At 39.8% G+C, this 576,716-nt stretch overlaps 14 protein-coding genes, 2 long non-coding RNA genes, 1 other non-coding gene and 3 pseudogenes across 46 annotated transcripts in view; 9 read left to right on the top strand and 11 right to left on the bottom strand.

Moving 5' to 3' along the window:
* Positions 1–930, top strand: part of PITX1 (paired like homeodomain 1) — a 12,107-nt gene extending 11,177 nt beyond the window's left edge. The window contains exon 4 of the mRNA XM_031449064.2: positions 1–930. This exon is cut by the window's left edge and continues 675 nt beyond it. The gene's annotated coding sequence lies outside the window, so the exon portion shown is untranslated.
* A 16,079-nt stretch (positions 931–17,009) lies between these two features.
* CATSPER3 (cation channel sperm associated 3) lies at positions 17,010–54,141 on the bottom strand. Its single transcript, XM_010981659.3, has 8 exons — positions 49,883–54,141; positions 48,212–48,365; positions 25,808–26,047; positions 20,358–20,540; positions 19,514–19,654; positions 19,016–19,135; positions 17,984–18,138; positions 17,010–17,115 (listed from the first exon to the last, which is right to left on the bottom strand). The coding sequence occupies exons 1-8, from the start codon at positions 49,981–49,983 to the stop codon at positions 17,010–17,012; spliced, it is 1,200 nt and encodes a 399-aa protein (XP_010979961.1). The 5' UTR covers positions 49,984–54,141.
* LOC116151457 (proteolipid protein 2-like) lies at positions 26,615–32,121 on the top strand (annotated as a pseudogene).
* Positions 35,051–35,125, bottom strand: TRNAA-CGC (transfer RNA alanine (anticodon CGC)). The gene has a single exon. It is a non-coding gene; the product is annotated as a tRNA-Ala (tRNA).
* Positions 54,142–55,408: 1,267 nt separating the features above from the next.
* PCBD2 (pterin-4 alpha-carbinolamine dehydratase 2) lies at positions 55,409–100,418 on the bottom strand. The gene is made up of 4 exons (XM_010981647.3): positions 100,283–100,418; positions 95,939–96,070; positions 56,839–56,919; positions 55,409–55,665 (listed from the first exon to the last, which is right to left on the bottom strand). Exons 1-4 carry the CDS (start codon positions 100,364–100,366, stop codon positions 55,570–55,572), a joined length of 393 nt encoding a protein of 130 aa, XP_010979949.3. The 5' UTR covers positions 100,367–100,418; the 3' UTR covers positions 55,409–55,569.
* On the top strand, positions 85,019–85,381 carry LOC135321004 (small ribosomal subunit protein uS8-like; annotated as a pseudogene).
* Positions 100,419–104,032: 3,614 nt separating the features above from the next.
* TXNDC15 (thioredoxin domain containing 15) lies at positions 104,033–116,260 on the bottom strand. Of its 4 annotated transcripts, XM_064484292.1 has the most exons (6): positions 116,098–116,223; positions 115,015–115,056; positions 110,294–110,769; positions 108,830–108,993; positions 106,751–106,881; positions 104,033–104,773 (listed from the first exon to the last, which is right to left on the bottom strand). In XM_064484292.1, the coding sequence occupies exons 3-6, from the start codon at positions 110,702–110,704 to the stop codon at positions 104,577–104,579; spliced, it is 903 nt and encodes a 300-aa protein (XP_064340362.1). In that variant the 5' UTR covers positions 110,705–110,769; positions 115,015–115,056; positions 116,098–116,223; the 3' UTR covers positions 104,033–104,576. The 4 variants fall into 4 exon arrangements, with proteins under 4 accessions (XP_064340362.1, XP_064340363.1, XP_010979930.1 ...); XM_064484293.1 differs by lacking the exon at positions 115,015–115,056 and having other exon boundaries at positions 116,141–116,258; XM_010981628.3 differs by lacking the exon at positions 115,015–115,056 and having other exon boundaries at positions 116,098–116,257.
* Positions 116,261–124,872: 8,612 nt separating this feature from the next.
* C3H5orf24 (chromosome 3 C5orf24 homolog) lies at positions 124,873–134,860 on the bottom strand. 5 transcript variants are annotated; one of them, XR_010380360.1, is made up of 5 exons: positions 134,560–134,849; positions 128,980–129,409; positions 127,198–127,271; positions 126,012–126,063; positions 124,873–125,083 (listed from the first exon to the last, which is right to left on the bottom strand). XR_010380360.1 is itself a non-coding variant. In XM_064484291.1 (4 exons), exons 2-3 carry the CDS (start codon positions 129,404–129,406, stop codon positions 127,231–127,233), a joined length of 468 nt encoding a protein of 155 aa, XP_064340361.1. In that variant the 5' UTR covers positions 129,407–129,409; positions 134,560–134,849; the 3' UTR covers positions 124,873–126,063; positions 127,198–127,230. The 5 variants fall into 5 exon arrangements, 3 of the variants coding, with proteins under 3 accessions (XP_064340361.1, XP_031304916.1, XP_010979902.1); XM_064484291.1 differs by having other exon boundaries at positions 124,873–126,063; XR_010380359.1 differs by having other exon boundaries at positions 126,012–129,409; positions 134,560–134,856.
* Positions 134,861–140,070: 5,210 nt separating this feature from the next.
* On the bottom strand, positions 140,071–190,576 carry DDX46 (DEAD-box helicase 46). 2 transcript variants are annotated; one of them, XM_031449054.2, is made up of 23 exons: positions 190,404–190,576; positions 187,126–187,314; positions 185,634–185,777; positions 182,189–182,285; positions 179,834–179,999; positions 177,734–177,885; positions 176,850–176,963; positions 175,738–175,903; positions 174,928–175,048; positions 174,186–174,361; positions 173,131–173,252; positions 171,701–171,779; positions 169,845–169,927; positions 164,740–164,904; positions 164,075–164,237; positions 154,927–155,120; positions 153,169–153,306; positions 152,728–152,877; positions 148,938–149,114; positions 147,389–147,607; positions 146,899–147,043; positions 143,009–143,082; positions 140,071–141,905 (listed from the first exon to the last, which is right to left on the bottom strand). In XM_031449054.2, exons 1-23 carry the CDS (start codon positions 190,418–190,420, stop codon positions 141,858–141,860), a joined length of 3,099 nt encoding a protein of 1,032 aa, XP_031304914.1. In that variant the 5' UTR covers positions 190,421–190,576; the 3' UTR covers positions 140,071–141,857. The 2 variants fall into 2 exon arrangements, with proteins under 2 accessions (XP_031304914.1, XP_031304915.1); XM_031449055.2 differs by having other exon boundaries at positions 148,941–149,114.
* Positions 190,577–194,326: 3,750 nt separating this feature from the next.
* On the bottom strand, positions 194,327–202,049 carry CAMLG (calcium modulating ligand). Its single transcript, XM_010981593.3, has 4 exons — positions 201,777–202,049; positions 199,653–200,113; positions 198,001–198,066; positions 194,327–194,944 (listed from the first exon to the last, which is right to left on the bottom strand). The coding sequence occupies exons 1-4, from the start codon at positions 201,946–201,948 to the stop codon at positions 194,753–194,755; spliced, it is 891 nt and encodes a 296-aa protein (XP_010979895.2). The 5' UTR covers positions 201,949–202,049; the 3' UTR covers positions 194,327–194,752.
* A 5,381-nt stretch (positions 202,050–207,430) lies between these two features.
* SEC24A (SEC24 homolog A, COPII coat complex component) lies at positions 207,431–269,034 on the bottom strand. Of its 3 annotated transcripts, XM_031449051.2 has the most exons (23): positions 268,539–269,014; positions 250,577–251,059; positions 246,609–246,779; positions 244,948–245,025; positions 244,235–244,395; positions 243,759–243,931; positions 242,830–242,932; positions 241,608–241,734; positions 239,839–239,948; positions 235,524–235,636; positions 234,031–234,149; positions 229,876–229,931; positions 228,583–228,789; positions 227,650–227,770; positions 227,158–227,316; positions 221,750–221,923; positions 219,002–219,112; positions 216,785–216,960; positions 214,590–214,727; positions 212,555–212,659; positions 212,152–212,244; positions 210,687–210,790; positions 207,431–210,401 (listed from the first exon to the last, which is right to left on the bottom strand). In XM_031449051.2, exons 1-23 carry the CDS (start codon positions 268,633–268,635, stop codon positions 210,287–210,289), a joined length of 3,294 nt encoding a protein of 1,097 aa, XP_031304911.2. In that variant the 5' UTR covers positions 268,636–269,014; the 3' UTR covers positions 207,431–210,286. The 3 variants fall into 3 exon arrangements, with proteins under 3 accessions (XP_031304911.2, XP_031304912.2, XP_031304913.2); XM_031449052.2 differs by lacking the exon at positions 246,609–246,779; XM_031449053.2 differs by lacking the exons at positions 207,431–210,401; positions 210,687–210,790; positions 212,152–212,244; ... (6 more) ...; positions 227,650–227,770; positions 228,583–228,789 and adding an exon at positions 228,802–229,499 and having other exon boundaries at positions 268,539–269,034.
* Positions 269,035–276,567: 7,533 nt separating this feature from the next.
* SAR1B (secretion associated Ras related GTPase 1B) lies at positions 276,568–304,608 on the top strand. 2 transcript variants are annotated; one of them, XM_010981568.3, is made up of 7 exons: positions 276,568–276,696; positions 286,962–287,037; positions 291,853–291,972; positions 295,662–295,727; positions 297,208–297,311; positions 298,374–298,505; positions 299,697–303,539. In XM_010981568.3, exons 2-7 carry the CDS (start codon positions 286,980–286,982, stop codon positions 299,811–299,813), a joined length of 597 nt encoding a protein of 198 aa, XP_010979870.1. In that variant the 5' UTR covers positions 276,568–276,696; positions 286,962–286,979; the 3' UTR covers positions 299,814–303,539. The 2 variants fall into 2 exon arrangements, with proteins under 2 accessions (XP_010979870.1, XP_064340360.1); XM_064484290.1 differs by lacking the exon at positions 299,697–303,539 and adding an exon at positions 304,103–304,608 and having other exon boundaries at positions 276,574–276,696.
* Positions 299,886–312,639, bottom strand: LOC105090332 (uncharacterized). The gene is made up of 3 exons (XR_837251.3): positions 312,500–312,639; positions 308,070–308,299; positions 299,886–300,868 (listed from the first exon to the last, which is right to left on the bottom strand). It is a non-coding gene; the product is annotated as an uncharacterized LOC105090332 (long non-coding RNA).
* A 1,679-nt stretch (positions 312,640–314,318) lies between these two features.
* JADE2 (jade family PHD finger 2) lies at positions 314,319–447,338 on the bottom strand. Of its 11 annotated transcripts, XM_031449018.2 has the most exons (14): positions 446,538–447,332; positions 427,640–427,912; positions 421,262–421,374; positions 354,794–354,851; positions 352,638–352,726; positions 342,165–342,322; positions 337,465–337,625; positions 336,625–336,836; positions 335,205–335,372; positions 333,632–333,748; positions 331,927–332,391; positions 323,129–323,246; positions 320,321–320,449; positions 314,319–319,025 (listed from the first exon to the last, which is right to left on the bottom strand). In XM_031449018.2, the coding sequence occupies exons 3-14, from the start codon at positions 421,349–421,351 to the stop codon at positions 318,217–318,219; spliced, it is 2,574 nt and encodes an 857-aa protein (XP_031304878.1). In that variant the 5' UTR covers positions 421,352–421,374; positions 427,640–427,912; positions 446,538–447,332; the 3' UTR covers positions 314,319–318,216. The 11 variants fall into 11 exon arrangements, with proteins under 11 accessions (XP_031304878.1, XP_064340358.1, XP_064340359.1 ...); XM_064484288.1 differs by lacking the exon at positions 333,632–333,748 and having other exon boundaries at positions 446,538–447,338; XM_064484289.1 differs by lacking the exon at positions 320,321–320,449 and having other exon boundaries at positions 446,538–447,334.
* LOC116152276 (uncharacterized) lies at positions 361,972–363,387 on the top strand. Its single transcript, XR_004135861.2, has 4 exons — positions 361,972–362,118; positions 362,290–362,439; positions 362,654–362,733; positions 362,971–363,387. It is a non-coding gene; the product is annotated as an uncharacterized LOC116152276 (long non-coding RNA).
* Positions 447,339–447,497: 159 nt separating the features above from the next.
* CDKN2AIPNL (CDKN2A interacting protein N-terminal like) lies at positions 447,498–453,699 on the top strand. The gene is made up of 3 exons (XM_031449049.2): positions 447,498–447,774; positions 449,085–449,184; positions 453,388–453,699. Exons 1-3 carry the CDS (start codon positions 447,536–447,538, stop codon positions 453,397–453,399), a joined length of 351 nt encoding a protein of 116 aa, XP_031304909.1. The 5' UTR covers positions 447,498–447,535; the 3' UTR covers positions 453,400–453,699.
* A 7,795-nt stretch (positions 453,700–461,494) lies between these two features.
* Positions 461,495–474,828, bottom strand: UBE2B (ubiquitin conjugating enzyme E2 B). 2 transcript variants are annotated; one of them, XM_010981544.2, is made up of 6 exons: positions 474,659–474,828; positions 472,430–472,510; positions 471,143–471,168; positions 467,200–467,289; positions 463,922–464,010; positions 461,495–462,818 (listed from the first exon to the last, which is right to left on the bottom strand). In XM_010981544.2, exons 1-6 carry the CDS (start codon positions 474,700–474,702, stop codon positions 462,690–462,692), a joined length of 459 nt encoding a protein of 152 aa, XP_010979846.1. In that variant the 5' UTR covers positions 474,703–474,828; the 3' UTR covers positions 461,495–462,689. The 2 variants fall into 2 exon arrangements, with proteins under 2 accessions (XP_010979846.1, XP_064340354.1); XM_064484284.1 differs by lacking the exon at positions 467,200–467,289 and having other exon boundaries at positions 474,659–474,821.
* Positions 474,829–477,919: 3,091 nt separating this feature from the next.
* CDKL3 (cyclin dependent kinase like 3) lies at positions 477,920–517,225 on the top strand. 8 transcript variants are annotated; one of them, XM_064484280.1, is made up of 14 exons: positions 477,920–478,275; positions 478,536–478,718; positions 481,941–482,135; positions 489,902–490,080; positions 498,922–499,034; positions 500,276–500,415; positions 504,458–504,546; positions 507,471–507,624; positions 507,731–508,044; positions 509,148–509,238; positions 510,271–510,433; positions 511,225–511,322; positions 513,947–514,002; positions 516,884–517,225. In XM_064484280.1, exons 2-14 carry the CDS (start codon positions 478,554–478,556, stop codon positions 516,897–516,899), a joined length of 1,773 nt encoding a protein of 590 aa, XP_064340350.1. In that variant the 5' UTR covers positions 477,920–478,275; positions 478,536–478,553; the 3' UTR covers positions 516,900–517,225. The 8 variants fall into 8 exon arrangements, 6 of the variants coding, with proteins under 6 accessions (XP_064340350.1, XP_064340348.1, XP_064340351.1 ...); XM_031449032.2 differs by having other exon boundaries at positions 477,923–477,999; positions 516,884–517,224; XM_064484278.1 differs by having other exon boundaries at positions 477,920–478,718.
* LOC116152275 (barrier-to-autointegration factor-like) lies at positions 505,461–507,309 on the top strand (annotated as a pseudogene).
* A 30,909-nt stretch (positions 517,226–548,134) lies between the features above and the next one.
* Positions 548,135–568,851, top strand: PPP2CA (protein phosphatase 2 catalytic subunit alpha). The gene is made up of 7 exons (XM_010981524.3): positions 548,135–548,462; positions 560,481–560,690; positions 563,376–563,549; positions 564,280–564,369; positions 564,920–565,081; positions 566,184–566,302; positions 567,031–568,851. The coding sequence occupies exons 1-7, from the start codon at positions 548,361–548,363 to the stop codon at positions 567,101–567,103; spliced, it is 930 nt and encodes a 309-aa protein (XP_010979826.3). The 5' UTR covers positions 548,135–548,360; the 3' UTR covers positions 567,104–568,851.
* The last annotated feature ends 7,865 nt before the right edge of the window (positions 568,852–576,716 follow it).

Raw genomic sequence — 576,716 nt, 5'->3', positions numbered from 1 at the left:
ACTCTGCCCTCTAAAACGAGACAAAACAAAGCAAAAAGACGTCGGAGAAAAGTGCCGCGAAAAAAACGGATGAGTTGCAATTTCCCCCGGGCTGGCGCGGGTGGTGTGTGTTCGCTCGCTCGGGGCCCAGCGGGCCACTCCGCGGAGGGGACGCGGTGCAGGAGGTGAGCGCCGAGGCCGGCGGCCCGGAGGGGACGCCCCTGTAGCCCGCGTTCTCCCCGCGCTGGACCCGGAATGAGCGGCCGCGCCTGAAAACTGGAGCTCGGGGCCCAGGCAAGCCTGGCCCCGGCCTGGTACAAACCAAGACGCCCCCTCCGAGCTGGGCCCGGCCGAGCGTACCTTAGCTCGATCCGGATCCAAGTTGGAGCGGGCGTTGGGCCGGGGATGACGGAGCCTAGCCCAGGGTCGGGACTGGCCGTGGAGCCGCGCTAAGGGCCCCGGCGTGCCTCGAAGAGCCCTCGCCAGCCCCGCGCCCCAGAGCCCTATTTTAAGGCCCCAGAGCCGCAGCAGGCAGTGCGGACGAGGCAGGAGGAAGCGGAGGGCTCGTCTCCGAGCATCTTAGCTCCCGAGCTTCGCCGCAGGCCCAGGCCCTCCGCTCGGCTCCCGGGCTAGGAGGTGGCCCCCCTATCCCGGCGGAGAGCCTCCTCCTCACCGCCCGCCGTGCAAGAGTCCAGCCGAGAGAGCTCTGGGCGCGGCCAGGGCCCCACGCCGCGCCCACTTTGCACACCCGCTCTCGGGCCCGCGCCCCTGTTTACAGCGTCCCTGTGTATGTCGGACTGACTGTATAGAATTATAAATCTGTCTATATCGACTTGTCCATGTACGTCTATTAAAACCATAGTACAAGCGTGCTAACCACTGCCGAGCCCTGACTGCTTCATTCAGCGGAGGAGGGAGGCGGGTAGAAAGGGAACTGAGCCACCATGGGCCCTGCGGTAGGAGGGAAGAGCTGAGGCAGACCCCGCTGGGGGGCCCCTAGCCCCACATCCCCACCTCCGTACCTGACTTGTTCTGCTTGGCTCCTTTGAGGGCGCCGCCGCCAGGCGCTCAGAGTACCCTCTCCCCGCGTGCCCAGTGCTCATCGACTGAGCCGCTCAACCTCTTGGCGCTGCGCGCTAGCCGTCAAAGTAGGGACCACCCGCCCTCCCTGGCCGCTGGATTCTGCTGGCTCTTCCCAGAGTGGGTCTGCAATGACCCTCCAGCTCGTAGGATGCTGCACGGCCTCTGTCCGCCGGGAGCGTTGGGGTGGGAGCGGATGAGTGCCTCGGTAGGCTTGGGGCTTCCTTCTCTGCTATAGGCCGAGTACCCCCACCTTGAGCCCTGCTCTGGCTATTCCAGGAGGACTGAGGGTGCTGTATATGTCAGAGCCCAGCCAGGGCCTCCTTCCGCCTTTCTGCACCAAAATCCCACCTAGGGGCATATGGCTGTAAGGGAAAAGAGTGTCCATCACACAGAACTGACTTCTCACTTCTCTTCCAACCCAACTTATCGTTGGCTCCCGCCGCTGCCACCACCCTCCCTCAACTTTTGGAAACTACTGAACAAGACCAGCCTGTAAACTGCCTGTAAAATTCTGCTTCCCTTAAGTAAGTCACTTCTAATGGCAAAACAAAATGTTTGCAGCTGTAGCGGGGGAGGAAGGAGGGGTTGGTATTCCGCTTCAGAATCACCTTGTGATTGGCACTGCCCTGGAGCTGGACCCAGGCAAGCCCTAGCTGGGAGTGGGGCACAGCCGTGGGTTTAGTCATGAGCTAATAGCTAGAGAGCCCTGTGCACACATTGCCAAACCAGGTCAACACTGCCTCTGAGGTCAGGAGTGTTGTCCCTGTTATACAGATGTTGGAACCAAGGCTCCACCACACTGTGCACTGGGCCAAGGTCACACAGAGTCAATAATAGTCTTTAGATCCCACAGCCAGGCATGTTTCCACTGGCCTTCTCACCTTCAGATGAGAAGTGAGGAGGGGTCCTTCCTGGAGGATGGCCCAGCCTGAAGCTGTAGGACTTAAGAGTGTTGGGTTCTGAGAGGGACAGGTCCAGATACACAGGCTGGAGGAGGGAGGTGGGGGGAGGGAAGGTTGGGGCAGGGGGCCACAGCCAGACCACCCCTCCCCCAACAGCTCCAGTCCAGAGCTCCGACCCCTCACTCTCTGGAAACATAAACACAATCACATCTGGACTCAGAGTGCCTCCCCCAGCCTCACACATCTGCCAAGGCCAGGGGGCCCTAGTCTCAACTGAGGGCAGGAGGCAGGGGAGACCTGGAAGGAGGTGGGACTGGAGGGAAGTGGGAGGCAGAGAGGCCTCTCTGAAAGTCAGGCCCAGCCTCAGGTGAGAGGAAAGCCGAAGAAGGGTTCTGGTGGAGACTTAATGTGGCCATGGAGCCACAGGCCAAACAGCTGCAGCTGGGCTGAAGGGCAGAAGCAGTCCCGTAATGACCCTACCATCCACCAAGGACCGTGGCCAGCAAGGTGAGTGTAAGACCCAGCCGTGCGCCCCACCCAGCTATTCTGACTAACTGCGGCTGCAGATAGTATCCAGCCCTTCCCAGCTGCACCAGCTGTAGGTCATCTCCGGAGGTGGGCTGAGGAGTATACGGGGCCCTGAAAGCCAAGTCCTCTGAGAAAAGGCAGAAAGTCCTAGTCCTGCTCTGCCTGAAGACTGGGGAGGGGGTGTCATTCATTCTCTCAGCATTTACTGTGCTCCTGCCCTTGCTGCAAGGGATGGAGAAGTGGAAAACAGACACAGTCCCTGCTCTCGTGGACAAGTAAACAAACACACATAATTACAAACTGAGCTGAGTGCTTTTGAAGAAAAAGAACAGGGTGCTGTGAGTAAGAAAAAATGAAAGTCCTGCTTCAAACAGGATGGTCAGGCAAGGCTTTTCTGGGGAGGTGGTGCCATCTCTGTCTTCAGCAACAAGCACCACCATTTATTGAGCCCTCCGGGGTCCAGTACCTTCTGCTAAGTATACGCTTCTCATAGGTGAGCCCTCTTACCTACACAACCGCCCTAGAGAAAGAGCCTCTTTATCCCTTCCCTGATGAAGCCCCTGAGACTTAAAGAAGTCACACAGCAGGAAGTGATGGAGTGGATTCAAACCCAGTCACTCCCCACTCTACTTTCTGCCCTGGGCTGCCCCATGCTAAGCACCAGCAGCCACATGGGAAGGAGAGTGTCTGATCTTGAAGAGATGGTAATTTCTGCTGGCAGCACTGGACTAGCTCCCAGGAAACAGAAGAGCAGATTGGTTCTTACCTGGTCCAGACAAAAGGAACCCCAGGGGGCTGCTGCAGGTTTAGAGAAGCCATGAATTAGGGATAGGAGGGCAAGAGGCTGGTGCTCAGCACTGGTTTGCAGGCACTGTGGGCACCAAAGGAGAGTGGGGTGAGTCACTGTGCACAGCCCCTGGAGTGCCTGGTCATTAGGGGAGAGGAACAGAGTCACCTCCCCTAGCTTTATGGCCCCGACCAGGCTGCAGGCTTCCCTCTGGGCCACCAGAGTCATCTGAGTTTGGGAAGGAGGGAGAGATCCTAACTGGAAGAGCTGCCTTGGAGGGGGCAATGCCCAGGGAGTCCAGGCCTGGAGGTAGCTCCATGTGAACCTTCAGTTCCCCAGTGAAATAGCAGTGGGGCCTCAGTCACCAAGACGGCCAGTATGGGAAAGTGGTTTTCTGCCCAGGGACCTCCCCATTTCCTGGGCCAGTTACTTGGTTCTAGCATCCACAGGAACCCTTGGGGTGGTCTCTGAGAGCAAGAATTCGAGTCCTGGCCCCACCTCTGAGTTGCCTTGGGCAAGAGACTTAATTAAGGTCTCTGAGCCTATTTCCTCTTCAGTAAAAGGGAGTAACAACAACCACTTCACACAGCTGTTAAAAGGATTAAATGAGATAATGCACACAAAGTATTAGTTGTGGTGCTGGTGTATAGTAAGTGCTCAATAAATGGTTATTATTCATGGTGGTGGTGGTATTACTACTGCTGCTGCTGCTGCTACTACTACTGTGAGATGTCCTGCCTCTCCGCCTGAGGACCCTGTTCCCCACTTTCCACATTAATTCATTTCCTCTAAGTTTCTCAACAGGTCATTTCTGAAAAGATCATTCGGGGCCCAACCTGGTTTTCCCTCCAGCTTTGCTGGGTGCCATGAATGTAAATCATGATTGACACTCCTACTGATTTCCCCACCTGCCCTACCTTCCCCACTCCATCCCACCCGGGGAACTATCCTAGACTTGGAACCTCATTAACCCAGCCTGTTGTCCTGTGGCTGGGTCTTCCCACCACACTCCATGGGCCAGACCCTGGGAGACCCAGAGGAACCAGGCCCAATTCCTGCTGTCCACGGCACCTGGGGAGAGGCAGATGGGAAGGTCCAGTTGATACTCAGAGAGATGAGCCTCGGGAGTGGAGGGGCACTCACTCAAGAATTCTCCTCTAAGGGCTGACTGCAACATGGGATGAAGATGCCTGAACACTTCTTTTTGTGTTATCTCATCAATAGCTATGTCAGACCCTTACTGAGCACCAGGCACCATGCAAGCACTTTATAAGAACTGCAGCATTTGCTCCTCCTGGCGGGGAGGGGCTTGTTATCCTTACACTGGAAGAAACCGGAGCTCAGAATCAATAGCTCACCAGAGAAGGCATAGCTACTGTGGAACAGAGTCAGGACTTGCACTCTGGCCCTCTGACCAGGGTCTGTGCTCCCACCACTCCTGATGTGAATCACATCTATACTGAACTGGAGAGTTGGGGGCAGGGAGCTAAAAAATTATAACTCATGTCCAGAGACTGAACTCAGCTGTGCTCTGGGAGAAAGTAAAAAGGTCCCAGGCCCCCACTTCTGTGAGCACAGCCTCCTGGAGGCAGAGCACTAGCAGTTGGGAAGGGCCACTGGAGCCCCTGAGAGCCAGGATGGAGAGACAGACAGGTGTGGATGGCAATATTTGGAAAAGTGTCTGCACACAGTCAGTGCTCAATAAAGATTTACTGAAAAGAAGAATTGAAGGGCTGTGTTCCCTTAGCCCTCACTCCACTAGACATATCCTGGCCCTTTCTCCTCTCCCCACTCTTTTCTCTCCTCTCCTGCTTCTTTCCTTCCTCCTCTCACCCCTTCACTCCTCCCTCTTAGCACAGGCAGCTCTCAGCACTGCTTTTAAAAGTGTATCTCAACAACAACAACAACAACAACAACAACAAAAACTCAATTAAGAAATGGACAAAGGACACCATGGAAAACAGTATGGAGATTCCTTAAAAAACTAAAAATAGTTAACCATGCTATCCAGCAATCCCATTCCTGGGCATGTATCCAGAGAAAGCTCTTTTGAAAAGATACATGCACCCCAATGTTCACAGCAGCACTATTTACAATAGTCATGACATGGAAGCAACCTAAATGTTCATCAATAGATGAACAGATAAAGAAGATACGGTATACACACACACACACACACACACACATACATACACACACACACACACACACACACACACACACACACACGCGATGGAATACTAGGCAGCCATAAAAAATGAAGTAAAGCCATTTTTAGCAACATGGATGGATCTAAAGGTTATCATACTGAGTGAAGTAAGTCAAAGATAAATATCATATGATATCATTTATATGTAGAATCTAAGAAGAAATGATACAAATTCTATTTACAAACCAGAAACAAACTTGCAGACATAGAAAACAGACTGGTTACAAAAGGGGAAAGGGTGGCAAGGGATAAACTAGGAGTTGAGGATTAACAGACACACACTACTATATATAAGTAGATAAACAAAAAAGACCTATTGTAGAGCACAGGAAGCTATATTCAATTTCTTATAACATATAATGGAAAAGAATCTGGAAAGAAAACATGCATGCATGTATAATTAAATCACTTTGCTGTACACCTGAAACTAACATTGTAAATCAACTACACTTCAATAAAAAAAAAATTTTTTAAGATTTTGACCATCCAAGTTTTAAGTTTCCATTTTAATACAAGAAATTTTTTTACTTTGTTTTGTTTGTTTGTTTGTTTTTGATATTTTACAGGTTGACTTTATTTTTTAAAATTTTTTTTATTGAAGTACAGTCAGTTATAATGTGTCAGTTTCTGGCATACAGCACAATGTCCCAGTCATGCATATACATACATACATTCGTTTTCATATTCTTTTCCATTAAAAGTTATTACAAGATATTGAATATAGTTCCCTGTGCTATACAGAAGTAACCTTTTTAAAATCTATTTTTATATATAGTGGCTAACATTTTGTTTTTTAATGGAAATACTGGGGATTGAACCCAGGACCTCATGCATGCTAAGTATGCACTACCCCACTGAGCTATTACCCTCCTCCAACCCTTTTTTGACATTTTGAAGCTTTTTCCAGTCTTTCAGTTTCTGGTTCTGGATTTTACCAGGATACTTTCTTCACATCACATTTGAATTTTTGAATGATGAAATGTTCTGAAAAGATATCCCAAGTTATTCTAAAAGTAATGCACTACAAATACTATTGAGATGCATTAAAAATTTTTCACTAAAAAAAAAAAAACATAGAAGCAAACTAAATGTCCATCAACAGATGAATGGATAAAAAAGATGTGGTATATAAGCACACAAAAAGATGCTCAACATCACTAGTTTTTAGGGAAATGCAAATCAAACCACAATGAGAACCACTACCCATCCATTAGATGGCTCTTACCCAAAACAAACAAACAAAATAACAAGTGTTGGTGAGGATGTGGAGAAATTAGAACCCTTGTGCATTGCTCGTAGGAATGTAAAATGATGCCGCTGCTGTGGAAAACAGTACAGTGATTCCTTAAAAAATTAAACAATTATTATATGATCCAAAAATTCCACTCCTGGATATATACCCAAAAGAAACAAAAACAGGGACTAGAACAGATATTTGTATACCCATGTTCATTGCAGCATTATTCACAAGAGCCTAAAAGTAGGAGCAACTCAAGTCCATCAATAGACGAATATACAAAATGTAGTATGTGCACACAATGGAATACTATTCAGCCTTGAAACAGAAGGAAATTCTGACACACGCTACAGCATGGATGAACCTTGAAGACATTGTACTAAGTGAAATAAGCCAGACACAAAAGGGAGGACAACTATTATGATTCCACTGATATGAGGTTCCTGGAATAGGCAAATTCATACAAACAGAAAATAGAATAGTGGTTGCCAGAGGCAGGGAGGGGAGGGGAGTGGGGAGTGTTTGATGGGTACAGAGCTTCATTCTGGGATATGAAAAAGTTCTGGAGATGGATAATGGTGATGATTGCCTAATAATATGAATATACTTAATATCACTGAACTCTGTACTTTTAAAAGGTTAAAATGGTAAATTTCAAGTCACGTATATTTTACAACTTTTCTTTAAAAATGTAATTGTGTTTATGCCTCTGCCTTATCCAGAGAGGCATTTGGAGACCAGTGCCTGGGGGCTAACGCACTACCAGAGCTGGTCTGCTGCTTGATAGAAACCTTTTCCCTACAGCCCTCTTTAGCTAGTACCCTTTGAGGCCCTAGTGACAGCCAAATCCCCACGTGGTCTTCATCCCATCCTCCACCCAACCATGCAGCCTAGCAGTGGGACCTCATCAAGGACACTTCTCCTACTGAGTGTCTACCATGTGGCCAAGAGAGAACCACTAAGGCGGATGGCGTTTCTCTGTAAGTTTAGCATAAAATTAAATAATTCTTTCACCATTGCCTTTTTCTTTTAAACTAAGCTTCTCTGTCAAAACACTAAACAAGGCAAGCTACAAACATTCTATAAGCATAGCACCATTTTTGTTTTTATATGTGCACAAAGAAACTTCTGAATGTGCACCAACTTTGGGTGGTGGGAAATGAGGGATTTTTTTTCACTTTTCCTTTCCAAGTTTTTTGCACTGAGCATGTATTACTTTTGTCATGATGAAATGAAACACTAAATATTATTTTAACAATACAAAAATCTGTGATCGGCACGACAGGGAGTGCCCTTCTGCCTGCAAGTCCCTGTCCTCACCCCAGAGGGGGCAGTCATCACCTCCCCAGGATGATGTGTGAACCCCCGGATTCAGCCTCATTTGGGAGCAGGCCAGCGTGACAGGTGTCAGGTGAACCTTTACAGATTTTTACAGAAGTGCAACTTCTGTTTTCAAATACATTCTTCTTTAGACAGATGTCAAATTAGGAGGTTTCAAGAGGAACATTCAGAGAGAAGAAGAATGTGTAATGACTTTTATTGCAAAGCAGAGAGAACTCAGTTTAAAAATGGCTCTCAGAAGCCAGGTGCCCAGCCCTCTCTGTTTTGTCCCCTTGCTGCCCCCGCCCCTCGCCCTCCCATTCCTCCAACTCAGCAGCCCATTTGCACTCTTACCTTGCTTTCACGCGCGCGCGCGCGCACACGTACTGTGTGTGCCTGCCAGCCAGCATGATCATGGAATCTTTATTAAAAAGGTCCAAATTACCCAGGTTTTACTACACTACTAAAAATAGTCATGCTTACTTAGCCTGTTTAATAAGTACACTATTTCTAATTTTTCTGCCTGAGTAAACTGAAACATCATTCCAGAAATACATTTTTACTGAAACAAAAGAAGGCTTGCTTTTTCCTTCTTCGTTCATACACTCTTCTCCCTTTTCCCCCTTCTTCCTCCGCTCTCCATTCCCTGTGTCCCCCTTGGCTCCCCACCCTTTCTCTTTTTGAAATTCAAAACATAAAGGGGAAAGTAACAGTAATTTGGACTTGGCTTTTACACAAAATGGACCAATTTTTTTTAAGTGTCGGTAATTTGTCCCGAAAATGGATATAGGGAGTTGGGCTGGAAAAGCTTTGAAGAATAGGGTTTTATGAGTGGAAAATGAGGCCTGAGTGTGCGGGAATGTGAGCGGCACCTCCCTCCGTGCCTGGGACAGTGCGGCACGTGTGATAATCACAGCTAAGAGCACCATTACCACCATTATCACATTATATCATTAGTATTTATCAGAATCAGACAACGTATATTAACCCATTTAATTGAACCAAGAGCTTAATCTCCCAGTGACTTCACGTAAAGTGCTTGGCAAACCCTCCAAGACATTGCAGCCACAAAGCAGCCAGCCACTTTGCCGCTTGCCAGGCTGTGGCGGGGCCGGTAAGGGTTTCCCCAAAATGTTCCCGCCTGTGGCCTCTCTGGGAACTTTCCAGGACATGCTGGGATGGATGCTGATCCCCACCCTTACTCCAGCCTTTTCATGCACACACCTCTCTTCCTTTGGGTAAACCTAGTCTAATAAAGGGTATATTTAAACAACACACACACATACACATACACCGGTGTGGCCAAGGACCCCTCCTTCCTCCCCCAAACTGCCACTCCTATTGAGTCACGGAGGATGGGACTGAATATAGACACACACAGTTCATGATGGACACCCAGTTTCTCCTGAGCTTGGTGCCCACGGCTCCAAAACTTCTCGCTTCTCCCACAGTCCCCACCGCGACCACTCCCGGGCAGCACCTCAGGCTCACAGAGACTGGCCAGCCCATCAAGGCAAGAACGCCCACTGAGCCTATGCTGAGCGAGGTGCCTGGGTGAGGCCAGAGCCCCTCTGGATTCTACCCCTGGGTGGGGCTCCTCCCTGGGGCCTGGCGTCACAGAGCCGGAGTTTCCTCTTCCGTTAGTGGGCACTGGACCCGCCTGCCTGCCTGTGTGCTGTCAGGGTTTGAAGAGACCATGGATGTGAACAGTATGTCAGGCTTTCAGATGGGCTGTTGCTTCAGAGGCACAACTGTCCTTTACCATCTCACTCACCTATCACTGGAGAATCTCTGAGTGGGAAAGCTCATTCTTGGTCAACATGCCCAGCCTCCTCCCCATCAGATACCCATCCAGTACCCCTGCCAGCTGGCCTCCCAGGGAAATCCCTTGCTTTATTTCACTGGGGATAATGGCACCCTCAAGGCCTCAGCAGAGATGCTGCACTGCCCCCAGATCCTCCAGTGCATCAGGACCTACTTGAGTGATATGGCATCACCTTCCCACCCTAAAGTCTGTTTCTACTGGGCCCAGGGCAACAAGGCACAGGAAGGCCCCATCTCAGGCCCAGCCCAGCCAGCCTCCCGGCGGGCAAGAGCCAGAGACCAGTAGATCAGAGTTAAGAGTCGGGGCTTTAGAGTTAGACAGAGCCTGGGTTCAACTCATAGTACTACCACTTACTGCCACATAACCTCTCTAAGCCTCAGTTCCCTCATCTGTACAATGGGGATAAATGTGAAAGCTACGTCATATAGCATTTGACATTGTGCTTGTAACTCAGAATAACTCTGCTGCCTATCCTCTTTCCCCCATCAGGACTCAAAAGCTGGCAGATGTCAGCCAGTCCATCACTGGCACCCAGGTGTTAGGGCAGGACCTCTTAGTCCACGGCCCTCCTCAACTGGTTCTGGAAGAATTAAGGTCTGATTTAAGGTCAGGTATGAAATTTCAAGGGTGAGAATATGAGAAAGGAAAAATCAAGGCTAATCAGAACAATCTGGGAAGGCTTCCTGTTAGAGGGGGCCTGGTGCTGAGTCTTGAAGGACAGGCAGATTGGAATGGGTATGCAGGAGTGGAGGTGAGACTGAGGCAGGGTAAGGGGAACCCTGGAGGATATGGGGAGAAGAAGGGGGAGACAGAATAGAGGAGCCTTAAATGCCAGGTGAGGGGTTTCAAGCCACTCTGAGAGAAGCAGCAGGAATCAAATCTGGCCAGGTCACTTCCCTGCTTCCAAATTGCCAAGCCAAGTACTCAAGGTCCTCAGAATCAGCTCCAATGTCCTTTCCCAACCCCGCCCGCTCCACCTCCCAAACTGCCAGCTTTGGCCACACCAACTTCTCAGAGCTCCCTTTTCAGCTCCCGCCCTCTTTCCTTTGTGTACGAGGTTCCTTCTGCTGGGACACCCTTCCGCCCACCATAGGTGTAGCTGTGCACGCACACGTGCTCACACACTGCTTAACATATTTTCCAAGATGAAAATTGTGTTGTTTTTCCTGATTATAAAATACATACTGATTGTCAAAATTCAGAAAGTTCAGAAGAGTGTAAGGACAAAGTCAAGACCGCCAAACTACTATTAGCACGATTATCTTTCCAGACATCCCTCAGCACATGCACATGTGTGCAGACACAAAACGTTCCATACACTCACTCACTGTTACATAAAGGATATCATATCACATGTATAAGATCAAGAACATCTATTCTTATAGCTCAGTGGTAGAGTACGTGCTTCGGTTGCACGAGGTCCCGGGTTCAATCCCCAGGGCCACCAGTCAGATAAATAAATAAAACTAATTACCACCCCCCCAAAAAAGAACATCTATTCTTATCAATAAATCACTACTTTTCATACTAATTCAACCAGTCTCCCCACCAATGGGCATTTAGATAATTCCTTGATTTCTTTTACTGTGTTTCTATCCCAACCAGCCTCAGTAAACATCCATATCCCTGCTTCTCTGTGCATTTGCCATCTGGCTCCTCAGGATGAGTTCACAAGCAGAACTGTTGGGCCACAGGAACACGGACATGAAAGCTAATCTGCGTTGCCTTCTGAGAAGGCCACGTGTGTGTTTGCACTGCCAAAAGCGGACAAGGGCGCCCATCTCCGTACCCTGGCCAGTGCTAGGTTTTACCTATCATATTTGCCACCTGAAAGAGAAAAATATCTCACTGCCACTTTGTGTGTGTGCTTTCTCTCTTTCTTTTTTTTTTTCTAAATACAAATGGTGTCACATATGTACTGTTTTGTGGCTGGCACTTTCCACTTGCTCATTCAAGGTTCAGGTAAAATGTTACCATCTCGGGCCAAGAACTTCCCAGAGTGTCCCATCTGAAAACCCACAGCTTCTGATGAGATATCATGGGGTGCAGGAGCAGGCAGAGGCCCAGAAAGGACGGACTACAATATCACCAGCTAGGAGGCCAGCCTCCTGGGCGTGGGGGCCGCTCTGCGCGGCACTGACAAGGCTGGCTCATCCTGCCTGCTGAGCTCACGCCCGCTCAATGTGTCCCATCCACCAGCCACGCCTCCCCGTGGGCCTGCTTTACTCAAACCCTGGGAAGGGTGACTTCGAGCCAAACCCCTCTTCTGCCCAGGCTATAATTTCCTGATTAGGCACCACAGTCACCACCCATCTGCACACACTGATTGCTTCCTGTTGCCCTCTCCCATCCCTGGAGGTCCCAGGGCTCCCAGGGCCAAGCCAGGAGCTGCTGGACCAGCAGACTTCAGAGCCTCCACCAAGCAGCAAGAAGGTTTCCACAAACTGGCTAAACGAGATCCATCTCAGGGGCTACCCTTCCTCCTCCCAGAGGCAGACCCTGCTCAGAAGGAAATCATGGCTTGATTTTTAAAGTTTAAAAAACAGCTTTGATAAGAAAGAACAAGTTTGCCGTGAGAAGTAGAGCAGAGGGGCACACATATGTGTGTGTGCATTCACATGTTGACTCTGCCCTCTAATGATGATCCTGGCCAAACAACAGTCTCTCTGAGTGCCGCTTGCCCACCTATAAGATGGGGATGGCAGTGCCTTAGAAGACAGCTGCACAGCGTAACAGCGGAGCAGTTAGTCAGATATGCTTGGTTGTGAATCCTGGTTCATCCCCCTGAGCTGGACAACCTTGGGTACGTTACATCACCTCTTTGGACCTCAGTTTTGCCATCTGTTTAATGGGAATAATAAAAGCACCTAAATGTTGTTATAATATTCAAATCATGTATGTGAAAGTATGAGAACTACTGACAAAATAGAAAGTGGTATTTCCACAGCCAACAAAGAGGAGAGGCCATACCCTTTAGAGCCTCAGCCTGACCTCTGCTTGGACTACTCCTTCTCTGGCCCAGTGGCACATTTTGAAGGGCGTTTTCATCTCAAGCCCCAATCCCAGGCATCAAGGCCCCCAGGGGAAGGAGGGTGTTGGGGCAGCTGTGATCTCAGGACGCTGAACTGTGGGGCAGCAAGGTGCCTGTGCTGTGAGATGTCACTGTCCCATCACCAGTTTAAAAAAGCTAGGATCAATCGCCAGTTTCCCAAGAGTTTAAGAACAGACTCTTCCTCCCCCTCTGGCCTCTTCCACACTTTCTTTTAAGACTTCAGTTTCATTTTGCAAAAAGCCGGTCACACTTAGTGCCAACCACCCTCAGGGGCACTTCACCTAGAGGCTTCAGATCACAGCTGGGGGCTCACTCAGTGGTTTGTAAAGCCCTCTAAACATTTCCCAATTCTAGCCTGAGAGATGCCTATTACACAGGGCCATCTTTAGGTCACCCAAATATAATCCAGACCCCAGGTGACTGAATCTATTCATGGCGCTCCATTTTTCAAAGGCACAGTTCAGCAACCAAAAATCATCTTAAATAATTCCCATCACTATTTGCCCCTCTCAAGGAATATCAGTGGGGTTCCAGTCATCACCCTATGAGGACACTTGCTGCACCCATTTGTCCCCTTTCCAGTCGCACCCTCCAGGTGGGTCAGAGCCTCTGTCCAATGTTTCTGACTCCCAGCCCTTGGCCTTTACTTTTCTTCCTCCCTGTCGGGCTCCTGTGGTGTAGTCCATCGAGACTTGCTGGTCTCTCAGTTTTCTCTGTCTTGCCCATTACCCTGCTTCTCTACCACGGAAGAGAAGCCAGGAACCAACCAAGAAAGCTCAATGCTCCCTTTCCTTCCAGCTCTGCAGCCCTGCCTCTCCCCCATCCTCCAAGGGCTGCATCACACCAAGCCTAAAGCAAAATCAGAGCTAGGGAAGGTGCGGCATGTGGCTGACCAAGTCCAGACAAAATTCTGGTACAGAGTGTGGGGAAGAGTAGGGCTCATGCGCTGATGAATCTCACTCCATCCCACTGAGCTCCTTTCTCCCTGCTTCCCAAACCCCGCAGCTAGAATCAGCAACAATCACCTCCTTCCTGAGTTGCCTGGTTGGGAATTCAGAGCCACCAACTCTCTCGAGAGCCTCTGGGGCAATGAAGCAGGACAGGCAACTGGAGGCCAGGGGCAGAGACCAAAACAGGAAGAGATAGAGCTGAGAGCAAAGCCTGACCTGGTAAGGGCAGTTCATCTTAGTAGGTGTCCTGTCTCACCACACTGGAAGAAAACATAAAGATGTGCAGTTTCCAGCATCTCAGTACTGGAGTTCTAGGGGCTGGCTGGAATAAAGAGGAGAGCTTATAGTCTCAGTCACTGACTGGATTTCCATTTTATAGGGACTGCTTCCTGCTGGTAGAATCAACAAGCAGTTAAAAAAAAAAAAAAAAATCCGGCCACCTTCCAAACACCTCTAGCCTTGGATTCCGTATCCTTCCTACAAGAGCTGGGGGCAGCCCTGGGCATGACCAGAAGACTCAGGGCCAGGTCTCCGGCATCCCATTGCAGCTTCAACCACCTGGCTGGCAGGATGGAGATGAGCAAGCCATTTGGGGGCAGTCTAATAGACCCCGGGGCGGGGGGTAGGGAGGAGGGTCCTGCTTTCCACAGCCAGGCCTGGGCAAGCAGAGCCACTTCTGCCCCAAGCAAATCAATTGAAAGCCTCGGCCAAGCCTGTTTGAGTTGGTGACAGCCCAAGTGGGAATTCCAATCTGCCAGTATTTGCTCTGCAGGCAAAGAGAGCCAAACAGAAATGCTGCTTTGGGACGTGGCGCCAAATATCCACTGGCTTGTTCTGACAGCAGCGCTGAGCCAGCCCTCTGCACATCACCCTCTTCCGGCTCTCAGTTCTGTGAAAGCCTTCTCTGCTCATGCCCTTAAAGGCAGCCTGCCCTCGGCCATGCCTGGGGCTTCCCTGCTGGGACCTCCTAGCTGCTCATCCGACGCTGCTCCATCTGGACACCCATTCACCCCTCCACCCCCGCAGCTTCCTGACCTCCACTTACTGCCTTCAGCTCCATAATTTCACCCCCACCACTTCACTGTTGGTCGGTCGAGTGTCTCTCAGCGCCTGACCAGCACAGCCCACCACCATAGCTGGTCACACAGCACAGGTCAAGTTGACAGCCAGGAAGCACGAACAATAGTTGACTATGTCTTCTTTTTTTTTTTTTTACACTCTCACATGTATTTCATTTGACTTTATAGCTGGACACTTTAATCAACCTATTTCTCAGAGGAAATAACTGAGGTTTCCAAAGACCAAACACTTTGCCCAAGGTCACCTGATTAAGGAATCCAGGTCTCTGGACTCTAAAACCATAGTACTTATTAACTTATCTCTCTGAGGAAATTTTTTAAACTTTTGTTCACTCCCAGAGGCCTAGGGCAACTCCCAGGATTCTGGGGTGAGAACAGGTAGAGGTGTTTTCAGATCCCCCAAGCAACACTGGCACATCCAGTGTGGGGCAGCTGGCAGTGTCTGCTGTGTCCCAGTCCTGAATCGGAGCCACTGCCTGAGGCCTGGGTGCCTGTGGACTGGGCTGCACCTGCCAGAGCATCCCTAGAAGCCCCCAGCCTGGAGTCAACCCTTCATAATTAGGCCTTGGATGCATACCCCACTTACTTCAGGCCTACCTCCCAGGGCACTGGCACAAAGTTCTCTCCACCCCAGGAAGCAGCAAGGCCACATGCGCTGCCCTCGGAAGCTCCCCCACAGCATGGTGATCGGTCTCACGCCCCAGAGCCATCCTTCTTGGCACCCTTGCACACAATTCTCAATTTGGTCCTGAGTGTGCACATTTGCAAATGGAAATAATTTGAGCATCTTAGAAGACATGTGCCCTCTGCATTCAAACAATTACTATCACGTCCTGAGGGAAATTTTCTCTCATCATATCTGGTTGGATGACTGTCTCCACCCTACACAACTGTGGGCACCAAGAGGGCCAGGATGAGACCATGGATTTCTCATCACAGAACCCGCAGCACCCAGCACAGCTCAGGAAATAGGAATCAGATGGATGGATGAAACAGCAAGTAAAGGTTTCCTCTGGCACTTGTCCCCTGGCCTCAGGGGTGCTGTCATCCAGGCCCGGAGACCATGGACCACCCCCAGGGGACTCTGGTCCAGTCATTCTCAATTCTACATGTTTTCTACTGACCTGACTCCCCAGAGTGGGTCTGCGCCTTTCTGCACACACCAGCTCTACCCAGAACTCATCTGTCCTCTGTCTAGGACAGCACTGCTAAGGTAACAGGCATCAGGAACACTTCCCAGCCATGGGAGCAAAGGGGGCACTGCTGGGACCCTGGCCAGTTGGGAGCAAGGGCCGCCATGCCCCACCTGGGCCTTCAGATGGCTCCATCATAGCTGGACCAGGGTGGTGCCAGGACCTTAGTGACTCTGGCAGTCATTTGGCCAGGAATGACACGAAAATGCCACCTTTTAAGTGAAGACTTCTAACTAAAGGGAGGGTGCGGACCAAAGTACCCGATGCTGCCACTCCCCTGGCCCCTGCATGAGGTACCCCCTGAGCTGCCTGCCCACACAACAGAATCCTGCCAGTCAAGGCGGCACCCCGTGGGCACCACCATCACTGTGAGTCTAGGAAAAAGCAGAGGAGAATTCCAAAGTGGGGGGGGGTGTCTCTACAGCAGCGAGTGCACAGAGAGAGAGGTGGCTCTGCTAGGTGTAGGGACACCCACACAGACATGCCCAGCAGAGCTTCCAGATCAGTAGGGCCACCCAAGTTCAAAGGAGCCATGTACTCTCATGGGACAGCTGGAGGTCCTTCTGGGTCTGGGGTCCTTAGGTGGCTACCCCAGAAGCCCAATGGGTCTTTGCTGCTGGGATCAAGGGAGGAGGGAGCCTGTATAGATTCTAGATGTGGCCTCTGGCCAGGGTGAGTCTCGAGCCCTCCTCTCCCCACTCCCAAAGTCTGGCTGACTCCAGGGGCACCTACCCACGCCTAACTCCCAAAGGTGGAAAAACACCATGATCATAGCAACTGTGGAGAGGCCAACTCAGAAAGCCTGTGTTTAATGGGTACCCGGCACAGCCTGTGAGACCGTTGGTGCCTAGGTGCCCACACCTAGCTACTTATCATCCACCTTCTCCGAGGACTGCGACTGCTCCTTCTGGGGCAAGTCTTCAAGCATCAGCCTCAGCACATGCACCATCTCATAGTACAGCTCCTGAAGCCTGGAGACAGAGGGAAGGGGGCCTGAGCCCACAGGTGGGCTGCACCCGGCCCTGCCCCGCCCCCTGCATGTTCGCCACATCTAGCAGGTGTGGAGTCAAAGAAGAGCAAGGACTTCAGGCTCAGATCAGGCTGGGTGGGAAACCTGGGTCTGCCACTTTACCTGTGACCCCAGGAGCAAATGACTTCACTACAGGGTCAAGCTGGAGACAACAGACTCCTGGGCTCTGAGTGAGGGGATCAGATGTGCCCAGACACTGCCTGGCCCACTCTTGATCCTAGGTCCCCTCCTTTCAGTTCCTCCAGTCCACGAAGCCCTCTGGAGGGCTTTTATTGAGAAACCAGGCTAATCATGTCCCTCCCCTTCCTGCAGTAACAGCCAGTTACGATCCCAGCTGACTCCCACTGAGCACTGGCCAGGGCCAGGCCAAGCTCGGAGCTTCATAAACACTGCTTTCCGAGAATCAGCCCCTCCTGTGACAGGTGGGAAAGAGACAAAGACCCGGCCAGAGTCACACAGGAAGCAGTGGCAGAACCAGGCCAGGAGCCTCAGCTTCTGTCTTGTCAAGACAGGGCTCTTTCCTCTGCCCTCTGAAAAGAGCTTAGTGGGGAGGGGCCTGAAGAGTCAAAGGAGCCAGTATTAAAATATGGGTCAGGGGTACTAGGCAGGGCCAGGGGAGTAGAGTCCCACCAGCCATGGGCCTGTCTACACAGCAGCCCAGTCCCATGCACCCCCAAGAAAGACCTCGTTCCACCCACCCTGCACATCGGCCACCGCCCCCCTTGCTCTCGCAGGGTACCCTCAAAGAAGCCTGGGGACCAGGAAAGGCCTGGCACCCGTGGGCCAGGGTCAGCGGGGCTGGGACTGACTTGCTGATGGTAGCATCCTGGTTGTCCAGAGTGGACAAGTAGACATCAATGAAGGGTAGGCTGGTGCCGAAATCGTCCAAGACCATGGGGTCAGTGTGCCGCAGGGTCTTCTTGAAGTTCTCCACCAGCTCAGCAAAACTATAGTCAACATTTTTCTACAGAGAGGAGCATAAATATGAGAATGAGAATGAGGAGGAGGTGATCAGGCTGCACAGAGACCTGGGGACCCTCCATGAGGCACCCAGGCAGAGGCCTGACCCTGGTCCCAGGATGAGCCTTGAGCCTAATCACAGGTTCACCCCAACCCCTTCTGGGCCTGGACCCCACTGACTGAGGTCACGTGGTGAGCCAGCATCACTGACATGAGGACAGGTGACTCAGGCAGAAATCGGTGAGAGCCTGAGCATGGCTTAGCCTTTCACCCTGCTCTGGACAAACCTTGGGCACATCGAGAGAGGCAGATGTCTCCATCTCAGAGAGCAGGCTGAAAAGGAGGCACTGGCCACATGGGGGGAAACGGGGTAGCGCCCAGGGCTCAACACAGGGGGCTCAGAGCACTCAGCTGAAAAGGGAAGGCTTCCGCCCCACTTCACAATTGTAGCTTGCAGAAAAGCCCCAGCCTGTTGTGCTCACTCTCCTTCTGGTTTAGAAAAACCAAAGTTAGTAACACCTGTCAGGGCTTCTATGGCCTCACCCACTCAGCAGACAGGTATCCAGCCTGCCTGGCACCCAGGGAACCCTCAGGAACAAGGGTGCTCCAGGCAAAGGGCCCAGCAGTGGAGTTCTTCCCATGAAGGAGAAAAAATATCAAAATCACAGCACTCGACACCAGAAGAGGCTCGGAGAAATACAAAAATGCCAAGAATAAAGTCTGATTCTGAAAAGCACAGGGGGTGAGTACCTGACTTAACAAATGCCACAGATGTCCAAGGCCACCTGCCTTCCACATGGGCCACAGGGCCCCTTTTTCTGACCAGTCCTTCAGCGCTGACTATCCTTCTGCTTGTCCGCCTGCCTGTGGAGGTCCCTTACCTGTGTCTGCATCAGCTGGCTGACCTCCTCCTGCTGCCGCTTCAGAATCGCCTGCTTCTCCTCCATCAGAATCGTGTGTCTCTCCAGCGTCAGCTCCCGCTCAAACTTTTTCATGGAATTCTGAGGGTGGGAGGATGGAGGGAAGGTGTGGGCCCTCACTGCGTACCCCACCCCCCATCTTCCTTCTCCTCCAGCCTTGCACTGCTGCTCAGGCCCCTCAGCAGGAGGACCTCCCCCCATTGGGGGCCAGCCCCCAATTCAAGCAGCCAGTTGCAGCTGCAGTGATTTCTCAAGCACCTGTCCTGCTGGCCACCATCATGAGGTGGGGAGAATGCACGGACTCATGGAAAGTTGGGCTGGGGTAGGGAGGGACCCACCTGGCCACCTCTCCTCCACTCTAGGAGGGAGACAGCTCAGGATCCTCCCTGGAGACTGGGCCCACAGCTCCACCTGCCATACCTTACCCCCACCTCCCCATCCTTACAAGTGCCACCTCACCTCAGTGTGAATGATCATCACTCCCACAAACATACTGAGGAAGACGAAGGAGGCGAGCAAGATGAAGATGATGGTGAACACCCGGCTCAGAAGAAAATTCCGGGCATCCAGCTGCTCCTGCAGGTCTGTCCAGCCATCAACCTGTTCAGGCAGAGCACAGTATGCTGGTGCCAAGACCCAGAGGGGCAGGCCTCATGCTCAGCTCCCCTAGGGGAGCCCCAGCCCCACTGAGGAGTAGCCTGGTTCTATTTGCATTTCAGCCCCTCAACACGTTCCTAATCCACTGACTCCAGTGCAACACGTGCTGGCCTGGTGATGCAGGGCCCCACAGGGTAGGGGCACTTCTGACCAAGGTGGCCTGAGGGCTCTTCTCCAAAAGGTCTCCCATCCTTCCCAAAAAGACACTGCCTCTCTTCCAGGTCCTCCTATGGAAAGACTCAAGTCTTGAGTCTTTCCACAGTCCAACAGAATCTAGACTTCCAGACTTGGGCTAATGCAGGCTTATTCTGGGTGGATTTGTGACAGCCTGTTCCCGAAAAGGCTATGTGACATGGGTTTCATGTCTAAATGAAACTTAATCCAAATGAATTATCTTTTGAGAACTTTTTGAAAGTTTTACAACCCTGTGAGACAAATAAGAATGCTCTAGGGAATCATAAGATTAGAGACAGAGATGGACTCCTGGCCAGGGCACTGGCCTGTGCTTAGCCCTGGGAGGCCAGCCCAGCTAAGTGCCTGAACATGGGGGAGGCCCCATGTGAGGCCCAGCATGTCCACACACTCACACCAGCAGGCAGTCACTTCTTGAGGCCCCTGCCCCCAACACCGTTCCCAAACACAGTACCGTGGCCAAGCTGAAGAGGGTAAAGAAGGCCAAAGCCAGGTTCCCCCAGTTATCCAGGTCAGCCCTCTCTGAAACTCCAAATAGGCAGAAGCCCAGGATAGCGAAGATGTACATCAGGACGAAGAACAGGATGAGCACGGAAGCCACGATACTGGCTATCTGCCCCACAGAGGTGATGAGGGTCTGCAAGGCAGAGGTGCTGGGTCTAAGCCAGGCTGCCAGGCCAGGCTGGGCTCAGAGGACAGAGGTCCAGTGTGCCCCAACGCCAGTTGTCCCCAGCATCCAGTGCCTGGCACATGGTAGATGCTCAATAAATGGTTGTATGATGAATGAACAAATGAATGAGTGAATGGGAACTGTGCCCAGATGAGGGCTTCCCCAATTTAACAGTGGTTTACCAATACCTGGCCTCCACACTCAGTCACCCATGAGCAGATCGCCTGTGCTGCCCCCAGGGCGGGGGTAGTCCCCCGTCAGCACCACTAACCACTCCACCTGAACCCCAGGCTGCGTCTGTGGTCATCCCAGGATGTCCTGCTCCTGCTTCTCAGCTGAGGGCCAGCCCTGAATGATCTTCCAGACCCAAGAAGAGTAGCAGAGCCACCCTAGGAGTGGGAATGAAGAGGGCTGAGGGACCTGGCTTCCCATCCTTCCTGGGCCCCATTTCACAGGAAGGTCTCCACCTTGTGACCTCAGGCTTCCCCTGTGAAATGGGTGTTTGCTTGTCTCATCTCCCACTCATCATTCATGCTTTATGCCCGTGTCCTGCCTATACACGGTCCCCTGCCTGGACACTGACACTGACACAGACATCATGTCAAGGCAGATAGATGTTATTCCTCTTCACATTTCGAGATGAGGGATCAGAGACTCAGAAAAGCAAAGTGCCTTGGCCAGGGTCACACTGCAATACAATGGCAGAGCTGGAACTGCCCTTTGCCTTGTGCCACCACCGCCAACCACAAAAGCATATTTTACTAAGCCAAGAAACTGTTTATTGACTTAACACTAGGGAAGGAGGTACTGATAGAGCTGGGACATGGGACAGTGAATTTTTGACAGTTTGAGAGTAATTTGGGAAGCACAGAGATAACCCAGAAGCACTAGGGCTGCCCTGCACATGAACTGGTTTGGCAGCCGCCTGCAGGGGCAACTGCACACACGACGCCTCCTTCCTCTCCTTGGGGGAAGAAAATAAGTGTTTGAGAATTAATTCCGAAAGAATTAAGAGGTAAAAAAATTGCCTCCAACCCTGCAAGAGAGATAGAACTTCTTTCCCAAGAACTGTTAAGACTGAAGAGGTAAGAACTCACGAGAAACGCAGCAATGGGACGCAGTTTACAGGCGAGGTCTGTGCGGGCAGGGAGGGGCAGCGCCTCGTGCAGGAACCCAAGGCACCACAGAAGGATGGGGGAGAGGACTGGCTGGGTCCCCTGCTTCCAGGCTAGTCTGCAGGCCCAGCGGTGCCTGAGGTCAAAGCCAAGCAACCTTGAGAACAGCCACGGAGAAGATGTCACACTCCCTGGAAGCCTATGTGGGACTGGCTCCTGCCAGCTGGCCTTGGCCTCGTTCTTCCAGCACCATCCAGTCAGGACCCACTGGTCTGCAGTCCAGGGTGTGCAGGAATCCAGTCCCAGAGACAGTTGCGCAGATCCCCATAGGCTGGTAGCTCCTAACCTGAGGAAGTCGGGAGCCTTCTAGGCCTACAGCCTGGCCCCAGGTAGGTACCTGATTCTGAATTTCCCAGTTCTTTGGGGAAGCAATTCCTAGTCCCCAGTTCAGCTCCCCTGGGCTGAGTCAAGCTGCAGCTGCCCTCTGGTTCCTGGGGCATTCCAGGTATGGAGAGGACTTCCAGGGAGGGTAGGTGCCCAGACCCCGTCCCTCTGACACGTGGCAGGTGATGGGCCCCAAGGAGGAGGAGGGAGGCGGGGGGGGGGGCCTGGGCTCCCACCACAGCCAGGTGTCTGAAGGTTGTTCTTCAGGCTGAAATGGAGATGAACAGGGACAGTGTGGCCATTGGCTGCCCAGCTAACAGAACCTCTCTGTGTATAAAACAACACAGAACAATTTCCTCACAGTGCAAGTTTATTGCCATGGGTCAGAAGGCAAAATGTCAATTTAATTAATCAGAAAAAAAGGAGCAAAAGTTTGCCAGAGGGCCCTCTCTGGGCACTGAGCTGAGGCTCCATGAGAGCCTCATTTAGACATCAATGAATATAAATTAACACATAGGTACAAGGTCCCACCTTTGGCACCTCCAGCTCCCCCTGGCCAGCTAGCCAGGCCAGGGTACAGAGGGCATCCCCAAAGCCACAGAAGAGCCACCACCAGGGGGTATGGTGGTCCCCAGGGAACAACTTTTGGATACAAGGCTCTGCTTAATGACAGAAAGACCCTGAGGTCAAATACGGACCATATGTCTATGCACATGCTGTGTCTGCGTGCCCATGGGTCACTGTGCATATCTTCGAGGACAAAAGGCTGAGCAGAGGCCTATGGACACCAAGCAAGCCAGGCGGAGCTGTGGGACAGGCCTTGGCCAGTGAGGAGGGCTGTGTGCCCTGCACTGCATCCCTGGGCTGTCCTTGCCAGGCCCCAAGACTCAGGCTTCCCCCCCTGACCAGGCTGCCATGACACGACACCACAATGCACCCAGCAGGTAGTCAGTGCCCTCAGCCTCACAAGGGGACACTCTGGGTCCCTGCCCTCCCCTCAAACCCCAAGACAGAAGCCCCTCCTGCCACTGGTATTTTCTGTGTCCTCCCTGAGCAGCCCTGGACTTCCAATCCCTCAGCCCATCACCATCACCTCCTTCCTCTCGTGACTCCTGCAGGTCTCTGGCACCCTCATTCTACGGTGATCTCTCTCCTGGCCTTCCCTGAAAATCTGCTCTTGCCTGAGGACGTCACTTCTTAGAAGCTCTCTTGAAGGAGGCTGCCTGTCCCCCAACTGACCTGATTCAGGAGGCCACCCTCTACCTCATCCTCGGAGCCCTGGCCTCCAAGGGCAAAGCCCCTGCCTCTGGGCAGGGCCAACCTTCCACCTTCCCACTCCTCTGCTTCAGGCTTCACCCCATCCTCCTGTCATCATCCTGGGGGCATTCAGCATCTCACTGGACACCCACCATCCCCCAGGCCTCTTGTTCCCTTGACTTCCTCATCTCCAGTGACCCTTGCCCCTGCTCCCTTGGTGCCCAACACCCAGAAATCCAGGCTATACTCCCCACTGTCTAATCACTCCCTCACTCTGAGGTGTCCATCTCCCAGCACTTACCCCTCAGGGAGCTCCTGTCTTTCCTGTCCACCTGCCTTACTCTCATCCCTCCCTGACACAGATTCTAATACCCAGCCCCCCAGACACTCCCCTTCCCACTAGGACACATTATCAGGTCTATCTCTAGCCCATGAACAAGGGGAGCCACTCTCAGGTGTGAAAGGAAGGATGCCATGATTTGAGGTACACTTCAGTGCTTCTCCCAGCTGCTAGGGCATTTCTGCTCCAGGGCTCTCCTTAGTGTGGGAAGCCACTGCAGGAACCCATGGAAAGGCAGATGGTGATGGAGAAAAGATGATGGCTGTCAGGGTGAAAAGACATGGGCAAGCCAATAACGATCTAGGAGGCCACACTACAGGACTACAGAGAGAGGAGTCAAAGCCGACACTCAAATTTATGACTTGGCAGTTGAATGGGGGTGGGAGACACCCATTACCAAAAGACAGAATATAGGAGGAGGAGTCAGGTTGGGGATTTGAGAGTGGAGGTGGGAGGAGAGTGATGACTTTCAGTTGAAATGTGTTGAGTCTAAGGAGCACGTGAAATATCCAGGAAGCAGTGAGGTCCAAAGTTCAAAGAGAGAGGTGTGGGTAGGTGAAGAGCCCTGAAAAGTGGAAAAGGTCACCCAGAGAGAACATAAGGAAGGAGAAGAGATGGGAACTGAGGACAGAGTCCTGAGAAAACCACCCTCATGGGCCAGGTAAAGACAACATACACCCGAGAAGTCACACCCAAGAGGCTGGAGGAAAACCAAGAGAAACTGGTAACGGGAGGTTGCTGGCAACCTCAGAGAGGCTAGTGACTGTGGAGCTGAGGGAGGAAGACTGGGCATAAATGACAGATAAGGAAGTGGGGCCTGGGAGCACAGACATGGTGCGTCGCCATGAAGAGAAGGAGCAGGAGGACGGGACTCTGCTGTTTGGGAGAAGACGCACACCAGGTGTATGACAACATGACAGCAAGACATGAATTAACGGGGTCTGTGGCTGGAGGCGCTCTTTACCACCCCCCTTTTCTTCTCTACCCAGGTCCCTGAGTGTCAGTCCTAGGCCCTAGATAGACAGACCCCCAGCTGTGCTAGGGGCAACCTCTTCAGCAGAACAGGCTGACACACCCTAACTGATCAAATAGGTCCAAACCAGCCCCTTCCTGGAGAAGCATGGATGCTGAGTGCAGAGCCAGGGCCAACACACTGTCGTCAGGATACAGGCCCAAGGGCAGGCTTGAGTCACCTCTGAGGTTTGTTCTGAAACCTGTGAGTCAAGTGAAGGCTGGTCACCCCCGGACTTCTCGGGAGGAGCAGCACTTCCAGGGCTGCCTGAACAATAATGAGACCGCTCCCATCAAGAGAAGCAGGAGACTCTTAGTTTTGGGGGAAAGCAGTGAGTAGCCAGGACCACCAAAGATTTGGAGACTCCTGGGCATGTAGTTCAAACCCTATAGTATGGGATAGAGGAAAAGACCAGATGGCCTCTGGAGTCAGACGCATCTTTGAAAGCTCAGCTCTGGCATCTGACTACTGAGTGACCATGTGCCTCAACTTCTTCATCTGTAAAATGGAGCTAATACCTTTCCTACCATTGTTTTAAGATTAAATGAGGTAATTAGAGATTATCATACTAAGTGAAGTAAGCCAGAAAAAGACAAATACCATATGCTATCACTTACATGTAGAATCTTAAAAAATGACATGAATGAATTTATTTGTGAAATCAAAACAGACTCACAGACGTAGAAAACAAACTTATAGTTACCAGTGGGGAAGGACGTAGGAAGAGATAAACTGGGAGCTTGAGATTTATAGATACTAATTACTATATATAAAACAGATAAACAACAAGTTTCTCCTGTATAGAACAGGGAACTATATTCAATATCTTATACTAACCTATAATGAAAAACAATATGAAAACAAATATATGTACATACATGTATGACTGAAACATTATGCTGTACACCAGAAATTGACACATTGTAAACTGACTATACTTCGATTAAAAATTTTTAATTTAATTTTTAAAAAAAGATTAAATGAGATATTATAGGTAAAAATCAATCTGCTACAAGGAGGATGCAATCGCTGGGTGAGAGTGGTGGCATTATTACATCATCGGGGCTGCTGAGCAGATCAGCCCTATGCCCTGCACTCCCAGAACACGGCATCCCCGGTTACTCACCCTCATGCCGCGGCTGTAGGTGATAATCTTAAGAATGCGCAGGGACTGAATGCCTTGAGCAATGTTTATGTAGGGGTAGTATATGCCCATGATCTTGGGGATAATGTGGGGGATGAAGACAATGAAGAAAATGACCACGTCCAGCAGGTTGTAGCCATCCTCCCAGAAGCCGATGGGGTCTGCGTAGAGCTTGATGATGAACTCGGAGATATATATCGCCAGAAAGAAGAACTCTGAGGCCTGTGGGGTGGCAAAGTTTGGAGAGTCAGACCAAGCTGCCTATCTTCTCCCTGCCTGGGTCCCCCAGTCAGGTATGTGTGTGTACCCCTAAGTCACCCACATAAGACAGAAACCAAGCAGAGTCCATGGACACAGACTGTGTCTGATTCCCTTCTACGTCTTCCCTACCCTGTGGCCCTAACACTAGGGTTTGAACCAGGGCGCTTGGGAACCACTGACAGACAGGATGACTACCTACGCATCTCAGGCAACCTGCATATGTTTCCCAAGAGAAGACCCCAAGAATCTAATATCCAGACTTTGGGGAATATACTTGAACTACTGAGATATCCACTTTACATACATCCACTTGTCTTTCTCTTTCTGGGTTACATCACTTAGTATGATAATCTCTAATTATCTCATTTAATCTTAAAACAATGGTGATGTGAACTGATTTACATTTTTAAGAGATCTTGGTGGAAAAGAGACTATGGGGGAGCTGGCAGGAATAGCATCTGGGAGGCAGGTTAGGGAGGAGGCCATAGATGGTAGAAGAATGATTTCTAGCAGTCATCCGTACAAGAGATGAGGCTGGAGTGCAATGGATCGGGTGAGAGTGCAGAGAGGAAAAGAAGAGGACAGATTCTGGATGGGCTGTGTAGGCAGCAATGAGAGGACTTGCTGATGGACTCGGGGACACACAGCAAAGAGAGAAGGCAAGGAAGACTCTGGTGTTTCAGACAGAGCAATTGGGTAAACGTGGATGCTTTTAAGTGAGATGAGTTTGGGGTGGGTTGAAGTGGGGCTAGAGAGAGTTTCTGCAGGGAAATAAAAATGCTTTTGAGATATACCACCTTTTAAATATACGTCAGATGCTGTCACTGGAAATTGTAGCTCCAGCCACAACTATCCATTTGGATAGCATGAGGGTAGTGTTACTTGTCCTATATACTTGTATTTGAGATCTCCACATGGCAACCATTTACATATACTTTTATGTTTGTTAACTACAATGTAACATTAAGATACACAAAAAGGTATAAAGAATAATATAATGAACAACCCTACACTACCACCCAGCTTAGGAAATAAAATGTTACTATTCTAGGCAGTGCCTCTCATTGATCAAATCCCCTTCCCTTCCCACAAAAATAATCCTGTTGTAAATCTGGAGCATGTCTTGCTCATGTATTTTATACTTTTACCACATACGTATCCCTAAAAGTACATTGTTTTGCATTTTTTATACACTACATAAATTGCACATATAATAAAGTATTCTTCAGGCAATTTTTTTCATTTAAAATTGTAAGATTCATCCATGTTGATATATGTAAACCTAGTTGAGTGTTTCACCACTTTTTTGCAATTCTGTTTGTGAAAATACTATAATTTATTTATCCAGTTACCTGCTGAGTGATAGAGTGATATCTAGCATGTTTATAATCTTCTTTTTTTTCTTTTCTTTTTTTTATAAAGGGCAGCTCTTTGGAAAGGGACAGATGCATCTTGGGTGGAGTTGGGCCTTTAGGTCCACATGGGTACATGTACATGTGAAGCCCCTAATGTTACAGAGCAGAGCCAGACATGCAGAGACTTCCACTGGTACTCTTATGACAGACTCCACAAGGTTAGACCCAAATATTGCCTTATTTTTTTATATGCCTGGCATAGTGTTGGTAGGTGACTCTTCAACTAATCTTAGAGATTCTTAAGGGCAAGAGCTTTAGCTTTTTTTTTTTTTTAACATTTTTATATTGAGTTATAGTGATTTTAAAATGTTGTGTCAAATTCCAGTTTAGAGCACAATTTTTCAGTTATACATGAGCATACATATATTCATTGTCACATTTTTTCTCGCTGTGAGCTACCACAAGATCTTGTATATAATTCCGTGTGCTCTACAGTATAATCTTGTTTATCTATTCTACATTTTGAAATCCCAGTCTGTCCCTTCCCAGCCCCCGCCTCCTTGGCAACCACAAGTTTGTATTCTATGTCTGTGAGTCTGTTTCTGTTTTGTATTTATGTTCCTTTTTTTTTTTTTCAATTCCACATATGAGAGATCTCATATGGTATTTTTCTTTCTCTTTCTGGCTTACTTAGAATGACATTCTCCAGGAACATTGTGTTGCTGCAAATGGCATTATGTTGTCGGTTTTTATGGCTGAATAGTATTCCATTGTATAAATATACCACTTCTTCTTTATCCAGTCATCTGTTGATGGACGTTTAGGCTGCTTCCATGTCTTGGCTATTGTAAATAGTGCTGCTATGAACATTGGGGTGCAGGTGTCATTTTGAAGTAGGGTTCCTTCTGGATATATGCCCAGGAGCGGGATTCCTGGGTCATATGGTAAGTCTGTTCCTAGTCTTTTGAGGAATCTCCATACTGTTTTCCACAGTGGCTGCACCAAACTGCATTCCCACCAGCAGTGTAGGAGGGTTCCCTTTTCTCCACAGCCTCTGCAGCATTTGTCATTTGTGGATTTTTGAATGACGGCCATTCTGACTGGTGTGAGGTGATACCTCATTGTAGTTTTGATTTGCATTTCTCTGATAATTAGTGATACTGAGCATTTTTTCATGTGCCTATTGATCATTTGTATTTCTTCCTTGGAGAATTGCTTGTTTAGGTCTTCTGCCCATTTCTGGATTGGGTTGTTTTGTTTTTTTCTTATTAAGTTGTATGAGCTGCTTATATATTCTGGAGATCAAGCCTTTGTCGGTTTCATTTGCCAAAATTTTCTTCCATTCCGTAGGTTGTCGTTTTGTTTTATTTATGGTTTCCTTTGCTGTGCAGAAGCTTGTAAATTTAATTAGGTCCCATTTGTTTATTCTTGCTTTTATTTCTATTGCTTGGGAGAGTATTTTTGAGATGTATGTCAGATAATGTTTTGCCTATATTTTCTTCTAGGAGGTTTATTGTATCTTGTCTTATGTTTAAGTCTTTGATCCATTTTGGGTTTATTTTTGTGTATGGTGTAAGGGAGTGTTCTAGGTTCATTGATTTACATGCTGCTGTCCAGTTTTCCCAACACCATTTGCTGAAGAGACTGTTTTTATTCCATTGTATATTGTTGCCTCCTTTGTCAAAGATCAGTTGACCAAAAGTTTGTGAGTTCATTTCTGAGCTCTCTATTCTGTTCCATTGGTCCATATGTCTGTTTTTGTACCAATAGCATGCTGTCTTGATTACTGTAGCTCTGTAGTATTGTCTGAAGTCTGGGAGAGTTATTCCTCCAGCCTCTTTTTCTTCAGTAATGCTTTGGCAATTCTAGGTCTTTTGTGGTTCCATATAAATTTTACTACGATTGTTCTAGTTCTGTGAAATATGTCCTGGGTAATTTGATAGGGATTGCATTAAATCTGTAGATTGCCTTGGGCAGTGTGACCATTTTAACAATATTGATTCTTCCAATCCAGGAGCATAGGATATCTTTCCATTTTTTAAGTCTTCTTTTATTTCTTCAATCAATGTTTTATAATTTTCCGTGTATAACTCTTTTACCTCCTTGGTTAGATTTATTCTTAGGTATTTGATTACTTTGGGTGCTATTGTAAAGGGGATTGTTTCTTTACTTTCTTTTTCTGTTGAGTCATCGTTAGTGTAAAGAAATGCAACTGATTTTTGAATGTTAATCTTGTAACCTGCTACCTTGCTGAATTCTTTAATTAGTTCTAGTAGTTTTTGTGTGGACCTTTTAGGGTTTTCTATATATAGTATCATGTCATCTGCATATAGTGACACTTTTACCTCTTCTTTTCCAATTTGGATCCTTTTTATTTCTCTCTCTTGTCTGATTGCTGTGGCTAGGACTTCCAAGACTATGCTGAATAGCAGTGGTGATAGTGGGCAGCCTTGTCTTGTCGCAGATTTTAGTGGGAAGCTTTTGAGTTTTTCACCGTTGAGTACTATGCTGGCTGTAGGCTTGTCATATATAGCTTTTATTATGTTGAGATATGTTCCCTCTATACCCACTTTGGTGAGAGTTTTTATCATAAATGGGTGCTGAATTTTATCAAAAGCTTTTCTGTATCTATTGAGATGATCATGTGGTTTTTGTCCTTTCTCTTGTTGATGTGATGTATTACATTGATTGATTAGCGTATGTTGAACCATCCTTGTGTCCCTGGGATGAACCCCACTTGATCATGATGTATAATCTTTTTTATGTGCTGTTGGATTCTATTTGCTAGTATTTTGGTAAGGATTTTTGCATTATGTCCATCAGTGATATTGGTCTGTAATTCTCTTTTTTGGTGGTGTCTTTGCCTGGTTTTGGTTTCAGGGTGATGGTGGCTTCATAGAATGAGTTTGGGAGTATTCCCTCTTTTTCAGTCTTCTGGAAGAGTTTGAGAAGGACTGGTAGGAGTTCTTCTTTGTATGTTTGGTAGAATTCCCCGGTGAAGCCGTCCAGTCCTGGACTTCTATTCATAGGGAGGTTTTTGTTATTGCTATTTCGATTTCATTTTTAGTGATCGGTTTGTTCAAGTGGTCAGTTTCTTCTTGATTCAGCCTTGGTGGACTGTATGTTTCCAGAAACTTGTCCATCTCCTCTAGGTTAGCCATTTTGGTTCCATATAGTTTTTCATTATATTCTCATATGATATTCTGTATTTCTATGTTATTTGTTGTAATTTCTCCATTTTCCTTTCTTATTTTGCTTATTTGTGCTCTTTTTTCTTCTTTGTGAGTTTAGCCAGAAGTTTGTCGATTTTATTTACTCTTTCGAAAAACCAGCTTTTGGTTTGATTGATTTTTTCTTTTTTTTTCAATCTCTATTTTATTTATTTCTTCCCTGATCTTTATTATTTCCTTCCTTCTGCTGACTTTTGGGTGTTTTTGCTCTTCTTTTTCTAATTCTTTTAGCTGGTGGATTTTATTGTTTATTTGAGATTGTTCTTCCTTTTTGAAGAAGGCCTGTATCACTATAAACTTCCCTCTTAGCACTGCCTTTGCTGTGTCCCATAAATTGTGTGGTTGTATTTTTATTTTCATTTGTCTCAAGGTATTTTTTCATTTCAACTTTGATTTCGTCATTGACCCACTGGTTTTTTTTTTTTTTTTAATAGTATGCTGTTTAATCTCCATGCTTTCCTTTTTTTTAATCCTTTGTTTCTCTGTAGTTGATTTCTAGTTTCACGGCATTGTGGTCAGTAAAGATGCTTGAGATAATTTCTATCTTCTTAAAATTGTTGAGGCTTCTTTTGTGCCCAAGTACATGATCAATCCTACAAAATGTTCCATGTGACCTTGAAAAGAATGTATATCCTATTTTTGGGGGGTGTAATGCTCTGAAAATATCCACCAAATCTAATTTTTCTATTGTATCATTTAGTTTCTCTGTTGCCTTATTTATTTTCTGTCTGGAAGATCTGTTTAGTGATGTTAATGCGGTGTTAAAATCTCTGACAATGATTGTATTCCCGTTTGTAATTTTCTACTACTGCTATGAAACTATAACACTATAGTTATAGTGCTATAACACTATGAAAGTACAAAAAGTTTGAGCCAGACTGCAGGGCCATTTAAAAGGCAAATTTGAGTCTTCTTCCCAGATTAGGAGAAAGACGGTGAGTGTGCAGTGTCCTCGAACCTGTTAGCCAGTGACAAGACCCTCCATGCCCCCTAAGGATTGCAGCCAACACCACAGGGGATCCTGACTGCTTTTCAGGTCCCCAGCTGCTGGGCCACCTGCACCAACATTTCAAGCACCCAAAAGGGAATTCTCCCATTTGCTAAGACTATATTGTGCCTGGTTATTTCAATCTGCCTGGTCATCAGGATACTCCTTCCTGTCAGTAACTGAGATGGTCTTTGCCACTATCTTCTTTATCATCTACGTGTGTTACCTGCACACCAACACACAGATTATCAACTGGCCTTGGAGTGATCTCTTCCAAACCCTCACAGCGGCCATCCTCTACCTGATCATCTCCTTGATGAGAGAGGAAACCACTCCAAAATCCTTGCAGAGGTCCTGGGCCTAATCACTGTGTGCCTCTTTGGCTATAATGGCTGCATTGCCTTTTCCATGTAGCAGCAAAGACACTGCAGCCCCACTGACCCTGCAGATGGCTGGGTGTAGTAAACTTCCTTCATTTCTCTCTGAAACCTGCAAATAACACCTCTGTGGAAATAACTCCTCCCTGCCCCTACCACACTGCCAGCCAACTCCCAAACCCACATTTTACTGTACACACGTGTACACTCTGTTCCATGCCTAGAAGCAGAATTACAGAACTGTAGAACATCAGCATCTTCAGCTTCACTGGATGTTGCCAAATTGTTTTATGAAGCTATTGTGCCAATTTACTTTGGTATATTAGTTATGTTCCTACTGGGTTTTTTTACATTCTCACAAACACTTCCTACTGTTGGACTTCTTAATTTTTGTCGGTCTGATGAATATGAAATGGTATCTTATTTTTCATTTTAATCGTTATTTTTCTAATTGTTAATGAAGTTGGGCATCTTTTTATATATTTAAAGTGTAAATTGCCTGTTTCTAATCTGTTGCCAAATTTCTGCTGGATTGTTTTGTCTTTTTCTTATTGATCTGGAAGACAGTATTTCACATACTTTGAATTCTAATCCTTTACCTGTTATATGTGTTTCAAATAGCTTCTCCTATACTGACTTATCTTTTCACCTTTTTAATGATCTTTTGATGAATAGAATTTTTAAGTTCTAATGGAATTAAATTAACCAAACTTTTTCTTCATGGCTTGTGTATTTCATATCTTATGAAAACTTTCCCTCCTGAGATCATATAAATCTTCTATATTTTCTTGTAAACATTTTAAAGTTTCACTTTTCAAGTTAGGTCTTTACTCTAGTTGTGTACACAAGAACGTAGAGGTCTAATCATGTTTTTATTCCATATGTACTGTTTATGAAGAATCTGTCCTTCCAGCACTCATCCTCAGTGCCACCTACAGGCACCAGGTTTCCGTACTAGCCGGGTCTGTTTCTGAGCGCTCTCTACTTTTCCACTGGTCTCTGTCTACCTATGCATTGTCACCCTGTCTTAATTATTAGAGCCTTATAGAATGTCTTTTTATCTGGTAAGCCAAGCCTTCTCTCCCTTTAACTTTCAAAACCACCTTAATTTTTCTTTGTCTTTCACTCCTTTATCTAAATTTTAACATCAGCTTTTGGCGACCCATAAAAAATCCTGCCAAACCCTCGTACACTGTTGGTGGGAATGTAATGTTACAGCTACTATGGAGGACAGTATGGAGGTTCCTTAAAAAACTATAAATAGAGTTACTATATGATCCAGCAATCCCACCCCTGGGCATATATCCAGAGAAAAATATAATTCAAAAAAACAACATGCACCTCAATGCTCACAGCAGCACTATTTACAATAGCCAAGACGTGGAAACAACCTAAATGTCCATCAACAGATGACTGCATAAAGAAGTTGTGGTATATATAAAAAATGGAATACTGCTCAGCCATAAAAAAAAATAAAATAAAATAATACCATTTGCAGCAACATGGATGGACCTGGAGATCGTCATTCTAAGTGAAGTAATCCACAAAGAGAAAGAAAAATGCCATATGATACCACTTAAATGTGGAATCTGAAAAAAAAGACACAAATAAACTTATTTACAAAACCAAAACACTCACAGACATAGAAAACAAACTTATGGTTATTGGGGTAAAGGGGATGGGAAGGGATAAATTGGGAGTTCAAAATTTGTACCTTTGGGGGAGTGATGGAAATGTTAGGTATCTTGACTAACATTTCATAGTTGTTTCATAGGTGTTTACATCTATCAAAATTCATCAAATTGTACACCTGAAATATGTGTAGTTTACTGTATAGACATTATATCACAATAAAGTTGTTTAAAAAAAATTTTTTAAACAAAAAAACAATTGTGATTATTATTCTTTCTCACTTACTCTCCCCCCGTTCTTTTTCCTTTTTTTGGAGTATATTAAGGCAAATCGTAGAAAATATAATTTCAGCCCAAAATACTTCAGTACAAATCCTTATTTTAAAAGCATCTCCATGATGCTGTTATAGCCGTTAATTAATTATTTAAAATAAAAAAAATCCTGCTAGACTTCTTATTGAAATTACATTGGTTCTTTTGTTGTTTTTTGCTGTTTTTTTTTAAAGAAGTACAGTCGATTACAATGTGTCAATTTCTTGTGTCCAGCACAATGTCCCAGCCATGCATGTACATACATATATTCATTTTCCTTAAAGGTTACTATAAGATATTGAATGTAGTTTCCTGTGTTATACAGCAGAAACTTTCTAAACCTATTTTTATATATAGTGGCTAACATTTGGAAATCTCAGACTCCCAAATTTATCCCTTCCCACCCCCTTTCCCCAGTAACCATAAGATTGTTTACTATGTCTGCAAGTCTGTTTCTATTTTGTAGATGAGTTGAGTTAGAGTTCCCTCCGGATATATACCCAGGAGTGGGACTCTTGGATCATATGGTAAATCTAATTTTAGTTTTTGAGGACTCTCCATAGTGTCTTCCATGATGGCTGCACCAAACTACATTCCCACCAACACTGTAGGAGGGTTCCCTTTTCTCGGCACACCCTCCAGTGTTTACCGTTCATGGACTTTTGAATTATGGCCATTCTGACTGGTGTGAGGTGATACCTCATTGTAGTTTTGATTTGCATTTCTCTGATAATTAGTGATATTGAGCATTTTTTCCTGTGCCTATTGGCCACTTGTAAGTCTTCATTGGAGAATTGCTTGTTTAGGTCCTCTGCCCATTTTTGGATTGGGTTGTTTTTTTTTGTTGTTGTTATTAAACTGTATGAGCTGTTTATATATTCTGGAAATTAAGCCTTTGTCTGTTGCATCATTTGCAAATATTTTCTCCCATTCTGTAGGTTGTCATTTTGTTTTGCTTATAGTTTCCTTGGCTGTGCAAAACCCTGTAAGTTTGCTTTTTTTTTTTTTTAATAAAAAGCTTATGTTTCTTTGGGGGAGGCAGCAATTGGGTTTATTTTTGTTTTTTTTAAATGGAGGTACTGGGAATTGAACCCAGAACCTCGTGAATGCGAAGCATGTGCTCTACCACTGAGCTACACCCACTCCCAGAATTGCATTGGTTTAATAAATTAATTGGGGGAAACTGTACCTTAAAGAACCTGAGCTTTTCTATCCATGATCGGATATATCATTCCATTTCTTTATGTCTTCTTTAATGACATTTACACATTGTTTTCTCCTTAAAGATCACACAAATCTTTTTTTAGATTTGTCTCTAAGTACTTTTTGTATTTTATTAGAAGTGCCACTTTTTTGTTGCTGACATATTAAATATATTTTAATTTATTAATCATATGTCCACCAAATTTGCTTGATTTTTATTAATTACTTGTTTACTAACTATATTAATTAGTAGTAACTTTTATTAATTATTTTTTTCAGATTCTTTTGGGATTTATATGCAGAAATCACATTCCTTGTAAATAAAATGACAGTGTTTTTAAACCTTCTAATACTTAATGCTTTTTATTTCTTTTTCTTCTGTTATACATTGGCTAAGACTCTAATACAAATCTTGTCAATAATAACAGTGAGGGTGGGGGCAGAGCCAAGATGGCAGAGTAAAGACTCACAGCTCACCCTCTCCCACAAATATACCAAGAACTGTATCTACAAACCCACTGAATCACACAGAACACCTACTGAACTCTGGCAGAGTGACTCTCATTTTGAAATACAGGAGGATTCTCACAAAATCCAATAAACAACAAGTTCATGCTGCATAGCACAGGGAACCATATTCAATATCTTGCAGTAACCTATGGTGAAGAAGAATATGAGAACGAATGTATGTATGTTCCTATGTGACTGAAGCACTGTGCTGTACACCAGAAATTGACACACTGTAAACTGACTATACTTCAATAAAAATATATTTAATGATTAATAATAATAATAATAATAATAATAATAACTAGACTACACTTCTAAAGGGAATACTGTTAAAGTTTCACTACTGTATGTGAATTCTGATACAGGTTTTTCATAAGGTATCCTTTATTGGTTAAAAAAAATTCTATTACTAGTTTGCTAAACTTTTATCATGAAAGATATTCATAAACTTTTTTTCTGTATCTCTTGAAATAATCTTATCAGGATTTTTTCTCCTTTAATATTTTAAGATGTTCAATATGTAGATTTTTCTAATACTTGCTTTCCTAGAAAAACCCAACTTGGCAATGCTAAATTATCTTTTTCATATATTTTTTTAAAAATTCAATTTCCTCATATTCTGTTTGTGATTTTTGTGTCCAAGTTCATGATTGTGTGTAATTTCCTTTTTCATACTGTCCTTGTCTAGTTTAGGCATAAAGGTTATACAGTTGTCCCTCAGTATCCCCAGGGAATTAGTTCTGGGACCCACAAAGGATACCAAAATCCAAGGATGCTCAAGTCCCTTATATAAAACAGCATAGTATTTGCATATAACCTATGCACAACCTTCTTGCAGACTTTAAATCATCTCTAGATTACTTATAGTAATCTAATACTAATATAATGTAAATGACATGTAAATAGTACAAAATACAATGTAAACCCTATGTAGACATTGCCAGGCAAGCAGCAAATTCAAATTCTGCTGTTTGAGACTTTCTGGATTTTCTTTTTCTTTAAATATTTTCAACCCCTGATTGGTTGAATTTGCAGATTTGGAACCATTGATCACAGAGGGGTCACAGTACTAGATTCACAAAGTGAACTGTCTGTGGGCAGGGCAGATATGCTCATTTATCTAATTGCTAGAAGTATTTATGTATTGGTATGATATATCTTCCATGAATTTAAAACCATCTAGTTCAGGTTAGTTTGTTTGCTTCGGGGGATGGAAAATTTTTACTACTAATTCAAAGCTTTATAGCCGTTAAAGGATATATAAGAAGACTTAAGTATTTTTCCAGGTTTTTGCTTTTTTATTGAGAGTCACTTTTGTCATTTTTTTCCTATAGAAATACCTTATTTCAGCCAAGTTTTCTAATTTATGAGCTAAAATAAAATTATTAGATTTCTGATATCTACTATTTATGAAATTTCCCATTTTAATTCCTGACATGAATCAGGGTTTCTATTTATCTTAATTATCTTATCAAGAAAGTTATTTTATAATTATTTTCTAAGATCTAATTTTTGGCTTTGTTGATCCTTTCTATTGAATCTTTGTTTTCTATTTCATTAATTTTTGCTCTTTACTATTTCTTTTTTTCTCCTTTCCTTCCTTTTTCCTTCCACTTTTCCTTCCTTTTTCCCCCTTTTTGATTTTATTCTGTTCCTCTTTTCCAACAGGTCAGCTCATTAATTTTTTAAACTGAGATATAATTCATGCACCATAAAATTCATCACTTTAAAGTGTAGAATTCAGTGGGGAGGGGGTTCATTTTGAGTATTTATTATCTTTGTTTTTTGATTGAGGTAAGATAGGCATACCATGAAACTGATCATTTTAACCATTTTTAGGTATACAATTAATTCAGCGACATTAAGTACATTCATATTATTATGTAATCATCACCATTCTCCACTTCAAGAACTATTTCACCATTCCAAACAGAAACTCTGTACCTAATCATAATTCCCATTCTTCTCTCTAGTCAGCTCTTAGTAACTCTGTTTTACTTTCTGCCTGTATGAATTTGCCTATTCTAGGTACTTCATATAAGTGCAACCACACAATATTTGCCTTTTCGTGTGTCTGGTTTATTTCACTTAGCACGATATTTTTAAGGTTCACCGACATTGTAGCATGTACCACAATTTCATTCCCTTATAGGGCTGAATAACATTCCATTTTAAGAATATACCACACCTTCTCCATCCATTCACTGGCTGATAAAGCCATGTGTTGCTTCCACCTCTGGCTACGGAGAATAATGCTGCTATGGACACTGGTGTACAAGTATCTGTTGGAGTCACTGTTTTCAGTTCTTTGGGGTACACACTTGGTATTGGAACTGCTGGATCATATAGTAATAACTATGCTTAACTTTTTGAGGAACTGCCAAACTATTTTCTATAGTGGCTGCATGATTTCATATTCCCACCAGGAACACACAAGGATTCTAATTTCTTCACATCCTCATCCACACCTGTTATTTTCCATTTTACAGGTTTAAAAAAAAAAAAAAACAACAGCTGTCCTAAGGGGTGTGAAGTTGTATCTCATTGTGGTTTTGATTTACATTTCCCATTGGAATGACTAGTGATATAGAACATCTTTTCATGTACTGTTCATTTGTATATCTGCTTTGAAGAAATGTTTATTCAATTCCTTTGCCTGTTTTTGATTTGGATTCTTTTTGTTGGTAGTGGTGGTAGTGTCATTGTTGTTGTCGTTGTTGAGTTGTGGGAGTTCTTTATATATTTTAGATATTAATCCCTTATCAGATATATGATTTGCAAATATTTTGTCTTATTCTGTGTGTTACCTTTTCACTATTGATAGTATCCTTAGATTCACAAATGTTTTTAATTGAAGTCCAACTTATCTATTTTTTCTCGTTTCCTGCACTTTTGATGTCATATCTAAGAATCAATTGCCAAATCCAAGGTCAAAAAGATATACCCACTGTGTCATCTTCTAAGAGTTTCTTCTAGCTCATATCTTGGATGTTGATTCATTTTGAGTTAATGTTTGTATATGGTGTGAGGCAGGGGTCCACCTTTACTATTTTGCATGTGGATATCAAGTTGTCCCAGCACTACTTGATGAAAAGACTATTTTTCTCCCACTGAAAGGTCTTAGAAGCCTTGTCAAAAATCAACTGACCACAGATATTTGGCTTTATTTCTAGAATCTTAATTCTATTCCATAGGTCTATGTTTGTCCTTAATGCCAGTACCACAGTTTTCATTACTTTATCTTTGTAGTAAGTTTTTTTAAACATTTTTTATTGAGTTATAGTCATTTTACAATGTGTCAAATTTCAGTGTAGAACACAATTTTTCAGTTATATATGAACATACATATATTGTCACCTTTTTTTCACTTGTAGTAAGTTTAGAAGTCAGAAAGTGCAAGTCCTCCAATTTTGTTCTTCATTTTCAACATTGTCTTGGTCATTCACATTAATATGAATTTGAAGATCTGCTCTTCAATTTCTTTTTTTTTTAAAAGGCTGTTGAAATATTGATAGGGACTGCATTGAATTTGTAGATCATTTTGGAAGATCCTCTTAACAAGCCTAAACAAGTTTTCTAACCTATGAGTATGTGATGTCTATCTATTTCAGTCTATATTTTTCTTTCAGCAACATTTTATAATTTTCAGTATATACATCTCTCATCTCCATGGCTACATTTATTCCTAGGTATTTTATTATTTTGGATGTTACTGTAAATTTTGTAAATTTCATTTTCAGATTGCTCATTGTTAGTGTATAGAAATACAATTTTTGTTGTTAATCATGTATCTTTCATCATTTAATAGTTCTAATAGTTGTGTTTGTGTATGTGTATTCTTTAGGATTATACATATATATACATGTATGTGTATATATATATATATATATGATTAAGTCATCTGCAAATAAAAATAATTTCAGTTCTACCTTTTTGATTTGGATACTTTCTAGCTCTTTTTTCTTGCCTAATTGCTCTGAGCAGAGCTTCTAGTACAATGTTGAATAATGAGGAAAGCAAGCATTTGTCTTGTTCTGATCTTAGGGGAAAGATTTTCAGTCTTTCACCACCAAGTATGACGTTAGCTGAAGATTTCTTCGTAATTATCTATCATCAAATTAAGACATCCCTTCCATTTCTAGTTTAGGTTTTTTTGTTTTTTAACCAGGAAAGGGTGTTGGATTTTGTCAAATGTTTCTTCAGCATCTACTGAGATAACCATGTCAATTGTTTCCTTCATTCTCTTGGTGTATTACATTGATTGATTTTCATATGTTGAACCACCTTGCATTCCTGGGATAAATCCCACTTGGTCATGGTGTACAGTTCTTTTAAGTGTGCTGCTGGATTCAGTTTGTTAGTATCGTGAGGATCACTGCATCTATATTCATAAGAGATGTTGGTCTGCAGTTTTCTTGTGATGTCTTTGTCTTGCTTTGGTGTCAGTGTAATGCCAGCCTCACAGAATGAATTCAGAGGTATTCCTCCTCTTTCATTTTTTGGAAGAGTTTGAGAAGGACTGATGTTCATCCTTTTTAAAATGCAAGGGTAAAATTAACTAATGAAGCCATCTGGTCCTGGGTATTTCTTTGTTGGTAGGTTTTTTATTAGCAATTCAATCTGTTTATTATAGGTCTGTTTTCAATATGTCTGTTTTCTATTTATTCTTGTGTCAGCTTGGTAGTTGGTATGTTTCTAGGAATTTGTCCATTTCTTCTAGGTTATCTAATTTGTTGGTGTACAATTGTTCATAGTATTCTCCTGTAACATTTTTTATTTCTATAAGGTCAATAGTAATGTCCCAGCTTTCATTTCTTATTAGCAATATGAGTCTTCTTTTTCTTGGTCTGTCTAGCTAAACGGCTTACCAATTTTGTTGCTCTTTTCAAAGAACTAAATTTTTATCTTATTGATTTTCCCCTATTATTTCTCCCTTCTCTATTTTGTTTCTCACTCTAATCTTTTTTATTTCCTTCCTTCTGTTAGTTTTGGGTTTAGTTTGCTCATCTATTTCCAGTTCCTTAAGATGTCAAGTTAGGTTATCAACTGAGAGCTTTCTTATTTCCTAATGCAGGCATTTACAGGTATAAATTTCCCTCTGAGCACTGCTTCTGCTGCAATTTGTAAGTTTTATTATATTGTGTTTTCATGTTCATTTGCTTCAAAGAATTTCTAATCTCCTTTGTGATTTCTTCTCTGACCTTTGGTTATTTAAGAATGTGTTGTTTAATTTCCATATATTTGAAAATTCTCCAGTTTTCCTCCTGTTACTGATGTTTAGTTTCATTCCACAGTTGTCAGTAAAGATATTTTGTATGACTTCAATTTTTTAAAATTTATTGAGAGTTCTTTTGTTGCCTGATATATTGTCTATGCTGGAGACAAATCAAAACAAACACAGTGCTTTAAGAATAAAGTCTGCTCTGCTGTTTCTGAACCCAGGGACCACAGTCCCACACTGGAAACACAGGCTGACGTCTTATTGGCCATCACCATGCTGAGAAGGAGTGTGGGCCAAAGGCGAGTAAAAATGCCACAAAGTTTTCCCACATTTTTTAAGTTGCCTCTTTCTTGATTCAGTGTTCACTCAGTTGCTGTAAACCTTTGGCTATTTTCTAGAGTTCTGACAGTTTCTGTCCCTTATTTAGGTGTTTTTGTGGACAAACAGACCCTTGGAGCTACTTACTCTGCCAATTTCACTCACATCACTCCTGTCCTTCATTTTTGGAGGACAGTTTTTTCTAGATGTAGACTTTTTTTTATTGCTAGTCTTTTTCTTTCAGCACTTTGAATATGACATCCGCCCCCTGCCTTCTGTTCACTGTGGTTTCTGATGAGAAATCAGCTTACTTTTTTTTAAATTTAATTTTTAATAGACTTTATTTATTTATTTATTTTACAGCAGTTTCAGGTTCACAGCAGAATTGAGCAGAAAATACAGAGAGTTCAGACATAGCCCTCCCCACCCACACATATATACCCCCTACCCTCAACATCCCTCATCAGTGTGGCATATTTGGTACAATCGATGAACCAACATGGACACATTATTATCAACCAAAGTCCATAGTTTACATTAGGATTCACTCTTGACATTGTACATTCTATGGATTTTGACAAATGCATAATGACATGTAGCCACCACTATAATATCATACAGAATTATTTCATTGCCGAGAAATCAGCTATTACTCTTGTTGAAGATCCTCGTATGTGATAAATCACTTCTTTACTGATGTTCTCAAACACTGCCTTTGTCTTTGTCTTTCAGCAATTCATTTATGATGTGTCTAGGTGGATCTCTGAGTTTATCCTACTAGGAGGTGATCTTGGAGATCTTGAATGTATAGATTAACGTTTTTCATCAAATTTAGGAGAGTTTTGGCCATTATTTCTTCACGTTCTTCCTAGCCTTTCTGTCCTGTCCTGTGACACCAATTACATGCATGTTTGTATGTTTGATGGTGTTCCATGGGTCTCTGCTCATTTTTATTCATTCATTTTATTTTCTGTTCCTCACAAAATTGACCTACCTTCCTGTTCTTTAATTCTTTCTTCCACTTCAAATCTGTTGCTGAATTTCTCTAGTGAACTTTTCTTTTCAATTATTGTACTTTTCAACTACAGAATTTCTATTTGGCTTTTTTTTTAACATTTTTTTCTTTATTCATATCCCCTATTTGGTGAGACACTGTTATATTTTCTTTTATATATGTTTTTATTATAGTTAATTTATAATGTGTCAATTTCTGATGTACAGCACAATGCTTCAGTCATATAAGAATATATATATATTCATTTTCATATTCTCTTTCACCATAAGTTACTACAAGATATTGAATATAGTTCCCTGTGCTATACAGTATAAACGTTTTGTTTATCTATTCTTTATATATTTGTTAGTATCTGCAAATCTCTAACTCCCAACTTATCCCTTCCCACTCCCATTCCCCCTAGTAAACCTAAGTTTGTTTTCTATGTCTGTGAGTCTGTTTCTGTTTTGTAAATAAGTTTGTCTTTTTTTTTTTTAGATTCCACATGAGTGATATCATATGGTATTCTTTCTCTTTCTGGCTTACTTCATTTAGAATGACCATCTCCAGGTTCATCCATGTTGCTGCAAATGGCATTATTTTATTATTTTTTATGGCTGAATAGTTTCTCATTGTATAAATATACCACAGCTTCTTTATCCAGTCATCTGTCGATGGACATTTCAGTTGTTTCCATGCATATTTTCTTTTAGTTCTTTAGATAAATGTTTTTCTTTAGTTCTTTGAACATATTAATAACATCTCATTGAAAGTCTTTACCTAGTAAGTCCAATAGATGGTCTTCCTTGGGGAAAGTTTCTATTGGTTGCTTTTGGGGGGGGAGGGGTAGAAAATTGGACATTTTAAGTCATATAATATTGGAAACTCTGGAATTCGGATACTTCCCTCTCCCTAGCATTGCCATTTTTTTTTCCTGAACTAATTCTGTAAAGCATGTATTCTTTGTCGGGTGTCAGACCAAAGTCTTTGCTCAGCTTAATAGCTGATGGTTTGACAGAGTATTCCTAATGCCTGGAAGCAGTAAGTCTCCCAGCCTCTGCCAAGGGGGTCTGTGTGTTGGGGCATGTATTTAATGCTCCAACAGTTTACAACTCTGCCTTAACCTTCTTTTACTGCTTGCACAGAGTCTCAAGATTAGCCAGAGGTGAGAGATCGGGACCCTTCAGGACTTTCCTGGTAACTTCACTGGGATTCCTCAAGAGTGTTACTAATTTTTCAATTTCATGGTTGGACTTTTCATACATGTTATTTTCAAAGACCTCATAGCCACCCTGTAAGGTGTGTATTAATGACATCATTTTACAAATGTTGTAGCTGAACCACATAGAGTTTAAATAACTTGCTCAAATTCTCACAGCGAGTAAGAATGTAGTCAAGTTAGGTCTTGAACACAAATCTGTGCAAGTCTGTATCCTTTCCACAGCACAGAACTTCCCAAGGCTTGCCAACCAGGATCCCTAAGGAAGGCATGTTTAGTGGCCCATATGGCCTCTGGAGGGCAATCAAAGGATTCAGATCTCTTAACTCATCTCTTCCCCTGACCCCTACCGTCCTATACATAACACGATATTCTACAGACCATGGCCAAGTTCTGCAGGATGGTGGCGTGGAAGGCACTGTCATACCAACACATTCACACAAGTTGTGCGAAGTGGACCCTGAATGTTTCAGGCACTAACTAGGGTATTCTACCACCTCCCCCACCTCTGACACCACACTATGTCAATGCGAAACCTTTTCACCACCAAAAAGGAAATTTATTATTTACCATAAATGAAGATAAAGTACATTTTAAACATGTTTATTGTACAATAAAACACATATAGAACCACCTTAATGGATTGTTCCAAGGCCAACTTCCCTGTAACTACCACCTAAGTCGAGACGTAGAACTTTACCAGTTAGCCCAGAAGCCCCTCCATGTCCCCATCCCAATCACAACTCCCCCCTTTCCCCCCAAATAACCACTATCCTGGTTTTATAGTAATCACTTCCTTGCGTTTCTCTGTAGATAGAAATCCATGTGTGCATTCCTAGAATGCTTTAGTTCTCTTATAAAAATTTTTAAAATTTGGTATGTCTTCAACTCTCCTATTCTTTTTTTTTTCTTTCCTTGTAATTTATTTGTTGAAGAACCCAGGCAGTTTGACTTGTAGAATTTTCCAGTCTGGATTTTGCTGACTGTACACTCATATTCCCCTGTCTTCTGTTTCCTAGAAATAGACAGCTAGATGAAAAGGCTTGATCAGATTCAGGTTTGATCTTTCTGGCAAGATTATAGGTTCTGTTCTTTCATAGGAGGCACATAGGATCTAGTTGTCCCTCTTTTTATGAGGATAGCAGCCACTGATGCTCAGAATGCCTAGATCTATTACTTCACGGGTGCTGAAATATTGTGATATCCTCGTTTCATTGTTTCCTTTTCATTTATTAACTGGGACACGTCTATAAAGAGAGTTTACCCTTACCAACTATGTGGTTACTCAGTAACACAGGGGATTTAAGAAAGATCAGTAATGCTTGATTCTCTCCCTTCATTTGACAGTGTTTGAGATAAAAGGATTAGTTCCTTAACACCCTCTAAAAGTGATCTCTTAGCTTTTTTTAGTATCACTATAAATGTATGGATTATATGATGAGTTTCAAAGCATTGTAATTATTAGCCTTATTGAAGCTCAAAGTGCCCATCTTTGGCCAGTAAGAGCCTCTTCAAGTTGTGTCCTGAGTCCTTTTGACACAATCCCAATAATCTTTGATAGCTTCCTTGCTATCTGTATGATGAGACAGTCCTGGCTCATCTGGTATATTTTCTATACTAGACTTATAATCAGCCATTCCTCTAAAACTTCCTAGTTATTTTAGTGAGAAACTGTAGTTCAACATCACATTATGGGCACTGAGGATGCATAATTATCAAGTTAATCAATGTTCTAGGTTTTTCAATGGATAAAGATAAATGTTAGTAGTTTATATAGTTAGTAGTTGATATTTCCATTTAAATGCAGAACTCCTGGGTTTTTACCTAACTTTGTATTACATCCATATCGCCTTTCTTCCCTGAGTATCCTAGTTCTCAAGAACATAGAGGAAAACAGCATTAAACTGTCCCATAATTTCCCATCTGCTTTATCCTGTATTGCACACACCACAGTCTCAGAATAATATTGCTAATAGTATCACCACTAAGTTGATTTCCAAAAAGTGGCTTAAAAATTTTTCGCACTCTCCCCATTCTTCCCCATTTTTTAGTTATACTGTATCTTCATTGTCCAAGGATATATTCATTAATGTGGTATAGTCTCTCCTTGTTGACCCATAATTGTCAGTTCAATAAATAATAATATTTTGTGTCCATTGTCAGTCCTAATGTTGATGCTTCTCTAGTCATTTTGGTTGGCTGAAACTTACTCTTTACTAGGTTCCTAAAGAGGGGCTCAGGGGAACAGTATTAGCCAAGTTTTTTAACACTGAATACAGTTTGTGCCCTTTAAACTTAAGTCATTTTTGCTAAATCTAGAACTCATGGTTCACATTTCATTTCCTGAAGTACCTTACACGTTACAAGTTACTCCATTTTCTTTAGCATAAAGCATTACCATAGCAAAGTCTGATAATAATTAATTTTCTTTTCCTTATAAGCTTCTGCCTAGATGCTTACAATTTCCTCCACTCTTTCTTCCTTTAAAGTCTAATAATTTTGCTAGAATATATTTTGGTGTTTGTTCTTGTAAGCCCATATTCTCAGTATGCAATGTGTGCTCTTTCAGTGTAGTTTCAGTTCTTTTATTTCAGGTAACTGTTCTTAGAGTATAGATTTTATTGTTTATTCTGTTCCTTTACTTTGTTTCTGTTTGTTTCAAATTCAGACTCCTAATATCCTTACATGGGATCAATTTTCCTTCATCTCCAATGTTCATCATTTTCTCTTAAATCCTTTTTATCTCTTCATTTCTTATTGATTTTTAAGAATTTCTCCCATTTTAATCCTGTATTTCTCTTACGCTATTATCTGTTGCATTTAATTGCTCCTAGTCTAGTTTAGTCTTCATTTTTCAACAGTTTTATTTCTAATTCTTTCCTGAGTTTTGTCACCTCACTTCTGTTCTTTCCTATATCATTTTCTTAAACATTCACCTTGCTCTGCAATAATACAGTACCGTTTTTTATCTGTTTTTGTGCACATATCTTTGTGGTGGGCTTTCATTATCTACAGGGATATTATTTTCCACTTCACTCTTTTTTCTTTTTTTATTAAGTGTAGTCTATTTACAATGTCGTATTAGTTTCTGGTGTACAGCAAAGTGATTCCATTATATACATATATACGTGTGTGTGTGTGTGTGTATAGTCTTCTTCATATTCTTTTTCATTATAGGCCACTACAAGGTATTGAACTTAGTTTCCTATGCTATATAGTAAGACCTTGTTGTTTGTCTATTTTACATATAGTAGTTAGTATCTGAAAATTTCGTACTCCCAATTTATCCCTTCCCACCCCCTTTCTTCCCTGGTAACCAAAAGTTTGTTTTCTACGTCTGTGAGTCTGTTTCGGTTTCATAAATAAATTCGTATTTTTGTAGATTCCACATATAATTGATAACATATGGTATTTGTCTTTCTGTTTCTGGCTTACTTCACTTAGTATGATAATCTCTAGGTACATCCATCTGGCTGCAAATGGCATTACCTCATTTTTTTAATGGCTGAGTAGTATTCCATTGTATATATACACAACTTCTTTATCCAGTCATCTGTTGATGGACATTTAGGTTGCTTCCATGTCTTGCCTATTGTAAATAATGCTGCTATGAACACCGGGTTTTCAAATTGGAGTTTTCTCTGGATATCTGCCAAGTAGTGGGATTGCTAGATCATATGGTGAATCTATTTTTAATGTTTTAAGGAATCTCCATACTGTTTTCCATAGTGGCTGCACCAATTTACATTCCCACTAACAGTGTAGGAGGGTTCCCTTTTCTCCACACCCTCTCTGGCGTTTATCATTTGTGGACTTTTGAATGATGGCCATTGTGACTGGTGTGAGATGATACCTCATTGTAGTTTTGACTTGCATTTTGCTGATAATTAGTGATCCTGAGCATCTTTTCATGTGTTTATCGACCAGTTGTTTGTCTTCCCTGGAGAAATGTCTGGGTCTTTTGCCTTTTTTGATTGGGTACTCTCTTTATTCTGATAATAATGTTGTATGGGATTTTACCTCAATCTTTTTCTATTGCATTTTTTAATATGAATTTAGTTTTCTCGAACTTTTACGAGAAAGTGTGAGTCTAACTTTTTCAAATATTCCCTCTTGATTTAAAATGCTGCAGCTTGATTTCTGAGGTTTCCTGGTTCTAGTCCCCTCCTCCAGTTTTATCTGAACTTCTCTGGGTTCCTAATCTGCTCAATTTTCATTCCACTCCCAATATTTCTCCTAAGTGTGGAGTGCCGTCCTTGAAAGAAGCCCTAGATTGTTAGTTTTGAAAGTTCACAGGGTCTGTACTGTTCGAGCCCCTACAGAAATCTCCAGCAACCTCTTGCCCTACCACACTACTGGATTAGGCAGCACGCTTCCTGATCTCAACTGCTGTTCTCCCATCAGCCCACCATTATTTCCGGTGAATCCTTACTCCCCTGCTTCATCTCCCACAGATGCTAATATTATGCAGTGAGGCTCTTGGTAAGGGTAACTTGTTAACTAGTCTCAATGTACATGCTGAGCATGGGTTTTTGGTTTTGCTGTCTAGTTGCTCTGTCTTTTCCTAAGAGGGAATCCAAGGATATCAAAAAAACCAAGTCACTGTTGCTACTGCTGCTGCTGTCTTCCCAGATTTTTGAGTACTTTTTAAAGTCCTTAGAATTTTCCTACAGAAAAATTTTTTAACAAAATGTTTTAAAAATCTTTTAACATTCTCAAAAATAAAACAGGTGAAATAGAAGAAATGGACCCAGTTTATATGCTTACCTCAAAAAATCTGAACAAGGGGAGTCTTGACTTTGGATAAGTCCACAAGATCATAACTATGGCATTACTTATGATGGTGCTAATCATAATTATCATAAAGACACGACTCGCTAAGAACTTCTTCACAAATGCCTGAAATTGAGACTCCTTTCTCCTGTCAAAAAGATGAATAAGAGTTATGATTATCATACTACAGGGACAGATCCCCAAACAATGCATATTTTTTGTAGGGACTAGGGTTTGCTTCCCCCCTTCTATGGATGTAAACTTATATATACTTTAAAATTGCAGTGAAATACTAACTGAATGAAATATGAATGATGATTACACAGTGTGTCTGTCCCCACTCGGTTACTCAGTTCCTTCTCTCTAGACCTTCGAAAAAGAATGGTTACTTCTTCTCAAGTGAAACAAAACATTACCTGTATTCACTCATTCAACAAGTTTACACTGAGTGACTACTACCTGACAGGCAACATAGTGGGCACTGGGTATATAATGTCAATCGAGTAGGGAAAACTGCTAACCAATCACCTGTACAAGCGCTTATAAATCAATGATAAAAAACTGACCACCCTAAGAAAAAATGGGCAGTCAACTCATGAAAGAGTTGCAAATTAGAGTAAAACTATTAATTGTGCTTATAAAATTAGTAGAGACTTAAATATGATCATATTTCATGCCGGCAAGAGTGTGAGGGAGTAGTCCCATAAACTGCAGGGGAGATGCAAACTGACCAGCTTTTCTGAAAAGCCTTAGTTCTGTTCGTTACCCTCTGACCCAAGGAATCTATTCCAAGAGAATACAACATGAAATGCAAACAGTGACTTTAGCCAAACATGTTTATCCCAGCATTATTTACAGCAAAGAGAACTTGGAAACAATTTAAAAGACAAAAGAACATAAAAAAGTTAAGTAAATTATGGCATATCCATCTCATGTAATATTATACAGACACTACAACATGTCTATGCATTTTTCATGATTTAGAAAAATGTTTATGACCCCTGGAAAGCAGAACACAGAAACAAAGCAAGATAAAATTTCTCCATTCGAAATTATCTCAACTGTGCAAAACAGAAACAAAAAAATTTGGCATGAAAGATGCCAAATTGTTGATAATGTCTGCCTACAAATGGTGAGGTTATAGGTGATTCTTGTTCCTATTTTTTACATTCATCCGTGCTTTCCAAATTTTCTCAGAGTATGTACTACTTTTTTCCAATATATATAGCAAATGAATAGTTTCACTCAGTAAAAAAAAATAGAGAGAGAGAATGTATATACTTTTATGATGTATAAAAACAAGATATGCAGTTTTCATTATATGATTTGAGATCAGGTCTGTTAGTAAAACAAAAACAAACCTTCAAATTATCTAACACAGTAGCAAGTAAAAAAGGACAAAAAGGAGTCAAATTAGTCCTTCCGCCTACAGGTCAAATGAGAGTGTGACTTTAGTTTGATTAACCAGCCAAATGTAATATTAAAGCCCAGGAAGCAAACTGTTTGGCTGAGCCATCACCAGCCTCACCAGTCAGAGCAATCAGATCATCAAGGACGAGTGCCTCAGTCTGGGAGGTGGATGAGTGCCTGTGAGAAGGGGCCAAGAGGCCCCAGCATTGCCACCTGCACACTTCTTCACAAGCAATAGACATAGAGAATACTTACTGAAATTTCCAGAATCTCCCACAGAACAGCAGTGACACATTATCTAACAGTGAGCTAGAAATAACTTTTGTGTCATTCTGGTGATGAAACTGTTGTGACATTTTCCAAATTTTCAATTTCTATTCCTTGCTTTTACCATCCAACAGAAAACCCTTGCTTAGGAGTTTCCTTGGCATCTAGATTCCAAGAGGCAGCAGAGCAGGGTCCACTTTGAGGTCACTCTTTGTGAGGTCACTCTTGGGCGTTCCAATAGTTACTAGGCTGCAGGCCCCTGGAGGGGAGAGTCCCCGGCTGATCTGCCCACGGATCCTCTCTTCCCAAGGAGCCCAAGCACCTCAGTTCAGCAAAAGGCTTACAAGCACTCCATAACTGTGCATCTCTAGGCCAGACCCTCCTTCAGGAAGCACCCATATCCGACAGACAAAACCCCTTAATAATGTGTTAGAATAGGTTAAGGGTCACAGAAGAGGGGAAAGCCAAGTTCCCTGGAGTTTAAGAACAAGAATGCACATCCCGGGCATGGCACTGGAGACCCCTGGAAGGACACAAAGATTTTGATGGATTTGGGGCTAGAACACAAGAAACAGGAGGTGCAGAGATATTCATGCCCAGCACTGGCTAACCGGGGGCATGGAATGTGCATGTATGAACCACACCAACAGAGTATAAGGGATTAGCCATGGGTAGAGATGTCTCAGGTACAAGAGCAATAGGGTCTTCTGCTCTGTTCCATTCTTGGAACTAATATATTCCCCTCATTCCGCTTCTCCAAGCCACTTTGGCTTCCAAGGCAAATCCAAACAGACTTCTCGGTAGTCCTGGGTTGAATTAAATGTTTAGTGGCTAAGTCATTCAAATTCCTCAAAACTTAATTTCTTAGGCCATAATAAAAGGTGATGACCACCTCACCACCTCCACTGTGCCCAGAATTCTAAAATAAGCCTATGCGACCATTTCGGGTAAGGAAATACTCTCGTGGGTAAGCAGTATGCTAACCTGGGAAATTACATCTTATATACTCAATTTCTCCACTTAAATTCATCAACAGCAAAGCTTTAAAAAACTTTTTGATGAACATCTCCTAGATTCAAACTTTGGCCTCATCTTCTCATTCTACATTCTCTCCCTCTGGGATCAAGCTCCTCCTATGACTCCCACTGCCTCCCTTGGGGCTATATGCCCCCTAACGCTTTCTGGGCTCCTGCCCAATACGCCCACAGTGGCCTCCTGGAACAGCTGCTCGGGACAGCCTGAATCAGTTCTCCATCTCTGTTTCCACCTGCCCCAATACATCAATGTGCCTAATCCCGCTGGGGCAGACAAGGATCTCAGTGAATGTGTGCTAGGTGAATATACAAATGAATGGCTCAAGGGTCCTTACACTCACTCAAGTAGCTGAGCCTAGCAGGATTCGATTTCCAGGAACCCCAACGGTACACATCTGTCCTTCCCCTCTTTAAGCACCAAAGCATGCCTTTGGGGAGAAATGAAGAAGAGATCAAGGATGTAAAAAACTCCTTCTTGGTGGCTTGGACAGGTGAGGAAAGATGGCCAGGTGGAAGCAGTTGAGAAGAGCCCAGTTGTTCTTGGTGGACTACACCAGCACAGCCAACCACAGCTGAACACGGTTTCTGAAGTCACTGATGAAAACATCTAGTGTGGGACCAGGACTCCAGCGGGTGGGTGGCATCAGAGGTGACGCACTTATTCAGCCCTACTGAAGTCATCCCTATCTCCTTAAGGATAGGTGGGCAGGGCGGGCATCCTGAGATGAGAAGCTAAAGGGCCACCTCTTCTGTCCTTCCAGCAGCAGCTCACACTCGGCCCGACATGGGCAGCGCCAACTCAGCAGCACATAGCTGGGGACAGTCAGCAGTCAGCAGGCACGGCACCTTGGTGATTCAAGTCTCCCGGCCAAGAGTCATTCCCAGTTCCCTGTGTAACTAGAATTGAAAGACAAAGTTGACATATCATAGCTAAACCCATTCCATTTCTGGCTGTTTTGCAGGAAACTTTATAAAACTAGAAGTTACCGAGTTCAACTAGGATATTTTTGAATGCTGGATTAGAAAGTACAGACTACTCCACACTAACACTAGTAGTCCAATACTTCAACACTAACGGAGGTCAGCTCTGTGTCCTCATGCATTATACATGTCAGAAAGTACACAGTATTTTCAGAACTTTCATTAACTTAACTTTAGAAAACAACACTGTCAAACGTGCTAGCCTTGAATTATTATCTACAGAGGTCACGCAAAGCGTCAAAGGTCATGCCTACTTAACTCCCCTCTACTCCAGCGGTCATTTAGAAAGAAAAAGGAGGGAAACCAAAGGTTACCACATCAGAGAAACCACTGTCATCACACAAAGCCATGGAACAGAAGAAAACTTGGGAGTCTCCAATTTTGACAATGTCTCTTTTAAGCTGAAATGAGTTACTTAAAGCAAGTCTGGGGGTTCATTTTGTTGGAATTTACCACAGGGAGTATTTCCACAGACTTCTGATATGGGATCTTTGATTCTCTACAGTAAAGTTCATGAGTTCCAGCAGATGTGATGCCCCTTAATGTTGCCCATTAGTCACACCTTCACTGAGATGTTAATTAACAGCTGTGTTCTCAGGTCTTCACTGTCTCAACTATAAACCGTATCCACTCTCTCCACTGTGCTCTCCGTGGTGTAGGTTAATAGTTTAGCCTCTCAGATTTACATTCAAAATAGGGGGAAAGGTGTCCAGGGTACAGTGAAACAAGCTAAATAACACCACATGGAAGCAAACAAATGAATTCAGAATATTCAACATGACCCAGTTTTTACAATAAATCAAAGACATGGAGAGAAAGGGGAAGTTGGCGCAGACAGGGTAAGGGGGTGGGGCACTTGCTTGTGCCAAACTGAAAGATTAAAGAGAGACAACAAGCAGATGTGATGAGTGAACTTCATGTGGATCCTGATTAGAACAAAATTACGTCCAAAGACATTCTTGGGTGGGAGGGGGTAGCTCAGCAGCAGAGTGCATGCTTAGCATGCACGAGGTCCTGGGTTCAATACCTAGAACTTCTGTTAAAATCAATCAATCTAATTACCTCTCCCCCCAAAAAATTTAAAAAAAAAAAAAAGACATTCTTGACATTCAGAGCAATTTGATTTTGCCCAGGTATTAGGTGATACTAAGAAATCATGTTTTATTTTGTTAGGTGTGATGATAGCATTCTGGATTACCCCAAAAAATGACCTTACTTTCTAGAGATGTTTACTGAAGGATGCAGGGGTAAAATGACATGCTATCTGGGATTTGCTTTTAAATACTTCAGCAAAGAAAAAGGAAATGGGGGATTATATGAAGTAACTGGGGCAAAATCTTGGTAATTATTAAATCCCACCATCCAGGTAAGGTGAGGGTTAGGGTTAGTACACAGGGGTTGAATGTACTATTCACTCTATTTTTAAATATGTTTAAATTTTTTCATTTTTAAAAGTTCATGTAAAAAGTTTGAAGTACTGAACTAAAAATCTTTGGGAACACCAGTCAGAATGGCCATCATTCAAAAGTCCACAAATGATAAATGCTGGAGAGGGTGTGGAGAAAAGGGAACCCTCCATCACTGCTGGTGGGAATGTAGTTTGGTGCAGCCATTATGGAAAACAATATGGAGATTCCTCAAAAAACTAAAAACAGACCTACCATGTGATCCAGTAATCTCATTCCTGGGTATATATCAGGAGGGAACTCTAATTTGAAAAAATACATGCCCCCCCCCCAATGCTTATAGCAACACTATACACAACAGCCAAGACATGGAAGCAACCCAAATGTCTTATCAACAGATGACTGAATAAAGAAGTTGCGGTATATTTATACAATGAAATATTACTCAGCCATAAAAAAGAATAAAATAATGCCATTTGCAGCAACACAGATGGACCTAGAAATCATCATTCTAAGTGAAGTCAGAAAGAAAAATACCATATGATATCACTCATATGTGGAATCTGAAAAAAAAGAAAAAAGACATTATGAACTCAACTACAAAACAAACAGACTCGCAGACATAGTAAACAATCTTATGGTAACCAGGGAAAGGGGTGGAAAGGGATAAACTTGGGAGTTTGAGATTTCAGAATGTTAGCCACTATATATAAAAATAGATTTTAAAAAAGTTTCTGCTGTATAGCACAGGGAACTATGTTCAATATCTTGTAATAACCTTAAATGAAAAAAAATGAAAACAAATATATGTATATATATGCATGATTGGGACATTGTGCTGTATACCAGAAATTTACACATTATAACTGACAGTACTTAAATAAAATTTTAAAAAAATATTTGGTAATAAAATGTGTAAAAGTTACCAAATCTGTAATATAGGAAACAGTTTCTAAAAACACATAGCTTTGACTTTTCCTCTGAAAAATTTCAAAGAAGTACAAGTTCCAATGTCCAGGCTCTGGACCCCCAGCAGTCACAGAGCCTGGGTGGCTCTTCTCTCCGTTCGCCCCCTGCCCACTCCACACACAGGGCAAACTGACCATACCGGCCTCTCCAAGGCCAAGAGAACCAGACAAAAACCGGCTTCAGAGAGCTCAGCTTCCTTGTCACATTCCCACATGGTTTCTTAGACTTGGGGCTGGGACTGGGGCTGGGTGGGGAGGGGAAGCTTTGCTTCTCGTGATGCAGAGTGATTTTTCTGGCCTCTGAAGTGAAGTGGGGTATAAAGATGATCCCTGTTAAATCCTACTACCATAACACATGTTCCTTGGATGGATATATATACATTCTTTTAATCTACATTCTAATCTCATTAATAACTTCATTCCAGAGTTACCTCAAAGAACAGTTACTGCATTTTTTAAATAATAGATTACTTTATATTCCATTTTACTCCCGTCAGTGACACACGGAGTAAATAGAGCTCAGTACTGGCTAACACCCAGAGCTTCTAGCTCAGTGGCTACAGACTCTCAGTTCAGGGGTCACAATATGCAAATGAAAAAAGATGACCCTTGGTTCCTCCAGAATTCAGAATGTCAAATCAGGACCTGGCAGGTTCGTCACCATGAGAGTGAATTCTTATATTGCCCCACTTGCTGGAAGCCACGGACAAGACACTTGTCCTCTCCTTTCACTCACTGTCTGAAATGTAAGGATAAAACACAAGACAGCTCACCCAATTTTTGTGACATCTGTAATTTAATTCACTACTTAAGGAGTAACAGCAGCTGAGATCCAAATCAACTTTAGCATCATAAGAATCGTTACATACAGTTAAAGTCATCACATTTCAGTTTACCTACAGAGTTCATCGTTCTTTTTCTACCTTACAGCTGTTCCGCAACACAATGCATTTCTAAAGTCATCATAATTCATTCAATTTCTGGATTATAAAATGTGTGAATGCTCCCCCATGCCAATTTCTGGTCTTTCAGAATGCTATTTCTCTTTTTGAATATTATTAATAGAATTACTTGGGTTGATTTACCTTATGTACATGATTAGATACAATGAAAAATACCTCAGGCTTAAGTTTAAGTCATCTTTATTTTTTAAGCACTGATTTTTACAAAATGCAATACTTCAAAAGGTGAGCTAAATTTACAACTTAATTTTTTCATTTAAATTGCCTTCAAAATACATTGGCGCTTAAGACGCATATAAGATTTTACATGCGTTTTAGATGAAATCACACAGAAGCAGCTGCTTTTTCAATAAACTTGGCCAGTTTCACATCTCTTTTGGTCAGTCCACCACAGTCATGCGATGTGAGAGTTATCTGGACCTAAGAAAGAGAGAGGCAGTTTTTAAAACCCTGAGCTACAATTCCGGAAAGTCTCCCTTGGTGGTTCAGAAATCAATCTACTACTCAATATTTATCTTTGAGAATTGAGGAGATTAAATGATTTAGAAAATACTGCATTATGAATAAGCAATGCATTTCTAAAACCCAGCAAACTCCAGGGGCATAGTTGGCTTCAGGCTGGGCCCAGCAGCCACCCAGGGATAAAAAGTTCTCTCATGTGAAGAGCAAATGAGCTGCCAGAATCTCAAATCTTGTCTCTTGAGAAAAAAAAAGAGAGAGACTGAGGTTCCATTTTAGCTCCCATTACTTTAATTACACCAACTATTTTCAGGCCACTGAGAAAAACCAAGCTATCAAATGTAGTATCTTAGCAAACATGTTAAAAAAGCCCATTTCCAAATTAGAGAAGTGGGGTGAGGGTGGGGTGGGTGGGGTGGAGGAATACAATGCTGCCTCTTGACAAATCAATTAGAAAGCAAAAGAAAAATCATGGGCAAAAAAAGGCAATTAGGAAAGAAAAGTTCCTGCAAGCTTGGAATTATTCCAATAAATCACAAGAATACTCTGAAATTTTCTTTTTTCAAAGAGACACAGAACCACACAGGAATCTAGATGGTAACACATTGTATATGTCATAATCATTAAGGCAAAGACACTCTTTGAGAGAGCCTGATTCTTCTCACTGGGCCCCCTTAAAACTACTTGATTAGGTCTTTCCAGTCTGCTCTTTCTCTTAAGGTCAGTTCCCAGTGAGGAAACAGAATTTAATAAATAGTTATTATTTAAATACAATTCTTGAGCAAATTTATTTCAATGAGATAATTAAGGCTATATCTTATTTGCTATCCTGAGGGTTTAAAAATTTATCTACATGACTGATATTCAAGTTTAATTCCAGAGCCTAATTCAGCCCAAGTTTTTCCTACTAGTTTCAGTAGAAGACAAGCATGAAAATAAAGAACTTAGTCAATGTTCTCTTGAGCAGATCTGAAAATCTGTTAGCAATCTGTAGGGATTCTGAGAGAAAGAATAACTGAATATTTACCTAAGCACAAGGACACTTACCTGCACAGGATGACAACAAACAAATGAAGAAAGAAGTTTCTTAAACTCTATAATGAGGGTGATCCCAAAATAAGGCAATTTATTTACCTTGTTGTATACATTGAACCACTCCGGGTGATGATTCATCTTCTCTGCTTGTAGGGCAACTCGGGACATAAAGCCAAATGCCTGCATAAGATGCGGGACATTAAAGCCAAAAGCCTGCATAAGATGAAGTCCAAAGTGATGACCAAGAGTCTTCTGCCCCAGACCAGAGAGAAAACATGAGAGCAATCCAACCAGATAAAGATATGGCTACAACCCTTAGGGAAGCCTGGAAAGTCGAATATGGAAGGGAATCCTCTCCACAGAGCTGGGGGAGCGGTGTAGCTGGACTGTGACCAGCTGCTCAATGGTAAAAAACAATCAGGCTCAAATAAACAAAGCAGGAAATTGGTCTCACCCAGTGACCTGTCTGGACTGTTTAATTGTCCTCAGGACGAGACTCTCCAAAATAGCACAGGAATAATTTCCCTTCAACCCATTATCCTGGATCTCACTACCTGGCCCCAAATCTTAGGAGTCACTTCTGCAGCACTGCTCCTTTTGTTTGTAGGGACTGGATTGCTAACTAGGGCATCAACCACAAAGACTATGGAAAAAGGTCTTGCGAGTGTGTCTTAAGCAAAAACTCTCACAGAAATGAACCACCAGCCCATCACCCAGGCAGGACAGGAGGGGATGAAAGATTATTTTCACTGACATCCAGAGTGGGACAGAAGGACGGGCTCAGGGTCTTCTTGGTACTGCCCAGCACTGCTATTTCAAAGAGAAAGCACCCTGCCGCAGGGCAGAGGGCTGCAGACCCAGTCACACGCCTAAGTGGAGACCTGTCTTCACACCACAAGGAAAGTGCAAACCTAAATTTTGTTAAGCAGAAGGCAAACTTATCCTGAAAGGGGGAAAAAAAACTTCTTTTTTTTGCTTGCTTTCAAATTTTTATGAGGGTAATTGCAAACAATAGGAGAGTTTGTCTTTTTCGTGTCCAGAAGGCAGAAATACTTGGTAAGACTCTAAGGTAATGGTACATTAATTACAAAGTTACAGTGGAATTCACAGGGCAGTACCCATTACAGCCACATAAATAAATATTTAACTTTGTTACCCTTATCCAGAAAAATCAATCTGATGTTAGTTAGGTTATGTTCTTTGGATCACCAAATGACATAAGAGTGCATTTCCAAGTTAACAGTGAGAAATATGGAAGATACCATTTTCAAACAGTTCTGTCATTCATGATTCCTATCTCAGAATTGGTTTTATTCACGACAGAGTTCCATTTTGACATTTAATGCCTAATGGTTTTCTCTATTAAGAAAAGGAAGGAAGTTCAAGAAAAATCCATTTAACCACATATGGAATTATAAATGGGAAAACAATATTCACTCTCCCACTCCTTCTCATTTCATAATCTGATTCTCTAGATTGTGAGAGGAAGGGATAAGTTGAATGAGAGAGTTTGTTTTAATTATTCAGACAGAGTTAAGCTGTTTTAAATGATATACTATGAAAAATTTGACCCTGTTTGCCTGTAAGGCCTTATTTTCACTTAGCTTTAGAAAATTTACAATCTCATCACCACCCCTGAGAGACAGTAATAAAGACACTAGGGACATGGGCTTTTGAATGAGAGAGTCCTGGATTCAAATCCCAATTCTACTACTCAACTGTCATGTGATTTAACTCCGAGCCTCAATTTTCTTTCAGTAAATTGGGTATAATAATTAAAAGCTCACGTAATTACTTTAACTAAAAACGAGGTACGGGATATAAAAGCACTTAGCACAGCACCTGGCACAGAGTAAGAGAGCACAAAAGGCACATACTGCTACCACAACTGCTTCTGGCCAAACTGCATACCATAAACCTTATAAAACTTAATAGGAGGTGAGCCCTCCCACAGCCATGAGAATCTAAGACTCCAGTTGCTGTCCACCAGAAGAATGGCCCTCTCCTTTCCCATGTGCCATGAGTAGAGACTGACACACATATACCAGATAAATAGATAATACACTGTGGCATAACACCCTGATACACTTCATACCAAGAAATGAGGTGGGCACAGCCAGTCACCGTCCAAGTCCTTAAGCGCTGTGGCCACAATTACTCTGAATCATGCTATCCTCAAATGTCCAAAGTGATGCTTAGAATCCTTTACCATTGCCCAAGAGCCAAATGGACAAGTGGATGATGTGAACATGATCAGAAGTGCTCCTCAAATCTTTGACCACCAGCATGCTATCAGCATAGTCACAAAATCTATTCCATCACAAATGACTTAAAGGAGAACACTCACATCCTAAGAGGTACATTGATCAATGAAAAAGCATTTACCCTATCTACATACAATGTTAAAAAACAAAAAGAGCACATTTAAAGGACCTCCAAATTTGTATTTTTCTCAGCTTTACATATTTCCCTTCAACTGTCATCTAATACTTGCATTTAATAAAATATCACAAAGCCTGATAAACTATTTATGCATGACTTAATCCTAATTCTTCCTTGGGGAAAGAAAACTCAATCTGCTCTGGGAGCAAAGAGACAACTCCATAATCCTTCTTCCACATAATGTAACCAAATAATCTTTCAAATATTTATTTTTAAATTCACAAATTAAAAACATCCATAACAATATAAATTCAAATTAAAGTAAAAAAATTCCTGCAAGGAAGTGAGATGAGTAGGCAGGAGAGGGAAAAAGCAAAACCTCAAAGGGGAATTTTGATTATTTGGAATATAATAAGGAATAAATATGACTAAACAGCAGACTTGGCAGATAGTGAAAAGCATCTGTCTCTTCTTTCAAAGATTTATTTTTACAGCCCTACCTACTTGTTACCAAGAGGGCAGTTGGAATCTAAAGATCTTGAGCTAGCTAAAAGCACAGGCTTTCTAAAACCATTCCACCAAAGAAAGCTGCCAACAGCCCAAGGTAGAATAGATACCATCAACTCCATAAAAAGCTTTGAGGACAGAACTGAGAAAATGGGCAAATGAAGTAGAAATTAAGAGTTTATAAGAATTAGAAAATAATACAGAAGACAAAGTAGATCTACCACATAGATAACTGTCAATCAGAGAACAATCAAAAAAAAAAAAAAACCCAGAAAAAAACTAGAGATGTAATTCAAGAAAAATTTTCAGGAAGAAACAATTTAAATTATATCTATACATTGTAAGAACTCAGTCATGTCTACAAATCCTAGTAAAGTTAGTAAATTTCAAGATAAAAAAAAAATCCCTTTGGCATCTAGTCAAAAAGATCAATTCACCAATAACAATGCAAAGAATCTGACTGACTTCAAACTTCCACACATCAACATTCAACACAGAAGTCAGAGTAGCAATGCCCATAAATACTTTAGGAAATGAATGTGCAAAGAATTTTATACCCAGCTAAACTGTTGTTCAAAATTAATGCAGGAGACATACATTGTTTTGAATGCAGTAACTCAGGGAATAATTCCCATTCACCCTTCCTAAGGAAACTTATTAAAGGATGAACTATAAGTAACCAAAAGATGAACGGAGAAACTATACCAAAGGTATTGGCAGTTAGTAATAAATTCACTCAGCTCTAGGAATACATTAAAACACTTGTGGGGATTACAATCATGGAACAAAATGTAAATGTTATAAGCTACTAAAAGGGTGGAAGGAAACAGAAATAGGGAAGGTAGATGAAAGTAAAAAAAAAATCTTTGAAGTTGCAAAGAAATATTTAAACTTCAAAAAAAAAAAACTCTGAAAGCTAAAAGATCAAATGTTAGATATAAGTATAGTTAAAGGTATAAAACATAAGCACTAGAACTAAAAAATAATATGAACTAAAACTGTATGGTGAAGAGAAAACAGGAGTGTAATTTTGACACTGCTTAATGGGAAGACCACTACCTAAAGAAATGCTTTCTAAAGAAATGGAGGACTATATTAGCTATGTAAAATTATAGGTGTAATAGTATCCACAAGAAGAACAAAAATAAAAATAGAAATATTCATAATTAAATAAAGAAAAACATGATTAAAATGAAACATACAAAAAAAACCCAAGATCTATATAATGATTTAAATTAAGTAAGAAAAAAGTATATTGGTTCTGTCATGTTTTTAAGACCAAACATTTTTCCAATCAATAAACATAGAGCCTAAATCCAAATAATTGAAAGAAAACTTTACAATGGATCACAAAGCAAAACTTGGTCACTAGAAATTAAAGGGCAAAGGCAAATGTAAAAAATTTTTAAGAAATCATAAGGGTTTTTTTTTCATAGAACTAGAATAATCCTAAAATTCATATGGAATCACAAAAGACCCAGAATTGTCAAAGCAACACTGAAGAAAAAGAATGAAACTGGATGCATAACTCCTCCTCCAGGCTTCAGACAATACTACAAAGCTACAGTAATTAAAACAACATGGTACTGTCACTAAAATAGACATACATATCAATGGAGCAGAATACAGAGTCTGGAAATAAACTCACATACCTACAGTCAATTAATCTTTGACAAAGGAGGCAAGAATATACAATGGGGAAAAGACAGTCTCTTCAGCAAGTGGTGTTGGGAAGCTGGACAGCCACATGTAAATCAGTGAAGTTACAGTACTCCCTCACACCACACACAAAAATAAACTCAAAATGGCTTGAAGACTTAAACATAAGACAGGACACTAGTAATCTTGAAGAGAACATAGGCAAAATATTCTCTGACATAAACTGTAGCAATGTTTTCCTAGGTCAGTCTTCCAAGGCAATAGAAATAAAAACAAAAATAAACAAATAGGACTAACTAAACTTACAAGCTTTTGCACAGCAAAGGAAACCATAAACAAAATGAAAAGGCAACCTACAGAATAGGTGAAAATATTTGCAAATGATGCAACAGACTAGGGCTTAACTTCTAGAATATACAAACAGCTCATACTACTCAATAACAAAAAAACAAACAATCTAATCAAAAAATGGGCAGAAGACCTAAACAGACTTTTCTCCAATGAAGACATACAGATGGCCAATAGGCACATGAAAAGATGCTCAATATCACTAATTACCAGAAAAATGCAAATCGAAATGATACCTACAATGAGGTATCACCTCACACCAATCAGAATGGCCATCATTAAACAGTCCAAAAATGATAAATGCTGGAGAGGGTGTGGAGAAATCGGAACCCTCTTACCCTGTCAGTGGGAATGTAAATTGGTGCAGCCACTATGGAAAACAGTATGGAGATCCCTTAAAAAACTAAAAACAGACTTATCATATGATCCAGCAATCCCATTCCTGGGCAGATATCAGGAGAAAACTCTAATTTGAAGAGATACATGCACCCAATGCTCATAGTAGCACTCTTTACAATAGCCAACACACAGAAGCAACCTAAATATCCATTGACAGATGATTGGATAAAGAAGACGTGGTATATATATACAAAGGAATACTACTCAGCCATAAAAAGAATGAAATAATGCCATTTGCAGCAACATGGATGGACCTAGAGATTATCATACTAAGTGAAGTAAGCCAGACAAAGACAAATATCATATGATATCACTTATATGTGGAATCTAAAAAATGATACAAATGAACTTATTTACAGAACAGAGACAGACTCACAGATATAGAAAACAAACTTATGGTTACCAAAGGGCAAAAGCAGCAGGCAGCGGGGAGGGATAAATTAGGAGATTGCAATTAGCAGATACAAACTACTATATACGGAAGAGATGAACAACAAGGTCCTACTATATAGCACAGGGAACTATATTCAGTATTTTGTAATAACCTATAATAAAAAACAATATGAAAAAGAATATATATGTATAGTTATAAACACTATGCTGTACACCAAAAACTAAAACATTGTAAATTAACTATACTTCAATTTAAAAAAATTAATTTTAAACAAATACAAAATGTACACAAATAAATTATAAAACATAGGTAAAATAGTTCTCTGACCCTAGAAGCTAAAAAAAATCTAAATAATTAAATATCTATAAAAGAGAAACATGTCTAAGAGTAACACCAAAAAATAACAGTTCCAAATCATTTCACAGAGGAATTATACCAAAGCTATAAGGAACAGTTCACTCTAATACAAATTAAACTGTTCCAGAGTATAGAAAAAGGATATTTCTAAATTATTTTTATAAACTATCATAACATTGTCTCCAAACTCCCACAGAGATAGCATATAATAATGAAACTATAGACCGATCTCATATGGAAATCTTAATAAACAAAACTCTGCAATGCATTGACAGAACAAAGCACCATGAGCAAATAGGATTTATTCTAAGAATGCAAGGATGGTTCAGTATTAGGGAATCAGTAATATAATTTACCATATTAATGAACCAAAAAAGAAAAATCATATAAGACTTCCATAAATACTGAAAAGATATTTGATAAATTCAATATTTACTATGTATTAAATAAGAATATACACGCCCCTCCTTAAATGATAAAATACATTCTCAGTTCAAAAGGCAACATTTTTCTTAACAGGGAAACACTAGAAGAATTCCCATTAAAGTCAAGAATAAAACAAGTCCAAAAAAATCAAGTCTTTTTATAAAAACAATGAATTATAAAATATATTGGAAGAAAAGTTCCCATCTAAAATGGCACTCAAAATTATCTAGAAGCAAACCTAGCAAGAAATGTATAAATTCTATATGTAAAGAAAACTTTAAACCACTACTAAAAATAAACAAATCTTACTAAATTCAATTTTTTTTCTGTAAGGCAATACAAATCAACAAACAAAATTAAAAGACAGACAACAAACTGTATTTGCAGTACATATTTACTAAGCATATAAAGAGCTCTGACAGATTAATAAGAAAAAGACCAAACACTCAATTTTTTTAAATGGGCACAAGTAAATAGAAAAAGTAGATAACAGAAAAGAAAACAAATGGTTCTTAAACATAAATACTGCTCAACCTCATACCTGATAGGGGAAGTACAGGTTAAAACTAAGTTATACGTCAATTTTATTTCAATAAATTGGGGTGGGGGTAACTAACTTAAACCTATCAGTTGGCAAAGTTCAAAAAGTTTGATAATATTCTGTTAATGAAGATATAGGAGAAAAGGAACTCATATTGTTGGTGAAAATAAATTGATATAATAATCACTATGGAAGAAAATTCAACAATATCTATCAAAATAAAAAATGCCTATGCCCTTGGGAAAAAGTATAACTATGTCTTTCAGCCAAGCAATTCCACTTCTGGGAATATGTCTTGTAGACCTACTCATACATAAATTACAAGAATGGTCACTGCAGCACAACCTATAATGGCGACAGACTTGAAAGAACCAATGACCATCAACAGGAAACTAATTAAAATATATTACAGTACAATTATTTCTGGAATACTACATAGCCATTAAGAAGAATAAGAAAACTACTTATCATGTGACATGGAAATACCTTCAAGATACATTACTAAATGGAAAAAATGCATAACAATCATCTAAGAATTGTATAAAAAGGGAAGAAAAGAAACTATATGCATTAGTATCTCTGGAATGATACATAATATCTGGTAATAGTGAATGATGGGGGGAGGTGAGGGAGAGCTGGGTGGTTGAGAATGAGGAACAGGAAGAGGCTTACTATACTCCTTGGTACCTTTGGACTTTTGTACCAGTATATACATAATCTATTATTAAAGTTAGTTAGCTTGGGGAAAAATGAAGAAGCCATGCAAATGAAGGTCTCACTCTAAAGGAAGCTGGGATCCTGCAATGTATGTAACCTGGTTCATATTAAAATATTTTGGCTCACGTTAACTTCTTAACATATGCCTACCTGTTTAGGTGGGTTTTTAGTGCCAATTTACAGCATAGTTTGTCTATGAGCCATGTTCTGTTGAGCCACAGCCATTTCAAACAAACATATGTCCAACAAATAGCATATAATGGCTGATAATGGTTTCAGTCTTTCCCCTATTGCAAATTACAAACATTTTATGAACAAGTCCATGAATGCATGATGAAGTATGACTTTTTAAGTCACTCTGCCATTTTAAGGAATGTAAGCATTACAATCACAGTAAATTGGGCCAATGAAGTTTGTCATTTGGAAATCTTCAAACCATCAGCAATTAAAAGATTTTTCCATGAACCCCAAAATCAAGTATTCTTTGGAAACTTTAATTTTTCTTAAAGTTTCTTTTGTTTCAGTTTATTCCATGAAAATATGAAAGACTATCAGATGCACAAAACCAAAACAAAAATCCTGTATCGATCTGTGAAATGTTTAACAGCATCCTGAATTTAAAACAGTTTCAGTCCAAATAACATGTATGATTTATTAAAGTTCTAAGACTTAACTTTTAGCACATATTTACAGTACCTATCTGTCATTACTCAGAGCAATTCTCTTTGATATACATTCTTTAAATCAGCTGCCTTTTATATTCTGATTATAGACTATTTTAATTATGCACTAAAAAAGAACATATCTCCCACTAAGAAAATGAGCACCAGCAACTCCAAAGTAATTTCCCCAGTACAACCTCCATTAAGCCTCTAAATACTTCCTTTACTAGTTCAATGAATTAGAACTCTATTGTTTATGAATCACCTTTATGTTTGTAGGCCTATAACCCTTCTTTCATAAAATACAATTGCTATGGAAGGAAATGATATTTATGTCTGATTAGAAATGAAAACACTATTACAGAGATCAGTTTGGGCATTTCTTCACGTCTTGAAACATGATCGGCAATTTAGTCTAATTGGTGATCAAGGAAACTATCTTGTGATCAATTAAAGTAATTACCAGATTCCGGCAACACAACCTACCTTAATTTCAGCTAGAGCCTGCACTTCTTCAACTTTAATTAAAAATAATGAAAATTATTAAGCAAAATGCACAGCAAGATCATTGCCAAGCACGCACATGTCACAGGACGGGACCTTCCCTTGGTGTTGGTGACTGATCAATCACACAAACATTGCTTGGTGCACCAAGGAAAAGCGTACTTTGCCCCAGAATATGATTACATGTGTCACAATTACTTTCTCATGGAAAACACTGTTAACTGTTCTAACCATTGCAAAGGGAACATCAGATGTTAATTTTCAGGCAACAGAAAAATATTCTCGACTAGCAACATGAGAAGTGTAAGGAACAGATCTAACCAAAGATGTATTTGATCATGTTTCTTTTCTCCAAATTATCACTGGTATTTTGACACAGTGGTCAACTGCAAAGACTTTAGGGTCAGAGACCTAGGTTGAAGTCCTAGCTCTGATATTCACTAGCTATGTGACCTCAGAGAAATTACTTAACATTTAAAATGAGCCTCAGTTTCCTCATATGTAAAAAGGGGATAATTCATGTAACAGACTTTACAGTATGACAGGCATTCTATTAGGCACTCAGTTAATGTTAGTGTTTATTATCATCAACAAGACTTTAACATTTTAGTGTATATGGCCTGGAAAAAAAAGAATTCCTTTCCAAACCTACTACAAGAACAATAAGGCCAAAGAAATTTACCTTGGTGAGGCTGAGAAAACTAGAAACATATTTAAAACTGTTTCTCTATGTGGGTATCCTCAAAGGAAGATTTCCAGTGGAACTGGTAATCTGTTGGTGAGCATCTTAGCGAAGCAGGTGACTCATGTCTCCCTGAGAAGCCAGTCTTACCTGATGACCCTTCCTTAGTCAGTTCAGGATTTGTGTGCCTGGGGCAGACAGTCCCCATCAATCCAGGGCCACTAGTCTACCTGCCTTCTACTCGATTCACTACAGAGCCCAATGTTTCAAATAAATCAAACCGAGAATATCCAACTCTGAAATTAAAACTGGCTTCCCCAGGCACTTGAAACAATGCCCTCAAGCTACTGAAAAAGCCACCCACTCTGCTGTGCCCAAGGCTGAATTTGTGCCCTTTCAGCTAGTGGTAGTAAGGACACCATCTGTGTGTGAGACAGCACACTCACTTCTAACAGAACCTTCAAAAGTTGTACTCAAAAAAAAACCCAAAAAAACAGAAACAACCAAACAAACAACAAAACTGTACTCACAGAACCATAACATTGTAGATCCTTTAAAATAAGTTCTTAAGTCACCATTTTTTGCAATAACCATAATTCCTAAACAGCCATTTGGAAAAATAAGGCAGCTATTTTAGCTAATGAGAATGGCACCACCTTCAATATACACTGTTAAATGAAAAGACGAAGTGCAAAACAGTTTTCTTTGCACAATTAGGATTTATAATTACATTAGTAAATTCCTCCTGAACTCCCAGGCAAGGGAGACTCCTGATGGAGGTCTGCTGGTATGAATCCACTATTCTCCAGGCAGCAGACTTAAACCCACACAAACACCTCGACACAATTTTACCTAAAACCCGTTCCTTTCTGTTCCATTTTCAGTGAAAGTTCTCTCACTGGATAGATTTCATACAGCTGGTGTGTACCAGAAAGGCATTCTGGCCAAGATGATCGCAAACTGAGAATACCTTTCCCCCAAAAGACAGCACTCATTTCTGAATTGTGCACGTAAATTTAAATTACATTTCCCCATATCATCATCAGCTACTATTGGGCAGACCAACAGTTCAGCCTGATTAGCTCCTTCTGGAATTTCTCACAATCCTTCAGTTTTGCTCTCTTGGAATCAGCACCTTTCACCAGTTTTCTATCCATCCTTTCCCTCTAAAGCAGACTGAAACAGTGGTTTCAAAATCACCCCAAGAGGAGTCTGGTCACCAGAGAACCCACTTCTACCCAGTTCCCTCATGTCAAAATAAGTGCTGATGCCTTACTGTTCATTGCTGCTGTTCATTATTGCCAATTAGTTGCCTTAGAAAAGTCCCATTGGAGATTTTCCTTCCTAATCTGCTGATAACCCATATTTGTTAGCTTTGAGGAGGCTTACGAGGGGAGAGGTACTACAAGGACTATCAAAGGTTTTTGTCTGTTTTGTTTTAGCAAAAACCCTTTAAGAGTTACGATTTATACTCCTTCATACAGACATCATTATAAAATTTACAAAAATCAAATTTATACCCAAAAAACCCCCTAGGTTTCAACTTCATGCATCCAAACCACTACGATATATGGAGGATCTGACCAAATGCATTTTTTAAAATTGAGTAATATGCAAAATGGTAGTCTACTCCCTACCTTTTCTTCTTTATAATCAACTGGTTCCTTTTAAGAGATACAATTACTACTTACACTATGTAATTCCAGTTTATATCTGAAACTGTCTTGCCCTATTATATGTGTATGTACCTATTTTTAAAAAGAGAAAGAAAGGGCAGAAAAGACAAAAAGATTTCTTTCTGCTCAAACTGGGACATTAAACTAAAAGTCAAGATCCTATAACAATAACCAAAAAAGTGGAAGAAGAAAATGGGGTTCAGGGGAGTAAGAATACCCACTCGCCCACCATCTGGAGGCAGGGGCATTCAAAATATATTTTAAAGAAACAAAGCAATATCTAATTTGGCTTAATGTCACAGTAAATACATTTTCTACATGCAGTACACATTTTGTAAAACAGTCTCATTCCACTTCACATCACAAAATACCTGATGGTATAAAAAGGTCTGTACAACATCAATGAACTCATACTTACCCTTTCTTTTATTTATTTATAAAGAGAATCAATTCTCCTTTTAAGAGTTTTTAAGTACAGTTTCAGAAACATTTGCAATATTTTCCAAAGGAAAAATATACCCAAATATTCAAGCCCCATCAGACCTCCTGATAATCCCACAGAGGACGTCTAGTGATAGACAGCTGCAACGCATCACAGGAAGAAAACAGCCTGCCAGACCCACTTCTCAGAAAACGGTACCAATCCAGAAGAAGCCCGATGCGGGAAGAGACCATCTCGTAAGTCATCTGTATTTATTTGTTTCAGACTGCTCACACAGGTTGTGAACTTGGAAAGGTCCTTGAACCTGTCAAGAGTCTTCAAACACTGAGCTGAAGCAAACCACAAATATATTCAGAATTTATCCTCAACTTGTTATGTTGAGGCTTAAGGAGAGCTCTATTCCTACCCTTATAGATTGAAATTAGGGACTTTTTTGGTTTTGTGTCACTAAACAGTATCACTAAAGAATGAAAAGAGAAAAATCAGGGTTTGAGGCACGTAGAGAGTAAAAATAAGTTCAGCACTTGCCCTATTTTTGGTAGCAAAAGATCACAAGTCTAGTGGGGGGTGTCATCACATCCTAAAAAGTTCTAATCCCAATTCTGTCTCATTCCACAGCCTTAAGCAAATTCTAAACCTCTCCAACCTCTCCCAGTCTCCGTCATTCAGAAGCTCTACTACCTCTTAACTTCACTGTGAGTATAAGGAGGTGTCATAAGAACATGGAGGGCGCTTTGCACAGAAAATGTGCTACCGTGAAACACTGAAAAGGTTCCAATTTGCTTGAATCCTACACAAAGTAATTTTACACCATTTTTTTTTAATTTAGAAAATTTGGTCTGTATAGCCAAAAAAATTTAATTACATCCTGAGTACAAATGAAAAATTGTGTGTGTGTGTAAAATTCACAAATAAGGTTAATAACTCAGAAAACAGCAATGAATAGAGGAAACATTTAAAAGAATAAATGCTTACTTGAGTCAATTCTTATTGTAATATTCCTAAATAAATTACTTTAACTTCGGCTATTGATCAAGTAGGGTTTTGGGTAGTTTCAGTGTTTTTTTTTAATAATTCACAAAATCCTGAAAGAAAAAAGAATGGTTTGTTTTCCCAGACGTATATTAATGGGAAAGTCTTTCCCCTCCTTAGAGCAGGCTCCCACTGAGCTGCACTGCAGAGCAGTCACTGTCTCTGTGCAGGTGAGGACTGACAGGCAGGCAGCACACAGTACAGCTCCAGCTCTGCAGCAAGACCTGCACGGCTCGGTGACAATCCCATCAGAGCAAAAGAATGCAATTGGTTCTAAAGCACTGGAACAAAGAGAGCATATAGATCCCGATGGAGTCGGAGTGCTCTGACATTTGATGCAACTGCTAAAGAGAAAGTCTTCCCTTTGGTTTTCAAAAGTTTATTATTTCATACCCTATGCAAATCATACTTTATATATTAGGCAATAATATTTGAGAAATACTCCAGTCAAATTAAAGGCTTCAATAGCCTTGCCAAAAGCACTGTGATTTTCCTATAAAAAAATTATTCCAATTTGTTGATCTTACATAGGATGAAACATACTGTAACAATCTTCATAATTTATGTCCTGTTGGGACACAATGATTTAAAGTAACATAATACAGAGCCGCATCATGGCTAATCTAAACCACCTGACCAGATAAACACCAGCTTCCCTTCTCTCTTCAGCAAGGGCATTTCTGTTTATTGTCATATCATTTCCTCATTCTAGGAACATGCAGAATAAACGCAGCCAACCTGCATTTCAGGGGGAGGCTGGCTTGGCCTTTCCCATGTCAGGAGGTTTGTGCGCACACAGGTACCAGTACAATGTCATATGGGCTTGCAAGACAGAAAACAATCCAAGAATTCCACCCTCAACATCATTTACAGTGAAGCAAATATGGATTCATCCAGGACAATCTGGACCAGGTGTGGTGTTATAAACCACAATCTTTCAGGGGTTTTTAAAAATGTCACTGAAGAGGTAATTCTTTAAAACAAATTATGGGGCTTACTATGAGCCAAATTTTTGTAAGTGCTTCAAATCACGCCTCTTGCCATGCTCAGAGGCAGTCATGATCTGATTAACCAAACTGAAATGCTCAAAATAACCAAAGTCTTTTGGGGGTGAGGAATCTTGAGAGAAGAGGAAAACAAAGAGCCCATATGGCACTAACCATGGCCATTTCTGGTATCCAACTGCATAGGCAGATTTCAAATTGTGAGGTTTCTCCAGGGTCCAAATCCCTTCACCCTCCTCCCATATGCAAACCTCACTGGGCAGAGGGAGATTTTCAGGGGGACTTAAGGGAAGGGTTTAAAGTTTCAATCGTGAAAGAAAAAGTGCAGGGAACACATGTGCATTCGGCAGATAACAATTCACTGAAAATATTTTAAATCAAAACAAAACGCCTGTCCGACCAAATTTTTATAAACTTGGTTGGGGAAGAGGAAAACAAACAATTGTATAAGGGTGGTTTCAAATACTGCTTTCTACTATTACTGAGAATTTTCAAAGCTTTTCATGCTCCATTGGAAACAGCTCTGCTTCACAAGCTGTTCTGGTTGGTGCTGCCAAAGAAATGGTCTGATACACTTTATTACAAGTTTATCAATTTGCTTACCCATGCAAATATATATAATTATCCTTACCCAAAAGACCAGTGTAAAATAGGATTCCTCCACTGAAAGCAATGAGATCACTAAAACACAACTGGACAAGACAGGACCTGTAGATACTAAGGCATTTGCAGCCGAACACCATCTCCACTACAGCATCTTAAGTCTACCAATCCTCAAATGCGCAGAAGCTAAGTCAACTTGACTAGCGCCATTTTTCAGACTCACAGCAAAGGAGACAGCAAGTAGTTACATTTCCATCACAATCTGGAGCCTTTTGATTTGGGAACTTAAAGAGAAAATATCATTTTGGAATACCCTTTTTTAGGTAAGAGACATTTAATAATTCAGGCTTGAACTTAACACTATGCACATTTGTAAAAATTTACGGTAATAAATGATAAATCTGCAGAATTATGGGTAACATTCTGATTTAGTGCTAGCGACAGTGAATTTTGGTAAAAAGTGAGTCTTTTTTGCCCGAAAGTACTCACTACCTGGACTGAGGCCCCACTTGTACTTGATCTTTCCATCTTATGTACACCTTCCCAGACTTCCAGAACCACTCTGGAATCTGCTCATGCTGCTCTGAAGACATGAGTGCTTAGGTTACCATGCTTAGGTTATTCTGGCCTCATACATGGATAGTGGTTCTCTAATGACAAAGAGCCTTGTCACTGGGCTACTATGTGACTGTCCCCAAGCCCTGACTTATGCACAATCCTGAACCTTCATTTTTTATTAATCTGTACACCAGAGAGTTACCCCAGCAATTCCATTTTTAGATCTATATATAAAGGACACTTTCACATTCGTCCACGAGGAAATACAAGGACAAATGTTACAAAACTGACAGTAATAAAGAATAACAGAAAGAATAAATGTCCATGTCCATCAGTAGGGAAACTGATAAACTATGGTTCATTTATCTAATTTTTAAATTGATTTGCAGAGGAACAGAATATTTTAAAAACACATCTACTGTATCAGAAGCAGTACAATGAGATGGAAAGAGTATCAGCCTTGGAATCCAAAACCTGGGTTCTAGACCCAGACCTTGAGCAAGCTACATGTGTTGGCTGGGTTAAGCTTCCTATCTGGATACACGGAGATGATGTGCACCAATCGCGTGGCACAGTGCCCTCATACACACAGAGAAATTCAGTAAGAAAGAAAATAAATTAATAATAATAGCAGCAGCATCTAATAGGCACAAAGAACAGTTTATCTCTAATTACTTTCCGTTTATCAGCATTAACCATAAATTGTTTTATCACTTACTTGGATACACCTGAGTATACTCTTTTCTAACTAAGTAGCACCCTCTGAACGTAATTAATTCTTGCTGACTATGGACCTCAATGTATCTTAGGGCCTGAGACAGTTCCAGGCAGAGAAGGAAAGAGGGAAACACAAAGGGCATTGAAAAAACAGCCACTCCAGGCCAGGCATTCACAGAACCCTATGAACAGGTTCATCCTTCCCGTCTTACAGAGGAGAGAACTGAGGCTCCAAGAGTGTAAGTCATGTGCCCACAGTCACATATGTCATAAAAAGTGAGGCTGGTATTCCAATCCAAGTCTGTCCCACTCCAGGGCTTCCATGTGTGTGTTTAGGACAAATCTCTGATGTCAGATTATACTCTTTTCATTTCTTTCTTTTACCTAAAAGCTAATTATAGCAAAACCAGCCTTCCTATAATTTTTATTTCAAAAATTTAACTACAAGAGAAAAATAAAGCATTAGAGAAGGTTTAGAAAAAGTAAGAAAAACTTACATATTTTGTTTTTATTTGTTTCCCTGTGCCCTTTTTCCCACAACTGTCATGGTAATATTCCTTTACTGTGTACACTGAACTGTCTTATAACAGTAAAACATCCTACCATTTTCCATGCGGCTCCCTGGTCTTCTTTACTTATTTTTGTAAGCAGCATTATTTCGCATGGAATAGGGAATTTTCTATTTTAGAAACAATTTCATTTAAATGGTTCAATCATGTAGAAGGGAGACATGTATACAAACATACCTTCTTAAGCCAAGCCTTCTGAACATACACTGTGGAGTTTCAGAGGCAAAACTGAAGAACTGAATAATTGGGGGTTTATGTAATAAATTAGGAAGTCTTTTTTTATCCTCTTTTTCAATGCCCAGTGAAAACATTAGAGAGCATGATAAAGTCTTCTTCAGCTGAGCACCTATTAGAGCAACCAGTTAGTTCAGGTATTAACCAACCATCTGCTGTGCCAAAACTATGACAACTGACGCTATTAGAACAAATACTCCACCCACCAAACTTGAAACAGCAAGGACAGTGTCATTAAATCCTCCAATGTGCAGGCAGCGTGCCTGGTGGAACAGTCCCCATAGTAGACTTCTATAGGACATGAGTTGTTTTTTTTTTTCTAACTTTTCTCCAATTTTTATTATAAAATACACAGAACAAAATTTACTATCTTAGCTATTTTTAAATGTGCATTTCAGTGGTGCTAAGTACATTATTAATGTTGCAAAACCATCACCACCATCCATCTCTATATCTCTTCATCTTGCAAAACTGAAACTCTGTACCCATTCAACAGTTACTCCTCATTCTCCTTTCCCATGGCAACTACCACTCTATGTCCCTATGATTTTGACTACTCTAAGAATCTTATATAAGTGGAATCATAAAGTATATGCCTTTTTCTGCATGGCTTATGGTACCTGAGTTCTTACCCTCCAGTATTTCTCCCAGCCACACATGTGACTGTGAGCACACGACCCAATGTTCACACTGAGCTCCCAAATTTGTCCAGAAGAGGACTATTTAGAGGGGCTGTAAGAACTCCAAGCAGTCAGGATGCAAAAGAGCTCCATGTTTTTCTGTCTTTAGTGCTTGGAGAACAGAATTCTGCTCTGAAATGACCTGCAAGTTAAGTTTTCAAAATTATGATATTGGTAGAGTTTCAGAATGAGGTCAAAGTCTCCATTACCCTCAAGCACTCAGTGCAAACAAACTTGGGGCTATGCCTACCCTGGTGTTCTGAGATCTATTCTTCATGGAAACTTGGAGGATTATGACCAGTTGAGAATCCAGGGTTATAATAAAACAAAAAATATGCTGAGCTGTGAATATGGAGCAGAGTGGGCATGAGGTCAGAAATAAACTGGGGGTGGTTCTGAAAGAAATGCACAATCTGGAGAGCTGTGCTTCATGAGACCAACAGGGTTAGAACTGGCAGGGACTGCAGCCCAAATCCTCAAGGCTCAGAAAAGCATGCCTTATAATTTTCAGTTTGAATTCATTTTCTTTACAAAAGAGGTGTTCTGCTCTAACTTTAAATCTCTCTCGGCCCATGCAGAACGTTATGGAAAAGTGCCTGAAATAGTGCCTGTGATACAGAAGACCAAGAAGGCAAAGAGGGCGCTCCCACCTTGGGAGAGTTGCTCCTCCCCCTCAGCCTTGGCTTCCTCATGTGGGAGGAACGGGTGGACCAATGATGGCAGGGTTCCTCCCACTGGAACATGACCAGCATAAGGAGGTAAGCACTGTGTTCCCTGCTGATTCAAAAAGAAAAAAACCAAAAAAGATTCTTCTCATAGCACAAACTGGGGTCTCCCTAAGCCAGAACCACATTGTTTAGGAAGTGAGGTTTTGTTTTTTCATGATAGTTTTAGAAAGAATCTAGATTCTCTGCATAAATGACCTATTTGGGACCTCAGAAGTATTTTTACCAGCTCCAGTAAAACTTTAAGGTAGTTAAGCGTCCAATTTATCTTTCAGTTTCATATATTGTGAGAGCACAGCCCCCAAGTCACAAATGTCCGTCTCAGCCTTTCACAGTGAATGCTTTTGAAACTTCTTATGTGTTTCATCTATTGCCTTCCTTAGATGCACTGAAGGTTTTAGGCCTGGAGATTGTGTCCACACATGGTAGACGCTGTGCAGGATTTAAGCGGTCTCTGGGTTCTGGCCTTGCCTGGGGCACTCTGCATCACTCTTTCCCCTGACTGCCTCAGATTTCAGTAAAACCCTCTTCAAAGATGATGAAGGTTCCTAGGACCCAGCAGATGCCCCACACATATTACATGGGCATTAACAAGTTACAGATACAAAGTTCTAAAAATTTCAGACTCTCAAATAAACAAAAAAAAAAGTATAAAAACCAAAATCTGAATATGGGAAAATCAGTGACTACATTAACATAAGCGTGTAATAAGTTAGAAATTCTGTCTGTCCACCTTCTGTTTGTGTACCACTTTCCAAGAAGGCAGGGCCATACTGAATAATGACAGCTAAAAGACATGCACAAATGCCTTCTTTAGAAGGTTCCAGGTTGGTGTTTTCTCTTAAAATGTAATACTATTCAGTATTTTCTTCCTTTAAACAGCAAATAAGGTCAGGTATATTCCAAATACGATTTTTTTTTAATTGACGTGTAATTTGCTTACAATGTTGTGTTAATTTCCAGTGTACAGCATAATGACTCAGTAATATATATATATATATAAAAGGAATATATTTCATATTCTTTTCATATTCTTTTTCATTATAAGCTATTACAAGGTATTAGATATAGTTCCCTGTACTATACAGTAGGACCTTGCTATTTATTTATTTTATATATACTAGTTAGTACTTGCAAATCCCAAACTCCCAATTTATCCCTTCACCACCTCCTTTTCCCCCCTGGTAACCACAACTTTGTCTTCTGGAGGAAACTCCAAAGACGATATTTTAAAAAGACTAAAAACACACTTACAATAATGGATTTAAGAAAAATCTGCTCACAAATCTGACAATAGAGAAAGTGAAGGTTATATTATAGCCAGTATTTTATGATTCCATTTAAGTAAAGGCTTTTGATTTTAGAAGTATAAGTAGGCTCTGCTTTATTTTAAAAACTTTAAAAATTAAAGGTAAATAGAGAGAGTTTGGTTTTTTTTTGGTGCAACACCTTTCTTTTGTCACTTGTAATTTTATGAGTTTGTAATAAATGACTCTGATTACATCAAAACAAATGGGAAAACAATTTGTGTTTTAATGCAGTTTTCTAAAATCTGATAAGTCCCTGTAATAGCACTCTAAATATATACATTTTTTAAAGTAATTAAAATTTCTAAACTTTCCTAGCTTCACAGCCTCCTAACTCTATTCCTTTTCCCCCACAATGCTAGCTCACCTCAGCACCACTTCCCGGCCTCTACTCTCACACCGCAGTAAGTCAAAGGTTAATTTCCATTCTAAGTCAAACTCTAATCCAAACTCTAATCCTGTGCTCCCACAGTACCCCAACCCACACACAAAACTACCATGCAAATAGTCTCTTCTCCAATGTGGGAGGTTCACAAAAGGGTGAGGTCACTTGACAAATAGTGAAAATCAGCTATAAAAGCCAGGAGTTCCACTGATACCCATACCATATTGTAGACATAAAATGGTGAGTCAGTGAAAGAGCTACTTCAGTATATCTCTGCTGGCATTTCTTAGTGAGAAAATGACTTTTAAAAGCTAGTCGAAGAACTAGCGAGACAAGGCCAGCACAGCCACTGCCAGTTTCACTCTGGAACCCAGAGTCCATGGCAATACTCATGGAGCCTGAGATACGCATTATGACCAACGCCAAAAGGCAGCAACGTCGTGGGCCTAGACCACAGGAACTGCAGACCAGAAAAAACTCGAACCCCACACTCACAAAGCTAAAACGTTTCCTCATGTGAAAAAGAGTTCCACCACTAACAATTTTTGAAAACAATATTTGAGTCTTGGCTCAACTGGATAATTCTGTTCTGCACCAAAAACAATTCCATTCAAATTCCCAAAGTCGACGAGCAGATTCATACTAATTTCAAGACACAGTTTCCTTCCAAACCCAATGAAATGAAAGGCAGAAACCAGCAAACGACAAAAAATAACATACACAAGATGGTTGGCCGTTTTATGAAAAACAAATGAAGAATTACACCCACATCACACTGATAAACTGAGAGGCTGCCAGTGGTTTTCAGGGCAGATGTAACATTTTAACAAATGTGATTGTTTGTGAACGAAATAATTCTGATCAAAAACTTAATTGCAGCCAAAGTGAGCCCTGGGCTGTGTCACTATAATCCATTCTGACAGGAAGCAGCGAGTGGAGATTCCTACTGTGAACGGAGCACATGTGAAAGGTCAGCTTTGGCCAGGAACTTCAAAACCGTTAACGTGTAAAACAGTGTGCATTAGAGCCCGGAATGGCTAACCACTGGATTAGCGGATGTCCGCTGTGCGGGTCTGATGTGCTTTTGGCAGGTAATGGTTAATTTGTAAATAGGCAATGTATTGTAACTTTCTTCTTTGCCTCTTTCCAACATTTACCAGCAGAACCCATTCTTAATTATAGTCCCAGAATATTGTAATATTAGATTTATAACACAGTCTCATTATAATCAAGTTCCTTATGTTTAAAATAAAACTTACTTTTAATAATTTAGTGAAGAAAAAGTTACATGTATTTTTAAATGTTTGTTGATATAATAAATTAAAATTTTTTCATGTAAAATGAATATATTTGTTTATCCAACAGCAACTGTATTATAAAAACCAAAATTTGCCAAGTGAAGATTTCATTAGAAGAAATGTATACTTTACTCATATGCTATAATCTGAAAAACCTATTACACAATACTATTTTGCATGGCTTAAAACAAAATTCTAAATAAAAACACAGTTAATACTAATGTTCATTTTTCAACATGAGCTGTTATTTATGAAAGAACCAAGCTAAATATTGCCTTATAAGCAAATGCACGCAAAAGCACTTTATACACATTTAGTGCTATAAAACTTGTTCATTTGGCTTTTAAGTTAACCATTTCTCCCATATCTAAACTACTTAAAGTAATGTGGCATTAATGAGTGACAAAAGCTGGCATGTGCACCTCAATGATTATTTTAGGATTTAACTCATTTTTGAGTTGAGGTGAAATAATACGTCTCTCTGAAAATAGGCAGGTCTTCTAAAATAAGTTTTACTTCTATTCTCAAAATCAGCCTCCTAAGTTTCTATCTGTGGCCACTGGACAGATGCAGTTCTTGGGCCCTTTGCAGACTAAATACAGAAATCTTGAAGGTGGCTACATGGCCAGGGCAGCCCCACTGCCAGTAATCTCACGACTGCTACCCCCTTCAGGATGTTCACTGACACCTTTAGAAACAAAATCACACTTGTGCTACTAACTGTAATGGGAGACTAAGGAGAAAAAAGAATCATGGTGAGCAGAACAAGTTATCAATTTCTTATGGTTCTGCTTTCCATATAAGATCTGAAACCTTCAACATGTTTGGAAGATTCGGAACCTTCCTATCAGTCTGCTCCTGAAAGTACAAAATGTACACATTTAACCAACCCGCTGCTCTGCACTAAGCACCTTCCTGGTCTCCACGCCCTGGGACCAGTCCCTGCCCCTCAAGGAGCTTACAGTGTGGGAGGAGGGGGCAGAAAGGTCAACCATGAAGACCTGGGAAGAGGTAAAGAAGACAGAGGAGGAAGCAATCACAAAAGGCTGTACGAGTGAGTGGTGTTGGGCATATCCATATTGTATTTTTACCCCTCCTCTCCACAGATGCAACAGCAATCCAGATTCGTAAGTAGGAGCTCAATTCATCCTACGCACACAAGAGATGTATAATTCATCAAAAAAATATTTTAGAAGGTTCCAAGTTGGTCATTAAGTTACTTTCTTGCACTATTAAGTGACTGATTACACCTGGTAACGACACTAAATGTATATGTGTATATTTTATATATATATATATATATATATATATATATATATATAAAAAATTATATATATATATATATAATTTTACCTCCACTCCTAATCGTTTTTTCTATCACTACAACCTTTTCAGCATAATCATTCTTGGCCACCATTCCACTTCCTTGGTGAGGCTCAGGCTCAAAGAAGCATACGAACTTCCCTCCAGAAAGATTATCAACTGCCCAGAAAGTGCCCCCAAACTGAGTTCCAACTTAAAATAGGCACTATTTATCTGCTCAGGGTTAGCAACCCTGTGCTGGGGCCCTGTAAGTGCCCTACCCCCAGTGCCAACACTTAGGATTCTCTCCCTTAGGAGAAAGATTATTGCTAAGGCAATTACAACCACTGATTACAGAAGAGACATCACTTACTTCCTAATTGGCTTGTATTTGTTTACATGCCTTAAAAACAAATGTCCAGAAGGCTGAACTTCTACTTTAATTCAGTTCTGGACTGCGAGTTTAGTTTTCACAAATACAAAGAAATACGTTGTTATTGGCTTCTTTTTAAGGACTCATGTTCAAATGGGAGGACACCAGAGAAATTCATCTTTCAATTCTTATTTGTAGGAGCAGATTCTCTGTAACTTGTAAATTATTTTGATTTATGGTGAATCATTATTGTATTCATAAATGCTGGAAAGTTGGTGAACAACATGATATAATGACACCCCAAAATAATTTTATAACTGCAGGTGTGCAAATCATAACATGTGGGAGATGACTCAAAGGATAATGGGGAATAAAACAGTTTAGGAAGGGTCACAAAAAGAAGGGAAAGGAGCAAGGGCATGTACCCCAATTTTCCAAGATGTCTTTAAAACCAAACTATTCATTTACAGGCAGATGCGGTGGAACAGGCAGGCATGGGCAGCAGAGTCAACAGTTACATTTAAACAAGCAAAGGCAAAATGCTCCATAATTTACAACAACCCAATCACAGTCCTCATTCTTTTGAGGTTAAATGCTACTGACATAAGCTACACCTGAATCCAATCAGTGCAGAGACGTTGAGAAGATTCACACGAAAGGACTAAATTTGTCACAAATGGGTTGGTTTCCGATCTTAATGTAGCCAAGTTGCTTTACTCTGACCTCCATTGAACAAATCAACTTAATGGGCACTAGGAGTGCTATAAAACTTAACAATGGAGTGATTTTTAACTTTTAAAATATAGTTATGAAGCAAAATGTTGGATAGCTTCTACAATACTGGAAATCAAATTAAATCTAGATGTTTTTTAACAGTCTTGACAGATATAATCCTAGTTACCATGTAAATTTATGGTAAGCTGCTGTGATATTAGCCACAGGTGCTACTTTTAATATATGAGCCGCATCTGGCTGGGAATAGAATTTCTCAGAGGACTGAAAATGACCTCACTATCAGACAATGGAAGGGGAAAAAAACAAGACCACTGTGGCATATAAAAAGCTGAAGATGTGGTCCACAACTAAATAATTCACATAAAATTCATTTTAACTCTGCAGTTGTAGGTTAAAGGATATTATGCTTTCAATATTTAAGAGGCGTAGATATATTTCAACCAAATAGCCAGAAGATTAAGAATGTAAGACAGTTATGAATACCCTGGCTATGTATATAATACTAGTTTTCCAGCCTTTGATCAATGTTGGGAAAAATGATGCACTGAGACGTGAAAAGAAAATTCTTTCATGGTTCCCAAGCACACGACATGATTAGACACCACCAAGCATACCAATCCAAGATGTAACAATTACTGATCTCTAAGCAGCAGCAAGTCTCCAGCGCCTGGCCAACATCACTGTGTGTGTTTTTAAAGTTCTGTGGAGCCATTCATCATGCCCAAGAAAACATTCTCATCGGGTGAAAGTTTTTAAAAATCACCAAAGTAATGAACACTCCGAGTCTGAGAACCAGCAATATCACCCACAGACAAATGCAAAGAGAAAACACAAGTTTCCCCTACCTATACATTTCAAAAATAAGAAGATGAATACATATAAAATATAGAATTGTTTCCTTTTAAGAAATCCTTCCTGAACCATTCAGAAGTCATCATTTGCCAGAGAACTGGCAAGTGTGGAAATGTGATAGAGGATTTACAAAGATTTAATTTCCTATGAAATAACTCTTCCCGAATTAAACAAGCCTTCTTTATCAGGAAAAAACCTCTGAAAGAGAAATATTTCTATGAAAATATTCCCTACACCATTGCCCTAACCTGTCAGAGTGGTGGCTATAAAGCCCTATAAACATAACATTTGCTTCCGACCTTCTCAAGTAACTTAAAGGGCTAGATTTTTTAGCTTCAACAGATCAATTCAATCTAGGCGACGATTTCTGTTTACTTTAACAAGTAACTGGACCTATGCCTGATCTCCATGGGCATCAAGATCCTGAGAATCTTTAGCAGGAAGAACCTGGTATGACTCCCTGATACTTCTGTGATGAACCAACAGCATTTATGTGGAGCATTTAGAAAAGGGAGGCTCACAAAGCCTCTTCGGTGAAGATGGTTAGTTACTGCAGAAAGGCACTGGTTAAATTAAGTATGGCCTTTCTGTTCATTGGAATACTACCATTAAATACCACAAAATAAAATGTTTTACTGACAGGGGAAAGTATTCACCATATATGAAATGGGAAAAAAAAGCAACTGAGAAAAAAAAAGTCTACAATATGACCCCAACCATATATACATACGTATATAGGTACATATCACAAATTACAAATGCACATGTATTGTTTTTTTAAATAGGCAGAAGGATTACAGGTATATTTTTCTCCTTTGTACTTTGGTGTTTTCCAAATTATAAAACGTACTATGCAATCAGAAAAAAAAAAGTTTTATTTATTAGCAAGCTAAACACACCACACAAATGGAACAGGGTGCTGTCATTCCCATAAGAGAAAGAGGCCTGGCTGATCTCTGTGGGGGTATGAGTAATCCATAAACGTTAAACCTTTCTATTTAAAGCTTGCAGTTTTAAACAAATAGGAAGATGGAAGAGACTAATTCTCAAGCTTATATAACAGAATCATTCTTTAAGACGTTCAGAATTACAATGGCCCTCTCTTCCCCGCATCTGTATCCACAGCTATATGGTCAGTGGTTCAGAAAGCTGGGGTCTCTCAATGCAGAGCAAGTTTATCTTCTCTACACAGAGTTCTAACTTGCCAAGTAAACTTTTTAGCTGCTCTCTGCAGACCTTCTATCTGGAAGTCACTTCCACATCCAGGTAGAAGTTGACCTCCAATCTATAACTGACTTACAACAAATAACTGATCAATCAAGTATTATAAACTAATGTTGAGGTAGGCCATGGAGAACCATGTAACAATTTACAGGTCAGCTTCCTATCAGTAGCTTGCTACCCTGTTCTTCAAAATATGCAAAGAGCACATTGCCTCTTTTTAGCCCCCCAAAATAATTTCCTAAATAGAACAAAGAAACAATTTTGAATAGCAGCATTGTTCATTCAAAGGTCTAGGACATTCCTAAATAGAACTGCAATCCACATCCTCAATTGTTGCACAACTCTTCAAAATATAGGCTTGGGTTAGAGAAGAGCTGTGGCCTTAGGGTAGGAAGCCTGGCCTTGGAAGGATGGCCCATCGCCTCTTCATCTATAAGTTTGAGCAGGATCCTTCACTTCCTTGTTTCCACCATTAAGAAACTGGGCTTCCTAACACCTAGCCTTGCAAGGCTGCTGGGAAGCCCCAAAGAAACCACCTATGTTAGTGCCCGGGTCACCCAACAATGAGCTACCAACGCCTGCTAAACACTCATTACTTCATTAAACACTTTGTGACTCTCCAAACTGTCAGAAAGGAAACCGATTTGGCTGCATTTCAGGTAAATAATGCAACACTAAGAGCCACCTGCATTACAAAATGACCTTAAAGCAAACTTTCTACATCAAAGTTTCTAAAAATCATTCCCCAGAAATTCCAATAAATTTTTTAACTTTCGTATCTGAAAAGACATCAGTTACAATTTTTTAAAAATTCAGCCAAGAGTGCTAGACAAGTAGTTACAGAAAAGGAAAGGGATCTGAGATTAAAGGAATTGTCTTAAAACAGAAACGAATGCCTAACTGATAACAGGGAGAAGGCCTGTGGGACTGTGTTACTCTGTGGGGTCTTGGAAGAATCTGCCATGGGCCCTAAGGAAATCCAAGCTTCACAAAAGAATGTGGAGCCAAAATACTGAGTAAGTGCCAACCTCAGTCTCTCCTTATTGGAGGTGATTTACTGGAGATGCTACCAGTGTCTCATTTCTTTCGCTGACATCTCAAAGCTGCCTTCAGAACAAAGGCACAATCAATGCTCCTCTCCAGGGAAGGACACCATGATGCTCAAGACTGTCCCACCTACCAGCAGTTTAGCAGCCAAGTAAGGTGGTCACCGTTTGGAGCCATCTGTGTCTAGGAGGAAGGAAACGAGGGAGAGAAGTCCCTGGTGAGAAAGGGTTTTAGGTAATAACATGTAGGAGATATAAAGATGAAAAATACTATGTTCCCCTGGGGCTGAGGGCACTGACTAGGATCACCTGTGGCAAGCCCAATCGAGGGCCTGTATGTGTTCAGCACTCCTGGGCAGCACTGGGAAGGTGCCGTGCAAGACGGACAGAAGCACAACCCAAGTCTCGGCCCTCAAAGTACTTACACAGACTGAGTTTTGAGCCCTCCTCTCTTCTCACACTACAGTTTCTGCCTGGGTGATCTCATCTATTACACTTGCTTTGTTCCAGTCCCACCTATGACTCCCCAATTATCTATAAGCCAGACCTCTACTCTGAGCTCCTAACTCAGACATAAAACTTCCTTCCTGAGGTTGACATCAGGGGTCTCATAGCAACTCACACTTAACAATATCCAAACCATCATTCAAAAGTCCACAAACAATAAATACTGGAGAGGGTGTCAAGAAAAGGGAGCCTTCCTACACTGCTGGTGGGAATGCAGTTTGGTGCAGCCATTATGGAGGACAGTATGGAAATTCCTCAAAAAACTAAAAACAGACTTACCATATGATCCAGCAATCCTACTCCTGGGCTTATATCCAGAGGGAACCTTAATTCAAAAAGACACCTGCACCCCAATGTTCACAGCAGCACTATATACAATAGTCAAGACATGGAAGACCCTAAATGTCCATCAACAGATGACTGGATGAAGAAGTTGTGGTATATTTATACAATGGGATACTACTCAGCCATAAAAAAGAATAAAATAATGCCATTTGCAGCAACATGGATGGACCTGGAGAATGTCATTCCAAGTGAAGTAAGCCAGAAACAGAAAGAAAAATACCATATGATATCACTCATATGTGGAATCTGGAAAAAAAAAAAAAAGGAAAAAAGGACACTATGAACAGACTTGAGACATGGTAAACAACCTTATGGTTACCGGGGGAAAGGGGGTGGGAAGGCATAAATTTGGGACTTTGAGATTTGCAAATGTTAGCCGCTATATATAAAAATAGATTTAAAAACAAGTTTCTTCTGTATAGCACAGGGAACTATATTCAATATCTTGTAATAACCTTTAATGAAAAAGAATATGAAAATGAATATATGTATGTATATGCATGGCTGGGACATGGTGCTGTACACCAGAAATTGATACATTGTAACTGACTGTACTTCAATAAAAAAAATTATCAAAAAAATCAATATCCAAACCAGGCATCTTATTCTCTGCACCCCAATCCTATTCCTTTCCCACATCTCCCCAGCTCAGAAAATGTCCCTACTGACCACCCAGTTCCTTGGGTCCTAAACCTGAAAGTCATTCTTAACACCTCCTGCTCTTCTTCCTCACCACCCGTCACCACTCCTCCCTAGTTAGAGAAACTTGGATTTTCTCTTTACATTTGTATTTCCTATAAGTTATGCGTCGCACCACTGGTTCCTGCCCACGTAAACTTCTAAAAACAGCTCTAACGTCTACACCCCTCTGCTTCCCCTCTGTCACTACCGAGTCCACAATCTCCTGCTGATGTCTCACCTGGATGAATGCAACAGCCTTCTTACTATTCTCTTCATGTGACTTTTGCCCCCTCCCACCTCCACTTCATCCTCTAAGTCTCCCAGCAGCCAGCTCATTTCCCTTAACACCATGCTCACCCCCCTGACACCCCTCGTCCTATTCCAGTCATCTTTCTGTGCCACCATAATGGTACACATGAAAGTCCTGTCTGATGCTCTCAAAAACATCAACAATGCCAAAAAGAGATATAAATGCCAGGTTCTTATTAGACTGTGCTCCAGAGTTATCAACCAATTTCTAACTGTGATAAGGAAACATAGTCCCATTGGCAAATTTGAAATCACTGATGATCAGAGTTGGAGAAAACTGTTGTGAACCTCAACGGGCAAGTGTAACATGTGTGTGATGATCAGCCCCAGATTTGATACGCAACTCGAAGATCTACAAAAATGGCAGCCCGCCCATTTGGTTTCACTGCACTGACAACCTCAGCTGGCACCATGGACCAAAAGGAAGCGAAATAAAAAATGTAAGAGGGAAAACCCTGGGATTCTCTTCCTAGGGATATAATACATACATGCAAAAAAAGGGTGGGGGAAAAAAGCCTCAATGGACAAAGGACAAAAAAGAAAGAAAATGCATCAGTTTATTAGTTCCTTAGAGGGGGCCTTCCCTGACGGCTCTCCTCCAGCTGCATTCGGTCTCCCCATTACTCTCCCTCACGACACTCACCTGTGCTAGAGAAGGAGCATCCACGCTGGCAAATGGTAGGGATTGCCCGGGGTCAAATCCCAATTCCACCACTTAGTAGCTTTGGGACCTTTGGCAAGTCACTTAATCTAAACTTTGTATCCTTATGTACAAAATGAGGTAAATATTCTCTGTGAAGACTGGGGGTCGGGAGGACTAAATGAATCAATACATGTAAAGTCCTTAGAAGACAGTGCCTGGCCCCACGTTTGAATGTACATTAAGTATTAGCTATTAGGGTTTTTCTTCATGGCACTCACCATAAGTGGCAATTACGTATTTATTATTTTCTTTGTTTATGCTCTCCCTTCCCAGCTCTACTGTAAGCACCATGAAAATGGGGACAATATCTGCTTTGCTTACCTCTTCACCCTCCATGTCTAGCACAGTGTCTTGCCTGCAGGAAGTGTACGCTAATTGTTTATTACCAAGAAATGGGTTTATTACCCATTAATTATTTATTACCAAGCAATCAAGTACACAAGAGTCCAAAAACACTTTTAGAAGTGGGTGGCATGTGGACAGATGGGGTGGAATAGGTGTAGGTGGGGTGGAGCATGGCAGTAGGGCGGGTAGAGCAGCTTTAATAAAGGTAAGGAAAGAACTGAACAGAAATACTGAGGGTGTTGGCTCCAGTTCCAGCATGCCACTAATGTTTTTGCTCCCCTGTACTTGGTTTCCCTGCCTCTCCAGGGAAAGGGAAGATGAGGTGACCTCTCGGGTGTCTTACAGTTCTAATCTCTAACAGAGTAAAGAGGCCTCTAGCAGAGTAGTAATGAGAGTAGGGTTAGAGACTGGGTGGCTTTGAAAACCTCAGGAGATGATGTCTTACAAGGCGTAACATGAAGGAACTGCGAGTTTCTGAGCAAAGACCAACTTGGTGACAACAAAGCGGCACACAAGCCAGTGAAGACAGAGGAGCTAGAGGTAAACAGCTGTCAGGAAGCACCTACAGGAAGGCAAGGGGAGCGGAGGTGCACCAGACCAGAAGCACAGTCTTGGTGAAAGGCACTAAAGGAAGACGCACCAGTTCCTGGTGACTGATCATCAGGGTAACTCTTCAGTTTCAGGTCTGGGTACTTGAGAGGATGGTGGTGCTACTGAGACAAACAAGCAAGTTTCCGGGAGAAACTTACAAGTTTCTTTCAGGAAATTTTCTTGTAGGAAAGATAGAAACACAAGAGTTTGCCTTCAGATACTCTAAACCTGAGGCATGCTAAACCCTGGGAGCGAGCACAAAAGGACCCACCCTGCCCAGCTCAGTGAACCAGTCTCAGGGCCCTCATATCCCCAACACGTTACAAATAAGATGTGCCCTCTTTCTCCCTCTCCCTGACCTATGCCACCTGCTCACCCCTCCCCCTGAGCTCCTTCCCTCAGAAAAAACCTATCAGACCTTTGAGGATCAACTGAAAACTCCCTCTCCCTCTCCAGGCAGCCATCCTAACGTGCACCTCCTTCGGCTTATTAGCACTTCATATTTTAGTGCTTGATTAGCGTGGCAACATAAAAAATAATCTTGTACAATTCAGATGTGCCACCACCTCCCCGGTAAGACTGGGAACTCCTCTGGCAGAGATGGAATCAGGCACTTTGCAGCCTCATCCCTCCATGCCTTGGGCCCAGAGCGAGGCTAGCCTCTCAGTGGCTACAGCTCAAGGATCTCACTACACTCACTGGTCCTGACTGAGCCGGACTCTCCGGCTGTCAGTGGGGAGACCACGTGGCTCCCAGCCCAGCCCCACCTGGATCTGCTCCAGGCACCTGGTGCACGTCCACCACCAGGCTTACGATGGTGAGGACAGGGCGTTTGAAGCCGGTGTGCTGAATGATATGGTAGAAGGCCACAAGCCTGCCTTGCTGGCTGAGGGCACAGAAGCAAACTGATTCATTAACAGTGTCTGCTGTTCTGATAGGACTGATTTCAATGATACAATCAAACGACCTCTGCTTGCTCAACAGTGATACCAGGGCTGTTCCTACACCAGGACAGATTTGTCTGTTTTAGGTGACAAACCGTTCCTTTCTCAGGGAGGTACTGTCAAATCCATTTAAGGCAGAAAAGTAATCCAACAAGCAGTTGGGAAACAACATATCTCTTGGGGAAAAAAGTTTAAAAATAAAAATGAAAACATCTTTCTGTATCACAGTAGGATCTAAAAACGGTGCCATGGGAACAAGAGATAAGACTGGCATCTCGTATCTGTGACATGACCCCATGGGACCACCAGCAATCCGATGATCTCAGCCTGGTTCCACATCCATCTGCAAAATTCAGTGAACTAATTTTAGTGAATTAATTAGGATGGCTCATTCCAGCCTGGATCAGAAGAGCAATATGATGGCAAATTATCTGCCAAACAAGGGAGAGGATGTACTGCTTTGATTTGTTTAAAAGAATGTAGAGAAAAGAGCAGAACACAGAGAGCTCGGAGCCAGGGAAGAAGACCCCCACCCACGTGTCCAGACTGGTGAGGCCGAATCCTTCCTGAGGTCAGAGAGATACTGGTCACCATCCGGCCACAGAACAAAAGTGCAGCATTGAATTTGCTGCTCGGAAGAGCTGACTAGCTGATAAAGCCTCTCCATCAGGCACCCAAGGTCGTATTTTGGAACAGCCGAATTCAAGTTTCTATGTCATGGCCCTAATGCACCAAAACTCTATTTACAAAACTCTTGCTGTGCAAACCTGAACACTACTGATAATGGCTGTACTGAAGCAATGGACTGGCATACCAAAGAAAAACAGAAACAGAAAAGAGCAAGACCAAAATACTTTTAAGTTATTATTTAATGTCTCCTTTAAATTATTTTTTGTAATTATCGAGCCAGCAATCCATTGTTACTCATTCGTATTCAACCTACTTAAGCGGTACCAGCAATGCAGGCTGAAACAAATGCCTCAGTAATTTCCTAACTTTTGAGTGTTATTTTCTTGTCAGTTAAATTTAAAGCAACCCATTTGTGACCACATTATACCAAGCTAATCTCATCTAAAATGCTTCCCAAACCATAACAGCTACACTAAGGTTTTATACTAATGAAAGCAATTTACATAAATGAAATTTATGTCAATGCATTTCATGACAAATTTTTTATTTTATAATAATTATAGTACTTATATGATAACATCTGTTGATATTCACAGTCTAAACCTGGCAAAGATTTAAACCCACAACATTTTCCATGCATCATGTACATTATCTGTGAAAAGCAATAAAAAAAAGCAATGAATGCATTAATCATACCAATATCATCTGCAAAGCATAAATCTGAAATACCTTTCACGTCAGCTCAAACTGCTTTTTATTTTTTACACACCTGATTTTACGCCATCTGTAAAAGGGCAAGACAAAGACTTTTGAGGAAATTATATTTCTTGGCTGTTTGACTTTTACAAAATACTCAGGCTAAGTTGTGTAAACAGAAGATTTACTATACGACTAAGAAAAAACGATGCAGTTAAAAGTCCATTTTTATTAAAGGGCGGTGTAATGACCACAGCATTTCCACACTGCAATGTGGTGTCACATTTGCATTTTTTACACCTGTTTTACATTTCCCCTCGTCTATCTCTCGCATGTGTTTTCACGAATACACACCAGGTTTAAACCTATTCTATGACATAAACAGCAGAAGACTCTGAATGACAGCATTTTAGGCTCTAATTTCCCTACCCTGGTGGACACCAACACCAGTGTCCCAGCCTGGTGGGACCTGATCACAGCACATCCTACCCAGGGCTTCCTGGGACCCCAAGAATAATTTCAAAGGGAACGCCAGCATAATATCCTTATTAGTGTCTCATTTTTTACGGGAACTTTAGTAAAGTGTGCGCGTCTCTACTCTCCAAGGCAATGACAACCATGGACGCTCTCTCAGGTTTCTATCTGGCTAACGAAGCTCATGAGCAGACACATGTTAAAAGCAAGCTACCGGTATGCTAACTAGACAAGTTTTCACTTCACCTGGCTCCCAGACACACAGACATCAGCCTAAATTTTAAAAGCAAAATGACACTTTCTAACCTGCATGATCTGAAGTCTTAGGAACATCCTCACTGAGCGTGTTTCCCCACCCTCAACAGGCAGTGAACAGCCACTTTCAAGAGTGCTCAGATGCGGCCTTTAAATTTTGCATGACTGACTCATAACTTTAACGTGCACCAAGACTTGGTGCACAATGAACAATCAAACCCAAACGGACAAATTCGTTCACAAATGAGAGCTGCTGAGACCCCCTCCTCACCCATGTCCTGTGAAGACAGCTGTTTTTCTTAACAGTGGTTTGTCTTCTGGTATCATCAAGCTTTTGACTTCAGTTAAGTGTTTCAAAATGTGAACCATAAGCCTATTATCAAATTCCTCAATAAAACATCTTTATAAAGTAAGTCAGCGACAGTAACTTTCAACTGCTCTACAGCAGGAACTCCAGGCACAGGAACAGAAACATTTTATAAACCCCAAAGTCACATATGGTGCTGCTGCTGCTGGAGGCACAGAAGCCCACTCCAACCACCACCGCCGCAGCCTGCACCATTCAGAAGTTCCTTTCCAGGCCAGCTCCAGAAATCTTTCAATGGCAGTAGTTACAATAAGCAAAATGTGATGAGCAAGATACAAAACAGAGCTTGGACCTTGCCCTGCAAGAGGTAGTACACTTGGACAAGCTAGTAGATTGAACCATGCAAAAGTGTCATTTTTGTAGGTCAAATCTGGCTGAGTATCAGCCAGTTCGTAAGATTTCATCTAACAAAATCGAATGCCCCACGGGCAGACCTACCTAAGGAAGGACAGATGAAGTACCCCTCCAGGAATGCAGAGAATGACAGTTCTTTCTCACCAAGCCCAATCCCCTTCTTGGGAATCAAAAGGTGTTCTCTATTACCAAGTGGAAATTCCTTAATTCCTCCACTCAGAATTCTTTATTCACCCAAAAGGTACCACACCAGGTCAGGTGCCCCGCTTCCGCTCTTACTTATTCTTGATATTCAGTTTGTTTCCATGCTGAACAACAGTGGTCCAGTATCCAGCAGTGACAGAATAGAGACAGCCTTCCCAGGAGGTTGTGATGCCACCTAGCCCACCTGGGTGGCTGCCCTGGAGGGCTCTAACTGCTGGCATCTGGAGTAGCTGTTTCCTACTTCCAAAGCCTCACCTTCTATACCTGCTTCCAAAGCATAAAATTTCCTCTAATTTTGTAAGCTTCCCACTTGTCCCCACATGACAATACCTAACAAAATGTATCTTTATGGAAAGCTCACACCCACATTTCTAACCGACATTTTGTTCTTTCAATGCAGTCACCCTGCAGTTGCCAAACACCTAAGAATACGTTTATGTGTCACTTAGAAACCTCTCCCTCCTTATGTCTACATGAACAGAAAAAAAGCAAAACGCCTTTCAGAGGCCAACCCCACCCTATCTGATCCAAGTGCTCCAAGTGTCGAAACTTCCTGCCTCAGTCCTGGCACCGCCATACTCTGAATGCTCACTGAGTCTTACCACTGCCTTCGCCCTGCCACCAAGGACAAGCAATGGGATGACAGCAACCAAAACCCATGGCCACTTCATCTACCTTAGAATCCCTTGGGAATTTTCACATTCATAATCTCCAAGAATGTGCACCAATCTGAGCTATCAAATGCACGTGGACTATTTGGAAGTAACTGTATCTTGGAATAAAACCTCCAAGAGGAAAAAAGTTCAAACATATTTTACTAGCTACTTCGGATAGTAAAACCCAGAATAACCCAAGGCTTTGAGAAATGGGTTTTTTATCCAGAGTCAAATGAAAACGTTTCTAAAGTGTATGGTTCAATTTCTAAAGTAATGAAAGAAATTAATTCTAAAGCAAACTTACGATACCATTTTACACAACTGTATAAGCAAACCACTTAAAAACTGTAACACCCAGCAAGTATAATCTTACTCCTGAAGATTTATTGTAAGTAAAATGACAAGACTATGTAAAGAATTGAAAAATGTTCATATACTACTTAACGAAGAAAATGGAACATATTACCTATGCGTTCAGCAAAGACTAGGGAAAAAAAACCTGTTAACACCCAGTATGGGTTGTACTCTCTCAAGGGAGGGGGCATCAGTTCAGACCACGGCTCCCTCCGGTGTACAGAGCTGAGGCCAGGAGGGCTGCTGCTGCTGCCCAGAGCACGTGGAGCACAGCGGGCCTCCCCTAACTCCTGCTGAGGGCAGGGCTGCAGCCAGGGAGACATGGTCTTAGCGAGGTGCACACGTGCACATGGAAATGCCCGCTCACAATAAAAAATGATAGGCCCACAGGGCTACACCGGACGCCATCACATATCCATTCTGAGTAGATGGGGGACTACACATAAAAGATAAATTCCTAGATTAGGAAAACAGGTTTGTGTATTTTAAAAGTTGACAGACATTGCTCAAGTGCCCTCCAAAAAGACTATATTAACTGACACTCCTACCTCACAGCCACACTTCCCTCCTCACCAGCTGAGACTCAAGGTCCAATGTTTTGATTCCCTCCTTGCACACACCCCTAGCTCCCTTTCCCCCATTCCTCCGTTGCACTCATCTGGCAAAAGCTCAGCCCTTGTTAAGCGCAGCCCTGCACCTACTCCAAGCTTGTGTCCAAGCAGCGGAACGTGGTTAGACAAAACACACAAAATCTTCACTTTAAATATCTGACCATAAATCTCCAGTGACACTGAGAACTGTCCAGCAATCGACCACATTTCACCAGTTCCTTCACTGTCTCAGTCTCTAAGAGGACTATTTCACCCCTTATCCTATCTTTCCACATCTCCAATGCTCTTCCCTCCCACCCAACTCATTCCCAATTGATGACCTCACTGAAAAAAAAAAGGAAGCAAGTAGAAGAGAACCACCTCTTCCTCTCTGGACAAACACAGCACCCGACCTGCATCTGGACACATACACCCAGCCTTCTTTCCTGTCACAACAGGCATCTGACGCCTGTGCCTCCACCTGCCATTCCCTCCTGTCCTCTCTTGCTGATCTGGGTCTGTGCGCTCACCACTATCCCCTCTGACAGCTCTCAAACTGTTACCTCCAGCCTGAACTCTGACCTCATGTGCCCAACTGCTGATCTGTTATCACTACACAGATGACTAATCAGTACCTGAAACTGACATGTCCAAAACAGGAGTCTGAAGTCCCCACCCTGCCCTCCACCCCACTCCCCAGCTAAGGAAATAATACCAACAGCACCACCCTTTACCCTACAGCTTGAACCAATCCTTAGGATCATCCTTGACCCTCCCCTTGCCCTCTATCCAATGTAACAGCAAATCTTGACAGCTCTATCTTCAAAATAAATGAGGAACCCCATATTTCTCTCCATCCCACTGCTACCTCAGTCTCCCGCCATCTCTTGCCAAGTCTCCCATGACGGCAACCCACGCCATCTGCCCACTTCCACTCTCGCCCTCCCACCATCAGTACACAGCAGACAGCAGGGTGATCTTTCTAGAACATAAACCAAATCACAACACTTCTCTACTTGAAATCCTCCACGAGCTTTCCTTCACACGATAAAACCCAGACTCCTGGCCCCAGCGACAAGACTGCATTGCTCCGGGCCCTCCCTCTCCTCAGCCTCTTCTCTCTTCCCAACCCAAGCAATGGCCTCCTGGCGCTCCCTCAGTTGCTGAGATCACTCCTGCTCCAGGAACCCTGTACTCACTGCTTTCTGCACCTGCAACGCTCTTCCTTCAGGCCTTAACATGTGAGCTCCAGCCTCAGATGTCCCCTCCCCAAAGAGGCCTTTCCAGCCTCAGATGTCCCCTCCCCAAAGAGGCCTTTCCAGCCTCAGATGTCCCCTCCCCAAAGAGGCCTTTCCAGCTCAGTCTGTCTTAAAAAGTGTGCTCCACCCCCATCATTCTCCATTCAATGTCCTACTTTATTCTTCCTCATGACTTATCACTACCTGTGAAGTTAAATTATTTCCATGTACATATGAAGAAAGACTAGAAAAGAAAAAAAAGATGAAAGCAGTTGCAATGGGAAAATCTTTTATTTGAGCCATCCTATTTTAACATTTTCTATCATTGCTTTGTAATAAAAAACAATACCTTTTCAGTCCTAAATCAAAGATAAGTGAGGCTCTATCAGTGTCAGAGCGTCAGAAGTCTACACACTGGTTGTGAAAAAGAGAAAAGCAGCCCCTGCCACCTGGGAGCCACCTGGCCTGGCCTATCACCTGGGCCTCGGGGTTGCTAGGGCCTGGCTCTCACACCTAGGCTTTGCTGTTGAACATAAACATCAACTTCAGACAAGGCCACTCTGTGACCATGAAGAATTAAGACAAAAACAAGACCACTCCTGTCACAATTACTGTAACCATTACAACAATGTAGTGTAATACAGAGTATTACAGATACATTCCGCAACGATATCTCAACACAGACAAAATATGAACACCCTGCTCTCTCGGTTAATCAGTGACTGTTGCTTCTTTACCGATTTCAGCTTTGTCCCCACTTTAGTCCGTTCTCCCTGTAGGTAAGGTTTATTAAAATAGTGAATCATAGAAAAACCCTTTTTCTGACAGCATCCAATCCAGAGCCAAGCCCTGATGCCTTAAAAACTCCCAAATCACTACCACAAGCCCAAATCCTGTAGTCAGTCTTTGCAACATCGTCTTTCTGAGACACCTCACAGTTCCCTACAGTGTGCCTTCTCCCTCACTGCAACAAGCCATCAGCCCAACCTGCTCCACTACTGGTGTGTTCCTGGTGGTCTCTGGCTGGTGGACACTGAGAGTTGTCACGACATCAGCTGCCATTAGAGGCCACCGTCCATGCAGAAGTCTTGGGAGCCTGGCTGGAAAACTGACCCCAGGATATAATCTCAGTGCTGGTTCTCTGAATACATTCCCTGACATGGGTTGATTTTCTTGTCATCTGCCTCTTTCTTCTAAAAGCTGAGTGAAAGGGGGGATGAAAAAAGTCAAGTTAACTAAATGTCCTAGAGAAGAACGTCACAAGTAATCAAGGATGCCCTGCACAGCTTCCCTTCCCTCCCATTTCTGAAAGTACCCTAAGCACCAGGTTAGAGTGGGGCTGGACGACTGACTCACAGGCAGAGCCTGAGGCAACGCTGCGCAAGTACTTTAAGCCACATGTTCAAGCCCAATAAATTAGCCCAGGCTTAAAGAAGTCAGGCTGTACACATGTAAGAATTTTAATAAGCTTGGAAAATGCTACCTAGAGCTTATACACAAGCTTACTGTACCAATGGGATTCCCTGCCACCAGCCACAGAGTGCTAAGCCCCTGACAAGAGCCGTCGAGCACGTGGGGCAGCAGGGACAAGGAGTCAGCTTGGTCCAGGTTCCCTCAGGAGTTGGAGACACAGCAGAAGGCTGGCAGCCAGATGGATGGAGAGCAGAGTAGGGCATGCAGCTCAGTGGAGCCAACGGCATTTACTAGAAAAACATGTCGAAGGTTTCTTTGGTGAAAATCTGGTCCTCACACACCCTTCCAGAAACTAGCAAACACTGTAATCAATGTCTGCATTTATCAAATGCTTGTGTGTACCCAGAACTGTGTTAGGTACAATAGAGAGTTATTTAAGCAAACATGGTCTCTGCCTTCTAGATGCTGACACCTAATATAAATAAAAACAATAAATCTGTCCAGAGGATTACCAAACTAACTGAACAAACATGAAATAGTCTAAAGCACTGACCTTATATAAATGCAATGGAGTCGGAACTGAAGGGTAAGTCATGGGAGATGACTCTCTAAACAGGGTGGGGCCCTAAAGGAACAGTTACCCTGTGAGGGCTGAGTCTCCAAAGCGAGGCCACCTTTTAAAAGCTTCCAAGGCTGGCTATTGGGCTTGGAGAAAATGAGCCAAACAGAGAAGAGGGTGCAGCCTGGGAGATGATTTAGAGACAGAAATACAAGCACAGGGAGAACGAAAACTTGACAACCATCCAAGAAAAGTAGGGGAAATCAGTCAAGCAGGTGTATGTTTCTCAACTGCTTTTACTCATGCTTCCTTCTGATAAATATAAAAAGCTCACACTCTCTTTTAATGTTATTTACAATCTGAAAGAAAATTAATCTCATAACCGACACCAAATCAAAGGAATACTGGTTTCACAATGTGACATCCCAAATAACCAACCACCTCCTTTCCCGAGAGCTGAGAAATGCCCAGCTGGGTGGTAGTAACAGTCAACAAGAATGGAGTAAGTATCATCGGATTCTTAAGGAAGGGAGGACTTGGATCCTGGATCTACATGGGACCAGACAACCAATAGTATGAGAAAGAATTACAGCCTAAGGTGATAAAAATAGACCACGGCACTAGCAAGCATGTGTAATAATTACCTGATTAAAATTTTTGAAAGAGAACTCTTTGTAGATTGCATCTCTCTCACTTAATTCTGACCATCCTGCTGCTTTAAGGTCAAGTATAACTTGGTTCCTCTCTTCTGCTGTCAACCAGTGAGCATCTGTTGACTGAAAAGAACACACTTAATGTAAATGTAGAGGCTTAATTAAATTCAAATAAACTTACAGCTCTTTACCTTACGTAGAAATGTAGGAAAAAAAAGTCTTAAGGGCAACAATTTCTCACCATTTTTGGTTCCTCTGTTCTCAAAATACAAAATTCTTAAAAACCAGACAAAAACAAGGCTAGCTCTGTACTGCCTCCATGGTACCTGGGCTCATCATCCCTTACAGCTGCTTCAAACTTTACAATTCAGGGACTGGTTTATTAGACACAGCTGAGATTGTCCATTTGGTCATCTCACCAAAGAACATCACCAGCGGCCGGCATTCCAGGACTTGGCAAACTGAGGAAACACACCCACCCAAGGAAACCCTCCAAGCCCATTGGCAAAACCACAATTAGAACTCAGGGCTCTCAATGCTGGTCTACTGCTCTTTGGATGGTCCCACACCACCTTAGCACCTTCAGTCCTTATCACGTGGGTCTCAACTATCTGGGTTCACCATTGCTTTTCTTTTTTTTTTTTTTTTTTTTTGACATATTTTGATAGACTCTATTTTTTTAGAGCAGTTTCAGGTTTGCAACAGAATTGAGCAGAAAATACAAAGAGTTCACACATAGCCCTCCCCACCCACACATATATACTCCCCTATACTCAACATCACTCATCAGTGTGGCATATTTGGTACAATCGATGAACCAACATGGGAACATTATTATCAACCAAAATTTAGAGTTTACATTAGGGTTCACTCTTGATGTTGTATATTCTATGGATTTTGACAAATGCATAATGACATGTAGCCACCACTATAGTAGCCTACAGAATAAGTTCATTGCCTTAAAAATCCCTTGTGCTCCATCTATTCATTCCTCCCTCCCTCCCTCTTCCCAAACCCCTGGAAACCACGATCTTTCTATTGTTTCTGTAGCTGTGCCATTTCTAGAATGTCATTTGGTTGGAATTGTACAGTTTGTAGCCTATTCAGACTGGCTTGTTTCATTTAGTAATGTCTTTTAAGTTTCTTCTATGTCTTTCAAGGCTTCACATATCTTTTTTTTTTTTTACTGCACATATATTTTTTAATTTACATATATGTACTGTCCGTTGTTTCTAAGAACGTTTAGAGCTTTAGCTTTTTAAACTTATATAGTTATCAAAGAAATAAAGCCAACCACAAAATAAGAATCAATTCAAAAAATACATACACCCTGCTATTAGCAGCAATATTATTTATAATTGCCAAGATATGGAAGCATCCTAAGTGCACATCAATAGTTGAATAGATAGATAACGGAGATGCAGCATATATACATATATATATATATACACACACACATATACATATATATAATGGAATACAACTCACCCATAAAAAGGATATTTTTGCCACTTGTGGCCCTTCATTCACTTTTTTTTTTCCACTTCAAAAACCAGAATTTTATAACTGGCAGAGACATTTCCATTACATCAAAAACAACAAAATACCTAGAAATAAACTTAACCAAGGAGGTTACCTATACTCTGAAAGCCAAAATGATGCAAAGAAATGGAAAGATTTCTTGTGCTCTTGAATTGGAAGAATCAACACTATCAAAATGGCCACACTACCCAAAGCAACCCACAGATCCAACGCAACCGCCATCAAACTACTCGTGACATTCCTCACAGAACTAGAACAATTCCAAAATTTATAAGGAACCACAAAAGACCCCGAACAGCCAAAGCAATCTTTTGTAGGTCTCTTCTTTTTTTCCCTCTTTCTTCTTTTTGTTCTCTTTTCTTATGGTTTGATGACTAGACTATCGCTTTTCAATTTTAACAAAAACCAATCCCGAGAGAGGAAAAAACAAATGCCCATTTACAGGGAATTCTGTCTAATAACTTCTGGGTGTCCACAGACCCTTTGAACTATAGGTAAAAAGCCACGAGGCCTTGCCTTGGTGGAGAGAGTTTTCTCAGAACACCAGTAAGACAAACTCCCTCCACAGTCTGGCCAGAGCACAGCCCAGTCCGGAGCACACCCTGATGTACCCAAACCCAGAGTTCTGCTGGTTATCAGGCCCACTCTTCCCATGCTATTTGTTAACTGGAAGCACTCTAAACGGCATGTCAGAGAGAAGAAAAGGACACTCCAGGAAAAGTCAGAAGAGCTCTGTTCTCATTCTGGCCTATGTGCCAACGAACACCTCCTGCCTTACCCACTGGCAGCGCTACCGGGGGTCAGGGGAGGGATGGACCGGCACCCAGAAAGACTGAACCAATGTGAGGGCTCCTTATCAAAGGGGCAACCGAGGGCTGAGCTGACTCCACCATGCAACTGCAACTCATTCCCACGTCAGAAATCCAAAAACCCTTTATCATTGACATCAATGTAAGTAATAAGGTAAAGTAAGCTCATTTGAAGACAATTTATTCTATGAAGAGGGGGAAAGGATGCTAATGAGTCAATTTTCTAGGTCCTCTTCCTCATGAGGTCAGCTACCTTTCCCCACAACTAACAAAAGAGAAAATGACAACACCTCTTAAATAACAACTTTAAAGGCTTCTTATCAAACCCATTTATTATTAAAAACTAAAGTACCTATCCATTAGTTTTACAATGACAGTTCTGAAAATTGTCACACAAAGACCCACTATAGGAAATAATCTAAAATTGCTACTAAACACTTAAATATTTTAAGTCAACTTAGAGCATTTTGGAAAAGAAATAGAACTATCATTGAGTAGCTGCAAAGAAAACTAGTAACCATGCTTTGGGTAATGCAGCAGTCACCAGGAGTCCACAAGGAGCACACTCTGAGCTGTTTTCTTCTGCTCTCCACCATCCACATTCCTAGTGAGGTCAATGATACGTACTCTGTGCTCATCACACGTCTGCCCAGGAACAGGGATCATGTACTGTGAAATGGAGTCACTTCACCTACACAACACAGAAGGCCCCCTTGGCGAAATACCCTCTGCAGAACACTTTGTGACAGACTTAATTTTTTTTCTGCAGGAGTTGTGGGGAACGACAGGGAAACGCACAGGATTTGGAGAGTAATCTGGATTCAAGACCTAGCTTTGTAACTTTCAGCTGTGGATGCTGAATAAATCACTTAAACCTCCCTGAAAAGCAGTGTTCTCATGTCTGTGTAGGACTATCACAATATCCACCTGCCAAGGTTTTTAAAAGGCTAAAAGATATCTTGAGTGTAAAGGCTGCCAGCATAGAGCCTGGCACGTGGCAGCCACTCCATCACATCTGTTTATTCATTTCTCCCCAAATCCCGCACTTTTACTTGAGCACCAGCACCCTAGAGTGGTAGAAGTATGACTTGGGACACACCTAGGTGACAGTAAGCACTCAACTTGTGTTCTCACCTTAATGCCCACGAAGAAGAGTGCTTATCCTCTCCATCACCGATTTATTTTAGATTTCTTCTATTAAGGAATTTTAGTGGGCGAGGGTATAGCTCAGTGGTAGAGTGCATGCTTAGCATGCACAAGGTCGTAGGTTCAATCCTCAGTGCCTCTATTTAAATAAATAAATAGACCAAATAAAATTACCCCCGCAACCCCCCCCCCAAAAAAGAATTTCAAATAGCCAAATGGGCTCATAACGAGCAATTTAAGAAAATGAAATGGTGAGTTTAATGCAACGTTTTCCCACTAGATGGTGCTATATGCTAAAACTTTCCGTCACGTTAACTTACCCCCAAAATGCTAATTTCTAAAGCAAGGGAAAGGACGGGACGCCCCTCGAAAGAGGAAAGAAGTGTCACCAAAAAGATAATTTATTAGTAATTCCTCCAAAAGATTAACACTCAGACATATGAGTTAATTCGAGATTCAGTCTCCCCCGTTTACAGCGAGCGCGCTGAGAGGGAGACGGTGCCTGCTCTCAGAGGACCGATGAGCACCTTAAGTTACCTCAAGTGAAATATTTTCACAACCACTTTAAAAAACAAAACAAAAACAAAAGTCGTGCTCGCTTGTTTTCCAGCTGGCAATTTCGTAAACTGGGATTTTAAGCCAAAGGGAAACTAAAAGACGCTGCGGCCACTTTTATCTGCGACCAGCGCGTCGGACAGGTGCGGGTGCCCGAAGGTGGCTACTCAAAGTGGGCGCCCGAAGACCCGGCCCACTTCGGGGCCTGCCTGGGCCCCTCCGCCCCTCGGCCGGCACGGCGAGGCCTTGCACTCCTCCCGCACCGCAGACCCTCGGCACTCACCATGGCTGCGACTCTCTGGCTCCAGCCCCGCAGCGCCACAAACCAGCACCGCGTCGCCCCCCGCACCCCCAGCGCCGCCGCCATAGCCGCCGGCCGAGGGCTGTCCGGCGCGCTGCCTGCCCGCCGCCCGCGGCCCCGGCCCCCTCTCTGCGGGCCGGCCCTGAGCCAGGGGCCGTGCGGGCAGCTCCCAACCACTACCCAGGCGGTCCCGCATAGCCCGGCCCCCCTGCGCAGGCCCAGGAGAGGTCCGGCCCCGGAAGGCCCCGCAGAAGCTTCAATGGCCGGAAATTCTCCTGGCAGCCGGGCAGGCCCCCGCAGGCCCCCCGAGGCCCCCGCAGGCCCCTGCGCTGTCAGACCCCGCTCTGCGCGCCTTCCGCGTCAGCCGCGCCCAGGTGTGGCGTTTCCCGCCTGTGCGGGGTAGATAGGCGGCCTGGCGCCGCGCGGAGGCTGCACCTCGAGTTCGCTCTTCGATGTCCGTGCCTCGGTTGTCGCAGCTTCGCCGACGGTCTGACTACGCTGGGCTCCCTCCTGGGCAGTGGAGCAGAAGGACTTCGCGGGCAGGGGCATCATCTCTTCCTAGAGATGAACCGCGCGCATGAAGAGGGGTGCTTGGGGACCACTCCCCTCTGCCCGCGTTTGAGGGGCAGTGAATCATAGTGAGCCATAGTGATTACAAGTCAGGGGGCCGTGGGTTCGTATGTAAGCTCTGCTTAGCTGCCAAGGCCCTGGGCAAACGGACTCATCTGTCTTTGCCTAGATAAAATAATTTGGAAAACCTACCTCAAAATGCTCCCCAAAAACTAGCACACGCATAGAACACAGTAGACAACCCGGAGATACATATTGGCAGATTTAGGTAAATTCTTTTTTTTTTTTTTTTTTTTTTTTTGACAAAAGGGATATTCTTTCTTGTATATATGTAAATTAACACCTTATTCTCTTACCATCTTTTTTCCCTGAGATGTAATTCACATACCATAGAATTCACCCTTTAAAGTGTACAGTTCAGTGGTTTCCAGTATATTCACTTGTATTTTTTTTACTAGTCTAAGCATAACAAGAAGCAGTTTTGCAGAGGACAGCAATACACTCAAGAATTTTTTAAAGAATGAGTCCGTTGAAGTTTAACTTAGCAGTTGCTAGCATTTGGTTTTATTTCCCATGTGGACTTGGAAAACATAAAGCCTTTTTACCTAAAATAGCCTAAAATTCATATTTATGGTCCAACTCATCTTCCTGACTTTTGCCCACTTAATGAAAACTCAGCAGAGGAATCTTGCTATAGACCTTGATCAAATGTCACTGGTCTCAAGGCATTTACCTGAGACATTCTGGTTTCCTTTGCCTGATGGGTTAGGTTGACAGAGACTAGGGATGGAATTGGAGGTTATATTTCCAATATTTACACTGGGTGTTTAGGCTCATGAAAAATCCTCTACATACTTGCTCATTAAAGTGAGAACTGAAAAATGAACTGGTGGTTGCGAGGTAACAAGTCAGAGATTCCACATCATTTTCCTTCCCTGATGCCACTGTAGGAGACTGGCATCTCAGTTCATCATGATAGCAGCAGCAGCAGGATGCTAGTTAGGGCCCAGGGGAACTGATGTCCCAACAATAGGGGCTGTGAATGCTCTGCCCTCACATGTAGTTCTCTTAATAGGATTTAAGTCCCTTAGCAAAGATTTACTGGGCACGGCCTCTGTAGTGGACACTGTTGGGCAAGGCAGTCTCCTTCTCAGTCTTTCATGTCCTGCTTGACCACAGAATAGGCCTTGGGCCTGGAACACTTCCTTATCCAAAGAGCCCTCACAGCCTGTGCCAGGCTTATCAGCTTGTGTGGGAATATCCTTCCCTGTTTCACACTGAATGTGTGCTCCTTTGTTCTGCTTAAGCATGTGTATCAGTGGCCTTGGCACCCCCACTTCCCATTTTCAGTACTTCAGACTCTGTCGGGGAGGGGGAGGGAGTCTTCTGCTCTGGCACTAAAGGGTGCTCTTTGGCTGTAGGCTGGAGGTGGGAGGCACCCATGGGCCATGAAGGACCTATGCACACTACTGGAGCTGATCTTGCTGCCTCTTCTCTGTGTGAGTTCCATCCGGTGCTTGACCATGTTGTTTTCCTTGGCAACTCTGATACCAAAAAGTCACGGACAGAAGTGTCTGGACTTGTCTCTGGTGGCTGGCACTGTGATGATCTTTGCAATCCTCCGTGTAGTTGCAGTCCCCTTTTGGCATTGGTTCCTGGTGCACGGTGTTCTTCTCAACAGACATCATGTTTGGCTTGGGATGGCTTAGCTAGTCTTGGACCACTTCCACTTCCTTCACCCTTCCCTCAACACCAGTGCTTCCTGCTGTCCCCTTGTACTTGAACCTCCCTTCCAGGGAACAGCCCTGCCTACATTTCCCTCCAGGGGAACCCCATGTACCTTGTCTCAGCTAAATGTCAGCAGCAAAGACATGGACCTGTTGGTCATCCTGGGAGATTTTGCTCACCCTCTAGACTAGAATAGGGCCCCATGACATATCAGACAATATGAAAATTCCTGTATCTTTGATAGGGTAACTCCCACTCTGCGAACCTGCCCCCAAGGAAATGAGACTATATGTACAACCATAAATCTAGCCAAAGAGGACGGGTTAGGTAAGTAATGCTGAACTACTCAGGCCTATTATGTAGCCATGATTAAAAACTATTACCAACAGTGAAACAGTTATCATTTGTTAAGCAAAAGGGGGAGAAAAAGAGCTATATCACGACTACAAGTATGGGAAACACACATAAGAGAAAGACTAGAGTGGCATCTGGTGGTCACCTGGGCCATGGCATACAGGCAGGACAGGGTTCCAACCCACATAGAGGCTCTGGGGTCAGAATGCTTAGGTTTGAAGATAGGTTCCACCACTGGAAGTTGTAGGACCAAGAGCAAGTTATTTAGGGCCTCATTTACTCTTTTATAAACAGGACATATAATAGTAGTGTCAGTCTGAGGGCTGTAGTACAGATAAATGAAATAGTAGATGTCAAGCGCTTAAAAGAGTACCTGGCACACAGATAGTAATACTCAAATGTTAGTTATGGTAAGAGATGGAATTACTAGAGTTTTTTCCCTTGTATTTGTCACTACAGATAAACACACATGTAGTTTCAAATTCCAGCTCATCAACATACTATGTGTGTAACCTGGGTAAGTTATCTAACCTCTATATGCCTTAGTTTGCCCACTATTAAACTGGAATGGTAATATTCAGAGCCATGGTCCCCTCCTGCCAGTGACCACCCCAGCCAAAGCTGCTGTCCACAGCATGACACATCAAGTTGTAAACTCCCATCCAGTGTTACCCTCTGAGGAGATGCACGCATCCAAGGTTCTATTTTCATAGCACTCTGGATGCCTTAGGAAATGAACTGTTTTGTCTAAAGCTCTGGAAATGATCAGTATAAAAGCAGTTTATCATGATGTAGCCAGCTGTCATATTGGATCTTAAGGGATTTTTAGAAACAGCTTTTCAAAAAGTTTATGTAAACTACATGCTGTCTCTCTTCTCCATGTGTTCTAGACGAGACTAGAAGCAACTTGTGGGCAAGAACAGTATTTTTAATTTCTTTTGGCTCTCACTAAACCTCGCAGAGTGCTAAGAACATTTTAAGATTCAGTTAATGCATGCTGATTAACATCTGCCTTACCCAGAAACAACTTCTTAAACCACTTTGAATCCTTTTAGTGAAATCAGAGATCACATACACCAAGGTATTTGACTCCTTTATTTTCCCATCAGTTGCTACCTATAAGGTCACACTTAAGGATTGTAATTGTTCTTCCCATAACAGAATGCTTTCCTGCTTACTGGCTCTGGGAGAGAAATGGCAAATGGACAGAAAACCAACCTCCGTAGACGTGTATAAGAAATCAAGAGTTTTCTAAGACTATAACCTGAAAGTCCTATGTCTGCCTTCTATAGGGTAAGCATATTGTCATTCTAGCCGCTATTCCACCAGAATACACCTTCACAGGTCAAACTGGATTACTCCCTTAAAATACTGGGTTATGTTCAAGTAGTAAAAACAAAAATGGTGGATTCTATTAAATATTTTTGCATTTGCTTATTGCAATACTAGTTAAAACATCAGTTTATAACTTTTTGACACATTCAGCAGTTCAACAAATGCATGACTCTTTTAACCTGACCGAAGTTGTAAGTCAACACTTCACTGGAGAAAAGGTATGAAGTTGCAGCATTAATTTCCGAAATGAAGGACTGAAATTCTTTCCAACTCCCCTTTCAGTCCATCACTATTCCACATGTTCCTGCTCTTGTCCTGGAATTAGCCACCGAATACTCTCAGTTCGAATGGTGGCATACATAATAAAACTGATTAAAAAGAATAAGGAAAACACAAGCAACCAGTCCACACTTTTTATCAAAGTGCTAGGAAGAGGGCCTATTTGGTCTGCTTGAGTTACCACCACGTTTTTCTTGGCTTCTATACCTGAAAGAGAAATCAGGTGTTTCAAATCAGATACAAAATATACCTGCTACAGATATTCCTGAAGCACTCTGCATGGTATGCAAAATGATATGCAGTCTTAAACAAACACCACAGCTAGTATATCTGGGGTGGGCTTCACTTGCCTGTCGGTGTGATTTCTAATTTGCCTTTCTTCCCACCACATCAAAGGAGCAGGAATCCATTCAGCTATTCAAAGCTAAAACACTAGAATTTTAGTGAACTCACCAGAAGGGTCTTAGTGCGATGTATGAGTTGTCTTTTGTTCTTCTGCGAGACCAAAGTTCAGCAACTAGTAAAGCTATTCTCAGGAGTCTACAGAATGTTTGCACAGGTTAAGTAATGCTAAATTCAAAACGCTTTTAAGTAATTTACTGAAAGAATTGTTCAAACAACTAACCACCACCGGGATCAGTGATTACCAACGATGCTGTGACTCCTGGACTTCACTGAGCAAAATGGTTCCCTCTCTCCATGTCAGTCCAAATGACAATCAGGGTCTGCTATAAGACTTGCAATAACTAATCACCTGGTAACAAGCCTTTTGCTCCTATGAGGTAACTCAGCTCTCTGTTCTTCTGTGTTAGGGGTAAATAATTACATGCATGTAGCTAAGTATATATTGAAGGTGTGTTATAATTTTTATTTACTTCCAGTAACTTTATTACAGAAAGAAGAAGGGTGCTCTTGGTTGAGGCATTAAAGTTTTTGAGTGAACATTTTCAACGAAGGAAATTTCATTCAGTATCTTTTAATAACCTATAATGGAAAAGAATCTTTTGAAAAAGAACATATATATATATTTACACACACACACACAAACTGAATCACTTTGCTGTACACCTGAAACCAAACAGTGTAAATAAACTATACTTTAATAAAAATAAATAAAAATATACAGTGCTCAAACTTTTACAGAATAAAAATCAGGCCATATGTTTTGGTAAATATAAGGAATTAAAATAGCATGTACAAATGGATTAATAAACAGAACATCATACAGCAACCAAAATGAACAAAGCACAAGCATACACAACAATGCAGATGAATCCCACAAGCGTAATGGTGAGTGAAATCAGTCAGACATGAAAGAATCCATACTGTACGTCTCCACTAATATAAAGTTCAAAAACAGGTAAGACTAATCTGTGATGTTAGGAGTGAAGATGGTGGTTATCCTCGGGGAGGGCAGAAGTGACAGTGCTCACAGGGGTCTAATAATATTCTCTTTCTGGATCTGAGTACTGGTTACCCAAGGTGTTCACTTTGTGAAAATTCATCACTATGTACACTAGTGATTGATGCATTACTTCTGTGTAAATATTATAGTTAAATGAATTATGTAGGTAAAAAAGGTATCTACAGGTGTATAGTATGTGAATTTTATCTCAATAAAGCTGTGACTTTTTCAAAGTATCTATAATCATATTAAAATTACCTGTTCATGTTCAGCCTGCCACTGGATGGGCATTATTTAACAGGATCATAACATTTCACTAGAAAAGAAGTTTTACATACCAAAGACAATCGTTTTTTTTTTTAAATTGAAGTACAGTTGATTCACAATGTTGTGTTAGTTTCTGTGTATAGCAAAGTGATTCAGTTATACATATACCTTTATATACACTTTTTCATTATAGGTTATTACAATACATTGAATATAGGTCCCTGTGCTACACAGTAGGACCTTGTTATGGACCAAAAGATTATCATACTATGTGAAGTAATTCAGACAGAGAAAAACATATCATATGATATCACTTGTATGCGAAATCTTAAAAAATGGCACAAATGAACTTACTAACAAAACATAAACAGACTCACAATGAAACCAAACTTACGGTTACCAAAGCCAATCTTGAATCCTTCACTTAAGGACAGGAGCAGATCAGAACCCACAGAAGGCATATTCCCCCAGCAATAAAATGTCTTCTTCTACAGGGTATTATGTCTACATACCTGTCTGGTTAAAAATGAAGATTTTCAGTGTTTCCAGTGTTCGGTCTGTATGATTAAATCTAGCCATTGGTTTAGCTCCTTGAAATAACAAGATGTTAGGAACAGCTACGGTGCCAAACCTGGTAGAAAGGCTACAAGAGAAAGAAGTCAGTCAGGAAACCTGAATTAACCGTGGGCTTCCTCACACAATTACCGTTATCAGAATGAATGGCAATAAATGAGAAAGGATTAGTTTCCTGTGACCTATGAGGCTTCGGACATTCAAACAATAGGCTTGTAGTTGCTTCTGACTCCCCTCCTCATGGGTTGTGGTTGGAGGAATTCCTGCTCTGCTCTATGAGTTGCTTTCTATTACAATATGGAACTACCCATGACAATCATTCCACTATTTCAGTTCCTCACCGACAGAACAGATCAAACCGGAAAATTCTAATTCAGGGACAAAGCACACTGTGTCCATTTACTTGACAGAAGAAATTTCAAACTCTCCAGAATGCCAATCTCCATCCCTCATGAAAGATTCAACTGATAGTAAGCAGTTAACTTGGTGAGTTGGTGAATAGGAATCTACAATCTAACAAACATACCAGCAAGTTCTCAATTAGGGCAGGACAATTCGGAAGTAACACAACCTGAGGGGTACTGTTTCGCTTTTACAGAATACAAAGCAGTGGTATAAGCTCTGGAGTCAAAACACTCTGAGCTCAAGCCTCAGTTCTGCCACCGAACCAGGTGTGTGACTTAATGGGTGGATAATTTAGCCTTTTTAGGTCTCAGTTTCCTCCATTAGTAAAATGGTAACATTGGATAATCAGAATTTTTTTTAATAAACATGCTGTAACATAAATATTAACACATGAAGCAAACACGTCCTTGCAAGCCATATGATAAGAACAAGTATCCTCTATTCTCCATAATCAGGGCACCATACCAGGCACTGAGAAGGATGCATGGACATGAAGGGGAAACAAAGCAGATGATAAAAGCCTGCAGGGGATGGGGGGCAAGATGGGGGTTAGTATCAAACCCAAAACTGAAGAGTGCTGAGCATAGGCTGGGAGCCAGCCCTGCTGGCCTGGGGGCAGTGCAGCACCCAAAGCTGGACATTGACCCGACTGGATGTCCTTCTAATCAGTCTGTAACCTTGGGCCTGGCTACTCGGATACCTCCCTGAAGCCTTTGTGAGAACTACTAATTTGTTGGGCAATTTCTTTCTTCATAAACAATTTCAGGTAAACATTGGCAGGTGCATTACCCACACTGAAAACCAGTGCCTCATTTTTATCACCAACTTGACCATCTTTCACACTTTCCAATTCATTCACACACAACCTCCTTGTGACCTGCTAAGTAAGGTTTAGAGGAAGAGGGAAGCACATAGTTGATAACCTCTGGGCACAGTCATAGGGCTTAGGGGAAATATGTAACATCTGCACAAACTTCTCTGTAATCTGTCTTACTGTACATTTAGAAAAGGCAAAACCCCACTGAACTATATGAAAGAGTATAAAACAAGGGTAAATGTATTTCAAAGGGATAATTAATTCATTAAATTTATTCAATGTCTTAAGAACATGCATGCAAGAATAAATGTACGCACGAAGAAAGAAGGAAGGCGGGAAAGGAAGGAAAGAAAAAATAAAAAGGAAAGGAAGAAATCCTTAGTAGACATACAACGGGGGTGCTGAGAATTAGGCTGCTCGGGGTGGGGCCCTAAACTGCAGGTGAAAGTCACAAAGGAAGAACCTACCGATGATGCTAATTTTGCTAATTCAGCTTGACCAGGACCCTAAACAGTCCTCTGCCCCGTCCCGGGCCATCTGGCAGTGTCAACTTTAAATTCTAGCACACAGAGAATAGTCTTTCTTCTTAAAGGGTCTCCAGAAAGTGATACCCTCAGTTCCCTCAGGAATGTGACAATCCTCACTACTCACACTTGCCTCTTCCTCCCTTCAATTCTATTTCAAAGCTCCAGCTCATGCCTACCTCCTCTGCTCCTAACTCAACTAATTACAACCTCCAAGTAACTGCAACCGTCACCTAACAGGATGAGATGGAAACCCCACTCAGGGAAGATACCTGCTGTGCTGAGATGCATCCAGTGCCAAAAAATGAAGAGCTGGAAACGCCCGGGGCAGAGAATTAAAATGAGGGGCCAAACTGGCAGAAAATCGGCACCAAGGGGTGTAAAACAGGACTAGTGTGCAGTCACTACCGTTTGGGTTGAGGAAATCCATGAGGTCCTGTGACAAAAAGAAACTAGTGTTAAAGTCAGCAGTGAAGGATGTGTACATTTTTCTGGAAGGATACCCAAGAAACAGGGACCACGACCACCTCCCTGGAAAGGAGGCAGGGACAGGAGGGAGACTAGTGCAGCTCCTTAAGAACCTTTCAGGTTTGGAACCACATGGATCCATGAACCAACAGAAAAGTATCATCAAATGAAACATTACAAACTTCTCTAAGCTTTCTTCTTATTATAAAGCAACTTTAATATTTTTTCATAATTCATCAATTCATATTCTAGGTACTCACAGGGTACAGGCCACTGTCCCAGCCCTGGAACAATCTGACAGCATTATTAAAGCACTGTGACCTCAGGCCCAAACCATCATCTCAGTAGAGCCAAGTCTGTACTAAGCAGCCAGATCCATGTATTTGGCCAAAGGTTAGTTCAGTTCGAGGTTGCACCACTCCTGCCATCCCCGAACTCAGACTGCTCAAACTGCTCTCTCCTGGTCACGTGTGTGACCCCCGTGCAAGAGTCCGCAGAGCTGAGGCACAGTGACAACCAGGCACTGAGGGGAGGGTATGAGGCAGGGCTGGCCCCTGCACTGGAGGGGCCACGTGCACTCAAGGAACCACATGCACCCGCGGTTACAGTAAGCAGTCACAGCTTTCAGAGCTAGGATTCCTCTTTTACAGAAGCAGTCTGCATTCACTCTGTTCTCTGGCTTTAACAGTCCTACAGAAAATGTCAGTCAGCATCCCGATATTCTCTTGAGAATCACCATTTATCCAACCTGCTGGAAAAGCCTGGCTGGACTGGACAACCGTGTCAGCTCTCAGTCCAGAGGAAACACTGGATTCACATTCTTGGGAGGAAAGAAACTTTTTATCAATATAATGTACTTCTCAGGGGCATGACTAGTCTAAACAATGCTAAATCACAACTTAGTAGTTCAGATATTTTATTTTTATGCCTCCATAATAAATGCCTCCTTTGGAAGAAGAAAAAATGTTATGATTCTGATACCAAGCACCTATCTGTCCACTGGGGTTTTTACCATGAGGCTTGGTGGCAAGATTACCCCAAGGATGACCAGATTTAAGCTGCCTAAACAGCATAACTGACACTAGTTTTATCTTCCCTCCCTACAAACATCACAGAAAGCCAACTCAGTTTTCACTGATGCAGCCATCAAATGCTATGCCACTCACAGCACGATAAAGATTATGAGTCTCCATAGGAAAGGTGATAGAGTATTAAATCGTAAAATCAATGCTGAAAAGGAGAAAACTGCTAAATAATTTTTTTTTTACCTGTGACATATTTAAAATTTTCAGAGTGAAATTTTCTAAGCCTGTCACATTTCTCTCCTCGCAGTTCACCTTTGGGGATTTCAGACTTTCGGTGCTGTTGGAGTCCTCCGCCGGAGTTGGGTCGGATTCCACCGCTTCGGGCTCCGTGTAATACTCCTCTTCTCTATCTGGGAAGCTTGCTCCAGCGCTGTCCAGAGAGAAGAGGCTCTCCCGGAGATTGCACCTGGAGTCCTCCTCCCCTCCAGCCCCGCAGGTGCCAGCGCCACTGGGCTCTGAGCTCAGTCTGTCCTCTGCTTCCCCAGGGATCACAGACAACATCACCATGTGGTCGCCATCTGCGTCCAGCCCCAGCACTGCATTGGCCTCTTCCCTGGGCGTGTCCTGGCCCACTGGAGGCTCCTCCTCACTCATGTACACAGCCCCCACCTGGAAAGGGTGTGCAGGCTGCTCCTCTGCCCATAAGTGACCTCTTTTCTCTGCAACCAAAGCACACGAGCATGTTCACAGTCGTATATGACTTCAAAATAAATGAGTCCAAAAGAATTACAGTTTTCAAGTATGAAATTTCTCCTACGGAGAAAAAAGTTACCTTCCCATTAAACTATCAGAGAGCCACCCAGCATTCTCCAAGTCTTGAAGAAAATCACAAGGAGGTACTAGATTAATGAATGCCAATAAGTGGAAAAATACATAACTTCATGTAAAACCCACTGCTTGCCATGTGGATTATAAGCAAAAACATTCCAGTGCAGACATCCAATTAGGAAAATATAATACAAACACCTTAACAGTTTCACTTGTTTGATGTCAATATCCAAGAAAATAAATGATGGCTTTATGGAAAATTCTATGGCAAAGCATCATTTTGCACCTATTGTAACAGTTCTGTGAGATGGGCGGGACAAGGGTTATCATCTCCACTTAACAGATGACCAGGCTGAGGCAAAGAAAGGTTCAGCATAATGCCCAATGGCACACAGCTAGTAGGCAGCAGGGCCAGGTCTAAGAGTGAAGCCTTCTGACTGCTACTCCAGAACAAGCCTTACTCTCCCGCCATGATACCTTGGGGATTGCTGGTACCACACTGCCTGAGGAACCTTGCAAGTGCCAGCAGCACCTCCTTCCTGAGGTGGTCTGTACAGCTGGCCTCTGCTCTCCTGCCTGCTGCCCTTGGACTACTGCCGTCAGGAGTGCTAAAGGTGCACCCAGCAGTGCAGGGGCAGCAGCAGGGTGACGAGGAGGAGGACTTCCCTTTCACTTTGGAGTCACTAGATAGGGCTTGAGCCAAATGGTCGGGGAAGGGAAGAGTCCTGGCAGTCTGATATGTCCATTCAGCAACTTCTGTTCACCTCTGTATTGGTGACTCCAGCCCCCCACCTCTCATTACCTCAACAACAGCTGCCAGAAACTGGGCCGAGCACTCACTAGGGGAAACAAACGAGCCCAGCTGCACTTAGACAAGCTCATCATGTGGCTGGGGAGCCTTCAGCTGTGTGATGAGCTCTGCAAAGCTGGGGAGGGATCTGAGGGATCTGAGGTATGCACATTTTTGTTTCCATAGATGTTTGCAGATTCATTCAGGAATTCAAAAACATTCTCTGTGAATATACTTCTGGCTAAGTAGAGTAACAGGGACCAGTAACAGGGACCTTCTGGAATAACCCAAAAAATAGCCAAATATGCAAAACAACACTTTCAAGAGACAAGCAATCAGACAAGGAAGGACAATGAAGACAGCAAGAAACAGGAAGCGAATGAGTAGAGTCCTACAATTGCTAACTGCCTGAGGGAGTTCCCACCATGTTTCAGGGAGGGCCCAGCAGATTCTTCCAGTTGGGGAGATGGAGCTGAGGGTCTAGAAAGACCAAGAAAGCTAGAGTTTGCAGGACAGCATACCGGGGATGGGAGGACTGCAGAGAGAGGATGCTGGAAATCTGCGGAGGGGCCCCCACCTTGAGTAAATATGTCAGCATATGCATGGAAGCAAAGTACCCAAAGCCAGGGAAAGACTCACTCAAAAGGATTACAGGCAACAGTACACACCACTCACAAAGAGCTGGGAACAATACCTGTTCCCACCAGCTAGACTGGAAAACCTCATAATTCACAGGGCACTGTGGGGAGAACACAAAAGGGACTTGCCTCAGTAGTGGGGCCCAATTAACCCTAAAGTAAATGTAGCTCTGCTTCTATCCAGCAAACCTTAAAGGTGAGGATCAAACTGTGTTGAAGTAACTTAGCTGTATCCCAGAGCAGAGCCCACAAGAATACTTATATGAATACTAAAATATCTAGCATTCAACAAGGTAAAATTTACATCTGGCATCCAATCAAAGATTGCCAGGCATGCAAAGAATCAGGGAAATGCTCCTCATCATCCATAATGAGGAGAATAATCAACCAAACTGACTCAGAACTTGCATGGATGTCAGAATTATTACTTGAGGCTACTAAAACAGTAATTACTGTATTACATATGTTTAAAAAGTTAAGTAGATATAGAGAACATAAGATATTAAAAAAGACCCAAATTGAAATGCAAATGAAAACCACAGTAAGATATCTCCTCCCAAATATCACAATAGCTATTATCAAAAAACAAGAAATAACAAATGTTGGCATGAATGTGGAGAAAAGGGAAACTTGTGCACTGTCAGTGGAAATGTAAATTTGTGCAGTCACTATAGAAAACAGTATGGACAGTCCTCAAAAAATAAAGAATAGAACTACCATGTGATCTAGCAATTCCACTTCTGGGTATTTATCCAAAGTAATTGAAAACACTAACTCAAAAAGATACATGCACCTCATGTTCACTGCAGCATTATTTACAAAAGCAAAGACATGGAAGCAATCGATGGATGAATGGATAAGAAAATGAGAAATATATATATACATATATATATATATACATATATATATATATATATATATATATACACACTATTCAGCCACTAAAAAAAAAAAAGGGGGAATCTTGCCATTGGCGACAACATAGATGGACCTTGAGGGCAATATGTTAACTGAAATAAGTCAGAGAGAGAAATACAAATACTGTATAATCTCATCTATATGTGGAATAAACAAACAAAAACAAGAGTTCATACAGAAAACAGATTGGTGGTTGACAGGTGGTAGGCAGGCAGTGGGCAAAATGGGTGAAGATAGTCAAAAAGTACAAACTTCGAGTTATAAAATAAGTCATGGGGATATAATGTACAGAATGATGACTACAGTTAATTATACTATATTGTATATTTGAAAGTTGCTAAGAGAGTAAACCTTAAAAGTTCTCATCACAAGAAAAAAATTTGTATAACTATGTGTGATGGTAGATGTTAACTAGACTTACTGTGGTGATCTTTTCACAATATATAGAAATACTGAATCATTATACTGTACAACTGAAACTACTATAATGCTATATGTCAATTATATCCCAACATATAATTTTTAAAAAGACCCAAACCATACTTCTAGCAATGAAAACTACAAGGTCTGAAATGCTTTGCCATAGCAGAATTTTCCATAAAGCCATCATTTATTTTCTTGGATATTCTCATACCCATACCTCTCAACTGCACTGGAGGGGATTAATGGCAGATTAGACACTGCAGAAGAGGGTGGTGAACCTAAGGCATAGCAGTAGAATTCATACAAAATGAAACACACAATAAAAAAAAAAGAATCCTCCCCAATTAAGAGCGTCATTGAGCTGTGAGACAATTTTCAAGTGGCCTCGTATACAGATGATTGGAGTACTCAAAAGAGGGAAGAGAGGGATATAGAAGAAATAACAACCAAAAATGTTACAAACTTGATGAAAACTACAAATCCATAGATCCAAGAGGTTCAACAAACCCCAAGCTCAATAAACTATATCAAGACACATCATAATCAAAAAAATCTTATAAGCAGTCAGAGAAAAAAGGCATGCGATATACAGGGGAACAAAGATATGGATGAAAGCAGATTTCTCATTGGAAACAATGCAAACAAGAGAAGCATCTTTAAAACACTGAAAGGAAAAAACTATAAACCTAGAATTCTGTACCCAACAAAAATATCTTTCAAAAACAAAGGCAAAATAAACAGTTTTTCAGACATACAAAAGCTGAAAGAATTCATCACCATCAGATCCACATAACAAGAATCTAAAAGGAACTCCTTCAGGCAATAGAAAAATGACACCAGATGGAAATCCACATAAGAGAATGAAAAGCACTAGAAATGATAACTACATAAATACATATCACAATTCTTTCTGAAAGTCTAGCTCTGAAGGGGGCAAGAATAACTGGGTAGTTGTTACTGGCAGGCAGGAGGCTAAGGTGGGGTTTTGCTTCGGTTTTTAGGGCATAGGAGAAATTTAAGGATATATAAAGCTGATGGGAAAGCAGGTTAGTAGGAAAAGATGACAGTATAGGTTAGATGGAACAGAACACAGGGCTTCAGAAGCAAGGTAGGTCTTTCACACAAGAGGGTCAAGCACCTCTTTGGCTGTGACCTAGAGAAGGGGCTGAGTATCTGGGCAGGGAACTCTGCCAAGCTGGTGGAGGTGGCAGTCTTTCTGAGAGGCAAAGAGAAGATATCCAGCACACGCTATCCCCTCTCTGAGGCTGGTGGTTAAGTGTGCAACAGAGATGTGTAGTACAGAGGTTTGACTGTGAGGACAGGCAGACATGGGCATGAATTGTGACTTCTCAACTTCTGCTGCTTACCTTGGTAAAAGACTTAGGGACGCTGAGTCTCAGTTTACTCATCTATAAAACAGGGACAATAACATCTACTTTATAAGCATTTAAAGATTAAATAAAAATGATGCTCAAAAAGCACTAAGCACACTGCTTGGCACATAGTGAATGCTTTCATTACTGGTCATTGTGTTACTATTCCTCACCATTCTTCCTGCTTACCAAGCTGGCCGCCATGCCTCCTTCAAGGGAAAGGAAAGACCTGCCTATTCTTGGTAAATTCTGAATGACAAGCAACGCCAAAGGGTCTGGACTTCAATAAGACTGTGGGGAATGGGGTGAAGGAGCAATGGAGTAAAGCCCCCACTCCTGGGCCCGGTCATGGCTCCAGGTGGCTGCCTTCCCCAGGGAGCTTGCCCTGGCAAACAGCAGGTTTCCCTGGGAGTCTACTGTGTTTTTCTCTTCTGTCCTTCACGCAGGGACCTCAGCAAGAATGACCTTCTTATGAAAGTGGTCCGGCAGGGTGCAAAGTAAAGCATGCGGGCATTGCAGTCAGAGAGACAGGCTCTGCCAATTACCAGAACCGCAAACTTAGGCATGATTACTTAGCCTCTCTGAGCTCAGCATCTTCATCTGTAAAACGGAGATACTCACAGAACCTACTCACAGAACCTATCTGAGAGAGTGGGTGGGAGGACTAAATGAGATAATGATAGAAAGCAGAATGCACAGTTCCTGGCTCCTAATAAGGGGCCATAAATATCGGCTATTCGTATGCTGATTATCATTAGTAATAAAGTGCTGAGCACACGGTGGGTAAGCCTCAGTAAGCGCTAATACACGGTCGCTCCTAACTGACAGCCACCTGCTGAGGGGCCTGAACGCGGCCTGGGCTTCCCGCCCGCTGCCCCACACCCCAGACCGCGAGCAGGGACCACCAGCGGAAAGACGTCAGGACAATGCGGGGAGAGGGGCTCCGGAGGGCGCCCGTAAGAGGGAACGAGCGCAGCTGCGGCCTTCGCGCAGGTCACGCTGGTAGCCCGCCACCCCGCCCGGCATCTCCCGCATGGCCGCCTGCGCCCCCGCCCACAGCCCACCACCCGCACTCACCCTCCTGGCCGCGGGCGGGAGGCCCGAGCACCCACAGCAGTACCTGCCACCAGCCAAGAAGCCGCATGGTGAGAGGCGAGCCGCAGCCGCGACCACACCCAGGTCAAAGAGCAACTGGCGCACAGCGACGTGAGTCCAGATCCCGGCCGGAGGAAGGCTGGGGGAGGAGAGCCTGGGAGCGCGGGCGCGGCCCCGCGCCGCCATCTTGGCAGCTGGCAGCCGCCGCAGGCGCCATCTTGGAGTCGGGCGGCCGCGTCTGGCTTCAGGCCTGTGCTGTTGGGGTCCGGGCAATTTAGGAGCCAGGCGCCAGCCGTCTCGGGACTTTTCGAAGTTCGCTGACTGCCAAGTCCTGCGCGGGGTTGTAGTAGAGGCCCGCGGCTCTCTATCTTCACGCGCGAGTCGGGGCCTGCTGGCCGGCAGCACACTGCGTCGGCCCGATGCTTCGTTCTCAGGCCAGCAAAGCCCAGAAGCCTCCTCCTGAAGTGCCCATTGAGCTGCAGATCTTCGAATCTCCTGCCTTACCCGTGCTAGCCTTCACAGGTTGACAGATAAAGCACAGGATGCCCAGTTAAATTTGAATTTCACATAAGGAGTAATTTTTTACTGTAAGAGGTAGATGGAAATTCAAATTTGACTGAGTGTTATGTAATTTTATTTACTATATCTGGCAACCCATATCCTGCCTATCTACTCAGGGCAGGAGTTTTTTTTTGTTGGTTTTAACTCATTCACCTGCAGGCCAGTATCTCCTTCCCTAAACCACCCCTAAGGCCATCTCCAGAATTAAAAGCTAGGAAGGGGCCTAGAATAGAGAAGACATGGGGATGGGACGGTGTACAACTGAGGAGCGGGGCTCTGCTTTCCCAAGCAGAAGCACAGAAGGGGAGTCTAGGAGAAAATTCTTGGAGGAAATAAAAAGGATGACTTTAGTCAGCAAGTAGGGTATTTTAAGGAAGATGGCCTCCTAAAATCGAACAAATCAAGTTTTGAGCAGCCACCAGGGCTAAATCAGAGAGTGCAGCTTTCAGGGTTATTTTAAGAGGCTGAAAAAACAGAAATAGATTTCAAACATCTTTACAACGAATCATTGGTAAGTATAGCAATGTTAAGAGGAACCTGGGCTTTTTGGCCATGAGGTGAAATCCTGGCTCTGCGATTTTTAATAGTATACGGTTGACAGCAGGTTATCTAACTTTTCTTAAAGTTCAGTTTATTTATCTCTAAAATCAGGGTGAAATTATATATGGATAAAATGATATGTAAAGTGATGAATACAATGCCTGGTGCACATTAAGCACTTCAGAGTAGTAGCCATTATTATCTGGATCATACAATTTCAGTGGAGTAACCATAGTTCCCTTGTGACCATCAAAGAGAGATTGTTAGATCGAAAAGATGCATCATCAATCTACCCCTATGGATAATTTGTATAATCTAAATAGGCTGCCATTGTTTTGCTATAGTAAATTCTCTAGTGGGTGGAGGATCTGAGGCAATGGACAACGTGGCTGAATGAGTCCACAGTTCTAGAGTTGATCACTACAGTCATCATTTGGCTAACAACCTCCCTCATCTATAACAGTGTAATAGCAAACCTTTACTTTTTCACATAACCTTCATACTGTATTTGAAGGTACATGAAAAGCCAATGGGACAGAGGATTACGGGAATTTAGGATTGATGAAAAGGAGGCTGATTCGACTCCTGTGGACACTCCAATGTGGATCCCCCGTGGTTACTTACTCTTTCCTTTTTATCATGTCCTTTTCCTCCCTGTGTTTGTGTTTTGACTGTTTTGTTTCGACAGATGCATTACAGATGGTAGAACTGTTATCTTCTGATAAATACTATATATACACTCTCTAATGACAACTCAATAAATCCAGCCACAAGATAGAAAGCACATTTGACTGCCTTGCCAGTATGGGGCACCTGCACTTATTTTCAGTGAGAAAATTGCTTTCAGATGTAAAACCTTGATTTTATTTTCATTTCTAGGAGGGGAAAAAGTTGACATCCTCTTCCTTTGGCTGTAATGAACTCTATGCACCAACACTACACAGCTTGGGGATTGTTCATACAAGAATCTGATAATAATTGGAGTTGTGTATTCTGGGTGTTGTTTGCCCCTTTGACAGGTTTGCCTAGATTTTTTTTTAATCTGATGCATGATGAGGGCCTCTTTCTCTCCCTCCCTCCCTCTCATCAACAAACAAGTATTTTTCATTTAGATCACTGCGGCAAAGTGTATTTTCCAAAGATTGCCACACTAACATTCCCCATCCTACATGCTGTTGTGCAAAGTAATTTTGCCATTGCAACATCAGTACATAGAATCTAATTCCCCTCCCTTTAAATCTGGATGGGCCTGTGTTTCACATATAATCAACAGAATGTAGCAGTATATGAAACAATCCTGTATGACTTCTGAGGCTACACAGATTTATCCTTTTTTGCTGGAAGGTTTGCACAGGCGTTCTGAGCCATGAAGTATGTAGATGGACTGTCCTGAGGCTACTACGCTCTGAGGAAGTTCAAACTAGCTTGCATAGAGAACCCCTGACACTACATGAAGATGCCCACCACCAGGAGCTGATCTTAATCCCACTCTGTTCCAACTTTGGCCATCATTGAACTACTTCTGCCTGGGGCCGTAACTAGAAATGTCCAATCTGAGCTCTTTCCAAATTCCTAACCCACAAAAACAGATTTAAAAATTGTTATTTTAATGGAGAAAAAGTCTTTTCAGCAAGTGGTGTTGGGAAAGCTGGACAGCCGCATGCAAATCAATGGAAGTTAGGACACTCCCTCACACCACGCACAAAAATAAACTCAAAATGGCTTAAAGACTTAAACATAAGACAAGATACTATATATTTGTGAAGTATAATGTTTTTACTTAAATGCCTTTTTTCCTCCTAATTCTCCCTGACTCCCCCCACCATCACCCCATGTTATCTACTATTAATAGAGTTTTGCGCATATCCTTTTGGGTATATTGGTAAACAAATTAATATGCAAGTGGTTTTTTGGGGTCCTTACACTAGCTACAAATTTTCTATGCAGTAAACATGGTTTATATATAAATTGTTGAAACAATTCCAGTGAATTGGAACTGCCAGGACTAAGGGTATCCAAAATTTATATTTTGAGTCCAATCTATAGATTTCCCCCTAATTATATAGATGAGTCCTCATCAATCTTTTACAAACATGTGCACGCGCACACACACACACACGTGTGCACACACACATACACGCACACACACACACACAGAGTGGAATACTACTCAACCATAAAAAAGAATGAAATAATGCCATTTGCAATAACATGGATGGATGTGGAGGGTATTATGCTAAGTAAAATAAGTCACACAGAGAAAGACAAATATTGTATAAAATCACTTATATGTGGAATCTGAAAAATACACTAGTGAACATAAATAAAAGGGAACAGACTCAGACATAGAAAACAAACTAGCGGTTATCAGTGGGAAGAGGGAAGGAGGGAGGGGTCAGACAGGGGTAGGGGATTGAAAGGTATAAACTATTATGTATAAAATAAGCTACAGAATATATTGTATAACACAGGGAATAAATCCAGTAACTATAAATGGAGTATATCTTTTAAAAACTGTGAATCACTATGCTGTACACCTGTAACATATAATATTGTACATCAACTATATCACAAATTTTTAAAAAAGTAAAAACACCAAAACAGCACATGCAATTCTTAAGAAGGAAGTTAAAATCATTCAGGTGATGGAAGTACTTACAGCCAAGCCTTCCAAGAATAACTGTGCATCAACTGATGTTCCTCTTCTTTCTTTGGTCCATCCACTCCAGATAACCTTCAGAAAATTTGAAGGTTAAAGGAATATCTTGTGATATTGCTTGGTGTTCTGCTGATACAGATACCCAAATCAATGGGCAAGTTTTACAAAATAAAAAATTCAGCATCTGTTTCCATTTTATTAAAATACTTTCATGTTAAAAGGCCTTTTTTAATATAAAACAAAAATTAAAATTATCATACTAAAACATGCCAAGTGATGGATTAAGTATTCTAGTTTGGTTATATATTTTATATAGTTCTTGGGATACTCCTGGCATAGGCATTACACACATTTTTAAAATGAAGAAAATAAAAAGGTAATTTGCCTAAGGTCTCCCATTAAATGGCAGAGCTTGAATTTGAACCCAAAGCTAAACTCTGTCAGTATGCCAAATTGTGCAAATGCATTACTCTCATTTAATTTTCACTACAAACCTATTTCTGACGCTTGGAAAGATTAAGCAACAACTAGAGAAAGATCATAAATTAGTGAATGACTGTGCAGGGACTCAAATCTAGGTCCATTGCTAAATTCAGTGTGTTCTGCTACACACATAGAAATAAAAAGAAAAGTAACATGTATTATAAATATAAAATTAGGAATATGAAGCACATAGATTACTGAATTAGGCAATGAGTGTCCTGTAACAGCCACTGTAGTCAATATGTCTATTCAAAATCAGGGTTCAAACATTTATCAGTAGTCACTGTCTATTTGAAATCTGGGTTCAAACATTTCACAAAGGCTAGATCAACAAAATCTCTAGCTTCATATAAGCAAATTGCAACAAAAATGCTACTTTGGCAAATGCCATAAAAAGAACAAATATTTATCCACATGCTTCTGATCTCATTGGGAAGCTACTGTAGGGGTGCTGTGTCTGGGGTAGAGGGGAGAGAAAAGCTTACAGGATGCATTAGCAGAGCAGGAAACAGGCTACAGGTGAGACATCAGTGTGCAGAGAAGGACTAAATTCTGAAAATAAAAGGAGTATGCTTAGCTATATCTCACGCTTCTATACTCTGCTCAAAGGGATACCCTAGAATCTGAAGTTTACCTGGAACAGAACTCAGACCAGATGATGTCCTTCAAACTAGTGTCTTTTTGTTTCCTTTGTTTTCCTTCCTTATCTCACCCATCTTTCTTCAAATATTCTTTGTTTATAAAAATTTTTTAAAAGATAATACTGTCATTCTAAGGATTCTTTCAAACCATTTAAATATTTTGTAAAATGTCAATTGTATAAAATGAAGGCAGTTCTAAAACTCATACACCCTAAAATTCAAGACAGAGCATACTGCTTCCCTAAAGTACCTTACTAAGTCAAAAGACCTTTTTTTGAGTCTGGAACATCTTGTTACACCAAAATACAAGGAAACTGACAAAGAATACTTGGGTTATGCCAAAATGATTGAGGAGCCAAATTAGCTCCTACTAGCCAAAGATGGAACAATTTGAGCATACAAAATAAATAATTTTAATAGAGACACATCATGTATGTTACAATCCATGAGTTCCTATTGATACAAAAAAACTTTTTAACTTAATGGACCAAAATTATTGTCAATGATTCTCAGTTTCTGTTTGAAAGTACAGAAATCCTGACCATCATGAAAATAATGTAGAATAAACCAATAGATGCAGAAAAAGCATTTTATAAAGTCCCACACCCATTCATCATTAAAAAAACTCTCAAAACACTAGGAACAAAGGGAACTTCCTCAATCTGTTAAAGGGCATTTACCATAAACATACAGCTAACATTATACTTAATGATGAAAGACTTCCCCTTAATATCAGGAAGAAGGCAATGATATCTATTCTATTTCTATTTAACATTGTATTGAAGGGTCTAACCAGTACAATAAATAATAAAAAGAAATTAAAGGTCTATATTTTGGAAAGAAAGAACAACTGTCTGTATTCTCCAATGACATGATCTTGTATGTAGAAAATCCTATGGAAATAATCCAAAAAACTACCTGAACTAATGTGAGTTTTAGCAAGGATGTCAGATACAAGATCTATAGACAAAAATGGACTGTATTTCTATATAGTATCAACAAAGTGAAATAAAGAAAGCAATTCCATTTACATTATTGTCAAAAATAATAATACACTTAGGAATAAATTTAACAAAAAAAGTGCAAGTTTCATACACTGAAAACTATAAAACATCACTAAGGAAAATCAAGGAACACCTAGGCAGATGAGAGATGTACCAAGTTCTTGGATTTGGAATACTGTTATGATAGCACATTTTCCCAAATTAATCTATAGATACTATATAATCCCTAACAAAATCATAGAGATCTGTAGAAACCGACAAACTTATCCTAAAATCTATACGGACCAAACCTATACAAAGACCAAAATAGCCAAAACAATTTTAAGGAAGAAAAATAAAGTAAGAAGACTTATACTACCCAACTTCAAAACTTATAAAACTATAGAAATCAAGACAGTGTAGTATTGGCATAAGTACTAACATATAGATCAATGGGATACACAAGAAAACCCAGAAAAAAGCCTATACAATTATGGTCAATTGGTTTTCAATAAACATGCCAAAATAATTCAATGGAGGGAAGGATAGCCTTTTAAACAAACAATGCTGGGATAATTGGACAGTCATACAAAATACAATAAACTGTATACTTACAATGGGTAAAATTTTTTGATATGTAAGTTACACTTCAATATAGAGACTTAGCAATTAAAGAAAATTTTTATAATTAAGGGACAATTAGTTCGATTTTATGTTTGGATACTTGGTGATATATAATAATTATTTTTATGAATAATAATAATATCATGCTTATATGTTTAGAAAGTCATTAGTTATAGATACCTATTGAAATATTTTAGGATGACATGATTGGAGAATTTGTTTCAAAATAATTGAGGGGGGCAGAGAGTAGGTGGGATGTACATGAAAAAAGACAGGCCTTGAATTTTTAATTACTGAAGCATGGTGATGGTCACATGGAAGGTCATTGACTCTATTTTGACTAAATTTTGTATAAATTTTGTTATTTCTAAAATAAAAAAAATTTAAACAGAATTTTTACAAACACTTTTTGTATGTGTGCTCTTTTACAGTCCTACAGTTACTCCAAAAAAATCAGTTTCAGTCATCAGCCATTCTGCACCTGGCATACTGAGGATGCGTAACATTTTGTAGTTATTATTTGTCTCTTTCATGTGACTGAGGGAGCACAATAGCCATATAAGTAGCTCCCATCACGATTTATGAATGATCTCTTACCTGATAAAAAAGAAAAAGCACAATAACCAGTTTTTCTGTTGAAATTCATCTGAAAACAAGCCTAAAGTTTAGGACTAAGCAGGTGGCCTGGAGTTTCCACAGCTCTATGCTAAAATTAATTAGCTAATTTGAGAGATAAAACATGTTAAAATTTTTATTCAGAACAAATAAAAATTGGCATTACATAGCTTAATTTCTACATACTAAGGCATTTGTCTTCCACTGTGAGTTCCTTGAGGGTACGGACTTGAGTCTTATTCAGTATGTGAGCTGCTACACTGTAGAGATGTTCAATAGTTATTAAGATTATTGAATTTATTAGGCCAGTTGAAAACTTGGGGAAATTACTAACTTAAATGTATTTTTTACTTAAAATGTAACAAATTCTTTATGTTCAAGAGTGGTTTCCACGCCTGTTAGAATGCCTATTATCAAAAAAACAAGAAATAACAAGCATTGATGAGGATGTGAAGAAAAGCAAACACTTGTGCACTACCAGTGGGAATGTAAATTGGTGCAGCCACTATGGAAAACAGTATAGAGGTTCCTCAAAAAATTAAAAATAAAATGACTATGTGATCCCACAATTCCACTCTGGGTATTTATTTGAAGAAAACGAAAACATTAACACAAAAAGATATAAGCACTCCCATGTTCATGGCAGCATTATTTACAATAGCCAAGATATGGAAACAACTTGTGTCCATCAACAAAATAGGTAAGAAAATGTGATATATAGACACAGAAATCTTTATCTATATAACACATTTATCTATATATAGAAACATGATTCAGCCATAAAAAAAAATGAAATCTTGCCGTTTCCAACAACATAGATGAATCCTAAGGGTATTATGCTAAGTGAAATAAGTCAAAGAAAAATACTGTAATGATCTCACGTGTGTAATCTAAAAAACAAAAACAAAAACCAAGCTTACAAATACAGAGAACTGATTGGTGGTTCCAACAGATGGGTGGCAGTGATGGGCACTAAATGGATGAACGGAGTTAAAAGGTACAAACTTCTAGTTACCCTTCTAGGTGAGGGGGGTCAGCAAACTTTTCTGTAAAAGAAAGGAATAATCAGTAAATATTTTAGGTTTTGCAGGCCTTATGTCATAACTACTAATTGTCATTGTAGTGCAAAAGCAGCCAGAGACAATATGTAAACAAATGGGAATGGCTATTCCAATAAAACTTTATTTACAAAAACAGGCACTGGGTCTGTTCTAGGTGATCTGCAGGATTCGGAGAAAATGGAAAAGGTTCAAATAATTAGGGGGAAGTGTTTTTCTTTTTACATCATCAATATTTGAGTTACAAAAAATGCACATGCTGTTCTCCCTAAGGTTAAAAAAATTAGCCATATTTAATGTCTAAATTTTTTAGAGTAAAAGGATCAATCACATTTAAATTTAAGCCTTTAGAACTATTAGCCTGAAGTATCTTAATGTTGGGAAGAAAATGAGATCCATTTATAAGTTAGAAGTTTAAATTATAAATATATAAATAATTACTATTTTGAGAAAAACAAAAAAGTATAGAGAGGCAGATTTCAGAAAGCACAACCCAAGAAAAATACAAGACCCATAAACATGAAAGAGGGTTACCATTCTTAATTACCCTGCTTGGAAAATACTCCGCTAAGAAATAAAGTAGTAAACATAACTGGTTTTAAAGTAATGACTTTATTAATAAATATACATCCATATGATGATATAGATACAAATCATGAACACTACTCCATTCCCATACACATAATTGCACACGAGTAGCTCAAGTTCATGGACATAAAAACATACACAGTATCTATTCAGACTTTTTACAGCAGAGGATAGCGTGCTTGAATCAGTTAATTGGTAATTATTCTCCATAATTATCTGTGGAAAAAGGAAACTGTGAAACTTAAAGAATCAAAGTGATCTGATTACTATAAATCACACATTTGATTTACCATCGGAGTAAATTTTCCAAAAATTAAACACATTTTATGTGAGAACACAGATTTACCTACTTGGGTGGAGGGAAGGGGAAAAAGCAAAGGAAAGATTTAGATACATCCTAGAGTTTAATAGCATATAGTTAAACTATAATAAAAACAAAAACATAACAGCATCAAAATATTTTATGTCCAAAGAAAAAGAAATGTTTTGAACAACTGTTGTGAATTCTTGTAATTTTACTATAAAAGGATCATAAAATTTTACTGCATATATGGACAATGACTGACAGGGTAGCAGTTATTGTCAACATCCCCTGAATTTTTCTTTTAAAGCTTCTTAGAATATAAAAGAAAAGTTGTTTTTTTTTTCTTGAGCTCATACACTGGGTTTTCTTACAATGGATGGATCACTTTTGAACTAATAAACAGATCCAGATAATTATTTTCCCTCCTTAATTCAAAGAAACTCTATTCTTATTTAATGAAAATACACATGTAAATTCACACAAACATGAGTTTGGAATAAATATTACTTGTACTACTTTAACAGATGTTTCTTTTAAAAAGTAAATAAAAAATATAAAGAATCTTTTAGTCTAATTGAAACACTGATTTTTAAAACATCCCCAAATATTAAAAATCGGATACTTATTTTTTCCAATACACTGTGCTAGTATTTTAATATCCAGTGCAAAACTCCAAAGATAGTATCAAAATCATCCCACATTAAAGATTAGTTATGCAAGGATATATCTGCCCAAAAAAAAGAAAAATTCATCTGTATTAGCTCCTAATTTGTTAATAAAAGAAAAATAAATAAGGCATGTTAAAATATTTTTTAAAGAAAAAAAGTAAAGCAAACTTACTTGAATAGCAGATCAATTTCTGACCAACAGTTTTAATACAGAATAGTGAAACCTATTTTGTGAAGAACAGAATGACACAATATAAAATTAGCAATTTACCTTTCAAGGAATAATCATTCAGTGGGAGGAAAAGGCCAGTTTTCCCCTACTGATTATATTAAAGTATAGGCAATTGTTTAACATGCTATTTCAGTGTTTATCATGACAAGAGACAGTGTTACAAAAGATGCACAATGTAGTCTTTAGAGATAAGTAAAAATATTTTATATTTTAAGACTTCATTCATGTTATCACTTAGATATCTGTCTTTCTGTTCAACATGGCACCAATAAACTGTTCACAAGGAGAAAAGGAAGTAGAATCAGGAGATGCTCATCAGCATACAGATGTAATATTCCAGGTAACTACTCACATGAACAGGAAATTCACCTTTCTAAATGATGTTATCCATTCACAAAAGTAGTAGCCATTTGCCCCCCTTTTTTCCTGGGACATAGCTCCTGATGTTAATAAACACTGCCATGAACATACTTCCTTTAGCTGATTTCATCATTCTATTAACATGTGCACAAAATTCATTATACAATAATACACCTGCTCTATCTTCTGACACACAGCACAGCACCACTGAGTAGATGTGCTGGAGGAAGTAGAAAGAAAAAAGGGAACGAATGTAGGAAAGGGTAGGGAGAAAGGGCAGAGTATGTGTAAGAAAATCAGGACGAAAATAAACTGACAGGGAAATGTCAAATAGGCATACTATAAAACACAACATGCAACCAATCCTTGACAATGACATACATAATTCTGTGGTAGAACATTTAATTAACCAACTGTTTTCAGCAACTCAAAAGAGGATTTCTAAGCAGCCAACTGCTGAAAATCATCTTGAGAAACAGCTAAATGACAGATACATAATAAAAGTGGATAGATGAACATATGAATAAAGATGTAAGCATTTGTGTCAGAAGTTATACTGTTTTGAGTAAATTATTTAAACTTTTATATTTTAAGTTTCTGCAAGAAGAAACTCCTATAGCAATTTAGCTGCCAGCACGTTACAACTGATTACATGTAAGTCATCCAACATTGTTCTCTCTGGTTTGTGCAAAACTAAAATTGTTGAGGTCACTGTCTTAGATGCCAGTGCACACACAGTCCCCACATACAATGCAACACCTCTTACTGTAAAGAGCAGCATAAAGTCCAGCTCATTGTGTCAGGCATCACTGGAACACCTGAAGGCTTGCTGCTTTTTTCCTGATAAAAAAGGTATGAAACATGACATCCATTTGCAATCAGAGTTTGCATTAATTGAGAGCAAGCCCAAATAACACAATATGCGCCCTTAAAAAAATCTAATTATTTTTAAAGTTTTGGGGTCCTTCAAATCTACATTATAATCTCAAAGGCATTTAAGCTTGCAAATACATTGTAACTTTAAAGTTGAGTGGAATTTTTTTCCAAATCCAAGTTTATAATAGTTTATTTTATTTAGAACAAATTCAGAATAAATAAAATGTATATTAACAAAGAATATTACTTTCGGAAAGGAAGAAAAGAGATTTCCCTCTGTCCCTACTATATATACCTACCCAATACGTTTTTTTCCTTGCTATCTACCTTGCTTCTAAAGCAAACACTGTTGGAAAAAAAATTTTATTTTGGATGAAGTGGTCTCACTAGAGCCACAATGAGATTTTTAATTAAACTAACCAACATTTTTTTTATATGTTTCATGCATAGATGGATTCCTATATATTTCTTAATATTTGGGTTCTTACAGTCAGAAAATTACATTTTGTTTATACCAGTTTTACAGTCTACCATTCAATTTGTGCCCTTTGGTAGGTATAAACCTGAAACCACAGTAAGTGCTAATGCAATGGCACAACTCAGAAAAAACTAAAACAGTTCTTAATAAACGAACAACATTAGTGTTTTAAGTATAATGCTTTAAAACTAAGTATATGACAGGCAAAACATAATAACTATAGCTACATGCAGACCTTAAGAATGTTTCTTTTTCTATTATATTAAATATGCTATTCTCAGAATGCATTGTATTTCACCAAAAATGTAATGTGCAGTTTTTATTAAAAAGTTTAATTTTTTTCGTAAATACGAATTGTTTGTAGTGTTTGGTATATGCTCTCAGGCAAGTAAAAAATACACAACCTATCATGGATGAAAGGCAAACACTAAAGAATTCTTAAAGAATAATGGTTAAATCAACTAATGCCATGTAGATCAATAAATAAGAAGCTGCTTTAACCTAGAACATTAAGAATAAGATTTTTAACTTATGAAGTCCATATAAATGCCAAAGTATACAAATATCTGTGTCTTGTCTCATGAACACATAAATGTCATAAAAACTCACAGCCATTACCTCAAGTAATCCTGAATCATTACGTTGCTTTGTTTCGTCAGTTAAAAATATCTTAGATATTTTTATCATAATGTATGCTTACTTCACAAACTAACAGGTATAATGGTTTCAGTTGTTTAGCACATAAAGCATCCATTTAGAATGACCCAAAAGTAGTAGTGAAATATGAGATACAACCATAACTCTAAAGGAAAAGCAAAAATGATTTAAACAGGTGTTACATTTGAACCTATGTATAAATACAATGCCACTGCTTATGCCCTGAGTGCATCTGTCAGCATATGGCAGTTTCCGAGCAGAAGCAGGAAAAAAAACAAAAGGGAAAACAAATTTGGAAAGCCCAGGCTGCAAAATCATGTATGTCAAAATAAAACCAAGAAGCTTTGGGATTATTCAAAATCTTCTTTCTAAACCTGGCCCTCTTTTCCTGCCTCGTTCACTCATTGGGTGGCTTGATCTCGCTGCTGGTTTCCTCTACCCCATGAACTGCTCTACCATGCATCATAGGGTAAGGAAAAGCAGCGGTGCCACAGCCATAACCAAGATCGGCAAGACGGGATAGAGCTTTAATGCTACCTGGAGGTCTCCCTGGGCTGACTTTGTATCCCGCGGCTTTAGTTGTACCCAAAGGTCTGCCTGGACTTGTCTTAAATCCAGCTGCTTTGGTGGTTCCCAGGGGTCTGCCTGTGCTGGTCCGGTAGCCCGCTGATTTGGTGGTTCCAGAAGGTCGGCCACGCTTACCGGATCGGTTGAGATTTTTCTTTTTCTTTAGTTCATCTTTTATCTCTATGCTTCTGCCACTGGTAGTCTGCAAGTGTGTTTCATTTAATGGGTCTTGCCTCTGACAAGCCATTGGTTTGTGGCTGACTGTGTGGCTATATTTGTTTTGCTGAGAGGAATATATGTCAAACTGATCAGCGGCTCTCATGGCATCTTCATTGAGGCAGGAAGGCTTACCAGGCCCACAGAAAGCTGGATTACTGCTGGCAACAGGATGCATCATCTTCTACCAAAAATGAAAGACAAATATGCATAAATACACATATACAAATATATATCTGTATGACAGCATTTAATGGGAAAATAGTCTGTCTTCCAACAACTATGCCGGCTATCTAAAATTAGCTGGCAGGCAGGACTCCAGACCACTTATAAACAAACACACATCAGCAGATTGAAAGATACTTGTTTTTCTCAATTTAATCACTGGGAGGCACAAACGCCATACAAGATAACTCAACTATAGTATGAATTTACTAATATGTTCTTTGCTTAGGAACTGGAAAGTGTATAAGTAGAAAATAAATCTGTCATACTTTGTAGGCTCTTTTCTTCTAAATTACTAAATCTTAAAAAGATAGTAACAAAGATAACTCTTATTAACATGATTTTTTTTTTCAGTTGCCTAACATTCTTAGAATGTCTCCTTTTGGCTTTTTATTATATTTCCCACATGTATACTTTTGATCTGGCCAGTTTCCACAAGGTGGACACTTCCTCATAATTATCATAATTGTGTTATTCATACAGAATCTTGAGTGTATGTTTCACTTAAAAGATGGAATGTGCCAAGCAAAGAACATGATCTCTTGGCCAAAGGTACTGACTCCCTTCAAACTAATATATCCAAACAGAAGGCAGTACCAATATACAGGATAAACAGAGGTTTCCATTAGCTAATGTGAGTGAACATTTATAGAAACAACTGAGACTTATACAACAAAATATAATAATAAAATAAAATTTATATTTTGCAAGTATAGTTATCAAAGACAAAAAGTTGAACGTACAACACTGCTTTTCCCCTTAATCATAAATATGGTGTGGATCTTTTTCCCTGAAAAGAGCCCAGTGACTTACTAACACTCCAAAGTCTGTTTTGTCTGTGAAGAATCCCTGTGAATTCTCTATTACATAAAGGATGTATTATAACCACCACCATAACAAGCCAACTCTAAATAGCCATATCGTTTAGACACACAGAAAATGAGTTTATACAGACTACAGTATTATATTTCAATGAGGTTAAAAAAAAAACAAAAAACAAAGATACGGGTTTCAATTCAGATTCAGAAAGAGTCACAAATGTATATTTAGGTCTAGCCCCAAGTTGTTAGATGTTTGCCTGCACCTTTCATAAATGTAAAATTGCACCAAAACCTCGGTTATGAAAATAGTTACAGAAGCTAAGAATAGATAATTAATGTGAGCCAAAACCACTGTAAATTTATTTCAGTTTATAAAGGCAAAAGGAAATGGGAATCAAGTCAAAGAACTGAATTCAGTTAAATTACTAAATATTTGCTGAGAATCAACAGAGATAGAGTAGGGCCATTAGCCAGCTAGCTTATTTTTTTGTTTTTCTTTTTTTCATTTTTAAAATTTTCTTTTTAAATTTTATCTATGTATGGATGTGTGTATATTTTATTCTTTTTGGCATGTTTTATTCTTTTTGGTCATCTAGCTTAAAATCTTAACTGTGAAGAAAAAACATTTACAATGAGAAGCTACTTGTTTTTTTGTTGGGGAGGGAGGTAATTAGGTTAAGTTATTTATTTATTTTAGAGGAGGTACTGGGGATTGAACACTAGTGTACACTAAGCACGTACTCCAGCACTTGAGCCCTCCCCTGGAGAAGTTACTTGTTTATGGCAGAAGCCCTATAGACTTGAAAACATAAAACAAGACTGAACTAAACACAAATATTAAAAGGAGTAAATTCTTCACTCATTCCCCAAGGATATAATGAGAACTAGATTATTAATTATCACTTCATTTACTCAAAGTCTAATTTCAGATGAAAAATAGGAAGAGATCATCAAGATGTGTTCCAAATGAAGTAGTATTAAGCAGAAAGTTACCAGCTTTTCAGTATTTTTTACATGCCAGGTAATAATTAGCTTGGCACTTTGCACACCATCTGATTTAATCATCACTATAACCCAACTCTATAAGGAACATACTATTAGCTTTTTCATAGAAACTGAGGCAGGAACTTTAAGCAACTTGCCAGGTTCACACATTAGGAAATTGTAAAGTCAAATACAAACACAGATAATCTGAATTCAGAACCAACAATTTCAGTATAATGTAAAACTATACAGTTTCTCAATAGTAGCACTATCATTTGGGTCAGACTCTTTGTTGGCGGGGGTGGTGGGGGAGTTTGACTTGTGCATTTCAAGATGCTTAGGAGCAATCCCTGTCCTCTACCCACTCCACCCTCCAGATGTCAGTAGCCATACCCTGCTCTTTCCCCTTCCAAATTGTGACAACCAAAATATTTTCCAGATATTGCTAAATATTCCCTGGTGGGCAAAATCTACCACTTATCATGAGTACTAAAATAAAAACACAAGACCCAATTTAAAACATTCCCATTAAAGTTTTTATTTACCTCTTTAGCTCCAAACTCTCCAAATACTCAGAATATATACTCTCAGCTTACATTATGTCAGGCTTTCCATAAAGTAGATAACTTCTTGAAATATCCACAAAACCTTTCTGTTGATAAAATCGACAACATTGAAGGCAAATGGATTTGTTTTCCAAACTGAAAGAAAGCCAACATTGGGATTTGTGAAGGGACCAATCACATTCCTCTCCTCTTCAAGTTATAAACTGACTGAGAAGTACAGTAAGAATTAAGTAGGAATCAGAATACTAGTTTATTGCCAATGAAGTTGGACCACAAGCAAATACGAAGACTCAGACCTTTAAGCAGATTTTAAGAGAAAAAAAGACCCCCTTTTCAGTTTTATTATTCAGAAATCACCCTGCTGGAAAGCTCTAGTAAAAAGAAGTACAAAGATACAAGCTCTCTTCCACAGGTAGCAAGCACTACCAGTAAAGGGGGAAAATGTTTCTTCCTATAATCTGCTTCACTGCCTTATAGTTCATGCCTTTTAAGTTCCTATCACTAACTTACCAAAACCTTCACTCCGTACACCTTACTTCCTTTAAATTCATTTTCTCTTAATATATCAGAATATTCACCACCTATTAGCACTCAGGATATATACTCTCAGCTTAACATTATGTCAGGCTTTCAGAAGCAACATTCTGCCATATATTCTTTATTCAGATACCAACAACACTGAAGAAAAACAGACCATTTAAAAAGTAGACCTTCAATTAAAAAGAAAATTCACCCATCTTCAATTCCTTTCATCTTCTCCAGGTATTTATGCATTTGGTTCATATTATGTTAATTCATTTCTGACATAGCTCACATTTATTGAGGGCCAACTCCATGCAAAACATTATTCTAAGCACCAGGACACAAAACAGGAGTAAAGCTGTATATCTCAGGGAAGAGAAGATGTTGACTTAAAGAACGTTTTTAAAGGGCAAGTCTTCTATATGTTCTGTATTTTCCTTCCCTGCTACTGCCAAGAAATCAGTACAGTATTCTGCTTACTCAGTAACCGACAAATAAGTAGACAAGAAATTTACTATTACTGTTACCCATGTAAATAGTTAACTTAAAGAAGAAACAGCTAAAACCAATGCTTTTTTACTTTCAGATTTCAACTTTTTAACATGGGAGTCAGCACCCATGTTAGATCCTTATGAGCACAACCATTATACTTATACACACGTGTACGTGTGCAGAATTTATATGTCTGCATGCACATTGTGCATATACAAGCATTAATCCTACACTTAATAATGCCTCCCTACTCCCACCGCAGGGCTGGCCAGCTAACTGTTCTTTCTTGAAAGACTCTTCCCATTCTATAATACCGAGTTCACTGAAAGCATGCAGGTCACGTATCTTAACAGTATCAGAATGAATATTACATTTCTAGGAAGTTTGGACTGAATGAAATCCCATCTAGAAAGTTTGGACTGAATGAAATCCCAGAGTACAGAACAGACTGTGTAGACTAGCAAAAGTTAGTTACTTTTTATTTTTATGGGGGTTTTTTTGGGGGGGGATATTTATTTATTTTGATGGAGGTACTGGGGATTGAGCCCAGGACCTCATGCATGCTAAGCATGCACTCTACCACTGAGCTATAGCCTCCCCCACCTAATTACCTTTTAAACTATTTCACTGAACGTAAGGGAGTCAACTAGGGGTTTCCATATATTTTAACTATGACTAAATTAGAATTCTTAAAGCATATGCTAAAATTTGCCATACCTGAAGCTGTTTTACTGGGTGTTTAAACCGTTCTTTACGTAATAATTCCTTTCCCTTCTCTTGAATGTGGCAGTCATTATTGCCAACATAAAGAACTATAACGATTTCTAGTAAATTCACAAAGCATTCATGAAGCTTTTTAAACATGGAGAAAACCTTCCTTTAAAAAAATTCAAGTTTCGTACTCTTCCAAAGAACAAGTAACACATAATTTTCAGAGATTTATTTCAGGTCATTTGGCTTGTAACGATTATAGAGAATCATATACGATTTTATAATTCTGAATGAAAGTCCATTTGTGATCCATCTCAATCACTCAGCCTATTCAGCAAAAGCGAAAACAAATGCCAGTAGCCTTGCATCCGGCCCCACCACGGAAAGTTTTGATACTAGGAAAGAACATAAATAACGGCCTTCTTTGTCTTCTTTCTACTCCTTAATTGTGCCCATGGCACAGTTTCCCGGTGCCAAAATCCTTTCTTAACATGAGGCATTTAGAAATGTATTACCTGTTGGCCCGAAAGCGATTATTAACATACTAGTAATAACAACTTTGTGGAAGATACACACCCACACTAGAGAAAGGGTTGTGTACCCCCGATAACCGAAACTGATAGCCCGCTGTCCGTGCACTACGAGTCCTGCAGGCTGCAGAAGTCCACAGGCCACTCCATGTAGACGTCCATCTCGAAGGCGGCAGGCTTTTATTTACAGTGGTGAGGGGAGGACTGCGGATTATGACCTCTCGAAGAGAAGAAAGGGTGATCCCCTCCCCCGCCGCAGGAGGAATTTCCCCCCAGTAACAGCTCCAAACCTGGGGAAGAGCAGGCTACGTCCGAGGCCTCGCTCCGGGCTAGGCCAGAGCCCCTCCCCAGGCACGGGTCGGAGACCTCTCCTCACCGGCGGGCTAGGCCCCCGTTCTCGCCCACTCCTTGCCTACTCCACAAGCGCCCGCCCCCCGGACTCTGCTCCCGGCCAGTCTGACAAACCCCCGCGCGCCCACCTACCTCAGCCGCTAGTAGCCCGGCCCCTCAGCGCGCCCAAGGGTTGCCCATCGGCTGGGAACCTCACGCTAGTGCCTCTCCCTTCCCAGCCCGGCGCCTCTGCACCGCGCGGAGAGCCCAAGACGGAGGGGCAGGAAGCGAGGGTGGCGGCGGCTAGGCGGACACTGGCTCCTAGCTCCAACAGCGGCCACCGCGCAGGGTCCTGCCCCGGACGCAGAAGCAAGAGGCCACCACAGCCCCGTACTGCGAGGAGCGGCGTGCGCGAGCTCGCGAGGACCGCGCACGCAGACGCAGACGCAGACGCACATCGCGAGAACCAATCTCCCGCCGCCGACCAGCTCGCAAGCTTAGGGAGAGGAGCCCAAGGAGCCTGGCTGCGCTTGAGCGACGTGAGGACGGGCAGGAGGCGGGGCTTAAGACAGAGTTATTTAGGCTCCGGTGCAGCTCTAGAGTGAAGGGAGTTCCTACCGTGCTGTTGGAACTTCTGCTGACTCCGTTCCTCAGATTACAGGACTAATAATAAATGGTGGTCAGGAGTTGAAGCCAGCAATGTTGTTCCCAGAAACTGTGCTTTTAACCACTGTTGGCAACAAGATTTATTAATGCCTCATTGTCCTTGGTGCTGCCCAAAGTATATCCAAAGGCCTGTCTCTGCCCTTTAGTTACTTATGGATGGGGGAGGTGAGACCTCCACCTGCAAATTAAGTGGGGAGTATTCAAATAATATGTATGGGGTGTTTGGACCATGTGATAATGAAAAGCCTCATTTTGTGAGGCTAATTAGAAGTTTAGTAAGTCTTCCTATCTATGACCTCCTCTGAATTACCATATTCTTCATTCCACCGTCACAGGAAAGGATGGGACAAGAAGTAGTATGCTTACAAAATCCCTCCTTTTATGTAGCTATTGAGATTTCCAGCATACCCATCACCCCACACAAGCCACATAACAGAAAGGATTAGTTTCTCCAGTTCTTCCTTCGGTTAATTTGAAGATGTCGGAAAGGAGAAGATCCAGAATTGGAAGGCTGCTGAGAGGAAGACACTTCATTAGACAGTGTGAAGAGGCAAGACGCAGGTGCTTGTCCCTTTTGCTCACACAATGAAGACTATTTGAAAAGAGAATTCTTATCACTGAATTCTACCGTGAGCACAGCACTTGACCCAGTGCTGCTGCTGGTAGGAAACAGAGGAGGAGCAACTTTTCTGGGTGAATAAACAAGCCAGGAGGGAAACAAATATAGCACACAGAACATGCAAGCTCAATCATTTTCTGGCAGGCAGGGTTTCATAACATGATTCTAAATGCCATTCTAACCAATTACTCCTATAAAATACTAGAAAACAGGACTGATCATATTAGTATTGTTCATATAAAAAAGGAAAGAGCAATATGGAAAACTGCTAAAATATGTACACGAAGACATATTAAGTAGCCTTACAAAAAACTTTTTAAAAATAAGTTTTCTCTAAGATTTTTTTTATTCAAGTAAAATGTGAGAATGCATTGTAGTGCTCCCATACCGTATCATGACTGTTCCAGATCCATAACTCTGAACTTTCATGTGAAGTGGCATTTGTACATAAAGCCAGTTAAGAAGAAAATGTTAATACTAATATGGTCAAATGATTTGCAGGCCCAGTGGAGAAGTAGCCAAAGGAAAAGAGGAAGTCAGACATTCCTGGATCTGAATGCCTTTTTGCCATTCACCTTCTATGGTACCTTGGACAAGTCACTGCTCTTTCCAAGAGTTTCCCTATGTATGAAATGAAAATAATATCCTACTTGTAGGGCTGTGAAATTAAATGAGATAATAGGTGAGGATGTGGATTTAAATCCTCAGTCTACCTACCACTTACTGTGTGACTATGGACAAGGAACTAGTCAACACAATTCAGCATATATTTATTAAATTGAGAGTACTAGGAATGCAGGACAGACATGGTTCCCAACCTCAGGAAGTTTACATTCTGGTAAGGTAGACAAAAACTCGAATAATCAGACAGTGTTAAATGCAGTGATCTGGTGTTTTCTGATAATTATGTCAGGTTGGTCTTACTGTATACTATATAGTACACACAATAAGGGTAGAATGTACAACTAGTGCTGAATGTAAAGGCTTTTTTAACAGCATATCCATTTAGCATATCCATTTATCATCACTTCATTTGCAGCAAGAGTACACTTTTAAATGTCACACTTTTTGACTTATCTCCCAATATTTCTTCTTCAAAAGTGTACACCTTTGAAATACAACTGGACTCAAATCCAACATTTTTCATTCATTCTCCAGCAGCCTCAGTCTGACCCAGGATAGACCAGATCATATAGCTAAACCACAAGTTAATAAGATTACGCTTGATAAATGGTGATTGTATAAATGCAAAAGGCCATAAAAGGAATATCTGACTTAGAGTGGGAAATGGCTGCCTCTAAGACCTTTCAACTGAGGCAACGTGTTCTTAAACTCTATACAGCTGAACTGAAAGACATCCATAGGAAAAATGAACCTAACTTCTCTAGATTTTAGTTTATCAGTAGCCACTGACTATCCTTGCTAGGCACACAACATATAGCAATTTTGAAAAGTATAGCTATACTGAAAGATAGCATAAAAAAATGCACCCCCATTCACCTATTGTAATGATAAGAATATTTATTGAATACTTACCATATGCCAGGCACTGTTTTTATATGCTTTAATGTTTTCTTTTTTGGGGGGAGGTAATTAGGTTTCATTTATTTACTTATTTTTAATGGAGGTGGGGATTGAACCCAGGACCTCATCATGCTAAGCGTGCACTCTACCAACGAGCTATACCCTCCTCCCACTTTAATGTTTTATATATATTATTTCATCCCATCCTCACAATAACCCTGAGGTAGGTATTATCATATCTCTATTTTATATATGAAACTGAGACATTTTAAAGCATTTAAGCAAATGCTCAAGGTTGTCCAAGTATCCCTCAATATGTGAATTTATTCATAACTCTATATATGGACTATTATACAAATCTGTAACAGTATTATACATACAATATCATGTAACAACATACTATAAAACCTACTCATAAATCTAAAGGATGAGATTTAAAAAGAAATACAAATAAAGGCTCTACTATTTTCTTCCTGCTTTCCAATGGCTTACTGTACATGTGCTCCACTTTGGAGACCACTGCTTTAGATCATAGGCAGTCAAAATCCAAGAGCAAAACAAAATGAAGATTATCAGTGGTTTTCAAACTTTAATGTGTATCACAGAATTGTTATCCTCCCAGACACACTTATAATAGCAACACTAGATTGGTAAAAACTTCTGCTCTATTTAAAGCTCCCCTGCCCTTTCCACAGAGCTTTCCAAATCTAAGACGTGGGCTCTGGGCTGGCTTGAAAGGCAAGGACTCCTCTTCAAAAGTCTACAATATAGTTCTGAGAGTCTCAGCTTCCAGAAGACTTCCTCAGGCAAAGGCATGGAGACAATATATTACCTTCAAGGATCCTTGCACTGGCCAGACCCAGGTACATGAGAGCCTTGTAGGAAATCAGGAATAAAGGCCAAGGACACTTAACATCCAAAGCTGCTGAAATGCCTGGAGTTGATAAGCTGCAAAAAAAAATCCATCTACTACCAAGTGCCAAGTTCAAGTGATATGCTTTTTCTGCGGACAAAGAGCACATTTTTTATACTGAGTCCTCACAATTTTTATTCTATAGTAGGCAAAATTGTGGGAGAGGACTAATATTCAAAACATAGACTACCACCTATTTCCATGTATTAAAAATAATTAGGATTTTTAAACAAAATTCTGAAACTCTAGCTTTTACAGTAATCCTAATAATATCTGAGAGAGTAGCTCTGAGTTTCAGTTCTCCAAAGGGGTTAAAACTTGCTTTTTTAGTTTCACACCTCTCCCCCCTATCCCCAGCAAAAGAACAAGTTAATGCAAATTTAGGGTATCTTTTAACAGCTTGAGCTTCAAAATCATCAACTTCTATAAGCTGATACCACATTGGAAGAGAACAGGTCAAGAAAAATAGTCAAAAGAAAATTCCTCACCAGTGATGAGATCTGTGATTTGACAGTATGTACTTACAAATATATACATACCAGTTAAGCATAAGGCCCTGTAAAGGTGAAACCATTGATACTGTGGTATATTGCAAAGAATACACTTGTTTACAGTTTTTCTTCACATTTCTACTTGGACTCCTGCTTGAGGAAAATTATAAGTTGATAACAGAAAAAAAAAAAAAAAAGGATCTTCAAGTATCTGCAATTCGTAGTACATCAAGGAATCTTCACCTAGTGAGGGAAATGTAGCCACTTTTAGCCCCACAGAGCTGGCCTAAGAACAGAGCACATGTTTCATTAAGCAGTGTATAAGATGTTGTTATAGTCCAAATCTCCAATGAGATTTTAGTAAGGTTTTCTGATAGTTAAAACATGTAAACTGAATAAAATGTTAAGACCTCCCCTCCACTTCTCTACACGTATTCATTTGTTCTCTCTCTTTATATTTACACACATCTTTCTTAAAGATTAACTTCAGTTTTCCATGCCAGAAGAAGAAGGCATAAGAAAATGTCAACAGATTGTAATTCTTACATAAAACCATATACCAAAATATAAACAACTGGTAGCTCCAGACAATTCTACAAAGAGTACTCTCATGGACTCTTGGTAATAGCCACTAGTAACTCATGCCTGCCATATGAACTTAGCATCCATCATCTATAAAGCACCAAAATGGGGCATTTTACTAAACGGAATGTAGTTTTTTTACCCTAGACTTCATTTGAACTATTTCCCCCCTGCTTCTATCTTAAACAAATGCTATGTTATCTACCATTAAAGGACCATAGCTGATGGTTTTTATAAACCAAAGCAAGGCATCATAGGGAAAACGGCCTACACAAAGCCAAGTTACAGCTATGGAGGATTTGCTCTTTAGTGTATGATTCTTAAGGTACTGATGTGTTAATTAGAAGCAGACTCTACAGCAGGCTTCATGGAATTTATAAATTCCAGGTATTTAAGAGCTGCTTCTGCTGAAACAAAAACTTCTTTGCATGTAGGGGCTGCTTTCCTCAAAGGCAGGACTGGCAGTCACAAGTGCACTGCGACTGTCAGCTGAACACCATTTGCACACCCACAAGGCTGGTGAGACACGAAATATATCAGATAATAAAGTATGTAAAAGGACTGAAGAGAACTTAGCCATTATAATTTCATTCTATATTTTCATTCTGTAAGAATGAGTAGTCACTGTGATAAAACACCAAGTGGCACATGAACCTATTATTTCACCTATAGCCTGTCTATCTCATGAAAATACAAACACCATCAAAGACAAAGACACTTCTTCAGGAAGATATTTTTGGATAGAACTATATGTACTGGGTAGTAAGTTAGTAGAATTTTTTAATAAAGATATAGTGTATAATAGTTCCTTCACATGCCAAGCACTGTAAACAAAATTAGGTAAGCAGCAGAAAACATTACAGCAAACATAATTTTAGGAAAAATGCACACTAAATTAACTTTATTTTATAAGGAATTTAGAAAACATGAGCAAATATTGATATTGCATTAAAAACAAATGAATCTGTACATCATTCAAATTTTAAAAATCAAAATTTTAGTGTGACACTAAAAAACATAATAGCAGAAATGTTTCATTGTAGAACAAAATACTATCAGTGGCTTATTATAACTAGATATACAAACATAAAGGTAGTAATGCTAAAATGATGTAACACTCTGAATCTCCAAGTGATCCAGCATGCTGAAGGGAGCACCAACTGTAACCAATGAGAGACTGCCACATATTCTATCAAAGAAAACAAACTATCACTAGGTAATAAAAATCAACAAATAAATAAACTGGAGGGAAAAAAGGAGCCCAAGATGCCTGAACTTTCAGAGTAAATGGTTTATTTGGTTCTGTTGTTACATGTGTTCTGTTTTCTTCCTCTAAGAAATAAAGTGGGTATGAGAGGAATCCAAAACTATTTCCCAGTTACACCTCAGTTTTTTATTAAGGATAACTTTATACTGAAGAAATAGCGATTAATAACTCCTTGTCATTCTAACTACCTAATGTACTATTAAAATGATTTAACAGCTATAGTATGCTTTGGTTCTTTTTCTTTTTTAAAAACTCTAAGAATATTTAAAGAAATATGTGTGTCTTTTAATTTAAGAAATACATCTATTTAACTCATGAAACTTTCATTTTTTTCAAGAAGTGACAACAATATGAAGTTCTACCACACCAGGAGTCCTGGAAAGAACATTAGGTGATCCAATTATAATAATTTAAATTAGACTATTCAGGAAATATATCTGAGGGCTCAAAAATATAATTTATGATTCTTTGTGAACTAAATTTCACTGAGGGATGCTTAAAATCTAAAATGTGGTTACCATTATGATTGAGAATTCTTAAGAAAGAAAATTCACAACCTACTTAATAATCCTAAAGAAAAATCAGATTAAAAATCAGATTAGTAGGGTGTTTATATGTACAGATGTATAAACAAACACTTTAAAGGAAGAGAACCAATGATATTAATATTTACAAGCTACAAATCCTTTGTTTTAAGAAAGATCAGAAAAGAGTTAGTAGCGAGGCATAGAGCCAGAGGTTGTAAGGGGAGCCTAAAAGCAGTAAATACCAAAACTCTTCACAGTGTAAAGAAATGCAAAAAATTCTTATACTACAAATCTTTTAATTTTACAAAACCAAAAAGCAGTCCAACTATTGCCCATATGTGATGATAAAAATTGAAACAAAAACTCTGAACCCATTTTGTAAAAATTCTATTGTAGCATTCTTAAATCCAGTTCATACTGTTTCACTTTGTTAAGATTTAAGCTCAAGATGGGGATACAAAATTAGAGAATTTTATCTTTTCTGAAGAGATAATTACAATTTCATTGCAAGATAAGGTGACTAGCCCCTTAGCGACTTGTATACTTTATTACCTTCAATGAAAAGTCCAAATATTTCAATTTTCTTAAACTTCTGGAATATTATCCAGATATTTAAAATAATGATAATTAAGTTTCACATTAAATAATACTGTACTCTGAAAAGAGGCCTGCTTTAAATATAGTTTGATAATTCTGGGGGTACTTACTGAATGAAGATTTCTTTAGTAAATACTGGTTTCTTGTATTTAAAAAATCAGCAAGACAGAATTTTAAAAATCTTAATTTAAAATACAATGTAAACTGCAGACAACTGCCACCTATATCACAGACCAGCACAGGTAAAAAGTTTTTTCCAGATGTTTTATAAAACTTTGTATCTTCCTTTATTTGTTGGTTGGTATGAATTTTGCTGTATTACAAAAGAAAAAGAAAAGAAAAAAGAAACATATGTTAATTTCCCTTACAAACAGAAATTACCAGATATTTAAAATTTTTTAATTAATACTATTATATTGAGAAGAAAGAACTCTTCAGCTGTCATTTCTCTGTGCTCACTTGACTACTCTTTGACAATCATTTTGAACCAACTTAATAGTGGCGGCATTCTTTTTCTATCACTCCTTGATGAAAATCTTAAAGCACTTGATTTAAAGGTTGTTTTTATTCTTGTTTTATGAAGCTTCTATTCTTTAAAGTTCTTATTTATCCCCAAAAAACGTTCTGTAAGGGAAATTTTAGAAAAGCCATCAAAAATAGATCCTTAAAGAAAGAAAAAAATTTCCTTTTAAAGGATCCTCATCCCAGTGTGCACACTGTAGGGAGTTTACAAGCTCCAACGGGCACTGAAGACATAGGGAAATGTCTGCCTCCTTCAGAAAGGTGGTCTATAATAGAGACTGCTTTTTCCAAAATCAAATTGAGTCTTTACTTAAGTTTAAAAATACTTAAAGCTAACCTACACATACCCAATAACTAGCAATTCTACTCTAAGATAAAAAAACAACAACAAAAAAAAAAAAAAACAAGAGTAAATCATACTAATGTATAACAAAGAGACATGGAAGAATGTTCACAGAATTGTTATTCATAAAAACCAAAAACTAAAATGACCTCAAAGTCTAAAACTTAAATTAACTGTGGTATATTCACACACTTTTTAAATACTATAGAGCCATTAAAAGAATTAATTACTGCCACATGGAACAACATAGACTGATTTCCTCAAAGTAATGTTGAGTGAAAGAAATTAGATACAAAACAGTACACAGCTTTTGATTTCCATTTATATGGAGTTCAAAAATAGGTGAAACTAATCTGTTATGTTTTCTAAAAGTCAGAATAATGTTACATTTGGAGACAATGAAGGAGGGGCATATAAGCAGGGCTTCTGGGATGTTCTATAGTTCTTTATCTGGGTAGTGATCACATCAGTGTGCTTACTTTGTGAAAATTCATCAAGTTATACATTTATCATTTGTATTTATCATATATATTCCTTGAGGGTTCACTCACCAGCCGGATCAGTTCTTCTTTTATGAGCCTGGTGATTTCTGCCTTTGCTTTCTGCACAGCCAGTTCATTGGCACCTGGTGAGTGAGTGGAGAACATTATTCATGTTACTAGAATTACACTGGATGTTTATCCATGACATTGAGATCCAGTAGAAATACTGCAGGTGACTTTCAAGAACACTGTACTACCTGCCAAGTCAGTCTTTCAATACCTGGTGGAACATCACCTACATTATATCAGGGCTGCTTATTATTCTGATTACCTTAAGAGTTTCAAATTGTAACACTCAGGTCACATTTCATGTAGTGTTAAGAGTTCCTGGTATGTTGGTATGCAAAGAAAAGATGATTGGCAATTTGTCCAAAAGAGAGTAAGAAAAAGTTAAAGGAAAATATAACTTCTTTGGTTCATTTATTTAACAAATATTTATTGGAATTTAATATGTCCTTTAAAGTCAGGCCAATGGAAACAAGAATCAGAAGTACAGGAGGTGGGGAGGGTATAGTTCAGTGATACAGCATGTGCTTGGCATGCACGAGGTCCTGGGTTCAATACCCAGTACCTCCATTAAATACAATAAATAAATCAATAAGAAAAAGTAGAGGAGAGATGGAGATTAGAGAGTCACCAAGGGTAGATGTGGAGGGATTTGAAGCCTGGGATAATGCAAGAAAGTAGCAGTCGAGAGAGGTCGCACAGTGCACACTGACAAAAGGAAAAGAGGTGGACCAAGGTAGACTAGAGATTAAGAACTGGAATGACATGCCAAAGAATAAGAAAAGAACTGGAGCTGCAATGTAGAGAAATATTTTTTAAATCATTCTATATAAGAAAATCAAATAAGGAAGACAACTTATAAGAAATGGGAAAATTTCCCCCTTTATTGGATATGAATAACTTTTTCAACCCCATAGAGAAGAGATGAAAGGAGGAAGGGAAAGGGGAGGAGGAGAAAGAGAAAAGGGATGAGGATGGGGAGGAAGGGGAAGAGAAAGAGACAAGGAGAGGGAAGAAGAAGAAACAGGAAGGAAAGGGCCATGAGTATGGCTGTGAAGTCACAGCAACATATCTAAGTCCTACACCTCCACCGTCACGGGCCATACATTTTAAAGCTGTAGGTGCTGGAAGAGAAGAGAGGTGGATGAATGTGAAGGCCAGAGTATAATCAAGAGCCAAGCCAGAATGAAAATGACAAAAAAAAAATTAAAATGCAGGAGGAAAATAGGCTACTTAGCATGAGCTGGTGTGAAGATTGCCGATACTTTGAGCTACTTAAAAAGAAGGAAAATGATACTTTCAGCTAGATCCAAGTAGAAGAGCAATTTTCATGCTTTAGCTAGGACCATTTGCACCAGTTTAAATTTTTGACTTATATAGCTTCTCTAGGTAATAGGTTGCATATGTTTATAAGCTGTCATGAAAAAGAGGCATTTCCTTTCATTGGTCCTAAAACAACTCTGGCTGCTTTTAAGGGATTCTCCACTAGTAAAAAGAGAGGGTCACAAAACAGGCTATAAATTATACAGGCTGGCTAGGCACGTACGTCCTTCCTGTTCTCCGTCCTGCTGCCTGGTGGGAGGCCTGGAGCTGCTGAGCCACACAGAGCCTCCAAGGAGCCAGGCAGTAAGGTCCCTCCAATTACAGAACTAAAAACAGATGACACTAGGCTCCTTCTAACACCTGTTTTCATCCTATTAGTGTTCAGTTGATTTGGTTGGAGTTTCAAAAACTAAAACATCCTTTAAAATCTAATCATCTATGAAAATTCTCAAAGCTTTAGGTTATTTTAATTACCAATCTCCAGCTCTTATTTAGTATTTTTATCTCTAGAATTACAAGGTCATCTTTCTTACCAGGGGAAAAAAACGCTTGCTTAGATTATAAAAACTAGATCTTATTTCCTAAGTACAAGTTGACAGTAGAGAGAAGTGACCAGAATCTTTCCAGGTGGATAGCAAAGTCAGCAGAAGCTGTGGGCTCTTCATTTCACTTCACTTGGTAGTATAGGAGATGTGTTCCAGTAAAGTTATATGTAAATAAAACCTGGATATATTAATCATACTATACTAAACAAACATAATTATCTTTAATAAATTACAAAGAGGATCCTTTCTCAAAGCAAAAAATCATCTCTTTGATTTACCTTCTTTAAAAGGTAGGTATTTAAAATACTGGCTTTGCTTAAATGATATTCAAGCTGAGAACAGAAGGATGATTCTCCATGTTTATCAAAGGTTTTTATCATCAGGTTCCAATGAATAACATCCTGTATGGCCTAATGTACACAGTAGTAAGAGAGACTTGTCCAGTTCCAAGTGTAGAAAGATGTCAGTTAATTTTCTCTCCTTGAACATCTATATACCAGCAACCCACCATTTTACTATGCAAGAAGGAACACTGTCAAATAATTTAGAAATATACTGAATCACTGGCAGACTAAAAATCTTTAAGATACATAAAAGGGTGCCATTTAGAAACCTGATTAGAAATAGATATGCATCAGTTTCTCAAAAGTCACAATCACAAAGAAAAAAAATGCAATTTGCCTAGTTCTGGACCTACATTTTTTTGTACCCCATTTAAAATACTGTATGAATCTTACTGTACAGTAATAGTAGAATGTTAATAACATGCAAAATATAAAGGCTGCATGTGAGTTTTACCTTTGCCACTATTCATCATTATTAATTATAAAAAGTCCAATATTAAGAGTGCCATCAGTGAAAATGGCACAGGAGGGAACTCCAAAAGCCTGTCCCTCCACAAAAGGTGTGAATACACTTGCAAAAACTGCTAAAATCAACTTTTATCATAACTCTGGAAACTAATCTAAAGTTTACAGCAACCAGGCAAACAATTATTGAAGAAAAAAAATGAAAACAAAACAAAACAGCCCAGCTCAATATTCGTAACAAAACTTCTCTGTGTTTTAATTTATTCTGATCTCATCAAGCACTTTTGTTCAAGAAACAATTTTTACTTAGGGATAGACAGGGTACATACTGCACATGCTTTCTCTTCTTGTAGTCTTTATGCTTAGAAGCCACACAAAAACAATCTGAGGTCACCAAATACAAGGAAAGTAACTACACAGGCACAGTACTGACTTTCACATCTCTGAAATCCTCTTTGTTTTGGCCAGCAAAGAATCAAACCCTAAAAATAAGTCCTCATATATATTTAAATGATTTTTAGTTTATGTTTATTTCAGTAAGGAATTTACCTAAAACTACAGTCTTCACAAAAATCAAAGGAATGTCAAAATATAACAAGAAAAAATTAACTAGCAACAAACCTTATTTACAGTATACGTTCAATTTACAATATGCTTCCATGCATCTTTCTAACAACAAACTTTATAGCTGTGCTATCCAATACAATAGCCATCAGCCATGTGGCTATTTAAATTTAAATAAATAAAAATTAAATTAATTTACAAATTCTTGGTCACACTGGCCATAATTTCAAGTGCTCACAGCCATCAGAGTTCTTATTGGACAGCACAGCTTTAGACAGATCACATGGATACGTCTGCCAAAAACGTGTGTGCTGAAGACAAGTGGCTGTTGGGCTGCATCAGATGCATTATTCAGAAAATTCTTCAAGTGTCTATCAGGCATTGGGAATACAGCAGGTGACAAAGTCTCTGCAGAGTGACTTTCAAACGTGACTGAACTGTCAAAACTGAGAGACTCCCCAACACAAATCTTCACCTCTGTATGTATTAAACTTCTAAATAAAAACTACAAATGATACTGAAACTATTTTTTTCTTACAGGTGTTCCTATTTTCAGTCCTCTCTAGGACTGACCTCACATTCTCTCTGTGTCTCTTATACCTGTATCAACTTTGATCTAACCCAAGACTGAAACACAACCAACAGTGCATACTTTCAATTGCCAGGTAAATTTTCCGCTCTCCTTCTTTGGGTTCTTTGCCAGGTGGGAAATATGTTCCTCTGATTGTAATTGCAGCTTCAGAATATTCACTGATTCTCTGCAGAGCTTCCTTAGAAGTAACCTTCCACCTAGCAGTCTATGAAAGAAAAAGTGGGGGGAAAAAAATCACTTCACAACAGGATAAAAAACAAAACAAAACAAAACAAAACAAAAAACTAGTGTACTGAATGACAAAGAATAGGTTAGCTAAATTATACTATGGTCAATGTTAAGATTATAAAATATTTTCATCATAATTCATTTAGACTCTAATGTACCTAGAACATATTAATAAAAATGGAATTTCTAGTGTTGTATCACCATCTAGATAAAAAGTAAAGTAGCTACTAAAATGTTCGTAGGTTTTAAATAAGTTATTTTCACTCCTAAAAAGCAGGAGCTTCTCCTCCACAATAAAAAAAAGTTTAAATCTGTTACTTGCCTGTGGGAAGTCATTGATCTCTAATTCTTCCTCATATCTCTTAAAAGATTCATTCTGTCCACCATCCTGTCTCTCTTCTTCTTGTTTCTCCAAAGGCACATAATTGAGCTTAGCATTGATCTTTTCAGCAAGTTGCTCTGCAATGGTTTTTGCAGATACAGTGGGAGCCAGGATGGTGCCACCTCTGAGAATTGCATTGGTGGCCTGTTGCATCACATCCTGCAGTTAAAGAAGACCCACAGTCAAATCTCAAATAAGGGCAGAGACAAGACCAGGGACCCCACCACAAATTATCTTCTGGAAAGCCACTATCTAAAAGCATTTTTCTATGCAGAGTCCTACCCATATGTGCAATTTATATATTTATAACTGACAGTTTAATATATCTCCCTTACTTTGATGAGAAAACTAAAGAACATTCAACTCTATATTAAAAATTCTACTAAATCATAATTAGATAACTTTTGATATCAAATATAATACAATATTTCTAAAATCATTTACACACATTGTGGCTCCTAGGAGTTTCCTCTGAATTAGAATCTTTGTCCACTAAGTTCCTCCCCTCACCATGGAGCAATCTAACATGCAATAAATCATAGTAAATGACTTACTCAAAACTTTTTTTTTTGAACTTCATTTTACTGTGTATCTAACATGGAAATAATTCCTCTAGGGGTAATACATGACTCACACCTCAAGCTTTTCCAGCAACAGTGAAAGTTACAGCCATTTGATTTCACCAACAATGAGTTATTACCAGTAATAATCCCAGAGAATATTAGGTTAGGTGCTGCATCCCTGTATTCAAAGATGCACAGGCTTGAGTACAGTAAATACTTCATAGTAACTAACCAGAACAGACACAGAGACCGGAGGCTCAGATCCTTGAGTGTGGCTGCCTCACTGAGTCAGTCCACTAGCCTCTAGCTTGGTCATCCCACTTGGGTGCTACACATCTCAATCTATACAGACCACTGGACACAGGGCCGTGCAGGTCCCTAAACTCTCAAAATCTTCAAAATACTGTCAAAATTAACAAACTTTTCTTAGGGAATGCTATGAAATTTATCCTTAGGTAAAAATTGTTAACCAAAAAGCTCCCAAGAGAAAGATGGCATGTGAAATATTTAACACATTTTTCCACTGTCTAAACCCATGTTAGTTTGAGTCACGTAACTGGGTGCTTGTCTGTCCAAGCAACTGTTTGTGTGCCCAATAGCCGACTCAATAAAAAAGAACAAGAAAGAAAAAGTTATTTCTTTCAGATTTTGGTAAAGTCAATCAGAATGCTACTTTACAAAATTATACATGGCTAACATGCTTAACAGTTTATGCCTTCTAGAAAAGGCATTAAGACCTGTGTTAACCAAACTACAGAAATTATCCAAATACAATGATAAAGAATTCTGTATTCAGAGTAATGTTAAAACCCTACTAACTCAATGTTTAAAAAAACTTCTTGTTCACTTCTGCTGACATAATTTTTGAAAACCATTTAAATCAAAGAACTTACAAAAAGTACTAAGACTCGGAACAAATTACTTAATACCTGAGATTCAATGCCCAAATTCTTCTGAGCATTGATTCTAAGAGCCAATCTCTTTGCAATTTCTAACTTCTCAGCATTTCCTGCAGTTGGAGCAGGAACACTAGATGTTCCAGGAGCAGCCATATCCTTCACTCTCTTCTTTGAATTAAACATGCTTTCAATTTGCTCATCAATCTAAAGAAGAAAAACGGTTAGTAAAAATTGAATTAAAAATACCAAATTAGGTATATCTACAGAAACTAATAAAAAGTATCTCTACCAAAAGACTAAAATCAGACAATTATCTTTATGTTAATTCAACTATACAGTTCAACAGGAAAATATATCAGCCATTTATTAAGGGTGACACATTTCATTTTTAAAAATCAGTTGCCTACAGCAAAAGAAAAGAAAGGAAAAGAAGGGAAGGGAAGGGAAAAGAAAATAAGCCGAGATATAATGCTGCAAGAACCACTACAGCAGACTCCTGAGTGGTACAGAAAATACATTCCAACTCAGTAAATTAAGAACATGTGCTGTCAAGAAAGAACAGCCAACATGATGCAGGTGAGTCACTCCAGGGCCCAGGCCTCAAGGCCAAATTACATACACTGCAATGAAAGAAGCTGGAGTAAGGGCAATAACTCAATACCAGTGGACAACTAAACATACACTCATTGGTTCTCAGGGGGGAGGGTACAAAATGTTCCTAAGGCAGAACTCCTAAAATTCTTCCTAACTCCAAAAATCTAACTGAGTTTACCTAAAAAACTAGGTAACAGGATCAGAACAAAATGGCTTTACTGTTTTATTCCTTTGAACAAAGGAAGGAAAGAAATGAAGGTTGGTTTCCCTATCATAGCAAGAGCAATGCTGAAAATCTCAGCTCTCCAGGAGTCGCATGAGTCCCACTGCCACTCTGTAATCCTCAGGTTAGCCACATCTATCTCATAAGCTATTTGCATTTCCTTTCAAAGATGCCTTTTGCCCAAAATGACTACTACCAACTAAAGAGATGCAAACCCCTTCATCTACTGAGATGAGGCTAATCTTTCAAATTTCAGATGCAGAGAAAAGTCTGTTTGGGTTTAAAATTATTTAGAGTAATTCAGAAAGACCTTTGATGGAAATGGAAACAGACAACTTAGGTTCTTTTTAAATTATTTATTGTCTAATAAGGAGTTTGAGTTATCAATACTTTTAAACTAACATTTAACTGAGTAACACTCTTTTACATTAAATAGCATACATGGCATTAAAATCCAAAACAAAAGCATAAATTCAGGAATGGGGAATGTATATGATGTAGCTGACAGGAGTAATTTTACTTTTGACTTTATTCACTTTAGTATTGCTCTAACATTTTTAATAAAAATTATATAGTATATAGTAACAACCAGAGTAGGGGGGGGAATCAGCATATTTCATTATGAGATTTTAAAAAAATGTTCAAAGTAACATAAAAAACTGAGGTGGTTTTAAAAACAAGGTGGGGAGGGTACAGCTCAAATGGTAGAGTGCATGCTTTCTGCATGCATGAAGTCCTGGGTTCAATCCACATTACCTCCAATAAAAAAATAAATAAACCTAATCACCCACCTACCCCCAAAAAACAAAAGAAAAGAAAAACACAAACAAATGGAGTCAGAGTTTAACTGTGATGTCAACAGAAAACCAGGGCCCCACAAAAAAAAAAAAAAAAAAAAAAATTTTCATTTTTAATAAAAAAGTGAAATAAAAGCATAGCCACAAATTCTTTAATTCTCTTCCCTTCAAGAGGTGGAACCTCTCCTTGAGTGTCAGCTGGACTTAGTGACTTGCTTCTAACAGATAAAATCAAATGGAAATGCCAGTGTGTGACTGCAGAGACAACTCATAAAAGGCACTAACGCTTCCTCTAGGTTTCTCTTTGCTCTCTCTTGGATCACTCACTCTAGGGGAGCCAGCTGCCATGTAGTACAAGGGCAGAGTAAAGAACAGAGACATCCTGCCAACTTCAAAGTGAGCGAGCCATCTTGGAAGAAGATGGTCCTGTATCAGTGAAGCCTTCAGGCTTCAGCATGTAACAGCTTGACTGCAACTTCATGAGACCCTAAGTAAGAACTAACTGGCTAAAGTGCTCCTGATTTCTTAACCCTCAGGAAACATGAGATAATGTTTGTTTTAGATTAATTTGTTGCACCATAACAATTTAACTAAAACATTGACTTAATTAAATTTTAAGGCAGTATGTTACACTAGAAAGAAATGGCCTAGAGTTAACAGGCAACCCAGGTTCTGGTCCTGACCAGACAGTGCGGTCATTTCCTCAAACGAGAAGATCATATTGAATTCCTAATTTCCAAAATTGTGGCCTGAACTAAGGTTTAATAGAGGGTATGTAAAAAAAAAAAAAAAAAAAAAAAGTTCTATGATCAAATACCACATATGCTGGAGGATTACTGGGTTAAAAAAGTTAAATAAGCTTCTCTTATTAATGACTTTTCATATCCTTTGATAGGGCTAATACTGCAAGTGGTAGTATACACTAGGCAGATTTTCCCAAATTATTTTATAATGAAAACATCCTTTCCAAAAGCTCAAGCTCCTGGGTTAGGGTTCCAAATGATACTCTGTGAAACTCTTAACTTGCTGAGTCTTCAGGGTCCCTTTTAACTGGGTCACAAATAATGCCATAAGTTAAGAACATGGGCTTTCAAGTAAGAGCAGAATGGGTAATGACCCAGTTCTTTCCTACAAAAGTTATGTAAATCTGCAAAGATTATTTTATCTTTCTAAGCCTCAGTCTTCTCAATTATAAAATGAAAATATTTTGTGTATCCACTGGTCTGGCTATTGTGAGGAATAAATAAATAATCCCTGCAGAGTACCTGGCACAGGGCACAGCACTTTGTAGCACTCAATAAATGCTATTATTATTAATAAGGGTGTTCTATAATAATTAAGTTTAAAAGACTTAAAAACAGTATTAGTACCAACAATGTTAAAGATACAGGGAGCCAGGCACTCTTATACACCATTATGCTGAGCACAACTTGGTATTCACCTTACAGGAAAACAATTTGACAATGTTTAAGATAAAACTAGATATACCCTAGGGGAGGGTATAGCTCAAGAGGTAGAGCACATGCTTAGTATACACAAGGTCCTGGGTTCAATCCTCAGTACCTCCTCTAAAAATAAATAAATAAGTAAACCCTACCCCCTAAAAAACAACAACAACAAAAAAAAAACTAGATATACCCTTCCACCTAGCAATTCCATTTATTTATACACTCAACCTCAAGACTTAATCTGATGAATGTGCAAGGTTAAATGTTCAAGGATGAGCAATGAAGTAAACTATATTCCAAACAATGAATATATAGAAAACAAATATTTCTGATTTGTTTTAAAGGGATTTGAGTCATTAAACTGTGGAACATCCATGTAATATTATGTAGTCATCAAGAATAGGGTAAGAGTGAATTTATTAAAATGGGAAAATTTCAACATAGAAACACTGTCGTAAAGGTTACAGCTGTACCCCAGAAATTAACACAACATTGTAAGCCGACTATAATAAAGATAAACATTTAAAAATAATTTTAAAAAGGTTATAAAGCAGTATAATCTCATTTTTATGAAAATACAGAAATACAAGCATATGTGAATATGTTCATATCATATACATAGAAAAAAGCTGGGAAGGGTACACACCAAAAAGGTTTCCAGTAATCTGTTAACTCAACAAGCCTACAGCAAGACCTCTAGTACAAAAGGAACAACTGCTTCGATTGGTAAGAATAAGGCTTAGAATAACACTTACATCAACTGCAGCATCCTCATCATCTGAATCTTGCAGACCAAGAGCAGCTTTTTGTAACTTCTTTCTTTCATTAGCCAAAGCTTGTTCTGTTTCATCAAATTTGAATCCCTTACCAGAGAAACCACTACTCTTTTTAATTATTTTCCCTTCCTTTCAAGGAAAAACAAAAAAGTTAACTTCATAGTAAAAACCTTTAAATGTTCAGGAATTTATGGCAATTAAATATTTTTCAAAGTGGTGTATGACAATGTAACAAATTACTTCATCTAGCATGAGAGAAAAAATAAGAACTCTTACATAGACTACACAAAATACTAAGTTGAAGCAAAAGAATTTTATTTCATCTCTAAAGAGATAAATGAAAATAATTCTATCAAGATTTACAAGTACTAAATATGCAATAATGATTTGCATAAAAATAAGGGGAGTTAAAAGACTCACAGCTTTCTGTTGATCTTTGAAATCACTCCAAAGTTTCTCTAGATCAGGAGGCACTGTAGTCCCTGACAATTCAAGGGCTTTAATTATGTCACCAGCATACCGAGCTTGATCTTCTGTGATAAAAGTATATGCGTAACCCTAGTGAATGATGAAAAGTGGAACTATTAAACACCAATAAAATGAATCCTTAGATCACAAATAAGATAAAAATCTGAGTCACCTAACATACCCTCTTAAGACATCTCTATTACTAACGAATTTTAAAGATCATAAAAGAGTCCTACTAAATTCTTCAAAGGTTCAAGGTGAAATATCTAAGTTTAATGTTTAAAAACAAGCAAAACCAAAAAATGTCTTATGTCTTTATGCATAAAGAGAAATTTATGTGTTTTACATAAATGCATAGTTGCACTGTCATGTATATTAATTTTAAGATAGTATTTTATTTTCCCCTTTTTCCTTGTATTCCCTTCCCCCACTACCTACTGCACCTCTCCACCCCAGCTAACCTGTATTAACTTCCTAGGATATAGCTTCCCATATTTTTTGAAGATCAATAAAAGAAAAAGAATACGTGTATGTATGTATGATGTGTTTTTATATGTACAAAAATGAGGTCAAATACATCACATCCCTGGGATTCTCTAAAGCCTAAGGAGTCACATGTCCCTAGCAGTTCTTTGGTTCAGGCGAGGCAAAGACTGGAGTTGTAAGTAGAGGAACAGCAAATTACAATCAGATTGCCATCTTCACAAAATACTCTGCTCCTACCAGTGAACTGCTAAAATTTTAAAACACGGTTTAATATTTTATTTTAGAAGTATGTAGTTACCAGATTGGAACTATGGCCTGCTTTTGTATGACCCATGAGCTAAAACTGGTATTACATTTTTTAGGCACACACACAGAGTATAACAGAGACTGTGTGTGACCCAAAAATGCTACAGTTTTTACCACCTGGCCCTTTACACAAAAAGTTTCCCAAATCCACAGAGTAACTCAGGTTAAAAGAACAAATGCCATCACTACTTATTAGCTATGTAAATCTGCCAAGTAACAATGTCTACATGCCTCAACTTTTCTTGTCTGTTAAAAGGGGTAATATTGTCCACCTTAAAGAGGAAGTTATGAGAATATAATGAGATGATATATGTAAAGCACTTAGAACAGTGGCTGACACTTAATAAATACTCCATAAATATAACCTATTACTATTACTACTGCTTCAATATGCAGAAATGTCCATGGTTGGAATATTAAATATAACACCACCAATGTTTCCAACAAAAGGACACTTCTGCTGCCATCAAAAAGAATGAGTTAGAACTATATACTTAACAGAATACAGGTGAGTTAGAAGGGCAAATAATACACATGTATGTGGAGAGGGAGAACAGTGGTGATAGGTGTGGACATGAGTGTACTTCATGGTCCCCACATTTTTTTTAAAAAGTAATGAAAGATCCCAAACTATATACATATATGTACATGTTTACATGGAAATTCTTAGTGAGGGGGAAAAACCTTTTGGGGAGACAAATGATTAACACTACCTGCCTACCTGTCTAAAAGCTAGGTATCCAATAATTTTTGTAACACTTAGGTAAGTATTATGTATATAAATAATTAACATCAATTATTTCCCATACTCTAATGATTTTCAAAATATCCCTATTACTCCTATTATCCTTTAAAATCCTGAAGAAACATCTATATTTTAATATAAAAGAAATCAGCTTTAAAAATAATTCTTTTTACTTTGTTGCCCGCTCTTCCAGTCCGTCCTGCTCTGTGCACATAATCCTCATAATGGTTGGGGCAGCTGTAATTTACTACAAGAATAAGATGTTTCACATCTAGACCTCGGGCAGCAACAGACGTAGCCACAAGAAGTTTGCAGGTCCCATTCTTAAAGTCATTTATGATGCTATCTCTGTCATATTGATCAATACCTGCAAGTAAATTAAAGAGTTATAAAACCACAGGTTCAAATTAAATTTTCCATTTCCTCTGACACTTAGAGAAATAAGTTAAACACAGGTAAAAAAACAAATCCAACTTATGCTGACCACATGTCCAACAACTACAATATATAAAATATACGACTAAGGAAATTTACTGGCAAGATGCAAAGTTACTACTATTTAGGATTCCAAATCTGCCCTTGTTTTGCCCCCTTTCCTGTATATAAGGCTTGTAACTGCAGAAGCCCCATCTCAGAATCACTAACCTACATCCATTGTAGGGGCAAAGGTAGAAAAGATAGGTACATTCAGCCTATATTGACAGGATTCAGATCTTTTTCCTTCTACAGGTTATGTAGAGCCTTGCTACTCAGTTTTGTTCAAGGACTAGGAATAGCTTCACATGAGAGCTTGTTAGAAATGCAGAATCACAGATCCTATTCCAAACTACTGAATCACATTCTACACTGTAACAAGAGTCTTAGGTGATTACATATGCACATTAAAGTTTGTAGTACATTGGACTGTAAAAAGTATCCAACTGGACCACTCTTAAATATGTTATCCAAAGAGCCTCAGAATCAGTAACAAAGTAGAGCATAAAATACCAAAATGTTCTATTACAAAATGCCCAGGCCACAAATACATTTTCTGATGGGGTATCCAGGAATCTCTAGTAATTACAGAAGGGGATGAGATAAATTCTCAAACCCTGAAATTCATTTTTGCAGCAAGTGATAGTCTAACACTTCATATAAAATCTGAATTTAACATATACAGAATATCAGCATCTAAATATCAATATCAATTCATATTATTACCTAAAATTTTAAATAAACTCTTCAAACATTGACTTAAAAAAGTATTTGGATCTTACATCAAAGAAACTAGGATCCAAAACTCTACACAAAAATCTCTTTAGAAAAATTAATGAAAACAATAATTTACAATAAGTATATAATTTTAAAACACCAAAACTTTTACTTTAGACTGAGGTATCCTGACTACCAACTCAACTACACATATTGCATTCCTCAGAACTGTATACAATAAGCTAACTGAAGTACACAGGATGCCTGCCAAGCAACCATTAATCCTCTTCCTTCTCAACATATAACACCAATTTTGTTACCCACCCAACACCTCAAACCAGAGATGAGCCTAATTCTCAGTCTCAGGAGGTGAATCATGATTAGTGTAAACCAGCCCTTGTCAAACTTTGTTATTTTGCACTCTTAAAATTAGTAAGGACCCGACCCAGAGGCCTTTAGTTTATACAGGTCATCTCTATCAGTATTTAATGTATTAGAAACTAGAACTTAGGAAAAATTAAAATACTAACTAACTCAGAAACACAACAATAAAGCAATTACATGCTCAAATAAAAAACATATTTTTGTGAAAAGTAACTTTTCCAAAACAATAAAAATAATTAAGATGCTTTATGTTTTTATAAATCTCTTACATGGCTTAATAGAAGATAGGTGGTCTCATACTTTCTGCATTCAATCTGCTGCAATATAACACAACGTGCAGGCTCTAGAAAACTACACTACCTATACACTAATAAGAGAATGAAAGTGAAAAAGGAGAAAAACTGGGTGGGGTTACTGGAAATACTTTTGACCTCATGAACACTCTGAATCACCTCAGAGACCTCAGGTATCCCAGGACAATACTTTAAGAACCATTATTCATTCCCCTTGACTATGAATGATTTAGGCATAAGCATGTGAAGCAATTCTGATCAAAGAGATTGAAAAAAAGTACAGATAGGGGATTATAGGAAAATTTTTCCTTACTTACACAAAAACCACATGTTTTGATCAATGTAGGAGAAACATCTTACTGGAACAACCCTCCTGCAGATAACAACTATGAATTCTGGACAAAATATAAAGAACAACTACCTGAAGGCACCAGAGAATAACTAAAAGCAAACAGAAACTGGAAGGGTATTGACACCTGGAAGAATGCAATGGCACTGGTTCAGTTTAATAGGATTTTATTTATTTATTTTAAACTTTCTATTTGGGGGCAGGCCCTAAGCAGTCCAGGTAGGGGAGTCAAGTACATAAATAGAAACAGTCTTCGAGACAAGAAGAAACAGAAGAAAGAGTTCAGGATAAATTTGGGACCAGAAAAGAAGATACAAATTTCAAAAAGAACAACAGAGCAGGCATGCTCAATTGTATATAAAAACACTGTCCAAATACCTGATCCCAAAACTATATATGCATGGGGCAGAATCCAAAAGCCCAGCTCTGGCTAGAAGAAATTAATAGAGGTTTCAGATGTTGCCCATTGCAGCCAAGTTAATGCCTTATTAGGGGAAAAAAAACAAAAAAACAAAAAACCTCTCAAGAAAAACATAAGAGAATTTAGACTCCACAAGATGTCATTCACAAGGGCCAGTATACAAACCAATGTTACTAGACATACAAAGAAACAAAAAATGTAAAACAAAGCAAAAGAAAACATAATCAATAGAAACTGACTTGAGTTGAGCAAGCTGTTATAATCAATAGCCAAAAATTTTAAAGCAACTATAGTAACTGTGATCAAGGAAAAAAAAATTTAACTGCATGTCTAGGAAATACAATTAAGAGAATCAAGAAAATATAAAAGAAAGTTAATTGGAAATTCCAGAACTAAAAAAGTATAATAACCAAGTTAAAAAATTCACTGAATGGGCTTATTAACAGCAGGTAAGAGATGCTCAAAAGCCAGAGTCAACTTGAAGACAGAGTCAAAGAAATTAGCCAATCTTAATTACAGAGAGAAAAAAGACTAAAAACAAAGACTGAACAAAGCATCAGTAATATGTGGGACAGTATCAAAAGGTTGAACAAATACATAATCAGAGTTCCCAAAAAAGACGAGAAAACAGGGCAGGGGGGAAAAAAAACACAAGAAATAATAGTCAAGAATTTCCCCAATTAGATGCATGACATAAATTTACAGATTCTAGAAGCACAGTGAACCCAAGTAGAATGAATAAAAAGAAAATCATGCCTAGATACACTTAACATATGACCTAGCAACCTTGTTTCTGGTTACCTACCTGAGAGAAATTAGATGTTCACACAAAAGTGTGTACTTGTGTATTTAATAGCAGCTCTATTCATAATTGTCTAAATTGGAAACAAGTCAAATGTCCTTCAACAGATGAAGAGATACACAATGGTACAGCCATACAAAAACTACTACTAGACTATCGAAACAAATGAATAATGCAACAACCTGAAAGGATCTCAAAGCCATCATGCTGAATTGAAAACAAAACAAAACAAAACAACTGCAAAAAGTTGCATAATGTACAGAGTACATCAGTGGCTGCAAGAAGGGTTATGGACAGAGGAGAGATTTACAATTACTTTGTATAAGGACAGGAAAAGGTCTTTTGAGTGGTAAGGAAACTATTCTGTAACTTGATTATGGTTTATCTTGTGGGATGGTTAAAGCAGCCAAAAACCTGGAAACAGCCCGTGTCCAACAGAAATGACTAAACAAAGAATAGTATATTTATACAATGGAATATTACTCAGCAATAAAAGGGAAGAACTGATACATGCAACAATATGGACGAATCTCAAAAATACATGCTAAGTGAAAGATACCTGACACAAAACAGTTCATAATGTAAGATGCCATTTATTTGAAATTTTAAAACAGGTAAAATTAACATACGTTGGGGGAAAAACGTAAAAATCAGTTGTCTCTGGGACAGGGAATAACTGAGGGAATTTTCTGAGGTTATATCATAACAGAGGTTTGGGTTCCACAGCTTAAAGGCATTTGTCAAAACTCATCAAATGGTACTTAAAATCTGTACATTTCATTTTTTATTTAAAAACTTTTAAAAATAACATGCATATTGAAGTGAAACGCACTGATGCTGCAACTTTGAAACATCAAAAAACGAAAAAAGATTGATGAGTAGATAAAACAAGCAGATAACTAAAGATGTGATAGATAAATACAACAAAATGTTAACTGTAGAATCTAGTATTAGATATTCAAGGGTGTTCACTACACAATTTGTCAAATTTTCTGTTTGAAAATTTTGGTAATAAAAATAAGGGGAAAAAAGACACAAAGACATGGAAAACAGTCTGCTTCCTCTGGAAGTTGTCAGATCTGGAAGTAAAGATTGAAACTACAGAAGCCTTTTTGCTGTTGGAACGAAAGCTAGCTTAGTAACAAAGTATGTTCAGGACAGCAGCATACAAACTACAATAGGTGACAATGAGCCACTGAATGCAGCAATCCTGGAATCATTTCGCCATAGGAGTTCATGTTTTGTTAAATAGTAAATATTTCTTATGATTTAAGGCATCTGAGTTGGTATTTTGTGTTACTTGCAGAAAAAAAAAAGAAAAAAGTAACTGATGTCATGTTAAAGGCCTCGACGAAGCATTTTGCCATATTAAAAAAAGTCTGTTTTCATATTTCCTGATTACCTGGAAGTAGAAACCATTATGATGCCTTCCTAATTTCAGCAATAATTACCATATTAAAAGCAAGGGAGTCTTTAAGAAATTTTAAAATTATGTTATTAGCACAAAACTGAAGAAATGGATGACTGTCAAAATAGAAATTGTAGCCATGTTTTAATGATAGTACTTTCAGATTTCTCCTTTCATTTTTTAACCTACTTTAAAGGAATAGAAGTATGTGATAAGTCAAAAATAGAGTATTAAGAACAACAGGTGCTCCATGTATTTTGTTCATAAACCACAATTACCTGGCCTTTGTGCTCTAACAAAAAGTCAAGCAACCGTGAACTGCTCTGATTGCTGAACTAAGAAAATTGTCTCAGGCTAAGACCAGGAGTAGGCAGAACACATCATCCCCTCCTTCAACCTCTTGCCTCCCCTTCTCCCCTAACTAAAGCTGAAGACCTGAGGAACTACAGGTGGCTCTGAAGAAGTGGCAGCACTCAGAATGTCTCAGAGCTTCCTTCTCACTATTCAGAACAGTAAACAGGAATAAATAGATATCAACCCATTAAGTGATAGGTTCTGCAAATTAGCCTGACTGCCCCTTTATGGAGATCAATCTTAGAAGAGCAGAAATACTATAATCTCCATTTTACAAATGAACAGATCAGTACTTTTTGTCATTTGGTCACAGTACAGATTCAGTAGCATGTTGCAGTTGCAGTAACTCTGGAAAGGAAGAATGAGCTAAATGTTTTGCAATTTGTATTGTTTTTTCTTCCAAAGGGGCAAAAAATTGTATGCATTTCATTCATACTAACATCCACACTTCTCACTACTAATGCCATCACACTATGTGTTAGGCATAAAACGCACATGAATGACATGTGCATATTAGGAATTTCATGGTAATACCTTTAAAAAAATTCTTTAAAAGTCCTAAATAATTCCTTGGTTTATATACATATATAGCAAATAGGCCTTTACTTACTCAAACATTAAGAAAACTTAATGACAAGATGCAAAAAAAAATCTCTCTGGTTTTCCTTCAGAAATTCAGAACATTCTGTTCTATTACAAAGTGACCTGATAAAAATGTTTAAGCTAATGAATGTATTTTTACACGTGCAATGAATGAAGCATTTACTTTGAGACTCAAGATCTACAGAGACAGATCTGGTTTTAATTTTTTAAATTTTAGTTTAAAAAACATAGAAAAACAAATATAGGGCAGAGAAAAATCATAAAAAGGGAGTGCTAAACCCCATGTTTCAAATGTGGAGAATAAGAATGGCATTCAAAACATTTTCAGGATGACACTAATATGGCATAAATAAAACATCTACAAAAGTCAGCATAGACTATTTACCCTAGTGATTAAAAGTAAATGTGAACCTTTGATGAAAAAGAATATGAAAACAAATATATGTATATATATGCATGACTGGGACATTGTGCTATACACCAGAAATTGACACATTATAATTTACTGTACTTCAATTAAAAAAAAAAAGTAAATGTGGACATTTTGGAAAAGGCAAAAATATGAAGAAAATAAAAAGTCAGTGATTAAGTGGCAGAGGAAAGGAGGTGGGAATAGGCAAAGCCCAGGTGATTCTTAGCATGCTGAAGATACTCTGATACTATACTGATGAAGACATGTCATTATATATTTGTCCAAACCCACAAAATTCATAACAGCAAAAGTAAACCCTACTGTAAACTATGAACTATGGATGACAATGATGTGTCCTGATAAAAATGTCTAAGCTAATGAATGTAGGTTCACGAATGTAACACTGCAGTGTGGGATGCTGATGGTGGGGGAGGCCGTGCATGTGTAGAAAAAAGAAGTACATGGAACTCTAACTTCTGCTCAATTTTGCTATGAACCTAAAACTGCTCTAAAATACAAAGTTTATTTTTAAAGAAAAGTAAATGCAAACAGATCAAAATTAAAAATGAAATGACTCAGGCATGCTTAGCAGTACGAGGTCTTGGGTCCAATCCCTAGTATCTTCATTAAAAAATAAATAAATACTTATTAACAAATAAAATGACTCTCGCATAAGACAGTCATATAGACCAATGGAATCGAACAGAAAGTCTGGAAATAAACCCTCACGTAAATGGTCATTTGATTCTGAGAAGGGTTCCAAGACAATTCAACAAGGAAAGATAGTCCTTTCAATAAATGGTGCTGGGAAACCAAACCTCCACATTCAAAAGAATGAAGATGGACCAGTATCTTACACCATATACAAAAATTAACTCAAAATGAATCAAAGACCTAAACTTAAGAGCTAAAACTTTAAAACTCTTAGAAGAAAGCACAGGGGAAACTTTTTATAACTTTGGATTTGGCAATGATTTCTTCAATATGACACCAAAAGAACAGGCAACAAACAAAAGAAAAAAATAAATACATTGGACTTCAAAATTAAAACATCAAAGGGCACTATCCAAAGAGTGAAAAGACATCCCACAGAGTGGGGGAAATACGCAAATCACATATCTCATAAAGGATTGCTATTCAGAATACATAAAGAAATCCTACAGTTTAGCAAGAAAAAAACAAAACCAGCCAATAAAAAAATTGGCAAAGGCCTTGAATAGACATTTCTCCAAAGAAGATATACAAATGCCTAAGCAACACATAAAAAGATGCTCTACCTCATTAATCATTAGGGAAATGCAAATCAAAACCACACTAACATACCACTTCACATCTACCAGCATGGCTACTATTAAAAAAAAAAACTGTAAACAACAAATGCAAGTCAGGCTGTGGATAAACTGGAACCCTAATGCAGTGTTGGTGAGAATGCAAAATGGTGCAGCTGCTGTAAAAAAGTCTGGTGGTTCCTCAAAAAGTTAAACAACACTTACCATGTGACATAGCAGTTCCACACCCAGGTATATACTCAAGAGAAATGAAAGGAGGAACTCAAGTAGATACTTGTACATCAATGTTCAAAGCAGCATTATTCACAAAACCCAAAAAGTAAAAACAACTGTAGTGTTCATCAATACTTAGGTGAATGACTAAAGGAAATATGGTACATATATACAATGGAATATTACTTAGCCCTAAAAAAGAAGAAAATTCTAATACATGTTACAACAAGTATAAACCTTAAAGACGTTAAGAGAAATAAGTTAGGCACAAAAAGACAAATACTGTTTAAGTCTACTTATGTGAAATACCTAGAAAAGGCAAACTCATAGATACAAAAAGTAGAATACAGGTTACCATGGGCTGGGGCAAAGGAGGGTGTGAGAGGAAACTGAGTATTGCTTAACAGGTACTGAGTTTCTATTTGTGATGATTATCTGGAAAAAGATAATGGTGATGGTTACACAACATGGTGAGTGTACTTAATGCCACTGAATTATACATTTTAAAATGGTTAAAATGGAAAAATGTGCATTTTATTCATTAAAAAAAAGGAAAACATAATGAATCATATTAAAAGTTAACCAAAGACATATCCTCAAAGCCCTTTTAACTGCATCCCACATGAAGCCTGGTGTGGTAGATTGTATTTTCCAAAGACGGCAAAAGTATGTTCTATCCCACACGTCCTTTTGTATGTGGAATCACACTTTCCCATCAAGAGTTGGAGTCTATGCCTCCTTCCCCTTGAATCTGGGCCAGATCAGTGACTATTTTGACCTATAGAATATGGTGGAAATAAAAGTTCTTCTGCTTCCCAGTATTGTCCTTAAATGGCCTGGCAGCTTTTGGTTCTTGCCTTCTGTGCCAAGCAGCCTCAGAGAGAGGCTAACAAGGGGAACAGCCAGGATTCCCCGGCAACAGCCTGACTGAGCTCTTAGTCAAGAGCCAGTACCAACTTGCCAGCTGCATAAGTAAGGCAAATTGGAAATATATCCCTAGCCGCAACTGAGTCACTCCAGCAGACAGAGCATAAGAGACAGACTAAATCTGTGCTAATCTCTACAGAAACTGCAGATTCGTAAACAGAATAAATGACGGACGCCATTAAATTGGGGGGTAATTCGTCACAAAGCCATAATGTCAGAACACTTGGTTAATGAGTGTAATGTGAACTGTCTCTGTTTCACACATTTATTATTCTAGGTGCCACATATACACAACAGTGGTGATGTTACACAGGAATTAAAATGTTACTTTAAATTTTCAATTAAAGCTCTAATGTGAATCATAAAAACCTCTAGGTAGCAAGGTATAATGGAAAGAATGCAACATGAGTCAGAAAATTTTAAGTTCAGTTCCTCCTTAGCTAATTAATGGCTATGAATCTGGTCAAACCAACATTCTATTGTCTTATTTTCTTTATTGCTAAGATGGAATAATAATAATGCTTTCTCCTACACAACTGTTGTGAATGAAAAACTGTGAGAAAGGATATAAAATTTAGCACTAACTTAGAGTACAAAGTAAATACACTATCATTCTGAACACAGCGCAGTGCTTGGCCAAGGTAAGTACTTAACAGATACTTCATTAAACATTACCTCCGTGAAGAGACATGCAAGGATAAGAAGCTCTCATCAAATCTTTCAGAAGACCATCAGCATGTTCCTGCTTATCCACAAATATAATGACAGATCCTGATTCTTGATAATGGCCGAGAAGCTCAAGAAGCTTCAAGAATTTCTTTTCTTCTTCAATCACAATCTGGAAACACCAAATTGTACAAAATTAATGGAATAAAAATCTGAATACATTTCCTTAACAAAAATTCATTTCATTTGTGGCAAATAAATAAATGACAACATCTTGCTATATCTTTAGAAGGGGGTAGGAAATTGTTGATTATAACTGGTAAACCATTAAGACCAAAAAAATTTGTAACTTTCAGAGAGTAAGAGGCTTGCAGATGTGGACAAATGATTATCTGTTCTCTCTGCCTTTAACCTCACATTCTATTAACCAAATAATATAGGTATGCGACATTTCTATCTACCAGCCCATCACTTCTGGTGAAAGAAACCAGAAGAGCATGTAAACAGTTCCATGGAATAGCATATTCAAATATCTGGTAAAAATGCTAAAAGCTGCAGCTGATGTATACTATTTAATTTTAGAAATTATCGACCTACATCACAATGATCCCAAAAGGATGACACACTGCCTAAACATCCAGAGAACTGGCGATTTTCTAAGGATTTGTACCCACCACTTGTTGCTCCACATCCGAGCAAACCACACTTCTCCCTCCAACCTGCACTTCAATGGGTTTACTCAAGATTCTGCGAGCCAAGGCCTCCATAGCTCTGGGAAAAGTTGCTGAAAACATAACTGTCTGTCGATCAGGACGAACATTATCAACAATGCGCATAACCTGAGAAAATAGTACAATAAATATGGTAAGTGTAGTCTCCAGAAATCATAGGATGGTAAAACCAAGTAGAAGGAACTTTACAGAGATCACCTACTCTGCGACTTTTACACTTGTTAGCTCAGAATATTACGACTGACTTTACATCATCATTTGCTCATCTCATAGGTTCCCCCTCTCAAGAAATGGCAACTCTAGCCATCCACAGGTTTATACCAAAAATCTAGGCGCCATCCACAGCTACTCTCTCTCACTCATCTGACACCCAATCCATCAACAAATTATGCAGTCTTGATTTTCACATGATACCTACGGTGCAACTGTTCTTCATCAGAATTACTGTTTTCCTTCACTAATTTAACACACTTTTATTGAGCAACCATATGTGCCAGGCATTGTTCTAAGTGTTTGGAATATGCAATAAATATAGACAAAAACTTGTTTCATACAGTTTATATTCTGAGGAGGGTGGACAGATAAACAATCTGTGACAAATGGTGATAAGAACTACAGAAAAAAACAGAACAATGAAGGTGGACATATTGCTGAGGGGATGGAATACAGGCAGCAATTAACTGACTCAGTGTCTACAGAGCCCTGGAGCAATCAGAGAGTTCTAGGATCCTTGTGGTGACTGGTATAAGCAAGAAAAAAAGAGATATAATAAATAAAATTATTGATGATGGCATCAAGATAGACAGTGGTGAGTGGCTGGAAATTGGGAGCGTTGAAGGTCTTGCCAGGAATATACAGAATTCTATGACCACATTTTCACTCCAGTCAAGGAGGACGTGATACTGTGAAAAGGGTCATCCTACCCAAGGCATGTGGAAATCCTGGGCTCCTGGTCCAAACCTCAGCCATCTCTTACCTGGATTATTTCAGCTATGTTCTAACAGGTCTCCCTGCCTTTACTCCTGCCCAATATGAGATCTGTTCTGCACCCAGCATTCAAAACGATGGGTTTAAAACATATGCCGGTACTTTCAGTTAAAGACTGTTAGTTGACCACATATATTTACTTCTCTTCCCTTGAAAAACCCTTTATAAAATGTAACAACACAGGGATTGTTTTAAAAAACTGCACAAACCAACAAAGACAAAGAAAATAAGACGAGATGACAGCAGCAACGTTTTGATTAAGTACTACCTGACTTAGCAGAGCCAAGAAAGCTAAATCCTAAAATGGGAACAAACTAGACCTTCAAGAAGTAGCTTCTCTCACATCTATCCTGCCCCTGTTCTTCGGGAGAGTTACCTCTTTGCCACCTGATCTTCACATAAATTTCAGTCTTCTCTGTTTTCCAGTAAAGTTTCATAATTTTTTCCAGATATATCTCACAGATCTTTGTCAAGCTTATTGTTTCATGCTTTTATAATTTATATGATTTTTAAAGTACATTTTTTAACTTACAAGGAAAAGAAACGTAAATGATTTCTGTTTACTTCTTTTGTATCCAGAAAGTTTACTATTTTCTCATTAACTCTAATCATTTATTGCATATTATTTTGAGTCTTCTACAAAAATAGTCATATCACTTGCAGATAACACTTGTTTCTTCCTTTCTAAACATTATACCCTTTTCTTGCTTACTGTGCTAGGACCTCCAGTAAAACGCTGAATGAGTGTTAACTATTTTGTTTCTTATGTTAATAGCTTCAAAGCTTCACCAGTGAGTATAAGGTCTGCTGTAGGATTATTTTGGTAGTATCCATTATTAAAGAGGTTCCCAACTAGTCTTAATGTGCTAAAATTGTAAACCACTAGTGAAATTCTCTCAAATGCCTTTTCTACATTATTTGAGATAATGGTAATAGGATGGATTATATAACTTGATTTTTCTAATGTTAAACCAGCTTTGCATCCAAAGGATACTAACTTCAATATGATTATCTTTTTTAAGCATTGCTATAACTGGTTCATATATATACACACACACACACATACACACATATATTTAGAGTTTCTGCATCATTATACATAAAATTGTAATACAACTTGTTTGATTTTGATATCAATATTATATTGGCCTATAAAATGGAACAGCCACTATGAAAAAGTTTGACAGTTTCTAAGGAAGTGAAATATAAACTACCATACAATGAGCAATTCAACTCCTAGGTAATCTACCCAAGAGAAATGAAGACATACATCCATACAAAGACCTGTATGCAAATGTTCACATTAGCATTATTCCTAACAGCCCAAAAGTGGAAATAATCCAAATGTTCATCAGCTGGTTAATGGGGAAACAAAATACGACATATATTTATATGATGGAATACTAATTACTCGGCAATAAAAAGAATGAAGTAATGACAAATGGTCAAACATATGTCCTAAGTGAAATCAGTATAAGCTAGATGTATATTCCATTTACACATTGTATTATTCCATTATATAAAACATCAAGAAAAGGCAAATTTTTTTAGGGCAGAAAACAGATTAGTGGCTACCTCAGGCTGAGGTGAAAATAGGAAATGAATGCAAACAGGCACAAGACATTTTTCTGGTGAAAGACGTGATCTAAAATTGAATTGCAGTGATGACTGCACAAATCTGTATGTGTACTAAAAACCATTTTATTACACACTTAAACAAGGTGAATTTTATGGTATATAATTATACCTTAACAGCTATTTTAAAAGTTAAATATAAATTATATAAATTGATGAGTATTCCTTCTTTTTTATACTTTGAAATAAAGTATGGCTAGAAACATAATTATTAATTCCTTGAATAGTTCTACTAGTGGTAGAACTCACTAGTTAAAAATAGTCAGAAATTGGTGCTTTCCTTGTGGGAAAATTAAAAGGTGACTTATTTAATAAATGTAAGACTATTTCAGTGTTCTTGAGTCTGTTTAACCAAAAGCTTTCAAATGTACTGGCACACACAGAAAGAAAAAAGCAAGGAGGGAGGAGGAGACTATGCAAGGAGATGAAAGTTTCAAAAAACTATCAGCAATACCCAGAGAAAATTGAGAAATTTCTGTACCTATGAAACAAAGACAGGATGCTATTTAAAATTAAAATTCAGAGAAAAGAAAAGAGCTTTTAGAAATTAAAACTTTAAGCTTTTAGAAAAGAAAACAGAATTCAAAAATTAAATAGGCTGAAAGCTTAGAGTTTAGGAAATCTCTAGTAAGGTAAAATGACAAAGAGGTGGAAAATACTTAGGAAAAATTAGGAAAAGTAAGGGAAGAAAAATTAGGAAAAGTAAGGGATGAGTCCAAGAGGTCCAATACCCAAATAAGAGTTCCAGAAAACAAGAAGGAAATCATCAAAAATTCAAGAAAATTTCTCAGAAGTGAAGGATTTGAGTTTCTAGACTGAAAGAACCAACCAAGTAGTCAGGACATTTGTTGGAAAAAACAAACCTAAATGACAGGACACCACTGAAATTACAGAACATTAAGGATAAAGATTCAACAAGTTTCAAGACAAAAAAAAAACAAATTAAAGACAAAAGGTTAATAACTGAATAACTATTGGATTTCTCAAGAAAACCAATGGAAACTAAAAGAAATTCTGAAGGAAAATTATTCTCACCTCAAGTCTAGCTAAATGTCAAATAAATATGAGGACAGACTAAGGATTTTCATACATGCAAAGATTCAAAAAATGTACTTCTGAGTTCTTTCTACTGAAAAAGCGGTCCCAAACAAAAGAATACATCAAGAAAAAGTCATGAAATCAATTTCCAGGGAAAGATGGAAGATTGAACACATGTGTCTATTTTTACACTTTCCAAAAAAGACAAAATATAATAGAAAGGAGATTTTTTTTTTTAATTCACAGGATAGGATTTAAAACAAAAGCAACTAATTGGGATAGGGTTTTATTTGGGGGAGTGCAATGAAAATGTTCTGGTATTGAATAGTGGTGACAGTTGTAAAGTCCCATGAATATGATAAAAATCGATGAACTGATTGGGAAAGACATTAAAGGGCACCTAGATCCATCTTCCACTTATTTCTTCAATTCCCTCTGATCTCCGCAAATGGACACTGCCTCTACTCAAGCACATGGATGAAAAGCATATTTAATATCTCTCTCCTACCAAGTAACCTGTTTAATCTCCTAATAATGCTTATCCAGTCTTTCTCACATTATGCTCGTATCAAGCTCGCTACAGCATCCCCACTGGGTGCCAGTTCTACTCCTTGGGACCCAAAGGATAAATTCAATGGTTCTTTTATGTGACAGCCTTTGTTCAAAGAGTTAAAGGATGATATCAAACCCCCTACTTCAAACTAAATACCCCTCATTCCTTTAACTGTTTCTCACTTGGTTCAAGGGTTACCACAGTCCTGTTGATTCTGTTTTATGCTCCTCTATATCTCATTTAGAATTCTGTCCCTAAATCTACACACAATATATACACTATTATTTTTTGGAGAACACATGAATGGATTGAAAACACTGAACACGACTTTCACCTTATCCCTTTCCAATACCCCATTTCTAATACTGCAGTCTGTGATCAAAAAAAAAGTTTCTTTGGCCTCCATAGCACACTGACAACTCACACTGCTATTGCTAAGAAAAACTACTACCTTTTAACATGTGCTTCTAACTTTAAGTTTGTACTGTTGAAACTTTGTATTTGAGTAAATAGCGTATATGAAGAATATAAAAATTTAAAGCTAGACAAATGCTTTGAGCTTTAGTTTTTACATGGGGAGAATGTAAACAAGCTGTGCTATCTAGATGGTGAGGTAGTTAAAACCACGCATTAAAGCAATTTATTTAGAAGTACAGTGAAAACTATAAAAAAAAATGAAAGCTTAAATTTCTATAGCACTCCACTTCTAATTTTCCACTGTACTACCATACAACAAAGATGTGTGTGAATTTGAGAAACCATGCAAACATTTCATTCTTATGGCAGTTACAAGGTTTATTTTATAGTTCAAAACACTAAGAAATTTAATGAGTACCTGTGGTTCAAAACCCATGTCAAACATTCTGTCTGCTTCATCTAAAACAACATACGTCACTCTTCGAAGATTTGTAACCCGACCTAACATGAAGAAAAAAAATAAAGACAAAAAGAAAACTAAAAATCAGTCACAACTCATTTTATGACTACCAAAAACTTTAAAAAACTGTAAAGGGAACTAAAATGCCTGACTTAACCAGAGGGGTAAGTTAGGTATCTTTAAACAGTGAAAAGAAATTTTGATTTATAATATCTTAATCTAATGGCAAATACTTTCTGACAATGGGTACATGAGGCCCTTTATTTTGTCAAACTCGTCTCTTGCATACCATCGTAGGGCCTGAAGAACCTGTAAAATTCAGAAAACAGCCCTCTCCAAAACACATCATAAAACTAAGACTGAGATGGAGCATCGAGCCACATCAGCCATTATCTGACAGCATCACCTAGGAAAAAACATATTAGAGATTACAGCGTATGTGTGGAAAGCAAGTTCCAGTGCTAACTATTTCAGATGCAGAAAACCTTTCTTTACATTATTTTATGTAGTACATACCTACTTATATATAGTTAGAAGCTTCTAATGGGCATGTCAAAACAGTAAAAACAGAAGCTACTCAGTATCATTAGGTAACTAACATATTACACAAAAATTTTAAATACCAAAGGTATTACATATATACATTTTTCTATACAAAGGTACAAATCCAATTTTACTAAGTGTTCCCACTGGTTTAAATAAATGCAACTGGCTTCTTAGCCAAGAAAAACTAAATACATACACAGGAAACCTTTTCTAAAGGATTAATATAAGCGTTTCTATCAATTGTTGATTCAATCACCTGGCAAAAACATGTATGAAATAGTTATTAAATATAAACCAAAAGGATAAGTAAGGGAAAAAGGTAAAATTAATCAAGATGAATATCAGGAAGAGACTTAATGGAGCATTGAGAAAAAACAAGGGATTATTTTATCAGCATTCAACCCAAAACTTTTCATATGCTGTACAAGCACAATGATTTATCAATTTCAATGTCACTTTACCAACTTCATGTAGAATTAGAATTAAATGTACACAGAAATCCAAGCAGAATGCTATTAGAAACATGCATTACTCATAGTTTTTAATATTCTATTATATATATAAAATGAATACTGCAATGGAAACCTTTGAAAGCATTTTCTTCAAGAAACTGAAATGAGCCAAAATAAATGCTTCCCAATGTTTAAGTATTTCACATTAACATTTGCAGCCCCAATTAGTTTTGCAAGATTGGGAACAGCATTAAATTACCTACCTTTGATGGTTTAAGTCTCGGAAGCCCAGTTCTATAAATCTTGAAGGGACTTTCTCCACAGAAGTTAAACAATGTCAACAGTTTAGTAACAGTTTTGATAGGGAATAATTTAACAAAGCACAGTATCTGAGCTAAAAACATGCAATATTTACAAAAGATAAAATTTCTTAAAGCTGCAATATCTTAATTTATTCAGTACTGCAAGAAAATACTAGTTCCTGTGGAGAAGCCTAAATTGTACAACTGAAAAAAAAAAAAAAAAAAGATAGCCCCCACCCTTTCAAAAGCAAAGCTAGGCCAAAATTGGATGCAGACTTCACTTCAAGGGCTAAAAGAATCAAATGAAGTACTGAGAAGAAATTTTAAATTAAATTGCAAAAATATTATGAACTCTTGCAACAATAAGCTTATTACAACACAAATTTTAAGATATTACAGCTTTAAGAAGAAATGTAGAAACCCTTTGGTGGTTTCTTGTATCTGCTTTGATTTAACAAAAATGTATAGAATTCAAAAAGGAGAAAAGAGAACTAAAAAAACATCCCTGACTTACCACTGTTAGCTGCTAACATGTCAATCATTCGACCAGGTGTGCAAACAATAATTTCAGCACCTCTTTTCAGCTCAGCAATCTAATAAAAAAAGATGAAATTTTATAGCTCATTTATCACTAATGCTTAAGCACAGATTATTGAAAACACTGTACAAGGTCCTGTACAGCTCCATAAGGTAGGACAGCAAGGTCTGATTAGAAGACATCAAAGTTCCCTGCCTAATTCTTCAAAAGACTGGAGCACTAATAAAGAAACAGTTAGTAGCAAATGACCACATGGTGCTGTAACTTTGAAACAAATGAAAACCAGAGATTTTTATCAATTTTAATGTGACAAGATCCCTTAAAACCAAGAAAGGAACATGAAAAAGCAGTAAATAAACCAATTATATACATCAGTGTTTTTCAAATTGAAAGTTGTTTCCATTGGTGAATCATGAAATCAGTTAAGTCAAAACCTGCATTTTTAAAATGAAATAGACTGGAAAATACCAGGCTATGTTAGACATCATAAAACTTTGCTTGACTTCTATAGAAATAGAATGTGCATACGTGTATTAGCTTATATTTTAAATGTATTTCTTACTATAGGCTGTGGCCAAAAAAGTTGACAAAGGTAAACTTAGAAAACCAAGTTCAAATGCTTAAAATACCACTGGGATAACAACAGCAAATATTCCCAAAATGTGTCTAGAATCTGACAAGACAACTCCTCAGAAAGGATTTTGTGGTTAAATAAGTTCAGAAAATGTCACTTAATTTATGCCACTTTTCTAGCATCACAATAAACATTAGGCTCATTAAAGACTAAAAAGTTCAGCAGGAAAGAAATCTATTTTAACTTTATATAATCCAACATTTCAAACACTTTTTTGACCATAGAACTCAGTTTTTTTTCCCTTTTTCTAGTTCGAGAAAATATCTGATAACTATCACTCTTTAAAAGACACTTGGAGAAATGCCTTAGGAGAGTAAATGAACGTATGCTTAAATAATTCTTGCCAAAATCATTTACGAATGCAGATGAAACTTTGATATTAATGTATTCATTCATCAACACATTTTAAAGATGTCACTTAGAGAAAATAAATGCTGATCTAGGAATCAGAAACCTAGGTTCTAGGACAAACAAAGTCCTACTAAGCCAAAGACTTTGGTCAACTTAACCTTTCTGAACATCTGTAAAATGGAAAAAATATATGCATCCTTGAGCAGGGAAAGAATAACAGGAAGGCTAAGATATGAAAATGACTCAAAAATTCTAAAATAAAATGTTAATACAACTCATTCTTACTACTATTTTCACACTTCATTTTTGAAGATTTTAGAAGCAATTACTATAAAAAAAAACCTCAAAACAAAAATCATTTTTACATTATTAAATCACTCAAGAAAAAGACTGGAAAAACTGCATGTTCCTTTATAACTACCTGTTCACTGATTCCTGTTCCTCCATAAACACAGACCACTCTAAGTCCCAAGGTCTTTGAAAACTTCTTACATTCTTTCGTAATCTGTAAAGCCAGTTCTCGAGTTGGAGTCATGATGACAGCTGAAAAGATAAATATGTCAAAAGCCTAACTATCAAAATTCTTAAGACTATGCTTTAAAGTGTTAAATTTAAACTCTGCAGTCAAGTTCAGATCTCTTAGTCTAATTTTTGTTTTAATTCATTTTACGCACCTCTGAAAACTCTATTTCAAAAGTTTTATAACAGCGGAGATTGTGGTGAAGGATAATTTTAAACAGACTTAAAGAACAAGTTATATAGGAATATAACTGAGAGTTAAATGCCTTACTTAACCATCAGGAAAATACCTGGTTGAAAAGAATGCAAACCATTCTCAATTGCAAATCACAGAGCAAAGATAATCAGGTGACTCACTGTGCTGCAGAGCCATGCCGTGGCTTCCGGAAACAACCTTGGTCTGAAGGGTACAGACAAAGGAGAAATATACTGTGCCCTCTGTTGCCAAGAGAGGAGCTGAACAACTTTCCAAAACCCTACTCAAGCTTGGAGAAGAGATCTCTGCCAAATGAATCAAGAAAACTGAATCTGAAGACCTAATCCTGAATGAAATGCTGGCATCATAGCCTTTTAAGGCCAAAAAAAAGAAAAAGGAAAAATACATTTCCCTACAATCTTCTATGTTGAGTTTATAGATCCACCGATACGGGCTAAGAACAAACCTCAACATAAATAAACATATGCACGAGGAGTCTACCTGCTGAGTCAGAGTTTAAAAACTGAGCTGTGCCAGGAGAGGCTGTTTTTGTACTTCTGAGATGTCACTCCAGAGCTCTGAAGATTCTCACTCCACCTGCTGGTAAGGGGAAATCAGCCCCAAAGTGCCAAATTTATAAAGGAACTGCACATCATGACATCTTTATTGTTCTAATTAACATTATAAAGCATCAGGTCTTTCTGACTAACTGACAACAAAGCTGTTATCTGAAAAAAAAAGCATAAAGAAGGGAATTATACCTATTGGCCCCTCTCCTTCTTCTAATGATCTCTGATCCATGATGTGTCTAAACATGGGCAACAGAAAGGCAATGGTCTTTCCACTTCCTGTCTTGGCAATACCGATCAAATCTCGTCCAGACATGATAGCAGGAATCGCCTGCGTTTGGATTGGCGTGGGCTTTTCATAACCATGCCTTAAAAAGCAAACCAAAAGAAAGTAAGACTTGTTATCTCTGGGACTCTCAAAGTGTTTAACTTTTCCAAAATGTATATCCATACACTGAAATATTATTTGGCAAAAAGGAATGAAGTACTAAGACACTCTACATCACGGATGATGTAGAAATATTTGAAAATATTTTGTTAAGTGAAAGAAGCCAGTCACAAGACTATGTTAGTATGATCTCATTTATATGAAATGTCCAGAACAGACAAATCTATAAATACAGTAGATTACTGGTTGCCTAGTGTGAAGAAGGGAGAAGAATGACTACTAATGGATAGAGGTCTCTTTATGGGATGATGAAAATGTTCTAAAATTTGATTACAGTGATGATGGCATAACCCCATAAAATATACTAAAAATCATCAAATTGTAAACTTTAAAGGGTAAACTTTATGGTATGTAAATTGTATCTCAGTAAAGCTGTTAAAGTAAAAATAATTTTTTCCATTAGAGTAAAAATAAAAGCAAAGGAAGTATTTATGTAAAAGGGCTATTTTGAGTGGAAGACATTCAGAAATGTGGACAACCACTTACTTTTTGAGAGAATTTAAGATTTTCATGGAAATCCCACACTGGACCCAAGATTTAATTGGTTTGGGACAACCTTTTCCCTTGACAGTAATGCCTTCCATTTCCAACCGAAATACATTCACCTCTACAAAACAAAATTCAGATTAAAAACTCTTTAATATTATTCTACTAGTGCCTCTTAATTTCAGTTAAGCATAGGAAAATTAAGAATCTTCAATTCTTTTTTAGTGCTCCCAAAGATAATTCCATAAAAAATCTACATGACAGAGCTCAGAGATACAGTTAAAGGGATTACTGTTGTAACCAACTAGGGACAAAAGATAGTACCCTGATTTCTACAATTTGGCTTTTATTTTGACTTCAACTGCAGCAGCAATAAAAGAACAATAATTGGGAAGTAACATAACCACTTGCTCTTCAAGCCAGAGTAGTCAAGATTATCCTTATTCTATTAATGTCACACAGATTCACATTAGTTCCTAACTCTCAAATCTCAGAAAAGGCTAACAATATTTTGCTAGCTTCAGTGAAAAGTTATAAATCTCAATAACGTGAGCCAAACAAATTTCTGCTCATTTTTTTAATGTTTCCAAAAGCAGACTAACTCCTCACTGCTCCAAATCCTTGCAGATGTCGTCTCACTCTCTAGAATGACTTCTCGCCCTCCAGTTCCTGCTCTCACTTCCCTGGGTAAACCAGGCAAATTCCTCCTATTTACGCACCAACTCAGACCTATGGACATTCCTCCCAGGCAACGTAAATGTATTCTCCTCTGTTCCTACAATAACCAATAAATACATTTAAAAATTTTACCCTCTTGAGACATTTTTGCTAGTTCTGGAACTTCAACATAAAAGTTTTTCCTAAATGGCTCATATTCAATTTTTCCATGATCTACTGGTTCCAGAAGCTTTCTCTGCTTTGTCTGATAGCCTGTAAGGGCTGTCTGAAGATCGACTTCTTCCTCCTCTGAAGAATACTATAAAAGTAAAAAAAAATTAAAAGTTAATTTCATTACTATTTTCTCCTTATGGGAAAAAAACAGTCCTGGCTTTTAAAATCCTCCCATCCTAAAACATATTCTGTGGCTTTGACTTTATTTTCTGAATTTTCCAAGTTAGTTTATTTTTTCTTTGCCTTTATAGAAAGTTACAATAACAATATGAAGCTAAAATTTAGAAAATAATTGTAACAAGGCTTTAATGAAGTTCTGCTATCATTCTCTCTATATAAAGTCTTTACAATGCATATTAAGGGGGAAAAAATTTAATTCATGCCGTTACTTCGTTTCTTCTTTCCTTATTGCATGTCTGGGATGAGCTCATGAGGGACAAGAGGGAATCAAAAAGTGGACACATTTGCAACGAGATAGACCTAAAGAATATCACACCAAGTGAACTAAGTCAGACAGAGAAAGACAAATATTATGATTATCACTTATATGTGGAATCTAAAAAATAATACAAATGAATTTATTTACAAAATGGAAAGAGACTTACAGGCATTGAAAACAAACTTATGGTTACCAAAGCAGAAGGGGGTAGAGAGGGATACGTAAGGAGTTTAGAATTAATAGATACCCACTACTATACATAAAACAAGGATCTACTGTATAGCACAGGGAACTATATTCAGTATCTTATAACCTATAATGGAAAAGAATCTGAAAAAAATATATATATATCACTGAATCATTTTGCTGTATACCTGAAATTAACACAATATTACAAATCAGAGCAAGTATACAGCAAGACGTCAAAGATGTTGGAATGTTCTACCAATTGGATAATTGACTATAATACTGTTCAGAATAGTGAGAATTCCTCCTAACAGTAAACTGTATACCTGTAAAGCACATCTCCATCAATGCTTTCTAATAAATACTTCTAGGATGGGTGAACAAAGTCAAAATCATGAAGAATTACCTCCATGGCATCCTGGTCATTCTCCATGAGCTCACCTTTCTTCTTATCTGAATCTACAACTGCCTTTTTAGTTGTCACAACAGTGACAACTTTTGTGACTGTTGGCCCAGACTTCTAAAATAAAAAAAGAATATAAAATATTTTGCAAAGTTGAAACACAAAATATATGCCAAATGAAATAAATTAACTGTCACAATTTATAATTCAAATTAATTTAATTATTAGTGACAACTTTATAAAAATACAATAAGCAGTTTGCTTTCTCTTACTAACTTGTTTAAATTTTAAAATGTAATAAATCACATTATATTTTGTAACACAATAATACATAGGTAATTTATTATATAGTATATAATTTTATATAATATTATACAACACAATTTATTTTAAAAATACTACTAAACAGTACTTTTTACTCATTCGACAAGTCAAATACTATTCTGGGAGCATAGGGTGAATCAATAAACAAAACAGTTTTTAGAAGAAAGAAGGAACAAACAAACATGACTTAAAAATTAAATTATATAATTTGTTAAAAGGTAGTAAATGCTATTAAGAAAAAGAAAAATAAACTAGGGTAAAAAGGATCAGGAGTATAAAAGATAGGAGTGCTGGAGAAGTCTGGAGAGGACCTAATGAGAAGGCAACAAGGAAGGAAAGATATTGAACAAAGATGATGGTAATGAGAGTGACTTCCAAAAGAACACCTTAGTAGTATCTCTGCTACTTAGAAAAAGTAGTGACACTGCTGAGATGGGGAAGGAAACGAAAACACTAACTTTATAAACTCATGCAAGTCAGTAGTAGGTCAATACAATAACGAATTCAAGTTATCCAATTAGGAATATAACTCTTTAAAAATAAAATAGGAGAAAATTCCATACCTTTTCATTTCCCCCACCACCTTTCACACTTCTCATATTAAACTTTTTTACTTCCTCTTTCACTTCTTCCATGTAAGCATCTAATGGATCTAACTCCTCACCCTCCATTTCATTTCCTTCCTTTTCAGCTTCTGCAGGATCATCTTCATCATCTAAAATATCAGGATACACTTCCTTTGAACACGTGTTTCAAGAGGAAATACTTCATAATCAGACCACACATCACCATTAAAACCTTTACTCTTACTACACAAACATCCATCTTTCCAATTAACCCAAGAACATTGCAGTTCAAATACTCACACTTGCAAGGATTTGAATCAAGCATGTATTAGTTCTGAATACTACTACTAATAAAAGAAATATATTATAAATCATTAAATTGAAAACAGGCAGAAAGATTAATTATGCCTAAGAAATGGGTCTCTGATATTAAATTTTACAACTACACTGAGCAGTAGTAGAAGGAGAACTAAAAACTTTGTGGAAAAGACATGTTCAATAAAGGATATGTTTAATTTCTTTTCTTTCAGTCATCTTTCTTTAAATCACAGAAACAAAAAATCATAGTACATTCTTAATTCAAGACAATCTAATGTTTTTAATATAACTAAAACATCACTACCACTTAGATTTAAAACAAAACACCCTGGGGGGTGGGAAGGGATAAACTGGGAATTTGAGATTTGCAGATACTGACTGGTATATATAAAATAGATAAACAAATTTATACTGTATAGCACAAGGAAACATATTTAATATCTTGTAGTAGCTCACAGTGAAAAAGAATATGAAAATGAATATATTTATATTTATGTATGGCTGAAGAATTGTGCTGTACACCAGAAATTGACACAACATTGTAAACTGACTATATGGCAATTTAAAAAATAATATAATAAATAAGTAAATAAATAAATAAATAAAACAAAACACCGTGTAGAACTTTCACAGAAAATGAAAAATTCACAGGAATTTTCACAGCAAATGTAGCAAAATTCCCTTTTCCTATAAAATCTTACTCTTCCACTTACAAGTCAAAATCTTACAAGTCAAAAATCAGATATGGAGGGGAAATGTTTTTCTTCTAAGTTATAAAAAATCAGTGGGACGTGAAAACATGCCCTTAATTTACCCTCATTACTAACATTCAGAATAAAGAATTTAAAGAGCTATAGAAAAGAGTCCATAAGATCCCAACTCCCCACTCTAAAGCAAAAACAGTGACCCTTACTGAACTCTACAATATAAATTTTAATACCAACATTGAAAGGGGCATTTAAAAATCTCAGTATGAATCTAGCAATTCCACTTCTAGGTATTATATCCAAAAGAACTGAAAACTGGGACTCAAACCAATACTTGCACACTGATACTCACAGCAGCATTACTCACAATAGCCAAAAGATGGAAACAAATTATATATGAAACAACAGATGAATAGGTAAACAAAAAGCAGTCTACACATACGATGTAATATTTTTCAGCCTTAAAAATGGAGGCAATTCTGATACATGCTACAACATGGATGAACCTTGAAGACACTGTGCTAAGTGAAATAAGCCAGACACAAAAGGACAAACATTGTACGATTCCACTTAAATGAGGTAATCAAAATAGGTAAATCCAAAGAATCAGAAAGTAGGCTGGGGGTTAGTGGTATAGCTCAGTGGTAGACTGTATGCTTATCAAGTGTGCAGTCCTGGGTTCAATCCCCAGTACCTACATTAAAAAACAAACAAACAAACTAAGCATAAAAAAAAAAGAAAGAAAGTAGATTAGCACTTACCATAGATGGAAGTAGGGAGTAGGGGGGTGGGGAGAACAGGATGGAGAATTACTGGTTAATGGGTACAGAGTTTTTGTTTGGAATGATGAAAAAGCTCTGGAAATCAGTGGTGATGACTGCACAACACTGTGAATGTACTTAATGCCACTGAATTGTACACTTAAAAATGGTTAAAATAGTAAACATTATATTATGCATCTTTTTCTACAATAAAAAATGGCCTAAAAATTCCAATATAAAATATTACTTATAATTCTAGAGTATTCTACATGAATTGTTATATAGGCTATTAGTCTAACAAATGAATATACCATCATCATCTTCTAAACTCCATTTTTTCCCTTGTTTCATCTCTTCAATTTCCTTTTTCAGTTCCCCTATGTTTTCCATGGCCTTTTTACGTTGCTCTTCTCGCCATTTTTCTACTCTTTCTTTCCGCTTTCTCATTTCTTCTTCCAGTTTATTTTGGTCAAAGTTCTTGGGGTGGGGGAGAGAGAAATAAGAGAGAGGGAAATAAGGATTAACAATTTTACTGGAAGTGACATTCCAAATAACTTCTACAAAGTATAAAAAAAAAAGGAAAAATGGATGTATATGCAAAAGTCCTAAATTTAGACGAGATTTAGATCACACATTTTTTAAATATATCCATGAATATACTAGCAAAATGAAATCACAATAAAAAGCACCTTCAACTAAGAAAGACTTCAAACACTATAAATTAAGCTTATTCTAGTTACAAACAATATGCACACATGAATTCAATTTCTCTTTCAAACTAGAAACTAAATGAATTAGTAAGCCAAGTTCCCTACTTATTCTCAACTTTAAATCCTCTGAACTCCTCCAAGACTGCCTACATGAAAAGCAATTTTCTAGTACAAATTAGTGACTAAATAAAAACTATTTATCAATATGATTAAGAAGTTCTGGTCTTTTAGTTTTTAGGTCTAAATTTCCTAGGAACAGCCATTCTAAAGCCTTTATCAAGATTATTAATAATACTCCCAAGAGGAGAGAGGCAGTCATTTTCACAGCCATAATCTTAAAGGGACTTAAAGATTAAGCATTATAGAAATAAAAATTTTATACATGTTACCATTATAGACAAGTATGGAAATACAAATGTAAAAATCAGCCAAATATTAATAAATTATAATGATGATGGCATTTTGGGAACCTGGGATTACAGAGAATTATTTCTGACTTGGCTAATATTTTATTATGTTTGTATTTTTAAAGTAAGTTTATTTCTTAAATAAACAAAAAGTTTTGCTCCTGAATTTATATCCTTTATAATAATTCCATCCTCTCCAAAGATGAACACCAGAAAGCTTAGGTATTTTTCTCAAAGTCACCCCAGTCATTCCATAGTAGAAACTTTAACAGAAACCAGACCCCCAGACCTCCTGTGTTACATCTTTTCTTAGATACCCTATTCAGTAAGCAGGTTCCTTGAAAAAAAAAAATACCCACTAAAAAAATAGAACTGAAATAAAAAAAATGTGGAGCTATAAATGGGCAAAAGATACAAATAGGCAATTCAAAATACAAATAGTATATAAATTAAAATACCTTATTTACTAGTTTATATTATGTTCATAACATTTAAAAATATTTACTCATATTTAAAGACATGCAACTCAAAATAAGAAACTTCTTCCTGTTATACTGGTGAAAATTAAAATTTGAAATACCCATGTTGGCAAGAATGTGAGGTAACAGACATTTTCATATGTCTAAAATCTAAAGTGAAAATTCATACAACTTTTTTGGAAGGCAAGTTGATACTACTTATCAAAATGTTAAATGTATACAGACAGCCCTCTGTGTCGGTGAGTCCACAACCTCAGAACTCAACAAACTCAAATTTTTTTCAGAAAAAAAAATTCCAGAGTTCCAAAAATCAAAACTTGAATTTGCCCCATGCCAGCAACTGCTCAAATAGCATTTACATTGTATTTACAACTATTTACATAGTGCTTATATCATAGTAGAGATCATAAGTAATCTAGAGATGACAAAGTATACCGGGAGGATGTGCCTAAATTATATGCAAATACTACGCCATTTTAAATGAGACTTGAAGATTCTGGTATCTGTGGGGGTCCAATAACCAGTCACCCTCAGGTACTGAAGGAAGGCTGTATACCCTTTGACAAAGCCATTTATTTTCCTGATACCAATTTACCCTAACCTATATTCACCAAAACACATGCACCACTGTTTATAACTGCAGACCAGGAATAACCTAAATATGTATCTACCATTTTTCAACGAAACACTACGCAGGCATTCAAAACAATGAGCTCTACCTATTTATGCAGCTAAAGAATGAAAGTAGAAAGGTATTCTATTCCTAAAGTTGGATGGTTGGTATACTGCTGTTTATTATTCTTAAGACCTTATACATTCATAAAATACTTCATAACAAAAATGGCAAAAAGGTACAGAATAGTGCATATTTTGTACATAAAAAACATAAAGTGTATAAATATGCAATTTTTTTCAGAAAAATTTTCTCAGGGGGATAAATATTATCTTATCTATTTATTTTACATATTTGTTATTTCCTTAAAAATAAGACATACAGCATTAAAAAAATTAGTAAGAATTTGTCACTTAAACAAATTTGACATTATATGATTATTTGTTAGTAAACATACACCAGCATCCTTTTCTTTTTCATCCTCCTTGTCATCTTTGTCTTTTTTCTTCTCTTTAGAACTCTCCCCACTCTCTGTTTTCTCTTTAGACCTAGACCTAGCAAAAAAGAGAAAGAGAGAAATATCATCTACTTGTTTCTGGGAACATTAATTTTAAAATACTTTTATACACTTGTATTTTACTTTTTAGGTAAGAAAAAAACTTCCAAGAGTCAAGTGAATTCTTACATTCCATTAATAAAAACCTTGGAAATTCAATGGAGAATTAATCCCACAACACTAACTGCACATATTATTAAACATCCGGAATTTAACCAAAGGAAAGCTGGACATATTATATAAAAATAATGACAAAATTTAAGTTAGAAAGGTAAAATTTAACAAATGGAGACAAGATATCAATAGTCTACAAGATAATTTATATATACAGCAATATATAAAATTCCAAGAGGCTAGCATTTTGACCATATTAACGGCATAAATGAGTAAAATTCCTTAGTTTTAATGTAATCTAATTAATTGATCTTTTTGTTCCCTTTATGATTGGTGCTTTTTAAAGCATCTTAGAAATCCTTTCAGATCTGATGAAGTGACTCAAAGGTAAAGAAGATATTCTCAGGGAGGGAGGTGGGTGTAGCTCAAGTGATAGAGCACATGCATAGCATGCACAAGGTCCTGGGTTCAATCCCCAGTACTGCCTCTAAAAAATTAATAAACCTAATTACCTCCTCCCCACCCCCACAAAAAAATAAAATAAAAAAGATACTCTCTAGTAAAAACTTCTGAAAAACTTATAGCTTTGCTATCGAATTTGGTCTTTAATCTGTTTGGAAATGCTTTTTATGCACAGAACAACATAGATCACCCTATTTCATTATAGGATAGCAAGTAACTCTACCACCGTTTATTGAAAAAAACTTTTCCCCACTGATTACAATGTCATCACTGTCACTTAACAAATGATCTGTTTGTGAGGTCTTTATATGGTTCTCCTGACCTATTTGTCTGTCTGTATAAAAAAAAAGGAAAAAACCCCCACACTATCTTAATTTCTATAACTTTATGATCATTCTTGATACCTGACAAAGCAAGCCCTCATACCTTGTTCCTCAAAAGTGCTTATGCCCTTTTCATTTGTATTTTTATAATCAGTTTGTCAAATACTTTTCTCATGTTTGCTAAGAACTTTCAACATGAATGTACATTGAAGATAAAATGCTTTCCTTTTTAGAATTTTTTTTGTCTTTTTGGGCTGGAGGTAATTAGGTTTATTTATTTATTTATAATGGGGTTACTGAGGATTGATCCTAGGACCTTGTGCATGCTAAGCACATACTCTACCACCGAACTATACCCTCCCCTCAAAATGCTTTTCTTCAATCTGCTTAGATAACTATGACTTTTTGAATCTTATTAATATAGAGTATTACACTGATTGATATTCTAGTGTTAAACCAATCTTCATTCCTGGAATAAATCCAACTAGTTTATCACTGTATTTTTTTAATATACTGTTAAAAGCAATACACTAATCTTTTATATTTAGACTGCATATAGCCCATAATTTTTTTTCTCACATTGCCCTTGTCAAGTTTCAATGTTTTCCTCAATTCACTTTATTTTCTTCACTTTATGAATGTTTCTTCTTTCCTAAGTCTTTGTTCATCAAAAGTATCATTACAGAGTAAAATGACAGGCTACAGAGTAATATATTTGCCACTCATATAACTGACAAAAAACAACTCAGAATATTTAAAAACAAAAACTGGGGGATAATATAGCTCAAGTGGTAAAGCACATGCTTAGCATGCACAAGGTCCTGGGTTCAATCCCCAGTACCTCCTCAGAAAATAAATAAATAAATCTAATCATTTCCCCCACCACAAAAAATCAATAAATAAAAACAAAAACCTCCTATAAATCAATTTTTAAAGAGAGAAACAACCCAAGGGAAGAATGAGCAAAAAAAAATGTACTTCAGAAAAGAGGAAATCCAAATGACCAATAAACATATGAAAAGGTATTCAACTTCATTAGTAATTAGGGAAATGCAAATTACAACCACAATGATATTGACATTACATGTCTACCAAAAAGATAAAAATTAAAAGAACGGACAATACCAAATATTGGCAAGGGTATGGAGCAAGACAATTTTCATATACTCCTGGTGGAAGGGTAATTAGTACATACTCCTCGGAAAGCATTTGGGATTACCTAGTAAAAATGAAGCTCTGTTTACTTTATGACCAGGTAACTTCACTCCTAGATAAACACCCAAGGGAAACTCATACACATGCATGGTAAGGTATATATACAAAAATATCCATAATATCCCATAGTTAAAACAACCCAAACATCTATCTCAGTAGAATGGATAAATAAACAGCAATAGTATTCAGCAATGAAAATGAACTACTGCTGTAAGCAATACAGATTAGTCTTAATGTTGAGCAAACAGACAAAATACATGACTCATTCATGTAAAGTTTAACAACATATAAATCTAAACTTCTTTTTTCAGATATAAATGAAGGTGGTAAAACTATAAAGAAATAAAAAGAAATCACTAGCACAGAAGTCAGGAGCGGTTTTACATATGGAAGTAGAGAGCTGGGTTGGAGAAGGGACATGGAGGGCTTCCCATAGTACAATGTTTTATTTCTTGACCCTGCTGTGGTTACATGGCTCTTACTTTATAATTATTTACACAAACTGCATGTTTATATTTCACTCATTTTCTGAATTTATATTTTATTTTTAATTTAAAATAATCCAAATGGATATTATTACACTGACTGTGGTAAAATTTATAAAGTAAAATGACATTGGAAAAATATTTATAATTAATATGAACAAAACATAGAAAACAGATACAAGTCCATGTATCAACTTTCCCAAGACACCACTTTAGAAACAATAATAAGCAAAGAACATACCATTTCAAGAAAAATATAAAGAATACACATATTATGTCTAGTAGACAAAACTAAAATCTCAAAATGGAATGGTATTCCCTAAGACTGGTGTCTTAGGGAAACATGTACATTTAACTTACACAAGCAGAAAGTCCACCCATCATGAATAGCAATTCAACAATGCATACCATGAACTAAAAAGTTATTTGTCAATCAACATCAGAAATAAGAGGAAAATAATTTTAAAGGAAAAAACATAGCTCCTCAAAGATGTTTATAAAATGTATGTCTGACCATTAACAGCAAGTATTAAGTAAAAGAACAATGCATTATACATATTAAAACTAACAGAATCTAATATTTTCCAAATGCATTATAAGCTTTATAATCTACTAAAATAAAATTCATCCAACAAATGTGCCTCATGGTAGGAGCCAAATTCAGTAATTATTTATAAAAAAAAGGCAGCATAGGGAAGAGACTCTGTTCCCAACCTGCATAACAGACACAGCTAATGAAAACATTACCTATTCTCAGCTTTCTTGCTTTTATTGCCAGGACTGGAGGATCGGGATCTCCGGCCCCGGCTTCTACTCCTGGAACGTCTCCTGTCTCGACTTCGAGATCTTCTTCGCTCTCGACTTCGGTCTCTCTCTCTACTTCTGGAACGCCTGAAAGGGGGACACTTTTCATTTACAAAAAGGTCTATTTCAGATCATGGTTCTGCCTCCTGATGAAAGAATATTCTGAATTATCATCATTATTAAAGCCAATTACAATTAACTACCAAATCAAGTAAATGAGGAACAAGTAAAGCCAATTCTTACAAGTGGTCAGTGGAAAACATAAGGATACTAATTTCAAAATATTTTTTGAAAAAAAAAAACCCAGGAAATACGTAATAGTAGCTATTTGAAATCTATGACATAGAGAAGGAAACCTAAATTTCAACGATAGCCTAAACCTAAGTATAAGGATGGGCAGAATGGAGTTGTGGAAAGATCCCAGATGTGAAAATTAGGAGACAAGAATTTCTACCCTAGTGCTGCTACTAACTAGTGACATACACAGAGCAGAATAACTCTCTGGGTCTCAGTTTCCTCATCTATAAAATATAGAGACTTGACTATATAATCTCAAAATCCTTCTTGCTCTAAAACCTTGTGATTCTACTTTCACACCAAAAAGTCAAAGACCAAATCTTAAATGACCAATTTCACTTAACAAGTACTTGACTGAACTGTATGAAATTGTTCCTGGGACTAAATAACATGAAATTGAGTAGGTCAGCACTATTCACACTGTCTTGGAGGGAATATTTTCTTCGAGTACCAGGTTAACACTTCTGCAACCTCTCCTTCCAATGCTTGAAAAAGATAAAGTCAAAGTTCCTTTTGTATCAGTTCATAGCACCTCTACAACCTTCTTTCCTATTTTAATGAGAAACTGTACTGGAAAAGAATTTCTTTTTGGTATGGGGGAGATGATTTTCATTTAGACTGTTTTTGACCTCCAGAAAGGTCATGGCTGCTTGAGCGGTGCCAAGAAATATTTAATCACGTAAAAGTAAAATAAAAATTAAGGAGTTCTTTGGTTTACTAAAACAGTTCTTTAAAACAGTTTTAAGCAGCAAGCAGGGTCTGGAGATGGCTCTACGGCATTTCCTTTTGTCAGCTTTAGTGGTTCTTTAAACAGAGTGGTCAGCTCTCTTGGGACAAGATTAGACTAGAACACCCCTGATGGCATATAACCTTAGCTTTTACTTCTTTTTTTAACCTCTCTCGGGGGCTTTAAGAGTTCTCTTTGAATTACAGGAAATACCACCTAAAGTTTCTAAACTTAAAATAGTGTTTGAGAGTCTGTGCTAGGGAAATCACTTCTGTACCTAATCAAACAAGCTGGAGTTTAAGTACAGGGCCTGCAAAGGGGCCACTAAATTCTAATCCAAAATTTTTGAAGAAGACAGATGTAGCTGAAAAGGCCCAATTTATCATGCGTCTTTCAAAAGTAATGTCTTACCTCAGACGCTTCCTGTCTCTTGATCGAGATCTTCTTTTATCCCTGCTACGAGACCTCTCTCTCCTTCTATCTCTATCTCTGCTTCTAGATCGTCTGTCATCTCCACGTTTACTTCTTTTGTCTGAGGGTGAGCGACTTCTAGATCGACTTCCAGAGCGTCCCCGTGATGCTGATCGCTTCCGATAGTGGCTAGAATATTACCAAATTTAAGATTTAGCTTAGCAAACACAGTTAGCCTCCATTACATTTTTATTTATTTTATCACATTTCTCCCCCAAATCTCAGCAAATTAAACACTAAAAGAACTTCTTATACATAAACTTTTCTAAAATTGGGGGGAAAAATAAGCCCCTCTGCTATAGCACATGTAAACAGGAAAAACTGTTTTAAAAGAGAAGGAATAAAAATAAACAAAACAAACCAAGCTCCTGCTTTTGGGCCCCAAGCAGCTTCCAATCTGGTAAAGGAACAGACAACAGACAAGTAAAGAAATAAGTATGCAACATGGCATTTGGTGCTATGGAGAAAAACAGATGAGAGTAAAGGAAAGAGAATGGGAAGTGGGAGGTTTGTTCTTTTATATCAGGTGATTAAGGAAGGTCTCATTAATAAAGTGACATTTCAGAGGCTGGAAGGAAGTAAAGGAAGGAACCATGCAGATATACCAGGGAGAAACTTTCCAGGCATAGCAAGTGCAAAGACCCTGAAGAGGAACCTTGAATGGTGTGTTCAAGGAACAGCAAAAAAACAGATGTGGCTAGCACTGAATGAGAGAAAGTGCCAAGAGACGAGGTCAGAGATATAGCATGGTAGCCAAACGTGGAGAGCCTTACAGTCCATTAAAAGGACTTTCTCTTGTACGCTGAGTAAGATGAGAAGCTATTGGAAGATTTTAAGAAGAGGAGTAAGATAACATCACTAATGTTTTTAATGTATTACCCTAGTCGCTGAGGGGAGAGCAAACCAAAGAAAGGCAAGGACAGAAGCAGGGAAAACAGATTAGAATGCTAAAGCAATCATCCAAGTAAGTGGTGTGACTTGGATCAGAATGTCGTAGAGTTGTTGAGAAGGGTCAAAATTTGGATATTTTGAAGCTAGCAATGATTGGTTTTAATGACGTTAAAAATCACGTGTGACAAGGGAAAAGTCATTGGTGCCTTCAAGATTCGTGATAGGACTGAATAGAAAGATGAAGCTGCCATTTACTAAGATAGGAAGACTGAGGCAGATTTGAGAGGAAGGTGGAAATCAGGATATTGGTATCCAAGTAGAGATGTAGAGTAGGCAGTTGAAATATGACTCTGAGTTCATGAAGAAATATAAATGGGATTATCAGTGTACGTAAGCTGGTTAATATCAGATCAATAGGTAATGAGTGCACCTGATTATACCCCAAACATCTGAAGTTCAGTAAGTAGAAACCCAAATTGTTATCTTTCCATCCCCAAATCATTCATCCCAACTTCCACTTAGTAGGCTCAAACCATCAGTGGTCTTCAATATTTTTTTGTTTCTCATTCTACACAACCAATAAAACATCAACTATCACCAATTTTACCTCTGTAATTCCTTTCACATTTTATCACCTCCTCAAGAATTTCCACTGTCACTATCCAGTATCAGACACACCTTCTTAGGCCATCTTAGAAGATCCCTGGTTTTCCTACTTGTATCCCTTTTTCCCTTAAATCTGTTTTACACACTGCTGCTAGGGTAGCCTTAATAAAGCAGTATTCTGTTCCTACTATATACATACATACATACACACACACACACACACATACGCGCACACACACACACACACACACACACTCCTTACTCAAAATGTTCAAAAGCTCCCAAATAAATTCTTATCTTCTAAACTAAATCTACAGTCCAGCCACATTCTGGGCCTAAGTCCCTTTCAGAACCTACCTCCTACTACTTCTCTTCAGCCCTTCATGAAATCGACATACAGAGGCAAACTAGGCTCTTTACTTATTTCTCTAAGACCCTGCTCCTTCCTATCTCTGAGCTTCTCACTAGCCCCTAAACAAACTTAGTGCACAGGCCATGCAAGGCAGAGAGGTGGGGGAGAAGGCTGAAGGGATGGAAGCAACTTATTTGAGAAGGGCCTTGAAGGCTGTGCTAGTTTCACTTTGTCTTGGATCAGTAAGAACCAGTAGACATGAAAGCAAGGGAGTGAGATAATCTTATGTTTATTTCAGAAGGGCACTCTGAAGGCACTGTGAAATCAACTGGGAGACAAGATCAGTGGAAGATAATCACTTTGAGGCATGTATAGCAGTCTGAGCAATAAATGATTATGGCCTGAATTAAGTCAGGGAAAGCAGAATTGGCAACAGGGCAGAGAATCAAACTGGATGCAGGCAAAGAGAAAGGAAAAAGTCAAATAAACATCACATTCAGGTTTCTGGTCTGGGTGGCCAGATGAACAGCAAGGACTTCACAGAGATTTAAAAGATCTTCACAGGAATTTTCTGTCGTTATGGAAACAGTCTTTATGTATTTGCTAAATTCCAACAAGCTCTACCCTTAAGCTTTGTCCATTTCCTTGAAAGTTAATTATACCTCCATAAATTACTATTACTTTATTAATTATTTATATCCTAGATATAAATGATCTTTCAGTCACTGCTAAATATTAAGCAAATACTCACCTTTCAGATAAAAATCTCAAGATCCCAAACCAGGCAACAATCTAAAGTTCTGAAGAGAGATCATTGTGCTAATAAGATTCTTAGAGTCAACAGTTTAAAAAGGATAAAAAACACACAATAAAGAAACCCGAGATCTATTTGCGAAATAAATATCCATGTAACAAGTATTTATTGTGCCTCAGTAAAAGCCTAGTCATGAAGAGTGTTGTAGGTGATGCAAAAATGTCTACACCCTTTCAGTGACTTAAGAAAATAACACACAAGGACAAAAGTAGCCAAAGAAATGCTGCAAATGTGAAGAGGTTAGAAATTCAACTGGTATCACTACCGGCTGAGACGATCATGGTAAGCTCCGTGGAAATGGAGGGATATGGTTGACGTCTCGGAGGACGTCCTGGGCTCAAAACAGGCCGATACCAGTGCAGGGGAACCCTGTGCCCGCCGCCGACCCAAGAACAGCCACTCACTCAGCGGAGGTCCCCCATCCCCTCCAGCGGCCGCAGGCAGCGCTGGCCGCACGTGGGGCCGCGCCGGGCCCCACAGCCACCTCAACTCCCGCCTCTTCCCCCACTCCAAGAAAGCCGCTCGCCCGCTCGCCCGCCCGGCGCGCCTCCTCACCGTGACTCCCGGCCCATGCCGCCGGCCGCGGGAAAGCTGTGCCCTTCGGCACTACGCGCAGGAGAACCTGAGAAAGTTATGAGACAACGCTGCTCTCGGATCTCCGGGCGAGTAGCAGCACTAAGAAGCGGCAGCCACAGTGGCAGCGGCCATCAGAGCGCGACCAACGAAAACAGGACGTGCTGGCGCCAGCGACAAGAGGAAGGAAAAAGCGGGCCGGAAGCTGCTGTCGATCCACAGCGCCTTCTATCGACTGGAGGCCGCACAACGCCGGCCGCGCCGAAAGATGCGGCATCGGCCGGGTTTTCCCTGCACAGCCGCGGAAGCGCCAGCTCGTTCTTCCGGTAGAGGGCGGTGCTTCTGCCTTGCTGGCCCTGAGAGGGTCTTTCCTGCAGGGCCAGAGAAGCGCCAAGTGCCTCATCAAGCTGTCCGAGGACGTGTGCTGACGTCTGCCTTAACGTGCCCTAAGTGATGCTACAAACATCTCCATTCATTCTTATTCATTTATACATTCATTCATTTATATATATTATTACGTGTCAGGCATGTGCTAGATCCCGGGGACCTTACAATCTAATGATGGATATAGGCATTAACAAAAACACGGGTAAATGTAATAAAACAGGAAGGAGATTCCACGATAGGAGAGGAGTTCAGAAAGAGTTCCCTGAGGAAGTGACCTTTTAGGTGAGATTTGAAGACTGGGTAAGTGTTCACCTGGTGAAGAGGATGAAGAGCTCAAATTACATTCACAAAATTACAATGGTTCTCAACATTGCCTGCGCTTGGGAGCTTAAAAAATGTATACGGATGCGTGTTTCATTCTGATATTTTGATTTGATAGGTGTGAAGTGTTTCCTGTGCATTGGGAATTTTCAAGCTTCCTTGGTTATTCTGCAGTCCAGTCCAGTCAAAACTGAGAAAAACTTGCCTAGTGGAACATGGGCCAAAAATGTTCAGTTGTTATAGCAGAAAACTGTGAAGGGAGAGAGGCTCTCATTTACTTTACAAGCCTCTTACACCTAAGGATAATAGAGTTCTAAACCTTAATTGTGGCGGCCTTTGCATGGATGTATAATCATTTGTCAAAATTCACTTAACCGTACACTCTCAACTGGTGTGTCATATTGTATGTAAATCTTACTTACCTCAATAAATTTGAATAAAAAAATACAGAAAGAAAAGAAAAAGTAAAACCAACAAGTGAAGACTCCAAGACGGGCTTCTGCTCTTCCTCTGTGATTTACTGCCCACCTGTGCAGTTCATACCAGGGGTAAGGAAGACCTGGGCCGATGTAACAATGCACATCAAGGAGGGTCGGGTATCAGAGCCACTGTAACAGCTTGTATGTGGACTGAAGGGAAGGAGCGTGGGTTTCATTTTAAAGGAAATAGGAAACCCCTAGTGATTTAAACAGTGGAAACAGTACTGATCAGAATCTAGGTATATTCCACAGGCTGCTCTCCAAACACTGATTGACAAAGTGGATGTGAACTGCAAGAGTAAGAAAGGAATAAAGATGACTCTCAGGTTTTGAACAGAGCTACTGCAGACTGCGGTGAATTTGTGGAGATGAAGAAGGCATGTGCGCAGCAATTTGCTTGGGGAAGGAGATAAGATAAGTGTTTCCGCACGTGAGGTATCCAGGAGATTATGGCTGTGTGAGAGAACATTAAGAGTCTGGAGTTCAAGGGAGAAATAGAAGTTGGAGAGACAAGGGTCATCAGCATTTTACAGAATGTGTAATAATACAGATCTTCCTCGACTTAATGAGGTTACACCCTGATAAACCCATTGTAAGTTTAAAATACCCTAAGTGGAAAATGTATTTAATATACCTAACCTACCAAACACCATAGCCTAGCCAAGCCTACCTTAAAAGCATTCAATACTCAAACATTAGCCCACAGTTGGGCAAAATCACCTAACATAAAGCCTATTTTATAATAAAGTGTTGAATATCTCATGTAATTTATTGACTACTGTACTGAAAGTGAAAAACAGACTGGTTGCAGAGGAGGGTATAGCTCAGTGGGGGAGTGCTTGCTTAGCATGCATGAGGTCCTGGGTTCAACCCCCAGTACCTCCATTAAATAAACAAACCTAATTACCTTCCCCCCCTTAAAAAAAAAACAAAACAGAATGGTTGATAGGTACAGAACGGTTATAAATTTATCATCTGGAGTGGCTGACCAGGAGCTGCAGCTCTCTGCTACTGCCCAGCGTCACCAGAGAGTATCATAATGCAGATCATTAGGCCAGGAAAAGATAAAAATCCAAAATTTGAAGTAGTTTCTAATGAATGTGTATCACTTTTGCACCATCATAATGTTGAAAAATTGTAAGTCAAACTATCCTACGTCAGGAGCTGTCTGTACATGGTATCTGAAATTAAGGAATCGGATGAGGCCATACAGAAATTGTTATAGGTAGAATTTGAATACTCAAATTTCTTGAGTTTAAGTGGGAACACAGAGACTTGGAAAACAAGTTTAATTGCAAATCATTAATTTTTTCGGAATCTAAGCTGGAACCAGAACTCAATCATGTGATACCCAGGTCAGAGCTCTTTTCAAGACACTTCATTTCTAACTCCCATTTAAGAGAACATATTCACCTGACAATCCTGATTGGTTTTTTATGTCCACAGTATATTTATGGTAAATTCACAGCATTTCTATGTCCTAGAAAAAGCTACTTTTATCTGTTAGCAGAGGTTTAAGAAGTAATTATAGTCCGCCATGTCTCCAATACATCACTTACTTAGCAAACTGTCCTGCCTTCCAAAGCAGATTTTGATTCCAACAATTAACCCAGTTCTGGTACGTCATAACTCTCCTGCTGTTTTTAGTACCAACTGTGATTCACACATGGCCATTTATACAACTAATCAGATTAAAAAGCTACGGGAGAAGATTTCACCTCTCAGCAATCATCCTCGTCAATCCAGTTTTAACTCATAAACATCCCTGAAATTCCTAAGTAAAATATCCTTTTAAATTATTCCAAACACTAAGAAATTTTCATTTCCATTTGATATTATTCAGCAGACTTAAACAAATACTCAGGGAAATGCCAATCAGCTGAAGAGAAAAAGTGGCACCTATAGACAGATGTCTTATATCTTCTTTTTGAAATAGATTTGATGATGATCTACACTTACTATAACGTTGCATGTGCCAACTGACAAAATGGGACTTTTTTTTTTAAGAAACAAAAGAAGTAAATGTGCAATTGAAAACCCCTGGTATCTCCCCAGGGACTGGGGAAGAGAGTGACAAATTCAGGATGCTTCCCAATCCTCTATTAGATTCCCATGAAATCAGGAAAAATGTGTGCTTGTAATTTACCCTAGGTCAGAGGAATAGACTTAAATTGTACATATTCTCCATTATCATGGTTTAAAATAAAAAGACTTTGTGAGTAATAAAAAAAAAAGTGTGTTTTTAATATCACAAGGATTAATCAGACTATACAAAAAACTGTCAAGAAATGTAATATCAAGTAATATAACACTTATAACTCTTGTAAGAAGAAAAACCTTTCAAATATTACAGTGTTACCAAGTTAGTTAAAAGCATATATATGCTATTAGGTTGCATATTGCAGTCAATTCTTCAAATCCCATTTTTATATCTAATCATTCTATTGTAGTTTCCTTAAAAAACATACTTCTGAAAACTAAAAACTCAAAAGCAAAAATTGCCAATTCTGAGTTTGGTAATAAAAATTTTGATAAATTAAAATTAAATAAAGATTTCAAAAATAACTTTTAATTTCATATGTACGAATCTTAACCATTTCTTCCATTAAATATTTGTGCTGGAGTGAAAATTAAGACACTGGCTCAACAAGAAATTATAAAATTGTCTACCTTATTCAGCCCTTGTAAGTTAAAATGTGCAGACTTAACATTAGACAATTCAGTTTCTTTCATTTTATTTTTGAGATGGCTCCACTTCTCAGGACAAAACAATACAAATACAAGTGCAGTCCTTGGGACTGGCTGAGACCATGTTCACCTGTTCTCCCAAAAGCACTAGGTTAGCTCCCCAAAGAAGAATTACAAATGTGAGAAGTTAGGGAAAGGTGCAGACTAGGAACTCTAATTAAACAAGAAAAATCAATTACTGACATTGGGACTCTATTCTTCACATCAGTATTAATACAAACTCAACCCTTTTAAATCAGGGAACCTGCCATTCCATTCTTAATCAAGTGCTTTTACAACCCCCAAAAGTAAAAGAATTACATGAAGGTGTAAACCAATATGCCTCCTTTAGAGACACTGCAATATAGAAGAGAAATTATTTTTTTTGTAAGTTTCTCCTTGTGAGTTCTGCAGGCTTCATGGTACTTCAGAGCCCCAATAATCAAGCAGTTCATGACAAAAGATAAAAGTGAAAAAGTAGACACAGAGATCTGTGAAAACTTCGCCCATTTTGCTATATGTATCCATTGACCGATTTATCACTTCAGCAGGAATTCCAGATAACAGAAGTGCAGCTGTTAGTACTGTTGTCTTTATCTTCTTTTCACCCTGTACAGAGAAAGACTTAAATAAATCTTGCAGCTTTCGGAAGACTACTTAAATGCTATAAAAATATCGCTGCCACTATTTTTGCCTAACTGATTTCAAAACTGTTAATGAAGTTTTAAAATATCAATCAATAATATATTAACAAACACTGAGCATGTAATATGTAAAGCAGAAAACTGGTAGGCAATGGAAAAGACACAATTCTTGCTATCAAAAGTTTTTTTAAAAGATCTTATCTTAGAGGGAAGACATAAATAATTATTTAAGATATATACACAGCACCAGACAAAAACAGGAGAAGCAATACTCAACAGGACATAAATAACCGCTAAATAAATGACATGGATAATAGGTGCCACAGTGGTTCAAAGGAAATGGAAATTACTTCAGGATTTTGTAAATAAATAAAGCACAGGGAAGGATTTCAGGAGGAAATGGAATTAAAAACAGGCTTTCAACAGTAAGCAAGATTTAGATGGGCAGAAGGGAGAGGAGAAATCTATTCAAAGGTTAAGTCTGATGACAACGAAAGTCAGGAGAGTGATAGGTGTACTGGAGGACAGTGAGTCATTTGTAACAGAATCAAAGGAACATTCTGTAGAGCCCTAATTGCCATCCAAAGGAATTCACACTTGATTACAAATGCAACAGGATACCACTAAACATTTCCTAATATAATTTTGGGCTGCATTTCTTAAGAGATTCAAGGCTAAATTTTCATTTATTAATTTGGTATCACCAAATCCAATCAAATGGGCCAAAAAAATTTCTAACAGAAAAAGCTATAGTTAGCTGAAAGAAATAAAAGCCTACGTCCACAAAAAAACTCATACAAGAAAGTTTTTATCTGCTTTAGTCATGTTAGCCAAAAATTGGAAACAACCCAGGTGTCCATCAATAGATTAGATAAATAAATGGATATATTCACCCAGTGGAATATTACTCAGCAAAACAAGAGAGAGAGAGACAGAAAGAGACAGAATAAACTACTGACACATTCAACAATATGGGTGAATCTCAAAAATACTATGCAGAATGAAAGAAGCCTTGTACAAAGAAGTCAGTACAGGAACAATTTCATTTATAATATGTACTAAAACAACCAAAACCAATCTATGCTGGGGAAAAGAAAATCAAAATCCTTCAGGGTGTAGGGGCTGGTGCTGCCTGGAAAAGGGCATGATGGAACTTCCTGGCAGTTAATGTTCTAAACCTTGAAAGGATCTGGTTTTCACAGGTTGTCTAAACTCATTAAATGGTATACTGAAGACTTAAGCATTTCACTGTATGAAAATTTTATCTCAAAAAATGAAGTAGAATCATAAACATTGAATTGTAGTTGATAATGCAAGCTGAAATGTGGAGAGGTAAAATAAACTGGTATCTTCATCTACAACATACTTTGAAATGCGTGAAGAAAAAAGATGCATTGAAAATGGACAGAAAATTGGGCATATACATGATAAATATAATAAAATGTTAATTACAGAATCTAGGTGGTAAGTACTAGGGTGTTCACTGCACAATGCTTTCAGCTTTTCTGTGTTTTAAACTTGCTAAAACAAAATGTTTTGTAAAAGGAAAATTATACACAAATCTCCCTTACTTTTCTCTCCCCCATTTACCTAGTAACCCATACACACTCTGTCACAAATAACCACTGCTAATAATTTCATGTAATATTCTTCCAGAGCTTTATACATATGTAAGCAAAATCAAATACATATTATTTTCCTCCTTTTTACAAAAAAGGAGTATACTATATATCCTATTCTGTATTTTGATTTTTATCTTAGTATTTCTTGGTGAGCTTACCAGTATCATTTCATGGAGAGCTTCATCATTCTGACTAGACATGCTGTAATTTTTTTTACTAGACACTTACTAGTAGACATTTAGGTTGTTTCCAAACTTTTCCTATTGCAAAACTAAAATCAATGTTTCAACTGTAAATTTCTAAACAAATGCTTTAATTAATATTACATTTTTGGGAGGGATCAATAAATATACATCTATATCATAAAAAATGTTTTAATTAAAAATTGAAATTACATTTCTTTCTTCACTCCTTTACTTTGTGTACTGGACTTATCTGACCTCTCAAAAATGTTTCAAATCCATTAAACACACAGGTAAGGTCTATCAGTGCATTACAAACAACTAAGCAAACAGCCAAGTAGCCATTTTTTGGCAACAATCTCACACAAAACTCAACTAAGTAATGTTACACAAGTAAGGTATCTTGTATACCAGCCAAGCCAAGACCCATAAAATTGTACAATACAACTGTAGTCAAGCAGACCAAGAAAACACTAATGCTCCCCAGGATTCTGTTTTGTAAGTATGGCCATATATTTCTTGGAAACATCAGGCCCTTGGCATTAAAGATAAAGTACACTATCATTAAGTATCTAGTAAGGAGCACAGTAAGATGACTAAACACATTTTTAAATTAACTTCCCTCATTATAAACAAAATCTTTTACTAAATTTACTAAATAATTAAATTTAACACTTTCTTACACAAGTACCATTCAAATTCTTTCACAAAGCTTCCCCCCAATTCACAGTGGACCAACATTCTTTTAAAATAAAGAGTGGAGGGTATAACTCAGTGGTGAAGAGTATGCTTAGCATGCATGAGGGCCTGGGTTCAATCCTCAGTATCTCCATTAAAAAAATATATATACACACACACACACACACATATATAAATGAACTTAATTATCTCCCCCAAAAACAAACAAAAAAAGACTAAATAAAGTTAGACGCAAGTCAAAAAAAAAAACCATGATATTAAAATATATACATATGTATAAAAAATATTCAAATGTTATGGCAATGTCAAATTGCTATAAAAGTCTCTAATTACTTTCTGAACTTAACTCATTACATACAGAAACAAACAGTATGAAGACTGGCACTGGTGAGCCAATCACACTTTAACTAGCACTGATTCAGACCACAAATATAAATAATTTTTTTTAAGTTCTTAAAATCATCTAGTCATTAATCAATTAAATATATCACCATAATTTAGAAAAAAGTTTTATTTACCTTGGGGAAATATTTGTATAGTCCCATGTATGCAAGTTGTAAAGTAAGAAATGGAGCAAATATGGACTGTGAAGACAGAAGATAAAGTTACACATTTCCAGCATAATCATTCAAATAACAATAAATCAAACTAACAGCAGCTATAAAATTCCAAGCAAAAAAATTGTAATAAAATATTCAATTTTAGTGGCTTAAAGCAGTTTTGTTTCAGCAAAAGGTGAAGAAAATAAAAGGATTTGATCTGACCATAAAATGTTTCTCAAGTCACATTCTTCTAACGTCCCCAAAAATGTCTTCTTTCTTAAAAACTTATCTTTTAAATAACCTAAAGTGCCCTAGGTGACTAATGTATGATACATCATGCAGTAACACCTCCCTCATTTAGAGGTAATTACCTGACAATTTGAAAGCACACCTAAAAGGCTCAGTACTCATAACAGACGCTATATACTCCTCACACTTTAGGGCAAGAAATTAACTCATCTCTGGCCCTCAAATGACGAGCTATTCTTATTATAAATAAAATGGCTTGGTTATTTCACTTCCCACACAATAAAACAGAAAAAAGGATCAAAATAATACTTAATTTATTTCTAAACTTAAAATATTACAAAGGGAGTGAAGGAGCAAACATTACTAGACGGAAGAATAGTGAGAGCAGTGAGAAATAGTTGAAAAATCTGACAGTAAAAAAAAAACTAACCCAAAAGACAAAAAACTTCACACAAAACAAGGCACAAAAACAGGACGTAACTTTAAAAGCATGAAAGTACAAAGCCTTTTAGATAAAAGTAGCAGCTATACATCTCACTAAATGCTAAAAGCTATGATGACAATGTACCATCAGGGGAAAAAAAATCAAATCTGTTAAACAGATTCTCTTTAAGGAAAAATTGGCATAAAAATAGATTTTTTTAAACTTTTTTGCTTGATAACATAAACCTTAATTATCTGGAAAATTTACTTATGTACCTAGGACTCGGTTCATATTCTTAAAATGTCTACTGAATGGAAATACCTCAAAGAACAAGACACTGAACTATGAGTTATGCTTTTCTTCTTTCCTCCACATACTAAAACAAAAGGACCAGTAAATCCTAATGTTCTTTGAACAGCCATTGGCTATTATGACAGTATTAACAACATTGTAAAAAGTTGAATGCCTTCTGAACCACAGAAAAATTACATCATGTTCATAGGAACTGCATTTTAATGTTTCAAATTATTTGAAAAATAGTAATTAATATATGGTATCTGCAGGTACTTTACCGTTTGGTTTTGGAAAGAAACTGCTTGGGTTTAATCTCAGCTGTCACTTAGCTGTGTGACTCTGGACAAATGATTTAACCTGAGTCATTCCCTCATCTAAAAAACACAAATTCAAATGATACCTGGTTCATAAGGATGAGGTTAAATTAATATAGGTAAAGTACTTAAAACTGAACTTAGTATGTAAAAAGATTTTAGCAATTATCAGGCTCTGTGTTTAACCAGAACACCTCATTCTATACCCAAGGTGAAGAGCAGTTTATAACACATCTTCAAACAGCCATGTGAATACGGTAAGTATTACGTTAATATTGGCAATGAATCCTATGGATTGAAAGTACTCATTACTACAACCAGTGTGTACTTTCCACTACGTCTCTTACCAAGTATTTGCAAACAAAAGCTCTGACTCCAAAGGCAAGAAGAGCACATCCCACCAATCTAAAGATTCGAAAAGAGTCAAATTCTTCTGTTGTATTTCCATCCTCTTGATTGGGTTTCTCACTAATCAGCTGTTTCCTTAGCTTCATTGCTTCTTCAAATCTGGAGAGGTACTGTTCTAGGCCATGGCGAGAACCCCTCTGGGCAGTATCTGCTGTCAGGTCCCCTCTGTTCCGCTGCCGGAGCTCAAGGCTTATATCATTACTGCACTCAGAAGGTTTAATGAAAGAGTCCAATTTGTCTCCCAGCTGAGTCCCCTTTACCTCTGGCACACCACTCTGCTGGTCAGTTGCTCCTGCACTGATCGAATCACCCAGCACTACTCGCTTAGAAACCGAAGGAATGGTGAGGGAGTTCAGTTTATCACTGTCCTGCTGCTTTGATTTTGTTTGGCTTTCTTCTTCTGAGAAAAGAAATTCAGAAACCTTATGTATTACATACTGGCAAACACCTTTCTAATTATTATTTTAAAATATGCCGGTACAGCTAGAACTCGGCAACCTTTGAATCTAAATTAATACTGATTCTTCATAAAACAAAGTAGTTCCTTTCTCTACGCATTCAAACATCAAAGAGAGTATTCCTTCAGAGGATATAATCCAAACTTTGAGGGTAAAAGATAAGGCTATTGGACAAATTGGGAAAGAGAGTGAGTGATGGAGCCAAGCTATAAAGACCAAGTTTTCTTGGATAATATATCTCAGAAGTATGACTGCATTGCCTGCTCTAGCTTATTTGGTTAAAAATATAAAATTATTAAAGCTTTAAAAAAAATCTGTATTTTAATATCACACGTCTAAATCCAGAGTCCTGTAAGCATAGGGTGTGGCATATCTTACAGCTACTGTTTATGTAATCCTTCTACAGTAGTCAAGGAGCCATCAATAGACGGGCACTTGAGTAGTTTTAGATGCTGTTAGGTTTAAAACAAAGAAAAAAATTTTAATGCCAAATAAAATTAAAATTTCAAAGCAGAAGAAAAAATATACAATGTTCTTCGAGAAAGAAAATAAATGTTTTAGGAACGAAAAAATATCCTGCTATTAATCCTCAAAGGGGAAAATAGGTCGACTGTTCTACAATTTGAAACCGTGCTCTTACCTCTCTTGATATTTTTCAGTCACAAACCTGTGAAATGTCTGAAAGTTCAGAGCTATATATCTTAAGTCCCACAGACAGAAATCACAAAGATCCATGGAACTTGCAACCAGTGACTTAAAGCCATCATTACTAAAGGCAATGCTCAAAAAGAAACTTGGCACATACTTAACACATACTAAGTGTTCGATAATACTGACATGAAAAAGTTTTAAGAAATTCATTGTACATGTTATTGGGGGAGAAATGAGGAACTCTCTTCAGGGTTAGACGCAGTTGCTGACATCACGCACATCAATCTCAGCACACTAACGGAGAAGACCTCAGATGCGTATGTCCCACTTGTTGGGTCTATAAAGAATGGGCGCTGCAATTTTTTCCACCAGTTTTAGAAGGCCTGTAGATGAGAGAGTGTTGAGGGTACCAAACACAGACACTAGGATACGACCAGAAGAGTCCCTGATTCACGTGGGAAGGACTAGGGAGGCAGTTCGGACAAGCTCATGTGGGCCGAGTTATAGCAAAGGCAAAAGAAGATAGACGATAGGGAAGGCAATGGAAGGAAAAGCATTTGGAACATAAAGAAAAGAAGGCAATCTTCCTGAGGTACACAATAGACAGCAGTCTACGGATACAATGTGCGTTCTTAAAGAGAGGCCGGGGAGGGGCCATCTCACGCTAACTTGGCAGAAGGCACCACGGCAGACGGTCTCAGGAGAAAAGGCTTCGCAGCACGTGGCGCAGATGGGGGAAACTTCAGGGCGAACCCCTTAGGAAACTAAGAGAGACTAGATATGTCCTGGGGTTTAGAAATGAGAGCTTGAGGCCTCACCAAAGGGGCGGGGCCGGACGGGAGGTCAGAGAGTAGGACTTGGTCGAAAAAGGTCAGCGGGGTGGAGGAGAGAAACAAGAATAATCTCGAACATTCAAAGGGATGGGCAGAAGACTGGGGAAACGGAGGTTCTCACCCGCGCTGGTCCCGGGCCTGTGAAAGCCCATGATCCGGTTGATGCGCTGTTCAGAATTCATGAGCAGCTTTCTCCGCCGCAGCTCGGCCCGACGCTGCGAAGCCGACAGGCCTGAAACCGCCGGGGCCCCCGGCCGGTCCCCGCTGTCGGTAGCGACGGCGACCGGCTCCATCTTCCTCTCCACAATCAAGGAATGGTGACCGTGGCGGCGGCGGCGGCGGCGGAGGCTGCGCGGAGGCCTTCAGGCCCAGCCGCAGAGCGCGCGTCCCCCGCCTCTGTAGACCCGCCTCCCGAGCGCGCGTCCGGAGATGCGGGCTAAGCACGCGCGCCGCCTGACGCGACCATGTGCGAGTCTTGCGCCGCCATATTGAATGAGGGCATCAGTGGGCGCCCCAGTTCCTCCCACCTGGGCTAGCTCTAGTTCTTCCTCTTCCCTGCCACCGAGCTCACCTGCTGTTCACTCAGAGGTGAAGAAAATCGCCACCTAGACTGATGCTTGGGAAAGGAATGGGAGCGGGGCATAGACACTTTCAAGCTGGTGCCAGGAAGCAAAATGGAGGTTGCAGCGACAGGCTCTAGTTTCCAATAACCCTCTGCAGCCTTGCTTGTAAGTCTTCGGAATACGTAACTTAGAGAGCGACGCTTTTTAGGGGTTGTTGAGTTTTTTTTTCTTGGCTCTGATTTCTGGTCTTCAGTCGCGCTTCTGGTTTGTTCCAGGCAGTCCTCAGGTCTTTGTTTAATATTTTCCTAGGGAAGCCTTCCTTGTCCATTCTACTTGCTACCCCCTCCCCGCCAGATTCCCTATTCTTACATGCCTTTTCTCCTTAATGCTTATAACTGACTCGCAAGCTGAATGTACTTCTTTTATTGTCTGCTTCTCACTAAATAAAACGTAATCTTCATGAAGACAAGCACTGTGTTTTGTTCACGGCTGCAACTCCTCGATTAGTGTGGGCGCTCAGCAGGGCCGTCTTATCCATTAGGCCATGTTGAGGGCCCACGATTGGAAACCAAGAAAATGTTTTAATATGAATTTTATTTAAAATGAGAAGAAAAATGTACTAATAATTTTATATAATGATGAACCCAATCTGGATTGTAGTCGTCCTTATAACAACACAGTCATAAAAAATACAATTTTAAGTATGCTTTTATGGAGAAAGGAGCCCACGAAAGCAAAGCACCTAGGCCCCATAAAAGTCATAGTGCAGCCCTGGCGCTCAGTAATGACTAAGTGAATGAGTAAAAGAAAGACAGAATTGGAACACCCGTCAACCCTTGCTGGCAGGACGCCTGGTAAGTTCACACTTAAGGCTGCAGGGGGGTGAAGCAGCCTAGTTATGTCTCCTGCAAGGAAGCCTGCTCTGCAAGCCTGCTCAAAATCAGGAAATGTATGAAACCCTACTTGGGCAGAAGGCAATAAATACTATTTTCATGGTAATAAATACTATTTTCACCTGTTAGTCACCTGACCCCATCCCAGACAGAAAAAGATTTTGAAAAAAACTGTGAAAACAAACAACTTATCTTTCGGATTCAACACCATAAGGAGCTCAAGTGTGAGCACTGAACATTCCCCCTTGATTGGATGAAAGCTAAATCCCAGGGACATGACCTAGTTAATAATTTTAAAGCGTTAGAAAAGGTTCCCCTCCATATCTGTACAGACCTACATCTAGGGCCCAGACTGTAGCTTAAAACAATTCTCCAATTGAAATAATTAAATACTAGTAATAAATGTGAAGAACTTGATGAGGTAAAGTCCTGATGAGTCAAGACTAAATACAATTCCAGGGTAAACAAGATTTTTTTCTCATTCGAGGTAGCACGTAGAAGCCAAATGAATATTCTGACTCTTGGTGGCTGATGTAGCCAGGTAAGAATTTAAAGTGTCAAGATATCATATTACATGCTTACTTATTTCTGGGGAACCATTTTCCCGTGGGGTTTCCATAATTATTAAACTTCCTAGTGCATCTCAGTGATATATGTGATTCTTTGATAAATAATGTGCATACTTAATGATTCTTGTATTAAATTCTGTCCACCTCACTATAGGCTTCACAAGGGCAAGCCCACCTCTATTTTTTTTTTTTTAATTTACCACTTTGCCCCAAGCCTAGCACTGAGACCACTAGATTACATTTACCTGAATAGAATTTTTTTTAGAGTGTCAAAACTTGGCATTTTCAGTGAGTTTTATGTATAATTTTTATTTGATCCTAGCATTGTGCAGGTAGACTATTATTAATACTTTATTGATAAACTAGCTACAAAGATGAACAGATTGAATTATAAGTAATAAAACTAGAATTCAGTTTTTGGGGTTAAATTTAGGTAGTAAGTTCATGCTTACTCCTCTCTACTACACATAGCAATAACAATAACAGTTAAAATATAAAGGGAGGAAAAGAAACAGCTGGTCTCAAAAACAAGAGAAACATTTCAGCAGATACATGGAGCTAGTCAGGTACCTGTTGTGCTGCAGATCCAGAAGCAGGCAATGGTAGCACATTGTGTGTGTAAGAGGAACTGAAAGTGCTCCTCATGAGACAAAGGGATGAACAGGACAAACTCACTGCTTGAGGTCTGCCATCCCTCCAGAAATATTCAAAAATATCATTTGTTGTTGATACACACAGCCTTGGACTTTTTTAGCTTAATAAATAGAGAGGCAGAAGAGAGGACAAGACTTCCCACTGTTGGTGACTAGAATGGTGATATCCCCAAATTATTGCAGGACAAGAGCCCTAAAACACCACCATGAGTCCTAGTTTGAGGCAGATGCAACTAAAACACCCATAGACAGGGAGGGGGAAAGCTCGGACAGAGAGAGATGAGCTAAAATGAAAATAACAAACCTCTCAATCAGATGAGACTAGAAACCCAAATTCTAACAAACATGAAGAAATACAACATTTAAATTCTACCAGATGAATAAAAAATTGGAATTGGAATTCACTCCAGAATTTTATAGGACAGTATTAATAAATTATTGACCAAAATAGGCAGAAATTAAAAAGAATTAGTAATGCAAATATAAAATTCAATAAATGAGATTAACTCAAATATGGACATAGTTACAAGAGTAATTAGTGAAAACATACATCTAAAAGGAAATCTGAGGGTAAAAAACAATAGAGGGGTGGTGTTGGGAAACCTGGACAGCTGCGTGTAAATCAATGTAGAACACTCCTTCACACCATATACAAAAATAAACTCAAAATGGCTTAAAGACTTAAACATAAGACAGGTCACCATAAATCTAGAAGAGAACATAAATCTCCTAGAAGAGAACATAAGCAAAACATTCTGACTTAAATTGTAGCAATGTTTTCCTTGGGCAGTCTACCCAGGCATTAGACATAAAAGCAAAAATAAACAAATGAGGCCTAATTAAACTTGTAAGTTTTTGCAGAGCAAAGGAAACCATAAATGAAATGAAAAGACAACCTATGGATTGGGAAAAAATATTTGCAAACAGTGCGACTGACAAGGGCTTAACTTCCAGAATATACAAACAGTTCATACAAATCAATAACAAAAAAATAAACAATCCAATCAAAACATGGGCAGAAGACTTAGACATGTCTCCAATGAAGACATACAAATGGCCAGTAGACACATAAAAAGATGCTCAATACCGTTAATTATCAGAAAAATGTGAATCAAAACTGCAATAAGGTATCACCTCACACCAGTCAGAATGGCCATCGTCAAAAAGTCCACAAACGGTAAATGCTGGAGGGTGTGGAGAAAAGGTAACCCTGTTACACTGTTGGTGGGAATGTAGTTTGGTGAGCCATTACAGAAAACAGTATGAGATTCCTTAAAAAACTAAAAATAGTTACTATATGATCCAGGGATCCCGCTCCTATGCATTTATCTGGCAGAAACTCTAATTCAGAAAGATACATGCACCCCAATGTTCATAGCAGCACTTGTAGTCCTCCGCCTAAAGGCTCTAGAGAATAAGCCATGGGCTGAACTGATAAACAAGCCATGAGAAATGTCACGTAGCTGGCTGGAAAAGAGATGGCCTATTTAATGTATCCAGTATGGACCGCTGGATAGCCAATGATGGGTAAGATCCTCAGAGGAGGACAACCTAAGACAGGCACAGCCGGCTGGATAAGAGATGGCCTACTTAATGAAGTTTTGTGACAAACTTTAAAACAATCTGTCCTTGATCATGTAACATCCTGTGCTTACTGCAGGAGCCTGGGAACCTAAATAGATTGAGATTATTAACATTGTTATAACTTAGATGGTATGTGAGGCATCATGCATGTCCTATATAAACCCTTTTACAAGAATCAATAAACAGAGAACTGCTTCGCTTCTCTCCGCATGGTGTTCCTGTGTACATGATATTGCGCCACCCACAGCACTCTTTGCAATAGCCAAGACACGGAAGCAACCTAAGTGTCCACTGACAGATGATTGGATAAAGAAGACATGGTGTGTGTATATATGTGTGTGTGTGTGTGTATGTGTATGTTTTATATATACACATATGAATTCATATATATATATATATATATATATATATATGAATACTACCTAGCCGTAAAAAGAATGAAGTAATGCCATTTGCAGCAACACGGATGGACCTACAGATTAGCATTCCAAGTAAGTCGGACAAAGAAAGACAAATATCATATGATATCACTTATATGTGGAGTCTAAAAAAATGAAACAAATAAACTTACTTACAAAACAAAAAAAGACTCACAGACATAGAAAACAAACTTATGGTTACCAAAGGGGAAATGTGGGGAGAGGGCTAAATTAGGAGTTTGGGACTAGAAGATACAAACTATTATATATAAAATAGATAAACAAGGACCTACTGTATAGCACAGGGAATTACACTCAATATCTTATAATAACCTATCATGAAAAAGAATATATATATGTATATGTATATGTGTGTGTGTGTATATATATATATGTATGGAATCTCTATGCTGTACACCAGAAACTAACACATTGTAAATCAACTATACTTCGATAAAAATACATATATAAAGAATAGAGGGAATGACAGAGAAGCAAATATTTTTAAAGAAAATTGCTTTATATGTCAATTATACCTACATTTTAAAAATAAATAAAAATTTAAAAAGTAACAATTTTCCAGAATTGAAGATAGACAAGGATCTTTGGATTAAAGCGCACTCTGAAAAACAAGCAGGATAAACAATAGACTCAGAGTAGTAAGGCTATTAAAATTATAGACTGTAAAGGATAAAAGAAAAATCTTAAAAGCTAATAGATCAGCTTCAAATGAACAATTAGACTGACGGTAGATACAAAAGGGTCCAGAAGACAATGCTGTAGTATCTTAAACACACTTAAACAAGAATAAAAAAATAAAGATGTAAAAACCCATTTGATCTAGAATTTTAAACTTAGCTATTCTTAAAGAGTGAACATCAAGAATTCAGATTATTGACACAACATTGTAAACTGGGGCTACACTTCAATAAAAAAGAGAAAAAAAGTATTAGGGTTATGATCTCCCAGATACCAACTTAGATTTAATGCACCTTCATCGATAGTTTTCCATTGACTTAATAGGTTGCACAACATAGCAGTACTCACTGACCACCTAGTTATTCATATCAATTTAAATAATCACAACACGTAAGCTCTTTCAATTAACTTTATTGAATAGCCAAAGTGATAAGTTAGCACAATTCAAATGATTATTTGCATGGGTTACAAATGACTTTTTTTTTTTTACAGGAATAAAACACTGAAAATTACAAACTGTAAAAAGGAAGACAAATCTTGTCTCTAATGTTTCAGAGAGGCAAGATTTCACACAGCACATTGAAGATCAATACATACTTGAATCTGAAAACAACTTAATGTTACAATATTATACACTACTTTACAAAATTAAAATTTCTATATAAGGATTATATTTGTAATAGTTAACAAAATCTTGAAATCACATTTGGTGGTCCCCTAGATAATAGCTGTTATGCATCTTTGATTAGAAGAAATAAATCTTTTATTCTAATTATTGTAAAACAGTCTATTAGACTCAATACATTACATTAAATTAAAACAATGAGATATATGCAAACTAAAATAAATGGTACAGCTTGAGTGAATATTAATGTGTCAGACTTACAGAAATGTTATTTTAAAAATCCTAGAAATTAGAAAAATAGAGTACTTTTAATGATAGAACTGCCATGCTCAGATTTAAATATCAAGATTGCCCTTGTCAGTTACTTTAGAAGTTGTAGATCTGTATAAAATTCAAGGATCTTTCATAATTTACAACTACAATAAAAAAAAATGGCATAGTGTAAATATTAGTTGCTTTACATTAAAAAGTAATACAAGATGAGATAGCAGGTAGTGCCCTACTGAAAAAAAAAAACAGAACAAGAAAGAAAAAAAACCTAAACTAAAAAACACATTCCATATTGCAAAAAATAATTGCTTAATATCAGTATCGCCAAAAGGTTCATTCATTCCCTCACTACTGGGAGAACAAATATTGTAAATTGTTACTAAAGTTATTTTTTTTATGACCTGGCTATTATAAAATTATTCTGGATTGCACATGTTATGTAATATCTAAAATAATTTTTTAAAGTAAATTTGTGAAACAGACTAACAAAGCATGTTGTAATAACAAGAGTCATACCCACTTAGGGATGAAGTGAGGCACGAGGAAGATTATTGTCCCTAAAAATCACAAACTTTTCCATCTGGAAGATTCTTTACTACTATTAAAAAAGGACCTACAATATCAATATTTAAAATTCACATTATGAACAGAATTTTAATTACTTTAAGAAACATCAGTGCATAATAATGACTCTCAGTTCTTTAGAAGAGGGGAAAATATAAATGTACTCTGATTAGCTACAATTTGAAAATTGCTTCCTAATAAATGAAGCAGCTTTCAAGAAAATTTCCAGTTCAATATACCACTTGCATACTGCAAATAAACCTTAACACAGCTTAAGGGACATAATATTTTTGTAGAACACAATTATTCTGATCTGGCTGGCAAGCAGTAGTGTATACTCTGGAAGGACCTGTTTTTTCCCTATCCCAAAACAATTCAGTTAAAGTCAGCTCATATTGATGTAAACCTGAAAGTTACTATTTCATTGGTGATCATATGAGATCAAGATTGTAAACACATTTTTCTAACCCATTAAAACAAAGAAAAAAAGTCTTTTCATCAAGTATTAATCATGAACAACTTTTAAGAAGTTCATACAAGACAAGATGAATCTGTGGAAACTGGGCCAAACTCTTTTAAAGGTATTCTATCACAGCACTTCATATTTATACAGATGTATAATTTACCTATTTGTAAACAAAATTCACTTAACAGTTCTGACTATAATGTTTTTCTGGCTGAATCAAAAAAGCAGTCTCTTGAGCATGTTCAGAAATCAAGTTTCTTTCATAACTTCCATATACTGGATTTGTGTAATCTTAATAATCACTACACCAAACAGCAGCATTCATGCTTTAATAAGTTTTAATATCCAAGAATAAATATCTTATGACCAGCTTCTAATTAAACTCCTTAGAAAAATGTTATTAATGCATTTGAGACAGCACTTAAGAAACCTTTAATTTCTTTCATTCATCTTCATTTCACCAATATAATGCTTTTATTATACATCACAGAGCAGAAACATACCAAATAAAACCCACTTAAAGGATCCAGATAATTAAAGTTTCTCTTTTCCCTATTATTGTTGCCAGTTCCACCATATTTATGAAGACAGCTCAGATTCTTTTCACTACTGAATAAGATAGTGTCCAACCAAGTCTTCTGCAGTCAAATCAGAAAACCACTTATAGTTTTCACTTCAAATCAGTGACTTTGTTCTTCAAGTATAGAAAATACTGATTTTAAAGCTTGACTGTATTACTTCATATTCTTCTCAAGTGAGACTAGAGTTAGTTTACTCTAGCTTTAGTTAACATGATGATCCTTTTTCTTCCTTAAAAAACAGCTGTGGGGAATGGATTCTAGTTTTTCTACATACTATTTACTTCTGAATTTTATTTATTTTAAAAAGATCATTATCAATGGATTTGTAACTTCCCTGGAACACTCAGTCTTGTGAGGTTTTAAATGTAGCAGCCAAAAATTCAGAAAAAAATGAGAAATATACATTTGGAACACAGAAGTCTTTATTTTACAAAATGTACTTTGCCTCTGCAGTATTGTCTTATTTCACTCCGTAACAACTGAAACATAATTGGCAGCAAAGGAAAAAAGTATCCAATCATTTACAGATATATTTTGATTTGAAAAATACAGTATTTCAGACTTGCATGTTTGATTCTCTGCTATGGTCCTTTATTTGCTATAGTTTGTTGAAATCACAGTGAGAACATATAATCATCACATTAGTCCACAAACTTAATAGAAAAGGAAAGTATTACATATTCTCAGGTGTTCTGCATTATCATGACTTTCCTTAGAAATAATTAAGCCAAATATCTTCATTTGTTCATTTATTCACTTGCTGTTGTATATGCAAGAGGAATTCATAATATGATAATGCAGATTCAGTTCTGTCTTCTACCATATATTGAAGGAAATTTGCTTTCATTGGACTCTCATCCCTTATGAATAAAAAACAAAAATATTTATATACATTAGATAAAATGTAATAGTAAAATAAACAGTGGATTTGTCACAAGGCTTTTGACATACATTTTACTAACACTGGAAATAAAGCATAATTTGGTACTATTTATTAGTACTATTTATTGGGAATTTTTTTTTTCTTCAGTATTCTTCTAAAAGGTTTACTTAAGTAATAGATCACACATATCTGTGACTCAAAACAGGTCCTTGCAAGGCCAAATAAATTGTTTCACTATGAGCAAATGAAAATGTCAACTTACCTTATTACATAAAGCACTGGGTAAAATGGTCTCTGTTCTCTAAGCCAAGAGATGAAAGCTATTGTTCTGGCAGATTCTGGTGTATCAAGTTCTGGAAGGTCTGTCTATTAAACAAAAACCAGCAATATCCAACTTACTTTAACAATATAGCTAATGTCTCACCTACAGTGTTTTCAAACTTCACCATGTATATCAAACACTGAACTGCAAATATTGACTTAGGAGATCTGGAGAGGAGCCTGAGATTCTGCATACCACAATTTTCTAGTAAGGGGTAGGGAAACTTCTTAAACAGATAGACTGTAAATACTTTAGGCTTGCAGATCATTTGTTCTCTGTTGCAACTTCTCAGCTCCGCCAGTGTTCCCCAAAAGTAGCCATAGACTATATATATATATAAGTAAATGGGCTTTGTTCCAATAAAACTTTATTTACAAAAACACGTAGCAGGCCCCCTTGGGCATAGTTTGCCAAGCCCTAATCTAGAAGAACTTCCTACCTGTCACCTTCATTTTATTATGACATCTAGAATTAACTGATCCATTCAGGTAGTTGTACAAATATAACAATTTCTTATCTCATTACTTAAAATGCTTAATCATCCAGACCAGCCATTTCACTCAAAGACTGAAAGCTAGTGCTTATTCTAGATATAATCCTGACATATATGTCTTTTAAATATATAAATCCCCTAATGACTTCTAAAATGGAATTAAACCCATAAGTATGAAAAGGCACTGACATAAAACATATTCCAAAGTTGGTAAAAAACTGATAGTTGAAACTGAAAAACATGACACTGAATAAGACCACGTTGTACTTAATTCTAACTTTAAAATTCACAACCAGCCAAATGCTATACAGTTTACTACATACTTTCTCATGTGTTGTTTCAAATACTCCTCCATAAGCAATAACAGTCTTATTTTGCAAATGAGGTTGTTAGTGACTTGTCCAAGGTCACAGAGCTAATGACAGAGAATCCATTACTACATTTCCAATAATCAACATAAATCCAAATGACACTGGTCACAAGTCATTTATCTGTGTGGCAGTTAGTTAGTTCTTACTCCAAAACAGCAGTTAAAAGAACCGTGCCAAAGAACAATGAAATTATTTGCCAACAACACAAAACGCAAAAACAAAAGAGTTCTAATGCTAATGCCAATAGCAGCGAACTATTTTTTTTGGCCATTAACTAAATTCATTACTTTTTCCCTAAAATAGTATATTGTCATAGGCACATAAGAACAATAAAGTCAAAGATGCAAAATAATCTAAAGAATGCCTTTAAAATATAAAACAAATATTTTCAATAGGAAGAGAAACATAATTTGTGGGAACATTTTCTTTTTTGGGAAAACTTTTAATATTACGCTATGATTTCAAAATAGGATGTTCATGTTTTGCCACATTTGAAATACCTTTTAAGTCTATTACAATCACTATAATAACATAGTCTTACCATAGTCTGTGGAATTAATGCATAGTTTTGAACTCCTAGAACTTGGCTGAGAAAATTCTGTCCACAATTTTTTCCAACCCAAAGCATTAGTACCTGGGGACAGGAAGAAAATTATTTTGAGATGTAGCTGAACAGTGAGCTGTTGACTCACCTTTAACCACTATGTTTTAAAAGATCAAAATAATGAGTAAGTTTAGTGAGACTGTACAGCCTTCAACTGAACTAATGATAACTACTATTTATCACGAGACATTTTATGTATGGCATGAAAGGAGACTATGGAGGGAGAAGGTGGCCAATACAAAAGTATATAGATTAAATACATTAAGGAAGAGAGAAAGTAAGAGGAATGGAGGTACAGTAGTATGCAGATAGAAGAATCCAGCTCAGTCAGACTACTCACAGAGCCTGCATCCATGAGGAAAGCTCCATCCCTGCTCAGCTTCTCCACTGAAAGCTGAAGAATAGGCGGCTGAGGTATAGTGCGATCATTGATGTTGATTGCTCCCTAAAGAATTAAACAAAAGATTAAAGTTTTAGATACAGGGAGCCACAATTAAACAAACAAACAAATTTTTATGAGTGTTATGTCTGAGACTTTAGAAGTTATTTAGGTAAATCAGAGTTACTCATATTGAAATATAAAGAATAGGAAGAATTATTTATCACTTATCTAAACAAAACCACTATGATTCCCAATAAAGCCAAATTAACTTCTGATCTTAACTATTATTTTAAAAACTAATACAATAAATGCAATCAATATCCATGTTTCCTGAACAAATGACATTAGTGAGATCCAAATAAAGTATGGAATTTAGTCAGTAAGAATAGATGACTACGTGGCTCAGATCATGTACACATCCTGAGGGAAGAATAAAAGCCTAATGCAAATGAGTTTTTAATAGTTCTCTCCAATTTAACATTTATTTATTAAGGTCAGAAATAGAAGTTCTCATTTATAATTGACTATTATACTGCTATCTTTTTTTTTATACTGCTATGTTAAAACACAGACACAAACACATACCTTTAAATATTCATAACCAGTTTTAACCAAAAATTTATTAAAGTACTTAAACTAGGTACTTAATTAAACCTTATCTAAGGGAGAAAGTAAATAAAATACTGACCTACCAAAGGGTATTCCCTTGTGATGAGGCTTTAGCTCCACCAGGGACTATTAATCACAATACTTTAAATCTTCTGACCTTAGGGTATGTAGGGAGCAAGAGAGACCATAACCTAATTATAGCCAATCAGAAATTAATGTGAACTAAGAAAAGAGATCCTTGTCTCTCTCTGCTGGTAAAGACAGGACGTTATCAGTGGCTGTGTTTCCTAGTCTTGTAGAAAAGGCTGATCTGAAACAATGAGGCAATGCAAAGACAGTCTTTGAATCTGAGCTAGACCTGAATTTAGTTCTACCCTAAACTTTTCCTCTGCTTTGTTTTGGAGTATCATATCAGTCCCCTTCCTTTCCTAAGCTTATCTGCTAACAAGAGAGTCCTGATAAATACACGACTGATAATCATAATAGTGCTTATCTTTGGAAGTATATATTATAAGTGAATTGAATGTATATATTATATATTATTTTCTTCTTCTTTCTGGTGGTTTCCATATAATAGACATACAATATATTGCATTTTTATTTTTATGTTAATTTGCCATTTTTTAATGTGAGAAAAAGGTAGGCCCAGTTAGCTGAACCTGTCAAACACAGTATTAATCTTGTGTTATTATTTTTATAATACAAACTAATAATTCCATCAACAGTTTTCACTTGCTAAAAAGTTACCTCAAATTTCATAGGTAACTTCTAATTTATACACGCAAGATAAATATTTATCTTATTTAAGATATCTTAAAATCTTTTAACTTTGAAAGGTTTTCAACCAAAATATTGTTAAAATAAATTTTAATGTAATATTTATATATCCTATTTTGGTAATACCTTGATCACCATGTTAGAAAGAAAGATTATGATTTAACATTTTCATGCTTGTGACTTTAACTCAGGTAAGTTTCCAATCAAGGGAAAATAATGTTACAACTTAAATATTTTTTCTTTAACTCAAGAACACCATTACACTAAACATTGACTGGGGTTGTTTAGGTTTAACTTCACTCTGGGATACTCCTTTCAGATCAATTTGTTTAAATAAATCATAGGTTTGGCCAATTTGACAATCTCTTCATTTACTTAGATCTGCTCTAAAGATTTGTCTGAAATAAACTTAATAAAAGTTTATTACTTTAATAATTTAAATAAAGGCACTACTTTCAGGAGCTCCCCAAAACCAAAATGTCTTTACACAGACTTAGCAAAGGAATAAAATAAAAAGCTTCCCCACATCTTTCTTCATTTCTGCAATGGAGTCAATATAATTAGGATTATAGACCTTCAAGGCCACAAAAAAATGAATCAATCTTACCTCATCTGAGAGACTGTCAACTCTATACAAACTGGGATGAGTTGTGAGCATAAGGTAAACCAAGGGCTGATTTTTCACTTGACACATAGCAAAAATGCGTTCATCTAGACGTGCATTTGTCCCAGTCTGAAATGATTTCTGTAACAAAAACAAAACAAAACAAAAAAACCAGCAAAAAATGAATTTATCAAATACATATAAAACTCTGCAAATAACAGTTGTTAAAAGAATATCTTCAGACGAATTAACAAACTTACTATTAAGTATTATTTCAAAAATATATTTTAGTAAGTCACACAACAACTATTAAATTGTGGCTATATCCCCATGTAAAAGTCTTGGCAAATTAATTACCTGGCAAAGTCATTTAATCTCTGGTATCTGTTTCCTAATCGGTGAAATACACCTAACACTCTATCAACCATACAGCAATAGTGACATAAAAATCTAACTAAATAACATCATGTGAAGGAAAAAGTTATACCGCAGATAGCAAAATAAAGACACATTTGAAGGATCAAAAATCTAAGTGTTCTATAAAGACTGGGTGATGATTAATGGTGGTTAACTACTCTTGTGTCTCCCACAGTTACAGAAATTAATGTAATAAAGCTTATAAATCAACCAAGAAAATTAATGATTTGAGGACAGTTATTTAGCAGAATAGAGTTAATAATTAGTGAGTTTCAACTGGTATATTAGCTCCATGAAGAATAATGAAGTTTTGAGGTAAGATTTCAAGCATTCCTACTGATGGAAAGTAATAAAAAGACAAGAGAGGTAACAGCAATAAAACTTGCCTTAATTTAAACAAGTGCACTGACTGTAAGTAAAGAAGATCAGAAAAGGCTCTTAAAGAGTACTATGGAAGGTGACAGAAGTCCCATTTATTTATTCAACCAAAAAATATTTACTGAGTGCCTACTATGTACTAAGAACTGTTCTAGATGCTGGGACAAAGTGGTACAAGAGCAAGATAAAAATCCTTGTCCCCATGGACAAAATTCCTAGTAAGGGAGAAGTAAATAATAAATAAGCAAAATATGTGATATGTCAGTGCTAAATGCTATAGAGAGAAATAATGGAAAGAAGAGAGATAAAGAATGTCAGAGTGAGATAGGATGACACTGTCGTATATTAAATGGAGAAATGAGGGAAGGCAAGCCTCAATGAAAAACAGCACTGAAGGAAAGACGTGAAGAGGGAAGAGCTCAGACTTCTAAATGTTAAAATTTAAGTTTTTATGTAATCTCTATGCATTTACATTATATTCAAAAGTGGAAATACATAATTTGAGTTTAAGAAACTAGAAGCAGATTCAAAAGCCACCCCTATCAAGGTACAGCAGGCTGCCCTTCTCACCTGAAAGACACAACATATACCTGACAGGTCAGTGCTAGCGTTCAGAGAGCATACAAATTGAAAAGAGCAGTCCTAAATTAATTCCAAAATCTAGGATGCTTCCCCAGGTAATTTAACATGAGCTTTTTAATAAAATTTGACAAGGGAAGGTTATCCTAAATCTGTAAGTTTGAACATTATATTTTGAACACTGGAAAAATAAGCCTCCTCTACCAGGCCAGAGTTTCCTTTTTTTCTTTTTTTCAGGAGGCAGGGTTATGGGCAAAGGGCAAGCAGGGGAGACAAATATCAAAATAAAGACTGTATAAATAAATACATGCATGAAGAGCTACTGGGCTAGAGAAGGAAAGACATCTGCCAGAGAGAGAACATTTGAGCTCAAAGACAAGGATAGGAAAATGTAATGCAGATGGTGGAAAGAGGTACACATGTGTGAGAAGGCATTTCTAAGATTAAGAAGTGAAATGTGGCTGAAATACTGTAGGGAGTAGGAAAGAGTCATAAGAAGAGTCTCATATGTGATGGTCAAGCAACAAAATAAAAATTCTTGTTTTGAAAAACTAGAAAACTGATCATCATTTGCATCTTTGATAATGTCAGTGAACACTTAGTGAGCATCTCTTACAAACAAGGTACATATTTAAATTAGTATTTTGTAACTTTTGGGGGGAGGGTTACAAATCCTTTAAGGTAAAATAAGAGTTAAGGTTCCTGTCCTCAGGAAACTTAACTAGCATAAAGTTATATATACAATGTTTAGTGGTTCAAAAGATAAAAATTTTGGCCATTGACATTTTTATTGTGTTAGTTTCTGGCTTTGATTTTTTTTTTACCTGTTTAAGGAGAGCCAACACAAACAGTGGAAAAAGCCGTAGAGAAAAAGGAACCATGAGTCCAGGCTGCTGGTTACTTAGGACTGAAGAACGATAAGCTGAAAGAGAGTCTATGACGGCATTCACCAGGGCGTCCCGAGCATCACTCAGACTGGCAGTCACAGATCGGTCAACAGCTAACAGAGGTTGAGGTAGGGACAAAAGAGAAATAAGACAGAAGTTTAGCTACCCCACTGTTAAGGATAGAAGAGATAGGTTTTCTTTTTTTTAATTATACAAATTCTTTCTCCAAGTTATTACATATACAAGGAACAAAACATAGCAGTTAAATGCACACACTTTTTCCATTACAGATACAAGAAAAGTCTCCTCACGCTTTCTGTCTGACTGTGGTAGCCCAGATTGAACGGGGGAATACAGGGAAAAAATTTTTTGCAACTCAGATGTAATTTTGTCAACAGTAAAAGCCTGCTTTACTCCAAAAAATAAAAAATAAAAACAAAAATAAAGGAAAGCAAATACTTTGAAGAATCAAACCAACCTGTGTTGAAATATTACTCTGCTAATTCCTAGCAGTATGAAAATTTGGCAAGTAATTTAAACTTCTTAATCCTCAGTTTCCTTATCTATAAAATGGGAAAACTATACTCCATCAAATCTGAGATGTTATTAATTATAAGCCACCATTTTATTTTATAGATCATTGAAAGAAAAAAACTCTGCTAAAAATACACATGCTTTCTTAACACAGAGAATTTTTATTTTATATTTATTGAAAGAGCTCTTAGAGAGCTATTTCGATGATTTTTATCATGTCATGCCACTCTTTATATGCTTTTCTTCATACTCAAAATTCTTTTTCAATACTAAAAATTGAATGGTTATATAATATATAATGATTTAAATATAATTGTTTTGAAGACTTCTCAAACTATAACTAAATTCACAGTACCAAAAATACACTCAGTGCAGTGATGTTATTAACTGCTGTGACCAAATTTGTACATAGGCAAGAAAGTATGAAGACTATTGTTACCTGATCAGTAGTAACTCTAAGACTTCATCAGTTGACGATATCATGATTTTAAAGATTTTGATAAAATGTGAAAAAAAGTGCATACTGGGATTAACCAAATTTAGTAACAGAGCAATCCTTTGTTGTCAAGCAAGTTATGAAGATTTTTTTAAAAAAATCCATGATATGTAGTTGTTTTTTATAATAGCAATGAAGATAATAATAATCATACTGTTACAAAAAAGTGTTAGTTCAACAAAATATAAAGGCAATGACCCTCAAATTTCTTAGGTCAAGATTTTTAACTTTTAACAACATATGAGACTAAAGTGAGGTTGAAAAAAAAAAGTGATGTTGGATTCTTTCTTTTTTTTTGTCTTTTTTTTTTTTTTTTTTTGGTGGAGGAGGTAATTAGGTTTATTTATTTTTCAGTGGAAGTACTGGGGGTTGAACCCAGGACCTTGTGCATGCTAGGCATGCACTCTACTTCTGAGCTATGCCCTCCCCCCAAGGTTGGATTCTTTACTATGCTCCATTAAAAATTTTCCCAAAAGGGAATTCAAGAAAATAGGTAATTACTCCTATTACAGGCAGATTTGTGTTTGAAGCAAATGGACCCACTGGCAATCATCCCTAAAGGAGAAAGGAGGCAAGGACCAAAATGATGTTAAGCTCTATGTATTTGAAAAAAGGGCTTAAAAAAAATTTCAAGAAGGCAACTTTATATGAGATGGGAGACATTAAGTAAAACATGGTTATTTAAGTCCACAGCAGGCAGATTATGAGGCAGAAAGCAGTTTAGTGGTTGCCTAAGGCCAGTGAGGGAAGAAGGAGTGAGCAGTAACTGTCAATGGGCATGAGGTTCTTTTGGTGGTGACAGACATGTTCAAAAATTAGATTGAAGTGATGGCCACACAAATCTGTAAATATACTCAAAACGATGGAATTGTTTACTTAGATGGGTTAGATTACTATACCACTTATATCTCAATAAAGTGAAATTATCTCAATAAGGCTGTTTAAATTAAAAAAAAAAAGATGAGGTTATCTGAAACAGATTGTTTTATTCAAATAGTTACTTAGCAGATATACACCTGATCTAAAATGTTGAACTCTTAAAGCTAATTATTTAAAGGAAAACAAAACTATTTTACAAATATTATTACTTGCAATACATTTAAATAGGTGATAACAATTCTTACCCATATTGGCCAACAATCCTGAAATTGCTTGGACATCGGCTCCAAGAAAAACTTCATTCAGAGTTGAAACAACTGGCAAACACAAAGTATGAACACGAATTCTTCTTTCACCTTTGGAGAAAACACACAAATGATAGCAAGGGACAACTGTACAAAAAAAAAAGTTTGTATTAAAGTTACTAGGAAAAATCACTTCTTTTCAATTTAGAACCAAACAGGGTTACAAACAGTAAGCAGAGATAGTAGGAAAACTTCAGTGAATAAAGTTTTATTTCTTTTATTTTTTCACTACAAAATTATTTTTCTTCAAGTTATTACTGAAAAGACAATAGAGATCATATTCAAATGATGGTAACATGCTAGCTTTTTAAAAATCTCTTTAGTGAATTTTTGATTACTTTATCTTTTTATAATAAAAAATTTAGGTAAATATATATATACTGTAAGACAACACCACTCCAAGATGTGTTCTACAGTCTGTTTTGATACTTTAAGTCCAAAGAAATTTTATACTTTTCTTTTAAATCACAGAAAAAAAATTTAAAATAAATCAACAAATGGTCATAGTACTTTCTCTTTGGTAATAACCCACAACAACAAAAAACAATACATACAAGAAACAAAAATGAAAACCTTTTGAGAACCATCAAATATCAAATATCATGTAAACCTTTTAAAAATTTCTAATCAGCAAGACCTTGAACATCACAGGAAAAAGTAAAAAAAACTAGAGAGGATATCCACATTACAACCTGCACTGACACATGAAGACTAATGAACACGTATCTATGAGGAGCTCATACAAATTATTTGCCGAAGTAGTATCTGCAAAATAGGGTAACATTATTTAGAGCTTCTATTCTAGATCAAAACTAATATAAAAACATAGACATACACATACACACACACACAAAATCAGAGGCTGAAATAAAAAGGCACAAACTGGTAAAATCTTTCTAAAAAGCAATCTGGCGTTACTTTGTTGTACATCTGAAATTAACACTGTAAATCGACTAAACCAATAAAAAACAAGAATTCTTTTTTAAAAAAAGCAAATCTGGCAATACCAAGATTTTTCTAAAGAGTTGATCTCTACACTCTTTATTTCCAATTCTAGAAATCCATCTTGGGCAAATTTTCAGAATGACAAAGATTTATTTCCATGGATAGAAATTATAATCAAACAAACAAAAAAACCCAAAAACAAGAAACAAAAACTAAACACTGACAACAGCAGATTCTGGTGAGGATGAGGAGCAGCTGGAACTCTCATATACTGCTGATGGGAATGCAAAATGTTACAGCCACTTAGGAAACAGTTTGGCAAGTTCTTAAAAAGTTAAACATGTGCTCACTATGCAACCCAGCCATCACTGAATACACTGAAAAGTATTTACCCGAATGAAATGACAACTTATGCTCACGCAAAAATCCATATGCAAGTATTTACAGGGCCTATATTTGAAACTGCCAATAACTGGAAACAACCCAAATGTACCTCAGCTGGGAAGTGAAAAAACAAACTGGGTACAGCGGAATACTACTTAGGAATAAGAAGTAAGAAACTACTTGTAGATGCAACAACATGGATGAATCTCAAGTGCACTAAATGAAAGAGCCAGATTTTCTAAACAGCTATCTACTGTATGATTCCATTCATAAGACATTCTTGCAAAGGCAAAACTATAGCATCAGTAAACAGATCAATAATTGCCAGGGGCTGGGGACAGGAAAGAGGCCGACTATAAAAACACAAGGAGATTTTTGGGGTTAAGAAAAATCAATGAGCAGAAAAAAAGAATGGGATGTTCTTTTGTTAAAAAATGTTATCTAGAGACAGAAATACATTTTACATTTATGGTATTCAGTCTCCTTATAATCATAATACAAAAACTGAACTCTGTAAAGGTTTTATTAAAATATCTGTTATTATACACTTTTTATAGATTTTGGTGGTGCTGTAAAGGTGAGTAGACAGAGTGCGAAACACTTCCAAAACTTTTTTAAGGGGACAAAACAAAATAGAGGGTGAGAGCTGTAAATTTTTGAAATAATAAAATTAAATTTAACCAGCCTTCATATCATCTTTAGAACAAAACATATTATAAATTAATTAGTACTAAATAAATGATACCCTTAAAAAGTGTTTATTTTCCATTTGAGCTTCTTCAAAACTTAACTCAAATGTCACCCTCTGTGAGACCTTTCCTGGCTACCCTATCTTAAAATACCAGGCCCCCAGCACTTCTTAAACCCTTCAGCTGTTTTCTGTTTCTCCTTAACTAACATCACTACATAACACAGTTATTTTACTTATTTATCCTCTTTATTTTCTGTCTCCCCTACTAGAATAAGCAATATGAAAAAAAACAGTTTTTAATTCAATTTTATTGACTGTTGTGTTATTGGAACATATTTCAGTGCTTGACACTAAATAGACCCTCAATAAATATGTGTTAAATAAAATGCTTCAAATAGTAAATACCAAACATCTTGGCTTTACCAGGATAAGCAACAAACCTCTTTAGGTTAAGAATACTCTTTTGGCTTAACAGAAATGAATCATTAATTCCAAAGAAAAAGAGTTTATCACAAGCCATAAAATACATGGCCAAATCAAAAAACTTACCTCTGCTACATCATTGTGCTTATAGTTAACAATGTATGTTAGACTTAAAATTTTGTTAAGAGGATAGATTTCATGTTTTGTGTTTTTTGCTACAATAAAACAAACAAACGAAAACTTACCTTTGCTGGATGTATACAAAAGTGCTGACTGAAAGGAAACCAACTGAGTGTCAGTAAGACTCTCTTCCACTGACATCTGTACTGCATACCCAGCATCTGGGTTTACATTTGGCAAAGACAGTAAGTCTGTTGACCGAACAAAGAAGTTCCCATGGAAAGTATGAATGGAAAGACCTAGAAGAGAAAAATTCATCAAAATGATTTATATACACCCACATATAAATATTTACATTTTATCCTTTTCACTTATCTGAATGGCAGAGAGCAAATTTAAAAGTTTAGATGTGATATTGTGGTTTATAAGAAATATATACCCAGTCTTTGCCTGTTTCTGGCACAGAGCTCCTGTAACCCTCAGAATCCCCTAAAAGTCATAAAGGCGTCTTTTGCTATGTTAATGAGGTGACTTTTGGAAAGCAACTAGGTAACCTAAGGATGGGGGATGGTTGCCAGAGGATCCAACCACAGGATTAAAGGTTCTGAAAGTGTAGTGCAATCCCTAACCACTGCCTCCAGGGAGGGGAGAGACAAAGGTGGGACCAATCACCAGTTGTCAATAACTTAATCAACCATGACTATGTAATGAAGCCTCCATAAAAACCCAAAAAAGATGAGGTCTTTCAGAGAACTTTGGGATTGGTGAATACGTGGAAATTTGGGGAGAGTGAAGCTCTCAGAAAGAGCAAGAACGCTACAGAAGCTCCACGTCCTTTCCCTTCCCCACACTTTGCTCTATGCACCTTTCCATCTTGCTGTTCTTGGGTTAAATTCTTTTATAATAAACCAGTAATATAGTAAGTAAAATGTTTCTCTGAATTACTAGCCAGTAATTCCAAACAACAGAGGGTTTCGTTGGAACCTCCAATCTAAAGCCAGTTGGTCAGAAGCACAGGTAACAAACTGGACTTGTGACTGGCTTCTGAAATGTGGGTGGTGGGAGGGTGGGGATTTGGGGAGCAATTGTGTGACACTGAATCCTTAACCTGTGGGGTGTGACACTATCTCGAGGTAGACAATGTCAGTATTGAGTTAACTGCTTGGTAGTATGGGGAAAAACAACCCTCACATTGTAAATGGGAGCAGAATCATTAGATGATACACAGTAATTAGTGAGAGTGGAGGAGGGATAAAAGATACCTTCTTAAATGAATTCAAAATTTCAAACAACTTTTTGGATGACAATTTGGCAATATCTACCAAAATTCTAAATGAATACTTACTTTGACATTAGTAATTCCATATCTAAGAATTTATCCTACAGATACAATCATTCAAGTGATAAATTTATATGGGCAACAAAAAATAAGCATTACTGTTACTGTCACAACAAAAAAAAAATCAGAAATATCTCCACTGCCAATCAGTAGGAAAATAACTAAACTGTAGTGTGTATATTCTACTGAAGGTAGGCAGAAGTTAAAAAACATGAGACAGATCTACATATACTAAAATTAGATCTTCAAGACTTGCTAAAAACATGTACAATGTTATTTATGCTACTGTACTGTTCTATATATTTTCCATGGAGACGTATGTAAGTATGTAAATGTATAGAAAAACTTGGTATCACAGCAATGTGCTTGCAGTAACTTACATAAAAGGACAGAGTGAAAGTGCAATAACACACACATACAAGCTGACAGAAGAGAACTTTAGTTTATCAATAATGTTTCCTTTTTATTTTTACAGTAACAGGTATATATTTTGCTTGTGAAATAAAAACCAACTTTATAACAGTAATCAAGAAAAAAAGGATGCAGGCCTGCATGTACAAAAATAGATGTGGTTAAAAAGAAGCCAGATGTGGGGGTGGGTATAGCTCAAGTGGTAGAATGCATGCTTAGCATGCATGAGGTCCTGGGTTCAATCCCCAGTACCTACTCTAAAAATAAATAATAAAATGAACCTAACTACTTCCCCCAACAAAAAAAAAAAAAAAAGAAGGAGGAGGAGAAGGAGGAGAAAAAGGAGAAGGAGGAGAAGGAGACATCTTTTTGTACTGTACCTTTTCCCCCCTAGCTTTACCAAGAGCATATTATTTCATGTGTAATGAAATTTATCATTTAAAAAAGAGAGAAACCTAAGCAAATTTACCACAAAGATTTATTAAATTAAGTACTCTAGAAGGAGGGCATAGGTTGGTTTGTACGTCCAAACTCCTTTCACAAAGTTAGGTACATATAAAACAGCTTCTGTCCTGCCAAAGAGAAAAATCTTAAAAGCACTTTTAGGATGTACACTTCCCCTAATTTAGAGGCAATATCTGCAGAAATAATCATTTTTGAGGTCTATCAATCTTGAATTAATAGGATACAATAAATGTGCCCTTTAAGACATAAATACTAAAAAACTATTAGAATTAATAAACAAGTTCAACAAGGGTGCAGGATACAAGATCAATATACAAAGGATTAATTATATTTATAGGAGAGAAAATTTCAAAATAATTCTGTTTATAATATCAAAAAACCATTTAGGAATAAATTTAACAAAAAATGCAAAACTTACACTCTGAAAACTAAAATATTGTTGAAAAATTATTAAGAAGATCTAAATAAATGGAAAGACATATCACGTTTTTGGATGACAAAACTTAATAATGTTAAGATGGCAATATGCCCCAAATTTATCTACCAATTAAGTGAGGTCCTTATCAAATACCAGCCGGTTTCTTTGCAAAAACTGACAAGAGAAACCTAAAATTCATATCGAAATGCAAGGGACCCAGAATATCACAAAACAATCTTGGTAAAAAAGAAAAAAGTAGAGGATTCATACTTCCTAATTTCAAAGTTACTATAAAGTCACAACAGTCAAGAAAGTTTGGTACTGGCATAAGGATAGACATATAGATTAAAAGAATAAAATTCAGAATCCAGAATTCAAACCCTCACATTTACGATCAACTAATTTTCAACAGGGGAACATGGATGCCAAGACAATGCAATAGGGAGAGAACAGTCTTTTTTTTAACAAATGGTCCTGGGACAATTGTATATCCACGTGCAAAAGAATGAAGTAAAAAACCTACCTCACCAAATACAAAAGTTAACTAAAAATAAATAAAAGAATTGTAAATATAAAACACTTAGAAGACAATGTAACTATAAATGTTTGTGATCTTGGATTACACAATGGTTTTATACTATGATATGATGCCAAAGCACAAACAGAAAAAGAAAAAAGTTGATAAATGAGACACCACCAAAATTAAAAACAAATGTACTTCAATGGGTACCATTAAGAAGTGAAAAAGGCAACCCACGAAATGCAAAAAATTTGCAAATCATATATCTGATAGAAGCTCTATATCTAAAAATACAAAAAGAATTCTTAACATCTCAATAAAAAAGACAAACCAAGTTTTAAAATGGAAAAAGGATCTAAATAGACATTTCTCCAAAGAAGATAAATAGCCAATAAGCACAAGAAAAGATGTTCAGTATCATTAATGAATAGGGAAATACAAATCAAAACCTCAGAAAGATAACACATCACACCCACTAAAATGGCTAAAATAAAAGAAAGGACAATAATAAGTATTGACAAGGATGTGAAGAAATCAATACTTTCATTCATTGCTAGCAGGAATGAAAAATGGTGTAATTGCTGGAAAATACTGTGGCCATTCCTCAAAAAGCTAAATATAGTTACCTTATAACCCAAGTATATCCTAGGTATAGACCTGAGAGTAATGAAAACAGGTCCAAAAACCTCTACTCAAATGTTCGTAGCAATATTATTTATAATATCTAAAAAGTAGAATAAAGCCAAATATTCATCAACTGATGAAAGGATAAACAAAATGGAGTATATCTATACAATGGAGAACTACTGAGAAATAAAAAGGAATATTTTTGCGAAAGTTGGGGGGCTGATGAAATACTGATACATACTACAACATGGATGAACCTTGACAACATTATGTTAAGTGTAAGGCGCCAGTACAAAGGGCCTCATACTGTATGGCTCCATTAATATGAAATATCCAGAACAGGCAAGTCTATAGAAACAGAAAGTAGACCAGCAGTTGCCTAGGTAGGGGAATGAAAAGTGACAACTAATCAGCACAGGGTTTTCTTGTGGGAATGATGAAAGTGTTGTAAAATTGACTATGGTAATATCATGGTGACTATATTTAAAACCACTGAATTGTATATTTCAAATGAGTGAACTATATGATATGTAAATTTTATCTCAATAAAGTTATTAGAAAAAAAAGGAAACAGAAATAGAAGGCTATTGTGGTAACTCATTGGTTATGGATGATGCCAATAGCTGTGAGCTGTTTGGAGATGTGGCAACCTCAAGTGTTTACCTGATACCTTATATAAGAGATTATGTAAGTTTCCTTTTTGGTTGTTTCAATCAATCTTTTTTTTCTTTTTATTACAGTGATGGATAATAGAGAACTTCATCTGGCACATCCTTCGACCAACAGACTTCAGTATCTATCTAGTGGACAGGTTTGTGGATCCCTAGCTTTTGATATCTATTTTTCTGCCACATATTTCACATACTTGTTCCATTCTAAACAATGATTGCTTCAACCCTCTTACAGAGCAATAATATTTTTAAATCTGAATAAAAGATTAGAACCAGGCTGATAATGTAGAGAAATGAAATATTAAGAATTATAATTTCCCACTCTCATAAGAAAATAGTTATCACATTTAACAGCCACAAAACATTTATCCTGAAAAACAAACTCGATACAAGCATTCAGAAACTGTGAAAAATTGTGCTCTACTCTGGAATTTGACACAACATTGTAAAATGACTGTAACTCAATAAAAAATGTTCATATAGAAAAAAAAAAAAAAAGAAAGAAAGAAAGAAACTGTGAGACTATTTCCAAAGCAACATGTGGCAAGGTGTCAATGGCAGGTGAACGGTGAGAAGAATACAAACTAAAAGATACTCTACTTTTGGAGATGGGTGGTGGTCATGGTTACACAAATGAGAATGTAATTAATACCACTCAACTGTATCCTTAAAAATTGTAAAAAGGTAAATTTTGTTATGTATATTTTACCATAATTTTTTAAAATAGTTTTTAAAAATATCTTCCACTACTAGTATTCAGTCAAGTGGAATGAAAACCCATCAGTAATATGCTTTTTTTTTCTTTGGGGATATGATTTTTTTTCCACTGAGATATAATTCACATACCATAAAAATCACACTTTTCACGTATACAATTCAGTGGTTTTTAGTATATTCAAAATAGTCCCTATTGAATAGTTTTTCAACAATGTATCTTCTCTATTCTTAATTGCACAGTCCATCAAAGTAAATACAAAATATCAGAAGAACAAATTTTATAAGACTAGGTGAAAACATGCATATTTATTCATATCAAAAGCAACAATTACACCTTTGTTAATGTAAAAAAAAAAGACCCCCACCTTTGGTGCACCGAATCCTCATGACTGCCTCAAAGCCAATCTTTCGAGTGAGGTATCTCTGTAGTTCCTTGTGTAATTTCTGTACTTGGACTGGGTTGTGCTGATGGTGGTAAGAGGGATAGTAATAGACACTACCTGCTGAATACCGAGAAATACAACCTGAAAAAGAACACATACTCCTTTTAAATTCTGCCACTACTATTACTATGAATACATTCTATTACTACACCAGTAACCATAGGCATTTGGATCAATCTTTCTTTAACTTCTTAAAATACTGTCAAAAAATAATTATTTCATCCCTTTAAATAGTAATATAAAAATTTCTCTATTATAAATGTTTAGAATACAAGACTATAAGGTTTACAATAGACTAAACTAATTCTCCCAAGGGAATAAGAATTCATTCACTTTGTCCTCCATTTAGAAAACTATCATATAAATACCATTTTGATATTCACATGAGAAAAATAATCATCAAAAAGAACTTACCCAGAGAAGCCAAATCAGAATACTGTCCACTGAGAAGGAATAAGTCAACGGCTACCTGCTGACCAGAACAGTCCAAGGCTAATTTCTTATAGAAGTCAGTTGATGGTGTCAAATGAATGTCCTATTAATCATTAAAAAGAGAAAAAAAATTTAAATGATTAAATTGTCATAAAATTTAAATACCTATCTATATATATCAACGGTTGACAATTATTCTTGGGCATTCTACAAAATCCTTTTGTTTTGTAATATTTTCTCTCTTTTCAGTAAGAAACATGTACTGCTTAAGAATTTTCTATTTTGTTTTACCTTAAAAAAGAAATACACCTATTATACTAATTGTGCTAATCTATTGAATGCTTAGTATGCTGGAAACTTCTAAATTCACATGTAATATTTTTCAACTATCATAAGAGATGGGTACTATCAATATTTTTACATTATAAATATAAGGAAACAGGGAGGCAAAGCTTGCACATCTAAAAACCAGTGGAACTTAGGCAGACTTACTCCAAAGTTGACACCTTAATCATTATAGTATATGGTCACACTTGCATAATCTTTTGAGATATATACACACAAGGTGCTCAAAAGCAATCCATGGCAGTCAACATATAAAATTATGACTACTTTTTACTGGTCATCCAGGTTCTAATTTGTCCCTAGCAAGCTTCTTCTCTTGGTCTGCCCAATTTTCTTGTCAAAGGCAGACAGCATTGTTAGTGGCCTGCTAAATATCTAAACACAAGGTAAGGGTGAATCAGGCAGAAAATAGTGTAATAAAATAGAAATATCTACATAAAAGAGAAATGCTTTATCTATTTCCTTATATTCTCTCCTCTCTACAACTGAAAAATAAATTTTAAATAAGCTCTGTAGTCAAAGGGACAAAGCACCAGCATAAATCTTGTACATTTGATAAGATTTTCTAACCTTAGCAGATGACCTTTGGTTGGGCTCCTCTCTTGGTTTCAAGGCTCCCACTCCAAGAGTTGGGAGCTGTGTTTGAAAGACAGACATTCGACCACCAGTTGGGGACATCAGCTTAAAGGCAGCCTGAAGTGCTGGACCCAAGGCACTCTGGGTCTCTAGGGTCTTGGTGAACATTTGTGGCAAACTTTTCAGTAAATCTTGGACAAGCTTGTGAAATAAAGCAAGAAAACTCAAGAGTGTTACAATTAATTTTTTTCACAGTAAGTCGGTAACTAATACAACAGACAAGACACTGAGTCATGATGATGGTCAGAGAATCTACAGACAGTACAGTAAACAATGAAGTTGGTCAAATGACAAGAAAGCCATTTTAAGTCAACATTATAAATTGGCAAGCAAGACAAATCAAAATTGGGGCCTTACAGTTCTTGCACATGCAGTAGTCCAGCAAGACTATAAGTCCAAAGTGTATCCAAAAGAACCATCAGTTTAGAGATTTGATTTATTTAAATGCCATGAAATATGGCCTTCTCAATCACCTCTACACACTTTATTCTTTTCAGTTCCAAAGTGAGTTTAACTCTTCCCCATTGCAAAATCTAAGATAGCCAGTAAATTTGCCAACTAGTAATATCACTGCAAAAGAAAAACAAAAACAGCTACCTATTCAGGTTAGGTTGTACAAATAAAAAGAGTTAATGGGAAAAAAAATACTTCGCAGTATGGCGAAGTCACCGTTGCCAACAGCTGAGACCATAGACTTGCTAGTTAAAATGTTACCCCTACGGCATATATGCATGTACAGGGTAGACAACATCCCCCCTTCAGACACATTCTGTTCACCTCTCACTGTATTATGTCATGGCAATTTCCAGGCAGGTAATAAGAGTTTCTTCTGAACTGACCCCAATGACACTCTGTGAATCAGAAAAGCAAAGGGCACTGAAAGCAGCCTAGCTAAAGTGCTTCTATGTAGTGACCAGAAGCTTATCTCAGCAACCCTCCCAATTTCCCAAATGGCTGGCAAGGCAGGTTTCCTTCAGGTTTTCCTCCTTTATGGAATAGGCTTATCTTCTACCCTACTACAAATTGATATATTAAACTTAAAAACAATCAGTTCAAGGGCAAACTTAAAAGCTGTTTATCTGATGAATTTTAACTAACAGCAAATATAAAATGCTACACATCTTAGAAATGTCACAGAAAGAAGAAAAAGTCTACTTAAAGTTAATTTCAAAAATATAATCCTTCAACATTTCAATTAAACATGTCAGATAGGAAAGTGTCCCTTACCTCTTTACTTTCATTTAAATTTACTAGTAAGTTCTCAGGCATAGGTATAAAAACATCTGAAAGAATAAAGAAATATTTCTTTTAAACAAAACTTGATTGTTAAAGGTGTTCCAAATACGTAACACTGATATAGTTAACCACCCCCATACTTACAGAAAAGCCACCTCCACCACTTTTACAGCAATGTCTACATATGTTCAAAGAGTCAACAAAAGAGCAATGATTTAGGTTTTTATTACAACTTATTTGTTACCATATAAAAAGTAAACAGCCTCTCAAATAGAAAATACTGATGCATAAGCACTCAGTAAGGGTTTGGACAATTGCTCTGCTTCTTAAATTAAAGACAACAATTTAGAATCCTGCTTTAGAATTGCTTAGCCCCAGAAGCCAGCCAAAGAAACACTCTTGGCATTAAAAAAAAAAAATGTTGACTAAGATGACACACAAGAATTCTATGTCTTGACACAGAATACAGCCCACCAACAGCTCTGTCATTCAAAAAGCAGATACTTTGTCATAAATAAGGCCCCCATTCTACTTATGGAACTATAAAACAAGTGAATCAGAAGGTATATCAACTGGCCACATCAGATGAGCATCTCAGGATTCAAATTTACTCTTAGGAATTAAATGCCCTTCCTCTGAAGAAAGTAAACTGAGAAGGAAATGTAGGTGATGGTGGAGCACTATAAGGAGTCTCACTTCCTCAAAAAATGTTTCACACTTTTGTACTATTTATTTTTTATTACAAAAATTAAAGCTCATCATAATGTTTATAAAACACCAACAAATAATTTGAAACGTTAAATATTTACTTTCGTTGTCATGTAAAAAAATCTACTGTCCACTGTTTGGATTTCTTCTTTTTCTTTAAAAAGATTTAAAAGTTTTATTGAGATATAATTCACATACTACAAAATTTATCCTTGTAGAATACACAATTCAGTGATTTTTTTTAACACATACAGAGTTGCACAACCATCACCACTATCTAATTCTACATCCTTTTCATCATCCCAGAAGGAACTCCATACCGATTAGCAGTCACTCCTCATTTTCCCACCAACTCCCACAGCTCTAGGCAGCTGTTAGTCTTCCCGTCTCTGGATTTGCCCTTCCTGGACATTTCAGATTAATGGAGTCACAGTATGAGGTCCTTTGTGACTGGCTTCTTACATTTAGTATAATGTTTTCGAGGTTCATCCATGTTGTAGCATCTATCAGTACTTTATTCAGTTTTATTGCTGCATAACAAAACATTTCATTGTATGGATATATTTCATTTATCCACTCATCAAATGAGGGGCATTTGGGTTGTTTCCACTTTTTGGCCGTGCTGTTACAAACATTCATGCACCCATTTTTGTGTGGACATGTTCTGTTTTCTTTTGTTTTTTAATAACTCATATTTAAGAATTTTTTAAAAATTGAATTACAGTTGACTTACAGTGTGGGAAAGTTTTTAATTTTCTTGAGCATTGTATTGAGTGAAATTGCTGGGTTATATGATGACTCTACGTTTAACTTCTAAAGGAACTGATAGACTGTTTTCCCTAATGGCTGTACCATTTTCCATTCCTACTAGTAGTCAATGAAGGCTCCAATTTCTCCACATCTTTGCAAATACTTGTTATTGTCCTTTTTAAAAATGTTTGCTATGTGACATCCAGTAAGGGATATTCCATTTATCAGCTTATGTATAAAATTGAAAGGCTGGACAACATCATAAATTCACAACTTGGCTCATCATCAGAATCACCTGCTCAGTGATTTTATTTTATGCCAAGTAAGTAGACAGATTAGGGAATGAATGAATGAATGAATGAATTGGCTGATCTGTTGTGAGACTTAGAACAACCATGACAGAAGGGGGCTCTTTAACTACTGCATTTTAAAGGTGTACAGTTAATCCTCATTATTTGTAGATTATGTATTTGTGAAATTTCCTACTCATTAAAATTTATTTGTAACCCCAAAACCAATACTCATGGAACTTTCATGGTCATTCACAGACAAGCCCAGAGCAACAAAAAATTTTCGATTTGTGTTTGAGAATTTTTTAACTAGTGTGATGTGGCATTTCATTGTGGTTTTCACTTGCATTTCCCAGATAACTCATGTTATGGAACATCTTTTCAAGTGTTTACCAGCCAACTGAATATACATTATACTGAATATGGTGTACTGAATAGAGATATGTCTATTCAAATTCTTTGGCTATTTTTTTAATTAGGCTGTGCTTTTATTGTTAAATTGTAGGAGTTCTTTACATAATCTAGATACGTACTTTGATCAGATATATTGCAAATATTTTCTCTCATTCTGTGGGTGTCTTTTTACTTTCTTGATGGTATCCTTTGAAACATGAAAGTTTTTAATTTTTAAGAAGCCCAGTTTATCTATTTTTTTTTTCTTTTCTTATTTGTGCTTTTGGTGTTATATCTAAGAAATCACTGCCTAATTCAAGGTCACAAAGACTTAATCCAATGTTTTCTTCTAATAGTTTTAGTCTCACATGCAGGTCTATGATCTATTGTGAGTTAATTTTTTAAACTACAGTAAAGTATACACAATATGCAAAATCGATCACCTTAACCATTTTTAAGTGTACAATTCAGTGGTATTAAGTACATTCATAATGTTGTGTAATTATTATATATTTTCAGAACATTTTCATCATCCTAAACAGAAACTCCGTACCCATTAAATAATTTTCCCCTTCTCCTAAACCCCTGGTAACTCATAATCTACTTTCTGTCTCTAAGAATTCATCCACTCATACAAGCAGAATCATACAACTTTTGTCCTTTTGCATTTGGCTTATTTCACTGAGCATAATGTTTTCAAGGTTCATGAAGGTTGTAGAATTCATCAGAATTTCATTCTTGGACATGAATAATATTACATTTTATGTAAATACCACATTATTTATCCATTCATCTGTTGATGGATACTTAGGCTGTTTCCAATGTTTGGTTATTGTGAATGTTACTATGAACGTTGGTATACAAGTATTTCTTTGAGTGCCTGCTTTCAGTTCTCTTAGGTATATGATGGGAAGCAGAATTGGTAGATCACAATGGTAATTCTGTTTTAAGTTTTTGAGGTACTGCCAAATTGTTTTCCATAGCACTGCACCATTATATATTCCTACCAGCAACATACATCAGTTCCAATGTTTCCACAATTTTGCCAGCCCTTGTTATTTTCCATTTTTTTGCTAATAACCATTCTAATGGATATGAAGCGGTATCTCATTGTGGTTTTGATTTGCATTTCCCTAATGACTAAACATGTTGAGCATTTTTTAACATGCTTATTGGCCATTTGTGTATCTTCTTTGGAGACTTGTGTATTCAAGTTCTTTGTCCGTTTTTGAATTGTGTTATTCTTTTGTTGCTGAGCTGAAGAGATCTTTACATTACTCCTTCATCATATATATGACTTTCATATGTATATATTTTCTCCCATTCTCTGACTTGTCTTTCACTCACTTGATAGTGTTCTTTCACGTACAAGTTTTTAACATTGATGAAGTCCAATTTATTTATTTCCTTTTGTTGTGTCAGCTTTTACTGTCATGTCTAGGAAATCGCCACCAAACCCAGGTCATGAATATTTCCCCTATGTTTTCTTCTAAGAGTTTTATAGTTTTAGTTCTTAAGTTTAGGTCTTTGATCCACTGAGTTGTTTCCTATATAGTTTAAGGTAAAGGTCTAACTTCATTCTTTTGTATGTTCACTTTTCCCAGAACCATTCGTTGAAAAGACTGTTTTTTCCTCATTTAATGGTCTTGGTATCCTTGTCAAAAAATCAACCATATATGTGAGGGCTTATTTCTGGGCTCTCTATTCTGTTCCACAGTCTATGTCTATCCTCAAATACTTCTTGAATGAGCTTTAACATTAACTTGCTTTTGTTGCCTTGCTCAGAACTCACTTTACCTCCATAGTTCTGTTTCCTCTTTTGTAAAATAAGAGATTTGACTGAAGGAATCTTACACTTCCAACAATTTTATGATTTTATACTCAAGGTTTTCCTCAATACCATAGAATCATACCACACATTCCTAATTCGTCAAACAGTCATAAAATATTTCTAAAACTAAAAATTCTTAAGGCAGTTAAATAATTTTACGTATACAATATATACCTTCAATATCTGAAACTATTAGCATCTGAGGTTGAGAGAGACCTTCTTGAAGACTGTAGAAGTGGATTGTACTATCAAATGTTATGAAGCCAATTTTTGTCCGAGTGTTGCCAGGAAGCCTAAAAGCAAATTCAGAAGAGTATTTTATCAAGTATTCCCATATACATATATATACCTAAAATATCTGCAAAGACTTACGTACAAATATCTACTTTTGTGAGATGGAAACTGTCCCAACATAAATATTTTAACCCATGCACTGATTAGTCACCATGAAAACATACCCTACTCAAAGTGAAAACATTACATATAAGCCAAACGATCAAACCCAGCAATAATACAGCAACCCAAAACTCACTATACCCATATAAAGTTATATTAATCACTGAGGAAATGACACATTAAAAAATACTGTAAAGTATATACAAAAGTTTGTAGATGATTTTAATTTACAAAAAATACTTCAAAAAAATACCATATACCAACTCCAAAATGCAATATAGGGATTTAGGTAGTACATATCTTAAAAAAAAAAAATGTTTGCCCAAACCTCTTCTTATATTGTTTAATGCATTCATTTAAGAAGATCAGTAAAAGAATCTGTTTCAAAGAACTTATATATATAGACCTTAGTTTCATAGGAGAAAAGATAAACTAGTTTTCATTCTTGTTGTTCATGCTTGGGTGAGTCAATGAACTCTCTCATCAACAGATAATCCCTATATACAACCTACAACATTAAAAATACAAATGCTGGTAAGAACAAGAAAGCCTTTCACCAGTGTGAGGGAGTTAGTCCATTTCTGAAGAGATTTAGTCCTGCACATTCTTCCTTACCACACAAGAGCACAGTAGTACTTCATTACACTGAAAGCTAGCTTTTACGGGTTACAGTAAGTATCTAAGAACCACTTAAAGTAAGGTTATTTTAAGGAACTTAAGACATATGACAAGCAAATGCAATGTGTAGACACTGTTTTAGATTCTTATTCCAACAAACCTATAGTAAAAAGACATTTTTGAGACAACCAGGAACAAAAATTGAACTGGGTATTAGATCATATGATGGAATTACTGCTAATTTTGTTTGGTGTGATACTCATATTTTAGTTAGGGTTAAAAATAATTCCAAGTATCTTTTAGGTAAAATGATATGCTTACAGAGATTTGCATTAAAATACTCTAGTGGGGGTGGAAACTGTGTGCTGGGCTGGGAGGAGCAGGATTACATGAAGGAAGAACAGATAAAAGGTTAAAATACTGAAGTTGAGGAACAGTACCTGGAAGTTCATCAAATTCTTTCTATTTACTACATGTTTGAAATTTTCCCATAATAAAAAGTTAAATTAATGTTTCTCAGAGAAAGTGAGGCCTAAAGCTAACAACTGATTTAAGTGGACCTTTAGAACATAATTATATCACTTTTATAAAAATATTTTAAAATTACTTATTCCTTTTATAAACCCTGTTAGTTTCTAATTTAAGATACTTACAAATCCAGATTGTCTAACAGACTCTGGCAAACTGAATTCAAGTACCCCGTTTCAACTGCATTGTGAGAGACATCAAATACAAAGAGGTACACTGGAGGTTGAGGTGGTCGTAACTGAAGGGAAAAAAGGATCTCATTAAACACATTTAACAGGATTATATGTAAGCTATCATTTGTCATGCCTACATACAGCAAAACAATAAAACAAGCATTATTTACAGAGTGAGTGAAGACTATAATAAATAGTAACAGATTAAGAAAAACAATATAGAAAGAAAAGAAGTTTAAAAAACAGGTAAAACTATATTATACTATCTTTAGATACATACTCAGAAAAAGAAGAATGAGGATGTGATTGTCTTAAGTCAGAAGAGTGCTTTTTGTAGGACAGGAAGGGGAAGAAATGTGATCAGAAAGGCGTTGGGGAGTATCGGCAATATTCAGTTTCTTGACCTGGGTGGTGCTAACACAGGTGTTATTATTATTGAGTAACCTATATATTCTTGTTTTATAGACTTTTCCTTAAGTACATTATATTTCACAATTTAGGGAAATTACAGTTCTGAAAATGACAAATCAAGTTAGCCAGAGCTGATTATTTAACCAAGATATTTCAGCCAAGTTCCATAAAAATGTACAAGAATATTTTAAATTTCCAAATTCAAAGATTTGTTTTCAATTCAATAAAAAGCATCAAATAACCACAATCAAAACTCAGCATATATTACACTAATTCTTATATTTTTTTGCACATACCACTTGTCAAATTCATAGGTTGCCCAAGAGGTGACTCACAAGAGCATAACTTCCAAATTTAAGACAAGCTTCCAAATTTAAAAAAAGCCATTTTTTTTTTTTACAAAACCTGGAAAATAAACCCAGGAAGGCCAATTCAAAAGAACAAATGCTTCCAATTTTTTGGCTTTAATTCAACAAAGGGACATTTACACTGCAGAAAGTATTACCAACCAGTTAAGTGTTACAAAAATGTTTTCTACACTGAAATTTCTATGTGGTGAAAAGAGACTGAATTCTCAAAATTTCTATACTAAAATGGCCCCAGTTAACCAGATAGAGATTACCACAAAAATATACTAAAATAAAATATTAAAAATTGGTATTAAGTCTTATCTTCATATTCTTTTTCCTTATATTATGACATGGAGAAAGAGTAGCCATATGAAAAGTCCCGGATTTTTATGCAAGCTCTACCACTTACTAAAAGATATGTGGAGATAAACAACAAGGACCTACTGTATACCACAGGGAACTATATTCAATTTCTTGAAGAACTGGAAAAGAATCTGGATATATCTATCTATCTGTAGAGTATATATCTATAGTTATATATATATATATGAATCGCTTTGCTGTACACCTGAAACTAACATTGTAAATCAACTACACTTCAATAAAAAATAAGAATTAAAAAAAAGGTATTTGGCAATTCATTTAACTAAATCTGCTTTCACAGCTGTATCCCTAGCTTAATTAAGGGAGCTGTTTGTGATGATCAAAAGTACTTGTGCTAGAAAACAGATTAGAGGAAATTACCACTGCAGAATCAAAAAAAGAAAAAGAATGAAAAGAAATGAGGATAGTTTAAGAGAACTCTGGGACAACATGAAAAGCACTAATATTCACATTATAGGGATCCCAGAAGAAGAGAGAAAAAACCTGAGAAAATTTTTGAAGAGATAATAACCCAAAACTTCCCCAACTTGGGAAAGGAAACAGTCACCCAAGTCCAGGAAGCACAGACAGTTCCACAAAGTATCAACCCACAGAGGAGCACACCAAGGCACAGAGTAATCAAATAGACAAAAATTAAAAGATAAGGAGAAAATACTAAAATTAGCAAGAGAAAAGCAACAGATAACATACAAGGGAACTCCCACAAGGGAATCAGCTGATTTTTCAGCAGAAACTCTACAGGCCAGAAGGGAATGCCACAATAAATTCAATGTGATGAAAGGGAAAAACTTACAACCAAGAATACTCTATCCAGCAAGGCTCTCATTTAGATTTGATGAAGAAATCAAAAGCTTCACAGATAAACAAAAGCTAAAAGAATTCAACACCATCAAACCAGCTTTACAACAAATGTTAAAGGAACTTCTCTAGTCATCAAACCATAAGAAAAGAGAACAAAAAGAAGAAAGAGGAAAAAAAGACCTACAAAAGATTGCTTTGACAATTTGGGGTCTTTATTGGTTCCATATAAATTTTGGAACTGTTTGTTCTACTTCTGTGAAAAATGTCATGAGTATTTTGACAGGGGTTGCACTGGATCTGTAGATTGCTTTGGGTAGTACGGCCATTTTGATAATAATGATCCTTCCAATCCAAGAGCACAAGATACCTTTCCATTTCTCTGTACCATCTTCAACTTCCTTCATCAATGTTTTACAGTTTTCAGAGTATAGGTAACTTCCTTCATTAAGTTTATTTGTAGGCATTTTGTTGTTTTGGATACAATGGAAATGTTTATGCCAGTTCTAAAATTCTGGTTTTTGAAGTGGGAAAAAAAAAAAAAGTGAACGAAGGGCCACAAATGGCAAAATATCCTTCTTTGTTACAGGTGAGTTGTATTCCATTACTTACATATGCTACATCGTCTTTATCCATTCATCTATTGATGTGCACTTGGGATGCTTCCATATCCTGGCAATTATAATGTTGCTATTAATTGCAAGGTATATGTATCTTTTTGAATTATGATTTTTGTTTTTCTTGGATATATCCCCAGGAGTGGAACTGCTGGGCCATATGGTGGTTCTATTTTTAGGTTTTTGAGAAATCTCCATATTATTTTCCATAGTGGGTGCACCAATTTATATTACCACCAACAGTGTACCAGGGTTCTTTTTTCCTCCAAATGTTTGCCAACATTTGTTATTTGTGTTCTTTTTGATGATCGTCATTCTGACAGGTATGAGGTGATGTCTCACTGTGCTTCTGATTTACATTTCCCTGATATTAATGATGTTGAGCAACTTTTCATGTTCCTGTTGGCCATCTACATTTCCTATATGGAAAAATGCCTGAAGTTCTTCTGCCCATATTTTAAGTGGGTTGGTTGGTTGTTTGCTTTTTAATTGAAGTACAGTTGATTTAAAATGTTGTATTAGTTTCTGGTGTACAGCATGGATGGACTTGGAGGGCATTATGCTAAGTGAAGTAAGTTAGACAGAGAAAGACAAGTACTGTAAGATACCACTTACATATGGAATCTAAAAAAAATACAACAAACTAGTAAATATAACAGAAAAGAAACAGACTGACAGATGTAGAGAAGGAACCAGTGGTTATCAGGGGTAAGAGGGAAGGGGAAGGGGGAGGTGGAGAATTAAGAGGTACAAACTATCAGGTATAAAATAAGATACAAGGATGTACTGTACAATATGGGTACTATAGCTAGTATTTTATAATAACCATAAATGGAGTATAACCTTTAAAAATGTGTGAATCACCATACTGTATACCTGTAACATATAATGTATATCAACTATAGTTCAATTACAAAAATATGATATTGTAAAATAGATACATAAATTTTAAATGGTAAAAATAAATAAATAAATAAGATACAAGTACTCTGTAAAATGTAAAATGCTAAACATTAGGCATAATTATTATCATTTTAAATGCAAGACCTCAGATACACAAATATGTAAAAGTAATTGCAAGAGGATGTGCATCATACCATTATTTGCAACAGAAAAAAACTGGAATGACCTAAAAGTAAATATCATCTCAATATTATACTGCAAAATTCTCAGTGGATACACAAGAAACGTAAGTGGAAACTTATATACACTACTTTAAACTTTTTTGTTGCTGTTGTTTTGTTTTGGGGAGGGTAATTAGGTTTATTTATTTATTATTACTTTATTTATTATTATTTTATTTAATAGAGGTACTGGAGATTGAATCCAGGACCTCATGCATGCTAAGCACACACTCTACCACTGTGCTATACCCTCCCCCCTACACTATTACTTTTCAAACTTACCCTTACATACTAATTAATTACTTTTATTATAAACAAAGATAATATTTACCAATTTAAAAATCTATAATTTTCCTAAAGAATTCTGTATTTGTTTGTTTGTTTGTTTGTTTGGTGGGAGAGATGTAATTAGGTATCCTTATTTATTTTCAGAAGAGGTACTGGGGATTGAACCCAGGACCTTGTGATGCTAAGCATGCACTCTACCACTTGAGCTATATCCTTCCCCCACAAGTTCTATACTGTTTTACTTAAAACCAAGTATAGTGAAATATTTATGCTATGTAAAAAAGTGAAAGTTTACCATGTATTCTGAAGGAGCCATAAACTCAATAGTAGCATTTTGAACTTCAGGTCTTCTGTGAGGTTCTCCATAGACTCTGGTCAAAGGGTTGTACATGAATTCTTCAGGAACTATGTAAGTTAACAACATATAATGATAAAACTGAAAGGATTAAGTTTAATACACTTATTAAAGTATATTTAATATACGTGCATTTGGCTGTTTTCTTAATGTACGAATTTATAAATAATTCAATATAGACTAAATATACTTTGATTCTGAGTTCCATTCAGTTTCCCTCCATAATGGCACTCAGTATTTTTTACTTTTACAACTACAATCATTGTGATTTTTCTTTTCCTATCTTCTAATATCCTCTTTGTCTTAATTCTTGGGAAGTTGTTCTAAAATTGTTTGAAAGGAGGATAAAAACTCATTAAATGCCAATTATTTTCTTAAATGCAAGACTAAACTTTGTCTTAAATTTCACAATGGTACAAGGATAGTAACATTTGACATATGAAATGTACAGACTGACTGCCTCTAGAAGGCTCTGGTAAAAATACTTCAAAGGTTAAAGCCTAAAGGTTTGGTGAGTTTCAATAATTAATAAGACCTCTTGGGAACATCAATTGCCTACTGCTTATAATACACTAGTGCTTGAAGACCATTTTCTAAATTATCATTGCATCTGTCTTCCCAGTAACTGTTTAAAAATTCAAATTCTGATATATGCTAAAGGGTCACCACAGCTTATGAAATGGTATGGGCTGCATATGAAAGTGACTTCAACCTTTACAATTTAATTTCATATATTGAAGCACATATTTATAAGATTTTAAAGGTATACTAAACACTATACATACACACATTTTCTGAATTATTTTGGAGTAAAAAGAATGTTTCTTTCCTACCCTCACTTTACTCTACACCTAAAAAAAACACATATAAACAATAAAAATGATTTTTAAAAATATCTCAAGTTCCTCCATTCCCCAATGTTTAATGAAATTTCCTTCTAAACAGAGACCTAATTTTCAATGTGGATATTGGCATACCCTTTTTTCCTCTCTAATCCTAATATAATGTTATTAGTTAGGTAATATTCCTCAAATATAAACTATGAAAGAGTTACTAAGAGAGATTTCCTCCTCCTCAATTACTGAGAAAACTACATTCAACTAACCTTCTAGCACTGCCCACCTCCCTTCATATAGCAGTGAATGAAGCTAATGGCAGCTACTCTGTAGGCTTATTTTCTTTCACCCTAGAGAAAAGGCATGGGAAAATTTCTAAATAAAAAAATTTCTTAAATTATAGGCTTAAATAATACCATGAAATATTATGCCAGTTATTATACATTTAATATAATAAATGTAACCAAGTGGTACAAAATAATATCATCACTTTTTTTGCTTAAGAAGTATATAATTATTTATATGTAAGTATAAATGCCCAGAAAAAAGCTAATAGACGTTTATCTCTGCGTGAAAAGATTACAAGTAAATAAGACATGGTTTGTTTGTTTGTTTTTAATTTTTTTGTATGTTTTGGGGCGAGGTAATTAGGTCTATCTATCTATCTACCTATCTAATGGAGGTACTGGGGATAAACCCAGGATCTTGTCCATACTAAGCATGCGTTTTACCACTGAGCTATATATACCCTTCCCCCATGACTGTTAATTCTTAAAGGACAAGGTTTTTTTTTTAAACTTCACATTTGTGTTGTCTGATTTCCCTACAATGCATGTAGAAATGTTTAAATGTTTAAAACAAAACAAAACATACCATCATTGACTCGGTAACATAAGTTACATTTCCATCTTCTTTGATCAAGAAAGCTGACAAAAGGGTTGATGTATGTCCTGCAGGAACGGCATCTCACAATTGTACTGGAGGTAACCACAGGCAATTGCTGAAAAAAACAGAACTAATTTATTAAAGGCAGTGATCATCATGCCTAAAGTTCAAGTAATTAATCCATAACGTCCAAATAATTGTTGGGATATTGTAACACTGGAGGAAAGAAACCAAGGTAGAAAATGTGTCTCCCCCTCAAAAAAAAAGAAAAAGAAAAGAAAAAGAAAAGAAAAAAAAGTAAAAAGGAAAAAGAAACAAACAAAATGTGTCCATATCACCCCACAAAAAATTAAGCAAAATTTGTTGATTTTTAAACCCCAGTGATTTTCCTTAGGACCATTCTCATTAAATTTTGCCTTTTAGAAAGTACTTATCTTCTTATTAAAAATTAAAATTGCAAAAACAACATAGTAAATTTACATGTATCTTTGAGATGAATGGCAAAGGAAGGATCAATCTAAAAAAAATGACCAATTAATTAGGAAGTTTCTTCATGCTACATTAACAGGTCACTAAGTTCTCATAAAAGAACTGTCACAAAGTAAAATATGGTTAAATTATATTTAAATATTCAATATGCTCCTATTTATAGCTTATCCTATATAATAAAAGATCTACAGTATTAAAATTTTTAAAAAGGCAATACAATCCTATCACCAAAAGGAGGTTTGTTATGGGTAAGTCACTTAGGTACTGATCTTCTCAGAAGTACATGGTCACATGTCAAGGACCCAGAGTCTTAGGACAATAGTAGAGGGGCTTCTTCTTCTTTTTCCCTTCTTCTTTTTGTTTTTTCTTTCTGAAACAGCTTCTTAAAGCAACAGATTTTACTCCAAGAATTGCAGAACTGGGAAATTGGGTAAAGTCGTTTAATGAGTAAACAATTTACAACTTTTTAAAATAGTATGGTTCATTTATTTTTTTTCAGTACCTCTATTCTGTTCAGTACCTCTTAAATTTTTCAATAATATGTTTATTTTATCTCATTGTGAAAGTGTTTAGTAATCAAATTTCTGGTTGAAATACAAATAAAGGAATCTGTTAATGGTCAAATTCTGAAAGATAGCTCAAATTATTGCACTCATGTAGAAAATTCCTCATCACCAAGATAATTTCCCACAAGACATTTACTTTCACTATTAAAACATACCACTAGGTCTTTAAAAGGATGAAGCAGTAGTCCCAAAGGAAGTTTGGCTTTATTCAGTAAGGCCTGAGTCTGAGGGATGCTAGTCAGCGTGCATCGAAATAACCTATACCAAAGTAAAAATCGTGTCAGTTGTTACTATGATTTCTTTTGGACCAAAAAAGAAAAAGACTTAACAGGTATACATTTTAACATTGGATCAGATTACTAATGAAATAGTTCAATAGGTCCTCACAAATTTTATCCTTTTTAAATATTTAAATCCTTTTTGGAAAGAAAGGGTGCATGGTAATAGCCCTGTTTTATATAATTAAAAGTCTCTTCTAAGCTTGTGTATAAGATAGTCCAGACTATCAAACAACTTATTTTTCTTTCAGTAAATCTAGATTGCACTGGAATTACAAGGTGATGGCCCAAATTTGTAAGTGCAAAGTTAAGTTTATTACTGAAAAGCTCGGTTTTGCTGAAGGTTCTAAAAAGACTATTTAAAAATAAAATTCAATTTATCAGAAAGTCTTCATACACACTTAAACTCACAATCAATTTTAGGAGAGAAAAGAATATTAAAATTATGTTTGGTATGAGAAACAATTTAAAATGAAAGCAGATAAAGAATTATAAGATTCAAATCCCTATACTTTGGACTTTGAAGATATAATGTAGCCACTATAATGATAATGAATATCATAGTCCCATTAGAGCAGATATGAGCAGCTATTAGCTCAGGGGTTACAACCCTATTTCTTGACTTAGAACACTTCAAACATCAAGCAAGCAACTAACTAAGCACTGTTTCCTGCAGGCAGAACTACTTTCATAACTTAATATATTTGTACAACTTGTCCTAACACATGAAGCTCCAAAAAAACGTGGAAAACTTTTACAACAAGTAGAATGTCATATTTGATAAGAAGCACTGTGTGAAGCCTTACTCTGGGTTACAGTTGAGTTTCTGGATGTCCTCATGCAAATTTGGAACTGGAGGCTTCAAAGGTGTTGATGGAAGCATGTTTCTTTCTTGAAGGAGATTGATAACTCTTAGCCCCTCTGGATGTAGACTTAATCCACTCATGCTTGCAGTTAAATGATTAGCACCTAAGGGAGTCTGAAGACATTTAATTTTAAAGTAAGTAGCCTTCAGTTGAAAAGAGAAGAGTATAAGGACTTGGTTACTTAATTTCTCTCTCAATAACAAAACTGTAATCTACTTTCTCTGGTCAATTTTTTGGTGTTAGAGCACGTAACAGAACAAAAGCCTTATGAAATATTCCTTATCATTCTAGTTGGTTAAAAATGTTCATTTTTACCTTCCTAAAACTTTTTCATGGGAATACAGTTTAAACTAAAAGGTAGAACATAGGTTAAAAAAAAAAAAGGAAGAAAGAAAGAAAGAAAATAAAAAGTTTACCTGAGTAAAAGCCTGTGGCCCACTTGGGTAATTCAAGGAAGAGAGTGGCATTCCCGTTGTACTAGGTGGTGGTGTGTTCTGATAACCAGGTGGCAAGGAGGGATATGAATATCCAACACTTCTGCTCATTGTGGGATTCTTATTAGTAAGCTGTGGTGTTGCTAGAAACAAGGTAACTTTTAAGTTCTATTTTATACTCCAGAGTACTTTAAATCAACACATAGATCCATTACATTATAGAAATTTTAACTCCACAATCCTTTGAGTAATTTAATACTTTCACTTATCACTTTGGTAAAATAAGACAAACACGAATAACAAAGTAATAGCAATGATTAAAATCTAGCTAATGTGGACTTACAGCTGGAAACACACAAAAATAAATTTAGTATAGTTGATTTCCTTTCATAGCATGTACTAAAGTTTGTACTTAGACTAAAATACTAATTCAAAACAACTTAAAATATACTAACTGTTCAACTGATTAAATAAATTTAAAGAGATCTAATTGATCAAAATACTCTACAGTCATAACACAATAATAATGAAGCCAATAATTCCAATTCTGAATGTAAAAAAGCTAACAAAAGATCTAAAAGCATAGAGATAAAAAATGCTAACAGATATCACTGCATGACATAATTATGAAGTTTTCTTCTTTGTTTTCTACAAGGAACACATAAAAAAATCAAAAAACTTTCATAGCATCTCACCCAAGAAGCCACCGCCTTCAATTTCATCATAACTATTGTGAACCACCATAGATCCATTATTAGTATTTGATGGAACACCTAAGAAGGAAGTTTATTGACAATATTTAAATTAGAACAATTATTACAATTTCTGCAAGATTTGATCTAATGTCTAAAATTTAAAGTAACTTTTGAAATGACAAATAGTATAAACCACAGCCCAGGAAAAATATATAATGTGAAAATAAAATTCTTAAACAATGCAAGTTTTTAAATATATAAAATAAAGAATGGTACTTTGTGGAGTTTATAAAGTTATATACTATCTGAAAAATTTTAGCAGTCGTGAGAGCAGCATTAAAAAAACCTCTAAGGAGCAGTACACACTAAAAAAAAGAATCACCAAAATACATGCTCTTTAAAGACAAAATTATCAGGATAAAAATCTTTTTTTCAAAATATGGAAAAACAGAGTAGAATCTAGAATTAATTTGAAGGTGATACATATTCATTAGAACAACTGCGCTTAAGTCTAGAGAACAACCACTAAAATGAATAATAAAAATTTATCTCTAGGTACCTCTACTATTTATTAGCTCTAATTTAGGTACAGAAGAAACTAAAATTAATGAACAGCATCAACCTCTAGCACATAAGAAAGGTGCTAATTTTAACAGTCATTTTAACACCAAATAGATAAGTTTAATAGCTTCAATAAAGTTAGTAACTTCTTTCAAATTCTCAAGACCATCATGACTTTAGCCATGAGTTGATACAGGGGTAAACATTAGTCAAAACTATTTACAGAAACAAACAAACAAAAAGGGCATATTTTTAGTTGGTTAAAAGTTAAAATATTTATTGTAGTTTGATTTTCAAAAATATAATGTGGCAACCAGTGGGACATTGCTTTATCATTTTGTTAGTCATTTTTAACACCATTCTTTTCGAATTATTCACAGGTCAGTTTTTTCCCTACTTGCAATACTAAAAAAAGGAAATGCTAAAAGAAAAAACAAAAACAGTAATATTGATTGTATTGAGTAGTGGGATATGGGCAGTGGTTTTTATCCCTCCTCTTCTGTTTTCCTATTTCAACATCTTGTTGCAATGATTATATTTCTGCTAAAATCAAATTTCTAATTTTACAAAATATTTTGTTTAAATTAATAAACATATTTTAAAGTTATATCTAAAGACAATGCTTTTAAACATTTTATTATTTATATAAAACATCAAAATGATTGTATATTTGACTTTTTACTTAAGGTCATAAATATTTGTTAATATTTACAATGACAGTGGCAATCAAAATACTGCTTCCATGGAAAAGAGCCTATATATTAAAAGGATAGCTGTAACACCATGTCCATGTTCCCCTCTCGCCTCCATCTCCCAAAAGGCATCTAACTTTATAGCCATGATTTTTAAATCTGCACAGCAACAACAAAAAAAAGTTAACAGCAGTGATCCCAAAAGCTAGTCTACATTCTAGCATAGGGCAGGGAATTCTGAGGAACTTTTTTAAACTCTAATTTCCTAAGGGAATTTAGAATTTCCCTAACCCAAACAACTAGTTTTTCTGAAAAAAATATGATTTGAATGCACAGAATTCAGATGATATTGATCCTTCCATCCTCAGTTAAAACTTTAGGACTAGACTTGGTTTTTGCCATGCTTACCTTCTTGGTTGCTAGCTGAATTAAACGAAGGAGGGGGCACAACTTTATGTGATGATTTCTGAGGAGTAAGGGCCCTCACTGGAGGTGGTGCTCCAGTTGGAGGGGACCCAAGTGGAGCTCCTGGTTGAAAAGTGGTAGGCAGAGGTGGATTCACTAAGGGGGGTGCAGATCCTATGGAAACATTGGTTTTTCACAGGTCACTTAAGAACTTAAGGAAAAAGGCCAAAACAGCCTTTTTCCATATCTAAGTAACTTCCAAATTTATATTTTAATTATAAACTGACAAATTACCAGAAATAAGTTAACGTTCCAGATTAATAGCTTTTTAATTCATATGCATACTTTATACATTTCCAAGTCTCTCCTACCATAATTCTTACCTGTCAATTAAAGAAGTATAAATATAAAATCAGCTTCAAATCACTTACAGAATAGATACAATGCCCTGTTTATTAATTTTTCATTAACTGATCACAGAGTTTCAACAGGCCACATCAAATATTCCAGTAGAAATTAACATGAATAAAATTTTATGAATGCCTATCAATAAGGTCCATTCAATTATCATCAATTAGGTTTAGAGTTAGCTTTCAAAGCATTGTGGGTATTCTAAATCCTCCAAGTTTTATTTCATTTTGCTTCACTTTTATTGGGGATATAACCTGTTAAAACTAGATTATAAATTTGTACTCTTTTCAGTGTTTACCTAATAATAATTAAAACTAGTTTATTTTCAATATTCACTTAAATACTATGTTAAGAACATTCCCTAGGCTTAAAAATCAGGAAACAATCCAAAGTTTGTGTATAAATCTTATGAAACACTGCTAACCAAGAGGTTTAAAACTACCCATCAAACTAAACTAAGGATGACATGATATCTTTTCTTGTATCTACCAGTATCTCACTGACTCAGTTTCACCAATTTTCTATTAGGACAGTAAGTTCTGACTTGTATAAAAACATTGTCAGTTACTCCTGGGGAAATTCTTCTATGTGACATGGAAAACTCTGAAACCCATAACCACCCGCTCATTCAAATCAATAATATTGCTTCTACCGTCTCATTTGCCAAAAAGGAGGAACAAAGCAGATAAAATACTGATAAAATTCACGTCATTAAATTTTTCATTCCAAGGTTTTTTTATCCTCTGAATTTGTTAGTGAAATAGGTAACTAATTTTACTTATAATATGCTCTACCTGGGGGGAATATATTATACTCAGTGGTAGAGTGCATGCCTACCATGCACAAGGTTCTGGGCTCAATCCCCAGTACCTCCGTTAAAAAATAAATAAATAAATAAACCTAATTACCTTATTCCCACCCTACCCCCAATTTTTAAAAATATATTCTACCTGTATTTTGTAAACTAAAGGAATAAAGATACCTAAACATGAAATTTTTCAATACATTTCCTCAATACTGTTCAATTCTCCAGGGCCAAATTGAAAAACGATCTCCAACAAGACTGATCAGTGCCCTGTTGTCAAAAGTGAAGACAAAGATTACTGCCATGTAACTCTCTTATCAAACAAGCACATATACATTCTATGGCAATATGGACAAGTTAAAGGAACAAAAGGGCAAGGTACATTAACAACTCAGCAAGAACAAGAATGCATGATACATCTGGCCACAGAGATGTAACAACCTAATGTTTAACAGAATACAAGTGAGCTTATAGAGATTTTTTCACAGCTTTAAGAGGAATATTCTTGAATCCAAAACATGCTACATTTCATAAAACAGACATTATTTTTTCAACCTGAATGAGTCTTATTTAGAACACTAATAGCTAGAGTTTCAGAATCTGCCTTCTGAGATCCCTAAAGTTAATGTAAGGATGCTAAAAGGTGGCCTCTTGGGGAAAAAGTCAGAGAATTTTAATCTGTGAACTAGAAACTTAGAATAAATTGGTTTTGAGATCAATCAGACACCTACTATAAATGATGGGTTAAAAAAACAGAGGTAAAAAAAATTGGGAATTTTTTAAGAGATCTCATTAAGAAAAAAGAAGAGTAGTCATACATAAGCTAATAAATGAACCTAAAAGAAATGTATCTTTTATACGTAAACCTTGTAAGGTTTTAGCACCTGGTTGGTTATGTCTCTTTCACCACATCTGTGCTGCAATCAAGGCTCTCTAGCTGAAGGCCTGTTATAGCCAAAAAAATATTTCAGATAATTGATCATGTGCATTTTAATAAGAGGCTACACCTACTCTTAAATAGTTTTTAAATAGTACCTTTTCCCAAACTGTTTTCTTGTGGCTTTGGGCAAATTATTCAAATCTCACACTTCTTATCTGTAAAACATACTGCTGTAAAAATTGAGTCAGGTTAACATGCATAAAAGTTTGGTAAAGTGCTGGAAAATAACAATAGTCAATAAATGTACCTATAATTCTTAATAATGAAGTGAATATTCATTAATTTAAAGTGATTAATGCTCACTCAGTGTCAAATGAATAAGAATAAAAGTAACAGAAGGGTTTTGGTTCTAACAATTTTGGGTCAGAAGATAACTCCAAAGAAACTAAGTTTCTAGAAGCAGCCTTAGTCTAATTTACAAGGTCAAAATACATTCACCAGGGCCAATGGCTAGTCAAGAAGCTAAGAAACACAGTTTCAGCAGTTAACGAACCACAAAACTAAGTGTATGTAGTATATAGATGCAGAAATACACATGAATATATAAAAAGGTAACTACTGATATTACTATTTCACCTGGAAGCTTTTACTAGCTCATTTCCTTGAGGATGTCTGCTGAGCTGAATCAACCTGCAGATCCCAATACAGAATTTGAAATGCTTTTCAAAGAAACACTATTAATGTTAATAAGCATATATGACACAAATTTTAATAGCAAAAAAGGAACAGTGAAATAGTTAAATGAAGCTACTTTTGAAATAGATATGACCAAATACTGACGTTAAAAAATAAAATGATCTTGGACGTCAGTCCAAGAATACATAGCTTTCTTCCCAAACGCATGTACAAATTCAGCACAATTCCTATCAAAATCACAGCTGTCTTTTTTTTTTTTTTTTTTGCAAAAATCTACAAGCTGATTCAAAAATTTTTATGGAAATATAAGGGACCCAGAACAGCCAAAACAATCTTGAAAAAGAAAAAACAGTTCCCAAATTCAAAGCTTACTATGAAGTTACAGTAATCAAGATGTTTGGTACTGGTATAAAAAGAGACATATAGATCAATGGAATAGAATTCAGAGTCCAGAAATAAACCCTACATTTATGATCAAGTGATTTTCAACAGGGTGCCAAGATCATTCAGCGGGAGGAAGAACAGTCCTTCCATCAAATAGTCCTGGGACAACTATATATTCACATGCACAGAACATCTACCTACCTAACATCATAAACAAAATTGACCAGACCCCTAAACGGAGGAACTAAAATTATCAAACTGTTGAAAGAAAACATAGAGATAAATATCCATGTGCTGCTTTCTGACCAAAGATGTGCTCAAAAACACTCCTTACTCCAAAAGTATTGTCTGTTTTCACCTGTCCCTCCAGGATCTGATGGTTTCTGGAGTGAAAAATTGTCTAAGCCATAATAAAAAGATAAGCCAAGCCTCAGATCAAGTCCAAAGAGAGACCACAGGGACTGAGCTTCCCTAGAATACAAGATGGAACCCCATTAATAAAAGTAATGGACAGTCCTTAAGGAAGTGTTCTGCATGCACACCTGAAACTCTGAAATACTATGGGTGACTCAAACAAACTCAGAGGATACCTTCAAAGGAAAGAAGCAAAGCAGGAACAATCCATGGTTTTAAGTTAACTCAAAGGTTAAAGAAGTAATCTATTTAAAGATTAACAATGATTTTAAAAAATTAATGGCCTTCCATACAATTTTAAGGTTGAAATGTTAATTCAAACATTTAAACAAGCAAAATTTTCCCATTTCTACATTTTAAGCACTCCTATAAGAACTCTACCTGATTTCATGAAGTTGTTTTGAAGTGAAGTATCTCCAGAAGAAACATACTGATGACCTGTCAAATTTGTATTCCCAGACATGGTTGGTTGGGATGATGCACGAGGACAATGGTTTGTCTGTGACGGGTAGTTATATTGCCAATTCAAAGGTGGTGGTAAGTTGGTTCCAGGAAGAAAGCTACCAGAAGGCATTGGTGTAGCAGCTGGGTTCTGAGAAGTAGGTAGTGGCATTTGGGGAACAGGACCACTACGGATTGAAGATGTCATTGGATTAGAAGCCACAGGTGGTCTATAAAGAGTCTGTCCAGGTCCCTGATAATTACTTAATGGAGAAACACTCTGGGAACCACCATAGTTAGATTGTTCAGAGACTGGATTCAAAGTCTTTGCTGGTATTAGGTGAGGGTAGGATCCAGGAAGCTGAGAATTATATCCTTGGCTCACTGAGACTTGTGAAGACATCAGTGCATTTTGGACAGGACCTTCCAATGAGAGGAGGAAAAATCAGTCTTAAAAACAAAGCAACACTTAAAAAAAATACAGTAAAACATGGTGCTTTTACAATGCAATAATAAAAAGAAAAATAATCTAATTAAAAATGAGCAAAGGATTTAAACAGACATTTAAATATACTTCCCAAGAGGTAAACAAATGGCCAGTAAGCACACGTTAAAATGTTCAACACTGTAAGCCAGTAGAGAACTGCAAATCAAAACCACAATGAGATACCACTTATACCAACTAGGTTGGCTAAAATGAAAAAGATGGAAAATAACAAATGTTGACAAGGATGTGGAGAAATTGCACCCTCATACATTGCTAGTGGAAATGTAAAAATGGTGCAACTACACTGGGAAATAATTTGGCAGTCCCTCAAAATGTTAACATAGTTATCATATAATCTAGCAATTCCACTCCTAGTCTGCATAAGAAACTTGTATGCAAACATTCATAACATCATTATTTGTAACACCCAAAAAGTAGAAACCACCCAAATGTCCATCAGCTGATAAATATTTGATAACAAAAGGGGTATATCCATACAATCGAATATTATTTGGTTATAAAAAGGAATGACGTACTGATGACATGGTACAACACAGACGAATCTTGAAAATTTTATGCTAAGTGAAAAGCGTTAGTCACAAAAGACCATACATTACATAAATTATTTGTATAAAACGTCCAGAATAAGAAAATCCACAGACACAGAGGTAGATTTGTAGTTACAACAGCTGGGAGAAGGAGGTAATGGGTAACTGCAAATGGGTATGGAGTTTCTTTTTTCGGGTGATAAAAATATTTTAAAACTGATTATAGCAATGGTTGCAAAATTCTGTGAATACACTAAAAATCATAGAATTGTACATTTTAAAGCTATTATTTTAAAAAATCTCTAGAATTACCACTTCTCTACTCAGGAATATGCTATCATTTCTGTCCATAAAACCAGACTATAAAAATAAATAAGATGAATATTTTTAAAAAGATGTCACTCACACAAACTTAATTTCTTTGGACTTTTTACATTAAAAGATATAAAAAGAAAATATTTACCTTCTAAGTATACCCCCTCATTCCATACAACCAGTGTACAGTATCATCAGCCTAATCTGAACCCTTTTATAAACTATACTGTTTATACAAACATGCATATGCATACACACAGAGAGGTAGGACTGGGTGGCCTACAAAAGCATATACACATAAATAGTTTGTAGCTGGGAGGAGGGAGTTAGTCTAGGCATTGCTCTGTGAAACAAAAAATACAGGTATCCTTTCAGGACAAAAGAAATAGATCCAAATGTGTTAGCTGCAGCACTGTCTATAATAGTGAAAATCTCGAAACGAATATCAATCAACAGGAAACCGAATAAATAAACTGTAATTAGCCACACAAGGGACTAATTATCAATAAAATGAGTAAACCAGATGTACATCTATCAACTGGGATAAACTACAAAGAGAATATTAAAAGAAAAAAGGGAAATTATAGAGAGAAGGTTTCTTATAAACCTTTCTATTATGAAAAATTTCAGACATACACAAAATTTAAGACCACTTTATGCAGTCTCCACACACAAAAAAGTGAAATGTTAGATTTTGGATTGACATTTTTATGATAGAAAGTTTTTCCACTTAGAAACATGATATATCTCTCCATTTATTCAAAACTTATTTTATATCTTCCAATTATATTTCATTTTTTAAATAAAGATGTCTTATACCTTATTTAAATTAACTTGTTGCTAGTCTGTAAATTTTGTAGTCTGTAAATACTATGAATAGAACATTTACTTTCATTTCTAACTAGTTAAAAGGCTATTATTCAGAGTACCATAAATGCCCAATTATAACATAAGATATTCCTCAAAAAATATTTCTCAAAAAAGAAGTCACCTTACATGAGTCTCTACAAAGGTTCTCAATGCACAAGAATGCTTTATCATAGTGGATTAATACTTCTTCAAACAGTGGGTACAATCATTAATGATTTATGAAATCACTGAGTTACAAACTATATTTTTGTAATGAAATAGAAGTAGTTAAGAATGGAAAATATCACAAGACATTACATGTAATAAGGGCAAGTACTGTGTGGTTTCATTATAAATATATAAATATATGAATATATGTACTAGATCACTACTTAAAACGTATTTCTTATTGTACATTATAGTGAAAGTCTGAAAGCCACCTGACCAACTGATAACTTTGCATCGTCCCTTATCCCTCTATGATTTATTCCCTACACATCCTACTATCTTTTAAAACATGGATCATATCAACTCCCTACTCAAAACTTCCAAAGTTCTTATCTTAGCTTATACATGATCCTCTTCATCCCTGGCTTCCTTTCTGGTCTCATTTCCTACTTTCTTTTTTTTTTAATACTGAATATTCATTTTATTATGAATGCCAGGATAATACATATGTTCTTTCTGATCTGGCAGTTAGTATCCTGCAGTCTTCTGATTCTATTTGTTTCTTACTTGTTCTCTAAGCAAATGTTGGTATAAAGTCAAATTTTTCTTTAAGATTAGCTTTAACATAGGTTATGTCAACTCAGAAAAGTGGCTAATGTCTTGAACCATAGATTCATTAGATTTATCTTTGTCATATTAATTAAGTATGACTCTTTTCTCGTTAGGCTGTTCCTGTCCTAATTTGATTTTACTATTAGTTAATAATTTCTTCATCTGTATAGGCCAAGGAGTCTTTTTATCTGATATCTCTAACTCTGGAAAGATGTCTATGCAGGCTGTGCTTAGGCCAATTTGGAGCAGTGTGCAATTCCAAACACATACACGCCTTTACAAATCTACCTTATAACAATTTACTACACAATATAAAACTGCTTAATGAATAATTTCCAATAAAGGCTGAAAACCCCTTTTAAATATGTATTTATAATGGAACCCCTCTTCATTGAGTGTGGTAAGGTCACTATGTAAACTGACACTAATTACCCTATTTAATGGCCAAAGGCCTTTACTAGCAAGCTATTCAAAGAATTTCCTACTACTCTTCCTCTCTACTCAGCTCCAGTCAAGCCCAAGAACACTCTTCCCCCAGACAATCTCACTCCATCTCTTCATTCAAGCTTCTCTCAGATACAGTCTCCTCAAAAAGGCATTGCCTGAACACCATATCTAAAATAACTCCTCCTTCATTTTCTCCCTCTCTGCCTTATTTTTCTTTCTAGTGTTACCTGACACTACGTTATTTATTTATAGTCTAATTCACTGTAATGTAAGCTCCATGGATGTCGGAACTTTCTTTGTTGATTCTTTGTTGATTACTGTATTCTCAGCAACTAAAATGTACCTATCATATAGCTGGTACTCGGTAAGTATCTGTTGAATGCCTCAAAGAATAAATATTATAGCACAGAGACTCTCTTACTTTGAACAATAAGGTACTATTTGGGGAAAAGTGAGAATCGACTTTAATAAAGGCCAGTTTCAATTTCTATAACTGATCACTTGATGAAATCCCTTAAAATAAAGGTAAAGAAATTATTGCACGGTACAGCATCATAATGCTGGATATTCTTGTAAGCAAGACTTTTAGATAAGCTAAAAGACAAAACAGTCTCTCTCCTGGAAAATTCAGTCCTAAAGACATTAGGTGAGGTAAGCATTCGCACTTAAGGAAACTGAAATTGAGTAAGGGGGCAGCCCCAGAAATGGAAGAATGGTTACATACAGGGGAATTGTCAAATAAATATGTATGAGATAATGGAAGAAGTCTCTCATTTCTCAGAGAAGGAACTCACAAATAAGGAAAGAGGAAAAGAGAATGAACCTAGTGGTGGTAGGCCTGCATCAGAGGTTACAATTGAAACTCATGGATTTCAGTGTATATATAGTTAGATTCCCTAGCTCTGCCTGCTAAGACTGAGAGCAGAGACATTCTAATAGCACTAATCTCATCTAGTACTGCGATCCTGGTTTTTAAACACCATTCTCCACCAAAAGGAATCATGGCTGATTCCTGAGCTTGCAAAGTACAAGGTAAGCCTTCAATATCTCACTGTGCCAGAAAGCAAGGAAGTACCCAAGAATGATGAGATATGACAAGAGGACACTGAAGACAGCTTGAAGGGGCACCCACAGGCCAAATGTGACGTTACATAAGCATCAAAATAAACAATGATAATAATGGATTATCACCCACTGAATAAACAGTCCATACCAATAAAATAAATGAAAAAATTAAAAGTCTAGAAAGGAATGAGTTATGTACATAGTCTCAAAGTATATCTCCACAAACAATTGCAAAGGGAAAAGGAGTAACTTTATCATGGAGAAGCTTGGCAGACACCACCTCAAGTGACCCAAGTGAACGTCATTAATAATGGAAAAAAATGAAATCATGTGCCACCTGATGAGATGCAATGAGAAGTATCTCTTCTGTAACAGTCCTGCCATAGTGCCTAATCTGAATCTAATCATGATGAAATATCAGACAAGTCTAAAATGAGAGATATTCTACAAAATAATTGGCTTGTAATTTTCAAAAGCATCTAGGTCATGAAAGTCAAAGAAAGACTGAGAAACTGTTTCAGACTGAAGAACAATCCAGAGGCACAATTAAATGCTAAATGTGATCTGGACTGGATTCTTTTGCTATGAAGCGTTTTACTGAGACAACTGGTGACATGTGAATGGGGTCTGAGAATTAGATGATAGTAACGTATTAATGTCAATTTCCTAATTTTGATAGTTGTATTGTGGTTATTTAGGAAAACTTTCTTATGTGTAGGAAATAAAAACAAAGTGTTTGAGAGTGATGGAACACCATGTCAGCAACTTACTCTCAAAAGGTTCAGGAAAAAAAAAAGTTCTCTGCAACAGACTTGCACCTTTTCCATAAAGCTGATATGATAAAACTTTTACATAAATTAAATGTAAATTAGATAAGAGTTTTTAGGTGAACTATTTAGGAATAAATTCTGTTTTATTACTGTTCACTTAAAAGTAGTTTCTCTAAATCTTTCTGGGAACTTGAAACTTAGGTTTTGCTAAACGAAGTTAAACAATGGAAATATCTATGTCATTCCCAAATAAAATAAGATACTGTAACTTTAACTACTGAACATAGGCTTCCTTTTACAGAGAAACTAAAGATATTTAGTACTATTAATAAATATGTTTGGACTGTAAATCGACTAAATTTCAATAAAAAATAATTATAAATAAATAAATAAATATGTTTGGTGTCACACTGAAAAAAAAATTTATGTTGTATAAGACAGCATGTGTTCTTTAGAAATCATAAATACCCTAAGTTGACCAATCTACAGAACACTAATGTAAAAGACAGCTCTTAATTGTTTACTTCTTGGTCTTCACTAGAAACTAAGGTTTTTAAAGGTTAAGAATTCTAATTAAAATATGTAATTAAAACTATTTTAAAAACTAATAAGGAAAACATCTTTGTAAGCAAAGAAAATTAAGGTATAAGGATAGTAATGCAGTTTGTTAAGGGAAGAGAAAGTAATTTTGTTCTAAAGCTGTTTAATTCTAAATGGGAAAGAAAATATGGGACAAAATATAGATATGGAAAGTTGTACAGGTTTGTGAGGAAAAAAAGTCTTTAGAAAGAAATTCCACGTATGGTCAGGACTAAGATTAGAATAAATTTAACTGAGTAGATAAATTTTAATAATAAAGGTAAAAGGGTGCAAAATCTGAATTTTATTTTTTTCTTTGTTAAGAGGACAAAAGTTTCTTAGAATACTGATCTGCTTTTAATAACAGATTGTAGGGTGTAGCTCAGTGGTAGAGTGCATGCCTAGCATGCACAAGGTCCCAGGTTCAATCCCCAGGACCTCCATTAAAAATAAACAAACAAACCTAATTATCACCCCCCAAAACAAACAAATATATTTAAAAAAAATTTTTTTTAAGTAACAGATTGTAAAGTTTCTTTACCTTTCAAGTAATCTGTTATAATTTTCTATATCTGCCTTGAAAATTTTTATTGTCACTTGGTTAAGTGAATATTATTTCACAGTGACCTGTGATGCAATCCGACTGCTTTTAAAATCCTTTTGAAATTTTGACAGTTTCCAAAGATCAAATTCTTTTTTTTAGGGTGTGTTAGTTTTAGTTTGTTCATAAAAGGAAAGTGAAATATTATATACTCTCAACAATTATGCACTCCAGAAAAGAACACACACTCAATTACATGCCAAAAGGGAATTTGATTAAGGAAGTAAAATAATGAACATTTATTGCTTTATAATAATAAATGTTTTTTTCCTTTTTCAAAGAAAAAGAAGAAAGTCTTGTCCAGTATCTGCTACTAACTAGCTATGTAAGGTGAATGTTTAACATTCATAAGTGTTACTTTTCTCTGTTAAGTAAATCAGATATGCTTAATCAGATGGGCTTCTACAGACCTCTTACGGTTCAAATTCCACCATGTCAACATTTTCTTAATTTTAATTCTCTTTTGTCCAAACACTATTTAATTGTTCTTTATCCAAATGTGTTTGTTTATTTCTATCTTAAAGTTCTACTTCTAATACAAAGATCAAATTCTAACTGAAGTTTCTTTGTCCTCTAGCTAACTTTGAGGTTTTCCAAAGGGCCCCCAGAACACTGCAAGAAAACTATTTTCTCCCACTATCAAAGAAAGATATTAAACTAATTAGGCTTATTTGGTATGTTAAATTACACAAGAAGCATTGTCAAATGAGTTAAACCTTCTTAGGTTATACTGCATGGATAAATTCAATTAATATCGATATTCTAGAAATTATATGGAATTCCTAAAAGTTTGGTATGGCCCTGTAAAACATTATCAGCCATAATTCTAGTTATTATCTTAAAATTTTGTATGCCACAGCAATAACCAAGATTATTTGTCAAGTACATTGTAATCAGATCTTTAATCATGACTTTTTTGGGGGGTAGGGTGGAGGGAGGTAATTAGGTTTATTTATTTTTAGAAGAGGTACTGGGGATTGAACCCAGTACTTTGTGCATGCTAAGCATGCACTCTACCACTTAAGCTATACCCTCCCCCAGCCATGATTTTTAAAGTCTTTTGTCATTCATACAGCTTTACTCTGATATCATTGTGGGAAAAAAAAAAGCTTCATCTTCAAGAAGATTCATATGCAGGACTTTTTGACAAGTAAAGGTTTTTGATAACTTTCAGATCATACTACTGAACTGGGTAAGAAATTGGAGAATTCTAATGTAAAACCTGATGGCTTCATAAAACTGTTCATAGAAGATTTAAATCAAGGATTAGTCACACATCAAAAAAAAAAGGATTAGTCACAAAGGACTAAGCAAACAGATGAATATGGTTATAATTTGGTGGGAGGAGGGGTTTGTCTGAAATATTACTGGTTTTTAATCTCCGTGCAAACAAAAGTCCAGGACCAGATGGCTTCACTGGGGAATTCTTCCAAACATACAAAGAAGAACTCATACTGGTCCTCCTCAAACTCTTCCAGAAGATTGAAAAGGAGTACTCCCAAAATCAGTCTATGAAGCCCCCATCACCCTGATACCAAAACCAAAGACACTACCGAAAAATGAAATATTACTGTTTTTTAAATCTTGTGTTTTCCAAATATAAGGAAACCCTTCCCCTCAAGCTATTGAGTAAATTATACCTTTGTAAGCAGAAGTGAAACATTCATCTTTTCTCTCTACCTGATTCCTCCAGAAATTGGAAACTCTTAGGTTCCCAGTAGTTTTACCAGGTGAATAATGAAGGCTACTCATGGCAGGTGCAGGAATATCTAGATATTCTGGAGACCCTGAGAAGAGAGAAACCCATCAAAATCTATAGATATCAGAATCCGCCAGCAAGCCCTTGGCATGGCTTTCCTGGTCTTGGGAGGCCTTTAAAAGTTCAATTTCAGATTCATTATGGGAATTCCAGCTCAGCCAACTTATAAAAGCCTACAAGATCAATTATATTTATGTAAATAATTAGGCCAAGTTTATTGAAACCAGACTCATTTTGCAAACAAATTAATCTTAACTTGGCTATATTTGGTAGAAATTAGGGTAATTTTAAAGAGAAAAACTGTTTTAGTGGATATTAAGTTCTAGTGTTGTCTTTGAGGGTTTTTTTGTATTTACTACCTACGACTCACTTCTCAGGTGGCTCCTTGTTATCATATTATTGTATAGTTTAATTACAACTCACTTAATTGAATTATTAAGAGGACATTGTAAGTTTGTTTCCGAAGCTTATCACAGCAATCTAATTTTGGATGAAGATCAGATGCCCTATGACCTGCAACCAGGAATTATGCGTACTGGAAAAGACATCAGATAAAGGACTCTGCAGCCACATTGGAAGGGGCCATTATCAGGCCTCCTCTCCTGAACAGATTGCAACTCCTGTTTCTGATGCCTGGTTTCAGCTAATTGAGACCAGCACTACCAGACCAGGATGAGAAGAAAATGACATCTGAAGTAGACAGCTGACCCAAGATGCTGGACCAGGCCCAAATCCTAATGACTTTGATAATTGCACACACTTTTGCTTATGAGCCAAATGCAATTCTTTCCTGGGCTCAATCATATGCCAAGTTTCAAAAATCAATGATTGCTGGATTTGGGCCAATTACCTATGTCTAGTACTCCTGGGTTACCTTGGTAGATCTCTCCTCTCCCAGGTTCTAAATGCATGGCCCTTAGACATTTTATTTTAGAAGAAAGAAACTCTAGTACCATGCAAGCTAATACCAATATCACTGAGTGGGACTCTCTTACCTGGCCAGTTAATGACATCTGTTCTGAACCTGGCCATAAATACTCCTTTCCACTGGATGTTAAATACTGGGTAGCTCCTAAAAGGACCCAATGGACTTATGGAACAAGTTAATGGCCTTGGCTCTCTCCAGGTTGGCTAGGAAGATGCACAACTGGTTTCCTTTGGGCTTAAAGTCACCTACAGGTGGCCTCGGAAACAGGCCCTGCCAATTTGCCTTTAATTCCAGCACACTGGGTTCAATCAGTTTTCCTATGATATGACCATTTAGCCACAACATTCGCTATTTCACTTGGAAAAGAAGATATTCTTACTTATATAGAGGCTTTAACAAAATTTACTCAGCAAGCTTTGAATGACAGTCATCAAGCCATCAGCTTGCTCAATTCGGAAGTCTCCATGATGAGAAAAAGAATGGTGTGGCCCTCAAGATTCTAACTGCTTCCCAAGGGGGAACTTGTGCTATAATATATACTGAATGTTGTGTTTTATACCCAATGAGTCTCCTGATATAACTCATCTTATGACTCACGAAGAATCAGATTTCCACTCTGAATGATCCTCTTACCAGTTCAGGAGAAATACGAGGAAAATGGTTTGGTTTTGGAGAATCTCGGCTTAAATTTCTTAACTATTGATCACATCTATAGTTCTCTATAAATTAATGAACCTGCACAATGAACATGAAAAGTAAAATTGACATAAGTCCTACTGGACAACTCGGAATTGACCCTTAGTCCTTGCCAGACATCTTACTAGTACAAATGCCTAAAAGGAAAGAAAGAACTGGGCTATTAAGACCCAAGACCCAACACTGAGAGACATGACAGACCCACGGCAGGTAAGCCATCACCCTGGGATTGAGAGACCAAACATTTGATCACCTAATGCTTTCTATCAAAAGATTGATGATCAAAGGGGGAAAATTAATGAAATAAATTTCTTACTTTATCGCAAGACAAGAAAAATTTAAACAAAAATTTTCTCTGCCTGTTTGGGCCTCCTCCCTTTAGCATGTATTGTGCATCTATATTAGCCAGACCTACTTAGGAGATAACCTTATTAATCTTGTAAAGGATCATGAAGACCCACTACTAGTTTTGTACATTCAGATCTGGGTTGTGTAAACTGTCAATACATTATCTGATGTATAACCCTTTATTTTAAAAAGGTACATAACTGTGCTTTGACCTCTAACTGGTAGAATATTCCTCAGAGCTTTCTGAAAGACTATTTCTCAATCTGTAATCCTCAAGTTGGTTGGAATAAAATTTTCCATTTCTTTCTTAGACCTTAAGACTATTGACTGATTTTACTGTCAACACTATATTTAGGCTAATCATTCACTTTATTCCAAATAGTTAGGAACATTCTATTCATTTCCTGGTTGAAAAGACAAATTTTACTGATATCTTCTGAGGACACAAGGTGAATAAGGTCTTCTCCATCTCTGCTCTCGAGTAACTTGCAGTTCAAATGGGAAGACAAACAACCAGGCAAGGACAACAGAGAGTGAAATCTTAAGAAATAATAGGAGTTAGTCCCAGGAAAAGGGCTGTCAAGAGTGTTCTCAGAAAAAAGAACAACATGTGCAATAGCCTTTGTTCATGAAAGGGCATTCTGAAGAATCAGTATGGCAGAGCAAAGTCAAGTGACTGAGTCAAGTGCCTGAAGTGAGGCAGGAGGTTAGGACATAAAAGAACCTCTTTGGAATTGAAGGAGAGATTAGAGACTAGAAGAAGTCTATGGCAGTAATTCAGGCAAGAAATGATTGACTAAATAGCAGCAGTGGGTATACAGGTGTGTCAATCAATAAAAACACTTGTAAAAAGTTAATTTATAATCATATTTTAGGTCATCTGGATAAAAAAACAACATCTCACAGCCTAGTGTTGCCACAAGATTTCATGGTTCACTTTTGTATTTTTATTTACTGTTTTATCACAGGCTAATAATATGCTAGAGTCCTTCAAGTCAAGTGCAGCCAAGTGAAAGCCAAAAATCATCAAAATACACAAAATAAGCAGAAGTCTTACAGTACATCGATAAAAAAATGAAAAGAATATGCAGTCACAAGACCACATGGTATAAAGACAAATAGAAAAGAACCTGCTTTGTAGTAGTCACTATCATAGATCCATTTTGAGTGACTATAACAAGAAAATTTTATTTTTATATGTACCAACTTGCAATAGGTTATTAGAAGTCTAGTAGTAAATATGTAATCAAGTTTTCATTAAATGAATTTGAATTACTTTATTTTGACATCATTAATAAATTAAGTAGTCCATCAAAATAATGGATCAGAGATTTTAAAGGGGGCCAGAATATACCACAATGGCATAAAAATTATTTTGAGCAGAGGGCATGAGTTCCTGATCACTTATTGGCCTAAAAGAAGAGCCTCCCAAAAGAAAAAATAATTAAGTTGTCATAAATCTCCTCCCCAGGAGCAACCACAGAAGACTGACTCATTACCTGAGATGAGAAGTCTCCACACTACACCTAAACATACACTGTCACAAAATGATGAGGTCTCCCATCTATTCCAGGGGCCCATTGATCTTTCCTAAAACTAATTTATTTTCCCATAAGTGCCTTCTTTCTCTCTCTCTCCCTGCTTTCCTTATTAAGATGGTATATGATGGTATACAAGTCCCAAATTCTGTCTGTCTCACTGAGTCACATTTTTATGAACCCTCACATTACATAAGTAATTTTGTCTTTTTTCTTGCTAATCTGTCTTTTGCCAGTTTAATTCACAGGCTCCCAAACACTAAAACTAAGAGGGCAGAGGAAGTTTTCTTCTTCCAACAACTGAAAACAAGTTTCATCTTTAAAAAGGAAAACTGGTGATCATGATAATCATCCAAATGATACTGCAACATGTTCAAAATCAAAAAACTAATCAATTTTGGCTTGAGCCAAATATAACCCATCACATTATTTAATGTTTTAAAGTTTGAATTCTGTGGCTTTTGTAGACTTTTCACTTTAATTTGTTTTGGTTTACAATGGTATGACAGCCATAAACATATGGAGTTTATACATAGTTTTGTGTTTGTATATACATTTTATAAAAATTAATTTAACACGGGTTGCAAAGAAATATTTAGCACCTATACATTACTTATATTTTAAAAAATGATTGAGGAAATAGAACTGATGAGACTTGATATGGAATTGAATATGTGAATTGATGTAGAACTGAAGAGAGGGAAGAATCAAGGATTATTCACAGGATTCCAAAGTGAGCAACTCAGTAGACGGCAATGCCATTTACCAGGATAGAGGAGGAGAAAAGAATGGGGGAAGGCAGGGAATAGCAAAGGGAAGAGGGGCTGAAGAATCACTTTAAACATAATTTTAGGAGCCACCAAAAAATTCAAGTGGAGATGTCCAACAGAAAGACATCTATCTGCAGCCAAAGAGATGGGTTTTTAGCCTATGATACAACTTTGGGATTCACTGGCATATGTACAATATTTTGATACCATGAGAATTAATGATATCATGCAAGGAGTATGTAAAGAGTATAAAGAGAACCAATCACAGCAATTATGTGAAATAGTAAGTGTTTTTTTTTTAAAAGAAAAGAGAAACAGGTCAAAACACTGCAAGGAACACCAACATTTTAGGGAAAAGAGGGAGCAACTGAAAGATAGAACTGAAAAATATTTTTTGTACTTAATAACCAAGAAGTCATTTGTGGCCTTACTAAGCACAGTTTTGGTGGATGTGTGGAAGTAGAAGCCAAATTAGAAAGGGTAAAAAATAAACAAATGAGAGATTAAATTAAATGATAGCTTCCCAATCACCCAACCAGCAGCTCCAGAAACAAAGACATGTTAAGTTCCACCTTTCTAAATTTCTATTCTATAGGACTCTATGGACTCTTAGAATCTGCATTAGTAAAAATTTCACGTACTGGTATTTCTCATGTACTCCAGGATGAACATCATGAACTTTGGAAATCAATGATGTATAAAAATGATTGAGACATTATTATTTATGAAATCTAGAACATAAAAATTAAAAGATATTTCTGATATATTATCCTAATGAATACAAAATGTAAGTTATTAATTTTATAAGTTTCTTCAAGAAAGCCTACTCAAGAGTCACAAGAACACACTCAATAAACTATTCCTTTTAAATAAATTTAACCTTAAGGGGGAAAGATGCTTCCCAGAATGGTTTCCCCTAATATTCCAAGTAAAACAAAAACTTAAGATCTTGTATTCTTCAGCAACTGATTCACTAATCCATTCAGTTAACATACACTGAGCTACTATTTGCCAGGGACAGTTTACACTTTCCACCTATCATTCATGAATCCAACTGAATAACCAATTTAAATTAATTCAAGGCTCCTCTGAATATGATTCTATTAATTATAGTGTCCTACATGAAAGTACAAAAAAAAGTCACAGTAAAGTAGCCAAATATTCAAAAACATTGTGCTTTAGATAGCAATGTGTTACATAATCCTCAAAAAGTTCCTTCTGTGTATGTGCTTTTAAATACAACAGGTTTGAAAGACAAGTATTGGGGGGGAAAACTGAGCACCTCAGTCCGCACATCAAAATACAGTCTGATCACTTAAAGAGTTGACTACTTGAAACTGTAAGTGTAACAAAGGGATGCTACTGCTTGAGTACAAATTGTGGGTCAATCAATAAACATAAGTAAGGGCTTTAATAAAGCAACTGAGGGGCAAGAGCAAATACTAAGAATCAAAGTAGGGGTACAGGCAACTTCAGGATCTACAAAACATTTATGAAATGTGATGTTGAAACAACAAAGAAATGGACTAAATACGAACAAAAGTGAGAGACAGACTATGTATTAATTATAATACAAAGGAAAATAAACGAGGTGGCAGTTTCGAAAAATATCAGCAAATATTTACTATAATTATATGTATACACCCACATAAAGAAACCAAAGAGAAGGTTCTGATCTTTGATAATAGTGGTTAAGTAAGACTGCCTAATTTAAATCTAGGTTCCACAACTTATTAGCTGTGTGACCTTGATCGAGTTGCTTGACTACTCAGTTTCCTTGTTAGTAAATCTAACAGTTCTTATCTCATAGGGCTGTTGTGAGGATTAAATGAGATGATGCATATAATGCAATCTAGCACAGTGACTGGGCATAGAGTAAGTAAACAATAAATGTTAGTTCTTATTATTACTATTGTATATATTTCAGGAGCTCCCAGTCTATCAGCAGAGACTAAAAAGAAGCTCAACACAATAAGATCTATTAGAGGCATGCAAGGAGTCCAAAGTTACTGCCCTGACTGAAAACATTAGCCCCAACAATCAGCATCCTAGACCATATGCCAATTTTATTCTCAGCATGCTTTGATCACTACTAAGGACTTCCTGTACTAAAAATACACAATCATAAATATGGTTTACCTCATAGTGAAACTAAAAGATTTACACTTCTGTCAGCCTAGAGATATGAACACAAGTCTAGCATTTAAACTGAAGACCAATCTGCACCCATATTCTATTGTTTTAGCTGATGATATTGTACAAAAATCCACAGAAAAATTTACCAGAAAAAAAATAAGTCAATACATGTTTAATGAACTAAATTGCAAAATATCCAATCCTAAGACTTTCATTCAATAAAACTGGTAACTCCTTAAATGTGCTAGATAGCATGTGGGTCTGATGGAGAGAGGATGATGTGAAAAAAAAAGATATTCTTGTCGTCATAGCATTTACAGTCTAGAAGGGAAACTGGTATTATTTTATAAAATTACAATACAACAGGAGGATCCAGGGGAGGGAGGATGTAAAATATCCCTCTAATTCAATCTAATATGGGGATAAGTTGAATACTGCATAAATACAAAAAATAAAATTAATAAAACTACAGTTTTTAACTGCCTTGGCAAATTAACTCAAATAGTCAACAAAGAAGCTAATTAAAAGTAGGAGTCACAAAATAACAACAAAAAAAGTGAGAGTCATGATTGGTCTTTAGCCTTATTATATGGTAATCAGATGAAGATCTGCCAGCTTAAGTAGTCTTGCAGTTCCACTATCAATTTTTGCAAAGGAAATATGTGTACACAAATCTACATGGAAACTTAGAAAAACCTGTCTAGACAACCTTTGGATTGTAGTGCAAGGTAACAATCTACCACAGAAATAGATGTCTAGGTATGTGAAGGATTCTGTAATATAAAGACACTATACAATACGAAAGCAAGTAATAGAAAAATGAAAAAGGTGACTACTCGATCTTTCAATTATAATCTAAAAAAAATGTGAAAATCTAATTAAACTGCAATATGTAATTTAAGCAAGCTACATTAAACCTAAAGTTTACGAGTTGTCAATAAAATATTTAAGCAGCAGTAAGTGCCTACAAAGAGTTAACCAAAAAAATTAGATTCCAGCACTTAACTTTGTTTTCACCTTCTAGAGAAATACCCTCCCCTCCAATTCTCCACCATAACCCTACTCTATTAGTCATGGGATGAACAATAAAGGAAACCAAAACAGACATTAGCCATTTTACTGAGAATATTAAAAAAAAATCTTTAGAAATAAGGCTTATAAAAAGACTTAAGAAATTGTATCTTAACAAGGGTATATACCATAAGACTCAGTTATTCTACTTCTGGGAATTAACTGAAGAACACTAACTTGGAAAGATATATGTACCCCTCTCTGTTCAATGCATTATTTACTACAGCCAAGATATGGAAACAAACTAACAGTACATCAATGTTTGAATGGATAAAGATGTGGTATATATACACAATGGAATATTTCTCAGCCCTAAAAAGAATGAAACTCTGACATTTGCAAGAACATGGATGGAAGTTGGTAGTATTATGTTAAGTGAAATAAGCTAGGAAAGACAAATATCATATAATTTAACTCATATTTGGAACCTAAAACAAACAAATGAACAGACAAAACAAAACAAAAACTCACAGATACTGAGATCAAATTAGTGGTTACCAATGGGGAAGGGATTGGTGGAGCAGGTGAAATGGGTGAAGGAGGTCAACTGTATGGTGTTAGATGGTTAACTAAACTTGTGACGGTGATCACTTTTTAGTGTAGATGTCATATTATAATGCTGTACACCGTAAACTTATTTTTAAAAGGGAGAAGGAGTACATTTGCAGTCCTATGATTGCCTTCCCTATCTGACTCCTGAATTGGCTCTGAGCGACCTCTGTACAGGGACTGTTACTCGCTTTTATATTGTTAAGGACAGAACTTAGGTATGCAACAAATATCTGTTGGACTGGGTCAAATCAACATAGTGACATCTCCAGTACAGTATATACAGTGCCTAAACTGCTTGAACATTTCAAAATTATCAAAACTATACTTACATGTAAGTTTACAAGCATATTTGCAAGATTTACCATTTAAAGCTCATGTAAAATTACAATTTATAGATTGTAAGAAGCCATAGCCATATAACATATTGCTTAAGTTTTTTTTACCTTAAAGTAAATGTCTCAAAAGCATTTCACCCTCAGTGAAATTGTAACTAAATAGCCTAGAATAAAATGTAGTTTACACAATCTGTTACCATAAATTTAATAAAGAACAACTGGTTCAATTTAACACCATTCCAGTGTTCACTCCCACTTATTCTTGCTTCTGCCTACCTATCTGCCTACTCACATTTTTAAAAGTCTTTTAGAGCTTTCTTCGTAAAGAAAACAGCAGTCTCTAAAAACAATGTAAATTAATTATTTTATTCATTGGTTATTTTCTAGAATTTCACAGCAATATTAGATTCCAATGGGCGATTTAAGCATTTTAGTATTATTCTACCAGTTTTGTTTCCAAGAGTCAAAGATTTACAAGCAAACTGGTAACTTGGCAAACTGTTGGCAGAAAACCTGTCTTTATTATACCAATTATGATTAACTTAGCAAATCACAATATAGGACAATGAAAAGAATTCTAGAAGGAATATAAAATTGTAAGACATCATCATACCAAATGACAAACAGTGCCACATGTACACGCTCCTTAGAGGTTCAGAACCTGTGTCCAACCTCTTTCAAAGTGACGTAAAGACTTCTTAAATCAAACGAGATCCTCTCCTGTATTTGGTTGTTTCGAAGCTGAAAAACTGAACAGGTGGCCTAACTACAATTCGGGGAAGATTCTGGGAGACATGAGCAGGCCCTAAAGAAGTCTTCGTAAAGCACAATCATTCATTCATCTCCGCAAATTCACACTAAATACGACCCCCATCCTACTGCGGGACCGAAATGGATCAGATCCCAAACTATGCTCTCCAGAAGACAGGGATGAGGTGGCGCGAAGGAGGAAGACACGTAAACAGACACCAGGAGCTTTGTATGAGAGTTCTGAGGTATGGACTGAATCTGTGTTTTTCACCCATGTATACCCAGGACGTTACATACAGCAAGTGCTCACCAACTATTTGTTGAAGGAATAAATAAATACATAAAAACATAAATAAATAAATAGGAAACACTAAAACGAGCCCAGGATTGCGGCTGCATATTCGCCGTGGTCTCCGTGGCCCAGCCCGCCACCTCCATCTGCTCCTAACCCCGACAGGGAGGTCACCCTTCTCTCCTGTGTCGCCTCAGACGGCGGCAGAAACCAAAGGTCAGGTCGAGTCGGGGACCAAACTTCGCCGTCCCCGGTCCCCCACCCCCCGCCCCCAGGAGGCACTTACCGTTGGTGTAGGGAGACCCCGAGGCCGAGGCGGCCCCGTTCTGGGCCTGGAGACCCGTAGGGGCACCGCTGGAGGCCGGTATCCCGGGCTGGGACATGACGACGATGTTTATCAAGGTTGGAAGGGGCTGGTCTGGGTCTGCGACAGCGCCAAGCCGAGAGCTGAAAAGACGGCCGCTGGAAGCGGAGGGAGGGGGCTAACGACTTAAGACTGAAGGCGGGATAGAAAGAAGGCGGCGCATAAAGCTCTAGGCATGGCGCCGCATTTTCCCCAGCCCGCCGGCGGCCGCCGCCTGGCCTGGGTGCTCAGGCTCGGGAGTCGGGCCGGTGGGCCCGGGAACGCCGGGTTGGGAGGCAGCAGCCAAACGCAGAGACACCCAGCGAGGCCCCGGCCGGAACTGCCTGTCAGCCGGAGCCCGCGCAGGCGCAGTTGGGACACGTGGCACTTCCGGCTCCGGCTCCGGCCTCGCAGCGGCTTCGGCGGTAGGTGATCTCTTCTCTCCCGGCGGGGCTGCCCAGAAGCCACCTGACAGCTCGGGGTGTCCCGGCCCGAAGGACCATGCTCGGTCTCGCCTGCCACGTCACTGACTCTTACCGTCGGCCGGAAGTGGCGTGTGTCACAGCCACGGAAACCCCATCCGTCGTGAACGTCATCTCTCCCGCACGGTCGGGATCTGAGGGCAATCAGGGCTTGTGGCAGCTTTCGTGGAGTGGGACTGACAGTTCCTCTCCTCCAGTTTTTGTGACGATTACCTGAGACATCAAACGTCTTCGTCCTCTGTTGAGGCTATACCTCGGGTAGCTGAACCGATTAATAATCATCGCAGTATTTCATTTCACATTTTGTCATTATATTCCAGGTGTAAATTGTGAGGGCATTTTTTAAAGGGATGGTTAATTATGTACGTGTGTTGAAAAAAATCAAGCCGAAGAGGAGGTCTATGCTTTCGAGGGGTGGGGGTGGGGGGTCTTTGCTTTTGACCGGGGATTTGAGAAGTAATTTTAATTTGGAAACTTGCTGATTCATAGCATGGTCATGCCAAAGTTCATTAACAACATATTTAAATGGCAGTTTTATTTCCTCTCCCAAGAGTTTACAGTAAGGTAGAACATTCAAACTTCCTTTCTAGGCAAGATATTTTTTTTACTTTTGAGGTCAAAGGGAGGTAGAAATTGGAGTGATTAGACAACACTGTTAATTAATGAACTAAGTAATCATCTTAGCCACTTTAATTGTACTTACATTTTTCCTGTTCTGACCTGATGATCAAGCCCTTTAAACTACAGATTTGTACTGTTGATTAAAATGTCAAGTCAAGAGTTTAAAAACCCGAGTGTGAAATACATCTTTACTTAATTCATTTAATGTCAGATACCTGCTATGAAATGCTATATTACATACAAAGAGATGTAAACTGCTGTGTAAGGCCCGAAAAACAAACAGTAAGAATTGAAATAAGTTAAGTGTTAACTTTTATCCTGTTTTTATCATTTGCCTTAGAACCTAACTAAAAATGTGTTTGCTATGTGTGGAATTGAAAAATTGAACTCCTTTGTGCAAGGTGCAAGTACAAAGTCTTACTGAGGATGAAGATGATACTTCTGGACAAACTATTTTCAGCTTAGAGCCCCTGTAACAAAATGCCAAATCATATATACCAAGAACACAAGACTTTTAGTGTTTTAAAGAGAAAATGGACCTACCTGAGGTCAGACAGAAACTCAGGGTCACTCTACAAAAGGGGAGGTGCTTAGCCTTGGTCTCAAGCTTGCATTAAATTCTTTCTTTTTAAATTTTTTTGGGGGGAGGTAATTAGGTTTATTTATTTGTTTATTTTTAATGGAGGTACTGGGGATTGAATCCAGGGCCTCATGCAGGCTAAGCATGCACTGTACCACTTGAGCTATGCCGTCCCCCATAATCCTTTTATTTTTTTTTTAATGCAACTCCTTAATGATCTTGGTTGGTTGACCTTGACACAGGAGTTTGATCTGGTTAAATCAAGTTTTCTTTAGACTTTGTTCTGTTTAAGCAATGTCTCTGTTCAGAAAAAAACTGATGGAGAAGGATGAGCCATTTTAGAAAGTAATCTCTGGCTAAATCAGGTTAAATAAACAAATAATTTGCTAATAAGTAAACAATGCTTTTTCTAAAGTTTGTTCCATCACTAAGTATCCTGTTGCTATTATCAAGTGCCCCTCAAAAACAAACAAACTGTGGTTAAGTCTTCCAAATGTTTTTTACATTTTCAGTGTAATCAGCTTTAAAATACTGAGCGAAAAAGCAGCATTTATCATTTTCACACCCTCAGGAAAATAGTAGGAAAATAAGTTTAAGTAATTTAGGTGAGATAACATATTTTAAAAGTTGAGTAATTTTCATTTTATATATTATCTACACATTGTCAATTCCTTCTCTTGCTTTTTAGTGTGTGGCCACATGAATATTAAGGAAAAATTATTAGTGCTATTACCAGTTGTTAAGGGTATTGATATGTCTTTGGTCAGTTATCTATTTCTACCCTACACTACCATACACTTTTCTAAACTAATGTAATAAATTCTACTTTGTTATTCTTGTTTTCCAGAACAAGACCCTCCTACCACATATGTCCCTTCATGTATCTATGTATCAGGTTTTCTGCACATTATTTTCAGAGCCTTCAACCTTATTTAAGAAAATTATAAACAACAAAACAAATGACACAAAAGTGTTTCAGTAATGAGACAGCACTATACAAAGACTATTTAATTAAATTTGATTACTTATTTAGACCCCAAAGAGGGAGATAAACCTTCCTAATAAAATTTGTTGATATGCAGAAGTGGACTTGGGCTCACACCAGTCTAAGTCCACTTTGCCTTCCTGCTCATGACTGTTGAATTGTCAGCTGATAAGCAGGACCAATTCTGTTTACTTTTCAGGATGGGGGATATTATTTTAGCTCTTTTAATTATTTTTTTAATTATTCTATTTCTATTTCAAACAAAAGTTTCAATTACAAACAACAGGTTTGTTCTGAAACTATCCTGTGCCTCCATTTTAGGAACAGTTCTTTTAGCCTCATTTGCCTCTGACAGAACATCTGTTTGTATCTAAAATCAGCAGCTCTGAAGCTACAAGTACACTCATCCCACACCAAGCCAGTAAATCCCACTGCTTTCTTGGAAAACTTTTCACCTTTATGTAGGTATTGCCATTCTCATTGCCCACTCTGGTTAGTTTTCATCATCTTGCACTTGAACTATTGGGGGGTAGTCTTTCTGGTTTCAATCTCTCCCATCCATCCTACTTGTTGAATTAAGCTCCTAAATACTGATTCCATTTTTATTTTCCTGTACCCCAAAATCTGTAATGCTCCCTGTGCCTGCCCCATCAAGTTAAAATTTCTTTGCACGGCTTTTCTCATCTAGTGCTGACTAAAATCCAAAGTCCTACTCATAGCCTTCGAGGCTTCACATGACCTGGCCTTGCTACCTCTCCCTCCTCATCTTCCCCACTCCCTCTTATTCACTCCACTCCAGAAACACTAGCTGTTTCCCTAGCTACCCAAGCACAAGCCTACCGTAACCCCTATTTCCATTACCTGGGACGCTCTTCCCCAAGACACCCGTGTAGCTCAATCTCTCAATCTTTGAGCGTTTATTCAAATGAGACCTTTTGATGAGGCCTTCTCTGAACACCCTATACAACAGCATACCCTCCCTGCTCACTTTCTATCCCTCTCACCCTGCTTTTTTTTCTTCAAAACACTTCTCATCATTGTCATACATTTGTGTTTATGTTTCTCTTTCTTCGTTGGGATAAGATTCTATATGCATCCTGACAATTTTAAGGTAATCATTTTTTAAATTTTTTATTGAAGTGTAGTTGATTTACAATGTTAGTTTCAGGTGTACAGCAAAGTGATTCAGTTATACACACATACATATTTTCTTTTCAGATTCTTTTCCATTATATTATTACAAGAAATTGAATATAGTTCCTTGTGCTATACAGTAGGTCCTTGTTGTTTATCTGTTTTTTATATAATAGTGTGTGTCTGTTAATCCCCAACCCCTAATTTAGCCCTCCCTGCCCTTTCGCCTTTCATAACCATAGTTTGTTCTCTGTGGAAGGTAATCACTTTTCATTTCATATCTATCTCCTTGTTTAGACTGTAAGAGAGTAGAGACCAGGGACTGTGCCCTGTTTTTTGTTTGTTTGTTTGTTTTGACTGTGCCCTGTTTACCTCTGTATTCTCAGCACTTGGCTTGAGGCCTTGCACTTAACAGGTGTTCAATAAACATTTTTGAATGAATATATTTAAAGTGTCATCCCTTCCAATCTTCTATTCTGAATACTTTGACCCTCATTAATTCACTACTATGAATTCATATGCATTTGTAGCCTAAACTCCATCACTAGCGCTTGTTTCTAAACTGTGTTGTTCTCTAATTCTTTTACATTCTTAATACAATGCTGTGTTGTGTCCCATCTGATACAGACCTAATAGTATAGCCAAAATAGTGTCAGCCTCTGGTCAGGCCCTATCTTCCCTGGGTAGCACTGGAGGTGCATTGTTAAATGCCAACTCTTTACTTTTTTAACTCTAAATATATCACTCCATCCCTACCCCCTGTACACACACCCTGGCACCATAGTATCAGAGATCTGAGATACAAATTTCCCTTTAAATCTATCTTTTTATCATACTTTCTACTGAATGACCTCACCAGCTCCTTCATTCATTGATTCATTCATTCATTCAACAAATATTGATTAAATGCCTTCTAGATGTCAGGCACTATGCTAGGCACCAAGCAAAAACAGAAGAGGACAGACAGGGTCTCTTCTTTTTGTGGAGTTTACAGTGGAAGAAACAAAAATGTGAACAAGTATATATTTTTTAATTTCAAATTTGGTAAGTGCTGTTGAGCAATTGGTAGTGAGAAGAAAAGGAAGCAGGGACCTGATTTGGATAGGATGATTAGGAACGGGGGTGACATTTAGGCTCTGATCTAAAGGATGAAAAAGCTAGCTATACAAAGAGAGAAGATGGGGTGAAGAACTCTGGGCAAAGGGAACAACACCTACAAAAGCCTAGAGACAGGAATGAGCTTGCTTTAGTAAGCAAGGCAAAATGGCACAAGATGAGATTGGAGAAATAGAGGTGGCCAAAACAGACAAACAGACAAACAAAAAATAGAGGGGGCCAGAGTAACAAGAGCCTTATAAAGCACTGTAAAGGGTTTATAGACTTTGGGAAACAATTGAAGAATTGTAACCAGGAATGTAATTGGATCCAATTCGTGCTTTAAGATGAATCCATTAAAAAAAAAAAGTCATTCCAACAGCTGTGAGGATGATAATTGATTGGTGGGAAATAAAGAATTGTTGCAGTAACCTAGGCAAGAGATGATGGTGGCCTGCAGTAAGGTGGCTGTAGTGGAGATAGAAGTAGACTCACTAATCCAAGTTAAAGCTTTGGGCTCTCATATTTCCTTGCTTTTGCTACCAACATGCAATCAATCATGAAATCACATAGGTTCCAACCTTTACATTTTCTTATTATTTCTCTGTTCCCGCTGACCTGTCCCAGTCCCATGTTACATCTCCCCTGCATGATTGCAGCTGCCTCATTACTGATTTCAGCTTTCAGTCCTGACCTGAAACCCACACACTGCTGCCAGGGCAAACTTTGAGAAACACGGCTCTGACTGTGTTCCTGCTTGGCTCGGAACCTCCAAAAGGCTTTACAGTTTGGGAGTCAAGGTCCCCGCTAGTCCAATCCAAATCTATTCAGTCAAGCCATAATACTTGCCTAGTACTTTTCCCATCTCTGTTCCTTTCTGAATGTTAGTCTCTCCTTATTACATATTATCTCTTCTGGGCATTAGTCCCCATTTTACATAAGCAGGAACTGAAACTTTGAGTGGCCAATAATGTTAGAACCATAGCCTGTAGCTAGAGGTGGTAGTCTTAACTATTAATACTCTATTAAAAATGCAGCCATTTAAAATTCACGATTTAGAAGAATACTTAATTACATGGGAAAGTGCCCATAATAAATAAATTTTAAATGTTTTATGGAACTGTTTATAGTATGATTATCATCTTATAAAACTGGTTATATCCTTGAGATGTGACTGAGGGTGATTTTTTTTTTGTTCCCATTATATTTTTCTGGATTTTCCAAACTTTCTATCATTACTATGTATTACATTTATAACAACAACAATCATCAAAAAGATTGGGGGTAAATATCCTATATAGCCTTTAAGGCTCTCCTCAAACACTGATGTCTGAGGCCCTGACCACTCCCTCACCCCTACTACAAGTTTGTACTTTGTTATCATTTTTCTACTCCTACCTTCTTTTATAGTTAGTTGTGACCTAACACACCTCCCTGCCAATCTGAAAGGTCCTGGAGGAAAGAGACTATGTCTTGCTTATTGTCATTTCCCCACTCCTAGTCATTTTACAATCTGTTGCTGAAGCCAGCAGGAATCATAATTTAGTGTTTTTTTAAAGGGTGACTTAAATGCCAGGGATATCAGGAAAGAAAGGCAATCCAAGAGAAGATTTGTGGAGTAATCTTGAGGAGCCTACTGAAGTGCCTCAGGCCACTTAAAAGTATTTATTAAACCAAACTGAATTCAAGATTAGGTGAATGGAAAGGAGAATAGAGGGGAACCCAGACTGGAACAGCAGGTTCATCCAACTCAGACCAATGGACTCTAGGGAAATTCTTTAACTCCTTGAGGACAAAAGTGTAGCTAGGAGTCCATATTATGAATGAATCACTTGCTTATATGTATTAAGTGCATGTTATATGCCAGGCACTGAAAATGGGTTCTAGAGGGGAAAAGGCAAATATAGTCCTTGCCTTTAAGAAAGCTGAAAGAATGTCAGTTGGGGGAGGCTATAAATAAATAATCATATATATTTAATTGAACAATTATAAGCAAGATATCTTCAATGATAAGGTAAATTGTAGTTTCTGGAGAAACCTGTAATAGAGAGCTTAACCAAGTCTGAGAGAGAGGCTTTGACAAGAAAGGGCTATTGGTGCTGAGACCTGAAGAGTATGGAGGAGTTAGCTGGTAGGAGAGGAGAGATCTAGGGAAGCAGTTCTGGCTCTGGCAGAAGGAATGACAGGTGCGAAAGGAGGACCCATGGAGTAAGGCATTTCCTGAGGCTGGAATCAAACAGGAGGATATCCAGCAGAGCTGGTTATAGGCTTTGTTGGGAATCTACTGAATAACGTCTGCTTCTTTCCCCAAACACCTCCTTGTTCTGTCCCCATCACCTAGAATCCTAGGCTTGAGAGCAATCTTGGAAGCACTGTCACATACTTTTCATTCAAGGCATCCAAGTATTCCCATTTGAATACATTTAAGAAAGGTAACATCCAGTTCCCGGGTTTCAGCACCAAAAAGAGAGAGAGACAGAGACAGAGACAGAGAGACAGACAGACAGAAAGAAAGAAAACATCCATTAGCAAAGAGCGGCGGTGGAGTCAAGACAGCCTTGTTTAAGGCTCAGTACCGAGTATCCAATATATTATCTGGCACATAGTTCACATTTTGTAAATTACTTGTTGAACTCAAGAAACAGGTGTAGTTTGTTTTCTTCCAATTCTTATTTTTTATTTAAGTGTAGTCGATTTACAGTGTTAGTTTCAGGTGCACAACAAAGCGATATATATATATATATATATGTATTTCTTTTTTTCCTTCAGATTCTTTTCCATGAAAGCTCATGACAAAAAACTGAATATAGTTCCCTGTGCTATACAGTAGGTCCTTGTAAGAAACAGGTGTACTTTAAAAATGTATTTTTTTTAAAAAAGATGTCACGTATAATTTCTCCAAACTAGTAACTGGTGTTCCTTTCTCTGCCTAGGAGGCCCCCGAAACCCCTTTAAGCATGTGTGGAGAGCCAGCCGGCTTCAACTCGGGTTGCACTCAGCCGCAGGACTGGCGGCGGAACCGCCAGGAGGCGGAACTGCAAGCGCGCGGCGCTGCAGTCCTGCGAACCTTCGGCAGTGAAGCACCCGCCGGTCCGGAAGGAGCTGACGATAATTAGGGCCGCGGCAGCCATCGCGCTTTGCAGTTTGGTGTCCGAGGGAGTAAGGCCAACGCTAAGAAAGGAATTGCGTTCTCTCCAATCGCAGGTGAGTGGCGGCATCTCCTCCGGGGAAAACCGGCAGGCGGCAGCTGTTGACCCCAGGGAAGGAGCACTTTTCTGGCTTCGGCCCGCCCGCCCCTGCCTGCAACCGGGCGAGGAAGGGACGCTTGTTTTCCGCCCTGGAATCTGGCGGCTGGAGGGAGGACGGGTTCCTTTCTTGCTCCGTGGGGCCGGCCGTTTTGTACGTCATCCTGGGACGACACTGCTGGTGTCAGACGGTGGGTTAATTCAAGGAAGAACAAGATGACTCTGAACTGCAGGCAAGTCCTTCCTCTCTGCTTCAGTTTCCTCACCCGGTCAAGTGAAGGAGGCCGGGATCACTGACAGCTCAAGAGGTTGTAACGCGGCGTGCTGTTTTCAGTTCTCCCAGTTAGTGTGCGGACAGATCGAATAGTAGTTAACGTATTGAGCTAGCCCAAGTCCCAGTTGAGTAAGGAAAAGATACACTTTTGGGGGGAAAACAGTAATGGCTTATAAATTCTTCCAAGAGTTTTCCAACAAGGTAGAAATTGATTTTGACAACAGTTAAAACTTTGATACCGTTGACCAAAAGAATCAAACTTGTCAAGAAATTTAAGGTATTAGCGTCTTCGGGCAAAATAAGGTGAAATTTTTTAATCTGAAAAATTAAACCTAATGTTAATTGCACGTTTTCATATCAAGATCTGTGCTATCACTGTGTCTCTGAAGAATGTCCGGTGTTCAGTGTTAAAGTACCATTTACAGTAAATCACAATGAAGCAAATGAAAGAAAAAAAAGAAAGGAACATTTATTGTCTACTATGTGTAAAGCGCCAGCTATGCACACAACAATCCATTAAAGAAGCAGTAGTATCACCTCTACTTTACATATGAGGGATAAAGGATGATTTACATTTTGTCAATAACTGTTGATGCTGATATTTTAAGGCAATATGTGTATCTAACACTGTTCTAGAGGACTTGCATTCCTCATCAAAATATTTTGAACTTTAAACACTTAATAGTTCATTGGCATTTTCTGAGTTTGCAGAAGAGGAAGGTGATGCCCTCATTTTAGAAGTATTAGAGAAGCATTATCAGAAATTATGAAGATTAGCAGTTTCAATAAGCTAAACAATTTTAACGTTCCTTTGCCTTGCACTTCAAGCAAGAATTGAGACAAAAGATTAGGCTATCAGAAATGAATGTCACTGCCACATCATTTGAAGCTTATAAATCAGAATTCTGCAGAAATGATTCATTATTTCTTCACCTTCTTCTTTAAGTACACTTGGCTGAAATTCATTTAAATTATTTTTCTGCAAAACATTATCAAGCAAATAATTTTAAGATCACGGTATTGAAAAGTTTCTCTTCTTTGTGTATAGAACAATTTGAATTAAAATTATTTTAGTGATTGAATTTGTTATTGCTTATGTCAGTTTTTATTTTCTTAGTTCATTATAGGCAAGTTCAGTACTCAGGGTCTCAAACAACTTTTTAAAAATTAACTTATTTTTATTGAGGTATAGTTGATTTACAATGCTGTGTTAGTTTCAGGTGTACAGCAAAAAATGGTTGTACATATACATACATATATATTCTTTTTCAGATCCTTTTCCATTATAGGTTATTACAAGACACTGAATACAGTTCCCGGTGCTATATGTAGGTCCTTGTTTATCCATTTTATGTATAGTAGTGTGTATATGTTAATCCCAAACTTCTACTTTATCCCTCCCTCCACCCTTTTCCCCTTTGGTAACCATAGTTTGTTTTCTGTGTCTGTGAGTCTATTTCTGGCTTGTAAATAAGTTAATTTGTATCTTTTTTTTTAAGATTCCACATAAAAGTGGTATCATATGATATTTGTCTTTCTTTGTCTGACTTCACTTAGTATGATAATCTCTAGATCCATCTGTGTTGCTGCAAATAGCATTATTTCATTCTTTTTTATGGCTGAGTAGTATTCCATTGTGTATATACTCCACATCTTCTCTATCCATTCATCCGTTGATGGACATTGAGGTTGCTTCCATGTCTTGGCTATTGTAAATAGTGCTGCCATGAACACTGGGGTGCATGTATCTTTTAGAGTTAGACTTTTCTCCAGACACATGCCCAGAAGTGAGACAGCTAGATCATATGATAAGTCTATTTAGTTTTTTAAGGAATCTCCGTACTATTTTCCACAGTGGCTGCACCAAATTATATTCTCACCAACAGTGTAGGAGGGTTCCTTTTTCTCCACATCCTCTCCAGCATTTATTATTTGTGGACTTTTTAATATATAGTTTTTCCCCCCTTTTCTCTTAAAAAAAAATCCTGTTTGTATTTGTCATAGATTTAACCTTATGTATATCAAGTGTCACTTTTCTTTAAAGAAATACTGAGTATGTACTTTTTGTTCATTACACAAACCAAAAGGTTTAGTTCCATTATTATAATTGGAGCTCATTCAATCCTAAAGTGTTTTCTTGAATTTTTTATTTGCAACAGTTTTAATACTATAAAGGTTGTAAAAAGAAAATTAACAATTTTAGGGAAAAGTATTTATAAAGCAGCATTGTCTTAAAACATTCAACATTGTCATTGTCCATTTTTTTTAGGTTTGTTTGTTTGTTTGTTTATTTATTTATTTATATTTGGAGGAGGTACTGGGGATTGAACCCAGGACCTTGTGTATGCTAAGCATATGCTGTACCTCTTGAGCTATACCCTCCCTCTGTCACTGTCCATTATTTTAGTACAGTTGGCCCTCCATTATGAGGATTCAACCACAGATGGAAAATATTTGGGGAAAAAAATTCCAGAAAGTTCCAAAAAGCAAAACTTGAATTTGCCCTATACTGGGACCTATTTACATGGAATTTACATTATTTACAACTATTGGCTTATGATTTACATTGTATTAGGTATTATAAGTAATTGAGAGATCACTTAAAATATACTGGAGAATGTGTGTAGGTTACGTGTAAATACTATACGAATACTATGACATTTTATATAAGGGACTTGAGGATGGGGCAAAGGGGCCTGGAACCAATCCTCTAGGACACCAACGGACGACTGTAATGCACTGGGGCTTGCCAAAATTCTACAAAACATGATCAAGCAGAGTTTGGCCTTTATATTTCTAGTATTGTTTAATTTTGAGAGAGAAGTGTGTATAGTTTACAGATAGTATACTGATCTTGTGGAATTTGTACATATTTTAATCATAAGCCTGACAAAATTGTGTAGAAAATTATGATTAATTTCTTCTAGTGGAATTTCTTTACCTGGATTTGAAAGAAACTATTCTAGTGCCTTTTCTACTGACAGTGATGATGTTAATATTTAAATAAAATCAGAACATCATTAAAAACTTTTTCATATTAGAAGTTGTTAATATATGTGGAATCTAAAAAAAAAAATTACACAAATGTACTTATTTATAAAACAGAAAGAGACTCACAGACATTGAAAACAAACTTAAGGTTACCGGGGTACACAGCGGGCAGAGAGATAAAGTGGGAGTTTGGGATTTGCAGATACCAACTACTGTACATAAAATAGATAAACAATCCTACTATATAGCACAAGGAACTATATTCAATACCTCACAAAAGACTATAATGAAAAAGAATATGAAAAAGAATATATTATATAACGTAGTCACTATGCTGTACACCAGAAATTAACACATTGTAAACTGACTACAATTTTTTTAAAAGTTGTTAAAACTGAAGTTAATTTGAAAACTGGCATTTAAAGTTTTATGCTTTGAATTTCAATTAATTTAGTCCGAACTGTGTAGTATTCAAAGTGCTTTCATATACATTATCCTATTTAATCATTTGCATCATTCTGTGAGGCAGGTGGTATTTCCCCTTTATGTAGGATCACACTTGGGCTCAGGAAGATTGGCATTCCCAGAATGAAATAATAGTATTTCAAAAGATGCATATTAACTTTAGATTTTTAAAATTCTAGGATAGGTACTCCATCCATTTTACCACAGTTCTACCATGCATTGCTTCCTGAAGTTACTAATGTATTGATTCTAGAATCCTGTTCTGATAATTGTATTTGCCTCCTTAGAATATTATAGCTTTTATTTTCTCCCAGCACTACTTTCTGGAATATTTGTATCTTGTCATCTTATGTGTATTTTTTCCTCAGGTGTATTTTTTTTTAAGTTCATACCTAAATGACTTTGCTAAATTACTTATATTAACTACCTGTAAATATTAAAAGTCCATGTGAATTTTTAACAGTTAATTTTCTTTAATTTTTTAATAATAGCTTTTTTGAGAGAGAGTACATACCATAAAATTTACCCTTGTAAGTGTACAATTTAGTGTCTTTAGTATATTCATAACATTGTGCAACCAGCATCACTAACTTCAGAACATTTTCATCACCCCAAAAGAAACCCATTAGTAGCCAGTCCCCATTTCCTTTTCCCCCTAATCTGACAACCACTAATCTGCTTACTGTAAAGATTTGCCTATTCTGGACATTCCATATAAATGCAATCATCCACATAAGTTTAATGGGACAAGACTTTAAGAAGTTTTTGTAATCTGAGAATTTCTGTTCCATTACACCCTTTGGACTGATTTTCATGTTACTTGAGTAGATCACTTCTAATCTGCATAGCGACTTTTCTTGTTTGGTGCTCATGCAATAAATAAATCTGCTGACGTGTATATGTTTCCTTGTTCATGACCTTTGCTTTTCACATGTCTTAATAGCGTGTTCATGGTGTTGTGTAACCTGTTCTCAGGGCTCAGGTATCTGTGGCTAAGTAACTTTTATTCTTAGTCGGGCATTTTTACTTCTACTTTAAAGTGGCTAATGACTCCTAGCTTGTTTTAAGGATCTTAGAAACCATAACTTTTTAGAAAATATAAATATCTCGTTATCCTTTTTGTTAATATAAATTTAAAAAATTTACCCATTATATTTATGTATTTATGTATTTATTTAGTGGAGGTGCTGAACCCAGGACCTCATGCATGCTAAGCACACAGTCTACCACTGAGCTGTACCCTCCCCCTTTATTATCTTCTAAAGAAGAGTTTCCTTATGTATATTACTAGATTATTTATGTTGGGACAAATTTTACAACAGCAAATTGGTACCATCCTTATGCTGAAAATCCTTTAACCTTCATGTCTTACCCACTCCACCCTCCATCAGTCCTCATGGCTCTCACCTACCAACAGTCATCCTCAGTGAGGACTTTGCCACTTGATTCACAGTCTTGCTTTCTATAGCACTGCCCTCCAATCTTCTAGATGATGCAACTGCCTGTCAGTGTGGACAATGTGCCCTGTAGCACAGCCTCCCATATCTTTCATCCACAGTTCTCTTCAGCTGTCCATGCTGGAGCCAGGTCTTGGAACTTGCCACCACCCAGACGTGATCCTTCCTTGAACTCTGAACCCCACGTTTTCCTCCTCTTTGCTGGCACAATTCTGACCCACCTTTCACTTCTCGCACCCTTTTACTATATCTACACCTGCTTTTCGACTAAAGGCTTTTCCCGTGTTCTCCCAGTTCTATTCTCTGAGGAGCCTGCCTTTGATCCCTACCCCATTCCCATATACTGTCTGCCTTTACACCTCTATCCACTCAGCCTGAACTTCTGATCAGATCACTTCAGAGGATCCTGTGTCACTAGTACTCTCAAGGTGCTGTTCCCCTGTCTTTTCTCAGTTGCTGTTCTGAAAGTCCCTAAATCCCCATTCACTCAATGTTTCTCTCTCATTCACTCATGTTCTCTAAAGCTGAGCATTGCTGAGAGGGTTGGGTGGGGGAGGGATAGAAATCAGTGCAGATTGGCACTGCTGTGAGTGTTTTTCAATCCTAGCAATTGGCTCCTTTTAGCAATCTTTAAACTTGATCTTTTCCCCACAGTTAATTAATAAATTTATTTGTTTTGGGGGGGAGGTAATTAGAGGTACTGGGGATTGAATTTAGGACCTTGTGTATGCTAAGCATGCAGTCTACCACTTGAGCTAGACCCTCACTCTGCTCCCCAGAATTTCTCCACACCCCCTTTGTCTTTGGATTTGGATTCTTGCCACCTCCACTAGACATTTCCTGGCCTGCCTTCTTATCTTAGAGGATGAGTGTGCTCTCAGCACAGGCTCCTCTTGAGACTTTGCTCCTATTGGTTAATTTTTTCTCTCTCTCATCTCTAACCTCTCCCTTGCCACTAGCTTCTTCCTTTCAGTTTATCAACATTCTCAAACCTCACCCTTCCCTAAGAAGAAAATCTCCTTTCCCTCATCCCATTTCAAACTTTTTGAAAGAGGAATTTCCTCACTGCCTCCACCTATTAACCTCCTATCCCATTCTCTTTTCAGTAATAGCAGCAACCAGGTGTTAAATACTTATTTTGTGTGTTTTATCTCATTTGATGTTTAAAACACACTTAAGAGATTTTTAACTTGTCCAAGGTGACACAGCTCTGCTGTGCTTTAAGTACTGGCCATAGGCTCTCCTGTACTACCACTCCACTACAGGCTACTCATGCTCTCAACAGTTGTCTTCTTGTCACCAAAGCTAGCTGTGACCTCTCTGCACTTAATGTGGCTAACTTCTTTCCTTGCCTCTCTCTTCTAGTTCTTTTACCCTTCTTGGGTTCTGCTGGTGCTCCCACGTGTATCGTAAAGACCATCTCAAGTGAGAGTCGATTTCTTCCTAGCATTCGGATGGTGCTTGAGGCAGGAGGACTTCAGGCAGAGATGGTGGGAGAACATTCTGATGTTGGGAAGGATAATGGGCAGAGGTTTTAAGGTAGTAAAGTACAGGCCACTAGCAGTGAATGGCAAGCAATTTACTTTGGCCCAGGGAAGGCTACAAGTAGGGAAATAATATGTATTAAGCTTGGAGAGGTGGCTAAGAGATACCCAGTGGAATCTGGAATAGTGGACTAGGAGTTTGATTGTATCATTTCTTAGCTCACAAACCTCTGATGGCCCTCCATCCACAAGCATAGAGTGGCCATAAATTTTAACACCTAAATCAGCATCCTTTTGAACGTTAAAGGAAGCACTGTTAATAATTACACTGAGATAACTTTGCTGAGACTGTCCCCAGCAAACTGGGAGTTATAGTCACCCTGACTATACAACAGATTCAAGATGACATTTTGGTGAAGCTACTTTGGAGGGTATGTAGAGATGGGGAGAAACACATTTGGATATTAAGTTGGTAGTTTAGGAAAGTGATGTAAAGTTCTTCATCAGGTAGCTCCTGTGGGAATCAACGCTTGAGACTTCACCACAGAAACTGATAGAATTGAGGAATAACTAGATGTGGGATGTGAGGGAGAGGAAGGAATTACATGTCAGAGTCAAGAGCTGGAGTAATTAAAAAATGGTACATAATCATTTAAACAACTTTAAAACTATTGTTAAAAAGCTTTAGAGAGTCAGTGCAGTGTAAGGAAAGGGAGATGGACATGGAAGTCAGAAAGACTCAGGTTTGAAATTTAAATGTGCCAATCACTAACAGTTGAGTTTTATTTACTGTAACTTCAGCTTCTGCAGTAAAATGGGAACGTGATATATTCATTTTGAAAGGTTGTTGGGGTGTTTAGCGGTATAACTATAAAGTGCCTAGGACTGTGGGCCGTATAGGAGAAGAAATAATAACAGCTAAAATTGATACCTCCTCGGTGCCAGATACTCAATGCTTTGTGCGTAGTAATTAATCTTCAACACAACCATCTCGGGTAGGTACTATAATCCCCATTTTACAGATGAGGAAAGTGAAGTAGCTTACCTAAGGTGAATGGCAAATGGTAAAGCCCTAGCTCCAGAGCTCCTGCTCTTAAGCTCTAGGCCATAATGCCATAGGGGTTCAGTAAATGGTAACTGATTTTTTTTTGTTTATTTTGCTTTGTTTTATTAAATTGAAAGACTGATTTTGTATTGTTTCTTATTAAAAGTAGCAGGCATGAAGAACACATGTCTAAATTTAGTCTCAGATTTGTTTATTAATCTGGCTCCTGCCTCACTAATTAGCACCTATTGATTTTTACTCTCAGTTTGTGGTCCCTAACCCCAATCATATCATTTAACAGTTCCTGTGGGGAGGGTATAATGCAAGTGGTAGAGCATATGCTTAGCATGTACGAGGTCTTGGGTTCAATCCCCAGTACCTCCTCTAAAAAGATAAATAAACCTAGAAAAACAAAACAGACAGTTCCTGACTTTTTGCTGTACCCATTCAGTTTCAAGATTCAGGCTAAACATCATCCAAGAAACCTGTCCTTAGCTGTACCTTGATGCTGCCATAGAGGACTTTGGATGTAGAAACAAGCAGGACTGGTTTTCTTTTTTTATACTTAATATGTAAAGAGCACTTGTGAGCATACCATACCTCTTTGGTTGCTATGCTCACAAATACCTCATATCTCTTCTATTATTTATTTTTATTATTTTGTTTTTATGCTCTTATGATCATTAATCCTTTAGTAGTTTAGGATTTAAAATATGGGCGGGTTTTTCCTTTTATCTGTGTAAGTCTTGAAACTCTATAAGGTAAGTTGTTACCATTTTAGATAATATCCTATTCAGTTTTAAAATTTTTCAGTTTAATTGCCTATGTGTAGCTAACTTATCAGTCTATAACCTTTTTGAGAGAAAGAGCCATGTTTGTCATCAGTATTTGTACTCCTCATGATGTCCAGCTCAGGACCTTGGATGTAATGTGAGCATGGTAAATATGTACTGAATTTAATATATCAACACACTTCCCCTTTATTTGAGTCTCTACAGTGAAAATTATGATGATACCCTAAAAATCTTTGGATAAGATGAGCCACTTGTATATATATCTGACTACAAGTTTCAATTTATACATGACCTAAAATGATAATAGTAGAAGGAGGTGTAATTTTGAACTTGAGTAAAATAAGAACTTCTGAGACAGTAGATTCTTGTGTATTTATGCTGCTGTTGTAGTTCTCATTCTTGTGATACTGGCACGTGAAACTATTCATAATTTGCCAATCACTCTATCTTAAACAGGATTTGGCTAGTTGCGAAAACAAAATTCTTCATATACTAGTTCAACTAAGAAGGGGATGATAGAAGAGGGAGAGACTGTTGTCAGGATCCTGGGACTCTCCTAGTAAATACTGCTAGGTCTTGTACAAGCTGGAGGTAGGCTGTCTCTTTCCTCTGTGTTTCATTCTCAAGGTGATATGGTCTCTTAACATCTTATCCTCCAGGAATTCTAAGTTTGGTGGGCCCATCTGTGTCCAGCTTGGCAGCTCACCAGAGGGAGAGGTGTTAAAGAAAGCAGTGTTGTGTGTCATACTTTGTCTAAAGAATATCAAAGATAGCACAATCCTACAAACTTTCTGGACTTGGCCCTTGGGCCTGGGTTCTTTTGTTCAGCTCTAGAAAATGAACTTTGTTGATCTAAAAGTGTATTTTTATATAAGTGATCTTTCTTTTCTCAAGAGGCTTTTTTCTCTTATTTTCCATATTAGCTATATTAGTTTATCAAGCACATGTGAAGTAAATGCTGAATTGAACTATCCTGTGCATTTCTACTGCGATTTCATAAATTTTTTTACATTTAGTAACATGATTAAAATTTGAAATATGCAGGAAGAAGATAACAACCCCCCAAATTTACTGTCTGGTACCAACTGCTACAAAAGACCAAAAGAAATAGAAAAAGGATTTTTACACCACATAGGTATAATTAGACTTAGGAATTTCATGATCATGAATTTCCTTTCTTCTTCTCTTTTCTCCCTTCTTTCCCTTCCCCCACTCCAAGGTTTTGGTAAACATTTCATAGGCCATATATAGTGTATTTGATTTACTACTGAACATAGATTATCTCCAAAATTTTTCCTGTGTAACACTTTGATGCACATCTTTATACATAAAGTCTTTCCATATTTAGGACAATTTCTAAAAGTAGAATTCTTGGGTCAAATGGTATCAGCAGATACAGTATTGCCAAATTGGTTTTGAAAAAGATTTGTACCATTTTATACTGCCACTAAGAATGTTTCTTTTACCACATATTTTCTAGTCCTGATTGTTATAATTCTTTTTCACGTTTGCTACTTTGATGGGCAAAGAATGGTCTCTACATGGTATTTTAATTGGATTTTGTTTTTTATGCATCAATATAGATGAAGTTAGACCAATATAGATATGGTTAGATAAGAATAACTTTGGATAAGAGTAAGGTTGTTGCAGGATTATTTACTCAAAGTTAATGTTTAATGTTGGCTACTAAATTCAAAACACTTTTTTTCCCCAGATCCTATAAGATTTGGATATGTCCTTCATATTTGACTGGATTTACAGTGGTTTCAGCAGTGTGCTACAGTTTTTAGGTAACGTTGGCCCTTTGTTCTCTTCTGTTATCCCACTTAATCCTACTTATATAAAAATGTCTTTTATTTGTCTAGAGCCTCTGTGTTATATAACCTAGTAGTTATAAATGTGGGCTCTAAAGTCATACATTTTAAGTTACTCATTATACCTGTTATAATGTGTGTAATCTTTGACAAATTACTTTCTCCACTTTAGCCTTAATTTTCTTATCTGTTAAAATAGTAGTAATTGCTACCTCTTAAGGTTGTTGATAGAATATTATTAACAGGAATAGCTACCATTTATTAGCCAGTTTATCAAAGAGCTTTAATCTCATTTAATCCTCACAAGAATCCAATGCATTATTTTTTAATTATAAACATGCATGATCCATGAATGCCTTGTATATCATAAATGACAGTTTATAACCTGCTAAATGAGATTTGTTTACCCAACAGTTCTGACTAGTGATTTTCCTCTCTTTATACATTTTAAAGATAGGAAAAATATTAGCTTCTCTCTTTTTTTTTACTGACATCCTTGACTTACCACATTTTTCAGTGAAACAGGCTTTTGATTAACTTTTATGTTGGGATATACACAACATTATTATTGTAGTAACTAATGAAAATATTTCTCATCTCTCTTTTCAAATTTTGCCCTAAGTTTAGTCTCTCTGTAATCATCTTGTGAACTGGCAGAAAGAGAAGCATTTCATGTAATTACAAAGTGGTCACCATAGTTTCAAACTGACCACTATTGTACTTATGGAATGGTGTCTCCTATGCAAATATTCTTTCTCCACAAACATAATCTTAACCTGGAAAATAAATTGTGTTTGGGAAATATAAATTTTTTTGACTACTGTATATTAAAAGGATAAAAATGTAAGCTCAAATTTTGTCACTGTATTTTTATTTCTTAGTTGAACTTTAACATTTGCAAATTTTAAAAACCCAGGATGTTTTCTTTTTCTTTTTAAAAATGAAATTCTTCGCACTAGTTTATACTATTGCTCTACTACAGATCAAATGTCAGATCTCTCTATACTACCAAGAGAATTCTTAAATCTTTCTATCAGACTGAAATATTTTGTCACATATTTGTAACAACTGGGTCAGAAATAGGGCTTTTTAAACTATATTATACTGGGATTTGGGGTTATAACAGGTTGGAATCTCTATCTCAGTTTACAGAACAATGAATCTATGTGAATTATGTTGAAAAGGCAAAACAGATTGCATCATAATCAGGAACAAGAAAGTTAATAGTGCTAACATTAGGAAGCAGTGTAGAGAAATGGAAATGAACCAAAGCCATGGGATTAGACTTGGGTTCAAATCTCAGATCTGACTCTAGCATTTAAACAAGTTAACTCTGAGTCTTCATTTCCCCTCTGTGAAAAAGAGGATAATGCTACTTCAACAAGATCGACCCAAAGAGGAACACAACAAGGCACATAATATTCAAATTGACAAAAATTAAGGATAAGGGGAAAATATTAACATCAATAAGAGAAAAGCAACAAATAACATACAAAGGAACCTCCTGTAAGGTTATCAGCTGATTTTTCAGCAGACTCTACAGGCCAGAAGGGAATGCCACAATATATTTAAAGTGATGAAAGGGAAAAACTTACAACCAAGAATACTCTATCCAGCAAGGCTCTCATTTAGATTTGATGAAGAAATCAGTAGCTTCACAGATAGACAAAAGCTAAAGTAATTCAGCACCACCAAACCAGCTTTACAACAAATGTTAAAGGAACTCCCCTAGTCATCAAACTACAAGAAAAGAGAACAAAAAGAAGAAAGAGGAAAAAAAAGACCTACAAAAGATTGTTTTGGCAATTCAAGATCTTTTTTGATTCCATATAAATTTTGGAATTGTTTGTTCTAGTTCTGTGAAAAATGTTATGAGTATTTGGACAAAGGTTGCATTGGATCCGTAGATTGCTTTGGGTAGTATGGCCATTTTGATAATGTTGATTCTTCCAATCCAAGAGCACAAGATAGCTTTCCATTTCTTTGTATCATCTTCAACTTCCTTCATCAGTGTTTTACAGTTTTCAGAGTACAGGTAACCTCCTTGGTTAGGTTTATTTCTAGGTATTTTGTTTTTGATGCAGTGGAAATGTTTATGCCAGTTCTAAAATTCTGGTTTTTGAAGTGCAAAAAAAGAAAAAGAAAAAAGTGAATTAAGGGCCGCATATGGCAAAATATCCTTCTTTTTTGTGGGTGAGTTGTGTTCCACTGCATATAAATGTTGTATCTTCTTTATCCATTCACCTACTGATGTGCACTTAGGACGCTTCCATGTCTTGCCAATTGTAAATACTGCTTCTATTAATAGCAGGATGTTATGTATCTTTTTGAATTAATGTTTTTGTTTTTCTTGGGTATAGCCCCAGGAGTGGAATTTCTGGGCCATATGCTGGTTCTGTTTTTGGGTTTTTGAGAAAACTCCATATTATTTTCCATGGTGGCTGCACCAATTTACATTACCACTAATAGTGTACAGGGGTTCCTTTTTCTCCACATCCTCGCCAACATTTGTTATTTGTGTTCTTTTTGATGATCGCTATTCTGACAGATGTGAGATGGTGTCTCATTGTAGTTTTGATTTGCATTTCCCTGATATTGGTGATATTGAGCAGCTTTTCTTGTTCCTGTTGGCCATCTGCATTTCCTCTTTTGGAAAAATATCTGTTCAGTTCTTCTGCCCATAATTTTAAAAAAAAAAGGCACTTCAAAGAGTTACTTTGAGGATTAAATGAAATAATGTATGCAGGTGCTTAATAGTGCCTACCACAAAATAAGAATTTAGTCCAACTGAGTTTAACAATTAAAGATTAAATGTTCTAGTTGTTGCCTTTTGGAATCTTATCCAGCACACTTTTACTACTTAAAAGCTAGAATGGTAAGACTGATTGCATCAGTTAGAAATAATCTATGTAGACATCACTTAAGAACTAGAAATATTTAAAGAAATTATTAGTCAGTATTCATAATTAAAGGAGAGATGTAGTACCCCAGCTCAAGTAAATATGGAAGGCAGTCTTCTCCTTAAGATCAGAATTGTTGGTCAACAGGTGATCAAAAGTTAGAACTTTAAATAATTTACTTCTTAAACTTGAATGTGGGTAAAGAACTAGATGTTATTTTGGCAGGAACTTACTAGAAAATGGATGGCCTGAATCTTTAATTGCCTACTGTCTTAACATTTTCAGTTATTGGTTGTGTAAATATATTTTTGAGCTGCTACAGTGTTCCTCATGTAATTCCGTGAGTGTTAGACAATTAAACACATGAAAAATTAAGTTCAGTACCACTGCATACTTGTTAAAATGCCCAAAGTCCAGACACTGACAACACTAAATGCTGGTGAGGATGTGAAACAACAGGAACACTCATTCATTGCTAGTGGGAATGCAAAATGGTACAGCCACTTTGGAAGACAGTTTGTTGATTTCTTATAAAAATTAAACATACTCTTACAGTTCAATCCAGCAATCATGCTCCTTGGTATTTACCCAAAGGAGCTGAAAACTTAAGTCTACCCAAAAATCTGCACACAGATGTTTATAGCAGCTTTATTCATAATTGCCAAAATTTGGAAGCAGCCAAGATGTCTTTTGGTGGGTGAATGGATAAATAAACAATGGTATATCCAGACAATGGAGTATTATTCAGCACTAAAAAGAAATGAAAAGACATGGAGAAACCTTAAATGCATATTACTGAATGAAAGAAACCAATCTGAAAAAGATACATACTGTGTGATTCCAGCTGCATGACATTCTCAAAAAGGCAAAAATACGGAGACAATAAAAATAAGGTCAGTGGTTGCTGGGGAGTGGGTGGCGTGAGATATATTGGCAGAGTAGAGAGGGCTTTTTAACTTTTAGGGCAGTGAAAATACTCTGTATAATGAATATATATCATTAAACTTTTGTTGCCTTTTGGGGGTGGGGGTACATATGTGTGGGCATAGAGGTATATGGGAATCTCTGTACCTTTGTTTCAATTTTGTTGTAAACCTAAAACTGCTCTTTAAAAAGTCTTTAAAATATATGTATATCGCTCAATGTGGAATTTTGCATTAAATACCAATCTACTATAAATTGGCCAGTACTGTCTTTATCTAATTATCACTTTATCTGTCAGTGCTTGGTTGATACATCCAAAATTATGTACTTGGATTTTTTTGTTGTTGCTTAGTTTTATGCAAGCCTGTGAATAGTTTAACCTTATTCTTAGGGAAATTTGACAGTGAACTAAACTTTTTTACTGAAAAAAACTCACTGTAATTTTTATTGTCAAAAATAATTAATTTTCATCTATGAAAAATGCCTTTAATTTTTCTTTTGGTCTAGCTCCATAAATACATGATGTCAAGTATTTTATGAGTGTTTCTCTAGCAGAGGACACAGATATTTGTCAAAGAAGGAATAAATTAAAATAGAATTAAAGAGGACTCAAGATAAATTGTCACGGGAATCGGCATTTTGGCATTGCAGATAACTTTAGGTAACACACATTTATTGATTGGGGCAAAGTTTAGTTTTATAGAGATTTGATTTCCCAAATCATAACAGATTTAAAGTAGCTCTTCAAAACTAAAAATAGGTTAGAAATCCAAGAATTTTCAGGCCAATTTATAAAATCTTAAAAATTCAAAAGGTTAATAAGTGTTTCTTTATCAAAAATCTGGTAATTAGGAAAGGTATCTAAATAATTAATTGTGAATATCATATTATACTTTTATTTAAAGTCATTTTTTCATATAATCTGTGTCAGATGTCACTTTGACTAACCATAGCTCTTACTCTGTAGGATTATATAAGAAAACTGGTAAACTGGTATTTCTTGGATTGGATAATGCAGGAAAAACAACATTACTACACATGTTAAAAGATGACAGACTTGGACAACATGTCCCGACGCTACATCCCAGTAAGTCTGTTCTCCCATGCAATGTATTACTTGATCAGGTGATACCAATTCATAGGCTCTAACCAAAAGGTTTTGTTTGTTTGTTTTTTTGGTGGATAAATTATGGTTAGGTCATTTGACCTCTTCTCAAAATACTATAGTAAATAATAGGTGACCCAACTCCCAGGGAGTATATTTAGATCTTGATATAATACTCATATTTTCTTATCAGTTAATAAACCCTTGTCCAGTTAGAGGAATTAAAAAATTATTATCTCAGGAATTATGATATGATTGGGGTCTATTCAACCACATAATGCTTGGGTTATAAATAGTCTATTACCATTACCTTGTTACATAATTTAAATGTCTTTCACATTTTAGACCTGTACTATTTTAATCACTATTCAGTGACAGACCATAGTCTTACACTTTGCTGGTAGCTCTCAACTTATTAACTAGTTATTTTTCTAGTCCTTACATCCTCAACTGTATCTAATATAAAGGCCGTAGAATTATCCCCGCAAAACACGGCATGTATTGATACACTAATAGAAAATTTTAAAACAATTTAAAACATTTACTCTGCTTTCTTTTAAAAAGACTACCTGAAAGACATTAATAATGACTCTCTAAATCACTTAGTATGTATCCTCCTGTATATAAGATGATGTAATAGGTACTGTTTGAGAAAGTAAAGTGACAAAATTATTAGAAACAGAGGCCTAACTTTAAAATACCTGCGACCTTAACTTTTACTGTTGAAAAGACGATGAATCAGTTAGACACAGAGTTTAAAGACAAGTTAATCCACAGATTAATTATGAAATAATGAGTATTTGCCTTAATATTTTAAATGAGTATAAAATTGAGAACTGGACTAAAAAGTGGATAATATGATATTTAGCTCAGTAAGTATACAAAGAACAAGGCAGGAGAACTGAACAATACAGATTACCACTTGATTTATAAAACAGTGAGTGAAGTTGGCAAAGGAAGATTTCAAAAATTTGATAGAATTTTTTTTATATTAGGAGAAGAAAGTGGGGCTTGACAAGTAAGATTCTGATATAAGAACAATACTGTTACAGAAAAAAAGTGATCATGGTGAAATTGAGTATGTAAAATTGTCTACAAAAACAGCAGAATTGGAAGAGACTACACAGTGGTCTTATATTAGGTGTAAGTCATTTAAGAATGTTTTTGATGTTGCCCTTATTTATTTATTCAACAAATATTTATTGAGCATCTGCTTTATGTCAGACATTGTTCTAAGTACGAGGCACTAGGAGTAAAAGCAGTGGCATAAAACATGCTGTTTTATGCTGTTCACGTTCACTTCAGCTTATACTTTTCAACTAATTAAAAGCATATGTGAGGAAGGTAACACATATCTACCCTATGATCTGTCAATTCCACTACCAGGCATTTCTCTAGGATAAATGCAGACATATGTTCACCAAAATCCTTGTAGAAGAATGTTTGTATCAGCTTTATTTGTAATAGCCCCAAACTGGAAACAGCTCAGATGTCCATCAAAAAAAGAATGGATAAACAATGAAATTCTGCTCAACCAGAAAGAGGAATAAACTATTGATACATACAATGCCTATTATATGGAAGAGGCTGGTCACAAAAAATTACATATTGTATGAAACCATTTATATGAAATTCTAAAGCAGGCAAGACAAACCTGTGATGATAAAACTCAGATCTGTGCTTGCTTCTGGGAGTGGAGGTGTGGACTGACTGGGAAGGGCAAGAGGGAACTTGCTGGGATGTTAACAGTGTTTTGTATGTTAGTGTATCTTAATCAATCAAGTTGGGACTTCTTTTATAAAGCAGAGAGTGTACTGGGGATTATAATCATAGGGATAGTTTACCAACCACATCCAAGCATTATCCTTATGGAAAGGATAATGCTTTGAACACAAATTGTACTAATTATTCATCAGTTGGCAGTCTACATGCAGAATTTTTTAACAGGATAAACTACTCTGAGGCCTCAGCAGTTATACAAAATAGTTAACAGGTACACTGAACCTTTCATTGTAATTGTAGGGGGCTTCTGCCTTTAGCCATTGGGAAGTAACAGAGTCTGAAATTACCCTCTCCCTGTAAGTGACTAGAAAACTGGACAAAAATATATACTAAAACTGTTTTCAGATATTTGGCAATAGCTAGCACAGGGCTCTGATTCCTAAGAGAAGAAAGACAAACTCTTCAATTTTTATCACAAGACAATTTTCAGACCGTGATGTAGGGAGAGGAAACCCAAACATAACCCAGTAGTTTTCCTGAGTTGAGGAAATAGAGACCAGAATTTGCGGAGGCTGAGGTGACTGGAATTCTCTGGGCAGATTACCACAGGGGAAGGAGCTCTGCAGGGACAGAACTCCAGAAATTTTCATGACTGAATACCAATCTGCATATGTAGGGTAAAACTACACATGGCCAGTCAAAGAACAATTTCTGGAGAAAGATAAGTTACAGCGGAGCTGTTACTCAGATAGTTCCCAGGGCTCACATGGGGCCGAGAGTTCCTGTTCCGATCAGCCAGAAAGGACAGATCAAGCTGAATACACAGGGCATTCAATAGAGACTCCAAAAGGATTGTATCTTAGTTATGGGGCTAACATGGCTCCGAAGTAAAGACTACTTTACATCTACCCTAACAAAACTTAAAAACTGATCCGCAAGCAATTTAATTGCCTGCCAGAACAAAGTCCAACTTTCTTCAAAAGGATACAGTGAAATCCAGCATCCAATTGAAAATTACCACACACGAAAAGCAGCAGCAAAGTGTGAGAACGCCATAACCAGGAGAAAAATCAATTAGTAGAAACAGATTGTAACAAAGATGATGGCAGAAGTCACAAAGATGATGGAATTATGGAATTAGCAGATAAGGACACTGAAACAGCTGTTATGAATATGCTCAAGGTTTTAAGGGAAACATGAACATAATGAGGAGAGAAATGGAAGGGGTAAGACAGAACCAAACGGAACTTACAGAAATGAAAAATAAAACATCTGCAATAAAATTTCCCTGGATAGCATTAACAGCAAGTTAGACAGTGCCAGTACTGCAGAAGGAAAGATCAGTGAACTTACATCAACTCAACAGAAACTAAAAGAAGCACAGAGAGAAAAATGAACAAAAAAAGAAAAAATGAACAGAGCCTGAGTAACTTGTGGGACAATAGTAAGCAGTCTAGCAAATCTATCATTGAAGTCCCAGAAGGGGAAGGAAGGGAGCAGAAAAAAAATACTTGAAGAAATAATGGCCAAAATTGGTATTACACTTGTTTTTGTCATTGAAGACTGTCACCTGAGAAATATGACAGCCATGAGAGAAAATTGTTATTTCATCTTTATCATTTAAGATGAATTGTAGGAAAAATTACTAGGTTTGGCCAGTCACTTGAATTCACAGCAGATGACTGTCAATTTCAGCAGGATTACTAGAGAGGGAAAGATAAGTGTGGGATTTGTGGTGGGTAGTGAATATAAGAATTGAGTATTACCATTTACTTATATTATATTTTCAATATGAAATGGGATATAGTAGTTAGAACAAAGAATTCTTTTTTTATTTGAATTGTTTGACCTTATTTACAATTAAAGTAAATCAAATATTAAGTGGCAGTATATACCAGAAAAGGATTTCTGATTCTCGTGTTGTTAAAATATTTTGTATCATTATTTAGCTTCAGAAGAACTAACCATTGCTGGCATGACGTTTACAACTTTTGATCTGGGTGGGCATGTTCAAGGTAAGATTCTATTACTCTTATAGAGTTGCTTTGTTTTATATTACTTAATAAAAATGTGACCATTATTTTCCAGTACATGAAATCTCATTCTTTTCAAGGAAAGCCAGGGTATTCTTAAAATTTAGGAATTTATTACCCACAGATAAATGCTTTAAATGCAAAGAATGATTTTCATGATACTCCAGTTTGTCTGAAGTGCTTTTGGTGGTAAAGCATATGAGTAAAATTTAGCCTCCATTCCTTCTCTCCAGTTCGCGTCTCGCTTGCTATCATAATCATGTTATGAATATGTTATTGCTCCATATGAAAAATTGCAGTGGTGAACTCATACGTACAAAATAAAAACCAAATTTACTGACCAGGCATTCATGATCTCTATGCTCTGATCCCAGTTTGTTTTTCTAGCTTTTATTTCCCACTATTCCTTTTCGCATTCTCTTTATTCCAACCAAACCAAACCTCTTGGTGTTCTTCTACCTCTGTGCTCATGCCATCCCCATCTGCACTTAAGTAACCCACCTTCAGGGCCCAGTGTAAGAGGGGCTGCCTCCCCTGAGAAGCCACTCCCAGGTTGGGAGTGCTCTCAGCTATACTAACATAGCACTTAGTGCATTTGTATACATGTCTATAGGTTTGGAAAGATTGTCTTCTTTCCTCTAGCAAACTTCTGGGACTGAAATCCTAGCCATATTTTTAATATCCCCAAAAGGTCTTGGCAATACCCAGCACATAGCAATTCATAAGTAATGAATATTACAAAGCTTGCTGTGGCTAGTGAAAGCACATTTGAGATATACATCAATTGTTTGAAATATACATAAAGTACTTTCTAGAATATAATGATTAGAATTAGAACCTAATGGAGTTTGTTAGAGACTTCATTTCTATTATTGTTATTTTAAGATATATTATAAAATTGAAGTCAGAGAAAAAAGTTACTTTCCCCTAGGGTGCCCCTGAAATTATTTTCTTTTCTTAGAATGTCATGGAAAAACTTACTCTAATGGTTTCATAAACTTTAATTTCTGTTATGAGTGGAACAATTTGCTTTATTATTTTAACTTAATAATTCTGTACCTGATACTAATTTCCTTCTGTCACTGACTCCAAATTTATCACTGGCAAAAAACTGACAAACTAGGAATGTCAAAAACTGAATACTGCATATAAAAAATAGTAGCAGTTCTCCAGTGAACTTAATGTGCATCCTTGTCCATTGGTAGCAAATGTTAATTCTAACATGAGTAAACTGGGCAGAGTAAAGTATTTGACTTGCCTGTAATCGAGGGAAACTTGAACTTTCTTCTTTGGTCATCTGGAAAGATTTTTGGCAATACTGGGTAAAAAATTAACTTGAATACATAGCAAAATAGTAGCAGCTAAGGGATAATTACACTTGATATCTTGTTGGACTCTTCCATCAAATCATCTCGTAGGTTTGACAAGCAAATAAAATCTAACTCCTGATTGTTTTTGTTAGCTCGAAGAGTGTGGAAAAACTACCTTCCTGCTATCAATGGCATTGTATTTCTGGTGGATTGTGCAGACCATGAAAGGCTGTTAGAATCAAAAGAAGAACTTGATGTAAGTTAAATAATTAAAACTAAACATAGTGGAATCACTCTGGTAAGCCTGAGGAAATAGGTTGGAGATGTAAGTATCAGAGTGTGGCTCTTCTGCAGCTCTGATGTAACTCCCAACAGTTTGTAGAGCTCAGTGATTACCCTGCTTAGAATGCAGGAGTAACTTGGAGTAATTGTAGCTGTTGAGGAAGTACTAACACAGACTTCCTTCCTGAAGGCTTGAGCTCACTCTGTGCAGAGTGTGCCTTTATAGTGTATTTCACGTGTCCCACATTCCTACAGTGGCTTGATCTTAAGCCCCTGGTCATCCTGGGATGCTGGTTTCTTCAGGAGTTGGCCAGAACCTGGAAATGGTATAACATGCTATCTTTGTCACCACTCTCAGGAGTGACCAGGGCCACATGCTGCCACGTCCTCTCCCCTCTCTCAGTTCAGATGCTTCAAAAAGGGGCTTGGGAACAGCAGGCAAGGCCGGTGTTAGATCTGGCACAGAGAAAGCAGGTCTGTGACTTGACTGAAGGTTGACCTGACCATTACCTCTGCCCAGTGCAGGCAAACAAATACTTGTTCATGTGGAAAAGTCCAGGTAGGTTCTGTGGTCGTGGAACAGAGTCAGGGAATTCCTGAGTTCCTACTTTGTGCAAGGTACTGTGCATATTACCTCCTTTAATTCTCAAATCAACTCCATAAGGTAGGTGCTACTAATGCAGATTCTCTTTGAACTTCAGTAAGGATTATTGGTCTAACATCTCACCACTTGGAGGCAATAGAATTAGAAATGAAGCCAGGTGTGCATGCCTTCAGAGTGTTGGGTCCAGTCACTGTACCTCACTGATCACAGAGTGAGTAGAGTGAGCATTTATGGAAGGAGACTTAGGGCGGCAGAAGAATTGAGCTACAGGTTCATTGAGCTCACTTTCAAATGTTGGGACAGTCTGCCAAAGAAAATTGGCCAAACAGACATGAGATGATAGAGAGAGAGTCCTTGATACCCATTTGGTATCTTGTCAAAATGAGCCCTTTAGATGGTTTCAGTATCTTGTCTTTTTTTTTTTTTTTTCAGTCCCTAATGACAGATGAAACTATTGCTAATGTGCCTATACTGATTCTTGGGAATAAAATCGACAGACCTGAAGCCATCAGTGAAGAGAGATTAAGAGAGATGTTTGGTTTATATGGTCAGACAACAGGAAAGGTAAAAAAATATACATATATATATATTTTTTTGACAGGTGTGAGTATTTCATTCAGTACTACAAATGTCTTTTTATTTTCGTTATTTATTTCTAATTTTCTGAAATAGTTTGCTCTAGCACTACCCCTAACAGCATTCATGCTTATCAGTTCAGTTGGTATAGTCTGGCTTCATTTTAACTTTTTTCTTAAAAACTGTCATTTATACATTTGGGTTGTTTTTTTAATGTCCTCATTTATTTTCTTTCTACCACTGAATGAAATCTTTATCTTGGTGTTATCAAAAATGTCAGATCTCATGATTACAGGAAACTAAATGAAAGCTTTCAGGTTTTATTTATCATAATTTTTCAGAACTACCACCAAATAGTATACTTGAATGTTTAAGCACACCAATAGTGTATTTAGGCCCCCAGTTCAGTGTTTAGGCTCTCAGTTCACCAGAGATAAATATAAATTGTAAACTTGGCCATAGAAGTGTTCTGGGGTTTTCTGAACATATACTTTATAATAAGCTTAAATAAATTATTTTTGCATTCATTTTCATTGGAATTTGTTTGGGGGAAGGACCTTAGTATTGAAAAATCCCAGAGTTTACTCTTTCAGAGTAGAAAAATATTGCAGCCTATGGAAGAAGGCTCATGTGTTAGATAAAGTAGACTTTGGTCTATTCTCTTTTTCTTTTTTAATTTTTATCTATCTATCTATTTGTTTATTTATTTAGATGGGGGAGATAATTAGGTTCACTTATTTATTTTTAGAGGAGGTACTGGGGATTGAACAAAGGACCTTATGTATGCTAAACATGCACTCTACCACATGAGCTACACCCTCCCCTCCTCTTTCTCTTCTTTTTAATAAGTCGACTCTACATTAATTTTAAGGAATGCCTTGTTTAGTCATAAACCTACTCAGAGAATGTTTGTCTTTAATATTGGTGAAGCCAGTTGGGTAACTTGAATTTTTTCTAAGTCACAGATTATTTTCATTCTTGTGTGCCTCACAAGCTCACCCCTGTCCCACCGAGGGGACATCCTGTCCTACAGTAGAGAGGAGGAAGCTTCCTGCATGTTTAGGGGACGTGGATGTCCAACAGCCCAGCCACGGCTTTATCACAGTCACCCTTTGTTATAAGGTGTACGAGCTGCAGTTCTACTGGGTCATCCAGCATCACATGCATCTTCTCTTCCAGGGCAGTGTCTCTCTGAAAGAACTGAATGCCCGGCCCTTAGAAGTTTTCATGTGCAGTGTGCTCAAAAGACAAGGCTACGGAGAAGGCTTCCGCTGGATGGCACAGTACATTGATTAACAGCAGTCGGCATCAGTTCCAGGTCTCACTATTCAGGCCTACTCAGAGATTTGATCACTCAACATGCATAACTTGAATTCAATAGACTTTTGTTGGTTAGAAAACAGATGTTTTTTAGATTATTAATATTCTATCAACTTAATTTGAGTGAGAATTGAAAACTGATACAAGTAAGTTTGAATATCACAATGTTAGCTTTCTAATTCCATAAAAATAGTTTTTACAGTTTATAATCTGACATTACCCTCAGCACCATTTATAAAGAGCAACTTTCCAGAGTACATTTGAAGCACTTTTTAACATGAAACTACAAATATAAACCATATTTAAAAGCTCATGATGTTAAATTTTTTATGTACTTTTTTGGAACTAGTTTTTAAATTTTAGATTATATGTCCACCTATCTTAAGTGAACAGTTAACAATTAGCTTACTGATTGCATGATGCCTTAAAATTTTCAGTATTTTTTCTTATGCAAACGTCATGCAATAAAACAAACTCTAATGTTTGGCATTCTTGTTGGGCAAATGTTTCATTGTAATGTGTCTTATCTAGTTAGTATGCTCTGAAATTTGGCCTGTTTCATATTATACATATGAGGGGGTTGCTGGGAAAGGAGATTGCTTCAGAATATTAGAATAATGTTTAAGTCCCAAGAGGCTTTGCATTTACCAGGAGACAGTTGTTTGATTATACCTTATACCACATTAATCTCTGAATCGTACGTATTTTCATCAGTAACACTACCATTACCAGTGCTGATGGGGTCTGTGTCCTGGTCCCTGTCAGATCGGCCTTCTGAGGAAAACCACGCCTTCTGGTACAACACAAGGTTCATTTTTGGTTTGATAGGCCCATTCCAGTTGTCTGGTTCTGAAGTGCTCCAGTCTTATTGGCGCGTAGTTTGGTAATCTGTGCCTCTTCCCCACGAGTAGTGACAGGCACCAGTCCCCCACAGATAGAGGTACTCCCCAGTCTCTTCATACTTAATGGTACTCAACCAGGGCAAGTGACAGGTGGGATCTTGTGCGCAGTTTCATCACAGAGGCCTGCATCTGAGGAAAAAGAAAGGCTGTTCTGCTTCAGTTGTCACTGAGATATGTGGGGATTTTGCTCCTATCCCATGGCTCTTTTGCATTCTTTACCATATTTGATTTCTTGGTGGGAAGAAAATGAATTCATGTATTTTTCTTTTTTTCTCAGTTACTCTCAACTAGCTCTTACTTTATAGCACAGACGCTTTTGTTTTTGGATATAATGCTTACCATGTGATAGTGTCTACAAGCCTCACTGACAGACTTTCTAATAAGATTTTAGTTAGCTTTTTAAAGCATTTTAATTTCCTAAGAAAATTGGGTTCTTTTTTTCCCTGAGATTTCCATAATTAGATGAAAAACAAGTGCCAAATATTTATTTTTAAAGACTCTCAAGTTTAAGATTCCTCCCTTGGTTATAAACCAAGGTTTTATAGTATTTAACTAATTCCATTGAGAATAAATTGCTCTAATTCCATCAAAAATAATTTTAATATCAAAATTAGTGTTTTCTCTAGCGGTTGCCCAAATCAGTCCTTTCTGTCATCAGTAATATAACATGAGGCAAATAAGGATTGAGGGATGTACCTGGAAGGAATTACTAGTTAGCTAAATCAACAAGGTTTTTTCACCGTAACATTTGGTTTTAGGAATGTAGCTATTCTGTTCCACTTTCAGCTTCCTTCTACATGAAAATAAAGAAGCCCCCTCCCTGCCTAGAACATCAGTAGCACTATGGGTAAAGTAGGAAATGACATTTCAGCCTCTTGTTCTATTCTGCCAGGTATGTTTAAAGTACTCACTTTAATGTCCTGACTGAACAGAATGAAGCCTTATTAAAAGTAACTGCCTCTCGCTGATGGTATCTGTTCTCAGTATTTACAGGGACATGCCTTTCTTCAAGTATTTCCTAGTATCTATTGTGATACTTGAGAAGTTAATTGTTTGTGTTATAAATTGGTGTACAGGAAAAAGCTTTCTGGTTTCTCTAGAGGGGATTTGCTTCCTGGTACGAAATGTCTTGCTCCAGAACGCTCACTCTAGGTCTGTCACTGGGATCAAAGAAACAGAGTCACTTTCTGGACCACAGTTAAACTGTGGATATTTTCCCAGTCATGTGAGAGTCTTAGGGCCTGAACCTCTGGAAATAAAGCTGCACGTAGCAGCAGCGAGCTTTCCGCCAGCTCCCGGGAAGTGGGACTGACAGTCCCCCATCCAGCTCTGAGAGCGCCTCAAGCACACACCAGGATCCCTGGTTCTTTCAGGAAAGTAAGTTAAGAGAAGGGCAAGAAGCAGTAGAAGCATATATTCTCTCTACGTGCCTGTGCAGGTGTGTGCATTTGTGGAGTATTTTTCAGGTAAATGCTAGTCTGGGGGACATGGGTTAATTTTGTACCTCCCACTGCAAATGGTGAACATGTAATTAACACTATTGTATTACAAGACTGGAGTTCATATAAAGCAGGAAGTGTTCAAAATATATTTTAGAATCTTAAGTCCAAAACTCTAAAAATATTAGACCTCAGCTGGCTTTTCTATTTTTAAAGAGACTCTTAACCCCACACCTGTTTCAGTGACTGCTGGTATACTTTTGAGTAACTGGTTACATGGATGGATTCCAGTTTATCTCGGTGAATTTTTAGAATTGGGATTACAGCATTTTAAAATTGTGGCACAGACATTTCCTAAAGCAGAGGGAAAAAATATTCTGCACCATTGGCTTAGTTGACCCAGCATCTCTGAGTGCCAAAGAAGTATGAATTTAGATGTTGCCTGCATAGATCTAAATTTTAGTTTTGTGTGCCTGTGTATGCATACCAATATACTGTGGTTTACAACTGATACACAGAACATTGTTTCTTTTCCTTCATTTTCAGCTGGCTCACACTTCTCTACAGTGCTCATAAACTACTTGTAAATCATTAAAATAGGGTAATAGCTGTGATAATAGTGTTTCTTGCCTTCTGCAAAATGATTTGATTAACCACATTCAATTCCAGCATTTTGGAAAGTTCCGTCATTAAAAACAGTATACTTCTACTTGACATGATTTAAGAGTTTCAGGAGATAGGTGTACATTTTCTGAAACTGTATATTATATGTGACTCAATGTGGAATTTCAGTCTTGTTAGTTAACATGACTGAAGTTTGCAAGGACTTATTGCCAAATAAATTTTGACCAGAATATAATGAAAGTAGCTAACATAAAGGGAAGTCATTCAGATTAGCTCATGTTGATTTTATTTAGAATATATTGTTTGGATCATTTTAAACATGTAAAACATTCAAAAAATCTCCAAGAAAGCATTAAAAAATAGAGATTAGCAAATATAAACTTATTGATGAAAAATTAATAGGGAATTAAAGGTTTTTTCTATAAACCTTTAATTTTTTATTTAATTTTTTTTTTTTTTTTTGCTATAAATTGAAGAGTGCAGAAAACTGTATCTTCAATTAACTAAATTCTCAAAGCTACATATTGATGCTTCTGGTCACTTTAGTCACTGTGCTTCTTTTGAAATGCAAATTAGTGCTTTATAACCAAAAAAAGAAAGAAAGAGAAAAAGAAAGAGAGAAAGAAAGAAAAAGAAAGAGAGAAAGAAAGAGAGAAAGAAAGAGAGAAAGAAAGAAAGAAAGAGAAAGAAAGAAAGAAAGAAAGAAAGAAAGAAAGAAAGAAAGAAAGAAAGAAAGAGGAACAAACTCTCGAAATACGGAACTGTGCTGCTGTATAAAGTGGGATTTTGTTAAAAAAAACTTGTTTCCACTCCTGAACCCTGCAGCTGTCCCCATCACAAAGCCCCAGCCTGCTCCTGGATAAAAAGATCCTGATTTAAAGGGAACCTGAGTCTACTGAAGATGCAGTTCTGAATCAACTAATTTTTGTCCTCATAATTTAGAACATAAGTAGCTAATATATTTAATGCCACTGACTGATTGTTCTAGGCTTTGACCACACTTTTAAACAGAATCCAAAGTAATCACAGTAAAGGAAGCAAATTTATCGAAGGAAAACTTTGTTTCAGGAGTGCCCTGTCCCAACTAGATTTGGGGGCAGAAATGAGAAAGGCTTTTGAGTGATTTCACACAGAATTATTATCTTAGGAAAAGCTGCACTGGAGTGGATAAATTCTTCTCAGTGTGCATTTTAAATGAGGAGGAGATTAGATTTAATTTTAGTTTTAAATATTTGGAGGTAAAGGAAGGTGATAATTCTACAGGTTTTGACATACAAATTGTCCTTGAAATTGTTTTCAGTGTCAAGTGTGAAGATTCACATCAGAATGGCCATGTGGGTTTCTGGATTCCCTGGTGCTGCTCCTCACCTGAACTCATGATCAGTTTCCATACTGAGGCAGGAGCACGCAGGGTGCATGTAGTCAAGTTAATTTAAAAGTGATCAAAGTGTTTTCTGTGGCGAGGCCTTCCTTCAGTATTTGGCTGAATGCAGAGTATGTTGAAATGGTAAGTTGGTGATAAGTTTTTCATCACTAACCTTGTTTGCACTTTTGTACACCACTGCTTGCACTAGCATCTTAGTGTGAATTTTAACAGTTGTTTTACAGTGTATACAGATGGTTAAGCATTAATTTATATGAAGATATTTCTGTTTACCTTTATGTATTTTACAGCTACAATAGATGGTTAAATGTTCTTGAATTGTGTTTGTATGTTATTTTGATTATGTTATATTATCTTTTCATCCCCTATGAATTTGAGTGTCAGGAATAGAAAAATAAAATGCTTACTTGGTCTTTGAAACACTCTGGTGTCAAGTTCCATTCTTATCATCCAATTGTAATTTTCATTGTGCTTATCAGAAATTTCTTGGACTTTGAAATTACTAAGATAATCAACTTGCCCTTTGTGCAAGGATTCCAAGGAAACTTTGCGTAGGTACCGAGGTCTAATTTGCCTCCTAAGACTGAAAACAACTTATGGGCAAACTGCAGTAGGACTGACTTACACAATGCCAACTCAGTGGGAATGTGAAGCAAGTCAGCTGGTTGCTTTTGTCTACGTGAAGGGTCTCTAGCTTTAGTGTGCGTCAGAAGCTCTGAGGTGGGGTGAGGGTGGGTGGGGTGGAGGGGCTTTTAAAAAAAACACGGCAGAAAGTAAAATCTCAACAAAGATTGTGATTCGGTAAATCTGGGGTGGCGGGAATCCAAATCTTCAACAAGCTTCTCAGGTGTTTCTGATGCCAGAGTGTGTAGATTTTCATTTAGGAGAAACAGTAATATAACAAAACTGGTAACACTAAATGATCATTGGCCAATCAGTGAAGAAAAAAATTAGTCATTTTGATAAGGATTATCAAGCCCCTTTTGAAACATAAATCCAAATATAAAACCCGTTTAAAGCCATCCCTTTAACCTTCCCACTATAACCAGATGCAGGATGACAACAAGCTTTGTGCTGGCTCTTTTAACACAACCAGTCACGATTTGATTACAATTGGGTCCATCAAGTAGAGATTTAGTACTGGCTGAAGTTATTTGTTGAAGCTAACAAGTAGATAGAAATAGTAAATGCACTGAAGGGACGAATGCTAAGAAAATAAAGTCCAGTTCATTTAACTCATCTTCTTGAATTGAGCTACATAGTCTTCCACTAAACTCTGATATTTGCACTAAAGGTACAAGTAATACAATGTCACAACCCCAGCAGAGTGTGAAAGGCCCCTTGTTGGGAACAGAGAAGCTAGGAAACTGTAAATAAAGTCCTTTGGGTGGTGGCCACCATCCTCCTAACCTGATGTTTAAAAACAAAAGTCCTGAAACAAAACAAAGGTCCTAAAACAGGCCCAGTTTCTGCTGCATCCCTTTTACAGGGTTCAGCTGGGGATTCAGTTAATTGACCAAGGCCTATATGTTACAAAACCTCAACTCGGTTTATTTAAAATCAGTCACCAAGGCTCAATAATTTTCTGGCTATTATTTAGTGAGCAAAGGAAGCCTTGCGCCTTGCTTTGGAATGTGGATTTTAAGATTTGGTGTATTATGGTGAAAAATTTAACATGTTTATCAAAGTCACTGACTTCAGTGATGGCATTGTGCTACTACAAACTAGCTGATAGTGTTGCAAAAAGAAACTGAAGTGCTTTCTTACTTGATCCTGTTGAAAGGGCGTGGGTTAATGGGTAACATTCCACAGTCAAAATCTTCACGGAGGGGTGGGAAGGGACAGACTGGGAGTTCAAAATGTAGAATAGATAAACAAGATTGTAGTGTGTAGCACAGGGAAATATATACAGGATCTTGTGGTGCCTCACAGCGAAAGAAAATGTGACAATGAATGTATGTATGTTCATGTATAACTGAAAAATCGTGCTCTACACTGGAATTTGACACAACACTGTAAAATGACTGTAACTCAATAAAAAAATGTTTTAAAAAAAATCTTCATGGGTGCCGTGTTTCGTGGCTGTTAAAAGTACAGAAGGGGAAGAAATCATTGGTGGTGAGGTACAGGTGACCAGAGAGAAACTGGATGTCAAAATAGAGGTTTTTGTTCACTGCTTTCTTGAGCTAAAAAGAACTGACTGTGAAAAGCAACAGTGGGATTGTAGTCCCATTTCATCCAGGATTAGCAGAATCTCAGAAACTAGAGAGATTGCAAACAGTGCCAAGTTACAGCAACATTTTTAGTATTCACTCCTGGCCCTTTGGGTTTGGGTTGGCATCTCTAGACCCACGTCTTGGTTGAGAAGCCACTTGGATTAACTGCAGTCTGGAGAAAAGCAAGTTGACTTTCCTCCATTCTAGGAACTTCACTTTTGACACCTGAATGGCGAAGAACCCCTATTTGGGGGGAAAGGACAGAACATGACAGTTCCAGCCCCGTTCTAGGCCCCAAAGAGGAAAAACAGTGGGAGCTTGTTTGCATTGAGGGACCCCACTGCACGGGGACACAGCTCTGACAGCTCTTGAAGGAAACCATAAAGGTTTCCTCCCTTTCTTCCCTGTCTGGCAGCAGATGGCAGGGGCACAAAGCTATTTAGAGAACAGTCAGCTTTTTTCCACCTCAGCATCTATTTGGGGCTGGGCTCAGAGTCATCAGTCCTCCAGGAGTCAGGTGGCAGGAGGACCCCTCTTGGATTCTCTGGGGCCTCAATCTGCCATCCTGGAAAATCAATGCCTGGCCCTTCTGATGACAAGATGAGTGGGCGGCCTTTGCCCACCACTCTATGTGCCAGTGCTGGGCTGGGCGAATAGGGGGCAGGGTCCCTACTCACCAGGTTCTCTCTTTTTTTCTCTCTCACACACAAAGCCTTACGAGTGAAAAGCTACTAGGCATCACCAGGCATTTTCCAAGTATTGTGCTGGTGCTGGATTCAGGTTCAGGCACTTGGCCTTCCTTTCTATCTACCTTTCCTCCCATCAGTCAGCAGGCATTTCCTCAACACCTGCCTGCTGAGGGCTGACATCAGATGACAAAAAATGGGCAGAGGTCTGCCCAAGGCATCATGGAATGCAAAAGGGAAGGGCCCTCAAACACTGTCTTGGTTTATAGAAAGGGGACACTGGAGCTGAATCTTGAAGGAGTTCAAACTGGCTAGAGGAGAAGGGGTAAGAGAGATGAGAGGACAGTCCAGGCAGGCAGAAGAGCAAGGGCGAAGGCAGGGCAGAAAAGGGCGCACTGTGACTGGGGGCTGGTGGAGCTCAGTGTCTGAAGAGGTACTGTTGGGGGAGTATCAGCAGGAGGCCGGGATGGAAGGGAAGATGAGAGGATGAGGCCTGACCTGAGGAGTAGGCGGGAGAGCAGGGCCACTCCTTCCCATCTTTCAACCTGTTCCTCACCTGTCATGAAAAGTAGGCTATTTCTAACACCAATACCATTTTATGACATTTTATGACACATGACCATGTTTTCCAGCCCAAGGTAGGAGCCAGTGACCTGCCAGGAGAGCCTGCTCGTGGGGCCAGCAGCTCAGAATCAGGACATGCTATTTGAAGTTGGGACCACCTGGATAGAGATGTGTCCTTCTCAAAATGCCACACTGACCATAGAGCTGTGCACCAGAACGTGTGGCACTGACCACGGGGAAGACGCTGGTTTGAGGTCAAACTAAAACACAAGCTGAAGCTGTTGACACAACAGCTATCGCCAACCTCAAAACATCAGCTGAGGGGGTGGAAGGTGGGGCTCACTGAGGGTACCACTGGGAGAGAGGAGCAGAGACCGCATCTGTCCCCTCTCTGACCCCCCTCCACAAACCTCTTACCTGGGACTGGCTTCTCCTGCACAGTATGTGGATGTGGTGGTTCCATCCATCAAGCAGTCAGACGTGTGATGGAAGCAGAGGAGGGGGTACCTTGCCTTCTGGTCCCCTAGGAAAGCCCTGAACTTGAAAAGGCAGGTGGGCAGGGTATCCTAACTCATCAAATCACCCAAGGGCTGCCCAGTGAGCACTAGATTGGTCCTCATCTCTGTGGCTCCAGGGCTCAGGACAACCTGTGAATAGAAAGATAGTTTCAAGGCAACAATTACAGCTAAATTTAAGGAAGATGATTTTAATTTAACACAGATGGCTTAGCAGTGGGTTGCTTGTAAACTGACAGACTCTCTGTCACTAGAATTCAGAAGCTGTCCTAGAGAAGGTGGGAGGCAAGATGAGCTTTCATGCCCTCTCCCCAGTCCCCAGACCCTGAGGTCCTTATCACCTCGGAAGAGGGCTGAGCAGGAACCAGGATTGATGGAGCAGGTTGGTGCTGGTCCCACACCACTTCTTGACCAGAAAAAGTGCTCCTGGACAGTAGAGGGGTCCCTAAGATTTGAGAATACCGTCTGGTTCCTGATGTCCCTAAGCGCACACTGCTCCCTATGACATGAGCCCACTTGGGAGTCTTAACACTGGACGAGGCAGTTATCAGGCCCACCCACCACACCTCTTTCCCAAGCCTCCTAGGCTTCCTTCCTGAAGCTGGTGAGCATGAACATTATGGCTGGCATGTGAGAAACAAGGCTTTGTATACCAAACACCTGTCAACAGAACCAGGCAGTCATCCAGAGTCCCAGAATAGCAGTTCAGAATATTCACAGGTTAAGATTTATTTTGCTGAGTCACTTCTCTCCCTCCATTTCTCCTCCAAGCCCTGGTGCCCTTCTGAGCTTCGTGGTGATCACAACATTCGGTCCCTAACAATGGAACTCGCCTTCTTTGCAAAAGGGGTGGGGGTTGGGGAGAGAAGGAATTCAGCTCCCTTTGGGGTCCTAGTTGACAAGATTTCAGGTGTGCAGGATGGCCACCAAGGAGCACAGAATGCTGGGAAGGTGGGTGTTTCTCCGGCCCAGGCATCGCATGAGCTGCTTCCATGATGACCACTGGGTGCTTACTACCAGCTCCTATGCACCCCTACCCAGGGAGCTGCACACAGCCAGTCCCTGCCCTGACCCCAGACCACAGTTGTCCTGGTTGGGCCCGGGGAAGTCCTTGACAGCTTGTAAACAGTGGGGCTCAGATTCCAGGAAGAGGGAGCTAGTAAACAAATCCCTCGGCCTTGTGGCCCCTGGTCAGTGTGCCAGAGTCAGAGCGCCCTATGCCTAAACCTACGTCCTCCCTCTGACCCCTTCAGTGTTTCCTCATTCTGCTCACCTCATATCCCTGCCCATTTTGTGACTTGTAGCCGCCCTATATAAGAACTCTCATCCACATGTAACAAATGAGGAAACTGAGGCCCAGAAAGGGCAAAAATACAGGTCTCTGATTCTCCCCCTTATCTACCACCCTAAGGCCCAGAAGACTCCATTTCTAGTCGCTTTCTGCTTTGCAGTGTGGTCATGCACGAATTCTCTGGACCTGAACCGTCACATGAAACCAGTGTTCACTGAGGATGGAGGGAGAATAAGGAGCATCACCAACTGAACCCCTAGATCTGGGCAAGCCCACCCTAGAATTGCTATCACCCAAACCGCAGAGTCCCCAACCCTGCCCGCAAGGCCTCTGCCCCCTTCCAACCCTGGAGGACGGATGCCTCATTTTCCTTCCAGTACTTCACCCTGTCACCATCCCAGCCAGACCTTGTGTCCCACCAGGTGATCACCCGCGGCCTATGCTGTGCTCCTACAGACCCCTCACCTGGTGACAGATGAGGCAGCGGCCACAAAGGCTTTCTGATTGTGTAAAGGCCCCAAGCTTCTTCCAGCTCTTGCTCTGCCCGAGTCCAGTCTGGAGGCTCACCTAGTGCCCTGTGTCAGCCAGCCCCACCCCACCCAGCAGGTCCTAAGGTAAAATAAAGGGCCCCAGCAGGCTCTTACTTGACCCTCACTGACCACTTCCCCTGACCATGGACATCTCCCCCAGAACCTAGAGATCTCAGTATTCCCATCCTCTTCTCCCATCCCACAGATGGGAAAACTGTACATTAAGTCAATGGCAGAGAGAAGACTAGCACCCTGGTCTCCTCATCCTGGGTCAGCCATATTTCCTACAGCACTGTGCAAAAACCTTGGGGGTGGGGTGGGGTTAACAATCATAAAAAGATGCCTTGAGTTTGAGTTTGATTGGGGGGGGGGAACCCAGGGGCATCATGGGTAGCCCAGGAAGGGCAGAGAGGCCCAATATGAACTTTTTACTTTTCAATGTTTCAGAATGACTTATTTTTCCTTATCATCACATTTTTTTGTTGCAACAAAGCAGTTGTGCATTAATAAATGTAGCAGGATTTTTTCTCTGTATTCTTTTTTTAACTGTGGCAAAAATTACACATAAAATAAAATTTACCTGTCCAACAATTTCCAAGTGTGCAGTATGATACTGTCAACTGTATGCAGACTGCTGTGCACCTGAACCCCCATCTTGTCTCTGCACCCCCTGAACAACTCCCACCACCTTCTCTGCCCTAGCCCCTGGCAACCACCACTCCACTTCCTGTTTGTGCGTTTGCCTAATTTAATACCTCATATCAGTGGAATCATTCAGTATGTGTTTCTCTGTGACTGGTTTATTTCACTTAGTATAATGTGTTCAAGGTTCATCCATGTTGTAGCCTGTATCAGAGTTTCCTTCCTTTTCAAGAATGAGTAATATTCCATTGCAGGTTCTACAACATTTTCTTTATCCATTAATCCATTGATGGACATTTGGGTTGTTTCCACCTCTTGGCTGTAGTGAATAGTGCTGCAACCAATGTGAACTCTTTACATGCTGCCCTGTGTCAGATAATAAATGGGTCATGGGCCTCAACAAGCTCTAGGGAGCAGGGTCCCTTCTAGGACACCTCGGAGTTCTATTCATCCTTGGGCTGGGATGCAAGCAACAGGGGCTGTAGCTTGATAAGAAAGGCACAGGTTGGGTTCTGTATGTCCTGGCCAATGGCTGCAGCCCCTTTCCCTTGCTTGCACACTGCAGGGGTTAACATGTTGGGGCTGTCAGGACAGTGCTGGATCTGCTCGTTTATACACAATGGTAAACTGCTCACTAGCACCAGCTCTTTGCCTGGTACACAGTGTGGTGGGGGACACCAGGCCTCCTGCTAGGACTGCCAGGTAACATACAAGATGCAATATTTTGAACATACTTGTACTAAGGAAGCACTCATTGTCTGAAATTCTAATTTTACTTTGTGTCCTGTATTTCTATTTGCTCAATCTGGAAACCGTTCCTGCTACCCACTGTAGCTATTACCCACTGCTACCCTCACCAGCCAGCACCAGGGCCTCTGTGTCCCTACCCAGGTCCCCACAACAGGCTGGTGTGGATGCTTCTGAACTCCAGGCTTGGCATGGAGCCCTGGGTGTAGAGCACCAGCCGGATGCAACAAGCTTGCCACTTTAGTCACCTGCTTGACTAAGCCCCATCCTTTCCTCCCTCCCTTTGACTCTTGGCAGCAAGCCTGCATGAACCCCAGAAGACTGCCCTAAAATCTATATTTGATGATCTCCTCTTATCAGGCGACCCCCAGATGGTGTGTCTCTCACCAGGGGAATGAAGACTGGGGGGCTGGGGCAGGCAGACACACACAGGGGCACCTAGAGGCCCAGCACTCCCAGCGGGAAGGCACTGGCCCTTGCGGATGCCCCCAAAAGCCTGGCGAGGTGAGGCTGAAATGTGGGGGTCTCCTGTGAAGAGGAGGGCAGCTGTGAGACCACTCTGAGCAACTTGTATTTCCTGGCGCTTCTGTGAGTCCTGAACCTTCATCTCCACGAAAAGGGGCCTTTGCTGCCTCCTCTGGCAGCTCTGCGCACGGACCGGGGAGCCGGACGAGGGGCGGAGGCCGGCTCAGGGAGCGTGCGGTGCTCCCCCTGCAACCCGCTGTCGACTTCGTCCCTTTCTTCCACAGTTACAGAAAGGCAGGGCCTGGGTCCCCTGGGCCCCAGCAGGCCTCAAACAATGCCTTATCCTCCCGGGAGTCTCTTGTCCCTTAACTGCCTCCCTGTTCCTGAAGGCTGACTAGAGAAGAGCCTTCTCCGAGCTGGCCGGCAAAGGGCTATGGAGAGGGCGGCGGGGTGTGTAGGGGAGGAGAGGGCCGGGGTCCTGAGACTGGGAGTGCAAGGGTGGCCCTGGCCCCCTGCCCCGTGGGCCTCGGGACCCGGAGCTGGAGGCATCCGGGCTGGGCAGCAGATGGCGCCACAGACCCTACCTAGCAGGAGCTTGGCCAGAACAAGGGAAGTTCAGGGTGGGCAGAGAACTCCCTCCCCGCAGCCTTCACTCACCTGCCACGCAGTCTGTGTGCCCCTGTACATTGCTTTGGGACTATCGGATTAAAGTCTGTCTCCCACACTGGCCTGGTCTCTGCAGACGGGAAGGCGGTCATCCCAGGGTCCTCAGGGCCCGGTGGGCGGTGCTGGGAGCGCTGACTCGTGCGCAGGAAGGAAGCGCGGTGAGTGGGCCCGCCCCTCGCGGGAAGCGCCCACACCTGCCTTCCCCTCTGACTCCTCTGTCTTGGCCCGTTAGTAATTATTTTATATTGATTACATGTTCAAGTGATCATATTTTGGATATAATAGACTAAATAAAATGTTATTAAAACTCATTTTACCTGTTTCTTTGTACTTTTTAAAAATGTGGCTGCTAGAATTACACAGACGGCTCACACTTAATTTCTTTCAGAACACTGCTGCCTCGGGGCCCCCAGGTGCCTTGACTTCTGCCCCACAGTCATCAGCTGGATCAGCTGTGCAGCTGCAGGCCTTGCAGCGGGGCCTCACATCTTCTGGAGCACTGAGGCCAAGTGGGCCTGGCTTTGGGTGGGCACCAGGAGGAGAGAGAGGCTAGGGTGCTGAGCCCAAGGCAGCCGGCCTAGAGAGCTGACAACCCCAAACCACAGCTGGGGGGCTGGCCACCCAGGAGCCCCCTCAGCCCTGCCTCATGCTGACTCTGCCATTACGGATCTCACTCTCAGTCGAGAACCTTGAGCGAACACCCGTGTCTGTCAGACAGGGTTCCCTGGTCCCTATGGCAGGGATGTGGCCTGTCAGTGAGGAAACTCTCCCTCCGTAGGTGTTCAAAGCACAAACACCCTCCACCTCAGGCTTATTCCCAACACCTTCTGCACCGTGGAATCACAGAACTTTGTATCTGGAGGTGCCCTCGGGGACCTCCCTTCTACAGCTCCAGGGAGGATGTAGGGCAACAAAGACGTCAACAACTAAGTCAGCAGCCCCAGAAGCTTGATTCCTTGAGTCAATTCAAGCCCCTTTTCACAGCCTCCCCTCAGGCTCTCAGAGGAGGTCCAAGACTCCTGCACAAATAGCTTGATCCATCTTTGCATGTGCCAAGTCTTCTCCCTGGAGTGCGTATTGTCCCTTCCTCCTATCCAGCTCTCCTTGGGCAAGCAACTGTTCTCCAGGCCTGTGGTGCCTGGAAGCTCTAGGAGGGCAGGGTCCTGGTGAACCCACAGTATCCGACCCAGCACACTGGCAGAATGAGACACATGGTCAGGAGACCACCTGTCGAATGAATGAATGAATGCATGAACAAATGATGCTACTTCCTTAGAGTAACCCTTCCTGAATGTCCACCCTCCCAGATCAACCCAGACCTTCATAGTACCTGCCAGTGCCCTCACTGTCTGTGTCCCTGCTGGACCATGAGCTCCCCCAGGGCAGAGATGGTGGCTGCATTCCCCGTACATTACAGAGCCCGGCCCAGAGTAAGTACTCAGGACATAATCAGTGAAAAACAAATCTGGGCAAAAATCTTTCCTGATCTAGGAATAGATGCCTAAGTTTCCTCCCAAACCTTCCCACTGCCCCAGGTAGGTGGCTCAAGAGGTAGTGACTTTGACACTTACCAGAGGTATGGCTTTGGGTAGCTCTGTCATCCACTTTGAACTCCAGGGGATGAAAGCAAGGAGGAACAAACGAAATAGCGCCCAGCCCCAGTGTGTACTGAGCACTCACTATGCCCATCACTTTACGACTCCTTAGGAGGCAGCAGCAGGTCCCTTGGGACACCCAGGGAACACTCGCTGTTTCACTGAGCACCCCCTACCCCACCCCACTCAATGCAACGGAGCCTCACGCCAGCCAGCACAGAAAACATTGCTTTATTAATTGCGTTTGCCAACACACGAGGAGTGCAAAGGGCTCCTGAAGACACAGGCCCTGGTAGGGGCTGGGCTCTGGAAACCCCCATGAGTGAGCAGGACAGGATGGGACTGGGAGCTACGCAGCAGCGGCAACACAGAGTCATGCAGGGCACACGGGCATCGGCCACCCCAGGCGGCCATACATTCTATTGCTCGTTGAGGGTAGCGAACATGGACAATGTACAAAAAGGAGAAATAGGTCTTTGCATTAATGAAAAATACATTTTTTCTCTACAAAGGAATCTTTTCTAATACAAGAAAATAAATATTGCAACATAAGCCAAAAATAATTTAAAATTGCTCTTTTCAATATATTTTCAATATTTCTCTTGTATATTAACAAATGGCACATCACTTTCTTTGAAACAAAGACAGAAGGTGTCTCCTCCTGCGACATTCATATCTTCCCCCCAACCCCGAGCTGATGTGGAGCACAGAGTGTTTGTGGATCTGAGGGACATGGTGGCAGGAAATGCCTTAAAGAACAACCAAAGGTCCCAGACTCCAGCCCTGGCTCTTTGACCAATGTGGCCAGCTGGGCAGGGGCATAAGGAGTGGCCTCCCCAAGGGCCTTGCTACAGGCATCCAGACCATCCTGCAGAGTTTCAGACATCGGCAGAGGTTGGCCACATCTGGTGGGGAGCAAGGAAATGTCAGGTCCAGCTGTTGCCCATATCTGTTAGAATTGGACAGTTGACTCCCTAGGAATTGCCCCTGCAAGTTCCACAGTGTGCCATACACGACCCACACACATGCACACAGACACACGAGACGTGCCCTGGCACACACACACACACACCCACAGTCCAACACCCATGTTTGGAAACCTGGGTGGCTTCTCCAAGGAACCTGGAACCTTATACTGTAAATGTTCACTGTCACCAAGTCAGAGCTCATTTAATAAAATAGACCCTTCTAACTTTCTTCTTCTTGTTTATCCTAAAATACATTTATGATGCATAAAAATACTTTCCTTGCACATTATCTTCTCTCACGGTGATGAGGGGGAGGAGGTGGTGGGCTGTGGGGATTGGGAGGATGGGGATGACAGCCAGAATGAGTTCCGGAGCAGCTTCTCCCTCCTTGGGGAGGGCCAGGGAGTGTGGGCAGATGTGGTCAAGCCAAAGATCAGCCTCAGCCTTCTGCCTTTCCTGCTTCCCACCGTGACCTCAGAGGCAGCAGAGCCATCTATACTGCGGACAGTAGGATGGAAAAAGTGAAGGGGCTGTGTCTAATGGCAGAAAGGCCAGCAGAGAGAAGTGGCTTCCTTATCCTCCATGTAGCCTTGTGGACATCCTAAAGGTGGAGAGAGGCCTGCAAGGACAGCTCTAGGGCCTGGCCTGGGAGATCTGCCAGCCAGCCTTACAGCACCTGGGCTCCACGCAGGACATGGGCCCCAGGGACAGTTCAGTCCAAAACAAGAGCCAGTAGAGAAGAGGGTCTGAATCCAGAGGCCAACTTGAGCAGAGGCCCCCTCAAGAGTGCTGGCTGCCCAGCCTGGCTCACCCAGTCCAGACCTCAGCCAGACCCACTACCCTCCCATCCTGGTTCTCTCTCCGCCCTCACCCTCAGGGAGCCCATTCTGCCTCAGGATGGCTGAAGGGTCAGAGGGCAAGTCTACTGGACCTGAGCCATTCCTGGGCATGCACCCCCGACCCCACCATGGCACAGTTTGGTTGTTCTTTAAAGCTCGTCCCTTTGCTTCCTGTGAAGTCAGACCCGGCAACCCAGCACAGACAAGGCTGTGACCCAAGGTGACCCGAGGTGACCCGAAGCACGGGGAAGGAAGAAGGTCTGTTCAAAGGCAGTAAACAGGAATGGTGTTGGGATGCTGACGCTGACACTGCACACTGGCCACCACTACCAAGGTGGCAGGCAGGCTAAACTCTACAGGGTAGCTCATGCCATCCCAACGCCAAGTCCTTGAAGCCCACTCCCAGTCTGCTCCAACTGGACAAATCTGTCCGACCCTTTAAACTTAGTCATTATCTTTGTTTCCTGTTTTGATAAAATTCACATGAAACTGAGTGTCGATGACCATGCCACTGTCGTACCTTTACAGTTTGGAGTTGGGGATGGGTGATCTGGCTGCTCCCTATCCTGCTGATTTGCGCTTTGTGTGTTGTTTGCAGGGAACCCCAGGGTAAGACTCTTGCCACGCTGGTTTCACCATCAGTATCCTCCCCGCTGTGAGCCTCGGAGTCTACGAGAGCTCACAGCGGGCCCAGCCTAGGATCTGAAATGCAACACCAGGGTCCCAGTTCCAACAGTTCAGCAGCAGAACAACATCCTCATCCAAGAGCTTGGGCTCACCTTCTTGGGTGTGTGCAATGAACATGTTTCTAGACTTGGTTGCTAAAGAACTCCATTAAAAAAAAAAAAGTCCAAGTGACAAGTTGTCAGGTCCAGGCTGTGCTGTGTTATGGTCAAAATATTCTTTGGCATCCACAGAATGATTCGACTGATTCACTGGACTTTTGCAAGGTTCTTGTTGGAGAAGTTCTGGCTTTACCAGTGGCAGAAGTGACCCAGGAGTAATTCATAAAAGAAAAAAAACATGTTTTCACTGAATTCCTTTTTTTTGTTTGTTCCCTGAGCTATCACCCTGGGGCCACTCCACTGAAACTTTTCAGAGCTACTACCTGGGACCTAGAGGGAGGGTGGGGCAGGGAAGGCAGGAGGGTGATGGTGGGGAGAGGAGGGCACGGCTGGGAAAGGGGGTTAAGGCTCGGAGGGACAGAGGAACCAGGAAGATCCAGCAAGAATTAAAACAGCCCCAGTAGGCCATCACTGACCCGCCCTGGGCCCCGGGATCCCACTGCTTGTTGGAAGGAGGAGTTTCCAAAAAGAAACTAAGGAAGAAGCTCATCTCTTAGCAGGACTGGGAAACTTGAAAAGGCAAACGGTCTGGTCTGGTCAGCTGTCTGGGACTGACCAGACCTCGGCCGAGACTGGCCCCGAAGGAAGGAAGGAAGGAAGTTGCAGCTCCAGAGTGATTCTCTGCAGTGAGCAAGCCTGAGCCCCACGCCCCCGTCTGGGCACTGGCCCTCCCTCACAGCCCTCCGCCGGCACTGGCGGCTGGCTGTTTGGGAGTCCCCTGAGAAAATGGCACAGCTCAGGAAGGATTCTGGGAAGCCCTTCCCAGAGCCGCTGGGCTGGGCACTAGCAGGGGCAGAGCAGCAAGGGAGTGGAGGGTCGCGGGGTGGGCGGGCAGGCCTCAGATGATGTGGGTTGATCAGGAACAGCTGTGGTTCCCTTGGAACCAGCGGGCCCTCAACGCCCCCTCAGTGCTTTCTCATATAAGCTCGTTGTGCTTGTGACAGTGAGTAGACTCTGGCTGGGTTATCACTTATTATACTTCCTAGGGGATCAGTGGAGTGCAGCAGGACCCCCCCAAATGGACCCCAGTGGGATTTGAGGGCAAGGTGGGGCAGGCCCTGGGCTGGCCCATCTGCCATGAAATAATGCCCAAACAAGTCTGTGTCACCCGGTGGCAGCGGCCTGGAGTCCTGAGCTCTCCTTCACCTTGCCTACATCTAGCCAGGAGCCCAGCAATGCCGCATGGGCCGGGTGGGGATGCTGCCGCGGCAGGGATGGTGCACAGGACCTGGTGTGGTCCTTGTGGCCGGAGCCGTGGAAGGAATCCTAATGTCCTAGGCCAGCACAGAGGAAAGACAACAGTGTGGAATTTGAAACTCTTTCTATATTAAAAATAAAACCACAACAGAGTGGCAACCTCAAGGGTCTGAGACACTCAGCAGAGATTGGAAATGGCAGTTGTGACTGGGCTGAGGCCTCATGGGGGAACAGGGTAGGGCCCAGGACAGGGGTAAGGGTGACTTAGGAAGCCAGTACCCCCATACGGACCACCTCCTCAGTCCCTGCTTCCCGGGGACCCCGCTGCACCCCGCTGTCCTCAGCCTCCACATCTGAGTCGCTCATCTCCCCATCAGAGAAGTAGCCATCAGTCTCAGTGTCAAAGTGTAGGCTGACCTTTGGCCTCTCGGCCACAGCAGAAGGTGGTCCTGTCCCCGCATCAGGCCTGGCACCTGGAGACCTCCGGGTTCCCTTGCTCTCTCGGGGCGGCCGGAGCCGGCCCGAGGGCTTGGGGCTGGCCGGAGGGCCAGGCACTTGGACATTCGAGTCGGCAGCCACTGGGGCTGCCTCGTCCGGGGTCTCAGGGGCCAGTGGTGGCGGGCTCTCGGGAGCTGCTGGGATGGGACAGTCCCCAGCCGTAGGACTGGACGGCAGGTGAGAAGGCGTTCGCCGTGGTGGCTTCCTCGCAGGTGGTCCCTGACCCCCCTTGCCACTGCCAGCATCCTGGCCCCAGGGCTTCTTGGAGGGTTTGTCTGGAGTCGTCCGTGAACCAGGCCCATCCTGTGGTGGTTTCTTCTTAGCAGGTAGGCGGGTGCGGCCACGGGCCTTCCTGGCAGGGTCACCAGGTCGCAGGGAGGGGTCCCGCATGAAGCTCAGCAGAGTCTCCTCGTCCTGCAGCAGCTCCTCCGACAGCAGCCCCGGAGCAGGGTCCTCGCGGTGCCCATTGTTTAGTGACCACTCGCTCATGGCCATGTTCTCCGCTGTGATCTGCACCGACTGTGCCAGCCAGCTGTTGAAGAAGGTGCCATCGATGGGGAACGAGGTGGACAGGCCTGGCCGAGGGGAGAAAGGAGGCAGGTAAGATAAGAGCAGGTGTGTGTCCCACCTCTTTCAGGACGTCTTCTCTGACCCTCCCAGCACACCACTGAGCACCTTCCTCCCTCTTTCCCTCTGTGCTAGACCCAGCTGAGTTATCTTGTTTTGTCCATCCCTCTTGCCAACACCACCAAAAAGTAGGGTTCATAGCAAATACCCCTCTCCCCAGAAGGACATCCTGCTCCTGGGACTGGCTTCATAATTTGAGGAGCAGAGTACAAAGTGAAAATGTGGCCTCCCCGTTTAAAACTTACGAATTTCAAACTGGCAACAGCAGAGCAGTGAACCAAGCTGCATAGGTGCACACCATGAAGATGGCCTTGCCTACCACTTGGCATTCTGGGGCATAAGGGACGGAGAAATGGAGGAAAACACACTCAGGCCACCAGGGGGCGCTGGATTTTTTAAATGGGTGTTGCTTCCCAGAGCTTCCAAAGCAGGAAACTTGGAAAAGGGTGGCAGACATGAATAGGACAGTAAGACATAACTGGGTAGAAGGTCTCTATTGGATGTAGGGCCAGCTCTAGCTGTGGGCCCTCTCTCCTTAACAGAGGTCTTGGGAGAGGGCAGCTGGTGAGACTGGGCTTCCCATCAGATACCAAGCTGTCCTCCTCTGGAGACTGAGGAAAATAAAAGATGACATGGGGCTTCTGTGCTAGAGGTGAGGTGGGGAAGGGGATTCCACCTCATCCTTGAGAAGTGTTCTAGAGGAAGCATGTGACATCCTAGAAGACAAAGCCCAAGGCTGGGGGTCCCTCCAGGGCTGCTGTGCTTAACTTTAACAGGTCAGGAGTAAAGAGGTCTGTCTGTGACAGTGAGATGGGCTGGGCCAGGGCCACTCCTTTGGGTCTCTCTGGGTGGCTCTCAGAAGGTTTGCTGGTGCTGAAGGGAGGGCCCATTTGAGGACATTCCAGCAGAGAGGGACAGGGACAGAAAATTATGGCAGGGCCTCACCTCCCAGTGTGATGCTGGGTTCCTGGAAGGGCCTTGCAGTCCCTGAGCATCTGGGTCCAGCCTCCAGGTCTACAAAAGGGGAATTCTTGGGATGCCAGAAGGGTCTCAGAGACCCTTGTCTCCTTACGGCTGGAAGGTGAGAGTGCCTGAACAATGAAGGGCCTAGCTACTGTTCTTGGACCTCCCACTCTGCAGCAAGGATGCTGGTGGTTCCCACTGGCCTTTTATGGGGAGCCGCAAGTGGAGTGACAGTATGGGCCTGGCCATGTGCACCAGGCTAGCGTGGCCACTCACTCACCAAGCTGCCCCAGGACTGAGTCGGGCCCTGCCTTCACTTTCTCTTTCTTCTCGGGGCTGCCCTTCGGGCCCTCGCGGCCTTTCCTTTTCGAGTCGCTCTTCTTGCCCTTTGCTCTCCTCCCAGACCGCTCTGCGTCAGGGAAACAGAGAGCAGGAGGGAGACAGTTACCGCAAACAGCCCAGCCAGAACCATGATCACTGCATGGCATCCCAGGAGTCCTCCATCACCTCATGCCTCACCTTCTAGGTCACCTCCCCCTGCCTTGGTAGCCCAGGCTCAGAGCCATGCGAGACCTGGGATAACTGGGGCTCTAGTCAGTCAGGAACAGCTGGTATGGGAGAGAGGGGAATTGTCCTCGAGGGGCTTGGCGGGGAACACAGGGCCAATGAGGAGGGTGGAAGACCACCCTGTACGAACAACCTGGACTACAGTGTGATCTATGTGGCCTACAGATCTCAGGACTACAGAGACAGTAGGTGGGAAGGCTGGCTGGAGCTAAGTGGACAGGGCAGGGCCTTGAATTCCAGGCTGAGGAGCTGGACATGAATGTGGACAGGACACTGTCTGTGGAGTCAAGAGGCCTGGGTTCCAGTCCTGACACAGCGGTCAGCCCCCTTGAACAAGTCCCCTGCCTTGGTCTCCCGGTCTGCTTTAGAGATCAGACAGTAGACGGGAGATTCAGGGTGCACCCTGGCCCTCACAGTCTTTTAGACCATGATCCCACATAGTTTTAGGGAGCCACAGAACACAGCAGATCAGGGGAGGGACGTGTGGAGGGGGCGGCCCAGCTGCCGGGAATCTTCTCCCAGCTTTTCAGACAGCGGCTGGAGGGCTGACTGAGTTTAAGACAAGGCTGAGGAGTATGGCCCCAGCTCTGGGGATCTTCCCAGTTCTGCTGTTAATTCCCTGTGCAACCTCAGGCCAGACCTCCGTCTCCTCACCTACCACATGGGACCAGTGTCTAGGTACCTCAGAGGGAGGCTTCTCAAGATTTCCACTGCCCTCGCCATGGTCTGAGCTCCTGTCAAGGGCCACAAGACCTCTGACCCTGGCAGCCTCTCAGCCTCACTTCAGACATTTTTCTTCTGCCTTGTTGCAGCTAGCTATGCCAGCTTCCTTCCAGTTTCTTTAACAAGACAAGCTCTGGCCTCCAGGTCTCCAAATATGCAGTCTCCTTGTCCTGTCCTTCACCTGGTTCAGCTCACAGCCAGCATCACTGCCACTGGGAAGCCTTCTGCAGCCCTCAGGCCAGGCAAGCCTTGGCAAGATGCCTGTAGCCCATGTTCCATCCCAGGGGTCAAGCGTCACAACACTGAGGGCATCACTTCGGGGAGAGGCAAGCCAGTCTTCTCTCCAAATGCCCTTCTCTGACCCAAAGGCTGCCTATTACTGCCACCTAGGTCTAGGAACTACAAATATCTCCAGACTCAATGTGGGGATGTGGATCCTCCAGGCTCCTGACCGTGTTTCTGGAATCCTGTACCTGAAGGCACTGCATGCCTTTGCCACTCTCTGCTGCCTTCCTGCCGTTGGAAGTGTGGCCACAGTGAGTACTAGAGTTTCTGAGACATTGTTTCAGCATCAGCACCACCGGGAAGCCATCCCTGATATCTCTCTCCCTGAACTGGCACCAACTGTAGTTGGACACCGCTTTCCTTTGTCCTTCCAGATGGTGAGCTCCATGAGGACAGGAACCCTGTCCATTCAGTCCACAGCAGGATGCCCAGTGCAGAGCCTGGAATCCTGTCTAACCCAATTAGTGCTGGTCAAATGAACCAACAGATGAGGGAGCCTGGTGTAAGGTCCAGCAGCCAGGAAGCTTCCAGTCTTTGGGTTGCACAGTGAGCTCTGACGACTACATGGCTGTGACTCACCCTGACTCAGCACCTGTACTCAGCAGTGCTGGTTTCTTGGGACAGAGTGGATGGTGATCCCAAAGTACAGCTGAGGCAGCTCAGCTCTGGGGCAGGGGTGAGACAGTACCAGGTCCTCAGTCATCGCTCCAGTGGAGGCCCAGCAGCTCTCTTCCCTCTACTCCAAGCCCAGCCTGACCCAGAGGCAGCCCCTGGCTTAAAACCTCTCTCCATCCACCTTTTTCTGCTGCATGCAATTCAACATTAGAGCAGCGCTGTGCCATTTTTCTTGGCTAAGCACTGCTCTCCTTAACATGTGAGCACTCTGGGAAGGGCCCTGTTGTCTAGCAGATTCACAACTAGAAAGTAAGACCACTGTCAGAGCCTCTTTGACCTTTGATTTCCATATGAGATGGTAAGAGTATAAGAATGAGACAGAGGGAAAAACTGTTGGCGCAAAGCCTGAGTCCTGTCAGACAGGGTCAGATAGAACGTACACACAGGTCCTCTTCCATCTCTGAGACAGCTGCCTTCTTCAGAATCAACATGCAGGCACACAGGGGTTCAGGGAAGCTTGCCAACTTGGGCCCTTCCTGCCCCGGCTCCAGCACAGAGCCACTGGGACTTCTGTACCTGTTAATGTGCGATTTACTCCTGAGCTGCTAGGGCCCCAGCACCACCTGAGAGTCCCAGTGAACCAGAAAGCTCCCCGAATGCAGGCCTGATGCCCGCATTCCAACCTCTGGCTCTCTGCCTGCCAACACACACCTAGGACCCTGGGAAGCCCCGACTTGGGCCTATTAACTGGATATGGAGGGTAGGGGTGGGGGCCAGTGGCCCCTGGCTCAACGTTCAGGCCCCACCAGGCCCTGAAGATACACATCTTCCCTGGGACGCAGCCCTTCAAGGGTGTGCACACAAGAGGCGGCTGGCAGCGGGCAGGGAAGGCGCCTACCTCGACACAGATCCTGTTCAATAAGCTTCATCTGCAGGTGGAATATCTGCTCCTGGAGTTTGCAGATGGCGTGTTTCGTTCTCTCGCGCCTTGTCACCATGTAGCACAGATTTCTAACCTGAGGAAACATAAGAGAGATTTTTTTCCACCTTACTCACAGGCAACCACCCCTGATCTCCCAGCTCTGGGAGGGAGGCCACCACTGTCTAGCCTGCTCAGGACATCTGGGGGTCAATTCCCAGACCCTGAATGCATCTTTAGGCCTGAGCTGCAATTCTCTGATCCAAAACATGGGGCCAAGCACAACCCTGGCCCTGTGGCCCCGAGCTGAGCCAGAGTGGGTGGAGAGGGCATCTGCTGAGCTCAGGCTGGTGATGCCACCTTCCTCCTCTCAGTGTAACCTGGCTGAGTCATGCTATCGCCCCAGGCCCTTCCAACGTGGCTGCTCTCCCCTATGTGTACAGTGCCCCAAGGCTCGTCAGGGCCTTGTCAAGTCACCAAGTCCATCCCTCAGCCTCCTGTTCAAGGCTTCCTTCCAACAAAGAAACTTTTCAGCCACAAGCACCTGGGCAAAAAACACCTCCTATCTTGAGACACAAATGACCATTCCTCGAGTAGAGAGAGTTCCAGAAGATTAGCTCTGAGTGGACAGGTAGTCCCTGATGCAGGGCAGTCCAGCCTGCAGCTGACCCTTGTCCACTTGCTGCATTGGCCCTAATCCAGGCTCACAGCTGCTCTGGTCAAGGCCCCACATGCACTTTGCCAAGCTCGCTCAGAGATAGAACTTATCAGGAGAAAGGGCAGGGCCTCTGATTACATTTGGCCAGCTAGGAAGAGCATCGTGGGGCCTGGGAGACCAGCTTGCTTGGTCCATGGGACAGAACCCACCCTGCAGCCAGTCGGGAAGCACTTAAAGGATAGGCCGTGTTGCTCCCAGTCCACCCAGGCCCTCTCCCCAGTGTGCTATCCCTCACTGGCTGTTCCCAGGGTACATCATTCTTCTGGGGCCAAGACCAGGTCTCCCCCTCATCAGGACAGTGTCTTGTTCTGACAATGTCTTCAGCTCAGGTCACAGTGTCCAGCAGCAAGGACAGATGGCCAGAAGCTGCTGAACTGGAATCCTGGGTCTCACCAGGGTCTTTCTACCTGAGGCTAGCCTGTCTCCAACTAGGTTCTGTCTTTAAGGCTGAGTTCTGCCTTCATATCAAGCTGCCTGGGCATGACATGTGGTTCTAGAGCCCCTGCCTATCGTTGGAACTGCCCCTTCTTTTGGCCTGGGGGTAGCTGTGATCAGACCTCTCTGCTGGCCTGGAGCTCCTCCTCTCCTCCTCTCCTTCCTGAGCCTGGTTGTGAAGGAGACCCCGGAAAGCCTGCACCAGTCTAGGTCTGTGCGTGGACTCTCAGCAGCACTCTGCACCCCAGCCTAGACCGTGAATGCCATGGTCAGCACGTCCCCAAGGGGCCTAGCCTGAGAGCCTTTGCTCTGGTACACTGGCCATGTCTGACCTCCTTGCAAATCCTGGCCCCACCCCAGACCTCCCTCCAACCAACCGCCTCCCACATGGCCCTAAGCTCAGGCTGTGGCTCTGTGAACTCGTGTTGGGCCCTAGGCAGCTGCAATGCCATCAGGGTCCCTTTCTTCTGAGGATTTGCTGCCCAGCAGGGCAGAGAGATGCTGACCAAGTACTGACAGGACAGGCAGCCCTGACCCTGACTTGGGGGTGGTGAGAAGGCTCCCTGGAGAAAGGGGCAGATAGGCCAGATGGGAGTTGATCACACAGAGGGACACAGGCTGAGAAGAGGGATCCAGAGTAAGGCCAGGCAGGGGAGAGGCAGAGTGCGGTTAGTGTCAGGCTCCGAGCCTGACTGAGCCAGGCCAGCAGTAGCTTTCGGGGGATAGTGGTGGTGGGGAGACCAGGGGGTGTGTGTACTGAGACCAAGGAGTCACCCTGAAGGACCCAGCCCCTCCTCATCTGCCCCCACAGCTGTCCCATCAGTCCTTCCTGGTGAATGTGACTCCCTCCCATCAGCTCCCTTCACCTCCTGAACACCCCACCATCTTCACCCAGACAACGAGCAACTCTGACCCTCTGCGACCCTAGAGCAATCTTCTTGAAATAGAAATGTAAGTCTTCTTAAAATGTAAATCCTTCTCCTCCTAAAACCTCCAGTGGATTCTGTGCTGGGCTGAATAGTGCCCTTTCCCAAAATTTATGTCCACCTGGAACTTCAGATGTAATCAGTTATGATGAGGTCATACTGGAGATGAGTGAGCCCTAAGTCCAGTGACTAGTGTCCTTACAAAAGGCCCCGCGAACACATACTGGGAGAACACCATGTGACGACAGACACAGGAGTCTTAGGTCTACAAGTCACAGAACGCCAAGGGTTGCCAGCCACCACCAGAAGCCAGGAGAGCGGTGAGGACCAAGTTCTCCCTCAGAGCCTCTAGAAGGACCTCAGAACTGCCAACACCTTGTTCTCAGAACTGTGAGAAAACACCTTTATGTTGTTTAAAGCTGCTGAGTGTGCAGTGCTTTGCTGCAGGAGCCCTAGGAAACATAGCTTTCTTCCTGCCACACTTAAAAACCAGAGCCGCAGCCCAAAGCTGTGCCCGATCTGACCTCCCACTGTCACCTTATGGCCTATATCCTACAGTCTTCCAGGCTCAAGTTACACGGCTCTCCAGTACCCTTCTTTCTGGGCCCAGCCCACTTCTAACTTGAGGCCTTGATTAAAGCCTTGGCCCCAAATGCTCTTTACCCATATCTTCCCAAGACTGGACCTTATCCTTCAGGTCACGGCTCAAATGTCACCTCCAGAAGGCTTCTCTGCCCACCACGTCTAAGCAGCCCATCATTCTTCTCCTCACACCTGGGTCTCTTTCGTTCCTAGAGTCACGTGGCCTAGCGTGCATGAGGATAGTGGGGATGAAGAGAGGTGGATGGATTCATGGCTACTCTGCAGGCCTAAAAACAAACCGGTCAATACATCCAACCTAGAAACAGATCAGTCAAGGTTTAGCTTTTTAAAAATTTCCCAAACATGCCTTCCTGGAGGTTATTCTACCCTTAAACCTAACCTCTGAAGATGAGGTAGGGCTCAGAGTCATAGAGTTTTTTCCCCTAAAAGACCAAGAGTCAGACAATTACTTCCTATTAAAATACAGATGTAATTTCTTTCTTTTTTCCTCTTTTTTTTCTTTGATCAGAAACACTAAAGCAAGGTTTCTCAAGGCTTGCCCAAATGAATTACTGGCCAAGATTACCCCCAAGATCCCTGGGGTGGTTGATGGAAAATAGATTCCCAGATTTGGGGGAATATCAAACTTTCTGGGGTGGGGCCCTCAAATATACATCTTGGAATACACCATGGAATCTGAGAACTACTGCCCTAGGCCAGAGGCCTGCAAAGTGAGCTGCATTGGCTACTGAGATCGATAGGTCATCACAGTATAGAAAGAACATATTAGAATGTCTAGGGTTTTTTTGGGGGGGTGGTGGATCCAATTAGAAATTCTGATTACATTTGTTTTTATAATATACCATGGTAGATATGAATGAGATATTAAAAACACAATATACTGGAGATAAACGTTCAATTTTTTTCCCTAATAAGGGTACATACACTACATAATCAGTAATATCTGGAGATTCCTGCTATAGAAGATTCTGTGAGAATCCTAACAATGCCAACATTCTTTGGTTGATAGTTTGGCCACAGTGTGACCCCTTATTCCCACTTCACCCTGGAATCATCAACTACTTCTCTAATTTCTCCCGAAACTCTTGTTAACATAGCTACATATTATTGAGTGTTATAAAATTCCTCTTCCATGGTTTTCGGTGAAAAGTATTGACACCACCTTAGAAGCTTACCAGGCTATCACACTCCATACAGTGTTTTTTCTGATTATAAAGATAAAATGTTCTCTTTAAAAAAAAATCAGACTACAAAAATGAATCAAGTGGAAAAGTCCCCCAAATCTAGGGCAAGGATCAGTAATAAAAGCAGGTTTTACATTTTGATGTAGTTGTTTTGATATTAGCAAGTTTTGTAGAGAGAACCTGGATGTGGGCTGAGGAGGGGAGAGAGGCAGTTACCCCAGCCAGTTATCTTGAGCTAGAATGGACCAGTGTAGGGGGCATTCACGGAGACTGGGGAGGATGTGGGAGGAGCACCTGTGGGCATGCTGGGCAGAGATGCTGGACTCAGGAGGGAGCTGTGGGCTGGAGCCAGCCTCCTGATGGGGAGCAAAGCTGTGGAGCAGACGCACAATGACAGGTCAGGCCTAGTGTGCTGAACGATCACTGGGACCGAGGAGGACACAGAGAGGGAGCAGGAGGACTGGGGTATCAGAGCGGAATCTGGTCAGAACATCCACAGGAAAAAGTACTTCAAGACCAAAGGCATGTTTGATTGTGGCAACCACTGCTGAGAAGGCTAGGGGATGAAGATGGAGAAGTGGCCCCTGGACACAGAGAGATGGAGGCTGTTGGTGGCCCTGGTGGAAGGTTCTGGAATATCGTGGTGGCAGAAGCCTGGCCAGAGTGGGAAGCAAGGAAGTAAGAACAGTAAGGGACAACAGAAGGAGAGATGGGGACAAGAGTGGAGAAACTAGACGGACATGTGGAGGGAGGATTTGCTTCTGAAGATGGAAGAAGGTAAAACGGATTCAAATGCTGGAATCCTGGAGATGAGGGAGGATTAAGATAGAGACTCCTGTGTTGTGGGGTGTGGGAGAGAGATCCCTGGGAGGGGAGGGGAGAACATGGGAGGAAGGGGCAGAGAATGCATACAGAGGGTTCTACTGAGCAAGGAGTTGGAGGGTTCTGGTCTGAGGAATAGGAGGTGAGACTGTCTGCTAAGCAAAGGGAGAGCCCTGAGGGAGGTGGGTAGGGGTGGAGGCAGGTGGTGGGTTGGGGGGCCCAGAATGGTCCCACCAAGGTTGGCTGGCAGGCATCTTGGGGGGATCACCTGCTCACTGCTATAGGATTGCTCTTGGTGGACAGAGTGGCTCCTACTGGATGAGGCTGTGCCCAGGGTGTGGCCTTTGCACAGGTGCAAGGGATGGGCAGTGCGCTAATGCCAAACAGGGCGGGAGTGAAGAAAACAGGACCGTGAAGGAGTAACTGAGCAGGGAGAGCAGGAGGCTTTAGTTAAGAAGGGGGATTAGAATATGAAAATGAATATATGAATGTGTATGTATGACTGAAACATTTTGCTGTACACCAGAAATCAATATAATGTTGTAAGCTGACTATACTTGAATTTTAAAAAATGTGGGAAAAAAGCCCCCCAAAACAGAGGGGAATTTGAGGATTCAAGGTGACGACCAAGAGCAGTTCGAGGTGGCAATGGGGTTTGAGTTGGGTGGAGGCACTAACAGGTTGCAACAGTCCCAGAGTTGGGAGACATGGGACTGAGGAGCTAGAGTTCTGGAGGCCAAGGCTGCCCAGGACAAGAAAGGATTTGCAGGCAGGTCAAGGAGACCACAATCCAGACACTGAGGCAGAGTAAACGGGGTGTGACCAACTGACAAGGAAGCAGGTGGCAAGCGTGAGGGAGGGCAGGATCTTCCTCTCCCCAGGAGAGATATGGGAAATGAGGCCACGGGGAATTCTACACATCTGTCCTCTGGGGAGTGTGTGTGAGAGCTGCCCCTGCCCTCTTGGCTCCTCGCAGGCCAGGTCAAGCCTTCAATAAACTCCCGGTAACCAGACCCAGAGCCAGAGGCAGTGAGGCTCCGTGTAGCCCAAACTGCCAACACGGTTGCTAGGGGACACCAGCCGGCGTTTGTTGGGCTGATCGCCGGATCATCAGTGCTGCAATTTTTTTGTCAGCTGTGAATAACTCTGGGAGGCTGCAGTGGTCATGCCTTCCCATGCCACCTGCCAGGGCTGAGGCCTATGGCTGAAATTTTAGGAAAGCACATCTTCTAGGCTGACCATAAAATGGGATTTCATGCTGGTGGCGGCAGCACGGCTCCAGCTCCTGCTTCTCTCAGCAAAATCCATGCCTAGCCTTGGGAAGCAAATCAGGGAGGATGCTGTGATTTCTGTGCCCGAACAATGGGCTTGCCCTTTCGGTCTTCCCTGGAGCCTGCCCTCTAAGCAGCCCACCCTTCTAAGAGCCAGAGCAGCTTATTATCATCACTAGCAATGGAGGACAGTGTGCTAAGCTCCGTCCCCCATTTTTCCTGTGACTGAAGGTTACCTAGAGTCTTATTCCCATTTTATAGACAAGGAAACTGAAACTCAGAAGGTACAGAGCTGGGAAGTTCTGGGGCTGGATGCAGACTTAGGCTACCCACCGCCTCAGTCTCAACCCCTACCCTGCATCCCCAATGGATCCAGCCCAAGCTGGCCTGGTGCCCAGTGACAGGCTGGACACTCTCAGCCGTTGGCACTAGGCCATGGTCAGAGACCAGGGCTGCTAGCCAGGCCGCCAAGTGTCACGGGCCTTTGCCGAAAGCCTCCCCCATGGCATAGTTCTAGGCTGTGTTCACTCACTCAAGCCACCAACGCATGGCCATGAAAGGCCCGAGGCTGGACCTGGAGGGGGTCAATTGGGCATATAGCTGTCTCTGACTTCCTCTCCTCAGCCTGCCAGGGCTGTGCACTCAGCTGGTGCCACACCAGCCCAGCGTGGAGGCTGCGGGAAAAGCAGCATTTTGACAGGAACCTCCTGAGCCCTAAGGACCTGCAAAGACTTCAAGGCTGGCCCTGCCTCCTCTTCCTGGGAGAAGAGTGGGCCAACTCACACCTGACTTTGGAGAGCTCTGTTCCCCAACCAGAGGGGTCTGTGCAAAAGCTCTGGTTGCCCAGGAACCCCGGAGCTGCCTCAGCAGGTTTACTGGCATCCCAGCCCTTGACAGTCTCTGCCCTTGACACCACCTGTACCAGCTGGCAATGGGGTTGAAAGGGTGGGGGACTGATGAGGCCCGGAAATGTACAGAATAAGCCAACAACTCTGACAAACCCTTCCCCGCATTTAGGCCCCAGTTCAACTCAGCCCTAGAAAACACACATTCCTCTAAGGTTTTCTTCATCTCTCTGAGCCCTAGCTTCCCCATATGCTCTTTAGGGATGGAAGTATCTACCTCTCATCTTTTTTTCCAGGAGGATGGTTAAACAGGTGAGTCCATCCCCTGACCTACCCACACAGCCTAGCCAGGGCGAGACGTGTGGGCTGACCAGCACAGACCAGGGAGGTGGGATGTGATGAGTCTTTTGGAAACAAAAGGAATGTAAATGCAGGCTGTCTGTTCTGGAGACCCTAAGGGTAAAGACTTGGGGGTGACCTGAGGGCAACTGTGGAAGCAACTTTGGTCTCAGGAGGGTTTGTACTTGACAGCCCTGACACATAAGACAGGAGGCTGGGCTGCCCAGGAAGTGGGAACTGCAATCTGGGTAGCCTTGCTCTCTGTCCTGGCTGGAGCCATGGACATCAGGGCAGATGAGTGGGGTGAAGAGGAGTGGAGAAGCTGGGTCCACATTCAGAGCCTCCACCTCATGCCTCCCCTGCTCCCCTCTCTACAACATCTGCTGAGTTGCTTTAACCATTCTACATACTTGCCAACTGAGAGACATCTAAGTGAAACAGCCCCTCAAGTCACACAAAGTCCCCTCAATGCTTCCACCCAGGACTGTTTCCTAGCATGGCCTCGGGGGAGGATGGGCATGTGTGTGTGTGTCCACGGAGGACACCCTGACATGACCTCCCATACTCTGGAAACCTAGAACTGAATGTCCCAGAGAGGAGAGGCCTGAATAGCACCTGGGGTTCACAGGACTGTCTCAAGGACCTAGAACACCCTGCTTCACCGTTGGGTTGCCCCCAACTTGAGGGAGGCTGGGGAGGGGGGCCAGAAAAGCCAAGTTTGAGGGCTATTCTACAAAAGACAGGACCCACTCGCCTTTCTGGGAGGAGCAGGAGGGATTAGAGGCTTTGAGGGGCCTCTATGCTCTAGGAAGGTCCTCAACCTCCACAGCCCAGCCCCAAACCATGGAGTGTGCACACCTTCCTCATCTCGCTCAGCCCCTACAGCTATGGCCCAGCACCAAGGCAAGATCACCTGCCTCCCTGTACAAAGCTGAGGGGTTTTGGCCAACCCACTCACTCCATCCAGGCCCTGTGATTCCACCTCCTGGATGAGGGTTTAGAAGTGGCAGCCACAGCAGGACAGTCCCTGCTTAAAATGCTTCTGCAGCTTCCAGACACACTTTGGTCCACCCATCCAGCCCCATCCTTCTACCCACACAAGCAGCTGCTGGTCTCCAGGCCACCCTCACATCCCTGTGCCTCTGTTCACAATGTTCCCTCTATACAGCCCTCCTCCACCCCTCGGGAACTGTGTTCACAACTCTCCTCCCTGCTTTGGCCCAGCACATGCTTGTTGGGCTGATTCAACTAGCTTGTGATTCCCACTTCCTCCCCTGCTTCCGATTCTAAGTAAAGTTCATGTGCTGGGACCAGGCAGGGCCTGCAGAGACCACTAGCAGTTAGAAGCCTGGGTCCCTGCCCTGGCTCTGCTGTCTCCCAGCCTCACAGGCTCTCACCCTTCACCAAGCCTACAAAAGGGTTGGGACAAGAGGCACTCAGAGACCCGAGAGCTGGAACCTCCCTTGTTCTGCAAAGAATCAATGACCAGAGACCCGGAGGCCCTCAGTGCCCTGGCTGGTGCTCAGTTTGAATCCTGGTGCACCAGGGCTGCTCTAGGGCAGTGAATCAGGGGTGGAAAGGCCTCCTGGGATGCCCACCTGGCAGGCAGCTGGGCGGGTGGCAGGGGCACTCACCCTCTCCAGGTCCTGTCGCAGGTGTGTGAAGAGCTTCAGGCGGCGGTAGAGGACGTCCTGCTCCTGCTGGGCCAGGTTGTCCACCTCGTCAGTCTTGGGCGTTAGAAGCGGCTGGTTGGCATTGGCTTTCCTCTTCAGCTTCCAGTACTGGTAGATGAAGTCGACCAGCGCCTCAGCCAGGTCTAGGCGCTCAGCCACCTCGGCTGGCTCCACCAACTCGTAGAAGTCTTCCTCCAGCTGCTGCAGCCGCTGCTTGCGTAGTGTCACCTTCTCCATGTCCTCACTGGCTGGGCTGGTCTCCGCAGGCTCAGAAGTGGTTTCACCCCGTGGGCACCCATCACTGTGCTCCTGGCAGAACGACTTGAACTTGACCTCGTCATTGTCTGCTAATATAGTCCGCATTTCCAGGCTGTGGTCAAAGGCGCATGTGACATGGAATGCTGTGACGCAGGAAGGCATGGAACACTGGAGGGAGAGTAAGGGCAGTGTCAGGTAGGAAGGGAGCCCTGGTGGGAGGGAAGAAGGAAGCGGGGCTACATCTCCCAGGGTTACACTGAGAATGCAGAACGCTGGTGAGACCCTAAACAAAATGGCATGGCCTCCCAACATCCTGCAGAGTGTGGAGAGAGCTACAGCAGGTGGGAAGGGGGAGCTCTCAGGGAGCTGGAAAGGAAATGGGGTTCAGCACCACATCCCTTGGGGAAGTCAACAGATGACTGAACAACCCCTCTGGGGACAAGCTGCATTTCTGTGTGGGCGAGTGACTTTGGAATCAGAGGCATCAAAAGAAAAAGGCTGTTGATGGGTCCCTGCCTCCTGTACTCCTGCAACGTTATCCAAGATGGGGGGTTATGCCTCTTCTTTGTTCTTCGGGAAGAGGGGCTGGAGTTAGGTCCCTTCCTTCTTTTCTTGTCCAGGCACCATGGACCAACTCAGGGCCTAAGTTGCCTGGAATGATGGCTGTGCGCAGCTGACAACTGTTTCAAGCAATAACCCACCCAAATATTAGTGACCATTTATGCTGCACTCAAAAGCAATCTTACAAATGGGTGGAGGCAAATCTAGTGTTTGCAATGACAACTGTTTCTGGAGAGAGAGGATGACCCTCCCACCTCCCAGCCTATAGACCAGTAGCCTCAGGATCACATGGGAATTTGCTAGAAATATGCAAATTCTTATCCCCACTCCAGATCTACTCAATCAGGACCTCTGGGGGTAGACTCAGCAAACTGTGTTTTACCAAGTCCTCTGGGTGATGCTGATACCCAGGGAACTGCTGTTGTCAACAGACTAACACAGCCCAGCCCTGTGCAGGGAGAGCCCGTTAGCTTAGCTGGAGGCAAAGTTGATTCCTACCCCTCCACATGTCAAGTTTGATGTCAGAAGTGAGGTCAATGTATTTATTAAGCCCAAAGACACTCTTAGGGAGTGCCAGAGTCCTCAGCACTGCAACAGGGTGGTGAGCCTGGCTCCTTAGGCCCGTACCCCGTGTCTAGCAGAACTCGGAATGGAGGAATGCCAGTCGGATAGGGTTCTGACTCTGGTCCCAGTCCCAGGCCCGTAAGTGGTTCTATCCACAGCACCATGGGAGCATGTGGAGGGTGGTGGCAGTAGCCTGCTTTATAGGGTGTCCCAGGCGTGCCCCTCTGTGTAGCTGGCTCTTGCATGGGCTCCCAGGCAGTGGTGGGGTGAAGGGGCCGTGTACCTGGATGCAGGTGCCTGTGCACTCCTTGCAGAGGCTGCAGGACAGAGCCCAGCGGCTGGCTGGGATATGCGAGATCTTGGTGATGGGCTCCATCTTCTCGGGGCACCCGATGCTGACCTGGGCAGGATACAGGGAGCTGCATCAGCCTCTCATCCCCAGCCTGCCTCCAAGGATCTGCTAAATTGGGGGCTGTCTGCGGAAACCAGGCAGTGGGCACACAGGGCATTGGGAGAGTAAGAAGTCCTTCTTGACTTCTCAAGTTGACCACTGAGTGCGTGTTTGTGTGAGCTCACCAGTGGCAAGGCTTAAATTGTGACTGGGAAGTGCACATTAGTGCATGTAACTGACTGGAGGGTGTGCCTGTGACCGTGTGGGACTCAAGACAAAGATGCTTCTACATGCATGCGTAAATGAGTCCTCCCTCTTCTGGCCTTCGTTAGCAGCATCTTCAGAGTTCTTACTGTAACTTGGGTTTTACTTACTTTGCTGGGTGGCAACTATAGACCCCCAAGGCAGGATTTCTACTTGGGAGCCTCCAGGGCTTTCCTAACATGCCTTTGTTTAGCCCCTCTTATGGGAACAGGCTTATAACCACACCTGCTTCCTGGGCACAGCCCAACCCTCAGGCCCAGAGGCAGGATACATTGGCCTTCCCACTGCCCATGCCTGAGGAAGGAAAGGGCCCCTGTCCAGAGGTCTGAACCAAAGGGCCGCCATGGAAGATCTTTGTTGGTTCTTTATGTCTCTGCTGTGCTCAGTCTGGGGTACACTCAGAGGCAGTCCCAGCCTTCAAGATGCTGATGTGGGAACCAGTGACTACTGCTGACATAACCACTATGATCACACAAGCCTGTGAAGTGGGTCCCAGCAAGGATTTTCAGATTGCAAGCCCAGGAAGGGGAGGGGCCATCTGCTGACACGGCCACCTGGCTTGCTTCTGGGAACAGGCAGCACTCGAGTGGGGCCTCATTCTAGGTCAGGGCACACAGCAGGGCTGCGGCTGACACTCCAGCAAATGTCAGCATTTCTCATTTCAAATATAATGGGAGCCCAGAGCCTCTGCATACTCATTGTGGGCCCCGCCCACTGCCCAAGGTCCTTCCCCACCTGAACTCAGACCCAGGCGCACCCCTCCATCCCAGCCACAGCTCCACTATCAAACTTTTAATCAGGCTCCCCAACTGATTTCCTTTTAGGTCATTTGGCTTGTTTTTGTTTTAAAAGAACACCTGACTTTGGTTGGGACCACTGCCCAAATTTGGCTAGACCCACAACCTGCTTTCCCCATAGTCAGCTGCCAGACCTCCGTCCAGCTCTCACACCCACCACCTGGATTCCCCCAGTGGCTCAGAATCCCATTTTCTCATGAAAACCACCACCTGAGTTCTGCCCAAGTCCACAGGTAAATTCCCTGTGGGCTTCTTCCCGAGTTCTTCCCAGGCTCACCACCTGAGATCCCCAACTTAATGTGGTCCATCACCTTCTTTTCCCAGTGCTCTGCCACCTGCGTTCTGTTCAGACCCACTTCCCCACGGCTGTGCCCCAGAGCCGCCCAACTCCCACAGCTGCCCACCTCAGGAATCCACAGAGCGCAGCTGACGTGCACCCACTTGGTCCCACTTCTAGTGGGCTTCAAGGCTCCTCCTCGCTTGGGGCAGAGCAGGCACTTTGGCTGGACACCCAGGGCACACGTCCGGCACAGCCAGCTGCCTGTGGGCACCTTGAGGATCCCGTAGCATGCCTGGGGAGAGAGCAGGGTGGTCTCAGGTCAGAGGCATTGACCAATCTGCATCTGGTTAGCATTCAGCTGCAAATGGTCCCACCTCAGTCCGAGCTAGGAGCTACAGAGTGACACTGCTACTCATCTCCTGAGCTCTTGAGAAGCTCCTTGCCTATGTTGTGCACTGAAATGTCACATGTTTCAGTCCTCTGTGAAAGGGCTAAGCTCTGCCCTCTTCTGGGAGGACAGTCACTGATCAGAGCTTCCTGATCAGTACCATGAATGCCCTTAAACTGAATACAAACTTGGGGATGTACACTGCCTGAGGACAAGGCCCAGAGCTTTCATCTTTCTTCACAGTGAGCGGGGATCCTTCTGGGCATCCTGAGGGCTTCTGGATCTAACAACTGCTGGGTGTAAGGGATATGGATGAATGAGGAGGGTGCTACACTGCCTACCCACCTGCCAGCTGGGGGAAGCCCCTCTGAGCTCCACAGGTGCTATTCCAGCAGAAGTGGATAAGGGAGGGCCTCAAAGTCAGGGCCAGAGTGGGTCCACTGAGTTCCAGTCAGGTCTGCTACACCTACAAACAAGGCCCAGAGATGCCCAAGACCCAGAGCCTTGGGGCTCAAGATTAAGAGTCAGGCCACACCCAGTTTATGATACCAATATTAGTAACAAACACATACAGCCCTTACTATACTGTTCTAACCCAAGACTCATAGCAAGGAACTTAATCCTTACTTAGAATTTACTCCTTAAGACTTAAGACTCATAGTAAGGAATTTAATCTTTACTTAAAACTTACCTTTACTTATACTTGAGGAAAAAGAGGCTCAGAGAGGTTAAGAAACATGCCCAAAGCCACACAGCTTGTAGAGGCAGAGCCATCATTTGAAACCAGGCAGCCTGGCTCCACGCTTTGCTCTCAACCACTACACTGTGCTGTCTCTTTGTAAGTTCAGGATGGTGAGGCGCAGAGGAGGAGGGATGGGTAGGGTGTTCTGTGGGGAAAGTGAGGGAGGCTGACGGGAGAGGACAGAAGGACCATCCAATGGGTGTTTACCCATGTCTGGAGGAGGGGGCTTAACCAAGGGACCCTGGGTGTTCCTGGCACCATGGGCACTCACACCACTCCCTTCCTCCCCCCTTGCCCTCCTTCCTAGGGGCTGTGCCAGTTTTGCTGCACCCCTACAGCCGGGATAACCAGCTGCAGGCGGGGGCCTGCCCACACAGCATGAGTACGGGGTGGTGTTGGGGGGGGGCTGCCCACCTGGTGCACGCAGACATTACATTTGTCACAGAAGACCATTTCGTTGCCATCTTCACCCTCGGGGGAGCGGCACACATCACAGACGACATCCTCATCATACTCGATGCCCAGCCCCTCCTGTGTCTCGATGGCCCGCGCCATATTCTGGTGGCACAGCGTCTCCAGCTCCTCCAGCACACGCTCTAGGGTCAGTTCGTCCAGCTCTGGCCTCTCTGTGAGGACAGCAGAGGTGGGTGTTAGGAGCCTGACCTTTCAGGAGAGACGTACTCGCCCATCCATTGTGTGCAATGTCTTGGGCCCCAGCTCCATCGTCTAAAAGCTGACTGGGTTGGACCAAGCAATCTCAAAAGCCCCTGGGGCCTGGTGTTCTGACTTTAGACCCTGCTTACATACACACAGATATTATGGAAGTGTCTCTGGGATGCAGCCAGCTCCATGGGAAACCTGTGCTCAAGCTGTGTGAATGGGGGGACCTCAGAAGGTGGCTGAATATGACAGAGCTGGCCCTTCCTGGGGCATGGTGGGCACCAGCCAGAAGGCCCATACCAACTGACTCCAGCCCCACTTGTCATCCGAGACTCCTAGTGCTCACTCACTCTTCATGTAACAATCACACTAACTACAATACTCTCGTGTAAATGACATGCTATTACAGCCTTCACCCAAGAGCTACAAAAACTGAAGCACAGAGATCAGTAATGCAGCAGACTTTCCCCCTAGATCCGTGCAGTGCCAAAGCCCAGTGGTGGCCACTGTCATTTTGAGGGTGAGGATGCTGGGGTTCCAAAGAAAACCCTCCCTGGCCCGCCCTATCCCATTCTCAGCTGGTGGGTCACCTACCCATCTCCTTGAGCTCGGAGTTAATGAGCTCCAGCCAATAGGCGTCAATCTCGTCCAGGTCATAACGGCTGCCCCCTGGCCAATCAGGTTGAGAGCCCTCACCAAGGTCAGAGCTGCTAGGGGACACCTGGGTAGGGGGGCCTTCCAATGGCGGGAGAATCCTAGAAAATCAAGAGAGAGTGTTGTGACGGGGGTGCCCTCATACTCCTACCCTCGCTGGGTCCGGGGGCCTCCAGTGAGTTGGCCAGCCTGGATGAGGAGCTAGTGGGCAAGTGAGGTGTGAGACTTTGATGCCAAGTAGGGCCCGCCTCCTTCCATTCCCTCCTTACACTTTCCTCCTCCCATATGCCCACCCTGCAGAGGCGTAAGGGGCAGTCCAAGTGCCGTCTGGGCAATGCCGGTGCCAGCCACTTTGGGACAAGAGGAGTAGAGCCAGCTGTCCTCCAGGTCCTTCAATATACCCCTCAAAGCTGGGAAGGGGCCAGAGACTGTCCCCATGCCCTCACAAGCCTTGGCCCCTCTTCCACCAGTAACCTCAGGGGTGATGAGGAGCCCTACTTGGTTACACTGTTGTGGCTAACACGGCCCCTTTTGGATAAAAGGTGTACTGCCACAGAGGACAGAGTCCTGCCCACACACCTTATCCTTCCCCCGAATAAATGTTACCTGAGTCTCTCACTATAGTGTCATTCCCCCACCCTCCAAAGATCAAGGCCTCCTCCCTGGAGGCAAAGATGCACCTGCTACAATCCCAGGGTGACATCCCAGGTCAGCCCTCCTTCAGGCCATGGCTCTGCCTCTGAGGCAGCCTGGAAGGGCCCTGGCTTCAGCACGAGGTCTCTAAACTCAGCTCCACCACTTAATGCGTGACTCTGGGTAAGCCACGTAACTTCTCTGTGCCCCAGTGAGTTTATACAAAAAATGGGCTAATAATAATATGATCTACCTTTTACAGCTGGCATGAGGATTAAATGAATGAATACATGTAGAGCTCTTAGAATTGTGCCTGGCACACAGTAAGCACTACATGAGTGTGAGTGTGTATTTTAAGCCTGTGGATATCACTTTGCTCCTTCTGAAATGGAATATGAGGCTTTTTTTGCCTTGGGAGGGCACAGTTTCCTCTCTTGGCTCAGCTGTGTGCTGCCCCTCAATTCCTGATGCCAGTTCAGAATGCCAGCTCTTCCCACCCCCTACCAGTTGCTATGGTTATTGCTGTGGAGCCTGGTCTCCATCTGGCCAGCCCTGCCAGGGTTGAGAGGCCCCTTACTTGCCTGAGAGGCCTCCTGGGGTCGGAGGCAGGGCTGCCAGAGGCTGTGACTCAGCGCAGACTAGGGAGGGGGAGGCAAGGCTCTGAACACACAGAGACATGGCACAGCTGTGGCGAGGGTTCTTGGGCTCCAGGAAATGCCCTGCGTGTCAGCAAGAGGGGCAAGAAGGATGGAGACAGGGAGGTGGAATGGCCTCCAGGTCAGGAGGGAGGCCCACAGGAGATTGAGGGAGACAAGGAGAAAGGGAAAGGGCTTGCATGGTACCACCTTTTTCACACACAAAATGCGCAGGTTACAGAAGGTGTTAGATAATGATAATGCCATGATAACCACCTCCCCGGCCCCTGCCTGCCAAAGTCATTTCAAATAGAAGCACAGCTAATACACTTAGTCCTACAAAATTCTGCCTTTCCTCATGAGGCTCTTATTTGAATTAATACATTCTTTTAAAAACATTGTACTTTGGGGTGGGGGTAGGTAATTATGCTTATTTACTTATTTTTTAAATGAAGGTACAGGGGATTGAACCCAGCACCTTGTGCATGCTAAATACGCACTCTACCACTGAGCTGTACCCTCCCTGCTAAAAATACTATAATTCTGTCACGAGCTTGCTTTGTTTGTGCCCTGAACGTGTGCTTAGCTGGGGTGTTAGATAACCCCTATCCAAATGTCCACCACCTATCGGCATAACTACCCACGCTTGTGTGCTCAGTCAGCTGCCACCTGGTCAGACCTCTGGGGGCCAAGATCACATTCCTTTCTCTGGGAAACTGGGGCTAAAGGGCTCAAAACAGAAAAGGCATTTCCTGTGCCTGCTGAGGCTCTCATCTTCATCTGTTTGGCCTCTTCCAGCTCTGACTATGGAGGAAACTCTCCTGCCAGGCGTGAACTGACCTCACCCTAGGCCAAGGCCTCAGTCTCGGCTGCAGCCAGTAGGGCTGAGGCCAGCTGGGAGGAGGTGGATGGGTGCACTGGGATCTGGAGAAGAGGAGGGATCTATATTCCAGAAGACCAGATAAACACCAGAGGTTGGTTTTGCTGAGCTGAGTCTTTTGGCCACACTAAGGGTGCAGTGCAGGCCCTCCCTTAATTCATGATCTGAGGGTGAGAGGTCCTCATTATCCAGAGAAGTGTCAGATCATGAGGTGGACAGACCTGCCCAAGGGCCAGGGAGGAGTGGGCAAAGTGAGAGGGATGCAAGGGGCCAGGGTAGCAGCTGGGGGAGGGCAGTCAGAGTCAGCATGCCAGGGTGATCAGGGCACAAGACTCTCTTTGGGCCACACAGGGGCAACCCAAGGCTTGTTCCCGTGGCTCGTAATTTCCTGGCCCAGCCCACGAAGCCCTGGCGGTCACACAGGGAATTCCCCAGAATTTCCCGACTTCCTCATCTACAAAATGGGGACGGTAACATGCCCCGTAGAGGGCTAATATGATAATTAAATGAGAAGATGAGCACATCAGGCCCAGAAGAACAAGGTCTCAGGAACGCAGCTCCTATAACCATTCTGACTGTGGCGGCTACCACACTGGCTTCCTGATGGGGGCTGTGTAGCAGACGGTGCCCCAGGAGACGGAGGGACCAGGCTGGAGGTGGGTGAGGAAAAAGGGGCATGGAGATTCCTCCAAGAGAGCACCCCTCCCTCCTCCAGGTTATCCTCTCCCAAGAGCGTGGGCAGGCCAAGGGTCCTGGCTCCTGTCAGCTTAGAGCAGCCGTGCGTATGCAGGGAATGCACCTAGCAGAGCCAGAGCTGTCTGAACACGTGCTCTCTTCTTGATGTCAACAGATAAAGCACCAACTGAAGCCAAGCTACTGGTGTGGAGGCATCTGCAATTAATTACCCAGGAACCACCTGACGCTGACATCAAGGAGAGAGGACAGAGTACCGGGCCAAGCCTAATCAGGACTCACTTCTCTCTGCCCAGCTGGTGGCCCACCCCTCTGTCTTGTCTTCCTGGGCCCTTGGCATACAAATTCTCATTTAATCCACACCACCACAGTATCAGGCATGTACTATTATTAGCCCCATTTTACGGAGGAGGAAACAGGCTCAAAGAAGTCAGTAACAGGTCTTCAGTCTGCAGAGGTGAGAATGTGAAACTGGCTAGGAGCTTGACCCACATTTCTGGCCCCGGGCAGGGGATGTGGAGGATAAATTCTTTCTCCAAATCCTGCATATGCTCCCATTCCCAAGAGGCCTGGAGCTTCCCTAATTCTCAGAGGGCCACAGACAGGAGCTGGTAGGCACTCAGCCCTCGGGAGCCCAGGAAGATGAGCACTGCCCTACACCCAGTCCTCACTGAGCGCCCATGGGGTTTGGAGTCTGCCTGGCTTCTGTAATCGCTTGCCCAGATCAGGCCTGACACCAGATGGGCATTGGGTGCTTGTGAGCCAGTCATAGGTGTGGCTGCCAGGAAGCATCAGTGCCAATGTCAAAGGAGGTGACTGCTGAGATCTTTGCCCCAGGCCTGGTCAAAGTGGGCCTCAGCAAGAGCCATGGGGCTGCCAAGGCCAGGAATGGACTGCCAATAACACAAGCTAACCAGGCCAGCGGGCTAGTGGGCAGGGGTGACCAGGACAGCAGGCCCCTCTGTCTGAGACATGACTTGGAGGGTTTCCCAGGGTGCAGAAAGAAGCATTTGACTGAACTCTGTCACCAGAGGCCTGGCCCACAGCCACAAGACCGCCTCCTCACAAGAGCACCAGGGGTCTCTCTGACCTACAAGATCAGAAGGCTACAGAACCCAGAGAGGACTAATCCCTGACCCAACCCTCACCCAGCCCTGGCAGGGGGGCCTCCTCAAAGGCTGGTCATAGCAACAGCTTCCTGAGCATCTGATGTGCATGCCAGATACTCAATTCCCTCCCACTTACAACTCCTTTAAAAGGTTTAAGAAGTCAAGAGCATGGCTTATCCCCATCTTAAGGAGTAGTTAAAAGCCTGGAGAGTTCCCTGATGAGATCCTCTGGTGGGACACAGTTTGGATCACAATCAAGCTAATTCATGGCCAGTTTTCACTGAGTGCTCACATGTGCCAGGTCCTGTGCCCAGGGCCTTCCATGATCACTTCCCTACATCATCTGCATGGCGCACTGTGTGAGGCAGGTGTTATTGTTATCACTTCCAATTCACAGATAAGGACACTGAGGCCCAGGGAGATTACATTTCTGGCCCAAGGTTTCACTGAATGTGAGTGGCAATTTGAACCCAGGTTCTCTGGCTCCAGAGCTGAGGCCAAGCCCAAGCCCTTAGCCTCAGAGGTAAACTGCCAATATTTCTGGAACATTGCCATGTATTTTTAAGGACAAAAGAACCTAAGCGTAAGATGGACTAGAAAGGAATCTGAGGATTATCAGGGCTCTGGCCTGGTCCTAGCCTCCCCTTCCTCCCCTGCCTATGGCCCCCTGGCCTGGGCTGCCCAGCTCACCTCACCACGGGCTCTGGAATGGCCTCTGCCCCAGCGGGCACCTGCACGCCTTTCTCCCATTCCTGTCGCCATGGGTCTGCCAGGATATAGTAGTCATCCGGGCTGAGCTGGTATGAGTCTGGGATCTTCATGGCTGTGATCAAGTCTGTCCGGAAAACCTGTCAGGAGCAAGGGTAGAGAGAGAATGGCTTCAGATTGCCTCTGGGTGGTCGTCTCCACAGGCCAGGGCAGGAAAATGCAAATGCAACTCAAGTGGGCTTTCTGCCCACTCACTATAAAATAAGAAGACAACACAAAAACAGTTGGTACAAGAGTGTATCTTCTCTGAACCCAGCACAGTGCTTTGTGCACAGATCTTCAATAAACATGTTGAATTGACTTTACATGTTCTGACCTGTTCAATGACAGAGTTTGAGTGATGCGTGGAAGTGGACCTCAGAGGGAAGAGGAAAGATTAGCTGAGAAAGGCAAAAATAGTGAGGAAAAATTAGATGGCAGAAGGGCTTCTGTGAATGCAATACTGCCATGGAGTGACTGTTCAGGGAATTTCTGTTGAAGATCAAAAATTACACTTGTAGTTGTAACCACAGGCACAGGTGTAAAGGAGCCCAGGCAACCACATGCCAGGGTCTCATGGAAACAGCCGAGGGAGAGGCTGGGGTTTGGGGCTGCCTAGAGATCAGCTTCCCAATGGGTCAGGGTCTCCATGGTCCCTTAAGAACGAGGACATCAAGCACCTTGCTCTATGGGAGCTCTGAAGGACCAACCTGTGTGCAGTGGGGCAGGAGGAGCGTGTGGAATTCCTTCTCAGTCAAGCCCATCCAAATTCCCTCAGGGTCGGGCTGGGAGTGGACACAGCCTCCTGCTTTGGTTTTCTTCTGAGCACCTGCTCACTCTGGGGGAAACCGCTCTTCCCAGCGTTCTGTCTGCTGTCGCCACCTCTACCCTAGAACAACCTGCAAGCCCAGCCCCAGTGGCACTGACAATGCCTCGTCTGTTCTGGTTTGCTTGGTCTCACTGGGGTCCCCACAAAGGGCTGCTGTAGGGCTTGGTGGCAGCTCCAAAAACCACGTGACTTGCTTTGGTACCAACTTTCCCAGTGATTATCACATGAGAATCACAAGTTAAGGGAGAGGTCACATTATGGAGATAAGAGAAACCACCTCAAGAAGTCCTCCAGGCCTCAGACCCAACTCTAAAGCCCAAACCCACTCCCAGGAAGAATCAGCATCCACCAGCCTTCCAGAGGCTCATGACAAGTCATTCAGTGGTAACCTCTGCCTGCGGGAGGCCCCACTCACTGGCTGTGTGTCTCATTTGAATCTAGGGCTGTAACCACAAGGAAGCAACTGAAATGGGGGCACCAAGAGGGCTCAAGGAAGCATCTTGCAGAAATCTAATTAACGTCTGCATCTAGCTAGAGAGGGCCCTGGCTTGCAGAAGGTCAAGTTTCTTTAAGACCGTATTTGCCAATATAATTTAATTGTTAAGACTAACACCCTAACATTTAATTAGTGTGCCAGTGTGAAAAAATTAAAAGATTACGATTAAATGCTAATTAAACGGAAGATAAAATGTGGCAAAGATTTCACAGCCTTGATACTTTGCATATATTATTAGTGAGCAGCAAGAATACAAACTCAGGTACTGGGTGCATCTCTGGTGTCCTCTGGCACCCTCCTTCGTTGGCTGGGGCCTTTCCTAGCTGAGGCCTCTGCCAAGCCCAGCAAGGCTGAGGCTGGGTTATTTCCCTCTGGGCCCCAGAACAGGATGTGGCAGAGGTGAACTGAACCCACAGTGGATTCATGACTGTCTCAAAGTTCTCCCAATCCTGGCAAACCACATGGTACAACATCTAACGCCCTATTGCTCTGATGCCATGGGGAACTGCCCACCTGGGAAAGTCCGTTACCTCACCTCAAAAACCAACCCTTCAAGAGCCAAGTATCACACTGTGCCCCGCTAAAAAGGCACAGGTGACTTTGAAACTTCTTGCTGTTCCCTCATCCTGAGCTGTAGTTTAAGTGCCACCTCTGAGGATTCCTTCCCTGATCACCTGGAGCACCGACCACCTGACAGAGCCACTTTCCAGCCCACTATCCTGCCTCATCTCCCAGTACTTACACTCCTGAAAATTTAACTGGTGTACTCATGCTGCTTGTTTCCTGTCATCTCTCCTGCCACACCTGTCCTATTCTCTGCAGCATTCTTGGTGCTTGCCAAGTGACTGGCACATAGTAAGTACCCAATAAAGAGTGACTGAGTGGATAATTAAATGAATGAGTGAATTAAAGGGCCCCTCTGGAGTTACCTGATGAGCCCAAGGCCCCAGCTGCCTCCTCAGGCAATGCTTTTCAAGCCCCCACGAACAGGTTAGACACCTCATGGACATATCCAGAGCTGAAATAACCAAGCACGTGGACTGAATAGAGCAACAGACAGCAGGCAGAGACCACAGTGCCAAGTCACACCAGTTGGGGAGAGGTGGCCCTGACCTAGGAACAGGCTTGGAATTGAGAACTCAGAGCAGGAAGGAATCTCAGGTCTACTTAGTCAGGATGATTCAGGAGAGAGAGAAGAGTCTGGTCTCAAGAGAGTTCCAAGTTTCATCCAGAGTCACTCAGGGAGTAGGGGGCAGCCTGGACACCAGTGGCCCTTTCAGGCAGAGGACTGATGGATGGACAGGAAGGGCAACACTATCTTAAAGGTAACAGCCAACACTTAAAGAGCACTGTGAGGCCAGCACCAGCCTAATGGCTGTTCTTGAATTAATTTATTATTAGTCCTCATACCAACTCTGTGAGGTGGGTGCTACCATCATCCACATTTTACAGTTGAGAAGCCAGGGACCCAGGTTAGTTTAGCAACCTACACAAGGTCCTACATGTTGGAAGTAGCAAAGGAACCCAGACAGACAACTCCAGAACAATCCAGCACTCTCCCACAACCCCTGCCCTTCTTGGCCATCTGCTTATAGCCAATGCCCTTGAGTTAACCTAAAGCCAAATCAGGCGGTTTCCCCAAGTGCTGGAATATGTAAATCAGGTGGTGACCTTTTCAAGTTCCAAGTCCTCCAGTGACTCGCCACTGTCTTCTCACTGCCCTCAGGCTAAGCTGCAGGGCCCACCAGTCCCTGTGGCCACACAGATGCAGTGGCAGTCTCCCTCCTGAATACTGTTCACCCTTGGCACGTGGGAGGACCCTGCCGGGACAGACACCATTCTCCCTGCCAAAGTAGGGGTGGCCTGTTTCACCCTTAGGGTCCTAGTCCAGTCCACATTTGATCTGGAAAACCTTCCTCTGAACTCCCACAGTCCCTGTATTAGAATCTCCTGGTTTCTTGCCATGTCTTCCCCACTCGAAGGTGAACTTGGTGAGGTCTGGCCAGGCCACAGGCTGCAGCAGTGCACACAGGGCCTGGCACATTCTAGGTGCTAATAACTAAGACTGCATGGCTCAAGAGCTTCCCATGCACTTGCCACCACCTTTCTGGGTAGCTGCTCAAGGCTACAGCTGGGTACTCTGTATCTCCCAAAGAAACTCCTGTATATTTAGATAAAACCTGTCAACAAATATGGCAACCCAATCATAACCCAAACATCTTTCAGTCTTGAACCGCGAAAGGTTCTGCTTGAAAAGTGCTCAGTTACTCTCCCAAAATGCCTTTGAATTATTTACAAAAACTAAACAAAGAATAAAATGGACAATGACGAACTGGAGGCCCTGCCATGGCAAGGAAGTTAAAAGTTGGAAAACAAGCAATTTTTGAAGAATGTGAATGTTTACTATTTTCCTCTTTTTTGGCAGAAATTGACAAATTGTCTTTAAAGGTCTGCTGCCTAGCAACCAAGTTCTGCTGAGCTGCTTGGGAGATGTTAATTGTAGCTTCTTCAAACAGTATGAAGAATGTTTAAAGGTCTACAACTCTAATTTAACAACCAGTGTGAGTGCCACAGGTGCCAACACAGCTCTGAAGAGAGCTGAAGACCCTGCTCTGCACAGATGCAGCGACACTGCTCGTGGCTTGCACTCTAGCACCTTTCACCAAGACTGACAACCACAGCCATTGGAAAGTCTATCTAGCTTTCTGTACCTATCTCCCCAGGAAGAACCCAATCTGGGATCTGCCAGAAAGTATCAGTGGAGTCTGACATGATCTCCAAAAGCAAATAAAGATAATGACAATAGGCAACTTCCACTGTACTTTGCTAAGAGCTCCTGTATATGATCTTAAGATTTATGCATCTTATTTGAATACTTCATCCTGGGATAATGGTTTCTGCTCCCTTTTCTCAAGGGTGAAATATTGTATCATAGTGTATTCAGACCAGGAGGCACCAATAAGTTAAATTACTTAAGGAAAAGCTCCAGCACTTAGCATAATTACAAAATATGATTATTTGTGTAATTATTTGTTTAATGTCCGTCTCCTCTAATAATTAAGCTGCAAGAGGCAGAGGATGGCATGTGTCCTGTTTATCATTGTGCCTGTTTGTGGCACAGTGTCTGGCACATATCGAGTACTCAAAAACACTTGTGGAACAATGAGTGAGTGAATGAACTGCAGGATTTGTCTGAAGTATGACTAAACTCTGAAACTTCGAGGCACAGGGCTGATCCAAAGGGTTCTTCCAGGTGGACCTTAGAAACTGGTCTTGGTCACCGTCCCAAAGCCAATGAAAACAGCTTTGGCCAAGACTGCCTCTCCTTGACCTCTGTCCACATCAGAAGTCCCAATGCAAAGCCAGGAGTGGCTCCCTCTCTCTAATCTCCCAAAGGATGTTTGCAAGTCTGTCCTGAAAGAGCCAAATAAAATTACTACCAGACACTTTTAAATCACAGTTTTTTTTTTCCGAGGACCTCATTTCACGAGAAATAATAATAGTGAAAAGGAATTGCCCTGTTACAGGATGACAGGCACTGTGCTACATGTTTTATATATATAATCTCACCAAATTATATTACCTCCATTTTACAGAGGTGGGGACTAAGGCTCAGAGAGGTTAAACCACTTGTCTGAGGTCTGCACTGTCCTTTAACCACTGCAATGCTGCCTGCAAGCCAGTCAGCTATTTCTTCTTTTAAAAATCTTTCTTGGGTTGGAATCTGATAAAGAGTATCTCAGCCAAGAGCATATTTAGATACTTAAAATTAAGCGTAAAACACCGGAGAAGGGCTCTGGAAACAGCCACCCTCTGCCTAGTTCCATTCAAGCTACCATTAGGCTAATTTGGTCAGACACTTAAAACACACACACACACACACACACACACACACACACACACACACACACACACTCTCAACATCTCTTTCTCTTTCACAAGAATAACAGCACTTCCTACTCTTAAAGAGAATTTATTGCACATATTTCTTTTGCAAGACAAGTCCCAGAGGCTGGGAGGCCTTTCCAGCTGGCGGGAGCAGCAATGTTTCCGACTATATGAGAAGTAGATTCTGCCCCCCACCCCAGAGGAAGGCAGTGGGAGGTTCCAAAAGCAGGCGCTTAGCCCAGAGGAAGGGCTCTCTCTTACTGCCTGCCCGCCTCCCAGGGTAGCAGAGGAACTGTTGGCTAGAAACAGGGCTTGAAACCACAGGGGCAAGCAAAAAAACTTTTCTTGGAGTCTCCTGTTTTATCTCTCAAGTTTGTGAGCATTTTGTATTTTACTACAATATATGCCAACATTGTTTTAATATAAAATATATTGTTTGAACATCTGGATAATATATCTGCTCTTCCAGGAACATATCTTATTTATCCTCTGGTTTTGCACCCCAACACAATCTGGCCACCCCTGCCTTCACCCAGAGTAGAAGGGGCCCATTTCTAAAAGCAATGGTTCAAGCAGATAAGCTGCACTCTCACTCTCACTTGCTGCTTTTTCCAAGGGAAGGCCATCTGTATATAGGAACTTTCACAGACAGAACTTCAGCAAGACACCCCACCGGTGGCACGGTGGCAGAGGCTAATCACAAGAGTCACCTCTTTCTCCTAGGCCTTGTCCCAGGGGCGAGAGACTGGGCACTGGTGAAGGACTGCCGTGGTACCTGCAGAGAGGCCCCATTCTCTCATCTAGGGATCTATCTACCCTGTCCTGGGACCATCCAGGCTTCCATCTCAAGGAGGCCAGCTTCACCTCCACTAACTTCTGGGATCTCCCTAATCCCCAGGCTCCACAGGCCTCAGGACAAGGCAGTCACATCTACAGAACAGAAACTGCATGGCAGGGTGCAGAGCAGGGCTCTACAGATGATGACCCTGAGGCTCAGAAACTGACTTGCCCAAGCTCACAGAGCTCCTTAGTGGCAAAGCTGGCTGCACTTCTCAAAACTGACACTTTCCTGTGTAGCACCTGCGTCCTGCTAACAGTCAGACGACAAGCTCCCCAGGGACACAGCCTGCATTTTCTGTGCCCCTACACCAGGCAGGACCCAGTAGGTGCTCTCAAGTGTTTGCTGAGTTTAATCACTATCAGTAGTTCTAGGATCCTAAAAGCCCATGTCCCTGCCAGTGACTGACTCCTAGGGACTCTGACTCCCTGAAAACACAGCTTTCTGCCTCAGGACAGCCTCCCTGGGGGAAACCCTCACTTCCTGGTCTGTCTGTTCATCTGCCTCTCTGCCCCAGGTCTGAGGGAGACATAGCCTCAAACAGCAGCATCCAAACCACAGGGCTAGCCTCTGGATCTCTTCCCGAACTGCCCTTCACACCCTTGCCAGGCCAAAGGCTTGGCAGAAACCTGTCAGTATCCTAGCCACTGTGGGAGAAGGGGTGAGGTGGGGGATGTCCCCACCCACACTCCTTGCCTTTGCTTAGGTCACTGAACCAGGCTGGAAGGCCTCCCCTCCCTCATTCAACCTCAGGGTCTTCCAGGGAGGACCAAGCCAGAAACTCCTGTCTTAGCAGATCAGGGAAAAGTCTATGGCAGTAGTTCTTAACCCTGGCTTCCAGCAGGAGGGCTCTCAAAAACTACACTTACCTGGGGCCCCAGTCCAGACTATTCAAATCAGAATTCTTGGGGATGAGGTGGGATGGGGGTCTGGTATTGGTATTTAAAAAATAATCTCTGTTCTGTGATCTCCACCAGGCTCTCAGAGATGACCCACAAAGTTACGGTCATGCTATTTGGTGAGACAGGCCAGATAAGAAACCCAAGGCCTCGGCGTGGTTTATAGGCTAATACCACCTCTCCAGGCAAGGCTAATCCCTTCCTCTCCTTCAGAACTGGCCTGGCTGACTTAAGCCCCAAAGGACAGATTTCAGCTTTGTTGGGATCCTGCTGGCAAGCAGAGGAAGGCAGCAGCCTGTGTCCCTGGGATCAGGCCCACCTTTTTCCTCCACTGCCAAAGAGGATCCTGGGACAACTTCAGACTTTGTGCACTTCCACTAAAAATCCTAACCCGGCATTTCAGGAATCCCAGGGCCTGTCCTGTACTCCCAGTACCAAGGCCTGCATTCCCCTTTCACTCAGGCTGAGGGAGGCCACCCACCGGTTAAGGGCCAGAAGGGAAGCTGGGCCTCGAGGCCTCAGCCCTGTCCAGGGTCCTGACTCCTTGTCAGAGCACTTTGTTCCAGCTGGGGGTATCTCCTGCTGGTGTAGAGAGTGCCCCTTGATTTGTACCCTCAGAGTGCCAAGGTCATCCCAGGGGCAGGCCCGCCAGTCTTGCCTCAACCCAACCCTAGTCCTTTCCATTGCTGGCAGCTGCTCTACGTGCCAGTGTTGCTGCCATGCTAAGTACTCCTGGTCCTGAAATCCCCACCCATCACTGTCCACCTTCACAGATGAGGAGAGGAAGGAAACCATGGGTCCTTTGGGTCTGTTGCCACCAGTAAGGGGCTCCTGCACCACATGCATCGACTTGCAAGCACTGAGGCTGGGAACTCAGGCCAGACTGAGAGGAGATCGTGTAAGCAGCCTGAAAACCACTGCACAGGCTTCTTGCTCTGAGGACTGAGCAGAAGGGACTCCAGACCCCCTTTCACCAGGGTGTCCAAAGCCCTCAGCCCCGAGGCCCAGCAGACTATAAAGGCCTTTCTCTCCAGCCTGAGCACAGAAAGAGAAGGGACAGCCTAGTAAGGAGATTTAGTACAAACATCATCTGCCGCCAAATCCTTGCTTTCATCTCCGCCTTCTCATGAGCCAAATAATTTGGAAGCTTTCATTGATGGTTTCCTCTCTGCCCCACGATAACTTGGAAGTTATGCCGGCTACGGCTCAGCCTCCTCACTTAGGGGACAAGGGAAACCTCTCAGGCTGCTCTCCAGCCTGCTGTGGGAGGAAAAGCTTGTCCTTGGCGACAGTTCAAGGCGGGGAAGGATTCCTCAGCCCTCCAGGAGCCCAGTGCTTGAGGGCGGGTGTGCCCAGTCAAGACTCAGAGCCCACTGAGGAGGGTCTTGGGCTTCAACCCAGGAGGGTGCATAGCCAGTCCTCAGCAGGGCTGGGGATCAACACCCTTGCAATGCTCTGACAGTATTTTTAGATGGGGAAAGGTTCAAAGGCCCTGCACTGGAAAACCCAAGAGGCAGGGGAATTTTCAGCCCCATGCAAATCACTCTTTCCCCTCAACATTTGCTTGACACCTGTTTTCTCCCAGCCTGCCTGCCTATCCTGAGGCGGGTGTAGATGGCAGCTCTGCCCCTGGGCTCTCTACCCAGAGAGGAGTCCCCTCCTTCCGCTGGTGCTTGGAGGAGAGTCAGGGGAAGAGACTAAGCCAGCAGCAGGAGCTCCCCAGAACTTCCCAACTCTTCTCCTATCTGAATAACCCCTGAAAGCAGGGGGCAGGTGGGATTCTCAGAGGCCCATTTGGAGAATTCCTGCCTCCCTGGACCAGAAAGGCACAAAAGGTGGCTATTGTTTTACTAATTCAACCCTAGTAGTAATTGGGAACCCCTGTAGATCTTAAGAAGAGGGTGGGGTGGAAGACTGGAGGAGTGGTCTCAGGGGCTCCCAGGGTCCTAGCACACTGCCTCCTACTTCCCAGTGCTCTTTTTCTTCTTTTACTGAAGTATAGTTGATTTTCCCAGTGCTCTTGAGCACATCCCTTCCACCCACTGAGCAGGGCTAGACCAGGAGGATACTGAGAGCCTCAAGAACAGCATCCTCCCATGCCCACCTCACCCGCTGCCTTCGTTCCAGTCCTTACTGCATTCCTAGAGATACCTCCTTCCATCTCCAACCCTCCCGTATAGGGCCAAGGGAGGGCACTAGGTTGGGGGGGATGGGAAGCTTTAGGTCTCAAAAGTGCACCCCCCCCCCACACACACACCAAGGGAGAGTCCAGGGTAGGCCAGTTCTTGGAGGAGGCGGGGAGTCCTTTTTCAAATGCTAGGTTCTGCAGAAGACCTCCCTAGCGGCTGGCTAATGACAGCAGCCCAGGATTGCCCCTGTGGTGAGGGTGAGGAGAGGAGGTAGGCAGGCTCAGAACAAAGATACCTTCCCTCAACCCATGCCAAGTGCCCGGCCCCAGAACTCTGAGCCTTCCCACCCTGTTGGCCCCAAGAACTTCACATCTTGGCTATATAACCTTGGGACCTCCAGTTTCCTTATTATAACAGAAAAAATTAGAACTCTGGGCTAGTTTTAAGGATTAAAAAAGTAGTGTTCAGACCAGTGTCTGGCTACTCTGTGGGCTGCACCACAAAGTTTCTCTTAAGAGGCAGATTCAAAACCCCCCTTTTTGGGCACTCAATGCCCTTGCAGCCTCGTTTGTGCCAAGGGTCTCTTCTGTACCTGGTGCAATGCATTGAAAATGGGGAGAGAGCATTGAGACCCTAGGATGTGATTTTTCAGGGGCTGCAGGAGGCAAGATTGCATGTCCATTTTTCTACCCACCTCCATGCTCTTCTCCACAGCTCTAGAGGCCATAAACACCTCTACCTGCCACAAGAAACATCCCTGGTCAAAGTAAGGAAGGCTTAAGGTGTTGGTGCATGTGAAATGAGCATAATAAGGAGTGGATGACCCAACTGGATGATTCTGAGGACTCCATCCTTCACCTCTGTATCAGCAAATCCTGTCACCCTTGGCAAATCCAGTCTCCAAAATGTCCCAAATTCTACCGCTTCTTACTCCACTGCCATCACCCAGCTCTAAGCCACCACTGTTTCTCTCCTAGACAACTACCGAAACACCTTCCCTGCTCCCACCCTCGCCTCTCATATTCCCTTCTCCTCAAAGCAGCCACTGGGACCTTTTATTAAAACTTCAGACTATGTTATTACCTGGCTTATGATCCTTGAAAGGCTGCTCCTCTCACTCAGATTGATGGGAACATTTTTACCACAACTATAAGGCTATGAGAGCTGGCACCCCCACCACGTCCTCTCATTCATTCCATTCAGCCACACCGGTGTCATTTTGCAATGACTGTGCCCTCTGCTCTTCCCCCATAGAGCCCTCCCTCTCCACAGGTCTCTGTTCCTGTCCCCTCTCCACTTCCGTTTCTTCTTTCTCCAGGACACTTATCACTACCCACCTCTGAGGGTTTCTTTTCGTTCTGCCGGGGCCAGCCCGATTTGGTGTTGCTGGGCAGTTTGGAGCATCTTGATGCAGATGTAGCGTGACCTGCAGAGAGAGCACAGCCCATTAGGGGCCCCCTGGAAGGCCTGGAACACCACCCAACCATCTCCAAGGAAAGGAAGTCTGTAAGTAAAGCTCTGCCTTGAATGTTCAGGAGGTGCCGACCTCTGTGAGCACCTGGTGGACTGTCCCTTCTCTGGGCCTCTCCAATGATGAATGGGGACATGAAACCTCCACTCATCAACCAGAAGAGGCTTGGGAGATAAAAGGCAGTCGGACAAGAACTTAGTATTAGTTTGCTGTGTAATTCATAACAAGTCCCTTACCCTCTCTGGTCCTCTGCTTCCTCCTTGGTAAAAGAGGGATATAATAAGTCTTCCATGGCCACTCTCCACCCCCACTGCAGAACAGACACCGGGATGATGTCCAGTGAGTATACAGAGGCAAGACAGGGCAGTGGGAAGAGTTCTGCTCTAAAGCAAACCCACAGACTGGGCTTGAGCCCTGGCTCAGCCATTTACTATCTTGTTACCTTGGGTAAATGAGTCTCTCTGAGCCTTGGTTTGCTTTTCTATAAAATGAGGGTAAGAGAATAACTATCTTCAAAGAGTTGTTGTGAGAATTAAATGACATCATGCCTGTAAAGTCTAAGCACAATCCCTGGCACACAGCGCTGCCTCAATAAACATTATCTATTACCGTGAGGGTCCAAAGGCCCTCACAGATTACACTCAGGGTGGCCTCCACCCCAACAGGTCAGAGGAGCAGCAGCCATGGGTGGGTAGTGGTAGGGACTGGTGGGAAGGGTGTTTGCCTCAGCCTGGCCCAACTCTGATGCAGATAACAGGGCTCAGCTGCCCAGATGCTCACCCGTGCAGGTACCTGGCCTTCAAGGGTTCCTTTGCCTGCAATAAACTTAGAAGCAGTGGATACAGTTCTTGGCTCTACTGAGACAGGCCACAGGCAGTGTGGCTGCAGCCACAGAGGGCCAGATACTGTGATCTACTGCCACAGGGAGGAAGGGCTGGCCAGGTCAGATACCAGAGCCAAGTTGAGCAAACAGACCCCAAGGGACAGTGAATGAAACCTGGAGGGAGGGAAGGGCTGGAACCTGACTTCTCATCCCAGCGCACATGTCCTCAGGCACTGGCGGGTTGCAGAACTCCTGAAGCTCTCAGGGGCCTTGGAGAGCTCCCTAATCCCAGCTGCTCACCACATATGTGAACAAACTGAGGTCTATAGTTGCAGGGCTCCAGGCCCGGCCTCCCTGGCAGTGCAGTCTCTTCCTCAGCCTGGGCTTCCACCAGGGTGCACAGCTAGCTGGGATCTTCCTGGCAGTGTATCTCTCCTACACAGGGCAGAATGGAACTCTTTACTTCAACTGGCTCACACAGGCCTGGGTTCCTGGGGCATCTGAGAAGAGCTGCCTTCTAGTATCAGAGAAAAACCTTTTTCTGACACAAACTTCCCTTCTCTCCCCCCATTTTCTACATGACAATGTCCCCCACCCAGATATCCAACTGATACACCCAGCCCACACACAAATCTACCTGAGATTTTATTGCCAAGATCCCATGAAAGTCAGACTCCTTCATTTAATTTCTTCAGCAAACATTTACTCATCACCTATTATGTGCCTGATCTCGAGGGATACTGCAGTCAGCAAGACATGATCCTTCTTATCAAGGAGCTTACCAGTGGTTAGGAAATAATACTTGTCAGGTAATTATAATAAAAAGTGACATGTTTTCTCTGTTATGTGGACACTTCCATAGGACCCTGACTCAACAGGAGGGCCAGAAGGAAAGGGATGTGTTCCTGGTAGCCAGGAATAGCATATGCAAAGGCCCAGAGGGGAGTTCATCTGGTCCAATTGGAGCAAAACACATGGAGCTGAGAGCTAGAGGGTAGAAGGGAGTAGAGGGAAGAGGACAGAAAGGCCCTGGAGGCCATGTGGTTTGGTATGGGACTTTCTTAGGAGCAGAGGGACCTGGCCTGATTTATGCTTTCATCCACATGGAGACCATGGGGCAGTGTCCCCCAAATCTGGGCCTGTGGACCTGATAATTATTCAAATGCTTTTCTGTAGGAGCCCCAAATGGAAGGCCTTACTGTCAGTGGTGTCAGAGTTGTCGCTGCTGATGGAGTATTTTCGCCTCTTCTCTTCCATCTGCAACAAAAGGCAGGCCCCATTATACTCACAGGCAGCTTGGGAAATCCTCAACCTCTCAGAAAATTGCCCCACACTCACCTTGCTGCAGAGAGAGAATGAGAACAAGGCCATGCCCTAGTCTTCACCTCAGCCAGCCTCACCCTCTGCCCACCCCACCTGCTGGGACCTTGAGGGTGGGAGAGGGGGCCACATCTCCCACCTACTGAGCCCAGAGCCTCAGGCAAACAAGAGTCTGGTTGAAGACAACATAGAGGTTAGCAGCCCCAGAATGAACAGTGACTAGGACCCGCCCAGCCCAGCTTCCACTCAAGGAAACTCAGGCCCACCAGAGAATCCACTCCCACCTGCAAGTTACAAGTGGTGCCCTGCTGAGGAGGAAGGGCAGAGGAAATAAGACTTGTTCTTCCAGGAGGATTGGGTTATCTGAGCTGATGGTCAAGCCAGCCCAGACAGCACCGAGAACACATCCTGAAAGCAGTAGCCAGAGGGGTGTGGAAATCGGGTGGGGGCAGGCTCCAAGCTGGGTCTCTGAGACACACCAGGCCCAGGGTGACTGGTCTGGGCTGAGCTGCCCTCCCTCGCCACAATGTCCTTTTTCAGATGAAAGTATGAACCCACTTTATCTCCACTACAGCATTTAACTTCAAGTTAATAAGGGCTACTTGCCCATACTGAGCTCTTTCCCCTACCCACGCTACCTTATGTTCCTAACAACCCGGTGAGTTGTGAGCTATTAGCTTTATTTACTGAGGAGGCTCAGTGCCTTGTCCTGCTAGTGACTGGCTGAACTGGGATTTGAATCCACGTGGTCTGATCCCTGAGCCCACACTGAGCTGCCTTTGTGCCCCCATCAGCTTCTGCCTGTTGGAAGTGCTCTCCCACCCACTACTTCCTCTAATCCTGCACAGTCCTGGGTGGCAGAGTCTGCTCTTGCCCCCTCTTGGAAGGGAGCACACCGAGTGGCTTGTTAACCCACCCAGGTCTCACAGCTAGTCAGTGGCCAAGTCCTAATATGAAAACAGACCTGGGGCTTGGGGTCCAGAGTGCTTTCTACCATGTTCCTGTCAGTCCGGAACCAGGGCTGCCTCATTGCCCACAGCAAGGGGCAAGTAGCAAGTGTCAGTAGGAATAAAGCCCTGCTGTCCATTCCAGCTGCAGGTCAGCCAGGCTCCCCACCCATACTCGGAATCCCATCTGTCACCTGCTGACACCCCAAGTCTGCTCATGCTGAGCTGTGGGGTTTCCTTTATTTTACTGTGACTCTGCAGAGACTAGGGAGCACTGACTGTCTAAGGTAGGGTGTGACACCCAAAACTCTGAGGTGCCCAGGAGGACCCTCCTGCCTTGAACTCCACCTTAGCCAGGAGCTTCTCTCCACCCCAACAGCAGGATCAAGATGACAGGAAGGTTCACTGGAGCTGCTTGCTGCCCAGCTCCAAAGGTGCAGGCAAAGTGCTCTCTAGAGGGTGTGGAGATACAGAGAGATGCCTGGTGGTGAGCAGCATGGATGCCAGGGAGTCAGGAACAATGAGGGCTAAAACTGCTAAGCAGTCATTGCTCAGGAAGGAGGGTGTCCTGGTACACAGGAACCTCACCGAAGCCTCAGAACAGCCCTTTGGTGCTGGTGGGCATGACAGTTGCTTCCGTTTTGCAGGAAAAGGAAAATGAGGCTCAGACCACAGTGCTTGTAAGAGGTCTATCTGACTCAGGAGACCATGCTCCTGACCTTTAGACTTCCTTGCCTCTGTGCAGCAGAGTGCAAGCAGTCCAGTGGCTCAGGTCACAGACTGAATGGGGCAATAATGCTCCACCATCCATAGCTGCCCAACCTCACTGTCCTCTGGGGTCTGAGTGCAACAAAGGTGACTTTAACAGAACTTTGACTCTACCCTACATCTTGCCAACCCAGCCCTGTCACAGGTGGGGTAGGAGTAGCAGGAGAGGTGATATAAATGCACCCACCTGTTTTCTCCTGCAATCCTGTACATTAATTGCATTTCTCTTCATTTCCAACAAAGAGGACACTTTCAAGCCAGGCTCTTCCAAAACATAAAAGCAGCAGCTTTGGATTCAAGGAGGCCAAGTTCAAATTCTAGCTTCACCCCTCACCAGACCAAGGACATTGGGAAAGACACATCTCCCAAAGGACACAGACTGGATTTGGAATTTTACATAAATCTCCTGAACTTAAAATGCTGGCAAATGATTCAGAATTTTTAAAACACTTTTGAGAGGGCCAAACTAAACACATCTGTGGGCCAGAATCAGCTGATCAGAGTAAGTGAGAGCAGTATAAAGCCCTTAGCACAGTGTCTGGCACTCCGTACGGATGCTAATTATTAATACAATGACAGACTCAGGCCAGGTGGACAGTCCTCCTGCCAACCCCCATCTGAGAAGCTCCTCAGCAGGGCAGTGACCCTGTACAGTAAGGAAGGTCCCTACAACAGTACCTCTTGACTGTCAATGCCCTTCTCATAATGCTATTTCCTGCTGCCCAGGACCAGTGCCTGTCAGCCTATAGACCTGCACCCCATCCTCAGCCAGCTCCCCACCCAACTTGCCCTCCATGAAATACCCCAGAGTCCTCTTAGGCAGAGTGTTATTAAAGGAGCAGACTTAGTGGCGGTTTAACTGGAATAATAACTAGGCTTCAGAGGGAGCCACTGTTTTGCTTCTTTCCTTTGAACCAAGTCTGTTCCAAGTCTGTCCCTACCTCAGGTGAACCTCTACTGTCAGTGGCTAATAAAGCCCCAAATGAGGCCTGGGCTCCCCCTGTGGGACAGCCCTTTGTCCCATGAACCCCTCTCCAACCCAGCAAGGGGATCAGGGAGGACTCTTCTACCAAAGCTGAAATTCAGGGATGTACAAGCAGATAGATGGGCATGGGGGTGCTAAGACTTGATTTTGGCTTCTGGTTTTCCCTTTCCACTGGCTCCTCCAATCTCTCCCTAAGCCAAGGCCTGCTCTGGGAGAGTACCTCAGTGTCACCAGGCACTTGCTTTTAGGGACAGAAAGTCCTCCTGAAACCCTACCTACAAAGGAAACTCTGGGGAAGAAAGGGTCCCCTTTTCCTACCAGTGGCATCGGCCCACTTGCACTCCCACACCATTCCCCACATGGAGACACAGACAGCTCCTCTTTGGGATTGTGGGTGTCCCAGAGTTCCCTCAATGGAGCAGCAGCCCACAGCCTGGCTGTGCCTGCCTCCTCCACCCCACTGCCAACCTGTGACATGTCCAGGGGGTGCCCCCTCCAGAACACACCATGAATCCAGCCATCTTTCCCCTATCTTTACTGCTACTACACTGGTCCGAGCCAGTCTCATTTCTTGCAGGACTCCTCATTTATCTTCCACTATCACTCCCTCATAATACAGGATCCACACAGCAGCCACAATGATCTTCAAAAAGCATAAATCAGATCATGTCATGCCCTATTTAAAATCTTTCAAAAGCTTCCTGCTGATCAAAGGACAAAACTCAAACTTCCGACCATAAGACCCTACATGATCTGGCCCCTCCTTATTGCATATCAAGAACCATCCCCTTTCCTCACCATTTACCAGCCAAGTCGGCCTCCTTTCAGTTCCTAAAACAAGCCAAATACTCTCTGCTTCAAGATCTGTGCACAAGTGTGCTTTCTGCCTGAAACGTTCTATGCAGTCTTGGCATGTCTGACTTTTCATCCATCAGGTTTCTGCTTAAATGTCACAGAGGTCTATGGCAATTGCCTTATCTACCAAAAGCCCACCACCCCATTATTCTGCTTCTTCGGAGAAGCCATCACAATTTGTGTGTTGATCTACCTGTTGAATGTCCTTCTCCTCGGGAATGTATGTTGCATCAGAGTAAAAAGCACAACTGTCCAGATCCCTGCTGGAGCTCCAGTGCCCCCTTGAGTTGTACCCAGCACATAACAGGGGCTCAGCACAAATGGAGTGTGTTCTTGTCCCCTCCTGCTAGAAGTGTGGGGTCACACAGCCCAGGCGGCCTGCAGGAGCAAACACCCCAGCCCAAGATTTCGTCCTGTTTGCACAGTCCGCCTTCACCATCTTAACCTCACACATTTTCCAGGAGGCTTTATTTGGTTGGGCTCCTGGCTAATGATCAATGTCAACTCAGTAATAGGGCAGCAATTTGGTGGCAGATGTTTTCTTGGCATCACTAGCCAATGGTTTTAGTGGGGGCCTCGGGCCTGGACTTGAAACACCAATGCCAATGCCAGCCCCCTTTAAAAACCTCTCCGCAAATAAACTCAAATAAACACCCTGGGCCTCCATTAACGCCCTTCCAGCTGACCCTGGAAACAGTGGGCCTTTCAGGCCTGCTACTGCAGCAGCTCCCTGGGCAGTTAAAACACCCCAACCTGGCCTCCGGCCTCTCCTCTCTAGAGGCCACCAGGCCTGCCCTGCCCACCACCACACACAGCAGGATTTCATCTTCCTCCTTAAAAAGGGGGGGAAAGGGCTTTCAAGAAGGCAATTTACCATTCCAGACACAATCTTTCAAAAAGAAACAAAAACTCTCCCTGTCTGAGGCAGACCGCTAAGGCGTGTGTGTAATAAGATGCTAATACAATTTAATGATATTTCGGCTAGAAAACCTGTCCTTAGAGCCTGCTTGTGTCGGGAAGGCCAGACATTCAGAAAACAAGAGCTGCACGCTCTTAAACCGTTTTAAACGGGGGTCAGAGCCCCACTCTTTCCTATCTCTCATTAACTTTAATGCCTTCTCAGGGACAGTAACCACATGACGAAAATGATTTTGTACACACAAATCTTTAAACTTGCCTCTCCCAGGATGGGGGAGCCTGAACCTTCCTCCAACACCCGTTACTGCCCACCTGCAATTTCAAGTGTCCCAGAGATAGGGGGCATCCAGCTCCCCTAGACACACTGCCCTCCCCCACCCTCCAGACCCAGTTCTGGGGACATACCAAGGGGATCCTGGGAGACAGAAAGGGGCTTTGTCTATTTTGTCCTTCAGCACCTTCTCACCCTACTCTCCACCTCAGAGAGGCCAAAGCTCAGTCTGCTGGCTCCCACAGATGGCTGCCCATTGGCAACTGCAGAGTTGTTCTGATTCCTTCTTCAGAGAAGGGAATTGGCTCTCTGGCCTAGCCTAAAGGGGAGAGATCAAAGGTCAGCTGCATTTGGGTCCTACCCAGGTCATTAATAATAATAGTAAGAATGGTTAATACTAATCAAGTGCTTACCACATGCCTGACTTGAGGCGTAGTCATCTTTACCAACATAGTGCTTAATCCACACACCCACCAAGAGGTAGGTACTGTTATTGACCCCAGCTGCAGATGAAGAAACTGAGGCACAGAGCAACTGCCACAGCTGGTGGCTGCAAAGCCAGCATTCAAACCGAGATTGTCTGACATCAAACAGTATACCCCATCCCAGGGCTACAATGTAGAGTGCACAGGCCTACAACTCCAGAGTATGGCTGGGGTACTCTAGATTCCTATGGGTCATCTGAAAACCTTCCTGGGTTCCTAATTTTTGAGACACATGGTAAGGGTCCTGTGTGAACGACAGGGAGAGCCACAGGTAGTCCCCTCCTCAAAACTCTGACTTGGCCTCCCCTTAGAGAACCTAAAGGGAAGACTGTGAGGTCACAAAGAACCTGCTGGATGAGCTGTGAAGAATCTGAACTAGAAGTCTCTGACTTGGGTTTTGGGTATAAGACAAATACTTCCCTGAACCTGGAACACCAATTAACCAGAATACCCTGCCCCCAACCTTAGAGATGTGGGAATCAATGCCCTCAAGACTAGGGGCAAGGGGGAATCTAGGAGCTGGGGATCAGCAGTCCCACCTCTCACCTGTCCATGAAAGCAAAGCAGATATTTCTGACAGCCTCATGGATCAGTGTTATTGGTCATTTAGCCAGGCAGTTTAGGGAAAGGAAACGCACACTGGATGGGAAATGTTCTGGAAACACTTGCTGCATCCTGAGCCTAAACAACTCTATCCTTAAACACTTCATCTCCAAAAGTGCTGGGGAGACCTTGGGCTAAACAGTTTCAAAACCAACATTCACTGCAAGTCTTGCTGCCTAGGTTGAGGACTTCCCTCAGCGAGGCATTTGCTGTGGAACCAAATGCTTTTCCACTCTAAACAACAGCCAACAGCACTTGGGACAACTGAGAGGCCTCCAGATCAAACAAACATTCCTTTTTTTCCCTACCATGCAAACTTTCTCAATAAATTATTCGCCCACTTCGGATCAAAGCCTGTTTTTGCAGCCTGTGACCTAAAAAGCAAATAGCATCTCTTAAACATGAAAGCCCTCCTCCCTGCCTGGGTTGGCTTTATTACTCATTCCTTCCCCTTACAGTTATTCTGTTGTTATTTTTCTCCTCTGCTTGTTAGATCATTCTACGAGTCCCAACCCGCCTGAGGAAGATGGGACAGGAGGGATGGTGCCTTCACTTGGGGCCCTAAGGTGGGAGAGGAAGTCAGTGTAGGGGAGAAGCCAGCACCCTGGGAACCCAGGAAACAGAGCCAGGCTGGGTTGGCAGCTCCCTGTCCAGCCCTTCTGCCAAATGTCCTACTGGGAATTTTACCAGTTAAGGGAGGGAGTAAATGCCACCCTGGGAGGAGAGGCCAGGTGGCCCTACCACTACCCAGGCTCAGGACTCAGTTTGCAAACATAAGTGTTAAGGGGACCTCCTGACAGCCTGTCTAGACTCAAAGCTCAGGGCTCCTTTCCCTTGCAACCAAGGCAAGACAGCAGGTCAGCCATGCCCACTCGGCTCCTCCCCATTCCCCTTGGCACTGCTCAGAATCATGATGCCTCCTGATGACCCCCTGCAAACTCAGAACCTATATGAAACTTTGTCTTGGAATACTGCAGTAGATGGGAGGTGAAGGGGTGGGAGAGAATGCTAAGTGAGGTGACAAGGTTTGGAAAGCTGCAGAGACCAGAAGCGCCGGATGCAGCGTGCCCTTGGGACTGAGCAAAGGGAAACACACCCCTTCCCGCCCCCATCAGCACAAGGCAAGAGACCTGCGGCCAAGGTGCTCAGGAAAAACGTCCCGGCCCGCAGTAGAGGCCAAGGGGACTGGAAAGGGGGTGGCGCGCGCCTCCAGCCTGCCCCTAAAGGAAGTCCGCGGGACAGCAAGCTGGAGGCGCGCCGGCGTGATTCCGACCGCGGGAGCTGGGAGGAGGAGCCGGAGGTGGCTGCGGGGGGCTCCGGCCCAGGCGAAGGAAGGGCAAGAGGCGGTTCGGGCCCGGAGTGGCGCCGGGAGGTGGGCTTAACGCCTTGGGGGCTTAGGCGTAGCAGGTGGAGGCGGCGAAGCCCCTTGGTGGGTGGCAGCTGTGTGTGGTGGGGGACAGGGTGTGTGTGCGGGGCGGGGGGGGTTGTCCTGGGCCTCTAGAAGCTATAGTGAGACAGGCATCCCCCTTTTCTGACATAACAGCTACGAATCACCAAGCTGACCCCCTCTCATCCCTTCGCCTGGAGAAGAGGGTGTCTCAGGCCCCAGGGATAAGAGAGAAGGGACCGAAGGGAGCCACAAGTCGGCACCCAGGCGGGGATGAGGCGGGCAGGAGCCGCTCCGCAGGCGCAGGCGAGTGGGTGGGAAGGAGGGAGGGAGAGAAGGAGGAAGGGAGGTGAAGCCGGGAAGATGCCACTGCCGGGGGCGGGGCGGGGCCGAGGATCCGGGAGAGGGACTGCAGCGGTGCTTGGTGGGGGCGGGGGCTGCAGTGTCACTCATTTGGGGGTCAGGTGTATTTGTCCCAGGCTGGGGCCGCCACTTGCCTACACCTTCCCGGTATCACCAGGGCGTAGGGGCGGAGACGGTGGGCAGGGGACTGCAGAATCGTCCCCGGAGCGGGATGCGAACCGGCAGAGTTGGGAGAAGGTAAACAAGGGCCACGCCCCCTGCCGTCGCCCCGCGGGCGCGCACCCGCCGCTCCAGCAGCCGCCGGTACATTTCCACTCCCAGCGCTTCTCCCCCGCCGGACTCCCGCGCAGCCCTGGAGGGGGGGGCTGTCCCCGACCCCAGCCCGCGCCCCCCGCGCTGGGACTGCTCACCCTCCATACTCACCTGGAAAGGGCGTCCCCCAACCCTCCAAAAAACTGTGCTTAATTTGTGCAGAGCCTCCGCGCCGGGGAGCTGAGCATGCTGCCCCCGCGTGCAGAGCCCGCGTGCACCCAGCCCGGAGAGGGGGCGACAGGGCGGAGGCGGTGGCCCCCGGAAGGTGTCTGGGACCGGACCCGCTGCACGTGAGCCCAGCGCGGGGTCATGTGCACCGGTTCAGCCCGGTTCGGCGCCCGGACGTGCTGCGTATCAACAAAATGAAACTCGGGAAGACAGGAGGGCAAATAGCTCCGGGTCCTCCAAAACCCCGTCTCCGGCCGCGCGACCTCCCCTCCGCACAGGTCTCCCGCTGCAGCCCCTCCACCCTGCCAGCCCGCGGGGCAAGTTGCAGCCCCGGCGCGCCCCCGCCCGCCCGCGCCCCCTCCCCGGCCCGGGGGCGCTTTGCCGCAGTCATTAATAAAGAAGGTCGCCAAGCTCACCCTTCCAAAAGTTGTTGTTGCATGCGCCCCTCTCAGCCTCCCCGCAATGTACTCTTTAAAACACGACTGACCAACATGCGCAATCTCTCTCCCCTGTGCTGTGCATCGGCACCCCCCCACACCCCCCGCGCGCTGGCTTCCTAGAACAGGCAGCCAGCAGGAGAGAGAGGGAGCGAGCGAGCAAGCAAAAGAGAGAGAGCGAGCGAGGGAGCGAGGAGCGCTAGCAGATCTGTTGCAAAAACACAAAATAACGCCGAGGAGATGCGCAGGGCCAGGCGCCGGGGGCTGGATCCTACCTTGCTCCACGGTGCCCTTCCAAGGGGCACTACCACCGGCTACGCGCCGCGGCGGGAGCCGGCGTGGGAAGGATGCTCCTGAAACCCGGAGCTCATGGGGCCGGCGCGGGCGGGCGGGGGGCGCGCATCCATCCGGGGTCGTGGCGAGGGAGGCGGCCGGGCCCGTGGGGTCCCCGGCCCCGCACCCCTGCCGAGGACAGTCAGCCCGCCGGACCTAAGCCCTTGCGGCTAGTAGTGGGCGCAAAGTAACTCCATAGGCACTACTCACCAACCCCCCCAAATAGCTTCCAACTGCGATGGCCGCGGTCGGCACCATTCACCAACCCCCCTGTGTATGTTTCTGTTTCTTTTTAAACCAAGACTTCCTTGTGATCTCTTTAGAAAAAAAATGTGTTGGGGTGGGGGTGGGGTGGGGTGGGGGCGGGCGGGACGAGCGAGGGAGGGGGAGTAGCCACTTTTTTCATATTCACTCGGATCCCCACTCCTAACACCCCCCGGCCCCCTCCTCCCGCCGCCCAGTTTGGCTTCAGCAGCGGGTCCAGGTAGCGTTACAGGCCTCCGGGGGGAGGGTGCCCTGCTGGGCCGCCCTCCAGCCTGCACCTCGGGCCCGGACTCCCTAGTGGCTCTGGGGCGCCCCCAGCCCGCCCTGTCCCCAGGGCCGGGCCCAAGCGGCGGCTGCGCCCGTGCAAGTCCCATCAGGTCTGCTCACACTTCACACACTCACACACATACCCCGCCCCTCCACTCTCTCACTCACACTTTCTGCTCACACCCCGCCCCCTTCGCGCCCCAGACCCGGGCGGCGCCCCCCGCAACCTTAAAAAAAAAAGAAAGCTTATACTTAAAAAAATCTTTTGGCGCCATATTAATGACGTACTTAAAATTTGCCATTTCTCCCTGCGTCAAAAAGACGTTTCTTTGCAAATAACAGCCTGAAGGCGACACTCGCGGAGAGAACGAGGTTTGCACTGAGCACCCCGCCTCCCGGGGTTACATTGCTGGAAGACCCTCGCCCTAGGCCCTGCTCCTGAATCGCTGGTTTAAAAATGCGAATCGAATAAATCGCGTGGCGTTTTGCAGCGCCAGAAGTGAGCAGAAAGTGCTGGCAGGAGCAGAGGGGAGGGGCGCGCGCGAGTCTGGGGGAGGGGGCGCGGCTCTCCTCCCCCACCCACAGCAAATGGAAACTATGGTCCCAGGCGGGGGAAACTTGAAATTGTGGGCGACCTCTAGAAGGAGGGGCGGTCCGTAGAGAGGGTCCCTCTCAGGTTCGTCGTCCCCTCCCCCCGCCCGGTGTCTCCTGGCGCCCAGCTCTGCCCCGCATTTCCGGGGGGTGGGGAACGCAGTGATGGGTGGGTGGGTGACTGTACATCCAGGCCCCAATAGGAGTTTGCCCCCGGGTATCCACTTCCCCCTTGTTTGTCCTTTCCACTCCCCCTAAAGGGTTAAAAACCGAGGGGCAACTTCCAAGGACTGGCACTTGGCGAGGAAGCGGGGCGCCCCTCTCCCCACCCTTCGCCTCCTCGCCCCTCCTCCTCCGGCTCCACTTCCCGACTTGACCTTGTGGTGCACAAACAGTGCGCTCGAATCCTCGCAGTTTCTGGAAGAAGAGCTTGCGCTCGCCAGGCGGGCGGGCTGTCGGGCGGCTCTCGGGCGGTGGCGGGGCCTTGGGTACGTTCCCGGTGCCGCGGGCCACACCCACCCAACCCGCTGCACCCGCCGCGTTCACCTTCTCTCGAGGAAGGAGCGGGGCTGGCCTCCTGGATGGAAAGAAGTAGGGGGCACACTGCTGCCTTCTCGGATGCTCCCAGATGGGGAGGGGGTGGTCTGGTCTTAGGCGGGGTTTGGTGGGGGAAGACCTGGGAGCCTGGCCCAGTATCCTCAAAGCATCATTGCCAACTTTTTCTTCCCTCTCCCTTTTGGCAGCCCCTCAAAGATGATACAATAATTTTTTCAGCTCACCTTTGGCTTTGAAGGCACATGGGTGAGTTGTGAACTGGGACAGGAACCGCCTTCCCTCTCCAAGACTGAAAGTTGTTTATTCTTTCTTTCCCCTCCACCCCCTTCCGTGGAAAGATAAATATTCAATTTACATAAGATGACATTTATGTGACAATTAAGAAGATTCCCCGATGGAATGTTGTGAACACATTTGCTTATAGAAGAAATAAATCTAATAATAAACAAACTCATAATAACAGCACAAATCCTCCGATAGGGAGGATTGTCTACACAACAAAGAGGGAGATGATGGATACCGAAATAAGCACTTTTTGCAACAGGAAAGAAATATGAGGGAGTCACTGCAACATTTCTCTTCCTTCGTCTTCATTCACAAAGTCTGGGGACACTTGTCTGGCAAGATTGAGGGGCTAGGTATTACCACCCAATTAGACTGGCTCTAGCTTTCATTGGTCAGTAGGATTTTTCCAAGCTCCAGCTCAGTGCCTGGAAACAGACGTTGCAGGCTATGAGCATGTAAAAAAATGGTTAAATACCTGGGTTCTAATGCTGGCTATGCAGTTCAGAAGCTGCTTCATGTAGGCAAGTGAATTCATCTCTGGGTCTCTTTTTCCTCTTCTGTAGAATGGAGGTGGTTTGAGGTTTCCTGAGGCTACACACACACACACACGGAGTAATGCATGGCCTGGTTCAGAGTATACAGTGCATGTTAGCACTTTTCCTGGTTCCTACATTTTGGGAGGGTGAATGTGCCCCATGAAAGCTCCCAACATTGAGAAAGTGAGGAACAAGTACAAGAGGGCATATACAAGATCTCTCAGTGTGGGCAAAAGGGAAGGCCAGGAGAAAAAACTGTGAATGATGGTGGACTTCATGGTCAAGGTCCAGATGACAGCCACACATCTGAGATGAGAGTGAAGGTACCAGTTTACAGAGGTACAGTCCAAGGGGGTTCTTCTTGGGTCTAGTTGCAGAGGGTTTACATATAGGAGAGGACTGGACATGCTCCTCCTCTTAGCCATTAGGATCCCATGAACCTTAGCAAGCGGTTATAAAATGACCTAGAGCTGGAAGAGGGAGGGGATGACCATTTATAGGGCACTTGCTCTGTGCTGTGGACTTTGCTAGCCATCCTATTTTATCCTCTCAAAAGCCCCATGTTACCCATCTCAGAAAGGTTTAGCAACTTACAAATTACTGGCAAGTGGTGGCAGAACTGGCACCTAGTCCAGTAGACTTTGAGATGTAGGTTTTTTCCATTTTCCCACACTGCCAGAAATAAAAAGTATTAGTATTATTGGTTTGATTGAGGATGGGAGCCTGATTGCTTTATTGGCATGATAGAATTTTATGGACAGCACTTTGTCTCAGAGGTGGTTCCCTGAGTTTGGGTGAGACCCAGGTCACCTAAAGAGTCCTTGGAAGATACCTCTTGCTTAGGATTGGAAGCTCCATCAGAATCCTTGGCTTCCCACATGTTTCTACTACTGTTTAAGGTCAACCTTAGAAATGTAAACAGAATGATAGAAATTATGCTAATTATAACTCCTTAATCCTTATTAAAAGTCTCACAAATCGTTCATTAACTTTTTACAGAAACAAAAAAAGAAGAAACACAGTGTTCTTGGAGATGTAATCATTCATTTTTTTCAACAAATATTTATTGAATGCCTTCTGTATGCTAGGCATCATTCTATGTGCTAGGGACACAGCACAAACATGATAGACAAAAATGCCTACTCTCATGGAACTCACTTTCCAGTTAAAGGCAATACACATTAAAAATACTAAATTATCATATTTGAAGTTGAGTAAGTGCTGTGGAGAAAAAATTAAGTAGAAAAGGGGGTTGAGGAATGTGAGGATACAATTTAAATAGAGTTCCCAGGGAAGAGCTCACTGAGAAGTGGCTTTTGAGTAAAAGGAGATGAAAGAATGAGCTGTGAGGATTTGGGGGGAAGAGCATTCTAATCTAAGGATTCTTAACCTGAAGTCTGCAGACATCACCCTTCAGAGGTCTGAGGATAGAATTCAGGGAGTCTTGACTTTAGACAGGAAAGAAAAATTTTATCTTTATTTGCACCAACTAAAACTTAGTGTGTTCTTTGATTATGAATGCAGACAGCAAACCACAGTGATATCAGCAGCACCTGTGACACTGTTGCTAGTAGAAACACAGATATTTTCATATCATATTATAGTTGTTGCACATATCTTAAAATATCATCACACTCATCACTACTTCAAAATTATGCTGCTAGTTCTTGTAATTTAACGAATTAATAAGAAACACATAATTACTGTATCATACATTTTTAAAATATTTTGAGAGTTGTATTTCAATATAATTGATTTTCTTTATAATTTATGAAATTTATTTTATGGATTTAAATGTATTATACTCAGAGGGAGCCCACAAGCATCACAGGCTGCCAAAGGGGTCCCTGGCATGAAATAAAAGGTTAAGAACCACTGTCTCTAAAGAGAGACCAGCAAGTGCAAAACATTGAGGCAGGAATGTACAACTTAATATGTAGATGTACAAGGAAGAGATTATACAGGGCTTTGTTAGGAATTTGGCTTCTGCTAAGAGTAATGTGGAGGGTCTTGAGCAGAAGAATGACATGATCTGACACTGAATTTTACAGGTCACTCTGTTGTCAGATGGAGGACAAGACTGATGGGAAAAGGCTGAAGCAGAAAGATAAGTTAGAAGGTCACTATAATAAAACAGGTTGAGAGATGATGTTAATTTGGACTAGCGTGGTAGCAATGGAAGTGGTCAAATTCTGTATAAATTTTGAAGGCAGCTCTGACAGGATTTGTTGATGAGGTATGAGAAAACAGTAAGTCAAAGATGATGACAAGAACTCTGCCTTGAACCAATGCAAAATGGAGTTGCTATTAACTGAGATGGGGAAAACTGTGGAAGGAATAGGTTTGCGGGGAGGATAAGGAGCTCAGCATTAGACATGTTAAGCTTGAGATGCATATTAGATATCCAAGTGCAGCCATCCTGTAGGCAGCTAGAAATGGCAGCCTCAGCCCAGGGGAAGACATCATTCGAGAGTGGTCAGCAGGTGGGTGGTATTTAAAGCTGTAGGACTGTTTGAGATCACCAAGGAAATGAGTGTAGAAAGGGAAGAGGTCCAAAGATGGTGTCCTTGGGCACCGCAAGGTCAAGAGGTCTGGAAGATGAAGAAGAATCGGCAAGATGCTGTTTAAAAAAAGAAGTATCCAGACATTTCTCCAGAAAGATACAAATGGCCAAAAAGCACATGAAAAGATGCTTAGCATCACTCATCATTAAGGAAATGCAAATCAAAAGTACAATTAGGTACCACCTCACGCCTGTTAGGATGGCTACTACTAAAAAAACAGAAAATAACAAGTGTTGACAAGGATGTGGAGAAATTAGAATGCCTGTGCACTTTTGGTGGGAATATTAAAAATAGTACAGCCACTGTGGAAAACAGTATGGCCATTCCTCAAAAAATTAAAAATAGAATTACCATATGATCCAGTAATTCCATTTCTCATATATATATAAAGAATTGAAAGCAGAATCTTGAACAGATATTTGTACACTCATGTTCACAGCAGCATTATTCATAATAGCTAAAATGTGGAGGCAACCCAAGTGCCCACTGATGGATGAATGGATAAGCAAAATGCAGTATATATATATATACACACACACATACATACATACACATACACAAAGAGAGAGAGAGAGAAATATCATTCAAATTTTAAAAGGAAGGAAATTCTGCAATTGCTACAACATGGATGAACCTTGAGGTCCTTATACTGAGTGAAATAAGCCTGTCACAAAAAAAACAAATACTGTATGATTCCACTTGTATGAGATATCTAGAGTGGTGAAATTCATAGAGACAGAAAGTAGAATGGTGATTGCCAAGGGGTGGGGAAAGGGAAAAATGGGGAGTTATTATTTAACAGATAAAGAGTTTCACTTTTACAAGATAAAAGAGTTCTGGAGATGGATGGTGGTGATGGTTGCATAACAATGTGAATATACTTAATATAAGTGAACTTACACTTAAAAATGGTTGAGATAGTAAAATTTATGTTATGAATATTTCCCTACAATAAAAAAACTTAAAAAAAAAAAACAACCAAAGTTAAAAAAGGAGTAGCAGCATTCAGAGAGATAGAAGGAAGGTCCTGGAAACCAGGTGAAGAGAACTTCAGGAGGGAAGAAAGCCCTATGTCCAAAGCTGCCAAGGGGTCAGGTAAGGTAAGGACTGATAATTGATCATTAAGTTCAGCCACATTAGTGGGGGAGGATATAGCTTGAGTGGCAGAGCACAGGCTTAGCATACATAAGGTCTTGGGTTCAATCCCCAGTACCTCCTCCAAAACCGAATAAATATAATTACCTCCCCCTAAAAATTAAAATAAATAAATAATTTAAAAAAATAAGTTCAGCCACATTGAGGCCACTGGTGATCTTGAGAAGAGCTATATCAATGGAGTGGCAAGAGCACAAGTGTGAACAAGTGAAGAGAGTGGAACGTTTATAGTTATTATAGCTTGGTATAAGATTCTACCTGAAAATGAGATGTCCTCTGTATATACACATTTGTAGAAATAGACAGTTATGTATGTACAGAAATTCAATAGGAATAACTTTTGTTGAGGATATTCCAGATGCCAGGCCCGATAAGGGATGCTACAGATACTGAGAGAAATAAAACACCTTCACTGCCTTCCAAGATTTCGTAAGAGTTTACAATCTAGCAAACTTTGTGGGCATATAAAATACACACAAAGTGATATTTGTGGCTAAATATACACAGTCAGTCTGGGTATCAGTTTTCCTGGTGTAACAGACAATATGGTTAAAAATGTGGATTCCAGATTCAGGCAGTTGCGGGTTTGAGTCCTGTAGCCACCATTCGTCAGTGGTGTGACTTTGTACAAGTCAGCAAATTCCTCTGTGCCTCAATTTCCTCCTCTGTAAGTTAGGGATACAATAATTTCCAAACTTTAGTGTGTCTGGGATGCTTGTTTAAAATACAGATTTCTAGGCCTCATCTCCAAAGGTTCTCAGTGGGCAGGTCTGGGGTAGGAGCTGGGGATCTGCATTTTCACCAAGCATCTGGTCATGCTTGATGCCCTTGGCCTTCAACCACACTTTGTAAAACACTGAGAGCTTATTCACATGGTATCGAGCATTGGCCTAGCATTCACTAATTGCTCATTAGATAATAGCCATTCTTCCTGGGGTTCTTAATGGGAACAAAAAAAACCTTTCTTATAACTTGAAATTTACACCCAGAAGCAGAGGTCCAGCATACCCTAAGCATGCTAAATTGAGAAAATAGCACAAGAATCATTCAACATTTATTCATCAAATATTCATTGAGTGCCTACTATGTTCTAGATAGTATTCAAGGGCAGAAAATATCTGACTCAATAATTTGTCTGAGTCATCAAGGTAGGCAGAAGCCCAGATGCAGTTAGCCACTGTCTCTAGTAGCCAACCTCTATGTCAGGTAAGAAGGCCTATGTTCACTCACTAACTGTTTAAGGCATTATTTGTCCAACCATAATATGCACCTGGATTTCGTTCAAGTGCAGATTCTGATTCATTAGGTCTGGGTTGGGGCCTGAGAGTCTGTATTTCTGACAAGTTCCCAGGTGATGCTAATGCTGCTGGTTCACAGATCATGCTTAAAGTAGCAAAGGTTTAGAGGGTTAGGAAAAGTGGATCACAACAATGTTGTAATTAGACTTCCTGGAGAATTCTGGGAATCCTGAAGGGAAACAGTGAAATCTTGGAAGATTGCACAGATGCAAGTGAAGTTTGTTCACACTTTCTTCTGTCTCCTGTTTCTGGAATCCAGTCCTTACCTTCCAACATATAGTCAGTGGCATTAAGTGGCCTCCCCTAAGGGAGGGTGAACATTCATTGTGTTGGCCATTCAGTAAATATTTCCTGGCTGCCTGCTCTGTGCCAAGCCCTGTACAAAGCACATAGTTTGGCATTCAAGAGAGGACAAATTCAGCAGCTTCTGCCCCCTTGGCTCCTAGCAGGGGCTGCAGCTGGGATTTGGAACAGAGAAAAGCTGCCCAGGGCTGTGTCTGTGGATGAAGACACTGCCCTCATGGCAAGATCCAGCTTTGGCTTTTTCTGTGGTGCTACAAATGCATGCTGGGGAGAGGAGCCCCTCTGGAGCCTTTGCCAGCAAGTTTAGAGATGGTACTGACCAGCCACAGGAGAGGTCTGGATGATGTGCCAGCCAGGCCACCTGTCCCTTCTGAGACCCAGCCCAGTGGCCACAGATGGTAGAAGGCAAAGAAGATCCCAGGGGCCTCCAAATGCCTCCCCAGAAACTGGCAGTAGGCAGTAACTCCAGCCAAGTCAGGAGCCAGCTTGACCAGAGTCAAAGTGTGAGACACCCCACTCGGAGTCAAGGGGCCTGGCCCAATCCAAGAATTACCAAGAGCCAAAGGCACTGGCTCTAAATCAAGTAGAACACTGTAAGAAAACCCCTTTCTCCTTTTCCCAGGGTTTCTCATAAATCAAAGCACACCTCCCACACCCCCGATGTGGCAGTATTACAAAGACCCTTCCCATGCATTTACTGGTGAGTTCATAGCCATGCTGGAGGTAACTTGGTTTTATTAGAAATAGTACGCATTTCAAAAGCACCTATATGAACAAGGCTCTATCTTAGGGCAGTGAGTTCCAGGTCAAGACCCTGTCCTGTAGGGATTTAGATCCATTTAGGAAGATAAGTCCTTAAGCATAGATGGGATGGTCAGGGTAAAACAAGCTGTCTTGGAAGCCTGTAAGTTAGGAATGGTCAAGAGAGTTTCTTTAGAAGGGCCAGGAGATGGACCTACATACAGACAGCAATGCAGATGAAATAGGAGGATGAAGGATGTTCCAGAGACATGGGTGGTGTCTGCCTGGTCTATAGCAGTGCAGTGGGGTATACACCATGATGCTCATAGCTGGCCCCACAATTCTTCCTGAAGAGGGAACTGCCCTTTGTGCAGGAAAATATGCTTCTTAGGGGTGAAAGGTGAGACCCTATAATTGCCCCAAGTTGGCAGTCTACTTCCAGAACTCTTCCCCAGAGAGACCCTATGATGTGGGCACAGGGGATTTGTCTAAGAACATCATTACAGCATTGTTTATAACAGCCAAAAACAAAGTAGCTTGAATATTTGGTACTAGATAACTCACTAAGTAAACCAACAGCAAAAGAAGAAGGCAGCAAACTAAGAAGCATTGCGTGGTTTTGTATGTCTGATATAGAAAGAACCATAATAAAAGTGTTAAGTGAAAAGAAAGTTTCAGAGTAGTATGTACAGTAAGATCCCATTTACTTTAAAAAATACCTATCAAAGTCTACATTTTAATCCGAGCAAAGATATACAAATATATGTAATTTCATAGAAAAAAACGAAGTACCTGGTGATGACTGGTTGCCTATGTTGGAGCGTAAGGAGTAAGGTGGAGAAAGGATGAGAGACTGGGGTAGGTCTGTGAAGATGGAGAAGAGGCAACCCTGTGGTTGTTAGGGGAGTCCTAAGAAACCCTTTGCACTTGGGCACTGCTGGTTACCCTACAGGTGCTCAGAATTCTCCAAGAACAGAAGGAGCATTAAGGTGGAAGGATGTGTACCCTTAGCACAACAATGGTTAGACTCTGGTCCTGGCAGGCAGGGGCAAGAAGCCTGTCTTCTGGTCTAGCCCCAGTGCTGACTCTTGGGTGGTCTGGAGCCTGTTTGGCCCTCTCTGGGTCCCAGTGTCAGGGATTCTCTGGGCTTCTCCATCTGGCCCAGACCAAGATTTTAAGTCCATTACAGATCGTTCCCATGGAGGTTGAGCTCCAGCAAGGGCATGGAAAAGCCCTACTTGGCCTTTGGCCTGCTACGGCTTGGGCATGAGCCAGGCTGTGATTGGGAACCAGTATGGGAAGAGAGAAATTTCTGAGCAGCATGGCCTCCTGGAGGAACTCCCTCCTCTGATAGGTAGAGTACCATTTCTTACATCTGACTCAAGGATACCTAGTCAAGCCTGGATCCTTAGGGAACAAATGTGGGGATAATTCATTACCTGGCAGGCCCCAAACAGTTAATGAAACCCACTGAGTGAGGGCTCTGGACTGGGCAGAGAAGTGGATGGTGCTTGAGGCCAGGACTTGGGCTCTGGGCCTGTGGGCTGTTGGTGTGAGCAGTACACAGGTGCAGACCTGTTTTGCATACAGTTTTTGTGGTTAGTCTGGGCTAGCTGCAGGCTACAGGGATGTGTAACTTGAAGTCCCTGCCCTGAGGATACCAAGGATGGGGAAGGGGTGTACATAGGGTCTGAATAGGATCAAATATATGGATAAGATCAAAGCTCAGTCTGGAACCAGAAGCAGCAAGGCCAACTAGGTCTGAGAAGCATCACCCCAGTCAAGGCTTCATTTATGGTGTCCTGGCTTTGACCAGCCTCCCAGTGCCAGAAAGTACTCTACGGTGCAAGGTGGCTGCCTTGGGAGCCTCCTGCAGGGACTAGTGAGCTTGCTGTTCCTCTCTTAGGACTGTAGACAAAGTGACTTGTGAACCTGGGGTGACGGTAGGCACTATAACTAGACATCTAGGACCTGCAGCTCTGGTAGGTGGCAGCTGCTTCCAAATGTGCTGGATCTCCAGGCAGGGCCCTCAGGAGGGGCTTGGATAGCAATTGGCTCTGGATGCCTGTGCGACAGAGATGCTTGGAAACAAAGGAATCCTTGTTGAGTTGCTCTCCAGCTAGGTCAGCTCCAGGCAGCTTATCAACCTAACACAGCTCCTGTAGGAGAGTTGTACAGAAGAAGGAAACCCTGCATTACCCTGCATTCCAGCTAGGGTAAGAAATGGGGGAAGAAAGGGGGAATTCCTAGGAGGAAGGGGAAGTGTGTTGGGCAGTGGGGCTTCCCTGGAGAGCCTCTGCCATTAGACATCTAGCTCCTTACCTCCTTAATTCTCAACTGCTCTCAGAGTTCAAGGAGAGGCACCCAGTTCTTAGGTGACAAGTCCTCTGGCTGACCAGGCTGGGAGGGTGGGCCCAGAGAAGAGCAAGCACCATCCTTGCTCCAGAAGATCTCACAACACAGGTGGGGAGGTGAGATTCTTAGACTGGAAATAAGATGAGGCAGGATATAAGTCAGCACAGAAGTGTCAGCTTTGGCCCTGTGTGAGTGAGGGGGAGAAAGGAACTGCTATATGAGGGTAGAGGGAAGAGAGAGGATATACACATGCTGGTGTGTACATGTGTGCATTGGTGTGTACCCATGTGCATGTGTGCACGTGTTGTGTGTCTGCATGTGTCCACACATGCCTGATGCCACATCTCTGGAGTCCCCATCTTTTGTGCTATTTGCCCAGACAACCTAAAAATAATTTCCATTTAACTTTAGGATTTGTTATTTGATGCATAAGATGCTTGCCAAGCAGATATACTTAAAAAAATTTTGGGGGGAAGGGAGATAATTGAGTTTATTTACTTATTAATTTTTAAAAATTTGATGGAGGTACTGGGGATTGAACCCAGGACCTTGTGCATGCTAAGCATGTGCTCTACCACTGAGCTATACCCTCCCTCCATGGATATACTTTTCTACACCCACTTTATCTAAGATCAATGAGTCTGCACTCATTATGCATATATAGGATGGCTAGTGAGCAAAAGTCAGACTAGAACACACTGGATTTGGCTTGAAAGTTCATATAAAAATGGTTCCTATGTGGATAACAAATTTGAACTGTGTACATGGATTGGCAATGATGGCGTAGATGGTGATGATGATGATGATGATGATGAAAAAGAACCCAATATAGCTACCGGGGATGTCATCAGTCCTTTATCCCACTGATATATGACATAAAATTGGGCATATGATGAGCGCCCAGTGAATATTTACTGAATTTTTTTGCGGACATTGAGAAGGAATGTCCACATATGTGACACACGTGCAAATACAAAGCTAGATGACTGATAATTCATCATGGACAGAGGACAACTAAATGATAGATTGAGTTTAAAAGTCAGTTTATTAGATAGACGGCTAAGGGGTGATGCAATGATTAGATTGAAAGATTAATGCCATGGAGGAATGATAGATTTATAAATAATTTGTTGATGTTTGATAAGGGGTAGGAAGAGAGATAAATTGTGGCCAGGTGACAGGTCAATAGATCCATGGCCAGATCCAAATAGGAAGGTAGATAAGTAAATAGAAATGCAGCGATAGAGTGATAGACAAGAGGATGAGAGAGATGCTGTTAGGCAGAATAATGCCCCATAAAGATGTCTCTATTGTGCTCCTCAGAACCTGGAATATGTTACTTATATAGCACTAGGGATTTTGCAGATATGATTATATTAAGGACCTTGAGATGGAGGGATTATCCTGGATGACCCAGTCTAATGGGCCGAGTCTAATCACATGTTCTACCACTGGCCACTCTTTCACCATTCTCCAGCCTCCCCTGCCTTCTTTTCAGTTCCTCATCATGCCAAACTCATTCCTACCTCAGGGCCTTTGAACTCACTGTTTCCTCTGTCTGCTCTTTTTCGTCACTCAGATCTCAGTTCAAATAAGAGTTGTTTCCCTGCTTCCAGATTTTTGTCCTGAATCCTTGAGAACACTCCGTTCCTGGGGACTGGGTTGGGGCAACAGGACATCCAAGCTCCTAGCCTGCTCTGGCTGGCATTATCCCCAGTCCTGGGTCCCACCCAAGGCTGCGGGATGGAGCAGTGTACATGAGTCATTGAGCCACAGACACAGTCCCCTTGTCGGAGGGACCTGAGCAGTTATGTTGTGGCAAACTCCTAGGGCCAATGGCCAATTGAAAAAGAAGGTTAGGAATTTCCCCAAGTTCTTCATACTCACACAGGGCCAAGGGGTAACTAGAGAGTGGAGGATCTGAGAGAGGCCTGCATGGATGATGCTGTAACTTCTCTGGACAGCTCTGTGCCCACCTAAGCTGGGCCAGACTGTGGAGGAGCAGACAGCACATGTCAGTCTCAACCACCCCTCCATTACCTCACACTGACTGAGCACCCACTGTGTACCAGGCCCCACGCTGCCCTCCTACAGGTCAGCCCAGCTCTGAAGGAGCTTACAGTCTAGTCTGAGAGGCAGGCTGGCCAGCAAAACTTACAGACCTCCTGGACAAGGATGCAGCATCAGGTGACACAGAAAAGTCACATTAGACTCTGCCACATGGAGCAGGTGGTAGCACTTGAAGGCGGTGATCAGGCTAGCTAGAAGGGCATGGACAGGACAGAAGGGCATTCTAGGCAGCAGAACCAGTCTGGTATGTTAGTTTCCTGGGGCTGCCATAACCAAGCACCACAAACTGAGTGACTTAAAACAAAAGAAATTTGTATTCTCACAGTTCTGAAGGCTAGAAGTTTGAAATCAAGCTGTTGGCAGAGCCGGGCTCCCTCCAAAGCCTCTTGGGGAGGAAACTTCCTTGTCTCTTCAAGCTTCTGTGGCTCCCAGTGTTCCTTGGCTTGTGGCAGCATAACTTCACCCCCTGCCTTCATCTTCACAAGGTTGTCTTCCTTCCACATCTGTGTGTCTCTGTCTTCACATGTTGTTCTTCACGTATGTCTGTGTCTGTGTCCAAATTTCCCTCTTCTTACAAGCATATCCATCATATTAGATTAGGGCCCACCCTGGTAACCTCATCTTAACTCAATTAAATTGGCAAAGACCCTATTTCCAAATAAGGTCCCATTCAGAGGTGTGTGTTTATGTGGGGTGGGGGTTGGGACGTCAATGTATATTTTGGTGGGGACACAATTCAACCCAAAACAGTAGGCAAAGGCTTGGAAGGGCATGGAGCTTAGGGCCAGAGCTCTCCACTGTCTGCTACCTCATGACCCACAACCTTGGTACACATTTCCCACGGGCATCTGACTGGTCCTGACTGGCATGTTCCCACCTCTAGACTCTTGCAGCCCCGGTCCCCCTGTCTGCATAGCTTTTCTTTCTCAGTTGGCAGGCCTACCTCTTCAGGAAGGGCTCTCAGACACTGAGTTGGAAAAGCCGGTGCCTTCCTCTGATTTTTGAGACTCTCACAGTCTGAGTGAGGGCTCATTTAGTCTACAATACAGTGTTGTGGTGAAGGCCTTGAGTCCAGCCCCTCAGCCATTTCCAAATTCCCTCCTTACCATTCCTGCCTAGGCTTCTCACTGTGCCTGAATTAACCTCCGAAGCAGAGCAATTCCACACCAGCCGTCCTGACTGCTGTACAGTCTCCTTTGCTCTGGCCACGTTGCATCTCCCAGGAGCTCCCTGAGAGTTCTGAGGTCTCCCCACTCTCACCACTGGGATCCGCAAGGAGCCCACTTGGCCCCACCAGTGCCCAGGATTACAGTGGCGCACAGGCCACCTGAGGCAAGATGAGGGGCTTGCAAAGAGCTCTCTGACCCAATTCCCATCTCTCTCACCCACCTGCCCCAGGTAAGAAATTCCACCACTAGCAAATCTGGCAGCATCCAACCCTGATAAGGACAAATGCCTCAGGGGGGAGACTGTCTTCCAGGAGTAGCTGGGCAGGGACTTGCCTCCGGAGCCTGGGAGCCTGGTGATATCTCACTCAAGTCCTACAGGAGACTTGTCACTCAGAAGCAGGAGGGGGTGAAGAAGAAGGGCTATTCTGCAGAGCTTTGTCCAGGCTGTGGGGTGGGAGAAAGCTGAGGGCAGCCCCGGTGGCCCAGCCTGTCTAGGCACAGATGCTTAGGCCTCAGGACATGCACTAAGCTCAGCCTCTTCCTTCTCTCCAGCCCGCCCTCCTTTGTCCTGCACCTTCCTGGATGAAACAGCCCCCTCCACACGCAGCCCCTGGGCTGTTAGTGGCCTTTGGACTGGGAAGGACTAGGGCCTTCCTGGGCCCCACACCCAGGCTGTCACTCATAGGAAGCAGGGAGAGGCCCAGAACTGTCCCTCCCTGGGCACAGTCCCACAGTGTCCTCAACCAGCCAGTCCTGTTCTGCCCTTTCTCCTTTAGGGAGGAGCTAGGGGCAGGGAAGAGGCAGGGCCCAGACCTGGCCAGAAGCACTGTGCTGCCACTGGCCCTCAGCCCTACATGCGCCCATGGTGCTCATATTCTGTATGGAGGCCCTGGATAAGTCTGGGCTGCCTGGGCTGCTCCTCCTATCTTGCCAGAGAGATTGGAGAGTAGGATAGGGGGTGTGCTTATCACAAGACCCCAAGGGTCCCAAAAAGGCTCGTTTGGAAAGGTGAGCCAGCCATGTCTAATAAGGAACTATTTCAGTTTTGCCATAAGCAAGTCTAGCTTGGCGGAGCTGCCTAAAATAGCCAGGTAATAGAAGCCAAATGTCTGCAAGGAGAGTTTGGCTCCTGAGCATTGGGATGGGGCAGGGTGGGGGAAGTCCAGTACAAGCCCAGGTGTCAGGAGGGTAGCCTCAGCCTCTGCATCCAGATTCCACACCTCCTACCTCACCCCAAGGAATCAGTCCAGGCCTGGCCCCTAGTAGGTCCTTAAGCTTAGCCTCTAAAATCCCTACTCTTACCAATCCAGTCACTACCCATATAGTGGACATCAACAAAACCCTTTTTAGATTAAAGGCTTCATGGAGAGTTTCATGGTTCCCCAGAGTGGATAAGGGATGCTCAGGGGTTTGGCTAAGCCTGGCTCCAGACCTGCTGATCAGAGAAGGCATCTCTAGGTCTCACCTGAGCCTATGTTGGGGGTCCAGTCAGTGGCCTGGACTGCTGGGTTGGGCTCTCTCCCCAGGATTATCTACCTGCTGGGTTACTGAGGACACCTAAGTTAGGGGCTGCCTCCACCCCAGGAAACACACCTTGTCAGTGACCCTACTGGCCCCTCTTGGGCTTGGTTCTCTGCTAAGCCTGGTTAGACCAGCCAAGTTCTCATTGTCCCCTTCCTCACAGAGGAAGAGGGAGACCAAGCAGGGTATGGCATGGGCCCTGTGGCCCATGGTCTGAGCCCTAAGTATGGCACCCATATAGGGGTGGCACAGGGCATACAGAGTATCCAGAGGGTGCCTTTGGAGCAGGGCCAGCTGTCTTCCTTCAAAAAGTAAATGCTCAGCTCCCACTCTGCTGCAAACCCTGCTGTGTGTCCAATTTCCTCACCAGGCCCCTGGAGGCCATCTGGAGAATCTGTGGGGAGTCATCTGCCTCCTCCAGGGGCACGATCCTCAAGCCCAGAAAACCCTAGACTTCTAAGTATTCTCTGGAGGTTCTTGTACAGTATCAGGAAGAGCAATTTCTCCCCCCCAACTCACCTTTAACTTCTTTAAGAAGCTATCCCTACCCACTGCCATCTGTGGGCTTCCTGAGCCATGGCCCACAGCCCCCAAACCTCAAAGCTTCAGTCTAACAAAGTGGTTAATGCCTGCTCTACCACTTGGTAGCTGTTTGACCATGGGCAAGGTACCTGGGCCTCATTTACCTCATTTATAAAATGGAAATAATGATAGTCCTTATCTCAGTGGGTCATTGTGAGGATTAAATGAGATCACCCAGGGGCTGGCACATTGTGAGTGCTTAATAAACTAGGGGATAGAGAGTATCACTGTTATTGTCTGTAGGTATCCCTCTTTAACCTACTTCTCCTGCTTTGCCCTTCTCCTTCAGCCCCCTAAATCCAGTCTTGTCACCTTCCTAAAGCCTCCACAGTCTGAACCAGGGTAGCTGGTCAGGTCCTGCTCCAAGGTGAGTGGGAGACAGGGACGTGTTTGACCATCCTGCATTCCTGGTTGTAAAGCTAGAATGAGTCCTCCAGAGACCCCAATTGCTCTCACTTTGGTCACCATCCACACTCTTAATTCAAGGGGATTTTAAGAATCAGCATTTCTGCGGTAGAAGCCAAAGCCAAGAAATAGAAAGGGTGAGAGAATAATTGAAGGCCACGCAGTGAACTCAGGCCAAAGCTGGATGATAGTTCCAGCAGACCTGCCATCCAGCTCTCCTCTCCACCTGACTCAACAACAGCTTTCATTTCTTCAGAAACCTCAATGGAAGCCTCCTTCTGGAGCTTTTATGTTCAGAGAAAGCAGCAAACAAAGTCTGGAGCCAGTCCCTGGGCCTGGAGCCCTGAGCTCCCCAGGCCGACCCACAGGCTGACGGAGACGTTGCTGGAGCTGATGATTCAACTTCCTGCCTTTTGAGAGTGCCCAGACCACAGAGGTTTTCTCCCTTGGAGGAGGGGGCATCTCCCTGCTTTGGGCCAGGCAGGGTAGGACAAAGCTCTACCACATACTGCAAGGACTAGGCAGTGTATAGGGCAGGTCCTAAGAGGCCACTCTGGAACCCTGGCTGGCTGCTTCCTGAAGCCTATTTCTTTGGATAAATGGTTACTACCTAGGGTGACCCCAGAGAGGTCAACCAGACTAGAACTGTCCTGGTTTTAGCACCCAAAGCACCACATCCTGGGAAACCCCTCAATTCTGAGCAAACCAGAAGGGTTGGTCACTTTATTATCACCCAAATTTCTGTAGGACATGACCACCTCAGGTCTCCAGGCCCGAGGACAACACATTCTAGAACAGGGAATTGGCAAACTATGGCCTGAGGGCCCGATCTGGCCCTCTGCCTATTTTGTACAGCCCATGAGGTAAGAATAGTTTTTATATTTTTTAATAGTTGAAAACAAAATTAAAGAAGAATACTGTTTCATGATAAGTGGAAATTATATGAAATTCAAATTTCAATGTTCACAGACAAAGGATCACAGCCATGCCCATTCATTTACATACTGTTTCTGGTGACTTTCACATTACAAGACAGAGTTGAGTAGCTGCAAGAGACTGTATGGACCTATGGGCCACAAAGTTTAAAATATTTATTGTCTGACCCTGTACACAAATAGTTTGCTGACCCCTGTTCTAGAAGCAGGTAAAAGGTGTGGGTGCCTGACCTGGGCTGGATGTGAGTGTGTGTGAGTGGGCAGTGATGCTTTTTATAAAGAAGCTCAGAACTGGAGAAGGTGAGAGAGATTCAATACAATGTCTCAACCCACTTCTCAGGCTGCAAATACTTGCCAGCCCAATTCCAAAGGTGGTTCAGAAATGATGCCCCCATACCCACAGACCCTACCCTCAGCCTGCTAAGAATTCTGCTGAGCTTGGGTTTGTGGGGGGCACTGGGGCCTGCAGGGCACACGCAGTACCAGATCTTGGGCCCCAGAGGCCACAGGATCCTGTTCAGGCATGAGTGGACCCTACCATTTCAGAACCCCAGATTGGAACATGGGATCTGACAACTGGACAACATCTGAAGCTGGGATCATCCTGGGAAACCCATATTTCTCACTGTGGATAAGAAGAATGAGACTCCATGCAGGGTCAGGCATCCCAACACTGTCACATTGTGCCATAAATACAAGGGCTCCGTGTGCCTGAACAAGTCTCTCCAGTTGGGCCAGTGCCATCCACCTGTGTAACTGACTTACCAGTTCAGGACTGCTGGGGGGCTGGCAGGCTGTTCTCAGAGTCTGGTGGGGAAGATCCTCATCTGGTCCCTTTCTGAGCTTCTAATTCATAGGACCCTGATTCCTTGCTACTGTCAACATCTTCAAGCAGGGTTTTTCAAAGGTGGATCCTGCCCTCATGTCACTTTCCCTGGTCCAGGTTTTCAGTCCCTGGAATGACAGAGCTGACTGCATCTCTGAAAGAAGCCCCCTTTGGTATCTTACTTGGGAAAGAAAGTGGCCTCCTTAAAGTTTAAGTAATGTTTTCCACACTTCAAAGGCTAGTCATTAAGAACAAACACCATCGTTAGCTTATTGCTCACTGCTGGAAGCAATGAAGATCAACCAGTACTCATGCCATTTTGGGATGGTGGGGTGGGGGTGCATTGTGAGAGAGTATGAGATAAAACACTAGAGATGTCTTTGAGAAGACTTGGGCCAGGTGTGGCCAGGGGCCCTTGGTTTGATTATTACCCTGATACCAGGAAGAATTTTACAATGCTTGGTTTCTTGAAGTCTACATAGACGATGTATGTTCTTAGTTGAATATCCTCCCAACCATTGCCTCAGCCAAATGATCAGCTCATTTCCAGCTATACTTCTCCAGACTGGTTTCTGTGGACTTTTGGCTGAGATCTGGGGAGGTTAGGGGAATGGTACCAAAGTCCCCTTATCTAGAGACCTGGTCTTTAGGTCAATGCTGGGTAGCCTGGGCTGTTGGTTAGTTGTCCCTCTGTGTTCCCATCTGTAAAATGGAATGATTGTGAGGGAGTTGCCTTATCATGGGGCTCTGAAGAACTACTGTACCAGAGAGAAGGCCCTCTTGTTGATTTCATTGTGGATATTCCTAAGGAGTTGGCTCAAGGCTGGTGCTTCAGCAGAGTGTGTGGGAGAATCAATCAGAACTCTTTCAGCTTTATCTAGAAAGGACCTTAATTCAAAAAGATATGTGCACCCCAATGTTCATAGCAGCACCGTTCACAACAGCCAAAACGTGGAAATAACCTAAATGTCCATCGACATATGACTAGATAATGAAGTTGTGGTATATTTATACAATGGAACACTACTCAGCCATAAAAAAGAATAAAATAATGCCATTTGCAGCAACATAGATGGACCTGAAGAATGTCATTCTAAGTGAAGTAAGCCAGAAAGAGAAAGAAAAATACCATATGATATCACTTACACGTGGAATCTAAAAAAAAAAAAAAAAAAGACAAGCAAACTTATTTACAAAATAGAAACTTATTTCTATGTTTTCACAGACACAGAAGACAAACTTATGGTTACCAGGGGGAGAAGGGGGTGGGAAGGGATAAATTAAGAGTTTGAGATATGCAGATAAATAGTATAAAATAGATGAACAACAAGTTTATACTGTAGAGCACAGGGAACTATATTCAATATCTTGTAGTAACCTACAGTGAAAAAGAATATGAAAACAAATATATGTTTGTTCCTATATGACGAAGTATTGTGCCGTACACCAGAAATTGACACAACATTGTAAACTGACTATACTTCAATTAAAAAAAAAAAAGAAAGAAAACTTTCAGCTTTAAGTAATATGAAACTCACTCAAACTTGCTTAAGCAAAAGGGATCTATTTATTTGTTTGTTTGTTTGGTTGGTTGGTTTACATAATGGAAATGTTTAGGGGTGTTAGGCACAGCTTGGTCCAGAGGCTCAAAATATCATCAGGACCAAGTCATTCTTCATTTATGCTTTCTTTAGCACTGGCCCTTTCCTCAGATTGTGATGGCAGGACACCTACAAGCAGCTCCAAGATGACACCCTCACATCTCCAAATCTAGATGAAAGGATAACATCTTTTTCTAGGCCATTCAAATACCATTGAACCTCATGGCTTGGCTTGTGTCACATGCCCATTCTAAACCAACTATTATGCAAGTCAGGATAATGCACAATGCACTATGCTAATCTGATTGGCCAGGCCTCATTCACATGTTACTCTCAAGACAGGGGATTAACTCCATCTGAAGTACACAAGCTGAAATTAACAAGAGGAGCAGTTCCTCAGATGAAAGTTAGGTGGCTGTTATTAGAAAAGGAGGGATGGATACTAGACAGGGAAAGTACAATAGTTCTCAACAAGGAATAGACACATATGGGCAGGAATCCTTGGGCCTCGGTCTGTATAAGACATCAGTGGTCTGATGCATAGTTTTAGGATACAGTGAGAAAATGAGATACCACCCACCTCCAAGAGAACACTGGGTTGCCTCAGAAACAACCAAATATTGGCCACACCTCTAGGAGTTGGTACCTCATAGTTTGGTAACCCTTATGGACTTCAGGGCACCTTGAAATCCACAAGGATTACCAGCTCCTGCCTGGAACAGGCATTATCCAGCCCATGCCTCCTTACTCCCTGATTGTACTGTACTGTGTTTGAGGCCAGGGACCACAACTTTCTCCACTTTGTATCTGCAGAAATATTTTTAGAATGAATAATAATCTTTAGCAGGTGTGTAGAGCTTGATACCTTTTCAAAACTCTTTAACATCTACTGTCATATTTGATTCTTTGTTCTTCTTTTTGGCTAGCCAGGATCTTAACCTGCTTCCTGTGATGGGGAATTCCCCCCACTCTAAGGCAGAGCTCACTTCCCACCACAGAGGCTGAAAATACTGTGTGCACGTGTTTCCCAGCCTCATTGTGGCTGGGTAAGGGCCCATGACCGAGGCTCTGACAATCAGACACATGGGCTCCAGATTGTGACCCAGGAGCTAGTGGCCCAAAGGAGAGACACAGAGAGTTCTTCTTGGTGGTTACCATGGGTGGAGCAGGCTGGTGTTCCTAGGGTGGTGAAGATGGTGACACACGAGGGCATGGACAGGATGCTGCAGCCCAGCCTGCATAGACTAGTGCATGGTGGTGGTGACAACAGTGATGGCAGCAAGGTCCTGACTGAGAACTGCAGTGTGATCTGGGGCCTAGTTCGAAGCTCTATAGTCTGTCGGGCTGCTTCTCTGCTCTGCCCAGAGATTCTCTGAGCTGCTCAATATCCTTATTATTTTCAGCTTCAATCAGTTTAGCTTAAGTCAATTAAGTAGATCTACTTAAGAGTCAATTTCTGTTGCTTGCAGCTAGAAACTGTTATAATCCTTGAGGCAAGACAACTGCATTGTTCCCTTTTCCAGATGGATAAATTGAGGCTTAGAGATTGGCCTAAACTCATGCAATGTGACAGTTTGTGTGTTGAGAACAAAACCCTGGACTAGGGGGGTCAGACCTAAAACTGGCGGGTGGGAACCCAGGCAAAGAAAAACTTTCTCACAAGTAGAGCTGTCCCACTTAGCAGGACGCCCCCTGTTACTGGAGGTATGCAGCTCTGAAGAGACTGAAGCGAAAGGCCAAGCAAGGTAACTCCAGTTCTCTTCGTCCTCACAGATTACACATGTTATCATTTGCCCAACTCCTGGTGAAGAGTGTTAAGGTGAAAACAACTCCTGATGCTAAAGCTTCAAGTCCCCACAATCTTTTTACTAGCCTGCCTGTTTCTGGCCCAGGACACAATTCCTGCTAGTCCTGTGTCCCAGAGCAAAGTCATGGTGTTTACTGGCCTCCGTCACTTTAATGAAAAAGCCCCTACACCAAACAAATACAAGCACAGACATTTGCAACTAATTATGGTATTGCTGATCAGTCAAATTTCATTGCAAATTGCATGTTGAAATTGATAGTGGGAGAGTCATGAATAAACTGGTTGTCTGGAAAAGTGACACGAGCACACAGGACTAGATTAATAATTCAATTTAGACTCAGCCAGACACTCTGAAGAAGAGGAAAAAGCAGATTAGCATTGCCCCAAGATTGTCTGTTTACCCATGTACCTCCTGCCAATGTGCCTTCTAAGGGAAGCTGATCCTCCTTTAGGATCCTCCCACTTTGGGAGACCGCAGGGCGTTGAGTATTCCAGCCTTTAATTCTTGGTTTGCAAAATTGCAGCCTTAAGTAGTGTGGGGAGGGGAAGACTGCCCTATGTCACATCCGCTGCTGAGAAGCCCACTCAGAAGGCTTCTTGGAGGACAGACTGTTGCAGTGAATGGCGCTCTCAGCCTCTCACTTGTGGGTACTGGGCTTGGGGGACGTAACCCACTTTGAAAGCCCAGGTGGGTTCCCCAGGTCAGGTATGGCTCCAGAGGAGTAAGCCCAGTGAAGGTGGGAAAGGAGCCAGAAGGACCTTACAGAGCTCCCCACTTAGCCTGGTGCCTTTTGGGTCCCAGAGAGCTATGATGTCCAGAGGAGAGACAATCCCAGCTTGGCATGGAGGCCATAAGATGGACGGGCAATGTTCTCAGGTTTGGGCCTTCTTGGAAAATCACTTAGTCCCTGAACCTGGGGAGGAAGGCAGGAAGCATACACAGCTATCTAGGGGCAGACACCTATATGCATGTGAGATGCAGCCACAGTGGCCACTTGACCTAGCCAGGAGTGCTTTCCACTGAGCTGCTCAGCCATTCCACAGTGGAGAGTGAGTCACCCAGCCTGCAAAGTTCACTGAGCCACTGGCCCCCACTCCAACACCCCTCGCTCCATAGGCTTGTGCAGAGGGAAAGTCTTAATTTTCCTTCCCCATTTGGGGTTTAAAACTCAAATTTCCACAGGGAAGTGGTCCAGCTCTGGATTGGGCAGACTTGGCAAGCTTGGGCCTGATTGGAGGGGGTTAGCCATGATTCAGCTTGAGGAGACTGCCTAGAGACAACATGAGTTGGAATTCAGAAAAAGATTTAGGCCAGGGATATAAATTTGGAAGTCAACAACTGAATTATATTTAAAGTCAGGACACTGGAAGAAATTAACAGTGGAGTGAGTGGAGATAAGAGATCCAGGGACTGAGCCTTAGAGATGAGGCAGTGCCAGCAAAGGGGCCAGTAAAGGAGCAACCAGAGGTCGGAGGGAAACCAGGGGAAGGTGGTGATGATCTGGGCACCAAGGAGGGAGAAATAAACTCTTAATTCTGTGAACAGACAAGGAAAGTGAGGCTTGAGATTTAACATGGAGAATCCTTGACAAAGGCAGTCTTGCCATAGTGGTGGGGGCTGATGGGAGAGGAAGGAAGAGGGGAGAGGACTTGAAGGCAGCAAGAAGAGTCAATTCCTTCTGCAACTTGTGCCATAAAAAGGAGCAGAGAGATAGGGTGACAGGTTGAGGTGGATATAAGGCCAAGGTTTTTCCTTAAGATAAAAAAAATTACAGTATTTTTGTGTGTTGATGGGAATAATGCTAGAGAGAGAGGAGTTTTGATGATGCAGGTGAGAAAGGGGATAAATGTTTAAGTCCTTGAGTAAACAGGTGGAGATGGCATCTGGTCACAAAAAAAGGGGGCTGTCCTTAAATAGGAGCACGGAAGGTTCACCCATATCAGTGAAATAGAAGGCAGAGCTGATGAGCACAGATGCAGGTGGGTGGGGGAAGTAGTGGTGGAGCCCATGGAACTTCTCTTCTATTTTCTTAGCAAACTAGGAAGAGGTTGTCAGCTGAAAGTGAGGTAGAGGGGGAGGTGTGAAGCAATGGGCTAGGAGAGACAGTGTGAGTAGATTTGGGGATGTAGTATGATTGCTGGGCAGCTTTTAGTTCTCACTTAGGGAGGGTTGGGATCATTAATTTAAAGTGAGGCTGGTCAGCTCAGTTGTGGGTTTTTCTTCAGTCCTGGGCAGCCTGTGGATGCAGGTGTAGAGTAGGTAGAGGGTTAAGTTTAATCAGGGATGTGGTTTTGCCAGGTGGCTATAGTGTACTTGAGGGGAAAGGGAGAGATTGTAATACTGGATCATGGACTCTGAGCTGGGTAAGGAGGGAAGTGGAGCATGATGGGGCAGGGGTGAGGAACAATGAACACTTGCTTGGTTCCTGGAGGAACTGTTGGATTAGGGGTACTAGAGGGAGTGAGCTGGAGAGAGAGAAGTATTTATCAGATGGAGAGTGGGAAGCATGAAATTGAGATGATGAAAGGATTGCACTGATACATATAACAACTAGTTTGAAGTTTGGATATGTGACTGAGAGGCTGAGGTATTGTGGAAGCTAAGATCATGTAGAGGAGACCAAGGGGTCTGTTCATCTACATGAATGCTGAAATAAAAAACTGAAGCAGGAGTCACCTTGGAGAGGGTGACTGTGGGCCAGGGGCTTAAATCTTTAAGGAATGATGGGGAGTGACCAGGAGGTCTATAGATAACTGCAAAACAGAGGAGAAATGGGTGGTTTTGTCTGATGACATGGCTTTCCAACAGAGGTGTTTCTAAGGAGGAGGGCAAACTGTCTAGAAGTGGCACTGAGGAGCAAAATGGGCACCTCCCACCCGTAGATCCAGGAATATAAGGACCTTAAGAGTGAAAACAGCCACCACTTGAGAGGCTGCAGAGAGAGCAGAGTCCTTACAGCAGAGGCAGTCTTCCATTAGATCAAGAACACAAAGGAGACATTTCAAAATGAGGTTAAAGATTACGGGAGAGTGCACAGATGCCAGACCGTAAGTTTCAGCAAGTCCAGTGAAGGGGTTTTGGACATGGTATAGGGTAGGCAATGGGGTCAAAGAGGAAACAGAGAGTCATATGGGGCTTAGAATCTTAACGTGAGGGATGCTCTGACAATTCTGAGCCTCTTTGGGGGACTGATATGAATAGGGATAAAGGGACTGATGAGAGCAGTCTGAGGGCCCAAGGCAGAGGGTGGTGGCCAGGCTGGGTGTGTAGGGAGGTGGAAGGAGAGAGTACTTTCCAGGAGCCCTCTTCACTCCTCCTGATGGTGGTAGGAAGGTTTGAGGAGGGGCAATCTTTCCAGAGCAGGTGATGCTCTGAGCTCCCTCTTTACTCCTGGGTAGGAATATTAATTGAAACACTCTTTATAGAACTGATACTAAAACCAAAGACACATCAATGAAAGAGAATTATCCAGAAATAGACTCATATATGGCATAATAAATCTGTATATAATAAACGTGGCCCTCAAAACAGTAGAGACAAAAAGCATAATTTTTTCCCTGGGGATACCTGGTTAACTTTTTGAGAAAAAAAAAACAAAAAACAGATTCTAATCTTAAATCTTGTACTAAACAAATTCAGGAAAATTAAAAAGTTAGTGTAAAAAATGTGATATTAATGTAAAGATAGAAATAGACCCATACAATACTTGATGAACTGATTTTCAGCAAACAGTACCAAAGGAACTCAATGGGAAATAATTTTTCCAACAAAAGGTGCTGAAACCATTAGATAGCTATATGCAACATAATGAACCTTGACCCTTACTCAAGCCATATACCATATACAAAATTTAACTTGATATGGATAATAGGCCTGTGTGTATGAGCCATGTACAAAATTACACATACAAATATTATACAAAATGATATACAACTCAATTTAAAAATGGGCAAAAGAATTGAAGAAGACTTTACCAAAGACAATATTTAAATAACAATCACATGAGAAGATGTTCAACATCATTTGTCATTAGGGAAATACAAATTAAAACTACATGCTAAAAGGACTAGAATTTAAAGACTGAGCAAATTAAGTACTGGGAAGGATGGGATCAGTGGTTGCCCTGGAATGGATGGGTCTCAGAGGTACATAAGGAAACGCTGGGGGATTATGGGTATGTTGTAAGAACACAACAGAGTTTAGCCTCTCTTCAACTAATAGACATTTAGCTTGTTGCCAGTTAGGGCCTGTGGCAGATGCAAAGATGTGCCACCCAGATCCCTCCTCAAGGAAGGATTTGCTGTCCAGTTGCAGGGAGTGTGATCAGCAGAAACCTGCAGCTGATAGTTTCCTCAGGGTCCACAGAGCTTCAGAGAGTACCTTGCCCCTTCCCAGAGCAGCTTACCTCGGTGACTGAACAATGCAAGGATATAGAGGCTGGGCCAGTTTCATCCAATATAGGACAATTCAGATGAAGAATATTTGCTCCAGAGTTCCCTACCAAGATGGCCTAGAATTCAATGAGTCTGCATCACAGTTTGACTTCTTCTATTCAATTCTGCTTCCTCTCCCGTCCTTTCATAGAGCCTATCCCTAATATTCCTAATAAATATCTTGTACTGCAAACTGCATCTTGGTATCTGTTTCCTGGGAATCTGACCTAGGACAGAGCTATTACAACAGAGCTTCTATGATCATTCCTATAGGCACTCTTTTTTGTAGTATATTTGCCCTAGGAACAGAATTGCTGGGTCCCAGAGTATGTTATTTTCAGCTTAACTGAATAATACTGAACTGTTTTCCAAAGCAGTTGTACTAGTTTATGTACGTTTACATGGATGAATGTTTTCACTAATACTTGGTATTGTGATTTTTAAATTTTAGTCTATTTGATTAGTGTGTAGTGTGTATCCCATCATGATTTTACTATACAATTAGTGTGTAGTGGTATCTCATCATGATTTTAATTTGCATTTCCCTGATTACCAAAGAAGTTAAGCACTTTTAAAAAAATGTTACTGACCTTTGAGTTTCTTATTTTTCAAAGTGCCAATCTTTTGCCCATTTTCTTTTTCTTTTTGCCATGTTATTTTTTTTTTAATTAAAGTATAGTTGATTTACAATGTTGTGTTAGTTTCTTACGTACAACATGCTGACTCAGTTATACACATTTTTTTCATGTTCTTTTTCACTATAGGTTATTACAAGCTATTGAATATCAGTCCCTGTGATATACAGTAGGACCTTCTTGTTTATCTATCTTATATACAGTAGTTTGTGTCTGCTAAACCCAAATTCATAATTTATCCCTCCCCACCCTTTACCTTTTTGTAACCATAAATTTGTTTTCTATGTCTGTGAGTTTGTTTCTGTTTTGTAAATAAGTTCATTTGTGTCATTTTTTTAGATTCCATGCATAAGTGATATATTTGTCTTTCTCTGTTTGATTTACTTCACTTAGTATGATGACCTCTAGGTACATTTGCCAGGTTATTTTTTAAATTATTATTTATTTGCTTTAAAAACACTTTATTAAGGTAACATAAAAAAAGTTGTACATATTTAAGGAGCTGGGTGTAGCTCAGTGGTAGAGCACATGCTTAGCATGTGTGAGGTCCTGGGGTCTATCCCCAGTACCTCCATTAAAAAAAGAAAAGAAGAAGCTGTACATATTTAATGTATACAACTTGATGAGTTTGACTTGTCCATTTTTCTATTGGGTTGTCTTTTATTATTAATTTTTTATGAGTTCTGTATATATTCTACATAAAAGGCCTTAGTTAATTTTATCTGTTGCAATTATCTTTTGCTACTCCAGAGCCTGCCTTTTCACTCTCTTAATGTCTTTAATAATAGAAATTTAATAAATAGAAATTCTTCATTTTATTCATCTTCCTTTTGTAGTATTGCTTTTTCTACTTTAAGAAAATTTTCCTTATCCAAGATTCTGAAGATATTATTCTACATCATCATTTTAAAACTTCACAATTTTTGCCTTTTATATTTAGGTCCACATGCCCCTGGAGTTGATTTTGGTGTATGGTGTGAGACAGGCGTCCAATTTTATTCTTTTTTAATATGGATATCCAGTTGTTCCAGCCAAGTCTATTGAGAATCTTTTTGCCACTGCTACACATGTCATCTCTGTCAAAAATCAAGCATCTGGATATGTGGATGTCTGTAATGATAATTTCCTCTCTATTCCATTGAATTGTCTATCCCCAATCAATGATGCACTGTCTTAATTACTATAGCTGTATAGTAATCTGGTTACAGCAATTCTTCTAACCTTGTTCTTCCTCTAGAATGACTTAGCTATTCTTGGCCTTCTGCATGTCCATATAAATTTAAAAATCATCTTGTCAAGTTCCACAAAAAAATCCCGATGCAGTTTTATTAGAAATAAAATTGAATCAGTAGATCACTTTGGGAAGAACTGACAATTTCTGTAATACTGAGTCTTCCAGTCCACGAACATCATATCTCCATTATTAAGATCTTTAATTTCTGTCAGTACCGCTTCCATCTTTCTGCATGGGAGATTTTACTCAACTTTTATTAAATTTATTCCTAGTGATTTGATATTTTTAAATGCTATTACAAATGCCATCCTTTAAAATTTTTCTCTTTGTTGCTGCTGTTAAATACATCGATTTTTTTTAAAGTCCATGACACTTGCTGACCTCTCTTAATAACTCTAATTATCTGTAGATTATTTTTTAAAATTTCCTCTGAAGACTACTGTACCATCTATAAATAATGACAATTTTGTTTCTTCTTTTTCTAATATTTATTCCTTTTCTTTCTTCACTGTGGTGGCCAGAACCTCCAGTATAATGTTGAATAAAAGTGGTAGTAATTGGTATCTTTGTTTTGTTCCAATTTTCAAAGGGAAAATTTTCAGTGTTTCACCACTAAGTATGATGCTTGTGTTAGTTATTTTTCAAAAGACAGCGTTTATAAAATTAAGGAATTTTCTTTCCAGTTCCAGTTTGGCCAAAAAAATGTTTAAATTATTCATCCATTTAATTCAATGGATGTTGAGTTTTATCAAATGCTTTTGCTGCATCTGTTGAGAGAACCATAAGATTTTCCTTCTTTAATCTTTTAATGTAGTAGATCACATTAATGCTTTTCAATATTAAAGAAACCTTGCATTCATAGGATTAATTATAACTTGGTCTTATGCACTATCCTTTTTATATGATGCTAAATCTTATTTAATAATACTTTGTTTAGAGTTCTTATATCTATATTCATAATTGAGATTGGCCTTTAATTTTCCTACATTGATCTCTTCAGATTTGGGGGTCAAGGTCACATTAGTTCCATGAAATGAGCTGAGGAGGATAACTTTGGTTTTTTGGGAGTAGAAACTTTTAAACTTCTAGAAGAGTTTGTGTATAAGGGAAATTTTGTTTTCCTTGAATGTTCACTATAATTCACAGGTAAATTTATATAGATTTGGAGTTTTCTTTGTGGGAAGATTTTAAACTACTGAGTCAATAAAATATCTAGGAATAAACCTACCTAAAGAGGTAGGTTTCCTACTTGGAAAGCTGTAAGACACTGATGAAAGAAATTGAAGATGACACAAACAGATGGAAATACATAATGTGTTCATGGATTGGAAAAACTAATATCGATAAAATGACCACCCTACCCAAGGCAATCTACATAATCAAATCAGTGCAATCTCTATCAAAATACCAAGAGCATTTTTCACAGAACTAGAACAATTAATTTTAAAATTTGTATAAAAACACAAAACGCCCCAAATAGCCAAAACAATCTTGAGAAAGAAGAACAGAGCTGGAGGAATCATGCTCCCTGACTTCAAACTATATTACAAAGCTACAGTAACCAAACAATATGGTACTGGCACAAAAACAGACATATATAGATCAAGGGAACAGAACAGAGAGCTCAGAAATAAACCCACATACTTACGATCAATTAGTCGACAACAAAAGACGCAAGAATATACAATGGAGAAAAGACAGTATCTTCAGTAAGTGGTGCTGAGTAAACTAGACAACTACATGTAAAAGAATGAAATTAGAACATTCTCTAACACCATATACAAAAATAAACTCAAAACTAATTAAAGACCTCAACGTAAGACTAGATACTCTAAAACTCCTAGTAGAAAACATGGGCATAATACTCCTTGACATAAATCAGAGCAATATTTTTTTGGACCTGTCTCCTAAAGCAAAGGAAATAAAAGCAAAAATAAACAAATGGATGTAATTAAACTTAAAAGCTTTTGCAGATATTGGTACCAAAACAGACATATAGACCAATGGAACAGAATAGAGAGCCCAGAAATGAACCCACAAACTTTTGGTCAACTCATCTTCAACAAAGGAGGCAAGAATATACAATGGAATAAAGACAGTCTCTTCAGCAAATGGTGTTGGGAAAACTGGACAGCAGCATGTAAAACAATGAAGCTAGAACACTCCCTTACACCATATACAAAAATCAACTCAAAATGGATTAAAGACTTAAACATAAGACAAGATACAATAAACCTCCTAGAGGAAAACATAGGCAAAACATTATCTGACATACATCTCAAAAATTTTCTCCTAGAAGAAATAAAAGCAAGAATAAACAAATGGGACCTAATGAAACTTACAAGCTTCTGCACAGCAAAGGAAACCTGAAGTAAAACAAGAAGAAAACCTACGGAATGGAAGAAAATTTTTGCAAGTGAAACCGACAAAGGCTTGATCTCCAGAATATATAAGCAGCTCATAAGACTCAATAAGAAAAAAATAAACAACCCAATCCAAAAATGGGCAGAAGACCTAAACAAGCAATTCTCCAAGGAAGACATACAAATGATCAAAAAGCACATGAAAAAATGCTCAATATCACTAATTATCAGAGAAATGCAAATCAAAACTACAATGAGGTATCACCTCACACCAGTCAGAATGGCCGTCATTCAAAAATCCACAAATGACAAATGCTGGAGAGGCTGTAGAGAAAGGGGAACCCTCCTACACTGCTGGTGGGAATGCAGTTTGGTGCAGCCACTATGGAAAACTGTGGAGATTCCTCAAAAGACTAGGAATAGACTTACCATATGACCCAGGAATCCCACTCCTGGGCTTGTATCCAGAAGGAAATCTACTTCAGGATGACACCTGCACCCCAGTGTTCATAGCAGCACTATTTACAATAGCCAAAACATGGAAACAGCCTAAATGTCCATCAACAGGTGACTGGATAAAGAAGAAGTGGTATATTTATACAATGGAATACTACTCAGCCATAAAAACCGACAACATAATGCCATTTGCAGCAACATGGATGTCCCTGGAGAATGTCATTCTAAGTGAAGTAAGCCAGAAAGAGAAAGAAAAATACCATATGAGATCGCTCATATGTGGAATCTAAAAAACAACAAAAACAAACAAACAAAAACAAAGCGTAAATACAGGACAGAAATAGACTCACAGACAGAGAATACAGACTTGTGGTTACCGGGGGGTGGAGGGTGGGAAGGGATAGCCTGGGATTTCAAAATTGTAGAATAGATAAACAAGATTACACTGTATAGCACAGGGAAATATACACAAAATGTTATGATAACTCACAGAGAAAAAAATGTGACCACGAGTGTGTATATGTCCATGAATGACTGAAAAATTGTGCTGAACACTGGAATTTGACACATTGTAAAATGATTATAAATCAATAAAAAATGTTAAAAAAAAAAAGCTTTTGCACAGCAAAGAAAACCATCAACAAAATGAAAAGACAACCTACTGAATGGGAGAAAATATTTGCAAATGATATGACTGATAAGGAGTTAATATCCAGAATATACAAACAACTCATACAACTCAACATCAAAGAAACAACTCCATTAAAAAAATGGGCCGAAGAGCTGAATAGACATTTTTCCAAAGAGAAAATGCAGATGGTCAACAGACATGAAAAGATGCTCAATGTCATTAATCATCAGAGAAATTCAAATCAAAACCACAATGAGACCATCAATTGTCAGACTGGCTATCATCAAAAAGAACACAAATAACAAATGTTAGTGAAGATGTGGAGAAAAGGGAAAACTTGTATACTGTTGGTGGAGATGTAAATTGGTGCAGCCACTGGGGGAACAGTATGGAGGTTTCTCAAAAAACTAAAAACAGAACTACCAAAAGACCTAGCAATTCCACTTCTGGGTATATATCCAAAAAGAAGTACTAATTCAAAAAATACGTGCACCCCAATGTTCACAGCAGCATAATTTACTATTGCCAATATATGGAAGCAACCTAAGTGTCCATCAACAGAAGAATGGATAAAGAAGTTGTGGTATATATACATATACAATGGAATACTACTCAGCCATAAAAAAAGAATGAAAATTTTGCCATTTGCAACAATATAGATGGACTGGGAGGGTATTATGCTAAGTGAAATAAATCAGACAGAGAAAGACAAATATTGTATATCACTTACATGTGGAATCTAAAAAATAAAACAAAACAGTGAATATAACAAAAAAAGAAACAGACTCACAGATACAGAGAACAAACTAGTGGTTACCAGCAGGGAGAGGGAATGGGGAAGAGGCAAGACAGGGGTACGGGACCAGGAGGTACAAACTATTATGCATAAAATAAGTAAGTTACAAAGATGTCATTTACAAAACAGGGAATATAGCCAATGTTTTGTAGTAACTATAAATGGAATATAATTTTTAAAAATTGTGAATCACTATGTGGTACACCTGTAACATATAATACTATGCATCAATTATACTTCAATTTAAAATAAATAAATAGTAAATTACTGATTCAATGTCTTTAACAGTTATGAGACTATTCAGGTTTTCCATTCCTTCATGATCACTTTTGATAAATTACTATTTCTAGGGATTTTTCCATTTCATCTAAACTTTTACATGTATTGGCATTAAGTTGTTCATAATATCTTCTTAGTATCTTTTAAATGTGTATGGGATCTCTAGTAATGGCTCCTTCTTCATTCTTACAATTAATTATTCGTTTATTTGCCCTTTTTTATTAGTCTCACCAGAGTTTCATCAACTTTCTTATTTTTTTGAAAAATAAAGTGTAGTTAAAAAAATTCTACTGTATGTTTGGTTTCCATTTCATTAATTTCTTCTCTTATGTTTTTATTTCATTCTTCTACTTTCTTTGTATATAAATTCCTGAAATGCATGTTTGGCTCATATTTTCAACAATTATTTTTAAGTATATACATTAAATGCTGCAGATTTTCTTCTAACTGCTACCTTAGGTACACTCACAAATTTGTATACATAATAGTTTCACTATTACATAGTTCTTTTTCTTAAGAATTTAGAGGACTCCTTTATACACTCTGGATACAAGCCATTTACTAATTATATATTTTGTAAATATTTTCTCTTTCTCTGTATCTTGCCATTTCACTCTTGTAATAATATTTTGATGAACAGGAAATTTTCACTTGAGAATAATTCAATTTATTCATTAATTTCATCTTTTTTTTTGTTGTTTAGATTAATAAAATTTTTCCCTACCCTGAAATCATGAAAATATTCTCCTGCATTATCTTAAAAAGCCTTTTATTTTTGCCTTTTCCAGCAAAATTTTATTTAAAATATAATAATTGCTGAAGCTCTGTAAAAAAACTGGCAGCGCACTGGAAGAATCTTACAAATGTTGATCCCTCCCTTTTGACCCAAACATTCACTTCTAGGAATCGAGCCTAAGTAAATGATTCTTAGGAAATAATAACTCACTTCTAAGAAATAATTTTAAGAATATTCATTGTAGCATAATATGTAATAATAATATTTTAAAATGAGTTAGATATGCAATAAAATAGGGCATATCTCTTATGAAATATTTTGTAGCTACTGAAAAATCATTATGGGATTCTGAGATTTGCACATAAACTTTAACTATTACTTTACTTTGTAACAAGAAAATATGTACATACTGTAATTTTTAAAACCTATAAAATACTTTAAAATCACACTTTCAAAGAGCTTTAAATCACAAACTTAATTTTTTTATTGAGGTGAAATTCACATAACATAAAGATAACCATTTAAAAATGAACAATTCAGTGGCATTTAGTACATTCACAATGTTGTGCAACCACCACTTCTAACTAGCTCCAAGCATTATCATCCCCGCAAAAAGAAACTCTGTACTCACTAAGCATTCCATACTCTCCATTTCACACTCTCCCCACCTCCCAAACACACAATCTCTAGCCCCTGGCAACCACCAATCTGCATTCTGCTTCTATGGATTTATCTTAAGCTATGGATATTTAGTATAATTGGACTCAGATGATATATGACCTTTTGTGTTTGGCTTTTTCACTCAGCATAATGTTTTTGAGGTTCATCCATGTTCTACACTGTATCAGTAATTCATTTCTTTTTATGGCTGAATAATAGTCCATTGTAGCTCACAAATGTAATTTCAACATTAAAAAAAGCAAAACACCATACCAAACTCCATATAGAGTATGATGCCAACTTTGTATTTTAACATGCATAAGCAAAGGAAAAATGGGGAGGAAATACACTTAAATATTAATAGTAGTTACATCTACATAGTGGGATTATGAGTAATTTTAATTTCAGTTATATGCTTCTGTATTTTCTTATTTTTGCAATATGAAAAATACACCATTTAAAAAGACAAATAGAAGGGAACACTTCTTAACTCATTCTATGAGGTCAGTATTACTCTAATATCAAAACCAGAAAACTACAGACCAATATATTTTATAAATATATATAAATTCTCAACAAAATGCTAGAAAACCAAATCCAATAATATATAAAAAGGCTTATAAAACAAAATCACGTGTGATTTTTTTCAGGAACATAAGTTGGTTTAATATCTGAAAATCAATTAATGTATGCATTGTATCAATAAAATAAAGGACAAAAATCTCAATAGCTTTTGACAAAATTCAACAGCTCTTCATGCTAAAAACACTGGACAAATTAGAAATAGACAGGAACCTCCTCAGCCTGATAAAGAACATCTACAAAAAACTCTACCATCCTATTTAATGAGGAGAAGCAGAATGCTTTCCCCTGAAGATCAGGAGTGCTTTCGCTTGAAGACTGTCTACTCTTATCACTTCTTTTTGAAACTGTAATAGAATTTCTAGTGAGGACAACTATGCAAGAAAAAGAAATAAAAGGCATCCTCACCAGAAAGAAAGAAGTACAACTATCTTTATTCACAGAATATATAATATTGTATGCAGAAAATCCTAAGGAATCCACTAAACAACTATTATAGCTATTACGTAAGGTCAGCAACTTTGCAGGATACAAGATTAATACACAAAAATCAACTGTATTTCTATATATGAGCTATATAATCCAAAAATGAATTAAGAAAACAATTCACAAAGAATAAAACACTTAGGAATAAATTTAACCAAGTAAGTGCAAGACTTATATACGGAAAACTACAAAGCATTTTTGAAAGAAATTAAAGATCTAAGTAAGTGGAAAGACATCCCACGTCTGTAGATCAGAAGATTTAATGTTTTTGAGATGGTAATCTACAGATTGAATGCAATCTCCATCAAATTCCAACTGGCTTCTCTGCAGAAGCTGACAAGCTGATCCTAAAATTTGTGTGGAAATGCAAGGGACCCAGAACAATCAAGATAAGATGGAGAGGGAGGAAAAAAGGAGGACCCACACATCCTTATTTCAAAACTTACTACAAAGCTACAGTAATCAAGGATGCGTGATAGTGGCATAAGGATGAGACATATAGATCAACAGAACAGAACTCAAAATTCAGAAATAAACCCTTACATTTAAGGTCAACTGATTTTTGACAAGGGTATCAAGACAATTTAATGGGGGAAAGAACAGTCTTCAACAAATAGTGCTGAGACAACTGAATATTCACATGCAAAGAATGAAGGTAGACCCTTAACTCACAATATATGGAAAAAATTAACTCAAAACACATCAAAGACTTAAATATAAGAGGTAAAACTCTAAAACTCTTAAAAGAAAATCATAGGAGTAAATATCTGTTACTTGGATTAGGTGATGGTTTCTTAACTATGAAACCAAAAGCACAAGTAACCACAGAAGAAAGAGATACACTGGACTTAATCAAAATAAAATAAATTTAATTTTGTGCTGCAGATAGCATCATCAAGAAAGTATAAAGACAACCCAGAGGATGGCAGAAAATTTTTCCAAATCACATGTCTGACAAGAGACTTGGATCTAGTCTATACAAAGTACTCTCTTACAACTCAATAATAGAAAGACAAATATTCAGTTTTAAAAAATGGGCAAAGGATCTGAATATAAGTTTCTCAAAAGAATACAGTACAAATGGTCAATAAGTGTATCAAAAAAAAAAAACAAAAAAACATTCAACATCATTAGCCATCAGGGAAAAACAAATCAAGCCATAATCATCCCATTACTAGGATGGCTATAATCAAAAAGACAGATAATAATAAATGTTGGCAAGGATGTAGAGAAATTGGAACCCTCACACATTGCTGATGGGAACATAAAATAATGCAGCTGCTTTAGAAAAACAATCTGACAGTTCCTCAAAATGTTGAACATAGAGTTACCATATGACCCAGCAATTCTACTCCTAGCAATATACCCAAGGAAATGAAAACAGATATCCATACAAAAACTTGTATGTAGATGTCCATAGCAGCATTATTCATAATATCCAAAAAAGCAGGAACAACCTAAACGTCCATGAACTGATGAATGGATAAATAAAATGAAATATATCCACACAATGGAATATTATCCAGCCATAAAAAGTAGTGAAATTCTAATACATTCCACAACATGGGTGAACCTTGAAAACATTATGTAAGCAAAAGAAGCCAGTATCAAAAGACAATATATTGTGTGATTCCATTTAAATGAAATATCCAGAATAGGCAAATCCACAAAGACAGAAAGTAGATTAGTGGTTATCTAGGTCTAGAGGTGGGGCAAGAGGGGGAAAGTAGACTCTTAATGGGCATGATTTTTTGAGGAGGAGGGTTATAGAGTATTCTAAATTGACTGTGGTGATCCTTGCACAACTCTGCGAATATACTAAAAACCATTCAACTGTACATTTTTAACAGGTCAATTGCATGTTATGTGAACTATATCTCAATCAAGCTGTTTATTTTTTTTTTAATTCAATGGATCTGACAGTCAGGACTCTGGTGACGTCCAGCCAAAGCCATTTCAGTGCCATGCTGGGGTGTTAGAAAGTGACAGGCTGAGAGGCTATGTGAATAAAGAAGAAAGGAAAATACATGGAGGAGACTTGGGAGGCCCATAAGCCCATGAGATCACATGGGAGGCTTGATGCAGGGGAGGCCTTGGGGGTCTGCAGGCCCCATTGAGACACACTACATTTCTCAGCCTGAGATCCAGCTCCTCAAAGAAGCTGATGAAGATGACTCTGTGGGCCTCTCCAGCCTTCTATTCTGATGCTGGCCAGACCAGCCAGGCCAGTCCTCTCTTCTCTATACCACTAAAACTTAGCCACCCAGAAAGGCTTACCACACCCAGCCTCGTCCTGAAGCCCTTCCATGGAGGTGCTAGCTCCCACTGACCTCTCCCTTCTCAGCATGCTTTCACACTACATACAAGGTGTCATCACCATGTTGTATCTTACAGTTTACAGGAGCAGCTTACAAATATGGGGAGGATGCAGGTACACACACACACACTCTAGCCTGTGAGAACAAGGGGACCCAGGCATGACTCCAGCTTATATATCCCCGACTCAAACTCCCACCTGCTCAAGCAGCCCCTGCTTCGTGCCCCAAGGATTTCTGGAATGCTCTGGGATAGTCCAGGCAAGCCCATGCATAGTCTGCTGTCTCTTCCCTATGCTGCTCTTCTCGTCACCCTCTGTCTTTCAGTGAGGCTTCAGGTCTTGTTGGTGTTGGTTATACTTTGTCACAGGGGTCCCTGAGCAGCAAAGCTTGAATACCACTGCTTTACTAAGGCAGTGAGAAAGCCCATTTTTTAAGGACCAGATTTGCTCTCATGCTTTCTATGGAGTAAGACATTTGGCCATATGAGGCTTAGCTCAGAATGTCTCCTAGTGGAGGAACCTCACTGAATGCAGCCTCAAGCCGCCATAATGCCACAATCTATAACCTCTAATCAGCATATTCTCTGCATAGGTCATGGAATTCGCTAACCATGACCAGGTATCCAGATTCACTGATGTTGAGTTATGGACCAGATTTAGGGAGCCTGGAACCCAGAATCATGAGTCTGCCAAACTCATATATAAAGATTTCTCTTATGACCATACACCCCTGGGCTTCTACAGACTGACCTCCTTTCAGGGAGATGGTTATTGAATCTGAGTTTCTAGGAAAGACATGTTTTCCTTGGTGACTACATGTGCCATCCATTCCGCCTGGGCCAGAGCCAGCAAATAAGATACACTTATTAATCCTTGGGCCCCAATGTTTTCAAAAGAGTACAGAGTACCATGAGGTTGGGCTTAAGATAGGAGGGGGCCTTCTGGATACCCTGACCCCCTCTTGGAGAACAAAGAAGCTCATTAATTAGCATATGAAAGAAAGGCTATGATAAAGCCTGCAGTAAATGATGTTAAGGTTTTCTTGAACAGTGTTTCCCAAACATATTTGCCCACAGATCCTTTTTTATCCACCCTACCCACTATTATCAAGGAGCACATCACCTCAAAAATAAAGTCCAGAACTTACAATGGGCATTGGGGGCCCAGCCTACAAACTTATTGGCAAACCTCTCTTCTCTCCTGCCACCAGGACTCCTCTCCATATCTTACATGTTCTTCTCCTCCAAGGCATAGGCCAGGGCTATCTCCACCTGCTGGGGTGCCAGTATCTCTGAGCCACCTGTTCCCTTAAACACAAAGACCCCCCTCCCCACCTCATACTCACTTCTGACTATTGCTTCCAACACTGAGTATCCTTGCCTGTCCTCTCTCTTCCCTCCTTTCCAAGCCATTCCTTGCTGCTCTCTGAGTTGCCCTTGTGAGGCCATGGACATGGGACACCACAGTTGTCAACAAGCCAGGAGGGCAGGACTGGGTCTTGAAGGGTTCTCAGAACCTGAAGCCCCTCTCTCAGCTTCCTCTCTCACAAAGACTGCCTCAGGCAGCAGAAGAGTAGAGGGCAGGATCAGAGGTGGAGGTGGGGATGGGGGTGACAACCCAGTACCAGCATCTCCCCTGGGCAGGGACCAGAGGCTGTCCTCACGTTTGAATCTGGCACTTGGTGAATGAACCATCAATGACAGTTCTTAGAGAGAAGCCCCTACCCCCAGTACGGGACAAATTCCCCACGTGGGAATTGGCCACTTCCCCAAACTCAAGACACATCCTGCCTGGGGCTGGCTGTGGGCCGGGCACCTCCGGGGCAGCCGGGCAGGGCGGGGTGTCCTGGAGAGCCGCGGATGGGCCTCACACCCAGGCTGGGCCAGGACACCCAGTCCTTGGCGGAGGCCCAAAGCGGCTCTGTTTACAGAATCTGTCAGCTCTGTTTCCCCCTCCCCCACCCACCACTTCCCCTAGAGTCCTAGGGGCTGGGAGAGGGGCAGGCGGGGCCTGAGGAGGCAGCCAAATCCCAGGCCAGCCCCTCAGTATCCCTGCCCTTCTTGGCTCCTAGGGTCCATCCGCCCCCGTTCTCCAGTCTTCGGGTTTCCCCTTCAAAGCCTTGAATGGAAATGCGCATTTTAAAACAGAAATCTGCAAAAGACAATGTTTAGTCCCAAGGAAAGTTTAACTAATGGTGGAAAGATAGGCGCTGTGCCGGGAGGCACAGGGAGATTTTTCTAGGCAAGGGTTTGCGGGAGACCTCCATACAGCCCGGAAGGAGGCTTCCTCGTTACTCAGGACCCCAAATTCATGAGCCCTTGGGAATTTTTCCAGAACTGCCAGAGGGACTTAGCGCAAATTAGATGTAGCCGGGCGGGCAGGTCGGGGGCTTCCAGGGGCAGACAAGTCTTAAGATAAGGCTAACGGCCGGCCGGGCCGCAGTGACTCAGCTACCGCTGCTGCAAAGAAGCTCCGCGGGGCCCCGAAGAGCCAGACGGAGAAGGCGGGGCCGGACCTGGGACGTCCCGCCCCAAGGCTCCGGGAAGGCCAGCCCACCACCCCCAGCTTCCCAGAGGCGCCCGGATTTCCCACGGGTTTCCCCGTCTGCTGCAAATAGTAACAAAGGCTGGCACTTTCAGAGCGCTCACTATGTGCTAGGTATTTAGCAGGCATCGTGTCTTTTGTTACCTCCATCAAGGCTCTGAAGCAGGCATCACTATTACTTCCATTCAAACACAAGGAAACTGAGGTCCAGAGACGCCGAGTGATTTGCTCAAGGTCACACAGCTACTGAATGGTAAAGGCCACAGTTTACAAACCTCCAGACACCTCTTGCCCCTTCCCAGCTCCCATGGCCTGCCCTTACAGGTTCTAGCAGTTCCCCTGGGGTTGTCTTCCTAGGCAAAACCAGGAACCTGGACATCCCCTAGCCTGGGGACTAACTCAATACTAATATTTATCATTCTGAGGCAAATGCAGTGGTCTTGATTACATGTCTGCTGAAGTCCCAGCCTGGTTTCAGGTGGTGGCAAAGTTCCCCAGCCCTAAGTTTCCCTTTGACCTCCACTCTGAGGGGAAACCCCTGGGCACAAGGTTGGGTCCCCAGGGGACACTGCCAGGCCACCTAGCCTTGCCCTCTTGAAAGATACAGTCTCCAGAAAGCCCCTGCCTTGCTCACAGATTAGCTCCCAAATCTGGGTTCTTGTCAAGTGAGAAGCAGCATGCACACACCACGCCACTCCTGCTGGCTGTCCCCTGTCTCTGTGAGGTCAGGGCCAGGCCTGTGCCACAGAAAGCCAAGTCTGAGCCCCAGAAGGGGTGGAGAAGCAAAGAGCACACTGCACCTTGAGGCTGCCCTGCGAGGTAGTGAGCTCCCCGTTATCTAGGGTGGGGGAGCACCTGTGGAAGAAATGATTCAAAAAGAGGGTGGGATGCGATGACCTTTAAAACCCTGAATTCCTCTATTCTATGAGTCAGGCAGCATTCAAGTGAATGGCTTGTTCTGACAGCTGCTTAATTGGAAACTTTCCCAGACCCTCCCACTTCCTTCCCCTTTGACCTCTTTCTGCTGGGCCCCGTGATCTTCCTCCTGGAGACTCGGAAAATATTGGAAAGAAGATTACTCCCATGTGACCCTGCCTCAGTTTGCCACTCTGTCTCAGTGGACATTGTGTGGGCTCTGGAAGGCTTTGATTAATGGGAAGGAAGGAAAGAGGGAAGGATGGAAGGAAGGACAGAGGGAAGGAAGGAATTTAAGATGAGAGACTGCCTCTATGGTTGAAGCTAGTTTGACCTGGGCACCAGTCCCATCTCCTCTTCCCCCAGATATGTCACCTTGAGCAATGTCACTTTACCTCCCAGGCCCTCTGCAAAATGAGAGAACTCTAATACCAACCACCCTTCCCATGAGGGTTGTTGGTAACAACGAGTGACACCATGAGTAAAGTCTTCCCAAGCACAATCGTGTGACGGTGCCCACCGGGTGACCCAGCTCTACAGGCAGACATCATTCTTCGTGGTTCTGTCTGAGGAAGTAAGTCCCCAAGGAAAAGCAAATTTTGGTGAGAGAGAAGGGAGAGAGAAAGGAGCTTGAGTAGAGGCTTCAGGGGATGGGTTTCCCGCAGTGAGAAGGGCTATCCTAAAGACACTACTAAGTCCCGCCTCCGTGGGCTAGGCATAGCGCTAGGTTCTTTACACACATTGTCGCATTTAGTTCTATCCATAAGGTAGGTACTAGTATTACCCCCATTTTACAGACAGTGAATCAAGGCTAAGGGAGGTTAAGGGGACCTGCTAGTGGAGAAGTCAGGATTCAGAGCCAGGCAGGCTGACTTTGGAGCCCTGTCCTGCCCAAGTCCTGACTCAGGTCCCTTGCCCCTTCCCCACAGTTGTCTTGGAGGCTGGTACCCAGTGGTCTGTCTGAGCCTGGTCCCCCAAGATTCCTGCCTTTGCCTGGCACCCTCCCTCGGTCAACTGCCCTGTCCAGCCAGTGTGGTTTTAGCCAACCAGACACAATCTGCCATCATGGCTGTGTTAGACCTTGTACAGAGAGACCAGGGTTGGTTGGCAGGGGCTAAGATCAAAGCCTCAAACTACAGGAGATAGCTAGGATGTGGGGGAGCGGTCTTGGCTGGTGCTGAATCTTGCCCAGCAAAGGAGGAAAGGAAGACTGGGGGGCAGGCAGCCTCCTCCTCTCACCCTGCACCCAAAAATAAGAAGTGGCCCTGGGCACTCTGCTACCTGAAAACAGCTGTGGTTCCTTATTTAGGAAAACTGTAAGACTGAGGCTGCCCTAACTATAAGATGATACTAGAGGACCCCAAGATCTCCCCCAAGTACCCCCCAAGACACATACACACATATTCTCCTGCCAGAGCCAAGTCTGGCCTGGGGCATCCCCTGGTCAAAGCCCTGCATTGCAGTCCTCCTGGCCATCATGGAAGATCTCTGTCCAGTGGCCCTGAGCCCCCAAAGGGGGCCCTCTCCTCCTGTAGTAGAAGAGCCCCCTCCTTGCCTTCTCACCTCCACTCCCAATCGACTCTTCATCTTTCCTTGGAAACAAATCGCTCCCAACTTCAAAACATCATAATTCCCCCAAAAGAAAAATCTCAAGAATGTCAAGGGGAAATTACTGAATTATCCTGGTTGGCAGAAAAATCTAATTTATAGCAAAGCGTTTCTCCTTAAGTTTTAATAGATTTTTTTCTTCCAATGGATTTTAATGCACAACTGTTTCCCAGGCTTGGAAATTAAGTTTGAAACACTGACATTGCTTTTCAATTCTTGATTTATTGCCAGCTACCTGCTTTTGAGCCTGATAGCAAACCCAACATCCTATTTTCCCTTAAACGTGAGAGGGCTGTGCTTTCTGTTCAGCCTGCTGGACCAGACATCTGATGGCAATGCCATCTCATTAAGGGTGTGAGGGGGACTGGAGAGAGACCTGGTTGAACCCTCCCTGCCTGCCTTACCTGGCTCCCAGAAGAAGTCCTCTCCTTCAGGATTTTGCTACCATGAAACCTCAATGCTATGCATATGAGGGTTCCATTGGTCTTTGGGGACCAGGCAGGCAGTGGCATGGCTAACCTTCCTCTCTGTCCACTCTGGCACACAATAAGGGCTCAGCTAACAGGTGCTGGTTGAAATAGAGGGTGGCATGGCTGAGTGGGCTGAGTGTCAGATTCCTGCTTGGGCCAATGATGGCGTAGGCTTCCATTAGCCAAGGAATGTTGTGTTCACATCTTTGCCCAGGCTCCAGTCCACAGGATTGAAATCATCTGGGCATAGTACAAGGGGCAGCAGGCAAGGGTACTGCCTAGAGATCTCAATTTATGTGGCATGGCCAGCTCTGGGGAAAAGGGCTGGAGAGCCTGATGGCATCAGAAAAATGCATATGCCCAAAAGATGAGCTCATTGTGCCCTCAACCACCTTTCAAGAGTATTGACTAGGGCAATGCTTAACCAAAACTTGCTAAGGAGAGTGGGCTTTTGGAACAAATGATATGCAAAGAAGGGAGATATTTAGGGGGAAAAAATAGACTGCTTTTGAGTCCTTGGAATGATGATACCCATTTTACAAATGCAGAATCTGAGGCTCAGAGAGGGTCAGAAGCTCACGAAGCTTTGGCAAGTAGCCAAAGTGACACTGAGACCCAGATGTTCAACTCTGGAGGAACTTCTAACAGTAGCATGGGAAGCTGTGCCAGGCTTACTAGCCTGACCCTGCAGGACCTAGCAAAGATTAGGCTCCTTTTGGAGGGTGAGGGTCCCTCAGGCCCCAAAGGAGGCTGCCTACCATCCAGTTTTAGAGCGGGCTGATAGGCCCATGGGGACTCTTTCCTAGGTCACAGCTGTTCTCTGGGGGTTTCTTCTAGCAGTCATCTCATCTCTGACTCCATCTGCCCAAATAACCAGAGCCCCTGAAGATTTCAGCCTCTTCTTTCCCAGAGATCCCTGCTGTGATGCCAAGTGGGAGAATCTCTCCTGGCCAGAGAGGAGTGGTGAACAAGGGGCAAGGCAGAGAGGGTGTGCACCCTTCCACTTACTTTTTCTGTTGGTAATGTGCCCTTCTCTGTCTCTCCCTGACTGCGTGACCTTCCATCCTTAGGGAATTTGTGTTTCTTATCACAGGGCAATACCAGGAACAGAAAGACAAATGGCCTGATCCCTGAAAATCCCTGAGGGGGCTCCCTAGGGGTGGAGGGCACACCCTAGCCAGAATCCCTCTCTGGATGTGGAAGTAGAGAGAGCACACCCCCCGGGAGAGCCACAGGACACAATCTCATGGACAGGAGGGGCCTCCATGCGGGCTGCATTGTTTACCACGCAGAGTAGGATGGCAAGCAGGGATGGGCAGTTTTGTCCCATGCCCAAAACACGAGGCAGAAGGATAGCAGGAAGAGAGGGTGCAGTCTTGACTCAAAAGCTCACCTGCTGGCTCACCCTTGAGTTGAGCCTAGTGCTCTTGATAATGGCTAAGAATGGAGATAAAGGTGACTGCAGGATTTAGGGGAGCCCTTCGGGCCACCTGCAGCCAAACCAGAGAGCACACTGAGTCTCCCCCAGATAGTCTAACCCTCTGGTCTAACCCCTCTCTCAGGACTCTCACTGGTCCCTAGCAGGCCTCACCCCCACAGCACTTCTGCACATGGCCAGGCCCAGCTGCTGCCTGAAGTGGACCTTGGATAATTTGTGAGGCCCCTCCTACCCCATCTAGCCCTCTGGAGCAAATCTAGGAGCCCAGCCAGGAGGGAGTTTGAGGGACTCTCAGGGTTGTGGGGAAGGGGATCAGGGGCAGGTGTTTCTGTGTAACTTTAAGGTAGAATCAGGCCTGGGGTAAGTAAGCATCCTGGAGATCCCAATGCTATAAGGAAGGCATCCTCACCACACAAGCTGCAAAAGCAAGACTGGAAGCAGCATGGGGAAAGAGGGCCCTGTTACAGGGCCATGCCCCTAGAGGACTGCCTTTCAAGGCTGCACTACCCAAGTTTCCACTCAGGAGAGAGGGGGAGTTAGTTACAAACCTCGTGAATCCACCCTGTCCCTCCAGATTTAATGACTTCCAAAATGCCATCTCTGCTGGGACTACTCCCTGGCTCTGTCCCAGACACCTGGAACCTAGGTCACCTTACTCCCTTCCCAGTGCTTATCCCTTTACCCTCTGACAGGCCTACACTAGACATGGCTGTGAGCCAGGCCCAGGAGAGCTAAGCAGTGGGTGAGGGGACAGGAGAAGGAATCCTGAGTAGACTGGTCATCTGATGCCAGCTCCTAGGGATGGGAAGCTCATGAGAGGCCAAGACTGGGACATTTCCCTAAGAGTGTCAGGAGTAGGCTTCTAGGATGGAAGCCACTGCAGTAGCAATGATTAATACTTGCCAGAAGGACATAATGGGGATCAGGGATGAGGAAGCCACTGATAGGACCTCAAACTCATGGCAGGTCAATCTTGAGTAGGTCTGTGGGCTTTGAGGGTCCCAGCTGGCCAGCTGTAGGGGCAGATCGAAGGGGCTCTCAGCCCATGGCTCCCCAGTCCCCAGCTGCAGCTTGGTAAGATGAGGTGTAGGGCAGCCCATCCCTGAAAGCAGCTGTGCTCGGGCACGGCCTTGGCCCCACCTCTGAAAGCTCCCCAGTGCAGCCCCTGCTGACCAGCCATTCTGATCAGACCGTGAGGTAAGGCCCCTTGCCTGCATTTCTGAAGCTTTGCCCTCTGGTGAGTAATTTCTTGGAGTTTGTGTCTGGCATCAAGATCAGAAGCTTTGCTCTCCACCTCCTACCTCTAAAGGAATCTCGAAGAAGAGCCCTTCTCAAGGGCCCTGGCGGGGTGCTTCTGATGAGAGAGAGGGCTCCAGAGACAGGATGAAGGGCATGTATGGACCTGAAGCACTTTGGGCAGAAGCCTCCTATACTGGGTCCTCCAGCCTACACACTTTGGCACGGGCTCCCTGAGTCTCAGTCTGATGGGCACCACAGGTTGGAATACTTGGTAGCGGTCATGCAAGAGGCATGCCTGCCACCCAAGCCCTTGGCTGCAAGCCCATGCCTCAGTCCCACTGCCTCTTAGCACCAAGCAGACTCACCAAGGGCAGCATGAAATGGCTGGAGCTCCAATTGAAGTTGGAAGGTTTAGACTCAAAAGAACTTTCTGAATATAAGAGCTGTGATGTTGTGCATAACTGGCAAGGGTGAAATGATCATTCAGCTCTCAGCAACCAGGTGCCAGCCTTGTCCTTTCAACCTGTTCCTTCACTGAGCAGATCTCAGTAAATGGTATTACCATCCTCCTATCCACTCAAGCCCCCTGGGTAGCAAGCCCCTCAGCCTCATGGCCAGTCCAGCTGTAGGCCTTGGCATTTCTTCATCCAAACACCTCCAGAATCTGTCCGAAGCTCTCCACCGCCATCACCCAGGCCAAGCTACCACCTCTCTTCTGAATGTCTGCAGCAGCCTCTCACTGTCTGCCTGCTCCTACCCATGCCCCCTGCTGTCCATTCTTCACCCAACAGCCAGAGTGAGCTTCTCAAAATGTAAGTCAAATGGATCTCTCTCCTGCTACAAACTGTCCAAGGGGCCATGATCCTCTTGGGTACAGGTCTTGCCCAATCTGGCCCTAGCCTCTTCTCCTGCTACCTTGACCACAGAACTCAGCCACAGTGGCCTCATTCTGTGTGCCCCTAGCTTCATTATCCATGTCCCTGGCCTCTTAATCGTGACTTATTCATCTTTTAAGACTAGGAAGACTTTTCGATCTGTCAACCCCCTCCAATGCTCTGAAAATCCCTACTGAACCTAAATTCATCTCCCCAACACCTCTTACTGTCATAGTTCGTTATTCTTATGTCTGCCTCCTTAAGAATGACACTCACAATCAAGATAACACACATAGAACAGACATGTGAAATGACCACAAGTTAGAGAGTTAGAAATAAGTGGAGGCTGGCAATGGGGGTGGGGACCAATCCTCCCCAGTCCTCTGTCCCCTACCCCTCCCGCTATCTCCTAAGCCATGAGTAAACTCCTAGAAGAGAACACTTACAGATTTAGATGCCTCACACCCATTCAATGTTTATTTTTACTGTGGTGAAATACATATAACATAAAATTTACTATTTTAACTATTTTTAAGTGTACAGTTTAGTGGCATTAAGTATGTCCACATTGTTGTACAACCATGACCACCATCCATCTCCATAACTTTTTCAACATCCCAAAATGAAATTCTGTACCCACCAAACAATAATTCCCCATTCCTCTCTCCCCATAGCCCACAACTGCCATTCTACTTTCTGTCTCTATGAACTTGACTACTCTAGGTACCTCATACAAGTGGAATCACACAGTATTTGTCTTTTTGTGTCTGGTTTATTTCACCTAGAATAATGTCTTCAAAGTTCATCTATCTTGTAATATGTGCCAGAATTTCCTCCCTTTTTAAGACTGAATAATATTCCATTGTATGTATTGTATTCACCTTATTTTGTTTATTCATTCATCATTGATAGGCATTTGACTTATTACCACTTTTTGCTTATTGTGAATCATACTGCTATGAATAGAGTGTACAAACATCTGGTTAAGTCCCGGCTTTCAATTATTTTAGGTGTATACCTGAAAGTGGAATTGCAGGATCATATGGTAATTCTTTTAAATTTTTTTCAGAACCTCCATACTACTTCCCACACAGCTGCACCATTTTACATTCTCACCGGCAATGTAAAAGTGTTCCAATTTCTCAATATCTTTGCCAACACACATCATTTTCTGCTTAGTTTAGTTTTTTGTTTTTTAATAATTGTCACTCAAAGGGGTGTGAAGTGGTATCTCATAGTGATTTTAATTTTGAATTTCCTAATAATTAGCGATGTTGAGCACCTTTTCATGTGTTTACTACCCATCTGTATATCTTTTTTGGTGAAACATCTATTCAAGTCCTTTGCACATTTTAAAATTTGGATATTTGGTTTTTTATTGTTAAGTTGTGGGAATTTTTTATACATTCTGGATATTAACCCCTTATCAGATATGATTTGTAAACATTTCTCCCATACCACGGGTTTCCTTTTCACTCCATTGGTATTATCCTTTGACGCACAAAAGTTTCAACATTGAGAAGTCCAATTTTTCTTTTCTTTTGTTGCCTGTGCCTTTGGTGTCATATGCAAGAAATCATTGCCAAATCCAATGCCACAGAGGTTTTTCCTTTGTTTTCTTCTAAGAGCTTTATAGTTTAGCTCTTACGTTTAGATCTTTGATCCACTTTGAGTTAATATTTGTATATGGTGTAAGGTAAGGATCCAACTTCATTCTTTTGCATGTAGATATCCAGTTTTACCAATACTATTTTTGAAAAGACTGTCCTTTCCTCAATGAACTGTCTTGGCACTCTTGTCAAAAATCATTTGGCCATATATGCAAGGATTTATTTCTGGGCTATCTCTTCTATTTCATTTGTCTATATGTCTGTCTTTATGCCACACTGTTTTGATTACTGAAGCTTTGAAGTTAAGTTTTGAAATCAGGTGGTATGAGACTTCCAATTCTGTACTTTTTCAAGATTATTTTGGCTATTCAGCCTCCCTTGAGATTCAACCTGAATATTAGGATGGATCTTTTTATATGTGAAAAAAAATTTGGGGGATTTGATAGTGATTGTATTGACCCCTGTGACTTTAAGGAGGGCCTGAGCCAGCTAGGGTGTCCCAAGGTGACCAGAAACCAGCAATGCAGTAAGGATGAATGGTGGTATGAACAGAAGGCTCAGACTTGGCACACTGAAGAGTAGGGGCAAGGGGCTACCCTATTTTAGAATACTGAAAGCTTGGGTCTTCCCAGGCCTCCTTCAGAGGCAAGTCTCCATAGCAGGAGTTTACCCATCTGTATAGTGGGCACTGAGTTCCTAAGCCACTGAAAACGCTCCTCCAGAATCGAATGCTTCCTTCTTTCCCTCATTTAGGTTTTTCAGCTCTTCCACATCCCTTGCTGATTTCTTAGGACCTGATACTCTCTATCCTGGCTCTTAGGAACATTAGCACTAATTCTGATGTGACTGGGACTTGGTCTCCAACCCGTGAACAGGTCATCCTTCCAGTCCAGCCAGCTCTCCCCTCCAGGAGAAGCATGCTTCCTCAAGACTGAGGGGAATAGGAATGGGTAGTTTCAGGCCTTCAGGGAGAGGATGGCTGGGCAGAATCCCTCGGTGAATATTACAGATATGGTCTCCTCATCCTGGTGAATCTTTTAAGCAGAACTGGACCTCAGTAGGTGAGGTCCACTTGGAACAGTGAAAGCAACAGTGGGCACAGGCAGCCTTCTTGTGCAGCCTATACTTTTGGGAGATGACTCACTGGGCCCTAAGCCATACTTCTGGCTCTGCCTCAGAAAAACTCCTGCACTCAGTCCATTGCTGAAAACAGACAGATGGACAGAAGGGCAGAGCACTCTGAGCCCTCTGTGGGGCACAATTCCCAGTTCTGAGCTGTGACAATCACTCACCCTCCCTGCCTGGCCATGGGAACACAGGAGAGCCATATTCTAGGCTAAGTTAGTCATGCCCTAACTCTAGAAGGCATGGCTGGAGAGTCTGGCAACTCATCCTGCCCTGGAAGGGGTTGTTTAATTCTATCTTTGACAGAGGCTCCTGGGGTTTCTGGCACAGCCTGAATTTCTATCTCGAGATTTACATATCTGCGACCAGGAGTCAGAAAATAAGGTCCTTAAGCCAAACAGGAAATTTTATCCCAGTTGTTTTTAAAGCATCCCAAACTTTATCTGGCTGACTGGAGTCATTTTAGATACAGGAGTAAAGCAGTAAGCAGGGAACATTCTTCCTATTTCAAAGATGAAATGATAGAGGCCTAATAGATTATGTCAGTGCTGGGAAGGTTCTTACCCAGTTTAAACTTTTGCTTTACCAAGTGAAATCTGTCCATCTGTTCATTCACGCATTCATTTAGTACCTACTACTGGACAGGTCTCTTGCCAGGGGCTAGGGAAACAACAGTGATTAAGACAGAATCTCTCTCTCATTGAAGGCACAGTCTGCTGGGGAGGCAAATTACAGCAAATAAACAAACAAAAACTCCTAATGAAGGGAAAGAAGTAATAGAACATGGGTCTACGAGACTATTTACCTAAAGAACCTGACCTGGATCAAAAATCAGTTCTTCCCTGAGAAAGCAGAGACCTGAAGGATGAGTCAAACAAACAAAGAAGCAGGCAGAGGGAACAGCATTTGCAAAGCATGTGCAAAAAGACCTGGAAGCTCAGGAGGGACAGGCCCAGAAAGGAAAGGTCACCTAGAGAGCTGGAGACCATGACCGAGGCTTTGGGATTCCTGCCTATATTCTTCCACCATATCCCACAGCCCAACACCCCCAAGTTTCATGGCCTCACACATCACTTTCAGCCCCTACTGGGCCATTCACTGCACCCCCAGGTGCCTAGGAGGGCTCAAAGATAAATCATAGAGTGCAGAATATCAGAATTATGCAAAGAACATATACGAGGTATCCAACTTTGTTGAAGCCCCTCCAGGCCCCTGTGGCTGGTGGCAGCCTCTAACTTGAGCTAAGGTCTAGTCTAGGCCCCTCTAGGGCCAAAAATTGCTTTTATTGCCAAACAGAGAAACTATTCCAGCAGAGTTCAAGTTGGGGAAGGGGGAGAAATGCTGTTGGTCATGAATTATCTGTATTCAAAAAGCAGAGTTTCTGAGTGTTGCTGATTGACTGGGATATCTGGCTTGTAGGTCAGGCGAGCACTGGGTTGGCTAGGAGTGATCAGATGTGGACCTGGGGCATCTGCTTCAGCATTATGGTGTCTAGCAGCCTCTGTGTGTACATGACATACCCAAATCAAGATCTGGGTGCCCAGTCAGGTCTGTACTGATGTCAGCAGACTAGATAGCCAGACTGGGGATTATCATTTGCCACTGGCCTTCAATTCTTTACCTGTAAAAGGGTATGGAGCCCCCTAGGTCCCCACACCCTGAGACCAGTTCAGCTAACAGTTGTTTGCTGAATGCAACTGTCGATCTGCAATCTATATCTCAACACCTAAGCCGGGGTCCCCTTCCTTTCCCTCACCCCCAAATACTGTGTTGAATTCTACCTATTCTCATATTCCACTGTGTTTGCCCTAGTCCAGGCCACCATTATTGCTCACGCAAAGGCATTTACCTTCTCCAAACTTTTCACCTCCAGCTCATGGTCTATGTAGCAACTAGAATCATCTGTCTAAAATGTCACTTCTCTTTTTAAAACCCTCCCTCAACTGCCTTTGACCATCAGGACAAAGCCCTGGGGTTTGCACCCCCAAGCAGTTGACCTCTCCAACCACAGCCCTGCATGTCCTTCTCATATACCAGGCTCAGCCACAGTGAAATTCCAGTTTCTCCAAAGTCATGCTCCCTCTCACTGTTATGCCTTTGCCAGTGGTGTTCTCTCACTGTGGAATGATCTTCTCACCTTCACCTGGCCACCTACTGCTTACTTTTCAAATGTCAGTTTAGATGCCAATACCGTGGAGCCTTCCCTGACATCCCTAAATTGGGGTTAGGTAGTCCCATTTGGTGCGTTCCAGTCCCTTATCCCTCCTTAAATATTTATTTTAATTGGCGTGTAGGGGAGAGATGTAGTCTCTCAGGTTATTTAGAGAAGACATCTACCCCCATGCCTCAAAACTGCCTAGAAGCATGGGCTGGAGTCCCTGGAAAAGGAGATGGCAGCAGAGCCCTGCTTCTCCCTCCAGTTCCTACCCTAAGTGGGGGCGGCCCATTTAATCCCTCAGGTGGACTCTTCTCCTGAGCCACACTGTAAGAAGAATCACTGCTTTGCCAGCAGGGCACACGGTGAGTGGAGTGTTCCAAGCTGATATGCCAGAATATTGGGCCTACAGGGGCCAGGCAAGGGCCCAGGTTGGAGAAAGGAAGGCCAGAGTTCAAACTCTGCCTCTTTCTAGCTGACCGAGTGACCATGCCATTAAGGCTGCCTGACTTCCAGTTTAGCTCAGTCTGGGCTTGTAGTGGGGGATGTGCTAGGCAAAGAGGACTCTCCAGAGGCCTTGTTGCCTTTTGAACTTGAGTTTCTGGCTTTTGGGTGAATAGAATTAATATCCTCCTATGACCTAGAAATGCCTTCCTGGGGCTCTGTTCTTTGAAAGAAATCAAGGGTTCCCACAGACTGACCTTGAGGATTTTTTTTCCAAAGGCAACCCAAGTCAACACTTTCCGAAACCTTTTACCAACTCTGCTCCTCCCCACCAACATCCTGCCACCACCATGTCGAGTGGTTACTTAAGGTTCCCAAGGGCCCCCTATCCTGTTGGGTAAAATGGGCACCCATGTGCATGCCTGACTATTGACTGGGGATAATTCTAGGGAAAGGAGAGTTGGGATGACACATCCTCTTTTCTGTGTGTATGCTTCTGTATGTGAGAATGTTTTTACAAGCATGTATTACTCCTATAATTAAAGATTCAAATCTAGTAAAAACTTCCATCCCGTAGGCCATAGGTTCAGAGGGTAGATGGTGTAAGAAAACTTGATAGGTGAGACAGCACTGAAGCTGGGCTTGGTCAGAAGGGCAGTAGTGACAAAAGGGCATTTGGACCAGGTAAAGGCAAGATCCAAGGTTCAAAGATGAGAGAGCTTTATGAGCAGAGGACAAAAAGGATGGGCACACACTTGGCTGGAGGAGTTGTTTATGGAATACAGGTGAGAGGTGAGTTAATACGCTAGTGGTAGGCCTTGAATGCCAGACCAAGGAGTTTATATTAAGGGGTTTCTAAACCAGAGGGATGTGACCTGAGGTAGGCCTTGGGGTTGGAGCTGGCAAAGATGTGAGAAAGGTCAGGCCTGCCAGAAGGCTATGTGCACATCCCAGTGAGAGGAGCAACAACCAGGGGAAAGGATTTCCAGGATGAATGAGCCAGGATGGCCAAGATCTCAATACTGAGGACCCACCCGCCACCTGCACCACAAATCCAAAGCCTCGCTGGGCATTGACAGCCCTGTGCCTAAGGTTCCTGGTCCATCTGTGGTTGGATACAGGGTGACATCCTAGTGTAATCCAGGTTTAGTCATACTTGCTCACCTTACCCAGAAAGGAGATGGTGCCCACGGGACCCCTTGGGGCCTCCAGTTTGTTTTGCCTGCAGAGAAGAACCCAGAGCAGCTGTTTGGTTTTGGGTCACATGGTGATTAATTTGTGTATCACATTTTCCTGTACACAATAAAAGGAAAAGTAAGCCTGTACACAACAAAAAAGGTACGAGGATGTGCCATATGACGGTTCTCACACTGCAAGAGGCAGGATGGGTGCTTTGGTAATGCTGTGGGTTCCCAAGGGTTCCAAAGAGGCCCAGACACCTCAAGGGACTGGGTCTGACAGTAGGGAGGGTAGGCTAGAGTACCCTACCCAGGACATCTCCCAGACCTGCCTCCTGCCCCATCAAAGGCAACTGGGGATAGTCATGCCTAAGGGGCCACCCAAGGTCACTTGTGGACCTACATGGAGACAGACTGGGCCTTGGGCAGGTTCTCCAAGATCAAAGAACCCATCTCCCCATCATAATCATGGTTCCCTCACTATTATGACCAGGCTACCAAGGACTCAAGGTTAAAAGAAAATGCAACAAGCAGAGAGGGAACATTTTCTCCCCTCTCTGACTCCTCTGAGTTGCTTAGTGGAATGAGATCAAGGCCACTGCACCTTGAAAGGGCCCAGAAACTTCAGAGTATAATGAACACATCAGGTAAGGAAAATCTCTTCCTCTACCACAGGTGGTCTCACAGCTCCATGTTCTGAGGCCTGCTGTTCCATCTGCCTGGATGCCCTTCCTCATCTGGCCCCACCATGGGTTAAGGAACTCCTTTCTTGCAGGTATCATCTCCTCTGTGAAGTGAAGCTTTCCCTTACCATTCTATTAGCACACTACCCTCCTCCATTATTTCTGTACTTATCTTTCACTACATATTGCACTCTCTGCTGTTTTGCTTTATTTATTGACTGAGGTGATGTTATATGAGCCTTCCTCTGCTCTGTGGCTCCAGTGGGTAGCTTAGTGTCTGCCCCATTGAGCAGGTGCTCACTAAACGTTGGTATAACAGAACCACACAGCACAGTCCCAGATTTCCAGAGCCAATTCCAGGCCACTTTGAGATGATTTATCCCTCCTCACCAACCCCTACCAGCCCACCAGTAGTCCAACAACCCCCTCAACTCCTGCCTGAGGTTGGAGTCTAATACCAGTTATACCTGGAGGTGTCTCTTTTGAAAGGGTCCTCAAACTAGAAGTCTGTAGAGGTCCCTCAAGTTCTCAGTAAACTTGGCACTCAGGGCAAGACAGAGTGGAGAAGGCTGGGAACTGTGGTGATCGCTCACTGTTATGAAGATAGACCCTTGTGCAGCAGCAATGTGGTGATGATTGACAACCCATGTGCAATAAGAAGCATGGGTTATGACCTGAGTGAGTGAGCATGCTGCCTGCCCAGGGTGTCTTGGAACCCCATCTGGAGATGGCCAGCTATGGACTCAGGACCCAGGACAACATCCAGCTTGAGCCATGGGCAGGGCATGTAAGAACAGCCAAGCAGGTAGGAGATCGCTGGCCACCTTCCATGAAGCAGGTATCTCTGAGTCCCCAGTCTACTTCTTCCACCCTCAAGATTAGAAACAGGTCCAGGTGGGTTGTGGCAGTGAGGAGAAAGCCATCCCTACCACAAGGGCCTCGGCAGGACCAGCTAACTCTCCTTGAGTTCCCTAGCCCTAGGCTTCTTGCCCTGGACTTTGCATTCTTCTAGGATGACAGTGTCCTCCTTCTTCCAGGGTAGCTTTTCTGTGGACTTCTCAAGCTTTAGAATTCTCTGGCTGATTGATGGCTCTCTTCTGCTTAGCTAGGCTCTGATGCCCGACTCACCCCCAGTTTGAGTCAGCACCCAGCTGGCTGCTCAAGCCCTGGCTCTGGTCTCTGAGAGGTCTCTGGGCAAATCTGCAGTTCAGCTCTAAACACTCTTGCATTTGGTCTCATCGGTTCATTGATCAGGAACCATATGATCTTTTAAAAACACAGCTGGTAGAGTTGCCCATCTGTGCTTCAGCATTTGGATTGTAAATTGGGCTGCCTAGAATTTATTTAAACCTGCAGGCCTGGGGACAGAATGAGGCTGCCCTCACAATGCCTCCTGTGATGATCTTCTCATTTCCTAGATCATCTTAATTCTTGGGACCACCCTTGGCTAGGTTTCTAGGACTAAGTCTGGTTTTAATGCTGATTTCTCTCCCAAGCTCTTCTAAGGACTATTTTCTCTTGACAATGAGATTCACTAATTACAGGATAAAGCACTTATCTGCATTCCTCCTCTGTCCCTGCACCACACACACACACACACACACACACACACACACACAAACACACACACACACACACATACACATATTTCGCAGACAAGATGGGTCAGAAGTCCTTAGCCAGGTCAGTAACCCAAAGTAGCAATGTTCTCTATGCTCCCCTCCCTACCCCAGCCTTTGAAATATACACAGGAAGAATGCTGATGTGGCAGAGACTGCCAAGTGCCCCCCAATATCTGATCAAGCTGGGCACATGGCCATCCAAAATAAATACTAAATTTCTCAACCTCTTTTCCAGCTATGTGACTAAGTCCTTGTCAACAAGATATAAGTAGGACAGTGTATCCGATTTCTGGAAAGTATCCTTAAAGGGAAAAGGTATGCCCTTTTTCCTTTCTTCTTTTTTCATGCTAGCTGGAAAGCACCTTCTGTGATGTGATAGCTGGAGTTAAAGCAGCCATCTTAGAACATGAGGATGAAGCCACACTTTGAACATGGCAGATGTGGTAGCCCAAATTCCAAGATGGCTTCCAGCAATTCCCAACTTTTGATATTCATGTCCTTGTTTCACTCTCTCCCATATTGAACAGGGCTGACCCATGTAACCAACAGGATATTGCAGAAAAAGTTGTGTGACTGACTTCTGAGACTACTTCATAAAAGACATTGCAGCTTCTACCTTACTCTTTTTTGGATCACTTGCTCTAGGCTAGTGGGAGCCAGCTGCCATGTTGTAAGCACACTCAAGCAACCCCATGGAGGACTATAGGTAGTGAGGAATTGAGGCTTCCTGCCAACAGCCAGAACCAACTTGCCAGCAGTGCTGCAGTGTCAATCAAGCCTTCAAGTGACCACAGCTTCATCTGACATCCTGATTGCAACCTCATGAGAAAGCTCAAGCCAGAACCACCCAGCAAAGTCACTCCCGAATTCCTGACACAGAAAGTGTGAGGTCATAAATGTTTATTGTTGTTTTAAGCCACTGAGTTTTGAGTGTTATACAATAGTAGAGGAGAGCAACAAAACAGAAGGAGCCCTGACCCTCTCTGAAATTTTGGAGGGCCACAGCAACCCTTGATATTTACCTAAGACTTTTTTTTAAGAGATACAAAATTCTCTTGCTTTCACAATTATTATTTTGAGTTTTCTGTCACTCCTCTTCCTCGTTTTATTTTGGCACCACTCATTCAGAAACTCTTCTAAGAATTGCTAGCTGGAAGTGCCTTTGGAAGTCATCTCAGTCATTCCTGCTGCCAGTGGCATGTTGAGGCCTAAATCTTCCTAAGATGATGGGTAGTTAATGTCTAAAAATGTCTGTAAAAGGAATTTTATAATGAGAGCCACAGGCCAAAGATCAGGAGACCCTGGCTCCACCCGCTCTGAAGGCTCTCATTTAACATTTTGGTGACCTCCCCAGGCACAGAGAGACACTGTCTTCACATGGGTCTCCCTGGGATGTCCATGAGGCTCAAACAGATGTGTAAATAAGCAATTAGGAGAGTGCCAACTGCTGTTCTACCAACTGAAGAAAGCATTCTTGCTGTGCATCTGGCTGTTTTTGGATGGAGTTAGCCTGCCTCAGTATTCACAGGTGTTCCTTTTGTGGACCAGCTTTCAGGTGTGTATCTCTGCGGCCTACTGAACAAATCCTTGCCAGTTATGAGGTGCCTTGCATAGATCCATTCAGCCACAGCATCTGACAGGGCTGAGTGATGGCAGTCCTGTTAGTCTGTTTCTCTTACTAACACCCTCCTTCCCAGTGCCCTGGTTGCAAGACAGCGCTAGCCCTTTGAGGCTTCCTCCCCACCCCGTGTACTGCTTTGTCACAGACCACCATTTCTAAGTGAACTGACCACCCAACACAATTCCTGATCACCAGCATCACAGTTCCTGGACCTGCTTAATGTTCCTCACCTTCTCCCATTGGCTCTTGCCATACAGTGGGATAGCTTCTCTCTGAAATTAGCCTCCTGAATTTGACCAGAGGCCTTGACCTCCTGCTTTCTAGATTTTTACAGTCCTCTCTCCACTCCTGCTCTTGCACTTATACAAAGACCTTCTGTCCCTAGAGGCTTCAATTGATTCTCCAGCCTGACCCCATCAGAATCATCTGAACAACCAATAGTTTTCTTAAACACTATATTACTTAGGGTAATGCTAGATGGTATAACAAATTTCAAAATGTATATTGGCTCAGACAATATAGTTCATTTCTTGTTTACAAACAACTCACATGGGTGTTCCTGATCAGTGGTGTCTCTCCTCCAAGGGATGATTCAGGGGCTGGGGTCCTTCTACCTCGTGGCTCCGCCATCTCCAACATGTGGTTTCCAAAGGGGTCTCAAACTAGAAGGAGAAAGGAAGGGTGGAGAAGACATGTCTGCTTCTTAACTATTTTGGGCTGGAAAATACACGTTATCCCTGATCAACATTCTATTGGCAAGAACGAGTCACTTGACTCCCCTCAGATGTAACAGAGGTGAGGGGAGGGGTGTGTGCTGGGAAATGTAGCCCCTGCTGGATAGCCCCTTCCTAGCTTCAACTCTGCTCTATGGAAGGGCAAAGGATGACACCTTTTTTTGGTAAAACAGTTAGCTTTCTCTGCTACACACCCTTCACTTCCTTCTGCCACAACTGTCTTATAACATTGCAACCCAGGCACTATAGGCCAACCTGCCTTCCTGTCTTCTATGTCCTGTAGAAAACCTCGAGGACAGGTGACTGCCAATGCAGATTTATGACCTCCAAAGCCACCAGGGCCCCTGTATTGCTAAGCCAGGGTGAGATTCTCCTATTTCCCATAACAAGTGTTCCAAGTATCTTCTTCTTGTCCTTAGCCCCTCCTCCACTCTCTCAGCAAGTGAGAATTTTAGGACCAAAGTGCATGATGCCCCTCCACTTCTTCCCCTGCTATCTCTTCATATAAGTTTCTCTGTGCCAATATTCACTCCAGCTTCACATCCTGAACCTTTCCCTGGATTTCAGGCCCCTGTATCCATCTGCCCCTGGATGTTTCCACCTGCATGCACATAGGTCTTTCATACTCACCACATCTCAAACTGAATTCACTATTGCCCAGCCTGTCCCCCTCCCCCAAACCTGCTTCAGCTCCTGTGGCTTCTTTCTCCTGTTACAGCAACACCCTAACCACATGGTTGTCCTTGCTGAAAACCTGAGGGCCATCATTGTCCCATTTCTCAGGTTAAATCCTGGCCAAAACATTTCTTGAATCAATTCCCTCTACTCCTTTCCTTGATTCAGGTCATCACTTTTTGCTCAGATGCCTGTAGCCACCTCCTAACAGGTCTTTATACCTCTAATCTGTTCCCCTCCAATCATTCTCCACAGACAGCCAGAGTGACAGTATAGATCTGACCACAGCATTCACTTTCTTAAGTGAAGTATGGCCCCCAAGTCACCACGTGACTGGACCCACTGCTCACTGCAGCCAGCCCCTCACCTCCTCCAACACTCCAGCAACACTAGACTTTCCTCTGTATATGCCCTGAGGATCCCTGATGTCATATTGGGGTCATGGGTGGGTGTCCTCCTTGGTGCTGCTAGAATAACCTTTATTTTCTTCTTTCCGTACTTATCACACTCCTAGGTAAAGCTCTTTTTGTATGTCTGCCTCCTGATACCACAAGGGAAGGAGTTAACTGTCTCATGATTATCATACAGTCATGAATGAATGAAGATGGTGGGAAGGTACACATCGAAAGTATAGAAAAATCTTGTTTTAGATATGCTTGCCTTATGCTGAATGAACATTTCCTTCTCAGGAGAGTCAAAGTATATATATATATTTATCTGTGAAATCTGATCCTTTGCCTGAAAGCCTCCCATCAATTAATCATGACTGGCCATTTGCACAAAACCTCTTATCTCAAAGCATTTTGCACAGAGGGGCTGAGCTCTCCCGTCCTGCCGGAGCTGCAGGCTCAGTTCCTACCACATGACTGGCCTTGGCAGTAGACTCACACCCATGCCTCCCACTGGACCTCCATGGGGTCTTGGGAGGCAAGGCAGAAAGGAGCATTGTCCTCCATTTTTAAGATAAAAAAAAACCTGTTCATAAGAGATGAGTGATTGTCCAAGGGTATAGAGTGAGTCAGGTATTACTCTTTTCCATTGTATCATAGACCACTCTGCTCCTTGCTCTCTGCGGCTGACATAATGCCCCATGGTGCCAACACAGACCCTGGGCTCTGTGGGAAACTGCCTCAGACACTGCCCCAGCCCTTTAGGTCATAATACATCTTGCATGTCAGCTATTCCCTTAGGTAGGGAATTACTGGAAGAGACACCCACCCAAGCTGACTCAAGAATAAAGGAGGACTCTTACAGAATCCAAATGCACCAAGTCATCCCAGGAACTGGAAGCTCATTAGACAGACATTTTATCTTTCGTGCTGGACCACAGGCCTTTTCTCCCTGCATTTCTAATCTGTTTCCTTTTTCACAAAACCCTTAACCATCTTTTACAAGGCCCAACATGACCACCAGTCCTGAATCTGCCTAACTCACAACTTCAGGGCTCACCACCAAAGAAGCAGAGTGTCAGAGCCTTGGGAACACCTGGCTGGCTCAGCCTTGGGTGATAGTTGTTCTTCCAGGTTAGGCTTACAGCCCTGGCCCATTACTGGAACATATACAGCATGTCAGCTGGTACAAACGGGGCTGTGAGGGTTGTAGGCATGGGAAATACTAGAAGGGATGTAGGTGAGGGAGTCAATTACAAGTGTAGGGAAAAACTGTGAAAGATGTTGAAATTTGGTGGATGTCCTGAATAACTTACCCACCTAGGTTCTTTCAGCCTTTTGTAGTCTTTGACTAGACATTTCTCAGGTCTAAAGACAGAAGTGAAGTTGTAAAATCTTGATAGTAATGCAAATAATTCCTGTACACAGAAATACAAATTGTGTCTAGTGGAATACAACTGACTACTACCTTATGGCTATTAGGCAGTTTTGCATCCATTTCTAAAATCATTTCGGCATTCCTTACCTAACGTATGTGATACTTTCAGTTCTCCTTTGAATTGGCTATAATGTTTTAATGGTTCTCCCATAAATTAGTGAGTTAAACTAAATCTTTGACACATGCTAATTTTATATCTTGGGACAGGCATGATTATATTCTCTTTTAAAATTCATCATTAAATATAGACAAAGTCTGTATGATCACATACTCACTTTAGAAACATTAGTGATGCAGAGAAAAAAATTTAGGATACACAGGAAACTGTTAGTGGTCACCTGTGGGGAAATGGGAAGGAGGCACCTACTTTTCATTTTATATCTTTTTGTACTATTTTAATTTTTAAACTATGTTTAAAGAATTTCAGTAGAAGTTGTCCAGGCAAAAGCTTTAGAGTCATTTGATTTCTTTTTTTATACTTTTCTCTATTAAAAAATAACATTAACTTTGTAATTATTTGTTAAGCTGTACATATGGTTGTTTGGACTTTTCTGACTATGCTATATTTCACAATTTAAAAAAACTGATACATGTTAAAATTTAAAGGAAAAACTACATCTTGGCATAGTGCTCCAAGCCAGCCCTGGGCAGCCAGTGGTAGTTATGATGTGATGTCTGTCCTAAGGGAAGAGTCTAAGGTCCAGGCTCCATGCATTGGCCAAAGGGTTCCCAGGAACCCTCCACACACACCTTGTGTCAGGAGCTGTCCAAGTGAGGGACCTTCCTCATTGTTCAATACTTGCTGCATCCCCTCCCTCCCTCCTGCCCTCCTGGCAGCCCAGCTCAGGGAGTACTGATGAAAGATCATGCCAGAATGGGAACATTCCTTCCCCCTGCCCTTCCTCCCCTGACAACTGAGAGGCATCTCCCCTCTCTGGCTTGCAGCTGAAAGGGAAGAATCACTGCCAAACCACTGCTTGCACAATGCCCTTCTGAGAGGGGTACTCAAAATTTTTGTCCATTCAATCCTGTCTTCCTCCTGACTTACATGGTGGTCCAGATACGCTCTGGCTTCTATGCTCACGGGTGGTTCACTCACTAGTAATGGCTCCTAACACTTCATATTCTTCTGTCTTCATTAACCAACCCATAAACTAGCATTGATTTAAGTTCACGAGGACAGAACCTTCCTCCTAGGAATTCCCCCAAGCTTGGATGTTTGTCTCTACTCTTTTCTTAGTGTGTTTATGTGGTTGGGGAGGCAACACCCACAGGCAGTGGGATCATCTCAGCCCCAGGAGCCTCCCCTGACCTTTGGCCTGAGTATGTGCAGTCCCTTGCATTTGGCACACCTGCACGCAGGTGCTACATTAATGAACTCTGGCCTAGGAGGACCGAGGAAGGAAGGCATGAGCTCAGTGCTTCCTCTCACTTGCTGCACACCCTCAGCTGGCCTGACTAGAGGCAACCCTTCCCACACTTACCCACGAAGCACAGAGTTACGGCCACCCCCAAATCCTGGGGCTGCTGTTTCAGGTGCTCCAGAATACCTTTCTCAGCAGCATACCACTGCTGAGTGCCACTACGTGGAGATGTTTGAACCCAGACACACAATGCTGTCTGACTACATCACTTTCTGCCTTAAGTCCTTCAGTGGCTCCCCATTGCCTGCAGAATCAAGTCCAAGCTTCGTAGCCTGGCCTCCAAGTCCCTTACTTCGTAATGTGGCCCCAGGTGTACCTCTGGCACTGTCTCCTATGCCATGTACCTTGCTGTCTAACCACTCACTCAGCCCATGCATGCTGGAGTCTAACTTGTGAATAAATCTAAAGGCTGTTTTCCGAGTCCTCATAGCTGCCCCAAATGCCTCATTTCAATGGCAGTCTCTCTCTTATTAATTGATGTCATCAGAATTGCATTATACAGATGTAGATGCAGGGAGGCCATTGCCTGCTCTAATGCACAGCCTTACCCTGATACTCACATCACCCTTGAGGCTGCACCTGGCTGAACATCACACAGACCACTTTCCAGAATGGCTCTCTCCACAGGAGCAGCTGCAGATTCCTCCCACCTCCCCAAAGCTCACTGCTGTGAAGCAGAGACAGTTGTATTAGGACATGTCACAGCATCTCACTGCCAAAGTGACAGCTACAATTATGTTTTGGCCGACAGCTGGAGGTGAGAGAATATACAGCCAAGGCCTCATGAGCCTTCATGAATCAGCAGTTTGTGCTGTGTGTCCAGCTGGTGGGTGAGGTGGGCCAATCCTGCCTGTTGTTCAGGCTCTCCCTTGGTGGTCAACCTGCTGGTTAGAGACCTCAAGTTAACACCTGAGACTTTCAACTGGAGTCCTCCACTGGACAGGGATAGTTAATGTCCCCAAGGGCCACCCCAGAACCTAGAGGAGCAGAAGAGTAGGGTGGTTAAGTCCAGGCAGTGCCCAACCCAAGGGATAGGCACTTGATTCCTGGGCAAGGACAGGAGCAAGCAAAGCAAAGCAAAGGGCCAAGCTGCCCAGGTGTGAACTTTATCATGCTGGGCAGCCAGATGCGGGGTATGCTTGTGATGGGCAAGGATCTCTCTTGAGGCTCAGGACACCACCTCCCCAAGGAGCTTCAGTGCCACATGCGGCGGGCAGAGAAGTGGTGTCAGTGTAGGGACCAAGACACTGCAGCAAGAACAAGCACACAGCAGAAGCAGCTCCCACTTACTGAGCCCTTCTGCATGCCAGGCACTGTGCCGACTGCTTCGCATACATTCCTTGTTTTCATCTTCCCCATAACCCAGTGAGGTAGGTTCTGTTATTACCCCCACTTTACTAGGGAGGAAACTGAGTCTCAGGGGGGCATTTGATGGTGGCCACATAGCTGGCCAGTGTGGAGATGGAATTTGAGCTCAGACAGTCTGGCCCCAGAGTTTGGTTGGCTTAAGCCTCATTATCCTGGTTTGGCCCTTTTAATCCAGTCTTGGCTGCAGGAAGCTAAGAGACCCCCAGCACACTCCTCACACAGTGTGAGTGGAGTTGGGGCCTCCAAGTAGACTTTGGCCTGGAAGCCAAGATGTTACCAAGGAAAATAAACAACAGCTATTTCAGGTGACAGGTACTGGGCTATGGAACTGGAGGAGGGGGTGTGCAGAAAATAAAAAAGCTACTAGGATTTTCTCATTGTACATTTTTGCATGTTCAGCAGAACAAGCTTTATTAGGAAGCTGCTCCGTGGCCAGCATTGCCCCTGGAGACAGAGGGCAACAGCAGGAACTGTCCTTTCTCTCTGACCCGCAGGCCTCTCGAGCCCAGGGCTTGCCTATTACTTAGCCCTGACCTGGGTTCTGGCCAAGGCCCTGGGAAGGGCGGGCTCAGGCCCCTGGGGTTCTCTGAGGAGTACTGCTGCTCTTCTTTGGCCCCTTGTTGGAGCAGAACCTGCCTGTCTTTGCATCCTGTCCAAAGGCACACAGACAGGAGGCAGCTGGCTAGCAGTTCTGTTCAACAGGCTTCCAAAGTGGGCGTCTGAAAGGACAGCAGGGCTGGGGCGCGGGAGCATTTGTATTTCAAGTGGCTGCTGCCCATGAATCACCAATTTCATTCTGTGCTCTCAGCTCTGTGAAGGCATCATTTCCACCCAGCCTCACATGGAGCTGGCGGCCAGAGCCTCTTAGTGGGGCTATAAATAGCAGATCATCAACTCACCTCTTCTGAGCTCATCACAGGCTCCTGGGTTTACTGTGTGTCTTCCTGCTGTCACCATCACTCAGATTTCCCAGGTGAGGCCTGGCTGAGAGACCTAGGGCACGCTCTGGGGGCTGCAAGGTTTGGGTTCCCAGAGCTGTTCAGGGTGACAGAGAGGGCAAAGGCAGACTTCTGAAGGGCTCGGCATTTAAGGTGTCATAATTATAATCTTGGGTCTCTGAGCTCCTCTCCAATTAAATGCAGCAGCAAGGGACTGTCATTTCTCCAGGAGTCCTAGAAATAAAAGGCAAAGTACTCACCAAATATATACCCAGAAAAAGCCACCAGAGTGGGCAGCAACAAATGAGAGGGTTCATGTGGACTTGTCTTCTAACACTGAATGAAATACTTTATGACTCCCTGGCTTCAGAAGATCACATTTTTTTAGTATTACTCAGAGCACCATTATAGTGTGCTCCCTGCGTACCAGGCTCTGTGCCCAGCCAGCCTTGGCATGCAGCACCTCATCAAGTTATCACAACAACCATATTGAGTTAACTGTTGGTGTCACTGGCTTTCCATAGGTGAGGAGGCTGAGGCTTCCAGAGTCACACAGACAGGGCTTCTGGATTCCAGAGCCCAATCTCTGACCAGCACACTTTCTACCTCCTGCAGAAGAGGACTGTTTGTGTCCACATACATACCCACATGTAGCCATGCATCTGTCCAGCTTCACGTACTCCACGACCGTTAAGGAGGAGCCAGATGCCCACAAATTCATCTTCCCCCAAGTCCCAGGCCTCATTGGCAACCTGAATGTCCCTGTTGCCATTTTTTCCTAAATCTCATCTTCTAGGTTCTCTTGCAGGAGGGACCAGCCTCCATTTGGCTGTCCAGGCCCAGCTTGATGGTCTTCCTCATGCCTCCCTTCCTTCAGGCCTGAATCAGGAGGGGTCAGGTGGGACTCCCTCCCTCCCCCTTGCCCTCCCCAACTTCCCACTGGCCTAGGGCAGCCTCCCTCCAATCTGTTCCCTCTTTTGTCTCCCAGAGTCACAGCCCTGAGTTTGAGGTCTCGTCCCCTGTATTGGCTCCTCTCAATAGCCTTCCAGCTCAGTGCTGCACCTGAGGAATGTATTAAGAACAGAGATTCTCGGTCTCCTCCCTAGATCACCTGAAACAAAATCTCACAGGGTAGGCGCCAGGGTCCAGATTTTTAAAAAACTCTTCCAATGATTTATGCAGCCAGGGTTAAGAGCCACTTTGTCTAACTGGTCACCTAGATTCGGGCCTTCCCCTGCTCCAAACTCTCCTACCCACAGCTGTCAGCTTAATTTTCTTAAAGCACAGTTTGTCTCATATCTCTCTCCTGTTCAAGATCCTTGGGTGGCTTCCTACTGTCTGCAGGACAGTGCAAAGTCCTTAGTGTAGCATTCAAGGTCCTCTCCATCCTAATCTACTCATTCTCCTGTTAACCCCTTGCCCCACCCCACAGAGCCACCTTTCTGGCCCTGCTCTTTCTTCGAAGCTTGTCTGGACTTTGTATGTCAGCTGGGCACAGCAGAGCACACTGAAACAGCAGTGATCCTTCCCTAAGACTTTGAGCCCTTCAACAAGAGGAATGAGGAGTTGCTGCTAAAATGCCCTCTTAATTCAAGAGCCACGTGTGCAGCTTGAAATGAAGAGGGTTTTGTGTGGCCTGCAGATGAAAGGAGATCCGCCAGCAGATACAACACAATAGCAGTAATGTGTAAACACGGGATAGCAGGAGAGGTGGGGCTCATGATTAATTCAAAGACAGTATTTCAGTATTCCCCTTGCTTTTATTCAAGCCCAAAAGACAGAGCAAGTCTGTTAAGCATTGGGGCTGGGACGATGTTTCAAAGTACCTCTCATGCTTTTCTGTTCCCATTCCTAAACAAAAACAGAGAAACACATTTGGATTGTTCAAAAGGTCAAAAGTGTCTTACTAATATGATTAAACAATGTGTGTGTTTGGATTTTGCTCCATTTCCCACAAAGAAACATCTAACCCCAAACAAAATAAAAAGTGACTGTATTGATTGACAGCAAGAAATATTTTACTAGAAACTGTTCCCCTCAAGTGTTTCAGAGTGAAAACAGACCCTAAAGAACTTCTGCTTAAATGTGGCAGAAGAGCCTCTTGTGAATTTCTGTCTGCTCCCTCCCAAAGCCCTACTACAAACAACCATAAAGGAGTAAAAAGAGTTACAAATCCACAAGGTCAATAGGAACAGGGGAGGAGGTGGCAGCAGACATAGGTCAGCAGATTTTTGGAAGGTGGAAAGGAGAGAAAGGAGTGGCGAGTCACATGGCAGCATGGGGGAGGCTGAAGGCAGAAAGAGCCTCTGGGTGAGAAGCAGCCTCGCTGCTGGGACAGGGAGGGCAGAGCTACAAACGGGAGGACTGGAAGAGGCTGAATGATAGCACATCCCATTGGGCAGTGAGGTCGCCACACCTCGCTCGCTCCTGCAGGAGACTTGAGGTGCCCACTGGGGAATATGGGTCAGATCAGCAGGTACTGTGGAGAGTGGGTATGAAGTGCAGAATAGAAAATATGGGGAATAAATGGAAACCTAGATACTAAGAGGTAAACTCCCAGCCCTTTTTCCTTACCCTGCATCTAGAAAGCCTGGCAACCAGGCACACCCCAGGCTGGAGACTAAAGAACTCTTTTTCTGGAGAAACCGAGCAAACTCAAGGGAAAGACCTATAGTTACAGACATGATACAGATACAGACTCCCAATAAAAGAGCCAGCTCATGACCAACCATTCTCCATAGGGAAGTCTGCTGGTAAACAAGCTCCACTCAAGCATGCTGACCATCCAATCATCTCTTCAGCACATGATTCTTAAACAAGGTCAGAGAACCAAGTTCCCCAGATATTTAAGGAGAGCCTCAGACAGGTGTCCAGGAGGGAGGAAGAATGCATAAGTTGAGGGGAGAAAAGAAAGCTTTACAAATGTTTCAAAATCTTGAGGGAGAGAAAATAAGATTTATATCTTAAGGTTCATTTTCATGAAATGTCAGAACACCAGGGATAAAGAAAAGATTCCAAAAGGACCCAGAAAGGAAAACCAGGTCAACTAAAAAGATCAGGGGTCAGAATGACACCAGACTTCTCAGCAGCAACACTGGAAGTTGGAAGATAATGGCGTCAGGGCTTCAGAATTCTGAGTGAGAATTATTTATAGCTTAGAAATCTAAACCCAACCCATTAAGAGAAATGGTAGAATAAAAGATACTAGAAGACATGGGAGATTACAAATAATTTGTCTCTCAAGCTTCCTTTCTCAGGAAATTCTTCACGCAAACAAAAGAATAATCCAAGAATGAGGAAGACATATCCAGGAGAGGGTAAAGGGATTCCCCAGGATGATGGCGAAGGAGACCCTGGATGACAGGAGGGCAGTAGGCCTAGAGCTGAGAGTTCCCCTCTGAGCCAGAGACTAGGGGACTTCAGGACAGAAATGGGCCAGAAAGATTAACCAACAGGTGTGACTAGGTGGAAAATTATGTTGAGAGGCTATTAAATGGTTGTGAAAATTAATAATAAGTTTATCAAAAACTGAGTAAACAAAAAATCTGATGCAATTGTTACTTACAGAAAACCCCATAATGCAAAAACTGTAAAAGGAAATAAATGCCACACAGAAAAACTTACAGAGCCATAATAATGTAAACACAGATTACTGATTTAACCAAGGTCTGTGATAAACAATGTTGTAAAGCTGGGAGAAAGGGAAGGAGGATGTAGGTGGTGGGGGTAAAAGAAGCCAATCCTCATCTCCCATGAGTGCAAGAAAATGGGTAATGTTTAAAACTGCCAAATCAACAAAAGAGCACTATAAAACAAATTATTTGGAAAAATGGGGGTGGAGGTTAAAATTGGGAGAAACAACTGAAAGAGTTGTCGACTCAAATAAAATCACACAACATGAGAGTTGTGGGTTGAGTTTTATTTGGAACAAAATGAGGACTGTAGCCTGGAAGACAGCATCTCAGATAGCTCTGAGGAACTGCTCCAAAGAGGCAAGGGGAAAACTCAGTATTACATATAATTTTAGTGAAGGGCATATGTGCAGTAAAAGCACACATCTAGGCAGAGGCTTGCTGCTGGTCACAAGGAGCAGATGTCACTGTTAGTGATTTTAGTGCTTTTCTAGATATGAGGAGATGCAAGAATTTGGTCATAAAATCTTCTGAAAATATCTATCTGAAGGTCTGTTCTACCAGTTTTCCCACAGGACAGAGTGCCTCATTCCTGATCTCTACCCTGAACTCCTTTCAGGGAGTGTTGGAGGTCAGTGGCGGCAGCAGCTTATGATTTAATCCAAGCAGAGTTAGATGGCAAGTGCCAACGTGATCCAATCCTTCTAGAGGCAGATGGCAAGTGCCAATTTTTAGTTGGCAGAGTTGAACTGGGTACCTCTGGGCATCAGACTGGAGGTAGGGGTTGGGTGGGATAGGAGACTGTTATTTTTCACCATGTGCCTTTTAGTACTATTTGACTTTTTAAGTTTTTGCATGTACATATGTTATTTTTATAAAAATAAAAAATAATTTTAAAAGAAAAATTAATAGAAAATATTTTAAATTGACAAAAATAAAAATTTTCAAAGTGTTAGATATTCATTAATTACATCTCTGTGATTTGTTTCTATTCTGTTAATCTTCCTCACCATTTAGTCATTCATTCACTCATTTCCTTTCAAAGTCTTAAATACTGATTGGAAAAATGTGGTAGGTTGCCAGAGAAAATACATTTGAGATACACTTACACTAAACAATTATTTGTTATTTATCTGAAATTCAAATTTAATCAAGGTCCCAGTATTTTTTTTTAAATCTGGCACCCTAAAATGTGGGCTCTCCTTTCACTAGTCCCACAGGTTAGTCCTATGGCTAAAGAGAGAGTAAAACCAGAAAGTTCATCTGCAATTAATATTCAGCGTGGGAGAATGAATAGCAACTGACAAAACTTCCTGGTCAGATGCTGAGAAATCATTTGGTATCTAGTCATGGTGTGGTCCATGGGTGCTAGTCTGGGTGCACCTAGAAGTATTAAAAGAGTGCACTTCTTGCCCTGTGACTGGCAGCAGGATCCACCCTAGGCCCAACACCCCCAGGCCTTCTCCTTCCATCTGTCCCTCAGGGCACAGGAGCTGAGCCCAGGGCTCTTGACAGTCATCATCATCCCTTCACTGCATTTTCTTTCTTGAGAAAGGGCAGGGCCAGATAAACAGCAACCTCAATTTAGGTGAATTCCAGAGTGGAACCATATCCGTATCACCCTCTCGTGCTTTTTATTGAAAAACTATCTCTTTAAGCAAATTTCTTACACAGAAAGTGTACAGTGTGCTTACTAAAGAGTTTCATTCACAAAGGAGGATTTTGTTCTTGAACTGTGGGGAAATCCTTTACCACCACTAACTAATGATAGGAATGTAATCATTTTCTCCCTTTTGTGCTGGGAAAACTGTTCTTTGGGGTTAATAGAATTAATAAAAAGGATATGTGAGTTCTCCTGAAGCCTAAAATTATCTCTGGAATATATAAATACATAATTTGGAAATATACTTACATAAATGTATATAGAGAAAGAGAAATAGCTAAAATCTGGATATTAAAAAATGAGGAAGAACACAAATGTAAAGCATTTTTGTTGTTTTGTTATTGATTATTCCTTATGTGAGTAGATGTCAAAGGTAGCCAGGTAAGCAACGGGTTTCAGAAATCCAATTGGGATTAAGATGATTGGTCACAGGGTCCTATTCTGCAAAACTAAAAGAATAAACAAAAGAATTTGCTTTTCTTAAACATTTTCAAGGCTTTCTAAAAACAAGTAGCTGTGGTCATATTTTTTTAATTATAAAATATTTAATTATGTAGCTAGTTCAATCATGAATTTATTGTAGATGTGAGATGACTGGGAGTAGCTTGGTTCAACCCAAGGAAGCATTTTGTATTTTTCACACATCTCTAATTGTTTAAAATTCTTCTATTTAAAGATGAAATCTAATACAGTAAACAATAAGGTCCTAATGTATAGAATAGGGAACTATATTCAACATCTTTAATAACCTATTATGAAAAAGAATATATATATAATGTCTAAATTAATCATTATGCTGTATATCAGAAATTAACACAACATTGTAAATCAACTACAATTTTTTAAAAAAGTAAATCATATCTGCAAAACAATAAATAAAAAATAAAGACGAAACCTAATTTTATATAGCTCTCACTCTTTGGCCTTTACGCTTGCCTTGAAAAGCTATGAAGAATGAGCCATTGCCCACAAAACAGCCCTTCAAAGATCTGAAGACAGTCAAAGGGCCTCTTCAACTGTGTCCTGTGCTCCCATGTAACCTGGTCTCCGGCTCCCCTCCTCCATCTCCTTCCTTATAAGCACTTAAGTTCATCGACACTGTGCTTAAAATAAGGCACTCAGACTGAACTCCTGGTATGGCCTGAGGCGTACAAAATAGCAAAGAACTATTACTTTCTGTGATCCAAAAGCTGAACATCCATTCAGTTAGGTAAAAGCAGCCACTCAACTACTGTTATAAGAACTTCAATCTTAAGATTTCTGACAGAGAAATCTCTAATTCAACATAAAAAAAAAAAAAGCCTGGGGTTACATTTACAACAGGTTAAAACATTCATGCATTTTGATACAGAAACGCCATCTTATATGAATATAAATAATAGATTTACAAACTTTTGCAAAACAGAGGCTAACCTGATTTTAATCTTTACTACCTTTGCTGTAAGGAGCGAGGTAACTTCCTGCAGGGGGAAACCTTTGGGGAATGTGATTTCCACTGCCTTGTGATGTTAATTTGAGGCAATTATCATAAGCAGGCTTTAAAGAGTTTTGCATATTATTTGCCCCTGTGAGAGCTCAGTGTTGTTGGCTAGTCGGGACTCAGGAGAAGCCCTTGGAGAGGAATATTTGGAATTTAGACACTTTTTAATAACCATGGATCCCAAGGCTTCAAAGCTTTTAGTGTTTTCCAGCTTTGCCTGGGAAAACCTTCCTCTGCATAGGCTGGGAAACCACCTCCAAGAGCTTCAAGAGCTCTCTCCACTTGGTATTTTCAATGCACCTCTATTTTTCCAAGGCAAGTTGTGCAAGAATAAAACTGCTTCTCCAGTTCATGTGGCTATTTTGGAACAGTTTTGTCATTTATGGAGTGAAAGTAGGTATTTTTTTCCCCTTTGAAACCTCCAGGACCACTACGAATTTAGGTTATTTGCTGAGCTTGTCCGAGGTGGGAAGAAAAAGGAAACCCTGGGGTCCATGGTTCCCTGTTCTCATCCGAGCGCCCACTAGGAGGCCTTCTTGAGTCATCCTCAGTAGTGTTTTCACCTGTCAGATTGGCCCCCCTTTTCAAGACCAAAAATCAGAACAAAATAGCAGAAGGTGCTGGAGGGTAAATAAGGACTAACTGTTTTTCCAACTTTATGCCTCTGTGCCAGGGCCTTCGGGCCTGGGGCTCCCTACAGAGCATTGGTCACAGAGTTGGGGTGCTGCACCAGGAAAAGGAAGGTTTTGTTCAAGAGAGTCTAGAAATGTAAGAATGTGTGAGCAGTGATTGCAGTAACTGTTCACTGGCTTTAAAGAGGAAGCCTGTGGCAGATAGGAATGGAAACATAGGTACACATTTTCTACCGGGTACTTTGGTAAAACACTGTAAAAGCTTTAAAGTGTGCGTGCCTTTTTTAACCAGGAATTTCACTTCAAGGAGTTTGTCAGAAGGAAAAAAAACAAAACAAAACTGAATGTCCCTGGAGGTTTGGCTGAAAGGATGTCTCAGTGGCACTGATTAATATTTTTCATTATTATTTAAGAATAGGAAAACGTTCCATTTCAGAAGGAACATGGCAGCAGTTTAGCTCTTAGTTGTCTCACACTCAACAAGGACAGAAACAAATCTGTCAACACATATTTGGTGAAACCAGGAGAAAAACACAAACTGCAAAATATTGTTAAGAGCTGCCAGGGCAGTAAACCTGGTGAAAAACCTTGAGTGATGGAGGAATGTAGAGCCTCAGAGAGCTCAGGAACCTCCAGCAAAGATTCCCTTCCAGAAGGGAGGGATACCACTCTGAAAGGGAACTATGAGAATAAGGCCTAAACTGAACAAAGCAAGATTGCTGGGGACAGTGAAAAGTCTTGGAAAGCATTGGAAAAAACCAAAACTTTAAAAAGTGGGTCCATTCTCTTGGAAACAAAGGCTGTAAAGAAATCTGGGAAACAGAGATGGGCAGAGAGGCTTTCCTCAACCAAGCTCCAGAATTCAGAGAAGAGATCTCTTCTTACAGAGTCTGTGTCTGAGGTCTGTCACTCTGGCAACAGACAGTTCCCTGGGCCCCACCTCTCCACCCCTCTACCACTTCTCCAGGGCAAGCATCACTACCACAGTGAAGTAACACCTGCAAGATCCTCAAAGGAAGGAAAGTATGGGCCAAGAATTCTATCCAGCCAAACTGATCTTCAAGTATAAAGACAACATTTAAAAATCTGTAAGAAATCAAGGAACACTATTTCTCATGAACCCATTCAAAGGAACCTATTAGAACCGTGGAACACCAATCTTAGCACCCCTGAGCAAGCCTGAGGAAATCAGGATAAAAGGATCTTCCTCAACCATCGAATGTATTTAACTGTAGAAATAAGAGTAAAACAAATATAGACATTAGAGTGACAGATCAGAATGCAGATATTACATGCCTTACTTAATATTGTAGGCATTTCTCATTACTAATAAAAAAATTGAAGATGAAAGTGAGAAGAAAGGAATAAGAATGAGTTTACTAATCACCTCAAATCACTGGATTCAAAGGATAATATTTCCAAATCAAGTAGAAGCTTATGCATACTCAACCTAAGCACTAAGACTGATCATTCTATTGACTGAATGATGGAAGAGAGAAGGGAGAGGATGAGATTACAAGGTAATTATACTGTTGCTCATAGTAGGAATCAAAATACAATCCCAAGAAAAAGTGGATCGAGGGTATTTTATAAAGGTAACCTCTAGGTCACATGCTCTCTCTCTTGCCTTCGGAGACAGCCTGCACCCTGTCTATGGAGTGTGTGTCTACCTTTACTTTAAGCAAGCCCCCCTTCCTGGCCCCATGTACATCTCTCTAAATAGATCTACTTTTACTCATTAAAAAAAAAAAGGTAACCTCTAGAATAAAAATACAAACCTTCTGAAAAAGAACAAAACTGAAGGCATAACCCACCTAGACTTCAGACATGACTACAAAGCTACAGTAATCAAAACAGCACGGTATTGGCACAAAAACAGACATATGGATCAATGGAACAGAACAGAAAGCCCAGAAATAAACCCATACACCTATGACCAATTAATCTTCGACAAAGGAGGCAAGACTATACAATGCAGAAAAGACAGTCTCTTCAGCAAGTGGTGTTGGGAAAGCTGGACAGCGGCATATAAATCAATGAAGTTAGAACACTCCATTACACCATACACAAAAAAAAGCCATAAAAAGGAATGAAATAATGTCACTGGCAGCAATATGAATGGACCTAGAGATTACCATACTAAGTGAAGTAAGTCAGTCAGAGAAAGACAAAGATCATATGATATTACTTATAAGTGGAATCTAAAAAAATGACACATACCAACTTATTTACAAAACAGAAAGAGACTCATAGACATAGAAAAAAAACTTAAGGTTACCAACAGGGAAGTGGAGAGGGGAGAATAAACTGGGAGTTTGGAATTAGCAGATACAAACTACTATGTACAGAATAGATAAACAAGGTCCTACTGTATAGCACAGGGAACTATATTCAACAACTTGCAGTAACCTGTATGAAAAATAATATATATATATATATATATATAGAGAGAGAGAGAGAGAGAGAGAGAGAGAGAGAGATATTCCTTAATCACTATGTTGTACAACAGAAACCTTATACAACATTGTAAATCAACTACACTTTAATTTTAAAAATGGAGAAAAAATAATAAATGCTGGGGAGGATGTGGAGAAAAGGGAACCCTCCAACACTGTTGGTGGGAATGTAAATTGGTGCAGCCACTATGGAAAACAGTATAACTGCATCATTATGCTGTACAGAAACTAACACAATACTATAAATCAACTATACTTCAATTAAAAAAAAAAACAAAACCCCCAAACTAGTGTATCTAAAATAGATAAACAACAAGGTCCTACTGTATAGCACAGGGAACTATATTCAGTATCTTGTAATAAACCATAAAGGAAAAGTATATAAGGAAGAATATATATACATATATGTGTAACTGAATCACTCTGCTGTATGCCAAAAACTAACACAACATTTTAAATCGACTATACATCAGTACAAAATAATAATAAAGAAATAAATACAATCCTAGAAAAAAATACAAACCTTCCTAAATATCTGAACTACATTAAGAAAAATTGTGAATCACTATATTGTACACCTGTACCTTACATAATATTGTACATCAACTATACTTCAGTTTTAAAAATAAATAAAATAAAAATTTTAAGAAGAGAAAGGGCAAATACAAAAATACATAAGAAAACACAACATAAAATAACATGACAGAATTGAAACCAAATGTATCTGTCATCTCAATAAATATAAGTAGGTTTAACTCATCTATTTTTAAAATGGTTTTCAAAATAGATTGCAAAGCCCAATCCAACCCTACGCTGTATACATCTAAGATAAAATGATTCAGAAAGATTAATAGTGAAAGGATGGGCAAAGAAAAGCATACCAGAAAAATATAAACATTAAAAATCTTAATATCTGACACCAGGGAATTCAGGACAAAAAGCTTTAAACAAGATAAGGAGAAGTACTTTTTGATGCTAAAGGCTACAATTCACCATGAAAGTTTAAGTTATAAGATATCTATGTACCAAATAATTTTACAGGAATTTTCACATTAATAGAACTATAGAGATGCAAGGAGATTTAGACAAAGACATACTGTGACAGGGCCCAGCTGTAAGGCCATGTAAGAACACAAGATTGGAAATATACTACATGTAGCCAATACTCAATTCACCAATCACTTGGTTTACTGCACACAATTAGTGCACAACAGGTTGGTCAAAGAAGTAAATATAGAAAAGGGGTAGTGAACCACCACAAGGGGAAGTCCCAGAAGGAGACATCTCAGCAGCAGTCCCCAGTCCCTTCAACTGGTCTCTGCTCAGTCTCCAGCAGTGTCAATTTGGAACAGCTGTCAGCAGTGTGGAGTTGGGTGCTTTAGCAAAAAGTCTTCAAGTCGCCTGACTCAATGGTCTTATTTTAAGGACTCCACCAATATAGGGTATAAGGGTTACACCCCAGGGGGTCTTGTCTCTACTGGTTGTTCCAGTGAAGTCTTCCTACAGATGTTACAAACAAATTCCTCACCTAAAGTAACCTGTAATTTCTCACTCTAAAACATTCACAGATCTACATCAGACATTTGAAAACAACTAATGTGGAATAATAACATTGGCCACTGTGACTCCATTTAGAAGTATTGAACATAGCTTAAACTCTATGAGTTACTAACATGGTAAGCAGGAATCATAACACCAAAGAAACCACATCATAACACACATTAATAATAAAAGATTTGATTTCACCTTTCCCAATCTAAAACAGATCAAGTGGTCAAATTAATGAGGATGTGGAAGTCCAAACAATACAATCAAAAAGGCAGATATTATTGATATATATCAGATATTGGGCCCTGAGAATAGAGAACATACTTTCTTCTCAAGTGCTCTGGGAAATTCCTGCATACACACAAGATTATAAGTCAGGCCTCAAACCAAACTTCATTAAATTTCCACAGTAAAAATAACATAGAAAGCATTCTATGATAACACAATAAACACAGACATTTATAACACATTCTGAAAACAAAAAAAAGTGCCTTCCTATTTGGGTGTGTGTGGGAGGTCTATATTAAGTAATTCCATGATCAAACAGAATATAGAAATTCAATAATGCAGAATTTCTAGAAAACAATAATAAAGAATGTACCATACAGAAGAACCTATGTGTACAGCTAAAGTAGTACACAAAGGAAAATTCATAGCCTTAAACAATCACATAAACATAAAAGAAAGAAAAATAAGTGAATTAAACAGCTGGCTTGGCAGGGGTGGAGTACAGCTCAGTGGTACAGTATGTGTTTGGCATGCATGAGGTTCTGGGTTCAATCCCCAGTGCCTCTATCTAAAAAATAAAATCAAAATAAATAAATCTAATTACCTTCCCCCTACCAAAACAAACAAAAAAACAAACAACAACAAAAAAAAACCCAGCCAGCTCAAAAAGCTAGAAAAATAACTGAAATAAACCAAAAGAAAGCAAAGGAAAAATTTAATCAAGATAAATACAGAAATTAACCAGTTAATATAACAAAAATAAAATAGAACTTATAAATAAATAAGCTTGTTCTTAGAAAATCATCACTAAATAAGGTAACTTACAAGCTAAATTAATCATTAAAAAAAGGAGAGGAAATGTACAAATATCCCAAATAAGAAATTACAAGTGAGAGTCAAGCAAACACTAGAAAATAAAATGAAACAAAGAAAAACAAAAAACTATATGAGAATAACTTATATAATTTTATGCAAGTCAATTTGAAAACCTACATGAAATGTATAATTTTATCAGAAAACTAGAGATAGAAAACCAAAATAGACCAATTTGCATAAAATAATTAGAATTATTTTAATAAGATAAAATATTGTGCAGAATTACGAATGTAATATTATATAAATTACAATAAATAATTTAATTAGGTAATTTTTAAAAACTAATTTAATAAAATTCATCAAATATTTACCTTTCACCTCCTCAAAAAACCCAAGAAACACGAGGCCCTTTTTTTCACAGGGGAATTCTACAAATCTACTAACCTTTAAAGAACAGATGATTCCAATTTTTTTGGGGGGGGGGAGGGATAATTAGGTATTTATGTATGTATGTATTTATTTAATGGCAGTACTGGGGATTGAACCCAGAACCTTATGCATGCCAAGGACAAGCTCCACCACTGAGCTATACCCTCCCCCTTTCCAATGGTATTTAAAATGCTCTACAACCTAGAAAAAGAAAAAGAGCTTGTAAATTATTTTTATAAAAAACAAATACAAGTACATTGATACCAAAATATAATAAGGATGACAAGAATCCAATTTCATTTATAAATATCAATGCAAAAACCCTAAATAAAATTTTGGCAAACAGAATCCAAAAGTACACTAAAAGAATAATAATTGGGGCCAGATGGAATTCATAACAGATAAAGAAATAAGTTTCAATATATAAAATCTACTAATATAAATCATCAAATTGATAAACAGTAGTTTATACTGTATAGCACAGGGAACCTATAATGAAAAAGAATAAGTCTATTTCTAGGTATTTTGTTGTTTTTGTTGTAATGGAAATGTCTCTGCCAGTTACAAAATTCTGGGTTTTGAAGTTAAAAAAAAGTGAATGAAGGGCCACAAATGGCAAAATATCCTTCTTTTTTATGGGTGAGTTGTATTCCATCATGTATATATATGCTGCATCTTCATTATCTATTCAACTATTGATGTTCACTTAGGATGCTTCCATATCTTGGCAATTATAAATAATGTTGCTGTTAATAACAGGGTGTATGTATATTTTTGAATTCATTCTTATTTTGTGGTTGGCTTTATTCCTTTGATAACTATCTAAGTTTAAAAAGCTAAAGCTCTAAATGTTCTTAGAAACAAAGAACAGTACATACATGTAAATTAAAAAATATATGTGCAGTAAAAAAAAAGGATCTATCAAGCCATGAACGACATGGAAGAAACTTAAAAAAGACATACTACTAAATGAAAGAAGCCAGTCTGAAAAGGATACAAATTGTTTAACCAAATGACATTCTAGAAAAGGAAAAGCTACAGAAACAATAAAAAGATCGTGGTTTCCAGGAGTCTGGGGAGAGGGAGGAAGGGAGGAATGAATAGATGGAGCACAAGGGATTTTTAGGGCAATGAAATAATTCTATATGATACTATAGTGGTAGCTACATGTCATTATGCCTTTGTCAAAACCCATGGAATGGACAACATCAAGAGTGAACCCTAATGTAAACTATGGACTTTGGTTGATAATAATGTGTTTACGTTGGTTCATTGATTGTACCAAATACGCCACACTGATGAGGGATGTTGAGGGTAGGGGAGTATATATGCGTGGGTGTGGAGGGCTATATGTGAACTCTCTGTAGTTTCTGCTCAACTGTGCTATGAAGCTGAAACTGCTCTAAAAGAATAAAGTCTATTAAAAAAAAGAAAATGAATATATGTATGTACATATATATGACTGAAACATTATGCTGTACACCAGAAATTGACACAACACTAAACTGACTATACTACAATTTAAAAGTAATCATAAATTTTTTAAATAAAGAAAAAAATCACCATATTAATAGTTCTGAATAGAAAAATCATATAATTATCTTTACAAATACTGACAATGCATTTGATAAAATCAAATACTTATTCTTGATTAAAAACAAGACATTCAGTAAAATGGGAATCAATGGATATTTCCTCAAAATGCAAAAATAGGACTTTTTTCCCAGGAGAAAAGGAAAGGTTTCCTTAACAGGGAAATACTAGAGACAGTAATATTTACGATATGTTAAATTTAGTAACCAATGCAATGTAGACATGAGAAATAAATTAGCAGTAAAAAGAACTGAATAGAAGCATTCTTGAGTACTTTCTAAAGTATCTTCTAGAATTCTTTTAAGGTTTCCAGGCCCATCATTAAAAGAATTGGTAAGGAATGTTCTAGAAGACAATCTTAGTAGGAGGAAGACCAAAAAGAGGAAAAAGGAAAAACGAGTAGAAAGAAGGAAAGGAGATAATAAATGTTTACTGTGTTAAGTCATTAAGTTTTGGAGTAATTTGTTATGCAGTAGTATAAATAATACAGAAGGCAAAATATAGTCATTTTCTAGCTGAGAAAAAGTAAGCTTGCCACCAGCAGACCTGTACAAAAGGAAATGCTAACAAATTTTTCAGGTAGAAGAAAAATGAAACCAGATGGGAAGTAAGATGTAAAGAAAGAAGAACAAATAAAGTGGCAAATACATGTTTATATCTAATGTTTGATCAGATTTTAAAATGTACCACAACAATAAGACCTAAATAAATGGAGAGATATACCATGTTTATGGATTGGAAGATTTGATATTGTTAAGATGTTAATACTCCCCCAACTGATCTATAGATTCAATATAATCTGAATTAAAATCCCAGCAGCTTTGTTTTTCTAAAAATTGAGAAACTATTACTAAAATTTGTATTGAAAAAATAGATTAAAACAGCCAAAACAATTTTGTGAAAGAACACAGGTGGAGGACTCAAAGGATCCGATTTTAAGATTACTATAAAGCTACAACAGGCATTGGCAACCTATGGACCATGGGCCAAATCTAGCCTACAGCCTATTTTTGTTAGGCTCATGCCTTTTACATTTTTAAAGGGTTGAAGAAAAGAAACAAACAAAAGTATGCAACAGGAATTATATGTAGCCCACCCTTTACAGAAAAAGTTTGCTAATTCCAGATCTACAGTAATCAAGACAGTATGGTATTGGTATAAAGATAGACACATAGATCAATGGAGCAGAAGAGAGTATCCAGAAATAGATTCACACATATATGGTCAATTAATTTTTGACAAAGGTATTAAAGTAATTGAACAGAAAAAAAGATAGTCCTTTCAAGAAATTGTACTGGACCAATTAGACAATCACATGCAAACAAAGAAAAAAAAGTCTCAGCCTATGTTGGGAAATAATTTTCCACGGGTCTCTCATGTATCTGCACATCTTAAGAGTTAGAAACTAACTGCCCTTTTGTTTCAGACTGTCTGTTCAAGGATAGTTGTCCAAGAAGCAGCCTAGGGATAGGGTCTACCTTCAGAGCAAAGGGTAAGTTTGTTTACTGTCCAGATAAAAAAGATAATATATTGCTCTGGGGCAAAGGTTGGGCAGGTTTTCTTGCAGTCCTTTATAAAAGACTGATGTTCCCTAAACTTGCGGTTCCTCAGCTGTTATATAAACCCACTGTGTGTCCCTGTTTGTACTTTATCTACTCATGCCCTTCAGCATGGCCCCTGTGGGACTCAGGGGACAAGGAAAACCAATGCAAACATGAAGCTCATGCTGCTTGCTGTGTTGTGAGTCATAAAGTTCTTTGTCTCTATCTTAGGATACAAGTATTTTGCCAGAATTCAATGAAACTGTGGCAGGGTAACCTATTAGCTTGCAAGTAGGGTAAAATCTTGTATCCTTTGTTGCTCTTGACAACCCATACCTTGCATCATATACAAAAACTAACCTGAAATCAATTACAGACCTAAATGTAGAACCCATAACTATAAAACTTCCAGAAAGAAACAGAAATTTTTATGTCATTGGGTTAGACAAAGATTTCTTAAGATAGGACCAAAAAGTATGACTCATGAAAGAAAAAATAAATTGGATTTCATCAAAATTAAAAACTTTTGCTCTTCAGAAAACACTGTTAGGATTTTTAGAGCAGTAGAACTATTCTGTATATTCATATAATGGTGGATACATGTCATTACGCATTTGTCAGAACCCATAGAATGTACCACACCAAGTATGAACTCTAATGTAAACTGTGGACTTTGGATGATAATGATGTGTCAGTGTAACAAATGGACTCTCTGGTGAGAGATGCTGATAGTGCAGGAGGCTGTGTGTGGTGGGGGTAGAGGAAGATGGGGTATATGGAAACTCTCTGTACTTTTCATTCAATTTTGCTGTAAACCTAACACTGCTCTAAAAAATAGTCCATTTTTTTTTCAAAGGGCGAGGGATCTGAACAGACATTTCTCCAAAGAAGATATACAAATGGCTAATGAGTACATGAAAGATACTCAACATCATTAGTCCTTAGGGAAATACAAAACAAAACCACAATGTGATACAGCCTTGTACCCACTAAGATGGCTATAATCAAAAAAGGAAAACAATAGTGTTGAGCAGGATGTAGAGAAACTGTAACTGTCAAACACTGCTGGTGGGAATGTAGAATAGTGCTGATCCTGTGGAAAACAATGTCAGTTCCTCAAAAAGTTAAATATAGATGTGGCAATACACTATATATCCAAGAAAATTGGAAATACATGTCCACACAAAAACTTGTACATGACTGTTCACAGCAGCATTATTCATAACAGACAAGATGTATAAACAACCCAAATGTCTAGCAACTGATGAATGGATAAATGGATAAAATGAGGTATATCCATACAATGGAAAGTTATTCAATCATAAAAAGGAATGAAGTACTAACACATGCTACAACATAGATGAATCTTAAAAACATCACATAAGTGAAAAAGCTAGTCACAAAAAAATCACATATTGTATGATTTCATTTATGTTAAACGTCCAGAATAGGAAATCCACAGAGATAAAAGTAGATTAGTTGTTGCTAGGGGCTGGAGGGAATAGGGAGCAATTGCTAAGGGGTATGGGGTTTCTTTTTGGGGTGATGAAAATGTTCTATATTTAATTTGTGTACTCCACTCAAAGAAAATCTGAATTATAAAAATGAGTTAGAAACAATAAACTGGGCAGTAACTGGACTTGTCACAGAGGCCTGTAAAATGTTAATATTAACTAACATTCTTAGACTACTTTACATTCTGAAAGTATAATGTTAACAATATCATATTATTTTTAAAAGACCACTTATTTGTGTATTTTTTAAAATTATTTTTTACTTCTTTTTATTTGGGGGGGAGGTAATTAAGTTTATTTATTCATTTATTTTTAAGGGAGGTACTAGGGATTGAATCTAGGGCTTCATGCATGCTGGGCATGTGTCCTACCACTGAGCTATACTCTCTCCCCTATTTGTGTACTTTTAAGTTCTTATAACCTGCATGTGTGTTTGAATATGTTTATATGTAGGTATACATGTGCACCTGTCTCATCATTATCAAAGATGATGCTAAATGAGCTAGTTTCTGGATGACCTCTTAGCTTTTTCACACCTCAGGGGCCAAGTTAGCTGTGTAGCTGCAGCTGTTGGTCACAAAGCCCAGGGTCCTATTTCTGAGTCAGCCTCTTCACCATACAAGCAAATGACCAAGAATTTGGTTCCAAAAGCCCTCGTCAATGTTTTTCAAAGTTCAGTCAGCTGCAGGTGCAATCAATTACCTGGAGCCTTGACTCAACATCCAGTGATGAGTCTGAAAATCTGCTATTTTAACAAGCCCCTCAGGAGATGTGATCTGCAGTCAATTTCAGGAGCCCCAGCTCTGGGTAACTTTTCCTCACTAATGTGGAGAAACTGAGTCCTGTGCATATTCTCCCTGCTCACCAGGGTGAAAATAGCATGCCTCCCTATTGTTAACCATAATGGGATGTCACTGAGCCTGGTGCTGGTTCTGCAGGCACAGTCTACTCATAAAATTGCCTCGTATTTCCATTCTGTTTGGGGTTTCTTCTGCTGCGGGCCCTGATGTCCCGTCAGAAGCTGCAGAAACAGTAGACAACATATAGGTGGCTCTGCCCCTGGGTTCCACTCACAGTTTAGGACCTATACTGGAGCCCTGGATCCTGGCTTCTGGGCTGAGCTTTGGATTCAACCTTATACTGATGGGGGATGATGGGGAAGCCTACTATGTCAGTAATTTCTCAGGACTGACTGATGGAGGCTCAAGTGGTTTCCCCATTACCATACTTGAATGGGATGGGAAACTCACCTCTGATAAGGAAGTTCTTCTGTCTCTCAGTGGGTTTACCTGCCCCTAGAACAGACAGCAGAGTCAGGCCAACTCACCTGCTCATCTCCTCTGGAAACATCCATTTTGGCTCCTCGCAGTGTCTTTTGGAAACACAGGTATCATAAATTCCTTCAGTGGCTCCTCATTCCTTCCAGGATCTAGACCACAACCCCTTCCGTGACCTACTGTCCTTGCTGATCTTTGCGGGTCATCTCCTCCACTGTCCTCACTGCAGGATTTGTCGTACAAATGTTGCAGCTCTCTCACCAGGCCAAGCTCTCTTGTCACGGCCTACTCCTCTTTACTAGTTAACTTCTGTTCACCCCTCAGCTCGCCAGCATTATTTCCCTGACCCCCATGTCTGGATCAGGCCTTTTGCTTATTCATACTCCCAGCACTCTGGGCCACTCCTCATTAAAATTTGTCAACGTTGAAAATTTTCCCTTGAGCAATTAGTATTCACTAATATCTATCCCCCTCAGTAGGCGGTAAAGTTCATTAGAGCAGCGCTCTCAATTTGCTCTCATTGCATCACCAGCACCTAGCAAAGGGTTCTCGCAGATATTTAATTGGTTGGATGACTGGCCCCAGGAAGGCGGGTCACAACCTGGGTGGAACCTCTGGGAATGAATCAAAAATAGTCCCCGAGAAGCTACACATAAAACTCCTCAGAACTGAGAGCACCCGTCTGCGGGCCCAGTGCCCGGGGAATTCCCAAGGCAAGGACACAGCACAGTCCCGGCAGGCATCCAGCTGCTGAATGGGAGAGGGCCGCCCTGACTCTCTGCTTGGCAGCCTCAGTTTCCCTACCGGTCCCCTGCGGGGTCGACAGAGAACGGTCCCTGCGGCCTGCGGGTACACCCACGCCAGGGGGTCAGGGCTGAAGAAGTCTGAGGGGCCAGGCCCGGCCAGGCCGCCGCACCCGGCGAGGGCGCTCCAGGCAGGTCCTCCCGAGCAGTCGCGCGCCACGGGGGCCCCTCTAGCTGCGAGGAGGTGGCGCAGTGCTTGTCGGGAAGGCGGCGGGCAGATCCGGCCCTCGGTGGCGGAAGGCGCCATGGTGGGTGGGGAGGCGGCAGCCGCGGTGGAGGAGCTGGTTTCGGGAGTGCGGCAGGCGACCGATTTCGCGGAGCAGTTCCGCTCTTACTCGGAGAGCGAGAAGCAATGGAAGGCTCGCATGGAATTCATCCTTCGCCACCTGCCCGACTACCGCGACCCGCCCGACGGCGGCGGCCGCCTGGACCAGCTGCTGTCCCTCTCCATGGTCTGGGCCAACCACCTCTTTCTGGGTTGCAGGTGCGGACCCCTGACGGCTGGCTCGCCCTGTCCCGAGCCGCAGTCCTCCCCCAGGGCTGATCCCGCTCCCCTCACCCCACCCCCAAACCGCACTAGCTAGGCCTACAGCCGATCCCACCTTAGCCAGCCTCTTGGAAAGATACTTAACCTCTGTGAGCCTGTTTCCTCGTTTGGAAAATGAGTTGTGATGACTACTGTATTAAAGGGTGAAAAGCACTTAGCAGAGGCTGTCATCTAGCAAGAGCTCAATACACTCTGGACGTTCAAGTTGCCATTGATGTTTGTATTCTTAGTACTTCAGTCACCTTCGGTGATTGCATTTTAAATTCATTAGCTCCTTTCTTCCACATGGCAAATGTGCAGAGACAGAAACTGAGATCCCCAATTTACATAAGAAGCTGAGAGAGAGGAAGAGAGATACCTAGGGCCTTGCAGCTTCTGGCAGGATTGGTGGATTTTACCACTTATGGCAGGATGTAATTTGTGGCCTTTGGCTTTTTCTCACTTGTCTGCTGGACCCTGAACAAGAGCCAGCCTTTGCCTCTCTGCCTTTCCTCTTATGAAAATAATAGATGCCTTCAAGGGACTGCTTTTGAAATAACCTGATAAAGCACCCTCTCTGCCCCTCCTTGAAGAAGGTGGCAAGTCTTGAGGATGCTACATCTCTTTTTTTTTTTTTTAAGCGTTTCCTGAAGTTGTGTTAAGATAGTAAGATAACTTGGCTTAGTCCTGGTTTCTGTGCTCCTTATGACTGTCTGACTCTGGTCATATGGCCCCTCCAGCCCTAAGCTATTTGGTTTTGCTTTCAGATTTTGTAAGTTATTAGAACAGAATCTGGTGAAGCAGTGCCAGTCACATCCCTCCCTTTTCCCTGCCTTTGGATACCTCTAGGAAATCCTGCTTAACAGGATCCAAGATTAGGCAAATGTCAGAACATTGGACAAATGAACAAATAATGTTATTTTTATTAGACCAATATTCCACGTGTTCAAAAAAGTGAAAACATTTTGGCCCTCATACCATATCCATGAATATGGACTGCCAGATGTACAGTGCCTCTATTTTGTAAGTCTTGTTTGTTTTGTAAATCTTAAAACACCTGCTCTATTGGCATTCCTAGTGCCACTTCTGTATCCACATGCAGAAGAACTATTTTCTAACTTGATGCTGAACGTCTGTTGGTTTCCCCTGTAGTATCAGATCGTTCCTCTGAGAGTTGAGTTTATAGTCCAGGTACCTGCAATTTCTTTTTAGCCCACAGTGACAATAATTCTTCTAAGGTTTTTATCTTGTTACTTTTTATTGTACAGTTACAACAAAGACCTTTTAGACAAGGTGATGGAAATGGCTGATGGAATTGAAGTGGAAGACCTGCCACAGTTTACTACCAGAAGTGAATTAATGAAAAAGGTAAAGAGGATTTCCAAGTGCATTTGAAATGGTGTAGCGCTAACGGCCTTCATGATGATGTATTAGAGTATATTGTTTTTGAATGCTCTTGCTAACTACCTCAAAGATATAAGCCCTTTCATTTTTATTTCTCTGTACTTGGTATAAACCTTTTCATAACTAGATAACAGCTCAGTATGATAAATTATGCATTGTTTGCAGAGTAACACATAAACTCAGTCTCTTCAGTTCCTCTACGAACATTTGAGCTTTTTGCTTGTTTTTTTAAAGCAAATGTTGGGTGTAGTGCTATAGTTTCCTACTTGTTAAAAAAATCTTGTTGATAACAACTCATCCTTACCCCGTTGGGTGAGGACCCCACCAGTCTTGTTTGGCCCCTCTGACTTGCTGATGGCAATGTACATGGAGTAATGTCCACACTTCATAGCTGTTCCCTATTCTGCAGGGCTTTGTCTGATCTGAGGCTGTGGACTTCTTACAGTGAGCTGTTACCTGGAGAGCCTTAGATCTAGATCCTGGGGCTGGGCCTGGGCCCATGGAGAGTGTGGCAGAAGGAAGCTCAGAAGATGGGGCTAGGCATCCCAGCTGCTTTTCAGAATTTCCCAAGACATGTTTTTTTTCTCATTTGCCCTCAGGTAGTTAATTCCTTAAGCATTAATTCCTCATCTCCCAAAGTTTATTTTTTAGCACTTTACCCAGGCCTTTTTTTAGAGCAGTTTGTAAGCTTCTTGAGAGAAGAGATGGTGCTTAAAATATTAGTCTTTCTAATTCCAAAATCTAATATATGCAATACTCCAGAGAAGGTGCTCAGAAAAGGCTTACGGAATTGACCAAAGCAATAGAGTAAAAGGCTGCTGGCCGCTCTTTTAGTTTTATCCTCAGAAACATAGGTAAGCCCTTGCTTCACCCCAGTTGGGTCTTGTTTTGGGAGGCAGGGCATATAAAGAGTTTCCCTTCTTTGTAGGTATGAGGAACTAATCAAACCCTCAGCTGCCCAGAAAATATTTCAGCGCCAGACAACGCACCTCATTTGATTTCAGATAGTTTCCCTAAAAAAGCATTCTTTATTTTTTAATTGAAACTGGAATCAAAAGTTTCAAGTCCATTTTGTAGGGGCTGTTTTGTTTTTAAAATCAGCTGTTAACAGGGGGCTACCGTTTTTAGCCAGGGAGCCATTATGAATGGGGAGTTTGTGACTTTTTGGATTTTCTCACATAATATTTTTAAGTCTGTGAAGTCCTACAGTATCAGAGTGGTTCCTGGGGCCCAGGCAGAGGGCAGCTAGATATTGCTGGCTGCCTGATTGCACCCCATGGGGCAGGGGCAGGTAGGGAATAGGGTGGGCCCTTACTTCCTAACTGCTTATGACCAATTCTTTCCTTGACTTTTTGCTCCTGAGAGGTATTCTGCCCTGCCTAAGATCTGCTTTTCACATAAATTTTCTGTTATACTTCTCTTTCCAGGCATGCTAGGATATTAGAGATCAGAACATTTCATGATATTTGGGCTGCTGACTCTGAGAGAGACTAAGGAGGTTTTGTAATTAATATGCATGTCCCTAACATTATCCATAGACCAATGTGAAAAACTGTGTGTGTTGTGGGGAAGAGCCACTAAACTGTTAAACATTGTAAAGGAGTCTTGAACCTTAAAAATGTAAGGAGATGGAATGTTCATTTTTGACACAGTCCTTGCACACTGTCAGCCTCCAGAGAAGAATCCTCAGACATAACTTGGCATCCCTAAAACCATCTCTGCCATCAGACTAATCATTGGCACCAGCTACCTGGAAGAAGCCTACAGGGAGCCTGTATTTCTTTAGATGTTTTGGATTGCATGTGTTTGAACTTCCTTCAAATAAAACTTATGTTTTCTTAGTAACCAAGTTTAATTTTAGACTGTTGATGCCGCTGAAAGTGAAACTAAGTTGATCCTGAAAAGTGAGATACTTAGAGAATGTGGAGTTTTGCCAGTTGTTAAGATTCTTTTAGATAAGCCTGTCTGTTCTGAGAACGAGTCTTCTGATTTGTGTGCCTTGACAATTGTATTGTGTTGAAGGCTGTCCCCTCTCAATTGAAGGCCACCCTAAGAGTCCACTGGAGAGAGAACCCTGGAGACTTTGGAGCAGTTCTTTTGTCTCTTGCCTGAGGTTTTTGCATGTAGTAGAGGCTGGCAAACATTCAGCAGCCTTGCCAGCCCAGAGACAGACAGACAAACAAACACCTACCATGATGTTGAGCCAATGCACCTAAAACCATCTGTTGTATTTCTGCCCAGAATTGATCCTTAACTCCAAAATTAGAGTTTTAGTTGGGTTTTGAATGTAGCTAGCTAGCTGGCAAGTGGAAATGAATTGCCTAGCATTATTAGTATCTCCAGACTGGACCATGAAGATAACTTAGGGATGTAAGTTCTTTAAAGTAAGATTTTAAAAACACTTTATGGCTTTTCTGCATTTGTGAGACAAGTACATCTCTGTGCTCTGTCCAGCTCTGTTTTTTCGGTCTGAGAAAAGAAATGAGCATTGATCTCTGAGGGGTGGTATTTGTCAAACAGTTGCAGCATATGATTTTTCTTTTGAAAGGGGGATTCAAAGACAAATATATTGAACAATCTCAATTATCTAACAGTCATCCTGAGGCACCTACTTGCAGACTTTTTGACTAACCAGGTTTACCCATTAATGAGCAGTAATTAACAAAGAGCAGCAGCTCACTCAGGAATAGTGTTATTATTAAGACTGCTTTATAATAAGACTGTCAGAATTAATATTTTCAAGGCACTGTCTTGAGAAAAAAGAAGAGTGATTGACTAAGAAGCTATCATTACTGCCTCAAAGAAAGAATTTGTCAACTCAATTACTTGGTCCATTTTTCTTGAGAACATTTTTATCCAAGAGGGAAAGTGGCAGTATGGAAAGTGACTAAATATGAAATGTGAAAGAGAAGTTAGAAAAACAAGTGTATCTACATTTCAAGAGGTTCATTTTTATGCATTATATCCCATCTTGGCAAGCTCTAAAGTAATGGAGCAGCCACTCCATTGGTGGAAGGAGATGTGATTCTAAGATGGCAAGTATTTGGGAGTATTTAAAAAAAAATTTTTTTTTAGCCTGATTAGTTAAATCTGGTTTTGTCTTGCATCTGGAGATAAGTGTTCCACAGAGCTACTTTTCTTTTCCCCTTTATCCATTAGAAATAGAAGCAGCCAGAATAGCTCTGTCCGACCCCACAGGCCAGTCTGTTGCCTGGTGCTCAGGATGAGTATATCACCTGCCAACACCTTGTGTCAAAGACCATACTTGGGGCAGCCGAAGCCGGTGGCAGCTGTTGTGCTGCTATAGTCTTGGTCTATACTATTGGAAATTTGAGAGATGGCTTAGGGGATTCTCTTTCCTTTGAACTAAAGGTGGTTTCTTTAGGTGACACTGCATTCTCTTCAAAGGAGAAAGACCTCTTATATTTTGCTTTTGCTGAGGAATTTTGCTTCTTCATTTCTCAAAGACTAGAGTGACAGGCTTAGCTAGGAAATAGGTCATCTCTTGAAAACTCTGATTACTAAAAAGACTCTCAGATTGATTCACTTGCACTGTTAAATGTTAAGGAAATCCATTCAAATACAAGGTGACAGCCAAAATGATTTCTTCACACCCTGCTTAAAAGTTGTCTAAAGCCAAGTTTAAATTTACCAAAGGTGCCAGAGAGTACCCAGAAAGAATATATCTGCTTCATTTCACCACTATTTGAAGACATGCATTTACAGTTTCTAACAGTGTGAAATCCAGAAATGCATAACCTTCACAATCTCCTGAATATCCTGACTCAATGTGAAATGTTATGAATTACTCCCTGGATTCAACTGATTTTAATTTAGAACAATAAGTGTTTGTGTGATTCTGTTTTTAGAACCATTCATTGCAGAGCATGCCTCGGAAAAAATTACTTTTAAAGTATTTCTGTTATCATTTTAAATTATGAACATTTATAGATTAAAGGTGACAAGACAAAAAAATTAAGAGTATGGCTTTCAAGTGGATTGTATGGTCAGTGTTTTGCTGAGTTTTCTGTATGTAGTAAAATATCAATAATTTCTGAGTCTACTTACCATCTGGGTAGTACATAAATATTGCATCACTGCTATACTTTAGTTTGTGAATTTGATTCATTACACTACATGGCTACTAACTTATTCTTTTTTTCCTAGCATCAAAGCTAAGGGCAGAAGATTCATCCCATTTTCCTCACCAGTCACAAGCTTGGAAAGGAGGCTAGGATTAATGTGACACTGACCGCAGCAGCTCTCTTAAGACTCTTGGTATCATCATACAGCAAAGAGGCAACTGGAATGAAAGGGAATCTTGTCTAGGTGGCATTTTAAAAGTTCTCAATCTTCTAATAGCTATCACTGTAAAAGTATGCATGGATGGATATTTATGTATTTATAAATCATGCCCTCTTTTTTATTTTCAGTTTTTGAATGTTGGTCAGAATATTAAAAATGCCTGTTTTTTTTTGTTTTGTTTTGTTTTGTTTTTAATGTTGCTGTAATAATGGCAGGTAATGAATTTTACACTTCAGATTTTTCAATAATATACCTTTAAGTGTGTTTCTGATTTATGGTCTCCACCCCGACCCCACTGAGGCAAACCAGATCCCTTATTTCTACCTGAAGTTTGCACCATCCATATACACCATTGCCACACACACTTCATCTTTTTTTGAGATGAGTGAGAATCAAATCATAGGCTCTAGGTACTTACCAACTCATGGGAAGAGGCAGGCTACAAAAAAAGGCTTATTTTAACACTCACTGAAACAAGGTTACCCAGCTTGGTCCAGGCAGCCAGGGGACTTGTAGGTTCTCCAGAAGGCCTTGCAGGCTGCTGAGTAAAGCCCACATTCTCTCTTTCTGGAGGGAGCCTGAGACTTTGGTCTTCCTGACTTGAGGAGTTGCCTTGCATAGAGTCCCTCAAGAAATACTTGTTTAGTGCAGTGCTGCTTTGCTCTGAAATTCTGGTTCTTACTTTCCCCCTTTGAGTTGATGTATCTGTTTTTTACCCACCACCCCTATCCTCTTTATTTAGTACTCACTGTTAAGTATGTATCTCCAGGCATAAATACCAAGAGGGGCTTCATTGGGAAGCACCAATGTAAGAGTCAGTCGTAGCAGGATTCACTCATTACTGCCTGGTACTGGGCATAGTGACAGAATAAGACAGTCAACCCTGCCTTAGCCTAATCCACTGGTAAACTCAGGTAGCTGAAGAGGAGAGTGGCTGTGAAATCATGGTGTCTGGGGGCAGAGAAGTGGGACGACTCTCACCCAGGGCTCAAGGCTAAGGCCAAGCAGCACACCTTAGATGGGCCACTTCTTTGTGCAGCTTCTAGCTCTAATCTGTAGCAACCATTAGAGTGGGCCAAGTAAAGAACTCAGGACCTCTGATCTATAACTTTGGATGAGCTCCTTCTCTCCCCCAGCCTTTCCCGCAGAATGGAGATCATAGAAATACCTACCACAAAGACCTATGGCAAGGATTAAGAGGTTAGAGGGCTAAGGATGGTGATCAGTGAGCCTTGGTCTCTTTTCGTCAAATGTAGCCTGTCCTCTTTCCATTCTGATTATCTGTACAAATTTGTGAGGCTTAAAAAAACAAATTACAAGATGGAAAAAAATAATCGGTGATTATTCACTTTTAAAGTACATTTTCCATAGATTTCTCGCCATGGATTCTATTTTCTCTATAAGATATAATGTCCCAATAAAATAATAATACCGTGTCAGGAACATATATCCATTGCAAAGTCTTCAGTTTATATTTGAAGTTATTAACTAGAGAATATTCTCTAGTTAATCAAAATCAAATTTTTCTGGTGCCATTTTCTAATGGGTTTTCTCTCATTATTTCCTCAGCTTAAGCTTCCTGTTTTTTCTTACTTTTACAACCTCTGTGGCTATCCCACCTATAAAATTAATTAGTATTTTAGAATTTCATCCTTTTTCTGGAATAGTAAGTGGCGTAGAAATCTAAATTATTGCATTGCAGCACTCCTTGTGGTGTAAGTAAAATGGCCCACTTTTAGATACAAAATAGGAGCTCACACCAGATATAAGCTGTAAGCTCCTGGTCTCTTCATATACACAGTCCCGCCCAAGATGGGGTGACGATCAAGTGTGATCATAGGAAGGGACATGGTATGGCACTGTATTACTTCACGTAATGACTAGGAGAGGATCTTATCTGTTAAAGACATAAGTCTCAAGACCTTTTGAGAAGCAACTACAGTTGACTCTTGAACAACCTATGGATTCAGCCAACTGCAGATCGTGTAGTTCTATAATACGAATTTATTGAAAAACATGTATAAATAAACCTGTGCAGCTCAAACCTGTATTGTTCAAGGGTAAACTACACTAATAGTATCAGGTTAGAGTGCTCAGTTAATAGCAATGCCTTTTTGATCCAGAAACTTCTCCGGGATCCATTTGGACCTGTGGTTTACCCTATTCCATGGGCACCGGGAGGAATCGCATTAACTATCACTGCTTATCCTCTGATGCTTTGCTATCTGTAGTAAATGGCAGTGAAACTATGCAGTGTTACATCTGAAATGAGATTTATATTACCCTAGACATCAGATACCTTGTGTTTCCCAACTGTCTAGCTCTATAGTCTCCACTGGGTGCCCTTATGTCTGAAAGGGGACTGTCATCTAGCTATCATATCTTCTAGTCATGGCTCTCATTCTTGACTAGGGACACCTTTTGGTTCTGTAGGAATAAAACACATGTCTTAAGAGGCAAGAATTTTAGAACTTAAACAGATTTTTGGTCATAGAGAAACTGATTCCTTCAACAAGTTATCAGGTACATGCCAAAAAGAAAGTCTGCCCTCATGGATATTTTAGACACAGACACACACACTGGGGAAGAAACAGAATCTCACCTGGTTTGTTTTCATTAAAATAAATAGCTAGAAAACCTATTTACTTAAGTGAAAAACAAGCCAGGTGAGGTTCTGTTTCTTTCCCAAAGTTTGCTCAGTCCCTTCAAAGTTACAACTCTCAGGACAAGGGGTGGCAGCATCAACTGCACTTCTCATTTTGGTTTGGAAGGTTTTCTCACAATGCCAGCAGTAGGGGCAGGGTCCTTTGCATGTGCTTCTGTCAGAAATGAAGGTGGGCCTTACTCACAGACAAAAGGACCAGCTGAGGAGGTGGGGTAACAAGACTGTGTCACCTGAACAGATTCTCTAGAAAGTAAAAGTTGAAACTATTAAGCTCCCATCAGATGGAGCTAATTCCTGTCTATTCTAGACCTGGGCATGTGAACTATAGCTTTCCTTGACAGTGCTATCAGACAAGAATGCCTCTTTAGAACATAACCCAGGTAGTCCCAGCCTAAGTCCTTCCTTTTTTCCCAGCCTAAGAACAGTAGGCCAACAGACCAAAAATATCCTTGGATATGGCCCTTCAAGTTATTTGCCTGGGAGAAAGATGCCGTTAGGGGCCTGAGGCAGGTCTTGGTCCACCCCTGGTTTAGTGAAGGGGCAATTAACAGTAAGGTCAGCCTTGAACTTTGTGGGCCTGGTGATGCAAAGAAGCCCTTGCTTTGCTGTGAATGCTAGCACCAAAATTTCATGCTGTTAGGGCTACATTTTTCTTTCCCTTTGACGTTTTCTTTTATTAAAAATGTTTAGTTATCCCTAGTAGTTGTGAACTGGTAGGTAATTCCTTCCTCGAGTTATTTCACCTCAGTTGTTTCACTTTAAGTTCCAATCTTTGGTACTTATATTGTAGGTATCTGCAAAGTAGGGATGATTCCTACTTTATTGGAGGATTCAGTGGAAAACTAATGTCTGTGAAAATACTTGGCACTTAATGAGCTCCCATTGCTTCAGTCCTGCCCTACTTGCCCTTTGAGGCCAAGCCGGGAAGGTCTGAAATGTTTCAAATGAAATTTACGTAAAATAAAAATAAGCACCCACAGTCACCTACCAGGTTATCCCCAGAGCTGCAAAAGGGTGGACCTAACATGTGACTTGGTACCCATTAGATGCCAACATATCAGTAGATATGCAGCACAAATTAAGTGCCAGGCTGTCCTGGAGAGAGAGCAAAAAACAGGATAGGGGAAAGAGTCAGTAGGCATCCAGCCTTGGAATCCCTCAATCTAGGGGTCTGGGGCTTACAAAGGCTGTGGATACATTCTTTGCTCCATGAACATGGCCTCTGCTCTAGCACTGGTTGCCTGGCAGAGGGCTTGCCCTGGAGTCACACTGTAAACTGACTAGATTCTGTATCACTCTGGGTGTAAATTGTGGCCCCCAGCTGACTGGAAACATTTGGGCTTGGACCATCACCTGTAGTCCTCATGTTCCCTTAAACCAGCTGTTTTCAACTTCTCAGGTGGTGAGAATGACTCATGCTTCCTTCTACCTTCGTGTTTACCAAATTATTTTTTTATAACTATGTTCTACTTTTACAACAAAACCCAGAAAGCTGCTAATTAGTGTCCCCCTAACCAAAAAGAAAAGAAAAGAAAAAGGAAAGAAAAGAAAATGAAGCCTGAGAGAAAAAAAAAAAGCATCCCCCAAGGATTTGGAGCTTGGACCCTAGAGGTCCATTGCTGTCCTACTGGCCTCCTGCCCAGGCCTGTGCATATACACTGCCAGAGTTTATCTGGAAAGCAGTTCCCAGTGTTTCACTTTAAAAGTTCCAATCTTTAGTTATTATATTGTTGCACTTAAAGCCTGATCCCTCAGACTTGGTCTTGAGAGTGTGACATGGTAATTGTGGTTTGTTCTTATGCTGCTCTGCAAAAGGATACTCGGTCCCTGTCAAAGAACCAATGTGTAAGGGCTAACAATAGCCAGGAAGGGAACTTCTTCCTAACAGATGGGTTCATCAACCTCACCACCAGGCCCCAGTACTGCCCTCGCTGATCTTTCTGGCTTACAAAAGATCCCTTGTGTCCACCTCTGGGATTGACACCGTCTTCACTCTAAAGGCAGCCTTCTAGCTGATGTTCCAGAGTCTCTACCTGAAAGCACAGCCTTATGTGCTCATGCAGGTACAGTCCAATAACCAAAGCTCACTAAACACAGCAAGGTTTGCTTTGGAGGTGATATTCCATGGCTTTAGCTGAAGCTGATGACATGGCTGAAGTCTCTGGATTCTTTCCTATTCTCTGTCCAGTATGGTTATCAGACCAAGAAGCCTCCTGTTCCTGTTTATCTTTGTACTAGCACCAACACAAAATCTCCCAACTCAGTTTTGTAGAATGACTTTATATAGAGGCCAGCCAAAGAGCTGCAAGGCCCTCTGCATTTGACATTCTTCTGTTCAGCTGTGCGGCTATAGTCCAAGTTAGCTGGTAGGCGGTGGTATTCTTGGCGCAAGGCCTTGTTTGTAAAGGAGGAATGAAAGAGGGCTTCGGACCGAAGTAGCATTAAGAGGTATGTCTTAAGTGTGCTTATGTTTGCACTCTGGCTGCCCTCAAGACACCCTCCTGCATTCCAGGAAGAATGATAGCTAAATGGTTCAGGTTGATGAAGCCTGAGGGACTCCTTTCAGAAAGAGGGTCTGATTCCCGCTAAATAAATTCCTAACCTAGTGGCACATTAAAGATCCCAGTCTTCCAGGTTAAGCCATTAGATCAGCTGTAACATCCCCCCAAAAGACTACAGAAGCATCAAACTCGTAACCAAGACCATCACCATGTAAAGACCTCTGTAACCAACTAAAAGATTATTTGCTTTCTCTCAGCAGAGTATACCATATATAGTCACTGGCAAACAAAAGCCCAAGCTTTAGCACTAAGTCAATGGCAGAGTTCCTGACAGTCCATGTAGGTTTCTCACCCAAGGCTGAGTCCTCCGTATGACAAACAGGAAGCTTGGAGCCTTTCCTTTCAGAGCTCTTGATTTCAACCAGCAAGGAGCTAATGTTGCTGAGCTGAGAGTCATATACCCAAACAAGTTTTGTAAAGGGCACATCTCATTCACCTTTTGGGCCCAATTAAAAGAGCCTTAGTCCATGCTATGAAAGGAAACTTAAAAACCTCAAGACTGACAAAATTGTTTCAAAAGCTGGAGTGATGGTGGGAAGAAATTAAGAAAGAATGGCACACACATTTAACTGTATATTCTTTTCCAAAAGATATAAGGAAAAAAGTCATTCTTAAAAAAAATTTGTTTCTAATGTATCTTTGCTCTATGTCATATACTAGAATAACTATGATAACTTATCTTTCTCCTTATCTGACAACAGCTCAGTTTTTCCCTAACTTGATGGGAACTAAAGTAACAGGGCTACCATCTTGGCACAAGGCCCCTGTCCTATGATCAATTTCATTTACCTTTAATAGCTTTCCAGCTACTGACTTCTGTGTTCTTTTTTGGGGGGGAAGTAATTAGGTTCACTTATTATTATTATAAATATTATTATTATTTTTTAATGGAGGTACTGGGGATTGAACCCAGGACCTTGTGTGTGCTAAGCTCACACTCTACCACTGAGCTGTACCCTCCACCTCTTACTTTTCTATTTAGATAAATAAGCCCCATATACCAGACTCCTCTGGGACTCTGCAGTTGTAATAAACTCCAAGATCTAAAAATTTGATCCTTCTTAAAACTTGGGAGATCTAAATACCTTAGACATAACTCTAAATTGTGCTGTGAGTCCTTGGCTTCTCTCTTAAAATTTGAGTACTAAATGAATAAACTAAGACAGGTACTTTGTTTACTGAGCACACAACAGACTTACTAAATAAGGCACGTTTAATACCTTTCTTCTCCATTACCTTCCACCTACATGAAGAAGAATTTTTTGATCAGTTCCAGAAGTTATTCATATTCACAGAACTATTAAATTTTGGGGTATGTGTGTACAGACTCAAGGATATTTCCAGGAAGGGGAAAAACTTTGGTCTGTAAGTCAATAGTGCTTTATATCAGAGATTAGAAAGTGTTCCTATATCCAGACTTTGTTTACATCAAAAAAAAAAAAAAAAAAAAAGGGTGGAAAGTGGTGAAACCTCTTCATTGGATAGACCCAAGTCCATACAAAACTCTAGATCAACTAAAGAATTTTCACACATTGGGATGAATATTAAGTTCAGAAAAATTTTTAAAACTAAACTCAATCTCTTGCTATCTCTTAAGGGATAGTACAGTTACTGGCTAAAAGACCAGACTACCTGGGTTCAAATCCCAGCCCTACTATGTAGTAGCTGGTTGACTGTGGGAAAATCACTTGATCTGTACCTAGTTTCCTCATCTGTAACATAATAGTACGTACACCTCAGAAGATTACTGAGTTTGAAATGTGATAACGTTAAAGTGCTAGAAGAGTGCGTTGCACAGAATTTTATGTCAGAAGTATTGTTACAGAAGAATTGCATCACAAATGCACTTAAACATGAATCCAACTTTGAACCAAAATAAATAAATTAGTTCTAGCCTCTTGCCATACTATACGTTTATAAAATTTACCTACTGTTTAAAAGTAAACATACTTTTTGTATGATACAACTTTGTAAATTGAAGGTTTATATCTGGTACTCAACCAAAAAAATAGGAGTCTGTTACAATCCAAGGCTGAGGAAGAAAAACTCTAAGGAGTATTTGAGATGGAACATTCCTAAAAATTTTCTCCAGTAGAAATGTGTACTGGATATGAATTTTATGCACGTGTTGAATTTAGGAGTTAAAGCTCATTAACTTCCTGCAAAGTGATTTAACTTCCTTATAATTTTCTATCAATACTTGAAATATTTCAGTTTTAAATAGGGAAAGGAAGCAAGTTAAGGATAAAAATGGATTTTGAAGTCATATCCAAATAGCAGTTAATGAAATAAGAATGTGGACTCTACTACTGCATATTGAATCTAAGAATCTGTCACTGGAGGAAATTATCTAGCAACTGTAATTTGTTTTACAGCTTAATATAAAAGTGTCACACATTTAATATGACCAAAATTACCTTTAAATAAAGCGTCTTTTGGGGGGCGCCATAATTCCAGTGAGTAAACCTTCGTTCTATCAAATGTTCCCTAAGATCATACATTCAACTCCAAAACTTCCTAAGTATTAACTTTTAAAGGGAAACATCAGCACTTATCCTTCAACTGTTAAACTTTGCTTAATAAATAGAACCTAAAGCTATTGCCATACTACAGTCCTCCAGTAGAGAATAAATCGGTCTTCCAATAGAGGAAAAGCTGTTAGCTTACTAAGCTAGTATGAGTGTGACAAGAAACTCTTGGGTTAATGAAATAGCTGCTTTAACTACTAGAAAGACTACACAGGTGGTTCAACAGAATTTACTTGTGTATTTTCCATTTTCTATACTACTTGAAGGCATAGGATAGCTTTGTATTAGCTTTCTACAATACGGTGTTTTAAATTTATCCAGTAAACTAAGATGCAGTACAACTTTTATACAACTTAGGAGATTAAAAAAAAAATCTCCACAAGAGAAAGCAACTCAGCAGGCCCTGGTATTAAAACATTTTCCCAGAATAAACAGATATGTAATTGCATTAAAAGGCAGTTTTCAAATATTTTAAGTACACCAAGATTTCTTCCAAATATCTGCCTTGCTCAAACCAATGCAACCAACTGTTATTTATTATTAGTAGTGGGGCATGGATTTTTGGTAAATGTTTCTGGTTTTACTTTCTTATCAAAAATCTTTTAAAGTGGTATCAAGCAGCAAAATAAGTTGCATCAGCTCTCTGCTTACAGTAGAGGTGCCAATTCCTCATGGTGGAGGTGCAAATTGTGAAATCACAAAAGGTACAGTTTAACAGTAAGTAGTGCATGAAGAAACAGTAACAAGTGGCCTAAATACAGAGTTAGACAGAATCAAATCAATTATGTCTATAATTGCTCAATTGAAACTAATATAGGTACATTCAAAATAAAGCTTGAGATTATAATTGATGTTCAGAATCAAATTCGAAGAATTTCTTGATAAAATATAAATCTGTTCTTTTGAAATTGGAAATGAAACTATCAACTGATAGAGAGCTAGAGACTTATTAACCCCTCCTACATAGATAAGGAAATAAGTGACAAAGTCTCTTGCACTGAAGTTATGTATTTTAACAGCTTTACATGTAATATTCATATATAAAAAACTTTAAGTGCTTTTCTCCAATTTAAAAATCTAAAGAATTAAAAAATAAGGCATTCAATATTTGAAAAAAGTACAGATTTACAAAATGTGTATATTCTGTCATGAAAACTCCACACCAACATTATACACTTGGAAAAAAATACAAACAGGATATATTACAAATTTATGTAAGCAATAACTTAGTTCACACCATGCAATAAAAAGTACATTAATCAAGATACACAAGCTTTTGTAGGTTCTAAACTGAAGGACTTTTTTTCTGCAGAATCCTCAAAACCTGTGGCACTTAAATTTGTTAGCCTTTCTACTGAGAGGTAAATTATACACAACAATGATGAAAAAGATTAACAGACCAGTTGTCTATTATGAATCATTCCAGCTTTGTTCAACAATGGCCGAAACTCTTTTCTCATATTCTCGTTTGTTTTCCTGATAAAGCTGTGCTGCCTGGCTATTGGCTGGACTGTTTGGATTTGGTTCATCCAGCAGAGACTAGAAAGAGAGAAGAAAAATGATATTTATAGAGTTATTCTTCATATTAACGTGTCAGATATAAACCATATAAGTTATATAAAACAACAGAAATTATTCAATAAAGATAGAAATTAGTATGTCTTACATATTTTTAGGTCTAATATTTTCAGAAATGACTTGATTAAAGACAGCAGCAAGTTTCCTGTTGCTAGAGAACTTAAGCTTTCAAAACAGATAGCTCTCAACTGCTTTAAGACTGCTAATTTCAAAGAAACTGGAAAAGAATATTCTTCAGCATACTAAGATATTAACCAGGAAATAAACAGCTTGATCTGGTTAATATGTAATATTTATAAACAGCTTAGAGCAACTCACATTTTTCAAACAAACTTATTATTGTGATAGGTTTGCAAACGTCTGACAGTAAGTTGGGTAGTATGTCTTGTTTCTTTTAATCAACAAAACATTTGCATCTAGCAGCAAGGGAATGTAAGAGGAAGGCTAAAAACAATGTTTATAAGATGACCCAAATTAAAGCAGAAGTGTGAGAAAAAGCTTTTAAAAGGTCAAAAATCAAAATGTTACTTCTGCTCCTCTCAGATTCACATAATTAAAACATCCCTCACTCCACCACCCCACAAAACTATTACTCAAGGTCAACTCTGAAATACTCTGCCAGAGTGCTTTGGCGAATACTCATATTACCTTTGTTTAAAATAGAATTTCTTGGATGGGCAACATACTCAATGCTTCTCTGCATTTGGCTTTTCTCCCTATGGTTTTTCTAAGCAGTCATCTTTATCTATTTCCAAGAAGATTTTTCATTCTTCTCCACAACCTCTGGCTATGCTTTATGGGCATGAATAATACTTGACTTGTGAGAACACTCTACTTACACATGATCAGGAAAATGATTATAGATTTAATCTAATGTGTCACTAACAAAAAAGTAGGCAAGCCTGACATCTGAAAATCAGGAGTTTTTGTCTGAGCTTTGCCACTGGTTCCCTTGGTGCTGAGAAGGTTAGTTTCCTTCACTTGGCCTTTAAATTGCTCCTAAAGAAACCAACTGTATGCCACAGAATCCTGAAAAATTATGATGCATCCTAACACATGCTTACCTGAATTGATGTTAAGATAGAAGATACATCATATGTTGGACTCCATCGATTCTGAAGGATATCTAAACATATGCTACCATCCGCATACACTGCAAAGACAACACTAAAACTGATTACATATTAACTTTGTCATATCTAACAGATAAACAGAAATTTTTACCACAAGAGAATGCTGGCCCAGTGAGAAGTCTTGAACATTAGTCAATAACTAAACTTTCTGTCTCACAGGAAAACCAGTCTGAAACTAAGGACTTTTTGTGTACCTTTCATTAGGAGGCCAAGTGAGAGTTAAATTTTTTCAACACATACCATATAGCGAATCTGTTTAAATTCCACATTTCTAAATATTTTAAAATAAAGCTCTTGGAGGAAAAAAAGCTTATTTTCTGACACAGCAGTTCTACTCCCAGAAATTATTCCAAAAGTAATTATCATGAACACGTAAAGTTTTATTTATAGGATGTTCATCATAATACTATACACAGGAGTGAAAAATCAGAACCTACCTTGTGGTCCAGTGAGGGGACTGGCTAACTAATGTTACAGCCATACAACCAATATCAGTGTAGCCACCAGAGATGATATACAGCTACTATATGTTAACTAACTTAGAATGACATCCCCAGTATATTACATTAGTAAGCGTCCAATTATTTACATAAGGTAATTGCATTTTTTGTAAAGAATTATATATTAATATTTTCATTTGAAGTACATATGCAGTCAAAAACATTTATAAGACTAAACGCCAAAATGTTAAGTAGTACATACCTGAAAAGATTATTAAGGATCTTATTTTCTTTACCTTTTCTTATACTTTATGATTTGTTTTTATAATAACTATGCATTCCTTTCATAACAAAAAAAAAAAATCAAGTGATTACTGCTTTAAAAGCCTTTAACATTTGGGAGGCTTTTTTTCCCTCTTGAAATGATTATGTGAAAATATAAATAATGAACATAAGTTTTATCCACTTGCCAGATTATGTATCTGTATGATAAATTTCCAGAAGTAGAATTGCTGTGCTGACAAAGGATAAATGCATTTAAATGTTATAAATACTGCCCAATTGCGGAAAGCTTCATGAAGCAAGCCAGATCACTCTACATAACATAAATAAGGAATAAGTGAGGCCTTTTGTGGAGGAGAAGGCAAATTACTCTTAAGTACTGTCATTCCTCAGAGATCTATCCTCAGTCCTCTTCCTTCTTACCCTTTATATACCCTGGGCAATTTTATTCATGGCCTCAGTTACTATCTATGTACTAGGTTCTTCCAATTGTTAGCTTTAGACCACATTTAACTCTCAGCTTTAAGGCAGCGTAGTCAAATGCTTACTGTATAGCCCATAGGAACATGAAACTTACCAAGTCCAAAGCAAAAATCATCACCTCTGTTAACACCCATAAAGGTGTAAAATGATTTTAAAGTTTTGAGGCAGTAACTATTTTTGAGAAGTAATCCAAAAGTAAACTTGAAACTAAACATCCATTAACGGATGAACAGATGAACAAAATACAGTATACCCATACAATGGATTATCATTTAGCAATAAAAAGAAATTAAGTACAGATGTGCATTACAACATGGATGAATCTGAAAACTATGCTAGCTGAAAGAAGTCAGTCACAAAGGACCATATATATTATGTAATTTCATTTACATGAAACATCCAGAATAAGCAAATCTACAGAGACAAAACAAATCAGCGGTTGCCTAGGGCTGGGAGGCAGGGGGGCTGGGGAGTGACTGGTAATAGGCATGGGATTTTTGGGGGGAGGGAGATAAAAGTTCTAAAACTGATCATGGTGATGGTTGCACAACTCAGTGAATACACTAAAAAACCACTATATTGTACAACTTAAATGGGTGAGTAGCAGAGTATGTGAATATTTTAAAAAGATGTTTTAAAAAAGCAAATTAGGAAGTTAACTAATTAAGTACTGACAGTGGAAAAAAGGGGAACCATGCTATTAATGTGAAGGGATAAAAAATTAATCAAATAAGGTTTCCTTATAAATCTGTTAAGGTTGAAAATCCTACACCTATACACATAGATACTGCACATACTCTACAATCTTTTCTACCTTGATTTACAGAGCCCTGCAACTACAATTTGGGTTGATTCAATAACAAGTCTAAGCCAGATAAAGCTACAATAGAATAAATGGTTAGTTGCTTGGGAATTTCCCCAAAACAGAAACAGAAAATTAAACCTGCATTGGCTTGGGGCGGGGGAGGGGGACCTGTAAAGAAAAAGTAACTTCACAGCAATAAAGCACAAAGGCTACATTTATTATTGGGAAGTCACCTGGATTCCAGACACATGAACACACTTGTCCTCTGAGTAGGGAGCTCTCTGCTTGTAGCTAACTCATATAGCCTGCACTGCTAGACTAGATGCACAATCAAGAGTACCTCTGAAAATGTTCCTCCTGAGAGTAAATCAACTGATGGGGAAGACCACATTTAAATGAGCAAAGGTTATAAAAGGAAGATCTTAAATATTTTGGAAAATAAGTCTTTCATATAGTGACTTAAATCCAGGAATATAAAAGTATTAGAAGCATATGGCAAGAAGTCAGGGAAGAGCAAATTTAATTACAAAAGAGTCACCCTCAGCAACTGTTTGTGGAAAAAAGTAATAAACTTTTAAAAGTAAAAATAGGAATGAAAGGGGGAAAAGTGGAAAATTGTATCTAAAAAAAGCCTTAAAAACATACAAACCTTTGACCTAGTAATTCCACTTATAAAAACTTATTCATGGGCATTTGAGAAGATTTATTTTCAAGAACATTCATTGTGCTGTTTAAAACTATAAACAATAGAAAATCACCAAATGGACAAAGAGTAAATAAACTATGGTAAACTCATATGCCAGAACGTTTTACAGCCATTACAAATGATACAAAAGAGTATTTACTAAGGGAAAATGTTCATAGTACATATAAAAATTACTTAACTTTACATACAATGTGATCTCAATTTTGTACATTTATTTGTATTTTTTTAAAGCTAAATTTTAAGCTACAAATTCTTTTTGGTGACTTTCACATTTCTACATACAAACAGAAATTAAAATCAGAAGTTATTAAAAGAAAACTGTACTTCAAATTTGGAACCTTGGTAAGATTCCAGACTACAAAAGTATGGCCAGTGTTGACATGGAAACAACATCTAGAAGAGGGTCCTCATAATAAGTATGAGCAAGACCTACAAGGACGAAAACAGTTTTTTTCCTCCTATCATTTGCAAAGTCTATTAAGTTGCTACTTACCATTTGGATGAAACATTTTGGATAAAAACCTAACAGTTGGCGGTTTATTTGGATATTCTTCAGAAAATTCTATTACTAGTTTAAAAGTACCTAGATAGGAAACAAACCAAAATAATTACAGTAAAGACAGCATAACTTTTCCATCTCTTTATCAATGAATTCCCAATCCCATATTGGTTTTTGCACAACCGCAAAATAGTCAATTTTGGTTTAGCACATAAACATGCTAAATATACGTCTATTAACGTACTGATAACATGTAGCAGTAGCAAGCACTTGGAGTGCAAGCACTGACGTGTGCTATTGGTGGGAATATTAACTGTCATATGTTTGGAAGGCAATTTTGCCCTAGCTACCAAAATTTTAAATGTACATTTTGGGGAACTACAAATAATTTATTACAGCTCAGAAGGGAGTGCCAAAGAATTCTGAGAGGGGATGATCACCACATGACAAAGGACTCAGACTAGAGTCATGGCCACTAATGTCAAAGAACTGTTCTGTCCCCAGTAGCAATCCCTTAAGTACGCCAAGAATCAGAAAGCATTAGTATAATCGCCTACTGTTGGTTATAGACCAATATAGTACATTTTGGCCAGTCTAAATCATTATCTTATGGTCAACAGAGACTTAGGCACTTAAAAAAATTATGAATTTATAACAAAGTCAGTCTGTTCAGAGTGTATACAAAGAAGAGCTCCCAACTCGAATTCCAAATCTATTCTGCAGAATAACCACCATTAATAGTTTTGTGTTTGTCTTTCTGGACTTTCGTGTTTATTCACTACCCAGAGTCCTTTTACTTTGAGGAAATCCACCTGAAGACTGAAGATCCTCCAACTATAACACTTTGAGCATACTCAGTAAGTTGAAGCTTATTCCTAAAAAGTCAGTAAGTTTAAACCATTCCAGATGACACTACAAGGTTCTTTCCTTATTTTGTCAATGCAGTTTAAAAAAACAAAGCAAAAACCCATTCTCAATCTAAATTCTCAACTCCTGACTTCAGTCTACCAAGATTAGAGGCATGTATTTAGTAAAATATTTAATATTTTATCCTCATTGGTCATAGATTCAGTATACAACCTCTACATCTTCACATTTTTTCATTGTTTAGAAATTTGGAATTAGGGAGACCAAAGATACAAACAAAATCAAAGATAACATTTAATTCACATTCTAATATATTAACAGAGATACTATGAAGTGTACAATTAGCAAAGATAGCCTTATACCTAATTATGTATTTTTACAGTTTATATTTTAATTTTCTTTAATTACAAAAATGTACAATATAAAAATTTCAGGCAAACACAAATAAGAAAGAGCTCTGCTAAAGTTTTTTTCCTCCATATTATGGGTCTCAGTACCCCTTTATACCCTTATTCCCAACCTTTCAGTGTGAAGTCCCTGAATGTGAAGTTGGGAAGAGATGCATGCAATAGCATACCATTTCATGGTATTTCCACCAAAAATAAAAAAATAATTTTTAAATATTGGCTCTTTAATAACCAGCTTGCAAAAATTCCCAAAGTTTTAAAACAATCTAGTCTTATGATCAGTATAAACTGCCTCCAGCCCACCACTGGCTATAACTATCGATATTTGTTGTACTGGAAATTGTAATTCAAGAAAATCTTAAAATATTTATTCATTAACAATTGCAAACTCATTACACATTAATCAAAGTAACATTTAATGAAAATAACTATACCCTCTACCAAAGTTACTGAGAAGTGTAGTACTGTTTCACATTTTTGCAAATCTCTTAAATGATTAGCTTAATGGAAGACAGCTGCATTCTCTTAGCAGCTTCTGCATTCAATCAGGTGCAACATGCTGTTTTGATTGAGGTGTATGAAGAAAATAGGCTTCACATAAATAGGTGAATGAAAAAGGAAGTATTTTCCCAGCCTTTTCAGATAATTGTGGATATTCTTTTTTGACACTGCACCAAAGAAAAGGTAGGTTTTTAAAGGTTAGCTGCAATGTAGAATCTGAAACTATATAAACTTTTTGCACCACTTATGTTAACAACTATTGTACATTGCATAAGTCTTTTATCCATCCACAGTTTTCTAATATTATACACTGGCTATTTGGAATACACTGGTTCAGAGTTATACAAATCTAAATGTTGCCACCATATTTCAATATATATATACACCACCACCAAAAAAAAAAAAAAAAAAAAAAATCACAGTAGGTAATACTATCTACTGATCTCATCAGAGAAGTCTTAAAGCATTGGGAAGCCATCATTTTTTCAGCAGCGACAAGCACTGTCACAGTCACTTTCCTTGACCTAACAGCTCTTCGGTAACTTTTGAGAATATGTCTGCCAAATACAAACTCAAATCTAAACAACCACAGGTTGTCTGTCATTCATTAAAGTAAAAATGTTTCATGAAAAGAGCAGTAGTTCAAGCTGCAACTCAAACAACTGCAGAACTGCTTTCCCTTGAGACAGTTATCATACAAGCAAGAGAAGTGCTTTATGCATACTTCTCACTTCATCACGCAGAATATTAAAAGGACACATACTCAAGAATCAGAATCCAGTAATATTAATAATTCCTACTTTCTCATCAAGACATTTTAAAGTCAAAGTGGCATCTTTGAAAATGCAAAAAATTTCAATGACTCCCAGTACAGTTTGGTGCCACTGTCTTGATTTGTGCTGAGATGCTAAACTGCTCAGATCCAGTTTTATCCACTAATCCTTTTGTACCATCGGTGCAAATGTCAATAAACTGAAAAAGGCAAGTTATGTCTTAGTATTGGTATGAAAATAGTTTTATTTTTAATTTTTTTTTACATTTTTTAATTGAGTTATAGTCATTTTACAATGTTGTGTCAAATTCAAGTGTAGAGCACAATTTTGGTATGAAAATAGTTTTGATCACATGGAACCCCTGAAAGGGTCTCAGGGACCTTAAGGGTTTGGACCACCCAGAATACCTTGATATATATAGTATATATAGAGTAAAAAAGCTAAACTCCTTAAGTATCTCTTTTCAACTCACCCCCCCATCTAGAGGTAACCACCGATAGCCGTGTGGTATATAGCCCTTTAACCACACACACACACACAGACACACACACACAATCTTGCATGAATGTATTTGTAAAAACGTGATGTTACAACATACATTCTGCAACTTTTCTGTCTCCTCAGACATACATCCAGATCTTTAATATGCACATAATATCCTAGAGTCTACATATATCATAATTTGCTTAACCATTTCTCCTACTGAACATTCAGATTATCTCCTTAAAAACACTTCTGCAATCAATATCTGTAAAAATACCCTGGGGTGGGCTAATTCTGAAGCCATTTTGATAATTAAAACAAACCTGTTTAACAATTTTTTAAAATTCATGCTAAAGTAAGGGAAAATCTACCTGGTTAAAGATCAATTTGAGAAAATGAACAATAAGTACATATTAGAACTAATTTTCCACTTTCCTAGCTCTTGGTGAAAATACTGAATTTAAGATGAAAAAGATTCTGCAGAATGCCAACTACTTATGGGTGTCAAATGCTACTGTATGTGAAGCTACTGGCAGCTATGGGTGATTAAGAACAATTTCAGCTCAGTACCCTATCAATAAAGTTAGAAAAGCATTATTATCTTTCTGATGTTTACCTCAGGGACACCTTTAGCATGCTACAAGGTCATTTAAACTATTCTCAACATAGACTCCACCATCTATGCTTAGAGTTCTACAGCCAAGTAACAAAGTAACAGAGGGAATTGGCAATGAAGGTGATCAAACAGATCTGGGGAGAAAATACTTTATAAATTCTCAGAAGTATTATTTATTTTTAATTTGACCTAATAACAATACAAAATAGTCTTAAATAGATAAGTTGGTGTTAAAAGTTCCTACTTAAAGCAGCCTTTTAATACTATAGAAAACATCGAGAATGACTTACCATCTTCAAAGGGTGTCCCTTCTGGTCTGAAAACAAGAAGATTTCTGATTAAAGGAGGACTTTCGTTCTCTTTTTTCCTGATTTTCAAGCACGGAAAGGATAAACTCAAGCAGAGAAAGAGGGGCTCATTCTGATGATTTGTGGAGTTTTTAAGTTACTGTTAATTTAATATTATCTTAGCCCTGGATTTTTATGGATGAGGCCATAAAGGGTAACTTTCATTTTCTAAGTTTTCCTTTAAAGGTGGTTTTTACAAAAATCAAAACCAAAAAAACTGGTCATAATTCTAGCACAAAAAGAATTCAGTTCATAAATACCAGCCATTTTGTAAATGTGTGTACTCTCAAAAATCTTACTTTCAAATACAATTTACATCAGTAAGATGAAAAATCAATACCCTTTAGTTTAAGATAATTATGACACCAAACCAAAATGCCCTGCTTTTTCAAGAGAGCAATAACTCGTGTTCAAGTTGGTTAAATTTAATTGACATCATCAAAAAAAGCCAGTCTCTTTTGCTCAAATCTTTTCCTTGACGCCATATCCCAATTTCATATTTCCTAAGCAGCAACAAGTTCAATTATTACTTGCAAGGCACATTCAGGATCTCAAAGACACATGATAACAGTCTGAATTTAACACAATCACTTTACTTTAAAATGGTGAACTATGCTCATTTTCCCACTAGTCTTTAAAGTAGACTCTTATAACTGATTCAATGGCAATGCAGAATTCTGTTTACAAAAGTATTCCTTTAAGGTTTTAGTGCAAAATCCTAGTTTAAATAGAGTGAAAGAAAACCAGATCCAGTTCAGGAAAACCAAATAAAAAGCATAAAGAAATTTTAAATTAAAAAGCATATATGCAATATATATTACATACAAAATTTAAGACTGCTCTCAAAAGGCTCCATTCAGTTATTTCATACTGGGTTGCAAAACATTTTTGATTTAATTTTTTGCCATGGTGGAATCTCTCAATATTCTTGGTTCCTAGCCTTTTTACAGTTCCAGTAGAGTGCAACCATAAATATTTGCTTGGTACATTTTGTACAAAGTAATTTGTATTTCTCCTTGAGCTTCAAATGATATTTTTATCAAGTACAACCCGAAGTGATTATAAAATCGTAAATTTTATGTAACTACCAAAACTCTTACCAGAATCTTTTTTTACCTTACAGTTTCTGTAAGATCCCTGATTCCACCTCAGCTCCCTTTCCTAGTTGTTATACATTCACTTTTCTTAAAGAATCACCACATCTACCATTTGTTATTTCTTTCAACTCACCCAAATATAACTGCATTCCATTGCATGATGTTGTTTTCAGATGGTGCACCACTGACACCCACAGGTGGGTCCTCTTGCAATCTAGAAATCCAGAGTAGAAATTTTAAAAGTTGAACATTAAGGTCACTAAGAAGACCAAACAGAAAACCTATGGACTCTATGCCATCTATTTTGAGAAACAAACTAAATCCATTTCCTTATTCTTGTGCTGAACTGGAATAAACCGTATGACTTAAAAAAAAAATCAACCAGAAACATACTTATTAACTATCTCTCTAAATTATATAAAATTCCAAAGGATGTGAGAGTCATCCATCTTCAGATATCACCAAGGTCAACGTATCTGTTCGAGAACTGCCTTCAACCTAAATAAATAAATAATAAATAAAACCTCAAGTGCAAAAAATATCTTTACAGAACCATCAATTTTGCTGCTGTAAACATGGGAAGACTGCGTGAGTCCTAACTGCAGCTACTTGTGCAACATGGCCACCAGTGAATCCTCCCCCCAAAACAAAACCCACCTCAGTGTAAATACTAAATAACTCAAAACACATACATTTTAATCAAAAACTAGTTTTAGGCAGAAGAGTTACTTAATCCCATTTGCTTCAATTAGCAGTATCTTTTAAAGTAATCAAGCTTGAGTTAGGTTTTCCTTCAGTCTCTTATTTTAAAAGCTCTGCACTAACACTAAATCTACCTTTCGGATCAGGAGACTCAATACAAAGCTACCTTCCAACATTTGTCATAGTCAAATTCTTGTAACCAAAGATCCGTGGAAAACTACCAAAGGTGCCAAGTGTATAACTTAGAATTAAGCATAGAATTGCAGGGAGAAACCAGGGTAACAATGGCCATGAACTGGGAAATTTGATTATTTGAATTTCACTCATGGGAACGAATCCGAAATCTACTGGTTTCAAGCTTTAGAAGACGACTTTTGCACCAAATAGAGCATCTTTTAGACTGTCATCTCAGTAAAAAATAAACGCTACACAAAATATATACATATACACACACACACACACAATATATACATATGACACTGTCATGTAGCATGATACTTTGAAATTAGTCCACAAAAAATTGTTCTTTTTAGTCAACCTCAAGCAGATTAGGCCAGTATTAACAGAAGCGTTAAATGACATGCTGCCTGAGCCCACGCAACATAAAGGCTAAGTTGCGAATATTTTCAATGATAAACTGGCCAAAGCCCCAAACAATGGCTTCCAAGTGTCTCACCTACGGGTTTATGATGGTGAACTGGATAGGTTACTTCCTGAGCGGCTAATCTTAAGATTTTATACTAAATATTTCTTCTCAATCAGGGCAGGTCTCCCTAGAAAAACACTTTAAAATGTGCAGAGGATCGCAATGTTGAGTTTTCTCAGTTATTTTTCTCCTAGTACCTCGAAGTATTCAATCAAAGAAAAACAACTGAAAAAGTCACTTCCTTCTCGCTAATCTCTAACACCATCCAACAAAACCCTATTTTACAGGAGGAGGCCCAGGGAGTATCAGGTTAGCTCCAGTCTCAAAGAAGGCATTTTTCCAAACTTTGGAGGCTATAGATAGGGCTTTCCACATCAGGCCACAGAGCTGAGTTCCAGAAGGCACTGGCAGCCGGGGTTGCCAACCCGAGTCCCACGTTTCTAAGCCAGTTCTCAAGGTCCTTTCAGGAGGGCGGGGGAGAGTCTGGTTTCGGAGGATGGGTTAACAACCTCCGGCCCTCGCGCATCAGACCCCACCCTCACTGCTGAAAGAATGGGGAGGAAGGGGGGGGTTCACCCCAACCCCGGCCCTCGAAGACAGCAGGGCCACCGAACAAAGCTGAATGGTGCAGATTCTGCAAGAGCTCGGCTTTAGAGCAAAGGGAGGGGGCACCGCAAGGTGCAACAGCAGGGGATGAGGTATGAACGCCCGGACGAGACGACGGGCAACTGGCCCTAGTGGTGGGCAGCAGAGAATCCAAGAGCAACCCACAGCCATCCTTTTACTTTTTTGGGGTGGGGACGGGTGAAGGAGTATCGACATTTCTTACGTCGAAAAAGTGAACAAGCAAGGATAAGTGACTGCAACCAGGGGCTAGCACTGGGCTTCCGTCTGTCCCGCTGGGCCCACAGCGGCCCTCTTAGGGTCATGAGAAGAAGGTGTCCTGGATACCCGCCCTGCAGCCCCGCAGCCTTGGGGAAGAGCCGTCATTTAGGCGAAGATAGAGGTCCTTACCGCTTGAAATCCCGCATAAGCCTTCTCCGGGCCGGGGTCGACATGCTCCACAGCTACCCCGCGGTCAGTCTGAAAGAAAAGAGTCCCGCGCAGCCCCCCCCCACCCCCCGGCGCGGCGGCCGAATCACTGTGGGTCACCGCCGCCGCTGAGGCTGCACAAACAACCCTGCAATGACGTCTCCCTCCGCCGCCTCCGGATCCCTCCGCCTTCCGCCAATACCATGGAGTGAGGGGTGGGGGGGAAAGGGACGGGACATAGGAGAGCTCGTTATGGGAGCCTTTCAGCAGGGATCCTATCCATTTTGGGTTCCTGAACTCACAGACCAATTATTTCTCTCTGTGCTCAGACTGGAAATTGTGGATTAGAGACACTGAAACCGAATACCAGCCCGTCTCCCCCTCTTAACGAGTTTAGTCTCGACCGGGTGGGGAGAGAGAGGGACGCATCCGGGTCCAGAGATTTCAGGGAAAGGCGGTGGGATGACGTAAGGTCACGTGATTGCCCGCGGCGTTGTCAACAATCCACCCCTGAGGGGGAGGGGACGAAGTATCTAGAACCACGTGTCCCTATGACGCGATTAGAACGGATCACGTGAGGGCGTCGCCTGGATCTGCGTTTCAGCCAGGTTTTTGAACCCGGTAGTTAAGTTTACGGGACTGAGGGCGGGTGCACACTTTTAATAGCTTTACCTCCAGCTTGTTCCATGAACGGCAATTTTTGAGGTTGTCCCGGAAGCAATAGCTATTTTGCTTAAGTCTTTAAAATGGAGCCAAAAATAATTTGGACGTAAAAACCCCTCTGTTGGCTCAATGGCTTGTCAGATCTGTTAGTGGACAGGAGTGAAGCACCATTTTCCTCACCTTTGTTATTGAGGCCCCTACAAAGTAAAATCCCCTTAAATGCTTCCTTAGGGCCGCCAAACAGCCTATATGTACACACCAGTGAGTTTCCAGGGCTGGAATTTCTGGGCAGAGATAAAAGAAGGGTGTACAGATTGTCTAATGTTTGTTTACTATCCCTATAGAATTATGCAGAATTTTGTTTTTTCTTTATGGGTTTGCTCTTATTTGAAGATTTGTGTCAGGCGTCCATGGCTTTGGTTACCATGATTTACTGTTGAATTTGTCAAGACATATGGGGGTTGATCTCAAGAGAACGTATCAATGGGTGGTTGGTTGTCAAAGAAACCTGAAAGTACCATCTGGGAGAGAGCTCATGCAGACCCGGATGGGGGTTGTATATCTAGCCTAGGTAACTCATTTCTTGTTTTCTACACTAGCAAGTAAACGGCCTAAAACGTCCCCCACTAGGGGACTAAGGGATGTTGACCATTAGAATTCTGACATTTCCTGTAGTCATTGAGTTCCCTTCCTCTATTGCCTCCAGTTTCAGTAAGACTTTGTTGGTCTGAACTCAGCTCTTTTAATCCATTTGGGTCATTCTTCGGCCCAAGGCATTATAGGAGGATGGAATGAGGAAATTAGCGTTGCCCTTAGTTTCATGGAACCAGAAAGGGTTAACTTTCCCACTTTGCTGGTACCTCCTTTTCTTCAATCCCTGAATTCTTTCTCTTGCTTTTAGTAACTGCCTTCGTGGTCAAGGTAGCCATGCTTAATTCTTGGTAGGTCGTGCTATGCATTCACAGATGTGATTACCTAAGTTAAAAGATGAATATTCTTTTTTTTGCCTTTTTTTTTTTTTTTCTGCCTTTCCGCCACAGCAATCCTTAATCCCCTCCAGAGCTAAGGATGAAGACACACTGGTAGGGCTACCTACAGTGAAGTACTAAAGAGAAACTTTAAAAGAAATCCCTTTTATGTCATTTACCTAGCCATTTATTATTTTGGAAACCTACAGTTTATAGTTTTCCAAAATGAAGTAACACTTTCAACACAATCAAGTGAGGGGATTTCATTAAAGTCTTAGAGCTTTACTGTATAAGCAAAAATCATTGGCTGTCCTCGTTACCAGGACTTCCATAAAGCTATTTGTAGAAATAATTGTTTTAAAGCTATAATTTTATACTGTAATAATTCTTTAGCTGTAGATGTGAGCTCACTGAAGGTAGGGGCTCTGATTCATGCTTTGTCCTTTGCCAATATTAGACCAACACTAAATATTAATGTCCTTTACAGTAAGTCTAGGTCCACTGTAAGATTTACTATGACTTACTCATAGAAACTATTTAAAAACATGATTCACTTTTCAAAAAGAAAAACAATTCTGAACATTTTGGTGGTGATAGCAAAAATCAGGACCACCTCTCTTTCCTCTCCACACCTCAATATAAACCTAATCACAGAAACACTTAAGTAGTTTCTACAGTACCAGTTCCTTTACCGTAACTCATTTACATCAGAATATCTGGGGGTGGGGCCTTTGAAAAGCTCTCCAGGTGTGATCTAAATGTGCTTGGTTGGGTTAGACCAATTGGACTATAATTTATTGGATAATAATACTCTCTTATTTAGGAGACGCATAGTGAGATTCAGCCTTTTACACTTAACTCTTTTTGCAGGAAAAAAAAAAATGACAACCCTAAGAAAGACAGTTCTCCCTGGGCATGTCCAGTGATATTCTTGTTTATTGGAGGCTGTCCCTCCAGTAGAACCCCATGTCTGGTTCTTAAGGAATTAAAGGCCTCTTTGGAGGGGAGGGGTGACTTTGTATGTCAATCTGTATGTGGTGGAACCCTATGAATTGTTTTCCCAAAGAGGGAGTTTGAGAGTTTTGACATGTAGTAAGGAAGTTTTTAAAAAGTATTACTGAGTTTGAAAAAAATTTTAAGCATATAGGAGGTGGTCAAAAAATGTTCTTGATTTATGAACCGTTTTATTCCCGTTTTAAGGATGAATGTCAACAGCTGAGGTCGAACTCAGGTCTATTGAACACTAACATAATTAGGTAATTTATAAAACTATAATTACACAAGACTTCCTTGGAAGTCTCGTTTTACAAGGTATCTGCCTAGTGATACCAGGTATCCTTTTAGGACCCAGCACAAGCGACAGGTGTTCTGGGGCCTGGGGTCGTCTAAAACGCAGTCGGATAAAATTCTACCTCGGTTCTTCCCCAGAGGATTTGCAGTCACTCGCTTGCTGCAGTCAAGACTAAACTTGTGAAGAGGCCCCAGTTCGACCGACAGCAGCTCCTATCCCCGACCTCCACGGAACGTTCCTCTTAGCGTTCACCGGGAGTTCGTTTCCTCTTGTTCTCATTTTCCCTTCCGGGTCGGGCCTGGCGGGTGTTCCGGTCTTGCGCACTAGGCCCCGAGCGGGAGGCCCGCGGCACCGTTGCTATGGCAGTACGCCGTCTGGAGCTCCCGGGACTAGCGGGCTAGGTAGGGTCTGGGTCCTGGTGCCTGGCTGAGACTGCGCGGGGCTAGGCCAGCGGGACTACAGAATGGGCTGAGGCGGCGGCTACCCGGACGAGGTCGACTAAGGGCGAGGGGCGCGGCACTGGTCCGGGACCCTAAGACGTCTGGTTTGAGGAGCAGGCGAAACCGAGGTTTTCTTGGGTCCTGGGGCCTGATCTGTTGGCGACTACAACTTTGCGGGAACCTCATAGTCGACGGGGGCATGACAGGACGTGTGGGGACCCCACCCATGATGAATAGGTGACTTGTGGTGAGGGAATCTTAAATCTTGGTGGCAATGGTCGAGACAGCGGGAAGCGCCCCAAGTTCTGGTGAGGGCTGAAGGCCCACAAGGGCACCTTACTGCCGAACTGGCAGAGTGCCCAAAGGGTCTGTGGAAAAGACTCCTGGTTTTTCTGTTTCCATGTTTTAAAGTATGGGTTTATGGTGGAAATGCATTATCCAGCTTCAATAAATAAAGGTATAAATGTTTAATCTTTTTTTCCTTTCTTTCTCTGAAGAAGCAGCTGGGCTTGAAAATGGAGATGTATGAAACCCTTGGAAAAGTGGGAGAGGGAAGTTATGGAACAGTCATGAAGTGTAAACATAAGGATACTGGGCAGATAGTGGCCATTAAGATATTTTATGAGAAACCAGAGAAGTCAGTCAACAAAATTGCAGCGAGAGAAATAAAGTTTCTAAAGGTTTGCTTTTTTTGCCTTAATTGCTCCAAGTCAAAAGAGAAATTGTTACCGAATAAAAAATTATATAAGGAATATTTCAGTTAGCATATATATTTGGGCATGCAATAGAAAAACAAGTGTGATAGGTTACCTTACTGTATACATTTTGTAATTTTACAGTGATGCAAGATATATGTGTTTATGTGAAATCTAACAAAAGCAATGCCAAATATTATGAAATAATTATTCAGAAATATTCAGGTATTATACTTAATAAAAATGTCTGTTTTGTGCAAGGTATTGTGCCAGATACTGAGACTATGAAGAAGTATAAGACAGTACCTATGTTCAGGGCTTTTATTACATAATCAGAAATACAAGCAGGGATATAAAAATAATACTGAGTATTATTAAGTGGCTCATAATAAGAGCCAAGTGATTAACAGAAAGTCCTGTTGGGTAGGGAAGTTTTCTTGGAGGAAATGGAATATGAATTTAGCCTCAAATGATGTGTAGAATTTAGGTAAGAGGGAGAGACTATTGTATGACAGGTTAGGGGAACAGCATAAGCTCAGAGAGGCTAAAGCAGGACAAAAGACAAAGCAGAAACATTTGCCTGTAGAGTTTCCTATGCAGAAGTAGAAAGAGGTGAGATTAGAGAAGTAAATTGGAGGTAGGTTTTAAAGTCTTGTCTTTTAGGCTAAGGCATTAAAACTTGATTTTGTGAGTAGTGGAAGATTTTGAATTTAGAGAAAAGAAACTACAAATATTAATCTAGCATTTTTTTAGAATAGATTGGAGGACTAAGAAAGTAAAAACTGTTCTGTTGTGAGTTTAATTCAGAAATCCTGGTACATAGGAAGGCCCTTGTTGGAATGCAGCAATTTGAATGGAAAGTAAAGTTAGAACATAATATATTATAAAAGAAGACATGAAAGTATAGAATGAAATAGAAGGGGAGTCAAAAGTATCTTTGAGGTTCAGTGATTGCTACCATTGATGGAAATATGAAAGACCCAAAAGAGACATGGTTTGGGAACTAGATCAGTTCTAGAAATGTTGAATTTGAGGTGACAGGAATACAATTAAGTAAAGATGACCAGTAGGCTTTTAGGGATGGGGAACAATATCAGGAGAGAGCAGGCCACAAAACAGAATTTTGTGTAGGTATGACAGGTCAACTCAGGGGGAAGACCTCAGGAGTGTAAAGAAAGGAGTGTTAACAGTCCTTGGGGATTATGTACAAAACTAGTGATTTTTAAAATATTTAAATGTATATATGTATTTTGTTTATTGAATTTATCTAGATGTTTTAAGGTTCATAGTCTAGATGCTTTATATGTGATGAAGAAAACATACTCTTCTTGTTCATTTTTATCTGATACAAAAGTAATATTCTCTTCTTTCTTTGTAAGTCTCTATTAGATGAGATAGATCAATTTGCTTTCTAAGTAGAAGTAATATATTAGGCATCTGTGGATTGTTGGAACTGCTCTCTTTCTAGACAATGAAAAAGAAGGTTAATGTCAGTAAAAATGTTATGATTTTGTGAAAGATACCTGTCCTTATCCTGATGAGCTAAAACATAATAATTCCGTAAGGCAACTGTTGTGCAATGTAAGTGAAAATCTAATTAGAAGGAGATCTCTTTCCAGGCACTATCTTTTGCTCTTTCTTTACCTTTGTTGCACTTAAGGTGATTTTTTTTTTCTACTTAATTATTTTGTAAAAATAACTAATATGTGGTAAGAACACAGATGAATTTGAAATTTTACTATGTAATATAATATAGTTGTAACTATAATGCAAACTATTTTGAGATGCCTTAACTTATTTCTCATTGCTTTATGTCTTGTGGAATTTTTAGTTTGATTAAATCTAGTTCCACAAGAAAGATTTCTTGTATTATTAGTTAACATTCTTAGTCTAAAAGCACTGCCATAATGACTTAATTTGAACTAAATTTTTATCTGCTAGAATGTCATTAAATAAATTACAGTTAAGAGTAATTAGTGAGAATATCTGTAGAAAAGTTGACTAGTAATGAAGGAAAACAAAAGTAAACAACCTGATAAAGGATAATGGAGCATTTCTAGGGGTTCCATGGTTTATCTGAGAAAGTACTTGATTCCTTTATCCCTGAGTGGATGTTCTCTAATGCTTATTAGCTCACATTAACCCTTCTATGCTTTTGCCTTTAAAATGAATGCTGGACAGGAAACCAGTAATTTTCTTTAGTTGAAGGATTAATATTGTAGTGTCCAAAGCAGTCTTTTTTCTTTTTTTTTTTTTTTTTTTTTTTTTTACTACTACCATCATGTTGCTGCAGCATTCTAGCATCTTGCTAACCAGGAAAACTGGGAGCTGAACTAGAAAAAGAATCTGGCATTATATTTTGGCATGTTTTCTATCAGTTGTGTTTTGAGGACTTTCGTCTGTGTATTAGTATAGATGAGTATAAAAACTGATATTTTGCCGTTTGAATAAAGGCAGAATTTTTTTTCACAAAAACTTAGCTTTCTGATGAGTCCAACATTGAAAATTTGCCCCTTAATTTTTAGTCAATGAGTGAATATTTTTGGTATTGAGCAAGTTAAATATCTGAGAATTAATTGTAATTAAATCAGTGTATTTTACAAAATAGAATAAGCAGCATAAACTATTAAACCTCATTTGTTTTCTAAGCTAATACATGCCATTTTTGACATTTTGAAATTATTTTAACAGTGAATGTTACCAGTCTGAAAAGGTGTTTGGTTGCTTTGAAATGTTACAGACAATGAACAAAAATGTACCCACAAATAATTGTGTGTTTATATAAAGTTCCTATGGATATAAATTGATACTTCACATATCTGAGAAGTTCCTAGATATTTTGATACCCTTTTGTTATAGTACCTAGAAATTTAATCACAAACCAATGTAAAGGATAGGAAGATATCTCTTAGCAGCATACCAAGTTAACGTTACAGTACACTTACTCAGAATTATTTTAGTAAACCAAATGTCAACTTGAAGTAAAGCAATACATCTCCCTTTGTTCTATAAATATTAATTATGAAATTGATGAACATTTTCTTAAAATAGGAGTGTAAGCAAATCAGTTGAGAAATTTCTGTTGAAATGCATAGAGGAAAAGAAGCTGAGAATATTTGTTTCTTTTTAAAATTATATATTGGTGTTATATGTGTAAATTATGGTATGTGAGAGAATTTATTAAAAATTTGTTTCTTTTGTCAATAGCAATTTCATCATGAAAACCTGGTCAATCTGATTGAAGTTTTTAGACAGAAAAGGAAAATTCATTTGGTGTTTGAATTTATTGACCACACAGTATTAGATGAGTTACAACATTACTGTCATGGATTAGAGAGTAAGCGACTTAGAAAATACCTCTTCCAGATCCTTCGAGCAATTGAATATCTTCACAATAACAATGTAAGTGCTTTACAGTAAGCCAAACTATAGGATGAATATAAATTGTAAGTGCCCTTTAAGTGTTGTTCTATTTTTGTGAAGGTAGTGAAAATTATTTTTCTGTACATTATTAATTGACATCCTGAAAATGGAGAAAAGATTGGGGGGATTTCAGTTGCAGAACCAGAAAACATGGAACACACAATAATTACAACTCTGAGTGGATCTTTCTCCCCCATGTTTAGAGCACTGAGGAGGAGGGTGATGGATGTGTGGTAGGGGGGTTTGGAGTTAGGAACTGAAAACGAGGCTAGGGGAATGGCTAGTGAATGTGGATGCCTTTAGGGGAAGAAAGGAGAGAAAGTGGCTGAGGGGTGTAGAGCCTTGTCATTTACTTTATGAAAAATCAAGAAAGGAAAGATGATAAACTGTTCTGATTTTTAGTGTTGCCTTTTAGCATTGTTTAGTTAGTGTTTAGCGCAGCAGGTTTTTATGGACATATTTTGTTCCCAACATGAACTCTGCTTTCTGTAAAGTTAGATGTATATTCAGGAAATAATAGTAAAAGCCTCAAAAATAGTTTTATTAGTAAGTGATATCCCAGGCTTTTTCAGATATCTTAATTTCTCATTTTCTGTCTTGGTAATATTGCATTTCACTTTGCAGCTCTGAAAAATATGGTTGTGATAGCAGCTGGAGTTAGATTGTAATTTCCTTGCTTGCTGGATCCATGGGGAGACAGTATGATGTAATAGCTAAGAGCACACAGTCTTTGGAATCAGACTGTCCTGGGTTTTAATCCACCGACTTATCTGTGGGTAACCACACAACTTGTGCACCTCACAACTTTCACAATGAAAGGTGGTAGCCCCATTACTCTGTGGCCCCAGGAAAGTTATTGAACCTCCCTGAGCCTCAGTTTTCTCATCTATAAAATGATACTGTATTACCTCACAAATTTTTTTGTAAAGATCAAATTAGGTGATAGGCATAAAGTATTTAGCACTTTTTTAGGTCTATTTTAAATGCTTAATAAATAGTGCTCATAGGGAGTCGGGAATAGTTATGTTATCTGTGTTCCTATAGTGTCTTGCCTGTAGTAGACTTTTTTTTTTTTTGCCCCACCCCCACCTCCCCAGAGTAGACTTTCAAAATATTTCTTGACTAAAGGGAGACAGCATTATGGCCTAGACTGGGAGTAGAAAACTTCAAAAAAGAGATAAAACTAAAGTAAGGAGAATTTTTAACTGTAGCTAGGATTTCACTAGAAGAGGAAATACATTCAGAAGGGGTACAACTGTGAATATAAGTAGACCTGAGCAGGGTACTTCAGAGAGTGGTGATAAGACAACTTACAGAGACCAGGTAAACAGAGATGAGATTGCACAGTTGCCCTGGGGAGAGGTTTTCCAGAGCCTTGAAATTCATCCTTAGGATTTTGGACTTTTTTCCTGAAAATACTGGGAAACCATGGAAGGTTTTTGAGCATTGCTGTAATAGGATAAAAACAAAACCTAATCTTATTTTGGCAAGAGTGGAGAATAAGTATGGATAGAGACAGATTAGATAAGAGGCTATTGTGACAGTCCAGATACGAAGTGGTGAGTGCTTGGACCAGGAGAGTGGCAATACAAAGGAGAGGAAGGATGGCTGGGGAGACGAGGGAAAGACTTCAGAAGAGAACTAATAGGATTTGGAAACTAGTTAGATATGAGAGGGATCCAGTCAAAAGGAGAAATCAAAGATAAAAGATTTTTAATTTGAGAACAGAAGAAATTTGAACTCTTCTTAACTGGTCGTTTAAATTCAGGCACATAGGGAAACAACCCAAATGTCCATCAACAGACAATTGGTTTAAGAAGATATGATTGAAATATATATGTGTGTGTGTGTATGTTCGTGTTTGTGTGTGTATATATATACACACATAACGTACGTACGTACATACATACATACATACACAGAATAGAATATTACTCAGCCATAAAAAAGAATGAAATAATGCCATTTGCAGCAACATGGATGGACTTAGAGAGTATAATACTGAGTGAAATAAGTCCAGTGGAATCTAAAAATACAAATGAATCTATATACAAAATAGAAACAGACTCACAGACATAGAAAACAAACTAATGGTTACCAAAGGGGAAAGGGGAGGGAGGGATAAATTAGGAGTATGGGATTAGCGGATACAAACTACTATACATAAAATAATTTATAGGGATTTACTGTATAGCACAGGGAACTATATTCAATATCTTATTATAACCTATAATGAAAATGATCTGAAAAAATATATGTATAACTGAATCACTTTGCTGTACACCTGAAAGTAACAAAATATTGCAAATCAACTATACTTCAATTAAGAAAAAAAGCCTTAATGGAATTTAAATGTAAATGATCATGAAACTAATAAAGAGTAAATCAATAGTCAAAAAAATTCAAGCACATAGAACTTTATAGAATAGAGTTATTATAAATCAGATTGTAATATGGGGAGTTTCATATAGTTCAGGAGCATTTCACTACAAAATAAAGTATACTCAAACTCAGTTGGAATCCAAAGTCTGGTAGTTCACACTATATACAAAAATGAATTCAGAATGGATCAGAGACTTAAATTTAACACCTAAAACTATAAAACTATTAGAAGAAAACAGGTGAAAATCTGTGTGACCGTGTATTAGGTAATAGATATTTAGATAAGACCTCAAAAGCAAAAGGAATCAAAGGAAAAAATAGACAAATTGAACTGCATCAGAATTAAACTTTCGTGCATCAAAGGACACCATCAAGAAATTAAGACAGAATGGGAGAACATTTGCAAATCATATATCTGATAAGTAACTAGTATACAGAGCATATAAAATACAACAATTGAAAAAAAAAAAACCCAACATAAAAATGGGCAAAAGTTTTAATAGACATTTCTGTAAAGAAAATATACAGATGACTAATAGCACATGAAATGATGCTCAGTGTCCTGAGTCATTATGGTAATGCAAATCAAAATCACAACAAGATACCGCTTCACACCCACTAGGCTGACTATAATTTAAAAAACAAAAGAACGAATGCTGACAAGGAAGTAGAGAAACTGGAACCCTCATATGCTCCTGGTGGTAATGTAAAATTGTACAGCTGCTATGGAAAACAGATTGGCAGTTCCTCAGAGAGTTAAACATAGAATTACCATATGACCCAGCAATTTTACTCCTGGGTATCTACCTAAAAGAATTGAAAACATGTTCACATAAAAACCTGCCCAAGAATGTTCATAGCAGCATTATTCATAATAGCCAATAAGTGGCAATAACTCAAACATATATTAGCTAATGAGTGGATAAACAAAATGAGGTATAACACAATGCAATTTATTCAGCCACAAAAAGGAATGACGTACTGGTATGTGCTATAAAATGAACCTTGAGTGGGGAGGGTACAGCTCAAGTGATAGAGCACATGCTCAACATGCATGAGGTCCTGAGTTCAATCCCCAGTACCTCCTCTAAAAATAAAGAAAGAAACCTAATTATCTGTCCCCTACAACAACAACAACAACAAAAAAACCAAAACCAAAATAAATAAAATGAACCTTGAAAATATTGTGTTAAATGAGTAAAGTCAGATGTAAAAGACCACTTAGTATAAATTCCATTTACATGAAATATCCAGAACAGACATTCATATTTGTATATCTTCTTTGAAGAAATGTCTATTCAAGTGCTTTGCCTGTTTTTAAATTGGATTATTTGTCTTTCTATTTTTGAGTTGTATTTTATATATATTTAGATACTAGTTCCTTATCAGATAAGATTTGCAAATATTTTCTCCCATTCTGTGGGTTGTCTTTTTGCTTTCTTAATAGTGTTCTTTCAGTTTAGTTCTTTTTCTTAATCATTTCTTTTTCTATAGATATCCTTTATTTGGTGAGACATGTTCATACTTTTAATTCTCTAGATATGATTTCCTTTAACTGTGAACATATTTAAAACAGCTGATTATAGTCTTTGAATAGCAAGTTCAATGTCTGAGCTTCTTCAGGGAAAGCCTCTTATTGACTGCTTTTTTCCCCTGTGCATGGCCATGTTTGTTTCTTTGCATATCTTTTTTGGGCAATATTTTTGGAAATTTGTCATTTTTTGTTGAAAACTGGACATTTAAAATAATATAATGTGGCAACTATGGAAATCAAAGATTCCCATCTCTCAGGGTTTGTAGTTATTGCTATTTGTTTAATTCTTTCCTGAACTAATTCTGTGAAGTCTGTATTCTTTGTTATGTGTGACCACTAAAATCTCTGCTCTGTTAGCTTAGTGGTCAGCTAATGTTTGGACAGAGATGTCCTTAAATGTATGAAACCAGTAAATCTCTCAGCTGTGTTTACTAAGGGGCTTCTCTGTGTGTTGGGGTATGTCTTCAGTGTTCAGGCAGACAGTTTACAACTCGGCTTTAGCCTTACCTTCCTGCTTGTGCAGAACCTCAAAGTCAGCCAGAGGTGAGCACTTAGGGACAGTATGGGGTCTTCCCTGGGTATGTGCACAGTTGTGCACGTGGCCTTCATGATTCTCAGGAATATGTTGCAACTTTTCAAACCATTTATGGACATCTTACTCCCAGCCTTTCTTTTTAGTTAAGTAGTTTGGTCAGCTTGTTTGTCTGGTTACAGCTGCCCTCAGGTGGCTATAGAATTATATAGTAGCTGCTAACTATTTCTGACAAAGGCCTCAGGACAAAGCCTGTTTGCCCTGGGCAAGCTATGAGTGATGCCAATAAAGACAAGACCTCTAGAGGGATTTTCCAGTGACTTGCCAGGCATGTCAAATAATGACCACCTGGGACTCGGGGCTTTGGAAGAGATGCAACCCTGTTTTTCTCCCTCTGGTGGCTGCTAGGCTGCTAGTTTTCACCATGATTTGGAGAGCTGTTGGCTTACAAAGCTGCCAGGAGCTAGGGAGAGGGGAATAGAAATAGAGCAAGTTAAGAATACCACTGGATCGTATGGTTAGTTTATGTTTTAACTTTTTCAGGAAACTGCCAAACTGTTTTTCCAAAGTGGCTGTACCATTTTACATCCCTACCAACAGTGAATACCAGTGTTTCCACATCCACCCAATATTTGTTGTTTTCTTTTGATTATAGCTATTCTAGTGGGTGTGAAGTGATCTTTCTTTTTTTTTTTTTTTTTTTGAGTAGTGAAACCATCTTTATTCACAGATGACCATCTATGTAGAAAATTCTGTGGAATCTACAACAAAGTTAACAGATCTAATTTGTAAGTTTATCAAGATTGTTGAATACAAGATCAGTATGCGAAAATTAATTGTATTTCCATGTATTAGCAACAATCAGAAATTGAAATTAAAAATACTGTTATAATAGCATCAAAAATGTGAAATACTAAGAGAAAATTTGATAAAAGATGTATAAAACCTATACACTGAAAACTGTCAAACAATAATGAGAGAAATTAAAGAAGATCTAAGCCAATGGAAAGAAATACTGTGTTTATAGAGATCTCAAGGTGATAGTGGAAGACCAAGGAGGATGTTGTCAAAACATAGAATTTTAAAAATTGGGATTCAGAGGGTACTTGGTTCTGAAGGATAACAAAATTCTGCATGTAGTCGTGGTGTTAGTTGTTGAAAAGAGTGAGAATATTAGGATATCAGCTGAGTGGACCTTTCTCCCTCATGTTTAGAGCACTGAGGAGGAGGGTGATGGTTGTGTGGTAGGCAGACTGTATGAAGTGGTGTCTTAATGTGCTTTTCCATGTTTACTTTTGCTCACATTGTATCCTCGGATCTTGGTATATTGCCTGGCATCTAGTAATCAATCAATAAAAGTTGTGAAAGTAAAAAAGGACTAATATAGTTTTATGGATGGCATCATTAAGGTGATTCATTACCCTTAGTTAATTTTTTGGCCATTTATGGTCGGAAACTGAGGCAGAACAAGAGGCAGTCCTAAAGGCTTATAGCAATAAGTTGTATAAAAAAGGAAAGACCCCAGATTTCTGTCAATGAGATATTTTCACTCATGCTGTGATACTTTGCTGGTGATGAGAATGCTGAATTCATGTGATAAACTTTTAAAATGCCTTCTTTGTTTTAGGCACTGTACTGCACACTAGGGATATAGGTTAAAAAAGATAGACATATATCTTGCCCTCATGGAATTTATAGTCTAGTGGGAGTGACAAACAAGTAAATAGGCAATTAATAATAAAGATGAGAAATACCATGATGGAGGAAGTGAAGAATGCTGTGAGAACTTATAGAAGGAACATCTTAATACAAACATCTCAGCTGAGACCTGAGGAAACAGCTGGCCGGGTGAAGTGTTGTAGGCAGTTGGAACAGCATCAGCAAATGCAAAAACTGATGAGACCTATAAAATTGGGAAAGTAATATTCTGTAGGCTAGGGGACGGAGGTTGAAAAGGTAAGCAGGGGTCAAATCCTATAAGGCCTTACCAGCCATTTTAAGGAGTTTCAAATTTGTCCTGTGGGATTAAGAATCTTTGAAGGATGTTAAGCAGAAGAATGCCATGATCATACATGTGATTTTAAAATAGCACTGTGATTTCATTGTGGATAATGGATTGGAGGGGATCAGAGTGAATTCAGGGAGACCATTTGCTAATGTAGTAATTTTGGTGAGAGAGCTGAGGGAACTTCAACTAGGGAGAGAAGTAGACAGGTTGAGAGATTATGGGACTTGTGGGAGAAAAATGCCTTAATTTCTGGCTTGAGCCATGGGGTCAATGTTGGTTTCATTCATTGACCTAAAGAACTGTTAACAACAAATAGGTTTGGGGGAGAAAATTATGCATTTAGTTTTGGATTTGCCGAGTTCGGGGTTGGGGGTTAGTCAATCTTTTGGGACTTCTTGTGGATTTCCACTCCTTGTGGAAACTGGGAGAGAGATCTTGGTTAGAGACAGAACTTTGGAAATCATTAGTATATGGATAGTTACTAAGGCTGTAAGAGTAGATGAGATTGAGATAGAATAGCCAGTAAGTGGGAAGAAGCCCAAGAGAATATAGTGTCCCCATAACCAAGTGAAGAAAGTGCTAAACAAATTTAAAAATAGATGAGATTGTGCAGGAAACAAGACATATGAGAAGAGAAAGCCTAAGACCAGAACCCTATGTTTAAGGGACATACAGAGAAAAAGGAACTGCCCTAGAAGGAGACTGGGAAATTTTAGGTCCCAGAAATCAGGAGTGGAGGATTGGTTGCCAACATTTTTACACTGAGATATCAAGTAAGATATGTATTGAAGGATGGTTATTGGATGTAGCAGCAATGAGGTTGTTGATGACTTTGGCTAGGGCAGGTTAATGGAATGTGGGAGAAGACAGATTGCTTTATCCTGAGGAGTGAATGAATGGTCCTAAAGTGAAGACTAAATGAAGTTAATATCTTCAAGAAGTTTAGGTATGAAGGAAATGAGAGAAAGGGCAGTATGTAGAGTGTGACATGAGATAAAGAAATATAAACTTTTTCCATTAAGTTCTTGTGATTGCTTTTCCTTTTAGGAATGTTGTTTACCTTTTTAGTATTATGTCTATTTTCTGGGCTTCATTTTGAAATGATGGATGGGGCAAGAATTGAAAGTATGTGACTATGTAGCTTTTGCGTTGTGTAATTAATCCTTTGCCTGTGTTAAGAAAATAGCTTTACTGTCTTAATTAGCTAGCTTTCTTCTGTGTAATTGTTGAGAGATTCTCTAGATAATTAAGCCTTATTTTAATATATTGCATCTTCTGGTTTTTTTTAGATCATTCATCGAGATATAAAACCTGAGAATATTTTAGTATCCCAGTCAGGAATTACTAAACTCTGTGATTTTGGTTTTGCACGAACTCTAGCAGCTCCTGGAGACGTTTATACGGACTATGTGGCCACACGCTGGTATAGAGCTCCAGAATTAGTATTAAAAGACACCTCTTATGGAAAGTATGTATATTTGGGGATCCTCACTGGCCTTTCCTAGCCATCTCTTTTTTTCCCTTGGTGTATCTGTCACCCCTACTGCTGACACCCTCTGCCTTCTGCATCTGGGTTGGGGCGAGAAAAGGGACACCTCAAAGTAGAACAGAGAGACCCTCGGCACCTGCCCTGCTGGCTATTGATGTTACTACGCTTGCCCTCTGGGCCTGCGTGGCCCCAGCCCCAGAAGTCCTATGCAGACATTCCTCAGGCTGTGCTCACTTTAGACTGTACCCAACCCTTAACAGAGTGGCCTCCTCTGCTTCTCTGTAACCTTTACATTCTACAAAGATTTAAAAATCATTTAGTGTACTCTGCCTGTGTTTCCACAGGAACTGCCAAATTTCCTATTTCCTGAATATGGCACCATCTTTGCAAAGACTAGCAAATAATAATTTTAAAACTGTACTGTTCTAGATGCCTCAAAAAGTAGTATGAATCTATCTATTGTGAAACAGTATATGAAACAGCAATCTAATATACAAATAATGAATCTTAAGAACCTAAAGGGACCAAATTGTACAACGTAATACAAGAAATAGGGAGAGGGAACGTTCTCACGTGCTTTTCCTAGAAACCATTATTCTGATATTATAATAATATCTAACATTAATAAGTTCTTACTTCCTGCTAGAAACTGTTCTCAATGCTTTATATGTATTAAATTGTCTGTTTTTCACAATGACCCTGTGATGGAGATGCTACTATTATCATCCCCATTTTAAATAAGAGGACACTAAGGCAGATAGAGTCTAAGACACTAAGAAAGGTAAACTAATTTGCCTGAAGTCAATCCTGGGTACCTTTTCTACTGCTCTTTTACCACTGATGCCCTATGTAGATCACCTCTGTGCTTCAGTTACTTTATGTGTATAAAGGAAATAGTAATGGAACCAGCTTCATAGGTTTGTTGTGAGGATTACATGATTTAATGAATGAAAAAAAGGAAATTTGGTAAATGCTCAATGTAGTCTTCATAAGATCTCTCTCAGTTCTACCCTCTGCTTGTGATGTACTTAAATGCCTTTTCTGGTGTACCCCCTGACTCCTATCCTTTGCCCCCAATCATATCCTCTTCTAAACCGTTTTGTATATTATCTGTAAATTTTGTGACAGTTAATATTTAATATGATCTCATTCTATCTAGCTCTTTTTTTAATATACTTGCTGAAAGATAAGTTCCTTGAGGATGGGTGTAATCTCTTGTATTCCACAGAGCCAAAATTGATGTCTTATATATGATCACTTTGGATTCTACGAGGCTTCACATTGTGTTTGAAATAAATTTGCTAGTGAGTTTTTAAAACATCTTTTTATTGTAAAACAAAATACAGATACAGGAAAAGCTCACACGGTAAATATATAGCTCCACCACCAGGTTGAAAATTAGAATTTTGCTGGCCACCCCAGAAGACCCTCCATGTCTATTCCAATTACAGTATTCTATTCCCTCAAAAGTAACTGATAATTGACTTTTATTATAATTAGTTCCTTGCATTTTTAATAGTTTTGTCACTCAAAAATTTATCTACTTAGTGTAGTCTAGCCTTTTTTATGGTATCTTTTTTGGAAATATGATTCACATACCATACAATTCGCACATTTAAAGTATACAATTCAGTGGTCTTTAGTTATTATTTACAGAGTTGTGCAGACATTACCACATTCAATTTGAGAACGTTTTTATCACCCCCAAAAGAAACCTTGTACCCATTAGCAGTCACTTGCCTTCCTCCCAAACCCTCCAGGCCTAGGCAGTTACCAATCTACTTTCATTTTCTCTGGATTTGCCTATTCTGGACATTTCATATATATAGAATTATGCAATATCTGGTCCTTTGGAACTGATACCTCTCTCTTAGCATATTGTTTTCAAGATTCATCCATGTTGTAGATGTATCAGTACTTCATTTTTTTTTTTTTTGGCTGAATAATATCCATTTTATGGATATACCACATTTTATTTACCCATTCATTAGTTGATGGACATTTTGATTGTTTCCACTTTTGGCTATTATGAGTAATACTGCTGTGAACATTTGTATACACATTTTAGTGTGGACATATGTCTTCATTTCTTTTGGATGTGTACCTAGGAGTTGAAATTATAACTCTGTGTTTAATCTTTTGAGGCAGTGCCAGACTGTTTTCCAAAATGTCTGCATCATTTTATTTTCCCACCAGCACAGTATGAAGTTTACAAATTTCTCCACATCCTCACTAACACTTGTTATCTGACGTTTGGATTCTAGTCATCCTCGTGGATGTGAAGTGATATCTCATTGTTGGTTTGATTTGCATTTCCTTGATGATTAATGATTGCTGAGCATGTTTTCATGTGCTTGTTGGCCATTTATGTATCTTCCTTGGAGAAATACCTGTTCTTAGACTATTTTAAAATTGGATTGGCCTTTTATTATTAAGCCGTAAGAATTTTTAGTATACTCTAGGTACAAATTCCTTATCAGAGTATATATTTGCAAATATTTTCTCTCATTCTGTAGGTTGTCTCTTCATTTTCTTGATGGTGTCATTTGACACACAAAAGTTTTTAATTTTGATGAAGTCCAGTTTATCTATTTTTTAAATTTGTTGCCTGTGCTTTTGGTGTCATATTTTAAGAATCCTTTGCCAAATCCAAGGTTGTTAAGATTTACTCTTCTATTTTCTTCTTAGTTTTATAGTTTTAGTTCTTACACTTAAGTCTTCCATCTATTTTGAGTTAATTTTTGTATATGATGTAAGGTAAGATCTAACTTCATTCTTTTGCATGTAGCTGGCCAGTTGTCCCAGCACCATTTGTTGAAGAGATTATTTTTTTCCCTCATTGAATGGTCTTGGCACCTTTGTTGAAAATCAGTTGATCATAGATGTAAGTGTTTATTTCTGGACTTCCAATTCTATTCCACTGATCTGTATGGCTATCCTTGTTCCAGAGCTACACTGTCTTGATTACCACTACTTTGTAGCTATTTTGAAATTGGGACATGTGAGTCCCACAGCTTTGTTTTTCTAAGATTGTTTTGGCTATTCTGGGTCTCTTGCAATTCCATGTAAATTTTAAGATCAGATTTGATTTGTTATTGTTGTTGTTGTTGTTTTGCTAAATAGACAGCTAGAATTCTGATAGGGATGGTATATCTGTAAATCACATTGGACAATATTGCCATCTTAACAATGTTAAGGCTGCTAATCTATGAATATTAGACGTTTTTCTGTTTATTTAGATCTTTGATTTCTTTCAACAGTGTTTTTTGTAGCTTTCACAGCATATTTTTACACTTTTTGTTAAATTTAGTCCTAAGTATTTTATTCTTATTGATTCTATTGTGAATCAAATTTTCTTAGTTTCATTTTCAGATTGTCTATTACAAGTGTAAAAAAATACAACTGATTTTTATATATTGATCTCTTGTCCTGCAACCTTGCTGAATTTATTAGTTTTAATAATTGTTCAGTGGATTTCATAGGACTTTCTGTATACAAAATCATGTTATCTGTGAATAGAGATAATTTTACTTCTTTTCTGGTGTGCATGTTCTCTTTCTTTTTCCTGCATGGTTTCTTTGGCCAGAATCTCCAGCACAGTGTTGAATAGAAGTGAGAGCAGACATTCTTGTCTTAGTCATAGTCTTAGGGGAAAAACATCTAATCTTTTACTACGAAATATGCTGTGGGTTTTCCATTGATGCCCTTTATCAGATTGGCAAAGTTTTCTTCTAATTTCTAGTTTATTGAGGGTTTTTATCATGAAAGAGTGTTGGTCAAATACATTGAGATGATTATATTAAATTTGTTTTTTAAATCTATTGATATAATGTATTACATTAATTGATTTTTACATGTTGAATTAACCTGTGTTCCTGGGATTAATCCCACTTGATCATGGTGTGTAATTCTTTTTATATGCTGCTGGATTCAGATTGCTAGTGTTTTGTTGAGAATTTTTGTATCCATATTTATAAGAGATATTGGTGTGCAGTTTTCTTTTCTAGTGATGTTTTTGTCTGATTTTGATATCAGGGTAATACTGGTCTCTAAAAAGGAATTGGGAAGCATTCATTCCTCTTCTATTTTTTGAAAGTGTTTATGAATAATTGGCATTAATTCTTCTTTAAATGTTTGGCAGCATTCAGTTGTGAAGCCATCTGGGCCTGGGCTTTCCTTTATGTATAGTTTTTCGGTTATTATTTTAGAATTTTCACATGCTATACATTTAGTTAGATTGTCTTATTTCTTCTTAAACCAACTTTAGCAATTTGTGTTTTTTTCAGTAACTGTCCTTTAAGTTATCTAATATGTTGGTGTACAATTACTCATTGTATTTTTTGATAATACTTTTTATTTTCTTAAAGTTGGTAGAAGTATTACTTCTTTAATTTCTGACTCTAACAATTTGAGTCTTTGCTCTTTTTTTCTTAATCATTCTAGCTAAATGTCCATTTTGTTGATTTTTAAAAAGAACCAGATTTTTGTTTCATTGCTTTTTCTCTATTTAAAAAATTCTCTATTACATTAATTTTCACTCTAATCTTTATTATTTCTTTCCTTCTGCTTGCTGTAGTTTTAGTTTGCTCTTCTTTTCCAGTGTCTTATGGTGGAAGGTTAGGTTTTACATCTCTTAATTCTTAATATAGGCATTTACAGTTACAAATTTCTAAGTACTGCTTTACCTGCATCCCATAAATGTTATGTATCTTCATTTTCATTCATCTCAAATTATTTTCTGTTTTCCCTTCTGATCTCTTCTTTGATACATTTGTTATTGAGTAGTATGTTGTTTAATTTCCTCCAGATTTCCTTCCTACTTATATGTAATTGTATTCAATTGTGATAGAAGAATATACTTTGTATCATTTCTGTCTTTTTAACGTTATTGAGGTTTCTTTATGGCCTACCATATGGTCTTATCTTGGAGAATGTTCCATGTTACTTAAGAGAATGTATATTATGTTGTTGGATGAAGTATTCTATAGATGTCTATTAGGTCTAATTGGTTTTTAGTGTTGTTCTATTTCTTTGTTATCTTCTGTCTAGTTGTTCTAGACATGTTTATAATTGTTATAACTTTCTGATGAATTGATCCTTTTATCATTATAACATTATCTCTAGTAACATTTTCTTTTTGAACTCTATTTTGTCCAGCTTTCTTGTGGTTGTTGTTTGCTTGATATATCTTTTTCATTCCTTTTACTTTTAATCTGTTTCTATATTGGAATATAAAATGTATCTCCTGTAAATAGCATATAGTTGAATTATGTTTTTTTTAAATTCAGGCTTACAATCTCTGCCTTTTGAGTAGATTGCTTAATCTATTCACACTATGTTATTAGTGATATTGTTGGATTTACACCTGCTATTTTACTTTACTTGTGTGTCTCATGTCTTTTTTGTGAAATAAGCAAGCTTATTCCTATTATATTATCCAGTTTTTGTTGTAATGTGGACTGGAAAAATTGTATACACTACAATTAAGTCATTTATGCCTTAAAATCATTTTCTGGCAATACACACAGACATATATACACACACACTTCCTTCCTTTTAAAAAGAAATAGGAATATACTATATATATTGCACAGAATCTTGCTTTTTTCTCTTAACTTTTGAAATTAATGTATTTTACTTTTTAAGAGCAATTTTTGGTTTAAAGAAAAATTGAACAGAAAGTACAGGGTTCCCATATATCTCCTCTATCCCCCCCCCCAACAGCACAGTTTCTCTATTATTAATATCTAAGATTAGTTTGGTACATTTGTTAGAAATGATAAACCAATATTTATATGTTATCATTAATTAAAGTCCATAGTTTACATTAATATTTATTCTCTATGTTGTATTTCCTGTGGGGCTTGACTAATGTATAATGTCATGTATATACCCTTACAGTATCATACAGAATAGTTTCAAAGCCCAAAAAATCCTATGTGCTCTACTTTTAATCTTCCCCTCCTTTTCCCTGAACCCCTGGTAACCACTGATCTTTTAAATCTCTCTATACTCTTGCCTTTTCCAGAATGTCGTGTAGTTGGAATCATACATTATGTTACCTTTTCAGACTAGCTTCTTTCACTTAATAATGTATATTTAAGGTTCCTTCTTGGGTTTTTTTTATGGCTCAATAGCTATTTCTTTTGATCACTAAATAAATTTCCATTGTATGTATGTCTGGCAGTTTGTTTCTACATTCAGCTAATAAATGACATCTTTTTTATTTATAAGCATATAGTTTATATATGTAGAATTATTTTTTCATTTAATATTCTTTTTCATTATAAGTTACTACAAGATATTGAATATAGTTCCCTGTGCTATACAGTATAAACTTGTTTATCTATTTTATATATGTTGGTTAGTATCTGCAAATCTTGAACTCTCAATTTATCCCTTCCCACCCCCTTCCCTGCCTTGTTACCATAAGTTTGTTTTCTATGTCTGTGAGTCTGTTTCTGTTTTGTAAATAAGTTCGTTTGTATTTTTTTCTTTAGATTCCACATATAAGTGATATCATATGGTATTTTTCTTTCTCTTTCTGGCTTACTTCACTTAGATAAGTTTTCGCAATTATGGATCAAGCTGTTATAAACATTCATGTGCAGGTTTTTTGTGGACATAAATTTTTCGACTCATTTAGCTAAATACCAAGGAGTGCAATTATGGCTGGATTGTTTGGTAGGGCTATATTAGGCTTTGTTAGACGTTGTCTTCCAAAGTGTCTGTATCATTTTGCATTCCCGCCAGCAATAAATGAGAGTTCCTGTTGTTCCACATTCTTACCAGCGTTTGGTGTTTCAGTGTTTTAGATTTTAGCCATTCCAATAGGTGTATGGTGTATCTATCTCATTAGTACTTTAATTTACAATTCCCTGGTTACATATGACATTGAGCATGCTTTCATATGCTTATTTGACATGTGTATATCTTCTTTGGTGAGTCTTTTCAGATATTTTGCCCAATTTTTAATTTGATTTTTTATTTGTTTTCTTACTGTTGAGTTTTAAGAGTGCTTTGTTTATTTTGGACACAAGTCATTTATCAGACATGTGTTTTGCAAATATTTTCTCCAACTCTATGGCTTCTCTTTTCATTCTCTTAATAGTGTCTTTCCCAGAGCAGAAGATTTAGATTTTAATGATGTACTACTTATCCATTTTTTTGTTTTGTGGATTATGCTTTCAATGTTGCCATCTAAAAACTCACCACCAAACACATGGTCATCTAGATTTTCTCTTACATTATTATCTAGAAGTTTTATAGTTTTGTATATTACATTTAGGTCTCTGATCCATTTTGAGTTAACTTTTTGTGAAAGGTGTAAGGTCTGTGTCTAGTTTCATTTCTTTTTGCATATGGATTTACAGTTGTTCCAGTATCATTTATTGAAATGACTTTCCCTTCTATCCTGAATTGCCTTTGCTCATTGTCAAAGGTCAGTTGAGTATATTTCTTTGAGTCTATTTCTGGGCACTTTATTTTGTTCTCTTGATCTCTTTGTCTGTTTTTCCACCCATATCATACTGCCTCACTTACCTTAGCTTTATAGTATGTTTTGAAGTCAGGTAGTATCTTTCCTCTGACTGTTCTTCTTCAACATTATGTTGGCTTTTCTGGTTCTATTGCTTTTCCATATAAACTTTAGAATCAGTTTATTGCTAACCAGATTGGATTTTGATTAGGATTTCATTGAATCTGTAGACCAACTTGGAAAGAACTGACATCTTGACAGTGTTTAATATTGCAATCCATGAACTTGGACTCTCCATTTATTTATGTCTTCTTTGATTTCTGTAACGAATCTTGCTTTTTTCTCTTGAGAGCTTATCTTTGGAGATCACTTTATATTAACGCATACAGGTAGACCTACCTCATTCTTTTTAACAGCTGGATAATATTTCATTGTGTGGTTGTACAAAAATTAACAGCTATTCCTGTATTGATGGATATTTAGATTGTTTCCAATCTTTTCTACCACAAACAATGCTGCAGTGAAATTCTCATATAATTTCTCTTTGTGCCCATGTATGAGTACATCTCTGGATAAATTCTTCAGAATAAAGGTGTTTGGTCAAAAGTATGTACATTGTAAATTTTGGTAGCTTTTGCCAATTTTCCTCCCAAAAAGTTGTGTGAGTTTACACTCCCAGATCAATACATGTGAGTATGCATTTTCCATAGCCTCACCAACACAGTAGTTATCAAATTTTATAATTTTCATCAGTTGGATCAGTGAAAAAGAGATCTTATTGTGGTGTTTATTTGTAATTTCTTCTGAATGTAATGTTGGGTATCTTTTTATCTATTTAAAAGCCCCAGGGATATAAGCTTTTAAAAAACTGATTATGTGGGGGGGAAAAGCCTTATTTATGGATGACTTATAATGCATTAAGATAAATAAATGAATGTAAGGGGTAAAATATTTAAGATTTTTAATTTTTACTTTTTAACTACTAGATGATTTTAGTATTCAGCTTATCTAATTCATAAACTATTTATCATAATGTCCTTACATAAGTATTTGGGATAATTTTAGAATAACAGTAAATTTTTTTGGACTGCTACATGGCTTCTCGTTCAGTTTAAATATAAGGACACACACGTATAAAATAAATATAAGCTATTTAACATTATTAAAAAACATGATAATATTTAATATATATTTTAAAGTTGCCATTTGTTACAGTGAAAATGTATAAATAATACCACTTAACCAGTCTTTTTTCTTTAGCCTTAACTTTATTTTAAACATATAAAAAAAAGATATTTTATGTATTTCTTTATGAAAAAGTGATATATTCTTGTCTGTTTCAGACCTGTGGATATCTGGGCTTTGGGCTGTATGATCATTGAGATGGCCACTGGAAATCCCTATCTTCCTAGCAGCTCTGATTTGGATTTACTTCATAAAATTGTTTTAAAAGTAGGTAGGTATTTCTAAAATATACTGTTAAATGGCTCGAATAAATAGTTTCAGATCAATTCTTCTTGATTTTCAAATTTAGTTTTTTCTTCAAAAGAACAGTAAATAATATTGTTTTGATAGATGATTGTAGATGAATGCCTGAGGCTGATAAAGAAGGTAGAAAATTCTCCTCTGATTTTACAAGTAATACTTTTCTTTTCCCTGATGCAAATATCTACGTTATATGTTGATGGGCAATACAAAGAAAAATAGTAAAATAGAAACCTACTTCAATTTGCCTCACAATTTTAAAACTTTGTCTTCTGCAAATGTTTACTTCTCTCAAAGAGGAGTTCTAAATAATAGAGTTGATTTAAAGATTTTTTGAAGCACTTGGAAATAAAAAACCAATTATTTACTGAGAAAACTTTTTTTAACCACAGTATATAAGCAGATAGCTAAATAACTTATTGAAAAATATATTTGATGATAGCTGAATTATTTGATGATCTGCTTTGACTACCCAAACATTTTCATGGTTAGCCTTGCTTAGCGAGATCGATCTATCTTCTTTCCATCTATCTATCTATCTTAGAGCATCATACTTTTTTGTGTCATCTTTAAAGTTCTGGTTATGAGGTTAACCTCCTTTAGAAGGAACCCTGGAGGTGATGGGATCAATTTTGTCATTTTACAGATGGGGAGATCGAGGTACAGAAAAGGAAAATTTGCCCAAGGTCACAGAACTAGTTATATCAAAACTGGTGTTGAACTTAGCTCTCTCCATTTCTATTTATAGTTCTTTCTATTTTATTACTATTCTATAGCCCTGTTTCTTCTTTGCAGTATTTCTGTTTCTAAATAATTTTAATATTTTAGCTGTTCTGAGTAAGACTTTGCTGATAAACATTTGGTAGTTAAACCATTTAGATACTCTTATGGGAATATGTAAAAGTTTGAATGTCCTTTTTCTGATAACATTATATATTCTGTCTTTTATTTTGGGAAAAGAAAATGAACCTGGTGGTTTTAAGTTCTCTACTGCCTCTGTGCTACTGACAGATTGCTGGGGAAAAGCTCAAATTTTTTATGCTGTATTCACATAGTTCTTTGTTCAACTTTAAAAATTAAAAGAACTTAACTGTTTTTCTACCTTTTTAGTAATTTAATGCCGACCATATAGCAATTTGATTATTTTGATTGTAGAATAATCTCTTTGTTTTCTTTTATCTATATATATACATTTTTTTCCTTTCTTTTCAGGCAATTTGACACCTCACTTGCAGAGTATCTTTTCCAAGAGTCCCATTTTTACTGGGGTAGTCCTTCCTCAAGTCCAACACCCCAAAAGTCCAAGAAAAAAATACCCAAAGCTAAATGGATTGTTGGCAGATATAGTTCACGTATGTTTAGAGTTCAAGGATTTATTTCTGGGAAGTTTGCAAAAATTATAATACAGTTTGGGGATATTACTTTAATGCAATTCCAAAATGATTTGTGAAGTAATGTTATCTGTTAGAAGTTGTTGTTTTCCTCTGTCTTTATATCTTTAGTTCAGAGAAATTAAAAGTCATAGACTCTAAGAACTGAAAGCCCCCTAGGGTAATCCTGTCCATTATTTTTAGTTTATCCCAACTTTATTGATAAATAGAGATAAACTGGAAAAATTCTAAAGAGTTACCATGTTTATTACCACCTCTTAACAGCCAGTCTTCCTAACAGGCTACCCAAGGGATCTGTTCCTTGTACAGTGGTGTCCTAAGGTATATACAAGCCATTGGCAGCTGCAGTTTTAATATTGCTTGAGCATACAGCAGTGCCAAAATTCACCTTGAATTGGAGAAAACAAAAACATGTGTAGCACTCTTAAATTAGTTTAAATTTCAAATTTCATTTTGAACAATATAATAAATATGCTCGCATTCTTAGTACAGAATTCAAAAGGTAAGAGAATTACTTACTTCTGCTTATTTTCTATTTATATTCTTTCCAGCCGGTTTTCTTTTTCAGGATCAACTAAGTTATCTTATTTCTAATGTATAGCCCTTTAAAAAATGGTTACCTAAATTTCGAAGCAAGTATAGTGTAGTGTTTATAAGGAGAGGCTCTGGATTCACATTAACTACCTTCAAAACTCAGCTCTGTCACTAATAAGCTCTGTAAACTTGGGCAAGTCACTTAATCTCTGTGCCTCAGTTTACTGGGCTGTAAAACAATATTGCCAATACTGATTTTGGGGGAATGAATGATTAATGAGTTAATTGCAGAAATGTTCTTAGCAGGTGGCCTTGAATAAACTGTCAACAACTGTTGTTAGTGTTAATTATTATAGCTGTTATTTAAATAAACCTAAACAAATGAGAGGTAACATCTAAAGACTATTATCGAAGGAAGTTATTTCATTGGTACCTGGAGAGAACTAGTTTATTAAAGGATCAGATTTGTGTACTACATTTTCACTTTAATTTTTTTTCATTATAGTTTTGATTATACAAAGAATACATAATAATTATAGAAAAAGTAGAAATGCTTGATAAACAGAAAGGAGAAGTTAAGATTTTTCCAATCCCTACAATCCAAGAAAAATTGCTATTAATATTTTGGTTTATATACTTCTAGATTTTTTCCAGCCAAATATATGCATAGAAAATTTTGCTTTTTAAAAAGTGTCACACTTTATACACTACTATGTAACCTGTTTATTTTCACTTAGCAGTATATAATAAGCATACTATTATGGCAATAAATATGGAACTATATCATAATTTTCAATGGTTGCCTAGTGTTTCATTGTAAGACTATACTATAGTTTATTTAACTGATCTTGAAATTTTGGACATTTGTTTTCAGGTTTTTTCCCTCACTGTTGGTAAAGGTGCTACAGTGAACATCTTTTATATGTCTTTATGAACTTGTTATATTATTTGCTTAGGATAAGTTCCTAGAAGTGTGAATAGTGGGCCAAAGGGTTTATGCTTTTTAGGATTTTTGACATATTTTGCTAATTTTCCTCCAGAACAGTTTCACTGATTTAGCCTCAAGAACTGTCAAGTCCTCTCTCCTCTCAATCTAACATTGAATATTATAATTTTAAAATATTTGCCAATTTAATAAGTTAGGAATAAGAATCTTTTTAAAAATTGCACTTACATCATTACAGGAAGGTTGGACATTTTACTAATATTAATTGGTCATTTGTAGTTCTTACTTTAAGAACCCTCAACCTATTTGTCATTTAAAGTATCTCTTTTCATATTGATTTGTAAAATAATAAGCATTATTATTAGTCTTTTGTCATATATTATAAATACTTTTTTCAACTTGAATAATCCAGTGATTTGGAATGCTGCATTTATTCTAGATGAAAAGCTTCTACATGCTTGGGTCTGTTTGTATTTTGTTGATTTCTCTTTATTCTAATACAGTTATAATTTTGATTGATTATTGTAACTTTAAAATACATTTTAATATCTGAGGTAGAGTATGTATTTTTTCCTAGATTTAAATTCTAAAGAAAACCTTATTGTGGTATAATTTCTGTACAGTGAACTAAAACACATATTTCAGATGTACAATTTGATGAATTTTGATAGATGTATTCACCTGTGAAACCACCACCACAAGCAAGTTACCTAACTAATGTTTCCATCACTCCCAAAGAAGTTCTTATGTCCTTTTGTAATCCATCTTTCCCTTCATTCCTATCCCCAGACAACCACTGATGTACTTTCTGTCACTATAGTTTACATTTTCTATAATAGTATGTAAGTGAAATCACATAGTATATACTCTTTTATGTTTGGCTTCTTTAACTTAGCACTATGGTTTAGAGATTCATTCATGTTTTTGTGTGTATCAGTGTTCATTTTTATTGCTGAGTAGTATTCCAGTGTATGGATCATATCATAGTCTTTCATCCTCTTGTTTTGGGTTGTTTCCTATTTTTGGCTATTACTAATAAAATGGCTATTAACATTCACTTGTAAGTCTTTGTGTAGATGTATATTTTTATTTCTTTTGGGAAACTGCTAGTCTGTTTCTCAAAGTATCATTTTTTACATTTCCCAAACTAGGGCATGTGTTTACATTTTCTGAATTATATTACTCACAGAAGGAATATTTATCTGCTTTTAATAGGCTATGACTTAGGCAGACCTTTTAGCATTCTTCTTACTGAGTTTTGTTGATGGATTACTATTATCTTCTACATAAGCACATATTTTTTAGCTAGTTGCGATTTTAAGGATCTGAGTATTCCCACGTCATAAAGTAGATAATGGACTCAATTTTACTTTGTCAATCAATTTTGTTTAAATTGTGGTAAAAAACACATAATGTGAAATCTATCCTCTTACCAATTTAAAAATATACAGTACAGTATTGTTAACTATATTCACATTGTTGTATAACAGATCTCTACAACTTTTTCTGTGAATCAATTTAAACATATACCTTTTGAAATAAACAAAAATGTAATATTATATTCAATTACTTTGGTTATTCTGGATTTTAACTCTACTTTTTCTATTTACAAGATTTTAGATAAATTACTTGGCCTCTCTGGGCCTCAGTCTCCTCATCTATACAATGAGGATAACAATAATACCTATCTTCTAGGGTTGTTGTTGGGATCAAGTAATAGGAAGAGGCTAGAAAGAGTGTTTTATGGCACACAGTAAGCATCAATAAAAGCTACCTATTAGTAGTACGTTTTGCCTTATTTTAGAGGAAAAATGAAAATTATAAATCAAATTGCTTTTATTCAAATTCTATCTTTAATATTTTGATTAGAGAAATGTATTCTAGTTATAATTATGATTATTTAATTATATATGAGTTAATTATATGCAACTTATTATCTAAAACTCTTCCTTCCATTATCTTTTTGTTTTGTGAATTTTGGGGGAGTTCTCTACTCAGTTCAAATACTCACAAGATAAAAAGAAAAGAGCTGTTCTGATAATGGATTATTGAAAGATTTGGGGGCTTGAATATTTGTGAAATTGTTTCATGCCATAGAGCACTGGATTAAGAATCAGACAATGTGAGGTAAAATTCTAGTTTGGCAAATCGCTAATCATGCTTCTAGCTCTGTAAAATGGAAATGCTTATCTATGAACTTTCTTTCCACCTTACCAGACTGATAAGATAATCAAAATAAGCTGATTTAATTCTTGCTAATTACAGCAGAAATAGACCAACTTCTGTTTTGGTTAGAATCATATGATATTTAACCTGTAATAATGCCTTACAAATATAAATTTCTTAGAAAAATAAATGGTCAAAACTCATTGTCAGAAATTCCTGAGGTCTAATCCCATCTTTTCAAGAACTCTTAGCTCTGAGTAATTAATTACATCTACATTTGTCAAATAAATTTAACATTTAGCTTATGGAGCCCTGTTAAGAGCTTATTTAACATTAGAATATTTGTAAATTTTCCAGGCTTGTTTACAAATTGATCCTGCTGAGAGGATATCATCTACTGATCTTTTGCATCATGAGTATTTTACTAGAGATGGATTTATTGAAAAGTAAGCATTTTGAATGAGTGTGGACTTTTTTAGTGTACTAAAAAGTTTTTGTATTAGGAAATTTTACTAGCATGAGAATTGCTACATAGGTTAATATTAAACAACATAAAAATTCAGTTTAACAAAAACTTACTGAGCTTCTGTATTTACTATGTAAACGGTAGAATTACAGGTGTCATGGTGAAAATTTTAATAATAAAAATAATTTCAATTAGCATTCATTACACAGTTACTATGTCCTACACAGTGTGCTAAGCTCTTTATACACATTCTCAATTGTCATCAGATGCCAGAGATAACATTAAATAAGTAATCAATACTTCTTAACTTTATTCCTATTTAGACATCTGACTCACAATAATCCAGTTTTTCCTCTCTAATAGCATCTCTGATCTATATATTATAATTAACATTCATTTCCCAGATGGTTTTTGTTTTTTCTCTGCTTTACTTATCCTTTATTGCAGTCCCTGTTGTCTTATTCTCCCCACCAAACTGGAAGTTCCTTGAAGACAAGGACCATGTCTCTTAAAGCCTTTCTGTGTCCCACATTGTATATAAAATATATAATGACATATGATTACCAGGAGGGAAGGGGGTGGAAAGGGATAAATTGGGAGTTCGAAATTTGCAAATATTAACTACTGTATATAAAATAGATAAACAACAAGTTTCTACTGTATAACACATGGAACTATATTCAATATCTTGTAGTAACCTATAATGAAAAAGAATATGAAAATGAATATATGTATGTATATGTATGACTGAAATATACTGTATACCAGAAATTGATACATTATAACTGACTGTACTTCAATTTAAAAAAATATATATATATAATAATGATAATGTAGATTAATAAGTCAGCCATGCTTCTTAAAAAAATACCATTTTCTATTTGGGCTTTGAAAGAAACAGAGAAAGTTTATCATTAATTGCAAAATCATTCAGTTTGCCTTTGGATGTGAGGTCAGAAACATGAATATCAATTAAAAATGTGATAGAGTTAAGATTAACCATAAAAAAGTCCAGGAACTGCCATTGAAGATAGACTGAAATAGAAAAAGGCAAAGAAAAGAGAATCTGAAAGTAGCTAGAACTTCATGCATTTTAGGAATTTTAATGTAAAACAAAAATGAGAAGAAGATGTATTGAAAGTGCCATTGATGAAAAGTGTCAGTTGTTGAATGAAAAAGGTGCTTCCTATCAGTTCTACCTAGACAAAGTTGATTTCTTTTGGGTATTTAGATATTAGAATTTTATTATTATAGGGTGAAAGTTCTTGAGTTTCAATTATAAAGTGCTCAGAAAATATTTGGGGAAGATCTTTTACTTTGATAAGAGGCCTCTTCCTTTCGTGGACCTTCTGCAGTACCAGGGGGTTTTGACAGAAGTGTGCCATTTTCCACTGTATAGCACAGGGAACTATATTCAATATCTTGTACTAACACTTCCAGAAGTATGCCACTAGTTATTTTCTTCATCTCCTCACACTACCTTTTACTAGAATTTTAGGGAAGAATTCATTCATGGAAGAATTCATTCAGTCCCAAACTGATAGGAATAGCTGCTTCAAGGAGGAGAACTGTGCAACTCAGGGAGAGGGGTGGGAAGGAGTCTTCACAGTATAGCCTTTTGAGTTTTGAGCCATGTGAATGGATTTTCTATTAAGAAATGGATAACTGGGGGGAAAAAGGGAAACTAAAACCAAAACAATTTCCCTTTAATACTGATGTATTCTGTTATATTTTATACTAAAAATCTTTCCCTAGAGTAAGATTTCAGAAACTAGGCCATCTTTTAAGTACTGTTGCTTTAAAGAACCACTTTAAAGGATAAAGTGGCCTGAGTTTTCCTTGAAAAGAATAATATATTTATCAAAATTAAAAATAATACTTTGAAGTGGAAGGAAGTTCTAGTGGGTTGAGGTATTTGTGGGAGCAGTCAGGTGGTGGGAGACGCCATATGGGAACCCAAGCTGTGGATTAAGCTTGATCAAAATGACAACCTCCCAAAAGCTTCTTCGTGGCAGAACCCATGGGGGAACAGCCAGAAAACCTTGCCAGTATTGGTGAAGTTCTGGGCAAAAAGCTGGAGGAAAGGATCTTTGACAAGGCCTATGTGGTCTTTGGCCAGTTCCTGTTACTAAAAAAAGATGAAGACCTTTTCCAGGTACAGCTGAAGGACACATGTGACACCAAAGCCAAGCAGTCCCAGGACTGTTTCAGGTGCCTTAAAGAGTGGTATGAAGCTTTCTTGTAATACTCTCTGAGGAGCCACCCTTCCCTAGCCCCAGCATTGAGTCTCCAGAGTTTGCAGCCAAATGAGGCCTCCTCCCCTGTCCTCTACAAAGGAAAAGATTACTGTTGTCATTGTCACCTCCAATGTACTCCAGCGTCTTTTGGGAATTCTCTCCCTTCATCATTTCCACTTTTTTTGGAATTCTCATTCTTGCATGCATCTCCCTTCTCTCCCTGCCAGTTTTATGTCAGCAGTTACCAGATTTTCTGAGAGGATTCCTTGCCCCTTCCCTCATGACCATCCTTGCCTCTGGTCTGTTTTATGCCATTTAGCCCTTTTTGGCTGAACACTCACTGTCCTTGTAAATTATTTTAAGTCAGTAATGTCAGTGGCTTTAAAAAAAAAAAGAGCAATACTTTGAGTAAACTTTGCATCACAAAAGGGATCTAATTCATTTAAGTCTATTTTGTAAAAGTTTTATTAATAGTTGAATTACCATGGGAAAATTTTTGAAACATGTATCTTTACCAGGAAGCAATTTGTATTTGGTTAATATTGTGCCATCTCTTGGCATGCATTACTGATTATTTATGTTGTAGAGCTAATGTAAATCAATTAATTAAATGGTCCATTAAAGATAAAAAACTACATAAAGTATTTGATATTGCTTGTTTTATCAGATTCATACCAGAACTGAGAGCTAAAATACTACAAGAAGCAAAAGTTAATTCATTCATAAAGCCAAAAGAGAATTTTAAAGAAAATGGATTTAAGAAAGATGAAAGAAAAATAATTTATACCGATACACTGTTAAGCACTTCAGTTTGGGGAAAGGTAAAAACTGGTTTTCTTTTTAGCCAATATTGCTGTATTATAGTTAGCACTCTAATAATATTAAAAACTGTTCTTCTGACTCAGATTTTGAATGTATCTATTCCAGGAAATGGAAAAAGAGAAAAAGCCCAAGGATATCAAAGTCAGAGTTATTAAAGTCAAAGGAGGAAAAGGAGCTATCTTAGAACCAAAAAAGACACAGTGTGAAGGTAGACACTGTCAACAGGATGCAGCTGAAATTGCTCATACCAGACTTGTAATCAGCGAACCCCCAAACCCTGTCAATCCCAGCACTAACTCTTTGGGCATAAAAGATGATCCACATGCTGGAGGTAGTATGATGATGCCACCCATTAATCTAACTAGCAGTAATTTGATGGCTTCAAATCCCAGTTCAAATCTCTCCCACTCCAATTCAAGGTGAGTTCTAACAGAAAAGAAATAGAAGGAAATAAGCCTAAAGTAATACAGTGTTCTTATATAATGGTATTTCAACACATCAAGTTCATAGCATCTGTATAAACTGAATTTGAAGGTATATTGAAATTATAATCACGTAATGGGCCATTACTAAGTGCTTCTTGTGAATGCTAATGAAGAAATTAACTTTTTTTGGCTATTTAGGTGTTTAGATTTTCACTAATGCCTTTTGGAAAAACCTTTTTTAACAAAAGACTCTCAGAAATAGTACTTCTCATTTGAAAAGAATAATGTAACATGACCTTAGTTTTGATAGTGATGTGCTTTCTTAAGCTTTATTTTTGTATCACAGCAAATTGTCTAAATGGAGAAAGGATAGTTGAGAATAGTTTTATAATCAAATAACTTTTCAAGGTCAAGTATTTTAGGAGAAAAAACAACATTTAGGACCAATTTTAGATTTAGCTACTAATACAGATTGAGAGACTGGTACCGTGAGCCTGGTTAATCAAGGGCAATGTGATGGATGGCAAGGGTCTGTCTAGCGAGGCATCAGGGGCCAGTTCTAAATTTAGGGAAACTACTGTAGCTCTAGATGGAGAAGGACACTAGGTTCAAAATCCTAAGCTGATCCTAGCAGACTGGTGAAGCTTAGTAGTCTGCAGAGGTGGGAAAGTGGACATGTCTGTGTTAGTCCAAAGGTACAACAGGCTACAGACAGCAAGTACTCAATCATTCTTGAAGTGACTTCCAAGCTATAGTTGTAATAATCAGAGTTATGAACTAACCTTGCTCAGAAAGCTCAGAAATTCAGAACCCAGTAGTTAAGAGATCCAGGTTCAGAACAGACAGAAGGGACCAAGTAGGCCAGTTTGAGTAACCCCACAACATGGTTGTCACCACTGATGTTAGCCATGAGTGAGTTATTCTCTGCTTTATTTTCACCTCTATTTAGAGCAATCGGTACTTAAGGACTGACAGTTGCATTTTGGCACTCATTGTTCAAACAGTAGACTACCATGGTACAACTTACCATTATTGAAGCTAAAATAGAAACACTTCTGGGGAGTTCTAATAATTTCTCATTTGTTTTCAAATAATAGGTTAACTGAAAGAGCAAATAAGAGACATACTTCACACTTTATTGGACAAGTTATGTCTAATAGCAGGCATGAGGATACAGGTCCCACTCAAGTAAGGCAAGAAGCTTATCATTAAAATATGGCCTCTTCAGTGTTATCCCTCTACCTCTTATCCTCTTCTTTATCTTTGGGGCTCTAACACTTTTTAAAATGTGCTTTTAGTTTCCTTTTTTTTCCCTAAGATGAAAATAGGTCATAATTTTCTTAGTGCTTTCACGATTTTAGTTAATTTCATATAACTTGATTTGTGTATTTATTGTGTGACTTAGGGAAAAATATTTTCACCTTTAAAAGTCACAAGACTTTTTGTTTTTTCACGTCCAAAAAATGTTTTTAATATCTCACTTTATAGATAAAAAGCAGTTGTCACATATGTACGTCTTACTTTCCACTAGAAAAAATGATCAATATAGTTTGTTTCCTTATTTTTCACATAGAAAAGTAGTTTAATTAAAAATTGCAACAGTGTTATTTATAATAATAAATCACTGAAAACAACAGAAATTCTTCCAAGAGCCAGTGACAGGTTAAGTATGTTAGAGTATATCCACACCATGGGGTAACTACAGATTACATTGTGGAAGAGTTCATTAACTTAGGAAAGTTTCTATCGTCTGTTGTCAAATGAGCAAAAACACATAACACAAAAGGTTTTTCCAGAATGCTGGGTTCACAAGTAATTGTTTTCCTTTGGATTTTTCCAGTGTCTAGAGCATATCATTTTGTAAATAGAAAAATACGTTAATAAGATGAACTGAAACAATTTGTCCAAAGTCAGAGTGCAATGAATAGGATCAAAAATTAAAAGTTGAGACTGTAGTTCTTATGATCAAGACTGTTATTCTCAGAATATCCAGTATGATTTAAAAAAAAGTTTACTTTATGAAATTTTTATTGGCATTTGACCTGTTTATATGTTTGATGGTATTCTCTTCTACTTCTTAATTACTAAAATAACCTTGCAAAGATAGTCATTTTTATGCCTGTCTTACACCATCCAAATGGCTAGCAATTCTAAGCTTGTCATTCAATAAGTAGTTACACAGCTTTCTTCAAATTAACTCTTGTTTATTTGTTTATTTAGAACCAGGTGGAGAAGGGTGTGTTTAATGAGCGAACAGGTCAAAGTGACCAAATGGCAAATGGAAACAAAAGGAAGCTGAATTTTTCCAGATCTGACAGGAAAGAATTCCATTTCCCAGAATTGCCTTTCACAATACAGTCAAAGGAGATGAAAGGAATGGAAGGTACACATTTGTTGCATAGCTTTAGAAATCTCCAGACATCATCTTTTGCAAGACCTTTTTTGGTAGTATAATTTACATGTTATAATGTGGTTTAGGTAGAAAGGAGTATATTGCTGTGCAAAATATTTTCAGCCGATGAGAATTTTTCCCCATATTCAAATAAGGTGTGAGACTTAAAGGAGGATTAAGAAAACTTTAAAAAGTAAAATTTTCATTAGTTTAATTTTGTTGAAGTGTTAGATCAGTATTTGAGGAAGTTGTTTTTGGTTCAGTATATGACTGGAGTAAATCACTTTCCTCTGTTTCTCCATGACTATTTGCCCATATAATAACAGGAATGATATATGTGCTTCAGGCATCCAAGGATTTACTAGATTAGGATTTATAACATATATTGAGCTCATAAATGAAACTCATTGTTTTTGCTGAGTAAATGTTATGTTTCTTTGAAGAACAGTGACACCTTGTGAAAAGTTAATATAATAGCAAGAAAATAGTACTTGGACAGCTCAAGAGGAATTATCTGATCCACTTGACAGTTATACTCAGAATTTTAAAAATAAATGTCTTCTTTTAATACCTGGCAGACTATTTGTAAAGTTATATAACAAATCATTTATGATTGGCACATTATACCATTACAACTCACGATTTGTTCAGTCCCTTTATAATAAACTGAGAAACTGACTTCAGTGGATATCAGGAATTTTCATTTGAATCTCTTGGAAAGGAAAGTAAAATTTCAAGGTAGGAATAACAAGTTCTCATTGTTGTTTATATTTCTGCAAAAGTTAAACATATAAAAGTGCTGAAGAGGGAATCAAAGAAAACAGATTCATCCAAAATACCAACTTTAATTAATGCAGATCAATATCAAGAAAAACAAGAGGTAAAACTTTTTTTGTTTAAAGCTTTCATTAAGTAATGCTGTTTAGAACGCTTGACTTAGTATATAAATTTAGCTATTACAATAGCAAGAAAATAGGTAAAAATTCAAAATTCTGTAATCTTTGAAGTTGAGAAATAGAACTGTATTTTCCTAGAATAACCAAATACTAAAGGTTTTAAAAAGTTATTTTGGGGGAGTAGTAAATACCCACTCTCATTTGAATGTTGAGTGACTGAATATACAGTACCCAAGGAAGATAATATATGTTATGTGTACTACCTGGTGGTGGGTAAGCCATGCCAAAGGAAAGGGATAATGGTGTAAACATCGGGCTGTAGCAGCCACAAGAACATATATATTTGTCTTTAGCCCTTTTCTTCCTGCTTTTTCTCCAACTTATCCCACCCCCATCTCTGCTGTCTATCTAATTCCCTGTTTTCACAAAGATTTGCTCTTAGCTATCAGATAATCTTGAATTTTATTTGGGAATCTTGAAGAAGCGATCAACATTCAAATGAATACTCTCTAAAATATTCTTTTAAGGGAAGGAGATTGTGCTGAGCACCCACTGAATTATATAGACAACCTTCTATCCTGCATACTTGTGAGGTCATCAACTTCGTTATCTGTTCCTTATTTTTTAAATAAAATTGACTACATTTTTATTCATGATAAAATTAGCATGTACTTATTAAGGAAATTTAAAGAAATTAGAAAAATAGAAACATTAATCTCAAACTATGTAAGAAGGCATTTTAATTAAGTCTATTCAATCTCTACAACATTCAGATGAAAGGGTTATCAGACATTGTTAGATATATTTTCACAGTGACATTAATGCCTTATTCTGGGCCTAGAACTTGTTAACAACTCCACAATCAACTTTGCAGAAAAGAAGTAGTTTCTAGGTAGAACAAGAAAGGCATTAATGGTCATCTTTTAGTTTGTTATAAAAAGTAATAAGGTAGCTTTAAACTTCTAAACTTGGGTGACTTATTGATCTCACAGTGTGTTAAACAGCACCAGGGTTGGCACATTTTTTGAATGATTGGGTGAGTTAGGGTTCTTGAATTTGGGAAGACTAGTAATGTGCTACATGTGTTTATCCTACTGTCCTATGAGAACCCCCAAAACTAAAGTTACATTTCAATGCAGGAAGAAAGGAACTCTTAAGATAGTTCTGTCACTTAAAAAAATACATAAGTAAATAGGAGGGAAAATCCCTTCTTGCTCATATGGTGTAGAATGCCTGAAAAGATAATCTTTTTAAGAGTAACCTTGAAACAGTTGTAGTTATTAGAAATATCCAAAAGTCATCAATGATGATTGTAGTTTATTTGTACTAATCATTTAAATGCAGTTCTGACAAATGACTGAAATTGCATGTAGGGCTGGTCCAAATGCTTTTAATAAGTTAATGTCAGAATTAAGAAAATTTCCTAAATTTTGAGTTGGTAGTTTGTTATTTTAGAGCATGAGAGAATTTGACATGTTTTTAAAAACATGAAATAGGGAATACCAGCTTTGTTCTGTTCTTGGCTCTGCCATTCATTTGCTTTCGAATTACCGAATTGCATCCAGGCACTTCCCGTTATACATTAAACTCTTTCAGGCATCTTAAATGTATACTGAAATAGTATATACATGTATTGAATAGACTCTGACCTAGAGAGAAACCCTAATTACTGCTAATGAGTGAGTTAGGCAAGAGAGAAAGAATCCATACAAAAGCCACCTTCAATTTTATCTCACGATGATAATAAGGAATACTTTGCTAGAGGGTCTCCCTGTACCTATAAAATAACACCCAGGTACAAAATACAAATACTTATCTTTGGCTCTATTTCCTTAGCCAAAGACTCACCATGTCCTCAATTAAGTTCCTGTTTCTATTTACTTTTTAGAATACAGGAAATGCACAAACTGAAAGGAAGAAGAACCTGCCAGATGTAGAGTAGAAAATGCAGCAGCTGAAAATTCAGGGAATCCCAGAATCACTGTATGGTTAAAAAAAAATCCTTTTTATTAATATGACATACACAAAAGTGCTGACTAGAGAATTCTACAGATATATTGTAAATCCTGTGTAGTTATGTGTATACTCACCTCAGTTTGTTTTTAAATTTCTTAATCTTTAGATTATTCATGTTTTCTTAATTTGAACATTAATTTATAAAAACTGCCTAACTAGTGCATCCTAATAAAACTACAGCTTACATTAAGTCATATAATTTTATCTGATGACCTGTTATCTCAGTCATGTTTGATTAGTGGTCATTCTAAGCTTTGGTTCAAAACTTTATAGATAGAAAAGCTTCCAGATGTGTAATAAAGTGAGATTCCAATATCTGGGAGCACCAAACATTTCTGAGCAAACAAATACACTTGATAAGCATGAAACAGGGGTTTTGTTCCACACTGGACATTCCGGAGCAGCATTTAAACATGTCATGAAGGTTGTTTAAAAGAATGGAACTCTTTTGGCTTGGCAAGCATGTTTATCCTTTAGTAGTTTGCTTAGAATATATTGTTACGTATAATTTAACATTAATACAGTCAAGGTTTTGGCAACATGTATTTACATTCTTATCCTTGGTTCTTATTGGCTTGGTTTCTAATTTTAGGGTGGAGATGGCCATTGTAAGGGGAAGAATTTGAAGAGGAACAGATTTTTTTTCTGGTAGGGTCTTTTCTTTTAAATCTTAAAAATACAAATTGGCAAGTCTTCCCTTTAATTTTACATGCAGTGGAAATGTAACGTGAGCTGTTAAGACAGCAATTCCTCTGCATTAGCATCGTCCAACTTTGTTTTGTTAGTAAACCACTGTTTTTTTCTTTCTTTCTTTCTTCTAAGAATTCTGTTGATGTGATGCTTTGATTTGGATTTATAAAGTCGTCTCCTTTCTGCCTGCTTCTTTACTTGCCATGATTACTGAGTAGGTGATACATCCTGTCATATGACCCACACTGTATATATACTGATTTCTGCCCTCTGCTAGTCACATAATGTAAGTGTCAGTTATTTCCTAAAATGCTCAGGCTTCCTGAAGTGAATTCTTAATGAAATATCTGACCATTAAAAAAATATATTCATTACCATTACATGATTATAAATATGTTCTGTTAATCGGCTATAAAAGCATTTATAATATTTATAAAGTATCTGAAAATTATATGGTATTTAACTGTTACATTTTTGTATACTTTTAAACAACTATCAGCACGCTTCCGGTTTCCTAGTTCCAGCTGATAGTGCCTTTTATGTGGTACAGACTTTTTCTATTTAAGTACAATCCAGAAGAGGTATACAACTAAAATTCTTGATTGTTGTATTTTTTAAAAAACAATAAAGTGAGGTTATCTGGTATTTTACCAGGAGTCTGCCTGATTTCCTATTTACTAAATAGACATGAAAAACAAAGGAAAACATAATTTCTTTATTACAATATTGTGATTTCTTTTCAATTCATTAAACGGTTGATAAGAATAAACAGCTGAGATTATTATATATAATATACCTTTCTAACAGACTCCCTGTTAGCTTTAGTAACTAATCTCCTCCAGGGAGATTAAGAGTTGTCCCTGTGGTAGGTTTACTAAATAGAAGTTTGCCCATTGCCTGTTGCATTTATATATTTGTTAATCCTTATATCAAAATATTGTGCTTTTTTTCCAATTTCTACAAAAATGCGTGCTGAGATTTTGATTGGGATAGTGTTAAATCTATACATCAATTTGACTAAAATGGATATCTTAGAAATATTGAATCTTCCAATCTACAAGCATGGTGTAAACTCTCCATTTATTTAGATCTTCAAATTTTTTCCTGTAATATTTTGGAGTAGTCTTATACATAATTCATTAAATTTATTCATATGTTTTTTGTTTTTTATGCTATTATGAATGGTATTTTTAATATCACCTTTTGGTTGATTGTTGCTAGTATTACAGAGATACAGTTTGTTTTTCTATATTGATCTTGTATTCTGAGACCTTGCTAAATTAAATTCACTTATTCTCATAGGTTTCCTTCATTCCTTTGTTCCTTCCTTCTTTTTCAGTTATAGCATCTGCAGATAAGGATAGTTTTACTTTTTCCTTTCTAGTGTTTATGCCCTTTATTCCTTTTTCTTTCCTTATGGTACTGACTGTGATGTGTGATAATGCTGACCAGGAGTAGTGGGAGTGGACATTTTTGCCTTTTTACCTGTACCAGACAGAAAACATACAGCCTTTTCTTATTAAGTGTGATGTTAATTGTAGGTTTTATGTAGATGATTTTTATTAGCTTGAGGAAGTTTCCTTTTTTTTCTGTTTGCTGAGTTGTCCTTACCATGTGTTAAATTTTGCTAAATGCTTTTCCTGTATCTACTGAGATGTTCTTATGATTTTCCTCCTTTATTCCTTTAATATGAATTACATTAATTAATATTTTCATGAAATCAGCCCTACATTCCTAGGATTAAATGCCACTTGATCTTTTTTATGTATTGTATTGTATTAGTTAGTATTTTATTAAGAATTTTGGCATTTACATTAATGAGAGATTTTAATCCCCTTTTTTTTCTTGTATTGTCTTTGTCTGCTTTTGGTATCATTATTATGGTGCTTCCTAAAATGAGTCATTAAGTCTTCACTTCTCTTCTGTTTTCTGAAAGAATTTGTGTTGAGTTGACTTTATTTTCTCCTTAAATATTTGCTAGAAATCACCAGTGAAGCCAACAGTTTTCAATTGTGGAAAGATTTTAAGATGCAAATTCAATTTCCTTAAACTTATTTAATAAATATGGAGATACCCAGATTTGCTATTTCTCCTGTTTTGGTAATTTGCATCTTTCAACGAATTTATCTATTCCATCAAAGTTGCTGGTTTTTATTGGCGTAACATTGCTTATCATTTTCCCTTGTTAATCATTTAAAAGTTTATAAGATCTATGGTGATATCCCCTTTATCATTTCTTGTATTGGTGATTTGTATTTCCTTTTTCTTGGTAAGTCTAGCTAGAGGTTTATCAATTTTATTAGTTTCTTTGCAGAACTAACTTTTGGATTTATTGATAATTTTTATTGTTTTCTTCCCCTATTTTATTGATTTATGTTCTTTTCTTTACCATTTCATTCCTCTGTTTATTTTGGATTTAATTTGCTGTCTGTGACATTGTTTGTCCCCTGTTCATCTTTGTCCTCTGTTCTTGACACAGAGCTCCCAAAACCTTAATAATTTCCTGAGTGATAGGAATGAGAGGAGCATCTTTTGTTATTCATAATTAATCCCTTTCAACTATACCTGAGTTTATGCTAATGAGGTATTAAGTGTCATATCTTTACTCATTTTCAGTCTACTAGTTTTATCAATTGATGAGGGAGGAATATTAAAATCTTCAACTGTAATTAAAGATTTGTTTGTTTCTCCTTTCAGTTCTATTAGTAGTTGCTTTATGCATTTTGAAGCTTTGTTATTAGGTGAATATATATTTAGGGCTATTATATTTCTGATGAAACAGACCTTTCCTGCTATCTAGTGTCTGAAAATGGATGTTTTGTATGTTTTTTTTTTTCAGTCTTATTATTGTTTAAGGTAAGACCATACCTATTACTCCATCATGGCTGGAACTAGAAGTTCAGTTAAAGAGCTCTGGAAGTGGAGATCTAGTCACTATTGTGAATAAGGAAGAACTTTTAGAGTCATTAATAAAAGTTCTAGCTCTGTCTTATATAACATGTCCCTGGTTGATTTTTTGCTGTCTTAGTTCAAGACTATCCCTAAGGATATGGATGGATATGTGGACAGGAATTTATAGGAATTACAGGAATTGCCATACTTTCTGTTGTTGTTCTTGTTCTGGTTAGTATAATGATCATTTTTTCCTGTGAATTCTTTGCCAATAGCATGAAAGTTTGAAATGTGAAAGTATGAAGTTTGCCAATGAAATGTAGTTGGATATAATTGGATAGGATGAATAGTTTACTGGCTGATAATGGTTGTCAAAAGGAATTAGTCAGGAAAATGTATTTGAGTTGTATTTCTGGTATGTTTTCATTTTCCAAATATGACTCTAACTTATAAATACTTGTTACAGAACACTTTTTTAAGCAAATGGTTGACATAGTGAGTTGCTGATATCAAAACTGAAAATGCTCCATGGTGGCTAGAACATGATGACATTAGGTTGGAGCTCAGAGAATTTTTAACATAAGATACAGTCCTGATTCCTGTGTTTAAATTGTTTCTATTCCATTCCTGTATTCCTTTCATCAACTCTGACCAAGGAGTGGGATTTCTAGAGCCTGAGTAACAATAGTTTGCAGTGTAGTTTCAGTGCCTACTAAGGCCACAAATGTGGTAGTCTGCTGATGCAGAGGCAACATTTTCATTAAATTCAAGAGTAAGAAAGTCATTATCTTTTAAACACATAATTCTATACACAGAAACAAGCTATACCAGTACACAGGAATGCCAAGAAGACATTAGCTAAATATAGAATTATACAGCTGCCCAAAGTGTAAATTAAAGGGCCCTAAATGGAAATTGGGTCAGGTTACAAAAACTAGCAGGATTGTACAGGGAAACTGTCAAGAAATCTTAGGTGATGTGGGAGCCCTAAGTTATAAGATGATACAACAGGAAAGCATTCTTTTCATTTTAATAAAAGGCAAAAGGATATAAACAAATAAAATATCCTACTATCCTGCTAACCTCCTATCTGCCTACCTTCTCTTCCCACAGAGGTAGAGAAAACTGATACTGATGACTCTATAAAGGCAGATAATTATAATAGTTTTTTTTTCTTTTTTGGAAAAGTAACCCTGAGGTCATATAACCATAAGTATGCACTTATGATGGATGAGATAGAAGCCAAACTAAAAGAGGAAAGCTGTGGTCTATTCACACTTGTCTAATATATTGTCACACCCTCTAGGATTGCTAAGAAATAGTTACAATTGATTAGTTATAAGTTGTTATTTGGGAAACTTCTCAGAGAGCAGACAAACATAGCACACTTCTTTCAAATGTCATTTGCAAAAGAACAGATTTATTCACCTTAAGGTTGGATACCTAGAAAGAATCACCAGACAGTTAACTTACAGTCATCTGGAGGAACAGTACATAATAATCATTATGAATTTATTTTATCTGGCTAGTTGCTCTTAATAATAGCTTAATGGGCCCTGTAACAAAGGGAAAGCAGGTTTTTGTAGTTCAAGTAATCAACAAGCATTTGGGCTCTGTTCTTTTCTGTCTACACTCCCTCGGTGAGCTCATCTAGATGCGTGGCCTTAAATACCATTTATTTTCTTATTATTCTCAATTCTCTCTCTCTGACCTGGACTTAACTGCTTAACTCCAGATGCAGATTTCCAATTGCCCATTCAAAATCTCCACCAAAACGTATAATAGGTATCTCAAACTTAGCATTTCCAAAATTAAGGTCCTAATCTCCTCCGCACTTCCTCCTACTCCTCCATGTTTCCCCATCTTAGTTAAGGACAACTTCATTTCTTCTGTTTGCTCAGGAGAAAAGTATTAGAGTAATCCTTGACCTCTGTCTTCCTCTCTACATCTCTAACCTACATCCTTTCAGCTCTACCTTCAAAGTATGTTCAGGATTTGACACTTTTTACCCCTCTGTTGCTCTTCACAACATTTCTTGCCTGAATTTTGTAGTGGTCGTCTGTTAACTGATCTCTCTGCTTTAACCCTTGTTTAACCTTCAGTTTCTTATCAATTCACTGCCTAGGTGTTCTTAAAATATAAAACAGATGATGTTACTGCTCTATATAAAACCCCAAATGCTTCTTACTTCACTCAGAGTAAAAGCCACAGGCATTACAATAACATACACGACCCTACCCAGTATACCTCTACCCTCTCTTTGACCCTATTTGCTGCTTCTCCCCCTATTACTCATTCTGTTCCAGGCCCACTGGCCTCCTTGTTGTTCCAAGCTATGCTTCTGCCTCAGAAGCTTTGTTTTTTTCTGTTTCCTCTGCTGAGTAATAATATCTTTCCTCAGGTGACTGCATGATGCCCTCCTTTACCTCCTTCTTGTTCAATACAACCTTCTTACTGGTTTTTACTCACATATGAAGCTTTCTCTACTACATTACTGAAGATGGAAATTTTCCCTATTCCTATTCCCCTTTCCTATTTTACTTCTTTATACAACATTTCCCTCTGACAACCTATATAATTTACTTATTTTGTGTACTAATGGTCTCCCTCCAACAAAATATGAACTACATGAGGACAAGGATTTAGTGTTTTGTTCATTGCTATATTCCCCAGCATAGAATAGTGCCTAGCATATAATGACACCCAATAACACTTGCTTTCTGAATGAATGAATTTATTAAACACCCTACATAGAATTCAGTTGAAAAAAAGGAGAAGAAGAAAATACAGAATAGTTTTATTGGTGTGGTAGAATGTGCTCTCTATGGCATGCTAATATTCATTGTTCAAGTGGCTGAACAAGGAATGAATAGCAGTCATTCAGCATGGAGTTTAAAGGTGAAGGAGATCAAGTGAACTTACAGTTTGTTAGTATTTTAATTAAGGAACTGAAAATTGATTACATTTAGAAAACTGAAGGGTGCATGTTAGGAATAGAATTCAGAGGAATCTCAGGTAAGTTAGAAAATTTTTCTCTCAAAATTTAGAAAGAGACAAGGAAATTCAGTCTCCTTCGAGCAAGGAAATGCTCTGCAAAGTAAGTTACAGTATATGGGTCAAATTTTTAGGTTCTCCACCTGAAGTCACCACATTTCTGTTTCTTTAGCTACTGTGTGTCAGGAGAGCAGGCAAGTCCTAAATTAGTATATCTAGTACTTGCCCTAGAGTGAGAAATTGTGTAATTACTGTCTCAGTGTTATGCAGATCTCTCCATGAAGTCTCTTGGCTTAGAAAAAGTGAAATGATTTCTTTGCTTAATTGAATTGTATTGAAAGAATAAACAATCTGTGCAATGTATAACTCAAAGAGGTAAATAAAATGAACTTTGCTTCATATTGACTTTCAAACTAACTTTAGGTAAATGTTCTCACTCTTCACAATTAGCTTTCATTCAATGGATAGCAGGATATAGATTGCAGGTATCCAGTGGCTATTATGTAGTCTGTAAGTCCCTCTTGCCAGAGTAAAGATGATTCCTAAATTCTCTTTGAAGTCAGATAGTCCTAACCTCCTCCAGAGGGAGCTCAGTATCCAGCATTTTCAGGACATGGAGCCAGTCTCTGCCCTGGTCTAACAAACAGGACAAGCCGTTTATTTCCCTGTAAAACTGAACTGGTGTATGAAGATGGGGTACTAACACAGCATTGTTTTTGCTTTAAATCATTGGTTTTTGCTGCCTTAGATGAGAGATGTAATAAAGATCCGTGGTAGGACTTGCGTTTCCTCAGATGAAAGACTCCAGAGTCTTAGGAATTTCAAACCAAGCCCGAGATTATTTATATACATTTCAAGCAGCATCTCCTGGGCGTCTCTGAGTAATTTCTTTGTGGCTACTAATTATCACATTGAACAGTACTATTACAATGTTTAAAGCATCTGATGCCTCATGAAAAACCTTAAAAAACAGACTTATTATGGAATAATCTGCCATCAGTACTCTTTTTTGGATTTTTGTCTGATAGATTTGAGTTTGGAAATTTAGTTCCTTTAGTTGCTATCCTTCAAACAGAATATCTAGTGGTATCAGACTATTTTTTGAAACTATACCTGTGAACTCCTGGGGCTTCTTTCTTTTTAAAAGTATTTGTTGAATAAACATTCAATTTTAATTAAAAGCCATATAGTATAATAGAGTCCAGATTGTTAACAGATTGCCTGAACTAGAATCATGGTTTTTACCACTTTTTTACTGAGGAGTATGTATGTGGTGCTTTGTTGCCTCTGTTTTACCAGTTGGAAAATTTGGGCAAGAATAGCTTATCTCTTAGAGATACTGTGAGGACTTACTGAGATAAGATTTAATACACACAGGGCATAGTAAATTTGTACTGGTGAAATTTAGTTGTCCACATGGCCTGTGGAGTCTCCTTCAAAGATGCAGAATTATGGTCTTTAATTTTAGTTAAATTTTAGGTCTAGAGGTACCCTTTACCCTTGTTGTATACTGTCTGTGAAATTCTGAGGGAACCTGTGCCATGCTCTTCATTTGTTTAGATATGAAGACAGCATGGGTGACAGATACATCACATATCTGCTCTGCATGTATAAAATGTTCCATTAATACAAGAATAAACATGGCATTTAGAGTTTCAGAAAAGAAAACTGTTTAATATGTCTCCTTTTGAAGTTTGAAGAAAATTAATCTCTGCAGACTCAGTAGCACTTTTTAGAGTTGTGTCACGTCAAAAGGGAGATACTAATATTGAAGTTATGTTCTATTCTGGAAAAACTAAGTCTAGACCAGCAGTTTCTATTTTTTTATCTTTTGAAGCTACATTGAAATTTTCTCAAGAGTCTTTGTGCATTAGTGGAGCACCTAAGGTGATGGCTGTGTTAGGGTGCTGAGAAGATGACTTACTGATTAATGTAGGGAGATGCAGGTTTTACGGAGCCTGAAGCTTTTCAATTTGAGAGCCCTTTTTTGGGAAAAAGAATACAAAATTACAACTGCAAAATTGCTAATCTGTTTTCATGGCCTTGGAAGGAGCCTGTACAAGGGAGGGGGCTACACTGGCTTCTTGGCAAATGTACCTCTGCTGATGGAATTGTCATTACTTGATTCTCTGTGGCCACTGGAAGTCATGCAGAGAAGTGGATTACCGCAGCAGCAGTGGCAGTTGAATTGGCAATCAATGAGGTCAAGCTTTGAAATCTATTTGGTATATATTCATGTGATGATTAAGAGAGCTGGCTCCAATCCTTAGGCCAAGTGGAGTTGTTATAAGTGGAAGGGCTTACAACTGTAGCTCAGTAGGTTGCTGCTGTGTGGCACTCATTTCCTTTCATTTGGAAGAAGGAACATAGAATACCGTCACAGTGATAGGAAGCACCCTGATGCATTTAAGAACTTGAAGGATAAATTTTGAAAAAAAAAAAAACTTGAAGAATAAAATTAAATTTTAATCTATTAAATATTGTCTGGTGTCTGTTTTCACCACAGTAAGAAAACTTTACTTTTGTTGGGCACCAGTTACCTCCTAATTGTCAAATTCAGTGGCTTTCTTTAAGTCTTCATTTTCCTGATTTTCTGTCACATTTGACACTATGAATCGTCTTTTCCTTCTGGAAACACTCTCATCTTTTTGTTGCATCTTTGTTTTCTTCTCATCTCCAAACAATTTTTTGCTCTACTGATAATTTATCTTTACACCTATTTCCCCATCAGCATTCTCTGAGGTTTAGTTTTTAAGCCCTCCACTCTTCCCTGCTTCCTTGAGAGAAGTGTGCGGCTCTTTTAGCTTGACTACCACCCCTGGGGTATTTGAGGGTATTACTGCAAGGTTTGTAGTTCTGACACTGACACTAATCTGCTAATATTTCCACTTTATCATTTTGTTGTTTCTTCAAACTTATATCTAAACTGGATTAATTTTTCCCCAAACCATCTTTCTCTTCCCTCCTAGATTTTCTTATTTCTAAAAGTGGTATCATGGTTCTCCCTGGCCTGAAACTTGGCATCAACTTCATTTTTTTATTTCAAAATATCTGATAGCCTTCCAGGCATTAGGTCTACTTGACTCATTCTTTCTAGCACACTTTGATCCTATCACATTGTATTAATTTTTCATTCTTAAGTTATATAGCCTCTCTAGGACTCTTCCCATGCCAGGTGATCTATTTTTCCTCTTGACTATCATTTTTATTGTTTATCCTATGTATACTATATATAAACAAATATTATATGTTACACATCCTGCTTTGTGATGCTAGCTGCCTCTTAATTTATATCTTTGTACCTTTATACCCTACCCCTAGTACCTTCATATAATTAGGTACCTTGATATATATGGAACAAATAACTTAAATTCCAAGTGGCCTTGGTAGTTTAGAGGCTTGCTGAAGAATCAGTGAATGATATTAAAAATGATCAGTAAGAATCTGAGGCATAGATGTCACTGAGCAAGCTGTCAAAAGAAATCTTGGTTTAGCAGTTAGTAGTGTCATACTGCCGTTCTGCTTTAAAACTTTAGAGCACTGAAAATTCTGTTTGCCTTTGGGGAGATATAGTTGAAGTCTTCCTGAAGTTTCAGCCTTCTTAGATCAAAAGCAATTCTACTTTTTCACTTTTGGTGATATTTGTACTAGATATCTGACAATACATGTGCTGGATATCCTGAACAGTTCCAATTGTAAAATCTCTCATCAGTGGCCAAAAGGTACTATTGGTTTAGAGCCTGGGTTTTAGCAGGTAACTCAGATGAAAGCAGATAAAGTCTAGGATGTAAGCAAAGTGGGAAGTTGTATTGGAAATTGCACATAAAGCTGAGTCCTTAAAAATTATAACCCTGAGTAAAGAGTGAATTAGGCAAAATCTACTCCTCAAAGAGAGATTGTAGAGAAATTTGTCTGTCTTGTCCTTGGCTCTAGATGGAAAAAAACACAAACTAACAGCCTTTCTCCTGAGAATTCACATCCATCCTTCATACAGGTTTGGTGTCAGAATTCACTCTACACATGCGATCCCCCAAAACCCAAGATTAGAATGTGGTTTAAAGTGCTACTGTATTAATAATAAAACCAGTTGCCTAGCAGAAGCAAACACAAACACTCTCTGGAGGAATGCACTTTAAATGAGGGTCTTAAAGAATTCCCACAGATACATTTACTGTGAATATGGGCTCACTGTTAAAAATCACAAGCAAAGAATAAGCCAACATGAATGAGAGTTTACAGAAATAGCAAACAGACTCAAACCTGCTAAGACTTAATAATTAAACTTGTCAGATACGTAATATACTGAAGCTTATTTACCATACGTAAAGAAATAAAGAGAATATTGACTGTATGATTCAAAACAAAAAACTATCAAAAGTAACTGGGTAGGTTTGGAAAAAGAGCATAATAGAATACCCATGTAGAAATAAAAGCATAATAATTGAAATTAGGATCTTAGTGGATTGATCAAATAGTAATTATATAGAGCTGAAGGGAGAATTAGTGAATGGAAAAATATATCTAAAGAAATTACCCAGAGTACATCCTAGGGAGACAAAAAGGTGGAAAAAATAAAATCGAAGTTAAGAGATGTATGTGAAGTATGAGAAAGTCTAACATATGGCTAATTAGATTTCTAAAAGGAAGAAATAGAAGGAATGAGAGTGGGAAATAGTCAAAGAAATAATAGCTGATAATTTTCCAGAATTGATTAAAAAAAAACAAACCCAAGAATCCTCAGATGCAGGAATCCCAGTGAATCATAAGACTAAAATGAAACCCACTCTCAGATACATCATCATGAAAGCATAGAACACCAAGAAGTGAAAAAATTAAAAGCAGTCAGAGTAGATGGATCACTATAAATGAATGTCAGGTACAGTGACAACTGACTTCTCAACAGCACAATGGAAGTCATAAGACAGCTGGAATAATATCTTCAAAGGATGAGGAGAAAATAGCTGTAAACTTGGAATACTGAGGCAGATTAATTAATAGTCATCTCCAAATATCTGTTTTCTGCTTCTTTTGTAATGAAATCCTTGATTTTTAACTGAGCACGTGAATACCTGGAATAAAAACTACTTTTCCCAGCTTTCTTTACAGTTAGGATTATCAGAGAAGTAGTGAAAGTAGTAATTTGTATTAAATTGTAACAAGTCAAAGGTTTTGCTTTATTGCTGTCAATTTCTAAGCTTTCTACAATTTCTGCATCACAGAACAGGGAGGAAGTGATTCAAGGAGAGGCTGCCACTTTTGGTGAGTTGATGAGGTAGAAATATAAGCTTGGGGAGGTCAAGGTGGCTAGAGTTTGCAAGGCTCAAATACCAGAGAAGAGAGAACTATGTAGAGAAGGAACTTAGAAATCTGCATGGGTTCCCCTCCAGTCTTTGGCTGAGTACTAATCTGCATGTGCTGCTTTCATACAATATCTAAAGTGAAATGAAAATTCACTGAAATGAGTCCAAAGCAAATTAGATACTGTAGAAGAAAATATCAGAAGCTTTAAGACATGGCAATAGAAACCATCCAAAATGAAGCACAGAGGAAGATTGAAATAAAATGAAACAAAACTGAAATAAAAACAAAATGACTCTGGGATAGTATTAATCAGCCTAACATACATGTAATTGTATTCCTAGAAATAGAGAGGAAAGGGCAGAAAAAATATTTGAAGAAAGAATGGTTGATATGTTTTCAAATGCATTGAGGAGTATAAATCCTCAGGTCCAGGAAGGTCAGTAAACCCCCAAGCAGGTGAACTAGCAAGTCACAACTGGGAACTGATATATCTGAAATATATAGTAAATTCCTAAAAGAAAACAACAAGAAAAAACCAACATATCCCCCAAAGTGAGCAAAGGACAGAATGAGATATTTCATAAAAGCAGGAAGATGAATGGCCAGTAACATAAGAGCTTCATTACTAAGCAGAGAAATGTAAATTAATACCACAGATGCCGGTTCTCAGTCTCACCAATTTGGCAAAAACTAATTGTCAACACCAAGTGTTTGTGAAGATACGGAGTAATAGGGTCTCTTATTCACTGCTGGTGGGAGTGAACATTGGGACAGTCACTTTAGAAAATCTGACATTATCTAGTAAAGTTGTAGACGGGCACACTCTATACCCCACTGTTCCTGTTTACCCTAGAGAAAGTCTTGCACATGGACTTCAGGAGATAAGTATAAGGATGTTCTAGCAGTGTTGTTTGTTAAAGCAAAAATTGGAAACAAGCCAAAAGTCCTTCAACAACAGACTGGATAAATAGAGAGATAATTAATACACACAGAGTGAAAGTGAATGACCTACAATTTTATGCATCAACATTAATAAAATCTCACCAACATCTTTCATCAAAAAAGCAAATCACACTATGATTCCACGTGTATAAGTTAAAAACCAGGGAGGACGGTAATAACTCAGTGGTAGAGCACATATTTAGCATGCACAAGGTCCTGGGTTCTATCCCCAGTACCTTCATAATAAAATAAAACAAAATAAATAAAATAAGAAACATGCAAAACTGTATCTCAAAATACACAATATATGATTAGATTATAAAGAAAGGCAGGAATAACAAACACAAAATTCAGGATAGCAGTTCTATCTGCTAGGAATGTGATCAGAGAGAGTACCTGGAGCCTCAGTGGTCCTAGTAATGTTAGGTTTCTTGAGTCACTTGGATTCAAGGGAGTTTGTTTTATTATTATTCTTTAAATATGCTAATTATTTTGTCAGAATTATTTTCAGTATAAAAATATTTTAACAAAAAAAGAAATTCTTATAAATTAAGAGTGGGGTGGAGATGGATATTAAAGTCAGCACAAGAAGAGCAGGACTCCTGTAGAACATCCCTATGGATGATTATTCACTTTGTTTTATTTTTTATTTTTAATTTGTATGTGTATTTTTATTGTGAAACATTTTAGAAATATAAAAATGTATAGAGAATAATATAATAATCACTTATGCATCCATGACCTCATGTAAAACTTTACAAAAATAGTTGAAACCACTTGTGTAACCCTCCCCAATTACATTCCCTTTCCTGCATCGCCAGTAATCACAGTTATGAAATTTGTATCTGGCATGTCCAGATACAAATGCCTAATTTTATGTATGTACCCTTAAAACTTTGTATCATGTAGTTTGTATTGTATTGTTTAGCATGTTTGGCATTTTACATAAATGGTATCACTCAGTACATGTCCTCCTGCAACTTATTTTTCCCCAGCTTCTTTTTTTTTTTAATGTTTGTCCATGTTGATATGCAGGATTCTTTACATCCAGTTTAAATTTATGTTTCCAATGCTTCAAAATTTAAAGAAACCTTTTGTTACAGGAAATTTCAAATATATACAAGAGTAGATATGCATGATACATGATCCCCCATGTACTCATCACCCAGATTTAACAATTACTAACATATGGAGAATTTTGTTTCATCTATTCCCCCACTCATTTCCCCACTTCTTGTATTATTTTGGAGCAAATCCTAGACATCAACATAATTCTTCCCTAAATATTTCAAAATGTATATCTAAAAGCTAAGTCTTAGTGGGGAGGGTATAATTCAGTGGTAGAGTGTGTGCTTAACATGCACAAGGTCCTGGGTTAAATTCCCACTACCTCCATTAAAAATAAATAAATAAGTAAACCTAATTACTCCCTCCCCCGTGAAAGTTAGCAAAATAAATAAGTAAATAAGCTGTCTTCTTTTTTATAAATAAAAGACATAATTATGTCCTTAAAACTGTTAAGTTTCTTAATAGCATCAAATATCTAATCACTATTCAAAGTCCATGTTTCTCATATTTTTACATTCTGTTTGTATCAAGTCTCTCTTTTAATTTTCTTAAATTACTGATGGGCTGCCTGTGCAAGGCATTGAATGAAGTTCTGTTGAAGATGTGTGGGGCTGAAAATCTTACTCTGAGTTTAGGGCAGCTTTCTCACTCCATTGTTGGGGTGAGATTCTAAACTTCTTCAGGTGGCTTATGGAAACCAACAGTCATTTCCATAGATGCCTAGTTTGTTCATCACTGATAATCATTTAATTCTGTGGTAATGTTTTTTGTCCTTCCTATAGACCCTGTGTAAAGAACTTTTGTAATGTATCTTCCTTCTTAGATGGTTATGCAGTTACTCAATATTTACCGTTTCATGTGAGATATAAATAATACTTCTTTGTTTACTAAAATTCATCCTAAGCAAATACTTATTTCCATCATCCTACCATCCTTGTTTTTCCTTGAAACTGAAGAAGAGTGTGGGATTAGACAAAAGAATGAGGTTATGGCCAAATGAGATAAGGTACCTGGAAGTAGACTGTAACCTGTAAGGTGCTATACACGTGGTCATTTTTATAGAATAGGTAGCCCTCATCTCTCACTTTTGTACTCATTATACTTCCAACTTCTCCTTAGTTCACCTGTCTTTTTTGGTTTTGGTTTGGTTTGGGGGGTAATTAGATTTTATTTATGTATTCATTCGTTTATTTAGCAGAAATACCGAGGATCAAACCCATGATGTTGTGGATGGTAAGCATGCACTCTATCACTGAGCCATACCGTCTTCCCCTCACCTGTCTTATGTTTAGGCTCTTATGCATCATTTGGGCTATTGCAGCCAAGCAACCTCTGCCAGGTCTAAGGTGCAGTCTTCAAAGTGTTGCTCTTATTGTTGGCCCAGTGGTACTTATCTGACAAGTTGAATATTTGACTCTTTGAGGGTAAAAATAAAAATTGTTGGCAGTAGGAAAATGAGGCTGCTGATGCTAAGGATTAGAAATGTCACTCTCATGAATGTAATAGCATCAAAACAAAGATGCTCCTTAGGGGTGCTAAGAAGTTGCTAATTAATCTTTAGCCTCATCTGGAGTTACTTACCTGCTAGATGACATATTCAATTGTGATGAAAAGGAAAAAAGAAAGAATATCTGTAAGTGCTGGAAATATAATGTTTGATACTAGGAATAAAATGTGAGATGTAATAGGGATTTTTATAATATTTTTAGCTCTCTGGGAATGAACTGTCCTTTAAACATTTAAAATGTATGTTTGACCATACATTTGACTTTTGAATGTTTTCAGAAACATGAAACTGCCTGTAGTTGAATAAAGCTTCCTCTCCCACAGTTACCCACAGAGATAGAACTCTGGAGATAAAGAGAAGAAACCAGCCTAGCCTTGCCTATGACAGTAGTGCTCAGCCAGCCTAGAGGGAAGGGCAGGAGGAGAAAGGGGAGGGGGTGAGCTCTGTCCAGGAGAACAAGCCATTCCTCTTTCTTTGGCAGCCCAAAGCAATTATTTCATAAGGAGTCATCTTGATGTTATGTGCCCAGTTCACATGCTTAAAATATTCTGCCCAGCTACATTGTTTCCTGTTGAGTAGGCATTGTAGGTGTCATCTTCTGGTATTTGACTGAGGCAGGAACCTGAGCAGTCTCACTTGAAGTCTTGTTGACACTGAGAACCTGGCATTGACTTAAGGCATCATTTATTGCAAGACAGAGGATTTCTTCAACAGTTAGGTCAGCCAGCTTCCTGCACCTAAAACTCAATGATAGTCATTGACCTCGTGGTCTTGATAATCTGTAGGCAGGGGTAGAGGATGCAGCACGGACTTGTAGCCTTCACTATGTGTTCTGCACTCGAATTACAAGTACACCAAGAATACACATCACAATTGCATCATCAGGAGGAGGAGGCTAGAAGTGCTTCTAGCCCTACGCCATACTTAGGTCCAGCACTTTGTGCTTATTTTTTGGCAAAAGCTTTGGGAGCAGAGGAAGTCATAGTCTGATCATTATCATTTGACAACATCACTGATACTACTTTTCCCTTGATAATCCCCTAAGCTCGGCTATGTTCAATTATATTTCACTGTATTTACTCTCAAGAGGTAAATTCTGTTAGCTGAAGGGGAAATGGTCACAGTCCTTGGGGGAAAATGTAGCTCATACTTTGAGATTATCCTGTAAAAGAGAACCTTAGGGAAACAGTATCATAATAATGATAATGAGCCACAGCTTTATTTAAACATTAGTGAATTGTATTTGAGTTGCCAATATCTGTTTGCTAACTAGATTGTAAGCAGTTGTATGGCAAAGAACCAAGTTTTCTTCATCTTTTATTCCCTATGGCACTTAGTACATGGTGGGGATTCAGTAAAGTACAGCAGAGAAGATACGTGTAGTAGTAGTAGTAGTAGTAGTAGTAGTAGTAGTAGTAGTAGTAGTAGTAGTAGTAGTAGTAGTAGTAGTAGTAGTAGTAGTAATAGTAATAGTAGTAGTAATAGTAATAGTAATAATAATAATAATAATAATAATAATAATACAAGGCGGAAAGTAGTTAGTGCTGAAAAGAGGTATGCATGATATGTGGGATCCAAGGAGAGACAGAACTGGGGGAACTTAAAGTGCTTCAAGGGGTGGTGTCTCTTGACAGACAGATGGACCTTAACAGTCTGAAATAAGGGCTGTCATATGTTGGATGTTTATTATGTGCCAGACACTGTGCTAAGCATTTTACATGCTAATCCAACCAAATCCTCCCAGCAACTCTGTGAGAAAGGTACTATCATTTTCCCCATTCTAGAGCTGAATAAACGTATGGCTCAGGCAGATTAAGTGATTTTTATCAAATTCCCACAGCTGGAAGGTGACAGAGCCAGGATTCCATCTAGTCTGACATGAAAGGTATGCTCTTAAACACTGGGCTACTTGTCCCTTATTCTAGGACTTGAAATAAGTGGTTCTGTTTGGAAGAACATGGACCATGTTCTAAAAACACTGACTAGCTGATGTCAGTGATGATGCTAGAGAACAGAATACGTGGAGATTGGAGAACAATGGGGAATATGGTTGCTCCAGTAAGTCAGGGACACATCTCACTCAGAGAACTTGGAATGCTACAGTAAAGAATCAGGGATTTTCGGAAGGTGATAGAAGCGTGAATGCCTGTTATTGAAGAGGCAGGATTAGCTGTGTACTTTAGGAAGACAACTCGGTGTGACTGGGCAGGATGAGAAGCAGAAAAACGAGTTAGGTGGCTATTGCAGTAGTGGTACAGGAGTGAAAAGGCATGTGTAGCCCCAAGAATATGTGCTTTCCTCCGCAAGCCTGACTGGGATTGTTTCATTTTAAGAAAAACAAAAGCATGTTCAAAAATCTAGACTCACAAAGGACATAAATTAGGGGATAATTATTAATTTTACAAAATGCGTTCTATTTGAGAGCTTTTAAAATACGATCTCCTTTAGAGAATTTTTTGTATATAAATCTTTGGGGACTCTATAAACTAACCTATAGTATGTAATATTTTCTTACAGGAACATTTGTCAATCAATCATTACAAATTAATATGTATATATCTCTTAAAACAACCCCCCCCCCTTTTTTTTACATGACTTTACTTTTAGCCCTTATGAATGCTACTAAATGTTATTACACGTCCAATAAGTTCCTAAAATATTTCCAAAGAAATAGAAGCCAATAGAATTAAGCACTGGGAAACTCTCAGACTATTGTTTCTGGACCGTGCTTTGAATCTACAAATAATTCCCTGGATTACGGTGCCCACTCACATTCCTGAGCTGTGTGTAGTTCTGAGGCCATGTGTGACACCATGACATGGGCAAATCACACAGTCTCCACTTGTCCAAAGGGACTCACTCATAAGAAAGCAGACTCTCTTTCCTTTCAGGGGGATTTCATCCCATGATTCCTCACACAAAAGGGCAGAATAAAGAAATAGCAACGATTAGGTTGACTGTGAGATCTCCTCTTCCACTTTCTGAGGTCTTATCAGCAAAACTAGAAGCATGCCCTGTTTAACCGCAGAGCCTGTGGGAATGGCTGTTTTACATCTCTATGGCTATGGGGATACCTCATGTCTCTCCACTGGTCAGCATTTTTTATTTGCTGTCTAACACATGATCACCTGGATATTATGGAATTATTAATTTCAAATGTGGGAGTGATTATGTTAAAATGAATTTTTGTCTTTTAGAAATACATACTTATTTATAGATGAAATTTTATGATGCTTAGAATCTGCTTCAAAATGGCACAGGATGGGGGAAGCCAGTGGGGGTGCAGATAAAATAATAATGGCCTTGAGTTGAATGATTATTGAAACTGGATAATGGGTGTGTGGGGGCTCAATATACTATTCATATATAAATTAGTGAATAGTGATTAGTTTTACCAAAGGTCTACTTTGTATATATTTTAAATTATACATAATTTTAAAATAATTTCTGTTTAGTTAGAGGGCAGAATTAGCAATGTTTAGATTTTGGGTTGAGTATTGTAGTGAAAAAAGAGAAATGCTGATGAATTTTTTCTAGAAAAATGTGCATCCCAGTAATTTCTCTTCTCAATGCATCGTACACTATTCTGTCCATCACCTGCCTCCAAGTCTACATTAACGCCATAGAGCTATGATCAGTTTCCTATGCATTTGCCTGTGCCTTTTATCTATATTCCTCGAGCTTTTTCAACTCTGATTTGTCCCTTTCATTATTAGGTTGTTAATCTCATCAGGGCAGAACTTTCCATATGACCAGCCCCTCACTCTATAGCTCTGAGTACTATGATTTCTCAAGAATGATAAAAAATTTTTTTCAAAAAGGTAAGATAGGAGATTAAACAGTGTAAGCCAGTATTTTTCAAAAGACTTGCAAAAGGGTGGTGATTTATGTTGGTTTATTTGTCAGAAACATCTGAGTTCATTTCAGGCACCAAAAGTGATTCTCTCTGAAGCTAAGGGGAATACATCATGTTTTTCACAGTAAGGCTCATACCAGAAGCCAGGTCTCAATTTTACTGGCCAACTCCCCACCTCCACCCAGGTCCTAGAGATTTACCTTGGAAGTTTGTTTTGAAAATTTTAGTCTGATAGGCATCAAGGGCTAGATTGAGTGCCCCATTTAAGAACTATAATCTCTAGTTTGGGCTTTCAAAAGGAAGTTCAAGGAGGGTGGCTTACCTCTTAAGCAACCTGCTAAGATGACGGAGTGAACTGCTGTAGGGAAGTAGTGACGTTATCAGCCCTTTCTGGCCTCCACACTGAAACTGGAACTCTTGGTTAGGAAATAAAGGAGGAAGTGAGGCAGATTCATCATTGCTTAAGGAGCCTGGTATGCGGAGCTAGGATTTCCTAGCTGTTGGCTGAGGCAACAGGGGGAAACTTTCTCATGCACATGCTGGGCCCCAGCTGAGAAGGGCTGGGAGCTGCTGGTTGTCAGGATGGACCCACTCATCTGTGCTGTCTGAGGAGCTCACTAGAACTGCTGTGACCTTGTTTCTTCTGTATCTGACATTATTCAATACCTCTAGGAAGTTTTCATTTGAGGAAACCTTTTACAGCAGTTCTGCATGGATAATTGGCAAGTATGGCTTTGATACAACAGGTAAGATTCGATTATTTGAAAGTTTATTCCACTAAATGTACGTTAACATTTAAGATTCCCCTTCCCTTGGTGCCATAAAAGTAGTTAAAAAACATGAGTAGTGAACAGGCCCATGCTCCAGGGGTTCAGAGGGACAGACAGAGCAGGTAATCTGAGCCCTTGGAATCCTAGATAGGCTCTCAGCCATCCTTTTTCCATTAGGAATAGGTTCTTGCTCAGTGGTTAAGAAAGAAAAATCCAGCTTACCAGAACATCTAACCACTCTGCAGAAGTGTTACCAGAACGGAAAGGAATCTTGGCCTTCCCCTGCTTTTAGGCAGGCACGCCTCAAGTTTAGACTCTGCAAGGTCTCCTGCTCTATCTGTTCCTTGAAGGGCTCTGGAATGAGATGAAGCTCCCATCCTCCTGCCCAAGACCTAGTTCAGCCTGTTTCCTCTTTTGTGAAATACTTCATCGGGAGACAACTCAAATCTCCCTTGTCTTAATTTGGACCCATTTCTTCTTGATTAGTCATCTGAAATGACACAGTAACTTTTTGATCATTATTAAGGAACTGCTTCTTGAATTTTTTTAGGAGCTTTGAGCCTCTCAGAAGAAAGATACTTTTAAATTCAATAAACAAATATAAAAATAATCAAACACAGTATACCTTAGACTTGGAATCAAGTAGGAGAGAGAGTAGGGAAGGTAGCCTGAGACCTTGCACTGAGCTACAGGAGACAATTCTGGTTTCCATCATTCTTTTTTTCCCCTCCATCTTTATGGAGTTACAATTGACATATAACATGTAAATTTGAGGCCTACAACGTGTTGATTTGACACACTTGCATTGTATATTGCAAAATGATAGCCTTAGCTAACACCTGCGTTACATAATTACCATTTCTTTTTTGTGGTGAAAACATTTAAAATCTACTCTCGGTTTCCAACATTCTTAATGTTAAAAGATCAGTGGACTGAGCTGACACAGCAGGGAGAGATGCTGACTCTGGATTCACATGGAGTAGACCCAGACCTCTTTAAAGAGAACTTCATCAAGCCAGTGATATGGGGTAGTAAATCTTAGGATAAAGTGTTGGAGATCTAATAGAGAGACAGTGTGGCAGCAGGCAGGCTTCAGGACCCTGAGGGGGCAGGGTTTCACAGGTTCGAGGGATGCTGGAGCCATTTGAGAAGGATAACTGTCAGCCCAGGTAGATAGTGCTTGAGCAGTATGGCACTACTTGTTCAGATTAAGTATTCATATATCCTATGATGAGATTTGTGTAGTCTGTTAACACTCTCCCCTTTCCTGCACTGACCAGGAGTGATGTTACACACAGTGGAAACCTGGTGGAAGTGAGAATGGGGGAAACGTTTGTTGGCAGGGCCACCTCCTGCAGTTGTGGAGATTGTGTCCTGAGCAAGGCTTTTACTGAGGGGGGACAGTGAGTAGGAGCTGAGACCCAGCCTGAGCACCACCTTGCCAAGCCTTGTGCTTTACTGTGCAGTGTGTCCTCCAGGAGGAAGAGATGCCTTTTCTAATGCATAAAGAAACAACATATGGGTGAGAAATTGTCTAAAGAGATTGCCACATGGGTCCAAAATGGGACATACATGAGGCTGCTCATGGTGGCATTGTTTTGGGTGGTGAGAAGTTGGAGGCACTGGGAGCGCCCATTACTGGGGAGCAGAGAGGCCACATGTGGTGTGTGCACCTGGTGGAGGACTGACTCTGCAGCAGTCAGGAGTGATGGACTGGAGTGCATATAAAAATGCGGATTGGTCTTAAAAACAAAGTGCAAAGTGGAAAAACTAAGACACACAATGAAATCTGTATCATGAGGCTATTGATGTAAATTAAAATACATGCAAACCAGACAACTCCACACACTCCACAGGAACACATTCAAGCCAAAAAATAGAATTCAAGATATTAGAGTGGTTGCTTACGGAGGGAAGGATAGGAGTGAGGAGTGGGACTAGGAGGAAATACATTCATACATCCAGAAAACAAAAGCATAGCCTTGTGTGGACCAACTGGAGTATAATGTCCCATGAACTGAAGTGTGATTAATTTAACACTCTGCACCTGAGATCGAACTAGTGAAAAATAAGTAAATAAAATTAAGTGGCCTGAGCCTTGCCATTTGAGGCTTTCCTCAACCCACCTGTTGATCACCAATATGGCTTCATCAGCATGATCACAGCTTTTTAATAATCTCATTTATAGAGATTTATATCTGGATTTGTGTGATCTGCCTTATAACCTACCTGCCCTCATCAAACTCAGGGATGTCTGGTGCTATCTTTTTCCTTAAAATCCTTGGAAATTCCTTGCCTTATCACTATTATTTTATTTTTCAGATAGCCATAAACAGAAATGAAAGCATTTACTTCCCTGGGGGATTTAATCAAACTTTGAAAACTATGTTAATGAAGAACAGGGATTGCAAAGAAGGAAAGAAAGCCCTCAGTTCTGTTTGGCCTGGTTTCCAGTAAATCTTGCATCCACTTTTTGTATTCAGCCAAGGCTGGAAGCAGATGGGTCAGACTGGGCCCCTAGTCATTGGGATACAGCATCTTGGCTTCTTCAAAGATAGGTCTAGGTCATTCTAGAGGCATGCAGTCATAAAGTACCTAGAGCTAAAAACTTTCACCATGTAAAAAAATACAATTTTTGTTTCTGAGATACTTCTTGGCCAACTGTGTGTGCAGCTTAAACTAAAAAAAGACCCAATACTATCCAAATTAGCATGTGTTCTATAGGTACCCAATAAGCATAAGTAAGATTGAATGATCTTTCACCATCCATTCAGGGACACCTCTTCCTCATGTGGCGTCTTATGTGTATTAGAAATGTGCCTCTTCCTCTGAAGACACAGCCCTACAGTTAGACACAGGTGTGGCAAGCGGAGCTGGATTATAGTAGCCCCACTCACCCCGCTGGTTGTTCAGGGCACAATCTACACAACTGTAGGATGTGGCCCTGCAAACAAATAAACTCCCCACTTTCTCTCTTCCACTAGATTTCCATTGTTTGCAACATCTTTCCGAATTGGTATAGGAGAGGCAGGCTTAACTGACCATCCTAATTGCCAAGTGAAGCAACAGTATCTCCTATGGCATATGCTATTCTGGACCTTTACCCCTGCCTCTATAATGGTGGAGGCTGATTCCACTGTCCTTGAGTCTGGGTGAGCTTGTAACTTACTCGCAACCAATGAAACACAGCAAAAGTGACACAGTAATTTCTGAAGTTAGGTCATAAAGTGACACAATACCCACCTTGTTGGCTGGAATGCTTACTTACACTTGGAGCCTTCAGCTGCCATGTAAGAAGTCTGACTCTCCTGAGGACCATACTGTGAGGAAGCCATGCCATATAGAGAGGCTGTGTGTGGGTGCTCTGGTCAGCAGTCCTAGTTTTTGAGTGCTTTAGGCTCCAACACCAGACACATGAGTAAACGAGACTTCAGTGTATCTAGCTCCCAGTTGTGAAGTCATCACCAGACTTTGAATTTTCCCAGCTGAGGCCCCAGACAGCTTAGAGCAGAGAAGCCATCCCCACTGTGCCCTTTCTGAATTCCTGACACAGAGAGTGCATGAGCACAATAAATTGGTGGTGGTTTTATGCCACTAAGTTTGGGATGGTTTGTTACACAGCAGTAATAACTAAAAGACCTATTATCTTCAACAGCACCAAAGAGTAGAGCAATAAAAAAGGATGGGGAACTGTTATAAATTAAAAATTGAAGAATTATAAACTAAAAGAGACAGAAGAGAACAAATACAAATGACATTGCTTGGCTCCTGATTAGGATGAACCAGAAAGACACTAAGGAAAATCAGGGCAATTTGCCTTCTGACTGGATACTGCATGATATTAAGGAATTATTGATAATTTTAAAAATATGATACAGTGGTTATTGAAAAAAGCCTCATTTCTTACAGATGCATACAGAAATATTTTAATATGAAAATATCTGTGATTTGCTTTAAATTGATTTTAAAATAGAGATGAGGGGGGATGGGGTACAGATGTAACAAGATCACTGTATGTTGATAATCATTAAGCTGGACGATAGGTACATGGAGGTTTATTATATCTACCTCGGTACATATTTGAAAATTCTGCTAAGAAAAAAGTTTGACAAAGGAGAGGATGGTAGGTCCTCTGTCCTATTCTTTCAGGCCATGGTTTTGTGCTGACAGGTGCCAGTGGTTTAAATAGATTGCTCCTCGTGTAAACATGACCTCTATGTACTTCTGGAGGCTTCTTGAGGCCCAGGACCCTATGCTAATGCGGAAATTTTAAGTAGAGAAAGACTAGCAGAGGAAAGCATATTCTTAGGTAAATGTCTGGGCTCTCCTCAAGTCGGTATAATGGTATAATTTTTGATGGCTAGAATTCCCTGAAAGACAGAATTCTCTTCCCTGACAATACCCAGCCTAGCACTAGGTACACAGAGAGGTCCATAGACTCCTGGCAAATTGATTTGAATTAAGAAACCTGATTGTTCAGGATTAATTCATCAGTTTACTCTGAAGGTTGGGCACTGTTTAATTTTGAACCTTGAAATGTATCTGTTAGCAGAAAAATAGGCGAAAAGGCTGCATGTTGCTATGCAGATGACGAATTTTGGAAGGTCCTTCAATTTGCATATGGATTCTCTCCTTGAAGAAGGGCTATTAACTCATGCTGCAGCCTACTGCTCTCTTCTTGGTTTTGGCTATGTCACTAAGCCCAAAATAGAAAGTTCTTTTACTGCAGAGCAGGGAAAGAGGTTTAAATTTATCAATTCAAATAACAAAGGGTAGCATTATACTGGCTTTTCTCGGGTAGGGGTAGGGAGAGAGAATGCCTGCTGTATCAAGGAGGAGTGATTTGACACTGGCAGGGATTGGGACCCGGAGACAAGCGTACACTGTGGTGAGTTGGGCTTGTTTCCCATCCTGGCCCTCGTCTCTCCCTCTTTCCAACTGTGTCACCTCTTTTAGGACATGGGAAAGCAGCTGAACCACTGGGGATTCAGCCCCAGAAATGTCCCTGAAGTTATTAGACTGGAAACAATTCTTGGAGCTAAACCCCTTCTCTCTCAGCATTTAGAGAAGTCAGTACCTTGCCTCAAAGTTAAACAGCAGGGAGATATTTTTTCCTGTCAAATGGTCAAACATTTTACAGGATCTCTGGGGTTGGAAAGAGTTTGGGGCAAGTGGCATTCTCATACATTGCTGGAGGGAGGTAGGCTGATCCTCTCATCTGGAAGGCAACCAGACAAGATGGATCCGAGGTACAGCAGAGGATGTAGATCCAGAGGATCTCTCATCTACAGCTGGTAGAAGTATAAACTGGTTCCCTAGACAAACTCTTGTACATGTACAACATGGGACATTTACAGTAATGTTCACATCAGCAATGTGAACAAGAGCTAAATCCTAGAAACAATGCACTTGCCCATGAGGGGGAGAGTTGATGGTAAACTGTGGTGTAGTCATGCATTAGGGTATTTTACACCAGAAAAAATGAACTACAGTGAAATTTAAAGATATGGATAAGGTTTTTAGCAAAGTAATATAAAGTGCAAAAATAAGTCCTGAAAGATTACATACATGATACGCTTTTTATAAAGCTGTGAACAGTTTCTTTTTTAAGTGAACAGTTTTTAAAAAAATCATTCTTTAGGAGTACCTATAGATACAGTAAAACCATATAAAAAGAAAAAGAAGGAAATAAACATATGATTCAGGATGGTTCTCTTAGTTGGGGAGCACAGGGAGGTGAGGGGGAAAGCCTTATGGGATTTTTAAAATTAATTAATTTATTTATTTTGTGGGGGAAGGTAATTAGATTTGTTTATTTGTTTTTTAATGGAGGTACTGGGGATTGTTTGTTTTGTTAGTTTTTTTTTAATGAAGGTACTGCCTTATGGTTTAAATACTGGTTATTGTTGAGGTCTGAGCTTTTGAGGATTGGTGGTAGATTTACAGGCACTGATTACATTATTTAAATGAATGAATTTACCATGTGAAATAACAGAATCAGGCCATCGGTTACAATTATGATAGTGCCATGAACCAAGGATTATGGTTAATCCAGTTCTGTGTCCCTGACGTTAACAAAACAAAACAAAAGCAGTCCCAGAAAAGTCACAGAAGTTATCAGATACTTTGCACAGTGATTCTACTTCTAAACATTTATCTTAAGGAATAAATCAAGATGCACATAAAAATTTATAAACAAGAATATTTATCATGGTATTTATAAATATAAAAATATGAAAGAATCTAACTACCAAACTAAGGGACTCGTTACATAAATTGGGATGCATCTATATACTTGAAAATTAGGCAGTTTTAAAAAATATTGTAAGAGTATTTAAGTATATGGGAAAATATGATATATCAGTTGAATAAAACAGGTTACAGAACAGACATACACAATATGAACCCAGTTTTTTTATTTCCCATAAATACATATATGCACACACAAAAAAACTGGGAGACTACACATCAGAATGATTATATCCTCATCCCTAGATGTTACCATTATTTCTTCTTTTCTTTAAACTTTTCAATAGTCCACAAATTTTCTACAGTGATCATTAATTCTTTTACAATCAGAAATAATTTTATTTTATTTATTTTTAATGGAAGTACTGAGGACAGAAATAATTTTATTACAAAAATAGTTGTTTATAATAATAGCTAGTGTAGATGGAGTATTTGTCATGTGTTAAGAGGTTTACATGGGTTAATTTACTTAAAGCTTAAAATAACCCAATTAGGATGGTACTATGATGATCCCTATCTTACAGATGAAGGTGCTGAAGTTAGGGGTTTAAATAACTTGCATGAGGACACAGAGGTCATAAGAAGGGGTGCCTTGAATCAGGCTTCTAGGGGGCTCTTCAAAGAGTGGGTCTAATGTTAGGGTCTTGCTCTCCCTGATGTAAGGATGGCTCCACCAGAGAGAATGATCTTCCTGAGAACAGTGTTGGAAACTGAACAGCCTGATGTGGACCTGAAATCCACACAGAGAGAGAGGCCCCGAAGGATGCCTGAGCCAGAGCCCATACAAGGGGGCCAATCACTGAACATGGGGAGGACAGACATGGGGGAGCCAGGGCACCCAGCCCCTGAAGTTTCTGATGAGCCCTTATGGAAAAGGAGATCCCAGTGATTGGAGAACTGATTGGAGAGCAGAGATGTTTTACTCATGGCTCTGGCCAGCTCTCACTCCCACCAGCCACTGTACTAGGATTGGTGTACACAGCCTTTGGTGGAGAGGAGGAGGGTGCTGTCCCTATGGGACAGAGCCAGGGACTTAGCTGCAGTCTCTTCTCATCACTCATGCTTTAAATATAAGCTCTGATGTGATCAAGGCACCAGAGATAAAATGCTTTTCTCAAGCTAAGTTGGCAGGATCTGGTATCCACTTTGGACAAGACAACGGAAAACAGACTTAGGGGGAAAAACTCCCTTGGCCTTGACACCAACACACGAGAGTTGAAGAATTTGACACCTTAACATTGTAGAATAAACAATTGTAGGTATGGTTTCCTATATTTTCTTCAAAATCCCTAGAATAGATATGATTTAAGAGGGAATAGATTTTAATAGATCTTCTCAGGTGAAGAATTCTGGACTATTCTTCGAGGTGTAACTCAGGCATCAGCTTCTGTGGAAAACCTTCCCAAGCTGCCCCAAGCAACAAGGTCATCCCTTTTCAACACATGTTTATTAAATGACTTGTTTACCTGTCAGACTATCTTTCCCTGCTGGAGTATAAGCTCAGTAAACTGTGTTATACACCTCTAGGTTTTCCCTGTTTTCCCTGAACATCTTTCCATCAACTCTTCCCCACAGGCATCCCTATGCCTGCCATGTGGTTAAGTGCTAATTAAATGTTGCTCTTGGAACAGAGAGCTATCAAGGTTTGGAGTTTGGTCTTCTAAAATCCCCAGAGCTGGGAACAAACCCCCTTTTTGCATCTCTGATACTGGAGAAAATCTGATGAAAGCTAAGAACTCTTCCCTAGAAAACACATGCAACAGAAAATTCCCAATTGTATAGCAGTAAATACAGACACACACACACACACACACACACACACACACACACACACACACACACCCCAAAACATACACAAATGAGTACTTGTATAACTGGGGAAATCTGAATAAGATAGGTGGATTGTTCACTATCAATATCCCCAATGTAATGTTGTACTATAGTATTGCAAGATAATACCATTGGGAAACTGGGATCTCTATTATTTCTTACAGCTGTATATGAATCTAAAATTATCTCAGTAAAAATTTCAATAAAAAAACTTCCTATATGTTATCCTTTGGGAGTTGGTTGATCCCCCTGAATTCACCCATGAATCCTAATTTGAGAACTCCCCAATATAGTCCAATCTCTACATTGTTGGGTGAGGAAACTGATGGGAAAGGATGTGCTCAAAGTCATATAGATTGTTGGTGGCAGAAGTGGAGATGAGTCCAGCTTTCTTTTCCAGGAGATGAGCTCCTGGGAGAGAGAGAGAGTGCCATCCACGTTGTGCTATTTGCTTAACTTAAAGGCAAGACAAACCAATCAGGGCAACTGATATTCTCTGACATAGGGAGAGAGCTGGGCAATTCATTTTCAGAATTATTTGGTCTTTTTTTCTTCTCAATGCTTTTTCGACTGCCTGGGTTCAGCCTATGAATGGGAAGGATCTTATTCACAAAGAAGGTGACTTGGAAATGTGTAGCTCAGGGACCAGCAGCCTTTTTGATTCTGAGTGCCAAAAGAGGAGCTAAACTGTGCCTGTGTGTTATCCCAAAAAGCTGGACAAATGGAGGAGTAGGAGAGAAAGAAGAAGAAAAAGAAAGAGAGTATGTCAGGAGAAAAGAGAAGGGCATGGTACAAGGAGAAGATAGCAGAGGAGTGAATGGGATGGAAGTACTTAGGAAGCAGGATTGGTAGGGTGGGCTGGACCGCAGACCACTCACTAACCTGCAGCCTTTAAAGACACCGCTTTTTGCTCTATTCTTGGAGATTGCTAGGCGTTGAAGTATCAGATGGTCTAATGGTTAAGATCTTCCTTTCATGAAAATCTCTTGTGATCTGATGCTAAAAGCTCTCTAGTAAAGAGTTTAAGTGCTGAAGACAGACTAAGTTTGAACTCTAGCTCCTCTACTTACTAGTTACTTTATCTTATACAATCCCTTTGTGCCTCAGTTTCATCATCTGTGAAATGAGGATAATAATAGTACCTGCCTCATGAGTTGTGAGGGATAAATTACACATGTAAAACATTTAGAAGAATACTCAACATATAGTAAACAATTAATGTGGGCTTTATAACTGTTACTTCTTCACAGAGGCTCATTTCCTCTTGCTTGTTTCTCCAAAGACAGAGATAGCTGGTTTGCATCTTTCCTCTAAGAAACAGCCATCAACATCTAGGCACTAAATTATCCATCCATTTTCTCTTTTCTGCAAGTACTGTTCCTTCTTTTGTTTGCAGACCCAACTCCACTACCATCCACCACAATGGGAATTTAAAGAGGAACACAGAAGTACCTGGTAATCAAGGGGTCTCCCTGCTTGGTGTTCTCTCCAGTGGCTTAGGGAACAAACACATCTGTGAGAGAAAAGTTTGTTTCTTTCCATCCAGCAGGAGAGCAGTATGGCCCTTTCTCTCTTTGCAAATGAACTTCAAAGCACTGTTTAGATGTCATTATCTATGCTTGCAAATTCACCTTATTTGGGGAATCTCATTTCTAAATCTTGCCTGGAGTCAAGCTAGAGCGCTGGTGAACTGGCTAATCTGGAAAAATAAAGAACAAAGTGTGAACAGATTTTTCTCTCTGGCTTCCTACAAAATGTCCCCCTCCTCTGCAGTGTTTCTGGGAGTCCTTAGGGAACGCCTCCCGTGGGCTCACCAACAATTCATACCTCTCTGCTATGACAGGTGCCAGGTCTCAGTGAGGTTATACTAGATTCTGAGGTCTCCTGCTGGTCTTTTAGGCACTCCCAATCAAGAGATATCTAGAGTCATCAGAGAAAACTCTTCCGAGGGTATGGGGCTTGAACTGGTCTTAAATGACAAGTTGGGTTCATATAGATACGGGGGCTATACAGGGACCAGAGATAGGTTGAGTAAAGAGGTGTAAATTGGAATGGAATGGATGAGTATAGCATTGTCTGGGAGAGTATGGGGCCCAGTGACCTGAAAAGAAGAGATTTCAGTGAGACAGAGGGCAGGAGAAAAGGCCATAGTAAAATCTTTGTAAGGAGGCCACGTGAGAATGCCACAGGAGAGGTAAGACTTCTTTTCACAAGAAAGTGGGGGCCCTTGAGTAATATTCCAGGGCATAGTGGAATATTTACTGGAACTGTTGACTGCATGTTCATTGGGCCTGTGATTCCCCTAAAGAAGTGCCTTCTCATAAAGATTTTTTTTTCACAATTGAAAAAACAAGCAATATGGGGGAAAGTATAGCTCAAAAGATAGAGCACATGCTTAGCATGCATGAGGTCCTGGGTTCAATCCCCAGTAACTCCATTTAAAAAAACTAATAATAAATAATTAAATAGAACTAATGACCCCCCCCCCAAAAAAAACCCAAGAAAACAAACAGTGTGTTTTCATTACAGAATAATCAAGTAAAAGAAAAATAAAAAACAATCCCACTTACCAGAAGCAATGCTGTTAATACCTCACTGTGTATCTTTCTAAAGTCTCTTATAAACATATATTTATAATATATATTTAATAAAATTAGTTATACTTGCTATTTTATAAAAGTACTTTTTTCACTTAAAATTATTGTGAATACTGTTTTATATCAATAAACATACTTTTATGATAAGATTTTTAATAGCTGCAAAGTTGGTGACAGTATTCTTAAAGTTTACCCAACTTTCTAGAGTGATGAGTTTTGCTTTCTATTTCAGATTTTTTTTCCTTTAACAGAAAAAAAATTTTACTCTGTAACTAAGAATGGTATCTGGATGTCACAGACATTACCAGGGGATATGTTCATTTAGCCCTCTCTTTTTCTTTTTTCTTTTTTTTTTAGTCAAACTGAAAAGAGAAGGGGCCAATTTATATCTGTGGCAAAGGTCCTGGTCACACAATTTTGGTCATATCTACAAAATTCTAATTTCAAGTGAAAGGGGAATATAAGGTGAATTTTTCTGAAAACCACAAAGGAGAGGAGTAGGGATGGATATCAATGAGTTGCAAGCATCATTGCATATCCTGAGTGCAGAAATCTTCTGGTAGTTAGTTGGGCAGGCCCAGTTGGCCAGAACATGGCAGGCTTCTCATGGGCAGAACCACGAAGATGCTGACTGCTCAGGTCTATTGTGGGGCTTCTGAAGCATAGACGGCCTTGCTACCAAGACTGTGTTATCAGATATGGCACCCTATTAAAATGTAAGATTCTGATCTGACAGGAACATAAGTCTGACCAAATGAATTATTGGATTTATTCCTAAGTGACTTACCCTCTATACAAAAAAACCTTCTGAATATTTGCTTGATGGCAAGGGAAGAGACAAGGTGTTCTTTTTGTTTCATCTCTACTCTCTTTCCTTAAACTTCTTCCCCTTCCCCACTTCATCCAAAGGCTTTGTGCCTATATGATGTTTTTGATAGCTATGTTTTATTTCCAAAGACCACTACATATTTCATGGCAGGCATTGAGGGGCTCCAGCTGGCATTAAAGGATATTTAGAATGAAACCACTTAGAAATAATAATAGTAATGATAATAATAAAATACTTACTGGACATTTATTACATACTTTGTGGTGTTTTACATTTGTAATTTAATTTAATTCTCAGAACCCTATTATTTGGCTATTACAGTGATCCCCATTTTATCGGTGAGGAAACTCAGAAAAGTTAGGTAATTTGCCAAACATCACACATTCAGGCAGTTCCAGAACCAGAATTCAAAGCTGGTCCATCTGACGCCAGAGCCATTTCTTACCTACACAGCCCTACTTTCTGTCTTGGTAAGTTTAGAAGTCAGGGCACTGGAAGAAACAACAAAATAAACCTAACACAAGGCCAAGAGAATTGCTGACAAATAAAATACATCTCATTCCTTCTCCATGTTTAATGTCAATTTTTATACCTTGGCAAAGAGTGACTATTATAAAGTTCTTTGCTCAAGGTTATCTTCCCCCTACCCCACCTCCATCATCAGATGATTTTTATTTATAGCTATGTTTAAACATCATAGGTAACCCTCAGACTTGCTGTATCCTGAATATGCCATCTGAGCAAAGATTCTTTTTGAAAGCATATTTGCTTTATTCATTCTCTGGTTATTGCCAAGAAATTAAAAGAGCAATTCTTTTTGGTTTGCTTTTAACTTTTTGTTCCAAGTATTCCTCAGCTCTAGAATTGAGACAGTCAGGTCTAATTGGCCAAGACCAGGTAAATCAAACTGAATTTTCAGATCCATTGGTTATTTTGAGTTCTACAGACTAAAAAAAATTTTAGATTTCTTCTAAAGGAAAAGATTTTCTGGTTTAGTTCTGTATTGTTTATAATCCTATATGCTTTACTTCACTGCTTGAATGCTAATAAGAGCTTCCTAGAATTCATTCCTTAAGAAGTTAAGCCATGGCCTCTTAATTATTTGGCAGGATGTTTTAAACATACATAATTATATCTTCCATTTCTGTGGTGGTGGTGAGCCAAGTAATCTGCATCAGGAGAAAATAAATAATACCTACAGTAATGCTATCAACAAGGAGCTCACAGCACTTTGGAAAAATCCACTCATAATCTTAGCACTTACTAGGTGCTCAATACTTTTTAATCTACCAAACTAAACCAAACTTACACTTTTCAGATAAGAGAATTCAGGCAAAGGGAAATTATATTGACCTTCCTCCATATTTCAGTCTTTTGAGGTCAGTTGTGTGAGTGTAGCTAAGATCTTGCACTTGGGAGTATGAAGTTTTATATCCTGACCACCACCTTGGGTGAGTCCCTTCTCTTTTCTGAGTGCCTGCCTCCTTCTTGCCCTATGAGACAGGATCACTTGTCACACAGGTACAGGGCAATGGTGAACAAGATAAGATAGCACACTAGGCACGACTTTATAAGCATAGACACCAAGTGATTTTTTTCCTCATTCGTTCCACATGGTCTTAACTCTTACTCCTCTGTTGTCTGGGGCTGTTACTGCAAAACATAGTCAGAAGTTGGGTCTAAAAGATTTCTTTCCCAGTCTGGAAAAATTATGTTATAAACTTTTGGGGGAGTAGATACAGGTTCATTCTTCTGGGCAAGCTACAGGGAGGTTCAAGGGGAAAGCGGAATTGCAATTTCCAGCCAAGGAAGACGAAACCATTCAGCCTCGCTAAGCAGGTTGTCTTAGATAAAGAATTTTCAGTCCCGCCTTTAGCTGATCCAGGCCTCCAGGGCCTTCTTCAGCCTGTTGGTCGGGATGATGCCCTCCGGGTTGCAAGGTGAGCTCTCCTACGGTACATCTCTGAGCGCTTGGGTCGACTGCTGTTTGGGGTAGGGAGCCTAGAAGACAGGGACCAGGTTCAGCTCTTGCCTTGCACTTTAAGGTTTCCTGTCATTTGGAAAACTTCTCTTAGGCCCTGTGGACATCATAATCGCTCTTCAGCCTACCTATCCCCAAACCATTTTAGGCAGTACTGTTGAGAGAATACAAGCTCCACCAGTGTAGGATACCTTGTTTGTTTGGATGACCCTTTCGTCTCCCAGGCATGCATCTACCACATAGCGCTCTACGGAGCCAAATACTTCTGTGAATCCAGAACAATGGAATGGGAAAACATTTTGCAAACCTCAAAGAGATTCATACCCAGAGGTCCGATCCTAGGGTATCCGAGCTTTCTTTATTTTTTATTTTTCCCGGGCTTTCTTTAAAGCACGGGTCGTAGGCCGCTTCTGACACTACCCGGTCGTGGTCAGGACCTGTGCATCCACCCCCTTGCGGCTTTCCCTTTAGAAAGTAGGCCATGTGGGAAGAAGTTGGGGGCGGGAGCGTTTCTCCTTCCCAGGAGGAACCGGAGTCGAAGGAAGGCGCACAACTGGGGCGGAAAGCGACGAACGGTGAGGCTGTGCGGGGCATAGAGCATTCCCCCAGAGACAGGTGTGTGCTGGGGGGGGGGGTCAGGTGCACTGCGCGGCACCCCCCCCCCCCAGCAGGTACACTCTCCTCCGCCTACGAGTGACCTAATTACAAGGTGCCGGCCGCGCCCGGAGACGGAGGTGGTCACTTCAACCAGGCTACCACTCGGCACCCGTTTCTGCCCCCAGAGTGGGAATCCCACGCAGTTCCAGTGCTCTTGTAGCATGGGGGAGCCGTGGGGTCACACTTCTAGTTTCTGTCATTTGATTGCAGTCGTCAGGTGAAGAGCCAGGGCGTTATCACCTTAGGGAAAAAGTCTCCGGCACGTAAGAGCCACCCTCCCACCGCGCCTGCGCCTGCGCCAGGTCGACGCCCGCGCCGCGCAGAACATAGTGCTCGGGGATTAGCCCACTTCCCAGCTGCATGCACGCCCCCTGCTCGGACTCGGGCTTCCCTTCCCCCTCGGTCCCTCCCTTCTGGAGGACCACGCCCTAAAAACGAAGGTGCCTATTACCAGCCAGCTACTTTGCGCCTGCGCCTCGGCCCCTAGTTCCCGCCCCAGCTCCAGTCTGGCGGTAGATCACGGCTGGCGCTGCAGTTGCGCAGCTCGAGTCCCGGCCCTTTTACCCCTCCGCACCCAGCCGCCTCCTGACGCCGGGCGTGACGTCACCACGCCGGCGGCCGCCATTACAGAGAGGAGAGCTACGGGGCTAGAGCGGGCGGAGGAGGGCAGGGGTCGGCGGCCGAACGCTGAGGGGCGAGCCAGCGGGCCAGCGCTAGCGCCGAGCAACCGCCAGTAGCTACACAAGTACCGCGGGAACCGGCGGCGGCGTGTGCGTGTGGCCCGTGTGCGGGCGGCGGCGCGGGAGTAGCGCGGAGCGGCAGCTGGTTCGGGCGGGTGGCATCATGGACGAGAAGGTGTTCACCAAGGAGCTGGACCAGTGGATCGAGCAGCTGAACGAGTGTAAGCAGCTGTCCGAGTCCCAGGTCAAGAGCCTCTGCGAGAAGGTGAGCTTCACTCTGGCAGCGGGGGCCGCCGCGGGCCGAACCCGCCGAGAAGGAGGCGGCCTTAAGGACGGTGCAACATGGCGGAGGCTGCCGGTCCCGGCCCCCCGAGCCTCCCAGACCGGCAACCGGCGCAGCCCGGCGGCGGCTCCCGGGCGACCCGGCGCCCCCTGCCTCCCGCGCAGGGATTGGTTGCCGCTGCCGCCGCCTAAAATGGCGCCGTTCACCCGACTTCGGGGCTTTTGAGCTTCCCGGCCTTCGCGCGAGGCGAGGTGGCTGGGGGAAAGGGAGGCCCTGTGGGTCAGGGTTGGGGACGGTTTTGAGATCTGGCTAAGAGGACTTGGGTTCTGCGGCCTCGGTCTCTACTGTGTGGTGGGTAAGACTCTTTTTATTTGAACTCAGGCCTAATTCTCCGGTCCCGAGTTGTCCAGAGGCTCCCCCAAAGGCAAGCTTGTAGGCCAGATCCCTGGACGTATCTAAAGGTGACACAGCTTTAGATTTATCTTGAGTGCTTTGTGTTAAACTCACCGAACACTTTCCCAGAGACTTATTTAAAGCGTGTTTTTTTTTTTTTTAAGAATTTTGAAATGAACCTCTAACCTAGCTTCTACGAAGGTCATGGTGGTCGTTATTATAGGGAGAAATATAATTTAATTTTTATCGTTGGAAGAAATGGAGAATTTGGTGAGTCATAGTACATAAGGAGCTCTGGGATTGGAAATCAAGTGTCAGTTTAATCTTTGATTAGTATGCTGACCCAAATTGGGTAGTATGTAACACTTCTCTAAGCTTAACGTGTGTGGCATTTTGCCATTTATTTTTAAGATGAGAAGCATAAACTATAGTAGCAGCAAATTTTGTATTCTGCTCTTTGTTGGAAAAGGTGTATTTCTGTGGCTTTGGGTAGTGGTAGTAATAATAATAGCTGTTGACTGAGCTTTTTCTGTATTCCAAACATTGTGATTCGTATTTAAATTTACCTCACTGATGTTGAAAATGAAATGATGTAGTCTGTTTTAGTAAGTCCATTTAAAATTATCTAATTCCGATTTGTTTTTCCCTAGGGGTTGGGGAAAAAGGTTGACTGTAAATGTTTTTAAATCTTATAATGCAGTTTTCTAAAGTATAGAAAATGCTGAACTCCATCATGAATATTTTAATTTCCCTTTTCAAAATTAACTTTACAGCATTTCATTTTAGTTCCGCAGGAATTGTGGAGTATATTAGCATTTTGTGAAGAGAGGTATTGGAAAGCAATTAGGCTGACTCGTTTGTGGTTTGATGTGAAAATTAGGTTCATAAGTTTGATATATATGCTCCTAAAACAGGCTTTTTCAGAAGCTGCTCTGAATAATTGTAATTTAAGTGAGTCAAATTCAGATTTATTTACCCTAGGCCCGGACAAAGCTGTCCTAGTTGATGAGGTGGCACATCATCTCTTGGAGCTGAATTTTAATGGTAGCAATGTAGAGTCTTTTGTTACTTCTTGATCAAATGAGGAAGGATTTGTCTTAAAAGTTTAGAAATAGGCTTTTAAAAGTTAATTTATAGTGGTAGGTCTTAGTTTCTAGGTACTATAACGTGACGTTTTGACGACTTCTAGGGTTTAATACTTACTGTACAAAGACCTTTGAGTCAACAGTTGGCTAGATGACTAGTCATTTGTGTAGAAAACATTGCAAGAGAGGTGGTAGTGTAATTGGAAGACCACTGTTCTGTGAGTTAGATCTGGACACTGCACCTCTTTCTATCACAGAGTAATTGTGACTGACCTTGAGGCACCCACTTGGTCCACATTTTCCTGTCTATAAACTAGAGAGTTAAAAACAGATGTTCCAGTGTCCCTCCTAATTTTCTGACATTATACAGTTCCATTTTAGGTTAGTACTTTGTTTAAATATTGAACACCTATTGCATATCCAAGATCGCTTGGATGAGAGGAATGAAAAGCAATATAAAATAATCACGCTTTTTCAAGGAGCCTGTATCTAGTTGGAAATCAGTAGTAGATTAGACCACAGAAATAAGGGGTTTGTGTTGGAGACTACAGAAGGTAATGTTGGAGTTATGGAGGGTTGACTGAAGCTTGATGCATCTGGTAAAAATGGTCATTGTTTGCCACATCTTTGTGAAACTAAGATTTAGTGAGATTAATCAATTTATGCTTAAATCCCCATTGCTCATCCACTGTCAAAATTTTAATTCTTAGAACCAAAAACATGGAAATAATATTTGAAGTTAGATTTCCAAGACATGGATGCTTTTGGGGTGTATCACACAGGCTTTTTACTGTTTTTAACTTTTAAGTATTCCAACTTACAGAGCTATGTTACCCTTCCAAGCTAAATTAACTTGAAGGCAGCTTTTTAAAGTATATGGTATGAGTTAAGATGGCTGAAAGTGGTTTTTTGTACAAATCTTTCTCGTAAAACACTAGTTCTCTTTTCACTGTTAGTATCTATATGGCCAATAGCACATCTGGTGAAAGCTACATATTTTGATAATCTTGCGGGAAAAACTTTCATTAGTATAGTAGTTTTTTCTTTTTTTTTTTTTTTCTCCTTTTTAAGAAAAAATTCTTGGTGGAGATAGCTATTTGGTAATAGTTGAAATTTTCTTTGGTTATAAGAAGGAAAGTGTGTATTTATAGACAAGAGTGAATATGGTTTTTATGTTATTAGCTAGTTAAGCTTTTTTCCCAAGATGTGATGGAGGTCTATATTAAAGCCAAGGTGGTTGTGTGTGTAATATACCTTGTCATTTGGGGGAATCATAATTTGTTGATTGTTTAAAAATTTGTGGTGAGTGAAGCAATTTTGTCTGTAGGCACAGTTCTATAGTCAGTAACATTACTACATCTCTATAACTGGACTGGTATGTTTCCATCTACAATTTAAAAAAATAAATAATATTAACTTACTTTTGCATTAACTATAGTAAACAGTCTTTTATTGTGTTCAGCAGTGGTTTCACTTAGGTATGATTTTTGGCTTTGTACCTTAATATCTTATCAAACTTGTGGAGGTGGTTGTTTGATAGCCAGATTTTTTTTTTTTTCCAAAGGAGTTCTTTACCTAGGTATGCTGTTTTCCATTGCTGTGCAAGCACTATAAATAAAATGCAGTCATTAAGGCTTCCCTTAGTTTTAACATTTGTTACATGAGTATGGAAAAAGCAGACCTCTTCTCGTTGGATGATCTGCGAAATGTTGGACCAAGGTTAAATTCCTGTATGAAATGGGTAATATATATCTGAGTCTGTGTGCATTTAATTTAAAAGGTTGTTTGGCTCGTTTCCATAAAACTAGTTTGAATATTGAGAACAAGCAGTAGAGTAGGGGAGCATGATACAGAATATTGTTTTCATCATACTTTCACATACACAGTTCTTAACAAGTTTGTGAGAGAATTATCCTCAGTTATGGATAGAAAGCAGAGGCTCAGAAAGATAAAGTGACTTGAGTACAGGAGCTAAATTGAGATTGCCTAGGTTTATAGATTCTAAGCGCAGTGTCCGTCTTGCTTCACAGACTTACTTTTCTGAGGTAGTGTTAATAGTGAAAGATGTAGGTGAATTTGGGCCACTGAATTGTGGAATAAATAGCTCTGTTAAGGAACACATTTTTATTATTGCTTGAAAGCTTCCTATTCATGTCACATCATGTTGTCTCTGTCCTGGAGGAGGAAAGAGTAAATATCAATTTTGGTTGTGGCTAATTGCATTTGCCCCTCAAATAAGATTAGTGAGCTGAAAACCCCAGTTCACTTTCTATGTGTTCTCAAGTAGTGTAAATCATGATCTAGAGACTGAGCTTTAAAATATTCTAATAAAGCATAGCTGACATTTATATTGTTCATTATAGCTTGTTAAAATGCCTTTTTATCCTCATAGCTTCCACAGTGAAGCCCGTTTGCTTGTGTGTATTTGGTTTTGGGTTAATTTGAGGGAGCACCAAAAAGTTGAATAGTTCTTCTGTTCAGACCCCCCCACCCCCCCCAACTCTGCCTTTTCTCTGTCAAAGCCAAGAGTTCTGTGTCTGCAACTGGGCATTAGGGCTAAGGTGAAACTCATGCAGTAGAAAGAATGATGGGCACTGGAAGAGCGTTTGGGATAGCAGTTGTATCACTAGTCTGGTGGTATTCCTTTTTAGGGTAGCAAATATTTCTCCTGTCTCATTGTAAGTCACATTTGTCAGTTACCTGTGGAGTATTTGTTTAGTTTGGAGGAGATAAGCTAGGAAAACCAGAGGACATTGGATTTGGGTTGGTGTATGGTGGGGAGGGGTCCTTTTTGAGGGTACTGAGGAGAGGTAGAAAAAGTTACATGCCATAGAACTCCTCTCCTTTTTACTCTTTTCTTTCTGCTTTTAACTGTTTCTCTTATTTTGGCCTTTTTTTTCTTTACCTATCTCTCATTACCATTCTTTTCTGGAAAAACCCTTAACCTGCACTCTTCTACACAAATGAGATCTGAATTTGGCTAGAACTAGGAAGAGGAAAGATTTTATTTGTTGTTCTAAATATCTTTTCTTTCAGCTTCTGGAGCAGAAGTGATAGAAGAGCTGAGTAGAGAGTGGTCTGGTTGCCAATAAGTGGCTGGGGAGTGGAGTCTGAAAGAACTGTAAAGAACAATCTGGGAATTAACCACTTAATTTCTTCACAATACAAAGTCGCTATTGCCTATTGATATATTGGTATTGTGATTTGAAATTGGTGAACAAAGCAGTGACAGAGGTATGTGTATCTGCATCTAAACTATAATCAGCTGGTCAGTCATTCTGACACACCCTGTCTCCTCCTCTGCTTTAGTCATTTAGTTACTACCACAGAAGGGAGTTTTTACCTTTCTGTTGTTGACCAGGCTGAAAGAAGATTGTGAACCTTTGTTCTAGAGTGCCCATGGGAGATGAATAGAGTTCAATAACCTAGGTAGAGTCATATGCAAAGTGTAGTTCACACAGGTTATGGAGTGTCGGCGATACCATTAACTATGTGACTGTGTACATTTGTTTTTGGAATACATTCAACAAAAATTTATTATGCCACATTTTATGTATTATTTTCGCTATTTAGCTTTGTCTAAATAGCGTTACTGTAGGGATTTTTGGGTTTGTTTTTTGCTCTAGTAGCAGAGTTTCAGATTAGTCAGGAGGTTCAACTTGTAGACTCTAGATAGGAAAGATTTTAGAATTTTTGTGCTAGTGGTGATCAAGTGAATTGTCCTTCTCTGCCACTCATCATTTGTACACTATCAGTAATGCCTGTCTATTTCTGTGAGTGGTTTTGCCTTTCAATAAAAAGGCTTAAGAAGTGAAATGCTTTTGATTGGAGTAGAATTTAGTGATGGAAAGAACCTTAAAGATCCTCTAGGCCAAATCACCTTTCACAGATGAGGGAAGAGACTGATCCCAGAGTGGTTGAATCTCATTCATGATGATGGATTGTTGTGGTGAGAATTTTTAAACTACCATGTATGTAGCTACATTTCTCAGTTTAGTAGAGTAGTATTTTTTCCCTCTATATAGGAATGATTGGGATGGTTTAATTCATGCATGTGTATGTTCATTGGTAAAGATTAAGGCCAGTCTATTACACATGAGATACACAGCTTTTTTTTGTTTTGTTTTGTTTTGTTTTTTTATTGAAGACATAACAGCTTTAAAGAAAACGGGCATTTATTTTGGTCAGAGGCAAAGATGATTATTTGACAAAAACAGATGGGAAAACATCAAATTACATACCTTCTAATACAGTTTTAGAATTACCCCTCATCTGTGACCTTTTCCTTTCAGTTAGACCCTAAGCCAAATAGCAAATACTTGTTTCTAGAACATTACGTGGAAGGTTATAATACTTTACAAGTATAATCATACAGATTTAATCAGAGAAAACTGAAATGTTTCATAAAATATTAGAGGCATCTGTACAGTATAATTAAGGAAAGATAGGTAGTATGATGAAAGATTTGATGGTTGAAGATAACTCAAGATTCATTTGCTTCCAGGGCTAGTAATATGTCCTGTCTTACAGATCACACCAAAATAACAATCTAGCCACACAGACTGATTTATCATGAACATAAAATTTGTTTTACACAGTTATGAAAATCAAAGAAACCTACCTTTTATTCATAAAAGCAGTGTGAAGCAAAATGAAATTCTCTTAGGATATTTAAAAACTTGATTCTTGCTTGCAAATTTAATTATTTTGCTTTTTAAAAAGGTTTTCAAATGTCTTCAATTTTGCTTAAACTGAGAAGTAAAATTCAAAAATTAATTACACTTTTTTCAGTTTTGCTTCTCTTACATCCTTAATGGCTGTTGGTAGAAGATGTACTCAATTGTCATTGAAAGTATGAAATGTTAAATTTATTTGAACTACAGTTCTAGTGAACATTAGAATTAATAATCAGATTTTTTAATAGAAAAGTGTTTAACATCCAGCTCCCTATGAACAGATACTCAAAGAATATATTTGGACAATTTGTATAAGAGGAAAAATAACTGATAATAAGTAAATGTGGAATAAAAAGTTTGAACTCTAAAATGAGAAGTGCCAGTTAAATCAGGAGATAATGCTGTATCTGAAATGGCTGGAAATGGGTACAGTCTTCCATTTATTATTGCATAACAAGTTGGATATAGTCCACTTTTATAGTATATATCAAAAAATTATTAAGGTATAGGTCTGTTCAGAAGTGGACTATACAGCAGGTTACAATAATTGCTGTAATGCTGTAGGAAATCAGGTTAGTAAATATGAAACTTTAGGACACAAAATGAAGCATTGACCAGTTGTAAACTGGAAGGGAATACAAGGAAAATCAGCATAGTTTTTCTGAGTGTGGTAGGATTGAGATAGCGATAGTCTTACAATTTCACCACTGAAATAAACAATCTCTTGACATTTTAATATTTTCCATTTCATACAAAGAATTTTATTGTAATTTTATATTTTAAAATGTTTTCTTGACATAGATGTGTTGGATGGCTTTTTCTACCATGTAGGTTAAGTAGAAATAATACCACTATTGTATGCCCTTACAGAAATTATATAAAAGTGGTTGGTGAATTTTTTTTTTCTTTTTTCTCTTTTACTTGTCTTCCTTGAAAAATCTTGGTTTGGATGATCTGTTGGTCTTTTGGTCTATTTTAAGTCTGATTTGTTTGTAATTTCGTGTTACTGTGTTGGTTAGGGATGGTTCATAGCTAAGAATGCCAAAAAAACCTATAGGTCATTGGCTGTATACTTGATGATTTTTTAGTGGGTTGAAAATAAAGTGAGATTTCTGAATCTAAGCTCGGAATGCTGAGGATGTTGATAATAAACTAATGTCCCTAAAGGTTGCTTGCTTTCCTTCAGGAGAATCTCTGAATTTTTGGATTTTAGGACAATATAAAAATTTTAACTTCTCACAGTTACTTGTGATTTACTAACTGAATAGCTTATTCCAGTTTTAACCTTGTTCTAAGACGGGTCTTCCCTTGAATTCATTCATTTCACTCTGGACCATTGACTGAATTTCAGTAGGGTTCCAATAGATGAGAAATCAGTGTGGTTCTATAATTACGCTGTTTTTTAAGACTTGATTTTAATTCTTTTTTCAAATACTATATTAACTGAGACATTTGAAGCCCCCGAAAAAATGTTTTAGGGGAAATTTAAGAAGGTTTTTGGTTGTGTGTATTTTACTTTTGCTTCCATAGTTAAGTGACATGAGGATTTAAATTATAGGAGTCAGAATGCCATTGAGTGAAAAGGTAGTTATTAAAAAGTTTTAAATCTCTTAATTAAGTTACTTTGAAAGTATAGTTCTACCATTTACTTTGAGTATTAAACTAGGAAGTTGAAGTTGTGTAGCTACCTTTGAAACTGATGATTGGTGAAGACCTGGAGGCACTAAAGGTGACTCATTAGAGGTCTCATGGGTGATCTGTAGAGGATGTTCTGTTAGGTGCTTCTGGGAATTATAGGGCCTGACTCCTTGTGATAGTGCAGCTCCTCTCAGACCTCTTTTTCTATAATGAGTTTTCCTGATAATCTTTCATAAGGATGTCTGCAGTGTTTATTGTTCTGGTATTTTGGGAATAGTGTATTTTGGTGTAGTGATCACCTGAGAGCTGGTAAGTTGTGACAAAAAAAGCAAAAAGTATCTTTCAAACTGGTTCTTTGTAAGCCTGAATTTTTCTTGTTAAAATATACGTATGGTTGGCTTGCATCTGATGCATACTACTGTTTTCTCCAGGATTTAATTACAATTGTTCTGATCTGAAATTTGGTAGGAGGAGAAGAGTGAGCTTTGGCTTTCCCAGGTTAAGAATATTCACTTTATGGATACAGTGTCCTTTCTCTTTGGAGGACAATTTGGTAGTGTCATTATTTTAAAATACAAACTACTACAGATACTAATAGGTCTACTTCATAATACCTTCTTTCAGCAAACATTCCTGCATATGTATACAAGGAAGCAAGTACTAGAATATATAATGCAGCATAACACCCTCCCCCCCATGTATTGTAATCCTTCAGGAAATACTCTCACATCCACTGTGAGACATTAACCAGGTCTATATGTGTATGCATTATGAACTCTTCAGAGATTATATTGAGAGAAAAGCAGGCTCCTGAACAATATGTTTCTAGTTTAAAAATGCAAAGGAAAACTATTATTTCTGTAGGCATATAATATATGTGTAAAATTTGTAAACAAGGTTTTGAAAGGATATACTTCAGAATGGTTAATTTTTTTATAAGAATGTATTGCTATAACTTAAAGGTTTAAAAAGTAAAATTGAAGTTACACTGTTTAAAGATAGATACACAGCTTATCACTGTGATTTGTCTAAATTAAAATAAAAGGAACAAATAGCATTTGGGCTTAATTTTCTTTTCATAATTTGAATAGAAATTTTGAGTAGATTGTAATAAGAAACAACCTTGCAGGTAAACAAGTGTCAAGAGAGATATTTTTAAATTTAACTTTTGATAAAATTAAGTGTGATAGCATCATGACAAAATTTACATGGTTTGCGATCGCGTTTTCTTACATTACTGTTGTTTTAAAACTTCTGCATAAGTAGGGCCTATCATTTCATTCACAGCTATTTTCATTGTATGTGATAGGTGCTGAAAACACTAGGCTTGTTATTAATGCCGAACAGACTTAGTAATGGAATATGCCTCATGAACTTCTTTAGTAATAATACATTGGGAAGTTGGAATTACCCTAAAGAGATGGATTATATGTATTTCTTAAATGTCTCTTTTTGAGACAGTGGGATTTTTTTCTAAATTAAAAAATGCTGTATCAAATTAATAACTCATATTGCAATGTCACTGGTTGGTAAGTGTCCTGAAATAGGCTCTCCAAAATGTTTGGAGATTTGAAAATAGTAATTCTTCATATTGATTTCACCTAAGAAAGCAGTAGTGTGGGATGGGGCGGGGGGGTCTTAAAAAATCACTGATGCTTGGATCCCACCCACAAAGATTCTGACTTAATAGGGAGAGAAGTAGTTTGGGCATCTGGATATTTTTAAAGAGCTTCCCCAGTGATTTGTAATGTGCTGCTAAGGTTGCATACCTCTAGCTACCTTAAAAATGATCCTTGCCATCCTTGGTTGTCACTCAAAATGTAATGAGCAATGGCTCATTGGCAGTAGTTCTCCATGGTAATTTCACCTGCAGATTGCAGTGGGTGGCTTTCCTCTGATCAGCCTCTCATTGTACATTCTGGAACACCATTCCATATCGGCTGGTTGCATACAGAAGATGCTCAATAAATGTTGATTGGTTGTATGAAATTTAATCCATTCTCAGAACAGATTTCTTTTACCTTGCCTTAACTGAAATCTGGCTCTCCCTGAGGAAGTCAGGTAACTTCTCAAATAGTTCTCCCAGGTGGATGGGTTTTGCCTCCCTCTGCTTGAGGATAAAATTCCCTGTGTTTTTCTGGCTTCTGTCCTTCTTTACCTGGGCATCTTTCCTTATGGCTATTACCTATTATTTCTTCATTCTCCAGAGAACTTGGTACCAATTTCTAGGCCTATACTTAAGCTGTTGTCCTGGGAAACACCCATGGCTTTCCCCGAAGATGACCTATCCAATACCTCAGTTTAAGTTCTTGATTCCCTCAAAATATATATTCAGTGCCTTCTACATCTTGAACATTGTTCTAGTGAGGCAGTAGTGAATAAAATGAATCTGGTGAACATTTTTAAACTGTCAGTTTGTTACATGGAAATTAGATTGGAGGCAGCAAGAATGACAACAGGGGATTCGGTGTGGAGACTAGCAAAGTAATCCAGGTGAGATGATGGTGGCTTGGACCAGGGTAGTGGCAAAAAAGATAGAAGCGTATGGATTGAGATATATTTTAGAAAGAGACTAGGCAAGACTTGTCGGTAGGTTCGTCACTGAATACTGGTGGGTGACCTTTAAGCTTCACTTCATCTCAGATATCCACATCCATAGCCCTACCTCTGAAATCCTAAATCTACTCATCAAATTTTCTGCCAGTGAATATTTATTCTAATACTACTTTGATTAGACTTGTTTTCAGTCCATATTCCAGGCTCCATTCTACCCCTACACATCCTACCTGGGTGTCCACCTGTCATGGTTTGCCTGGGTACAGCTGAGGCATTTCCTGGTATGCAGGATGCAGTGTTAAAACTAGGCAGTTTGTCATCCTGCCCCCATCCCACTCTGTCCTCTTTACTTTTGGGTGCTATGCTTTAGCCATGTTAACTATCTCCTCTTAACTCACTTGGACTTTATACACGTGATTTCATCTGCCTGTATTAGATGTACTCCCATTCCCTATTCCCATCCCCTGACTGAAACTCCCACTCATTCTTTGCATCTTAGGCAATTTCATAGCTCTCCGTGTTAGTGAGCCTAGAACACTGCTGCTTACTCTATCATGTCTTAGCACTTGGCCCTTTTGTATTGGGCTGTCTCATTTGCTGTGATATCTAGACAGTGCTCCCACCAATTACTCTCTTCCCTGTCTTTCATGGGATTTAATACAGTCTGTAATTTCTTACTTGGTTGCTTGCTTGTGGTCTTCCACACACCCTCCCCACCCCTGTGATGGGAATGATTTATCTTGTTCACTGTACCTCCAGAGGCTAGCACAGGGCCTGGCACATGGTATCACTCAGATAGTTAAGCAAGTGAGTAATTAACTCCCAGTGCACTTCACACTTTTGGGCATATAAAAATGACCAATAAATGTGTGTTTAAGTGAATGAAAGGGTTTCTACTGCATGGAATGTTAACGTTGCTCTTAAAAGTAGTGTTTGAATTTGTGGTTACATGGGGGAATACATAGGATGCCAAACAGTTTCTAAAAGCAGCATAGAAACCATGTATATTGAATAATCACAATACTAAAATAAGAAGTTTGTATTTTGATATAAAGAATGTAAAAAAAGTACCGAAATATAAACAATTTTAATGACTTCCAAAAATTTTTTTAAATTCAAGTATGACTAAGAAACCTCTCCTCAGAGCCTGGAATCCTGGAGTACATTATAGTTAGAACTCTAAAGCTAAGGAAGTGAGTACCTGAATGTCTTGCTCCATTTTCATTGATCTTATATGGTTGCCAATAATAATCTCTTTTAACACTTACTTAGATGGCAACTAATAGGACTAAAACTTGTGATACTAAGGAGAGGAGTGGGACTATGCGTCTTGATACTCATTTTTTTTTCAGATACCAGGGGTGAAATAACGTGGATAGATTCCAGGCTTATCTTGCCCTCTTTCTTTTTTTTACTTTAAAACATAAATTAAACATTCTTTTTTTTTTTTTAACACGTTTATTGTGGTACAATTCCTGTAAACTACACATATTTCAGATATACAATTTGATGAATTTTGATAGATATATACACCTATGAAACCACTTCCAAGCTGAGACTGCCCCTTAAAGGACATTAAGTTTAACTAAACATACCTTTGTTAATGTTGTTTAATGCCAAGTATATTGTTGTTTTTTCCCCTCCATCTGTAGGCCAAAGAAATTCTGACAAAAGAATCCAACGTGCAAGAGGTTCGATGTCCAGTCACTGTCTGTGGAGATGTGCACGGGCAATTTCATGATCTCATGGAACTGTTTAGAATTGGTGGCAAATCACCAGATACGAATTACTTGTTTATGGGAGATTATGTTGACAGAGGATATTATTCAGTTGAAACAGTCACTCTGCTTGTAGCTCTCAAGGTAATTTCTATTTTATTTTTGAGCATTTTGAACTGGGTAAGACAGTCCTCTTAAATGTTCTTTTTTTCTAGTGATTTGTGGTTTTCTTCATCTCACTGTTAGCTTTTAGAATAAAACCCCGCATTTAGGAATGCAGGTACTCAGGTTTGGGACTTGTAAATCATGGGTCTGTCTTTATTCTGAATGAGGGAACAAGATTTTCTAAGAATGAGAATGCTTCAGATGATTTGAAAATGGTGTAGAGGTCTGGTCAAATAGAAATTTAAGTTCAATAAATTGGGGTGTGGAGAGGTAATATAATTACCTTTCTAGAAATTTTGAAATATTATAAAGAAACATAGCAAATGTTGGAATGTTTATATACTTTTTGACATAATAATCATATAATTAAAATTTTTCTGAGGAAGAAATTTAAGAGGAAAAGAGGTTTATTTGTGTGAACACATAATTGCAGCATTATCTTTAATATCAGAAAAAAATTGATATACATATATAACAATAAGTGAATATCTATAATTATCTCAGTGCAGTAGTTTGCAGCCGCTAAACATGACATAATCTAGAACAATAGAAATGGTAACTAAAGAAAGCAAGTTTTATACTGGTTGTAGCTTTGGGAAATATACAAAGGTCTGAAGATGAAACACAAATGGTAAAGAGCTTTTTAGGATGACCTTTCCCTTAAAAGAAATTATTTGACTTTACCTTTGAGGGAGAAGATTTTATTAAAGAACATTTAAAATGATAAGATGGCTGCCAGTGTCTTCTAGTTTTGGAGAAGCAGTGGGATGTGGTTTTGGCAAGACCTGAATTTTAGGCAATTAATAAAATGTGTTTATGAAACTTCTAGTCTGAATCATGTAAAGTACTACAAAACATTTTTGGAGATCATTATGTGTTGCATCTATAAATTGAAGGAGTTGATTTAAATGATGAAAAGTGTGTGTGAGAGCAGCCTTACAGGTTAACCTGTACTTAAAGCCCAGGATGAAAGCACTCCTCCCAGTGCTTTGAGGAGGAATGAATATGCTACCTTTAAGAATTCATGTTTGAATGTGTTACCTGCTGATTTGTGCCACTACCACCCCACCCCTAAACTCATGTTGAGGTCCTAACCCCCAGTACCTCTGAAAGTGACTTGTGTTTGGAGATACAGCCTTTAAAGAGGTAATTAAGGTAAAATGAGGTGATACAGGTGAGATTTAATCCAGTATGACTGGTGTCCTTATAAGAAGAGATTAGGACACAGATACAGGGCGAAGATGATAAGAAGATACATAGAGAAGATGGCCATTTTCTAGCCAAAGGAAAGAGACCTTCAGAAGAAACCAAACCTGTTGACAACTTCATCTTGGACTTCTAGCCTCTAGAACTGTGAGGAAATAAATTTATATTGTTTAAGCTGTCTAGCCTGTGGGAGTCTGTATAGTAGCCCTAGCAGACTAACACAGGGGGAAGGAAGCTTCAGCAAACAGTGCTGAAACAATTGGGTATCCATATACAAAAAATGAACTTAGATACCTCATACCATACAGATGGATCAAAATCAGTCATAGACAGGAATACGAGTGCTAAAACTGTGATACTTGTAAAATAAAACATAGGAGAAAACATGTTTGTAACCTTGGGTTTGGCAAAGATGTCTTAGATGTGATACCAAAAGCACAGTCCATTAAAAAAATTGATAAACTTGACTTCATCAGAATTGATTATTTTGTTCTTCAAAAGACATCACTAAGGAAAAAGTACTTGTATTCACATTAAAAAAAACTGCAATAATTCAAGAAGACAAATAATTTTAAAATGGACAAAATCTTTGAATAGATATTTCACCTAAGAAGGTATATGAATAGTCAGTCAAATAAGCAGATGAAAAGATGCTCAAACATCAGTCATCAGGGAAATGCAAAGTAAAGTCACAATCAGACCCATTAGAATGACTTTCATCAATAAGGCTACTAATACCAAGTGTTAAGTGAGTTTGTGGAGTGATTAAAACCTTAAAAATTTACCCAAGAGAAAAGAAAGCATATGTTCACACAGAAACTCAGATGCATTATGATCATAGCAACATTGTTCATAATAGCCCAAAACTAAAACAATACAGATGTTCAGTCTACTGGTTAATTAAAAAAAATAATCCCTATATAGCTGTACACTGGAATACTGTGCAGCAATAACAAGAGACAACTGATCCATACACAGATGAACCTCAAAAATAAGTTTGCTAAGTGAAAGAAGCCAGACACACAAAAAGCTGCATGTCGTGTGATTCCGTTTATATGAAATTTCTAGAGAAAGCAAATCTCAAGAGAGGATCAGTGGTTGTTGCTGGGAGTGGGAGTCAGGAGTGACTCCAGACAGGCATAAGGGGTCTTTCTGGGGTAATAGATTATAAAACTGGATTGTGATGTTTGTTGCATAATTGTATAAAGAATTTCGTGGATGGAGTTTTACATCTAATGATTATGCTTGGTATAAAGTTGGTGGTAGTTGAGGTGGGGATGGCAGAAAACCCATGGATAAATACTTGTAGATGTGTGGTTTCAAGTTTTGTGTGTTGTGAGGGCATGAGACTTTTCCAGCAAAATTAGAACTCTGTTTCCCTGTAAAAAGTTTGCTTTGTTGCCATTTGGCTTTTGAAGGAGCCTGCTGTTTATGTTGACTTCCGTTTTGTTGTTTCAGGTTCGTTATCGTGAACGCATCACCATTCTTCGAGGAAATCATGAGAGCAGACAGATCACACAAGTATATGGTTTCTATGATGAGTGTTTAAGGAAATACGGAAATGCAAATGTTTGGAAATACTTTACAGATCTTTTTGACTATCTTCCTCTCACTGCCTTGGTGGATGGGCAGGTATGTAGATCTTCTTAAAACTTACATTGCTGATTATTTTCAAGAATCTGCTTTCTTAACATTGAGATTGTAAGTAACTGATTTTTCCATTCTCACATCCCTTTGAGGCTCTTGAAGTGCCACCTTTGTATCAGGCACTGGATTGTATGTTGGGACCACAGGGATGGAAACTGTAGCCCATCCATCTTCTCAGGCTGTTTTTGAGCACATCTGGGAGATGTAAATTGCTATTTACTGGTTTAGATAGAGGAGTACACAGAAGAAATTGCAAGAAAATTATATGAGAAGGATGATAACAGTCTATGATGAGGATAAGGTCAGAAAAGTGTTTTCTTGGAGGAGCTGTTTGGAGTTTGGGTGCAGTAAGGATGGCTAATCAGGAAGGGAGGGAATGTATTCTGTAATTTAGAGTAGGATGGAAGAAAGAAAGACCCTGCAGAAACAAGCCTGGTTTCTGGCAGAACACCAAACACTGGTAGGAAGGGGAGGGTATAGCTCAAGTGGTAGAGCGCATGCCTATCATGCACAGGGTCCTGGGTTCAATGCCCAGTACCTCCTCTAAAAATAAATAAATAAATCTAACTCCCCCCCCCCCCCAAAAAAAAGCAAAAACAAAAAAACCCAAAACACCATTAGGACCAGGTGATGAGGGTTACTACTGCCTGCAGTTTTGTCCAAATGCTTACAGTTTCTTTTAGGTGAGGTTAATGTTGTAAACCACTCTTTTCAGATCTTCTGTCTACATGGTGGCCTCTCACCATCCATAGATACACTGGATCACATCAGAGCACTTGATCGCCTACAAGAAGTTCCACATGAGGTATTGACTTTTATTGTAATAAAATCCTTTCTTTTCAGAAAACTTTTTAGAGAGAGGAAATACTTAACTGTAACTTAGTTCATTATATGTATTTTTCTTGTTTAATTCTCAAAAATGACCCCCATGTGGTCTGAGCACTCTTGTCAACCCCATTCTTCAGAAGCTAACATCAAGAAACCTGCCATTCTTGTAACAGCTCTGGGACTGGGTTTAGGACCTACGTGATGGTTGTCTTCAGAGCTTCTGCCTTAACTACTGAATTGTACTACCTAACATTGAAATTTGCATATTGTGTATAGGTAGATTAATTAATTAGGGATTTTTGCTATTGGAACTTAGCTTGTTGATGTAGGCTATGTCTCTTAAAGACATCTGGAAATAGTTTCTTACTTATTTGACATAGATATTTGACTAACTGCAAAACCCTTTACTGTTTTCATCAAACACCACTCAGTGTGACTTAGTGTAGGATGCTGCTGCTGCTGAATTACTCAGATCATGTATTAACCATTTTTGCAAGAGGCAGTTTAAAACTTAACTTGCTTTTTAGGGTCCAATGTGTGACTTGCTGTGGTCAGATCCAGATGACCGTGGAGGTTGGGGTATTTCTCCTCGAGGAGCTGGTTACACCTTTGGGCAAGATATTTCTGAAACATTTAATCATGCCAATGGCCTCACGTTGGTGTCTAGAGCTCATCAGCTGGTGATGGAGGTACGTTCTGTTCTTTGACACTTGAGTTGCTTTTTAAGTAAACTTGATGAAGGAAGATATTAGGGAATTTTAAATTGTATGACATTAATGAAAACATGCCATGTATTCCTTCCAGTGAGTTTGCCATTATAGCCTGAGCCTTTTCAGTAGATGCATACTAGAATTAAAATCTGAAGTTTTTGATCATAATGAAATTCGTAGTTGAAATGTTTTCAGAGAATTCTTAATGACTGAGGTAGTACTTAGGACTTAAGGCTGGGAAGGTAACTTAGGATTTAAGGCTAGAAAGGTAAGATGGGTGAGAGGGAAATGTAATATTTTATGATCTCAATTTTGTTTATTTCATATATTTAACCTGTATGTATGGAGAAGAGATGGGGAAGAAATATACCAAAATGTGGTCCTTTGGATGTGAGGATTAAAGGTGATTTGAAAGAAGAAACTAAAGTGAAATGGACTAAATTTTTAGCATACAGCATTGATTAGCATACTTAAAACATTAAGGTTCTGTTTAAATCAATATGACATATTATCAGTAAAGTCTGACTTTGCTAAAGATGAGTGAAAGAAATTTGTAGAGTTACATAAAAAGTAACTCATGCATTCAGGTGGACTTTGAGGGAATGAGGCTGGAGTTCCTAGAGGCAGTACCTTTGTACCTGGGCAGTACAGATAATGCCTATACTGACTGAGGAGAGAATTAATAGGTTCTGGTCTCCAGGACTGTGTATCTACCTCTGCAAGGAATGGCTGTATACTCATTTATGAATCATGTTCGGGGTCAATGAGGCTGATGAGTCACTGTTTACAGAAGGTCAGATCTATAAGAAAAGAAGTTTATTCTTGTGTGTTTGGTACTGTTTTTTTAAGGGTTTTCTTTTTAAAGTAAATTAGTTTTGTACTTTTGGGGAAAATAAATACTTTTTTTTTTTTAAGTTGTGCGGAGTATAGAAAATTATTAAATCATCCAGAAACAAAGAAAATAATTTTGAGCCTTTTTGTGTGGAAGGGGAAGTCTTTTTTCTCTTGAGAGTAGTCACGTTTAATTGTGTAAATAAGGAAGTAAAAAGGTTTTTTTTCTGTTTTTTTGTTTGCCTTGTAGGGATATAATTGGTGCCATGACCGGAATGTAGTAACGATTTTCAGTGCTCCAAACTATTGTTATCGTTGTGGTAACCAAGCTGCAATCATGGAACTTGATGATACTCTAAAATACTCTTTGTAAGTATCTACATCTGAGTTGTTGGTTACCATTAATTGAATTAATTTTAATGGAAGGTTTAAGAGTTGAAGAACTCATTCTAAATCCAGATTCCAATTTGATTTTTAAATTTTCTTTGAAACACATCAGTAGAAACCTAGACCCTGATATGAATTAGTGTTTTAACTTTTAAAATCCATGTTTTTATTGGAGACTTACTATATCCTGAGGATGAGATTATAGATAACAGTACATTAGACTCTTTAAGTTTTATTATTTTAGTAGAACCCTTCTTTCATTTGGTCTTAGAAGGAACCACGACATATAAAAACATAGCCTCTTTGGTTGAAGTTCCCTTGGTTTCTTTGAGGAGGCGTGCAGCTAGAAGACCCTTATTACATGCGTGATTAGGTTAGTTAGGGTTCATGAGGCTTTGGATAGGGGAGGAAAGTGTGTGAAGCTTGCATGGGGGGATGAAGTGTACAGCATGGGAAATGTAGTCAATAGTATTGTAATAACTTTGGTGACAGGTGGTAACTACACTTCTCAGTGATCATTTTGTAATGTATAGGAATTTTGAAACACAGTGTGGTACACCTGGTAGTAACATAGTGTTGCAGGTCAGTTATACTTCAGTTTTTTTTAAAAACTATTTTAAAATGTTTGAAGTTTGAAAGACTAATATTTTTTATTTTAATTGTCAGTACATTGATGTGGGTATAAACAACAAGTATGTTCTGTTTTTCAGCTTGCAGTTTGACCCAGCACCTCGCAGAGGCGAGCCACATGTTACTCGTCGTACCCCAGACTACTTCCTGTAATGAAATTTTAAACTTGTACAGTATTGCCATGAACCATATACTGACCTAATGGAAATGGGAAGAGCAACAGTAACTCCACAAAGTGTCAGAGAATAGTTAACATTCAAAAAAACTTGTTTTCATACGGACCAAAAGATGTGCCATATAAAAATACAAAGCCTCTTGTCATCAACAGCCGTGACCACTTTAGAATGAACCAGTTCATTGCATGCTGAAGCGACATTGTTGGTCAAGAAACCAGTTTCTGGCATAGCGCTATTTGTAGTTACTTTGCTTTCTCTGAGAGACTGCAGATAATAAGATGTAAACATTAACACCTCGTGAATACAATAACTTCCATTTAGTTATAGCTTTACTCAGCATGACTGTAGATAAGAATAGCAGCAAACAATCATTGAAGCTTAATGAACATTTTTAAAAATAAGTACCAAGGCCTCCCCTCTACTTGTGAGTTTTGACATCGTTTTGTTTATTTTCAGGGATACCGTTTAATTTAATTGTATGATTTGTCTGCACTCAGTTTATTTCCCTTCTCAAATCTCAGCCTCATGTTCTTTGTTATTGTCAGAACCTGGTGAGTTGTTTTGAGCAGAACTGTTTTTTTTTTTTTCTCCCTCCTGTAAGACGATGTTACTGCACAAGAACACTGCAGTGTTTTTCATAATAAACTTGTGAACTAAGAACTGAGAAAGTCAAATTTTAATTGTATCAATGGGCAAGACTGGTGCTGTTTATTTAAAAGATACATCAATTGATAAATTTTGGAATTTGTAGAATTATAGGTAAAGAAAAATAAAAATCAAGGCCACTACATCATCTCTCTGGTAACTCCTTGACATTCTTCAGATGAATTTCAGGATTTATTTGTAGTCCAGATAGTACAATTTGTCACATGGCCAGTGCGCTGTTCGTGGGTTCTTCCTGCATTTTGTTTGTAAGAAAGGAAATGAAATCTGTGTGCTACTTCAGAAAGATCTGATTGTAAAACAATTTAAATTGAGATTTAAGTTTCTTGAGTTTTGTTTTGTAATAAAACAGCATGTTTTCAGGTAGAGCTTAACAAACTAATGTATCTACTTATCAATCAGTGCAGTTTCTGGTTATAAATATTGCTGTGTATGTAACATGGACCCTTTAAAATGATTGACAGATGGGTAAAATTCTTAACCAATATTTGTACATTACTTGTCTTGTGATCTTAGAGTTAAATTTGTCTCAGTTAAGAAAGCTGTTTAAAGCATTATCCTGGATTAAGCTCTTTAAGTGGTATTCCTTAAACTATTGCTGGATCATGGTTTAGTGTTATGTACTTTCACTCAAGGACAAAACTGGCATTTGAAATGAAGTTGCAGTGATAAGCACTTAATGAGTTTTTTCCCCCCTTTTATCCTTTGAATAGGATTAGGAAGCTAAAACAGTTCTTCTGTGGAAACTAATACTTGATTGTCTTAAGCTACCAGGGTAAACTTCAGGACACTTAATCATGAATTGTGTGAGTGTAGTAATAAAGTTTCTTTGCTTTGTACTGTGTTGAATTTGGAACTGATGAGGAAATTTTCACATTTTTCTGAAGATGCTTGAAGAAAATGCATACATACACATTGTATATGTATTTTTTTAATGGTCCACTTTCTTGTTTTTTCCTGTTGTAATTGACAGCATTTTTGTAGCTTTGGTTAATTGTCCCAAAAGTCTCCATTTTGTTTTATTATTTGATGCTTTCATAAGGAATATATTTCTCTCCTTTTCATTTTGTCACTTCATGCCTTTTCTCTCTGACTGAAAAGATAGTTTATTAACATGCAATAGCAATAATCCAGTGTCCGAGTGATCTAGGTACCAAGCAGCTCTTTTTCAGGTCCTGTAATTAAAATTGGCTCCAAAGCAACCCATGTAATAGAGACATGTTACTGTTACCCTAGTACATATTCTCTAAAGTAAACCTTGTGGTTAGCAGAAAAAGGCTTGTGGCCATACTGTCCTGGGTTTAGAATGATTGCCATAGTTTAATTTGTCTTAATTGTAGTAACCTCCCTGATTATGGAATGGGTAAAGAAAATGTAAGTGTAGCAGTTTCCTTTAAAAATATATAATTGGGGTTGCTGATTTGTCAATTAGAAACATTAAAATAGAATTATCATTTTTATAAAGCTTCTTGTTCAAAAAAATGAGTGTTTTTTTAGTATTCTAAACCGAGAATTTGGAGAAATTTGCTTTGGAACTTTCTTTGTAAGGGTAAAATGAACTGGTAAAACAATGTACTCATTTCTTAGGTTGACTATCCTAAGCAAACATAGATGACTGTTTTTCCTTGGTTGCAATAGGTATGTTTTAAATGAAAGTATAGTGTGTCAGTATTAGATTATTTTTCAGAAAGACTTATTTAGCTTTAGCTTTGTAGGAAAAGGATGGTTATTTCTATGGTTCTTAACCTGGATGCCCAGAGATTCTAATTTAAAGTGTTAGGAGGAAGGCCCAAGTATGGGTATTTTTAAGTTTCCCAAGTGGTTTTAATTTATATCTAGGCTTACGAACCATTGCTCAGAAATACCAAGTTACTCAATTTAGTTTTCTTGTCATAGTGCCATGCCACATTTATCAATAACGTTCCTAATTTACATTTTAAAAGAATCACTGCTCAGTTTCCTAACTATACATTTAAGAATAATGGTTTTTGTGGTGATTGGTGGTGGTTTGGGCTTTGGCAAATAATTATAATATACTATGTGAGTGTTACTTTGTTTCAGTGGTAACTTTTATCTCTCCTGTATAATAAGCAGCCCCTTACTTTCAACCATAATGTGTCACTAGAAATAAACCTTAGAGTTTAGTAATAGTCTTGTTTGTTATGAGGTAGAGTCTGTTCCCATGAGCTAAAACTTTATTTCATTTACAGGTTTAATCTGTTCTCATACATTCTTTGACATTACTAGCTTTTATAGACTTTTTAAAAAGTTAGGTTCTTTTTCCCTTTACAGTTGTACATTTATTCTATTGAATAATCCTTAGGGGGAAGACGGTAAAAAGATTTTCATTTAAATATTTTAATGGAGGTACTGGGGATTGAACCCAGGACCTTGTGCATGCTAGGCATGCACTCTACCACTAACCTATACCCTACCCCCTGAATAACCTTTTGAAGGTTGTAGGTGTATTATTGGACATGCCTGATGTTCTTGTTTGCCTCAATTATAGTTTAAGTCTTATGTCTTATGATTATAAGTATGTTTTATTTCTGGGTTTTTGGGGGTTTTTTTTGTATATATTAATTGCACAGGTATTGTCATGCAGACAAAAGTGGTATGTCACAGAAATGGTACTGTTGGCTTGAAGTCCTAGTGCTATCCTATAAATAGATTACAATGTTCATTTAGCATCTGGTGTATAAATTCAAGGGAAGGAAAATGAGGATTATGGGTATGTATAATGTACAAATTTGCTTTAAAGTTGATGAACATACAAAAAGCACTGATAACCAAGAGTAATTGGATTGAGCAACAAACCCCAGATTTATGGCTCTTGTCATACTCAACCAGAATTCCTCTTTCAGGAGTTCAAAGAGGAGAGTATTATAGCTAATGATTGAATGCTGAAAAAAAGGCCATTTTTGTTGTTTTGGCTTTCTGTCCCTGTTGGTTTTTATTTTTTTAGGCAAAACAAATTTTCATGGCTTAAGTTTAATTGTAAGTGGTTTGTATCCTCAACAGGTTTGGGATAATTAGGTGGTCTATTAAGTTTTCTCTGCCAGAAATGCTGCGAATGGGGCAGACCATTTCATGTGGCTACTTAGATCCTTGGGAATCTCTTGAGAAAGCATCAGCCATCCCGATACTGTCATTAGGAAAGCCTCCGCAGGCATTAATGGACAGTAACAGATATTTTCTTCGAAGAGATGGTTTAGCAGACTTCGCGTAGTGGTAGGTTGCAGCCACCAGCAAGTCTGTTGCCTGATGGTGGAAGTCGAAGACCAGAATTGTGTGATAGAAAAGTTAAAAGTGCTTGATTTACAGATTAGGAAGACCAAAGTGAAAGGTCAAATTCAAACTATTATAAATGCCAAAGGCCTTCAAGCACCTCTGCCTCAAGGCTTAATAATATATTTTAGCTGCAAGGAGACACGGTGATCTAATTTGGTGTAGGTTTGCAGATGGAGAACTCCTTCACTGTGGCAGTGGTACCTAGTGGGTAGTGGGAAAGTCAGGTTTTGTAAAACCTGGTCAAGGGTAAACCTGACTCAAAGCTTGTCTCAGGAAAAAAGCCAGGCTATAAGGTACGGGGAAACACCAGATGTGAAATGTGTAGAATATGCCCTTGCTGTTGGGTCCAGCTTTCCTTTCAAGGTAAGTCCTTTACCAGCAGCAGTGGTGGATCTGGGTGTGTGTTGAATGTAGCAGGCAAGAGGAGTGGGAGGAGAAGCTATATAATTTTGGTTTTAAGCAGTCTTTATTTCCCGTAGTCATATGCAAAAGGTGAATAACCTCTCTACCTTGGTCCAAATAAAACTGTCATTTTAATTTTAATCCTTTCAATGATCTGTGATTAAAAGTAGACCCAATGACAAACATAAGCCCCAGTTCTGTGCTCCCTCCCCATAGCCACATTAGCTGGTTGTAGAAAAGGCTGGAGAGAGGATGTTCAAATATGGATCAAGGTCTTGGGGTGGCAGTGCCTCTGAAAAGCTCCAGGTGATAAGAGATCTTGTTATGGCCTCTTCGTTTGGTGCCACTGCAGCATATTCTGTCCTTGGCTCTGGATTTCTTTATTTTTATTTTTTTAATTGAAGTAAACTGATTTATAATACTAGTTTCAGATGCTGGATTTCTTTAAAACAATGATTGTATTGTAGGCCTTTGGGTTTTTCCAACTTCACCTCAGGTCTTAGGAAAAATAATCCTACTTTAGAAGTCAGAAGCCAGGATTTTAAAAGTAGGGCTGGGAATGTGGTAGATGACTTGGAGTTTCATAATGAGTGCATTGGTTTAAGCCACCTCTTGGAAGTACTTTGACATTTATGCTGTCAACCTGAGTGGCAGATGGCCTACATCATTAGGTATGTCAGAAGACTGCAGAGTAAGTGATTTGTAGCTTCTGAAATAACATAAATTTGATGTAGTCCTAAAGCAGTAGCTGATGTTCTGAAGTAAGTCATTGTTCCTGAACATACTCATTTGTGAATGAGAATAGAGTGCTGAAATGACCATTACTGTAAAGGGTTTTGCTGAATTCAAAGTGGTCAGAAGAGTGTTAGGTATTGGACCTTAAGGCCTTGAAATGGCAGAAATAGCTAATAGTGAATAATCTCTAACCCTGAGCATTTCCCATGTGCCAGACATTTTATATGGATCATTTTATTGAGTTGTCTCAATAGTTTTGAAGGGATGGGAAGGTAAAGCAGTCTGACCCAAGTCCTCGGCTTTCAGAAAGCATTAGAATTCTCTTTCCTTTGCTGAATTTTGTGTTTAGTGATCTTTGAAGGGTGGGCAAGAGGCTACACAGCTTTTGAGTCTAGGGAAAGTGATGCATGTGTGTGTGCTCGCTCACCTGACCCTGCTTCAGTTAAGCTAAATAGATGGGAGGCCCTTTGGGAATTGTAGTTAGGGAGACACTGGCTCTCTTGAGTGTTGGCCAAAATCAAGTATTCTAGTCACTGCACTCCTGAAGCTTATGGAATGACTTGACTGTTTCAAGGACATTTGTATCAGCCAGATTTGGGAAGACAGTTGAGGCTGACCAAGGAAATGATTTTCAACTCACTGCCCGCCACCACAGCCTGTTCTTGAAAATAAAGGAAATTTCACAGTGGGCTTAGATTGACAAATGTATTTCAAATGAAGAGGAAAACGTATTGTTTATTTTGAGGAGGTATGAATAGAGTGGAATATCCTACCCCCACCCCCACCTTTTTGAAGACTTTTAGAGTTTGGTTCACAGAAAAATTGAGAAGATAGAGGTTTCCTATATGCCCCTCCCCCACATATGCATAACTTTCCCCATTATCAACATCCCCTAACAGAGTTGTACTTCTGTTAAAATTGATAAACCTACATTGACATAAATCACCTGGAGTCCACAGGTTATATTAGAGTTCTCTCTTGGTCTCGTACATTCTGTGGGTTTGGACATGTAATAATGACATGTATTCACCATTGTAATATATGTAGTATTTACACTGCCCTGAAAATCCTCTGTGCTCTACCTATTCACCACCCCACCCTAGTCTGTTGCATATAAGTGAAGTAAGTCTCCTTTTTCTCCTTGGAAGTCCAGTTGATTTTGGAGTATTCTTGTAGCTGAGAAGTGACCTTGATATTTTAGACTCTTAATTAAACTTCTGGTATTTTGTACAAGACTGTTGGAAACTAGTCAGCTGTTTAGGCTTTAACAAGTAGAGTAAATGGAATCTCATGCTAGCCTTTCATCACCTGACAATCTCTTCACCTTTCTGAAGACCCTTGTCATCTTTGAGAGAATTCAGAAGCCAAAACCAAACGACTTTCTTGTCTGGTCTGCTGCTAGTTAACCATCCACAAATTTCTGATAGGACTTGAATGCACAAATGCTGCCCACCTCTGATCTGTATGTATTTTTTTTTTAATCTTTCCTACTTTTATTATAATACTTGTAAAGTGAAGCAGTAAAAATGTAGTCTCTCCAACCTTATTCCTGTGAGGTTAGTACTATTAATGATTTGTGGATACTTTCACAGGCACACATACCAGCACATAAAAGCATGCCTTTTTATAGGGTGGTCATGTTCTATCATACTTATTTCATGATCATTATGAAATTAAATTACCTCCGTGAGAGCAATTTAGGTTAATTTTGCATGTGTCAACACAAAGGTACTGTTGTGTGTGTGTTACTCCTGGCCCTCCTTAAACAGATGGTAGCAGGCATTGTTCTGTACATTACTTTCTTAAAGTTTTAACATCTTGGATATTGTGTCAACTGGTATGAACTTTTAATTATTCTATAAGTAACAGTAGAAAGTGACAGTATGCTGAGTCCCTCAAGTAGCTAAATGTTAAACAGAGGCAAAACTAAGTTAATTCACCAAGTTGTTCGTGTGTGGCCATGATTGGGCACAACTCAGGATAGAAGGACCAGTTGTCTCAATTTGCCTAGGACTTAAGGGTTTCCCAGGAAGCAGAACTTTCAGTTCTCAAACTGGGGCAGTTGGTCACCCCAGTGTAGGGTTCTCTGCCTACCTCTTCTAGGAACAGAAAGCCTCTCCACCCTTACCAACTTGGCAGAATCTAGCTCTGCTTTGGCTTTCATCTGGATTTGTGATAGAGGAGTTGGGGAGGTGGTAGCTGAATGACCTGATTCAGACCTGAGTCCTAAGTCCATCTGTTGCTTGGCCTGGTATCTTGGGTCAGCAGAAACCAGTCTTTGCATTTAAAACCTATGATTCTAGAACCTGCAGACTCCCAGCATTTCAAGATTTGTGCTTTATTGATGTTTTTGTTTATAAAATAATTTCAAGGCTTTACAAGTTTTGAGGCGAAAGGCAGAGATATTTGCCTAAGGGGGAGATCAGAGGTAATAATAAATTGACAGAAAGAAGGGGAAGAAAGGGGGATGGGATGGCATATGTGATTCCAGCAAGAGGGCTTAGTCCTCTCATTCAGAATGTAGTAAGGGGATGCCATCTGGGGGAGCATAGCAACTGAGTGGAGCAAGAACATATGTTGCCAAAGTTTTGAGTAATGTCCATGAGGTAAGTAAGCCACTGTAGAGCACCAGCTGAACTGAGTGGTTTGGTCGAGTGCAGGTAGCGGCTGGTTCCAGTAGTGTATCACAGGTACATTGAGTTAGAGTGGCAGGATGGCCTGGGTGGGCTAGGTAGCAATTTTGACTTCATCACAGCACAGGGCTGTCTGTGTCCTTTCCTCATGAGACAACTGTATGGTGAAAGAAGTGGAAGAGTATAGTGAGGCCCCTAATCCCAGGAGTGTTGTCCTGGGTAGTTACAGCTTTGAAGTTTCTTCATTAGCCACTTCTGTGTTAGCCAGGAGCCTTTTAAAATATAACAACCTTTGAAAAGGCAAACAGAAGGAAAGAGATTTAAACACTCATTCAGTGACTACTTAGAGCTTCCTGTTATGTGCCAGGTGTTTTTATTAGGCACTGGGAATAAATACAGTGCTGTACAACACCAAGTGTCTGCCCTTGTGGAGCTTATACTTAATGAGAGACATATAAAAGTCAGATAGGAAGAATGTGCTGGGAAGAAGAATGAGCAGGGTAAGAGGCAAGAGGGTAAAAAGAGGTGCCATTGAAGCCAGAGCCTGCATATACTATTGTGCAGGTTGTCCACTGCATGGCTCAACGAGTTTGTGGATTACTGAATTATGACAATTTTCTGCATAATGGCAAAAAGACATTTTGATGTAGTGGCTTTTAATTTTTTGATTTAGATGTATTTTCATTAAATTTAACAGTGCACTGATTGGGTTAGTAATGAGGCTGGTGGTTTCTGAGGAGGTGACATTGAGCTGAGACCTAAAGGTTGGAAGGAGCTATCCCTTCTCCCTTCTCACCAGTCTGTATTAGACACAGTTTATCTCAAGATGACACTTAACTGTGTAGTTTGTAGAGCAGTACTGATTGTGACCTTACAATATCCCGAAAGATTTCTGCTTTCAGTTGCCAGGGCTGGGAGATCAGGGGCAGGAGGAGAGGGGCTTAGAGGGAACTAGCTAATTGACACTGGCAGCTTTCTAGGCCAGTTAGTGGGTCACTGACTAAGAAATTCTCCTGGGGAAATCCTTGCCACTCAGTGGCCCCTTGGCAGACAGGTCTTCCAGCCTGGGCATTCAGCAGTCACAAGCTGGCACTTGCCTTATAGGACATAATCAAATCACACTTGCCTTCACCTCACTGATGTCTCCTCGAGTCTGGCTCTTGAAATGTTCAGCATCTTAGGGTCTGGACTGGAGCTTCATGGGCAGCCACCTAGTAGGCTGGGCTGCACACCTTTCAGACATATTGCCCTGTCTGGTGGTCTTTGCCCCAGTATGCTGGCTCTAGATGCCATGTTTGTGCTGGGGTCCTCTGGCTCCCCACAGAGGCAAATGGTGGGAAGACATAGCTGGAGATGGTAGGTCATGCCTGTCATGGCTTTGTCATCTTCAAAAGAGAAATTGCTGTATGTGAATTGGATTTCACAGAGGGACACTGTGGCCCACAGGGCTGGAGGCTACAACCACGGTGTGTGTGGTCAAGCTGCTCTGGCGTTCATCCTCTGATGGCCAGACCAGGGATCTGTACAGGATTCTGGGTCTTGGAGAGCAGAGAGGCAGTTTCTGGAGGCATCTCAGTGTGGAGGAAGGCTCAGTACAGGTGCTGTCTTTGGACAGCCATCTGGCCCTCTGGCACCATCTGCTGGCTGAAACCAATCAGTGTTGGTAGTTCTTGGGGATTGGTCAGGACCAGACTATAGGGCAACCCCATACCTGTGCCTGCCTTCGATCCAGCCTGGCCATTCTCAAACCACAGAGGGCACCCACCTATCTCCATAGACTTTCCCTCTGGGGAAGAGGTGGAGTAGAGGGTAGCCCATGCTCTTCTGGGAAACTTTGACTCTTCTGTTGTAAGTCAACCAGACCTA

The sequence above is a fragment of the Camelus dromedarius genome, chromosome 3 (genome assembly GCF_036321535.1).
Source record: "Camelus dromedarius isolate mCamDro1 chromosome 3, mCamDro1.pat, whole genome shotgun sequence".
Taxonomy (NCBI): Eukaryota; Metazoa; Chordata; class Mammalia; order Artiodactyla; family Camelidae; genus Camelus; species Camelus dromedarius.
This window is presented reverse-complemented; position numbering and strand designations above follow the sequence as displayed.

What these genes read in the sequence shown, in the direction of transcription:
- CATSPER3 (XM_010981659.3), bottom strand. Translation starts at nt 49,983, where the DNA reads ATGTCACAACAGTTTCATCACCAGAATGACACAAAAGTTATTTCTAGC. An exon ending in GGGAGATTCTGGAAATTTCA is followed by an intron (nt 48,366 to 49,882) that starts GTAAGTATTCTC and finishes TCTTTTTGACAG; the next exon opens with GAGAAAGGAGTCTCAATTTC. An exon ending in GCCAGCTGATGCAGACACAG is followed by an intron (nt 18,139 to 19,015) that starts GTAAGGGACCTC and finishes TCCTCTCTGTAG; the next exon opens with AAAAATGTTGACTATAGTTT.
- UBE2B (XM_010981544.2), bottom strand. Translation starts at nt 474,702, where the DNA reads ATGTCGACCCCGGCCCGGAGAAGGCTTATGCGGGATTTCAAGCG. An exon ending in TGGAATGCAGTTATATTTGG is followed by an intron (nt 471,169 to 472,429) that starts GTGAGTTGAAAG and finishes TCTTGTTTTCAG; the next exon opens with ACCAGAAGGGACACCCTTTG. An exon ending in AGGGACACCCTTTGAAGATG is followed by an intron (nt 467,290 to 471,142) that starts GTAAGTCATTCT and finishes TTTCCTATCTAG; the next exon opens with GTACTTTTAAACTAGTAATA.
- CAMLG (XM_010981593.3), bottom strand. Translation starts at nt 201,948, where the DNA reads ATGGAGCCGGTCGCCGTCGCTACCGACAGCGGGGACCGGCCGGGGGCC. An exon ending in CTTTTGTTTGCAAATACTTG is followed by an intron (nt 198,067 to 199,652) that starts GTAAGAGACGTA and finishes CTGTCTTCACAG; the next exon opens with TCCATATTTGCTCCATTTCT. An exon ending in TATACAAATATTTCCCCAAG is followed by an intron (nt 194,945 to 198,000) that starts GTAAATAAAACT and finishes TTCTCTGTACAG; the next exon opens with GGTGAAAAGAAGATAAAGAC.
- DDX46 (XM_031449054.2), bottom strand. An exon ending in GTGGTGGGGGAAATGAAAAG is followed by an intron (nt 176,964 to 177,733) that starts GTATGGAATTTT and finishes TTTTTATTTTAG; the next exon opens with AAGTCTGGGCCAACAGTCAC. An exon ending in CGGATGTGGAGCAACAAGTG is followed by an intron (nt 164,238 to 164,739) that starts GTGGGTACAAAT and finishes TGGTGTTTCCAG; the next exon opens with ATTGTGATTGAAGAAGAAAA.
- PPP2CA (XM_010981524.3), top strand. Translation starts at nt 548,361, where the DNA reads ATGGACGAGAAGGTGTTCACCAAGGAGCTGGACCAGTGGATCGAGCAG. An exon ending in TACAAGAAGTTCCACATGAG is followed by an intron (nt 564,370 to 564,919) that starts GTATTGACTTTT and finishes CTTGCTTTTTAG; the next exon opens with GGTCCAATGTGTGACTTGCT. An exon ending in CTCATCAGCTGGTGATGGAG is followed by an intron (nt 565,082 to 566,183) that starts GTACGTTCTGTT and finishes TTTGCCTTGTAG; the next exon opens with GGATATAATTGGTGCCATGA.
- JADE2 (XM_031449018.2), bottom strand. Translation starts at nt 421,351, where the DNA reads ATGTTGGAGATGGCGGAGCCACGAGGTAGAAGGACCCCAGCCCCTGAA. An exon ending in ACGAAAAGAAACCCTCAGAG is followed by an intron (nt 342,323 to 352,637) that starts GTGGGTAGTGAT and finishes TGCTCCTGACAG; the next exon opens with GTTTTCCGGACAGACTTGAT. An exon ending in GTAATGTCTGCGTGCACCAG is followed by an intron (nt 335,373 to 336,624) that starts GTGGGCAGCCCC and finishes CTCTCTCCCCAG; the next exon opens with GCATGCTACGGGATCCTCAA.
- SEC24A (XM_031449051.2), bottom strand. Translation starts at nt 268,635, where the DNA reads ATGTCCCAGCCCGGGATACCGGCCTCCAGCGGTGCCCCTACGGGTCTC. An exon ending in TGAAGGCGGTGGCTTCTTGG is followed by an intron (nt 244,396 to 244,947) that starts GTGAGATGCTAT and finishes CCTTGTTTCTAG; the next exon opens with CAACACCACAGCTTACTAAT. An exon ending in TTTGTATACATCCAGCAAAG is followed by an intron (nt 219,113 to 221,749) that starts GTAAGTTTTCGT and finishes TTTTCTCCAAAG; the next exon opens with GTGAAAGAAGAATTCGTGTT.
- CDKN2AIPNL (XM_031449049.2), top strand. Translation starts at nt 447,536, where the DNA reads ATGGTGGGTGGGGAGGCGGCAGCCGCGGTGGAGGAGCTGGTTTCGGGA. An exon ending in CACCTCTTTCTGGGTTGCAG is followed by an intron (nt 447,775 to 449,084) that starts GTGCGGACCCCT and finishes TTTATTGTACAG; the next exon opens with TTACAACAAAGACCTTTTAG.
- TXNDC15 (XM_010981628.3), bottom strand. Translation starts at nt 116,164, where the DNA reads ATGCGGCTTCTTGGCTGGTGGCAGGTACTGCTGTGGGTGCTCGGGCCT. An exon ending in TCCCGCCCGCGGCCAGGAGG is followed by an intron (nt 110,770 to 116,097) that starts GTGAGTGCGGGT and finishes CTTTGGTTGCAG; the next exon opens with AGAAAAGAGGTCACTTATGG. An exon ending in CTTCATTTTTAACCAGACAG is followed by an intron (nt 104,774 to 106,750) that starts GTATGTAGACAT and finishes TTTCTCTTTCAG; the next exon opens with GTATAGAAGCCAAGAAAAAC.
- SAR1B (XM_010981568.3), top strand. Translation starts at nt 286,980, where the DNA reads ATGTCCTTCATATTTGACTGGATTTACAGTGGTTTCAGCAGTGTGCTA. An exon ending in AATCAAAAGAAGAACTTGAT is followed by an intron (nt 297,312 to 298,373) that starts GTAAGTTAAATA and finishes TTTTTTTTTCAG; the next exon opens with TCCCTAATGACAGATGAAAC. An exon ending in ATGGTCAGACAACAGGAAAG is followed by an intron (nt 298,506 to 299,696) that starts GTAAAAAAATAT and finishes CTTCTCTTCCAG; the next exon opens with GGCAGTGTCTCTCTGAAAGA.
- CDKL3 (XM_064484280.1), top strand. Translation starts at nt 478,554, where the DNA reads ATGGAGATGTATGAAACCCTTGGAAAAGTGGGAGAGGGAAGTTATGGA. An exon ending in AATATCTTCACAATAACAAT is followed by an intron (nt 482,136 to 489,901) that starts GTAAGTGCTTTA and finishes GGTTTTTTTTAG; the next exon opens with ATCATTCATCGAGATATAAA. An exon ending in GGAGATGAAAGGAATGGAAG is followed by an intron (nt 510,434 to 511,224) that starts GTACACATTTGT and finishes TTTCTGCAAAAG; the next exon opens with TTAAACATATAAAAGTGCTG.
- PCBD2 (XM_010981647.3), bottom strand. Translation starts at nt 100,366, where the DNA reads ATGGCGGCGGCGCTGGGGGTGCGGGGGGCGACGCGGTGCTGGTTTGTG. An exon ending in CTTTCAAAAATTTTAATCAG is followed by an intron (nt 56,920 to 95,938) that starts GTAATTATTACA and finishes CATCTTATGCAG; the next exon opens with GCATTTGGCTTTATGTCCCG. An exon ending in GGTTCAATGTATACAACAAG is followed by an intron (nt 55,666 to 56,838) that starts GTAAATAAATTG and finishes TCTCTTTCTTAG; the next exon opens with GTCCAGATAACTCTCACATC.
- C3H5orf24 (XM_031449056.2), bottom strand. Translation starts at nt 129,406, where the DNA reads ATGATGCATCCTGTTGCCAGCAGTAATCCAGCTTTCTGTGGGCCTGGT.